The sequence below is a fragment of the Crinia signifera genome, chromosome 7 (genome assembly GCF_055691185.1).
Source record: "Crinia signifera chromosome 7, ASM5569118v1, whole genome shotgun sequence".
In the NCBI taxonomy this organism is placed as follows: Eukaryota; Metazoa; Chordata; class Amphibia; order Anura; family Myobatrachidae; genus Crinia; species Crinia signifera.
The window spans coordinates 192,453,264-192,972,851 of NC_139223.1; the positions used below are offsets into that span (position 1 = coordinate 192,453,264).

General features: G+C 46.3%; 5 protein-coding genes and 1 long non-coding RNA gene across 14 annotated transcripts; all 6 read left to right on the forward strand.

Annotated features, from left to right (window-relative positions):
• Positions 1 to 31,672: 31,672 nt before the first annotated feature.
• LOC146020999 (intelectin-1-like) lies at positions 31,673 to 69,134 on the forward strand. The gene is made up of 8 exons (XM_083154754.1): positions 31,673 to 31,693; positions 31,771 to 31,837; positions 42,524 to 42,667; positions 57,762 to 58,009; positions 58,289 to 58,447; positions 61,072 to 61,192; positions 64,591 to 64,697; positions 68,629 to 69,134. Exons 1-8 carry the CDS (start codon positions 31,691 to 31,693, stop codon positions 68,779 to 68,781), a joined length of 1,002 nt encoding a protein of 333 aa, XP_083010880.1. The 5' UTR covers positions 31,673 to 31,690; the 3' UTR covers positions 68,782 to 69,134.
• Positions 69,135 to 113,048: 43,914 nt separating this feature from the next.
• LOC146021003 (intelectin-1-like) lies at positions 113,049 to 138,038 on the forward strand. Its single transcript, XM_083154765.1, has 8 exons — positions 113,049 to 113,084; positions 113,162 to 113,228; positions 122,076 to 122,219; positions 127,637 to 127,884; positions 128,164 to 128,322; positions 131,385 to 131,505; positions 134,069 to 134,175; positions 137,796 to 138,038. The coding sequence occupies exons 1-8, from the start codon at positions 113,082 to 113,084 to the stop codon at positions 137,946 to 137,948; spliced, it is 1,002 nt and encodes a 333-aa protein (XP_083010891.1). The 5' UTR covers positions 113,049 to 113,081; the 3' UTR covers positions 137,949 to 138,038.
• On the forward strand, positions 113,076 to 381,250 carry LOC146021000 (intelectin-1-like). 7 transcript variants are annotated; one of them, XM_083154757.1, is made up of 8 exons: positions 113,076 to 113,084; positions 175,373 to 175,439; positions 359,060 to 359,218; positions 366,263 to 366,510; positions 366,751 to 366,909; positions 367,552 to 367,672; positions 368,217 to 368,323; positions 377,407 to 381,250. In XM_083154757.1, the coding sequence occupies exons 1-8, from the start codon at positions 113,082 to 113,084 to the stop codon at positions 377,557 to 377,559; spliced, it is 1,017 nt and encodes a 338-aa protein (XP_083010883.1). In that variant the 5' UTR covers positions 113,076 to 113,081; the 3' UTR covers positions 377,560 to 381,250. The 7 variants fall into 7 exon arrangements, with proteins under 7 accessions (XP_083010883.1, XP_083010882.1, XP_083010886.1 ...); XM_083154756.1 differs by lacking the exon at positions 113,076 to 113,084 and adding an exon at positions 175,285 to 175,295; XM_083154760.1 differs by lacking the exons at positions 113,076 to 113,084; positions 359,060 to 359,218; positions 366,263 to 366,510; ... (2 more) ...; positions 368,217 to 368,323; positions 377,407 to 381,250 and adding exons at positions 175,285 to 175,295; positions 302,405 to 302,548; positions 307,982 to 308,229; ... (2 more) ...; positions 312,913 to 313,019; positions 317,867 to 318,443.
• Positions 381,251 to 399,684: 18,434 nt separating this feature from the next.
• LOC146019689 (uncharacterized) lies at positions 399,685 to 401,243 on the forward strand. Its single transcript, XR_014450661.1, has 3 exons — positions 399,685 to 399,791; positions 400,829 to 400,941; positions 401,105 to 401,243. It is a non-coding gene; the product is annotated as an uncharacterized LOC146019689 (long non-coding RNA).
• A 6,286-nt stretch (positions 401,244 to 407,529) lies between these two features.
• On the forward strand, positions 407,530 to 425,167 carry LOC146021002 (intelectin-1-like). 2 transcript variants are annotated; one of them, XM_083154762.1, is made up of 8 exons: positions 407,530 to 407,666; positions 407,760 to 407,823; positions 411,388 to 411,546; positions 413,276 to 413,523; positions 413,645 to 413,803; positions 422,626 to 422,746; positions 422,822 to 422,925; positions 424,799 to 425,167. In XM_083154762.1, the coding sequence occupies exons 1-8, from the start codon at positions 407,664 to 407,666 to the stop codon at positions 424,949 to 424,951; spliced, it is 1,011 nt and encodes a 336-aa protein (XP_083010888.1). In that variant the 5' UTR covers positions 407,530 to 407,663; the 3' UTR covers positions 424,952 to 425,167. The 2 variants fall into 2 exon arrangements, with proteins under 2 accessions (XP_083010888.1, XP_083010889.1); XM_083154763.1 differs by lacking the exon at positions 413,645 to 413,803.
• Positions 425,168 to 434,979: 9,812 nt separating this feature from the next.
• Positions 434,980 to 474,477, forward strand: LOC146021004 (intelectin-1-like). 2 transcript variants are annotated; one of them, XM_083154766.1, is made up of 8 exons: positions 434,980 to 435,106; positions 443,586 to 443,656; positions 445,143 to 445,310; positions 447,565 to 447,812; positions 449,649 to 449,807; positions 457,385 to 457,505; positions 470,234 to 470,340; positions 473,773 to 474,477. In XM_083154766.1, exons 2-8 carry the CDS (start codon positions 443,593 to 443,595, stop codon positions 473,923 to 473,925), a joined length of 1,020 nt encoding a protein of 339 aa, XP_083010892.1. In that variant the 5' UTR covers positions 434,980 to 435,106; positions 443,586 to 443,592; the 3' UTR covers positions 473,926 to 474,477. The 2 variants fall into 2 exon arrangements, with proteins under 2 accessions (XP_083010892.1, XP_083010893.1); XM_083154767.1 differs by lacking the exon at positions 443,586 to 443,656 and having other exon boundaries at positions 435,017 to 435,106.
• The last annotated feature ends 45,111 nt before the right edge of the window (positions 474,478 to 519,588 follow it).

A 519,588-nucleotide genomic window follows, 5' to 3' on the forward strand; every position in this document is an offset into this window, starting at 1 on the left:
CCTTTGCCGACTTCAAGAACACCGCCATCCTGACCATCGGGAATCACGCTGATCCCGAAGCAGAATATCCGGAGATGGCGGGGGATCGAGGATCTGTGGCCACGAGCTCTGAACAAGTCGGCCGATTAAAAGACCGGACCATCCAGAGTTGCCAACCGCCAGCGGGAAATTCAGACCAATCTCTCCAGCGCCAGGTGGAAGACCTGACCCTCGTGATGGCTGCTATGGAGCGAGACATACGCCAGCTGACACAGCAAACCGCGTCTAACCGCGGGGAGGCCAGATGGAAGACGGAAGGACAGCAGTCGAACCGGAATCGATGGGACCCACCACGAGAAGATAGGAGGCGAGCCTCGGACCAATTCGATCCTCAAGGCCGGCCCATCTGTCGACACTGTCAGGAGGCTGGGCGCGTCGAGGGAAACTGCCCCTCGTCCGACCATTTAAACTGCAATGCCCCGAGGGAGAGGGCCGAACCTCGGGGAGAACACCGGGAGTAGACCCAGACCCGGATGAATGGTGGGCCCAATATGTAGGACAATGCCCGAGGATCCCAGTGGTGATCAACGGAAGAGAGGCAGCGGCCACGATCGACACCGGGTCACAGGTCTCCATGATCCAGCTACCCACTCTCCAAAAGTATTGGGGAAAAGAAGTCCCGCTTAGACAGCCCCCCACGCAAGTGACGGTGGTCGCTGCCAATGGCCGGGAGGTCATCTGCAACGGATACTGGGAAGCCGATTTGCAGATTGGAAGGACACGTTTACCCAGGCAGGGGTATTTAGTGATCACCTGTGGGGAAGGAAGAGTCGCCCCCATCATCCTGGGCATGAACATCTTAAGGAATTGCCCTGAGGAGCTGATTGCAGCGTTAAAGCAAGAACCAGTTAACCAAGGACAGGCTGGAGGGGTCACCCAACAGCATATCATCTGTGTCCAGGGAAGCCAAGTGGGCGAGAGAGTGCTGGCCCCGCGTACTCAAGGGACGGTCAAGTGGTTTAACGTCCGAAGGGGGTATGGCTTCATCAACCGGAGCGACACGAGAAATGACGTTTTCGTCCACCGAACAGCCCTAAGGAAGAGCCACTCGTGGCGACCTGTGTACAGTCTCAGAGAAGGCGAGACGGTGGAGTTCGACGTGGTAGAAGAGGAAAAGGGTCCCAAAGCGGTAGATGTGACAGGTCCAGGTGGGCTGCCAACAAAAAGAAACCGGCCGAATCTCGACAGGCGTCCTCCCCGCAGGCGTGCTCATCGGTGTCAAAGTGGGCAGATGGCGGCGTCGATTTCCTTCAGGCCAGTCTCGCGGCAGTCATTCTCAGAAGTGAACCTCGTCCCCGCCAAGAGAGAACAGAAGTTGGTCGCAGAAGAAGAGTGGAATTATCGCACCCCTATGTTCAACAGACGTCCGCGGCGTAGAGCCCGCCGTACCTGGGAGGCCGAGCCCTACATGGTCACCAAGCAACCGAGGGTAGTGGTCGCAGTCCACGGAAGCGGAATACCAGACGAGACCCGATTGTGTGGTGGGTACACTACCAGCATAGTTCCAATACTTAAGTCCCACGCCCTAAGGCACTATCAGCGTTGTACCTAAATGTGCCCTACTGTTAAATGCCGTTCTAATGTGATGCAAAATATGTATATATGTAGATTGTTTGCTTACCACTACACTGTTATAACTGGTGATAGGTTGCTCTTCCTAACGAAAGTATTTAGACTGTGAAAGAGACTTTATTGATTCAGAACTTTTTGACCGGGTCGGACTTACGTCTCGGATAGCGTGGCGTGAGGACACGACCACAAGAAAGTAGGGGCGGATGTAAGCCCCAGGAGTGAACCAGCGCACACAGGGTTAACCCTGTGTGCAGCCAGTGACTGACCGGCCAGGAGGGCTCCTAATTGGAGGGGAGAAGGAGGAAGAGGAGGCCCGGAAGGAGTTGGGAGGTGCCAGCCCAGAAAAAGGGACGGGTGCCCCGGCGTGGAGGGAGGAAAGAAAGGAGAGGAGAACGGCAGCGAGCGTCTAGCGGTGCAGAGAGAAGCGCCCGCCGCTGCCAGAGTAGATATCCGGAGAAGCGGGCGACGTCAGCGGTGACCCCCGCCGACCTCCGGGCGCAGAGAGGAGACGCGGCGCATCTGGACTGCCGCAGACGGGCAGCCCGTGACAGCGCGGGAGACGGTGACCCCCGCTGACCTTAGAGAGGAGGAGGGCGCAGACACGGGGCTCTTGTAAACTGCCGCGGCGAGCCCTGACAGCGTGCGCGGGGAGGCTGCGTACCCCCGCTGACCTCTTCATATGAGCCAGCCACAAATGACAGCCCATAAAGGCTGGTCACCCCCGCCGACCCCACTCCTGCATCCGCCTGAGAGACGGCGCCCCCACTGACCTCCCTGCAGCAGCCAGTCAGAGAGACGGGGCGCACGTGGAGCGTGACCCCATCTCACTTCCCAGCCAGAGCGAAAAAGAGGGCAGAGAGGCTTGTGGCCCCTGCCAACTGCAGTACCCATCAGCCGCACCCAGGGTGTCACAGGACCGGTGACCCCTGTTGATTTTCCTGCCCACCAGCAGCACCCCTATGAAAGAGAGAGAGAGACAAGAAGAGGGAGCCAGCTACCCTGCGCCAGCCACAAGCAGTGACTACCAAACCGTAAGTCTGCCTTTGGGGCTTGTGACCTTGGGATCCTGATGCAAGGAGGGAATCCCTGTAGTGAGAGTTTACCCACAGCACAGACCCTGTCCCCTGCTAAGCTGCCCAGCCATTCACTACTTCTCCTAGGAGTCCGCCATACCATTCTAGCTGGCCTAACTATACCCGATTGTTTGGAGACTACCCCTGTTAAGATCTCTCTGGTTCTATTGCCTGGGTAAGGAAACGTAAGATACTATAAGGGCCAAAAAAGGGCCTCCTTGCCACCTTATTTGCTAACCTTATCAGCGAAAGAGAAAGTCCTTTCCTGGAACAATACTGCCACCCAGTGGTCCAAGACCCCTATAGGATCTGTAAGAAAAGTACCCAACTATCTCAAGCCCTATGCATAGGCCCTACAATGAGACTGACCGGTCGTAGTTACAGAAAGTGTACCCGGGTACTTAAGGTTAGATACGTAATATTATTGTGACGTAATGTGCTAAAGTTATTCGTTAATGTAATTCCATGGTCTTGGTGTGGTACGTCACCGTGGTTCATGCATTATTGAGTGTGTTAATGCTGTTTTTGTATAGATTAAGGTATACTGCCTTTATTGTATTATGATGTTGTGAAAATATCGTTAAGTCATTACGTGGAAGAGGTTGACGGTCGCAGTGACCGGTTTTAGAATAAAAGGTCAACCTAATCCTGTTGTCGATTGTCCTGTGTCCATTCCTGCATCGCGAGAAGACTCCAGACTTAAACCCGTGGGATCGGGGAAGCACGACCCCCACCGCATCAATAAGGTAACCACTCTTCAGGTGTTTACAAATGTCTACACCATCGATAGAATACGACAGAAATCACCATTCAAAAGAATGGTGGTTCCTGATTTACTAAGCAGCAGTACTGATAATACGGCTGCTAATTGGCGTGAAACAGGCACGCAAATACGACAGGAAAATACACCTTGCTTTCCCTGACGTATTTGGTTTTAGCCTGCACGGATCAGTCAGATCCGTGCAGGCTTTAGTGTAAAACAATAGAAAAATATATATATAAAAAAAAAAACAGCGTGGGGTCCCCCCCACAGCTGTAACCAGCACCAGGCTGACGGAGCCAGGGGCGGTAATTAAAAATCAGGGAACCCGACAAATAGGGGTTCCCCGATTTTTAACAACCAGCTCCAGGTTCTGGGCTGGATCCCAAAATGCGGGGGACAAAATGACTAGGGGTCCCCCGTAGTTTAAGAACTAGCCCCAGGCCAAACCAGCCAGAAGCAGGACCCTTTAATGCCCCGCAGGCTGGGACTTGTGGTTCTCCAAGTCCCAGCGTGCGGGGGAGGCTTGCTGGGACTCATAGTGCCCCAGTATTAGACAATAGATTATTCTTTTTTTTTTTTACACTACTATCAGCCCGGTGACCACAGCCCAGGGTCACCGGGGACAGCACCAGGCTTCAGCCTGGTCAGGTAAATCCTGGAGGGGGGGATCCCTTCATTGGGGGGGTCCCCACTCCCCCAGGGCCCCTGGCCAGGCTGACGGGGCGGTAGGGTTAATGTTTTGGCCGCGGGACCTTATATCATAAGTGTCCCCTGGCTGTGACATTACCCTGCTGGCTGGTTTGGCCTGGGGCTGGTTCTTAAAATACAGGGGACCCCTAGTCCTTTTGTCCCCCGTATTTTGGGAACCAGCCCCGGACCTGGAGCCTGGGGCTGGTTGTTAAAAATCGGGGAACCCCTATTTGTCGGGTTCCCTGATTTTTAATTACCGGCCCCGGCTCTTTTAGTCTGGTGCTGGTTACAGCTGTGGGGGGGACCCCACGCTGGTTTTTTTTTTTATTTATTTAATATTTTTTTTTTTTTTTTACACACTGCAGCCTGCACGGATCTGACTGATTCATGCAGACTGCCTGTACGAATTCGTATTAGCGGCCGTATATATGTGCCGCTAATCGTATCTGACTGCTTTGTACATTCCCCTCCGGAACACGACTTTGCATACGACTGAAACAGTCGTATGCAGTCGTAGGGGAAATACCAATACGAAAAACTAGGTTTTTCATATTGGTAAATTTCCCCCATTATGTCTATATATAAAGACAGTTAACAAATCACAAATCATTATGTGGAGGACATTAGTGTGAATGGGATGATACTCAGATTCTGCCACAGAAGACCGACAGCAGGATACCTGTGAGCACAATCCCAACAGAGTGGCGCAGGGGGCAGGGCCACAATGACATGAATTTCCCACCCAGCTTGTATGCAATGACAGGGGGATTGTGGGAAGGTTCAGGCATTTTCAGGAGACTCCCAGCCTTCCCAGGAGAGTAGGCAACTATGTCTTTGTAGTTACTCCCTGGATCATAACAAACTGCCGCCCAGACTGGACGGTCCCGTTAACCTCAACACTGGCTCTATTGGCCTTCTCTGACTGGTGACCACCGACTGCAGGACGCTAGGCTTCGCCTATAACCGCCACGTCTGAAAGGACGAGTTAATCCCGCCCTAGCTCCGGTGCAGCCAGGTGTTAAGGGAAGACAAGCCTGTGGTGACCGCCAGAGATAGGTCCAAGAGGAAATCGGACTAAACTAATAACCCCGACTAAAAAGGATAAATAAACATAGGAGTACCGAAATAATGATAAAGTAAATACAGTGACTCTGTCTCAACCAAAACCAAAGCCAAGCGACCCTGTCGCAACCAAAACCAAGCGACCTTGTCGCACACCGTAAAGTTGTTCCTAGCACAACTATAAGGGGTTCAACCCTACACCAACCAAAAGGAGGAATAATGCCCAACCTCCGCTCTGCAACTGACATGCACAAAAGAGCAACCTAACCGCAGCAGGAAGATAGTTGTCCCAAGATGTTTGCAAGTGAAGCAGGCTCATGCAGAAATGTATCAGCAGCACGTCCCAGGAACAATCCTGCATGTGGCACAGGATGATTATGACCGGCATCAGACATCCTGTCCAGCCCCCTTAGGAGGAGGATCTGGATTAATGGCAGGGCAGTCAGCTGACCAGCCCCTAATGATGAACATGCCGGCAGCTGGCTGAGCACGAGTAAGGAAGTGTCCTGGCCACTTAGCAACAGCCAGGACAAATTGCTGCGCTGCTCAGCGTCAAACGGTTGCATAGCAACCGGCCGGGAGTTCCTGAGAACTCCCGGAAGCTGCGCGCCGGACTGGTTGCTAAGCAACCCAGGCCTGTCCGGCGACCAGGCGCCGCAGAACTGGACACCAGCCTACCTGCCCCTCTGCTAGGTGCCGCCTGGGGATCTCCCAAATCAGGTAACGGACGCCGGGGATCCCGTGCGGTCACCAGACCTGCGTCAGTCCGTGTACCCACGGGTCCCCGGGTCCTAACAGTCTTATGGTGGATCCCAAAACTTTTTTGGTACTTGTGTAGTTTCATGGTGGCAGTTACGTAGTTAGTGTAGCGTCCCTTTCCGAATCAGCGTAGTTTTCCCGCAGCCAGCGTAGTCAGCATCCCTGTCAGTATCAGCGTCATTTTCCTGCCTGTTGGCGGCCAGCCGGAGCTTACATAGTTAGTGTAGTCAGTCAGCGCTTATTACATTGTGTGGGAACCATTGACCATTTTAACCTGCCTGACATGACAGGTGTGAATGTGTTCCTGAAACACCTCCACTATCCACGGCAGCCTGAAGCGTGGCGAGCGTAGTAAGTCCCACGAGGGGACAAGGTACGCATCCTCCCGACTTGTTCATACCCCCACTATCCACGCTTTGGGCTCGGTGACTCGCTGTGCTCGCCACACTTTATAAAATCAACTCCACGCCAACGTGGATATATACAAGTTGGGAGGAAGCGTACCGTGTCCCTTCGCAGGGCTCGCTACGCTCGCCACGCTTCGGGCTGGCATGGATAGTGGGGGTTTGAAATGGAGGCATATGCCAATATGTAACATGGAGCACTATGCGTCCTTTATTGTGCATGAGACGCACTTGTGCACAGCACCCCCCCCCCCTTTGTGCAGGAGACGTTCATACAGGGTTGCCGAACCCTGCCGCAATAATTACTGAGACACACAAGCGTCTGAGATGCTCCTGCGTCTCAGACAGATGGCATCCGCCAGCGCAGGGGATCTAGCAGTTACTGGCGCTTTGTGAAAGGCGCTCACTAGGCTTGCCAGGGACGCCGGGGACAGAGCTGCAGCTTCCGGGGACAGTACGTGACTACGCCGCCTGACGGGGACACTACGCTGACTACGCAGGGCTGCCACGGAGTCACTATGCTGACTGCGCTAGGCAGCTGTTGGGCTACGCTAATAATGTAGCTTAGCCTCCACTGAAAACGTAGCATAGCCTGCCACCGTGAAACTACACAAGTACTCTATTTTTTACTTAAACGATGTAAAGCCGGTATAGACTATTCTGTGTCTAAATATTTCTGTTGGGTTTGGTACCCCATTTTTTCTGAGCGCAGGTGGCTTGTACTGTATATCAATATTTGTGATAGGGAACCTGATTGGTTGCCATGGGCAACTTCTATTAATTTTTAGAAGCTTTAGTAAAATTTACCGCTTAAAGCCCATACACACGTAGTGATTCCATGGCTATTTCTAACTAGCGATCTGACTATATAAGTGATTTTCAACCTTTTTACCTCCCGGCACACCAGACAAGATTCTAAAATTGTCAAGGCACACCGTCAGACCCCCACAGAGAAAAATACATTGGACCCCACAAGGGAGAAAAAAAAACCATTGGCTCCCATATGAAAAAAAAAAAACCACACTGGTCACAGGGGCAAACGCAGGATTTTCAGAAGGGGGTTTCCAGAGGGGCGGAGCAAAGCACGGAGATGGACACTTAGGTGACCCAGTATATGCCGGGTCAGTTAAAGTATTATAGATAGTTCAAATGTATATAAATAATAATAATAATAAACATATATAGTGGAGTGGGCTTATTATTCATAATTTTCTGGTGGGAAGACAGCTTGCTTGACTGCAGATATCTCCAGTTCCCGAAAATAGATTTCTTAGATTTTAATGGAATTAAAAACTAGAGAATCCCACCTACCAAATGGTATTGGGGACTAGGGGATCAGAGTTCAGGAGGCAGAGCAATCTGCCAACGAGTTTATAAAACTACATAACAGGTGTGTGGAGCTGGAGCAGTAACCAGCTGCTGGAAGGCTGATATCTCTGGTTCTGGGAACAGTAGAGACAAGCTACTAATGTCCATCAAAGGGGGAGAGTCCCAGCTTTTGGAACATATCCTCAGAAAAACTCTAAAGGGCCCCACACACAGCACAATATTCAGGCATTTTCTGAGCGATTTTAACAAATCGCTCAGAAAATGCCTGAAAATGCATGTAAATCGCTGTGTATATAGCCCACACAGAAATTTACATGCGCGCCCCCGCCGTTCTGAATCTGCACAAGATTCAGAACGGACCTGTCTGTCAATTCAGAGCAGTCGCTGAGATGGTCCTGCTCATCTCCCGCATGTGTGGCGCGGGGATGAGCAGGGCCATCTGAGCGACCGTCACTGAAGACGCTGCCAACAAGAAGCCCTGCTGTCACTCACCGCCCACTGAAGCCGCTGCCGCCCGGAAGCATTCCTGCGTCAGTCCAAGCAAGTATTGGCTTCTCTCACTGCACTCACAGCTCCCTGCAATGCACCCCCGGGTCTGACACCCAGCACACAGCAGTGTCATATAGCTTACTCCCGCTATAGGCTGTCCTTGTATCTACTACTTCCGCTGGCGCTGCCGCAGCACTAATGACAGGCACCCCTGCTGCCGAGGTGATTACAGGGTCCACTGTCACTGACAATAATGTAGGGAGTCGGGACCTGCGGCAGCCGGCGCTAATGACTGGACCCACTGCCATTTGTGACAGGCACCCACTTCAGCCGGTGCTTATTACAGGTACCCTAATGGCGGGACCTTGATGCTTGGGGGAGCTGGCAGTGTCTGCGGGGAGCACCGCCGCCGGGAAGCTGCTGCTATGATAGGCGGGAGCAGCCTGCCCTGCCCCATCACAGACATCAGCCAGCATAGCCACAGGGCTCCTTCCCTGGGTCAGTAGAGTGCCCTGGAGATTCAGCCCGGCCCTTACCTACAGCACCTCACATGGCAACACAGCAAGAGGGCTCAGCCAATCCCTGCTCAGCTCAGAGGGGCATACAGGGCTGCCGTGCATGAGAGAAGTTCTGTTATTGGCTGCCATTGCAAGCCTTGTTGGTTTGTTGGCTTGTAAATACCAGGGACCATTGTGTTCTAGTAAGCAATGCAATCAATGGAGGCAGAATTGTCTGGTGATGAAATGCTCTCCCACATTGGTGCAAATGTCTGGTTGCCCCATATATATGGGGTGAGGTGGCTGCAGATGTCAATAATGTGAATGTTCCCTGGCTAATGTCAGGCTAGTCAGAGTACATGTGCTGGGACTTGTAGTTGTATAGCTACTTATATGGTGCTGCGGAAACTTTGTCACCTTACAAATAAAAAAGTCAATAATAAAGAATAATACAGTGTGTGTGTGTGTGTGTGTGTGTGTGTGTTTATATGTACAGTTTGTGTGTTTGCACTAGACGCCTATGTTTAGGAATGGGGATGGGGACCCCTATTCCACATTATATATATATATATATATATATATATATATATATATATATATATATATATATATATATATATATACACACATACAAAGTGTAGTTTGATGGCATGTACGGCTGTGACAGTCGTGACAGATTTGAAATCTCCCGTGCTGAATCTCCCAATTTGAATCTCTGACACAAATCTCTCTGTATGTGGCTCATTGTCTGAAATGAGCCACAAGAGTGAAATCTCTTGTGCTGAATCTCCCGTTATGTATCTCTGGCACACATCTCTGCGTATGTAGGGCCCTTAAGTCAGACAAAACCTGAAATATCTGACTGGGAAAAACAATTAACAGGCTTGGATGGGGACCACTACTTTGAAGTCTGATATCTCCGGTTCCCAAGGGCCGATTTTTTAAATTCTTGTACCCATGGAAAGAGGGGACCCTCAGCTTCCAGTCTAGGCACTACTGCCCGCAGGGTAACTCTTCAAGAGAAGGACAACTTAATGAACGCGGAGAACCTTGGCATCGTGTTCGGGCCGACTCTCATGCGCGCCCCAGAGCTGGATGCCATGGCAGCGCTCAATGACATCCGCTATCAGAGGATAGTGGTGGAAATGCTCATCAAAAACGAAGACATTTTATTTTGAACGAGATATCAAGATAAAAGAAATAAAAAAAAAAACTGTATTTCCGGAGAATGAAGGATTGTTCCGTTGCATAGAAATGAAGGATTGTTCTATTGCATAGAAAGTGATCTGTTACAGCCAACTTTGTCATATTAAAGCGCGGTGGGGCGGCCATTTTGTGGAGTGAGCCAACATTTACGAGAATTAATTATTTCAACTGGAAACATCACTAAAGCATGAAGCAGTTTGTGGAGGCCGCCATTTTCTAGGATAACTCCGTATTTATTTTCTGGCAGCCTGTCCGTTCAATAAAGTAATCTCTGAGGTAGAAGTTGCTTCCCAGAGATTGACATATTCGTGGCCTGGACCAATATCCACGATCATGGAGTCCATTAGAAGCTATCCACATAACTGAGGCTTGAGGGACATTAACAGGGCAGGCGACAGGGGGGGTCAAGGGGGACAAGTGTGACGGGCCCCAGAGATCTGAAGGGCCCCAGAGTTTCCATGCCCCAGCATGGCCACTGCCTGTACTAGCTGGCCTGTCAGTGACCTTTGGGGCTCGGCCATTACTGTGCACCATCTGTTTTTGGCTGAGTCTGACAGACTCACTGTATGCCACTAGTAGTAGTAGTAGTAGTACGTTTATTTATAAGGCGCCGCAAAGTGTCCGCAGCGCCGTACATAGCAACTGATGCCACTGCCATCTACTGTGTGTGCGCCCTGCCACTTGGCGCGCAGAGCCAGCTACTCTGTGTGTGCGCACAGCCTGGGGCCACAGGCGCACAGCCGTACCCGCCACTGGTGCTGTGGCCTCAGTCTCTGGCTCCTGTACTTTTACTGCACATGCGCTGGTCGTCTGTTCCGCACTCTGCGAAAGACCTGCCCTGCCTGCACGTAGTGCTCGGTGTTCTTTTGTGAAAGTGACAGGCCAGCAGCATCCGGGAGCCAGCAGGAAGCAGCAGCCAGGAGCCAGGCCAGCAGGACTGAGAACGAGAGAAGTCCGCACCTGAAAGCAGAATCTGGAGAAAGGATAAATGAGGCTCATGCAGAAGAGCGTTGTGTGGATTTGGGATTAGGTGGGGGGCCCCAGAAATATCATTGTACAGGGCCCCAAGATTTCTGTTGCCGGACCTGGACATTAAAAGCGCATTTTTCTTGTATTCGCAGAACAGAAATGAAGCAAATTTTTAGAATTGTTTAAACTGTGGCAATCAGTGCCATTGTGCAGTAATGTCTGCTCTGCTTTACTGCTCAGTGTTTACAGAGTAACAAGAATTGTAAATGGCTGCATGTACGCCTCCGTTTTTGTCGGAGCTTTCCTTACAGAGATATCCTCTAACTACACGGGTCGTGACTGTAAAGCAGCATGTTTTCCCCCTAGTGCAAGATTATTGTGATCCTGGCTTTTATGTTCCGCATAATCCGATTAGGATAATGAGTTTGTGAAACGGTTGCTCTTTGATGACATTTGCATTGCAGTTTTCCTTTGATCATTTTCTATTGTCGTCCACCTTTTTTTTTTTTTTTTTAATTTTGCAAGTTTTTTTTTTTAAAACAAGAGCCTGAGTTTTTATAATGTTTACCGACACTTTTGTGTGATGCAGTTCATGCTGCAATGTTCAGTTTTTAAATGTATTTTTGTATTTTCATCTGGCATGCACCTATTAATTTATTAAACCTAGGTTTTAGAAAACATATTCGTGTCATTTTGTACGTTTTCTCAGTGCCTGAATAATGGAAGATGGGTTGCAGGGCTGTCTTATAAGTTTTAATATATTGTCAAAAACGTAATAGTTAATGGGTATCTGGCACGTTCAAGGTCAAGGCACGTTTGATATGAAGCTTGCCGACTGTGGGGTAGATTTATTTATGTGACCATACCGTTCCTTGTGTGCCCCCTTTCGCTTCACCACTTTATCGTGGTGAAGCGGCGCCTCTCTTCTCCTGAATTTACTGTGTGTCTTGCATACGTTATGGGAGTGCGTTATCCCCATAACGGATGTGCGCTCCACCTGCTGCCAAGTTCTGCGCATGCGCCGGTTACCTGGTCTTGCTATGTTTACCGACACATGCTCAGATACATCCATCTGACGGCGGGGCCCAGCAGGTGCCGGGGAGACAGAACACTGTCAGCCGGGGAGAGGACCAATAAAGTTAATTGAAATGAAAAAAAAAAAAGGAGCCTTTGGATTACACAGCGCCAGAAAATTCTGGCGCTATGCACTGCACGTTAATGGAAGAGCACGCGGCAACCCGGACCCTTCATAAATAAGGTATGAGCCTCATTTAAAATACCGAATATGCGTTAGCCCTCCTCCCCCATAGCGCCGCACGCTAAACACCGACATCGCGGGTGTGATAGATCAGGGGAAGCGCTATCCCCTGTCTTAGCGCACGGGGATAGAGCATATGCCCCTGATCGAATGTTAATAAATCTACCCCTGTATTAGGTTTGCTACAACATGGGGAAAGGTAAATTGGGGAAAAGAACCTGTGCACCAGTACCACTTTTTGATTGTATTGAGTGTATATATAATATACTTGTGTGAAAAAGTCCACTATTTTATAGTATCAAAAAATGCTTATGCATTGATAGATGATGTGGAGGTGCTCCCCTGAGAGTAAGGAATGATGCAAAAAGAGAAAAGAGAAAGTACTGAGGAAGCGGGACCTCCGCGAAACAGCTGTCTATCCCACAACTACTTTTGCACCTTGAGCTACTGAGGAGATACCAGACTCCCCATCACTGCAATCAGGTCCAGACCTAAGAAAAATCTCTTTCCTTATGCAGCAGATTGACTGTCCCTTAGACCAGGGGTTCCCAATCTTTTTTGATTCACGGCACCCTAGAGAATCAGAATTTTTTTCACGGCACCCCTAGGTCCAAAAATAATTAATTCGATTGGGTTTATATGCAATTCTTAGGTTTAGTTATGTGGTAAAGGGCAGGATTTGCTGCTGTTTGTACACATTCTATGATTGGCAGCCACCAGCACTGGTTTTGCTCATAAATAATTAACCATTAATAATTTGAGTTGGTCCTGGACCACCAAGCCGCGGCACCCCTGCATGTGTCCCGAGGCACCCCAGGGAGCCACGGCACACAGTTTGGGAACCACTGCCATAGACCATAGCAGGCAACTATCCGGGTGGTGGTAAGACCCCTATTAAGGGGCTGTTAACATTATAACCATTTGATACAATTGTGAATACGACCCCACAGAGATTGTTTTGACCTGCTATCATTTTGGGAAAAGGGCTTCATTGTTTTCCCTTTGTTTTGCTTTTATCTGCTCTGAGTGGTCTAGAACCACTAAGATCACCCTGAGTGATATTTTTTCATGTTTAGGAATGAGATTTATTATTACTTTTTCTTAGTGAAAATCATATAGATAGTGACAGGAATATTTCCTACGACTGTAAATACAGGTGATTAACCTGATGATAGTTGCAAATGGATATACTATGATACTGTGACCAAAGGACCACTCTCTTGATCCTTCTTGATATCATACATTCCATATATTACTACTTCCACCTGTTATCTTGTTTCATTTATTCTCTAAGAAATTTTTCTCTATACTACTGGGAATTTTCCAAAATTGTCTTTAAAGGTGGGGTTCACCGCTCATCGCCCACCAATACTGCAAAGCAAGTGGGAGAAAGCAGCGTGCACATACACCCTACAAGGCAATAAACTTTGTTCTCTAAAACTATACACTTTCTGGGCTCAAAACCTCACTGATTGAGGGTAGATTTCCCTGCAAGGGCCCAGCCAATCAGGGAGTCGCCCTCTCTAACAGAGAGGGAATTTACAGCCCAACTATTTAACACCCTCATCTGCAACTGTCGCACGGTAAGACCCGCTCAATTGCACAGTCTGGTTTAGCCAGGCATACAGAGCAATCAGCAGCAGTCACCGTGATTACAAACAAACTGCAGGGGTGTACTGACACTCAATTTGTTCTTCCCCATCTCTCTTTTTTCCCTCTCTTCTCTTCTATTCACCCCAACCCTCCCTTGGAAACTCCCTTTCTTCTCCGCTCCTTCCTTTTTTTCTCTCCTCCCCTTCCTTTTCTCCCTCTCTCTCTTTTCTTTTTCTTTTTTCTTTCTTCTCTCTTTTCTCCTTTTATCACAAATTTTCCTGTCAATAGAAAATTATAACGGCCTGAAAAACCAAGAATTTCTGGTGTAAAATAAGGTATATTACCATAATAACAAATATTCGCGGTCCACTCCATATATTGTGGTACCTCAACAATTAACAGAGAACTCTGTGAATTGGAGTCTCAGAATCTGTACATGTTTTTTGTATGTCTGTCTTGTCATGTCTAAATCAATTTTAATGAATAAATAAATAAACGTTAAGTTTTAAATTTAAAAGTGTGCCCCCAAAAACAGAGAGTACTTTCTCTTTTCTCTCCCTGTATTAGGTTGCAAGTCGGCAACCTTCCAGTGATGTGTGGTAGGTAAGAATGACAGACATTACCAGCATTCAAGTGTGACCCACACCACATTAAAATAAAGTAAGAGCCCTATTAATGTTTCCATTACCAGCACTAGGAACCATAGAGGGGAGGCCGACATGATTCCACAAGCGCCTTGATCCCTGTTGGAGGAAGTGCACTAAGCGTTCTTGAGCTCAAAGTAGCTCACTTTCCCAGCCCCACTGTCCCTTTCCCTGTTTAACAGTACAAGTGAATCACTTTCCACAGTCTCCTACTTTGGGAGTTGGGTAACCATATTGCCAGTGATGGGAGTGTGCCCCAGCGATAAATCGCCGGGTGCGCACTCCCATTTTCAGCCCCGTTGTAATCGCAACCACCGGCAGAGGTTTCTTTTCTTCAGCGACCATCTCTGGTCGCAGATGAAAAGGGGGTATTGATATATCGCCCTGTGTGTACGCACCCTTAGCGTTTGGTAAATCTGCACGTTACAATACTATCATCTGCAAAACCAAAGGGATTTCTCAAACACTGCTTAGTACACTTACCCCTAAATTCTATCATTTGTGGATTAGGTGGAAGCAGACCGTAGGAGAGTGGCGTGCTCTTAATAGTTTACGCATCTAATGAGGGGGCATAGAGCTCCCTCTACTGGCTGAAGCAGGCCATGGCAAGAGTAGGGAAGGTGACAAGTTTTTTTTTTCTCCATACCAGAACTATTACTATTTTCTATTATAGTCAATCGTGTAGATCGTCAAATCGATTACACGCCACCATGGTAATAGACTGATGTTACCCACTGCTTGTTGTATCCCTAATTTACCTAAAATGTATTGATATGCTTCTTTTGGTACTTGTGAGTTATCCGGGCGCCCGATGTGTTAATTGAATGTCATTACAATAAGCATACGATGCGACGCGATGCGACGCGATTTGCCATCGCGTCGTATCGCGTCACATCGTATGCTTATTGTATGGTATACAATGGGATGCGATGCGACGCAACGCGATTTAAACACTTCCCGCCCATTTTTAAACCCGCCCTCTGCCACATCTGGCAGAAAATCAGTGTGAGGTAGTTTTGACAGGAGAAAACAAGTGATTTCCAGTGTTGGTGTGTCTCAGACTATTTGTGAGGTGAAATTTCTGACATTTGCCCCAATATTGCCCCATTTTGCCCCTTACACCCTATTTCCCAATATGGCTTTGGTGGACGGTATCTTCAGCCTCCCTAAAACTGAAGAGGATACAGTTCAATTCCTGCAGGACAATGGGCTGCTTCCATCCACAGCTACATGTCCAAATGGCCACCCTATGCGCCTGTCTATAAAAGAGCGCAAATGGCGCTGCTACATAAAAAGTTGTGGGAAAAAGCAGAGTCTGCGGGCCTCGCTATTTTACCCCGGATGCAGGCTGCCGTTTATGACAATACTGCGCTTCATTTTCTGTTGGTGTGATGAACTCACTTCTATAGAGTTTTGCACAAAGAATTTGAAAATCTGTAATAAAAGTACTATCTTTTATAATGCATTGATGCGGGAGGCATGTCAATGCGACCTGATGTCCCAGCCTCAACGCCAGATTGGTGGACCAGGGAAAATAGTGGAAGTGGATGAGACACTCTTTGCGAAAAGACAAGCCAATGTCGGCAGAGTTCTCCCACAGCAGTGGGTGTTTGGAGGAGTGTGCCGTGAAACAGGGGACTGTTTTATGCTACCAGTTGCGAAGCGAGATGCGACAACTCTGATCAATGCAATTGTGGAGCACGTCGCGCCTGGAAGCACAATTGTCAGCGATTGCTGGCGGGCATACAAAACTGCAGAACTGGAGCGGGCTGGTTACAGTCACTTGAGAGTCAACCATCGCTACAATTTTGTGGACCCGGACACTGGTGCACACACCCAAAACATCGAAAGACTGTGGGGATGTGCAAAATGGCGGAACAAACGCCAGCGGGGCACAGCCCGCCATCACCTGGACTCTTATATGCAGGAGTTTGTGTGGCGAAAGTGCCTGGCGGGAGACAGCCCATTTAACCGCATTCTACATGCGCTCAGTTTGCTAGATAAATAATTACGGTGATTAATTATTGTGTGCTATGTGTTGATTGTTATTATAATTTATTTCTGAGATATGCTAATTACAGTTATTCCTTAAATTCAGTTGTCCTTAATGTGTCAGATATGAATGATATTGATGAATGATATTGGATGTTCACAACCAGGCCACTATCAACGTGAACCCGAAGCGTGGCGAGCGCAGCGAGCCCACGAGGGGCGGCGGTACGTGTCCTCCGACCTTTTCATGCCCTACTATCCACTAGGGCGTGGAGTGAGAATAGAATAGTGTGGCGAGCGCAGCGAGCCACCGAGCCCGAAGCGTGGCGAGCGCAGCGAGCCCCGCGAGGGGACGCGGATACCAGTGAAGCCCACGAAGGTATGCGCTCACCTGTGAAGGTATCCGCGTCCCCTCGCGGGGCTCGCTGCGCTCGCCACGCTTCGGGCTCGGTGGCTCGCTGCGCTCGCCACACTATTCTATTCTCACTCCACGCCCTAGTGGATAGTAGGGCATGAAAAGGTCGGAGGACGCGTACCGCCGCCCCTCGCGGGCTCGCTGCGCTCGCCACGCTTCGGGTTCACGTTGATAGTGGAGTGGCGTTAACAATGGGGATGGGATTTACGTTGTGTCACTTTTTGGGGGTTTTGCCCTGCTAAAATCGGGTGCTGTCGCATCGCATCGCATGCCATGTGGTTAACATGCGATGCGACGTGATCAGATTAGATGGTACCCGATGTAAAAACGGGTTCGGGTGGTGATCTCGTCGCGTCGCATCGCATGCCATTTGGTTAACACACGATGCGACGCGATCCGATGCGATGCGTATACGATCAAAAATCGGGCGCCCAGATAACTCACAAGTACCCTTCTTTTCTATTGGAGGCTCAGTGGGTAGATATACCCAACACTATGGAGGTACTCAATAAACTCCAGGATGTCATACTTCAGAAAAACTCGTGGATCATAACCTGTGACGTGGAAAGCCTGTACACTAGTATACACCACCAGTACGGTGTACAGGCAGCTGAATACTTCCTCCACATGGACAAGAAAAGTGATTTTAACGAATTTCTCATACAACTTCTAAAATTCGTATTAACAAAGAATTACTTTGTATGCAATGAAGGCTTCTACCTCCAGGTACGGGGGACCGCGATGGGGAGCACTTGTGCCCCCACGTACGCGAACCTGTACCTGGGGTGGTGGGAGCGAGAATTCGTTTTTAATGAGGCAAATGAAAGATATACAGACCACATAATTTTGTGGTTGAGGTATATCGATGACCTCTTGATTTTGTGGGAGGGTGAGAAAGATCTTTTTGTGGAAATGATTAACATGCTTAACAACAATGATCTTAACTTACGCCTCACGTATGAGATAAGTCGGAAGGAGGTCAATTACCTGGACCTCCATATCATCGTTAGAGAGGACGGGTCCATTGGGACTGATCTGTATCGTAAACCAACTTCTACAAACTCTCTATTACACAAGTCCAGTTCACATTTCCCTCCAGTTATTAGGGGACTCCCTAAAGGTGAATTTTTAAGGATCAAACACAACTGTTCCGTTGAGAGCACATACGAGCATAGAGCAAAGGAGCTCAGTGCTCGCCTTTTGGACAGGGGCTACAGTAAGAGGAGCATAAGAAGGGCATACAACAAAGCCCATGCATATAATAGAGAACAACTCCTGGTGCCACGTCAGAATTTATTTATTTTATTTATTTATTTGCAGTTTCTTATATAGCGCAACAGATTCCGTTGCGCTTTACAATAGTAAACAGTGATAAAACAAACTGGGTAACAACAGACAGACATGGAGGTAGGAGGGCCCTGCTGCAAGCTTACAATCTATAGGGACATAGGAGGGAAACACAAGGACAGGCACCAGTAATAGCATAGCAGTCCCAACAAGTTACAAGTCCAGAAGGGAAGCTATATAATACATAAGTGCCTCGGAGGGTTATGCATGTAGAACTTAAATATGATAGGCTTGCCTGAAGAGGTGAGTTTTCAGGGAACGCTTGAAAGTTTCGAGGCTAGCGGAGAGTCTAATTGTGCATGGAAGGGCATTCCATAGGATGGGAGCAGCCCGATGAAAGTCCTGTAATAGTGAATGGGAGCTAGTGATCCGCTCAGATGAGAGACGCAAATCTTGTGCAGAGCGGAGTGGTCGAGATGGGAGATATTGTGTGATAAGTGCAGAGATATATGCTGGTGCAGTATGGTTAATAGCTTTATATGCAAGTAGAAGTGTTTTATATTGAATACGGTAATATACAGGCAACCAATGGAGGGACTGGCAGAGCGGATCAGCAGACGATGAGCGTCTTGCAAGGAAGATCAGCCTAGCAGCAGCATTTAAAATGGATTGCAGTGGTGAGAGTCTGTTCTTGGGAAGTCCAGTTAGGAGACTATTGCAATAATCAATGCGGGATATAATGAGTGCATGGATAAGAGATTTAGTAGTGTCTTGTGTGAGATACGGTCGTATTTTGGATATGTTTTTTAGATGCATGTAACATGATTTGGAGACAGATTGAATGTGGGGAACAAAGGACAGGTCAGAGTCGAGGGTGACCCCTAAGCAACGAGCTTGTTGGGTAGGGTAGATTGTCGAGTTGTCAACAGTGATGGAGATATCAGGATGGTAACTGTTCTTAGTTGGCGGGAATATAAGTAATTCAGTTTTGGAAATATTGAGTTTGAGTTGGCGAGAAGACATCCAAAGTGAGATGGCAGAGAGACATTCAGAGACTCGGCCCAAAACCACTGGTGACAACTCTGGGGTTGATAGATAGATTTGAGTATCATCCGCATATAAGTGATACTGAAATCCGAAGGAGCTGATTAGTTTGCCAAGCGAGGAGGTATAGATTGAGAAAAGCAGAGGACCTAAGACTGAGCCTTGCGGAACTCCGACTGACAGAGGTAGTGAAGAGGAAGTAGAGTCAGAGAAGCGAACAGTGAAAGAGCGATCAGATAGGTAAGATGTGAACCAGGAAAGGGCTGTATCATTAAGACCTAGGGAGTGTAGTGTTTGTAAAAGGAGAGTGTGATCCACAGTGTCAAACGCAGCAGAAAGATCTAGAAGAATAAGCAGTGAGTAATGGCCTTTAGACTTAGCTGTTACCAGATCATTAACCACTTTAGTCAGTGCTGTCTCAGTGGAGTGTTGAGAACGAAAGCCTGACTGAAGCGGGTCTAATAGGGTGTTGGAGTTAAGAAAGTTTGTTAGGCGAGAGTAGACAAGTCTCTCAAGTAGCTTGGAGAGGCATGGGAGCTGAGAGATAGGACGATAGTTAGAGAGAGAGTTAGGGTCAGAATTGTGTTTTTTCAGAATGGGAGTAATCGCTGCATGTTTGAGCAGAGACGGAAAAGTACCAGTAGCAAGAGAGAGATTGCAGATTTTAGTTAAGGTTGGAATAAGCACAGGAGATAGATTTTTAGTGACTTGTGCAGGTATAGGATCAAGAGGAGAGGTAGTAGAGTAGGAGGATAAGAAGAGTGCGGATACTTCCTTTTCATTTGTGGGCTCAAACGAAGAGAAAGTGCCAGAGGGTTCAGGTGTGGCAGAAAGAGGGTTAGAGATTGTGGAGCATACCATTTCATCTCGGATGTTATCAATCTTGTCCTTAAAGTAGGAGGCAAGTTCTTGTGCACTGATGGTAGCCGGTGGGGGAGGAGGGGGAGGGTACAGAAGAGACTTAAATGTGTTAAAAAGTCGCCTAGGGTTGGTGGCATGAGAAGAGATGAGAGATTGGTAGTATGTTTGTTTGGCCGTGTCCAAAGCATTGCAGTAGGAGTGGTAGCTAGTCTTATATGTGAGGAAATCAGTAATATTACGAGATTTACGCCATTGGCGTTCAACTTTACGTGACTGATTTCGTAGTTGTCTTGTTGTGTTGGAGTGCCACGGTTGGCATCTAAGCCTACGTGGGGTATAATGGGTAGCTGGAGCCACTCCATCAAGGGCTGTTTCAAGAGTCTGGTAGAGGTGGGAAACAGCAGAGTCAGGAGAGGTAAATGTAGAAATTAGTGAGAGCTGTTGTCAGAAGGAAGTGAATCTCTCTGGTAAGGATCCTGTCAGGTTCATCGGGACTTACTGTAAAGAATGGCAGACAATTCAAGGCATTCTAAACTCGCATTTGAACGTATTGAAAACAGACCCAGATTTAACCAAAGTGCTGGATGACCGAGTCCAAATGAGTTGGCGTAGGAGCAGAAATCTTCGGGACACTTTGGTCCATAGCCACCTGGACAAAGTGAATAAACGCCAGCCACAGAAATTAGGGTCCTATAAATGCGGCTCATGCAAAGCCTGTACCTTCATGATCAACAAACAACAATACACTGACAGATACCAACAAATATGGAAAGTCAAGGACTACATAACGTGCGACACGGCGGGGGTTGTATATGGTTTGGAATGCCCCTGTAGTAAGACCTATATTGGGAAGACCATTAGGCCCCTCAAGAAACGTGTCCTTGAGCACATCTCTAGCATTAAGAATGCAGAAAAAGACAGACAAGCCATGAAAGCACTTACCCCTGTCGCACATCACTTTCTTAAACATCATCAGTGTAAAACATCTGGGCTGAAAGCCTATGGTATTTTGAAAGTCGACATGGGGATCAGAAGAGGTGACATTGACAGAGAGCTACTCAGACAAGAGACTAGGCTCATCTTTTTAATGGGTACTATGTCACCAGAAGGCCTCAATGAGGAAAACAGTTACGCGGCATACTTATAATCAGCCAAGTCTTGAAAAAGAAAAATCTCTATGGACATACTTTTTTCTTATACAATTATGTCTTATCTGCTATATATTAGCAAAATGACACCCACACAGCCAAAATACACCCTATATTATCCCTATTTTTCTTCACGTTAGATAATTACATGGTACTTTTGCCAGACTATTTCCCAAATGGATACTGCAATTCCTTAACATCACACTTAGATCTCTTCCAATCTTACTTATTCGACAATAATAGTTCACTATATTGTGAGAAACACTGACATATCATGTCCGTACATTGAAGTCCCAGTACGTTTACCACATATGCTAAAACAGCGATCCATCTATGACCAATAGGCCCAAATGAGGGAATAAATATTCAACATATCTATAAATTCTTGCCCAGCAAAAGCATCAATATCTTTATTATTATTTTTAGACCATGCATGCTCGAATACTGATCCCTCCATGATATTATATCAGTGAGGATACTATATGTAATCAATAACGGCATTCCTATGTACCCCACATCATCTTTGTCAAATTTTTTACACAGGTAAATCCTACTGCACATCTGTACCACTCTATTTTATGGGTATTTCTTCCTTCCTTTTTTGGATGACCTGCTTATTCTAATAATAATTGTTTTCACAGATGACACATTAGTGTAGTACCCCACTCCAGGGTACCTCTGGTGTGCCCCCATGCCCCAAAGGACCTAAAAATTGGCAGCCAACGCTGCCTAAGAAGACCCCTGTCCACTGTCCAGGACAGGAAGGGTTAAACAGCCAAAGCAGGAGCTAGGACCCTGCTGTATCTGTCCCTACCTGCATTCCTGAGGGGGGAGCACTCTAGTGAGGAGCATCAGCAGAGTGTGACAGGAAGAGAAAGGTCTGGCACGTGCAGGAGCTGAGAGACTGAGTGCAGACTAAAAGACCATGCAGCAGAGAGACGGGACCCGCTGACAGTGACCTCTGGCACCTGGGCAGGAGAGAGTAATACAGCAGCCGGGAGAGACCAGAGAGGAGCCGCTCACAGCCGCAGCACATGGCAGTGATTGACAGCTGCACAGAGAGAGGAGACAGGGATCAAAGGAGCTGCCGCCCAGAGCAGGGAGAGACAGCTACCGCTGGGGAGTGATGTCCAGCCAGTGCTAGCCACACAGAGAATGCAAGAGGGAGGCCCTGCAGGGTGCCACCTGTGAAGCCAGGGAGAATGCTGCCAGAGGAGGTTGCCAACGCCGGAGGAGGAGCCAGGCCAGGAGCCGCACAGCGGGAGTCGCTTCCGGCCGGAGCCGGCACCTGCAGCTGCTTTTAAGGTACCGGGGTGCCCTATGCCCCAACGATTGGTCTGCACCACGCCAGAGACTATCCCTTAAGTCGATCCCACAGATTGCTCCTTAGTACAGAGCATCATTAGCCTCAGTCTGACCCACGCTATACTGTCACAGCAATCCCCAGTTACCCCCCGTTACCAGTGAGGAGAGCCACTGGAGAGGCCCCTCCATACCCAGGCCACCTATCTAATAACACGGGTACTATCCCCTGCTCCAGGGACTGAGCTGTTTGCTATTGAGCAGGACAGTGATAAATGTGGTTGTACCAGAACATCCTGTGGCTACTGACCCCTACAACCTGTTCGCTGTATTCCCTACAGGGAGCCACCCCAGGGAACGGGGGCTCGCCTGTCCCTCTGGAGAGAGAGAGGACTGTTCACCTTTGTCCATTTTTTTAATAAGTTAGTGTGCACACTAAGATAGGGCCTAACTCTTTATTCGTGAGGATCTTCCTTCGCGGGACCATTTCTGAGTCAATGACTTTTGCTTAAGGCAGAGACTGTAGTTCAGCATCCACAGGGTGTGAAGCGCCACCTGGCGGACAGTTGGTGTTACCGTGTCACATGTACAGTACAGTGTTTTTAGTGACGTAATATTGCTTTCTCTGATATGGTTTTCTTTAAATGTATTTGTGATTATTGAGTGTCTAATGCCTTAAAGTAAATGTTTACATGCTGCACCTCTTTCTTATTGATTTCTGCATATGTGTACAAATGCATCGCAGTGACTAGCACAGGTGTTTCGTTAAATAAATATTTGTCACTGCTAATTGTAGTAGTGTCGCTTCCGGGGGTTCTCCTTGGGTTGTGCCATCCCCTGCCACAGGTTCTTCCGAGAAGAAGCCGTGAAGATCTGAAGTCGGCAAGTCCAGAGTCCAGGTACACCATCGCACCACACCCCTGCAGGGGCTCTGTCACATTAGAAGCACTTTTTCTGCCTGTTTTGTGTGTGTGATCCGCATCCGCAGGATCCAACGTATGAAGTCTGGCATTACATATATAGGGCACTGATACAAACCACACACACTTTGGCTATATTCCTAGTACAGTTGTTTCACTATTGTTTGTATGTTTTTCGTTTGGGTTTTTTTGCCGTGTTACACTCAATTCACTTACCTGGATAGCTATCCACACATATATCTAGTTGGTGATGACTAAAATATAAGTCACCTCAAAATACACATGAAGTGACACCTTCACTTTCCCTTTTTGTTAATTTTAATTTTAATACTTTAAGATACAGGCACACACTATGCCCTTTATATTAGGATCACTAATGTGCCCGAGTACATTTTCACTCCACTCAACTTAATAATATTATAGGAAGAATTTCTGCCTTCCATATTAATCGGGAGGTTTTAGGAGGCCAATATATATGATCAGTTAAGTATAAAATGATTTAGAGCAGTCTTATCTATATGAAGATGATGATCCAGCAAGAGCCTGAGCTTGTAACCTTGGTAACCCGACGCCACACACAGGAACGAGAGAGGATTTGAGTAGACGCATGTTATTATTGCGCCTGCTTACCACGTCAATAGACGCCGAGGGGTAACCATGACAATCACTACGTAGCGAGTCAGAGTGGACACACGTAGACGCCAGAGACGCGCTCGTCTCAGACACACCCCGCAGGGTAACCCGGGCAACCGCTACAACAGCATGGCTGTACGTCAGAGATACGCCCGGTTCTAGGCACAGGCACAGCGGTAACCATGACAACCCGTTGCCACACATGAACAGTTGGGACACCGTACAGGGGCTGGTCAGTCAATAGGCTGCATGATAGGGTGTATACTTTCCCGCCAAAATTCCCGGGGGCTCGTCCAATGGACAGTCCGTGATTGGAGCATACTACTACACATATGGTATTTAAACCCTTGTATTCACTCAGGCAGGTTGGCCCTGAGGAAGCTGAAATCTGCGAAGCGCGTGCCGGCTAGCGGTGCGCGGGCAGACCTTTGTAGTTTTGTTTATTTTCATACTAATGTTGAAATAATTTTGAACCTGTGCGCTATCGCTCTAGCCCTTATAAGGGCTTTATATTGCTAATAGCTAGGTCCCTTTGGAGGCGACTCCATAGGACTAGCTGAGGTAGCCAGTTCCCCCTGGAGGCGACTCCATAGGACTGGCACAGTGGACCTACCCGGAGGCACACTAGAACAAGCACGTAGACTCCATCTTTAGGCAAAATTATAGCCAAATGGGAGCATCAAGTGCAATCTGACAGAGTGCGCTCATAAGGGGCACCCGGTAATCAGGGATGGTGGTCACGGAATATATTGTGACCTAACCTCCATTAGCCGTGGCACTGCATTCCACTGCCTCCCAGGTTACCAATTAACTGGTATTGAGCACACAATAAAGAGGTTATTTAACCCTCCGGTGCCAAGACACCAGCAAGTGGCCCGCACAGGTTATCCCCTGCACGGACCACCAGCACATGGTTCTCAATAAATACAGTACACAAATCATACTACACTACAATAGTCTGCCTGCCACCTTAGTTTTAAGAGTGTTATATCCCACCCCTGTCTGTTATTGTATTTTGTTTTTATCTCGCAGTTCTTAAAATGTATTAATAAAAGTTAGATTTTATTTCTATCCATAATCGGTGCACCGACACAGGACATCCTTTTCTTCTTGTCTTTTCTATTAGATATACCCAAGACAGAACAATTAGGGTAACAAGGATTAGACGCAGCCAGACCCTAAAGGTGATCCCAATTGCCTATTACTGACAATTTAGCACATTAAGGGAAGAAGGGAGGGGGGGGGGTCTGCACTACAGATGAGTTGAAATGAAGGTGGGTTTGTGTTAGTAGCAAAATAAACATTTTATTATAAAATAAAGTCACAATGCGCAAATATATATATATATGTTGAGATAATGCAACAAAAACCACATTGCATGCGTGAGTTTATGCATGTGAGATAAATGTAACAGCACCAATCAATAATGAATGCCACAACGAATGCCCCCGATCTGTTTTACCCATCTTACATGGCACCAGCTGTATTTTAATAAAAACATTTAAGCTTGCAGCCCACATCAAGGGATCCCAATTCTCTGCAAGTCCCTACACTGGCATGTATGCCCAGCAGAATTATTGGAGACAAAAGAGGATATAAATATTCCAGAATTGGCACTGACTCACCCCTTCATACATATACCCCTATATCTTTAATATGTAAGCCTTAAGGTGCAGGGCCCTCCGTCCTCTTGTTTATTCTCCGCACTATCCTTGCAGTCAAGCTTCTTCCCTTCAGACTCTGCGCCCAATGAAGGGTGAGCGCTGGCTCACTCATTGGCTGCTTAACTGCCCTACACCTGCCGATTTTTACTGTTAATATACAGTATATTAGGACTGACACAGATCCAGTGGCGTAACTATATAATTTGCGCCCCCCCCCCCGCCAAAAATTTTTCGGCGCCCCCGCCTCCATACCTGACAGAGCCGCATCTGCGGTCACTGTCCCGTCCAGTCTCCCGCTGCTCCAGTCTCCGCTGCGCTGCTGCCCGGCCGCATCTGTCTGTGGTCACTGTCCCGTCACTCGCTCCCGGCGCCGGCTCCTGCTGATAATGAAAAGTGACTCTTAGAAAATGGCTGCCAAAACTGTCTGCAATACGGGGGCAGCCATTTTCTAAGTGTCACTTTTCATTATCAGCAGGAGCCGGCGCCGGGAGCGAGTGACGGGACAGTGACCGAAGATGCGGCCGGGCAGCAGCGCAGCGGGTAACTATAGCACCGCAGCCCCCCCGGCGCCCATAGTTACTCTGCGCCTCCCCGCCACGGCGGGGGCTGCGGTGGCTTAGTTACGCCAGTGCACAGATCTGGTTGAACATCTGCAAATTTGCTGATGACTGAGACTGGATAGACGCAGCCCAGACACAGTGAGAACCCCTGTGCAAGTCTGCAAGTGATTTGCGGGAAATATCACTATTTGCTCTCCTGTTGCACATCCATATGCAATTCACTCACCATGCAATGATTTCCCCAGTCTGTGCAAGTCTGACCCTTCCACAACTCTGCGACAGAGACAGGCTGATCAGTGCCGGCGCTGACATCATACAACCTACCTTTAAACGCCAGGGCACTTCTGCCTTTTTTTCTGACATTGCCAGTTACTACCCACAAACGCTGACTTCCTGTCAGTCAAATTGCAAGGGCATTGCAATGAGATCTTTGCACACAGCTTAAGGGTCATATCAGTAAACTCTTTAGCTATTTGTCCTCTAGGACTTTATCAATTAGGTCCAGCCAAAGAATGTAGCGGGGATTTTTACTTGCAGTCTCATGAGCTTCGATAAAATCGGCGGCAAAAATGCACACTGTGGGTTTTATCAGATGGGGAAATCGATAGATTCCAGCACTTATTCTGGTGGACGCGCTCAGGTGCAAATTTGCATCCTTGCGAGTTTCACATGAACATACATTCGCATGCCAGTGGGAACCTCTCCCATCTTTTGATCGTCGCTGAGCATCGAATGATGGCGAAGGCGCAAGTATATGTCAGGGTGGTCCAGACCACCCTTACATATGTGCGCAGAATTGTAGGGAATTGGGCGGGCAGCTGGCATCTGGTTATGTCAGTTGTCCGCCCGAAACCTCCCCCCCCCCCCGCATGTGCGTCAGGGACAAATTAGCATGTGTACGCTCAGCATATCCATATGCTAATGGCCCAGCCCGCAACCCCACGCCCCTCTCCACCCCCCCGCTCGCAAGGCTGGGTGCGTGCACCCGGCGAACAAACTTTTTGCTGCGTTCGCACGCACCCAGTGTATACACATGTGCAGAAATGCTGCTGCGCGTACACAAAACATCGGTCCCTGTGGGAACGAGCGGCCACTGCGAATGAACCAGAATAAGGGCCATAATGTGGAGCATTCTATACATGGTAAAACCTGTGCCTAATTGGATATGCCCCTTAAATGCGGACAGATTCAGTATGCGTATCCTCCCAACTGTCCTGATTTTTGTGAGACCATTCCTTTTTTGGGCTGGCTGCAGTGTCCTGCGGCAAAGGGTGTGGGAGGGCCCCTGTCACTCGCTGCTCTCTCAAAACAGCAGTGCATAGATGCTGTGCGCCTCTATTCACGGGTGACAGAGGGACTGGAGACATGGCCAGCAGCTCACAGTGTGCCCCATAGTGACAAAAATGGGGGTGTGGCTCTCAATTGTGGCTTTCCCATGAGGTCCTGCCCCCTTTGCAGAGGCACCACCCTCTTTTAGGAGTCTTTATTTGTTTACATTTCGATGTCAGTGACGAGAGAAGCTGGACGCAGGCAGTGCACCCTGCCCCCGGTTGTCGTGCTCGAAGGGGGTTACACCAAAGTGCCAGCTCTTCTGTAGTTACAGGAGATGGGTGCTGCCGGGTGATATTCTCCTGCAGCACCCGACTCCTGTCATAGAAGAATAGTCTGCTAATACTGCCCATTCACCATCTCCAGAGAGGCTGGGTATTCCCCAAAAGTGATGCAAAAAGAAGCAAAAGAGTCCCCCGATGCCACACCCCCTTTCAAGGAGGCTGCACCTCTGGCAGTGGGAGTTTGATAGACAGTGTAAACGGGGTTTCAACGCTGGTTGTGGATTCATAAATCTACAGCATCTAGATGGACAGTCACTAGGTCGACAACAAAAGATTGACAAGTTCAAAAGGTTGAAAAGGTCAACATTTTTCAAATTTTTTGTGTATCGATGTTGACACCTGTCGACCTGGACCCTCAAATAGTGTAACGCGTACCCTCACATGGCTCGCTTTGCTCATCATGCTCTGCCCGTGACTTCATACCACACAGACTGCCCCCCCCCCCCCCCCCCCCAACAAATACAGATGGCTACCTAATGTTTCCTATTGGGTGGGCGAAGACAAGAGGCACTCAGCCACAGTCTCCCTGATGCATACCCCTATGATTACTGTCACACATAAACCTGTAACTCACTGCATAAAGTCTGTCTTATCGCAGTGGGGTAACACATGCTGACGCCCAGGCTGATCTATTGCAATTCCCTAACAACCTTGTCTGTCCTAGAGATGTCCATTAGCCCAGATAGCTTGTAGTAGAAAAATGTTTTGTAAAATGTTTGTTAGAATTTAGATGGGTTAGCATTATACTATACCCAGATCTGACTCTGTGAATCAGTGGTGCATAAAATATATATAAATAGCACACTGCAGTACACTGTGTGATCAGATCTCTAGGAGAGGGCTCCAATATATATAACCCAGCAATTGTGGGCAAAGTGATATATTTAGACTGATATACTCAGATCGACCAGGAGAGGGCGCAGAACAAACTATACATCTGCGAAATACCACTCCAAAGCCCGAAATTAATTATAACAATGTGTAACTCCTACTGATCACTGTGCCCTGTGTCAATAGGCTAAACAGCATTATACTATAAACTGGAATAGTGTGACAACAGGGTGTAACATCAGAGTCCTTACCGCTGAATAACAGCAACAACAAAACTCATTTTTCCATCAGGGCCACATAAAACGGACACTCGTGTAAATTTTTAAAACACATTTATTTTCTTCTCTTAGAACACACTATCTGTATTTGTGTATGTATTGTATGTGATTTTAACTTCTTCAAAATCTCAGATGTTTATGTAAAGTTCCCATACCCTGATATAGGGAATATTAGAATAAAAACCATTAAAAGTTATATTTTAAAGAAAAATTTCATGTGCGTTCCCACAAACAGCCCCTTCCTTCTTTTCCTGTAAAATGTATACATCCATGCTGTAGGGAACAGCACCCCCGTTCTTCATTAAAAAAATCTTTTTTGGGGTCTCCTTACCCTGTTTGGAATCAGGGATCCATTAATCCATTAGGTTGTGCGAACACACACCAACTCCTCACGGAGTAAAACCCCATGTGAAAAATTCCCTTATTAGCAAGGACAGCCCCTGCTCTACTCATCCCCTCCTATTGGACAGTGCATCCATTTGTCCCATCAGGATCTGTGCATGGCAAGCTAAGTGGTACACTCTATGGGGGTCCATGTGCTCATGTGCTGACATTGACACCATAAAAATGTGAAAAAGTCATGACGTTAAGGGGGCGTGTCATGCTCCACCCTGTGGGCGTGGCTAGTTACAGATATGGGCGTATATGCTTATTGTGCGATATTTCTAGATAACATTGTGAACTTTATTATGGGAAATTTAGCAAGTACTGATAATGACATTGCTGCCTGCATGATTGGATTTAACCCCTTTTCTTATAAATATGAAAGTCCCGGCATTGCCTTCTACACACGGTGGTGGTGAAGATTCTGCGGACAGAACCAATCTTTAGCTTATGAACAGCCTAGCCGCTAGTGACATTGCCAGGTAGGGGGACATGTTTCCTAACCATGCTTGGGACAATATAAGTTAAATTAAGGGTCAGCAGTACAGAACTGCCCCATAGTCCTTGTAAATGCCGGGGCTGGGTAGTGTCATTTAATACAGGATCGACTGAGTTTATTACTTCCAGTGAAACCATAAATTATAAAAGGTTTAGGGGGAAATTTACTAAGATGTGTATTCTACTTCACATGTGATGTTGCTATGGGCAACCAATCAGAATCTACTTCTTATTTAGCACCCTCTAGAACAGGGATGGGGAACCTTCGGCCCTCCAGCTGTTGTGGGACTACACATCTAAGCATGCCTTGTTACAGGTTTGCTATGTGGCCATGCTACAACTGTTGCAGGGCATGCTGGGATATGTAGTTCAACAACAGCCGGAGGGCTGAAGGATCCCCATCCCTGCTCTAGAAGATAGTGGATCGGATTGGTTGATCACATGTGAAGTAGAATACACATCTTAGTAAATTTCCCCCATAATGAGGTCACATAGCCTGTATAATACAGGGCTTTCTCACCTGGGTATAGTAGACTCAAATACTTTCTGAATTAGGAACACATTATACTGTATGTATGGAATCGGTACATCTGTCAGACCACACTTAGGTCTACAGTCATTAGGTCGACCCCACTAGGTCGACTGGCAGGAAGGTCAACATGGGCCAAGGTCGACATGACTTAAGGTCGAATTTGCATAAAGGTCGACATGAGGAAGGGCGACTGGTCATAAGGTCGACATGGGTTTTTCACTGTTTTTTGACCCGGATGTCGACACAGTCGACATGGACACAGTTGGCAATGAGAATCGGCCGCTCGCAATGCTTCGGGCACGGTGGCTCGCTTCGCTCGCCACAGCTTTAATAACCTCCTCCACACCCTAGTGGATGGTAGGGCATGAAATACTGCCTGTCGGCACATGTCGGCTCAAAAATCAGTGAAAAACCCCATGTCGACCTTATGACCAGTCGACCTTCCTCATGTCGACCTTTATGCAAATTAGACCTTAAGTCATGTCGACCTTGGCCCATGTCGACCTTAAGTCAGGTCGACCTTCCTGCCAGTCGACCTAGTGGGGTCGACCTAATGACTGTAGACCTAAGTTCATTCTAATAGATGACCGCTTCCCGTATGTATATATCTATCTGTCTGTGTGTCTAAGAAATATATATGTGTTTATGTGTGTTAAACCTTTTCTTTTTTTTTTTTCATTATTAAAGGTTAAGTATTAACTCAACTCCCGGAGGGAATTAACCCCTTCACTAAAACCAAGAAACTGATCAATCTGCCTAATTTCTGGGTCCCTAAGTGTTAATAGTTTCACATATCGTTACTTGCGCCATTTATTACAATAAAAATTACAATATAAAGAGAGTGCTTTGCCTACTTGCTCAAAAGCAACACCGGATTAGCGAACAGGATTTCCCCATGAGATGAATGGATAATGTACTAACTGATATATGCCCATTATTTACCAACCTAAAAAATGCTGGCCACACATCAGACCAACTTTCCTCCAATCATCCAACTAGTTGGTTGGTTGGACTGAAAATCTGGTACTGTATGGAAGCAAATGCCAATAAGCTATTTGCTCACAAACTCAGGAGAATGGACAAAAACATTCAGGGAAATTTTTAAATCAAATAGGTCCAACTATAGTACATTGTCTGAGTGACAGTTGTTGTCCATTTTCAGATTTGGGAAACAAATGACTTAATTACAAATTACATTTGCTCCCATCCAGTACCAGGTTTTTATTCCATCCAACCAACTAGTTGGATGGTTGGAGGAAAGTTGGTCTGATGTGTGGCCAGAGATTTGGACATTTGGAAGAGGAATGTGGGCGGTTCTACACTACAGCATAAAAGGGAATGTGATTCCACAGCATCATTCCCCAGGACAGCGAGTAAAGGAATGGTAAGAGTCTACTTACTGCTGAGTGATGAAACACTTATATCTGTATTATACATGTATTAATAAATGTTCTGCTATAGGAGGTGTCCGTGTACATTCTGCTGGTGGCCATGCTGGCCGGCCTTGTCACTGCTCGGGACTCATGTGGTGAGTCAAATCTATTAATATTTACATATATAGCGCATAATCTGTTATTCTGTCTGTCAGATATGAAGATGTTTCTACATTGTATTGATCCCTAAATTGTAACGTTCTCATCTTGGTACCAGCAAATATTAAGGGGTTCTACATACTTGGTCTGGCTGGGCTGCAGATGATTCTACCCTCTGTCCTAGATTGATTTGATATTGTCATAGGTAACAGCATTCTACATACTTGGTCTGGCTGGGCTGCAGATTATTACACCTCAGGTGCTGGATGTATTTAAATGCTTTGGTAATTGATCATTCTGCACACTGCTTTAGATATCAGAAATGTGTTATTGACAAACTTAATTTTGCAAGTTAAAAAGCAAATCTCTGTTGCCTATGTGAAGGGAGGAATATCTTATAACTCTTAATGACACATGCTATTTTGGAATACATGGATGTTTATGTAGGCAACTTTTATTACCATTCATTGTAGTAGGGGGGTTGGGATTGGGTGGGGCGAGTCCAATTAATGAGTGCAGATGCATTTAAAGATCATTACATAGGCTGTGTGCATGGGTTAGCTGAGTGCATCATTTTTAAAGTGCGGCATAATAAAAATATAACTGGCGTTATACTGGCGTTATACTGGCGTTATACTGGCGTTATACTGGCGTTATACTGGCGTTATACTGGCGTTACACTGAAGTGAAACAGAAGGACAGAAATAACAACTGAGAAAACCAAAGACTGCTTTGAGTGAGTTCAATTTATTCTCACGACATACTACCTCTGGCTGCTTAATCTGGCTACTCAACCATAATATCATAATTTTTACATCTGCAAACAACTTTTACTATCACTGTTAATAATTGTATTTGCACTGTGAGTTTTGTAAATGCCCAGCTGTACCTCTAATGACTTCACCTGTCCTGCTCTTCCATTGATTTTAGGTGTCCCCCAAAATTTTATTCTTGGCCCTCTTCTCTATCTCTATACGTCCTCTATGGGTGAGCTTATTTGCTCACTCGCCTTCCACGATCACATCTATGCTGATAACACTGAAATCTACCGCTCCTTTCCTGACCGCTCTCCCTCTATCCTCTCTCATATCTCCAACTGTCTCTCTGCTGTCTACTCTTGGATGACCCAGCTCATTTTCAGACTTAAAATATCAAGGACTAAGCTGACCTCTTTCCACCCTCCTGCATAAAACCCGACCATCTCTCATCCTAACCTACTGTTTATGCTCACCTCTTTCCCTTCTGTGTCACCCCTGTCTGTCTAACCCTCCCTTTTTAGAATGTAAGCTCTCACGAGCAGGGGCCTCTCTCCTCATGTGCCTTTCTTAGAATATATAAACCTCTGCCACCCTGATGATTGCTTCAGTGTCCTGTCCCCTGATGCAACTATCCGTATTAACCATGTACTTGTCCTAAACTGTCTTGTGCTGTAATTCGTTATGTGTTTTTGCTAATAACTATACTCTGTAAAGCGCTGTGGAATATGTATGCGCTATATAAGAAACTGTAAATAAATAAATAAGGGGTAAATTTCCTAAAATTGGAGATCTATTGAAGATAATAGATTGTATCCCATAGATGTTTGCCCATAGCAACATCCCATCTTGAGAATGACTCACATCTGTGTAAATTTACCCCTAAGTATCCCCAAAATGTAACAATGCAGTCCCTACTTTTCCAGCATCAGCCACATCTAATGTCATATGGGCTACCTTCACATGATATTTTGGGTGAGGTATCTGACCTCGCCTGTGATTTCGGCACAGCAGGTGTTACCATATAGGCAAGTGGCTTGCATAGAAATATAGATATTATTTTATACCATCTTTAATGTAATGTGATTTTAACCATAGTATATATTATGTATGTGTATATATAAAAGTAGGAATAGCTTAATAATTAGGATATCATAGTTTAATGTTTAGACATTGTAGTATAGCTTGTGTTTTACTAAATAATATGAATGACCACTTTGTAACATATCAAATGCAACTGAATTAATTTAGGAGACAAAATATCTAAGGCATGCTAATTAGCAGATAGAGATGTTGATTCCCCCAGTTCCATACATCCTTATTAACCAAGTATAAATAAAGTAATGTACCATATATACTCGAGTATAAGCCTACTTTTTCAGAACAGTTTTTTATGCTGAAAAAGCCCCCCTCGGCTTATACTCGAGTGAGGGTCCCACTAGAGTCAATAAGTTTTCCCAGTTTTTTTGTTGTAAAATTAGGTGCCTCGGCTTATATTCGGGTCGACTTATACTCGAGTATATACGGTACTTACCACCCCAGGATGCAAATAACAGAACCAGGGCCGGTGCTAGGGGGTTCGGCGCCCACCCAAACTATAAATTTGCGCCCACCCAAACTTTACAAAGGGAGGGGTGTGGCCACACAATGCTCCCACTCCAAATTACACTACACAGTAGCACTATCTTATTCAGGTGCCGTAACTAGCCATTTTGGTGCCATGTGTGAAAAGCGCAAAATTGTAGAAGCGTGGCTTCATGGGGAATTGGCGTGGTCACCTAAAAGTAACAATAACACCATAATCCCCATAACACATTATGCTTCACACCTCAAAGCCCATAACACATTATAGTAACCACACACAGTAATGCACATTATTCGTAATGCCACACATCATGATGCCCCTTGCACAATATGCAGAACCCCATAATGCTCATTACACATTATGCCACACACTGTAATTCCCCGGTACTTGTGAGTTATCCGGGCTCCCGATTTTTTGATTGTATGCCTTAAGTTAAGGCATACAATCCGATGCGATACGATATCGCATCGCATCCGACCATCGGATGCGATGACCCGATTTTTCCATAGGAATCAATGTTAAAATGATTCCTATGGAAAAAGGGGTCCTTTTCATACCCCTACTATCCAAGTGGGCATGGAGTTGGATATAAACCTGTGGCGAGCGTAGCGAGCCACCGAGCCCGAAGCGTGGCGAGCGAAGCGAGCCCCGCGAGGGGACGGTATTCCGTGTCCCCTCGCGGGGCTCGCTACGCTCGTCGGGCTCGGTGGCTCGCTACGCTCGCCACAGGTTTATATCCAACTCCATGCCCACTTGGATAGTAGGGGTATGAAAAGGACCCCTTTTTCCCATTGAATTCCATGTTAAAATGGACTCAGTCCATTTTAACATTGATTCCTATGGAAAAATCGGGGCATCGCATCCGATGGTCGCATGCGATGCGATGCGATGTCCCGATCCGACCCGATTTTAAAATCGGACGCCCGGATAACTCACAAGTACCAATTCCCCTTACATAATATGCCATGCAGTATAATGCCCATATGACATTGACACACATTATGCTACACATAATGCCCCGAGTACCCCTGCATATGCAGTGAGAGACGACATCAGAAGCGAGATGGACCAAGGAATGGGCTGGAGTGAGAGGCTGACAGTAAACATGGTAGCTATGAATGTTCGTTTATGGGTATAGGTATAATTTATGTCAGTATCGTAGCAGTCTAAGTCTGTCAATTGTCTAATGTTGTTTTATGTAATATAAGCAAGGAGGTATATGTGTGTGTGTGTGTGTGTGTGTATATGTATATATATATATATCATATACATCAATTACTGTGTTCATGTATTCTGTAATGGTTTGTGTTGCCTGTAAATAAATATCAGACTTGAACTCTTGTGAAAAGTACTCTGCGTATTGTAAAGTCTATTAGAATATAATTGCAGCTGTCAAATATGTTATTACAGTATATCAATACAAGATATAATAATATATATTTTATATAATATCTCAATAACTATTATTGGGATAAGAGATATATGATTCCTAAAACTCAACACAGGAAGTACAGTAAAATGATCATAATGCGATCAGTCTGCTTCTCGCTGATGACCGGGATGAGCTCCCGTCAGAGTCACTGTCCCAGCAATCAGGAATAATACATCAGGGCAAATACATATTCTGAAGGTTTTCTAAAGGATTCTTTATTTCGGTGGGCTGGGCTCACATAATAATGAATATGTCCCTATACCACTTTCTCTTTACTTCAGGGTTGCCTACATTTAGCCTGTCCTCTCAGGGAGAGGGCAACCAGAAGGGAGCACGGCCGTAATGCGTGCTGTGAAAGCAGTGGTGTAGCTAGGTGCCACGGTGCCCGGAACAAAGGCATGTTTTGCGCCCCCCCATTTGCAGAGGCGTAGGGAGGGCGGAGCTACCGGAGCTCATGCTCCGGGCGGCTATTGGTCGAATGGCGCCGCCGGCCCGCCCCCCCTCCGCAAATGATCCCTGCGTAAGGGATCATACTAATAGTGGTAACGGCGGGCAGCGGGCAGCGTGCGCGGCAGCTGCCCTGCCCGGCGCCTGCCTCCTGCCCTGCTCGCCCGGCGTTCCCTGCCGCCAAGCGCACCGTCCGGGCGGCTGACTCCAGTCCACTCCTCTCTCCTGTCTAAATTGCTGCTGCTGCTCGGTCCGGCTTCCGGGCAGCGCAGCGCAGCAGCACTCGACTCCTCCCAGAACCTGTCACCTGAGTCCCTTCTCCCTGGCTACAGCAGCGTGAACACTTAACAGCCTTCCCAAACGCTGGCTGTGGCCTAGAGGAGGAGAAGTTTTTCAAGGTGATTTCTTTGATTTTTATTTAAAGCTAATTAATGATTTAAAAAAACTTAGTAATAAACTTGTGGTTTGGGGGATTCGTGGGGCCGGGAGGGGGGGAGGGAAGGGGAGAGGGGGGGGGGGGGTTGGAATCTCTCTGGCTGCTGCTGTCACCCCAGGTATATTTATTTACAGCTGTCAGCATCTTATATAGCGCAGCAGATTCCGTTACAGTGTCTTATATAGCGCAGCAGATTCCGTTACAGTGTCTTATATAGCGCAGCAGATTCCGTTACGCTGTCTTATATAGCGCAGCAGATTCCGTTACGCTGTCTTATATAGCGCAGCAGATTCCGTTACGCTGTCTTATATAGCGCAGCAGATTCCGTTACAGCGTCTTATATAGCGCAGCAGATTCCGTTACAGCGTCTTATATAGCGCAGCAGATTCCGTTACAGTGTCTTATATAGCGCAGCAGATTCCGTTACAGTGTCTTATATAGCGCAGCAGATTCTGTTACAGCGTCTTATATAGCGCAGCAGATTCAGTTACAGTGTCTTATATAGCGCAGCAGATTCAGTTACAGTGTCTTATATAGCGCAGCAGATTCAGTTACAGTGTCTTATATAGCGCAGCAGATTCCGTTAGTGTCTTATATAGCGCAGCAGATTCCGTTACAGCTTCTTATATAGCGCAGCAGATTCCGTTACAGCTTCTTATATAGCGCAGCAGATTCCGTTACAGTGTCTTATATAGCGCAGCAGATTCAGTTGCAGTGTCTTATATAGCGCAGCAGATTCCGTTACACTGTCTTATATAACGCAGCAGATTCCGTTACAGTGTCCTATATAGCGCAGCAGTTTCCGTTACAGTGGCTTATATAGCGCAGAAGATTCCGTTACAGTGTCTTATATAGCGTAGCAGATTCCGTTACAGTGTCTTATATAACCCAGCAGATTCTGTTACAGTGTCTTTTATAGTGCAGCAAATTCCGTTACAGTGCCTTATATAGCGCAGCAGATTTCGTTACAGTGTCTTATATAGCGCAGCAGATTCCGTTGCAGTGTCTTATATAGCGCAGCAGATTCCGTTACACTGTCTTATATAGCGCAGCAGTTTCCGTTAGTGTCTTATAGCGCAGAAGATTCCGTTAGTGTCGTATATAGCGCAGCAGATTCCGTTGCAGTGTCTTATTTAGCGCAGCATATTCTGTTACACTGTCTTATATAGCGCAGAAGATTCTGTTACAGTGTCTTATATAGCGCAGCAGATTCCGTTACAGTGTATTATATAACGCAGCAGATTCCGTTACAGTGTCTTATATAGTGCAGCAGATTCCGTTAGTGTCTTATATAGTGCAGCAGATTCCGTTAGTGTCTTATATAGTGTCTTATTTTTAAGTTTTTTCTTTTCAAATGTAACATGCCAACACATGTTAGCCACGCCCCCAATTCATTACGGGGGGGGGGGGGCGCGAAATATGCCCCTGCTCCGGGCACCTAGCTACACCGCTGCCCATTTGTAGTAAGCGGGGCGCAGCCTAACCTTATACCACACACCATAATGCACATTGAACATTTTAACGGGGCGAACGTTGTAATACCCATTACACATGGAGTGCAAGTAGAGTGCCCCAGGGTTCGGTTTTGGGGCCCATTTAGTTTAACATTTTTTTTAACGTTATTGGGAAACAGTTACTCAGCAATGTATCAATCTTTGCGGACGATACAAAACTTAGCAAAGTCATCAAATCATCAGAAGATGTCACCATGCTTCAAAATGATCTAGATGAGTGGGCAAAAAAATGGAATATGAGGTTCAATGTAGATAAATGCAAGGTTATGCACCTTGGGAGACACAACCAGTGCAAGTTACAAACTTAGCGGAGAGGAACTGGGTAATTCCATACTTGACAAGGATCTAGGAGTCCAAATAGACAGCAAACTAGGATGTAGTGCCCATTGTAATGTAGCTACAAAAAAGGCCAACAAAATTTGGGTATGTATTAAGAGGGGAATGGAAACTAGGGACTCAAGGGTAATTATGCCACTATATAAAGCATTGGTGAGACCTCACCTCGAGTACGGAGTACAGTTCTGGGCCCCACACTATAAAAAGGACATCATAGAATTAGAAAAAGTCCAAAGGCGAGCAACAAAGCTTATTAGGGGAATGGAGAATTTAAGCTACGGGGAGAGATTAAGCAATTTGGGACTATTTACATTAGAAAAGAGACGTTTAATGGGGGACATGCTTAACATGTACAAGTATATCAAGGGCCAATATAAGGAACGGTCACGCACCCTCTTTTCTACTAGAAAGGAATCTAGGACGCGAGGGCATGAGTATAGATTAGAAGAAAAAAAGATTTCATTCAGCTAGTAGAAAGAAGTTCTTTACGGTCAGAAAGTCAAACTCTGGAACTCTCTTCCCAGAGAGGTGGTAACGGCTGGCTCATTAAATGCGTTCAAGGCAAAGTTGGACAAACATTTACTGGAGAAAAACATCCATGGGTAAAAATAAGAAATATTATTTGTCTGTAAAATACCAGAACCTACCAAATCAGCAATGGATATCTATACCAGGTTGAACTAGATGGACGCAAGTCTTTTTTCAGCCTTACCTACTATGTAACACATAACGCCACATGCTGTAATGCCCATTACACATAAGGTGCAAGGTGTCTTAATACAATTCAGCCTGCTGCACCCTTCACCCCCCTCCTACACACACACACAATAGTGGGTAGATGCAGTGTCGGATGGAGAAGCACAGTGTGGCAGGGAGAGTAATTGTGAGAGGGAAGAAGGGGATACTGGGCTAGGGCAGTCGGTGAGATGGTGGGGAATGTTAGGCTAGAATGGAGGACACTGAGGGAATAGGGGACTCTAGGCAGGATGGGAGGGGGGTATTACTGTGACAGGCAAGTTGGTGGTTTCTAGTTGCAGGGGCGGTGAAATGGGTGTAGTGGGTTGGTTAGGGAAGACAGGGAGACACTGGGACACTGTGGATGGGATGGGGAGGGGGGTCAGTAACAGTAGACTATAATCCGTCAGTGCTGTGCAGGGTTCTCATCAGAGTTTCAGGCTTCCTCACAGGCCTCTAGTTTTTTCAGATCCTGGGCTCCCCATCTCTCCCACATACCTGCACAGGTTTCACAGATCTGTCCTCCTGTACCCGGCTCCCTATGGTGGCAGCCTTCATCCCTCCTTCACCCATCAGTCTGTGGCACTATACCGATCTGTTTGGCACAATACTAGTCACAGTGCATGCTGACACATCTATGGAACCATGGTGTCAAATTAGGTGGACAAAATAAATGAATGAAGCAGCAATAAGAGGACCACACAGGTGGGTGTTGGAGGTGGGTTAATTTGCACCCATGGGGGGAGGGGGATAGGAAGAGGGTCACTCACCACTTGTAGCACCCCTCTGTCACCTCCAACATAAAGTTGATCCGGGTCCCCCGGGTGAAAAGCAGCAGTTTGGGGATGTTGAGTTTGGAAGAGTAGGAGGCGTGCAACCCCCCCCACCCAGGAGGACACCCAGCACCCACACAGCCAGGTGCCCCATGTCTGCCAGCAGTGCTCCTGGGGTCTTCTTAGTCCTACAAGTACCAACACTGTTTTTTGTAGTGGCCCAGCTTTCAATCTCCTCCAGGTGACCCTGTGGGCTACAGAACCCTGCACCTCAGTGACCAGCTGTCTGATGCGTGATAATAATCCGGGTGTCTTGTTCACCGGCGGGGAATGTCACAGCGTTTGCATGGAGCCGTTTTCCGCAAGTACCGTACAGATCATGGTGAGCAGGAGGCAGGCTGCTTGTTATCAGCTCCCGCCGGCCGCCATGTGAATTATGTGCAGCAGCAGCGTCCCCTCCTCCACTCACACTGCTATCCGACTCGGAGGAAGAGAGGGAGGAGGCGGGTGCTGCTGTACACAGGCACACACATACCGCACTGTGATAACGTGCTGCTGCCACCGAGCCCGCCTACAGCCTGTGTCAGCGCTACATGGCAGCACAAAGGTATTGCTGTACGGTGGCGTTGGCACCGCGGCAGTCAGTTGGACAGGTCAGAGGGGACCAGGAGCGCAGCACTACAGATCGGTAACACAGATCCGATCTGCGGTGGGGGGGTGAGCCCTTTCATGGCGCAATGCGAGGTGACATCACCTGGAGCTTGAGCTCCACCGTAGCTACACTTTAGTGTGAAAGGGGTGGGACAGGAGGCAGTGATCAAAAACTGAGCCTTGTTTAGGGGTGTGGCCATGCCCCCGCTGTGAAACGTGGGTGCAGGCATTGCACAGTAGTGGGGGCGGGGTCACGATGATGTGATTCGCAGCATCAAGTCCCTGTGGACCCCCTGCTGAGGGGATTGTGGGAGGCTGGCAGGATTGCAGGGGACTTGCACACCTTCCTGGGGGACCAGTAGGCTGACCTGATTTTGAGCCTCCCAGCTATTCCTGGTGGGTAGGTAAGTATGCTTTTCTTTCTCTCCAATTTTATCCCTGTTTTTCGGGAGCCTCTTGGCCATTCCGGGAGAGCATGTAAGTATGGCTAAAGTATTGATAGGCTACAGAAAAGAGTAATCTGTTTCAAACTACTGTGTCACTAATGAAATACCTGATTAAAAAGATAAGTCTTGAGCCTGTACTTGAAGGTGTCTGGAGTTTACTGCTTAAGGAAGCGAGTTCCAAAGAATTGGAGCTGCTAAACTAAAGACTCAACCCCCAAATGAAGTATGAGAAGTTCAAGATAATAGGGCCCATACACCAAACAGCTATTGTCATACAGGGGCAAAACAATACCTCAAAAGTTAGTGTGGGGTTCATGTAGAGTCTCATGATCTGTTCTTTTGTGGAAAATACAGATTTGTCAACAGCTCAAACGGTACTCTAGCCTGCAGTGATCATGGTCATTCCTATGGACCTAGCCCCAGGATGATCATGAGGTGTACATTTCTACTAGATGAGAATTACAGTTTGTCCAAATTATTTTACTTCAATAACTTTGCTTACTCCAGTGGTGTCAAACTCATGGCCCTCCAACTGTTGTTAAACTACACTTCCCAGCATGCCCTACCACAGATGTTAAATAATGGATTGCTAAAACTGTGGCAGGGCATGCTGGGATGTGTAGTTCCACAACAGCTGGAGGGCCATGAGTTTGACACCACTGGCTTACACTACCGTTCAAAAGTTTGCAGTCACTTGTTTTTTAAAGAAAAGCACTTTTTTTTTTTTTTTTTTTTTCAATGAAGTTAACATTGAATTAAATAGAAATACACTCTATACAATGACTATACTAGCTGCAAATGTCTGACTTTTAAAGGAATATCTATATAGGTGAATAGAGGCACATTTCTAGAAACCATCACTCCAGTGTTCTAATGGTTCATTGTGTTTGCTAATTGTGTTAGAACTTAGAAGACCAATGGATGATTAGAAAACCCTTGTGCAATTATCTTAGCATAGCTGAAAATGGGTTTGCTTGTTATTCCTTTAAGCTAGTTGAGTATCACATTTGTGGGTTGGATTATACTCTCAAAATGTCCAGAAAAGGAGAACTCTCGTGAAATTCAAAAGGCTATTCTTGTTCTTAGAAATGAAGGCTATTCCATGCGAGAAATTGCCAAGAAACTAAACATTTGCTACAACAGTGTGTACTACTCCCTTCAGTGAACAGCACAAACAGGCTCTAACCAGAGCAGAAAGAGAAGTGGGAGGCCCTGGTGAACAACTGAGCAATAATACAAGTACATTAGTCGTTTGTTTGAGAAATAGATGCTTCACAGGTCCTCAACTGGCCGCTTCATTAAATGGTACCCACAAAATATCTATTCTCTGAAGGGAGTAGTACAGACTGTTGTAGGAAATGTTCAGTTTTTAGGGGTTTTAGGAAATATTTAATCTTAATAAAAAAGAATGATTCATGTGTAGGGCCATATATCCACATACTGTTGGGAATCCCTTTAGAAGTACATCCTGGTCCTTTTATATGTGACTTCAGTCTTTTACAACCAGTCATGAAGGCCGGAGCCTTGCTCCCCAACTTTCTGTAACATCTAACATTTATTATATATTATTAGATAACCCCGCCCTTCATGAGAAGAAGCTGAGCATCCTCAATCTACTGGCCTGCTGGAATGAGGATTCTGATTGTTTCAGCAAATCAAACATTAATAAGTATCGGAGCTGCAAAGAAATTAAGCAGGCTCACTATGGTGCCAAAGGTGAGTAATGTGCAGGGGCAGATTGAGAGGGAAAACCGGGTATGATGAAGGGGGTGGGATACTTCCTCCTCAAAGGTACAATCACAGCCTTCCTTGAATCTTTTGCTTCAAATGTATCTGCAAACAGGGCCTGAATAACCAATAAATAGGGCGCCAGGACTGCGGGGGGGGTTGGGGGGGAGGGGGAAGCGGGGTGTTGCAGGTGACAGCTAAGGAATACAATTAATGCACTAATTTATTCCATGCTTGCCAGCTATCACCCGTCCTGATGTACTGTGATGGATAAAGTTCTTAAGGTGACTGATGGAACCATTACTTTATGTACATTGTGCTACAGCGCCAGCTGGGCAGCCTAAAGCCAAAGTCTCCTTCACACACCACAAGCTTTAGATCATACATGCCAGTTGTATAACCTTCATTACCTACACATGGGCAGTATGACTGGCGAGTCCCTGAGCGCCCATACACGTGTGTTTGGCAGCATTACAAGGGGAGCTACATGTGTATTAGCCTAGGGCACCTGGATCCTTTAGTCAGGCCCATCTATGTAGTTATGCTTATGCTGGTGCTAAAGGAGGGAACATTTGTGCAACGACTGAGACACCCACCTTCAGTGTCTACAGGTGCTGCAATCTTGCTTTGTGTGTCTTTACCATCAGTTGCACGATTGAAACTTGCACCAACCCTATGCTAGATTCAGATCATCCCACAGCAAATGAGCGATTCATTGTCTCTGTATGCCACCACATTCAGCAACTAAAGAACCCCCATCACATTCTAATACACTTTTTTTGTGTGTGTATCCAAATCTGTAATTGTATTTTATATGTTTCTGTGCAGAAACACCTACTGTACAATAACATTTTTGGGTACTTGTTTCCTAGCACGGCGCCACCGACTTATCTTATGGCATCGGGTCTTTCATATCGGATCGCATGTGATGCGATCAGACCCGATTTTGGTACTTGTCTAGCATCACGGCGCCCATCGCATTGCAGACCATTTGGCATGCGATGCGATATTGCACGATGTTCACCAATGTTATACAATTTAAAAATTGTATGTCATTGTATATGGCATACAATGCAATGGGATGCGATTATAACTTCTATAAGCACCCTAATGGGTGCTTACAATGTTTTATTATTATTATTTTATTTATAAGGCGCCACAAGTGTTTCGCAGCGCCGTACAAAGGAACAATACAGGGAGACAAAACTTGGCATAACATTGAATAAATAACAAAAATACAGTACAAATAAAGAGCGCCACAGATCAATACACATTACAGCTTAAATGTAAGTAGTGAGGACCCAATCAACATACAACTAGAGGCTTGAGGCCAATGATGGAGATGAGTATGAAGATGGTCACTGAGTGTTGGATTAAAGGAGAGCTGTGAGTGAAATGTGAAGAGAAGTGGGCTTTGACAACAGGAGGGAAGAGGGCCCTACTCGGAGGAGCTTACAATCTAGTAATCCACCCCCCCACTATAACCGTGATCCCGAAGCGTGGTGAGCGACGCGTCCTCTGACCTTTTCATACCCCCACTATCCACGTCGGCGTGGAGTTTATCTTATAAAGTGTGGCGAGCCACCGAGCCCGAAGCGTGGCGAGCGGACGTGTATACCTGTGAAGTTATGCGGGGCTCGCCACACTTTGTAAAGTCAACTCCACGCCAACGTGGATAGTGGGGGTATGAAAAGGTCGGAGGATGCGTACCGCCGGTCTCGCTGCGCTCGCCACGCTTCGAGTTCACGTTTATAGTGGGGGGTGGCGTGGGGGTGCATTTAACATTGTAAGCACCCATTAGGGTGCTTATACAATTTTTCATCGTATAAAATCGCATTGAATCGGGTGTATGGCATGCGACGCGATCAAAAAATAGTGCGATCAATATCGGGGGCGCCGTGATAATACCCAAGTACCCCATTTTTTTTTTTTTTTTTTTTTTTTGGTAGTCACCCTGATGGGTGATTAGTATGTTAAATGCACCCCCAGACCTGATTTTTAATTGTACAGCCACCCTGATGGGTGATAATGCACCCCCATTGTTAATGCCACCCCCACTATCAACGCCATCCCGAAGCGTGGTGAGTAAACCAGTACTCATTTTTGGTTGGTTCTTGTGCAGATATCTTTGTGTTTTGCCCACAGATACACGTTTTTGCAGCTCATTTTTAATATTTGTGTACTATCTATAAAGATAAGAAGAAAAAGTGATCTTGTGTATCCCTGCGCACCCCTTGCTGCCTAGGTTAAACTTCCCGGTGTCTTCCCTTAAGGCACCAAAAGAGCTAATTTGTAGAGAGGTAGGTGGAAGTGAACCTTTGGCGCACTGGTTGTTTTTAGGGATTTTTCTTTCTATCCAACAAAGAACCAATAATTGTGGAATATAGGTTTATTTCATAAGCATAGTATAACAATAAAGGAAAACGATTCAGAAAATGGTATTAAGTTCTCTCACCCATCTGGGGGGGTGGAGCCAGGATGGTGTGAAACAGAGTGTTCCAATGATGGGGTACACCCTGTGGGCTCCACGAACTTAATATTGGGTCCACGTGGGATAAAAACACATCAAGAGAAATACATCAACAATGATAAAAATGATGGGAATCCTTCTCACCCAGATGGAGAGGTGGAGCCTGGGATGGTAGGTAACAGGGTGTCCAAGGAAAAAGCTCACCCTGTTGGCTCCACAAGCTGACAACTGGGCAAAGGTCCTCTGTGGTGATCTGCAATCCTCCTAGGGCCAACGCGTTTCGAGTCTTAGGAGACTCTTTTTCAAGGCTAATGGATTGCTGTCTCTGTCTCTTATTTATATGAAAAAAGGCGGGAAAAAATGGGGGCGGGGAGCGGGTGTGTCCTCCATCCTCCTCCCCGGAATACAGGTGTCCCTCTGTGTAGTTCGTCCGGGCTCCGGCGTCACTTCTGGTCCCGCTACCGGAAGTGCGCGGCTGATACGGGAACGCGATGCCAGCTGATTCTAAAGGGCGGAGAAAGTTCACTGTCGGGTGGGTCGATGGATAGTGTCCTCCCACGTCTAGGCAGGGAGACATATCGTCCACAGGAAGGGATAGTACGTCAGTAATTCCTCGTTAACATCGGCGGCCATTTTGGAAATGGGATAGGATATATGCTGACAAGTCTAGCGCCATTTTGGAAAAGGGCTTGTTTGCTTGTGTAGCGGTGGCCATCTTAGATGTGGTCACAATGTAATGTCACCTCGGAATAAGACAAAAAATGGAATGATTAGAAAGACAATCAGGTGGTAATTCATAAGTCCATTACATACGGATAGGATAAGAAACAAATTTAAAAACTGATTTCTTTAAAAATGGGTCAAAATAACAAAGTGTAAAAATGTGTGGGAAAAGTGTCATTCCTCACTAAAAATTCATAGAAGTTCAATAAAACCTCCATAAAGAGAAAATATAGCAGCAGTTCATGAGGAGATTGGCAGTGTTCATCAACAAGATATATAGCAGCATTTCATACAAACAACATTTCATAAAAACGGCAGTGTACTGTATAAAAATCTTTATAAAAACGGCAGTGTATAAAAATCTTTTTGGCAGTAATTCATGTGGCAATTCATAAAAACCATTTGAGTTCAAAGTCTTTATTAAGACCATGGGGAATGAGGGTTTTCAATTTAAAAATCCACTCCATCTCTTTTTTGGCTAGCATAGTATCACAATCTCTGTGTTTCCATGTTGACTTGATATTCTCTATCCCTATAAAGTCACGAATAAATTTGCTGGAACATTGGTGTGTGCTGCTAAAATGTTCTGCCAACGAGTGGATTTGAACCCCGTTTTTTATGTTGCGCAGATGTTCTGCCATTCTCGTTTTAAGAGCTCTACTAGTCCTTCCGATGTAAAACAGGCCACATGTACATTCGATTAAATAAATAACGTTTGGTGTGTGGCATGTTATAAATTGGGAGATCTTATACTTTTTGTTTTTAACTTCGAAAGAATCCCTCTTTGATTGCTTAGATTTTACAGCTTTGCACATTACGCATATTCCACATCTGTGGAACCCCTGTGTGCGTATACGGGAGGTGTCTGTCCCCGGTAAAGCACTCTGAACCAATTTTTTTTGGAGATTGTCAGATCTCCGATAGATAAATTTTGGTTGGGGTGGGAGAAGGCTGACCAAGATTGGATCTTTCTTCAAAAGGGGCCAATGTTTCTTGAAGATGGCTTCCAATTTCTTCTGATGAGGACCATATTGTGTAATGAAAGCCAGATCCATGTTTTCATTTTTCTTGTTATTATTTTCTCCCTCTTCCTCTCCAGCATTTGGTCTTCTAGAGATGAGGGTGTCCCTACTAATAGTGGAGACTTCCTGTCTGGCCTCTTCTATTTGTTGTGGGGCATAACCCCGAGCTCTAAAATTAACTGCCATTTCTTGTAGTTGTTCTCTACAAACCTCTTCCTCTGTACAGTTTCTCTTCACACGTAGGAATTGGCTCTTAGGCACGCTGTTCAACCATCTTGGGAGGTGCTGGCTTTTTTTGTGAATATAAGAATTCGTGTCGGTTGGTTTTTTGAAGGTCTTGGTTTGGAGCTGGTTGTCTTTAATATATAGGGTCAAGTCGAGGAAGTGGATCTCTTCTCTGCTCTTTGTGAAAGTAAAAACAATATTCAACTGGTTGTTGTTGAGGTAGTTGCAAAAGGTATCTAGTTCTTCTTCAGAACCCCTCCAGAAGAACAGTACATCGTCTATGTACCGATGCCAGGATACCAGGTTTGCACCCCAACTATGATTGTGCCAGATGGTATCCTCCTCCCATTTGGCTAGGAAGAGGTTGGCATAGCTAGGGGCAAACCTGGTACCCATGGCAGTTCCGACCAACTGGAGGTAGTAGTCCCCATTGAAATAAAAATAATTATTTTTCAAGATGAAAGACATTCCTCAGGAATGTCTTTCATCTTGAAAAATAATTATTTTTATTTCAATGGGGACTACTACCTCCAGTTGGTCGGAACTGCCATGGGTACCAGGTTTGCCCCTAGCTATGCCAACCTCTTCCTAGCCAAATGGGAGGAGGATACCATCTGGCACAATCATAGTTGGGGTGCAAACCTGGTATCCTGGCATCGGTACATAGACGATGTACTGTTCTTCTGGAGGGGTTCTGAAGAAGAACTAGATACCTTTTGCAACTACCTCAACAACAACCAGTTGAATATTGTTTTTACTTTCACAAAGAGCAGAGAAGAGATCCACTTCCTCGACTTGACCCTATATATTAAAGACAACCAGCTCCAAACCAAGACCTTCAAAAAACCAACCGACACGAATTCTTATATTCACAAAAAAAGCCAGCACCTCCCAAGATGGTTGAACAGCGTGCCTAAGAGCCAATTCCTACGTGTGAAGAGAAACTGTACAGAGGAAGAGGTTTGTAGAGAACAACTACAAGAAATGGCAGTTAATTTTAGAGCTCGGGGTTATGCCCCACAACAAATAGAAGAGGCCAGACAGGAAGTCTCCACTATTAGTAGGGACACCCTCATCTCTAGAAGACCAAATGCTGGAGAGGAAGAGGGAGAAAATAATAACAAGAAAAATGAAAACATGGATCTGGCTTTCATTACACAATATGGTCCTCATCAGAAGAAATTGGAAGCCATCTTCAAGAAACATTGGCCCCTTTTGAAGAAAGATCCAATCTTGGTCAGCCTTCTCCCACCCCAACCAAAATTTATCTATCGGAGATCTGACAATCTCCAAAAAAAATTGGTTCAGAGTGCTTTACCGGGGACAGACACCTCCCGTATACGCACACAGGGGTTCCACAGATGTGGAATATGCGTAATGTGCAAAGCTGTAAAATCTAAGCAATCAAAGAGGGATTCTTTCGAAGTTAAAAACAAAAAGTATAAGATCTCCCAATTTATAACATGCCACACACCAAACGTTATTTATTTAATCGAATGTACATGTGGCCTGTTTTACATCGGAAGGACTAGTAGAGCTCTTAAAACGAGAATGGCAGAACATCTGCGCAACATAAAAAACGGGGTTCAAATCCACTCGTTGGCAGAACATTTTAGCAGCACACACCAATGTTCCAGCAAATTTATTCGTGACTTTATAGGGATAGAGAATATCAAGTCAACATGGAAACACAGAGATTGTGATACTATGCTAGCCAAAAAAGAGATGGAGTGGATTTTTAAATTGAAAACCCTCATTCCCCATGGTCTTAATAAAGACTTTGAACTCAAATGGTTTTTATGAATTGCCACATGAATTACTGCCAAAAAGATTTTTATACACTGCCGTTTTTATAAAGATTTTTATACACTGCCGTTTTTATGAAATGTTGTTTGTATGAAATGCTGCTATATATCTTGTTGATGAACACTGCCAATATCCTCATGAACTGCTGCTATATTTTCTCTTTATGGAGGTTTTATTGCCAATATCCTCATGAACTGCTGCTATATTTTCTCTTTATGGAGGTTTTATTGAACTTCTATGAATTTTTAGTGAGGAATGACACTTTTCCCACACATTTTTACACTATTTGTTATTTTGACCCATTTTTAAAGAAATCAGTTTTTAAATTTGTTTCTTATCCTATCCGTATGTAATGGACTTATGAATTACCACCTGATTGTCTTTCTAATCATTCCATTTTTTGTCTTATTCCGAGGTGACATTACATTGTGACCACATCTAAGATGGCCACCGCTACACAAGCAAACAAGCCCTTTTCCAAAATGGCGCTAGACTTGTCAGCATATATCCTATCCCATTTCCAAAATGGCCGCCGATGTTAACGAGGAATTACTGACGTACTATCCCTTCCTGTGGACGATATGTCTCCCTGCCTAGACGTGGGAGGACACTATCCATCGACCCACCCGACAGTGAACTTTCTCCGCCCTTTAGAATCAGCTGGCATCGCGTTCCCGTATCAGCCGCGCACTTCCGGTAGCGGGACCAGAAGTGACGCCGGAGCCCGGACGAACTACACAGAGGGACACCTGTATTCCGGGGAGGAGGATGGAGGACACACCCGCTCCCCGCCCCCATTTTTTCCCGCCTTTTTTCATATAAATAAGAGACAGAGACAGCAATCCATTAGCCTTGAAAAAGAGTCTCCTAAGACTCGAAACGCGTTGGCCCTAGGAGGATTGCAGATCACCACAGAGGACCTTTGCCCAGTTGTCAGCTTGTGGAGCCAACAGGGTGAGCTTTTTCCTTGGACACCCTGTTACCTACCATCCCAGGCTCCACCTCTCCATCTGGGTGAGAAGGATTCCCATCATTTTTATCATTGTTGATGTATTTCTCTTGATGTGTTTTTATCCCACGTGGACCCAATATTAAGTTCGTGGAGCCCACAGGGTGTACCCCATCATTGGAACACTCTGTTTCACACCATCCTGGCTCCACCCCCCCAGATGGGTGAGAGAACTTAATACCATTTTCTGAATCGTTTTCCTTTATTGTTATACTATGCTTATGAAATAAACCTATATTCCACAATTATTGGTTCTTTGTTGGATAGAAAGAAAAATCCCTAAAAACAACCAGTGCGCCAAAGGTTCACTTCCACCTACCTCTCTACAAATTATCTATAAAGATAGTTTGTGCATTGGATAGATGAGTTAATATATCTTTAAGAATCTAGCAGCACAGCAGAGAAACGTGATCAGGAACAGCCCCCCCCCCCCCCCCCATTACATTATTATATATGCACCTCCAGGCTGCTCCCCCTGTATATAATAACAGGACCCCACAGGCTGCTCCCCCTGAATAGTTTTACCTGATCTCTGAGTCTTGACACCGGACACAGAGGCGGGAAGCAGTGTGGGGGGTTTTCATTCCCCTGATAAGCGTAAAAAAATACTTCTATATTTATTTAAGTTAGGCTTAGACATCGCATTTATACAGGAGGCCCATTTGGTTCCCGCAGAAATCCTAAAATTAAATACTTTGGGATGGTCGGTCTTATCATCTGCCCCATATAATTCAAAGGCTAGAGGGGTGGTTACACTGACTAGAAGACACATCCCCGTCACGACCCACTCTCTTCAAACTGACCCCGAGGGACGTTTCTGTATAGTCGATATAACTATCCATAAGACCCGATATATCCTGGCGTATGCGTCAAATGCCAATAAAGTCAGTTTTTCATAGCCACTAAATGACTCACTTACGCTCATCAAAATATAGTTTTGGCAGGTGACGTTAAACTTACGGCATCTACTATCCTAGACCGAAATGACACGACCTCCTTAACCAGCTACATTTAATAGACGTGTGGAGGGCATGCCACCCCATCGAGAGGGAATACACATGGCTCCCTCTCTAGAATTGATTACGTTCTTATGTCCTCTTCGTTGTTCCCTAAGGTCATGGAAACTGCACTGGAACCCATTACTTTGTCAGATCATGGGGTAAGTTGGGTGGCTTTGGCGACATCTGTATATAAAGGTCAGATTCGACAGTGGAGATTGCCATCCCAGCTGACAGACACTCAATCCTTTCGTAATATGCTGGAAGCGTCCTGGATGGACTATAAGCATAACAATCTCCAGACAGAGAACGAATCCCCACTTTTATTCTGGCAGGCGTCCAAACCAGTACTACGGGGTAATATTATCTCTTATACCTCAAAACATAAAAAAGACTCCCAGAGATTAAATCTTGAGGCCCAGGCTGGACTGACTGAGGCATATTAGGCATTCCAAAATTCCCCCACATTGGCCAATAAAGCTAAATATAATGAGCAAAAAAACCTTTTTGATGCTTTATTATCACAACTAGAATCTAAAATCATATTTTTTGACAGGCCAGATTTCACAAATCTGGGAATAGGTCTAGTCGACTGCTAACTAATTTGTTGCGTGGCCTCCAGAGGGCAGACGGCACAGTGGTCCATATTGGGCCACAGATTACTGACACGCTCTGTAACTTCTACAAGGCACTCTACTCCCCACCCCTAACAATGATCAGCAAAGGGAGACCTTCTGGGAGTCCCTCTCCCATCCCACACTAGACGCAGACTCCTCAAGTTCTCTGCTGACGCCCATAACTGAGGAGGAGGTCTTGGCCACGATAAAGTCACTTAAATTAGGCAAATCCCCCAGGCCCGGATGGCCTCTCAAATGAATAGTGTAAACTTCTTGCTCCCAAACTAACTAAACCCCTGTCTGCCCTCTATAACTCAATACTACAAGGCACCTCTCCCCCGTTACATTTTAATTTGGCCATTCTTAAAATTATCCACAAACCTGGTAGAGACCCTCTCCTCCCTGGTTCCTACCGACCTATCTCCCTTTTAAATACAGATTACAAGATCTTCACTAAAATCCTGGCAGACTTAGGGGGGTATTCAATCGTTATCGAAATGGTTTTTTTCACGTGTTTTTTTTCACTTTTTCACATCGGAGAGTCCTCAGCTATTCAATCTAGTCATTTTTCGAGTATGTGAAATGTTTTTTTTCACGATGCATTTTCGTTTGATTCGGTAGCGATATTTCCACTTTTTCACTTTTTTTTATAGCTTTTTTTCGACTTTTCACTCAGACATATTCAATGATATGATACCGATATGAATGTTTCCGCGTGTATGCTCTTCTCAATTTTCCTTTCACCATGTCACGGGTGATGAATTCATAGATTCAACTCTGTATTTTGTTAAGTAATGGCTCGTTTGATCTCCAGAATAAAATATATGCAGGATTGTTTGCCCTTATTTTGTTTTTTTGTTATTTGTGTGAAATATTAGTTGTTTTATTACAATTCACTTCCCAGCATTGATGTCATTGCAGTTGATTCCCAAGTGCCAGAGACAGGCCCCAGTTCTCAGCTGCTGTGGGAAAATGGTAAGTAGCTGATTCATGTGCCCCTGCACCACTGGTCTTCAATCTGTGACACTCCTGATGGAGGGCCACAGGCTGAAGACCCATTCCCTAGTTTAAACCCATAACAAACCAAGGGCGCATGCGCTGTGTGCCAGGTGTAACTCTGTGCCATGTCTGTCTATAACAGGGCCACTACTGACCAGCTCTCTATGTTCCCATTAATGTTTCCCCTTGCAGGTCCTTACGTCTCCTGCTGCCTCCGCAAACAGCCCTTTGCAGTTTGATGTCTGCCTTGATGCCATTGCAGTTGATTCCCAAGTGCCAGAGACAGGTTTCGCTTAGCGAAAAAGTCACGCCCATTTTTCGATACATTTCGCTTTTTTCACTTCTTGCTGTCTCCGGAAAAAAAACCTTTGAATACCTCGAAAAAAAAAATAGCGAAAAAGGATTCTTGATGCGAAATAAACGAAAACATAATGTTAAACGTAAAATAGTTTTTTTCGGAGCACATTGAATACCCCCCTAAAATGTAAACTTCCCTCCCTGGTTCACTCTGACCAAACGGGTTTCGTTTGGGACGCCATTCCGTCCTTAATGTATGTAAGGCCTTGACGGTTATGCAATGGGTGGAGTCTACTGGGAGTCCTGGGCCTTAAGCACTACTTTCACTAGATGCCGAGAAGGCTTTTGATCTGGTCACATGGGATCACCTATTTTACACTATTGAGAGGTTTGGGCTCCCGGTGGACTTCATCCGTACCATTAAATACTATATTCAGGATCATCATCCCAAATCCTGATGAATACTTATTTGTCCAGCCCAAAATCACTGTTCAGAGGAACTAGACAGAGGTGCCCTTTGTCGCCTCTGCTGTTCGCTCTAGCAGTAGAGCCCCTGGTGATAACCTTGAGAGCTTCGCAGGTCTTTACTGGAATACGAGTGAACACCTCCGAGGTCAAATTAAGCTTATTTGCAGACGATATACTTTTATATCTAATCCTCACGTCTCGATCCCTGCCATACAACAGATTTTGCTGCACTTCTCACATTTTTCAGGTTTTCGGGTAAACTATGATAAATCCTGCCTACTGCCCCTGTCTGCCTCCTCTATATATTGCAATTCATCCTCTTTCACTTCAGTTTACTGTCTGTTCACACACACTTACATATCTGGGAGTCTTGATTCCTAAAAAACTAAATGACCTCTACAATGCAAATATTCCCCCTTCCTATACATCGATTGATAAACTGTTGACCGGATGGATGGATTTGTCTTTGACGGGCAGAGTGGCAGTGATTAAGGCTATAGCCTTCCCTAAATTATCCTACCTCTTGCAGATGTTGCCACTGCAGCTCCACAATATAGACTTACAAAGATTTAGGTCACTATTTCTTAAATTTACCTGGGCGGGGAAAAAGGCCCGTATACCATACAACTGACTAAGACTGATGGGGGATTTGGCATGCCTGACATACAAGCATTCTCTCAAGCAGCGCACTTTAGATATATCATAGACTGGTTTACAATCAGATCAGAATATACCTCCCCTCCCTTGAAAAACAGCTATTCCACCCGTACTCCCAAGCTGCCCTCCTACATTCCCCACTTAAACTGATACCTGATTAGATATTTGTACTCGGATCTTATTGCAGCAGGGAAAGAATCTCAACATCAGAAACTCCATACCAGGTGGATATCCCTGATCTCCCTGCGCCGGCTGGTCTTTTTAAAAAATTCCCATTTACCATGAGATACTTGCAGTTGGCTGCTTTACAGGAGACTCACATAAAATTCCTAAATAGGGCATACATAGCGCCAGTGCAGAGGGCACATTTTGTCCTCAGTGACACTGGATCTTGCTACATATGCCAAAAATCCAATGCCTCCTACTACCATAACTGGGAGTGCAGGAAAATCAGATTCTTTTGTGATAAGGTGATTAATTTTATAAATAGTACTTACGCCCTGAAACTCCAGAAGCACCCGGCTGCATGCCTATTTTTATATTTTCAAGTGTGGGACCTTGGTCCTAAGAAACCACAGACTTTACCAGTCTTGACCAATATCTTAACAATTAGCAAAAAGCTAATCCTTACACACTGGATACACAGAAGTTCCCCTTCCATCATGGAGTTAAGGAAAGCCATCTTGAGTACACTATTTTACGAACGACATGCCTTGAGGGCAGACCTAGAGAAAGGAGCTCCTCGCTTTTATAAAAAGTGGGAGTTGTACATTCTTAGTCTTGATCAACAGGACCAGGGACGAATACAAAAAAGTATTTGAATCCACTACCTGGTTCCTTCTCCGACCAGATTTCAGCTTAACACTGTTTTATATACCGTCTAATGTGTGGAGTCTTGTTACCTACGCATGATGTAATTGACGGTTTCAGGTCAAAATTGCATTTGTATTGACACGGTACACAGAAGGAGATATATAAAATGTATTGAAGTAAGTGGTTCTGTCTTTTGTCTCCCCCCCCCCCCCCCCCCCCCCCCCTTCTTGTTTTATGATTACAAGTGTTGGTACTTATGTAGTATCTGGGCGCCCGATTTTGTGATTGTATGCCTTAACTTAAGGCATACAATCAGATGCAATATCGCATACGACCATATCGCATGCGATGACCCGATTTTTCCATAGGATTCAATGTTAAAATGGACTGAGTCCATTTTAACATGGAATTCAATGGGAAAAAGGGGTCCTTTTCATACCCCTACTATCCAAGTGGGCATGGAGTTGGATATAAACCTGTAGCGAGCCCGAAGCGTAGCGAGCCCCGCGAGGGGACACAGAATACCGTCCCCTCGCGGGGCTCGCTTCGCTTGCCACGCTTCGGGCTCGGTGGCTCGCTACGCTCGCCACAGGTTTATATCCAACTCCATGCCCACTTGGATAGTAGGGGTATGTAAAGGACCCCTTTTTCCCATTGAATTCCATGTTAAAATGGACTCGGTCCATTTTAACATTGAATCCTATGGAAAAATCGGGTCCATCGCATGCGATATGGTCGTATGCGATGCGATGGACCCGATTTCAAAATCGGGCGCCCAGATACTACATAAGTACCCAAGTGTTATAATGCTTTGTTGGAATGCTACAATAGTCCACGGAGAAGTGTCTAGATCTATATTTTTTTTATTCAGAATGTTGACGTTGGGTCAGCTACCTTGCTTATTCATAATAACTAGGAAACAGAGTCTAAAAAGAGACACTGGAACATAGAACAGTTAAACTGACCTTTATTAGACATTAGACCTTTACTGCTGACAACGGAATAATACATAGTTTGAAATGTCTCTTGGGGCCTTATTTTGGTTCATTCTTTCTGACAAAATCCTTCTTAGATGGACAAAACCATGTGCACTGCAGGGGGGGCAGATGTAACATGTGCAGAGAGAATTAGATTTGGGTGAGTAATTTTGTTTCTGTGCAGGGAAAATACTGACTGCTTTATTTTTACACTGCAATATAGATCTCACTTTGAAGTAAAACCCCACACAAATCTAATTCTCTCTGCACAAGTAACACCTGCCCCACCTGCAGTGCACATGGTTTTGCCCATCTAAGAAGGATTTTGTCAGAAAGAATGAACCAAAATAAAGCCCTTAATGATGCTTCTCCGTTCGATTTCATCAATAATTTTTCTCCTCACGTATTTTTTTGAAATACCTGATTATATGTTAATACGTTCCTGACAATGTGTTTTCTGCTCTGTATGTTATGATGTTTTCCACTGTAAAACACAATAAAATTATTTATTTAATAAAGAAAGGTATGCCAAGATACAACATTATGGTTGTAGTAGACTATTTTCTATATAAAAAATAGTGCCTGACTAGCAGTTTACTGTTAATCCAAATCTGTAATGCAACTCTGTACGAACGAACACCACCAGTACACATAAACTGAATAAACAAACTCAATTTGTCCACACCAAAAAAAAAACAATCACATTTGTCCCCAAAGGAAAACGCATACACACGGCCCCTTTCCCAATGCTTCTAAAGAGACCCCTTTCCACAGCAGTTAATAATGTTATTCCCCATAATAGTGCCCTAGTTAATTTTCTAGACCACAGTAGTGCCTTAGTTAATGTTATGCCCCATAGCTCTGCCTTAGTTTATTTTAAGAACCATAGCAAGGTATGATTCATACAATGTTACACTGTAGGGCTGCCAGTGCACATTATGCAACACAGTACCCAATTCACATTAGGACAAATGTATTAAGCCTTAACAAGTGAATAAAGTAGAGGTTGATAAAGTAACAGCCAATCATCTTCTGTCATGCTACAGACAGTTTGAAAAATGACTGGAGCCTATTGGCTGGTCCTTTATCACCCTCTATCACTTGGCCCACTATGACATACATTATCCCCAGTTCCTATTATGCCACAATACAGAGCCTTAATCAATATTATGCCACACTTTAGCGCCTCCACGTCATTTTGTGTCGCATTACAGTGCCCTAGATCATATTATGTCACATTTTAATGCCCTCCAGATAATTTCATACTAAATTCTAATGAGAAGGGATATATCTAGATATACTGTAGGACCCAATGCAAAAGTTTGTAAGGACCCTTAAGTATCACCCAATGATGGTTTATGTATTTGACACATGCATCTGTGACATGGAAGGTGGCCTGTCTTAGCTCTGGGGGGGGGGGGGGGGGGGGTTAGATTTATTAAGCTCGGTGAAGTGATAAACTGTCTGTTTTTTATCACCGTCCAATCAGCTGCTACAGGCTTGGTTTGAGAAATGACAGGTAAGAGCTGATTGGCCGGTGATAAAAACCAGACAGTTTATCACTTCACCAAGCTTAATAAATCTACCCCAGGGTCCCATAACAGCTGCAGCTCTGGGACTATAAAGCAGCTGCACCTATGGTAGCTATTCCTTTGTACAGAACACATGTATATGTGAAAGTGGCCCCTCTCCCCTCTGGGCCCCATAGCAGCTGCTCTCCCTGCACCTATGGTAGCTACAACCTTGGTACTAACCAATCAACTTATGTCATGCTGATTGATTCTTTTCGGGCTGTGTTTAAAAATGTCCATTAGGAGCTGATTGATTGGTGCTTGATCTCTCTCCAAGCTCATCTCTACCAAAGAGCTGTTATTTTGTTGCATAGGTATATATACTGTAGTTTATAAAGTTCTGGCAGTATATAGATATATTGTAAAGAAAAAAGTCTCTATCCGCACACACAATTCACTTTATTTGAATATTTTTGTTCTTTTAATACAGATGGAATCTACACTCTTACCACTGATGATGGGATTTCTTATGAAACCTTCTGTGACATGACCACCGGTGGAGGAGGTTGGACTTTGGTGGCCAGCGTCCATGAGAACTTTTTACTTGGGAAGTGCACTACTGGAGATCGCTGGTCCAGCCAACAGGGTAACAACATAAATAACCTGGAAGGAGACGGCAACTGGGCAAACTATAACACATTTGGGTCACCTGATGGGGCCACCAGTGATGACTACAAGGTAAGAAGGACCATTCGGGTCAGGATTCCTGCTATGTTATATCCCATTCAGCGTCTATTGCGGTAGGTGAGGTTGTTACTCTGTTATCTGGAGGTATAAATGTTTCTCTGACACACGTTACATATCAATATTATTTCTCTTTTTGCTTGTCTTGATAAAGGGCATTGTAGCCTGAAACGTTATACAATGAAATTTGATTCATTGTCAATTTATTGTAAGCCTACAGAGTGCTGTCCAGCCTACAGCTACTTACTAATATTATTTCTCCTATATGGTCAGAACCCTGGTTATTACGATATATCGGCTAATGATGTGGGGATATGGCATGTTCCAAACAAGACACCACTATCCAAATGGAGGGATTCCGCCATTCTCCGATATCGCACAGATAATGGCTTTTTGCCTGATGAAGGTGGAAACCTCTTTAATCTGTACAAGGTAAGGTATGAATCAGAAGTATATATTTATTTTACAAGACTAATCAATATAACACTATAGCGACAGATGTAGATACAGACAGTATACAGTATCTCCTTTCTTTAAAAAAAAAAATGTGATTTCTTTCGGCCAGGCCAACCTGTGGCATCCAGATGTGGTAAAACTACAAATCCCATCATGCCTTGCTACAGTTTTAGCATTCCCTTATAGTAAAACAATAGCAAGGCATGCTAGAACTTGTAGTTCCACAACAGCTGGAGAGCCACAGGTTGGCCAGACCTGCCTTAGGACATCCAACACAACCATGTTCTACTTTCTGGTTACTGAAAGATGGGGGATCTCCCGTCCTAGACAAGTTCACTTTCCACTTTTGGGGACCCTATCATCTAGAAAATCTAGCCATAGTACTGTATATGGAAATAAGTTTAACACTACAGATAAAATTTGAGCACTTGATGGCAAAACCACAGGTATGTCTTGGGCACCTGTGTGATGTATTTGTTTCCAGACACACAGGGGTATGCAAAGAAGTGGCCAAAACATTGGGCGCACTTTAAATCCAGCCGCTATAGAATAAAACGGTAAAATACACACACACATCAATATATGTCCCTCCAATTAACAATTGCAGCTCTCAATTGGGGACTTCTGTGAACCCCACAGAAACAATCAGAATGCAAATTACCAGAAAGATAATGGGCCAGATTCTCTAAGCTTCAAAAGTGATAAACAGCCAGCCAATCAGCTACTGCCTGCCATGTCACAGACTGTGTTTGAAAAATGTGAGGTAGGAGCTGATTGGTTATCACTCTCCAAATTATCACTTTTGAAGCTTAGAGAATCTGGCCCAATAAGAGAGCGCACCAGTATTACTATGATGTCTGTTAATTAATAATCAATTTATTCACAATTAGTGGTCATAGTATTAAACAGTTTAAAACATATATCTTAAAAAACTAGTTAATAGACAGGTCACTAATACCCTTGCAGAGACAATGGTATTTTAGATAAGATCACAGGAGCCTTTACCATATATTTGCATCTGAAAAATATATTGATTATATCTAGGCTCAGTGATGTCATTTATTTAGCTATATTTGCCTCAGGTGTAAAGAATTTTATCCCGGACCCCTCAAGAGTCAATCGGGAAGCAATGCTTCCAATTGAACCTGTGAAAAGAGTGTAATCTCTAATGAGTAGAGGAATGGATTGTATTGTGGTCAGCTGAGAGTGCTTCAGGTGCGGGCGTACTAATTGGGCGATCTGAATGCCTAGCGCATGAACCAGAGCTCTCCGAGAACTGAAACTTGCTCATGGACTCAGATTTCTGCTGTGTTGGTTCGCTTGCACTTGGTGTCCGGTCCGAATGCACACCTATCACTGTTCGTTTACGCCCAGATTTACGCCAAGTTTTGCCCCCTTTGAAACCGTATCCTTGTGTACGCCCATATGATGCCCATGTTACGCCAATATTTTCTGAGGGAGTTCGGTGCACATTTGTAAACGGTATTGGTGAGAACGAGTGCGCAGATGCTGGGTTGCACATGCGTATTGCGTTTCCTACGCATGCGCAGATAGCTAAAAAGCGCCCTCCAAAAGAAGTCGGAACGGACCGCACCAATCAGAATAAGGCCCATAGTGATGGCATCACATTATGAACAATTTACTGCATTTGGCTTTCAAATTTTTTGACCTTTGAGGGATAACATATTAGAAAGTATGGAGGTCATTATGGTTGACTCACAAAGCTGCAAAGCTGCAAATTTCGCACCTTTGCAAGCCAACTAAACGCAGCCCGCGTGAACGTCCGCCCTACCCCCACAAGTCGAATATCCCAGCACGCATGCGAATAGATGTTTTGCATAGACATCCATTCAGGATGCAGTCACAATCCCGGCGGTCAAAATCCCGACACTGGAATCCCGACCGCCGAAATCAATACAAAAGACTATACAAAATTCACAAAGGGAGCCAGCACATTGACATAAATGCTTATGCACATGTGCAGTAGCAAAACATCGATCCCCATACGAAAGCACGAGGACCTTTCTCTCACCCAGTTATGCTCTAGGTTAGGTAAGGAAGATTATTAGCACTGGGGATGAGGTGGATATCACTTTTCAATATTAATAATAGTATTACTAAGCATAGTAAGAGTAAAGCCCCGTACACACGAGGCGATGGGTATTCAAATGACCTTATAATATGAATTACAGGGCCGGATTACGTGGGGTCCAGGTAGCGGGGATCCGTGCAGCACCGCAGCAGGGTCCATGCAGCGCTGGGGAGGCAGCGGCGTCCCTGCGGCGGATGGGCAGTCAGCAACGGGGTCCCTGCAGCTGATGGAAACTAGTAGCGCTACTAGTTCCCATCTGCCGCATGGACCCCCTGCCCGCCCCACGCTGCCTGACCCCTCTGCCGGCCACCCACCCTACACTGCCGCAGCAGTGCCGGTGTGGGGGCACCGGATGTGAGGGGGCCCCTGTTGCCCCGTGAATAATCCAGCACTGATGAATTATGTGCATCCCCAACAAGTTATAAGAAATGATAAGAAAGCACCTGGTGATTAGAACAATGCTGTACACATTCCAGAGTATAACGCTACCTTCATTATCTGCTTTCAGAAATACCCACTAATATACAAAACTGGCAGCTGCCCTACAAACAATGGACCCGCACCACCTGTTGTGTATGATTTTGGAGATGCAGAGAAGACAGCTAATTACTACTCACCACGGGGAAGAGGTAAGTGTTTGTCTATGGAATGTATCCTGTTTAAAAAAAAAAAAAATTTATACATACATACATACATACATACATACATACATACATACATACATACATACATACATACATACATACATACATACATACGCACGCACAAGGGGTCCGGCACTCAGGCTGATGAAATTCAGCAACTTAGGTGCGCTTCTATCTCCCAAGGAGAAATATAATCAGAACAAGCAGAAGTCACTCTAAGAATTAGTTCAGAACTGCACAGCGGCAGTCAATACAAAAAACGGGAAGACACTGGTATAGTGCAAAGCCAACGTTTCGGGCGGGTAGCCCTTTATCAAGACATGTCTATCGTCACTCCAGAGGACTTTGATGTATAAATACTTTTTATCTCAGAAAATCAATTAGAATACATGTACAGAAAGTCGTTTATTTTCTATTTGACGGGTGCTTCTACCAGCAGACCACCGGGTGTGCCATGGGTAGCCCCGTGGCACCAATCTTCGCCAACATATACATGTTTGGCAAAGAACAAGAAAAGTTTTTGACCGAAGATGAATTTAGCAGACATCTTAAATTATTCGTTAGATTCATTGACGACCTGTTCATGGTATGGACAGGTCCGGTGGACCACCTGGCAAAATACATTGCGTCCATCAATGCAAGCATGTCACCTATTAAATATACTATCAACATACAGTCTGAGAGCATAAATTTCCTTGACGTCCTGGTCACCATTAGAAACTCAATCATCGTTACAGAGGTTTATAACAAACCTACCGACCGGAAGACACTATTGTTGGCCTCCAGCCACCATCCCAAGCCCCTGATACGTGGCCTACCAAAGTCGCAACTTATGCGAGTGGCCAGAATATCCAACAGTCTTGAAGCAGCAATCGCCAGTACTGATGCAGTAGTACAGCGGTTTGCTGAAAGGGGATACGACATGCGTCAACTTAAACAACAGCAAGCTGAAGTTTTGGCCATACCTAGATCCCAACTATTAACCACCCATACAGCAGGTAACAGCAAGGTGTTGCCATGGAAACAGCAGTACACCACTTCAAGCCCGATAGTCCAAAGAGCCACCTCTGCACTGTGGCCCATAGTTAAATCGGACAGAACGCTACCATGTTTTCATTCCATCAAACCCATGCACTGTTATACCCGAGGGCGTAACATTAAAGACCAGGTCATGAAAACTGACATCACCGGCTTTGGCATTGTCCAACCCAGCAGTTTTTTGCAAAAAGCACCTGGATGCTACAGATGCCTGAAGTGCAAGAATTTTGTGGTCTGCAGGTCTTTCACCCTCATAAGGATATCACGTTCCCCATTCGACATGTGCTATCCTGTCTGTCCACTCACGTTGTTTATTTACTTTTCTGCCCTGTCCATTGTTTTATGTTGGCAAAACCATCCGCACAGTTCGTGAGCGTATGGCTCTTCATCGCTCAGCCATAAACAAGGCATTTATATCCAAGGGTTCTGACCAACCGGTGGCCCGCCACTGTGTTGAGGCCAGTCATAATGTGATGGACCTCAAATTCATTATTATTGATCATGTCCCCACAAACACAAGGGGCGGAGACAGAGATCACACACTGTTGAAAATGGAATCTAAATGGATTCACAAACTTCAGACTGTGAAACCGCTGGGACTTAATGATCGTTTGAACTGGGGTACCTTTTTGTGATCACTCGCATCCTTTTGTGATCACTCCCATTTACCTGCTATTCATTGTGGTGCAGCGCATTGTATTGTGTTACAGCGTTGTATCTGTCATTATATTGTGGCATTTACATTGCATTTTTTTCTTAGTCCTATATTTGCTCATGCTGTCTTTTATTCAGTTGATTGTTTCCATGAGCCCGGCATGTGTGACGGGTCCGTGCGGCTGAGGACGCGTCACTACCCCACAGGTTGCCTGGCAACTAGGGAGTGATCACGTCAGCAGAGTGAGCACGATCTCCTGCAAGAGACGGAGCGACGTCTGCACTCAGCCACAGTCCGGTAAGTAAATGCATATATTCTTGTTGTACCACACCAGTGGTTGTTCAGTTCGTAGGAGCATGTGGTCTTGATAAAAATACATTTATGTATTGAAACGTCGACTTGCTGTACATGTATCCTAATTGATCTTCTGAGAAAAAAAGTATTTATACATCAAAGTCCTCTGGAGTGACGCTCATCATTACCTACCTGTTTTATATCAGTGATGGCACCCGGGGCATCTGCTTAATATTTGTTTGAGTGCCGATTCTCCTGCTTCATATATATATATATAGCTATGCCCAATATATCTATTTGAAACTGATGACTGGTGTCCGTGTGCCTTTTTCTTTTGTGGAACTGTATCTTATGCTTGGAGAGTGCACCGGATCAAGCTGTCTTGGAGTGCCGGCATATAAGGATATATATATATATATATATATATATATATATATATATATATATATATATATATATAATAAAAAAATGATGAGGCCATTCCACTCCGCCTGATGCTCCGCCCCTCCACACAAGGCCCCACCCGCTTTGTGGACACACTGATGTCACGGAAACTCCTGACTTGGAACCTCTGAAAGATGAGATGTATGATCAAATTGTATTCTATACTATTGTTATTGTGGTCCTGCATTTGCCGAAGGAGTTTTCATTACAGGCATACTGTATAAAAGCTAATATATATTTTATTACTATTTGGAACTGTCAGTAAACCTCCCGTGTGTTGTGGCTGTTATGTACTGTTACAATGGTATTGTATAAAAGTGAGCTGCATTTCTCGGGATGCGGTCATTTGGTCTACTGCATTATGGTAGAAAGTCATTAGGTCGAATCCATTAGGTCAACATGCTAAAAGGTCGACATGGGAAAAGGTCGACATGATTCTAGTTCGACAGGTCATTAGTTCGACAAGGTCATTAGTTCGACATTGTCTATGTCGACATTCACAAGGTCGACATGGAGTTTTTCACTGTTTTTTGAGCCAACATGTGCCGACAGGCGGTATTTCATGCCCTACCATCCACTAGGGCGTGGTGGGAGAATAAAATAGTGTGCCGAGCGTAGCGAGGCACCGTGCCCGACGCATTGCGAGCGCAGCGAGGGGATGCAGTGCACTTTAAACTGTGTCCATGTCGACTGTGTTGACATTCAGGTAAAAAAACAGTGAAAAACCCCATGTCGACCTTGTGAATGTCGACATAGACAATGTCGAACTAATGACCTGTCGAACTAATGACCTGTCGACCTTTTCCCATGTCGACCTAGAATCCTGTCGACCTTTTAGCATGTCGACCTAATGGATTCGACCTAATGACTTTCTACCATAATGCAATAGACCAAATGATCCCAACCCGCATTTCTCACACTGTATAATCAAACCTTAAACCCTGTTTTGCAGATGAAATCACTGCTGGTTTTATCCAATTCCGTGTGTTTAACGCTGAGAAAGCAGCGCTGGCGTTATGTGCCGGAGTGAAAGTGACCAATGGTTGTAACTCGGAACATGTAAGTTGCTGCCATTCACCACCTGTGATACTTTCCCAGTTAACCATGTGAATACTGTAAGTTAGGATTTACATGACATAGACCTATGAGTGAATATAACATTATGCTGCTTTCACACCGCAAAACCTGCTTAGACCAGGTATTTAAAAGTTTTTTTTTTTTTTAAACGGGTCAGAGCAAGTGTAACCCCTTGCACACCGCATCTAAATACCTGGTCTAAAGCAGGTTTGCGGTGTGAAGGCAGCATCAGCTGGCATTGGCACATGGAAGTGGTTAGTAAATAAAGGTTACTACAGAAGTCAGGCAGCGTTATATAATACATGTCACACCTGGGTATATATATATAATCTGGCTCCCCTGCTACTAGAATGGCTCCCGGTGGTCTGAGTGTCAGCTCTGCGGGTCAGCAGACACCCGTAGTCCCGAAGGTCTCTCTCCGATCCAGGTAGAATCGAGGAAGCAGCACAGTAATATCGTCCGTCCTCCTATTCCCATCCCCGGTGTCAGCAGCACATGTTTCCTCCGCTGTCTGTCCCCCAGCACTAACCACACGAACCGCGGCAACCTCTCCTCATGTTTTCCAGCTGGGAAGCGCAGCCTGCGAACATCGTGTGCAACGAGAATGCAGTTTCCGGGGCGGGCAGGAGGGAGGCGTATGGGCTGCTGTAAGGAGGGCTGTGCAATGTCACACACTGCATACCTCGCTGCTTCTCTGGGCACACATCACAGGTACCCAACCACCAGTACCTGAGGCAGGGTACACTGAGCATTAGCTGGTCCCCTCTGAGCCAGCGCCTTGCATATTTAATGAGCCGGCCGCTCATTACACATGCGCACATGAAATGAGCGTCCGGCTCATTAAATATGCACGGCGCTGGGGACTGATCATGCTCACTGCTGCCTGGGTACCGTTTCAGACAGCAAAAAAAAAACCGGGTCTGAAACGGGTAGGACCCTGCTTTTTTTACAGTTTTAAAATACCAGTTATTCTAAAACGGTAAATTCGCTCTGGATCTTTCAGACTGCACATATAACTGTTTTGAAACGGTAAAAAAAACGGCAATATACCGGTTAATATGTGCGGTCTTAAAGGGGCATATAGGCCCAGTTCTGAGGTGTATCGTGGAGGATGCCGGTGTGGAGCCAGATCTCTCTTTAGGGGCGAGATGTACTAAAGGGAAAATGCGGTAAAACCCCCGTTTTACCGCATTTTCCTATGTACTAAAACCCGTTCGCAGCGATATCGCCACCTTTGGGTGGCAATACCCTATAGAAGCCTATGGGCTTCTTTTCGCCGCAACCCCGCCGACCCCCCCCCCCCCCTCCCTTGGGCTTACCTTCTTGCAGGTCCTCCAGGACCCCGGAAGGTAAGCCCTTCCTCCCCCCCCTAGCAATGCAGCCGGACGTCCTTCCGGCTGCAGGGGGAGGAGGAAGCGCCGGGGACAGCTTGCTTAGCTGTCCCCGGCGTGAAAGCAGCAGAAGCCGGCTGGGAGGTGACGGAGACCCCCCGCAGACCACAGTACAGGTATTGCGGGGGGCCTCCGTCACCGCATCGCGATGCCAGCCGCATATGTTAGTACATATGCGGCGGCATCGCGGCGGGGGGGGGGGGGGCGCGAAGGGCGGCGATGTATTTTAATACATCCCGCCCAAGGCCAGATGTATCAAGCTTCAAAAGTGATAAAATGGAGAGTGATAAACAACCAACCAATCAGCTCCTGTCTGACAATTTTCAAACAGTCTGTGACATGGCAGGTAGAAGCTTATTAGCTAACTGTTTATCACTCTCCATTTTATCACTTTCAAAGCTTGATACATCTGGCCTAATTTTTGTGCAATCAATGAGCATTCCTAGTGGCAGGTGGAGTGTTGTGGGCATGTAGCCAGGCTTCCCTGCCAGTTGAGAATGGATGCCTTTATATGATTTTGGGTCACCCAGTATGAGGTATGTGTAATAGCATTAGGGGCCCTCGGGCAAAGCCGTGCAGTGTGGCCCTTAACTACACAACCTCATCTCTCTGGACACCCCTTACTAATAACGTTGCTTGTGATGATGTCCAGTTGGTGGACACTACATTCAGGGCTTGATTCTGGTACAATCGCAAATGCAAATTCTCTCTCTAATGGACAAAACCATGTGCACTGCAGGTGGGGTAGATGTAACATGTACAGAGAGAGTTAGATTTGGGTGTTATTTTGTTTCTGTGCAGGGTAAATACTGGCTGCATTATTTTTACACTGCGATATAGATATCAGTTTGAAGTACAAACCCCACCCAAATGTAACTCTCTCTGCACATGTTACATCTGCCCCACCTGCAGTGCAGCATGGTTTGGTCCATTAGAGAAATAATTTGTTTTTGCGGGTGAACAAGAATCAGGCCCTCAGTGTGACTATTCCCTCACATGCCAGCTGCCCTTCAGCTTTTCCCTCACATGCCACCTGCCCACCAGCTTTTCCCTCACATGCCACCTGCCCGCCAGCTTTTCTCTCACATGCCACCTGCCCACCAGCTTTTCCCTCACATGCCACCTGCCCACCAGCTTTTCCCTCACATGCCACCTGCCCACCAGCTTTTCCCTCACATGCCACCTGCCCACCAGCTTTTCCCTCACATGCCACCTGCCCACCAGCTTTTCCCTCACATGCCACCTGCCCACCAGCTTTTCCCTCACATGCCACCTGCCCACCAGCTTTTCTCTCACATGCCACCTGCCCACCAGCTTTTCTCTCACATGCCACCTGCCCACCAGCTTTTCCCTCACATGCCACCTGCCCACCAGCTTTTCCCTCACATGCCACCTGCCCACCAGCTTTTCCCTCACATGCCACCTGCCCACCAGCTTTTCCCTCACATGCCACCTGCCCCCCAGCTTTTACCTCACATGCCACCTGCCCCCCAGCTTTTACCTCATATGCCACCTGCCCCCCAGCTTTTACCTCACATGCCTGCTGCCCAGCTATTTCCTCACATGCCTGCTGCCCACCAGCTTTTACCTCACATGCCACCTGCCCCCCAGCTTTTACCTCACATGCCACCTGCCCCCCAGCTTTTACCTCACATGCCACCTGCCCCCCAGCTTTTACCTCACATGCCTGCTCCCCAGCTATTTCCTCACATGCCTGCTGCCCACCAGCTTTTCTCTAGCTTGCCTTGTTTTGCCTGCTAGCTTTTCTCTTGCATGCCACCTCACATGCAGCACCCCTACACATTACATTTTCTCCAGCATGCCATTATATGTCCACCATTTTTTTGCCCCTACTTCCTGTCAGTTTTTTTCTTCACATGCCCCTCTGTAGAACAGATTTCTTTCCCTCACATACAGGATCTGGGGCGGGATGCTTTAACATTTCTCGTCCCCCTCCGCCGGGCTTCGCATTGTTAATGATCGCATATGCTGTAACACATACGATCATTAACGCAAAGTACAGGTCTTGCGGTCCCTTGCAATGCGGCTCCGGCACTGGACTTCTGGGTCTGAGACCTGGGAGTCCATCTGCGCATGTGCAGAGCGACAGGGGATGGCGGGGGGCATGCTGGGAGGGATCTGGGACGGATCCCTCACAACACAGCGCTGCGGTAAGAAGCCCATAGGCTTCTGCAGGGAATCGCCAGCTTCTGCTGGTGATTCATTCCGCAGCGTTGACACTGCTGAGGAGGGTGAGAGAATACAGAAATGCAGTAAAAACCCTGACAATGGTTTTTTTACTGGATTTCTGGTTTAGAGCATCCCGTCCCTAGTCACCAAATTTTCTACCCAGATGCTACCACACATACCCTGCTCACAGGTATTTACTGAATGGAATAGCGGAGGAGGAGCACTCAGGGTGCCCTTAGATCCTGCTTAATGCTGCTAGACGGTAGTGCAGCACTTTTTTTTTTTTTTTCTACCTTAACTTTCTAAATATGAATCTGTGTGTTATGTTACAGTACTGCATTGGTGGAGGTGGCTACATTCCTGAGGCGGACCCCAGGCAGTGCGGAGACTTCACAGCATTTGACTGGGATGGAGTTGGCACGCACACTACATGGAGTAGTAGCAAGGAAATGATTGAGGCTGCTGTACTGATCTTCTACCGCTGATCCCGCTGACTAACTTTAATATTGGATAAATACAGAAACATTTGTGAACAGAAAGGAAATGATATTTTTTATAGAATTACAATAAAACATGGAAGTTAGGAGCTGATTGTCTCGTTGCTTATCACTCTCCATTTGATCACTTTTGAAACTTAGTGCTTCTGGCCCGGAGTCTGCACGTGGGCCTCCACTACCCTAACAGGTAGCATTCTCCCAGCATCCGCCAAACTCAGGGGTAGATTTATGAACTGATGATCAGGGGAATATGTACTATCCCCGTGCCTAATGGCAGGGGATAGCGCTTCCCCTGATCTGACACCCGCTGAGCGGGTACTTTAACGGCGGCGGTGTGGGGCAGGAGGCATAGCGCAGCTATGATATTTCATAGTGCGCTCCTGCCTGATTTATGAACGGTCAGCATCGCTGACCGTTCCGCCGCCTGCAGCTATCGACTTCGACAGCTGCAGGCGGCGATGCCCTATGCCTACAGCAGGGACAGCGCTGTCCCTGCTGCTGGCTCTGCACTGGGGATCTCGCGAGAGTAGCGAGATCCCGCGCATGCCCAGTCAGCCGGCCCGGGGGGGAAGGAGACGGTGCATCAGTATTAACTGATGCGCTGTCTCCAGGAGGGGACATCGTCGGAGGGGGGAGTTAGCACTTCCCCGCTTCGGCCGGCAAGATGTTGACATATCTTGTCGGTGTCCCCTCCTGCTTCGCCTCGCTAATGAGACGAAGCAGGAACTGTTTTAGTGGCGCGTTTAGCGCTGCTTTAATAAATCTATCCCTCAGCCACCTGACTGGCAAACGAAGAAGAGTGATTTGTCACTCCACAGAACATGTTTCCCCTGCTCCACAGTCCAGCGTCAGTGCACTTTACTCCACTCCATCTGGACTTGGTGATGTGAGGCTTGTATGCAGCTGCTCGGCCATGGGAACCCATTCCATTAAGCTCCCGCTGCAGTTTTTGTGCTCACATTAATACTAGTGGTATATCGGAACCATTCAGCTTTATGAATCAGCATAGAGATGTCTGTGGCAGTCCACCCCAGAGGTGTCCCTGTGCCCTCAAAGAAGGTCAATTGCAGCTAATGCTGCTCAGAGAAAGAACTGCATTTTTATAGAAACAGCAGGGCTGTGAGGGGTTAACAGACAGCTAGTGTCCCAGCTCCCCTGCACCTGTGACAGGAAGCTGAGAGGTCAGAGGTGATCCCAGCAGCAGGGTGAGAGGGAGGAAGTGTGCTGGGAGCAGGGTGAGACTCAGGCAGAGAGAAGAGAAGGAGAAAGCCCAGCAGCGTGTGTGCAGTGAATGGAGAAGCTGTTCCCCTGTCCTGCACTGAAGAGGAGATCAGGTGCTGCTGAGAGGTGCCAGGGAGTGTGACTGGCCAGCAGAGAGACCCAGAGAGGAGTGAGACCCTGAAGAGTCATGACCAGCAGGAGCTGGCATCTGCAGCTGAGAGTTAAGGTACAGGAGCACCCCTACCCCCAGGCTGGCCTGCACCCCACATTGGCCCACTTTACCCAGCTATTGAAGTGGCTCTCCACTGCATAGGGGACAACTGTTATTGGGGTGCTGATCACCCTGCGACATTGGCAGCCCAGAGACACCTGCAACGCCCCTCTGGCTGCATGCCAGATTTGCCACCACCTCCAAGCCTATATCTACAGCCTGTGTTGTATGTCTAGCAGGGAGTTGCCCTAGGTAACGGGGACTCGCCTGTACCCCGTTATAGGGGACCATTAATATTTTCTGGCCTTTATATAGTAGTGTGCACACTAAGGTAGGGCCTACCCTTGTACTGGTGAGGATCTTCCTTCGTGGGACCGTTTCTTCATTGACTGGTTTCCTTGCACCAGGGACTACAGTTCAGTATATACAGGGTGCAGTATAGTGTTATATGTGCAGTATAGTATTCTAGTGATGTCATATTATTGTCTTTAATATTGCTCTCTTTGATGTCATTGTCTTTGTGTTTTTTTTATCTTTCTTATTGATGTTTGCATATGTGTACGAGTATATCACAGCGACTAGTCCAGTTGTTTTTCTTTAATAAATATTTGTCGCTGCTAACCGAAGTAGTGTTGTCTTTTGTGGGTCCCTTGGGTTGTGCCGTTCCCTGCCACAGGTTCTCCAGCAGAAGCCGCGAAGAATCCAGAAGCCGCCGCCGTCACCAGCTCCAGATTAAGGTACGCCATCTTGCACCACACCGTACAGGGGCACTGTCACATGTCCACTTGTACACATCATGTGACTTAGCAGTCGTTCATCCCGCTCTGTGATTTTACATGGTCTTCCACTTTTTGGCGGGGAGGTGAAAGAACACTTATTAAAGAATACAATATTTATGTGGTAGATGTCTATACCATATAACATTATTTTTGTGATGAAGTGCATTGTTTTACTTCACTTTCTGTGACAGTTGTGACGATTTGAAATCTCCCGTGCTGAATCTCCCATTATAAATCTCTGACAAAAATCTCTCTGTATGTGGCTCATTGGCCAGTATTCAATGAGAAAAATTTGCCTTGTTTTATGGCGAGTTTGTGCTGTTTTCGCGTTGGAAGGAGCATTTTGCTCTCCAAAAGTGAACAACCCTATTCAATGTGATATTTTCGCCGTCTTTTTAAGTGATTTTCGCCGTGTCTCTCCGTGTAGCAATTCTCCATCTTTTTATGGAGAACTGGAATGTGAACTTTTAACCCCTTCCTGACGCAGCATGTTTTGCCTTCCTGACAGAGCCCTTTTTTTCAAATCTGACATGTATCACTTAAGTGGGGAACTTTTTTTTGCTTTTACTTATCCCAGTGATTGAGATTGTTTTCTCGTGACACATTGTACTTCAAGTTAGTGGTAAATTTGGGTCGATACAGTCTGTGTTTTTTTGTGAAAAATAACAAAATGTCGTAAAAAAATGGAAAATTTAGCAATTTTCAAAATGTTAATTTTTCTGCATGTGAGACAAATAATCATACCACTCAAATAACTAACATAGACCATATGTCTACTTTATGTTTCCATCATTATTTCAACCTTTTAATTTTTTTGGACACTAGGAGGCTTAAAATATGAATAGCAAATTCTCAAATTTTCAAGAAAATTTCAAACACTGATTTTTTTAGGGACCAGTTCAGTTCTGATGTGACTTTGAGGGACTTGTATGTGAGACCCCCATAAATGATGCCATTTCAAAAACTGCACCCCTCACAGTATTCAAAACAGCATTTTGGAAGTTTGTTAACCCTTTAGGTGTTTCACAGGAATTAAAACAAAGTGTAGGTGAAATTTCGAAATTTCATTTTTTTTGCAGATTTGCAATTTTAATACATTTTTCTAAGGAACACAGTAGATTTTACTAGAGAAATGTGACTAAAAATTGATTCCCCCAATTCTTTTGTTTTCATAAATATCCTATATGTGGCCCTAGTGTGCACGTTGACCAAACCACAGGCTTCATAATAGAAGGAGCACCTAGTTGATTTTGGAGCCTTCTTTTTATGAGATTATTTTTTAGGCACCATGTAGGTTTCTAGGCACCATAAGATGCTAAAAGTTAGGAACCCCCCCCACAAGTGACCCCATTTTGCAAACTACACCCCTCAGGGAATACATCTAGGGGTATAGTGTACATTTCAAACCCCCAGGGGTTTCACCAATTGTGGTACAACTGGGCAGTGAAAATGAAAAATTAAATTTTTTTACACAAAAATGCAGTTCTGGCTCCAAATTTTTCATTTTCACAAGGAATGAAGGAGACAAAGCACCCCAAAATCTGTGCCCCAATTTCTCCCGAGTACGGCAATGCCTCACATGTGACCAAAAAATACCAGTTGGGTGCATGGCAGGACTCAGAAGGGAAGGAGTGATTTTTGGATTTTGCAGCACAGATTCTGGTGGAATGAATGGTGGGTGCTATGTAGCATTAGCAACACCCCCGAAGCACGGTGAAATGATGAACCTAATAATCCATAGATGTGTGGTATATTTTAAAACACTCCTTTATACATAGGCCGGGTTTGTCGGGGCAAGTTTTACAGTGGAAAATAGTATCCTTTCTTATTCCCTTTTTTATAGCAAACTTTGCACCTTTTTTTGTGTCCTGCCCTTTCTTGCAGTGGAGGGGATTTCGTTAGGAAAATGCTGCCCTGGTACAATACGGGGGCCAGTACTAGAAGTACTGGGGCCCTCTGCCTGCTGGTTCCCAAATATTAGGCCCTTTATGACTTCCTCTTGAAAGTGCATAAATGTCCCCCTCTGGCTGGTAGAACGGAATAGCACGTAAGCGTTATACAGTGCCATCTGGATGATATACACGGCCAGCTTCTTGTACCAGATTTTTGTTTTCCGCAGGGGACTGTACGGCTTCAGTACCTGATCTGAAAGATCCACTCCGCCCATGTACTTATTGTAATCTAGGATACAATTAGGTTTTGAGGTGGGGGTACTGGTACCTCGTACAGGGATGGTGGTGGTACTGTCTCCATGAATTGTTGTCAGTATAAGGACATCCCTCTTGTCCTTATATTTGACCAACAACATATTTTCGGTGGATTGTGCCCTGCTTTCACCCCTTCTCAGTACTTGGGCAATGTGCGTTTTTGGGAGGCCTCTTTGGTTCTTGCGCACAGTACCGCAAGCTGCTGTACCTCTTGAACCAAGGGCCTTAAACAGGGGGATGCTAGTGTAAAAGTTATCCACATAGAGGTGATAACCCTTATCCAGGAAGGGGTGCACTAAATTCCAGACAATCTTTCCACTAACACCTACGAGGGAGGGGGGGGGGGCATTCTGGCGGTTCAATTCTTGAATCCTTCCCTTCATATACCCTAAACCTGTGGGTGTACCCTGAGGTGCTTTCACACAGCTTATACATTTTTATGCCATACCTTGCCCTCTTACTGGGAAGGTACTGGCGGAATTTAACCCTTCCTTTAAAATGTATAAGGGACTCGTCGATACAAATAAATTTTTCAGGGATGTACATCTCTGCAAATTTGGCACTGAAATGATCAATGACCGGCCTGACTTTGAATAGCCGGTCAAAGGTGGGATCATCTCTGGGTGGGCACTGTGCATTATCGGTGTAATGTAAAAATTTAAGGATTGTCTCAAAACGAGTCAGAGTCATGGCCATACGGTAAAATGGGGTGCTGTACAGAACATCTGTACTCCAATATTGCCTAATTTCTGGCTTTTTTTACTATGCCCATATGTAACACCAGACCCCAAAACGTCATCATCTCTACTGCATCTACAGGGGTCCACCTAGCAAATGATGACGTGGGGTTTTGAGCAATAAACTGCTGGGCATATAAATTACTTTGGTCCACCATTAAATTTATAAAATCAGAGAAAAATAATTTGAAAAAGTCAATTTCTCTGAGACCTGTTGAATCAAATTGGATTCCTGGGATGGCCAAAAACTCAGGAACCTGGGGCTCAAAATTGTCTGGTGGTGGGGTCCATACGGGATCAATCATTTGGTGGGGGGTCTCAGCTGCTCTACGGGGGCATCTTTGAGGGGGTCCCTCATCACTAGAGGAGGAAGAGGAGCTTAAGACGAATCCTTCAAATTCCCCGCTTGCATCACTGGCTGTGTCAGTCAGAGGCAAGCATGGCATATGCCTCCTCCGCTGAATACATTCTTCTGGATGACTGGGATGACATTTGGGATGCCATTTTTATTTTTGTGTTTCTGTAAGTGTAATGTTTCAACACGTGTATAGTGTAGGGGGGGTACAAACTTTATTTCAACACGGGGGGTATGTAGTGTGTAGTGTGTATGTAGTGCAGAAAAAAAAATACTTTATACAGGAATTTGATCCCAATAAAAAAAAAAAAAAAAAAAAGGTCCTGCGCCAAAAATTGAGCACAGAGGTTGGTCAGTAACGTCCGTCACTGAACAGCGCTCAAAGGCAACAGGACACCCACAAAAGCAACGTGGGTGTAAAAACAATAAAAAAAAAAATAAACCACAGCACTCTCCAAAAAAAAAAACAATTTAAAAAAACTGCAGAAAAAAAATTATATCAACCCTGTGCCAAAAATGCTGTTCAGTGATGTACGTCACTGATCAGCGGCCACAGGACATCCACAAAAGCAAAGTGGGTGTAAAAACAAAACCCCACTGCACTCTCCAAAAAAAAAAAAACTGCAGATCAGTGATGCAGTGATGCAACACTGATTAGCAGTGAGGGGCAGCAGGCACACAACTGTGGGTGCAACCTGACAGGGTATATATAAAAAAAAAAACCTGGACCCCCAAAAAGTTGCTGATCTAAATTAATTTAAACTGATCAGCACAAAAGGGGGGGGCAGCAGTCAGTTGCACAGGCAGCACAACCTTTGGTGCAACTGACAGGTATATCTATAAAAAAAAAAAAAAAAGTTGCTGATCAGCACAGATATACTGATCAGCACAAAAGGGGTGCAGCAGACACAAAATATAGCACTCTCTATCACTATCTCTCACGATCTGTGACTCTATGACACTGCAGCAGCAGCACACAGGAAGTCACAAGATCCAGGAAGCATCCAGCTGCTGGCAGCACGCTACCAGCGGTGATCAGCGGTGATCAGGTAAGTATCAGGCAAGGTTCAGGTATGTATAGCACGACAGAGTGGCCGGTGACCGCTCTGCATGCAATTCCAGACCGGAATGGCGTCTGCAGCGCAGTCACCGTTAGTTTAAATGACGCGCCTTGGCTGTGATTGGTCCGTCGGTCCGACGGACCAATCACAGCCTTGGGGGCAGGTGGGGTGAGGTGTGGTCATCACCGGTGACCCCCTCATGCCCCCTCACACCCGACGGTGATTGACACCTGTGTTACCGAGCGTCTGATTCGCCGGTAACACAGGAAAACGCTGCGACTGGCTGTTCACATTGAACAGCCAATCACAGCGATCGCCGATGGGGGGGAGGCATCGCCGCCCCCCTGGGCATGCAGGGACATGTCTGCTGTCAGGGACAGCAGACATGTTTAAACTGTCACCGCGTCTATAGACACGGGGACAGTTTAAAGTCATGACGTATATATACACGTCATGTGTCGGGAAGTACATCCCGGCCATGACGTATATATACGTCAAATGTCGGGAAGGGGTTAAACTAAAAGGTTTTTTTTTTTTTTTTTTTTTTGGTGTCAAAAAAATCAGGATTTTTTTTTTCTGTGAAGGGGCATGTTATTTTTATTCATGTGCTTATAGCACATGAATATATATTTAATTAAAAAAAAAAATATATATATATATATATATTTTTTTACACAGAGCAGCCAGCAGGGGGCCGGAGCTCTCGATCCGCTCATTAGATATTCATATATTCACTGCATCCGATCATTACATATGCACGATCGGGTGCAGTGAATACTGGGTCCCCCGCTGGCTATAGGGGGGGGGGGCAGCTTGTGCTGCCTGGGTCCCGGGGAGCCCACCTCCCCTCCACATATGTTCTGGGGCAGCCAGGGAGACTTTAATCTCCCTGGCTGCCACCGTCCCCCCGGCTCCCTGCCAGCTCCCTGCCGCGGACGAGCGTCCGCTGCAGGGGTTAAGACTCGCCGCGAGTGGCGGCGAGTCTTAACCACATTGAATAGTGGGAGCAGGAGTGGCAGCGAGCCTTCCGGAACAGGGCAGTGCATGGCGAGAGAAAAAATCTCTCGCCATGCACGGAGAATTTTTCACGTTGAATACTGCCCATTGTCTGAAAGAGTGAAATCTCTTGTGCTGAATCTCCCGTTATGTATCTCTGGCGCACATCTCTGCGTATGTAGGGCCCTATAGTCATCTCTGGGCCAAATTCCTGACATATACAATGCTTTGTTGTTCACAACCAAATAATAAAACATAATTAACAAGAACCCATTTCTGATCATCTATCTAAAAGGCAAACTCTCCTCACCTCTATAAGGTGAAGTACTGCCAATGGCCACTAGAGGCCACTCAACGGACCTAATTACTCCTTTGTGTGCTAAAAGATGTCATAACAAAAAAATTAAAGCCATTTTTGCAAGGACACTTTCTAGGACACTTGCTGGATATGGAGAGAGTGAGCTGTGAAGACAGAGATTGGAGGTAGAAGCAGATAGGGACTGGGGGTAGGGTGGAGCATTTCTGGGCTAAAAAAGGTCACCGCTCAAAGTGAAAGTAAGAACTGTCACAGCTCAATGTGAAAGTACATTGCATAAATGTTAGGAGAAGGGGACCCCTGCCGGACCCTAACTCCGTTGCCTCAGACAGGAGTCGGCAGCTGTGTGCAGAGCTAGGCTTCGCCTGGGCCCGTCTCGGCTGGGGAGCGAGTTAGGCCCGCTCCGCTCCGCTACAGGCAGGTCTTAAGGGTGGACAACACCTGCTGCCGAGGCCAGGAGAGCGCAAGGGGATAACCTAACTAACCCTGAGATGGCAAGGGACCCTAATCCCACTGAGAACAATGGCTCAACTACGGGCGTAACAATACGCAAAGGTGTACCATAAATCCAAAGCAAGTGTAACAATACACAGAGGTGTCTCAGTATAACCAAAAGCACAGTAAAGGAGGTTTGGGGGAATACCCCCACTTATCTGTGCGCAGCAGGACAGGTCAGCTGGAACCAAGGAGGGACAGGAGACTGCACACCGACACCGGAATGGCTGGATACTGGATACAGACACTGGGAACAAACTGGAAGCTGCTCATGGACACAAGGACGGGCTGGATACTGGATGCGGACTCAGGAACAAGCTGGAAGCTGCACACTGACACACAGATGGGCTAGATACTGGATGCGGACACTTGGAACAAACTGGAAGCTGCACATGGACACACAGATGGGCTAGATACTGGATGCGGACACTAGGAACAGACTGGAAGCTGCACATGGACACGAGGATAGGCTGGATACTGGACACGGACTCAGGAACAGGATGGGAGCACAGGAACACTTCTAGCAAAGACTGAAGCTATAACCGGCAGGAAGTAATAGATGAGGAGGTTTATATAGTGAAGACCAGGAAGTGATCAACACACATAGCCTGCAGGTGAGCATAGCAAGCTAGCAGTTGATGAGAACACCTGAGCCCTAATCACACACCCACACAGACAGAGTGAGCTGCAATGGCCCAGGCTGACCACCGGAGGTCACCAACGAGCAAATACCAACACAGACAGGAAAATACACAGGGAGCCAACACACAGGGGAATGCGTGAATCTGCGCATAACACCGATCCGCTGGAGGCGGATCGTAACAGTATCCCCCCCTAAAAAAGGTGGACTCCGGACACCTAAGTAGGATACGACAAAGACAGAACAGAGCTAATGTCTCCGACGAGACCTCTTCTTCTTCTTCTTTGGTAAATTGGTAAAGGAAGCCGTCCCTGGTTTACAATAAGCTTCTTCGAAGACCATAGGGCCTTTATATACCGGATAACCATCAATCTCCGAATCAGAATCAGATACAGACTCAAGCCTAGACCTCAGTGCTCTAGAAGCTAACATTTCAGGGATATATCTGTTAGACAGAGTCAAGAAAGCACACCCCGCGGTAATAGCTAAGGGCTGGGCTTTCCACGCTGAATGACATGAGTTGTTCACGGGGGTAACATCACCAACGATCTCACTTGAGGTTGTGGCTATAGGGACCCCCCTTGAGGATATGGCCTTATGAGCAGATCTTTTGGCTGAATCTCCCAAATCCGAAGAAGGTTCTGCCGGCCAGGAGGTCGGCCCAGAGACATCTGAATCAACCTTATTGGGGCCAAATCTTTCTAATACAGCATCCTTAAATGCTGAGAAGTTCTTTAACAAGGGATCCTCAGACTGAACCAATTTGGACGCCCATCTGAAAGGCACACCTCTGAAGGAATATATTAGATATAACACCAAATTGTCAGAAGTGATGCCTAAAAACGGTCTGGACTCCATGATGATGACATAATGTTCTAATAATGCAACAAATTGGGCTAAGTCCCCATCAAAGACTATAGAGGTAGAAATATCATCCAAGACATCAGACATTTCACTCTCTGTTACCTGACTGGACTGCATATCTGGGACTATGGCCTGTGGGGCTGAGACTTTAAAGTCTGATGGTCCTTCTCGTGTGGCAGCACTATGATGAGTCTCTGGCTGAACAATACAGTGATGCATTTCTGACTGGGCAGCACAATGGTGAATCTCCGGCTGAGCAGCACTAGGGTGAAACTCTGGCTGCGCAACACTGTGAAGTGCTTCTAAGTGAGCAGCACGATAATGAGTCTCTGGCTGATCCGCACCATGGAGAAACTCTGGCTGTGCAGTGCTACGAAATACTTCGGAATGAGCGGCACGATAGTGAGACTCTGGCTGAACAGCACAAGGTAGACCAACAGCTGTTCTCTCGAAGCCACCGGCAAGGCTGGAACTTAGCTAAGAAGCAGGACAATCAGGATTCCTCTGAGAGATGGGGCAGACAGAGTCCCCTTCTGGGGCAACAGGACAGACAAAGTCCCCTTCTGGGGCAACAGGACAGACAGAGTCCTCTTCTGGGGCGACAAGACAGACAGAGTCCCCTTCTGGGGCGACAGGACAGACAAAGTCCCCTTCTGGGGCAACAGGACAGACAGAGTCCTCTTCTGGGGCGACAAGACAGACAGAGTCCCCTTCTGGGGCGACAGGACAGACAAAGTCCCCTTCTGGGGCAACAGGACAGACAAAGTCCCCTTCTGGGGTGACAAGACAGACAGAGTCCCCTTCTGGGGCGACAAGACAGACAGAGTCCCCTTTTGGGGTGACAAGACAGACAGAGTCCCCTTCTGGGGCGACAAGACAGACAGAGTCCCCTTTTGGGGCGACACAGGCTTGAACCCCCTCTGGGGCGACACAGGCTTGAACCCCCTCTGGGGCGACACAGGCTTGAACCCCCTCTGGGGCGACACAGGCTTGAACCCCCTCTGGGGCGACACAGGCTTGAACCCCCTCTGGGGCGACACAGGCTTGAACCCCCTCTGGGGCGACACAGGCTTGAACCCCCTCTGGGGCGACACAGGCTTGAACCCCCTCTGGGGCGACACAGGCTTGAACCCCCTCTGGGGCGACACAGGCTTGAACCCCCTCTGGGGCGACACAGGCTTGAACCCCCTCTGGGGCGACACAGGCTTGAACCCCCTCTGGGGCGACACAGGCTTGAACCCCCTCTGGGGCGACACAGGCTTGAACCCCCTCTGGGGCGACACAGGCTTGAACCCCACTCGGGGCTGCGCCCTTCGGGACCCCACTCGGGGCTGCGCACTTCGGGACCCCACTCGGGGCTGCGCACTTCGGGACCCCACTCGGGGCTACCAACTGTGGCTGTGGGCCCTCACTCGGGGCTACCAACTGTGGCTGCGGGCCCCCACTCGGGGCTGCGGCCTCCGGGCCCCCACTCGGGGCTGCGGCCTTTGGGCCCCCGGCATCTGACCGGCTCGGCGGGCCCCCGGCGTCAGACCGGCTCAACGGGCCCCCGGCATCAGACCGGCTCACCGGGCCCCCGGCATCAGACCAACTCGGCGGGCCCCCGGCATCAGACCGGCTCGGCGGGCCCCCGGCATCAGACTGGCACGGCGGGCCCCCGGCACATGACTCAACCACCTGGGCTTTCCCTTCAAGGGTTTGCAACTCTGACTCCCTGGTCATTAAAACATCAGCACTGGAACCAGTAGAAAAAGGCAGAGTGCTTTTACTGGGAGACTCGGCAGAGAGCTCCTCTGCCACAGTGGAGACAGGCTTAGATCTGACAACCTGCTCAGACCTGGCCAGAGGAGATACCCTGTCGGCACCACCGGAATTACGCAAGCCACACGTCTGCAAGAAGTGGCCAGAATCTCCACAGTATAAGCATAGATTAAGGTTTCTACGCCGCTGACGCTCCTCTAACGGAAGCTTCGGCCGTAGATAACTTCTATGCTTTACCTGACCCTCTGGGTCTGAGGACTTGCTGCCTCATTAGGGGCTGAACGAACCCCAGTGACCTCTGGGAGGACCAGAAAAATATCAGTGATGAGTCTTTGCAGCTGCAGAAGAGACTGCTGCAAAATCTCCCACTGCCCAGGTTTTACGGCATTGAATGCCAAATTTAGAGCCGCTAATGACTCTTGCATGGCCTGCATGATATGGCCATGCAAGTTTATACACCAGCAAGAAAAAACTGACACAAGAATAAACTGACACGGGCAAAAAAACTGACACGGGCAAAAAAACTGACACGGGCAAAAAAACTGACACGGGCAAAAAACTGACACGGGCAAAAAACTGACACGGGCAAAAAACTGACACGGGCAAAAAACTGACACAGCTGGAAATCTCTGGACTGAGAGGGCAGAACCCAGCTCCAGAGTGCTGTATGGCCGGTTATAATGTTAGGAGAAGGGGACCCCTGCCGGACCCTAACTCCGTTGCCTCAGACAGGAGTCGGCAGCTGTGTGCAGAGCTAGGCTTCGCCTGGGCCCGTCTCGGCTGGGGAGCGAGTTAGGCCCGCTCCGCTCCGCTACAGGCAGGTCTTAAGGGTGGACAACACCTGCTGCCGAGGCCAGGAGAGCGCAAGGGGATAACCTAACTAACCCTGAGATGGCAAGGGACCCTAATCCCACTGAGAACAATGGCTCAACTACGGGCGTAACAATACGCAAAGGTGTACCATAAATCCAAAGCAAGTGTAACAATACACAGAGGTGTCTCAGTATAACCAAAAGCACAGTAAAGGAGGTTTGGGGGAATACCCCACTTATCTGTGCGCAGCAGGACTGGTCAGCTGGAACCAAGGAAGGACAGGAGACTGCACACCGACACCGGAATGGCTGGATACTGGATACAGACACTGGGAACAAACTGGAAGCTGCTCATGGACACAAGGACGGGCTGGATACTGGATGCGGACTCAGGAACAAGCTGGAAGCTGCACACGGACACACAGATGGGCTAGATACTGGATGCGGACACTTGGAACAAACTGGAAGCTGCACATGGACACACAGATGGGCTAGATACTGGATGCGGACACTAGGAACAGACTGGAAGCTGCACATGGACACGAGGATAGGCTGGATACTGGACACGGACTTAGGAACAGGATGGGAGCACAGGAACACTTCTAGCAAAGACTGAAGCTATAACCGGCAGGAAGTAATAGATGAGGAGGTTTATATAGTGAAGACCAGGAAGTGATCAACACACATAGCCTGCAGGTGAGCATAGCAAGCTAGCAGTTGATGAGAACACCTGAGCCCTAATCACACACCCACACAGACAGAGTGAGCTGCAATGGCCCAGGCTGACCACCGGAGGTCACCAACGAGCAAATACCAACACAGACAGGAAAATACACAGGGAGCCAACACACAGGGGAATGCGTGAATCTGCGCATAACACCGATCCGCTGGAGGCGGATCGTAACAATAAACCATCATTTTAACAGGCTTTTAAGTAGTGTATACACAAAAGATGGGGGGTTGTGACCAATGTTCCCTCTAATTTTACGAAGGCTGTGTGCGGCAAAAGATTTTGGCTGTGTAACTTTGGAAGGAAATTGAAATTTTTGTGCGTCACTTTTATATAATTGGAAAATGACGTTCAGCATTTGTGTTAACTTTACTTCAAAATGATATTAAACATTCAACACACAGCACACAATGTAGTTAATGGGTGAAACACACATTAATTAAGTCCACAACTGCATAAAGGGACCACTGCTGCTTTGTGCGCTCTGTTGTAATGTCTGTGTGCACGCTCCTCGAGTTGTGTGCGCGCGCACGTGCGCACAGCTTAGAGGGATCACTGGTTGTGACCTTCTCCTGCGCTTCTTGGATAGCAGCACTACTCTAGGGCCCCGCTGTTAATAGAGGTCCGATATGAGAATGGATAGAAAAAGAGATGTAGAGGTGCGCTATATTGTATTTCACCCACATGTACTTATTCAAAAATATATGTAATATGTTTATTTCAAACAATAATATAAAATATATACATAGAATACAATTTATTAAAACAATATACAGAGGTTCTTCAATGGGTGATTTTCATATTGAGGTATTAATTCCTGATTAGACCGTAGATGTAAATGGGTCTAGAAAAAACCAAGAAAGGGTGTTTTCTAGACCCATTTTCTAGACCCATTTATATAATTTACAACCTAGAAAGGGTTTTTTCTAGACCCATTTACATCTACGGTCTAATCAGGAATTAATACCTCAATATGAAAATCACCCATTGAAGAACCTCTGTATATTGTTTTAATCAAATGTATTCTATGTATATATTTTATATTATTGTTTGAAATAAACATATTACATATATTTTTTAATAAGTACATGTGGGTGAAATACAATATAGCGCACCTCTACATCTCTTTTTTTAAGTAGTGTATATACATATTGGGGGAAATTTACCAAAATGGATTAGTAAAAAATAGGTGTATTCGTAGGCAGAAATACACCTATTTTTTACACATTTGTATTTTCGGGATTTACAATCCCGAAAATACAACAATTCGTATTCCTAATGATGGGACATTCGTATTCGTATTTACAAATAGGAATGTCTACACCATCGATAGAATACGACAGAAATCACCATTCAAAAGAATGGTGGTTCCTGATTTACTAAGCAGCAGTACTGATAATACGGCTGCTAATTGGCGTGAAACAGGCACGCAAATACGACAGGAAAATACACCTTGCTTTCCCTGACGTATTTGGTTTTAGCCTGCACGGATCAGTCAGATCCGTGCAGGCTTTAGTGTAAAACAATAGAAAAATATATATATATAAAAAAAAAAACAGCGTGGGGTCCCCCCCACAGCTGTAACCAGCACCAGGCTGACGGAGCCAGGGGCGGTAATTAAAAATCAGGGAACCCGACAAATAGGGGTTCCCCGATTTTTAACAACCAGCTCCAGGTTCTGGGCTGGTTCCCAAAATGCGGGGGACAAATTGACTAGGGGTCCCCCGTAGTTTAAGAACTAGCTCCAGGCCAAACCAGCCAGAAGCAGGACCCTTTAATGCCCCGCAGGCTGGGACTTGTGGTTCTCCAAGTCCCAGCGTGCGGGGGAGGCTTGCTGGGACTCATAGTGCCCCAGTATTAGACAATAGATTATTCTTTTTTTTTTTTTACACTACTATCAGCCCGGTGACCACAGCCCAGGGTCACCGGGGACAGCACCAGGCTTCAGCCTGGTCAGGTAAATCCTGGAGGGGGGGATCCCTTCATTGGGGGGGGTCCCCACTCCCCCAGGGCCCCTGGCCAGGCTGACGGGGCGGTAGGGTTAATGTTTTGGCCGCGGGACCTTATATCATAAGTGTCCCCTGGCTGTGACATTACCCTGCTGGCTGGTTTGGCCTGGGGCTGGTTCTTAAAATACAGGGGACCCCTAGTCCTTTTGTCCCCCGTATTTTGGGAACCAGCCCCGGACCTGGAGCCTGGGGCTGGTTGTTAAAAATCGGGGAACCCCTATTTGTCGGGTTCCCTGATTTTTAATTACCGGCCCCGGCTCTTTTAGTCTGGTGCTGGTTACAGCTGTGGGGGGGACCCCACGCTGGTTTTTTTTTTTATTTATTTAATTTTTTTTTTTTTTTTTTTTACACACTGCAGCCTGCACGGATCTGACTGATTCGTGCAGACTGCCTGTACGAATTCGTATTAGCGGCCGTATATATGTGCCGCTAATCGTATCTGACTGCTTTGTACATTCCCCTCCGGAACACGACTTTGCATACGACTGAAACAGTCGTATGCAGTCGTAGGGGAAATACCAATACGAAAAACTAGGTTTTTCATATTGGTAAATTTCCCCCATTATGTCTATATATAAAGACAGTTAACAAATCACAAATCATTATGTGGAGGACATTAGTGTGAATGGGATGATACTCAGATTCTGCCACAGAAGACCGACAGCAGGATACCTGTGAGCACAATCCCAACAGAGTGGCGCAGGGGGCAGGGCCACAATGACATGAATTTCCCACCCAGCTTGTATGCAATGACAGGGGGATTGTGGGAAGGTTCAGGCATTTTCAGGAGACTCCCAGACTTCCCAGCAGAGTAGGCAACTATGTCTTTGTAGTTACTCCCTGGATCATAACAAACTGCCGCCCAGACTGGACGGTCCCGTTAACCTCAACACTGGCTCTATTGGCCTTCTCTGACTGGTGACCACCGACTGCAGGACGCTAGGCTTCGCCTATAACCGCCACGTCTGAAAGGACGAGTTAATCCCGCCCTAGCTCCGGTGCAGCCAGGTGTTAAGGGGAGACAAGCCTGTGGTGACCGCCAGAGATAGGTCCAAGAGGAAATATGACTAAACTAATAACCCCGACTAAAAAGGATAAATAAACATAGGAGTACCGAAATAATGATAAAGTAAATACAGTGACTCTGTCTCAACCAAAACCAAAGCCAAGCGACCCTGTCGCAACCAAAACCAAGCGACCTTGTCGCACACCGTAAAATTGTTCCTAGCACAACTTTAAGGGGTTCAACCCTACACCAACCAAAAGGAGGAATAATGCCCAACCTCCGCTCTGCAACTGACATGCACAAAAGAGCAACCTTACCGCAGCAGGAAGATAGTTGTCCCAAGATGTTTGCAAGTGAAGCAGGCTCATGCAGAAATGTATCAGCAGCACGTCCCAGGAACAATCCTGCATGTGGCACAGGATGATTATGACCGGCATCAGACATCCTGTCCAGCCCCCTTAGGAGGAGGATCTGGATTAATGGCAGGGCAGTCAGCTGACCAGCCCCTAATGATGAACATGCCGGCAGCTGGCTGAGCACGAGTAAGGAAGTGTCCTGGCCACTTAGCAACAGCCAGGACAAATTGCTGCGCTGCTCAGCGTCAAACGGTTGCATAGCAACCGGCCGGGAGTTCCTGAGAACTCCCGGAAGCTGCGCGCCGGACTGGTTGCTAAGCAACCCAGGCCTGTCCGGCGACCAGGCGCCGCAGAACTGGACACCAGCCTACCTGCCCCTCTGCTAGGTGCCGCCTGGGGATCTCCCAAATCAGGTAACGGACGCCGGGGATCCCGTGCGGTCACCAGACCTGCGTCAGTCCGTGTACCCACGGGTCCCCGGGTCCTAACAGTCTTATGGTGGATCCCAAAACTTTTTTGGTACTTGTGTAGTTTCATGGTGGCAGTTACGTAGTTAGTGTAGCGTCCCTTTCCGAATCAGCGTAGTTTTCCCGCAGCCAGCGTAGTCAGCATCCCTGTCAGTATCAGCGTCATTTTCCTGCCTGTTGGCGGCCAGCCGGAGCTTACATAGTTAGTGTAGTCAGTCAGCGCTTATTACATTGTGTGGGAACCATTGACCATTTTAACCTGCCTGACATGACAGGTGTGAATGTGTTCCTGAAACACCTCCACTATCCACGGCAGCCTGAAGCGTGGCGAGCGTAGTAAGTCCCACGAGGGGACAAGGTACGCATCCTCCCGACTTGTTCATACCCCCACTATCCACGCTTTGGGCTCGGTGACTCGCTGTGCTCGCCACACTTTATAAAATCAACTCCACGCCAACGTGGATATATACAAGTTGGGAGGAAGCGTACCGTGTCCCTTCGCAGGGCTCGCTACGCTCGCCACGCTTCGGGCTGGCATGGATAGTGGGGGTTTGAAATGGAGGCATATGCCAATACAGTATGTAACATGGAGCACTATGCGTCCTTTATTGTGCATGAGACGCACTTGTGCACAGCACCCCCCCCCCCCCTTTGTGCAGGAGACGTTCATACAGGGTTGCCGAACCCTGCCGCAATAATTACTGAGACACACAAGCGTCTGAGATGCTCCTGCGTCTCAGACAGATGGCTTCCGCCAGCGCAGGGGATCTAGCAGTTACTGGCGCTTTGTGAAAGGCGCTCACTAGGCTTGCCAGGGACGCCGGGGACAGAGCTGCAGCTTCCGGGGACAGTACATGACTACGCCGCCTGACGGGGACACTACGCTGACTACGCAGGGCTGCCACGGAGTCACTATGCTGACTACGCTAGGCAGCTGTTGGGCTACGCTAATAATGTAGCTTAGCCTCCACTGAAAACGTAGCATAGCCTGCCACCGTGAAACTACACAAGTACTCTATTTTTTACTTAAACGATGTAAAGCCGGTATAGACTATTCTGTGTCTAAATATTTCTGTTGGGTTTGGTACCTCATTTTTTCTGAGCGCAGGTGGCTTGTACTGTATATCAATATTTGTGATAGGGAACCTGATTGGTTGCCATGGGCAACTTCTATTAATTTTTAGAAGCTTTAGTAAAATTTACCGCTTAAAGCCCATACACACGTAGTGATTCCATGGCTATTTCTAACTAGCGATCTGACTATATAAGTGATTTTCAACCTGTTTACCTCCCGGCACACCAGACAAGATTCTAAAATTGTCAAGGCACACCGTCAGACCCCCACAGAGAAAAATACATTGGACCCCACAAGGGAGAAAAAAAAACCATTGGCTCCCATATGAAAAAAAAAAAACCACACTGGTCACAGGGGCAAACGCAGGATTTTCAGAAGGGGGTTTCCAGAGGGGCGGAGCAAAGCACGGAGATGGACACTTAGGTGACCCAGTATATGCCGGGTCAGTTAAAGTATTATAGATAGTTCAAATGTATATAAATAATAATAATAATAAACATATATAGTGGAGTGGGCTTATTATTCATAATTTTCTGGTGGGAAGACAGCTTGCTTGACTGCAGATATCTCCAGTTCCCGAAAATAGATTTCTTAGATTTTAATGGAATTAAAAACTAGAGAATCCCACCTACCAAATGGTATTGGGGACTAGGGGATCAGAGTTCAGGAGGCAGAGCAATCTGCCAACGAGTTTATAAAACTACATAACAGGTGTGTGGAGCTGGAGCAGTAACCAGCTGCTGGAAGGCTGATATCTCTGGTTCTGGGAACAGTAGAGACAAGCTACTAATGTCCATCAAAGGGGGAGAGTCCCAGCTTTTGGAACATATCCTCAGAAAAACTCTAAAGGGCCCCACACACAGCACAATATTCAGGCATTTTCTGAGCGATTTTAACAAATCGCTCAGAAAATGCCTGAAAATGCATGTAAATCGCTGTGTATATAGCCCACACAGAAATTTACATGCGCGACCCCGCCGTTCTGAATCTGCACAAGATTCAGAACGGACCTGTCTGTCAATTCAGAGCAGTCGCTGAGATGGTCCTGCTCATCTCCCGCATGTGTGGCGCGGGGATGAGCAGGGCCATCTGAGCGACCGTCACTGAAGACGCTGCCAACAAGAAGCCCTGCTGTCACTCACCGCCCACTGAAGCCGCTGCCGCCCGGAAGCATTCCTGCGTCAGTCCAAGCAAGTATTGGCTTCTCTCACTGCACTCACAGCTCCCTGCAATGCACCCCCGGGTCTGACACCCAGCACACAGCAGTGTCATATAGCTTACTCCCGCTATAGGCTGTCCTTGTATCTACTACTTCCGCTGGCGCTGCCGCAGCACTAATGACAGGCACCCCTGCTGCCGAGGTGATTACAGGGTCCACTGTCACTGACAATAATGTAGGGAGTCGGGACCTGCGGCAGCCGGCGCTAATGACTGGACCCACTGCCATTTGTGACAGGCACCCACTTCAGCCGGTGCTTATTACAGGTACCCTAATGGCGGGACCTTGATGCTTGGGGGAGCTGGCAGTGTCTGCGGGGAGCACCGCCGCCGGGAAGCTGCTGCTATGATAGGCGGGAGCAGCCTGCCCTGCCCCATCACAGACATCAGCCAGCATAGCCACAGGGCTCCTTCCCTGGGTCAGTAGAGTGCCCTGGAGATTCAGCCCGGCCCTTACCTACAGCACCTCACATGGCAACACAGCAAGAGGGCTCAGCCAATCCCTGCTCAGCTCAGAGGGGCATACAGGGCTGCCGTGCATGAGAGAAGTTCTGTTATTGGCTGCCATTGCAAGCCTTGTTGGTTTGTTGGCTTGTAAATACCAGGGACCATTGTGTTCTAGTAAGCAATGCAATCAATGGAGGCAGAATTGTCTGGTGATGAAATGCTCTCCCACATTGGTGCAAATGTCTGGTTGCCCCATATATATGGGGTGAGGTGGCTGCAGATGTCAATAATGTGAATGTTCCCTGGCTAATGTCAGGCTAGTCAGAGTACATGTGCTGGGACTTGTAGTTGTATAGATACTTATATGGTGCTGCGGAAACTTTGTCACCTTACAAATAAAAAAGTCAATAATAAAGAATAATACAGTGTGTGTGTGTGTGTGTGTGTTTATATGTACAGTTTGTGTGTTTGCACTAGACGCCTATGTTTAGGAATGGGGATGGGGACCCCTATTCCACATTATATATATATATATATATATATATATATATATATATATATATATATATATATATATATATATATATATATACACACATACAAAGTGTAGTTTGATGGCATGTACGGCTGTGACAGTCGTGACAGATTTGAAATCTCCCGTGCTGAATCTCCCAATTTGAATCTCTGACACAAATCTCTCTGTATGTGGCTCATTGTCTGAAATGAGCCACAAGAGTGAAATCTCTTGTGCTGAATCTCCCGTTATGTATCTCTGGCACACATCTCTGCGTATGTAGGGCCCTTAAGTCAGACAAAACCTGAAATATCTGACTGGGAAAAACAATTAACAGGCTTGGATGGGGACCACTACTTTGAAGTCTGATATCTCCGGTTCCCAAGGGCCGATTTTTTAAATTCTTGTACCCATGGAAAGAGGGGACCCTCAGCTTCCAGTCTAGGCACTACTGCCCGCAGGGTAACTCTTCAAGAGAAGGACAACTTAATGAACGCGGAGAACCTTGGCATCGTGTTCGGGCCGACTCTCATGCGCGCCCCAGAGCTGGATGCCATGGCAGCGCTCAATGACATCCGCTATCAGAGGATAGTGGTGGAAATGCTCATCAAAAACGAAGACATTTTATTTTGAACGAGATATCAAGATAAAAGAAATAAAAAAAAAAACTGTATTTCCGGAGAATGAAGGATTGTTCCGTTGCATAGAAATGAAGGATTGTTCTATTGCATAGAAAGTGATCTGTTACAGCCAACTTTGTCATATTAAAGCGCGGTGGGGCGGCCATTTTGTGGAGTGAGCCAACATTTACGAGAATTAATTATTTCAACTGGAAACATCACTAAAGCATGAAGCAGTTTGTGGAGGCCGCCATTTTCTAGGATAACTCCGTATTTATTTTCTGGCAGCCTGTCCGTTCAATAAAGTAATCTCTGAGGTAGAAGTTGCTTCCCAGAGATTGACATATTCGTGGCCTGGACCAATATCCACGATCATGGAGTCCATTAGAAGCTATCCACATAACTGAGGCTTGAGGGACATTAACAGGGCAGGCGACAGGGGGGGTCAAGGGGGACAAGTGTGACGGGCCCCAGAGATCTGAAGGGCCCCAGAGTTTCCATGCCCCAGCATGGCCACTGCCTGTACTAGCTGGCCTGTCAGTGACCTTTGGGGCTCGGCCATTACTGTGCACCATCTGTTTTTGGCTGAGTCTGACAGACTCACTGTATGCCACTAGTAGTAGTAGTAGTAGTAGTAGTACGTTTATTTATAAGGCGCCGCAAAGTGTCCGCAGCGCCGTACATAGCAACTGATGCCACTGCCATCTACTGTGTGTGCGCCCTGCCACTTGGCGCGCAGAGCCAGCTACTCTGTGTGTGCGCACAGCCTGGGGCCACAGGCGCACAGCCGTACCCGCCACTGGTGCTGTGGCCTCAGTCTCTGGCTCCTGTACTTTTACTGCACATGCGCTGGTCGTCTGTTCCGCACTCTGCGAAAGACCTGCCCTGCCTGCACGTAGTGCTCGGTGTTCTTTTGTGAAAGTGACAGGCCAGCAGCATCCGGGAGCCAGCAGGAAGCAGCAGCCAGGAGCCAGGCCAGCAGGACTGAGAACGAGAGAAGTCCGCACCTGAAAGCAGAATCTGGAGAAAGGATAAATGAGGCTCATGCAGAAGAGCGTTGTGTGGATTTGGGATTAGGTGGGGGGCCCCAGAAATATCATTGTACAGGGCCCCAAGATTTCTGTTGCCGGACCTGGACATTAAAAGCGCATTTTTCTTGTATTCGCAGAACAGAAATGAAGCAAATTTTTAGAATTGTTTAAACTGTGGCAATCAGTGCCATTGTGCAGTAATGTCTGCTCTGCTTTACTGCTCAGTGTTTACAGAGTAACAAGAATTGTAAATGGCTGCATGTACGCCTCCGTTTTTGTCGGAGCTTTCCTTACAGAGATATCCTCTAACTACACGGGTCGTGACTGTAAAGCAGCATGTTTTCCCCCTAGTGCAAGATTATTGTGATTCTGGCTTTTATGTTCCGCATAATCCGATTAGGATAATGAGTTTGTGAAACGGTTGCTCTTTGATGACATTTGCATTGCAGTTTTCCTTTGATCATTTTCTATTGTCGTCCACCTTTTTTTGTTTTTTTTTAATTTTGCAAGTTTTTTTTTTTTAAAACAAGAGCCTGAGTTTTTATAATGTTTACCGACACTTTTGTGTGATGCAGTTCATGCTGCAATGTTCAGTTTTTAAATGTATTTTTGTATTTTCATCTGGCATGCACCTATTAATTTATTAAACCTAGGTTTTAGAAAACATATTCGTGTCATTTTGTACGTTTTCTCAGTGCCTGAATAATGGAAGATGGGTTGCAGGGCTGTCTTATAAGTTTTAATATATTGTCAAAAACGGAATAGTTAATGGGTATCTGGCACGTTCAAGGTCAAGGCACGTTTGATATGAAGCTTGCCGACTGTGGGGTAGATTTATTTATGTGGCCATACCGTTCCTTGTGTGCCCCCTTTCGCTTCACCACTTTATCGTGGTGAAGCGGCGCCTCTCTTCTCCTGAATTTACTGTGTGTCTTGCATACGTTATGGGAGTGCGTTATCCCCATAACGGATGTGCGCTCCACCTGCTGCCAAGTTCTGCGCATGCGCCGGTTACCTGGTCTTGCTATGTTTACCGACACATGCTCAGATACATCCATCTGACGGCGGGGCCCAGCAGGTGCCGGGGAGACAGAACACTGTCAGCCGGGGAGAGGACCAATAAAGTTAATTGAAATGAAAAAAAAAAAGGAGCCTTTGGATTACACAGCGCCAGAAAATTCTGGCGCTATGCACTGCACGTTAATGGAAGAGCACGCGGCAACCCGGACCCTTCATAAATAAGGTATGAGCCTCATTTAAAATACCGAATATGCGTTAGCCCTCCTCCCCCATAGCGCCGCACGCTAAACACCGACATCGCGGGTGTGAAAGATCAGGGGAAGCGCTATCCCCTGTCTTAGCGCACGGGGATAGAGCATATGCCCCTGATCGAATGTTAATAAATCTACCCCTGTATTAGGTTTGCTACAACATGGGGAAAGGTAAATTGGGGAAAAGAACCTGTGCACCAGTACCACTTTTTGATTGTATTGAGTGTATATATAATATACTTGTGTGAAAAAGTCCACTATTTTATAGTATCAAAAAATGCTTATGCATTGATAGATGATGTGGAGGTGCTCCCCTGAGAGTAAGGAATGATGCAAAAAGAGAAAAGAGAAAGTACTGAGGAAGCGGGACCTCCGCGAAACAGCTGTCTATCCCACAACTACTTTTGCACCTTGAGCTACTGAGGAGATACCAGACTCCCCATCACTGCAATCAGGTCCAGACCTAAGAAAAATCTCTTTCCTTCTGCAGCAGATTGACTGTCCCTGCTTAGACCATAGCAGGCAACTATCCGGGTGGTGGTAAGACCCCTATTAAGGGGCTGTTAACATTATAACCATTTGATACAATTGTGAATACGACCCCACAGAGATTGTTTTGACCTGCTATCATTTTGGGAAAAGGGCTTCATTGTTTTCCCTTTGTTTTGCTTTTATCTGCTCTGAGTGGTCTAGAACCACTAAGATCACCCTGAGTGATATTTTTTCATGTTTAGGAATGAGATTTATTATTACTTTTTCTTAGTGAAAATCATATAGATAGTGACAGGAATATTTCCTACGACTGTAAATACAGGTGATTAACCTGATGATAGTTGCAAATGGATATACTATGATACTGTGACCAAAGGACCACTCTCTTGATCCTTCTTGATATCATACATTCCATATATTACTACTTCCACCTGTTATCTTGTTTCATTTATTCTCTAAGAAATTTTTCTCTATACTACTGGGAATTTTCCAAAATTGTCTTTAAAGGTGGGGTTCACCGCTCATCGCCCACCAATACTGCAAAGCAAGTGGGAGAAAGCAGCGTGCACATACACCCTACAAGGCAATAAACTTTGTTCTCTAAAACTATACACTTTCTGGGCTCAAAACCTCACTGATTGAGGGTAGATTTCCCTGCAAGGGCCCAGCCAATCAGGGAGTCGCCCTCTCTAACAGAGAGGGAATTTACAGCCCAACTATTTAACACCCTCATCTGCAACTGTCGCACGGTAAGACCCGCTCAATTGCACAGTCTGGTTTAGCCAGGCATACAGAGCAATCAGCAGCAGTCACCGTGATTACAAACAAACTGCAGGGGTGTACTGACACTCAATTTGTTCTTCCCCATCTCTCTTTTTTCCCTCTCTTCTCTTCTATTCACCCCAACCCTCCCTTGGAAACTCCCTTTCTTCTCCGCTCCTTCCTTTTTTTCTCTCCTCCCCTTCCTTTTCTCCCTCTCTCTCTTTTCTTTTTTCTTTCTTCTTCTCTCTTTTCTCCTTTTATCACAAATTTTCCTGTCAATAGAAAATTATAACAGCCTGAAAAACCAAGAATTTCTGGTGTAAAATAAGGTATATTACCATAATAACAAATATTTGCGGTCCACTCCATATATTGTGGTACTTCAACAATTAACAGAGAACTCTGTGAATTGGAGTCTCAGGAATCTGTACATGTTTTTTGTATGTCTGTCTTGTCATGTCTAAATCAATTTTAATGAATAAATAAATAAACATTAAGTTTTAAATTTAAAAGTGTGCCCCCAAAAACAGAGAGTACTTTCTCTTTTCTCTCCCTGTATTAGGTTGCAAGTCGGCAACCGTCCAGTGATGTGTGGTAGGTAAGAATGACAGACATTACCAGCATTAAAGTGTGACCCACACCACATTAAAATAAAGTAAGAGCCCTATTAATGTTTCCATTACCAGCATTAGGAACCATAGAGGGGAGGCCGACATGATTCCACAAGCGCCTTGATCCCTGTTGGAGGAAGTGCACTAAGCGTTCTTGAGCTCAAAGTAGCTCACTTTCCCAGCCCCACTGTCCCTTTCCCTGTTTAACAGTACAAGTGAATCACTTTCCACAGTCTCCTACTTTGGGAGTTGGGTAACCATATTGCCAGTGATGGGAGTGTGCCCCAGCGATAAATCGCCGGGGGCGCACTCCCATTTTCAGCCCCGTTGTAATCGCAACCACCGGCAGAGGTTTCTTTTCTTCAGCGACCATCTCTGGTCGCCGATGAAAAGGGGGCATTGATATATCGCCCTGTGTGTACGCACCCTTAGCGTTTGGTAAATCTGCACGTTACAATACTATCATCTGCAAAACCAAAGGGATTTCTCAAACACTGCTTAGTACACTTACCCCTAAATTCTATCATTTGTGGATTAGGTGGAAGCAGACCGTAGGAGAGTGGCGTGCTCTTAATAGTTTACGCATCTAATGAGGGGGCATAGAGCTCCCTCTACTGGCTGAAGCAGGCCATGGCAAGAGTAGGGAAGGTGACAAGTTTTTTTTTCTCCATACCAGAACTATTACTATTTTCTATTATAGTCAATCGTGTAGATCGTCAAATCGATTACACGCCACCATGGTAATAGACTGATGTTACCCACTGCTTGTTGTATCCCTAATTTACCTAAAATGTATTGATATGCTTCTTTTCTATTGGAGGCTCAGTGGGTAGATATACCCAAGACAGAAGAATTAGGGTAACAAGGATTAGACGCAGCCAGACCCTAAAGGTGATCCCAATTGCCTATTACTGACAATTTAGCACATTAAGGGAAGAAGGGAGGGTGTGGGGGGGTCTGCACTACAGATGAGTTGAAATGAAGGTGGGTTTGTGTTAGTAGCAAAATAAACATTTTATTATAATGAGTCACAATGCGCAAATATATATATATATGTTGAGATAATGCAACAAAAACCACATTGCACGCGTGAGTTTATGCATGTGAGATAAATGTAACAGCACCAATCAATAATGAATGCCACAACGAATACCCCCGATCTGTTTTACCCATCTTACATGGCACCAGCTATATTTTAATAAAAACATTTAAGCTTTCAGCACACATCAAGGGATTCCAATTCTCTGCAAGTCCCTACACTGGCATGTATGCCCAGCAGAATTATTGGAGACAAAAGAGGATATAAATATTCCAGAATTGGAATCACCGCTTCATACATATACCCCTATATCTTTAATATGTAAGCCCTAAGGTGCAGGGCCCTCCGTCCTCTTGTTTATTCTCCGCACTATCCTTGCAGTCAAGCTTCTTCCCTTCAGACTCTGCGCCCAATGAAGGGTGAGCGCTGGCTCACTCATTGGCTGCTTAACTGCCCTACACCTGCTGATTTTTACTGTTAATATATATTAGGACTGACACAGATCTGGTTGAACATCTGCAAATTTGCCGATGACTGAGACTGGATAGACGCAGCCCAGACACAGTGAGAACCCCTGTGCAAGTCTGCAAGTGATTTGCGGGAAATCACTATTTGCTCTCCTGTCGCACATCCATATACAATTTACCGACCATGCAATGATTTCCCCAGTCTGTGCAAGTCTGACCCTTCCACAACTCTGCGACAGAGACAGGCTGATCAGTGCCGGCGCTGACATCATACAACCTACCTTTAAACGCCAGAACATGTCTGCCTTTTTTTCTGACATTGCCAGTTACTACCCACAAACGCTGACTTCCTGTCAGTCAAATTGCAAGGGCATTGCAATGAGATCTTTGCACACAGCTTAAGGGTCATATCAGTAAACTCTTTAGCTATTTGTCCACTAGGACTTTATCAATTAGGTCCAGCCGCAGAATGTAGCGAGGATTTTTACTTGCAGTCTCATGAGCTTCGATAAAATCGGCGGCAAAAATGCACACTGTGGGTTTTATCAGATGGGGAAATCGATAGATTCCAGCACTTATTCTGGTGGACGCGCTCAGGTGCGAATTTGCATCCTTGCGAGTCACCCTAACCCCGCCTTGGTTAGCCGGCGCCACCCATTCACAAGCGGGATTTGTTCGCAAGGCTTGCGAATGGATGTTTCACATGAACATACATTCGCATACCAGTGGGAACCTCCCCCATCTTTTGATCGTCGTTGAGCATCGAATGATGGCGAAGGCGCAAGTATATGTCAGGGTGGTCCAGACCACCCTTACATATGTGTGTAGAATTGTAGGGAATTGGGCGGGCAGCTGGCATCTGGTTATGTCAGTTGTCCGCCCGAAACCCCCCCCCCCCCCATGTGCGTCAGGGACAAATTAGCATGTGTACGCTCAGCATATCCATATGCTAATCCCCCAGCCCGGAACCTCACGCCCCTCTCCACCCCACACCTGCAAGGCTGGGTGCGTGCACCCGGCGAACAAACTTTGCTGCGTTCGCACGCACCCAGTGTATACACATGTGCAGAAATGCTGCTGCGCATAAGCAAAACATCGGTCCCTGTGGGAACGAGCGGCCGCTGCGAATGAACCAGAATAAGGGCCATAATGTGGAGTATTCTATACATGGTAAAACCTGTGCCTAATTGGAATGCCCCTTAAATGTGGACAGATTCAGTATGCGTATCCTCCCAACTGTCCTGATTTTTGTGAGACCGTTCCTTTTTTGGGCTGGCTGCAGTGTCCTGCGGCAAAGGGTGTGGGAGGGCCCCTGTCACTCGCTGCTCTCTCAAAACAGCAGTGCATAGATGCTGTGCGCATCTGTTCACGGGTGACAGAGGGACTGGAGGCATGGCCAGCAACTCACAGTGTGCCCCCATAGTGACAAAAATGGGGGTGTGGCTCTCAATTGTGGCTTTCCCATGAGGTCCTGCCCCCTTTGCAGAGGCACCACCCTCTTTTAGGAGTCTTTATTTGTTTAAATTTCGATGTCAGTGACGAGAGAAGCCAGAAGCAGGCAGTGCACCCTGCCCCCGGTTGTCACGCTCCCAGGGGGTTACACCAAAGTGCCAGCTCTTCTGTAGTTACAGGAGATGGGTGCTGCCGGGTGATATCCTCCTGCAGCACCCGACTCCTGTCATAGAAAAATAGTCTGCTAATACTGCCCATTCACCATCTCCAGAGAGGCTGGGTATTCCCCAAACGTGATGCAAAAAGAAGCAAGAGTCCCCCGATGTCACACCCCCTTTCAAGGTAAGTAAGTAAGTAAGTTTTATTTATATAGCGCACTTTCTCCAACAGGACTCAAGGCGCTTTACAGACAATAAAAATAACAATGCACATACTGCAATACAAAGGGTTATCAGTACAAGGAACAGGCAACAATGGCAGTACAAATGTACATCACACATACAGATATGCACAAGACGCATTCTAATAAGGGACACGGACATGGGGAACATATTTACCGAGCTGTGCAGTACCCAGGCAGCCATTCAGTGGCGCCACATGGTGATTGCACAGCCAGTAACAGTACTGATATATATAAACTAGATGTACTCTAATGAGGAGCACAGACATGGGGACCATATAATTACTGAGCTGTGCAGCACCCAGTCAGCCAATCAGCGGCGCCACATGGTGATTGCACAGCCAGCTAGGTAGCCAGTAACAGTACTGATATATATACTAGATGTACTCTAATGAGGGTCACAGACATGGGGAACATATCATTACTGAGCTGTGCAGCACCCAGGCAGCCAATCAGCGGCGCCACATGGTGATTGCACCAGCCAGTACTGTACATATAGAACACAAAAGAACAGTACAGGGTACACAGAACTAGTCATAACACAATTAAAGCACAATTCTTAGTACACAATACAGCTGAGATATAAGGAAGTGAATGAGAATAGATGCAGGTATAGATTGTAGATGAGTAAGAGAGCTGTAGTTGAAATACAAGAAGAGTGCAGTGAGAACAGGAGGGAGGAGGGCCCTGCTCTAAGGAGCTTACAATCTAGAGGGAGGGGGAGACAGACAGGTGACATGAGGTGCAGGTAAGGAAACCTGAGGCAAGAAGTGAGCATGGCAGGACACGAGGCAGCAGGTAAAGAGAATGGACAAAGTAGTCCTCTCTCTCCTCCTATCCTCCTCTTCCCCCTCCACCTGCACCCTTGACCCCTAATAGCTTTGCACCGTGGGCCATGCCACAGCACACCCTGCTAGGGGCAGAAAGCATGCAGAGTGAATAGGGAATGCACAGGATTGAGGAACCATGGCTCTGGTACATAGAATGGTTCAGTATGAAGTTCATTGTCCTGGCTGTGCAGACTGTAGGTGATGCTGGGTCAGGTAACTCACTGCAGAATGCTGGATTTTCAGTGGATGATGTTGAATTTTATGTCCTTCTGTGTTCCTCCGGTATTTCTTTATGTAGTTGTTCAATGTTTGTTCAACTGTTTCTTTAACTGTTCAGATGCTACCCTTAGTTAAGAACACCCTTTGCTAAAACAGCCAGCTGCAAAACAGCAAGCTGTCTTGCTTCTAACCCTACAGAAATACTATCCCAAATTAAGAGCCAGGCCAGGCCAGACCATTTGCCCACCTGATTGAAATGCTAATTGTACAAAGATCATAAACTAGCCTGATTAGCCAACCAAGAGGTATGCTAATATTGGCTTACTTAGAACCTTCCAATCTATACATACATCTAACAAAATACAATTATCTATTGATGTTACATACATTTATAGCTAAAACATGCCAGAAGACAATGCAGAGGCTAGGCTGGGATCTGTAGTGCAGTGGATGTGGATGTTACATACCTGTTAGATGACAAGAAATAGATGGATTAGTCCAGATTCATGCAGAATAAAACTGTTTCTTTAACTGTTCAGATGCTACCCTTAGTTAAGAACACCCTTTGCTAAAACAGCCAGCTGCAAAACAGCAAGCTGTCTTGCTTCTAACCCTACAGAAATACTATCCCAAATTAAGAGCCAGGCCAGGCCAGACCATTTGCCCACCTGATTGAAATGCTAATTGTACAAAGATCATAAACTAGCCTGATTAGCCAACCAAGAGGTATGCTAATATTGGCTTACTTAGAACCTTCCAATCTATACATACATCTAACAAAATACAATTATCTATTGATGTTACATACATTTATAGCTAAAACATGCCAGAAGACAATGCAGAGGCTAGGCTGGGATCTGTAGTGCAGTGGATGTGGATGTTACATACCTGTTAGATGACAAGAAATAGATGGATTAGTCCAGATTCATGCAGAATAAAACTGTTTCTTTAACTGTTCAGATGCTACCCTTAGTTAAGAACACCCTTTGCTAAAACAGCCAGCTGCAAAACAGCAAGCTGTCTTGCTTCTAACCCTACAGAAATACTATCCCAAATTAAGAGCCAGGCCAGGCCAGACCATTTGCCCACCTGATTGAAATGCTAATTGTACAAAGATCATAAACTAGCCTGATTAGCCAACCAAGAGGTATGCTAATATTGGCTTACTTAGAACCTTCCAATCTATACATACATCTAACAAAATACAATTATCTATTGATGTTACATACATTTATAGCTAAAACATGCCAGAAGACAATGCAGAGGCTAGGCTGGGATCTGTAGTGCAGTGGATGTGGATGTTACATACCTGTTAGATGACAAGAAATAGATGGATTAGTCCAGATTCATGCAGAATAAAACTGTTTCTTTAACTGTTCAGATGCTACCCTTAGTTAAGAACACCCTTTGCTAAAACAGCCAGCTGCAAAACAGCAAGCTGTCTTGCTTCTAACCCTACAGAAATACTATCCCAAATTAAGAGCCAGGCCAGGCCAGACCATTTGCCCACCTGATTGAAATGCTAATTGTACAAAGATCATAAACTAGCCTGATTAGCCAACCAAGAGGTATGCTAATATTGGCTTACTTAGAACCTTCCAATCTATACATACATCTAACAAAATACAATTATCTATTGATGTTACATACATTTATAGCTAAAACATGCCAGAAGACAATGCAGAGGCTAGGCTGGGATCTGTAGTGCAGTGGATGTGGATGTTACATACCTGTTAGATGACAAGAAATAGATGGATTAGTCCAGATTCATGCAGAATAAAACTGTTTCTTTAACTGTTCAGATGCTACCCTTAGTTAAGAACACCCTTTGCTAAAACAGCCAGCTGCAAAACAGCAAGCTGTCTTGCTTCTAACCCTACAGAAATACTATCCCAAATTAAGAGCCAGGCCAGGCCAGACCATTTGCCCACCTGATTGAAATGCTAATTGTACAAAGATCATAAACTAGCCTGATTAGCCAACCAAGAGGTATGCTAATATTGGCTTACTTAGAACCTTCCAATCTATACATACATCTAACAAAATACAATTATCTATTGATGTTACATACATTTATAGCTAAAACATGCCAGAAGACAATGCAGAGGCTAGGCTGGGATCTGTAGTGCAGTGGATGTGGATGTTACATACCTGTTAGATGACAAGAAATAGATGGATTAGTCCAGATTCATGCAGAATAAAACTGTTTCTTTAACTGTTCAGATGCTACCCTTAGTTAAGAACACCCTTTGCTAAAACAGCCAGCTGCAAAACAGCAAGCTGTCTTGCTTCTAACCCTACAGAAATACTATCCCAAATTAAGAGCCAGGCCAGGCCAGACCATTTGCCCACCTGATTGAAATGCTAATTGTACAAAGATCATAAACTAGCCTGATTAGCCAACCAAGAGGTATGCTAATATTGGCTTACTTAGAACCTTCCAATCTATACATACATCTAACAAAATACAATTATCTATTGATGTTACATACATTTATAGCTAAAACATGCCAGAAGACAATGCAGAGGCTAGGCTGGGATCTGTAGTGCAGTGGATGTGGATGTTACATACATTTATAGCTAAAACATGCCAGAAGACAATGCAGAGGCTAGGCTGGGATCTGTAGTGCAGTGGATGTGGATGTTACATACATTTATAGCTAAAACATGCCAGAAGACAATGCAGAGGCTAGGCTGGGATCTGTAGTGCAGTGGATGTGGATGTTACATACATTTATAGCTAAAACATGCCAGAAGACAATGCAGAGGCTAGGCTGGGATCTGTAGTGCAGTGGATGTGGATGTTACATACATTTATAGCTAAAACATGCCAGAAGACAATGCAGAGGCTAGGCTGGGATCTGTAGTGCAGTGGATGTGGATGTTACATACCTGTTAGATGACAAGAAATAGATGGATTAGTCCAGATTCATGCAGAATAAAACTGTTTCTTTAACTGTTCAGATGCTACCCTTAGTTAAGAACACCCTTTGCTAAAACAGCCAGCTGCAAAACAGCAAGCTGTCTTGCTTCTAACCCTACAGAAATACTATCCCAAATTAAGAGCCAGGCCAGGCCAGACCATTTGCCCACCTGATTGAAATGCTAATTGTACAAAGATCATAAACTAGCCTGATTAGCCAACCAAGAGGTATGCTAATATTGGCTTACTTAGAACCTTCCAATCTATACATACATCTAACAAAATACAATTATCTATTGATGTTACATACATTTATAGCTAAAACATGCCAGAAGACAATGCAGAGGCTAGGCTGGGATCTGTAGTGCAGTGGATGTGGATGTTACATACCTGTTAGATGACAAGAAATAGATGGATTAGTCCAGATTCATGCAGAATAAAACTGTTTCTTTAACTGTTCAGATGCTACCCTTAGTTAAGAACACCCTTTGCTAAAACAGCCAGCTGCAAAACAGCAAGCTGTCTTGCTTCTAACCCTACAGAAATACTATCCCAAATTAAGAGCCAGGCCAGGCCAGACCATTTGCCCACCTGATTGAAATGCTAATTGTACAAAGATCATAAACTAGCCTGATTAGCCAACCAAGAGGTATGCTAATATTGGCTTACTTAGAACCTTCCAATCTATACATACATCTAACAAAATACAATTATCTATTGATGTTACATACATTTATAGCTAAAACATGCCAGAAGACAATGCAGAGGCTAGGCTGGGATCTGTAGTGCAGTGGATGTGGATGTTACATACCTGTTAGATGACAAGAAATAGATGGATTAGTCCAGATTCATGCAGAATAAAACTGTTTCTTTAACTGTTCAGATGCTACCCTTAGTTAAGAACACCCTTTGCTAAAACAGCCAGCTGCAAAACAGCAAGCTGTCTTGCTTCTAACCCTACAGAAATACTATCCCAAATTAAGAGCCAGGCCAGGCCAGACCATTTGCCCACCTGATTGAAATGCTAATTGTACAAAGATCATAAACTAGCCTGATTAGCCAACCAAGAGGTATGCTAATATTGGCTTACTTAGAACCTTCCAATCTATACATACATCTAACAAAATACAATTATCTATTGATGTTACATACATTTATAGCTAAAACATGCCAGAAGACAATGCAGAGGCTAGGCTGGGATCTGTAGTGCAGTGGATGTGGATGTTACATACCTGTTAGATGACAAGAAATAGATGGATTAGTCCAGATTCATGCAGAATAAAACTGTTTCTTTAACTGTTCAGATGCTACCCTTAGTTAAGAACACCCTTTGCTAAAACAGCCAGCTGCAAAACAGCAAGCTGTCTTGCTTCTAACCCTACAGAAATACTATCCCAAATTAAGAGCCAGGCCAGGCCAGACCATTTGCCCACCTGATTGAAATGCTAATTGTACAAAGATCATAAACTAGCCTGATTAGCCAACCAAGAGGTATGCTAATATTGGCTTACTTAGAACCTTCCAATCTATACATACATCTAACAAAATACAATTATCTATTGATGTTACATACATTTATAGCTAAAACATGCCAGAAGACAATGCAGAGGCTAGGCTGGGATCTGTAGTGCAGTGGATGTGGATGTTACATACCTGTTAGATGACAAGAAATAGATGGATTAGTCCAGATTCATGCAGAATAAAACTGTTTCTTTAACTGTTCAGATGCTACCCTTAGTTAAGAACACCCTTTGCTAAAACAGCCAGCTGCAAAACAGCAAGCTGTCTTGCTTCTAACCCTACAGAAATACTATCCCAAATTAAGAGCCAGGCCAGGCCAGACCATTTGCCCACCTGATTGAAATGCTAATTGTACAAAGATCATAAACTAGCCTGATTAGCCAACCAAGAGGTATGCTAATATTGGCTTACTTAGAACCTTCCAATCTATACATACATCTAACAAAATACAATTATCTATTGATGTTACATACATTTATAGCTAAAACATGCCAGAAGACAATGCAGAGGCTAGGCTGGGATCTGTAGTGCAGTGGATGTGGATGTTACATACATTTATAGCTAAAACATGCCAGAAGACAATGCAGAGGCTAGGCTGGGATCTGTAGTGCAGTGGATGTGGATGTTACATACATTTATAGCTAAAACATGCCAGAAGACAATGCAGAGGCTAGGCTGGGATCTGTAGTGCAGTGGATGTGGATGTTACATACATTTATAGCTAAAACATGCCAGAAGACAATGCAGAGGCTAGGCTGGGATCTGTAGTGCAGTGGATGTGGATGTTACATACATTTATAGCTAAAACATGCCAGAAGACAATGCAGAGGCTAGGCTGGGATCTGTAGTGCAGTGGATGTGGATGTTACATACATTTATAGCTAAAACATGCCAGAAGACAATGCAGAGGCTAGGCTGGGATCTGTAGTGCAGTGGATGTGGATGTTACATACATTTATAGCTAAAACATGCCAGAAGACAATGCAGAGGCTAGGCTGGGATCTGTAGTGCAGTGGATGTGGATGTTACATACATTTATAGCTAAAACATGCCAGAAGACAATGCAGAGGCTAGGCTGGGATCTGTAGTGCAGTGGATGTGGATGTTACATACCTGTTAGATGACAAGAAATAGATGGATTAGTCCAGATTCATGCAGAATAAAACTGTTTCTTTAACTGTTCAGATGCTACCCTTAGTTAAGAACACCCTTTGCTAAAACAGCCAGCTGCAAAACAGCAAGCTGTCTTGCTTCTAACCCTACAGAAATACTATCCCAAATTAAGAGCCAGGCCAGGCCAGACCATTTGCCCACCTGATTGAAATGCTAATTGTACAAAGATCATAAACTAGCCTGATTAGCCAACCAAGAGGTATGCTAATATTGGCTTACTTAGAACCTTCCAATCTATACATACATCTAACAAAATACAATTATCTATTGATGTTACATACATTTATAGCTAAAACATGCCAGAAGACAATGCAGAGGCTAGGCTGGGATCTGTAGTGCAGTGGATGTGGATGTTACATACCTGTTAGATGACAAGAAATAGATGGATTAGTCCAGATTCATGCAGAATAAAACTGTTTCTTTAACTGTTCAGATGCTACCCTTAGTTAAGAACACCCTTTGCTAAAACAGCCAGCTGCAAAACAGCAAGCTGTCTTGCTTCTAACCCTACAGAAATACTATCCCAAATTAAGAGCCAGGCCAGGCCAGACCATTTGCCCACCTGATTGAAATGCTAATTGTACAAAGATCATAAACTAGCCTGATTAGCCAACCAAGAGGTATGCTAATATTGGCTTACTTAGAACCTTCCAATCTATACATACATCTAACAAAATACAATTATCTATTGATGTTACATACATTTATAGCTAAAACATGCCAGAAGACAATGCAGAGGCTAGGCTGGGATCTGTAGTGCAGTGGATGTGGATGTTACATACCTGTTAGATGACAAGAAATAGATGGATTAGTCCAGATTCATGCAGAATAAAACTGTTTCTTTAACTGTTCAGATGCTACCCTTAGTTAAGAACACCCTTTGCTAAAACAGCCAGCTGCAAAACAGCAAGCTGTCTTGCTTCTAACCCTACAGAAATACTATCCCAAATTAAGAGCCAGGCCAGGCCAGACCATTTGCCCACCTGATTGAAATGCTAATTGTACAAAGATCATAAACTAGCCTGATTAGCCAACCAAGAGGTATGCTAATATTGGCTTACTTAGAACCTTCCAATCTATACATACATCTAACAAAATACAATTATCTATTGATGTTACATACATTTATAGCTAAAACATGCCAGAAGACAATGCAGAGGCTAGGCTGGGATCTGTAGTGCAGTGGATGTGGATGTTACATACCTGTTAGATGACAAGAAATAGATGGATTAGTCCAGATTCATGCAGAATAAAACTGTTTCTTTAACTGTTCAGATGCTACCCTTAGTTAAGAACACCCTTTGCTAAAACAGCCAGCTGCAAAACAGCAAGCTGTCTTGCTTCTAACCCTACAGAAATACTATCCCAAATTAAGAGCCAGGCCAGGCCAGACCATTTGCCCACCTGATTGAAATGCTAATTGTACAAAGATCATAAACTAGCCTGATTAGCCAACCAAGAGGTATGCTAATATTGGCTTACTTAGAACCTTCCAATCTATACATACATCTAACAAAATACAATTATCTATTGATGTTACATACATTTATAGCTAAAACATGCCAGAAGACAATGCAGAGGCTAGGCTGGGATCTGTAGTGCAGTGGATGTGGATGTTACATACCTGTTAGATGACAAGAAATAGATGGATTAGTCCAGATTCATGCAGAATAAAACTGTTTCTTTAACTGTTCAGATGCTACCCTTAGTTAAGAACACCCTTTGCTAAAACAGCCAGCTGCAAAACAGCAAGCTGTCTTGCTTCTAACCCTACAGAAATACTATCCCAAATTAAGAGCCAGGCCAGGCCAGACCATTTGCCCACCTGATTGAAATGCTAATTGTACAAAGATCATAAACTAGCCTGATTAGCCAACCAAGAGGTATGCTAATATTGGCTTACTTAGAACCTTCCAATCTATACATACATCTAACAAAATACAATTATCTATTGATGTTACATACATTTATAGCTAAAACATGCCAGAAGACAATGCAGAGGCTAGGCTGGGATCTGTAGTGCAGTGGATGTGGATGTTACATACATTTATAGCTAAAACATGCCAGAAGACAATGCAGAGGCTAGGCTGGGATCTGTAGTGCAGTGGATGTGGATGTTACATACATTTATAGCTAAAACATGCCAGAAGACAATGCAGAGGCTAGGCTGGGATCTGTAGTGCAGTGGATGTGGATGTTACATACATTTATAGCTAAAACATGCCAGAAGACAATGCAGAGGCTAGGCTGGGATCTGTAGTGCAGTGGATGTGGATGTTACATACATTTATAGCTAAAACATGCCAGAAGACAATGCAGAGGCTAGGCTGGGATCTGTAGTGCAGTGGATGTGGATGTTACATACATTTATAGCTAAAACATGCCAGAAGACAATGCAGAGGCTAGGCTGGGATCTGTAGTGCAGTGGATGTGGATGTTACATACATTTATAGCTAAAACATGCCAGAAGACAATGCAGAGGCTAGGCTGGGATCTGTAGTGCAGTGGATGTGGATGTTACATACCTGTTAGATGACAAGAAATAGATGGATTAGTCCAGATTCATGCAGAATAAAACTGTTTCTTTAACTGTTCAGATGCTACCCTTAGTTAAGAACACCCTTTGCTAAAACAGCCAGCTGCAAAACAGCAAGCTGTCTTGCTTCTAACCCTACAGAAATACTATCCCAAATTAAGAGCCAGGCCAGGCCAGACCATTTGCCCACCTGATTGAAATGCTAATTGTACAAAGATCATAAACTAGCCTGATTAGCCAACCAAGAGGTATGCTAATATTGGCTTACTTAGAACCTTCCAATCTATACATACATCTAACAAAATACAATTATCTATTGATGTTACATACATTTATAGCTAAAACATGCCAGAAGACAATGCAGAGGCTAGGCTGGGATCTGTAGTGCAGTGGATGTGGATGTTACATACCTGTTAGATGACAAGAAATAGATGGATTAGTCCAGATTCATGCAGAATAAAACTGTTTCTTTAACTGTTCAGATGCTACCCTTAGTTAAGAACACCCTTTGCTAAAACAGCCAGCTGCAAAACAGCAAGCTGTCTTGCTTCTAACCCTACAGAAATACTATCCCAAATTAAGAGCCAGGCCAGGCCAGACCATTTGCCCACCTGATTGAAATGCTAATTGTACAAAGATCATAAACTAGCCTGATTAGCCAACCAAGAGGTATGCTAATATTGGCTTACTTAGAACCTTCCAATCTATACATACATCTAACAAAATACAATTATCTATTGATGTTACATACATTTATAGCTAAAACATGCCAGAAGACAATGCAGAGGCTAGGCTGGGATCTGTAGTGCAGTGGATGTGGATGTTACATACATTTATAGCTAAAACATGCCAGAAGACAATGCAGAGGCTAGGCTGGGATCTGTAGTGCAGTGGATGTGGATGTTACATACATTTATAGCTAAAACATGCCAGAAGACAATGCAGAGGCTAGGCTGGGATCTGTAGTGCAGTGGATGTGGATGTTACATACATTTATAGCTAAAACATGCCAGAAGACAATGCAGAGGCTAGGCTGGGATCTGTAGTGCAGTGGATGTGGATGTTACATACATTTATAGCTAAAACATGCCAGAAGACAATGCAGAGGCTAGGCTGGGATCTGTAGTGCAGTGGATGTGGATGTTACATACATTTATAGCTAAAACATGCCAGAAGACAATGCAGAGGCTAGGCTGGGATCTGTAGTGCAGTGGATGTGGATGTTACATACATTTATAGCTAAAACATGCCAGAAGACAATGCAGAGGCTAGGCTGGGATCTGTAGTGCAGTGGATGTGGATGTTACATACATTTATAGCTAAAACATGCCAGAAGACAATGCAGAGGCTAGGCTGGGATCTGTAGTGCAGTGGATGTGGATGTTACATACATTTATAGCTAAAACATGCCAGAAGACAATGCAGAGGCTAGGCTGGGATCTGTAGTGCAGTGGATGTGGATGTTACATACATTTATAGCTAAAACATGCCAGAAGACAATGCAGAGGCTAGGCTGGGATCTGTAGTGCAGTGGATGTGGATGTTACATACCTGTTAGATGACAAGAAATAGATGGATTAGTCCAGATTCATGCAGAATAAAACTGTTTCTTTAACTGTTCAGATGCTACCCTTAGTTAAGAACACCCTTTGCTAAAACAGCCAGCTGCAAAACAGCAAGCTGTCTTGCTTCTAACCCTACAGAAATACTATCAAACTCCCACTGGCAGTGGGAGTTTGATAGACAGTGTACACGGGGTTTCAATGCTGGTTGTGGATTCATAAATCTACAGCATCTAGATGGACAGTCACTAGGTCGACAACAAAAGATTGACAAGTTCAAAAGGTTGAAAAGGTCGACATTTTTCAAATTTTTTGTGTATCGATGTTGACACCTGTCGACATGGACCCTCAAATAGTGTAACGCGTACCCTCATATGGCTCGCTTTGCTCATCATGCTCTGCCCGTGACTAGCCTGCAACCAAGTACAGGGGTATACGGTCATTGGGTCAACCACTGAAGGTAAACATGGCCAAGGTCGACAGGGTACACACATTAGGTCGACAATGGGAAGGACTACTTATACATTATCATGCATACACTCTCTGATAGTAAGCCAAACCTCTATGGTGGCTGGTGGTACACCCCCTCTGGAGACTGGCCACACCCCTACATATGGGCCCCTACAACTGCATTTCCCTGCAGGGCCCTTCATACCACACAGACTGCCCCCCCCCCCCCCCAACAAATACAGATGGCTACCTAATGTTTCCTATTGGGTGGGCGAAGACATGAGGCACTCAGCCACAGTCTCCCTGATGCATACCCCTATGATTACTGTCACACATAAACCTGTAACTCACTGCATAAAGTCTGTGTTATTGCAGTGGGGTAACACATGCTGACGCCCAGGCTGATCTATTGCAATTCCCTAACAACCTTGTCTGTCCTAGAGATGTCCATTAGCCCAGATAGCTTGTAGTAGAAAAATGTTTTGTAAAATGTTTGTTAGAATTTAGATGGGTTAGCATTATACTATACCCAGATCTGACTCTGTGAATCAGTGGTGCATAAAATATATATAAATAGCACACTGCAGTACACTGTGTGATCAGATCTCTAGGAGAGGGCTCCAATATATATAACCCAGCAATTGTGGGCAAAGGGATATATTTAGACTGATATACTCAGATCGACCAGGAGAGGGCGCAGAACCAACTATACATCTGCGAAATACCACTCCAAAGCCCGAAATTAATTATAACAATGTGTAACTCCTACTGATCACTGTGCCCTGTGTCAAGAGGCTTAACAGCATTATACTATAAATTGGAATAGTGTGACAACAGGGTGTAACATCAGAGTCCTTACTGCTGAATAACAGCAACAACAAAACTCATTTTTCCATCAGGGCCACATAAAACAGACACTCGTGTAAATTTTTAAAACACATTTATTTTCTTCTCTTTGAACACACTATCTGTATTTGTGTATGTATTGTATGTGATTTTAACTTCTTCAAAATCTCAGATGTTTATGTAAAGTTCCCATACCCTGATATAGGGAATATTAGAATAAAAACCATTAAAAGTTATATTTTAAAGAAAAATGTCATGTGCGTTCCCACAAACAGCCCCTTCCTTCTTTTCCTGTAAAATGTATAAATCCATGCTGTAGGGAACAGCACCCCCGTTCTTGATTAAAAAATTCTTTTTTGGGGTCTCCTTACCCTGTTTCGAATCAGGGATCCATTAATCCATTAGGTTGTGCGAACACACACCAACTCCTCACGGAGTAAAACCCTATGTGAAAAATTCCCTTATTAGCAAGGACAGCCCCTGCTCTACTCATCCCCTCCTATTGGACAGTGCATCCATTTGTCCCATCAGGATCTGTGCATGGCAAGCTAAGTGGTACACTCTATGGGGGTCCATGTGCTCATGTGCTGACATTGACACCATAAAAATGTGAAAAAGTCATGATGTTAAGGGGGCGTGTCATGCTCCACCCTATGGGCGTGGCTAGTTACAGATATAGGCGTATATGCTTATTGTGCGATATTTGTAGATAACATTGTGAACTATATTATGGGAAATTTAGCAAGTACTGATAATGACATTGCTGCCTGCATGATTGGATTTAACCCCTTTTCTTATAAATATGAAAGTCCCGGCATTGCCTTCTACACACAGTGGTGGTGAAGATTCTGCGGACAGAACCAATCTTTAGCTTATGAACAGCCTAGCCGCTAGTGACATTGCCAGGTAGGGGGACATGTTTCCTAACCATGGGCTTTATTCTAGTTCACTCTTTCTGACAAAATCCTTCTTAGATGGACAAAACCATGTGCACTGCAGGGGGCATATGTAAAATGTGCAGAGAGAAATAGATTTGGGTGAGTTATTTTGTTTCTGTGCAGGGTAAATACTGGCTGCTTTATTTTTACACTGCAATATAGATCTCACTTTGAAGTAAAACCCCACCCAAATCTAATTCTCTCTGCACAAGTTACATCTGCCCCACCTGCAGTGCACATGGTTTTGTCCATCTAAGAAGGAATTTGTCAGAAAGAGTGAACTAGAATAAGGCCCCATGCTTGGGACAATATAAGTTCAATTAAGGGTCAGCAGTACAGAACTGCCCCATAGTCCTTGTAAATGCCGGGTCTGGGTAGTGTCATTTAATACAGTATCGACTGAGTTTATTACTTCCAGTGAAACCATAAATTATAAAAGGTTTAGGGGGAAATTTACTAAGATGTGTATTCTACTTCACATGTGATGTTGCTATGGGCAACCAATCAGAAACGACTTCTTATTTAGCACCCTCTAGAACAGGGATGGGGAACCTTCGGCCCTCCAGCTGTTGTGGGACTACACATCTAAGCATGCCTTGTTACAGGTTTGCTATGTGGCCATGCTACAACTGTTGCAGGGCATGCTGGGATATGTAGTTCAACAACAGCCGGAGGGCCGAAGGTTCCCCATCCCTGCTCTAGAAGATAGTGGACAGGATCGGATTGGTTGATCACATGTGAAGTAGAATACACATCTTAGTAAATGTCCCCCATAATGAGGTCACGTAGCCTGTATAATACAGGGCTTTCTCACCTGGGTATAGTAGACTCAAATACTTTCTGAATTAGGAACACATTATACTGTATGTATGGAATCGGTACATCTGTCAGACCACACTTAGGTCTACAGTCATTAGGTCGACCCCACTAGGTCGACTGGCAGGAGGGTCAACATGGGCCAAGGTCGACATGACTTAAGGTCGAATTTGCATAAAGGTCGACATGAGGAAGGGCGACTGGTCATAAGGTCGACATGGGTTTTTCACTGTTTTTTTGGTACTTGTGAGTTATCCGGGCTGCCGATTTTTTCATCGCGCCCGAAATCGTGGGCATCTCGTCGGTCGTGGCCGTTATAAGGAGCCGCGACGCGATGCCCGCGATTTCCCATAGACAGTAATGTTAAAAGACGCGATGGACCCGATTTCCCATAGACAGCAATGTTAAAATAAAATGACAATGTGAAATTGGCCAATATGGCCATTTCACATTGGATATGTTTTAAAAAAAAATGTTTCATGGCCCCCACAATTGTTAACGCGACCCCACGATCAACGTGAACCCGAAGCGTGGCGAGCGCAGCGAGCCCGCGAGGGGCGGCGGTACGCGTCCTCCGACCTTTTCATACCCCCACTATCCACGTCGGCGTGGAGTTGAGAATAGAATAGTGTGGCGAGCGCAGCGAGCCACCGAGCCCGAAGCGTGGCGAGCGCACGCGGACACCTGTGAAGCCCGCAAGGGCACGCGGATACCTGTGAAGGTATTCGCGTCCGCTCGCCACGCTTCGGGCTTGCTGCGCTCGCCACACTATTCTATTCTCAACTCCACGCCGACGTGGATAGTAGGGGGTATGAAAAGGTCGGAGGACGCGTACCGCCGCCCCTTGCGGGCTCGCTGCGCTCGCCACGCTTCGGGTTGGCGTCAATAGCGGGGTGGCGTTAACGGTGGTGGGGGGCCATGAAACATTTTTTTTAAAAACATATCCAATGTGAAATGGCCATATTGGCCAATTTCACAGTCATTTTATTTTAACATTGTTGTCTATGGGAAATCGGGTCCATCACGTCTTTTAACATTACTGTCTATGGGAAATCGCGGGCATCACGTCGCGGCCCCTTATAACGGCCACGACCGACGCGATGCCCCCGATTTGGGGCTAAATAGCGGGCATCGCGTCGGTCGGGTGTCCTTAAGTTAACTAAACTTAAGGACAAAATCGGCAGCCCGGATAATTCACAAGTACCGTTTTTTTACCCGAATGTCGACACAGTCGACATGGACACAGTTGGCAATGAGAATCGGCCCCTCGCATAGCTCGCTTCGCTCGCAATGCTTCGGGCACGGTGGCTCGCTTCTCTCGCCACAGCTTTAATAACCTCCTCCACGCCCTAGTGGATGGTAGGGCATGAAATACCGCCTGTCGGCACATGTCGGCTCAAAAAACAGTGAAAAACCCATGTCGACCTTATGACCAGTCGACCTTCCTCATGTCGACCTTTATGCAAATTCAACCTTAAGTCATGTCGACCTTGGCCCATGTCGACCTTAAGTCAGGTCGACCTTCCTGCCAGTCGACCTAGTGGGGTCGACCTAATGACTGTAGACCTAAGTTCATTCTAATAGATGACCGCTTCCCGTATGTATATATCTATCTGTCTGTGTGTCAAGAAATATATATGTGTTTATGTGTGTTAAACCTTTTCTTTTTTTTTTTCATTATTAAAGGTTAAGTATTAACTCAACTCCCGGAGGGAATTAACCCCTTCACTAAAACCAAGAAACTGATCAATCTGCCTAATTTCTGGGTCCCTAAGTGTTAATAGTTTCACATATCGTTACTTGCGCCATTTATTACAATAAAAATGACAATATAAAGAGAGTGCTTTGCCTACTTGCTCAAAAGCAACACCGGATTAGCGAACAGGATTTCCCCATGAGATGAATGGATAATGTACTAACTGATATATGCCCATTATTTACCAACCAGAAAGAGATTTGGACATTTGGAAGAGGAATGTGGGCGGTTCTACGCTACAGCATAAAAGGGAATGTGATTCCACAGCATCATTCCACAGGACAGCGAGTAAGGGAATGGTAAGAGTCTACTTACTGCTGAGTGATGGAGCACTTATATCTGTATTATACATGTATTAATAAATGTTCTGCTATAGGAGGTGTCCGTGTACATTCTGCTGGTGGCCATGCTGGCCGGCCTAGTCACTGCTCCGGACTCATGTGGTGAGTCAATTCTATTAATATTTACATATATAGCGCATAATCTGTTATTCTGTCTGTCAGATATGAAGATGTTTCTACATTGTATTGATCCCTAAATTGTAACGTGCTCATCTTGGTACCAGCAAATATTAAGGGGTTCTACATACTTGGTCTGGCTGGGCTTCAGATGATTCTACCCTCTGTCCTAGATTGATATGATATTGTCATAGGTAACCAGCATTCTACATACTTGGTCTGGCTGGGCTGCAGATGATTACACCTCAGGTGCTGGATGTATTTAAATGCTTTGGTAATTGATCATTCTGCACACTGCTTTAGATATCAGAAATGTGTTTTTGACACACTTAATTTTGCAAGTTAAAAAGCAAATCTCAGTTGCCTATGTGAAGGGAGGAATATCTTATAACTCTTAATGACACATGCTATCTTGGAATACATGGATGTTTATGTAAGCCCCTTTTATTACCATTCATTGTAGTTGGGATTGGGTGGGGTGAGTCCAATTAATGAGTGCAGATGCATTTAAAGATCATTACATAGGCTGTGTGCATGGTTTAGCTGTGTGCATAATAGTTTTGAGTGCATCATTTTTAAAGTGCGGCATAATCAAAATATAACTGTGGCGTTATACTGGCGTTACACTGAAGTGAAACAGAAGCAACAACTGAGAAAACCAAAGACTGCTTTGAGTGAGTTCAATTTCTTCTCACGACATACTACCTCTGGCTGCTTAATCTGGCTACTCAACCATAATATCATCATTTTTACATCTGCAAACAACTTGTACTATCACTGTTAATAATTGTATTTGCACTGTCAGTTTTGAAAATGCCCAGCTGTACCTCTAATGTCTTCACCTCCCCTGCTCTTCCATTGATTTTAGGTGTCCCCCAAAATTTTATTCTTGGCCCTCTTCTTCTTCTTCTTCTCTCTCTATACGTCCTCTATGGGTGAGCTTATTTGCTCACTCGACTTCCACTATCACATCTATGCTGATAACACTGAAATCTACCTCTCCTCTCCTGATCTCTCTCCCTCTATCCTCACTCATATCTCCAACTGTATCTCTGCTGTCTACTCTTGGATGACCCAGCTCTTTTTCAGACTTAAATATCAAGGACTAATGGCCCCCACATACAGCACGATATTCAGGCATTTTCTGAGCGATTCTAACAAATCGCTCAGAAAATGCCTGAAGATGCATTTAAATCGCTGTGTATATAGCCCACACAGCGATTTACATGCGCGCACCCGCCGTTCTGAATCTGTCCAAGATTCAGAACGGACGGGCTGTACAATACAGAGCAGTCGCTCAGAAAGCTCCTGCTCATCTCCCGCATGTGTGGCTGCGGGCAGATGAGCAGGGTCTGTCTAACCCTCCCTTTTTAGAATGTAAGCTCTCACGGGCAGGGCCCTCTCTCCTCATGTGCCTTTCTTAGAATATATAAACCTCTGCCACCCTGATGATTGCTTCAGTGTCCTGTCCCCTGATGCAACTATCCATATTAACCATGTACTTGTCCTAAACTGTCTTGTGCTGTAATTCGTTATGTGTTTTTGCTAATAACTATACTCTGTAAAGCGCTGCGGAATCTGTGTGCGCTATATAAGAAACTGTAAATAAATACGGGGTAAATTTACTAAAATTGGAGTTCTATTGAAGATGGGAGGATCTATTGAAGATAATAGATTGTATCCCATAGATGTTTGCCCATAGCAACATCCCATCTTGAGTGACTCACATCTGTGCAAATTTACCCCTAAGTATCCCCAAAATGTAACAATGCAGTCCCTACTTTTCCAGCAACAGCCACATCTAATGTCATATGGGCTACCTTCACATGATATTTTGGGTGAGGGATCTGACCTCGCCTGTGATTTCGGCACAGCAGGTGTTACCATATAGGCAAGTGGCTTGCATAGAAATATAGATATTGTTTTATACCCTCTTTAATGTAATGTGATTTTAACCATAGTATATATTATGTATGTGTATATAAAAGTAGGAATAGCTTAATAATTAGGATATCAGAGTTTAATGTTTAGACATTGTAGTATAGCTTGTGTTTTACTAAATAATATGAATGACCACTTTGTATCATATCAAATGCAATTTAATTAATTTAGGAGACAAAATATCTAAGGCATGCTAATTAGCAGATAGAGATATGTTGATTCCCCCAGTTCCATACATCCTTATTAACCAAGTATAAACAAAGTAATGTACTTACCACCCCAGGATGCAAATAACAGAACCAGGGCTGGTGCTAGGGGGTTCGGCGCCCTCCTGCAAACTATAAATTTGCGCCCACCCAAACTTTACAAAGGGAGGGGTGTGGCCACACAATAATGCTCCCACTCCAAATTACACTACACAGTAGCACAATCTTATTCAGGTGCCGTAACTAGCCATTTTGGTGCCATGTGTGAAAAAATAGGGACAGCGCGCGCAAAATTGTAGAAGCGTGGCTTCATGGGGAATTGGCGTGGTCACATAAAAGTACCAATAACACCATAATCCCCATAATACATTATGCTTCACACCTCAAAGCCCATAACACATTATAGTAACCACACACAGTAATGCACATTATTCGTAATGCCACACATCATGATGCCCCTTGCACAGTATGCAGAACACCATAATGCCCATTACACATTATGCCACACACTGTAATTCCCCTTACATAATATGCCATGCACTATAATGCCCATATGACATTGACACACATTATGCTACACATAATGCCCCGAGTACTCCTGCATATGCCCACATTTGTAGCGTTGCTTATTCATAACACCCACACCAGTTGCGAAAAGTAGTTGCTCTGCTTACAAGTAGTGCCCACATCAGTTGCCGACAGTAGTAGCGCTGCGTAACCATATACCCACTCCAGATGCTGACAGTAGTACCTCTGCTTATACACATACCCACACCAGTTGCCTGAAAGTAGTACCTCTGCTTATACGTAGTGCCCACACCAGTTGCCGACAGTAGTAGCACTGTGTAACCATATGCCCACACCAGTTGCCGACATTAGTACCGCTGCCTCTACACGTGCCCACACCAGTTGCCGACATTAGTAGTGCTGCCTATACACGTGCCCACACCAGTTGCCAACATTAGTAGTGCTGCCTATACACGTGCCCACACCAGTTGCCGACATTAGTAGTGCTGCCTATACACGTGCCAACACCAGTTGCCGACATTAGTAGTGCTGCCTACAAACGTGCCCACACCAGTTGCTGAAATTAGTAGTGCTGCATACACATGTGCCCACACCAGTTGCTGACATTAGCAGCGCTGCCTATATACGTGCCCACACCAGTTGCCGACATTAGTAGCGCTGCCTACACATGTGCCCACACCAGTTGCCGACATTAGTAGTGCTGCCTACACATGTGCCCACACCAGTTGCTGACATTAGTAGTGCTGCCTACATAAGTGCCCGCATCAGTTACCGACATTAGTACACTCACACTTTACAATGGTGGCACTGGCAGCTCATCCTCTCCTGTTTCCTGGTGTCTTCAGTCAGCCTTGCTCCCTTGTAGCTCCGCCCCTTCTGCCCCGTGTAGCCATGCCCCCTCCGCCAGTGTAGCTCCGCCCCCTTTCGGACCCTGCCGATGACCAGCTGATAATGAGCCAGGAGGGATCTCTGTGCCTCCGGCGCTGCTGCCTGTGATGAAGTGTGACAGGCGCAGCAGCAGCCGGCAGGCACAGAGGACAGCAGAGGATGCACAGCAGGGACAGCGCCTCTCCTGCACAGCACCTACCTGCTTTGCATCCTCTGCTGAGTGTGTAGCGCCGGCCCTGAACAGAACAATAAGACAAAAGGGTATTTAAGCATATACTAGTTAGCACAGACTGTATATGTTTGGCAAATGCAAACTAGCTATTGTCCAGTTATACTGCGGGACAGGATACAACCGTTTAAACTGGGTTACTTCAAAGGGACTAATTTGTGATATAAGGAAAGAGCAGTGTTGCAAGTAAGGGGGTACGGAGTACCTGTAAAAAATATGTTGCAGGTACGCAGTACCACTTACCCCTGATCCACTGTCGTTTCTATCTTCATTTTAAGTATAAATATAATGCATCCGCAGCCCGCCCACCCAGCGTTATGATTGGTGCTGTATGCAGCTACTGGCTACTGCTGATTTAGCCTGTCACACTGACAGGCATCAGCAGCGCCGACAGCATGAAGAGCAGGCTCCACTATTGTAAGCACAAGCTGCCTGGCTCTCCCCCAAGCAAGAGCCAACCCAACCCCAGTCATTCCCTGTTTCTCATTCCCTGTGTCCTGATGCCACGCCACTATTGTCATTTAGTCACTCCTCTAGCTTTGTGTGACCATGCCCCCTGATGACACATGACCATGCCCATTTTTGGTGGAGGCTATAAGTACCACCAAGAAAAAAATTCTACTTGCACCACTGGGAAAGAGGTAGATAGACTGACACACTCACACGCGCACACAGACACTCACCCTATCCAGAGAGATGTGAGGCAGTGAGAAGACATCAGAAGCGAGATGAACCAAGGAATGGGCTGGAGTGAGAGGCGGCCGGTATAATTTATGTCAGTGTCGTAGCAGTCTGAGTCTGTCAATTGTGTAATGTTGTTTTATGTAATATAAGCAAGGAGGCGTGTGTGTGTGTGTGTGTGTGTGTGTGTGTGTGTGTGTGTGTATATATATATATATATATATATATATATATATATATATATATATATATATTGTCAAAAAGAAGGACAAGAGGGGCGCTCCATAGTGCATAAATGACAATTTAATAACAACATATAAAAACACGGTCCAGGAAAAGCAACACTGTACTCGTACCGAACCATGCAGCGCTGTGGGCTGGGTACCACAAGATATTCAAATTTTGAATGCCAGGCAAAGCTCCTACCACCAAACGCCGGGGCACCGCTGGAAACCACAAACCACCACTGGGGATCACCGTCAACAGGTGTCAGTGTATCGGGAACCACACGGGAACAGCTACGGAGGAGGGAGCCGGGCAGCAGTTGGAGCAGACGTCACAGGCCCCGCCCTATGGAGATTGGATAGTGTGTATGAATTCTTTCATTACATTTAGTGACTATCAAGTAATATGTCCTATGAAGCGGCTTAGAATGATCTGTTATAATAACAGACTCAATTCTTCCTCCTGTTTAATAATAATTACTTTTTCTCCTGTATTGAAACTGTTTCTCTGTTTATCTTAGTGTATTTTGACTATATGTCAAATCCACAATATATTAATCCTCCCAGGTTTTGATAATATGTATACATATATTTTTTCTTTTGTCTCTGCATACTGCACATTATGTATCAATTTTTCCACTGTAATTAGCGGTTATCAATTGATATGTTTTATGAAAATGTTCAAAATGGATTGTAATTGCAATTATAATTGATCCCTTTGTAAATTTATTGTATGTGCCTACGGTGACCATCCACTCTACAGCGTGTACCTTGTTTTACTAAAGATAATATATACAAATAATTTTAATTCCCATGTTCAATATTTATATATACTTTTAATGTGGTGAACGTTTGTGGATATTTTTTCCTTCATTAGTTCACATTTTATTGCTATATTGGGCTGTGTCCAGGTGATTTACTTAGCAAAGCTCTCACACAGCTGATACAGGTTAAAAACCATAAACGCACTGATTGGTTGGTCACTGCTACTTAACCAGCGAGCCGTCAGTCACAGGCCACGCCCTCTGACGAAGTTGTACTACGAAACGCGTTAGGGCGGGGCCTGTGACGTCTGCTCCAACTGCTGCCCGGCTCCCTCCTCCGTAGCTGTTCCCGTGTGGTTCCCGATACACTGACACCTGTTGACGGTGATCCCCAGTGGTGGTTCGTGGTTTCCAGCGGTGCCCCGGCGTTTGGTGGTAGGAGCTTTGCCTGGCATTCAAAATTTGAATATCTTGTGGTACCCAGCCCACAGCGCTGCATGGTTCGGTACGAGTACAGTGTTGCTTTTCCTGGACCGTGTTTTTATATGTTGTTATTAAATTGTCATTTATGCACTATGGAGCGCCCCTCTTGTCCTTCTTTTTGACAGATTCTTCCCCCTCTTGTGAGTCCCGAGAGTTCAGAGAGGTGGCTGCTATTTATATTGTGGATATAGTGCACTAGCCCCAGGTGTACCCTGTTTGAGCTAGTCCATTGCTGGAGTGGTGCTAAGGAATCAGCGCTGCACGTCCATCACCTGCTTTTCCTTCCATGTCTGTCTGTCTGTCTTTCTGTCTTGTCTGTCTTGCCTGTAAATATCAGACTTGAACTCTTGTGAAAAGTACTCTGCATATTGTATTGTAAAGTCTATTAGAATATAATTGCAGATGTCAAATATGTGTGTGTATGTTATAATATCTCAATAACTATTATTGGGATAAGAGATATATGATTCCTAAAACTCAACACAGGAAGTACAGTAATATGATCATAATGCGATCAGTCTACTTCTCGCTGATGACCGGGATGAGCTCCCGTCAGTCACTGTCCCAGCAATCAGGAATGATACATCAGGGCAAATACATATTCTGAAGGTTTTCTAAAGGATTCTTTATTTCTGGGGGCTGGCTCACATAATAATGAATATGTCCCTATACCACTTTCTCTTTACTTCAGGGTTGCCTACATTTAGCCTGTCCTCTCAGGGAGAGGGCAACCAGAAGGGAGCACGGCCGGCATGTGTGCTGTGAAAGCAGTGGTGTAGCTAGGTGCCACGGCGCCCGGAGCAAAGGCATGTTTTGCACCCCCCCAATTTGTAGTAAGAGGGGCTCTTGCACAGCTAAAAGGGGGCGCAGCCTAACCTTATACCACACACCATAATGCACATTGAACATTTTAACGGGGCGAACGTTGTAATACCCATTACACATAACGCCACATGCTGTAATGCCCATTACACATAAGGTGCAAGGTTTCTTAATACAATTCAGCCTGCTGCACCCTTCACCCCCCTCCTACACACACACACACACACACACACACACACACACACACACACACACACACTCAATAGTGGGTAGATGCAGTGTAGGATGGAGAAGCCCAGTGTGGCAGTAAGAGGAATTGTGCGAGGGAAGAAGGGGATACTGGGCTAGGGCAGTCGGTGAGATGGTGGGGAACGCTAGGCTAGAATGGAGGACACTGAGGGAATAGGGGACTCTAGGCAGGATGGGAGGGGGGTATTACTGTGACAGGCAAGTTGGTGGTTTCTAGTTGCAGGGGTGGTGAAATGGGTGTAGTGGGCTGGTTGGTTAGGGGAGACACTGGGACACTGTGGATGGGATGGGGAGGGGGGTCAGTAACAGACTATAATCCGTCAGTGCTGTGCAGGGACCTGGTTCTCCTCAGAGTTTCAGGCTTCCTCACAGGCCTCTAGTTTTTTAGGTCCTGGGCTCCCCATCTCTGTACCCATCTCTCCCCACATACCTGCACAGGTTTCACAGATCTGTCCTCCTGTACCCGGCTCCCTATGGTGGCAGCCTTCATCCCTCCTTCACCCATCAGTCTGTGGCACAATACTAGTCACGGTGCATGCTGACACATCTATGGAACCATGCTGTCAAATTAGGTGGACAAAATAAATGAATGAATGAAGCAGCAATTAGAGGACCACACACGTGGGTGTTGGAGGTGGGTTAATTTGCACCCATGGGGGGGATAGGAAGAGGGTCACTCACCACTTGTAGCACCCCTCTGTCACCTCCAACATAAAGTTGATCCGGGTCCCCCGGGTGAAAAGCGGCAGGAGTTTGGGGATGTTGAGTTGGGAAGAGTAGGAGGCGTGCAACCCCCCCACCCCGGAGGACACCCAGCACCCACACAGCCAGGTGCCCCATGTCTGCCAGCATGGGATGTGTAGTTCCACAACAGCTGGAGGGCCATGAGTTTGACACCACTGGCTTACACTACCGTTCAAAAGTTTGAGGTCACTTGTTTTTTAAAGAAAAACACTTTTTTTTTTTCAATGAAGTTAACATTGAATTAAATAGAAAGACACTCTATACAATGTTAATGTGATAAATGACTACTAGCTGCAAATGTCTGACTTTTAAAGGAATATCTATATAGGTGTATAGAGGCACATTTCTAGAAACCATCACTCCAGTGTTCTAATGGTTCATTGTGTTTGCTAATTGTGTTAGCACTTAGAAGACCAATGGATGATAAGAAAACCCTTGTGCAATTATGTTAGCATAGCTGAAAATGGGTTTGCTTGTTATTCCTTTAAACTAGTGGAGTATCACATTTGTGGGTTGGATTATACTCTCAAAATGTCCAGAAAAGGAGAACTCTCATGTGAAATTCAAAAGGCTATTCTTGTTCTTAGAAATGAAGGCTATTCCATGCGAGAAATTGCCAAGAAACTAAACATTTGCTACAACAGTGTGTACTACTCCCTTCAGTGAACAGCACAAACAGGCTCTAATCAGAGCAGAAAGAAGTGGGAGGCCCCGGTGAACAACTGAGCAATAATACAAGTACATTAGAGTCTTTTGTTTGAGAAATAGATGCTTCACAGGTCCTCAACTGGCCGCTTCATTAAATGGTACCCACAAAATATCTATTCTCTGAAGGGAGTAGTACAGACTGTTGTAGGAAATGTTCAGTTTTTAGGGGTTTTAGGAAATATTTAATCTTAATAAAAAAGAATGATTCATGTGAAGGGCCATACATCCACATACTGTTGGGAATCCCTTTAGAAGTACATCCTGGTCCATTATATGTGATTTCAGTCTTTTACAACCAGTCATGAAGGCCGGAGCCTTGCTCCCCCAACTTTCTGTAACATCTAACATTTATCATATATTATTAGATAACCCCGCCCTTTATGAGAAGAAGCTGAGCATCCTCAATCTACTGGCCTGCTGGAATGAGGATTCTGATTGTTTCAGCAAATCAAACATTAATAAGTATCGGAGCTGCAAAGAAATCAAGCAGGCTCACTGTGGTGCCAAAGGTGAGTAATGTGCAGGGGCAGATTGAGAGGGAAAACCGGGGTATGATGAAGGGGGTGGGATACTTCCTCCTCATAGGTACCAGAGTGACTTGGATGCAGTCACAGCCTTCCTTGAATCTTTTGCTTCAAATGTATCTGCAAACAGGGCCTTAATAACCAATAAATAGGGCGCCAGGACTGCGGGGGGTGTGATGGGTTAAAGTTCTTAAGGTGACTGATGGAACCATTACTTTATGTACTTTGTGCTACAGCGCCAGCTGGGCAGCCTAAAGCCAAAGTCTCCTTCACACGCCACAAGCATTAGATCCTACATGCCAGTTGTATAACCTTCATTACCTACACATGGGCAGTATGACTGGCGAGTCCCTGAGCGCCCATACACGTGTGTTTGGCAGCATTACAAGGGGAGCTACATGTGTATTAGCCTAGGGCACCTGGATCCTTTAGTCGGGCCCATCTATATAGTTATGCTTATGCTGGTGCTAAAGGAGGGAACATTTGTGCAACGACTGAGACACCCACCTTCAGTGTCTACAGGTGCTACAATCTTGCTTTGTGTGTCTTTACCATCAGTTGCACCATTGAAACTTGCACCAACCCTATGCTAGATGCAGATCATCCGACAGCAAATGAGCGATTCATTGTCTCTGTTCCACCACATTCAGCAACTAAAGAGCGCCCATCACATTCTAATACACTTTTTTTTTGTGTGTATCCAAATCTGTAATTGTATTTTATATGTTTCTGTGCAGAAACACCTACTGTACAATAACATTTTTGGGTACTTGTTTCCTAGCACGGCGCCACCGACTTTTATCTTATGGCATCGGGTCTATCATATCGGGTCGCATCGCATGCGATGCGATCAGACCCGATTTTGGTACTTGTCTAGTATCACGGCGCCCATCGCATCGCAGACCATTTGGCATGCGATGCGATATTGCGCGATGTTCACCAATGTTATAGAATTTTAAAATTGTATGTCACTGTATATGGCATACAATGCGATGGGATGCGATTATAACTTCTATAAGCACCCTAATGGGTGCTTACAATGTTACATGCACCCCCACGCCACCCGTGGCCATTCTTAAAATTATCCACAAACCTGCTAGAGACCCTCTCCTCCTACCGACTTATCTCCCTTTTTAAATACAGATTACAAGATCTTCACTAAAATCCTGGCAGACTTAAATTTAAACTTCCCTCCCTGGTTCACTCTGACCAAACAGGCTTCGTTTGGGACGCCATTCCGTCCTTAATGTATGTAAGGCCTTGACGGTTATGCAATGGGTGGAGTCTACTGGGAGTCCTGGGCCTTAAGCACTACTTTCACTAGATGCCGAGAAGGCTTTTGATCTGGTCACATGGGATCACCTATTTTACACTATTGAGAGGTTTGGGCTCCCGGTGGACTTCATCCGTACCATTAAACTACTATATTCAGGATCATCATCCCAAATCCTGATGAATAATTATTTGTCCAGCCCAAAATCACTGTTCAGAGGAACTAGACAGGGGTGCCCTTTGTCACCTCTGCTGTTCGCTCTAGCAGTAGAGCCCCTGGTGATAACCTTGAGAGCCTCGCAGGTCTTTACTGGAATACGAGTGAACACCTCCGAGGTCAAATTAAGCTTATTTGCAGACGATATACTTTTATTTATATCTAATCCTCACGTCTCGATCCCTGCCATACAACAGATTTTGCTGCACTTCTCACATTTTTCAGGTTTTCGGGTAAACTATGATAAATCCTGCCTACTGCCCCTGTCTGCCTCCTCTATATATTTCAATTCATCCTCTTTCACTTCGCAGTTTACTGTCTGTTCACACACGCTTAAATATCTGGGAGTCTTGATTCCTAAAAAACTAAATGACCTCTACAATGCAAATATTCCCCCTTCCTATACATCGATTGATAAGCTGTTGACTGGATGGATGGACTTGCCTTTGTCTTTGGTGGGCAGAGTGGCAGTGATTAAGGCTATAGCCTTCCCTAAATTATCCTACCTCTTGCAGATGTTGCCACTGCAGCTCCACAATATAGATTTACAAAGATTTAGGTCACTATTTCTTAAATTTACCTGGGTGGGGAAAAAGGCCCGTATACCATACAACTGACTAAAACTCAATAAGACTGATGGGGGATTTGGCATGCCTGACATACAAGCATTCTCTCAAGCAGCGCACTTTAGATATATCATAGACTCGTTTACAATCAGATCAGAATATACAGTACCTCCCCTCCCTTGAAAAACAGCTATTCCACCCGTACTCCCAAGCTGCCCTCCTACATTCCCCACTTAAACTGATACCTAAACTGATCAGGGAATTTATATTCTATTTACTTACAGGTCTTGGAAACAAATTAATAAGACTTTGCGCAGAAGGTTTTCCTCCTCCTCATTCACCACTCTGTGGGGAAACCCCCAGTTTGTCCCGGGTCTTGAGAACGCAGAGTTCCTTGGCTGGAGAGATAATGGTATCTCTAATATACGCAAAATATTCGACCCAGGAGGAACTATACTCCCATTCTCCGCACTGGTAGAGAAATTCGATGTGCCCAGTCGCCAATTTTATATGCATCTCCAGTCGGGACACTAATTACCCCCCCATGGAGAAGGTTACGGGAGACAGACCCCATAGAAACCTTGTTGAGACCTGAATGTGTTTTGGGATATAGGATTAGATATTTGTACTCGGATCTTATTGCAGCAGGGAAAGAATCTCAACATCAGAAACTCCATACCAGGTGGTTTGCGGATATCCCTGATCTCCCTGCGCCGGCTGGTCTATTAAAAAAAAAATTCCCATTTACCATGAGATACTTGCAGTCGGCTGCTTTACAGGAGACTCACATAAAATTCCTAAATAGGGCATACATAGCGCCAGTGCAGAGGGCACATTTTGTCCTCAGTGACACTGGATCTTGTTACAAATGCCAAAAATCCAATGCCTCCTACTACCATAACTGGGAGTGCAAGAAAATCAGATTCTTTTGGGATAAGTTGATTAATTTTATAAATAGTACTTACGCCCTGAAACTCCAGAAGCACCCGGCTGCATGCCTATTTTTAGATTTTCAAGTGTGGGATCTTGGTCCTAAGAAACCACAGACTTTACCAGTCTTGACCAATATCTTAATTGCCAAAAAGCTAATCCTTCCTTACACACTGGATACACAGAAGTTCCCCTTCCATCATGGAGTTAAGGAAAGCCATCTTGAGTACACTATTTTACGAACGACATGCCTTGAGGGCAGACCTAGAGAAAGGCGCTCCTCGCTTTTATAAAAAGTTTTATATACCGTCTAATGTGTGGAGTCTTGTTACCTACGCATGATGTAATTGACGGTTTCAGGTCAAAATTGCATTTGTATTGACACGGTACACAGAAGGAGATATATAAAATGTATTGAAGTAAATGGTTCTTTCTTTTGTCTCCCCCCTCTACCCAACCCCACTCCCCCTTTTTCTTGTTTTATGATTACAAGTGTTATAATGCTTTGTCTGAATGCTACCATATCTGAACACATAGTCCACGGAGAAGTGTCTAGATCTATATTTTTCTATTCGGAATGTTGACGTTGGGTCAGCTACCTTGCTTATTCATAATAACTAGGAAACAGAGTCTAAAAAGAGACACTGGAACATAGAACAGTTAAACTGACATTTATTAGACTTTGAATGTAACAAACTGCTGACAACGGAACTGTGTTGTTCACATAATACATAGTTTGAAATGTCTCTTAATGATGCTTCTCCGTTCGATTTTCATCAATAATTTTTCTCCTCACGTATTTTTTGAAATACCTGAATATATGTTCCTGACAATGTATTTTCTGCTCTGTATGTTATGTTTTCCACTGTAAAACACAATAAAATTATTTATTTAAAAAAGAAATAAAGAAAGGTATGCCAAGATACAACATTATGGTTGTAGTAGACTATTTTCTATATAAAAAATAGTGCCTGACTAGCAGTTTACTGTTAATCCAAATCTGTAATGCAACTCTGTACGAACGAACACCACCAGTACACATAAACTGAATAAACAAACTCAATTTGTCCACACCAAAAGGAAACGCGCACACACACACACACACACACACACACACACACACACACACAGCCTCTTTCCCAATGCTTCTAAAGAGACCCCTTTCCACAGCAGTTATTATTGTTATTCCCCATAATAGTGCCCTAGTTAATTTTCTAGACCGCAGTAGTGCCTTAGTTAATGTTATGCCCCATAGCTCTGCCCTAGTTTATTTTAAGAACCATAGCAAGGTATGATTCATACTATGTTACACTGTAGGGCTGCCAGTGCACATTATGCAACACAGTACCCCAATTCACATTAGGACAAATGTATTAAGCCTTAGCAAGTGATAAAGTAGAGGTTGATAAAGTACCAGCCAATCACCTTCTGTCATGCTACAGACAGTTTGAAAAATGACGGAGCCTATTGGCTGTTCCTTTATCACTTGTTATCACTTGGCCCACTATGACATACATTATCCCCAGTTCCTATTATGCCACAAGACAGAGCCTTAATCAATATTATTCCACACTTTAGTGCTTCCACATCATTTTGTGTCGCATTACAGTGCCCTAGATCATATTATGTCACATTTTAATGCCCTCCAGATAATTTCATACTAAATTCTAATGAGAACGGATATATCTAGATATACTGTAGGACCCAATGCAAAAGTTTGTAAGCACCCTTAAGTATCACCCAATGATGGTTTATGTATTTGACACATGCATCTATGACATGGAAGGTGGCCCGTCTTAGCTCTGGTGGGGTAGATTTATTAAGCTCGGTGAAGTGATAAACTGTCTGTTTTTTATCACCGTCCAATCAGCTGCTACCTGTAAAGCTACAGGCTTGGTTTGAGAAATGGCAGGTAAGAGCTGATTGGCCGGTGATAAAAACCAGACAGTTTATCACTTCACCAAGCTTAATAAATCTACCCCAGGGTCCCATAAAAGCTGCAGCTCTGGGACTATAAAGCAGCTGCACCTATGGTAGCTATTCCTTTGTACTGAACACATGTATATGTGACAGCGAAGATGGCCCCTCTCACCTCTGGGCCCCATAGCAGCTGCTCTCCCTGCACCTATGGTAGCTACAACCTTGGTACTAACCAATCAACTTATGTCATGCTGATTGATTCTTTTCAGGCTGTGTTTAAAAAATGTCCATTAGGAGCTGATTGATTGGTGCTTGATCTCTCTCCAAGCTCATCTCTACCAAAGAGCTGTTATTTTGTTGCATAGGTATATATACTGTAGTTTATAAAGTTCTGGCAGTATATAGATATATTGTAAAGAAAAAAGTCTCTATCCGCACACACAATTCACTTTATTTGAATATTTTTGTGCTTGAATATTTTTGTGCTTTTAATACAGATGGAATCTACACTCTTACCACTGATGATGGGATTTCTTATGAAACCTTCTGTGACATGACCACCGGTGGAGGAGGTTGGACTTTGGTGGCCAGCGTCCATGAAAACTTTTTACTTGGGAAGTGCACTACTGGAGATCGCTGGTCCAGCCAACAGGGGAACAACATAAATAACCTGGAAGGAGACGGCAACTGGGCAAACTATAACACATTTGGGTCACCTGATGGGGCCACCAGTGATGACTACAAGGTAAGAAGGACCATTCAGGTCAGGATTCCTGCTATGTTATATCCCATTCAGCGTCTATTACGCTAGGTGAGGTTGTTACCCTGTTATCTGTAGGTATAAATGTTTCTCTGACACACGTTGCGTATCAATATTATTTCTCTTTTTGCTTTTCTTGATAAAGGGTATTGTAGCCTGAAACGTTATACAATGAAATTTGATTCATTGTCAATTTATTGTAAGCCTACAGAGTGCTGTCCAGCCTACAGCTACTTACTAATTTTATTTCTCCTATATGGTCAGAACCCTGGTTATTACGATATATCGGCTAATGATGTGGGGATATGGCATGTTCCAAACAAGACACCACTATCCAAATGGAGGAATTCCGCCATTCTCCGATATCGGACAGATAATGGCTTTTTGCCTGATGAAGGTGGAAACCTCTTTAATCTGTACAAGGTAAAGTATGAATCAGAAGTATATATTTATTTTAAAAGACTAAGCAATATAACACTATAGCGACAGATGTAGATACAGACAGTATACAGCATCTCCTTTCTTTAAAAAAAAATGTGATTTCTTTATGACAGGCCAGGCCAACCTGTGGCATCCAGATGTGGTAAAACTACAAATCCCATCATGCCTTGCTACAGTTTTAGCATTCCCTTATAGTAAAACAATAGCAAAGCATGCTAGAACTTGTAGTTCCACAACAGCTGGAGAGCCACAGGTTGGCCAGACCTGCCTTAGGACATCCAACACTACCATGTTCTACTTTCTGGGTACTGTAAGATGGGGGATCTCTAGGGGACCCGTCCTAGACAAGTTTACTTTCCACTTTTGGGGACCCTATCATCTAGAAAATCTAGCCATAGTACTGTATATGGAAATAAGTTTAACGCTACAGATAAAATTTGAGCACTTGATGGCAAAACCACAGGTATGTCTTGGGCACCTGTGTGATGTATTTGTTTCCAGACACACAGGGGTATGCAAAGAAGTGGCCAAAAAATCGGGCGCACTTTAAATCCAGCCGCTATAGAATAAAACGGTAAAATACACAATACACACCTCAATATATGTCCCTCCAATTAACAATTGCAGCTCTCAATTGGGGACTTCTGTGAACCCCACAGAAACAATCAGAATGCAAATTACCAAAAAGATAATGGGCCAGATTCTCTAAGCTTCAAAAGTGATAAAATGTAGAGTGATAAACAGCCAGCCAATCAGCTACTGCCTGCCATGTCACAGACTGTGTTTGAAAAATGTGAGGTACAGTAGGAGCTGATTGGTTGGTTATCACTCTCCAATTTATCACTTTTGAAGCTTAGAGAATCTGGCCCAATAAGAGAGCGCACCAGTAGTACTATGATATCTGTTAATTAATAATAATGAATTTATTCACAATTAGTGGTCATAGTATTAAACAGTTTAAAACCTATATCTTAAACTAGTTAATAGACAGGTCACTAATACCCTTGCAGAGACAATGGTATTTTAGATAAGATCACAGGAGCCTTTTCCATATATTTGCATCTGAAAAATATATTGATTATATCTAGGCTCAGTGATGTAATTTTATTTAGCTATATTTGCCTCAGGTGTAAAGAATTTTATCCCGGACCCCTCAAGAGTCAATCGGGAATCAATGCTTCCAATTGAACCTGTGAAAAGAGTGTAATCTCTAATGAGTAGAGGAATGGATTGTATTGTGGTCAGCTGAGAGTGCTTCAGGTGCGGGCGTACTAATTGGGCGATCCGAATGCCTAGCGCATGAACCAGTGCTCTCCGAGAACTGAAACTTGCTTATGGACTCCGCAGATTTCTGCTGTGTTAGTTTGCTTGCACTCGGTGTCCGGTCCGAATGCACACCTACCACTGTTCGTGTACGCCCAGTTTTGCCCACTTTGAAACCGTATCCTTGTGTACGCCCATATGATGCCCATGTTACGCCAATATTATCCAAGGGAGTTCGGTGCACATTTGTAGACGAGATTGGTGAGAACGAGTGCGCAGATGCTGCGTTGCACATGCGTATTGCGTTGGCTACGCATGCGCAGATAGCTAAAAAGCGCCCTCCAAAAGAAGTCGGAACGGACCGCACCAATCAGAATAAGGCCCATAGTGATGACATCACATTATGAACAATTTACTGCATTTGGCTTTCAAATTTTTTGACCTTTGAGGGATAACATATTAGAAAGTATGGAGGTCATTATGGTTGACTCTCAAAGCTGCAAATTTCGCACCTTTGCAAGCCAACTAAACGCAGCCCGCGTGAACGTCCGCCCTACCCCCACAAGTTGAATATCCCCATCCATTCAGGATGCAGTCACAATCCCGGCGGTCAAAATCCCGACACTGGAATCCCGACCGCCTAAATCCTGGCACTTTGTCCCTCTGTGGGTGTTCACGACACCCATAGATGGAGAATAAATTAGTGTGCCGAGCGTAGCGAGCCCGCAAGGGGGGGCGATCCACATCCCACCCTTGTCGGGATTCCGACCGCCGGGATTACATACCAATCCCATCCATTCGCAGCTTGCGTGCGGGGCAGAAATCATTTGAAGGCCACCGACCATCAAATGATTTCTAAAGCACTTGCAAATCTAAGACACTCTCTGGTGACTCAGATTTGCGGCACCCTGGTACATGAACAAGGCAGGCAGCTGACATCCGATGGCATCTGCTGCCCGCCCAACACCCGCTACACTGACTAATCACCATTGGAACGCCCAGCAGTTTCATGGCGACGACCAAGAAATGCTGATCGTTCCCATTGACATAACCCACGCCGGCCCCACCACGCCCCTTTCCCGCACTGCTCTGTGCAAACTGTCCAGAGACTATACAAAATTCACAAAGGGAGCCAGCACATTGACATAAATGCTTATGCACATGTGCAGTAGCAAAACATCGATCCCCATACGAAAGCACGAGGAGCGTGAAGACCTTTCTCTCACCCAGTTATGCTCTAGGTTAGGAAGATTATTAGCACTGGGGATGAGGTGGATATCACTTTTCAATATTAATAATAGTATTACTAAGTATAGTAAGAGTAAAGCCCAGTACACACGAGGCGATGGGGATTCAAATGACCTTATAATATGAATTACAGGGCCGGATTACGTGGGGTCCAGGTAGCGGGGATCCGTGCAGCAGGGTCCATGCCGCGCTGGGGAGGCAGCGGGGTCCCTGCGGCGGATGGGCAGTCAGCAACGGGGTCCCTGCAGCTGATGGGAACTAGTAGCGCTACTAGTTCCCATCTGCCGCAGGGACCCCCTGCCCGCCCCGCGCTGCCTGACCCCTCTGCCTGCCACCCACCCGACACTGCCGCAGCAGTGCTGGTGTGGGGGCACCGGATGTGTGGGGGCCCCTGTTGCCCCGTGAATAATCCGGCACTGATGAATTATGTGCATCCCCAACAAGTTATAAGAAATGATAAGAAAGCACCTGGTGATTAGAACAATGCTGTACACATTCCAGAGTATAACGCTACCTTCATTACCTGCTTTCAGAAATACCCACTAATATACAATACTGGCAGCTGCCCTACAAACAATGGACCCGCACCACCTGTTGTGTATGATTTTGGAGATGCAGAGAAGACAGCTAATTACTACTCACCACGGGGAAGAGGTAAGTGTTTGTCTATGGAATGTATCCTGTTTGAAAAAAAAAAATATATATATATATATATATATATATATATATATATATATATATATATATATATATATATATATATATATATGTATGTATGATGAGCGTCACTCCAGAGGACTTTGATGTATAAATACTTTTTATCTCAGAAAATCAATTAGAATACATGTACAGCAAGTCGTTTATTTTCTATTTGACGGGTGCTTCTACCAGCATACCAGCGGGTGTGCCATGGGTAGCCCCGTGGCACCAAGCTTCGCCAACATATACATGTTTGGCGAAGAACAAGAAAAGTTTTTCACCCGAGATGAATTTAGCAGACATCTTAAATTATTCGTTAGATTCATTGACGACCTGTTCATGGTATGGACAGGTCCGGTGGACCACCTGGAAAAATACATTGCGTCCATCAATGCCAGCATGTCACCTATTAAATATACTATCAACATACAGTCTGAGAGCATAAATTTCCTTGACGTCCTGGTCACCATTAGAAACTCAATCATCGTTACAGAGGTTTATAACAAACCTACCGACCGGGAGACACTATTGTTGGCCTCCAGCCACCATTCCAAGCCCCTGATACGTGGCCTACCAAAGTCGCAACTTATGCGAGTGGCCAGAATATCCAACAGTCTTGATGCAGCAATCGCCAGTACTGATGCAGCAGTACAGCGGTTTGCTGAAATGGGATACGACATGCGTCAACTTAAACAACAGCAAGCTGAAGTTTTGGCCATACCTAGATCCCAACTATTAACCACCCATACAGCAGTTAACAGCAAGGTGTTACCATGGAAACAGCAGTACACCACTTCAAGCCCGGTAGTCCAAAGAGCCACCTCTGCACTGTGGCCCATAGTTAAATCGGATAGAACGCTACCATGTTTTCATTCCATCAAACCCATGCACTGTTATACCCGAGGGCGTAACATTAAAGACCAGGTCATGAAAACTGACATCACAGGCTTTGGCATTGTCCAACCCAGCAATTTTTTGCAAAAAGCACCTGGATGCTACAGATGCCTGAAGTGGAAGAATTTTGTGGTCTGCAGGTCTTTCACACTCACAAGGATATCACGTTCCCCATTCGACATGTGCTATCCTGTCTGTCCACTCACGTTGTTTATTTACTTTTCTGCCCCTGTCCATTGTTTTATGTTGGCAAAACCATCCGCACAGTTCGTGAGCGTATGGCTCTTCATCGCTCAGCCATAAACAAGGCATTTATATCCAAGGGATCTGACCAACCGGTGGCCCGCCACTGTGTTGAGGCCAGTCATAACGTGATGGACCTCAAATTCATTATTATTGATCATGTCCCCACAAACACAAGGGGCGGAGACAGAGATCACACACTGTTGCAAATGGAATCTAAATGGATTCACAAACTTCAGACTGTGAAACCGCTGGGACTTAATGATCGTTTGAACTGGGGTATCTTTTTGTGATCACTCGCATCCTTTTGTGATCACTCCCATTTACCTGCTATTCATTGTGGTGCAGCGCATTGTATTGTGTTACAGCGTTGTATCTGTCATTATATTGTGGCATTTACATTGCATTTTTTTCTTAGTCCTATATTTGCTCATGCTGTCTTTTATTCAGTTGATTGTTTCCATGAGCCCGGCATGTGTGACGGGTCCGTGCGGCTGAGGACGCGTCACTACCCCACAGGTTGCCTGGCAACTAGGGAGTGATCACGTCAGCAGAGTGCGCCCGATCTCCTGCAGGAGACGGAGCGACGTCTGCACTCAGCCGCAGTCCGGTAAGTAAATGCATATATTCTTGTTGTACCACACCAGTGGTTGTTCAGTCCGTAGGAGCATGTGGTCTTGATAAAAATACATTTATGTATTGAAACGTCGACTTGCTGTACATGTATCCTAATTGATCTTCTGAGATAAAAAGTATTTATACATCAAAGTCCTCTGGAGTGACGCTCATCATTACCTACCTGTTTTATATCAGTGATGGCACCCGGGGCATCTGCTTAATATTTGTTTGAGTGCCGATTCTCCTGCTTCATATATATATATAGCTATGCCCAATATATCTATTTGAAACTGATGACTGGTGTCCATGTGCCTTTTTCTTTTGTGGAACTGTATCTTATGCTTGGAGAGTGCACCGGATCAAGCTGTCTTGGAGTGCCGGCATATAAGGATTATATATATATATATATATTAAAAAATGATGAGGCCATTCCCCTCCGCCTGATGCTCCGCCCCTCCACACAAGGCCCCACCCGCTTTGTGGACACACTGATGGCACGGAAACTCCTGACTTGGAACCTCTGAAAGATGAGATGTATGATCAAATTGTATTCTATACTATTGTTATTGTGGTCCTGCATTTGCCGAAGGAGTTTTCATTACAGGCATACTGTATAAAAGCTAATATATATATTTTATTACTATTTGGAACTGTCAGTAAACCTCCCGTGTGTTGTGGCTGTTATGTATGTTACAATGGTATTGTATAAAAGTGAGCTGCATTTCTCACACTGTATAATCAAACCTTAAACCCTGTTTTGCAGATGAAATCACTGCTGGTTTTATCCAATTCCGTGTGTTTAACGCTGAGAAAGCAGCGCTGGCGTTATGTGCCGGAGTGAAAGTGACCAATGGTTGTAACTCGGAACATGTAAGTTGCTGCCATTCACCACCTGTGATACTTTCCCAGTTAACCATGTGAATACTGTAAGTTAGGATTTACATTACATAGACCTATGAGTGAATATAACATTATGCTGCTTTCACACCGCAAAACCAGCTTAGACCAGGTATTTAAAAGTTTTTTTTAAAACGGGTCAGAGCAAGTGTAACCCCTTTCACACCGCATCTAAATACCTGGTCTAAAGCAGGTTTGCGGTGTGAAGGCAGCATCAGCTGGCATTGGCACATGGAAGTGGTTAGTAAATAAAGGTTACTACAGAAGTCAGGCAGCGTTATATAATACATGTCACACCTGGGTGTATATGTGTATATATATATATATATATATATATATATATATATATATATATATATATATATATATATATATATATATATATATATATTCTGGCTCCCCTGCTACTAGAATGGCTCCCGGTGGTCTGAGTGTCAGCTCTGCGGGTCAGCAGACACCCGTAGTCCCGAAGGTCTCTCTCCGATCCAGGTAGAATCGGGGAAGCAGCACAGTAATATCGTCCGTCCTCCTATTCCCATCCCCGGTGTCAGCAGCACATGTTTCCTCCGCTGTCTGTCCCCCAGCACTAACCACACGAACCGCGGCAGCCTCTCCTCATGTTTTCCAGCTGGGAAGCGCAGCCTGTGAACATCGTGTGCAACGAGAATGCAGTTTCCGGGGCGGGCAGGAGGGAGGCGTATGGGCTGCTGTAAGGAGGGCTGTGCAATGTCACACACTGCATACCTCGCTGCTTCTCTGGGCACACATCACAGGTACCCAACCACCGGTACCTGAGGCAGGGTACACTGAGCATTAGCTGGTCCCCTCTGAGCCAGCGCCGTGCATATTTAATGAACCGGACGCTCATTACACATGTTCACATGAAATGAGCGTCCGGCTCATTAAATATGCACGGCGCTGGGGACCAATCGTGCTCACTGCTGCCTGGGTACCGTTTTAGACCACAAAAAAAAACGGGTCTGAAACGGGTAGGACCTTGCTTTTTTTACAGTTTTAAAATACCAGTTATTCTAAAACGGTAAATTCGCTCTGGATCTTTCAGACTGCACATATAACTGTTTTGAAACGGTAAAAAAACGGCAATATACCGGTTAATATGTGCGGTCTTAAAGGGGCATATAGAACCGTAAGGGCCCAGTTCTGAGGTGTATCATGGAGGATGCCGGTGTGGAGCCAGATCTCTCTTTAGGGGCGAGATGTACTAAAGGGAAAATGCGGTAAAACCCCCGTTTTACCGCATTTTCCTATGTACTAAAACCCGTTCGCAGCGATATCGCCACCTTTGGGTGGCGATACCCTATAGAAGCCTATGGGCTTCTTTTCGCCGCAACCCCGCCGCCTCGCCGACCCCCCCCCCCCTTTCCCCCCTCCCTTGGGCTTACCTTCTTGCAGGTCCTCCAGGACCCCGGAAGGTAAGCCCTTCCTCCCCCTAGCAACGCAGCCGGACGTCCTTCCGGCTGCAGGGGGAGGAGGAAGCGCCGGGGACAGCTTGCTTAGCTGTCCCCGGCGTGAAAGCAGCAGAAGCCGGCTGGGAGGTGACGGAGACCCCCCGCAGACCACAGTACAGGTATTGCGGGGGGCCTCGTCACCGCATCGCGATGCCAGCCGCATATGTTAGTACATATGCGGCGGCATCGCGGCGGGGGGGCGCGAAGGGCGGCGATGTATTTTAATACATCCCGCCCAAGGCCAGATGTATCAAGCTTCAAAAGTGATAAAATGGAGAGTGATAAACAACCAACCAATCAGCTCCTGTCTGACAATTTTTAAACACAGTCTGTGACATGGCAGGTAGAAGCTTATTAGCTAACTGTTTATCACTCTCCATTTTATCACTTTCGAAGCTTGATACATCTGGCCTAATTTTTGTGCAATCAATGAGCATTCCTAGTGGCAGGTGGAGTGTTGTGGGCATGTAGCCAGGCTTCCCTGCCAGTTGAGAGTGGATGCCTTTATATGATTTTGGGTCACCCAGTATGAGGTATGTGTAATTAGCATTAGGGGCCCTCGGGCAAAGCAGTGCAGTGTGGCCCTTAACTACACAACCTCATCTCTCTTGACACCCCTTACTAATAACGTTGCTTGTGATGATGTCCAGTTGGTGGACATCATCTCTACATTCAGGGCTTGATTCTGGTGCACTCGCAAATGCAAATTCTCTCTCTAATGGACAAAACCATGTGCACTGCAGGTGGGGTAGATGTAACATGTACAGAGTTAGATTTGGGTGTTATTTTGTTTCTGTGCAGGGTAAATACTGGCTGCATTTTCTCTCACATGTCACCTGCCCACCAGCTTTTCCCTCACATGTCACCTGCCCACCAGCTTTTCTCTCACATGTCACCTGCCCACCAGCTTTACCCTCACATGCCACCTGCCCACCAGCTTTTCTCTCACATGTCACCTGCCCACCAGCTTTTCCCTCACATGCCACCTGCCCACCAGCTTTTCTCTCACATGCCACCTGCCCACCAGCTTTTCCCTCACATGTCACCTGCCCACCAGCTTTTCCCTCACATGCCACCTGCCCACCAGCTTTTCCCTCACATGCCACCTGCCCACCAGCTTTTCCCTCACATGCCACCTGCCCACCAGCTTTTCTCTCACATGCCACCTGCCCACCAGCTTTTACCTCACATGCCACCTGCCCACCAGCTTTTACCTCACATGCCACCTGCCCACCAGCTTTTACCTCACATGCCACCTGCCCACCAGCTTTTCCCTCACATGCCACCTGCCCACCAGCTTTTACCTCACATGCCTGCTGCCCACCAGCTTTTCTCTAGCTTGCCTTGTTTTGCCTGCTAGCTTTTCTCTTGCATGCCACCTCACATGCAGCACCCCTACACATTACATTTTCTCCAGCATGCCATTATATGTCCACCATTTTTTTGCCCCTACTTCCTGTCAGTTTTTTCTTCACATGCCCCTCTGTAGAACAGATTTCTTTCCCTCACATACAGGATCTGGGGCGGGATGCTTTAACATTTCTCGTCCCCCTCCGCCGGGCTTCGCATTGTTAATGATCGCATATGCTGTAACACATACGATCATTAACGCAAAGTACAGGTCTTGCGGTCCCTTGCAATGCGGCTCCGGCACTGGACTTCTGGGTCTGAGACCTGGGAGTCCATCTGCGCATGTGCAGAGCGACAGGGGATGGCGGGGGGCATGCTGGGAGGGATCTGGGACGGATCCCTCACAACACAGCGCTGCGGTAAGAAGCCCATAGGCTTCTGCAGGGAATCGCCAGCTTCTGCTGGTGATTCATTCCGCAGCGCTGACACTGCTGAGGAGGGTGAGAGAATACAGAAATGCAGTAAAAACCCCGTTAATGGTTTTTTTACCGGATTTCTGGTTTAGAGCATCCCGTCCCTAGTCACCAAATTTTCTACCCAGATGCTACCACACATACCCTGCTCACAGGTATTTACTGAATGGAATAGCGGAGGAGGAGCACTCAGGGTGCCCTTAGATCCTGCTTAATGCTGCTTTTTTTTTTTTTTTTTTTTTTTTTTTTTTTTTCTTCTACCTTTAACTTTCTAAATATGAATCTGTGTGTTATGTTACAGTACTGCATTGGTGGAGGTGGCTACATTCCTGAGGCGGACCCCAGGCAGTGCGGAGACTTCACAGCATTTGACTGGGATGGAGTTGGCACGCACACTACATGGAGTAGTAGCAAGGAAATGATTGAGGCTGCTGTACTGATCTTCTACCGCTGATCCCGCTGACTAACTTTAATATTGGATAAATACAGAAACATTTGTGAACAGAAAGGAAATGATATTTTTTATAGAATTACAATAAAACATGGAAGTTAGGAGCTGATTGTCTCGTTGCTTATCACTCTCCATTTGATCACTTTTGAAACTTGGTGCTTCTGGTCCGGAGTCTGCACGTGGGCCTCCACTACCCTAACAGGTAGCATTCTCCCAGCATCCGCCAAACTCAGGGGTAGATTTATGAACTGATGATCAGGGGAATATGTACTATCCCCGTGCCTAATGGCAGGGGATAGCGCTTCCCCTGATCTATGACACCCGCTGAGCGGGTACTTTAACGGCGGCGGTGTGGGGCAGGAGGCATAGCGCAGCTATGATATTTCATAGTGCGCTCCTGCCTGATTTATGAACGGTCAGCATCGCTGACCGTTCCGCCGCCTGCAGCTATCGACTTCGACAGCTGCAGGCGGCGATGCCCTATGCCTACAGCAGGGACAGCGCTGTCCCTGCTGCTGGCTCTGCACTGGGGATCTCGCGAGAGTAGCGAGATCCCGCGCATGCCCAGTCAGCCGGCCCGGGGGGGGAAGGAGACGGTGCATCAGTATTAACTGATGCGCTGTCTCCAGGAGGGGACATCGTCGGAGGGGGGAGTTAGCACTCCCCCGCTTCGGCCGGCAAGATGTTGACATATCTTGTCGGTGTCCCCTCCTGCTTCGCCTCGCTAATGAGACGAAGCAGGAACTGTTTTAGTGGCGCGTTTAGCGCTGCTTTAATAAATCTATCCCTCAGCCACCTGACTGGCAAACGAAGAAGAGTGATTTGTCACTCCACAGAACATGTTTCCCCTGCTCCACAGTCCAGCGTCAGTGCACTTTACTCCACTCCATCTGGACTTGGCGATGTGAGGCTTGTATGCAGCTGCTCGGCCATGGGAACCCATTCCATTAAGCTCCCGCTGCAGTTTTTGTGCTCACATTAATACTAGTGGTATATCGGAACCATTCAGCTTTATGAATCAGCATAGAGATGTCTGTGGCAGTCCACCCCAGAGGTGTCCCTGTGCCCTCAAAGAAGGTCAATTGCAGCTAATGCTGCTCAGAGAAAGAACTGCATTTTTATAGAAACAGCAGGGCTGTGAGGGGTTAACAGACAGCTAGTGTCCCAGCTCCCCTGCACCTGTGACAAGAAGCTGAGAGGTCAGAGGTGATCCCAGCAGCAGGGTGAGAGGGAGGAAGTGTGCAGAGAGTGAGAAGACATGCTGGGAGCAGGGTGAGACTCAGGCAGAGAGAGGAGAAGGAGAAAGCCCAGCAGCGTGTGTGCAGTGAATGGAGAAGCTGTTCCCCTGTCCTGCACTGAAGAGGAGATCAGGTGCCAGGGAGTGTGACTGGCCAGCAGAGAGAGACCCAGAGAGGAGTGAGACCCTGAAGAGTCATGACCAGCAGGAGCTGGCATCTGCAGCTGAGAGTTAAGGTACAGGAGCACCCCTACCCCCAGGCTGGCCTGCACCCCACATTGGCCCACTTTACCCAGCTATTGAAGTGGCTCTCCACTGCATAGGGGACAACTGTTATTGGGGTGCTGATCACCCTGCGACATTGGCAGCCCAGAGACACCTGCAACGCCCCTCTGGCTGCATGCCAGATTTGCCACCACCTCCAAGCCTATATCTACAGCCTGTGTTGTATGTCTAGCAGGGAGTTGCCCTAGGTAACGGGTACTCGCCTGTACCCCGTTATAGGGGACCATTAATATTTTCTGGCCTTTATATAGTAGTGTGCACACTAAGGTAGGGCCTACCCTTGTACTGGTGAGGATCTTCCTTCGTGGGACCATTTCTTCATTGACTGTTTTCCTTGCACCAGGGACTACAGTTCAGTATATACAGGGTGCAGTATAGTGTTATATGTGCAGTATAGTATTCTAGTGATGTCATATTATTGTCTTTAATATTGCTCTCTTTGATGTCATTGTCTTTGTGTTTTTTTTATCTTTCTTATTGATGTTTGCATATGTGTACGAGTATATCACAGCGACTAGTCCAGTTGTTTTTCTTTAATAAATATTTGTCGCTGCTAACCGAAGTAGTGTTGTCTTTTGTGGGTCCCTTGGGTTGTGCCGTTCCCTGCCACAGGTTCTCCAGCAGAAGCCGCGAAGAATCCAGAAGCCGCCGCCGTCACCAGCTCCAGATTAAGGTACGCCATCTTGCACCACACCGTACAGGGGCACTGTCACATGTCCACTTGTACACATCATGTGACTTAGCAGTCGTTCATCCCGCTCTGTGATTTTACATGGTCTTCCACTTTTTGGCGGGGAGGTGAAAACACTTATTAAAGAATACAATATTTATGTGGTAGATGTCTATACCATATAACATTATTTTTGTGATGAAGTGCATTGTTTTACTTCACTTTCTGTGACAGATTTGAAATCTCCCGTGCTGAATCTCCCATTATAAATCTCTGACACAAATCTCTCTGTATGTGGCTCATTGGCCAGTATTCAATGAGAAAAATTTGCCTTGTTTTATGGCGAGTTTGTGCTGTTTTCGCGTTGGAAGGAGCATTTTGCTCTCCAAAAGTGAACCACCCTATTCAATGTGATATTTTCGCCGTCTTTTTAAGTGATTTTCGCCGTGTCTCTCCGTGTAGCAATTCTCCATCTTTTTATGGACAACTGGAATGTGAACTTTTAACCCCTTCCTGACGCAGCATGTTTTTGCCTTCCTGACAGAGCCCTTTTTTTTATATCTGACATGTATCACTTAAGTGGGGATAACTTTTTTGCTTTTACTTATCCCAGTGATTTTGAGATTGTTTTCTCGTGACACATTGTACTTCAAGTTAGTGGTAAATTTGGGTCGATACAGTCTGTGTTTTTTTGTGAAAAATACCAAAATGTCGTAAAAAAATGGAAAATTTAGCAATTTTCAAAATGTTAAATTTTCTGCTTGTGAGACAAATAATCATACCACTCAAAATAGTTAATAACTAACATAGACCATATGTCTACTTTATGTTTCCATCATTATTTCAACCTCATTTTAATTTTTTTGGACATTAGGAGGCTTAAAATATGAATAGCAAATTCTCAAATTTTCAAGAATTTCAAACACTGATTTTTTTAGGGATCAGTTCTGATGTGACTTTGAGGGACTTGTATGTGAGACACCCCCATAAATGATGCCATTTCAAAAACTGCACCCCTCACAGTATTCAAAACCGCATTTTGGAAGTTTGTTAACCCTTTAGGTGTTTCACAGGAATTAAAACAAAGTGTAGGTGAAATTTCGAAATTTCATTTTTTTTGCAGATTTGCAATTTTAATACATTTTTCTAAGGAACACAGTAGATTTTACTAGAGAAATGTGACTAAAAATTGATTCCCCCAATTCTTTTGTTTTCATAAATATCCTATATGTGGCCCTAGTGTGCACGTTGACCAAACCACAGGCTTCATAATAGAAGGAGCACCTACTTGATTTTGGAGCCTCCTTTTTATGAGATTATTTTTTAGGCACCATGTAGGTTTCTAGGCACCATAAGATGCTAAAAGTTAGGAACCCCCCCCACAAGTGACCCCATTTTGCAAACTACACCCCTCAGGGAATTCATCTAGGGGTATAGTGTACATTTCAAACCCCCAGGGGTTTCACCAATTGTGGTACAACTGGGCAGTGAAAATGAAAAATTTAATTTTTTACACAAAAATGCAGTTCTGGCTCAAAATTTTTCATTTTCGCAAGGAATGAAGGAGACAAAGCACCCCAAAATCTGTGCCCCAATTTCTCCCGAGTACGGCAATGCCTCATGTGTGACCAAAAAATGGCAAGACTCAGAAGGGAAGGAGTGATATTTGGATTTTGCAGCTCAGATTCTGGTGGAATGTTGGTGGGTGCTATGTCGCATTAGCAAGACCCCCAAAGCACCAATACAGTGGAACCCCCCCCACACAAGTGACCCCATTTTGCAAACTACACCCCTCAGGGAATTCATCTAGGGGTATAGTGTACATTTCAAACCCCCAGGGGTTTCACCAATTTTAATACAACTGGGCTGTGCAAATGAAAAATTACATTTTTTTACACAAAAATGCAGTTCTGGCTCAAAATTTTTCATTTTCACAAGGAATGAAGGAGACAAAGCACCCCAAAATCTGTGCCCCAATTTTCTCCCGAGTACGGCAATGCCTCACATGTGACCAAAAAATACCAGTTGGGTGCATGGCAGGACTCAGAAGGGAAGGAGTGATTTTTGGATTTTGCAGCACAGATTCTGGTGGAATGAATGGTGGGTGCTATGTAGCATTAGCAAGACCCCCGAAGCACGGTGAAATGATGAACCTAATAATCCATAGATGTGTGGTATATTTTAAAACACTCCTTTATACATAGGCCGGGTTTGTCGGGGCAAGTTTCACAGTGGAAAATAGTATCCTTTCTTATTCCCTTTTTTATAGCAAACTTTGCACCTTTTTTTGTGTCCTGCCCTTTCTTGCAGTGGAGGGGATTTCGTTAGGAAAATGCTGCCCTGGTACAATACGGGGGCCAGTACTAGAAGTACTGGGGCCCTCTGCCTGCTGGTTCCCAAATATTAGGCCCTTTATGACTTCCTCTTGAAAGTGCATAAATGTCCCCCTCTGGCTGGTAGAACGGAATAGCACGTAAGCGTTATACAGTGCCATCTGGATGATATACACGGCCAGCTTCTTGTACCAGATTTTTGTTTTCCGCAGGGGACTGTACGGCTTCAGTACCTGATCTGAAAGATCCACTCCGCCCATGTACTTATTGTAATCTAGGATACAATTAGGTTTTGAGGTGTGGGTACTGGTACCTCGTACAGGGATGGTGGTGGTACTGTCTCCATGAATTGTTGTCAGTATAAGGACATCCCTCTTGTCCTTATATTTGACCAACAACATATTTTCGGTGGATTGTGCCCTGCTTTCACCCCTTCTCAGTACTTGGGCAATGTGCGTTTTTGGGAGGCCTCTTTGGTTCTTGCGCACAGTACCGCAAGCTGCTGTACCTCTTGAACCAAGGGCCTTAAACAGGGGGATGCTAGTGTAAAAGTTATCCACATAGAGGTGATAATCCTTATCCAGGAAGGGGTGCACTAAATCCCAGACAATCTTTCCACTAACACCTACGAGGGGGGGGGGGCATTCTGGCGGTTCAATTCTTGAATCCTTCCCTTCATATACCCTAAACCTGTGGATGTACCCTGAGGTGCTTTCACACAGCTTATACATTTTTATGCCATACCTTGCCCTCTTACTGGGAAGGTACTGGCGGAATTTAACCCTTCCTTTAAAATGTATAAGGGACTCGTTGATACAAATAAATTTTTCAGGGATGTACATCTCGGCAAATTTGGCACTGAAATGATCAATGACCGGCCTGACTTTGAATAGCCGGTCAAAGGTGGGATCATCTCTGGGTGGGCACTGTGCATTATCTGTGTAATGTAAAAATTTAAGGATTGTCTCAAAACGAGTCCGAGTCATGGCCATACGGTAAAATGGGGTGCTGTACAGAACATCTGTACTCCAATATTGCCTAATTTCTGGCTTTTTTTACTATGCCCATATGTAACACCAGACCCCAAAACGTCATCATCTCTACTGCATCTACAGGGGTCCACCTAGCAAATGATGACGTGGGGTTTTGAGCAATAAACTGCTGGGCATATAAATTACTTTGGTCCACCATTAAATTTATAAAATCATCAGAGAAAAATAATTTGAAAAAGTCAATTTCTCTGAGACCTGTTGAATCAAATTGGATTCCTGGGATGGCCAAAAACTCTGGAACCTGAGGCTCAAAATTGTCTGGTGGTGGGGTCCATACGGGATCAATCATTTGGTGGGGGGTCTCAGCTGCTCTACGGGGGCGTCTTTGAGGGGGTCCCTCATCACTAGAGGAGGAAGAGGAGCTTAAGACGAATCCTTCAAATTCCCCGCTTGCATCACTGGCTGTGTCAGAGTCAGAGGCAAGCATGGCATATGCCTCCTCCGCTGAATACATTCTTCTGGATGACTGGGATGACATTTGGGATGCCATTTTTATTTTTGTGTTTCTGTAAGTGTAATGTTTCAACACGTGTATAGTGTAGGGGGGGGTACAAACTTTATTTCAACACGGGGGGTATGTAGTGTGTAGGGTGTATGTAGTGCAGAAAAAAAAATACTTTATACAGGAATTTGATCCCAATAAAAAAAAAAAAAAAAAAAAAGGTCCTGCGCCAAAAATTGAGCACAGATGTTGGTCAGTAACGTCCGTCACTGAACAGCGCTCAAAGGCAACAGGACACCCACAAAAGCAACGTGGGTGTAAAAACAATTTAAAAAAAAATAAACCACTCTCCAAAAAAAAAACAATTTAAAAAAACTGCAGAAAAAAAATTATATCAACCCTGTGCCTAAAATTCTGTTCAGTGATGTACGTCACTGATCAGCGGCCACAGGACACCCACAAAAGCAACATGGGTGTAATAAACCACAGCACTCTCCCAAAAAAAAACAATTTAAAAAAACTGCAGAAAAAAAATTATATCAACCCTGTGCCTAAAATTCTGTTCAGTGATGTACGTCACTGATCAGCGGCCACAGGACACCCACAAAAGCAACGTGGGTGTAATAAACCACAGCACTCTCCAAAAAAAAAACAATTTAAAAAAACTGCAGAAAAAAAATTATATCAACCCTGTGCCTAAAATTCTGTTCAGTGATGTACGTCACTGATCAGCGGCCACAGGACACCCACAAAAGCAACGTGGGTGTAATAAACCACAGCACTCTCCAAAAAAAAAACAATTTAAAAAACTGCAGAAAAAAAATTATATCAACCCTGTGCCAAAAATGCTGTTCAGTGATGTACGTCACTGATCAGCGGCCACAGGACACCCACAAAAGCAACGTGGGTGTAAAAACAAAACCCCACTGCACTCTCCAAAAAAAAAAAAAACTGCAGATCAGTGATGCAGTGATGCAACACTGATTAGCAGTGAGGGGCAGCAGGCACACAACTGTGGGTGCAACCTGACAGGGTATATATAAAAAAAAAACCCTGGACCCCCAAAAAGTTGCTGATCTAAATTAATTTAAACTGATCAGCACAAAAGGGGGGGGCAGCAGTCAGTTGCACAGGCAGCACAACCTTTGGTGCAACTGACAGGTATATCTATAAAAAAAAAAAAAAAAAAAAAGTTGCTGATCAGCACAGATATACTGATCAGCACAAAAGGGGTGCAGCAGACACAAAATATAGCACTCTCTATCACTATCTGTCACTATCTCTCACGATCTGTGACTCTATGACACTGCAGCAGCAGCACACAGGAAGTCACAAGATCCAGGAAGCATCCAGCTGCTGGCAGCACGCTACCAGCGGTGATCAGCGGTGATCAGGTAAGTATCAGGCAAGGTTCAGGTATGTATAGCACGACAGAGTGGCCGGTGACCACTCTGCACGCAATTCCAGACCGGAATGGCGTCTGCAGCGCAGTCACCATTAGTTTAAATGACGCGCCTTGGCTGTGATTGGTCCGTCGGTCCGACGGACCAATCACAGCCTTGGGGGCAGGTGGGGTGAGGTGGGGTGAGGTGTGGTCATCACCGGTGACCCCTCATGCCCCCTCACACCCGACGGTGATTGACACCTGTGTTACCGAGCGTCTGATTCGCCGGTAACACAGGAAAACGCTGTGACTGGCTGTTCACATTGAACAGCCAATCACAGCGATCACCGATGGGGGGGAGGCATCGCCGCCCCCCATGGGCATGCAGGGACATGTCTGCTGTCAGGGACAGCAGACATGTTTAAACTGTCACCGCGTCTATAGACGCGGGGACAGTTTAAAGTCATGACGTATATATACGTCAAATGTCGGGAAGGGGTTAAACTAAAAGGGGTTTTTTTTTTTTGGTGTCAAAAAATCAGGATTTTTTTTTCTGTGAAGGGGCATGTTATTTTTATTCATGTGCTTATAGCACATGAATATATATTTAATTTAAAAAAAATATATATATATATATATATATTTTTTTACACAGAGCAGCCAGCAGGGGGCCGGAGCTCTCGATCCGCTCATTAGATATTCATATATTCACTGCATCCGATCAGGGCCGGCGCCACCACTAGGCAGAACTAGGCATTTGCCTAGGGCGCCGGCCGCTGGAGGGCGGTAGTTAGCCGCCGAGGTACCCGGGAGCAGGGAGCAGGTAAGTCTGCGATTCTTCATTCTTCCTCCCCCCGCTCCCCGCTCCCATCCCGCCCGTGGCATGAATGCTACTCCCCCCCGCGCCGCCCGCTCCCCTCTCCTCTCTCCTATCCCGGCCGTGTTATAAAAACACGCTGCTCGCGCCGCCCGCTCCCATCCGGCCCGTGGCATGAATGCTACTCCCCCCCGCGCCGCCCGCTCCCCTCTCCGCCCGCTCCCCTCTCCTCTCTCCTATCCTGGCCGTGTTATAAAAACACGCTGCTCGCGCCGCCCGCTCCCATGAGCCGGCCCGTGGCATGAGATTTCTGTGCAGCACCACCTGCGCTCCGGGGGGGGGGGGGGGGTTGGGGAGTATCGCCCCCCCCCCCCGGCAGGCGGGCGGGCGGGCGGCGCGCGTTTTTTTTGCCTGGGGCGGGCGGGGGGCTTGCACCGGCCCTGCATCCGATCATTACATATGCACGATCGGGTGCAGTGAATACTGGGTCCCCCGCTGGCTATAGGGGGGGGGCAGCTTGTGCTGCCTGGGTCCCGGGGAGCCCACCTCCCCTCCACATATGTTCTGGGGCAGCCAGGGAGACTTTAATCTCCCTTGCTGCCACCGTCCCCCCGGCTCCCTGCCAGCTCCCTGCCGCGGACGAGCGTCCGCTGCAGGGGTTAAGACTCGCCGCGAGTGGCGGCGAGTCTTAACCACATTGAATAGTGGGAGCAGGAGTGGCAGCGAGCCTTCCGGAACAGGGCAGTGCATGGCGAGAGAAAAAATCTCTCGCCATGCACGGAGAATTTTTCACGTTGAATACTGCCCATTGTCTGAAAGAGTGAAATCTCTTGTGCTGAATCTCCCGTTATGTATCTCTGGCGCACATCTCTGCGTATGTAGGGCCCTATAGTCATCTCTGGGCCAAATTCCTGACATATACAATGCTTTGTTGTTCACAACCAAATAATAAAACATAATTAACAAGAACCCATTTCTGATCATCTATCTAAAAGGCAAACTCTCCTCACCTCTATAAGGTGAAGTACTGCCAATGGCCACTAGAGGCCACTCAACGGACCTAATTACTCCTTTGTGTGCTAAAAGATGTCATAACAAAAAAATTAAAGCCATTTTTGCAAGGACACTTTCTAGGACACTTGCTGGATATGGAGAGAGTGAGCTGTGAAGACAGAGATTGGAGGTAGAAGCAAATAGGGACTGGGGGTAGGGTGGAGCATTTCTGGGCTAAAAAAGGTCACCGCTCAAAGTGAAAGTAAGAACTGTCACAGCTCAATGTGAAAGTACATTGCATAAACCATCATTTTAACAGGCTTTTAAGTAGTGTATACACAAAAGATGGGGGGTTGTGACCAATGTTCCCTCTAATTTTACGAAGGCTGTGTGCGGCAAAAGATTTTGGCTGTGTAACTTTGGAAGGAAATTGAAATTTTTGTGCGTCACTTTTATATAATTGGAAAATGACGTTCAGCATTTGTGTTAACTTTACTTCAAAATGATATTAAACATTCAACACACAGCACACAATGTAGTTAATGGGTGAAACACACATTAATTAAGTCCACAACTGCATAAAGGGACCACTGCTGCATTGTGCGCTCTGTTGTAATGTCTGTGCGCACGCTCGTCGAGTTGTGTGCGCACAGCTTAGAGGGATCACTGGTTGTGACCTTCGCCTGCGCTTCTTGGATAGCAGCACTACTCTAGGGCCCCGCTGTTAATAGAGGTCCGATATGAGAATGGATAGAAAAAGAGATGTAGAGGTGCGCTATATTGTATTTCACCCACATGTACTTATTAAAAAATATATGTAATATGTTTATTTCAAACAATAATATAAAATATATACATAGAATACAATTTATTAAAACAATATACAGAGGTTCTTCAATGGGTGATTTTCATATTGAGGTATTAATTCCTGATTAGACCGTAGATGTAAATGGGTCTAGAAAAAACCTAGAAAGGGTGTTTTCTAGACCCATTTATATCATTTACAACCTAGAAAGGGTTTTTTCTAGACCCATTTACATCTACGGTCTAATCAGGAATTAATACCTCAATATGAAAATCACCCATTGAAGAACCTCTGTATATTGTTTTAATCAAATGTATTCTATGTATATATTTTATATTATTGTTTGAAATAAACATATTACATATATTTTTTAATAAGTACATGTGGGTGAAATACAATATAGCGCACTTCTACATCTCTTTTTTTAAGTAGTGTATATACATATTGGGGGAAATTTACCAAAATGGATTAGTAAAAAATAGGTGTATTCGTAGGCAGAAATACACCTATTTTTTACACATTTGTATTTTCGGGATTTACAATCCCGAAAATACAACAATTCGTATTCTTAATGATGGGACATTCGTATTCGTATTTACAAATAGGAATGTCTACACCAGGGGTCTTCAACCTTTAAGACAACGTGGGCCACCTAAAAAAATCCAGTGAAACCCGAGGGCCACTAAACTCTACTGCGGTATTTCGGACAGCCCCATAGAATCACAGCTCCCCTATAACATCAGCACAGTCCTTCATAGATAGTTGGCACAGCCGCCCATAGTCAGCACAAACCCCCCCCACACACACACACACACACACACACACACACACACACACATACCCCAATAGTCATCAGCAGCCAATTTGGGATCCAGTGCAAACAGTAAAATATGTGGCCCCCCATATATAATTTGATATTGAATAAATTGCACGCGCCGTAGGCGCGCTCCCAAAAGGGGTGTGGCCTAATTATAAGGGGCGTGGTCTAATTATAAAGAGTGTGAACTAGCAGGAAAACAATTACCTGACACCTCTTTTGCAACCTGCATGACCAAACATTGGTTACGGCAGGAATGGTCGTTGTCCTCACACGCTTAAGTTGACTGAAGGCTGCAAAATGACATATAAACATGAAGGCCCACACAGTGAACTAGTATGCCTCACAGATCAAACCCAAACAATGAAAGGCTACTTAAATCAATATAAAGTGTTACACTGTTTATCCGTAATGCCCATTACACATTGTGCATCACACCATAGTGTCCATTAGACATTATGCCACACACCGTAATACCTGTTGTACATTATGTCATACACCGTAATGCCCATTACACATTATGCCGCACACCGTGATGCCCATTACACATTAATCCACACAAAATTATGCCCATTAATTATGCCCCACACTGATGCCCATTATGCCACAGACCATAATGCCAGCAGTACTCCTGCTTATACATATGATGCCCCAGCAGTGCCCCTCACCCAATGCCCCAGCAGTGCCCCTCACCCAATGCCCCAGCTGTGCCCCTCACACACAATGCCCCAGCAGTGCCCCTCACACACAATGCCCCAGCAGTGCCCCTCACACACAATGCCCCCAGTAATGCCCCACACACAATGCCCCCAGTAATGCCCCACACACAATGCCCCCAGTAATGCCTGCAGCTTTGCCAGGTCCCCTGCTCCAGCCAGCTGTACCTCCTCATCCTGCAGCTTTGCCGGGTCACCATCCATGCCTCCTCCTGCAGTTTCACTGGGTCCCCTCCGCCAGCTGTGCCTCCTCCTCCTGCAGTTCCTGCGCCAGGTCCCCTGCTCCCGCCAGCTGCGTCGCCTCCTCCCGCAGCTTCGCCGGGTCCCAACTCCCCAGCTCCCACCAGACGTGCCTCCTCCTCCCTCAGCCGCGCTGGATCCACTCCTCTGCCCTGCCTGCAGCCAATGAAAATCGGGTAGGCGGCACCCGGGGGGACTTCATTACGCTGCCTCCCTCGGCAGCGTTTTCTTTTACTTAAAAAAAAAAAATCCTGTGCATGGCTGGCCGGTGGGCAGAGGGCCACTGAGATTAGCTCCGTGGGCCACTCGTGGCCCGCGGGCCATGGGTTGAAGACCCCTGGTCTACACCATCGATAGAATACGACAGAAATCACCATTCAAAAGAATGGTGGTTCCTGATTTACTAAGCAGCCGTACTGATAATACGGCTGCTAATTGGTGTAAAACAGGCACCAAAATACGACAGGAAAATACACCTTGCTTTCCCTGACGTATTTGGTTTTAGCCTGCACGGATCAGTCAGATCCGTGCAGGCTTTAGTGTAAAACAATAGAAAAAAATATATATAAAAAAAAAAACAGCGTGGGGTCCCCCCCACAGCTGTAACCAGCACCAGGCTGACGGAGCCAGGGCCGGTAATTAAAAATCAGGGAACCCGACAAATAGGGGTTCCCCGATTTTTAACAACCAGCTCCAGGTTCGGGGCTGGTTCCCAAAATGCGGGGGACAAAATGACTAGGGGTCCCCCGTATTTTAAGAACTAGCCCCAGGCCAAACCAGCCAGAAGCAGGACCCTTTAATGCCCCGCAGGCTGGGACTTGTGGTTCTCCAAGTCCCAGCGTGCAGGGGAGGCTTGCTGGGACTCATAGTGCCCCAGTATTAGACAATAGATTATTCTTTTTTTTTTACACCACTATCAGCCCGGTGACCACAGCCCAGGGTCACCGGGGACAGCACCAGGCTTCAGCCTGGTCAGGTAAATCCTGGAGGGGGGGATCCCTTCATTGGGGGGGGGGTCCCCACTCCCCCAGGGCCCCTGGCCAGGCTGACGGGTCGGTAGGGTTAATGTTTTGGCCGCGGGACCTTATATCATAAGTGTCCCTTGGCTGTGACATTACCCTGCTGGCTGGTTTGGCCTGGGGCTGGTTCTTAAAATACAGGGGACCCCTAGTCATTTTGTCCCCCGTATTTTGGGAACCAGCCCCGGACCTGGAGCCTGGGGCTGGTTGTTAAAAATCGGGGAACCCCTATTTGTCGGGTTCCCTGATTTTTAATTACCGGCCCCGGCTCTTTCAGCCTGGTGCTGGTTACAGCTGTGGGGGGGACCCCACGCTGGTTTATTTTTTTATTTATTTAATTTTTTTTTTTTTTTTTACACACTGCAGCCTGCACGGATCTGACTGATGCAGACTGATGCAGACTGCCTGTACGAATTCGTATTAGCGGCCGTATATATGTGCCGCTAATCGTATCTGACTGCTTTGTACATTCCCCTCCGGAACACGACTTTGCATACGACTGAAACAGTCGTATGCAGTCGTAGGGGAAATACCAATACGAAAAACTAGGTTTTTCATATTGGTAAATTTCCCCCATTATGTCTATATATAAAGACAGTTAACAAATCACAAATCATTATGTGGAGGACATTAGTGTGAATGGGATGATACTCAGATTCTGCCACAGAAGACCGACAGCAGGATACCTGTGAGCACAATCCCAACAGAGTGGCGCCGGGGGCAGGGCCACAATGACATGAATTTCCCACCCAGCTTGTATGCAATGACAGGGGGATTGTGGGAAGGTTCAGGCATTTTCAGGAGACTCCCAGCCTTCCCAGGAGAGTAGGCAACTATGTCTTTGTAGTTACTCCCTGGATCATAACAAACTGCCGCCCAGACTGGACGGTCCCGTTAACCTCAACACTGGCTCTATTGGCCTTCTCTGACTGGTGACCACCGACTGCAGGACGCTAGGCTTCGCCTATAACCGCCACGTCTGAAAGGACGAGTTAATCCCGCCCTAGCTCCGGTGCAGCCAGGTGTTAAGGGAAGACAAGCCTGTGGTGACCGCCAGAGATAGGTCCAAGAGGAAATCTGACTAAACTAATAACCCCGACTAAAAAGGATAAATAAACATAGGAGTACCGAAATAATGATAAAGTAAATACAGTGACTCTGTCTCAACCAAAACCAAAGCCAAGCGACCCTGTCGCAACCAAAACCAAGCGACCTTGTCGCACACCGTAAAGTTGTTCCTAGCACAACTTTAAGGGGTTCAACCCTACACCAACCAAAAGGAGGAATAATGCCCAACCTCCGCTCTGCAACTGACATGCACAAAAGAGCAACCTTACCGCAGCAGGAAGATAGTTGTCCCAAGATGTTTGCAAGTGAAGCAGGCTCATGCAGAAATGTATCAGCAGCACGTCCCAGGAACAATCCTGCATGTGGCACAGGATGATTATGACCGGCATCAGACATCCTGTCCAGCCCCCTTAGGAGGAGGATCTGGATTAATGGCAGGGCAGTCAGCTGACCAGCCCCTAATGATGAACATGCCGGCAGCTGGCTGAGCACGAGTAAGGAAGTGTCCTGGCCACTTAGCAACAGCCAGGACAAATTGCTGCGCTGCTCAGCGTCAACCGGTTGCATAGCAACCGGCCGGGAGTTCCTGAGAACTCCCGGAAGCTGCGCGCCGGACTGGTTGCTAAGCAACCCAGGCCTGTCCGGCGACCAGGCGCCGCAGAACTGGACACCAGCCTACCTGCCCCTCTGCTAGGTGCCGCCTGGGGATCTCCCAAATCAGGAAACGGACGCCGGGGATCCCGTGCGGTCACCAGACCTGCGTCAGTCCGTGTACCCACGGGTCCCCGGGTCCAAACAGTCTTATGGTGGATCCCAAAACTTTTTTGGTACTTGTGTAGTTTCATGGTGGCAGTTACGTAGTTAGTGTAGCGTCCCTTTCCAAATCAGCGTAGTTTTCCCGCAGCCAGCGTAGTCAGCATCCCTGTCAGTATCAGCGTCATTTTCCTGCCCGTTGGCGGCCAGCCAGAGCTTACATAGTTAGTGTAGTCAGTCAGCGCTTATTACATTGTGTGGGAACCATTGACCATTTTAACCTGCCTGACATGACAGGTGTGAATGTGTTCCTGAAACACCTCCACTATCAACGGCAGCCTGAAGCGTGGCGAGCGTAGTAAGTCCCACGAGGGGACAAGGTACGCCTCCTCCCGACTTGTTCATACCCCCACTATCCACGCTTTGGGCTCGGTGACTCGCTGTGCTCGCCACACTTTATAAAATCAACTCCACGCCAACGTGGATATATACAAGTTGGGAGGAAGCGTACCGTGTTCCTTCGCAGGGCTCGCTACGCTCGCCACGCTTCGGGCTGGCATGGATAGTGGGGGTTTGAAATGGAGGCATTTGCCAATATGTAACATGGAGCACTATGCGTCCTTTATTGTGCATGAGACGCACTTGTGCACAGCACCCCCCTTTGTGCAGGAGACGCACGCGCTACTGAACCCCTAACCCTGTCCGTCTCCCTGTAGCTCACACAGGGTTGCCGAACCCTGCCGCAATAATTACTGAGACACACAAGCGTCTGAGATGCTCCTGCGTCTCAGACAGATGGCTTCCGCCAGCGCAGGGGATCTAGCAGTTACTGGCGCTTTGTGAAAGGCGCTCACTAGGCTTGCCAGGGACGCCGGGGACAGAGCTGCAGCTTCCGGGGACAGTACATGACTACGCCGCCTGACGGGGACACTACGCTGAATACGCAGGGCTGCCACGGAGTCACTATGCTGACTACGCTAGGCAGCTGTTGGGCTACGCTAATAATGTAGCTTAGCCTCCACTGAAAACGTAGCATAGCCTGCCACCGTGAAACTACACAAGTACTCTATTTTTTACTTAAACGATGTAAAGCCGGTATAGACTATTCTGTGTCTAAATATTTCTGTTGGGTTTGGTACCCCATTTTTTCTGAGCGCAGGTGGCTTGTACTGTATATCAATATTTGTGATAGGGAACCTGATTGGTTGCCATGGGCAACTTCTATTAATTTTTAGAAGCTTTAGTAAAATTTACCGCTTAAAGCCCATACACATGTAGTGATTCCATGGCTATTTCTAACTAGCGATCTGACTATATAAGTGATTTTCAACCTTTTTACCTCCCGGCACACCAGACAAGATTCTAAAATTGCCAAGGCACACCGTCAGACCCCCACAGAGAAAAATACATTGGACCCCACAAGGGAGAAAAAAAAACCATTGGCTCCCATATGAAAAAAAAAAAATCACACTGGTCACAGGGGCAAACGCAGGATTTTCAGAAGGGGGTTTCCAGAGGGGCGGAGCAAAGCACGGAGATGGACACTTAGGTGACCCAGTATATGCCGGGTCAGTTAAAGTATTATAGATAGTTCAAATGTATATAAATAATAATAATAATAAACATATATAGTGGAGTGGGCTTATTATTCATAATTTTCTGGTGGGAAGACAGCTTGCTTGACTGCAGATATCTCCAGTTCCCGAAAATAGATTTCTTAGATTTTAATGGAATTAAAAACTAGAGAATCCCACCTACCAAATGGTATTGGGGACTAGGGGATCAGAGTTCAGGAGGCAGAGCAATCTGCCAACGAGTTTATAAAACTACATAACAGGTGTGTGGAGCTGGAGCAGTAACCAGCTGCTGGAAGGCTGATATCTCCGGTTCTGGGAACAGTAGAGACAAGCTACTAATGTCCATCAAAGGGGGAGAGTCCCAGCTTTTGGAACATATCCTCATAAAAACTCTAAAGGGCCCCACACACAGCACAATATTCAGGCATTTTCTGAGCGATTTTAACAAATCGCTCAGAAAATGCCTGAAAATGCATGTAAATCGCTGTGTATATAGCCCACACAGCAATTTACATGCGCGCCCCCGCCGTTCTGAATCTGCACAAGATTCAGAACGGACCTGTCTGTCAATTCAGAGCAGTCGCTGAGATGGTCCTGCTCATCTCCCGCATGTGTGGCGCGGGGATGAGCAGGGCCATCTGAGCGACCGTCACTGAAGACGCTGCCAACAAGAAGCCCTGCTGTCACTCACCGCCCACTGAAGCCGCTGCCACCCGGAAGCATTCCTGCGTCAGTCCAAGCAAGTATTGGCTTCTCTCACTGCACTCACAGCTCCCTGCAATGCACCCCGGGTCTGACACCCAGCACACAGCAGTGTCATATAGCTTACTCCCGCTATAGGCTGTCCTTGTATCTACTACTTCCGCTGGCGCTGCCGCAGCACTAATGACAGGCACCCCTGCTGCCGAGGTGATTACAGGGTCCACTGTCACTGACATTAATGTAGGGAGTCGGGACCTGCGGCAGCCGGCGCTAATGACTGGACCCACTGCCATTTGTGACAGGCACCCACTTCAGCCGGTGCTTATTACAGGTACCCTAATGGCGGGACCTGGTGGCTTGGGGGAGCTGGCAGTGTCTGCGGGGAGCACCGCCGCCGGGAAGCTGCTGCTATGATAGGCGGGAGCAGCCTGCCCTGCCCCATCACAGACATCAGCCAGCATAGCCACAGGGCTCCTTCCCTGGGTCAGTAGAGTGCCCTGGAGATTCAGCCTGGCCCCTACCTACAGCACCTCACATGGCAACACAGCAAGAGGGCTCAGCCAATCCCTGCTCAGCTCAGAGGGGCATACAGGGCTGCCGTGCATGAGAGAAGTTCTGTTATTGGCTGCCATTGCAAGCCTTGTTGGTTTGTTGGCTTGTAAATACCAGGGACCATTGTGTTCTAGTAAGCAATGCAATCAATGGAGGCAGAATTGTCTGCAGGGCTGGTGATGAAATGCTCTCCCACATTGGTGCAAATGTCTGGTTGCCCCATATATATGGGGTGAGGTGGCTGCAGATGTCAATAATGTGAATGTTCCCTGGCTAATGTCAGGCTAGTCAGAGTACATGTGCTGGGACTTGTAGTTGTATAGATACTTATATGGTGCTGCGGAAACTTTGTCACCTTACAAATAAAAAAGTCAATAATAAAGAATAATACAGTGTGTGTGTGTGTGTGTGTGTGTTTATATGTACAGTTTGTGTGTTTGCACTAGACGCCTATGTTTAGGAATGGGGATGGGGACCCCTATACCACATTATATATATATATATATATATATATATATATATATATATATATATATATATATATACACACATACACAGTGTAGTTTGATGGCATGTACGGCTGTGACAGTCGTGACAGATTTGAAATCTCCCGTGCTGAATCTCCCAATTTGAATCTCTGACACAAATCTCTCTGTATGTGGCTCATTGTCTGAAATGAGCCACAAGAGTGAAATCTCTTGTGCTGAATCTCCCGTTATGTATCTCTGGCACACATCTCTGCGTATGTAGGGCCCTTAAGTCAGACAAAACCTGAAATATCTGACTGGGAAAAACAATTAACAGGCTTGGATGGGGACCACTGCTTTGAAGTCTGATATCTCCGGTTCCCAAGGGCCGATTTTTTAAATTCTTGTACCCATGGAAAGAGGAGACCCTCAGCTTTCAGTCTAGGCACTACTGCCCGCAGGGTAACTCTTCAAGAGAAGGACAACTTAATGAACGCGGAGAACCTTGGCATCGTGTTCGGGCCGACTCTCATGCGCGCCCCAGAGCTGGATGCCATGGCAGCGCTCAATGACATCCGCTATCAGAGGTCTAATGGTGGAAATGCTCATCAAAAACGAAGACATTTTATTTTGAACGAGATATCAAGATAAAAGAAATAAAAAAAAATTTTTTTCCGGAGAATGAAGGATTGTTCCGTTGCGTAGAAATGAAGGATTGTTCTATTGCATAGAAAGTGATCTGTTACAGCCAACTTTGTCATATTAAAGCGCGGTGGGGCGGCCATTTTGTGGAGTGAGCCAACATTTACGAGAATTAATTATTTCAACTGGAAACATCACTAAAGCATGAAGCAGTTTGTGGAGGCCGCCATTTTCTAGGATAACTCCGTATTTATTTTCTGGCAGCCTGTCCGTTCAATAAAGTAATCTCTGAGGTAGAAGTTGCTTCCCAGAGATTGACATATTCGTGGCCTGGACCAATATCCACGATCATGGAGTCCATTAGAAGCTATCCACATAACTGAGGCTTGAGGGACATTAAAAGCGCATTTTTCTTGTATTCGCAGAACAGAAATGAAGCAAATTTTTAGAATTGTTTTAACTGTGGCAATCAGTGCCATTGTGCAGTAATGTCTGCTCTGCTTTACTGCTCAGTGTTTACAGAGTAACAAGAATTGTAAATGGCTGCATGTACGCCTCCGTTTTTGTCGGAGCTTTCCTTACAGAGATATCCTCTAACTACACGGGTCGTGACTGTAAAGCAGCATGTTTTCCCCCTAGTGCAAGATTATTGTGATTCTGGCTTTTATGTTCCGCATAATCCGATTAGGATAATGAGTTTGTGAAACGGTTGCTCTTTGATGACATTTGCATTGCAGTTTTCCTTTGATCATTTTCATTTCCACCTTTTTTTTTTTTTTTTTTTTTTTTTGCAAGTTTTTTTTTTTAAAACAAGAGCCTGAGTTTTTATAATGTTTACCGACACTTTTGTGTGACGCAGTTCATGCTGCAATGTTCAGTTTTTAAATGTATTTTTGTATTTTTCATCTGGCATGCACCTATTAATTTATTAAACCTAGGTTTTAGAAAACATATTCGTGTCATTTTGTACGTTTTCTCAGTGCCTGAATAATGGAAGATGGGTTGCAGGGTTGTCTTATAAGTTTTAATATATTGTCAAAAACGTAATAGTTAATGGGTATCTGGCACGTTGAAGGTCAAGGCACGTTTGATATGAAGCTTGCCGACTGTGGGGTAGATTTATTTATGTGGCCATACCGTTCCTTGTGTGCCCCCTTTCGCTTCACCACTTTATCGTGGTGAAGCGGCGCCTCTCTTCTCCTGAATTTACTGTGTGTCTTGCATACGTTATGGGAGTGCGTTATCCCCATAACGGATGTGCGCTCCACCTGCTGCCAAGTTCTGCGCATGCGCCGGTTACCTGGTCTTGCTATGTTTACCGACACATGCTCAGATACATCCATCTGACGGCGGGGCCCAGCAGGTGCCGGGGAGACAGAACACTGTCAGCCGGGGAGAGGACCAATAAAGTTAATTGAAATGAAAAAAAAAAAAGGAGCCTTTGGATTACACAGCGCCAGAAAATTCTGGCGCTATGCACTGCACGTTAATGGAAGAGCACGCGGCAACCCGGACCCTTCATAAATAAGGTATGAGCCTCATTTAAAATACCGAATATGCGTTAGCCCTCCTCCCCCATAGCGCCGCACGCTAAACACCGACATCGCGGGTGTGATAGATCAGGGGAAGCGCTATCCCCTGTCTTAGCGCACGGGGATAGAGCATATGCCCCTGATCGAATGTTAATAAATCTACCCCTGTATTAGGTTTGCTACAACATGGGGAAAGGTAAATTGGGGAAAAGAACCTGTGCACCAGTACCACTTTTTGATTGTATTGGGTGTATATATAATATACTTGTGTGAAAAAGTCCACTATTTTATAGTATCAAAAAATGCTTATGCATTGATAGATGATGTGGAGGTGCTCCCCTGAGAGTAAGGAATGATGCAAAAAGAGAAAAGAGAAAGTACTGAGGAAGCGGGACCTCCGCGAAACAGCTGTCTATCCCACAACTACTTTTGCACCTTGAGCTACTGAGGAGATACCAGACTCCCCATCACTGCAATCAGGTCCAGATCTAAGAAAAATCTCTTTCCTTCTGCAGCAGATTGACTGTCCCTTAGACCAGGGGTTCCCAATCTTTTTTGATTCACGGCACCCTAGACAATCAGAATTTTTTTCACGGCACCCCTAGGTCCAAAAATAATTAATTCGATTGGGTTTATATGCAATTCTTAGGTTTAGTTATGTGGTAAAGGGCAGGATTTGCTGCTGTTTGTACACATTCTATGATTGGCAGCCACCAGCACTGGTTTTGCTCATAAATAATTAACCATTAATAATTTGAGTTGGTCCTGGACCACCAAGCCGCGGCACCCCTGCATGTGTCCCGAGGCACCCCAGGGAGCCACGGCACACAGTTTGGGAACCACTGCCTTAGACCATAGCAGGCAACTATCCGGGTGGTGGTAAGACCCCTATTAAGGGGCTGTTAACATTATAACCATTTGATACAATTGTGAATACGACCCCACAGAGATTGTTTTGTCCTGCTATCATTTTGGGAAAAGGGCTTCATTGTTTTCCCTTTGTTTTGCTTTTATCTGCTCTGAGTGGTCTAGAACCACTAAGATCACCCTGAGTGATATTTTTTCATGTTTAGGAATGAGATTTATTATTACTTTTTCTTAGTGAAAATCATATAGATAGTGACAGGAATATTTCCTACGACTGTAAATACAGGTGATTAACCTGATGATAGTTGCAAATGGATATACTATGATACTGTGACCAAAGGACCACTCTCTTGATCCTTCTTGATATCATACATTCCATATATTACTACTTCCACCTGTTATCTTGTTTCATTTATTCTCTAAGAAATTTTTCTCTATACAACTGGGAATTTTCAAAAATTGTCTTTAAAGGTGGGGTTCACCGCTCATCGCCCACCAATACTGCAAAGCAAGTGGGAGAAAGCAGCGTGCACATACACCCTACAAGGCAATAAACTTTGTTCTCTAAAACTATACACTTTCTGGGCTCAAAACCTCACTGATTGAGGGTAGATTTCCCTGCAAGGGCCCAGCCAATCAGGGAGTCGCCCACTCTAACAGAGAGGGAATTTACAGCCCAACTATTTAACACCCTCATCTGCAACTGTCGCACGGTAAGACCCGCTCAATTGCACAGTCTGGTTTAGCCAGGCATACAGAGCAATCAGCAGCAGTCACCGTGATTACAAACAAACTGCAGGGGTGTACTGACACTCAATTTGTTCTTCCCCATCTCTCTTTTTTCCCTCTCTTCTCTTCTATTCACCCCAACCCTCCCTTGGAAACTCCCTTTCTTCTCCGCTCCTTCCTTTTTTTCTCTCCTCCCCTTCCTTTTCTCCCTCTCTCTCTTTTCTTTTTTCTTTCTTCTTCTCTCTTTTCTCCTTTTATCACAAATTTTCCTGTCAATAGAAAATTTTAACAGCCTGAAAAACCAAGAATTTCTGGTGTAAAATAAGGTATATTACCATAATAACAAATATTCGCGGTCCACTCCATATATTGTGGTACCTCAACAATTAACAGAGAACTCTGTGAATTGGAGTCTCAGAATCTGTACATGTTTTTTGTATGTCTGTCTTGTCATGTCTAAATCAATTTTAATGAATAAATAAATAAACGTTAAGTTTTAAATTTAAAAGTGTGCCCCCAAAAACAGAGAGTACTTTCTCTTTTCTCTCCCTGTATTAGGTTGCAAGTCGGAAACCGTCCAGTGATGTGTGGTAGGTAAGAATGACAGACATTACCAGCATTCAAGTGTGACCCACACCACATTAAAATAAAGTAAGAGCCCTATTAATGTTTCCATTACCAGCATTAGGAACCATAGAGGGGAGGCCGACATGATTCCACAAGCGCCTTGATCCCTGTTGGAGGAAGTGCACTAAGCGTTCTTGAGCTCAAAGTAGCTCACTTTCCCAGCCCCACTGTCCCTTGCCCTGTTTAACAGTACAAGTGAATCACTTTCCACAGTCTCCTACTTTGGGAGTTGGGTAACCATATTGCCAGTGATGGGAGTGTGCCCCAGCGATAAATCGCCGGGTGCGCACTCCCATTTTCAGCCCCGTTGTAATCGCAACCACCGGCAGAGGTTTCTTTTCTTCAGCGACCATCTCTGGTCGCCGATGAAAAGGGGGCATTGATATATCGCCCTGTGTGTACGCACCCTTAGCGTTTGGTAAATCTGCACGTTACAATACTATTATCTGCAAAACCAAAGGGATTTCTCAAACACTGCTTAGTACACTTACCCCTAAATTCTATCATTTGTGGATTAGGTGGAAGCAGACCGTAGGAGAGTGGCGTGCTCTTAATAGTTTACGCATCTAATGAGGGGGCATAGAGCTCCCTCTACTGGCTGAAGCAGGCCATGGCAAGAGTAGGGAAGGTGACAAGTTTTTTTTTCTCCATACCAGAACTATTACTATTTTCTATTATAGTCAATCGTGTAGATCGTCAAATCGATTACACGCCACCATGGTAATAGACTGATGTTACCCACTGCTTGTTGTATCCCTAATTTAGCTAAAATGTATTGATATGCTTCTTTTCTATTGGAGGCTCAGTGGGTAGATATACCCAAGACAGAACAATTAGGGTAACAAGGATTAGACGCAGCCAGACCCTAAAGGTGATCCCAATTGCCTATTACTGACAATTTAGCACATTAAGGGAAGAAGGGAGGGGTGGGGGGGGGGGTCTGCACTACAGATGAGTTGAAATGAAGGTGGGTTTGTGTTAGTAGCAAAATAAACATTTTATTATAATGAGTCACAATGCGCATATATATATATATGTTGAGATAATGCAACAAAAAGACTGTAGAAGCCAGCTTGTCTGGCTGAAAACAGCATAAACTCACCTGGCTATTGGCAGGAATCCTTAGCTCACACACTTGATCTGGGCTTGAGGGTTCGGCTTGTCTTGATTGACGGGTTGGCTGATTTGAATGACGGTTCAGGATAGGCTGGTTGAGGTCAGAGGTGGAGATTGATGGGGTGATATTCTTGCTTCCAGAAGATTCTGCCTCTTGCTTCAGGAAACGTTGAGGAGGACTGTTGAGTACAAAGACATTATTATTAATAACTGTTATTGATATTCTATATTTCAATTTTATTTCTCTCCTATTCTTTCTATATTCTCTCTACATTTCTTTTCTCTTTCACCCCATTTATCTATACTATCACTACTAAACTATATTCACCACTTAAAAATTCTCCCCTTTGTCTATATCTAACCTAACATGTCACCTAGGCCTAAGCGCACTGCGGGGGCTCCCGCTAGATACGCTGCGCTAGGTGAGACAGGGCAAGCTAACAGGCCTAGAGCCAGGCCTCCGTCCAGAGGTGGGGAGAGGGGACTATCCCCTTCCCCCAGACGGAGGGCTGTCGGAGCGCAGGCGGGACCGCCCGCTCCGGAGGTGAATAGGAATGTGCAGGGCAGGTCAGGGCGACGTGGCGGTGCTGCCGGAGGCTCAGGAATCCCTCCGGCAGCCCGCTCACGCCAGTCACGGGGGAGGGGGCGAGCGGCTGGCGGGGATGAGCCGGCACCCCTCCCCACTGTGCATCGCTGCATCACGCGGCGGAGCTCAGGCGCTAGGCCTGAAGCATCCGCCGCGTCAGGGGACGCTGTAGGGGCTGGGCTCCGTGCTGGGAGCCGGCCTGTGAAGGCAGGGAAAAGGGGGAGAGCGACGGGGACGCTGGCGTCAGAGCCGGCGTCCGTCCCTCCTGTAGAGGTAGCCAGCCGGGTCAATAAGCGGAGCGCAGGCGCTAGGCCTGTCGCTGCCGCATCATCCACAGGGAGGTTTAGTGTAAAACAAAGGGCACAGCGCAGCGGTCAGAGGACCGCTGCGCGCCCACATCATAATAAAAATGGCACAGGGCATATAAGCGCTGGAGGTAGTGGGAGTAATGGTAGGCTGAACAGAAATGGCCGCAGGGGTGACACTAACCGCAGTCAGGAGGGTGTTGCAGGCGCTTCTATGCCTGGAGCGCCCTCTGCTGGAGAAAGGGAGAATAGCAGGAGGTCACATAGAAAAGGAAAAAATGGCAATGTAGCAACAGCGCCATCTAGTGACATTAATTATAATGGCAACCCCAGGGGGAAATTTATAGAGGACATGAGACATAAGTTAACTCATGCCGAATTTGAAATGTTTAAGTCGGCCGTAGCTGCATGGCGGGATAATAGCGAGGATTCGGCCGAATCCGTATCCTCATGCGGCGAATCAGACGAAGTGGATTCGCAGAGCAGTGAATCCGGTATGCAAGAGCAAGCCACCTTTGCTGGGTCAAACGGAGAAGGTGGGGTTAGTGAAGGGGACCTGCAAAGTGATTCGGAAAGGAATCCTGTAGAAGGGGTTAGAAATTCTAACGCCAGATCTAGACGGGCAGCAAGGAGAAGGTTGGTCGCGGAGAAGGCTAGGGAGACCAATATGGCGGCACAGGGGGCAAGGACGCAACCCGGTCGCTCATATGCGGACGCGGTTGCAGGAAGGAACACAGAGGGTAACACTGTGTCATTAGACACATCGGCGCTTACATCTATATGCGCAGCGGTGGTGTCGGCAGTGGCTCCTCTGTTAACCACCGGGACAGGTGGACAGGGGGAAACTGCCCCTTCGGCTACTTTGGAGTCAGTATCTGACCTCATAGCCAAGGCGATAGCTCCGACTATTACGGCGGCGCGAGGGGGAAATGCCATTTCCTCTGCTGAAAGGGTATCGCCGAATGTTCCACCTGTGATGGGGGTTGTTAACGAACCTCTATTGACAGGTCAAGATTCCACGGAACAAGTCATGGAAGGCCCATCGTCGAGTCGAGGAGGCGGTGAACGTAGAAGAAGAAGGGCAGCATCATCTGATACTGGTGAGTCCACGAATGATCCTGACTGGTCAGAGGATGATAATGCAGGGTCTAGCAGTGGTGGGTCAGAGGATTCATCGGTAGAGAAGAAAGCTAAGAAGAAAAGATCTGCAAAGTCTCGTAAGAGACGGCGCAGAAATGAGACCTCTGATTCCTCATTGGCATCGACGTCTTCCGAGGATAAGTCATCTTCGGACGGCGTCGCGAGGAGACGAAGGCGGAAAAGGCGTAGAGAATATAGGTCCCATAGCTCAGGATCCTCGAACGTATCGGTCGAGTCCGATGCGGTCCAATGCGCAAACACCGCTGTTAAGCGGGGTTTGCGTCCTAGGGCTAGGGATAGGATCAGAAAAGGGCGCTATGTAGATATCTTTGCTTTAACAAGCAAAGATAGGCGGGCCCTCCTAGCCGCAAGGAAGAAAGGACCAGCTAGCGAGGATGCCTTTCGTACTTATAATAATTGGGTGAGAGGCATACTTATTTTTGCGGCCTGTTATTTAGAGACACATCCAGATGAGTATGTGAACCTGGTAAGATACCAGTTCCTTATTCATAAACTCTACACCTCTTACGTCGGACCCGGTTGGCGGGTCTATGACGAAGAGTTTAGGAGGAAGCAGCATGGCCGGGAGGTGTACGATTTCGGTAAGAAAGACGTAGAATTATACGGCGAAGTTGCCGAATCGGCTACACCTATTAGGGCTCCTGAGAATAAGGGGTGGGTAAGGCAATATGGGAGCAGGCCTTACAATAATATTAATAAGGGAGGTAATACGAAACATGGCCATGGTAGGTGCTACTCATTTAATAATGGGCAATGCAACCTGGGTAACCGGTGTCGTTTTCGGCACCTTTGTATCAGATGCGGAGGTCAACACGCAATCAAGGATTGCACAAAACCTCCAACTGGTGGGGGAGGTGGGGCTCAGTCCACGACAAAACAAAGCCGCGGTCCAGCGGCACCTGTCGTTGGATAGAGCCCCAACTCCAATTGTATTGGTCAGGATGTTACCATGGCTGGAACGGTATCCGGACAGAGATGGAGCAATATTTTTACAGTCCGGATTTTCAGAGGGTTTTCAATTACCTGTTTCCGCTCCAATTAGTACGGGTAGTAAGGGAAACTTACGCTCGGCCATGGAACACCCTGACATAATATCACAGAAAGTTGAAGCCGAGGTAAAACTAGGTCGCATGGCAGGCCCGTTTGCAACACCACCAGTGGAGGGACTAATTTTGTCCCCTATTGGGGTGGTTCCCAAAAAAGTTAAGGGAAAGTTCAGGCTGATTCAGCATCTTTCTTGTCCTAGAGGGTCGTCTGTCAATGACGCCATCGATGATGAATTATGCACAGTTAATTATTGTTTATTTGAGGATGCTATAGGCATCATTAAAAAAATTGGTCCTGGCGCCCTCATGTGCAAATTGGATGTTGAATCAGCTTTTAGACTATTACCTTTGCATAAGAACGCATTTCGGTACATGGGATTTAAATTAAATGGGGGTTTTTACATAGATAAATGTTTGCCCATGGGTTGCTCCATTTCATGCGCTTATTTTGAGCGCTTCAGCACATTTTTGCAGTGGTGCCTGCAGGAAGTGTCAGGAGTTGACAGCATTACTCATTATTTGGACGACTTTCTTTTAGTGGGTCCTCCAAATTCTGACCTGTGCCTTAGTTTACTAGAAGCAGCACTTGAGTTATTTAGGGATTTCGGGGTTCCCGTGGCAGGGGAAAAAACCGAGGGACCTACTACTGATTTGGTGTACCTCGGAATTGAAATTGATTCCGAGCGAGGTCTGTGTAAACTTCCATTAGATAAAGTACACCGGTTACATGACGAAATAACTTATGCCATCGCGGCTGCTAAGTTAACACTTAGACAGGCTCAATCTTTATTGGGCCTGTTTAATTTCGCATGTAGAGTAATACCCATGGGCAAAATATTTTGTAGAAAGCTGCAGCGAGCGACCGTCGGGATTCGCAAACCCCACCATTTTCTACGTCTATCTTCAGAAATGAAGAGGGATCTGAAAGTGTGGGAAATGTTTTTGGATAATTTCAACGGCATATGCATATGGCAAGCTCCAGCCGTTGCAAATGCGGAGTTGGAATTATATACGGATGCAGCAGGATCTTCCGGATTCGGCGCATTTTATGCGGGACGTTGGTGCGCAGAGGCTTGGCCCGAATCTTGGGCACGAGACGGCATGACCAAGAATATGCTATTATTGGAAATATTTCCAATAATGGTCGCCTTAGAGCTCTGGGGCGCAGAATTGGGAAACAGGGAGGTTGTCTTTTGGTGTGATAACTTAGGGGTGGTCCAATCCATTACACAACTAAGGTCAACCTCTCTCCCAGTTTTGCGCATTCTAGCACGGATAGTGTTGATGTGCTTGGCGAACAATATTACGTTGCGAGCCAAGCACGTCCCTGGCGTACTTAATGAAGTTGCAGATGCATTGTCCCGTTTCGAATGGGGAAGATTCAGGCAACTTGTGCCGCTAGCCCAGAAGTTTGGTGAACAATGTCCATCTTTTTTATGGCAGGTGCCTCTGGAGGGGTAGAGGAGCTGGCCCTGCGGTCGCTAGCGCCAGCAACAGTTAGAGCTTATCTGGCCTCATGGGAGCGCTGGAGCGAGTTCTTGCTGGAACAGGGTGGCACAGGTAAGAGCTATAAGCGTCTTATTAATGCCTATGTATGGAGCCTGTACACGGAGGGTAAGTCCAGAAGTTTTGTTGGACGCTCTCTGGCAGGCATATCATTCTTTTTGCGTCTTGGTGGGAAGAGAGACATCACCAAGTCTTTCTTGCTTTCCAGGATGCTAAAGGGATGGGCCAGAGCCAGGCCGGTTTTGCCCGACAGGCGACGGCCGATTGATGCCAGCCTGTTGCGTCGAATCTCGAGGTCCCTAAGAGTAATTTGCTCAAACGATTACGAGGTTCGACTTTTCAGGCTGGCCTTTGCCATGGCTTTCCATGGGGCGTTCAGAGTAGGCGAGTTGGTGTCCGCAACCAGGGCATCTCCCTCGCCTATGCTGTTCGGCCACGTCGACGTGCACCACGACGGTTTATGGTGCAAGATTCAGCGCTCAAAGACCGACGTAGCGGGCAGGGGGCAGTGGGTCCATTTGGGTCGGAGTGGCGACCGCCGGATTTGTCCGGTGGCAGCGGCTCTGGCTTACGTGGAGTTGCGGCCTCAATTGCCCGGGGCCTGGCTGATGCACATCGACGGGTCCCCACTTACTAACTTCCAGTTCAGGTCGGTTTTCAGGCGCTGTATATTGCATCAGGGTCTTTCTCCAGCCGACTTTGGGACACACTCTTTTCGTATCGGCGCCGCTTCGGCAGCCGCTGCGGCGGGTTGGTCTCAGGTCGACATACGAGCACTCGGAAGATGGCGGTCTGGTGCATTTAAGCGATACATCAGGCCGACATAATCCAGTGAGCCCATTTGAGGAGTAGCCGCTCGCCCAAACACGCTTTAGTGTTTGAGGGGCCTTGAGGAATTTTTTGTGTTATCACCAGTCTTAAATTAGGCTCTAGCCAACTGGTGGAAGATTTGTGTTTTTTGCCTCAAGTCAAATCGGGTGACCCACCCCCCCCCCCCCCCAGTAGAATAGGGTACAACGGGTAGGGATTATACATAATTCAAGTGGGTCAATAATCAAACTAGTCTTAAATAGATCACCTAAATCACATTCCTAGTAGTTATCAACAATTTAATATAGAACTGCAAAATCACCTTTAAGGGAATCTCCCGGGCTCCCCTTGAAAATGTTGCCAGAGGTTTGCCATGATTTCAAATTTTCTAACGGTATATATCATTTCAACTTACAGGTCAACGCTTGGACACCAATATGATTTGGATGGTGGGACATTCATTTATTTATTGGTTGTCCTTGTCCCAGGTCACCACGGATACGGAACGTTTCCCTGAGACGCGATTTATCCGCTGGCTGGGGCGTAGAGGTATGAGGTGGTCCGCGTTGAGGGGTCTTTTGGATGAGTCAGTTAGGGCGTTTGGTTACCCAATGTTTGTCATCATCCACTTGGGGGGCAACGACCTCACGCATAATTCCGGTCTCAATATTCGATTTGAGATTAGGAATTTATTGCTGGACCTGATCAGAGAATGGAGATTTTGCCGTTTCTTCTGGTCAGAGATTATACCTAGGAGGGTTTGGAGAGATGCACTCAATCCGGGCGCCATTGATTTGGTACGTAGGCGGATCAATTCCGTAGTCGGCAGGGCTATAGCAACGGAGGGCGGAGTGGTCGTCAGGCACGAGGCCATTTCCTTTAGAAACGAGACCCTGTACAGGCCGGATGGGGTGCATCTCTCTTTGGTCGGGATGGATTTGTTTTTCCAGAATTTAATAGACGCATTGAGAAGTTAGCTGAGGGAGTAGTCGAGATTAGGTTGGTGGCGGGTCAGTTCAAGCTGAACTGATATGGCGGAAAGAACGGTAATTAAATTAGAGCTGTATTTACACTTAGATGCTGGTTGATGTCGGGATCTGGGCATCACCGACCCAGGTGGGCCCACATCTGGACCTTAACGATCATCTACTTCGGATAGCGTAAATTCTGGCGGACATTTGTAGTTTAGGGCAGGTGGCCCAATTTTTTGATGACTCGGGCAGAGTGGTGAGCTCTGCCTTAGTGCTATTTGCGAGGTCAGGGGCAGAAGCAGAAGGTCAACCCCCTGGCCTTAAGGGCAATTGGCCCCTTTTGAAAAGTCCGCTTCATATTGAGCCGTTGTCTTGGACGCTGGCAGGTGGCCGGTCCTTGGCAATTAAGGGCAATTGGCCCTTAGATCCGGAGTTTGTTATTTTTATTACTTTGTTATTTTCCAGCAATGTTATTTATTTTGCATGCCGTTCTTTGCCCGCCACCTTAGTTAGAGCAGGGACATAAATTTTAGTTAGATTCAAATAGGCCGCCCCTGCTCAAAATAAATAAGCCGTCCCCTTTAAGCCCATTCAGTTGTACGCGTCTTTATTTCTTAGATAAGTGGGGTGAGTGTGGATGAATGCCTATGTCTGTGTGGAGTTTAAGACTGTAGAAGCCAGCTTGTCTGGCTGAAAACAGCATAAACTCACCTGGCTATTGGCAGGAATCCTTAGCTCACACACTTGATCTGGGCTTGAGGGTTCGGCTTGTCTTGATTGACGGGTTGGCTGATTTGAATGACGGTTCAGGATAGGCTGGTTGAGGTCAGAGGTGGAGATTGATGGGGTGATATTCTTGCTTCCAGAAGATTCTGCCTCTTGCTTCAGGAAACGTTGCCCTCCCGCCCGCCCCATTTATTAGTCAGAATTAGTTGTTGAGAAGTCGTTTGCATTATTCGTTTAGTTGTTGTCGGCTTATTTTGTGTTGGCGGAAAGAACGGTAATTAAATTAGAGCTGTATTTACACTTAGATGCTGGTTGATGTCGGGATCTGGGCATCACCGACCCAGGTGGGCCCACATCTGGACCTTAACGATCATCTACTTCGGATAGCGTAAATTCTGGCGGACATTTGTAGTTTAGGGCAGGTGGCCCAATTTTTTGATGACTCGGGCAGAGTGGTGAGCTCTGCCTTAGTGCTATTTGCGAGGTCAGGGGCAGAAGCAGAAGGTCAACCCCCTGGCCTTAAGGGCAATTGGCCCCTTTTGAAAAGTCCGCTTCATATTGAGCCGTTGTCTTGGACGCTGGCAGGTGGCCGGTCCTTGGCAATTAAGGGCAATTGGCCCTTAGATCCGGAGTTTGTTATTTTTATTACTTTGTTATTTTCCAGCAATGTTATTTATTTTGCATGCCGTTCTTTGCCCGCCACCTTAGTTAGAGCAGGGACATAAATTTTAGTTAGATTCAAATAGGCCGCCCCTGCTCAAAATAAATAAGCCGTCCCCTTTAAGCCCATTCAGTTGTACGCGTCTTTATTTCTTAGATAAGTGGGGTGAGTGTGGATGAATGCCTATGTCTGTGTGGAGTTTAACCACATTGCATGCGTGAGTTTATGCATGTGAGATAAATGTAACAGCACCAATCAATAATGAATGCCACAACGAATGCCCCCGATCTGTTTTACCCATCTTACATGGCACCAGCTGTATTTTAATAAAAACATTTAAGCTTTCAGCACACATCAAGGGATTCCAATTCTCTGCAAGTCCCTACACTGGCATGTATGCCCAGCAGAATTATTGGAGACAAAAGAGGATATAAATATTCCAGAATTGGAATCACCGCTTCATACATATACCCCTATATCTTTAATATGTAAGCCCTAAGGTGCAGGGCCCTCCGTCCTCTTGTTTATTCTCCGCACTATCCTTGCAGTCAAGCTTCTTCCCTTCAGACTCTGCGCCCAATGAAGGGTGAGCGCTGGCTCACTCATTGGCTGCTTAACTGCCCTACACCTGCTGATTTTTACTGTTAATATATATTAGGACTGACACAGATCTGGTTGAACATCTGCAAATTTGCCGATGACTGAGACTAGATAGACGCAGCCCAGACACAGTGAGAACCCCTGTGCAAGTCTGCAAGTGATTTGCGGGAAATATCACTATTTGCTCTCCTGTCGCACATCCATATACAATTCACTCACCATGCAATGATTTCCCCAGTCTGTGCAAGTCTGACCCTTCCACAACTCTGCGACAGAGACAGGCTGATCAGTGCCGGCGCTGACATCATACAACCTACCTTTAAACGCCAGGACATGTCTGCCTTTTTTTCTGACATTGCCAGTTACTACCCACAAACGCTGACTTCCTGTCAGTCAAATTGCAAGGGCATTGCAATGAGATCTTTGCACACAGCTTAAGGGTCATATCAGTAAACTCTTTAGCTATTTGTCCACTAGGACTTTATCAATTAGGTCCAGCCGAAGAATGTAGCGAGGATTTTTACTTGCAGTCTCATGAGCTTCGATAAAATCGGCGGCAAAAATGCACACTGTGGCTTTTATCAGATGGGGAAATCGATAGATTCCAGCACTTATTCTGGTGGACGCGCTCAGGTGCGAATTTGCATCCTTGCGAGTTTCACATGAACATACATCCGCATGCCAGTGGGAACCTCCCCCATCTTTTGATCGTCGCTGAGCATCGAATGATGGCGAAGGCGCAAGTATATGTCAGGGTGGTCCAGACCACCCTTACATATGTGCGCAGAATTGTAGGGAATTGGGCGGGCAGCTGACATCTGGTTATGTCAGTTGTCCGCCCGAAACCCCCCCCCCCCCGCGCATGTGCGTCAGGGACAAATTAGCATGTGTACGCTCAGCATATCCATATGCTAATCCCCCAGCCCGGAACCTCACGCCCCTCTCCACCCCACGCCTGCAAGGCTGGGTGCGTGCACCCAGCAAACAAACTTTGTGCTGCGTTCGCACGCACCCAGTGTATACACATGTGCAGAAATGCTGCTGCGCATAAGCAAAACATCGGTCCCTCTGGGAACGAGCGGCCGCTGCGAATAAACCAGAATAAGGGCCATAATGTGGAGTATTCTATACATGGTAAAACCTGTGCCTAATTGGAATGCCCCTTAAATGCGGACAGATTCAGTATGCGTATCCTCCCAACTGTCCTGATTTTTGTGAGACCATTCCTTTTTTGGGCTGGCTGCAGTGTCCTGCGGCAAAGGGTGTGGGAGGGCCCCTGTCACTCGCTGCTCTCTCAAAACAGCAGTGCATAGATGCTGTGCGCATCTATTCACGGGTGACAGAGGGACTGGAGACATGGCCAGCAACTCACAGTGTGCCCCATAGTGACAAAAATGGGGGTGTGGCTCTCAATTGTGGCTTTCCCATGAGGTCCTGCCCCCTTTGCAGAGGCACCACCCTCTTTTAGGAGTCCCTCTTTATTTGTTTACATTTCGATGTCAGTGACGAGAGAAGCTGAACGCAGGCAGTGCACCCTGCTGCCGGTTGTCACGCTCCCAGGGGGTTACACCAAAGTGCCAGCTCTTCTGTAGTTACAGGAGATGGGTGCTGCCGGGTGATATTCTCCTGCAGCACCCGACTCCTGTCATAGAAGAATAGTCTGCTAATACTACCCATTCACCATCTCCAGAGAGGCTGGGTATTCCCCAAAAGTGATGGAAAAAGAAGCAAAAGAGTCCCCCGATGCCACACCCCCTTTCAAGGTGGCTGCGCCACTGGCAGTGGGAGTTTGATAGACAGTGTACACGGGGTTTCAACGCTGGTTGTGGATTCATAAATCTACAGCATCTAGATGGACAGTCACTAGGTCGACAACAAAAGATTGACAAGTTCAAAAGGTTGAAAAGGTTGACATTTTTCAAATTTTTTGTGTATCGATGTTGACACCTGTCGACATGGACCCTCAAATAGTGTAACGCGTACCCTCACATGGCTCGCTTTGCTCATCATGCTCTGCCCGTGACTTCATACCACACAGACTGCCCCCCCCCAACAAATACAGATGGCTACCTAATGTTTCCTATTGGGTGGGCGAAGACAAGAGGCACTCAGCCACAGTCTCCCTGATGCATACCCCTATGATTACTGTCACACATAAACCTGTAATTCACTGCATAAAGTCTGTGTTATTGCAGTGGGGTAACACATGCTGACGCCCAGGCTGATCTATTGCAATTCCCTAACAACCTTGTCTGTCCTAGAGATGTCCATTAGCCCAGATAGCTTGTAGTAGAAAAATGTTTTGTAAAATGTTTGTTAGAATTTAGATGGGTTAGCATTATACTATACCCAGATCTGACTCTGTGAATCAGTGGTGCATAAAATATATATAAATAGCACACTGCAGTACACTGTGTGATCAGATCTCTAGGAGAGGGCTCCAATATATATAACCCAGCAATTGTGGGCAAAGTGATATATTTAGACTGATATACTCAGATCGACCAGGAGAGGGCGCAGAACCAACTATACATCTGCGAAATACCACTCCAAAGCCCGAAATTAATTATGACAATGTGTAACTCCTACTGATCACTGTGCCCTGTGTCAAGAGGCTAAACAGCATTATACTATAAACTGGAATAGTGTGACAACAGGGTGTAACATCAGAGTCCTTACTGCTGAATAACAGCAACAACAAAACTCATTTTTCCATCAGGGCCACATAAAACGGACACTCGTGTAAATTTTTAAAACACATTTATTTTCTTCTCTTTGAACACAATATCTGTATTTGTGTATGTATTGTATGTGATTTTAACTTCTTCAAAATCTCAGCTGTTTATGTAAAGTTCCCATACCCTGATATAGGGAATATTAGAATAAAAACCATTAAAAGTTATATTTTAAAGAAAAATTTCGTGGGCGTTCCCACAAACAGCCCCTTCCTTCTTTTCCTGTAAAATGTATACATCCATGCTGTAGGGAACAGCACCCCCGTTCTTGATTAAAAAATTATTTTTTGGGGTCTCCTTACCCTGTTTCGAATCAGGGATCCATTAATCCATTAGGTTGTGCGAACACACACCAACTCCTCACGGAGTAAAACCCTATGTGAAAAATTCCCTTATTAGCAAGGACAGCCCCTGCTCTACTCATCCCCTCCTATTGGACAGTGCATCCATTTGTCCCATCAGGATCTGTGCATGGCAAGCTAAGTGGTACACTCTATGGGGGTCCATGTGCTCATGTGCTGACATTGACACCATAAAAATGTGAAAAAGTCATGATGTTAAGGGGGCGTGTCATGCTCCACCCTATGGGCGTGGCTAGTTACAGATATAGGCGTATATGCTTATTGTGCGATATTTGTAGATAACATTGTGAACTATATTATGGGAAATTTAGCAAGTACTGATAATGACATTGCTGCCTGCATGATTGGATTTAACCCCTTTTCTTATAAATATGAAAGTCCCGGCATTGCCTTCTACACACAGTGGTGGTGAAGATTCTGCGGACAGAACCAATCTTTAGCTTATGAACAGCCTAGTCGCTAGTGACATTGCCAGGTAGGGGGACATGTTTCCTAACCATGCTTGGGACAATATAAGTTCAATTAAGGGTCAGCAGTACACAACTGCCCCATAGTCCTTGTAAATGCCGGGGCTGGGTAGTGTCATTTAATACAGGATCGACTGAGTTTATTACTTCCAGTGAAACCATAAATTATAAAAGGTTTAGGGGGAAATTTACTAAGATGTGTATTCTACTTCACATGTGATGTTGCTATGGGCAACCAATCAGAATCTACTTCTTATTTAGCACCCTCTAGAACAGGGATGGGGAACCTTCGGCCCTCCAGCTGTTGTGGGACTACACATCTAAGCATGCCTTGTTACAGGTTTGCTATGTGGCCATGCTACAACTGTTGCAGGGCATGCTGATATATGTAGTTCAACAACAGCCGGAGGGCCGAAGGTTCCCCATCCCTGCTATAGTTGACAGGATCGGATTGGTTGCCCATAGCAACATCACATGTGAAGTAGAATACACATCTTAGTAAATTCCCCCATAATGAGGTCACGTAGCCTGTATAATACAGGGCTTTTTCACCTGGGTATAGTAGACTCAAATACTTTCTGAATTAGGAACACATTATACTGTATGTATGGAATCGGTACATCTGTCAGACCACACATAGGTCTACAGTCATTAGGTCGACCCCACTAGGTCGACTGGCTGGAAGGTCGACCTGACTTAAGGTCAACATGGGCCAAGGTCGACATGACTTAAGGTCGAATTTGCATAAAGGTCAACATGAGGAAGGGCGACTGGTCATAAGGTCGACATGGGTTTTTCACTGTTTTTTTACCCGAATGTCGACACAGTCGACATGGACACAGTTGGCAATGAGAATCGGCCCCTCGCTTCGCTCGCAATGCTTTGGGCACGGTGGCTCGCTTCGCTCGCCACAGCTTTTATAACCTCCTCCACGCCCTAGAGGATGGTAGGGCATGAAATACCGGCTGTCGGCACATGTCGGCTCAAAAAACAGTGAAAAACCCATGTCGACATTATGACCAGTCGACCTTCCTCACGTCGACCTTTATGCAAATTCGACCTTAAGTCATGTCGACCTTGGCCCTTGTCGACCTTAAGTCAGGTCGACCTTCCTGCCAGTCGACCTAGTGGGGTCGACCTAATGACTGTAGACCTAAGTTCATTCTAATAGATGACCGCTTCCCGTATGTATATATCTATCTGTCTGTGTGTCTAAGAAATATATATGTGTTTATGTGTTTTAAACTTTTTTTTTTTTTTTTTTATTCATTATTAAAGGTTAAGTATTAACTCAACTCCCGGAGGGAATTAACCCCTTCACTAAAACCAAGAAACTGATCAATCTGCCTAATTTCTGGGTCCCTAAGTGTTAATAGTTTCACATATCGTTACTTGCGCCATTTATTACAATAAAAATTACAATATAAAGAGAGTGCTTTGCCTACTTGCTCAAAAGCAACACCGGATTAGCGAACAGGATTTCCCCATGAGATGAATGGATAATGTACTAACTGATATATGCCCATTATTTACCAACCTAATGCTGGCCACACATCAGACCAACTTTCCTCCAACCATCCAACTAGTTGGTTGTTAGGACTGAAAATCTGGTACTGTATGGAAGCAAATGCCAATAAGCTATTTGCTCACAAACTCAGGAGAATGGACAAAAACATTCAGGGAAATTGTTTAAATCAAATAGGTCCAACTATAGTACATTGTCTGAGTGACAGTTGTTGTCCATTTTCAGATTTTGGAAACAAATTACTTAATTACAAATTACATTTGCTCCCATCCAGTACCAGGTTTTTATTCCATCCAACCAACTAGTTGGATGGTTGGAGGAAAGTTGGTCTGATGTGTGGCCAGAGATTTGGACATTTGGAAGAGGAATGTGGGCGGTTCTACGCTACAGCATAAAAGGGAATGTGATTCCACAGCATCATTCCCCAGGACAGCGAGTAAAGGAATGGTAAGAGTCTACTTACTGCTGAGTGATGGAACACTTATATCTGTATTATACATGTATTAATAAATGTTCTGCTATAGGAGGTGTCCGTGTACATTCTGCTGGTGGCCATGCTGGCCGGCCTAGTCACTGCTCGGGACTCATGTGGTAAGTCAATTCTATTAATATTTACATCTATAGCGCATAATCTGTTATTCTGTCAGATATGAAGATGTTTCTACATTGTATTGATCCCTAAATTGTAACGTTCTCATCTTGCTACCAGCAAATATTAAGGGGTTCTACATACTTGGTCTGGCTGGGCTGCAGATGATTCTACCCTCTGTCCTAGATTGATTTGATATTGTCATAGGTAACCAGCATTCTACATACTTGGTCTGGCTGGGCTGCAGATGATTACACCTCAGGTGCTGGATGTATTTAAATGCTTTGGTAATTGATCATTCTGCACACTGCTTTAGATATCAGAAATGTGTTATTGACAAACTTAATTTTGCAAGTTAAAAAGCAAATCTCTGTTGCCTATGTGAAGGGAGGAATATCTTATAACTCTTAATGACACATGCTATCTTGGAATACATGGATGTTTATGTAGGCAACTTTTATTACCATTCATTGTAGTAGGGGGGGGGGGTTGGGATTGGGTGGGGCGAGTCCAATTAATGAGTGCAGATGCATTTAAAGATCATTACATAGGCTGTGTGCATGGTTTAGCTGTGTGCATAATAGTTTTGAGTGCATCATTTTAAAGTGCGGCATAATCAAAATATAACTGTGGCGTTACACTGAAGTGGGACAGAAGCAACAACTGAGAAAACCAAAGACTGCTTTTGAGTGAGTTCAATTTATTCTCACGACATACTACCTCTGGCTGCTTAATCTGGCTACTCAACCATAACATCATCATTTTTACATCTGCAAACAACTTTTACTATCCCTGTTAATTATTGTATTTGCACTGTCAGTTTTGAAAATGCCCAGCTGTACCTCTAATGACTTCACCTGTCCTGCTCTTCCATTGATTTTAGGTGTCCCCCAAAATTTTATTCTTGGCCCTCTTCTCTATCTCTACATGTCCTCTCTGGGTGAGCTTATTTGCTCACTCGACTTCCACGATCACATCTATGCTGATAACACTGAAATCTACCGCTCCTTTCCTGACCGCTCCCCCTCTATCCTCACTCATATCTCCAACTGTCTCTCTGCTGTCTACTCTTGGATGACCCAGCTCATTTTCAGACTTAAAATATCAAGGACTAAGCTGACCTCTTTCCACCCTCCTGCATAAAACCCAACCATCTCTCATCCTAACCTACTGTTTATGCTCACCTCTTTCCCTTCTGTGTCACCCCTGTCTGTCTAACCAGTGTTCCCTCTAAGCTGTGCGCGCGCACACACCTTGACGAGCATGCGCACAGACATTACAACTGAGCGCACAAAGCAGCAGTGGTCCCTTTTTGCAGTTGTGGACTCAATTAATGTGTGTTTCACCCATTAACTACATTGTGTACTGTATTTTGAATGTTTAAATGTTTAATATCACTTTGAAGTAAAGTTAACACAAATGCTGAACGTAATTTTCCAGTTATATATGTGACGCACAAAAATGTAAATTTCATTCCAAAGTTGCACAGCCAAAATCTTTAGCCGCACACAGCTTTCGTAAAATTAGAGGGAACATTGTGTCTAACCCTCCCTTTTTAGAATGTAAGCTCTCACGAGCAGGGCCCTCTCTCCTCATGTGCCTTTCTTAGAATATATAAACCTCTGCCACCCTGATGATTGCTTCAGTGTCCTGTCCCCTGATGCAACTATCCGTATTAACCATGTACTTGTTCTAAACGGTCTTGTGCTGTAATTTGTTATGTGTTTTTGCTAATAACTATACTCTGTGAAGCGCTGCGGAATATGTATGCGCTATATAAGAGACTGTAAATTAATAAATAAGGGGTAAATTTCCTAAAATTGGAGTTCTATTGAAGATGGGAGGATCTATTGAAGATAATAGATTGTATCCCATCTTGAGAATTGACTCACATCTGTGCAAATTTACCCCTAAGTATCCCCAAAATGTAACAATGCAGTCCCTACTTTTCCAGCAACAGCCACATCTAATGTCATATGGGCTACCTTCACATGATATTTTGGGTGAGGGATCTGACCTCGCCTGTGATTTCGGCACAGCAGGTGTTGCCATATAGGCAAGTGGCTTGCATAGAAATATAGATATTGTTTTATACCATCTTTAATGTAATGTGACTTTAACCATAGTATATATTATGTATGTGTGTGTATATATAAAAGTAGGAATAGCTTAATAATTAGGATATCAGAGTTTAATGTTTAGACATTGTAGTATAGCTTGTGTTTTACTAAATAATATGAATGACCACTTTGTAACATATCAAATGCAATTTAATTAATTTAGGAGACAAAATATATCTAAGGCATGCTAATTAGCAGATAGAGATATGTTGATTCCCCCAGTTCCATACATCCTTATTAACCAAGTATAAACAAAGTAATGTACTTCACACCCCAGGATGCAAATAACAGAACCAGGGCCGGTGCTAGGGGGTTCGGCGCCCTCCTGCAAACTATAAACTTGCACCCACCCAAACTTTACAAAGGGAGGGGTGTGGCCACACAATAATGCTCCCACTCCAATTTACACTACACAGTAGCACTATCTTATTCACGTGCCGTAACTAGCCATTTTGGTGCCATGTGTGAAAAAATAGGGACAGTGCGCGCCGGCGTGGTCACATAAAAGTACCAATAACACCATAATCCCCATAACACATTATGCTTCACACCTCAAAGCCCATAACACATTATAGTAACCACACACAGTAATGCACATTATTCGTAATGCCACACATCATGATGCCCCTTGCACAGTATGCAGAACACCATAATGCCCATTACACATTATGCCACACACTGTAATTCCCCTTACATAATATGCCATGCACTATAATGCCCATATGACATTGACACACATTATGCTACACATAATGCCCCGAGTACTCCTGCATATGCCCACATTTGTAGCGTTGCTTATTCATAACACCCACACCAGTTGCGAAAAGTAGTTGCTCTGCTTACAAGTAGTGCCCACATCAGTTGCCGACAGTAGTAGCACTGTGTAACCATATGCCCACACCAGTTGCCGACATTAGTAGCGCTGCCTCTACACGTGCCCACACCAGTTGCCGACATTAGTAGTGCTGCCTCTACACGTGCCCACACCAGTTGCCGACAGTAGTACCGCTGCCTACACACGTGCCCACACCAGTTGCTGACATTAGCAGCGCTGCCTATACACATGCCCACACCAGTTGCCGACATTAGTAGTGCTGCCTACACAAGTGCCCACATCAGTTACCGACATTAGTACACTCACACTTTACAATGGTGGAACTGGCAGCTCATCCTCTCCTGTTTCCTGGTGTCTTCAGTCAGCCTTGCTCCCTTGTAGCCACGCCCCCTCCGCCAGTAGCTCCGCCCCCTTTCGGACCCTGCCGATGACCAGCTGATAATGAGCAAGGAGGGATCGCTGTGCCTCCGGCGCTGCTGCCTGTGGTGAAGTGTGACAGGCGCAGCAGCAGCCGGCAGGCACGGAGGACAGCAGAGGATGCACAGCAGGGACGGCGCCTACCTGCTTTGCATCCTCTGCTGAGTGGGTAGCGCCGGCCCTGAACAGAACAATAAGACAAAAGGGTATTTAAGCATATACTAGTTAGCACAGACTGTATATGTTTAGCAAATGCAAACTAGCTATTGTCCAGTTATACTGCGGGACAGGATACAACCGTTTAAACTGGGGTACTTTAAAGGAACTCATTTGTGATATAAGAAAAGAGGTAGACTGACACAAGCAGGAGTTTGGGAATGTTGAGTTTGGAAGAGTAGGAGGCGTGCAACCCCTCCACCCAGGAGGACACCCAGCACCCACACAGCCAGGTGCCCCATGTCTGCCAGCAGTGCTCCTGGGGTGGTCTTAGTCCTACAAGTACCAACACTGTTTTTTGTAGTGGCCCAGCTTTCAATCTCCTCCAGGTGACCCTGTGGGCTACAGCACCCTGCGCCTCATTGACCAGCTGTCTGATGCGTGATAATATTCCGGGTGTCTTGTTCACCGGCGGGGAATGTCACAGCGTTTGCACGGAGCCGTTTTCCGCAAGTACCGCACAGATCAAGGTGAGCAGGAGGCAGGCTTATTGTTATCAGCTCCCGTCGGCCGCCATGTGTATTATGTGCAGGAGCAGCGTCCCCTCCTCCACTCACACTGCTGTCCGACTCGGAGGAAGAGAGGGAGGAGGCGGGTGCTGCTGTACACAGGCACACACATACCGCACTGTGATAACGTGCTGCTACCGAGCCCGGCTATAGCCTGTGTCAGCGCTACATGGCAGCACAAAGGTATTGCTGTACGGCGGCGTTGGCACCGCAGCAGTCAGTTGGACAGGTCAGAGGGGACCAGGAGCGCAGCACTACAGATCGGTAACACAGATCCGATCTGCGGTGTGGGGGGTGAGCCCTTTCATGGCGCAATGCGAGGTGACATCACCTGGAGCTTGAGCTCCACCGTAGCTACACTTTTGTGTGAAAGGGGGGGGACAGGAGGCAGTGCTCAAACTGAGCCTTGTTTAGGGGTGTGGCCATGCCCCCGCTGTGAAACGTGGGTGCAGGCATTGCACAGTGGGGGCGGGGCCACAATGATGTGATTCGCAGCATCAAGTCCCTGTGGACCCCCTGCCGAGGGGGGATTTGGGAGGCTGGCGGGATTGCAGGGGACTTGCACACCTTCCCAGGGGACCAGTAGGCTGACCTGATTTTGAGCCTCCCAGCAATTCCGGGTGGGTAGGTAAGTATGCTTTTCTTTCTCTCCAATTTTATCCCTGTTTTTCGGGAGCCTCTTGGCCATTCCGGGAGAGCACGCAAGTATGGCTAAAGTATTGATAGGCTACAGAAAAGAGTAATCTGTTTCAAACTACTGTGTCACTAATGAAATACCTGATTAAAAAAGATAAGTCTTGAGCCTGTACTTGAAGGTGTCTGGAGTTTACTGCTTAAGGAAGCGAGTTCCAAAGAATTGGAGCTGCTAAGATAAAGACTCAACCCCCAAATGAAGTATGAGAGGTTCAAGATAATAGGGCCCATACATCAAACAGCTATTGGGGTAATTCCCCATTCTGCTGATGCCCGGGTCAGGAGATCCTGAAAATCCAGAATGTTGTAATCCCAGATTTGCCAATTCATTCCCCAAAAGATTGGTATAAAGTTATCAATGAGTTGCGGTCCTACAGGGGCAAAACAATACCTCAAAAGTTAGTGTGGGGTTCATGTAGAGTCTCATGATCTGTTCTTTTGTGGAAAATACAGATTTGTCAACAGCTCAAACAGTACTCTAGCCTGCAGTGATCATGGTCATTCCTATGGACCTAGCCCCAGGATGAATAATGGATTGCTAAAACTGTGGCAGGGCATGCTGGGATGTGTAGTTCCACAACAGCTGGAGGGCCATGAGTTTGACACCACTGGCTTACACTACCGTTCAAAAGTTTGCGGTCACTTGTTTTTTAAAGAAAAGCACTTTTTTTTTTCAATGAAGTTAACATTGAATTAAATAGAAATACACTCTATACAATGACTATACTAGCTGCAAATGTCTGACTTTTAAAGGAATATCTATATAGGTGAATAGAGGCACATTTCTAGAAACCATCACTCCAGTGTTCTAATGGTTCATTGTGTTTGCTAATTGTGTTAGAACTTAGAAGACCAATGGATGATTAGAAAACCCTTGTGCAATTATCTTAGCATAGCTGAAAATGGGTTTGCTTGTTATTCCTTTAAGCTAGTTGAGTACCACATTTGTGGGTTGGATTATACTCTCAAAATGTCCAGAAAAGGAGAACTCTCGTGAAATTCAAAAGGCTATTCTTGTTCTTAGAAATGAAGGCTATTCCATGCGAGAAATTGCCAAGAAACTAAACCTTTGCTACAACAGTGTGTACTACTCCCTTCAGTGAACAGCACAAACAGGCTCTAACCAGAGCAGAAAGAGAAGTGGGAGGCCCCGGTGAACAACTGAGCAATAATACAAGTACATTAGTCGTTTGTTTGAGAAATAGATGCTTCACAGGTCCTCAACTGGCCGCTTCATTAAATGGTACCCACAAAATATCTATTCTCTGAAGGGAGTAGTACAGACTGTTGTAGGAAATGTTCAGTTTTTAGGGGTTTTAGGAAATATTTAATCTTAATAAAAAAGAATGATTCATGTGTAGGGCCATATATCCACATACTGTTGGGAATCCCTTTAGAAGTACATCCTGGTCCTTTTATATGTGATTTCAGTCTTTTACAACCAGTCATGAAGGCCGGAGCCTTGCTCCCCAACTTTCTGTAACATCTAACATTTATTATATATTATTAGATAACCCCGCCCTTCATGAGAAGAAGCTGAGCATCCTCAATCTACTGGCCTGCTGGAATGAGGATTCTGATTGTTTCAGCAACTCCAACATTAATAAGTATCGGAGCTGCAAAGAAATTAAGCAGGCTCACTATGGTGCCAAAGGTGAGTAATGTGCAGGGGCAGATTGAGAGGGAAAACCGGGGTATGATGAAGGGGGTGGGATACTTCCTCCTCAAAGGTACAATCACAGCCTTCCTTGAATCTTTTGCTTCAAATGTATCTGCAAACCGGGCCTGAATAACCAATAAATAGGGCGCCAGGACTGAGGGGGGTGGGGGGGTGGGGGTTGGGGGGGGGAAGGGGGGTGTTGCAGGTGACCGCTAAGGAATACAATTAATGCACTAATTTATTCCATGCTTGCCAGCTATCACCCGTCCTGATGTACTGTGATGGTTAAAGTTCTTAAGGTGACTGATGGAACCATTACTTTATGTACTTTGTGCTACAGCGCCAGCTGGGCAGCCTAAAGCCAAAGTCTCCTTCACACACCACAAGCTTTAGATCATACATGCCAGTTGTATAACCTTCATTACCTACACATGGGCAGTATGACTGGTGAGTCCCTGAGCGCCCATACACGTGTGTTTGGCAGCATTACAAGGGGAGCTACATGTGTATTAGCCTAGGGCACCTGGATCCTTTAGTCGGGCCCATCTATGTAGTTATGCTTATGCTGGTGCTAAAGGAGGGAACATTTGTGCAACGACTGAGACACCCACCTTCAGTGTCTACAGGTGCTGCAATCTTGCTTTGTGTGTCTTTACCATCAGTTACACCATTGAAACTTGCACCAACCCTATGCTAGATGCAGATCATCCCACAGCAAATGAGCGATTCATTGTCTCTGTTCCACCACATTCAGCAACTAAAGAGCGCCCATCATATTCTAATACACTTTTTTTGTGTGTGTATCCAAATCTGTAATTGTATTTTATATGTTTCTGTGCAGAAACACCACCTACTGTACAATAACATTTTTGGGTACTTGTTTCCTAGCACGGCGCCACCGACTTATCTTATGGCATCGGGTCTATCATATCGGGTCGCATCGCATGCGATGCGATCAGACCCGATTTTGGTACTTGTCTAGCATCACGGCGCCCATCGCATTGCAGACAATTTGGCATGCGATGCGATATTGCACGATGTTCACCAATGTTATACAATTAAAAAATTGTATGCCATTGTATATGGCATACAATGCAATGGGATGCGATTATAACTTCTATAAGCACCCTAATGGGTGCTTACAATGTTAAATCCACCCCCCCCACTATAACCGTGAACCCGAAGCGTGGGGAGCGACGCGTCCTCTGACCTTTTCATACCCCCACTATCCACGTCGGCGTGGAGTTTATCTTTTAAAGTGTGGCGAGCCACCGAGCCCGAAGCGTGGCGAGCGGACGTGTATACCTGTGAAGTTATGCGGGGCTCGCCACACTTTGTAAAGTCAACTCCACGCCAACGTGGATAGTGGGGGTATGAAAAGGTCGGAGGACGCGTACCGCCGGTCTCGCTGCGCTCGCCACGCTTCGAGTTCACGTCTATAGTGGGGGGTGGCGTGGGGGTGCATTTAACATTGTAAGCACCCATTAGGGTGCTTATACAATTTTTCATCGTATAAAATCGCATTGAATCGGGTGTATGGCATGCGACGCGATCAAAAAATAGTGCGATCAATATCGGGGGCGCCGTGATAATACACAAGTACCCCCTTTTTTTTTTTTTTTTTTTTTTGGGCAGTCACCCTGATGGGTGATTAGTATGTTAAATGCACCCCCAGACCTGATTTTTAATTGTACAGCCACCCTGATGGGTGATAATGCACCCCCATTGTTAATGCCACCCCCACTATCAACGCCATCCCGAAGCGTGGTGAGTAAACCAGTACTCATTTTTGGTTGGTTCTTGTGCAGATATCTTTGTGTTTTGCCCACAGATACACGTTTTTGCAGCTCATTTTTAATATTTGTGTATTATCTATAAAGATAGTTTATGTGCATTGGATAGATGAGTTAGTATATCTTTAAGAATCTAGCAGCACAGCAGAGAAACGTGATCAGGAACAGCCCCCCCCCCCCCCCCCATTACATTATTATATATGCACCTCCAGGCTGCTCCCCCTGTATATAATAACAGGACCCCACAGGCTGCTCCCCCTGAAAAGTTTTACCTGATCTCTGAGTCTTGACACCGGACACAGAGGCGGGAAGCAGTGTGGGGGGGGGGGTTTTCATTCCCCTGATAAGTGTAAAAAAATACTTCTATATTTATTTAAGTTAGGCTTAGACATCGCATTTATACAGGAGGCCCATTTGGTTCCCGCAGAAATCCTAAAATTAAATACTTTGGGATGGTCGGTCTTATCATCTGCCCCATATAATTCAAAGGCTAGAGGGGTGGTTACACTGATTAGAAGACACATCCCCGTCACGACCCACTCTCTTCAAACTGACCCCGAGGGACGTTTCTGTATAGTCGATATAACTATCCATAAGACCCGATATATCCTGGCGTATGCGTCAAATGCCAATAAAGTCAGTTTTTCATAACCATAGCCACTAAATGACTCGCTTACGCTCATCAAAATATAGTTTTGGCAGGTGACGTTAAACTTACGGCATCTACTATCCTAGACCGAAATGACACGACTTCCACTAGGCGTTCCAACCCAAAGTATGGTATTAAATACCTCCTTAACCAGCTACATTTAATAGACGTGTGGAGGGCATGCCACCCCATCGAGAGAGAATACACATGGCTCCCTCTCTAGAATTGATTACGTTCTTATGTCCTCTTCGTTGTTCCCTAAGGTCATGGAAACTGCACTGGAACCCATTACTTTGTCAGATCATGGGGTAAGTTGGGTGGCTTTGGCGACATTTGTATATAAAGGTCAGATTCGACAGTGGAGATTCCCATCCCAGCTGACAGACACTCAATCCTTTCGTAATATGCTGGAAGCGGCCTGGATGGACTATAAGCATAACAATCTCCAGACAGAGAATGAATCCCCACTTTTATTCTGGCAGGCGTCCAAACCAGTACTACGGGGTAATATTATCTCTTATACCTCAAAACATAAAAAAGACTCCCAGAGATTAAATCTTGAGGCCCAGGCTGGACTGACTGAGGCATATTAGGCATTCCAAAATTCCCCCACATTGGCCAATAAAGCTAAATATAATGAGCAAAAAAACCTTTTTGATGCTTTATTATCACAACTAGAATCTAAAATCATATTTTTTGTGACAGGCCAGATTTCACAAATCTGGGAATAGGTCTAGTCGACTGCTAACTAATTTGTTGCGTGGCCTCCAGAGGGCAGACGGCACAGTGATCCATATTGGGCCACAGATTACTGACACGCTCTGTAACTTCTACGAGGCACTCTACTCCCCACCCCTTAACAATGATCAGCAAAGGGAGACCTTCTGGGAGTCCCTCTCCCATCCCACACTAGACGCAGACTCCTCAAGTTCTCTGCTGACGCCCATAACTGAGGAGGAGGTCTTGGCCACGATAAAGTCACTTAAATTAGGCAAATCCCCCAGGCCCGGATGGCCTCTCAAATGAATAGTGTAAACTTCTTGCTCCCAAACTAACTAAACCCCTGTCTGCCCTCTAACTCAATACTACAAGGCACCTCTCCCCCGTTACATTTTAATTTGGCCATTCTTAAAATTATCCACAAACCTGGTAGAGACCCTCTCCTCCCTGGCTCCTACCGACCTATCTCCCTCTTAAATACAGATTACAAGATCTTCACTAAAATCCTGGCAGACAGACTTAAATTTAAACTTCCCTCCCTGGTTCACTCTGACCAAACGGGCTTCGTTTGGGACGCCATTCCGTCCTTAATGTATGTAAGGCCTTGACGGTTATGCAATGGGTGGAGTCTACTGGGAGTCCTGGGCCTTAAGCACTACTTTCACTAGATGCCGAGAAGGCTTTTGATCTGGTCACATGGGATCACCTATTTTACACTATTGAGAGGTTTGGGCTCCCGGTGGACTTCATCCGTACCATTAAACTACTATATCATCATCCCAAATCCTGATGAATAATTATTTGTCCAGCCCCAAATCACTGTTCAGAGGAACTAGACAGAGGTGCCCTTTGTCACCTCTGCTGTTCGCTCTAGCAGTAGAACCCCTGGTGATAACCTTGAGAGCCTCGCAGGTCTTTACTGGAATAGGAGTGAACACCTCCGAGGTCAAATTAAGCTTATTTGCAGACTATATACTTTTATTTATATCTAATCCTCACGTCTCGATCCCTGCCATACAACAGATTTTGCTGCACTTCTCACATTTTTCAGGTTTTCGGGTAAACTATGATAAATCCTGCCTACTGCCCCTGTCTGCCTCCTCTATATATTTCAATTCATCCTCTTTCACTTCGCAGTTTACTGTCTGTTCACACACACTTACATATCTGTGAGTCTTGATTCCTAAAAAACTAAATGACCTCTACAATGCAAATATTCCCCCTTCCTATACATCGATTGATAAGCTGTTGACTGGATGGATGGACTTGTCTTTGGTGGGCAGAGTGGCAGTGATTAAGGCTATAGCCTTCCCTAAATTATCCTACCTCTTGCAGATGTTGCCACTGCAGCTCCACAATATAGATTTACAAAGATTTAGGTCACTATTTCTTAAATTTACCTGGGCGGGGAAAAAGGCCCGTATACCATACAACTGACTAAAACTCAATAAGACTGATGGGGGATTTGGCATGCCTGACATACAAGCATTCTCTCAAGCAGCGCACTTTAGATATATCATAGACTGGTTTACAATCAGATCAGAATATACCTCCCCTCCCTTGAAAAACAGCTATTCCACCCATACTCCCAAGCTGCCCTCCTACATTCCCCACTTAAACTGATACCTGATTAGATATTTGTACTCGGATCTTATTGCAGCAGGGAAAGAATCTCAACATCAGAAACTCCAAACCAGGTGGATATCCCTGATCTCCCTGCGCCGGCTGGTCTTTTTAAAAAATTCCCATTTACCATGAGATACTTGCAGTTGGCTGCTTTACAGGAGACTCACATAAAATTCCTAAATAGGGCATACATAGCGCCAGTGCAGAGGGCACATTTTGTCCTCAGTGACACTGGATCTTGCTACATATGCCAAAAATCCAATGCCTCCTACTACCATAACTGGGAGTGCAGGAAAATCAGATTCTTTTGTGATAAGGTGATTACTTTTATAAATAGTACTTACGCCCTGAAACTCCAGAAGCACCCGGCTGCATGCCTATTTTTATATTTTCAAGTGTGGGACCTTGGTCCTAAGAAACCACAGACTTTACCAGTCTTGACCAATATCTTAACAATTAGCAAAAAGCTAATCCTTACACACTGGATACACAGAAGTTCCCCTTCCATCATGGAGTTAAGGAAAGCCATCTTGAGTACACTATTTTACAAACGACATGCCTTGAGGGCAGACCTAGAGAAAGGCGCTCCTCGCTTTTATAAAAAGTGGGAGTTGTACATTCTTAGTCTTGATCAACAGGACCAGGGACGAATACAAAAAAAGTATTTGAATCCACATCCTGGTTCCTTCTCCGACCAGATTTCAGCTTAACACTGTTTTATATACCGTCTAATGTGTGGAGTCTTGTTACCTACGCATGATGTAATTGACTGTTTCAGGTCAAAATTGCATTTGTATTGACACGGTACACAGAAGGAGATATATAAAATGTATTGAAGTAAGTGGTTCGGTTCTGTCCCCCCCCCCCCCCCCCTTTTTCTTGTTTTATGATTACAAGTGTTGGTACTTATGTAGTATCTGGGCGCCCGATTTTGTGATTGTATGCCTTAACTTAAGGCATACAATCAGATGCAATATCGCATACGACCATATCGCATGCGATGACCCGATTTTTTTTTTCCATAGGATTCAATGTTAAAATGGACTGAGTCCATTTTAACATGGAATTCAATGGGAAAAAGGGGTCCTTTTCATACCCCTACTATCCAAGTGGGCATGGAGTTGGATATAAACCTGTACCGAGCCTGAAGCGTAGCGAGCCCCGCGAGGGGACACAGAATACCGTCCCCTCGCGGGGCTCGCCACGCTTCGGGCTCGGTGGCTCGCTACGCTCGCCACAGGTTTATATCCAACTCCATGCCCACTTGGATAGTAGGGGTATGAAAAGGACCCCTTTTTCCCATTGAATTCCATGTTAAAATGGACTCTGTCCATTTTAACATTGAATCCTATGGAAAAATCGGGTCCATCGCATGCGATATGGTCGTATGCGATGGACCCGATTTCAAAATCGGGCGCCCAGATACTACCGCCCGATACTACATAAGTACCCAAGTGTTATAATGCTTTGTTGGAATGCTACAATAGTCCACGGAGAAGTGTCTAGATCTATATTTTTTTATTCAGAATGTTGACGTTGGGTCAGCTACCTTGCTTATTCATAATAACTAGGAAACAGTCTAAAAAGAGACACTGGAACATAGAACAGTTAAACTGACCTTTATTAGACTTTGAATGTAACAAACTGCTGACAACGGAATAATACATAGTTTGAAATGTCTCTTAATGATGCTTCTCCGTTCGATTTCATCAATAATTTTTCTCCTCACGTATTTTTTGAAATACCTGATTATATGTTAATACGTTCCTGACAATGTATTTTCTGCTCTGTATGTTATGATGTTTTCCACTGTAAAACACAATAAAATTATTTATTTAAAAAAGAAATAAAGAAAGGTATGCCAAGATACAACATTATGGTTGTAGTAGACTATTTTCTATATAAAAAATAGTGCCTGACTAGCAGTTTACTGTTAATCCAAATCTGTAATGCAACTCTATACGAACGAACACCACCAGTACACATAAACTGAATAAACAAACTCAATTTGTCCACACCAAAAAAAAAACAATCACATTTGTCCCCAAAGGAAAACACACACACACGGCCCCTTTCCCAATGCTTCTAAAGAGACCCCTTTCCACAGCAGTTAATGTTATTCCCCATAATAGTGCCCTAGTTAATTTTCTAGACCACAGCAGTGCCTTAGTTAATGTTATGCCCCATAGCTCTGCCTTAGTTTATTTTAAGGACCATAGCAAGGTATGATTCATACAATGTTACACTGTAGGGCTGCCAGTGCACATTATGCAACACAGTACCCCAATTCACATTAGGACAAATGTATTAAGCCTTAACAAGTGAATAAAGTAGAGGTTGATTAAGTAACAGCCAATCATCTTCTGTCATGCTACAGACAGTTTGAAAAATGACTGGAGCCTATTGGCTGGTCCTTTATCACCCTCTATCACTTGGCCCACTGTGACATACATTATCCCCAGTTCCTATTATGCCACAATACAGAGCCTTAATCAATATTATGCCACACTTTAGTGCCTCCACATCATTTTGTGTCGCATTACAGTGCCCTAGATCATATTATGTCACATTTTAATGCCCTCCAGATAATTTCATACTAAATTCTAATGAGAAGGGATATATCTAGATATACTGTAGGACCCAATGCAAATGTTTGTGAGGACCCTTAAGTATCACCCAATGATGGTTTATGTATTTGACACATGCATCTGTGACATGGAAGGTGGCCTGTCTTAGCTCTGGGGGGGGGGGGGGGGGTAGATTTATTAAGCTCGGTGAAGTGATAAACTGTCTGTTTTTTATCACCGTCCAATCAGCTGCTACCTGTAAAGCTACAGGCTTGGTTTGAGAAATGACAGGTAAGAGCTGATTGGCCGGTGATAAAAACCAGACCGTTTATCACTTCACCAAGCTTAATAAATCTACCCCAGGGTCCCATAACAGCTGCAGCTCTGGGACTATAAAGCAGCTGCACCTATGGTAGCTATTCCTTTGTACAGAACACATGTATATGTGAAAGTGGCCCCTCTCCCCTCTGGGCCCCATAGCAGCTGCTCTCCCTGCACCTATGGTAGCTACAACCTTGGTACTAACCAATCAACTTATGTCATGCTGATTGATTCTTTTCGGGTTGTGTTTAAAAATGTCCATTAGGAGCTGATTGATTGGTGCTTGATCTCTCTCCAAGCTCATCTCTACCAAAGAGCTGTTATTTTGTTGCATAGGTATATATACTGTAGTTTATAAAGTTCTGGCAGTATATAGATATATTGTAAAGAAAAAAGTCTCTATCCGCACACACAATTCACTTTATTTGAATATTTTTGTTCTTTTAATACAGATGGAATCTACACTCTTACCACTGATGATGGGATTTCTTATGAAACCTTCTGTGACATGACCACCGGTGGAGGAGGTTGGACTTTGGTGGCCAGCGTCCATGAAAACTTTTTACTTGGGAAGTGCACTACTGGAGATCGCTGGTCCAGCCAACAGGGGAACAACATAAATAACCTGGAAGGAGACGGCAACTGGGCAAACTATAACACATTTGGGTCACCTGATGGGGCCACCAGTGATGACTACAAGGTAAGAAGGACCATTCGGGTCAGGATTCCTGCTATGTTATATCCCATTCAGCGTCTATTGCGGCAGGTGAGGTTGTTACTCTGTTATCTGGAGGTATAAATGTTTCTCTGACACACGTTACATATCAATATTATTTCTCTTTTTGCTTGTCTTGATAAAGGGCATTGTAGCCTGAAACGTTATACAATGAAATTTGATTCATTGTCAATTTATTGTAAGCCTACAGAGTGCTGTCCAGCCTACAGCTACTTACTAATATTATTTCTCCTATATGGTCAGAACCCTGGCTATTACGATATATCGGCTAATGATGTGGGGATATGGCATGTTCCAAACAAGACACCACTATCCAAATGGAGGGATTCCGCCATTCTCCGATATCGCACAGATAATGGCTTTTTGCCTGATGAAGGTGGAAACCTCTTTAATCTGTACAAGGTAAAGTATGAATCAGAAGTATATATTTATTTTACAAGACTAATCAATATAACACTATAGCGACAGATGTAGATACAGACAGTATACAGTATCTCCTTTCTTTAAAAAAAAGTGATTTCTTTAGGACAGGCCAGGCCAACCTGTGGCCGTCCAGATGTGATAAAACTACAAATCCCATCTTGCCTTGCTACAGTTTTAGCATTCCCTTATAGTAAAACAATAGCAAGGCATGCTAGAACTTGTAGTTCCACAACAACTGGAGAGCCACAGGTTGGCCAGACCTGCCTTAGGACATCCAACACTACCATGTTCTACTTTCTGGGTACTGTAAGATGGGGGATCTCTAGGGGACCCATCCTAGACAAGGTTACTTTCCACTTTTGGGGACCCTATCATCTAGAAAATCTAGCCATAGTACTGTATATGGAAATAAGTTTAACGCTACAGATAAAATTTGAGCACTTGATGGCAAAACCACAGGTATGTCTTGGTCACCTGTGTGATGTATTTGTTTCCAGACACACAGGGGTATGCAAAGAAGTGGCCAAAAAATCGGGCGCACTTTAAATCCAGCCGCTATAGAATAAAACGGTAAAATACACAATATATGTCCCTCCAATTAACAATTGCAGCTCTCAATTGGGGACTTCTGTGAACCCCACAGAAACAAGAAACAATCAGAATGCAAATTACCAAAAAGATAATGGGCCAGATTCTCTAAGCTTCAAAAGTGATAAACAGCCAGCCAATCAGCTACTGCCTGCCATGTCACAGACTGTGTTTGAAAAATGTGAGGTACAGTAGGAGCTGATTGGTTGGTTATCACTCTCCAAATTATCACTTTTGAAGCTTAGAGAATCTGGCCCAATAAGAGCGCACCAGTAGTACTATGATATCTGTTAATTAATAATAATGAATTTATTCATAATTAGTGGTCATAGTATTAAACAGTTTAAAACATATATCTTAAACTAGTTAATAGACAGGTCACTAATACCCTTGCAGAGACAATGGTATTTTAGATAAGATCACAGGAGCCTTTTCCATATATTTGCATCTGAAAAATATATTGATTATATCTAGGCTCAGTGATGTAATTTTATTTAGCTATATTTGCCTCAGGTGTAAAGAATTTTATCCCGGACCCCTCAAGAGTCAATCGGGAAGCAATGCTTCCAATTGAACCTGTGAAAAGAGTGTAATCTCTAATGAGTAGAGGAATGGATTGTATTGTGGTCAGCTGAGAGTGCTTCAGGTGCGGGCGTACTAATTGGGCGATCTGAATGCCTAGCGCATGAACCAGAGCTCTCCGAGAACTGAAACTTTCTTATGGACTCCGCAGATTTCTGCTGTGTTGGTTTGCTTGCAGTCGGTGTCCGGTCCGAATGCACACCTATCACTGTTCGTGTACGCCCAGATTTACGCACAGTTTTGCCCACTTTGAAACCGTATCCTTGTGTACGCCCATATGATGCCCATGTTACGCCAATATTTTCCGAGGGAGTTCGGTGCACATTTTTAGACGGTATTGGTGAGAACGAGTGCACAGACGCTGTGTTGCACATGTGTATTGTGTTGCCTACGCATGCGCAGATAGCTAAAAAGCGCCCTCCGAAAGTCTGAACGGACCGCACCAATCAGAATAAGGCCCATAGTGATGACCTCACATTATGAACAATTTACTGCATTTGGCTTTCAAATTTTTTGACCTTTGAGGGATAACCTATTCGAAAGTATGGAGGTCATTATGGTTGACTCGCAAAGCTGCAAATTTCGCACCTTTGCAAGCCAACTAAACGCAGCCCGCGTGAACGTCCGCCCTACCCTCACAAGTCGAATATCCCAGCACGCATGCGAATAGATGTTTTGCATAGACACCATTCAGGATGCAGTCACAATCCCGGCGGTCAAAATCCCGACACTGGAATCCCGACCGCCGAAATCCTGGCACTTTGTCCCTCTGTGGGTGTCCACGACACCCATAGATGGAGAATAAATTAGTGTGCCGAGCGTAGCGAGCCCGCAAGGGGGGGCGATCCACATCCCACCCTTGTCGGGATTCCGGCGTCGGGATTTCGACAGCCAGGATTCCGACCGCCGGGATTACATACCAATCCCATCCATTCGCAGCTTGCGTGCGGGGCAGAAATCATATGAAGGCCGCCGACCATCAAATGATTTCTAAAGCACTTGCAAATCTAAGTCACTCTCTGGTGACTCCGATTTGCGGCACCCTGGTACATGAACAAGGCAGGCAGCTGACATCCGATGGCATCTGCTGCCCGCCCAACACCCGCTACACTGACGAATCACCATTGGAACGCCCAGCGTTTTCATGGCGACGACCAAGGAATTGCTGATCGTTCCCATTGACCTAACCCACGCCGGCCCCACCACGCCCCTTTCCCGCACTGCTCTGTGCGAACTGGCCAGAGACTATACAAAATTCACAAAGGGAGCCAGCACATTGACATAAATGCTTATGCACATGTGCAGTAGCAAAACATCGATCCCCATACGAAAGCACGAGGAGCGTGAAGACCTTTCTCTCACCCAGTTATGCTCTAGGTTAGGAAGATTATTAGCACTGGGGATGAGGTGGATATCACTTTTCAATATTAATAATAGTATTACTAAGCATAGTAAGAGTAAAGCCCCGTACACACGAGGCGATGGGGATTGAAATGACCTTATAATATGAATTACAGGGCCGGATTACGTGGGGTCCAGGTAGCGGGGATCCGTGCAGCACCGCAGCAGGGTCCATGCAGCGCTGGGGAGGCAGTGGGGTCCCTGCGGCGGATGGGCAGTCAGCAACGGGGTCCCTGCAGCTGATGGAAACTAGTAGCGCTACTAGTTCCCATCTGCCGCAGGGACCCCCTGCCCGCCCCGCGCTGCCTGACCCCTCTGCCTGCCACCCACCCGACACTGCCGCAGCAGTGCCGGTGTGGGGGCACCGGATGTGTGGGGTCCCCTGTTGCCCCATGAATAATCCAGCACTGATGAATTATGTGCATCCCCAACAAGTTATAAGAAATGATAAGAAAGCACCTGGTGATTAGAACAATGCTGTACACATTCCAGAGTAAGACGCTACCTTCATTACCTGCTTTCAGAAATACCCACTTATATACAATACTGGCAGCTGCCCCAAAAACAATGGACCCGCACCACCTGTTGTGTATGATTTTGGAGATGCAGAGAAGACAGCTAATTACTACTCACCACGGGGAAGAGGTAAGTGTTTGTCTATGGAATGTATCCTGTTTGAAAAAAATAAAAATACATATATATATTTCTATTAAACATTTTATGGGGTGCATATATCCTGCCGGAACTATATACCTGATCTGTTGCCCACAGATCTGGATATTGGTAAATCGGGCAGTATCACATCCCCCATAAGGTCATGTAGGGCTGCTCAGGGAGTGCTGGGCACGCGCACATAATGATGATGCCATTCCCCTCCGCCTGATGCTCCGCCCCTCCACACAAGGCCCCACCCGCTTTATGGACACACTGATGGCACGGAAACTCCTGACTTGGAACCTCTGAAAGATGAGATGTATGATCACCATTATATACTATTGTTGTTGTGGTCCTGCATTTGCCGAAGGAGTTTCATTAAGCATATATATATTTTATTACTATTTGGAACTGTCAGTAAACCTCCCGTGTGTTGTGGCTGTTATGTATGTTACAATGGTGTTGTATAAATAATAGTGAGCTGTATTTCTCACACTGTATAATCAAACCTTAAACCCTGTTTTGCAGATGAAATCACTGCTGGTTTTATCCAATTCCGTGTGTTTAACGCTGAGAAAGCAGCGCTGGCGTTATGTGCCGGAGTGAAAGTGACCAATGGTTGTAACTCGGAACATGTAAGTTGCTGCCATTCACCACCTGTGATACTTTCCCAGTTAACCATGTGAATACTGTAAGTTAGGATTTACATTACATAGACCTATGAGTGAATATAACATTATGCTGCTTTCACTCCGCAAAACCTGCTTAGACCAGGTATTTAAAAGTTTTTTTTAAAACGGGTCAGAGCAAGTTTAACCCCTTTCACATTGCATGTAAATACCTGGTCTAAAGCAGGTTTGCGGTGTGAAGGCAGCATCAGCTGGCATTGGCACATGGAAGTGGTTAGTAAATAAAGGTTACTACAGAAGTCAGGCAGCGTTATATAATACATGTCACACCTGGGTATATATATAATCTGGCTCCCCTGCTACTAGAATGGCTCCCGGTGGTCTGAGTGTCAGCTCTGCGGGTCAGCAGACACCCGTAGTCCCGAAGGTCTCTCCGAGCCAGGTAGAATCGGGGAAGCAGCACAGTAATATCGGCCATCCTCCTATTCCCATCCCTGGTGTCAGCAGCACATGTTTCCTCCGCTGTCTGTCCCCCAGCACTAACCACACGAACCGCGGCAGCCTCTCCTCATGTTTTCCAGCTGGGAAGCGCAGCCTGCGAACATCGTGTGCAACGAGAATGCAGTTTCCGGGGCGGGCAGGAGGGAGGCGTATGGGCTGCTGTAAGGAGGGCTGTGCAATGTCACACACTGCATACCTCGCTGCTTCTCTGGGCACACATCACAGGTACCCATCCCCCGGTACCTGAGGCAGGGTACACTGAGCATTAGCTGGTCCCCTCTGAGCCAGCGCGGTGCATATTTAATGAACCGGCCGCTCATTACACATGCGCACATGAAATGAGCGTCCGGCTCATTAAATATGCACGGCGCTGGGGACCAATCGTGCTCACTGCTGCCTGGGTACCGTTTCAGACCCGTTCAGACAGCAAAAAAAAAAACGGGTCTGCAACGGGTAGGACCCTGCTTTTTTTACCGTTTTTAAATACCGGTTATTCTAAAACGGTAAATTCGCTCTGGATCTTTCAGACTGCACATATAACTGTTTTGAAACGGTAAAAAAACAGCAATATACCGGTTAATATGTGCGGTCTGAAAGGGGCATATAGAACCGTAAGGGCCCAGTTCTGAGGTGTATGGTGGAGGATGCCGGTGTGGAGCCAGATCTTTAAATGGCCAGATGTATCAAGCTTCAAAAGTGATAAAATGGAGTGATAAACAACCAACCAATCAGCTCCTGTCTGACAATTTTCAAACACAGTCTGTGACATGGCAGGTAGGAGCTGATTAGCTAACTGTTTATCACTCTCCATTTTATCTCTTTCGAAGCTTGATACATCTGGCCTAATTTTTGTGCAATCAAAGAGCATTCCTAGTGGCAGGTGGAGTGTAATAGCAGTGTTGTGGGCATGTAGCCAGGCTTCCCTGCCAGTTGAGAATGGATGCCTTTATATGATTTTGGGTCACCCAGTATGAGGTATGTGTAATAGCATTAGGGGCCCTCGGGCAAAGCAGTGCAGTGTGGCCCTTAACTACACAACCTCATCTCTCGACACCCCTTACTAATAACGTTGCTTGTGGTGATGTCCAGTTGGTGGACATCATCTCTACATTCAGGGCTTCATTTTGGTGCACTCGCAAATGCAAATTCTCTCTCTCTAATGGACAAAACCATGTGCCCTGCAGGTGGGGTAGATGTAACATGTACAGAGAGAGTTAGATTTGGGTGTTATTTTGTTTCTGTGCAGGGTAAATACTGGCTGCATTATTTTTACACAGCAATTTAGATATCAGTTTCAACACACCCCATCCAAATGTAACTCTCTCTGCACATGTTACATCTGCCCCACCTGCAGTGCAGCATGGTTTGGTCCATTAGAGAAATAATTTGTTTTTGCGGGTGAACAAGAATCAGGCCCTCAGTGTGACTTTTCCCTCACATGCCAGCTGCCCCCCAGCTTTTCCCTCACATGCCAGCTGCCCCCCAGCTTTTCCCTCACATGCCAGCTGCCCCCCAGCTTTTCCCTCACATGCCAGCTGCCCCCCAGCTTTTCCCTCACATGCCAGCTGCCCACCAGCTTTTCCCTCACATGTCACCTGCCCGCCAGCTTTTCTCTCACATGTCACCTGCCCGCCAGCTTTTCCCTCACATGCCACCAGCTTTTCCCTCACATGCCACCTGCCCACCAGCTTTTCCCTCACATGCCACCTGCCCACCAGCTTTTCTCTCACATGTCACCTGCCCGCCAGCTTTTCCCTCACATGCCACCAGCTTTTCTCTCACGTCACCTGCCCGCCAGCTTTTCCCTCACATGCCACCAGCTTTTCTCTCACATGCCACCTGCCCGCCAGCTTTTCCCTCACATGCCAGCTGCCCCCCAGCTTTTCCCTCACATGCCAGCTGCCCCCCAGCTTTTCCCTCACATGCCAGCTGCCCCCCAGCTTTTCCCTCACATGCCAGCTGCCCCCCAGCTTTTCCCTCACATGCCAGCTGCCCCCCAGCTTTTCCCTCACATGCCAGCTGCCCCCCAGCTTTTCCCTCACATGCCAGCTGCCCCCCAGCTTTTCCCTCACATGCCAGCTGCCCCCCAGCTTTTCCCTCACATGCCAGCTGCCCCCCAGCTTTTCCCTCACATGCCAGCTGCCCCCCAGCTTTTCCCTCACATGCACCAACTGGACACCAGCTTTTACCTCACATGCACCAACTGGACACCAGCTTTTACCTCACATGCACCAACTGGACACCAGCTTTTACCTCACATGCACCAACTGGACACCAGCTTTTACCTCACATGCACCAACTGGACACCAGCTTTTACCTCACATGCACCAACTGGACACCAGCTTTTACCTCACATGCACCAACTGGACACCAGCTTTTACCTCACATGCACCAACTGGACACCAGCTTTTACCTCACATGCACCAACTGGACACCAGCTTTTACCTCACATGCACCAACTGGACACCAGCTTTTACCTCACATGCACCAACTGGACACCAGCTTTTACCTCACATGCACCAACTGGACACCAGCTTTTACCTCACATGCACCAACTGGACACCAGCTTTTACCTCACATGCACCAACTGGACACCAGCTTTTACCTCACATGCACCAACTGGACACCAGCTTTTACCTCACATGCACCAACTGGACACCAGCTTTTACCTCACATGCACCAACTGGACACCAGCTTTTACCTCACATGCACCAACTGGACACCAGCTTTTACCTCACATGCCACCGGCCCACCAGCTTTTCTCTCACATGTCACCTGCCCCCCAGCTTTTACCTCACATGCCCTGCTGCCCAGCTATTTCCTCACATGCCATCTTCCCACCAGCTTTTCTCTAGCTTGCCTTGTTTTGCCTGCTAGCTTTTCTCTTGCATGCCACCTCACATGCAGCACCCCTACACATTACATTTTCTCCAGCATGCCATTATATGTCCACCATTTTTTTGCCCCTACTTCCTGTCAGTTTTTTCTTCACATGCCCCTCTGTAGAACAGATTTCTTTCCCTCACATACAGGATCTGGGGCGGGATGCTTTAACATTTCTCGTCCCCCTCCGCTGGGCTTCGCATTGTTAATGATCGCATATGCTGTAACACATACGATCATTAACGCAAAGTACAGTTCTTGCGCTCCCTTGCAATGCGGCATCGGCACTGGTCTTCTGGGTCTGAGACCTGGGAGTCCATCTGCGCATGTGCAGAGCGACGGGGATGGCGGGGGGCATGCTGGGAGGGATCTGTGACTGATCCCTCACAACACAGCGGTAAGAAGCCCATAGGCTTCTGCAGGGAATCGCCAGCTTTTGCCGGTGATTCATTCCGCAGCGCTGACACTGCTGAGGAGGGTGAGAGAATACAGAAATGCAGTAAAAACCCCGATAATGGTTTTTTTACCGGATTTCTGGTTTAGAGCATCCCGTCCCTAGTCACCAAATTTTCCACCCAGATGCTACCACACATACCCTGCTCACAGGTATTTACTGAATGGAATAGTGGAGGAGGAGCACTCAGGGTGCCCTTAGATCCTGCTTAATGCTGCGAGACGGTAGTGCAGAGACGGTAGTGCAGCACTTTTTTTTCTACCTTTAACTTTCTAAATATGAATCTGTGTGTTATGTTACAGTACTGCATTGGTGGAGGTGGCTACATTCCTGAGGCGGACCCCAGGCAGTGCGGAGACTTCACAGCATTTGACTGGGATGGAGTTGGCACGCACACTACATGGAGTAGTAGCAAGGAAATGATTGAGGCTGCCGTACTGATCTTCTACCACTGATCCCGCTGACTAACTTTAATATTGGATAAATACAGAAACATTTGAGAACAGAAAGGAAATTATATTTTTTTTATAGAATTACAATAAAATCAGAGCTAGAATTCCATTCCAAACCTAGGGATACATTTACTAAGATGGGAATTCTATTGAAGATGGGATGTTGCCCATAGCAACCAATCATATTCTACTTTGTTATTACTACTAAAGCTATAATTTAGCACCTTCTAGAATATAAACGACTAAGTAAGAAAAACAGATGGCGCTCTGCTCTATTTGCCCCAAAATTATTTATATCAATCCGTTTGGTAATCGGATTTTAATTTTATACCCAGTTGCACTCGGAGGTAAAAGAATATAAGAAGCTTTGTCTACAATTTATCCTCCGTGTGTACAGGGTTCAGGCAGCGTGTGAAGGAATAGCCAATTCCTAATGTGAAGACATAAGACAAGAAGGGGGGATACACGCGCTAGAATCAATGTATATAAAGAAAAAAAATTATATAGTATAAAACAACTTTTTTTTATTTTATGTATATGGATATATATATCGCACTGGCCAGTGACATTAATGAATAAATATAAAATTTATAAGTAAATACAAAACATATTTAGGGCTGCACATTTTAAAAACATAGAATAATCATGTCTAGGCAGACTCGTTTTAATACTCCAAGATGGTTTCTGGTTAACTGATGTCTGGCCAGACAAACAATGAGCAAAAAATGAAAAAATGTTTAAAAATGCAAAAACCGAAGTAAAGGAAAAAATATATATATTGAAAGTCAATAATGGATAAAAGTCACTGGGTTCCAAAAACTGCTACTGTCGTACTGCTATATTTGAGGCAGTAATTAGCTTGAAAATAAACCAGTACTTGCTTTTTGGGTTATTCGACAGGCAGGTGGGGGAATCCGGTTCTGGAGCTCCAGAGAGTGTAAAGGAGGTATTTTAAAAAGCTGAATGACGCGTTTCTCCGCCTCCTGTGTAGGTATCAGCGGCTTCATGAAGCCGCTGATACCTACACAGGAGGCGGAGAAACGCGTCATTCAGCTTTTTAAAATACCTCCTTTACACTCTCTGGAGCTCCAGAACCGGATTCCCCCACCTGCCTGTCGAATAACCCAAAAAGCAAGTACTGGTTTATTTTCAAGCTAATTACTGCCTCAAATATAGCAGTACGACAGTAGCAGTTTTTGGAACCCAGTGACTTTTATCCATTATTGACTTTCAATATATATATTTTTTCCTTTACTTCGGTTTTTGCATTTTTAAACATTTTTTCATTTTTTGCTCATTGTTTGTCTGGCCAGACATCAGTTAACCAGAAACCATCTTGGAGTATTAAAACGAGTCTGCCTAGACATGATTATTCTATGTTTTTAAAATGTGCAGCCCTAAATATGTTTTGTATTTACTTATAAATTTTATATTTATTCATTAATGTCACTGGCCAGTGCGATATATATATCCATATACATAAAATAAAAAAAAGTTGTTTTATACTATATAATTTTTTTTTCTTTATATACATTGATTCTAGCGCGTGTATCCCCCCTTCTTCTCTTCTAGAATATAAATATATAGCATCTCTTTGGTTGCTATGGGCAACTTCCTATCTTCAATAGAACTCCATTCTTAGCAAATTTACCCCGTGGATTTTTGATTAATACCCTAGGCCTGGCCTTAAATGTATGATTAAACATTCTTTGTAAAGTGCAGTTGGCAGTGAACCAATAAATTATAATATGTATAAGGCAAAGACTTTGAATTGCATGTCTTCAGTGTATTCGTGAATCGTTCCCCACCCATCTTCCCCAGTAAAGTTTACCCTCACTCATCCATCCGCTTTCCGCTGCCAGGTCTACAGGGCCTGCAAATCTACTTGCCTACAACAAAATGGCTCCTCCTGTCTGCTGTAAGGGGGTGGACATTTTGTTAGGGCTATTTTTCATTAGCAGCAGCAGGCGGAGCGCCGGGAGTCGGGACTGCAGGCAAGCAGATCTGCTGGTCCGGCATAAATATTACTGATTTCCTACGGTAAATGTATAATTAACCCTTTGAGTGCCAACGTTGCTGTGAGCGAGCCTCAAAATATCCATGAAAAATGCCAGCGCCGCGCACGACTGTTCTTTGGGTGCAATATATAACTAAACTTCAATGAATTGACTTGGCTGTATTTGTATTTATACTAAAAGAACCGTCGCAATTGAGCAGCGCTGGTATTTCTAGAGGATATTTTGAGGCTTGCTCACAGCAACGTTGGCACTGAAAGGGTTAATTATACATTTACCGTAGGAAATCAGTAGTAATTATTTTTGAGTACCAAACTCCCAGTGGATCGTCACTAAAAAAATACAAATCTATAATCTAACTATGTACAATATTATCACGTTATTATTAGTGAAATTAATCTTTGTATCATTTTAAGAGGGGACTTCATATGGACAAAAGTATTCGAGTGCCTGGCCATTACACCAACAAGGACTGTAATAATATTGTATTCAAATGCCCATATATGAAATTGGTTCCCCCTTTTGCAGCTGTGACAGCTTCCACCTCTCTCAGAGTATTTATAATGGGTGCAGTGCACAAAATGGCCCCCGTGGTCCAGGGGGCCCATGCCGCGCACAATGCACCTATTTTTTTCGATACATACCATCTGGAGTCCCGCGTCAGCAGCAGCGATGCTGTAGAAATCCCTAGGACAATTTTCCCGCCATTTTTTTCCACATGAGCAGTAAGCAAATCCCTGGGATAAGGCCCAGACCCTAATGCCCAGCATCTACAGCGCTGCTGGCTAGAGAGGAGGGGGTCCAGATAAAGGGCCAGATGCACTAAACTTCAAAAGTGATAAAATGGAGAGTGATAAACAACCAACCAATCAGCTCCTACCTGACATTCTGTGACATGGAAGTTAGGAGCTGATTGTCTCGTTGCTTATCACTCTCCATTTGATCACTTTTGAAACTTAGTGCTTCTGGCCCGGAGTCTGCACGTGGGTCTCCACTACCCTAACAGGTAGCATTCTCCCAGCATCCGCCAAACTCAGGGGTAGATTTATGAACTGATGATCAGGGGGATATGTGCTATCCCCGTGCCTAACGGCAGGGGATAGCGCTTCCCCTGATCTATGACACCCGCTGAGCGGGTACTTTAACGGCGGCGGTGTGGGGCAGGAGGCATAGCGCAGCTACGATATTTCGTAGTGCGCTCCTGCCTCCTGCCTGATTTATGAACGGTCAGCATCGCTGACCGTTCCGCCGCCTGCAGCTATCGACTTCGACAGCTGCAGGCGGCGATGCCCTATGCCTACAGCGGGCGCTGAGCTGCGCTGGGGATCTCGCGAGAGTAGCAAGATCCCGCGCATGCCCAGTCAGCCGGCCCGGGGGGGGGAGGAGACAGTGCATCAGTATTAACTGATGCGCTGTCTCCAGGAGGGGACATCGTCGGAGGGGGGAGTTAGCACTCCCCCGCTTGGGCCGGCAAGATGTTGACATATCTTGTCGGTGTCCTCTCCTGCTTCGCCTCGCTAATAAGACGAAGCAGGAACTGTTTTAGCGGCGCGTTTAGCGCTGCTTTAATAAATCTATCCCTCAGCCACCTGACTGGCAAACGGACAAGAGTGATTTGTCACTCCACAGAACATGTTTCCCCTGCTCCACAGTCCAGCGTCAGTGCACTTTACTCCACTCCATCTGGACTTGGCGATGTGAGGCTTGTATGCAGCTGCTCGGCCATGGGAATCCATTCCATTAAGCTCCCGCTGCAGTTTTTGTGCTTACATTAATACTAGTGGAATATCGGAACTCTTCAGCTATGGAATCAGCACAGAGATGTCCACTTGTACACATCATGTGACTTTGACATGGTCTTCCACTTTTTGGCGGGGAGGTGAAAGAACACTTATTAAAGAATACATTATTTATGTGGTAGATGTCTATACGGATTCAGTATTGAATCCCGACGCCGGAATCCCGACAGCCGAAATGCCGACAAGGGGGGGACGTGGATCGCCCCCCCTTGCGGGCTCGCCACGCAGCGGAACCGGTGCCTCGCTACGCTCGGCACACTAATTAATTTGTTCTCCCTCCAGGGGTGTCGTGGACACCCCAGGAGGGAGAAGGTGTCAGGATTTCAGCGGTCGGGATTCTGAACGCCGGGATCCCGACCGCCGGGATTTTAACTGCATCCCGTCTATACCATATAACATTATTTTTGTGATGAAGTGAATTGTTTTACTTCACTTTCTGTGACAGATTTAAAATCTCCCGTGCTGAATCTCTCATTATGAATCTCTGACACAAATCTCTCTGTATGTGGCTCATTGGCCAGTATTCAATGAGAAAAATTTGCCTTGTTTTATGGCGAGTTTGTGCTGTTTTCGCGTCGGAAGGAGAATTTTGCTCTCCAAAAGTGAACCACCCTATTCAATGTGATATTTTCGCCGTCTTTTTAAGTGATTTTCGCCGTGTCTCTCCGTGTAGCAATTCTCCATCTTTTCATGGAGAACTGGAATGTGAACTTTTAAACTACAAGTTTAAACTACAATAGCGGCATTCAGGAGGCGGAGCCGCACAATGTACACAAACACCGTGCGGCTCTCTGCTGTTCGTCTGGTTTCGCGTGTTGGTTTTTTTTTTTTGCAAAGACCCCTTACCTGAACTACATCGCCTTGGGACAGGTGAGTATGGTTTCCTTCCACAGCTTCCTCCATGGATTTCGTCGGACTCCGGGCGACGACGACATGGACAGTGACGTTGACATGGAGCCAGAAGACGACACAGAACCAGGACCAGGGCTACCTAAGGGATGAAGATAGGTAAGTATCAGTATGTAAGGGCTTTGGATGTATTAAAGTTTTATTTTAAATGTGTGTCAGTGTGTTTTATTTTACTATTTTTAATACTGTGGAACTACAAGACCCAGCGGGCCCTTTAATGCCCTGCAGGCTGGGACTTGTGGTTCTCCAAGTCCCAGCTTGCGGGGGAGGCTTGCTGGGACTCAGTGCCCCAGTATTAGACAATAGATTTTTTTTTTTTTTACACCACTATCAGCCCGGTGACCACAGCCCAGGGTCACCGGGGACAGCACCAGGCTTCAGCCTGGTCAGGTAAGTCCTGGAGGGGGGCCTTCATTGGGGGGGGTCCCCACTCCCCCAGGGCCCCTGGCCAGGCTGACGGGTCGGTAGGGTTAATGTTTTGGCCGCGGGACCATATATCATAAGTGTCCCCCGGCTGTGGCATTACCCTGCTGGCTGGTTTGGCCTGGGGCTGGTTCTTAAAATACGGGGGACCCCTAGTAATTTTGTCCCCCGTATTTTGGGAACCAGCCCCGGACCTGGAGCCTGGGGCTGGTTGTTAAAAAATCGGGGAACCCCTATTTGTCGGGTTCCCTGATTTTTACTTACCGGCCCCGGCTCTTTCAGCCTGGTGCTGGTTACAGCTGTGGGGGGGACCCCACGCTGTTTTTTTTTTTTTTTTTTTTTTTTTTTAATTTTTCTATTTTTTTTTTACACACTGCAGCCTGCACGGATCTGACTGATCCGTGCAGACTGCCTGTACGAATTCGTATTAGCGGCCGTATATATGTGCCACTAATACGAATTCCTATGACATCGGAGGTTTACAAAGCAGTCGTATCTGACTGCTTTGTACATTCCCCTCCGAAACACGACTTTGCATACGACTGAAACAGTCGTATGCAGTCGTAGGGGAAATACCAATACGAAAAATTAGGTTTTTCATATTGGTAAATTTCCCCAATTATGTCTATATATAAAGACAGTTAACAAATCATTATGTGGAGGACATTAGTGTGAATGGGATGATACTGAGATTCTGGCACAGAAGACCGACAGCAGGATACCTGTGAGCACAATCCCAACAGAGTGGCGCAGGGGGCAGGGCCACAATAACATGAATTTCTCACCCAGCTTGTATGCAATGACAGGGGGATTGTGGGAAGGTTCAGGCATTTTCAGGAGACTCCCAGCCTTCCCAGGAGAGTAGGCAACTATGTCTTAGTAGTTACTCCCTGGAGCATAACAAACTGCTGCCCAGACTGGACGGTCCCGTTAACCTCAACACTGGCTCTATTGGCCTTCTCTGACTGGTGACCACCGACTGCAGGACGCTAGGCTTCGCCTATAACCGCCACGTCTGAAAGGACGAGTTAATCCCGCCCTAGCTCCGGTGCAGCCAGGTGTTAAGGGGAGACAAGCGTGTGGTGACCGCCAGAGATAGGTCCAAGAGGAAATCTGACTAAACTAATAACCCCGACTAAAAAGGATAAATAAACATAGGAGTACCGAAATAATGATAAAGTAAATACAGCGACTCTGTCTCAACCAAAGCCAAGCGACCCTGTCGCAACCAAAACCAAGCGACCTTGTCGCACACTGTAAAGTTGTTCCTAGCACAACTTTTAAGGGGTTCAACCCTACACCAACCAAAAGGAGGAATAATGCCCAACCTCCGCTCTGCAACTAACATGCACAAAAGAGCCACCTAACCGCAGCAGGAAGATAGTTGTCTAAAGATGTTTGCAAGTGAAGCAGGCTCATGCAGAAATGTATCAGCAGCACGTCCCAGGAACAATCCTGCATGCGGCACAGGATGATTATGACCGGCATCAGACATCCTATCCAGCCCCCTTAGGAGGAGGATCTGGATTAATGGCAGGGCAGTCAGCTGACCAGCTCCTAATGATGAACATGCCGGCAGCTGGCTGAGCACGAGTAAGGAAGTGTCCTGGCCACTTAACAACAGCCAGGACAAATTGCTGCGCTGCTCAGCGTCAAACGGTTGCATAGCAACCGGCCGGGAGTTCCTGAGAACTCCCGGAAGCTGCGCGCCGGCCTGGTTGCTAAGCAACCCAGGCCTGTCCGGCGACCAGGCGCCGAAGAACTGGACACCAGCCTGCCTGCCCCTCTGCTAGGTGCCGCCTGGGGATCTCCCAAATCAGGTAACGGACGCCGGGGATCCCGTGCGGTCACCTGACCTGCGTCAGTCCGTGTACCCACGGGTCCCCGGGTCCTAACAGTCTTATGGTGGATCCCAAAACTTTTTTGGTACTTGTGTAGTTTCATGGTGGCAGTTACGTAGTTAGTGTAGCGTCCCTTTCCGTATCAGCGTAGTTTTCCCGCAGCCAGCGTAGTCAGCATCCCTGTCAGTATCAGCGTCATTTTCCTGCCCGTTGGCGGCCAGCCGGAGCTTACATAGTTAGTGTAGTCAGTCAGCGCTTATTACATTGTGTGGGAACCATTGACCATTTTAACCTGCCTGACATGACAGGTGTGAATGTGTTCCTGAAACATCTCCACTATCCACGGCAGCCTGAAGCGTGGCGAGCGTAGTAAGTCCCACGAGGGGACAAGGTACGCATCCTCCCGACTTGTTCATACCCCCACTATCCACGCTTTGGGCTCGGTGACTCGCTGTGCTCACCACACTTTATAAAATCAACTCCACGCCAACGTGGATATATACAAGTTGGGAGGAAGCGTACCGTGTCCCTTCGCAGGGCTCGCTACGCTCGCCACGCTTCGGGCTGGCATGGATAGTGGGGGTTTGAAATGGAGGCATTTGCCAATATGTAACATGGAGCACTATGCGTCCTTTATTGTGCATGAGACGCACTTGTGCACAGCACCCCCCTTTGTGCAGGAGACGCACGCGCTACTGAACCCCTAACCCTGTCCGTCTCCCTGTAGCTCACACAGGGTTGCCGAACCCTGCCGCAATAATTACTGAGACACACAAGCGTCTGAGATGCTCCTGCGTCTCAGACAGATGGCATCCGCCAGCGCAGGGGATCTAGCAGTTACTGGCGCTTTGTGAAAGGCGCTCACTAGGCTTGCCAGGGACTCCGGGGACAGAGCTGCAGCTTCCGGGGACAGTACATGACTACGCCGCCTGACGGGGACACTACGCTGACTACGCAGGGCTGCCACGGAGTCACTATGCTGACTACGCTAGGCAGCTGTTGGGCTACGCTAATAATGTAGCTTAGCCTCCACTGAAAACGTAGCATAGCCTGCCACCGTGAAACTACACAAGTACTCTATTTTTTACTTAAACGATGTAAAGCCGGTATAGACTATTCTGTGTCTAAATATTTCTGTTGGGTTTGGTACCCCATTTTTTCTGAGCGCAGGTGGCTTGTACTGTATATCAATATTTGTGATAGGGAACCTGATTGGTTGCCATGGGCAACTTCTATTAATTTTTAGAAGCTTTAGTAAAATTTACAGCTTAAAGCCCATACACATGTAGTGATTCCATGTCTATTTCTAACTAGCGATCTGACTATATAAGTGATTTTCAACCTTTTTACCTCCCGGCACACCAGACAAGATTCTAAAATTGCCAAGGCACACCGTCAGACCCCCACAGAGAAAAACACATTGGACCCCACAAGGGAGAAAAAAAAACCATTGGCTCCCATATGAAAAAAAAAAATCACACTGGTCACAGGGGCAAACGCAGGATTTTCAGAAGGGGGTTTCCAGAGGGGCGGAGCAAAGCACGGAGATGGACACTTAGGTGACCCAGTATATGCCGGGTCAGTTAAAGTATTATAGATAGTTCAAATGTATATAAATAATAATAATAATAAACATATATAGTGGAGTGGGCTTATTATTCATAATTTTCTGGTGGGAAGACAGCTTGCTTGACTGCAGATATCTCCAGTTCCCGAAAATAGATTTTTTAGATTTTAATGGAATTAAAAACTAGAGAATCCCACCTACCAAATGGTATTGGGGACTAGGGGATCAGAGTTCAGGAGGCAGAGCAATCTGCCAACGAATATATAAAACTACATAACAGGTGTGTGGAGCTGGAGCAGTAACCAGCTGCTGGAAGGCTGATATCTCTGGTTCTGGGAACAGTAGAGACAAGCTACTAATGTCCATCAAAGGGGGAGAGTCCCAGCTTTTGGAACATATCCTCAGAAAAACTCTAAAGGGCCCCACACACAGCACAATATTCAGGCATTTTCTGAGCGATTTTAACAAATCGCTCAGAAAATGCCTGAAAATGCATGTAAATCGCTGTGTATATAGCCCACACAGCAATTTACATGCGCGCCCCCGCCATTCTGAATCTGCACAAGATTCAGAACGGACCTGTCTGTCAATTCAGAGCAGTCGCTGAGATGCTCCTGCTCATCTCCCGCATGTGTGGCGCGGGGATGAGCAGGGCCATCTGAGCGACCGTCACTGAAGACGCTGCCAACAAGAAGCCCTGCTGTCACTCACCGCCCACTGAAGCCGCTGCCGCCCGGAAGCATTCCTGCGTCAGTCCAAGCAAGTATTGGCTTCTCTCACTGCACTCACAGCTCCCTGCAATGCACCCCCGGGTCTGACACCCAGCACACAGCAGTGTCATATAGCTTACTCCCGCTATAGGCTGTCCTTGTATCTACTACTTCCGCTGGCGCTGCCGCAGCACTAATGACAGGCACCCCTGCTGCCGAGGTGATTACAGGGTCCACTGTCACTGACATTAATGTAGGGAGTCGGGACCTGCGGCAGCCGGCGCTAATGACTGGACCCACTGCCATTTGTGACAGGCACCCACTTCAGCCGGTGCTTATTACAGGTACCCTAATGGCGGGACCTGGTGGCTTGGGGGAGCTGGCAGTGTCTGCGGGGAGCACCGCCGCCGGGAAGCTGCTGCTATGATAGGCGGGAGCAGCCTGCCCTGCCCCATCACAGACATCAGCCAGCATAGCCACAGGGCTCCTTCCCTGGGTCAGTAGAGTGCCCTGGAGATTCAGCCCGGCCCCTACCTACAGCACCTCACATGGCAACACAGCAAGAGGGCTCAGCCAATCCCTGCTCAGCTCAGAGGGGCATACAGGGCTGCCGTGCATGAGAGAAGTTCTGTTATTGGCTGCCATTGCAAGCCTTGTTGGTTTGTTGGCTTGTAAATACCAGGGACCATTGTGTTCTAGTAAGCAATGCAATCAATGGAGGCAGAATTGTCTGCAGGGCTGGTGATGAAATGCTCTCCCACATTGGTGCAAATGTCTGGTTGCCCCATATATATGGGGTGAGGTGGCTGCAGATGTCAATAATGTGAATGTTCCCTGGCTAATGTCAGGCTAGTCAGAGTACATGTGCTGGGACTTGTAGTTGTATAGATACTTATATGGTGCTGCGGAAACTTTGTCACCTTACAAATAAAAAAGTCAATAATAAAGAATAATACAGTGTGTGTGTGTGTTTATATGTACAGTTTGTGTGTTTGCACTAGACGCCTATGTTTAGGAATGGGGATGGGGACCCCTATACCACATTATATATATATATATATATATATATATATATATATATATATATATATACACACATACACAGTGTAGTTTGATGGCATGTACGGCTGTGACAGTCGTGACAGATTTGAAATCTCCCGTGCTGAATCTCCCAATTTGAGTCTGACACAAATCTCTCTGTATGTGGCTCATTGTCTGAAATGAGCCACAAGAGTGAAATCTCTTGTGCTGAATCTCCTGTTATGTATCTCTGGCACACATCTCTGCGTATGTAGGGCCCTTAAGTCAGACAAAACCTGAAATATCTGACTGGGAAAAACAATTAACAGGCTTGGATGGGGACCACTGCTTTGAAGTCTGATATCTCCGGTTCCCAAGGGCCGATTTTTTAAATTCTTGTACCCATGGAAAGAGGGGACCCTCAGCTTTCAGTCTAGGCACTACTGCCCGCAGGGTAACTCTTCAAGAGAAGGACAACTTAATGAACGCGGAGAACCTTGGCATCGTGTTCGGGCCGACTCTCATGCGCGCCCCAGAGCTGGATGCCATGGCAGTGCTCAATGACATCCGCTATCAGAGGTCTAGTGGTGGAAATGCTCATCAAAAACGAAGACATTTTATTTTGAACGAGATATCAAGATAAAAGAAATAAAAAAAAAAACTGTATTTCCGGAGAATGAAGGATTGTTCCGTTGCATAGAAATGAAGGATTGTTCTATTGCATAGAAAGTGATCTGTTACAGCCAACTTTGTCATATTAAAGCACGGTGGGGCGGCCATTTTGTGGAGTGAGCCAACATTTACGAGAATTAATTATTTCAACTGGAAACATCACTAAAGCATGAAGCAGTTTGTGGAGGCCGCCATTTTCTAGGATAACTCCGTATTTATTTTCTGGCAGCCTGTCCGTTCAATAAAGTAATCTCTGAGGTAGAAGTTGCTTCCCAGAGATTGACATATTTGTGGCCTGGACCAATATCCACGATCGTGGAGTCCATTAGAAGCTATCCACATAACTGAGGCTTGAGGCACATTAAAAGCGCATTTTTCTTGTATTCGCAGAACAGAAATGAAGCAAATTTTTAGAATTGTTTTAACTGTGGCAATCAATGCTATTGTGAAACATTAATGTCTCCTCTGCTGTTACTGCTCAGTGTTTACAGAGTAACAAGAATTGTAAATGGCTGCATGTACGCCTCCGTTTTTGTCGGAGCTTTCCTTACAGAGATATCCTCTAACTACACGGGTCGTGACTGTAAAGCAGCATGTTTTCCCCCTAGTGCAAGATTATAAGGCGTCTAATGCATTATTGAGATGAACCTTTTCTTTCAACTTAAACCTTGATTACCCCTAGCAGTAAATCACACGGACACATGACCTGAAATAACTCACACGGACACGTGACCTGAAATAACGACACGGACAACCACTGCATAAGTTTAAAAAGGTAAAGGGTATTTATTGTGGTATGACCCTATTGAAAGGGATGGCCTAGAGAGCGCTTGACGACCAGCCAGTCATAAACGTTAGCAATGGCGGCGACTACAACGCCCCAACTTGTAACTAGGGCGAGGAACCGCCCCCATTGAATTCAAAGCCAGCCTGCGCTGTGACTGTCTTGCCGCCCCTCCTAGGGCCTAATGAGGACAGTTCTAAAAGTGTCCTGCGTCCCCCCTCGGGGGCAGAACTCACCAGCCTTCCTGGCAGAGGGTGGCAATACCTCACAGTGACCACCTGTACTTCAAACTGGACTGCTGATCGAGAGCGCCCTCCCGCCAATTAATATTGAAATTGATGAGAGCCAAATTTGGGTGACGGCCGAAAGGCCCATGTGGTAGGTTAGCACAAGGGAGGGAGGGTGGGAATCCAGACTCAAGAGGAAGATGGATCACCTGACTACCTCTTATATACCTCCACCTAAGCTACCACCCCTTTTACACCTGATTGGCTACCCCATCTACACTGCACTTCTATGGGTAAGTGACACTCTGATTTCTATCTTTGTCATACCATCTCAAACTGCACCGACTCTTATATTCCCTCATGCCTAGGCAGCCCTCGCTCTCTCTAAGGCGTCTAATGCATTATTGAGATGAACCTTTTCTTTCAACTTAAACCTTGATTACCCCTAGCAGTAAATCACACGGACACATGACCTGAAATAACTCACACGGACACGTGACCTGAAATAACGACACGGACAACCACTGCATAAGTTTAAAAAGGTAAAGGGTATTTATTGTGGTATGACCCTATTGAAAGGGATGGCCTAGAGAGCGCTTGACGACCAGCCAGTCATAAACGTTAGCAATGGCGGCGACTACAATGCCCCAACTTGTAACTAGGGCGAGGAACCGCCCCCATTGAATTCAAAGCCAGCCTGCGCTGTGACTGTCTTGCCGCCCCTCCTAGGGCCTAATGAGGACAGTTCTAAAAGTGTCCTGCGTCCCCCCTCGGGGGCAGAACTCACCAGCCTTCCTGGCAGAGGGTGGCAATACCTCACAGTGACCACCTGTACTTCAAACTGGACTGCTGATCGAGAGCGCCCTCCCGCCACAGCTGGGTTCAAAAATTGCCACTTAAAGACAATTACTGTAGAACCCAAGCCCGCCAAACCAATCAATAACTAAGTCAACCAGAGTAACACAAACCTAATCCCCTATCTGCAACAACTGAACGAGTCCTGAAGTAGAACGGCCATGCCTGATTCCGACAAATGTACACCATCACTTCTGTAGAATGATGGGGTCTCCAGTGCTAAAGAGGGGTGTCTAAACGCTGTGCCTCCCATGGATGTGACCGCTTTGGAGACCGCAAAGTTGACCTTGCGTCTGATCTTCTCTAATGACTTGGGGTTCCAGCAGCCACTCCAGTTGAAACGAGGCACTATGTCGGACCAAACTATCCGCAATCCAGGCCAAAGGCCTACCAGAGTCTTAAGATCAGCCTCGATCCTCAAAATAAGGCCTATGCTGGTTCCCCGGCCTAAGTCGTTACCTCCTAGGTGTATCACGAAAACATCCGGGCGACCCCAGCGACGCTCTTTATCTGACAATAATGGTAAAAGACCATTCCACCGGAGACCCCTGACACTGAACCAATGTACTGCCTTCGCCCCTAGCTCTGCCCGGGCCATGACAGCTAACTCATGATTGGATGCCCAGAAAATGTATGAATGCCCGACGAACCAGACAGTGGCATGAGTCGTTGAAGGGGGGGGGAAGGGCTGAAAAAGAAAACCCTAACCGGTTAGCATTCAAACTTAAACTGTATAATGCACAACGTAGGGTTAGACATATAATGCACAACATGAATTAGTACACTAGAATCCAAGTGAAGGGGAAAACCTTAAAAAACCTCCGGTGGACTTGAGGGGGGGAAGCCAATTGTAATCAGCCCACTATCGGAGGAAAAATAAAAAAATTCCCTTCACACCGTCGATTCCGTAACGCTGCCGTTACAAAACCGATTGTAAACATAGTTTTTGGATCCAGCGCCGAAGGCGCGTGCTAAACCTTATCTAGACGTATATAAGATTTATAAGCGGAGGGCTTCCAGCGGCCGAGTTGCTGAATGGCATTCACTGGAAGGCCCTCCGCTGCTGCGTTGGTGGCCGCACCAATACGGAACGAATGCGTCCCGTAATCGGCGACCTCCAAACCCAACGCAGCCACACAGCGCTTAAAAACAGCAGTGAATTGAAAGCGCGTCATGGCCATGTATCAGCATGTGCGAGGAACTGGGCCGTAGCGGCAGGCCTCAAAGGCAGATGTGCCGTGGCCAGCCGCATGGCGCAGATCCCCTTTCCCGCTGGGACTTAAGGGATGCCAGCGGCCTCTGCCCAACTGATCGGTCTCAGACCGGCGGAGCACACAAAGGACGAACCGTCCTGGAAGACCATGTCTTCGAACCGCACCTAAATCAGTGGCATTCTTGCTGGCCGCAACCAGCCCGCCGACCCTAAAGTCCCTAAAGAACGCAAAAGAGAACGCCACCCGACAGAGTGACGTCTCTTCTGTGCCCTCCGCTACGCTCTGAACACAGGCTACAATTTCCACCGCGTCTACAGCTCGATGGACTTGCGGGAATCCGCTGTCATAGTCTGCACTCTCACCCACCAATCAATGCCATTGCTAGCGCAAAGGCTTTGGTGGGGTCCCGTTCTCTGTGTAATTTAGCACGGAATATATCCCGGCTAATGCAACAGCCATGGCAGATGGACAGTCCCGCGCCATAATGCCCATACCCGAAAACAGCAACGATCATCGACCGACTTCCGCTGTTCCCTGGGGACTCCTAAAAAGGCCGCCACGTCCTGCAGCGTGGCTGCATCAGCCTTGCTGGTGGAGGGGGCCAGGGATGGCAAGATAATCCACCCATGTCTGCTCTACGATCTGCCCTACAGGACATGGATAAGTGAGCCCAAGGGGCGCAGCAATCGGTACCAACTTGCGAAACTTCGCAAAGTAGAACCGCGACAGGGCATCGTCGATGCCATGGTCGACCCCTGTAACGTGCTGCGCCATGAAATGTATGATGCACTGTAAGCGGCGCAATATCAAATGTCTGAGCAGTGTCAGGGGTGAAAAACGGTGCCCTGTTTGTTAGCGGTGTGTACCCTACCTAGGTTATATCACCATAACCTCCCGTCTGGCTTGCTAACATATGAGCCCACCATCCCACCGCTACAGTGATGGGAAAGAACTCTAATAGCCGCAAATTGGCCGTGAAACCCCTCCCAATCCATGATTGAGGCCATGGGGCCCTGCGCCATTTGCCCAGAAAAATGCCCCGAAACCCGTGGACCCCGGGGCCTGCGTAAATACTGAAGGCTGGCTAAGTCAAAGACATGACGCACGGTGGGCCCGTGGTCCTGGCGTCGGCAACTGACGCCACTAAGTTGGGGTGTCACGGGAGGAGGCAGGAACGGACCCCATGACCCACTTGGCCCTGAGTGCATGGCGCCCCAAATTTGTGGACCAACCCGGGTGCTTTAACAACAGCTGATAACGCACTTGCAACTTAATCAGTAATAGCATCGTTGGTGGATGCCCCATGAGGGTAATACAGGTGCTGGCTTAACTGGTGTTCACCCGAAGCCTTCTTGGGTACTATTCCCAAGTGAAATAACACGTGCTGGGCCATGGGTCAGCCGTGCAAGGGCCTACCTGCCAGTCTGCCCAGCGCTGCCTCAGCTCACACCTCATGTCTCCCCACCTCGGGGGCATGCACCACTGATTTAAGATGTCTGGGTGGAACTACCCTGGCGTCGCCGGGATGGGCAAATTAAAACCGTAACTAAACCTTGAACAACAACAGGGCCTCTTCCCTGTTAGCGTAGGCATGTATACGGGGTTCCAGCTCGAACAGGACTATGGAGCTGTTGTCTCACTTAGCGCTAGTGCTGGCGTCGCCAGCTGGGCGGCTTTACAGGTCTTAGCTGGGTGACTGGCCCCCCAATTACAGCATTCATGGCGAAAAGGCATTTGCTGCCTCTATCACACTGCATCGTTGAAGGCAAAGCATTTGCCTTTAGCGGCTGGCTTGCACCCTTATTGCCAGGGGGAAACTGGAATCACGGGATGGGACTCATAAGCAGCGTGGCCTTTACCCATGTCCCGCCACCATATCCTGACATGCTTAGGGCCCTCGGCCGTAACCCGTGTGCCGGTGTGGGTCAGACTAAATTTCCCGTCATAATCCCTAAGAGCCGGAACCTTGCAAGCTAGAAAAACCTGTGTACCAGGGACATGTACCGCCTAACGTTGTTGCGCTTCTTGGGTCTAGGGTCAACAATGGCCAGATGGAAACACTTAACCCCGTGGTGAAAACCCGGATACAAGCTTTCACGATTTCTTGGCCCTGCCGCCATAAGTTAACGTGAAAACATCCCGAACTTTCTTTGGCTATTTTCCCTTAGAGCCTTGATGGAGACCCCTGTACCCTGCGGTGCTGCTGCGACTGACCATGTCAAAGGAAAGCTGGGACTCAGCGACGGGTTTAGTCTTGCTAGCCCGCTTCCCCCCGCCCCTGCTTGCTGTGCAACTGCGCGCGCTACAAGCTTGGCAAACCTGCGGGGGCGTCTAATGGTTCCTGACCCCTCGCAGCAGCGGAGGAATGGCCCGCAGAATGTTCAGAGGTATCATACTCATCGTGCTCACCATCACCCGGAAGGTTGACAGCATCCGGAGACCCGGCCTCATGCGGCGTCCCTGCTGCAGCTGCAGTCGCCTGCGTAATGTTCTATCCAGAATGATGATCCACGTACTCGGCTGCCCGCCGGGGAACTGATGAGACCTCGAAAGAAGCATGCAAAATGATTAGTGACTCACTCATGGGGGAGAATATACAAACTCCACACAGTTAGGGCACGGTGGGAATGGAACCACCAAACTCAGTGCTGTGATGTAGTAATGCTAATCGTTCACCATGCATGCTGCCCTGGGCCTGCCCAATCCCGGCCATAAGGGCCGTGAAACCATCCCCCAGAACTCCCGGCAGGGAAAAACCGCTGCCTAGGACGGGTGGGTAGATGTACCCGAAGTGCCGTCGGGACGGGTGTGGGGTCTGGAGGTCCGGGGCAGGAAAAATGGGCCCGGAACCTGGGCAATACCCGGATGGGACAACTGTGAGGGCGCGCCGCCTAGTGGCGGTGCCCATGGTGCCCCACGCCCCGACATGGGCAACTGTGGGGTAAATGATGGGAACCCGCCGCCATGTGAATTTTGGCTTGCGGTGCCTTGGCCATTTTTATGTACCACAAAACCCCCCCCAAAATATAAATATGGCTGCACTTATATATGTGCAGGGTTACCAAGGCACCAGCAGGGGGCGGCAGCGCCCCTCCGCTGGTATGCCACAAAACTTTTTCTGGGATTTGTGGGAAGATGGCCTGCGGTGGGGGAATGGGGGTTTGACTTGAGTAGCTGCGAGGCCCCCCGGGACCGTACCCCTGAAGGGGCCCTGCCCCGTGAGCAAATTGCTCAGTGGCAGCCCCCCCAGCAGCCCGCTGGAAACTGCCCCAACACATGGGCCAGCAGAGGGAGCAAGCGCACCACTGCTGGTGGGGAAGGACGGGGACCCGAACCAAATGCTGGGGCCTAATGGCCCCCTGTGATGACCAGGGGGCCCTAATGGCCCTGTGATGCCCTCACGCTGGGGCCTAATGGCCCTGTGATGCCCAGGAGGCCCTGATGCTCCCCTGGGTACCACTTATTTGAGACCCCCGCTGCCCCGTATGTCAAAGCCCTCGGCAGCGCTACCCGCTGCCGAGGTGTTTGAAACCCAGCCTTTTCTGCTGCCGGCCAGGAGCACGGATGCTCTGGTGTGAGGCGCCGGGGGCAGGGTCCGGCCCCCCGCGACTAAGCCGGGGGAAAGGCGGATCAAGCGCCGCCAACGCCGCACGTGGCACGCCCGCCCGCCTCCCTCCGCCGCGAGCGGTACCTAGGCACAGCCACAGCGTCCTGAGACGCCGGGAACCATGACCCGCGACAAGCGGGGGGAGGTGGGGTTCAGCGCCTGCCACCACCAATGGCATGCCCTCCCCTGCCTCATGAGTGCTGGGAGCAGGTCCGGGGTCAGCCAGCACCTCGCGGAGGTGCTTGGCATCCCCCCAAGAGCTGGTGTGCCGGGATTGCTCACAGCCGCGCTAGCCGCGGCTGTGAGATGAAAGAGCGCGTCCGCCGGAGGGCACGTGACCTCTCCGGCGGATGCTGTGCTGAAGCCGGTTCTGCACTGGGGGAGGCCCGGGACGGAGCGATCTGGCGCCGGGAAGACAGGAGGCGCAGACGCTGTAGGAGAGCCGGGGAACCCCGTGCAATGAGAGCTGGCTGGTGCCTGGCCACAGTAGCCAGCCGGCCAGCCAGCGAGGGGGGGGGGGGGGGTTTGAACCCGAGGGGGCGCACATATGTTCCGGAGGAGATGAGAGAGGAGGCAAGTGCCGAAGGTAAAATAGGGGGGGCAGAGGTGAAAATAGAAAGAGGATGCAGTAGCACAGTGTGATTATCACTTATCTTCTATGTCAGCTCAATCTCCAAATCCAGACTCAAGAGGAAGATGGATCACCTGACTACCTCTTATATACCTCCACCTAAGCTACCACCCCTTTTACACCTGATTGGCTACCCCATCTACACTGCACTTCTATGGGTAAGTGACACTCTGATTTCTATCTTTGTCATACCATCTCAAACTGCACCGACTCTTATATTCCCTCATGCCTAGGCAGCCCTCGCTCTCTCTTGTGATTCTGGCTTTTATGTTCCGCATAATCCGATTAGGATAATGAGTTTGTGAAACGGTTGCTCTTTGATGACATTTGCATTGCAGTTTTCCTTTGATCATTTTCATTTCCACCTTTTTTTGTTTTTTTTTTATTTTGCAAGTTTTTTTTTTTAAAACAAGAGCTTGAGTTTTTATAATGTTTACCGACACTTTTGTGTGACGCAGTTCATGCTGCAATGTTCAGTTTTTAAATGTATTTTTGTATTTTTCATCTGGCATGCACCTATTAATTTATTAAACCTAGGTTTTAGAAAACATATTCGTGTCATTTTGTACGTTTTATCAGTGCCTGAATAATGGAAGATGGGTTGCAGGGCTGTCTTATAAGTTTTAATATATTGTCAAAAACGTAATAGTTAATGGGTATCTGGCACGTTGAAGGTCAAGGCACGTTTGATATGAAGCTTGCCGACTGTGGGGTAGATTTATTTATGTGGCCATACCGTTCCTTGTGTGCCCCCTTTCGCTTCACCACTTTATCGTGGTGAAGCGGCGCCTCTCTTCTCCTGAATTTACTGTGTGTCTTGCATACGTTCTGTGAGTGCGTTATCCCCATAACGGATGTGCGCTCCACCTGCTGCCAAGTTCTGCGCATGCGCCGGTTACCTGGTCTTGCTATGTTTACCGACACATGCTCAGATACATCCATCTGACGGCGGGGCCCAGTAGGTGCCGGGGAGACAGAACACTGTCAGCCGGGGAGAGGACCAATAAAGTTAATTGAAATGAAAAAAAAAAAAGGAGCCTTTGGATTACACAGCGCCAGAAAATTCTGGCGCTATGCACTGCACGTTAATGGAAGAGCACGCGGCAACCCGGACCCTTCATAAATAAGGTATGAGCCTCATTTAAAATACCGAATATGCGTTAGCCCTCCTCCCCCATAGCGCCGCACGCTAAACACCGACATCGCGGGTGTGATAGATCAGGGGAAGCGCTATCCCCTGTCTTAGCGCACGGGGATAGAGCATATGCCCCTGATCGAATGTTAATAAATCTACCCCTGTATTAGGTTTGCTACAACATGGGGAAAGGTAAATTGGGGAAAAGAACCTGTGCACCAGTACCACTTTTTGATTGTATTGGGTGTATATATAATATACTTGTGTGAAAAAGTCCACTATTTTATAGTATCAAAAAATGCTTATGCATTGATAGATGATGTGGAGGTGCTCCCCTGAGAGTAAGGAATGATGCAAAAAGAGAAAAGAGAAAGTACTGAGGAAGCGGGACCTCCGCGAAACAGCTGTCCATCCCACAACTACTTTTGCACCTTGAGCTACTGAGGAGATACCAGACTCCCCATCACTGCAATCAGGTCCAGACCTAAGAAAAATCTCTTTCCTTCTGCAGCAGATTGACTGTCCCTTAGACCAGGGGTTCCCAATCTTTTTTGATTCACGGCACCCTAGAGAATCAGAATTTTTTTCACGGCACCCCTAGGTCCAAAAATAATTAATTCGATTGGGTTTATATGCAATTCTTAGGTTTAGTTATGTGGTAAAGTGCAGTATTTGCTGCTGTTTGTACACATTCTATGATTGGCAGCCACCAGCACTGGTTTTGCTCATAAATAATTAACCATTAATAATTTGAGTTGGTCCTGGACCACCAAGCCGCGGCACCCCTGCATGTGTCCCGAGGCACCCCAGGGAGCCACGGCACACAGTTTGGGAACCACTGCCTTAGACCATAGCAGGCAACTATCCGGGTGGTGGTAAGACCCCTATTAAGGGGCTGTTAACATTATAACCATTTGATACAATTGTGAATACGACCCCACAGAGATTGTTTTGTCCTGCTATCATTTTGGGAAAAGGGCTTCATTGTTTTCCCTTTGTTTTGCTTTTATCTGCTCTGAGTGGTCTAGAACCACTAAGATCACCCTGAGTGATATTTTTTCATGTTTAGGAATGAGATTTATTATTACTTTTTCTTAGTGAAAATCATATAGATAGTGACAGGAATATTTCCTACGACTGTAAATACAGGTGATTAACCTGATGATAGTTGCAAATGGATATACTATGATACTGTGACCAAAGGACCACTCTCTTGATCCTTCTTGATATCATACATTCCATATATTACTACTTCCACCTGTTATCTTGTTTCATTTATTCTCTAAGAAATTTTTCTCTACACAACTGGGAATTTTCCAAAATTGTCTTTAAAGGTGGGGTTCACCGCTCATCGCCCACCAATACTGCAAAGCAAGTGGGAGAAAGCAGCGTGCACATACACCCTACAAGGCAATAAACTTTGTTCTCTAAAACTATACACTTTCTGGGCTCAAAACCTCACTGATTGAGGGTAGATTTCCCTGCAAGGGCCCAGCCAATCAGGGAGTCGCCCACTCTAACAGAGAGGGAATTTACAGCCCAACTATTTAACACCCTCATCTGCAACTGTCGCACGGTAAGACCCGCTCAATTGCACAGTCTGGTTTAGCCAGGCATACAGAGCAATCAGCAGCAGTCACCGTGATTACAAACAAACTGCAGGGGTGTACTGACACTCAATTTGTTCTTCCCCATCTCTCTTTTTTCCCTCTCTTCTCTTCTATTCACCCCAACCCTCCCTTGGAAACTCCCTTTCTTCTCCGCTCCTTCCTTTTTTCTCTCCTCCCCTTCCTTTTCTCCCTCTATCTCTTTTCTTTTTTCTTTCTTCTTCTCTCTTTTCTCCTTTTATCACAAATTTTCCTGTCAATAGAAAATTTTAACAGCCTGAAAAACCAAGAATTTCTGGTGTAAAATAAGGTATATTACCATAATAACAAATATTCGCGGTCCACTCCATATATTGTGGTACCTCAACAATTAACAGAGAACTCTGTGAATTGGAGTCTCAGGAATCTGTACATGTTTTTTGTATGTCTGTCTTGTCATGTCTAAATCAATTTTAATGAATAAATAAATAAACGTTAAGTTTTAAATTTAAAAGTGTGCCCCCAAAAACAGAGAGTACTTTCTCTTTTCTCTCCCTGTATTAGGTTGCAAGTCGGCAACCTTCCAGTGATGTGTGGTAGGTAAGGATGACAGACATTACCAGCATTCAAGTGTGACCCACACCACATTAAAATAAAGTAAGAGCCCTATTAATGTTTCCATTACCAGCACTAGGAACCATAGAGGGGAGGCCGACATGATTCCACAAGCGCCTTGATCCCTGTTGGAGGAAGTGCACTAAGCGTTCTTGAGCTCAAAGTAGCTCACTTTCCCAGCCCCACTGTCCCTTGCCCTGTTTAACAGTACAAGTGAATCACTTTCCACAGTCTCCTACTTTGGGAGTTGGGTAACCATATTGCCAGTGATGGGAGTGTGCCCCAGCGATAAATCGCCGGGTGCGCACTCCCATTTTCAGCCCCGTTGTAATCGCAACCACCGGCAGAGGTTTCTTTTCTTCAGCGACCATCTCTGGTCGCAGATGAAAAGGGGGCATTGATATATCGCCCTGTGTGTACGCACCCTTAGCGTTTGGTAAATCTGCACGTTACAATACTATCATCTGCAAAACCAAAGGGATTTCTCAAACACTGCTTAGTACACTTACCCCTAAATTCTATCATTTGTGGATTAGGTGGAAGCAGACCGTAGGAGAGTGGCGTGCTCTTAATAGTTTACGCATCTAATGAGGGGGCATAGAGCTCCCTCTACTGGCTGAAGCAGGCCATGGCAAGAGTAGGGAAGGTGACAAGTTTTTTTTTCTCCATACCAGAACTATTACTATTTTCTATTATAGTCAATCGTGTAGATCGTCAAATCGATTACACGCCACCATGGTAATAGACTGATGTTACCCACTGCTTGTTGTATCCCTAGTTTAGCTAAAATGTATTGATATGCTTCTTTTCTATTGGAGGCTCAGTGGGTAGATATACCCAAGACAGAACAATTAGGGTAACAAGGATTAGACGCAGCCAGACCCTAAAGGTGATCCCAATTGCCTATTACTGACAATTTAGCACATTAAGGGAAGAAGGGAGGGGTGGGGGGGGGGGTCTGCACTACAGATGAGTTGAAATGAAGGTGGGTTTGTGTTAGTAGCAAAATAAAAATTTTATTATAATGAGTCACAATGCGCAAATATATATATATATATATGTTGAGATAATGCAACAAAAACCACATTGCACGCGTGAGTTTATGCATGTGAGATAAATGTAACAGCACCAATCAATAATGAATGCCACAACGAATGCCCCCGATCTGTTTTACCCATCTTACATGGCACCAGCTGTATTTTAATAAAAACATTTAAGCTTTCAGCACACATCAAGGGATTCCAATTCTCTGCAAGTCCCTACACTGGCATGTATGCCCAGCAGAATTATTGGAGACAAAAGAGGATATAAATATTCCAGAATTGGAATCACCGCTTCATACATATACCCCTATATCTTTAATATGTAAGCCCTAAGGTGCAGGGCCCTCCGTCCTCTTGTTTATTCTCCGCACTATCCTTGCAGTCAAGCTTCTTCCCTTCAGACTCTGCGCCCAATGAAGGGTGAGCGCTGGCTCACTCATTGGCTGCTTAACTGCCCTACACCTGCTGATTTTTACTGTTAATATACAGTATATTAGGACTGACACAGATCTGGTTGAACATCTGCAAATTTGCCGATGACTGAGACTAGATAGACGCAGCCCAGACACAGTGAGAACCCCTGTGCAAGTCTGCAAGTGATTTGCGGGAAATCACTATTTGCTCTCCTGTCGCACATCCATATACAATTTAACGACCATGCAATGATTTCCCCAGTCTGTGCAAGTCTGACCCTTCCACAACTCTGCGACAGAGACAGGCTGATCAGTGCCTGCGCTGACATCATACAACCTACCTTTAAACGCCAGGACATGTCTGCCTTTTTTTCTGACATTGCCAGTTACTACCCACAAACGCTGACTTCCTGTCAGTCAAATTGCAAGGGCATTGCAATGAGATCTTTGCACACAGCTTAAGGGTCATATCAGTAAACTCTTTAGCTATTTGTCCACTAGGACTTTATCAATTAGGTCCAGCCGCAAAATGTAGCGAGGATTTTTACTTGCAGTCTCATGAGCTTCGATAAAATCGGCGGCAAAAATGCACACTGTGGCTTTTATCAGATGGGGAAATCGATAGATTCCAGCACTTATTCTGGTGGACGCGCTCAGGTGCGAATTTGCATCCTTGCGAGTTTCACATGAACATACATCCGCATGCCAGTGGGAACTTCCCCCATCTTTTGATCGTCGCTGAGCATCGAATGATGGCGAAGGCGCAAGTATATGTCAGGGTGGTCCAGACCACCCTTACATATGTGCGCAGAATTGTAGGGAATTGGGCGGGCAGCTGGCATCTGGTTATGTCAGTTGTCCGCCCGAAACCCCCCCCCCGCATGTGCGTCAGGGACAAATTAGCATGTGTACGCTCAGCATATCCATATGCTAATCCCCCAGCCCGGAACCTCACGCCCCTCTCCACCCCACGCCTGCAAGGCTGGGTGCGTGCACCCAGCGAACAAACTTTGTGCTGCGTTCGCACGCACCCAGTGTATACACATGTGCAGAAATGCTGCTGCGCATAAGCAAAACATTCCCTGTGGGAACGAGCGGCCGCTGCGAATGAACCAGAATAAGGGCCATAATGTGGAGTATTCTATACATGGTAAAACCTGTGCCTAATTGGAATGCCCCTTAAATGCGGACAGATTCAGTATGCGTATCCTCCCAACTGTCCTGATTTTTTGGGCTGGCTGCAGTGTCCTGCGGCAAAGGGTGTGGGAGGGCCCCTGTCACTCGCTGCTCTCTCAAAACAGCAGTGCATAGATGCTGTGCGCATCTATTCACGGGTGACAGAGGGACTGGAGACATGGCCAGCAACTCACAGTGTGCCCCATAGTGACAAAAATGGGGGTGTGGCTCTCAATTGTGGCTTTCCCATGAGGTCCTGCCCCCTTTGCAGAGGCACCACCCTCTTTTAGGAGTCCCTCTTTATTTGTTTACATTTCGATGTCAGTGACGAGAGAAGCTGGACGCAGGCAGTGCACCCTGCTGCCGGTTGTCACGCTCCCAGGGGGTTACACCAAAGTGCCAGCTCTTCTGTAGTTACAGGAGATGGGTGCTGCCAGGTGATATTCTCCTGCAGCACCCGACTCCTGTCATAGAAGAATAGTCTGCTAATACTACCCATTCACCATCTCCAGAGAGGCTGGGTATTCCCCAAAAGTGATGGAAAAAGAAGCAAAAAAGAGTCCCCCAATGCCACACCCCCTTTCAAGGTGGCTGCGCCACTGGCAGTGGGAGTTTGATAGACAGTGTACACGGGGTTTCAACGCTGGTTGTGGATTCATAAATCTACAGCATCTAGATGGACAGTCACTAGGTCGACAACAAAAGATTGACAAGTTCAAAAGGTTGAAAAGGTTGACATTTTTCAAATTTTTTGTGTATCGATGTTGACACCTGTCGACATGGACCCTCAAATAGTGTAACGCGTACCCTCACATGGCTCGCTTTGCTCATCATGCTCTGCCCGTGACTTCATACCACACAGACTGCCCCCCCCCCAACAAATACAGATGGCTACCTAATGTTTCCTATTGGGTGGGCGAAGACATGAGTCACTCAGCCACAGTCTCCCTGATGCATACCCCTATGATTACTGTCACACATAAACCTGTAACTCACTGCATAAAGTCTGTCTTATTGCAGTGGGGTAACACATGCTGACGCCCAGGCTGATCTATTGCAATTCCCTAACAACCTTGTCTGTCCTAGAGATGTCCATTAGCCCAGATAGCTTGTAGTAGAAAAATGTTTTGTAAAATGTTTGTTAGAATTTAGATGGGTTAGCATTATACTATACCCAGATCTGACTCTGTGAATCAGTGGTGCATAAAATATATATAAATAGCACACTGCAGTACACTGTGTGATCAGATCTCTAGGAGAGGGCTCCAATATATATAACCCAGCAATTGTGGGCAAAGTGATATATTTAGACTGATATACTCAGATCGACCAGGAGAGGGCGCAGAACCAACTATACATCTGCGAAATACCACTCCAAAGCCCGAAATTAATTATAACAATGTGTAACTCCTACTGATCACTGTGCCCTGTGTCAAGAGGCTAAACAGCATTATACTATAAACTGGAATAGTGTGACAACAGGGTGTAACATCAGAGTCCTTACTGCTGAATAACAGCAACAACAAAACTCATTTTTCCATCAGGGCCACATAAAACGGACACTCGTGTAAATTTTTAAAACACATTTATTTTCCTCTCTTTGAACACACTATCTGTATTTGTGTATGTATTGTATGTGATTTTAACTTCTTCAAAATCTCAGCTGTTTATGTATGTTACACCCCCTTCTGTAGTATGCGAAGTGAGGGTATATATGTACCAGATGATGTAGGTGTATCTCACCTCTGAACTTTATTGGCAGTGCCTCCACCCGAATCACGGCTTCTCTTCTGGGGAGTGTTCTGGAAGTACACCAGGGGGAGATTCGGGAAACCCCCTGCCCAGTACTAATACGCTGTGACACACTGTGTGCTGCAGAAGCCAACTTGGCACATTTATTTAACTGGAGCAACTAAATGCAGCTTTTATAATTTTATATGAAAATCATACATTGGAATGACATGACAAAATGACAGGAACAATACAATAATAGGACATTGGGGATGAAAGCATAACACCAGCTCCTAGCTTATACTGTGAACAATCGCTTAGCACAATAACTCTAAATGATTCCAACAGTCTCTGACATAAACATCCCTTGTCATACACTGTTACACTGACTCAGTATCTCAGAGACTAACCTTACAGGTGCTGGCTAATGGGAATAACCACATGTGCTGTATGTAGCATATTTACTTATAACTCTACAATACCTTCCATGCACAATGATACCACACACAACCACACAAATGGAGCAGTGCACTGCAAGTTGGGGCCCTTCTATATTGATGTAAGCATGGCTCGGAAACACTCTCTGTCCAGTTTACAGCTTTGCAGGAGTTGTTAATCCTTTGCAGTAAAGTAGAACAATCCCAGTGTGTACACTTGTATGCAGCAACAAATAGTAATTCCTCAGCTTGTATCCTTGCTTAGGTGTATCCTGAGACTTGTAGTTCCACAGCTTTTATTTATCATCAGGGGAATACCATGGAGTATAAGTTCAAATGCATGATGCTTGCTGCATATTTACCTGCCCTCCCATCTATCCCTAACTCTTCAGCCCTTGTGGCTAGACACAGTCCAAACCCCACTTAAATAACAGTTACTTATCTGCACACATGGGGATCACAAGACTTGAACTTGATTCTCACTCAAGATGGCTGACTAGCAATGTGTTCTTCCTCAGAGGTGCATGCAAGCCTCTCCCTGGTGCTCCTCACTGTCACTTCACAGCACTCCCTCTGGCTCTGGAATCCTTCTTCAAACTGTGAGTTCTGTCTATATCAAGAATATTGTGACTTCTTGTACAGGGTCCCCTCTCCTGGACTTCTCACACAGCACAGTCTCTCTCTGGATACTCTGTGATCTCCTCTCCCTCATGCACTGGGGGATTCCAGTCCTCCCACACACAGATCCGTTTTTAGCTCCTCCCCCTTTTTACAGTGGCCTCCTGGGAGGTGTAGTTTCTCTTCCTGGAATGTTAAAAGACATTGTCCATCTCTCTCCTTATTTGTGTAGAAGTTATTAGTAGCCTCTGGGTGCTCAAGTCCAACTGCAGCACTCCCAGGGGTTACACACTCCCCCTGTGGGGCAAGTCCATAATGAACAGATGATGCGGCTTGTCCCACAACCTGAAAATTAATAGGGGTTAAGACATCCTGTCTAAATAAACTTTCACAGTCATACTCAACAAGCCCTGTCGTAATAGATATGGGAGTTACATAAGGCCACTGGTAGACCCAGCAAGGATGAATCATCCTAGGAACCTCACTTATTTGACCTGGACTATCATAAGTCAGCATCATTGGAGCTCTAGGTGTCCTTTTAGGCCGACCTTGAACTGCTGGGGTCCCTTCCTCTCCCCCTGACACTCCTCTGGGGCATTCAGTATTCTTCACATCTGGAACAACCACATCCCTATCAATGTCATTGATTGGTTCAAGTCCTTCCTCTGGATGCTGGAAATCTAACCTTCCCGATATCCTTGGGTTGATGCCTATTTCATATGGTATGGAAACCATAGGTATACTTTCTTCTACTTGTGGAAGTCTCATAGGGGCCCCCTCGGTAGACCCAGTGAACCTTGGGATATCTTGTATGCAATTAATTTCTCTTGATGGCCCTGGAGCATCATAACCCCAATCATCTTCTTCCTCATTATCTTCTGTGAGAGGCTCTCTGAATCTTTTTGATCTTCTGCTTGTGGACACTTTAGGCACATCTTTTTCTTGCTCTTCCCAGAACCTGGTTTCAGCTTTGAGGGGGAGCAAATGCTGTCGGTGATAGGTCTTTATAGGGCCTGTCTGTCCTTCAGGTTTTATCGTGTAGGCTGGGATGTCTGGCAATTTTGCAATCACAACATGAGGATCCTTTCTCCACCGATTGGCTAACTTGTGTTTACCTGGGATGCCCAAGTGTCGAAGTAGAACCCTATCACCAGGCTCCAGAACATGCTCCTTGACCCGTAAATCAAATCGACGCTTGTTTCGTTGTCCAGCTTTGGATGCAGCAGCTTCAGCTATTCTGTAGGCCTCATTTAGTTCCTGTTTCAGCTGCTGTACATATTTTAAATGGGGCCTTTCTTTAGGGTCAGCAGTGTCTACTCCAAAACAGATGTCGATTGGTAATCTAGCCTCTCTTCCGAACATTAGGCGATATGGTGAGTATCCTGTGGACTCGTTTTTTGTACAGTTGTAAGCATGCACCAACTGGCTGATGTGCCTACTCCAATGTGCCTTTTTATTAGTGTCCAGAGTGCCCATCATGCCCAAAAGTGTCCGATTGAACCTTTCTGGCTGGGGATCTCCTTGAGGGTGGAAAGGAGTAGTTCTTGATTTCTTTATCCCGCACACAATACACAGTTCTTTTATGAGCTTGCTCTCAAAGTCCCGACCCTGATCTGAATGAATGCGGGCAGGCAATCCATAATGGACAAAGAACTTCTCCCATAGGATTTTGGCCACCGTCACAGCCCTCTGGTCTTTTGTTGGGTAGGCTTGAGCATAACGAGTGTAATGGTCTGTCACAACAAGAATGTTACAAATGTTGCTCTCATCTGGTTCCACTGACAGAAAATCAATGCAGACTAACTCCAAGGGGCCATTGCTGGAGATGTTCTTTAACGGTGCTGCCTTCTCTGGGAGTGCTTTACGGAGTATGCATTTCCCACAAGATTTACAATAAGCTTCAATGTCTTTCTCCATTTTCGGCCAATAAAATCTATCTGAAATTAAAGTCATGGTTTTCTCTATTCCCAGGTGGCCGTGGTTATCATGCAAAGCACGGAGGACCATGGGACGGTGCTTCTCGGGTAATACAAGCTGGCTCCTCTCTCTCCCATCTTTGTGACTGGTTTGTCGAAACAGTATCCCCTGCTTTACCACCAAGGACTCCCTCTGTCGGTTCAGCAAGACAGCTTCCTCCGTTTTTAAACTCTCCTGGAGGAGTCTTTGTCTGTGTTTTACAGACCACCTAACTGCTGCTATAGAAGAGTCATTCTGCTGATTTTCTCTGACTTGGCATGGACTCAGCTTTTGAAGATCACTGAGCTCCAATTGACTCAACCAGCAATATTGTCTTGGTAGTGCATCTATTGTGGCACCTAAGGCTGTTAGGCACTCTTTGACTGGGGGCACCACAACTCGCCCCTCGTGGCACATCCCCTTCACATCTGGAGCAGGCACCTCTATCCATTCATCTTCTTGAGACTCCACAAACCTGCCCGGTAATCTTGACAAAGCATCTGCATCTACATTGCTTTTTCCTGGTCTGTACTTTATGGTGAAATTGTAAAGGGCCAGGGCCGCCAACCATCTGTGCCCCGTTGCATCTAGCTTTGCTGTGGTTTGCACATAGGTAAGAGGATTGTTGTCTGTGTGCACTTCAAATGGTACTCCATATAAATAGTCATGAAGTTTGTCAACAATTGCCCACTTAAGGGCCAGGAACTCCAACTTGTGCACTGGGTAGTTTCGTTCACTGGGTGAGAGGCCTCGACTGATGTAGTAGACTGGTCTCAGCTTTCCTTCTTTCACTTGGTATAGCACTCCTCCAAGTCCCTCGAAGGAAGCATCTACATGAAGAATATATGGCAACTCTGGATCAGCATATGCCAGAACGGGTGCTTGAATCAGGCAGTTTTTCAAACCCTCAAATGCTTGTTCACACGATTCATTCCACCTTTCACCAAAGGTATCATTTACCCGGAACAATGGTTTTTCTTTCTGGTGAGAGCCTCTTGGAGCTGGGTAACCCCGAGTTAGATCTGTAAGAGGTTTGACAAGTTTACTGTAGTTGGGGACAAACCGTTTGAAGAAGTTACCAAACCCCAAGAATGACCTTAAGTCCTTCAGTTTTGTTGGTCGAGGCCACTCTATCACTGCTTCTATCTTTGCCGGATCTGTAGAAATTCCATTCCTGTCCACAATATGTCCCACATACTTGACTTTGGCTTGGCAGAAACTACACTTGTCAAGAGATAACTTCAACCCCTTCTTCATTAAGCGATCCAGCACCTTGAGGAGTCTTTCATTGTGCTCTTCTAATGTTCGGCCAAATACTATCAAATCGTCCAAGTAGACCAGCACTTCTCTGAAGTTCATGTCACCCACAACTTCATCCATGTATCTTTGGAAAGTGGCTGGGGCTCCTTTTATTCCTTGTGGCATTCTTTTAAACTGAAAGAATCCAACTGGACAGATGAAAGCGGTTTTGTCAGCATCCTTCCGACTCATCAATATCTGATAGTATCCACTGCGTAGGTCCAGCACAGAAAACCACTTGCTTCCCTGAAGACAGTCAAGGGCTTCATCTATCTTAGGGACTGTGTACTGGTCCGGTATAGTTCGCTTGTTTAAAGTCCGATAATCCACGCACATTCGTATTTTCCCATTCTTCTTTCTAGCTACTACAATAGGGGATGCATAGGGGCTCTCTGATTTCTCAATTACATCATTCTCGAGCATCTCTCTTAAATGTTCTCGAACATCATCCAAGTCAGCAGGTGCTAGGCGTCTTGACCGTTCTCGGAAAGGCCTGTCATCTGTCAGCCTGATGTGGTGTTCTACCCCTTTGGCTTGGCCCAAATCCCAGTCCCCTGAGGAGAAGGCAGCCTCTCTTTGCAGCATCTGCTCAACAAGCCATTGTTTGTCTTCTTGACCAGCATCACTTCCAGCAAAGCAGTGATCAAAACTTTGCATGTGTAATTTGGTATCTTTTGAAGAACTCTTTCCCTCTTCCTTCTTCTTATAAGCATCCAAACACATAGGGTGAATTTTAAGAGTTTTACCATAATTTGCCCCTCCTGCCTCTTTGCACCATTTGGCCAGTATCTCAAACAAGTGGGAGTTTGTTCCAATAATCACTGGGACATCTCGAGGTTCTCCTTCACTATTAGGGCAAACAAGTGCAACCACCTCTACCTCCTCTTCTATTCCAGCTATTTCTTTTGGGAACTTCAATGGTACAGTGATGTATCCGAGGTAGGGATAACTCTTGTCACTCAAGCCCCAGGTAGTCAGTCCACATAATGGCTTGATGGGGAAGTCAGACAGATTCTTTCGGTACCAGTTCTCAAACACAATGGACACTTGAGAACCACTATCTAGCAAAGCTATACATGATCTTCCATTCAACGATGCAGGAACATGAGGCGTAGGGCCTAGCAATCCTTCAGGAAAATGGCTCCATCCTGGGTTAGAGTTCCCCACAGTGTTAATGTTCACTTTCTTTAGAGGGCCAGTGTGGGGTATCCTGGTCCTCCCCCTCAGTTTTCCGCCGGCTTCCCATTCCTTGGGCATGGTGAAGGAGACCTCCTCTTTCTCCACCTATGTGAACATTGTCTAGCGAAGTGCCCAACTTCTCCACAATTGAAACACTCTCCCTGCCTCCGAGCGGAGATATCTTCTGACATGGGTAGTCGTTCTGCAAGGTGGCCTTTCTGCATCTGGGACTGGATCTGTTTCTGCATCTCCAACAGCTGGGCAATCTGTTCCCCTTGTTTCTCCACAATCTTCATTAGCTCAGCACCGGGAAGGGCAGCATCAGGTTTTGGCTGTACAACCTTGACTTTCTTGGTCACCCTTTCTCTGGACTCGACTATAGATTCCTCTTGCTTAACATCCTCTATTAGCTGAAGGAAGGTAGGTGATGTTTTCCCAAGTTGAGAATTTCTTATCTTCATTGCTACTGGGTCAAGGGACAAAGCTCCCCTTAACAACTGTTGCATACGCATGTTGTCCACTTCTGCTAGGGATATCCCTTTCTTTGATACGATAAAATGGATAAGCTTGTCCAGCCGATAGATATAACTGGACAATTTCTCCCCGGACTCCTGGTAAGTGTGTCGTAGCTGGTATAGAAGATCAGTGGCATCCCCTGCTATCCCATATTCCCGGTCCAGAGCCGCTAAGTACTCTTGAGCAGTGGCTTGGGAATTACTTCTCCTTACAGCTTGGATTAATTCTCCAGCTGGACCTCTCAGGCTTTCCACTACCCGTTGTCTCTTATAGGGTTCTGAGCAATGCCATTCTGCCAGGTATTGGGAGGCCATCTCCCTCCAAGCTTCATAAGTTTCTTCCCCAGCAGGGACTGGCGTTAGTCCTGAGAAGATTCTGAGCCTTCTGTAGCTCCCATCATGCTGTGACTTTCCTAACTGTTCCACCAATTGCTGTACTGCAGTGAGGAACAGTTCACTTTGACCCTTGTCAGTTTCACTAGTACAGGAGGACGGCATAGGATTTTCTTCCCTGGTGGCAGAGAATACTTGTTGGCTAATATTTCCATCAGACACTTCAGCAATAAGAGGTGTTGTAGCTAGGGGTGTTGGCTTCAAAGGAATAACAATGTTCCATCTTTGTTTACTTGGCCCAACTATGATGGAGGGAAGAAAATCTCTATCCAATTTTGCTTGTGTCTCACATAATATCAGGCTGGTCTTGTCAGCATCTCTATGTTTCTGTCCAAGTATTTTAGGCTGTTCAATCCCATAAACCCTGTGAAGCACCTGCATGACTTCATCCTCGGTCACACCTTGAGAATCCCCATAGATCCCTAAACATTGGGTTGGGTCTGCAGCCTGCTGTTCACACCACAAATACATTTCCTCTCTTATACTATCCATGGCGTCTGTGCTGAGTGGTGTTCACTGAGGGTGTCTTCAGAATCTCAGCATGTGCCTCCACTGTTACACCCCCTTCTGTAGTATGCGAAGTGAGGGTATATATGTACCAGATGATGTAGGTGTATCTCACCTCTGAACTTTATTGGCAGTGCCTCCACCCGAATCACGGCTTCTCTTCTGGGTAGTGTTCTGGAAGTACACCAGGGGGAGATTCGGGAAACCCCCTGCCCAGTACTAATACGCTGTGACACACTGTGTGCTGCAGAAGCCAACTTGGCACATTTATTTAACTGGGGCAACTAAATGCAGCTTTTATAATGTTATATGAAAATCATACATTGGAATGACATGACAGAATGACGGGAAAAATACAATAATAGGACATTGGGGATGAAAGCATAACACCAGCTCCTAGCTTATACTGTGGACAATCGGCTAGCACAATAACTCTAAATGATTCCAACAGTCTCTGACATAAACATCACTTGTCATACACTGTTACACTGACTCAGTATCTCAGAGACTAACCTTACAGGTGCTGGCTAATGGGAATAACCACATGTGCTGTATGTAGCATATTTACTTATAACTCTACAATACCTTCCATGCACAATGATACCACACACAACCACACAAATGGAGCAGTGCACTGCAAGTTGGGGCCCTTCTATATTGATGTAAGCATGGCTCGGAAACACTCTCTGTCCAGTTTACAGCTTTGCAGGAGTTGTTAATCCTTTGCAGTAAAGTAGAACAATCCCAGTGTGTACACTTGTATGCAGCAACAAATAGTAATTCCTCAGCTTGTATCCTTGCTTAGGTGTATCCTGAGACTTGTAGTTCCACAGCTTTTATTTATCATCAGGGGAATACCATGGAGTATAAGTTCAAATGCATGATGCTTGCTGCATATTTACCTGCCCTCCCATCTATCCCTAACTCTTCAGCCCTTGTGGCTAGACACAGTCCAAACCCCACTTAAATAACAGTTACTTATCTGCACACATGGGGATCACAAGACTTGAACTTGATTCTCACTCAAGATGGCTGACTAGCAATGTGTTCTTCCTCAGAGGTGCATGCAAGCCTCTCCCTGGTGCTCCTCACTGTCACTTCACAGCACTCCCTCTGGCTCTGGAATCCTTCTTCAAACTGTGAGTTCTGTCTATATCAAGAATATTGTGACTTCTTGTACAGGGTCCCCTCTCCTGGACTTCTCACACAGCACAGTCTCTCTCTGGATACTCTGTGATCTCCTCTCCCTCATGCACTGCACTGGGGGATTCCAGTCCTCCCACACACAGATCCGTTTTTAGCTCCTCCCCCTTTTTACAGTGGCCTCCTGGGAGGTGTAGTTTCTCTTCCTGGAATGTTAAAAGACATTGTCCATCTCTCTCCTTATTTGTGTAGAAGTTATTAGTAGCCTCTGGGTGCTCAAGTCCAACTGCAGCACTCCCAGGGGTTACATGTAAAGTTCCCATACCCTGATATAGGGAATATTAGAATAAAAACCATTAAAAGTTATATTTTAAAGAAAAATTTCATGTGCGTTCCCACAAACAGCCCCTTCCTTCTTTTCCTGTAAAATGTATACATCCATGCTGTAGGGAACAGCACCCCCGTTCTTGATTAAAAAATTCTTTTTTTGGGGTCTCCTTACCCTGTTTCGAATCAGGGATCCATTAATCCATTAGGTTGTGCGAACACACACCAACTCCTCACGGAGTAAAACCCTATGTGAAAAATGCCCTTATTAGCAAGGACAGCCCCTGCTCTACTCATCACCTCCTATTGGACAGTGCAACCATTTGTCCCATCAGGATCTGTGCATATACAGTAGTTGACATGATCAAAAGGTTGACACAACCAACAGGTTGATATTGCATTGGCCAACACATAAAAAGCATGGCAAGCTAAGTGGTGCACTCTATGGGGGTCCATGTGCTCCTGTGCTGACATGGACACCATAAAAATGTGAAAAAGTCATGATGTTAAGGGGGCGTGTCATGCTCCACCCTAGGGGCGTGGCTAGTTACAGATATGGGCGTATATGCTTATTGTGCGATATTTCTAGATAACATTGTGAACTTTATTATGGGAAATTTAGCAAGTACTGATAATGACATTGCTGCCTGCATGATTGGATTTAACCCCTTTTATTATAAATATGAAAGTCCCGGCATTGCCTTCTACACACGGTGGTGGCGAAGATTCTGCGGACAGAACCAATCTTTAGCTTATGAACAGCCTAGCCGCTAGTGACATTGCCAGGTAGGGGGGACATGTTTCCTAACCATGCTTGGGACAATATAAGTTCAATTAAGGGTCAGCAGTACACAACTGCCCCATAGTCCTTGTAAATGCCGGGGCTGGGTAGTGTCATTTAATACAGTATCGACTGAGTTTATTACTTCCAGTGAAATCATAAATTATAAAAGGTTTAGGGGGAAATTTACTAAGATGTGTATTCTACTTCACATGTGATGTTGCTATGGGCAACCAATCAGAAACGACTTCTTATTTAGCACCCTCTAGAACAGGGATGGGGAACCTTCGGCCCTCCAGCTGTTGTGGGACTACACATCTAAGCATGCCTTGTTACAGGTTTGCTATGTGGCCATGCTACAACTGTTGCAGGGCATGCTTGGATATGTAGTTCAAAAACAGCCGGAGGGCCAAAGGTTCCCCATCCCTGCTCTAGAATATAGTAGACAGGATCGGATTGGTTGCCCATAGCAACATCACATGTGAAGTAGAATACACATCTTAGTAAATTTCCCCCATAATGAGGTCACATAGCCTGTATGGAATCGGTACATCTGTCAGACCACACTTAGGTCTACAGTCATTAGGTCGACCCCACTAGGTCGACTGGCAGGAAGGTCGACCTGACTTAAGGTCGACATGGGCCAAGGTCGACATGACTTAAGGTCGAATTTGCATAAAGGTCGACATGAGGAAGGGCGACTGGTCATAAGGTCGACATGGGTTTTTCACTGTTTTTTTACCCGAATGTCGACACAGTCGACATGGACACAGTTTGCAATGAGAATCGTCCCCTCGCATCGCTCGCTTCGCTCGCAATGCTTCGGGTACAGTGGCTCGCTTCGCTCGCCACAGCTTTAATAACCTCCTCCACACCCTAGTGGATGGTAGGGCATGAAATACCGCCTGTCGGCACATGTCGGCTCAAAAAACAGTGAAAAACCCATGTCAACCTTATGACCAGTCGACCTTCCTCATGTCGACCTTTATGCAAATTCGACCTTAAGTCATGTCGACCTTGGCCCATGTCGACCTTAAGTCAGGTCGACCTTCCTGCCAGTCGACCTAGTGGGATCGACCTAATGACTGTAGACCTAAGTTCATTCTAATAGATGACCGCTTCCCGTATGTATATATTTATCTGTCTGTGTGTCTAAGAAATATATATGTGTTTATGTGTGTTAAACCTTTTTTTTTTTATTCATTATTAAAGGTTAAGTATTAACTCAACTCCCGGAGGGAATTAACCCCTTTACTAAAACCAAGAAACTGATCAATCTGCCTAATTTCTGGGTCCCTAAGTGTTAATAGTTTCACATATCGTTACTTGCGCCATTTATTACAATAAAAATTACAATATAAAGAGAGTGCTTTGCCTACTTGCTCAAAAGCAACACCGGATTAGCGAACAGGATTTCCCCATGAGATGAATGGATAATGTATTAACTGATATATGCCCATTATTTACCAACCTAATGCTGGCCACACATCAGACCAACTTTCCTCCAACCATCCAACTAGTTGGTTGTTAGGACTGAAATTCTGGTACTGTATGGAAGCAAATGCCAATAAGCTATTTGCTCACAAACTCAGGAGAATGGACAAAAACATTCAGGGAAATTGTTTAAATCAAATAGGTCCAACTACAGGACATTGTCTGAGTGACAGTTGTCCATTTTCAGATTTGGGAAACAAATGACTTAATTACAAATTACATTTGTTCCCATCCAGTACCAGGTTTTTATTCCATCCAACCAACTAGTTGGATGGTTGGAGGAAAGTTGGTCTGATGTGTGGCCAGCATAAGAGATTTGGACATTTGGAAGAGGAATGTGGGCGGTTCTACACTACAGCATAAAAGGGAATGTGATTCCACAGCATCATTCCCCAGGACAGCGAGTAAGGGAATGGTAAGAGTCTACTTACTGCTGAGTGATGGAACACTTATATCTGTATTATACATGTATTAATAAATGTTCTGCTATAGGAGGTGTCCGTGTACATTCTGCTGGTGGCCATGCTGGCCGGCCTTGTCACTGCTCGGGACTCATGTGGTGAGTCAAATCTATTAATATTTACATATATAGCGCATAATCTGTTATTCTGTCTGTCAGATATGAAGATGTTTCTACATTGTATTGATCCCTAAATTGTAACGTTCTCATCTTGGTACCAGCAAATATTAAGGGGTTCTACATACTTGGTCTGGCTGGGCTGCAGATGATTCTACCCTCTGTCCTAGATTGATTTGATATTGTCATAGGTAACCAGCATTCTACATGCTTGGTCTGGCTGGGCTGCAGATGATTACACCTCAGGTGCTGGATGTATTTAAATGCTTTGGTAATTGATCATTCTGCACACTGCTTTAGATATCAGAAATGTGTTTTTGACAAACTTAATTTTGCAAGTTAAAAAGCAAATCTCTGTTGCCTATGTGAAGGGAGGAATATCTTATAACTCTTAATGACACATGCTATGTGAAGGGAGGAATATCTTATAACTCTTAATGACACATGCTATCTTGGAATACATGGATGTTTATGTAAGCCCCTTTTATTACCATTCATTGTAGTAGGGGGGTTGAGATTGGGTGGGGCGAGTCCAATTAATGAGTGCAGATGCATTTAAAGATCAGTAAATAGGCTGTGTGCATGGTTTAGCTGTGTGCATAATAGTTTTGAAGTGCATCATTTTTAAAGTGCGGCATAATCAAAATATAACTGTGGCATTACACTGAAGTGAAACAGAAGCAACAACTGAGAAAACCAAAGTCTGCTTTGAGTGAGTTCAATTTATTCTCACGACATACTACTTCTGGCTACTCAACCATAATATCATCATTTTTACATCTGCAAACAACTTTTGCTATCCCTGTTAATAATTGTATTTGCACTGTCAGTTTTGAAAATGCCCAGCTGTACCTCTAATGAGACAAACTAGAATGTAGCAGCGCTTGGAACTTGATAAGAATATTTATAAAAAATACAATGATAAAAATAAAAATAAAGGATTGGACTGATTGTACAATTTAAAACCATATATTTTATTAATAAAATGACCAATAGTCCCCCCCCCCCACATTTTTACCAGACTATTGGTCATTTTATCACATCTATGCTGATAACACTGAAATCTACCGCTCCTCTCCTGATCTCTCCCCCTCTCCCCCTCTCCCCCTCTCCCCCTCTCCCCCTCTCCCCCTCTCCCCCTCTCCCCCTCTCCCCCTCTCCCCCTCTCCCCCTCTCCCCCTCTCCCCCTCTCCCCCTCTCCCCCTCTCCCCCTCTCCCCCTCTCCCCCTCTCCCCCTCTCCCCCTCTCCCCCTCTCCCCCTCTCTCTCCCTCTCTCTCCCTCTCTCTCCCTCTCTCTCCCTCTCTCTCCCTCTCTCTCCCTCTCCCTCTCTCCCTCTCTCCCTCTCCTCCTGCATAAAACCCGAACATCTCTCATCCTAACCTACTGTTTATGCTCACCTCTTTCCCTTCTGTGTCACCCCTGTCTGTCTAACCCTCCCTTTTTAGAATGTAAGCTCTCACGAGCAGGGCCCTCTCTCCTCATGTGCCTTTCTTAGAATATATAAACCTCTGGCACCCTGATGATTGCTTCAGTGTCCTGTCCCCTGATGCAACTATCCGTATTAACCATGTACTTGTCCTAAACTGTCTTGTGCTGTAATTCGTTATGTGTTTTTGCTAATAACTATACTCTGTAAAGCGCTGTGGAATATGTATGCGCTATATAAGAAACTGTAAATAAATAAGGGGTAAATTTACTAAAATTGGAGTTCTATTGAAGATAATAAATTGTGTCCCATAGATGTTTGCCCATAGCAACATCCCATCTTGAGTGACTCACATCTGTGTAAATTTACCCCTAAGTATCCCCAAAATGTAACAATGCAGTTCCTACTTTTCCAGCAACAGCCACATCTAATGTCATATGGGCTACCTTCACATGATATTTTAGGTGAGGGATCTGACCTCGCCTGTGATTTCGGCACAGCAGGTGTTACCATATAGGCAAGTGGCTTGCATAGAAATATAGATATTGTTTTATACCATCTTTAATGTAATGTGATTTTAACCATAGAATATATTATGTATGTGTATATAAAAGTAGGAATAGCTTAATAATTAGGATATCAGAGTTTAATGTTTAGACATTGTAGTATAGCTTGTGTTTTACTAAATAATATGAATGACCACTTTGTAACATATCAAATGCAATTTAATTAATTTAGGAGACAAAATATCTAAGGCATGCTAATTAGCAGATTCCCCCAGTTCCATACATCCTTATTAACCAAGTATAAACAAAGTAATGTACTTACCACCCCAGGATGCAAATAACAGAACCAGGGCTGGTGCTAGGGGGTTCGGCGCCCTCCTGCAAACTATAAATTTGCGGCCACCCAAACTTTACAAAGGGAGGGGTGTGGCCACACAATAATGCTCCCACTCCAAATTACACTACACAGTAGCACAATCTTATTCAGGTGCCGTAACTAGCCATTTTGGTGCCATGTGTGAAAAAACAGGGACAGTGCGCGCCGAAGGCGCGCGCAAAATTGTAGAAGCGTGGCTTCATTGGGAATTGGCGTGGTCACATAAAAGTACCAATAACACCATAATCCCCATAACACATTATGCTTCACACCTCAAAGCCCATAACACATTATAGTAACCACACACAGTAATGCACATTATTCGTAATGCCACACATCATGATGCCCCTTGCACAGTATGCAGAACACCATAATGCCCATTACACATTATGCCACACACTGTAATTCCCCTTACATAATATGCCATGCACTATAATGCCCATATGACATTGACACACATTATGCTACACATAATGCCCCGAGTACTCCTGCATATGCCCACATTTGTAGCGTTGCTTATTCATAACACCCACACCAGTTGCAAAAAGTAGTTGCTCTGCTTACAAGTAGTGCCCACATCAGTTGCCGACAGTAGTAGCACTGCGTAACCATATACCCACTCCAGATGCTGACAGTAGTACCTCTGCTTATACATAACACCCACACCAGTTGCCAAAAGTAGTTGCTCTGCTTATACACATACCCACACCAGTTGCCTGAAAGTAGTACCTCTGCTTATACGTAGTGCCCACACCATTTGCCGACAGTAGTAGCACTGTGTAACCATATGCCCACACCAGTTGCCAACATTAGTAGCGCTGCCTTTGTACATGCCCACACCAGTTGCCGGCATTAGTAGCGCTGCCTGTACACATGCCTACACCAGTTGCCGACATTAGTACCGCTGCCTCTACACGTGCCCACACCAGTTGCCGACATTAGTAGTGCTGCCTCTACACGTGCCCACACCAGTTGCCGACATTAGTAGTGCTGCCTCTACACGTGCCCACACCAGTTGCCGACATTAGTACCGCTGCCTACACACGTGCCCACTAGGGTGACCAACTCATCCCTTTAATCCGGGACACATATTAATTACACAGGTTCTGTGGCTGGCTTTCACCTGGTTTTAAACTGCCACACCTCAAGACTCCATTTCACCTGGTTTTAAACTGCCACAGAACCTGTGTAATTAATATGTGTCCCGGATTAAAGGGATGAGTTGGTCACCCTAGTGCCCACACCAGTTGCCGACATTAGTAGCGCTGCATATAGACGTGCCCACACCAGTTGCTGACATTAGCAGCGCTGCCTATACACGTGCCCACACCAGTTGCCGACATTAGTAGTGCTGCCTACAAACGTGCCCACACCAGTTGCTGAAATTAGTAGTGCTGCATACACATGTGCCCACACCAGTTGCCGACATTAGCAGCGCTGCTTATATACGTGCCCACACCAGTTGCCGACATTAGTAGCGCTGCCTACACATGTGCCCACATCAGTTGCTGACATTAGTAGTGCTGCCTACACAAGTGCCCACATCAGTTACCGACATTAGTACACTCACACTTTACAATGGTGGCACTGGCAGCTCATCCTCTCCTGTTTCCTGGTGTCTTCAGTCAGCCTTGCTCCCTTGTAGCTCCGCCCCTTCTGCCCCGTGTAGCCATGCCCCCTCCGCCAGTGTAGCTCCGCCCCCTTTCGGACCCTGCCGATGACCAGCTGATAATGAGCCAGGAGGGATCTCTGTGCCTCCGGCGCTGCTGCCTGTGATGAAGTGTGACAGGCGCAGCAGCAGCCGGCAGGCACGGAGGACAGCAGAGGATGCACAGCAGGGACAGCGCCTCTCCTGCACGGCGCCTACCTGCTTTGCATCCTCTGCTGAGTGGGAAGCGCCGGCCCTGAACAGAACAATAAGACAAAAGGGTATTTAAGCATATACTAGTTAGCACAGACTGTATATGTTTAGCAAATGCAAACTAGCTATTGTCCAGTTATTTATTATTTATTTATTTGCAGTTTCTTATATAGCGCAGCAGATTCCGTTGCGCTTTACAATAGTAGACAGTGATAAAACAAACTGGGTAACAGACAGACTTGGTGGTTAGAGGGCCCTGCTGCAAGCTTACAATCTATTAGGTATATAGGAGGGAAACACAAGGATAGGCATCAGTAATAGCATAGCAGTCCCAACAAGTTACACGTCCAGAAGGGAAGCTATATAATACATAAGTGCCTCAGAGGGTTATGCATGTAGAACTTAAATATGATAGGCTTGCCTGAAGAGGTGAGTTTTCAGGGAACGCTTGAAAGTTTGGAGGCTAGCGGAGAGTCTAATTGTGCATGGAAGGGCATTCCATAGGATGGGAGCAGCCCAATGAAAGTCCTGTAATAGTGAATGGGAGCTAGTGATCCGTGCAGAAGAGACGCAAATCTTGTGCAGAGCGGAGTGGTCGAGATGGGAGATATTGTGTGATAAGTGCAGAGATATATGCTGGTGCAGTATGGTTAATAGCTTTATATGCAATTAGAAGTGTTTTACATTGAATACGGTAATATACAGGCAACCAATGGAGGGACTGGCAGAGCCTCACTGCGGGACAGGATACAACCGTTTAAACTGTAATATGTTGCAGGTACGCAGTACCACTTACCCCTGATCCACTGTCATTTCTATTTTCATTTTAAGTCTAAATATAATGCATCCGCAGCCCCCCCCCCCCCCACCCAGCATTATGATTGGTGCTGTATGCAGCTACCGGCTACTGCTGATTTAGCCTGTCACACTGACAGGCATCAGCAGCGCCGACAGCATGAAGAGCAGGCTCCACTATTGTAAGCACAAGCTGCCTGGCTCTCCCCCAAGCAAGAGCCAACCCACCCCCAGTCATTCCCTGTTTCTCATTCCCTGTCTCCTGTGTCCACGCATCTATTGTCATTTAGTCACTCCTCTAGCTTTGTGTGACCACGCCCCCTGATGACACATGACCATGCCCATTTTTGGTGGAGGCTATTAAGTACCACCAAGAAAAAAATTCTACTTGCACCACTGGGAAAGAGGTAGGTAGACTGACACACGCACACGCGCGCACACACACACACACACACACACAGACACTCACCCTATCCAGAGAGATGTGAGGCAGTGAGAGAAGACATCAGAAGCGAGATGAACCAAGGAATGGGCTGGAGTGAGAGGGGGACGGTATAATTTATGTCAGTATCGTAGCAGTCTAAGTCTGTCAATTGTTTAATGTTGTTTTATGTAATATAAGCAAGGAGGCGTGTGTGTGTGTGTGTGTGTGTGTGTGTGTGTGTGTGTGTGTGTGTATATGTATATATGTGTGTGTGTGTATATGTGTATGTATATATATATGTATATATATATATATATATATATATATATATATAATCTCAATAACTGTGTTAATGTATTCTGTAATGATTTGTGTTGCCTGTAAATATCAGACTTGAACTCTTGTGAAAAGTACTCTGCATATTGTATTGTAAAGTCTATTAGAATATAATTGCAGATGTCATATATATATATATATATATATATATATATATATATATATATAATCAATACAAGATATAATAATATCTCAATAACTATTATTGGGATAAGAGAGATATGATTCCTAAAACTCAACACAGGAAGTACAGTAATATGATCATAATGCGATCAGTCTACTTCTCGCTGATGACCGGGATGAGCTCCTGTCAGAGTCACTGTCCCAGCAATCAGGAATGATACATCAGGGCAAATACATATTCTGAAGGTTTTCTAAAGGATTCTTTATTTCGGTGGGCTGGCTCACATAATAATGAATGTCCCTATATCACTTTCTCTTTACTTCAGGGTTGCCAACATTTAGTCTGTCCTCTCCGGGAGAGGGCAACCAGAAGGGAGCAGGGCTGGCATGCGTGCTGTGAAAGCAGTGGTGTAGCTAGGTGCCACGGTGCCCAGAGCAAAGGCATGTTTTGCACCCCCCCCAATTTGTAGTTAGAGGGGCTCTTGCACAGCTAAAAGGGGGTGCAGCCTAACCTTATACCACACACTATAATGCACATTGAACATTTTAAGGGGTCGAACGTTGTATTACCCATTACACATAACGCCACATGCTGTAATGCCCATTACACATAAGGTGCAAGGTTTCTTAATACAATTCAGCCTGCTGCACCCTTCACCCCCCTCCTACACACACACACACACACACACACACACACACACACGTGGGTAGATGCAGTGTAGGATGGAGAAGCCCAGTGTGGCAGTAAGAGGAATTGTGCGAGGGAAGAAGGGGATACTGGGCTAGGGCAGTCGGTGAGATGGTGGGGAACGCTAGGCTAGAATGGAGGACACTGAGGGAATAGGGGACTCTAGGCAGGATGGGAGGGGGGTATTACTGTGACAGGCAAGTTTGTGGTTTCTAGTTGCAGGGGTGGTGAAATGGGTGTAGTGGGCTGGTTGGTTAGGGAAGACAGGGAGACACTGGGACACTGTGAATGGGATGGGGAGGGGGTCAGTAACAGACTATAATCTGTCAGTGCTGTGCAGGGACCTGGTTCTCCTCAGAGTTTCAGGCTTCCTCACAGGCCTCTAGTTTTTTAGGTCCTGGGCTCCCCATCTCTGTACCTATCTCTCCCCACATACCTGCACAGGTTTCACAGATCTGTCCTCCTGTACCCGGCTCCCTATGGTGGCAGCCTTCATCCCTCCTTCACCCATCAGTCTGTGGCACAATACTAGTCACAGTGCATGCTGACACATCTATGGAACCATGGTGTCAAATTAGGTGGACAAAATAAATGAATGAATGAAGCAGCAATTAGAGGACCACACACGTGGGTGTTGGAGGTGGGTTAATTTGCACCCATGGGGGGAGGGGGGATAGGAAGAGGGTCACTCACCACTTGTAGCACTCCTCTGTCACCTCCAATATAAAGTTGATCCGGGTCCCCCGGGTGAAAAGCAGCAGTTTGGGGATGTTGAGTTTGGAAGAGTAGGAGGCGTGCAACCCCCCCACCCCGGAGGACACCCAGCACCCACACAGCCAGGTGCCCCATGTCTGCCAGCAGTGCTCCTGGGGTCTTCTTAGTCCTACAAGTACCAACACTGTTTTTTGTAGTGGCCCAGCTTTCAATCTCCTCCAGGTGACCCTGTGGGCTACAGCACCCTGCACCTCAGTGACCAGCTGTCTGATGCGTGATAATATTCCGGTGTCTTGTTCACCGGCGGGGAATGTCACAGCGTTTGCACGGAGCCGTTTTCCGCAAGTACCGCACAGATCAAGGTGAGCAGGAGGCAGGCTGCTTGTTATCAGCTCCCGCCGGCCGCCATGTGTATTATGTGCAGCAGCAGCGTCCCCTCCTCCACTCACACTGCTATCCGACTCGGAGGAAGAGAGGGAGGAGGCGGGTGCTGCTGTACACAGGCACACACATACCGCACTGTGATAACGTGCTGCTGCCACCGAGCCCGCCTACAGCCTGTGTCAGCGCTACATGGCAGCACAAAGGTATTGCTGTACAGCGGCGTTGGCACCGCGGCAGTCATGACCGGACAGGTCAGAGGGGACCAGGAGCGCAGCACTACAGATCGGTAACACAGATCCGATCTGCGGTGGGGGGGTGAGCCCTTTCATGGCGCAATGCGAGGGGACGTCGCCTGGAGCTTGAGCTCCACCGTAGCTACACTTTTGTGTGAAAGGGGGGGAGACAGGAGGCAGTGCTCAAAAACTGAGCCTTGTTTAGGGGTGTGGCCATGCCCCCGCTGTGAAACGTGGGTGCAGGCATTGCACAGTGGGGGCGGGGCCACAATGATGTGATTCGCAGCATCAAGTCCCTGTGGACCCCCTGCCGAGGGTTGATTGTGGGAGGCTGGCGGGATTGCAGGGGACTTGCACACCTTCCCGGGGGACCAGTAGGCTGACCTGATTTTGAGCCTCCCAGCAATTCCGGGTGGGTAGGTAAGTATGCTTTTCTTTCTCTCCAATTTTATCCCTGTTTTTCGGGAGCCTCTTGGCCATTCCGGGAGAGCACGCAAGTATGGCTAAAGTATTGATAGGCTACAGAAAAGAGTAATCTGTTTCAAACTACTGTGTCACTAATGAAATACCTGATTAAAAAGAGAAGTCTTGAGCCTGTACTTGAAGGTGTCTGGAGTTTACTGCTTAAGGAAGCGAGTTCCAAAGAATTGGAGCTGCTAAAATAAAGGCTCAACCCCCAAATGAAGTATGAGAGGTTCAAGATAATGGGGCCCATACATCAAACAGCTATTGGGGTAATTCCCCATTCTGCTGATGCCCGGGTCAGGAGATCCTGAAAATCCAGTATGTTGTAATCCCAGATTATACCATCTTTTGGGGAATGAATTGGCCAAAGTTATCAATGAGTGGCGGTCATACAGGGGCAAAACAATACCTCAAAAGTTAGTGTGGGGTTCATGTAGAGTTTCATGATCTGTTCTTTTGTGGAAAATACAGATTTGTCAACAGCTCAAACGGTACTCTAGCCTGCAGTGATCATGGTCATTCCTATGGCCCTAGCCCCAGGATGATCAGGAGGTGTACATTTCTACTAGATGAGAATTACAGTTTGTCCAAATTATTTTACTTCAATAACTTTGCTTACTCCAGTGGTGTCAAACTCATGGGCCTCCAACTGTTGTTAAACTACACTTCCCAGCATGCCCTACCACAGATGTTAAATAATGGTTTGCTAAAACTGTGGCAGGGCATGCTGGGATGTGTAGTTCCACAACAGCTGGAGGGCCATGAGTTTGACACCACTGGCTTACACTACCGTTCAAAAGTTTGAGGTCACTTGTTTTTTTAAAGAAAAGCACTTTTTTTTTTTTTTTTTTTTTTTTCAATGAAGTTAACATTTAATTAAATAGAAATACACTCTATACAATGTTAATGTGATAAATGACTATACTAGCTGCAAATGTCTGACTTTTAAAAAGGAATATCTATATAGTTGTATAGAGGCACATTTCTAGAAAGCATCACTCCAGTGTTCTAATGGTTCATTGTGTTTGCTAATTGTGTTAGAACTTAGAAGACCAATGGATGATTAGAAAACCCTTGTGCAATTATCTTAGCATAGCTGAAAATGGGTTTGCTTGTTATTCCTTTAAGCTAGCTGTATCACATTTGTGGGTTGGATTATACTCTCAAAATGTCCAGAAAAGGAGAACTCTCATGTGAAATTCAAAAGGCTATTCTTGTTCTTAGAAATGAAGGCTATTCCATGCGAGAAATTGCCAAGAAACTAAACATTTGCTACAACAGTGTGTACTACTCCCTTCAGTGAACAGCACAAACAGGCTCTAATCAGAGCAGAAAGAAGTGGGAGGCCCCGGTGAACAACTGAGCAATAATAAAAGTACATTAGAGTCTTTTGTTTGAGAAATAGATGCTTCACAGGTCCTCAACTGGCCGCTTCATTAAATGGTACCCACAAAATATCTATTCTCTGAAGGGAGTAGTACAGACTGTTGTAGGAAATGTTCAGTTTTTAGGGGTTTTAGGAAATATTTAATCTTAATAAAAATGATTCATGTGTAGGGCCATACATCCACATACTGTTGGGAATCCCTTTAGAAGTACATCCTGGTCCTTTTTATATGTGATTTCAGTCTTTTACAACCAGTCATGAAGGCCGGAGCCTTGCTCCCCAACTTTCTGTAACATCTAACATTTATCATGTATTATTAGATAACCCCGTCCTTTATGAGAAGAAGCTGAGCATCCTCAATCTACTGGCCTGCTGGAATGAGGATTCTGATTGTTTCAGCAAATCAAACATTAATAAGTATCGGAGCTGCAAAGAAATTAAGCAGGCTCACTGTGGTGCCAAAGGTGAGTAATGTGCAGGGGCAGATTGAGAGGGAAAACCGGGGTATGATGAAGGGGGTGGGATACTTCCTCCTCATAGGTACCAGAGTGACTTTGATGCAGTCACAGCCTTCCTTGAATCTTTTGCTTCAAATGTATCTGCAAACAGGGCCTTAATAACCAATAACTAGGGCGCCAGGACTGCGGGGGGGGGGGGAAGGGGGGTGTTGCAGGTGACCGCTAAGGAATAAAATTAATGCACTAATTTATTCCATGCTTCCCAGCTATCACCCGTCCTGATGTACTGTGATGGATAAAGTTCTTAAGGTGACTGATGGAACCATTACTTTATGTACATTGTGCTACAGCGCCAGCTGGGCAGCCTAAAGCCAAAGTCTCCTTCACACACCACAAGCATTAGATCATACATGCCAGCTGTATAACCTTCATTACCTACACATGGGCAGTAGGACTGGTGAGTCCCTGAGCGCCCATACACGCGTGTTTGGCAGTATTACAAGGGGAGCTACATGTCTATTAGCCTAGGGCACCTGGATCCTTTAGTCAGGCCCATCTATGTAGTTATGCTTATGCTGGTGCTAAAGGAGGGGACATTTGTGCAACGACTGAGACACCCACCTTCAGTGTCTACAGGTGCTGCAATCTTGCTTTGTGTGTCTTTACCATCAGTTGCACGATTGAAACTTGCACCAACCCTATGCTAGATTCAGATCATCCCACAGCAAATGAGCGATTCATTGTCTCTGTATGCCACCACATTCAGCAACTAAAGAGCGCCCATCACATTCTAATACACTTTTTTGTGTGTGTATCCAAATCTGTAATTGTATTTTATATGTTTCTGTGCAGAAACACCTACTGTACAATAACATTTTTGGGTACTTGTTTCCTAGCACGGCGCCACCGACTTTTATCTTATGGCATCGGGTCTATCATATCGGGTCGCATCGCATGCGATGCGATCAGACCCGATTTTGGTACTTGTCTAGTATCACGGCGCCCATCGCATCGCAGACCATTTGGCATGCGATGCGATATTGCGCGATGTTCACCAATGTTATAGAATTTTAAAATTGTATATGGCATACAATGCGATGGGATGCGATTATAACTTCTATAAGCACCCTAATGGGTGCTTACAATGTTAAATGCACCCCCACGCCACCCGTGGCCATTCTTAAAATTATCCACAAACCTGGTAGAGACCCTCTCCTCCCTGGCTCCTACCGACCTATCTCCCTCTTAAATACAGATTACAAGATCTTCATTAAAATCCTGGCAGACAGACTTAAATTTAAACTTCCCTCCCTGGTTCACTCTGACAACAGGCTTCGTTTGGGACGCCATTCCGTCCTTAATGTATGTAAGGCCTTGACGGTTATGCAATGGGTTGAGTCTACTGGGAGTCCTGGGCCTTAAGCACTACTTTCACTAGATGCCGAGAAGGCTTTTGATCTGGTCACATGGGATCACCTATTTTACACTATTGAGAGGTTTGGGCTCCCGGTGGACTGCATCCGTACCATTAAACTACTATATTCAGGATCATCATCCCAAATCCTGATGAATAATTTGTCCAGCCCAAAATCACTGTTCAGAGGAACTAGACAGGGGTGCCCTTTGTCACCTCTACTGTTCGCTCTAGCAGTAGAGCCCCTGGTGATAATCTTGAGAGCCTCGCAGGTCTTTACTGGAATACGAGTGAACACCTCCGAGGTCAAATTAAGCTTATTTGCAGACGATATACTTTTATATCTAATCCTCACGTCTCGATCCCTGCCATACAACAGATTTTGCTGCACTTCTCACATTTTTCAGGTTTTCGGGTAAACTATGATAAATCCTGCCTACTGCCCCTGTCTGCCTCCTCTATATAATATATATCAATTCATCCTCTTTCACTTCGCAGTTTACTGTCTGTTCACACACACTTACATATCTATGAGTCTTGATTCCTAAAAAACTAAATGACCTCTACAATGCAAATATTCCCCCTTCCTATACATCGATTGATAAGCTGTTGACTGGATGGATGGATTTGTCTTTGACGGGCAGAGTGGCAGTGATTAAGGCTATAGCCTTCCCTAAATTATCCTACCTCTTGCAGATGTTGCCACTGCAGCTCCACAATATAGATTTACAAAGATTTAGGTCACTATTTCTTAAATTTACCTGGGCGGGGAAAAAGGCCCGTATACCATACAACTGACTAAAACTCAATAAGACTGATGGGGGATTTGGCATGCCTGACATACAAGCATTCTCTCAAGCAGCGCACTTTAGATATATCATAGACTCGTTTACAATCAGATCAGAATATACCTCCCCTCCCTTGAAAAACAGCTATTCCACCCATACTCCCAAGCTGCCCTCCTACATTCCCCACTTAAACTGATACCTAAACTGATCAGGGAATTTATATTCTATTTACTTACAGGTCTTGGAAACAAATTAATAAGACTTTGCGCAGAAGGTTTTTCTCCTCCTCATTCACCACTCTGTGGGGAAACCCCCAGTTTGTCCCGGGTCTTGAGAACGCAGAGTTCCTTGGCTGGAGAGATAATGGTATCTCTAATGTACGCAAAATATTCAACCCAGGAGGAACAATACTCCCATTCTCCGCACTGGTAGAGAAATTCAATGTGCCCAGTCGCCAATTTTATATGTATCTCCAGTCGGGACACTTCACACAATTACCCCCCATGGAGAAGGTTACGGAGACAGACCCCATAGAAACCTTGTTGAGACCTGAATGTGTTTTGGGATATAGGATTAGATATTTGTACTCGGATCTTATTGCAGCAGGGAAAGAATCTCAACATCAGAAACTCCATACCAGGTGGTTTGCGGATATCCCTGATCTCCCTGCGCCGGCTGGTCTATTAAAAAAAAAATTCCCATTTACCATGAGATACTTGCAGTCGGCTGCTTTACAGGAGACTCACATAAAATTCCTAAATAGGGCATACATAGCGCCAGTGCAGAGGGCACATTTTGTCCTTAGTGACACTGGATCTCGTTACAAATGCCAAAAATCCAATGCCTCCTACTACCATAACTGGGAGTGCAAGAAAATCAGATTCTTTTGGGATAAGTTGATTAATTTTATAAATGGTACTTATGCCCTGAAACTCCAGAAGCACCCGGCTGCATGCCTATTTTTAGATTTTCAAGTGTGGGATCTTGGTCCTAAGAAACCACAGACTTTACCAGTCTTGACCAATATCTTAATTGCCAAAAAGCTAATCTTACACACTGGATACACAGAAGTTCCCCTTCCATCATGAAGTTAAGGAAAGCTGTCTTGAGTACACTATTTTAGGAACGACACGCCTTGAGGGCAGACCTAGAGAAAGGCGCTCCTCGCTTTTATAAAGTTTTATATACCGTCTAATGTGTGGAGTCTTGTTACCTACGCATGATGTAATTGACGGTTTCAGGTCAAAATTGCATTTGTATTGCCACGGTACACAGAAGGAGATATATAAAATGTATTGAAGTAAATGGTTCTTTCTTTTGTCTCCCCCCTCTACCCACCCCCACTCCCCCTTTTTCTTGTTTTATGATTACAAGTGTTATAATGCTTTGTCTGAATGCTACCATATCTGGACACATAGTCCACGGAGAAGTGTCTAGATCTATATTTTTTTATTCGGAATGTTGACGTTGGGTCAGCTACCTTGCTTATTCATAATAACTAGGAAACAGAGTCTAAAAAGAGACACTGGAACATAGAACAGTTAAACTGACATTTATTAGACTTTGAATGTAACAAACTGCTGACAACGGAACTGTGTTGTTCACATAATACATAGTTTGAAATGTCTCTTAATGATGCTTCTCCGTTCGATTTCATCAATAATTTTTCTCCTCACCTATTTTTTGAAATACCTGATTATATGTTCCTGACAATGTATTTTCTGCTCTGTATGTTATGTTTTCCACTGTAAAACACAATAAAATTATTTATTTAAAAAATAAATAAAGGTATGCCAAGATACAACATTATGGTTGTAGTAGACTATTTTCTATATAAAAAATAGTGCCTGACTAGCAGTTACTGTTAATCCAAATCTGTAATGCAACTCTGTACGAACGAACACCACCAGTACACATAAACTGAATAAACAAACTCAATTTGTCCACACCAAAAAAAAAATCACATTTGTCCTCAAAGGAAACACACACACACACACACACGGCCCCTTTCCCAATGCTTCTAAAGAGACCCCTTTCCACAGCAGTTATTATTGTTATTCCCCATAATAGTGCCCTAGTTAATTTTCTAGACCACAGTAGTGCCTTAGTTAATGTTATGCCCGATAGCTCTGCCCTAGTTTATTTTAAGAACCATAGCAAGGTATGATTCATACAATGTTACACTGTAGGGCTGCCAGTGCACATTATGCAACACAGTACCCAATTCACATTAGGACAAATGTATTAAGCCTTAACAAGTGAATAAAGTAGAGGTTGATAAAGTAACAGCCAATCATCTTCTGTCATGCTACAGACAGTTTGAAAAATGACAGGAGTCTATTGGCTGGTCCTTTATCACCCTCTATCACCCTCTATCACTTGTTATCACTTGGCCCACTATGACCTACAGTATCCCCAGTTCCTATTATGCCACAATACAGAGCCTTAATCAATATTATTCCACACTTTAGTGCTTCCACATCATTTTGTGTCGCATTACAGTGCCCTAGATCATATTATGTCACATTTTAATGCCCTCCAGATAATTTCATACTAAATTCTAATGAGAACGGATATATCTAGATATACTGTAGAACCCAATGCAAAAGTGTGTAAGCACCCTTAAGTATCACCCAATGATGGTTTATGTATTTGACACATGCATCTGTGACATGGAAGGTGGCCTGTCTTAGCTCTGGGGGGGTAGATTTATTAAGCTCGGTGAAGTGATAAACTGTCTTTTTTTTTTTTTTTTTTTTTTTTTTTTTTTCATCACCGTCCAATCAGCTGCTACCTGTAAAGCTACAGGCTTGGTTTGAGAAATGGAAGGTAAGAGCTGATTGGCCGGTGATAAAAACCAGACAGTTTATCACTTAACCAAGCTTAATAAATCTACCCCAGGGTCCCATAACAGCTGCAGCTCTGGGACTATAAAGCAGCTGCACCTATGGTAGCTATTCCTTTGTACAGAACACATGTATATGTGAAAGTGGCCCCTCTCCCCTCTGGGCCCCATAGCAGCTGCTCTCCCTGCACCTATGGTAGCTACAACCTTGGTACTAACCAATCAACTTATGTCATGCTGATTGATTCTTTTCAGGCTGTGTTTAAAAAATGTCCATTAGGAGCTGATTGGTGCTTGATCTCTCTCCAAGCTCATCTCTACCAAAGAGCTGTTATTTTGTTGCATAGGTATATATACTGTAGTTTATAAAGTTCTAGCAGTATATAGATATATTGTAAAGAAAAAAGTCTCTATCTGCACACACAATTCACTTTATTTGAATATTTTTGTGCTTTTAATACAGATGGAATCTACACTCTTACCACTGATGATGGGATTTCTTATGAAACCTTCTGTGACATGACCACCGGTGGAGGAGGTTGGACTTTGGTGGCCAGCGTCCATGAAAACTTTTTACTTGGGAAGTGCACTACTGGAGATCGCTGGTCCAGCCAACAGGGGAACAACATAAATAACCTGGAAGGAGACGGCAACTGGGCAAACTATAACACATTTGGGTCACCTGATGGGGCCACCAGTGATGACTACAAGGTAAGAAGGACCATTCGGGTCAGGATTCCTGCTATGTTATATCCCATTCAGCGTCTATTGCGGTAGGTGAGGTTGTTACTCTGTTATCTGGAGGTATAAATGTTTCTCTGACACACGTTACGTATCAATATTATTTCTCTTTTTGCTTGTCTTGATAAAGGGCATTGTAGCCTGAAACGTTATACAATGAAATTTGATTCATTGTCAATTTATTGTAAGCCTACAGAGTGCTGTCCAGCCTACAGCTACTTACTAATATTATTTCTCCTATATGGTCAGAACCCTGGTTATTACGATATATCGGCTAATGATGTGGGGATATGGCATGTTCCAAACAAGACACCACTATCCAAATGGAGGGATTCCGCCATTCTCCGATATCGGACAGATAATGGCTTTTTGCCTGATGAAGGTGGAAACCTCTTTAATCTGTACAAGGTAAAGTATGAATCAGAAGTATATATTTATTTTACAAGACTAATCAGTATAACACTATAGTGACAGATGTACATACGGACAGTATACAGCAGGACAGGCCAACCTGTGGCTCTCCAGATGTTGTGAAACTACAAATCCCAGCATGCCTTGCCACAGTTTTAACACTCCCTTATAGCAAAACTGTGGTAAGGCATGATGGGATTTGTAGTTTGACAACATCTGGAGAGCCACAGGTTGGCCAGGCCTGGTATACAGTATCTCCTTTCTTTAAAAAAAAATGTGATTTCTTTAGGACAGGCCAGGCCAACCTGTGGCATCCAGATGTGGTAAAACTACAAATCCCATCATGCCTTGCTACAGTTTTAGCATTCCCTTATAGTAAAACAATAGCAAGGCATGCTAGAACTTGTAGTTCCACAACAGCTGGAGAGCCACAGGTTGGCCAGACCTGCCTTAGGACATCCAACACTACCATGTTCTACTTTCTGGGTACTTTAAGATGAGGGAACTCTAGGGGACCCATCCTAGACAAGTTTACTTTCCACTTTTGGGGACCCATCATCTAGAAAATCTAGCCATAGTACTGTATATGGAAATAAGTTTAACACTACAGATAAAATTTGAGCACTTGATGGCAAAACCACAGGTATGTCTTGGGCACCTGTGTGATGTATTTGTTTCCAGACACACAGGGGTATGCAAAGAAGTGGCCAAAAAATCGGGCGCACTTTAAATCCAGCCGCTATAGAATAAAACGGTAAAATACACAATATATGTCACTCCAATTAACAATTGCAGCTCTCAATTGGGGACTTCTGTGAACCCCACAGAAACAATCAGAATGCAAATTACCAAAAAGATAATGGGCCAGATTCTCTAAGCTTCAAAAGTGATAAACAGCCAGCCAATCAGCTACTGCCTGCCATGTCACAGACTGTGTTTGAAAAATGTGAGGTACAGTAGGAGCTGATTGGTTGGTTATCACTCTTGAAGCTTAGAGAATCTGGCCCAATAAGAGAGCGCACCAGTATTACTATGATGTCTGTTAATTAATAATCAATTTATTCACAATTAGTGGTCATAGTATTAAACAGTTTAAAACATATATCTTAAACTAGTTAATAGACAGGTCACTAATACCCTTGCAGAGACAATGGTATTTTAGATAAGATCACAGGAGCCTTTTCCATATATTTGCATCTGAAAAATATATTGATTATATCTAGGCTCAGTGATGTAATTTTATTTAGCTATATTTGCCTCAGGTGTAAAGAATTTTATCCCCGGACCCCTCAAGAGTCAATCGGGAAGCAATGCTTCCAATTGAACCTGTGAAAAGAGTGTAATCTCTAATGAGTAGAGGAATGGATTGTATTGTGGTCAGCTGAGAGTGCTTCAGGTGCGGGCGTACTAATTGGGCGATCTGAATGCCTAGCGCATGAACCAGATCTCTCCGAGAACTGAAACTTGCTTATGGACTCAGCAGATTTCTGCTGTGTTGGTTTGCTTGCACTCGGTGTCCGGTCCGAATGCACACCTATCACTGTTCGTGTACGCCCAGATTTACGCACAGTTTTGCCCACTTTGAAACCGTATCCTTGTGTACGCCCATATGATGCCCATGTTACGCCAATATTTTCCGAGGGAGTTCGGTGCACATTTGTAGACGGTATTGGTGAGAACGAGTGCACAGACGCTGCGTTGCACATGCGTATTGCGTTGCCTACGCATGCGCAGATAGCTAAAAAGCGCCCTCCGAAAGTCTGAACGGACCGCACCAATCAGAATAAGGCCCATAGTGATGACCTCACATTATGAACAATTTACTGCGTTTGGCTTTCAAATTTTTTGACCTTTGAGGGATAACATATTCGAAAGTATGGAGGTCATTATGGTTGACTCGCAAAGCTGCAAATTTCGCACCTTTGCAAGCCAACTAAACGCAGCCCGCGTGAACATCCGCCCTACCCTCACAAGTTGAATATCCCAGCACGCATGCGAATAGATGTTTTGCATAGACATCCATTCAGGATGCAGTCATAATCCCGGCGGTCAAAATCCCGACACTGGAATCCCGACCGCCGAAATCCTGGCACTTTGTCCCTCTGTGGGTGTCCACGACACCCATAGATGGAGAATAAATTAGTGTGCTGAGCGTAGCGAGCCCGCAAGGGGGGGGCGATCCACATCCCACCCTTGTCGGGATTCCGACAGCCAGGATTCCGACCGCCGGGATTACATACCAATCCCATCCATTCGCAGCTTGCGTGCGGGGCAGAAATCATTCGAAGGCCGCCGACCATCAAATGATTTCTAAAGCACTTGCAAATCTAAGTCACTCTCTGGTGACTCCGATTTGCGGCACCCTGGTACATGAACAAGGCAGGCAGCTGACATCCGATGGCATCTGCTGCCCGCCCAACACCCGCTACACTGACGAATCACCATTGGAACGCCCAGCGGTTTCATGGCGACGACCAAGAAATGCTGATCGTTCCCATTGACATAACCCATGCCGGCCCCACCACGCCCCTTTCCCGCACTGCTCTGTGCGAACTGGCCAGAGACTATACAAAATTCACAAAGGGAGCCAGCACATTGACATAAATGCTTATGCACATGTGCAGTAGCAAAACATCGATCCCCATACGAAAGCACGAGGAGCGTGAAGACCTTTCTCTCACCCAGTTATGCTCTAGGTTAGGTAAGGAAGATTATTAGCACTGGGGATGAGGTGGATATCACTTTTCAATATTAATAATAGTATTACTAAGTATAGTAAGAGTAAAGCCCCGTACACACGAGGCGATGGGGATTCAAATGACCTTATAATATGAATTACAGGGCCGGATTACGTGGGGTCCAGGTAGCGGGGATCCGTGCAGCACCGCAGCAGGGTCCATGCAGCGCTGGGGAGGCAGCGGGGTCCCTGCGGCGGATGGGTAGTCAGCAACAGGGTCCCTGCAGCTGATGGGAACTAGTAGCGCTACTAGTTCCCATCTGCCGCAGGGACCCCCTGCCCGCCCCGCGCTGCCTGACCCCTCTGCCTGCCACCCACCCTACACTGCCGCAGCAGTGCCGGTGTGGGGGCACTGGATGTGTGGGGGCCTTTGTTGCCCCGTGAATAATCCAGCACTGATGAATTATGTGCATCCCCAACAAGTTATAAGAAATGATAAGAATGCACCTGGTGATTAGAACAGTGCTGTACACATTCCAGAGTATAACGCTACCTTCATTATCTGCTTTCAGAAATACCCACTAATATACAAAACTGGCAGCTGCCCTACAAACAATGGACCCGCACCACCTGTTGTGTATGATTTTGGAGATGCAGAGAAGACAGCTAATTACTACTCACCACGGGGAAGAGGTAAGTGTTTGTCTATGGAATGTATCCTGTATGAAAAAAATAAAAAAAAAAATATATATATATATATATTTCTATTAAACATTTTATGGGGTGCATATATCCTGCCGGAACTATATACCTGATCGGTAGCCCACAGATCTGGATATTGGTAAATCGGGCAGTATCACATCCCCCATAAGGTCATGTAGGGCTGCTCAGGGAGTGCTGGGCACGCGCACATAATGATGATGCCATTCCCCTCCGCCTGATGCTCCGCCCCTCCACACAAGGCCCCACCCGCTTTATGGACACACTGATGGCACGGAAACTCCTGACTTGGAACCTCTGAAAGATGAGATGTATGATCACCATTATATACTATTGTTGTTGTGGTCCTGCATTTGCCGAAGGAGTTTTCATTAAGCATATATATATTTTATTACTATTTGGAACTGTCAGTAAACCTCCCGTGTGTTGTGGCTGTTATGTATGTTACAATGGTATTGTATAAATAATAGTGAGCTGCATTTCTGACACTGTATAATCAAACCTTAAACCCTGTTTTGCAGATGAAATCACTGCTGGTTTTATCCAATTCCGTGTGTTTAACGCTGAGAAAGCAGCGCTGGCGTTATGTGCCGGAGTGAAAGTGACCAATGGTTGTAACTCGGAACATGTAAGTTGCTGCCATTCACCACCTGTGATACTTTCCCAGTTAACCATGTGAATACTGTAAGCTAGGATTTACATTACATAGACCTATGAGTGAATATAACATTATGCTGCTTTCACTCCGCAAAACCTGCTTAGACCAGGTATTTAAAAGTTTTTTTTAAAACGGGTCAGAGCAAGTTTAACCCCTTTCACATCGCATGTAAATACCTGGTCTAAAGCAGGTTTGCGGTGTGAAGGCAGCATCAGCTGGCATTGGCACATGGAAGTGGTTAGTAAATAAAGGTTACTACAGAAGTCAGGCAGCGTTATATAATACATGTCACACCTGGGTATATATATAATCTGGCTCCCCTGCTACTAGAATGGCTCCCGGTGGTCTGAGTGTCAGCTCTGCGGGTCAGCAGACACCCGTAGTCCCAAAGGTCTCTCTCCGATCCAGGTAGAATCGGGGAAGCAGCACAGTAATATCGGCCATCCTCCTATTCCCATCCCCGGTGTCAGCAGCACATGTTTCCTCCGCTGTCTGTCCCCCAGCACTAACAACACGAACCGCGGCAGCCTCTCCTCATGTTTTCCAGCTGGGAAGCGCAGCCTGCGAACATCGTGTGCAACGAGAATGCAGTTTCCGGGGCGGGCAGGAGGGAGGCGTATGGGCTGCTGTAAGGAGGGCTGTGCAATGTCACACACTGCATACCTCGCTGCTTCTGGGCACACATCACAGGTACCCATCCCCCGGTACCTGAGGCAGGGTACACTGAGCATTAGCTGGTCCCCTCTGAGCCAGCGCCGTGCATATTTAATGAGCCGGCCGCTCATTACACATGCGCACATGAAATGAGCGTCCGGATCATTAATATGCATGGCGCTGGGGGCCAATAGTGCTCACTGGGTACCGTTTCAGACCCGTTCAGACAGCAAAAAAAAACGGGTCTGAAACGGGTACGACCCTGCTTTTTTACCGTTTTAAAATAACAGTTATTCTAAAACAGTAAATTCGCTCTGGATCTTTCAGACTGCACATATAACTGTTTTGAAACGGTAAAAAAACTGTAATATACCGGTTAATATGTGCGGTCTTAAAGGGGCATATAGAACCGTAAGGGCCCAGTTCTGAGGTGTATGGTGGAGGATGCCGGTGTGGAGCCAGATCTCTCTTTAGGCCAGATGTATCAAGCTTCAAAAGTGATAAAATGGGAGAGTGATAAACAACCAACCAATCAGCTCCTGTCTGACCATTTTCAAACAGTCTGTGACATGGCAGGTAGAAGCTTATTAGCTAACTGTTTATCACTCTCCATTTTATCACTTTCAAAGCTTGATACATCTGGCCTAATTTTTGTGCAATCAATGAGCATTCCTAGTGGCAGGTGGAGTGTCGTGGGCATGTAGCCAGGCTTCCCTGCCAGTTGAGAATGGATGCCTTTATATGATTTTGGGTCACCCAGTATGAGGTATGTGTAATAGCATTAGGGGCCCTCGGGCAAAGCCGTGCAGTGTGGCCCTTAACTACACAACCTCATCTCTCTGGACACCCCTTACTAATAACGTTGCTTGTGGTGATGTCCAGTTGGTGGACATCATCTGTACATTCAGGGCTTCATTCTGGTACACTCGCAAATGCAAATTCTCTCTCTAATGGACAAAACCATGTGCACTGCAGGTGGGGTAGATGTAACATGTACAGAGAGAGTTAGATTTGGGTGTTATTTTGTTTCTGTGCAGGGTAAATACTGGCTGCATTATTTTTACACTGCGTTATAGATATCAGTTTGAAGTACAAACCCCACCCAAATATAACTCTCTCTGCACATGTTACATCTGCCCCACCTGCAGTGCAGCATGGTTTGGTCCATTAGAGAAATAATTTGTTTTTGCGGGTGAACAAGAATCAGGCCCTCAGTGTGACTATTCCCTCACATGCCACCTGCCCACCAGCTTTTCCCTCGCATGCCACCTGCCCACCAGCTTTTCCCTCGCATGCCACCTGCCCACCAGCTTTTCTCTCACATGCCACCTGCCCACCAGCTTTTCTCTCACATGCCACCTGCCCACCAGCTTTTCTCTCACATGCCACCTGCCCACCAGCTTTTCCCTCACATGCCACCTGCCCACCAGCTTTTCCCTCACATGCCACCTGCCCACCAGCTTTTCCCTCACATGCCACCTGCCCACCAGCTTTTCCCTCACATGCCACCTGCCCACCAGCTTTTCCCTCACATGCCACCTGCCCACCAGCTTTTCCCTCACATGCCACCTGCCCACCAGCTTTTCCCTCACATGCCACCTGCCCACCAGCTTTTCCCTCACATGCCACCTGCCCACCAGCTTTTCCCTCACATGCCACCTGCCCACCAGCTTTTCCCTCACATGCCACCTGCCCACCAGCTTTTCCCTCACATACCACCTGCCCACCAGCTTTTCTCTCACATGCCACCTGCCCCCCAGCTTTTCTCTCACATGCCACCTGCCCCCCAGCTTTTCTCTCACATGCCACCTGCCCCCCAGCTTTTCTCTCACATGCCACCTGCCCACCAGCTTTTCTCTCACATGCCACCTGCCCACCAGCTTTTCCCTCACATGTCACCTGCCCACCAGCTTTTCCCTCACATGCCTGCTGCCCAGTTATTTCCTCACATGCCACCTGCCCACCAGCTTTTCTCTAGCTTGCCTTGTTTTGCCTGCTAGCTTTTCTCTTGCATGCCACCTCACATGCAGCACCCCTACACATTACATTTTCTCCAGCATGCCATTATATGTCCACCATTTTTTTGCCCCTACTTCCTGTCAGTTTTTTCTTCACATGCCCCTCTGTAGAACAGATTTCTTGACCTCACATACAGGATCTGGGGCGGGATGCTTTAACATTTCTCGTCCCCCTCCGCCGGGCTTCGCCTTGTTAATGATCGCATATGCTGTAACACATACGATCATTAACGCAAAGTACAGGTCTTGCGGTCCCTTGCAATGCGGCTCCGGCACTGGACTTCTGGGTCTGAGACCTGGGAGTCCATCTGCGCATGTGCAGAGCGACGGGGATGGTGGGGGGCATGCTGGGAGGGATCTGTGACGGATCCCTCACAACACAGCGCTGCGGTAAGAAGCCCATAGGCTTTTGCTGGTGATTCATTCCGCAGCGCTGACACTGCTGAGGAGAGTGAGAGAATACAGAAATGCAGTAAAAACCCCGATAATGGTTTTTTTACCGGATTTCTGGTTTAGAGCATCCCGTCCCTAGTCACCAAATTTTCTACCCAGATGCTACCACACATACCCTGCTCACAGGTATTTACTGAATGGAATAGCGGAGGAGGAGCACTCAGGGTGCCCTTAGATCCTGCTTAATGCTGCTAGATGGTAGTGCAGCACTTTTTTTTTCTACCTTTAACGTTCTAAATATGAATCTGTGTGTTATGTTACAGTACTGCATTGGTGGAGGTGGCTACATTCCTGAGGCGGACCCCAGGCAGTGCGGAGACTTCACAGCATTTGACTGGGATGGAGTTGGCACGCACACTATATGGAGTAGTAGCAAGGAAATGATTGAGGCTGCCGTACTGATCTTCTACCACTGATCCCACTGACTAACTTTAATATTGGATAAATACAGAAACATTTGTGAACAGAAAGGAAATGATATTTTTTTTATAGAATTACAATAAAATCAGAGCTAGAATTCTATTCCAAACATAGGGATACATTTACTAAGATGGGAATTCTATTGAAGATGGGATGTTGCCTATACCAACCAATCATATTCTACTTTGTTATTACTACTAAAGCTATAATTTAGCACCTTCTAGAATATAAATATATAGCATCTCTTTGGTTGCTATGGGCAACTTCCTATCTTCAATAGAACTCCATTCATAGCAAATTTACCCCGTGGATTTTTGATTAATACCCTAGGCCTGGCCTTAAATGTATGATTAAACATTCTTTGTAAAGTGCAGTTGGCAGTGAACCAATAAATTATAATATGTATAAGGCAAAGACTTTGAATTGCATGTCTTCAGTGTATTCGTGAATCGTCCCCCACCCCATCTTCCCCAGTAAAGTTTACCCTCACTCATCCATCCGCTTTCCGCTGCCAGGTCTACAGGGCCTGCAAATCTACTTGCCTACAACAAAATGGCTCCTCCTGTCTGCTGTAAGGGGGTGGACATTTTGTTAGTGCTACTTTTCATTAGCAGCAGCAGGAGGAGCGCCGGGAGTCGGGACTGCAGGCAAGCAGATCTGCTGGTCCGGCATAAATATTACTGATTTCCTACGGTAAATGTATAATTAACCCTTTGAGTGCCAACGTTGCTGTGAGCGAGCCTCAAAATATCCATAAAAAATGCCAGCGCCGCTCATGACTGTTCTTTGGGTGCAATATATAACTAAACTTCAATGAATTGACTTGGCTGTATTTGTATTTATTTATACTAAAAGAACCGTTGCAATTGAGCAGCGCTGGTATTTCTAGTGGATATTTTGAGGCTCGCTCACAGCAACGTTGGCACTGAAAGGGTTAATTATACATTTACCGTAGGAAATCAGTAATATTTATTTTAGTGTACCAAACTCCCAGTGGATCGTCCCTAAACAAATACAAATCTATAATCTAACGATGTACAATATTATCACGTTATTAGTGAAATTAGTCTTTGTATCATTTTAAGAGGGGACTTCATATGGACAAAAGTATTCGGACGCCTGACCATTACACCAACAAGTACTGTAATGATATTGTATTAAAATGCCCATATATGAAATTGGTTCCCCCTTTTGCAGCTGTGACAGCTTCCACCTCTCTCTGAGTATTTATAATGGGTGCAGTGCACAAAATGGCCCCCGTGGTCCAGGGGGCCCATGTCGCGCACAATGCACCTATTTTTTTTTTTTTCGATACATACCATCTGGAGTCCCGCGTCAGTAGCAGCGATGCTGCAGAAATCCCTAGGACAATTTTCCCGCCATTTTTTTTCCACATGAGCAGTAAGCAAATCCCTGGGATAAGGCCCAGACCCTAATGCCCAGCATCTACAGCGCTGCTGGCTAGAGAGGAGGGGGTCCAGATATAGGGCCAGATGCACTAAACTTCAAAAGTGATAAAATGGAGAGTGATAAACAACCAACCAATCAGCTCCTACCTGACATTCTGTGACATGGAAGTTAGGAGCTGATTGTCTCGTTGCTTATCACTCTCCATTTGATCACTTTTGAAACTCCATTTGATCACTTTTGAAACTTCGTGTTTCTGGCCCGGAGTCTGCACGTGGGCCTCCACTACCCTAACAGGTAGCAGTCTCCCAGCATCCGCAAAACTCAGGGGTAGATTTATGAACTGATGATCAGGGGGATATGTGCTATCCCCGTGCCTAATGGCAGGGGATAGAGCTTCCCCTGATCTGACACCCGCTGAGCGGGTACTTTGGCGGCTGGGTGGGGCAGGAGGCATAGCGCAGCTACGATATTTCGTAGTGCGCTCCTGCCTGATTTATGAACGGTCAGCATCGCTGACCGTTCCGCCGCCTGCAGCTATCGACTTCGACAGCTGCAGGCGGCGATGCCCTATGCCTTCAGCAGGGACAGCGCTGTCCCTGCTGCTGGCTCTGAGCTGTGCTGGGGGTCTCGCGAGAGTAGCGAGATCCCGCGCATGCCCAGTCACCCGGCCTGGGGGGAAGGAGACGGTGCATCAGTATTAAATGATGCGCTGTCTCCCAGGAGGGGACATCGTCGGAGGGGGGAGTTAGCACTCCCCCGCTTCGGCCGGCAAGATGTTGACATATCTTGTCGGTGTCCCCTCCTGCTTCGCCTCGCTAATAAGATGAAGCAGGAACTGTTTTAGCGGCGCGTTTAGCGCTGCTTTAATAAATCTATCCCTCAGCTACCTGACTGGCAAACGGAGAAGAGTGATTTGTCACTCCACAAAACATGTTTCCCCTGCTCCACAGTCCAGCGTCAGTGCACTTTACTCCACTCCATCTGGACTTGGCGATGTGAGGCTTGTATGCAGCTGCTCGGCCATGGGAACCCATTCCATTAAGCTCCCACTGCAGTTTTTGTGCTTACATTAATACTAGTGGAATATCGGAACCCTTCAGCTTTATGAATCAGCACAGAGATGTCCACTTGTACACATCATGTGACTTAGCAGTCATTCATCCCGCTCTGTGATTTTACATGGTCTTCCACTTTTTGGCGGGGAGGTGAAAAAACACTTATTAAAGAATACATTATTTATGTGGTAGACGTCTATACCATATAACATTATTTTTGTGATGAAGTGCATTGTTTTACTTCACTTTCTGTGGCAGTTGTGACAGATTTGAAATCTCCCGTGCTGAATCTCCCATTATGAATCTCTGACACAAATCTCTCTGTATGTGGCTCATTATAGGGTCCTACATACGCAGAGATGTGTGCCAGAGATACATAACGGGAGATTCAGCACAAGAGATTTCACTCTTTCAGAAAATGGGCAGTATTCAACGTGAAAATTCTCCGTGCATGGCGAGAGATTTTTTCTCTCGCCATGCACTCGCCCTGTTCCGGAGGGCTCGCTGCCACTCCTGCTCCCACTATTCAATGTGGTTAAGACTCGCCGCCACTCGCGGCGAGTCTTAACCCCTGCAGCGGACGAGCGTCCGCGGCAGGGAGCCGGGGGACGGTGGCAGCCAGGGAGATTAAAGTCTCCCTGGCTGCCCCAGAACATATGTGGAGGGGAGGTGGGCTCCCCGGGACCCAGTATTCACTGCACCCGATCGTGCATATGTAATGATCGGATGCAGTGAATATATGAATATCTAATGAGCGGCTTGAGAGTTCTGGCCCCCTGCCGGCTGCTCTGTGTATAAAAAATAAAATAAAAAGTGAATATTTTTTTTTTTTATTATTATTAAATATATATTCATGTGCTATAAGCACATTAATAAAAATAACATGCCCCTTCACAGAAAAAAATCCTGATTCTTTGACACCAAAATTAAAAAAAAAAACTTTTAGTTTAAAAGTTCACATTCCAGTTCTCCATGAAAAGATGGAGAATTGCTACACGGAGAGACACGGCGAAAATCACTTAAAAAGACGGCGAAAAGATCACATTGAATAGGGTGGTTCACTTTTGGAGAGCAAAATGCGCCTTCCAACGCGAAAACAGCACAAACTCGCCATAAAACAAGGCAAATTTTTCTCATTGAATACTGGCCAATCTCTGGGCCAAATTCCTGACATATACAATGCTTTGTTGTTCACAACCAAATAATAAAACATAATTAACAAGAACCCATTTCTGATCATAAAATATCTATCTAAAAGGCTAACTCTCCTCACCTCTATAAGGTGAAATACTGCCAGTGGCCACTAGAGGCCACTCAACGGACCCAATTACTCCTTTGTGTGCTAAAAGATTTCATAACAAAAAAAATTAAAGCCATTTTTGCAAGGACACTTTCTAGGACACTTGCTGGATATGGAGAGAGGGAGCTGTGAAGACAGAGATTGGAGGTAGGAGCAGATAGGGTCTGGGGGTAGGGTGGAGCATTTCTGGGATAAAAAAGGTCACAGCTCAAAGTGAAAGTACATTGCATAAACCATCATTTTAATAGGCTTTTAAGTAGTGTATATACATATTGGGGGAAATTTACCAAAATGGATTCTTAAAAAATAGGTGTATTCGTAGGCAGAAATACACCTATTTTTTACACATTTGTATTTTCGGGATTTACAATCCCGAAAATACAACAATTCGTATTCCTAAAGATGGAACATTCGTATTTGTATTTACAAATACGAATGTCTACACCATCGATAGAATACGACAAAGAATGGTGGTTCCTGATTTACTAAGCAGCCGTACTGATAATACGGCTGCTAATTGGTGTAAAACACCCACGCAAATACGACAGACTGCCTGTACGAATTCGTATTAGCGGCCGTATATATGTGCCACTAATACGAATTCCTGCGACATCGGAGGGTTACAAAGCAGTCGTATCTGACTGCTTTGTACAATCCCCTGCGGAACACGACTTTTCATACGACTGAAACAGTCGTATGCAGTCGTAGGGGAAATACCAATACGAAAAACTAGGTTTTTCATATTGGTAAATTTCCCCCATTATGTCTATATATAAAGACAGTTAACAAATCACAAATCATTATGTGGAGGACATTAGTGTGAATGGGATGATACTGAGATTCTGGCACAGAAGACTGACAGCAGGATACCTGTGAGCACAATCCCAACAGAGTGGCGCAGGGGGCAGGGCCACAATGACATGAATTTCCCACCCAGCTTGTATGCAATGACAGGGTGATTGTGGGGAGGTTCAGGCATTTTCAGGAGACTCCCAGCCTTCCCAGGAGAGTAGGCAACTATGTCTTAGTAGTTACTCCCTGGATCATACCAAACTGCCGCCCAGACTGGACGGTCCCGTTAACCTCAACACTGGCTCTATTGGCCTTCTCTGACTGGTGACCACCGACTGCAGGACGCTAGGCTTCGCCTATAACCGCCATGTCTGAAAGGATGAGTTAATCCCGCCCTAGCTCCGGTGCAGCCAGGTGTTAAGGGGAGACAAGCCTGTGGTGACCGCCAGAGATAGGTCCAAGAGGAAATCTGACTAAACTAATAACCCCGATTAAAAAGGATAAATAAACATAGGAGTACCGAAATAATGATAAAGTAAATACAGCGACTCTGTCTCAACCAAAACCAAAGCCAAGCGACCCTGTCGCAACCAAAACCAAGCGACCTTGTCGCACACCGTAAAGTTGTTCCTAGCACAACTTTTAAGGGGTTCAACCCTACACCAACCAAAAGGAGGAATAATGCCCAACCTCCGCTCTGCAACTGACATGCACAAAAGAGCAACCTAACAGCAGCAGGAAGATAGTTGTCCCAAGATGTTTGCAAGTGAAGCAGGCTCATGCAGAAATGTATCAGCAGCACGTCCCAGGAACAATCCTGCATGTGGCACAGGATGATTATGACCGGCATCAGACATCCTGTCCAGCCCCCTTACGAGGAGGATCTGGATTAATGGCAGGGCAGTCAGCTGACCAGCCCCTAATGATGAACATGCCGGCAGCTGGCTGAGCACGAGTAAGGAAGTGTCCTGGCCACTTAGCAACAGCCAGGACAAATTGCTGCGCTGCTCAGCGTCAAACGGTTGCATAGCAACCGGCCGGGAGTTCCTGAGAACTCCCGGAAGCTGCGCGCCGGACTGGTTGCTAAGCAACCCAGGCCTGTCCGGCGACCGGGCGCCGCAAAACTGGACACCAGCCTGCCTGCCCCTCTGCTAGGTGCCGCCTGGGGATCTCCCAAATCAGGTAACGGACGCCGGGGATCCCATGCGGTCACCAGACCTGCGTCAGTCCGTGTACCCACGGGTCCCCGGGTCCTAACAGTCTTATGGTGGATCCCAAAACTTTTTTGGTGCTTGTGTAGTTTCATGGTGGCAGTTACGTAGTTAGTGTAGCGTCCATTTCCGAATCAGCGTAGTTTTCCCGCAGCCAGCGTAGTCAGCATCCCTGTCAGTATCAGCGTCGTTTTCCTGCCCGTTGGCGGCCAGCCGGAGCTTACATAGTTAGTGTAGTCAGTCAGCGCTTATTACATTGTGTGGGAACCATTGACCATTTTAACCTGCCTGACATGACAGGTGTGAATGTGTTCCTGAAACACCCCCACTATCCACGGCAGCCCAAAGCGTGGCGAGTGTAGTAAGTCCCATGAGGGGACACGGTACGCATCCTCCCGACTTGTTCATACCCCCACTATCCACGTCGGCGTGGAGTTGATTTTATAAAGTGTGGTGAGCGCAGTGAGCCCTGTGAGGGGACGCGGAATACACGGCAAGTAATCCGTGTCCGCTCGCCACGCTTTGGGCTCGGTGACTCGCTGTGCTCGCCACACTTTATAAAATCAACTCCACGCCAACGTGGATATATACAAGTTGGGAGGAAGCGTACCGTGTCCCTTCGCAGGGCTCGCTACGCTCGCCATGCTTCGGGCTGGCATGGATAGTGGGGGTTTGAAATGGAGGCATTTGCCAATATGTAACATGGAGCACTATGCGTCCTTTATTGTGCATGAGACGCACTTGTGCACAGCACCCCCCCCCCCCTTTGTGCAGGAGACGCTCGTACAGGGTTGCCGAACCCTGCCGCAATAATTACTGAGACACACAAGAGTCTGAGATGCTCCTGCGTCTCAGACAGATGGCATCCGCCAGCGCAGGGGATCTAGCAGTTACTGGCGCTTTGTGAAAGGCGCTCACTAGGCTTGCCAGGGACTCCGGGGACAGAGCTGCAGCTTCCGGGGACAGTACATGACTACGCCGCCTGACGGGGACACTACGCTGACTACGCAGGGCTGCCACGGAGTCACTATGCTGACTACGCTAGGCAGCTGTTGGGCTACGCTAATAATGTAGCTTAGCCTCCACTGAAAACGTAGCATAGCCTGCCACCGTGAAACTACACAAGTACTCTATTTTTTACTTAAACGATGTAAAGCCGGTATAGACTATTCTGTGTCTAAATATTTCTGTTGGGTTTGGTACCCCATTTTTTCTGAGCGCAGGTGGCTTGTACTGTATATCAATATTTGTGATAGGGAACCTGATTGGTTGCCATGGGCAACTTCTATTAATTTTTAGAAGCTTTAGTAAAATTTACCGCTTAAAGCCCATACACATGTAGTGATTCCATGGCTATTTCTAACTAGCGATCTGACTATATAAGTGATTTTCAACCTTTTTACCTCCCGGCACACCAGACAAGATTCTAAAATTGCCAAGGCACACCGTCAGACCCCCACAGAGAAAAACACATTGGACCCCACAAGGGAGAAAAAAAACCATTGGCTCCCATATGAAAAAAAAAAATCACACTGGTCACAGGGGCAAACGCAGGATTTTCAGAAGGGGGTTTCCAGAGGGGCGGAGCAAAGCACGGAGATGGACACTTAGGCTGGTTTCACACACTCCGGCTCCTGCCGGACGGTGAAATCCCGCACGGCCAGAGAGCCGTGCCGCACACACTAGTTTATCATGGAAGGGATGGCCACAGCCTGGCAGCCATCCCTCCCAGTGGCGGGATCCGGCTGCAGCCGTGCGGCCGGGCCATGGCCGTCCCGTGTGAATGGACACAATAGTGTCCATTCACAACTAATGTGTGCGGCACGGCTCCCTGGCCGTGCGGGATTTCACCGTCCGGCAGGAGCCGCATTGTGTGAAACCAGCCTTAGGTGACCCAGTATATGCCGGGTCAGTTAAAGTATTATAGATAGTTCAAATGTATATAAATAATAATAATAATAAACATATATAGTGGAGTGGGCTTATTATTCATAATTTTCTGGTGGGAAGACAGCTTGCTTGACTGCAGATATCTCCAGTTCCCGAAAATAGATTTCTTAGATTTTAATGGAATTAAAAACTAGAGAATCCCACCTACCAAACGGTATTGGGGACTAGGGGATCAGCGTTCAGGAGGCAGAGCAATCTGCCAACGAGTTTATAAAACTACATAACAGGTGTGTGGAGCTGGAGCAGTAACCAGCTGCTGGAAGGCTGATATCTCTGGTTCTGGGAACAGTAGAGACAAGCTACTAGTGTCCATCAAAGGGGGAGAGTCCCAGCTTTTGGAACATATCCTCAGAAAAACTCTAAGTCAGACAAAACCTGAAATATCTGACTGGGAAAAACAATTAACAGGCTTGGATGGGGACCACTGCTTTGAAGTCTGATATCTCCGGTTCCCAAGGGCCGATTTTTTAAATTATTGTACCCATGGAAAGAGGGGACCCTCAGCTTTCAGTATAGGGCCCTTAGACTCCTGGGGGTTTTCTGGGTACTCAGAAACCCCCCTGCGTGCGCTACTGCCCGCAGGGTAACTCTTCAAGAGAAGGACAACTTAATGAACGCGGAGAACCTTGGCATCGTGTTCGGGCCGACTCTCATGCGCGCCCCAGAGCTGGATGCCATGGCAGCGCTCAATGACATCCGCTATCAGAGGCTAGTGGTGGAAATGCTCATCAAAAACGAAGACATTTTATTTTGAACGAGATATCAAGATAAAAGAAATAAAAAAAACAGTATTTCCGGAGAATGAAGGATTGTTCCGTTGCATAGAAATTAAGGATTGTTTTATTGCATAGAAAGTGATCTGTTACAGCCAACTTTGTCATATTAAAGCGCGGTGGGGCGGCCATTTTGTGGAGTGAGCCAACATTTACGAGAATTAATTATTTCAACTGGAAACATCACTAAAGCATGAAGCAGTTTGTGGAGGCCGCCATTTTCTAGGATAACTCCGTATTTATTTTCTGGCAGCCTGTCTGTTCAATAAAGTAATCTCTGAGGTAGAAGTTGCTTCCCAGAGATTGACATATTCGTGGCCTGGACCAATATCCACGATCATGGAGTCCATTAGAAGCTATCCACATAACTGAGGCTTGAGGGACATTAAAAGCGCATTTTTCTTGTATTCGCAGAACAGAAATGAAGCAAATTTTTAGAATTGTTTTAACTGTGGCAATCAGTGCTATTGTGCAGTAATGTCTGCTCTGCTTTACTGCTCAGTGTTTACAGAGTAACAAGAATTGTAAATGGCTGCATGTACGCCTCCGTTTTTGTCGGAGCTTTCCTTACAGAGATATCCTCTAACTACACGGGTCGTGACTGTAAAGCAGCATGTTTTCCCCCTAGTGCAAGATTATTGTGATCCCGGTTTTTATGTTCCGCATAATCCGATTAGGATAATGAGTTTGTGAAACGGTTGCTCTTTGATGACATTTGCATTACAGTTTTCCTTTGATCATTTTCTATTGTCGTCCACCTTTTTTTGTTTTTTTAATTTTGCAAGTTTTTTTTTTTTAAAACAAGAGCCTGAGTTTTTATAATGTTTACCGACACTTTTGTGTGACGCAGTTCATGCTGCAATGTTCAGTTTTTAAATGTATTTTTGTATTTTTCATCTGGCATGCACCTATTAATTTATTAAACCTAGGTTTTAGAAAACATATTCGTGTCATTTTGTACGTTTTCTCAGTGCCTGAATAATGGAAGATGGGTTGCAGGGCTGTCTTATAAGTTGTAATATATTGTCAAAAACGTAATAGTTAATGGGTATCTGGCACGTTGAAGGTCAAGGCATGTTTGATATGAAGCTTGCCGACTGTGGGGTAGATTTATTTATGTGGCCATACCGTTCCTTGTGTGCCCCCTTTCGCTTCACCACTTTATCGTGGTGAAGCGGCGCCTCTCTTCTCCTGAATTTACTGTGTGTCTTGCATACGTTATGGGAGTGCGTTATCCCCATAACGGATGTGCGCTCCACCTGCTGCCAAGTTCTGCGCATGCGCCGGTTACCTGGTCTTGCTATGTGTACCGACACATGCTCAGATACATCCATCTGACGGCGGGGCCCAGCAGGTGCCGGGGAGACAGAACACTGTCAGCCGGGGAGAGGACCAATAAAGTTAATTGAAATGAAAAAAAAAAAAAAAGGAGCATTTGGATTACACAGCGCCAGAAAATTCTGGCGCTATGCACTGCACGTTAATGGAAGAGCACGCGGCAACCCGGACCCTTCATAAATAAGGTATGAGCCTCATTTAAAATACCGAATATGCGTTAGCCCTCCTCCCCTATAGCGCCGCACGCTAAACACCGACATCGCGGGTGTGATAGATCAAGGGAAGCGCTATCCCCTGTCTTAGCGCACGGGGATAGAGCATATGCCCCTGATCGAATGTTAATAAATCTACCCCTGTATTAGGTTTGCTACAACATGGGGAAAGGTAAATTGGGGAAAAGAACCTGTGCACCAGTACCACTTTTTGATTGTATTGGGTGTATATATAATATACTTGTGTGAAAAAGTCCACTATTTTATAGTATCAAAAAATGCTTATGCATTGATAGATGATGTGGAGGTGCTCCCCTGAGAGTAAGGAATGATGCAAAAAGAGAAAAGAGAAAGTACTGAGGAAGCGGGGACCTCCGCGAAACAGCTGTCTATCCCACAACTACTTTTGCACCTTGAGCTACTGAGGAGATACCAGACTCCCCATCACTGCACTCAGGTCCAGATCTAAGAAAAATCTCTTTCCTTCTGCAGCAGATTGACTGTCCCTTAGAGTAGACCATAGCAGGCAACTATCCGGGTGGTGGTAAGACCCCTATTAAGGGGCTGTTAACATTATAACCATTTGATACAATTGTGAATACGACCCCACAGAGATTGTTTTGTCCTGCTATCATTTTGGGAAAAGGGCTTCATTGTTTTCCCTTTGTTTTGCTTTTATCTGCTCTGAGTGGTCTAGAACCACTAAGATCACCCTGAGTGATATTTTTTCATGTTTAGGAATGAGATTTATTATTACTTTTTCTTAGTGAAAATCATATAGATAGTGACAGGAATATTTCCTACGACTGTAAATACAGGTGATTAACCTGATGATAGTTGCAAATGGATATACTATGATACTGTGACCAAAGGACCACTCTCTTGATCCTTCTTGATATCATACATTCCATATATTACTACTTCCACCTGTTATCTTGTTTCATTTATTCTCTAAGAAATTTTTCTCTATACTACTGGGAATTTTCCAAAATTGTCTTTAAAGGTGGGGTTCTGTGACAAACGGGGGGGACAGTATGCCAGTAACCCTTCCTGTACCTTGTTCCTTGGGTCTCGACACTGTATTCTTCACCGCTGTCAACTCTGAAGTGTAGACAAGTACCTGTACCTTCAAGATGATGAGTTGGATCAGTGACTTCTCCTTATGGGAGCCTGTGTCAGAAAGGATGGACACCCCAAGCAGCACACCCCACACATAGAGATCACACACAAAGTGACGGTGACAACAATATTTATTATGCAGGAAACTATTAGTCATCTCTGCAAACCAAATATTGTTAAGGTAAATTACATGCAATAATCATCAACACAATGCACGGTTATTATTGTGGACTCAATAACAATAACTGCAAAGGCACATAAATCCTACCATCACACACACTGGCACAAAGCACATATAATGGTAAACATTCAAATATAGACATTACAATTCAATATATTAAGGCAAGTAACACTGTCTCTAAAAGGCGGTAAAATCGGAATTGTCCGCAAGGTGACGCTACCTCAGCCATGTGTCAGTTAATGTCTTCCAGATGAAACCGTGAATTGAAGCAAAATGGTGCACAGTATTTGTAATCCAAACAGGTATATTAGAAGAATAGGCACTTGTAGTGGTTATTTGCAAAGCACAGCATAGTCTTCCAATGGAGGGTGCTGTGACTATACAAAACCTCCATGAACAGTCTCTGTCTCTCTCTGTCTGTGCTGCTAGCAGTAAGGTGTCCTCTTCCTGCAGCCTTCTGTGCTCACATGCCTTTGTAGTGGGAGGTGATTAAGTGTCCCTTTCAAGGCCCAATGTGAGGAATTAAACTTGGGAAGTTTGCACTGTGTGGCCTGGGCTGAGCTTTCTGTGGCTGCTTCACATGTAGGGACAAGAAGGGGCCAGTGCTGCCTGATATGCACTGTCTGGGCTTCAGGGGTACTGTGGGGTGCCTTCAGGTGGATACTAGGGCAGTCTCTCAGGGCACATTCCGAAGGGGTTGATGGACTGGCAAGGGCTGTGTGTTATTGGGGTACCTGTACTAACTGCTGCAGTTGCTGGCTCCTGCCAGTCACTTCTCTCACTTGTGGCTCCTTCTCCCACAGGCACACACTCTGTCTGCAGCTGCTGTCTCTGTCCTCCACAGCATGAGAAGCTGTGTCCTCTCCACATGTGGTCCTGTCCTCACTTGCCACACTGCTTCTCACTCTGCTGCAGCCATGTCATGCTGCTGCTCTCCTCACACTCTCTCTCTCAACTCAACTTTCACCTCTGCCCAATAGCAGCACAGCTCTGTTTCCCTCTCTTTCAGGGATTCTGTCAACATCCCTGGGACCTAGTGCTCGACAGATGCTCTCTCTTTTGGCTGCTCCTGTTACAAGACCACCAGGAAGGGCAATTAACCCCTGCAGCCCCAGTCCATAGGGGCTCCATAAGAAGCATTTGGCTGCAGTCCCAGTTTAAGCACACAAACAGGGGTACTTCAGGACTGGGGTACCACAAATGCCCCTGCTGGAATTATGCATGTCCCCATGCATACTAAAACGACTCCATGTCCTAAGAAAAAGTATTTGGAATATCACATAGATTCAACAGACTTCAAACACTTAACGGCAATACAATTAAGCATGAACAAGTATATGCATTTCTACCTATTTCTTTTTTACTGTCACATAAATACAGTAGCTAGAGTGTGCTCACCGGAGCATCCATCCGTCCGCCACAGGACTCCCATCCCTCCGCGGCAAAGGTTCTCTGGGGATTCACATGCACTTTCACTTTAGATCCCGGCATGCGATCTGCAATGAACACGTTTCACCTCTTTGTCATGTCTTATGGACCTCAGAATAGCCTGTCGTATCCGAAATTCAAACTCTTCTCCCGTAATCGTTGTATATTCCTGATCTATACCAGGCTTCTCTTCATTGGAATGGTTCTCGGCCTTCTTAACTGTCTTTGGGTTTTCCATAGTGGCCTTAGGTTCAGGCAGTGGTATGGCTAGCTCTGGGTGGTTGGGTTCTAATGGCTCCACTTTCTCAGTCACGGCCATGTGGGCTACAACTTCAGAGCACCTTTCCTGGTCGGTTGTACTGGCATCTGTCTGCCTGAGGTTTGCTGCCCAGTAACCTGTATCTTCAATTCTTGGGATGTAATCTCGCTTTGGTTCACTGGAAACCTGAGGCCTAGCTATTTCTTGCAGGCTTTGCTGTACTGTCCCCCTCTGCACAACTGGTTTCCCCCTCTCTTCCTGCAGTTCGCATTGCATTGGGACATCAGATTCTGGTGGTCGGGGCATCTGGTCAGGTCGAGGAGGATTAGTATTATAAATCTTGCTGTTCACCTCCCTGGTTTCTTCTTTGTTTCTGCAGTGCTGGTAGTCTTGCCGGTAGTAAGGTGGAGGCCCTCTGTAACATGGACAGTGCCAATGTTGGCCTTGCTCTGTGTCATGTCTGTTACCTTGCACCGGGGCTCCATTCAGGCCGGTCACTTTCACGGCCTTGATGCCTTTCTTTCCATTCGCCAGCTCGAACTCCACAACTTCGCCTCTTCTCAGACTCCGGAAACTCTTTTCGGGATTGGTATTCTGAATGGCGGTGTAGTGTACATATACACTTCGTCTGGTATCTGCGTGTTTGATGAATCCATACCCACGCGGTATACTGAACCACAGGACACGACCTGAGATCCTACTTGGGCTGGTTCGTGATTTGTCTGCCGCATTTATTACACCAGACATTCTCATGGTGTTTTGAAGGACTTCGGGCGTACCTCCTCTTATGGGTCTTCTTGAGGTCTGACTGCATGCAGGCCCACTTTGAGTATTGAGTTGAATGTTGGGGTGTCGTTCAGATTTCTCAGGCATGGCCCACCGGGGTCGATCTCCTCTCTCTCGTTGTGGACGCCACTCTCTATATCTGGCTTCATTTTGTTCTAATCGTTGCCCCATTCGGGCAATGTCTAGGGCTAGTTCCGCCAACTTGCTGTTGATAGCGCTCAAAGTGTCTTGTCCTGCAGGAGTTTGTGTTTCTTGAAGAACCGTTCCTTTTTTCGCAACTGCTCCATATTGTTTAGCTTCGTGGTGGCCCTCTGTATCATCTTCTTCAGCCATTGCATCTTCTTCAAAATCAGTGTTTTGGTTCTGGCCCAATATTTCTAGTGCTGATTCTTTGAATTCGGCGAATGTGCAATCTTTTTCTTGCCGTTTCCACATACGGAGTTGGACGCGGGTGGTTTCCTCTTGTGCTCCTTCCACAAAGAGGTTTATCAACATCTCATCTGCTTGTTGCAGCTCTCGAGGGTCCATGGCCTGTACAGCTTTCATGGCTTCCTGCAAGCCCAGCGCGAACTCGCGCAGTGATTCTCCGTGTCTCTGTTTTCTAGCATATAATCTGCATTTTAATAAGGGTATTGTCTTAGAGTCGAATATTTGTGCCAATTTCCAAAGTATCTTGTTCGCTGTTGTCTTGTTGCTTTCTGCCCATGCTTTCACTTCCCTCAGGGCGGGGCCTTTTAATTGCGCCAGTAGTATTTCTTTCTTCTGTTCCTCATTCAATTGATATATTTTGAATGTTGAGTTCATTTGGTCTTTAAATGCCTTAAAGGTGCTTGTACCCTGGGTCCGCATGTCTCCGGAATACGTAAGTAGCCACGCGGCTCCGAAGAAGTAGGGCATCGTGATTGGCGCCGCCATTGCCCTTGGCATTTCTGTGTCTTCTGGTGGTGTCGGGAGACGTCTTGGAGGGGATGGTGGCGGAGTGCTGGGTTCCGACATGCTTTCGATCCGGTTCGTTGACGCCAAGATTTAGATGTGACAAACGGGGGGGGACAGTATGCCAGTAACCCTTTCTGTACCTTGTTCCTTGGGTCTCGACACTGTATTCTTCACCGCTGTCAACTCTGAAGTGTAGACAAGTACCTGTACCTTCAAGATGAATGAGTTGGATCAGTGACTTCTCCTTATGGGAGCCTGTGTCAGAAAGGATGGACACCCCAAGCAGCACACCCCACACATAGAGATCACACACAAAGTGACGGTGACAACAATATTTATTATGCAGGAAACTATTAGTCATCTCTGCAAACCAAATATTGTTAAGGTCAATTACATGCAATAATCATCAACACAATGCACGGTTATTATTGTGGACTCAATAACAATAACTGCAAAGGCACATAAATCCTACTATCACACACACTGGCACAAAGCACATATAATGGTATGTGTATTCTGAATGGCGGTGTAGTGTACATATACACTTCGTCTGGTATCTGCGTGTTTGATGAATCCATACCCACGCGGTATACTGAACCACAGGACACGACCTAAGATCCTACTTGGGCTGGTTCGTGATTTGTCTGCCGCATTTATTACACCAGACATTCTCATGGTGTTTTGAAGGACTTCGGGCGTACCTCCTCTTATGGGTCTTCTTGAGGTCTGACTGCATGCAGGCCCACTTTGAGTATTGAGTTGAATGTTGGGGTGTCGTTCAGATTTCTCAGGCATGGCCCACCGGGGTCGATCTCCTCTCTCTCGTTGTGGACGCCACTCTCTATATCTGGCTTCATTTTGTTCTAATCGTTGCCCCATTCGGGCAATGTCTAGGGCTAGTTCCGCCAACTTGCTGTTGATAGCGCTCAAAGTGTCTTGTCCTGCAGGAGTTTGTGTTTCTTGAAGAACCGTTCCTTTTTTCGCAACTGCTCCATATTGTTTAGCTTCGTGGTGGCCCTCTGTATCATCTTCTTCAGCCATTGCATCTTCTTCAAAATCAGTGTTTTGGTTCTGGCCCAATATTTCTAGTGCTGATTCTTTGAATTCGGCGAATGTGCAATCTTTTTCTTGCCGTTTCCACATACGGAGTTGGACGCGGGTGGTTTCCTCTTGTGCTCCTTCCACAAAGAGGTTTATCAACATCTCATCTGCTTGTTGCAGCTCTCGAGGGTCCATGGCCTGTACAGCTTTCATGGCTTCCTGCAAGCCCAGCGCGAACTCGCGCAGTGATTCTCCGTGTCTCTGTTTTCTAGCATATAATCTGCATTTTAATAAGGGTATTGTCTTAGAGTCGAATATTTGTGCCAATTTCCAAAGTATCTTGTTCGCTGTTGTCTTGTTGCTTTCTGCCCATGCTTTCACTTCCCTCAGGGCGGGGCCTTTTAATTGCGCCAGTAGTATTTCTTTCTTCTGTTCCTCATTCAATTGATATATTTTGAATGTTGAGTTCATTTGGTCTTTAAATGCCTTAAAGGTGCTTGTACCCTGGGTCCGCATGTCTCCGGAATACGTAAGTAGCCACGCGGCTCCGAAGAAGTAGGGCATCGTGATTGGCGCCGCCATTGCCCTTGGCATTTCTGTGTCTTCTGGTGGTGTTGGGAGACGTCTTGGAGGGGATGGTGGCGGAGTGCTGGGTTCCGACATGCTTTCGATCCGGTTCGTTGACGCCAAGATTTAGATGTGACAAACGGGGGGGGGACAGTATGCCAGTAACCCTTTCTGTACCTTGTTCCTTGGGTCTCGACACTGTATTCTTCACCGCTGTCAACTCTGAAGTGTAGACAAGTACCTGTACCTTCAAGATGAATGAGTTGGATCAGTGACTTCTCCTTATGGGAGCCTGTGTCAGAAAGGATGGACACCCCAAGCAGCACACCCCACACATAGAGATCACACACAAAGTGACGGTGACAACAATATTTATTATGCAGGAAACCACTAGTCATCTCTGCAAACCAAATATTGTTAAAGTCAATTACATGCAATAATCATCAACACAATGCACGGTTATTATTGTGGACTCAATAACAATAACTGCAAAGGCACATAAATCCTACTATCACACACACTGGCACAAAGCACATATAATGGTAAACATTCAAATATAGACATTACAATTCAATATATAAAGGCAAGTAACACTGTCTCTAAAAGGCGGTAATATCGGAATTGTCCACAAGGTGACGCTACCTCAGCCATGTGTCAGTTACTGTCTTCCAGATGAAACCGTGAATTGAAGCAAAATGGTGCACAGTATTTGTAATCCAAACAGGTATATTAGAAGAATAGGAACTTGTAGTGGTTATTTGCAAAGCACAGCATAGTCTTCCAATGGAGGGTGCTGTGACTATACAAAACCTACATGAACAGTCTCTGTCTGTGCTGCTAGCAGTAGGGTGTCCCTTCCTGCAGCCTTCTGTGCTCACAGGCCTTTGTAGTGGGAGGTGATTAAGTGTCCCTTTCAAGGCCCAATGTGAGGAATTAAACTTGGGAAGTTTGCACTGTGTGGCCTGGGCTGAGCTTTCTGTGGCTGCTTCACATGTAGGGACAAGAAGGGGCCAGTGCTGCCTGATATGCACTGTCTGGGCTTCAGGGGAACTGTGGGGTGCCTTCAGGTGGATACTGGGGCAGTCTCTCAGGGCACATTCTGAAGGGGTTGATGGGCTGGCAAGGGCTGTGTGTTATTGGGGTACCTGTACTAACTGCTGCAGTTGCTGGCTCCTGCCAGTCACTTCTCTCACTTGTGGCTCCTTCTCCCATAGGCACACACTCTGTCTGCAGCTGCTGTCTCTGTCCTCCACAGCATGAGAAGCTGTGTCCTCTCCACATGTGGTCCTGTCCTCACTTGCCACACTGCTTCTCACACTGCTGCAGCCATGTCATGCTGCTGCTCTCCTCACACTCTCTCTCTCAACTCAACTTTCACCTCTCAGACCTCTGCCCAATAGCAGCACAGCTCTGTTTCCCTCTCTTTCAGGGATTCTGTCAACTCCCCTGGGTCCTAGTGCTCGACAGATGCTCTCTCTTTTGGCTGCTCCTGTTACAAGACCACCAGGAAGGGCAATTAACCCCTGCAGCCCCAGTCCATAGGGGCTCCATAAGAAGCATTTGGCTGCAGTCCCAGTTTAAGCACACAAACAGGGGTACCTCAGGACTGGGGTACCACAGTTCACCGCTCATCGCCCACAAATACTGCAAAGCAAGTGGGAGAAAGCAGCGTGCACATACACCCTAAAAGGCAATAAACTTTGTTCTCTAAAACTATACACTTTCTGGGCTCAAAACCTCACTGATTGAGGGTAGATTTCCCTGCAAGGGCCCAGCCAATCAGGGAGTCGACCACTCTAACAGAGAGGGAATTTACAGCCCAACTATTTAACACCAACTATTTAACTGTCGCACGGTAAGACCCGCTCAATTGCACAGTCTGGTTTAGCCAGGCATACAGAGCAATCAGCAGCAGTCACCGTGATTACAAACAAACTGCAGGGGTGTACTGACACTCAATTTGTTCTTCCCCATCTCTCTTTTTTCCCTCTCTTCTCTTCTATTCACCCCAACCCTCCCTTGGAAACTCCCTTTCTTCTCCGCTCCTTCCTTTTTTTCTCTCCTCCCCTTCCTTTTCTCCCTCTCTCTCTTTTCTTTTTCTTTTTTCTTTCTTCTCTCTTTTCTCCTTTTATCACAAATTTTCCTGTCAATAGAAAATTATAACGGCCTGAAAAACCAAGAATTTCTGGTGTAAAATAAGGTATATTACCATAATAACAAATATTCGCGGTCCACTCCATATATTGTGGTACCTCAACAATTAACAGAGAACTCTGTGAATTGGAGTCTCAGAATCTGTACATGTTTTTTGTATGTCTGTCTTGTCATGTCTAAATCAATTTTAATGAATAAATAAATAAACGTTAAGTTTTAAATTTAAAAGTGTGCCCCCAAAAACAGAGAGTACTTTCTCTTTTCTCTCCCTGTATTAGGTTGCAAGTCGGCAACCTTCCAGTGATGTGTGGTAGGTAAGAATGACAGACATTACCAGCATTCAAGTGTGACCCACACCACATTAAAATAAAGTAAGAGCCCTATTAATGTTTCCATTACCAGCACTAGGAACCATAGAGGGGAGGCCGACATGATTCCACAAGCGCCTTGATCCCTGTTGGAGGAAGTGCACTAAGCGTTCTTGAGCTCAAAGTAGCTCACTTTCCCAGCCCCACTGTCCCTTGCCCTGTTTAACAGTACAAGTGAATCACTTTCCACAGTCTCCTACTTTGGGAGTTGGGTAACCATATTGCCAGTGATGGGAGTGTGCCCCAGCGATAAATCGCCGGGTGCGCACTCCCATTTTCAGCCCCGTTGTAATCGCAACCACCGGCAGAGGTTTCTTTTCTTCAGCGACCATCTCTGGTCGCCGATGAAAAGGGGGTATTGATATATCGCCCTGTGTGTACGCACCCTTAGCGTTTGGTAAATCTGCACGTTACAATACTATCATCTGCAAAACCAAAGGGATTTCTCAAACACTGCTTAGTACACTTACCCCTAAATTCTATCATTTGTGGATTAGGTGGAAGCAGACCGTAGGAGAGTGGCGTGCTCTTAATAGTTTACGCATCTAATGAGGGGGCATAGAGCTCCCTCTACTGGCTGAAGCAGGCCATGGCAAGAGTAGGGAAGGTGACAAGTTTTTTTTTCTCCATACCAGAACTATTACTATTTTCTATTATAGTCAATCGTGTAGATCGTCAAATCGATTACACGCCACCATGGTAATAGACTGATGTTACCCACTGCTTGTTGTATCCCTAATTTACCTAAAATGTATTGATATGCTTCTTTTCTATTGGAGGCTCAGTGGGTAGATATACCCAAGACAGAACAATTAGGGTAACAAGGATTAGACGCAGCCAGACCCTAAAGGTGATCCCAATTGCCTATTACTGACAATTTAGCACATTAAGGGAAGAAGGGAGGGGGGGGGGGTCTGCACTACAGATGAGTTGAAATGACGGTGGGTTTGTGTTAGTAGCAAAATAAACATTTTATTATAATGAGTCACAATGCGCAAATATATATATATATGTTGAGATAATGCAACAAAAACCACATTGCATGTATGAGTTTATGCATGTGAGATAAATGTAACAGCACCAATCAATAATGAATGCCACAACGAATGCCCCAGATCTGTTTTACCCATCTTACATGGCACCAGCAGTTTGTATTTTAATAAAAACATTTAAGCTTGCAGCCCACATCAAGGGATTCCAATTCTCTGCAAGTCCCTACACTGGCATGTATGCCCAGCAGAATTATTGGAGACAAAAAAGGATATAAATATTCCAGAATTGGAATCACCGCTTCATACATGTACCCCTATATCTTTAATATGTAAGCCTTAAGGTGCAGGGCCCTCCGTCCTCTTGTTTATTCTCCGCACTATCCTTGCAGTCAAGCTTCTTCCCTTCAGACTCTGCGCCCAATGAAGGGTGAGCGCTGGCTCACTCATTGGCTGCTTAACTGCCCTACACCTGCCGATTTTTACTGTTAATATATATTAGGACTGACACAGATCTGGTTGAACATCTGCAAATTTGCCGATGACTGAGACTAGATAGACGCAGCCCAGACACAGTGAGAACCCCTGTGCAAGTCTGCAAGTGATTTGCGGGAAATATCACTATTTGTTCTCCTGTCGCACATCCATATACAATTCACTCACCATGCAATGATTTCCCCAGTCTGTGCAAGTCTGACCCTTCCACAACTCTGCGACAGAGACAGGCTGATCAGTGCCGGCGCTGACATCATACAACCTACCTTTAAACGCCAGGACATGTCTGCCTTTTTTTCTGACATTGCCAGTTACTACCCACAAACGCTGACTTCCTGTCAGTCAAATTGCAAGGGCATTGCAATGAGATCTTTGCACACAGCTTAAGGTTCATATCAGTAAACTATTTAGCTATTTGTCCACTAGGACTTTATCAATTAGGTCCAGCCACAGAATGTAGCGAGGATTTTTACTTGCAGTCTCATGAGCTTCGATAAAATCGGCGGCAAAAATGCACACTGTGGGTTTTATCAGATGGGGAAATCGATAGATTCCAGCACTTATTTTGGTGGACGCGCTCAGGTGCGAATTTGCATCCTTGCGAGTTTCACATGAACATACATCCGCATGCCAGTGGGAACCTCCCCCATCTTTTGATCGTCGCTGAGCATCGAATGATGGCGAAGGCGCAATTATATGTCAGGGTGGTCCAGACCACCCTTACATATGTGTGCAGAATTGTAGGGAATTGGGCGGGCAGCTGGCATCTGGTTATGTCAGTTGTCCGCCCGAAACCCCCCCCCCCCCCCGCATGTGCGTCAGGGACAAATTAGCATGTGTACGCTCAGCATATCCATATGCTAGTGGCCCAGCCCGGAACCCCATGCCCGTCTCCACACCACCCCCCCCCCCCGCTCGCAAGGCTGCGTTCGCACGCACCCAGTGTATACACATGTGCAGAAATGCTGCTGCGCATAAGCAAAACATCGGTCCCTGTGCGAGCGAGCGGCCACTGCAAATGAACCAGAATAAGGGCCATAATGTGGGGTATTCTATACATGGTAAAACCTGTGCCTAATTGGAATGCCCCATCAATGCGGACAGATTCAGTATGCGTATCCTCCCAACTGTCCTGATTTTTGTGAGACCATTCCTTTTTTGGGCTGGCTGCAGTGTCCTATGGCAAAGGGTGGGGTATGGGAGGGCCCCTGTCACTCGCTGCTCTCTAAAAACAGCAGTGCATAGATGCTGTGCGCATCTATTCACGGGTGACAGAGGGACTGGAGACATGGCCAGCAGCTCACAGAGTGCCCCCATAGTGACAAAAATGGGGGTGTGGCTCTCAATTGTGGCTTTCCCATGAGGTCCTGCCCCCTTTGCAGAGGCACCACCCTCTTTTAGGAGTCTTTATTTGTTTAAATTTTGATGTCAGTGACGTGAGAAGCCGGAAGCAGGCAGTGCACCCTGCCCCCGGTTGTCGCGCTTGAAGGGGGTTACACCAAAGTGCCAGCTCTTCTGTAGTTACAGGAGATGAGTGCTGCCGGGTGATATAAGCAGCCTAGTGAATATGTTGCTTGTACTCTTATATCTACATAACGGCCTAGAAATAACCTCACACGGACACACTTATCTAAAAATAAAGACGCGACACCGATAGCTTAGTTTAAACGGTCATACTTATTTATTTAAGAAACTGGTATGACCCCTGATAAAGGGGGTGGCAAAGACCAGGCACCTGAGACCAGAGACCGTTCAGGGGTGTTACCCCGGGCAACGACCAGGTCGTTCCCAATCTCCTAAACACCCCTTACCAAAGGCACAGCCCGCCCTGCATGGACATCCCCCCGCCTCTAAGGCCTGACGCGAACATATCCGCCTAAATGTTCGTCGCCCCACCGCGCTGAGTCGAGGCCCGTCCGCCCTCCTGGCAAGGAGAGGGGTAATACCACGCAGGGACCACCTGACACCCTTCTAGAATCCTGGTCGAGGGTGCTGTCCCGCCTATTAAGAATTTAGCCAATTGAATCAAATTTGATGAGGCAAAGCCTTTATGAATAAGGGAGAGGGAGGGTGGGGATCAAAACTCAAAGAGGAAGTGTAACCTTTGCTACCTCAGCTTATATACCCCTGACCTGGGGTGCTACCCCCTTTGCCACCCATTGGTGGGGGCTTCCCGCCCTGCATTAACCCCTCCTTCTATGCCTAGTCATTTTCACTAAACTTTATTACACCAGCCCAATTCACAGTCTCTTAACTACACTTGGGCTTATACAGCCCTCGTTCCACCTAAGCAGCCTAGTGAATATGTTGCTTGTACTCTTATATCTACATAACGGCCTAGAAATAACCTCACACAGACACACTTATCTAAAAATAAAGACGCGACACCGATAGCTTAGTTTAAACGGTCATACTTATTTATTTAAGAAACTGGTATGACCCCTGATAAAGGGGATGGCAAAGACCAGGCACCTGAGACCAGAGACCGTTCAGGGGTGTTACCCCGGGCAACGACCAGGTCGTTCCCAATCTCCTAAACACCCCTTACCAAAGGCACAGCCCGCCCTGCGTGGACATCCCCCCGCCTCTAAGGCCTGACGCGAACATATCCGCCTAAATGTTCGTCGCCCCACCGCGCTGAGTCGAGGCCCGTCCGCCCTCCTGGCAAGGAGAGGGGTAATACCACGCAGGGACCACCTGACACCCTTCTAGAATCCTGGTCGAGGGTGCTGTCCCGCCACAGCAGTGGTACCCTCTACTGTCCTGGACACCTAGTACCAATGCCCCGCCATCCCCTATAAACTGCACAAGCCAAAACTAAATTAACTGTTTAAAAATATCACTCAGAAACACCGCCATGCCCTCCTCTGAGAGGTGCACCCCATCTGGCCTGTACATGCCTGGGTTTTCCTTCACAATCTCTGTGTGTCTCACTGCCACTCCCCCCTGCCTTACGACAAATCTGGTTAGAGCGTGGTTTAACTTCTTCCTAGCCCTCTCAATTGCCTCTGGGTTTTTAGCGCCTCTCCAACAAAAACGTGGGACGATGTCTGACCACACCAGCCTCAAGCCACTCCATTTATGCAACAAAACCATCAGATCTTTCTCCATTTTGATCCTTAAAGCTATACCTGTAGTTTTAGCCAAGTCATTGCCTCCCAGATGTATGACCAGAATATCCGGCTTGACAAATCCGCTAGTTTTCTTCTCTAAAAACCCAAGTAGGTCCTTCCACAACATGCCTCTAACACCTAACCACCTCACTGATTTTGCCCTCGCTAGCACTGGCGAGGTTCTGGCTAGGATGTTTCTTTCCGCCCAAAAAACATATGAGTGCCCTACAAACCAAACTACCCCTGTGGGGCCAAAGGGAGGGGGGGGGGGCTGAAAAGGAAGCAAAAACCTATTGGTTAGTATCTCTACTTATGCTCTATAGTAACAATTAACGGGGATTTGACTGGGGTCCAAGTGGAGGTGAAAAACTCAAAAACCTCTAGAGGGCTTCTTAGTGTGGGGCCAGATTGAATTAAGCACCTCTTAGAGGAAAAATAAAAAAATTCACTCCACACCGACGATTGCGGAACGCTAATCGTTCCATAACCGTTTGTAAACATGACGTTTTTGGACCCGCGCAACAGGCGCATACTATACTTAACTATAGTTAACTTATACTTATACTATACACTTAAAGCATTTCAATTCTAACGTATTTCTTAAAACTATTGGATTTCCACCTGCCCACGGCTTTGATTGCGCTCTGTGGCAAGCCTGCCACTGCTGCTGACGTAGCTGCGCCAATTCTGAACGAATGCGTTCCGAAATCCTCAGGCCTTAGCCCTAGCGCGGCTACTCCCTTCTTCATGACCGCAGCAAATTGAAACTTCGTTAGCGGAGACCCGTCTGCATGCGCTAGAAATTGTGCGGCCGCACATTGTCTCACTGCTACATACTCGCCAGCTAGAGTAACTGGACAAATACTCTTGTCTGGGTGTGGTCTCAGCGTAATCCAGGTGCCCCTGCCTTGCTGGTCTGTTTTAGACCTCCTCAGCCTGCATAGCACCTGCTCCTTGCTAACCACCACGTCCTCCCAAAGTATGCCCGAATGTACTTTCTTATTACGCGCTGTTAGCTCGCTAACCCTAAAGGCGCCGTGGAAGGCCCAGGCGTAAGCCACCTTAAAAAGTGCTAGCTCCGAGCCATTGTCTGCCACCGATGCCAACACTTGCAATAGTTCCACTAACTTAACTTCGTCCAAGGGGCGCCTATTATCGGGTTGACCCGGCTGAACTCGTGACCAACCCTTCATCGCTTTACTGAGAATGAATGACTTCGTTGGATCCGGCATGCTAAATAGACGGCAATGAAAAGCTATTCCAGCCAATGACGCCGCCATAGCCGACTTGGACCGGCCGCTATTATAATTATCCCATACAAAAGCCAGGAGGCAGTCATCAACGGACTTACCCCTAGCCTCCGGCTGCTGCTGATATCTACACCAATCCTCCCAGGCTTTTCCGTATGCCCTACGAGTAGCTGGCGCCAAAGACCGAAATGCCAATTCTGTCATGCCGGCTCTACCACCTGCCAGACAGAATTTGGACAACTTAGGCCGGTCTCGGCTGCTGTTGGTGCTAATTCGCGGAACCTAGTGAACTGAAATCTTGATAAAGCATCTGCCACTTCATTCTCAACACCTGGTACGTGCTCAGCCCTGAAATTGATATTGTTCTTCAAGCAAATAAGGACAAGGTGCCTCAGCAATCTCAATGCTTCCGGTGAAGTTGCCCTTTGATTGTTTACCGAGTGGACAACCCCTAAATTATCGCACCAGAAGATTATGTTTCTGTTTGCGAGCTGGCCTGACCATAGCTCCACTGCGACTATAATGGGGAAAAGTTCCAGTAATAACATGTTTACTGTAAACCTCCTGTCAATCCAGGATTGCGGCCACTTCCCACAACACCATTCCCCTTGAAAGAAAGCGCCAAAGCCTGATGATCCCGCAGCGTCTGTAAACAGCTGCAAATCCCAGTTTGAAGCCGCCTCAGATTGCCACATTAGGCGATGATTAAAACTAATCAAGAATTCGTACCATGTCTTCAAATCATCCTTAATTTCTTTTCCTAAACGGATTGTATGGTGCGGATCCTTAACCCCGGCTGTGGCCCTTTCCAATTTCCTGCCGAACACCCTGCCCATAGGTATTACCCTACAAGCAAAATTAAAAGAACCCAGCAGGGACTGAACGGTCCTCAGCTGAACCCTTTTTCTTTTTCCGCATTCAACTATAAGCTCCTGTAGCTTGTGGACCTTGTCCGCTGGCAGTCTGCAGCAACCCTCCCCGGTATCAATTTCGATACCCAAGTACGACAGGACCGTTACGGGTCCCTCTGTTTTGTCGTGGGCTATGGGAACTCCTAACGAACTGAAAACTCGTAGAGCGACTCGCAATGTCTCCCCACATGCTGCTAGACCTGCTGGTCCTACTATAAGGAAATCATCCAGATAGTGAGCTACCCCTCTGGAGTCAGCCTCACTTTGAATGCACCACTGAAGGAATGTACTAAATTTTTCAAAAAATGAACAAGAAATCGAACAACCCATGGGGAGACATTTGTCTATGTAATAGGCCCCTTCCAGCTTAAAACCCATAAATCTGAACGAATCGGGGTGCAGTGGGAGCAACCGAAACGCAGATTCTATGTCTAATTTGGCCATAAGCGCCCCTGGGCCAAAACTCTTAACCAAACTCAGAACTTCATCAAACAATTGGTATCGAACGCTTGCCAACTCCTCAGGAATGGCATCGTTAACGGAATTGCCAGGTGGGTGGGACAGGTGCTGTATCAGGCGAAATTTGCCTGGAGTCTTTTTGGGCACCACGCCTAGCGGTGATATGCACAGACCCGGTATAGGGGCTACTTCAAAAGGTCCCTCCATCCTGCCCAGCTTGACCTCAGTTAACACCTTATCCCTAACCACATCCGGCAATTCCCTGGCTGACTTTAGATTCCTATTTGTGGACGTGAAAAAATTCTTTGGAATGGGTAATGGGAAACCATAAACGAAACCCTCCAACAAAAACTCAGCATCTAACTTATTGGGGTACTCTTTCAAATAACTAGCCAACTGGTGTACGTCTATGGGGGATTCAGCCTTATTTAGAGCTAGACGTGCCCTCTCCGGTGTCTCCCGACTTGGTGCCCCCTTTGCAGGATTTGGCAGGGTGACCTGCCCCGCATATCTTACATTCGTGCTTAAAACGGCACTTGGCCCCTCTGTCACATTTTCCGTCGTTGTAGGCGAAACAACGCCCTTTCCCCCCTGATTTCCCCGACGCTTTTCCCCCTTGAAAGGACTTCTTCCCGGCGGGTTCTGTCATAGGCTGACTTTTCCCTATAACCTCCCACCAAATCTCAACATGTTTTGAGCCCATGGGCATGATGGGTGTACCCTCGTGACAAAGCCGGAATTTTTCATCATATTCCCTCCACGCCGGACCTTTATAACTCATAAACGTTTCGTTTATGAGATGTAAATACCTAATCACATTCAAATATTCTGTGGGTCTAAGTGTGAGGTAACATGATGAAAATGCCAGAAAACCCCTCAACCAATTATGGAAACCCTTAAAGGCTGCTTCGCCGTTGGGCGTAGCCTTCTTTACCTTGTCGAATTCTTTCTTCATTTCTGTTGTAATGGTAAAGAAGTCGACAAATTTACCTTTGCGAATTTTTTCCCTAACTCCCTTCCTGAGTCCTCGAGCTACCGCTGTGTTAGAGCAGTGCGATGCTTCCCCAATATTTGCTGGCGCTGCTAACGGGCTAAGTTGCCTCTTACGCTTTTTCCCCCGCACCTCTTTCGCCACTTGCTTTGCGACTAGCTTCGCTAGCTTACGCGGCCGCTTCGCAGCGCCTGACTCATCGCTACCACCTGAAGATGCTGAAGACCCTGACTCACCCGAAGACGATCCCTCCTCTTCACCATCTCGCTCTTGCGACGCATTTTCATCGACCTCCGCCACCGCTTCACGCACAGGGGCTTCCTTTGCTGCCGATGTCTCTCCCGCCTTCTTGGATGGCTGGGCAGCTGGTGCGCTCTCCCCTTGCGTCGACCGTGGTGTTGCTGCAGTTGCCGACCTCTCACGAGACCCCGACTCCAACAAAGGCATCGGTGTAGCTGGCCGTGGTTCAGAGGCTGAAATAGAAGGAGCGTCAATAACTGATCGACTGGGCGAAGCCGATGCAAGCTCGCCAACTGATCTGTTTGCAAGGCCGACGCGCGAGAGCTACATCTATGCCTGTCTGCCACTGCTTCGCTTTGCCTGAGGTGCCTGTCGGGGCCCGCCGCAAAATGGCCCCTTGGTGGCGCCTCCCAGCCCCCATATGGTTGCATTTGATAGCCAGGGAAACCATATCCACCTTGTTGGATGTAGGGGTTGTATGCTGGCATGCCGAAATTGAAGGAGTGGCCGGGCCCAGAACCCCAGTATGGGAACTGAGGCCCGCCGTAACTCCCAAATGTTTGATACTGATTGGGCCACTGCCCCTGCCCCTGTTGCCCTATGAATTGCTGGGGGAGGTAATGGGTCGAGCCTTCCGGTGCCCGATTAAATTGTGGGCCTGGTGCATAGTTGTGTTGTGTCTGGGTCCCATAAACTGGCAACCCAGGTACAAAAATTCCTTGAGGTGGCTGACCCCCTGCGCCCAGCCCGTGGTCCTCATAAAATCGCTCCCCGGCCGGGGGGCGAGCTGCCCCATGCCCATAATGCCCTCCCTCTATCGGGGCTTGCATGCGCCATAGTCGAGGCCTCCCTTCCATATTTTGCCCAGGCGCGGGGCCACCCGTGATAACCATCATGGGGCTCGCCCTTCTGCCTGGGCGGCCCTCGCCCACATCTATAAGTCCCGTCCGGTTACTGGCACCCGGGGATCCTAAACCTATGTTTTCAATCTCTGCCTGTTCCATTCCCTGATTCTGTGCCCCTGCCAACTGCCTGGACTCTCCAGTAGATGGCGCTTCGACTCCTCTGCCATGCACATTTTCCTGGGAGTCAGCAGGGGGCGCTGCTGTCCCCCTGTCTCCCGGCTGAGATACCGAGGCCGCGCAGGGAGCTGCGCGGTCTCCATCTCCCATTAGCCTCTCCCCCCTTGTAGCGCTGTGCTGTGAGGGGGACATTGACGGACTGCTGCCGTCGTCCCCCGTCGCGAGTAAGCCTGGGGAGCGCGAGAGGGGCGAACGCGCGCCGCCTGGCTCCCCGCCCCTCGCTGACGCGGCAGAAGGCCCGGCCGAGCCGACATCACCGCCGCTCGCCGCCATGACATCTCCGGATCCGGGGGCATAGTCGGCGCATGTGGAGAGGGCAGGAGGGGGGTCCCGCCCGCCTGCCTCGCCGCTACCATGAGCGGCAGGAGATGCAGGCCGCGACCTGCCGCCCCCGGCTACCGTCACCACGGAGCGCCCAGCAGTTACATCCCCGCGACCAGGGACATGGCTGAGCGGGCGCGCGGCGTCCGCCAGCCAGCGCGGCGGTGGAGCATTCCTCCTGGGCCTGTTGGACATGCTTAACTTTAGGTAAGACACTGAAATGCAGCTCTGTACTTATCCTCTTATGACGCTGATCCCTGAAGATCAAAACTCAAAGAGGAAGTGTAACCTTTGCTACCTCAGCTTATATACCCCTGACCTGGGGTGCTACCCCCTTTGCCACCCATTGGTGGGGGCTTCCCGCCCTGCATTAACCCCTCCTTCTATGCCTAGTCATTTTCACTAAACTTTATTACACCAGCCCAATTCACAGTCTCTTAACTACACTTGGGCTTATACAGCCCTCGTTCCACCTTCTCCTGCAGCACCCGACTCCTGTCATAGAAGAATAGTCTGCTAATACTGCCCATTCACCATCTCCAGAGAGGCTGGGTATTCCCCAAAAGTGATGCAAAAAGAAGCAAAAGAGTCCCCCGATGCCACACCCCCTTTCAAGGTGGCTGAACCTCTGGCAGTGGGAGTTTAATAGACAGTGTACACGGGGTTTCAACGCTGGTTGTGGATTCATAAATCTACAGCATCTAGATGGACAGTCACTAGGTCGACAACAAAAGATTGACAAGTCCAAAAGGTTGAAAAGGTCGACATTTTTCAAATTTTTTGTGTATCGATGTTGACACCTGTCGACATGGACCCTCAAATAGTGTAACGCGTACCCTCACATGGCTCGCTTTGCTCATCATGCTCTGCCCGTGACTTCATACCACACAGACTGCCCCCCCACCCCCCAACAAATACAGATGGCTACCTAATGTTTCCTATTGGGTGGGCGAAGAAATGAGGCACTCAGCCACAGTCTCCCTGATGCGTACCCCTATGATGCATAAAGTCTGTCTCATTGCAGTGGGGTAACACATGCTGACGCCCAGGCTGATCTATTGCAATTCCCTAACAACCTTGTCTGTCCTAGAGATGTCCATTAGCCCAGATAGCTTGTAGTAGAAAAATGTTTTGTAAAATGTTTGTTAGAATTTAGATGGGTTAGCATTATACTATACCCAGATCTGACTCTGTGAATCAGTGGTGCATAAAATATATATAAATATCACACTGCAGTACACTGTGTGATCAGATCTCTAGGAGAGGGCTCCAATATATATAACCCAGCAATTGTGGGCAAAGTGATATATTTAGACTGATATACTCAGATCGACCAGGAGAGGGCGCAGAACAAACTATACATCTGCGAAATACCACTCCAAGGCCCGAAATTAATTATAACAATGTGTAACTCCTACTGATCACTGTGCCCTGTGTCAATAGGCTAAACAGCATTATACTATAAACTGGAATAGTGTGACAACAGGGTGTAACATCAGAGTCCTTACTGCTGAATAACAGCAACAACAAAACTCATTTTTCCATCAGGGCCACATAAAACGGACACTCGTGTAAATTTTTAAAACACATTTAATTTCCTCTCTTTGAACACACTATCTGTATTTGTGTATGTATTGTATGTGATTTTAACTTCTTCAAAATCTCAGCTGTTTATGTAAAATTCCCATACCCTGATATAGGGAATATTAGAATAAAAATCATTAAAAGTTATATTTTAAAGAAAAATTTCATGTGCGTTCCCACAAACAGCCCCTTCCTTCTTTTCCTGTAAAATGTATACATCCATGCTGTAGGGAACAGCACCCCCGTTCTTGATTAAAAAAATCTTTTTTGGGGTCTCCTTACCCTGTTTCGAATCAGGGATCCATTAATCCATTAGGTTGTGCGAACACACACCAACTCCTCACGGAGTAAAACCCCATGTAAAAAATGCCATTATTAGCAAGGACAGCCCCTGCTCTACTCATCACCTCCTATTGGACAGTGCAACCAAGCGTATATGCTTATTGTGCGATATTTCTAGATAACATTGTGAACTATATTATGGGAAATTTAGCAAGTACTGATAATAACATTGCTGCCTGCATGATTGGATTTAACCCCTTTTCTTATAAATATGAAAGTCCCGGCATTGCCTTCTACACACAGTGGTGGTGAAGATTCTGCGGACAGAACCAATCTTTAGCTTATGAACAGCCTAGTCGCTAGTGACATTGCCAGGTAGGGGGACATGTTTTCTAACCATGCTTGGGACAATATAAGTTCAATTAAGGGTCAGCAGTACACAACTGCCCCATAGTCCTTGTAAATGCCGGGGCTGGGTAGTGTCATTTAATACAGTATCGACTGAGTTTATTACTTCCAGTGAAACCATAAATTATAAAAGGTTTAGGGGGAAATTTACTAAGATGTGTATTCTACTTCACATGTGATGTTGCTATGGGCAACCAATCAGAATCTACTTCTTATTTAGCACCCTCTAGAACAGGGATGGGGAACCTTCGGCCCTCCAGCTGTTGTGGGACTACACATCTAAGCATGCCTTGTTACAGGTTTGCTATGTGGCCATGCTACAACTGTTGCAGGGCATGCTGGGATATGTAGTTCAACAACAGCCGGAGGGCTGAAGGATCCCCATCCCTGCTCTAGAAGATAGTGGACAGGATCGGATTGGTTGATCACATGTGAAGTAGAATACACATCTTAGTAAATGTCCCCCATAATGAGGTCACGTAGCCTGTATAATACAGGGCTTTTTCACCTGGGTATAGTAGACTCAAATACTTTCTGAATTAGGAACACATTATACTGTATGTATGGAATCGGTACATCTGTCAGACCACACTTAGGTCTACAGTCATTAGGTCGACCCCACTAGGTCGACTGGCAGGAAGGTCAACATGGGCCAAGGTCGACATGACTTAAGGTCGAATTTGCATAAAGGTCGACATGAGGAAGGGCGACTGGTCATAAGGTCGACATGGGTTTTTCACTGTTTTTTTACCCGGATGTCGACACAGTCGACATGGACACAGTTGGCAATGAGAATCGGCCCCTCGCAACGCTCGCTTCGCTCGCAATGCTTCGGGCACGGTGGTTTGCTTCGCTCGCCACAGCTTTAATAACCTCCTCCACACCCTAGTGGATGGTAGGGCATGAAATACCGCCTGTCGGCACATGTCGGCTCAAAAATCAGTGAAAAACCCCATGTCGACCTTATGACCAGTCGACCTTCCTCATGTCGACCTTTATGCAAATTCGACCTTAAGTCATGTCGACCTTGGCCCATGTCGACCTTAAGTTAGGTCGACCTTCCTGCCAGTCGACCTAGTGGGGTCGACCTAATGACTGTAGACCTAAGTTCATTCTAATAGATGACCGCTTCCCGTATGTATATATCTATCTGTCTGTGTGTCAAGAAATATATATGTGTTTATGTGTGTTAAACCTTTTCTTTTTTTTATTCATTATTAAAGGTTAAGTATTAACTCAACTCCCGGAGGGAATTAACCCCTTCACTAAAACCAAGAAACTGATCAATCTGCCTAATTTCTGGGTCCCTAAGTGTTAATAGTTTCACATATCGTTACTTGCGCCATGTATTACAATAAAAATTACAATATAAAGAGAGTGCTTTGCCTACTTGCTCAAAAGCAACACCGGATTAGCGAACAGGATTTCCCCATGAGATGAATGGATAATGTACTAACTGATATTTGCCCATTATTATCCAACCTTGCTGGCCACACATCAGACCAACTTTCCTCCAACCATCCAACTAGTTGGTTGGTTGGACTGAAAATCTGGTACTGTATGGAAGCAAATGCCAATAAGCTATTTGCTCACAAACTCAGGAGAATGGACAAAAACATTCAGGGAAATTTTTAAATCAAATAGGTCCAACTATAGTACATTGTCTGAGTGACAGTTGTTGTCCATTTTCAGATTTGGGAAACAAATGACTTAATTACAAATTACATTTGCTCCCATCCAGTACCAGGTTTTTATTCCATCCAACCAACTAGTTGGATGGTTGGAGGAAAGTTGGTCTGATGTGTGGCCAGAGATTTGGACATTTGGAAGAGGAATGTGGGCGTTTCTACACTACAGCATAAAAGGGAATGTGATTCCACAGCATCATTCCCCAGGACAGCGAGTAAAGGAATGGTAAGAGTCTACTTACTGCTGAGTGATGGAACACTTATATCTGTATTATACATGTATTAATAAATGTTCTGCTATAGGAGGTGTCCGTGTACATTCTGCTGGTGGCCATGCTGGCCGGCCTAGTCATTGCTCGAGACTCGTGTGGTAAGTCAATTCTATTAATATTTACATATATAGCGCATAATCTGTTATTCTGTCTGTCAGATATGAAGATGTTTCTACATTGTATTGATCCCTAAATTGTAACGTTCTTATCTTGGTACCAGCAAATATTAAGGGGTTCTACATACTTGGTCTGGCTGGGCTGCAGATGATTCTACCCTCTGTCCTAGATTGATTTGATATTGTCATAGGTAACCAGCATTCTACATACTTGGTCTGGCTGGGCTGCAGATGATTACACCTCAGGTGCTGGATGTATTTAAATGCTTTGGTAATTGATCATTCTGCACACTGCTTTAGATATCAGAAATGTGTTTTTGACACACTTAATTTTGCAAGTTAAAAAGCAAATCTCTGTTGCAAATCTCTGTTGCCTATGTGAAGGGAGGAATATCTTATAACTCTTAATGACACATGCTATTTTGGAATACATGGATGTTTATGTAGGCAACTCTTATTACCATTCATTGTAGTAGGGGGGGGGGGGTTGGGATTGGGTGGGGTGAGTCCAATTAATGAGTGCAGATGCATTTAAAGATCATTACATAGGCTGTGTGCATGGGTTAGCTGAGTGCATCATTTTTAAAGTGCGGCATAATAAAAATATAACTGTGGCGTTATACTGGCGTTACACTGAAGTGAAACAGAAGGACAGAAGCAACAACTGAGAAAACCAAAGACTGCTTTGAGTGAGTTCAATTTATTCTCACGACATACTACCTCTGGCTGCTTAATCTGGCTACTCAACCATAATATCATCATTTTTACATCTGCAAACAACTTTTACTATCAATGTTAATAATTGTATTTGCACTGTCAGTTTTGTAAATGCCCAGCTGTACCTCTAATGACTTCACCTGTCCTGCTCTTCCATTGATTTTAGGTGTCCCCCAAAATTTTATTCTTGGCCCTCTTCTTCTCTATCTCTATACGTCCTCTATGGGTGAGCTTATTTGCTCACTCGACTTCCACGATCACATCTATGCTGATAACACTGAAATCTACCGCTCCTTTCCTGACCGCTCTCCCTCTATCCTCTCTCATATCTCCAACTGTCTCTCTGCTGTCTACTCTTGGATGACCCAGCTCATTTTCAGACTTAAAATATCAAGGACTAAGCTGACCTCTTTCCACCCTCCTGCATAAAACCCGACCATCTCTCATCCTAACCTACTGTTTATGCTCACCTCTTTCCCTTCTGTGTCACCCCTGTCTGTCTAACCCTCCCTTTTTAGAATGTAAGCTCTCACGAGCAGGGCCCTCTCTCCTCATGTGCCTTTCTTAGAATATATAAACCTCTGGCACCCTGATGATTGCTTCAGTGTCCTGTCCCCTGATGCAACTATCCGTATTAACCATGTACTTGTCCTAAACTGTCTTGTGCTGTAATTCGTTATGTGTTTTTGCTAATAACTATACTCTGTAAAGCGCTGTGGAATATGTATGCGCTATATAAGAAACTGTAAATAAATAAGGGGTAAATTTCCTAAAATTGGAGTTCTATTGAAGATAATGGATTGTATCCCATAGATGTTTGCCCATAGCAACATCCCATCTTGAGTGACTCACATCTGTGTAAATTTACCCCTAAGTATCCCCAAAATGTAACAATGCAGTCCCTACTTTTCCAGCATCAGCCACATCTAATGTCATATGGGCTACCTTCACATGATATTTTGGGTGAGGGATCTGACCTCGCCTGTGATTTCGGCACAGCAGGTGTTACCATATAGGCAAGTGGCTTGCATAGAAATATAGATATTATTTTATACCATCTTTAACCATAGTGTATATATTATGTATGTGTATATATAAAAGTAGGAATAGCTTAATAATTAGGATATCATAGTTTAATGTTTAGACATTGTAGTATAGCTTGTGTTTTACTAAATAATATGAATGACCACTTTGTAACATATCAAATGCAACTGAATTAATTTAGGAGACAAAATATCTAAGGCATGCTAATTAGCAGATAGAGATATGTTGATTCCCCCAGTTCCATACATCCTTATTAACCAAGTATAAACAAAGTAATGTACTTACCACCCCAGGATGCAAATAACAGAACCAGGGCCGGTGCTAGGGGGTTCGGCGCCCACCCAAACTATAAATTTGCGCCCACCCAAACTTTACAAAGGGAGGGGTGTGGCCACACAATGCTCCCACTCCAAATTACACTACACAGTAGCACAATCTTATTCAGGTGCCGTAACTAGCCATTTTGGTGCCATGTGTGAAAAGCGCAAAATTGTAGAAGCGTGGCTTCATGGGGAATTGGCGTGGTCACCTAAAAGTACCAATAACACCATAATCCGCATAACACATTATGCTTCACACCTCAAACCCCATAACACATTATAGTAACCACACACAGTAATGCACATTATTCGTAATGCCACACATCATGATGCCCCTTGCACAATATGCAGAACACCATAATGCTCATTACACATTATGCCACACACTGTAATTCCCCTTACATAATATGCCATGCACTATAATGCCCATATGACATTGACACACATTATGCTACACATAATGCCCCGAGTACTCCTGCATATGCAGTGAGAGAAGACATCAGAAGCGAGATGGACCAAGGAATGGGCTGGAGTGAGAGGCTGACAGTAAACATGGTAGCTATGAATGTTCGTTTATGGGTATAGGCAGGGGCTGGCTGGCAACTTTTAGCCTAGGGGGCAACTACAGAGCACCGGCCCAAAAAAATGGGTGTGGTCGCTCAAAAGGGGGCATGCCAATAAGCTGACTGGGGAGGAGTGGGAGGTGATAGGGGACAAGAGGGAGAGATATGACGGGGGAAAGAGAAGTGGGTGGGGAGGTGAGACAAGTCTTCTCACCACCATCAGCGGGTCTACTGGCCCCAGTGGCAGCCGCTGCTCATCTCCCGCTACACGGCCGCTGTTTGGCATCTGCTCCCTGGCTCAGTGGTGCAACTATGAATTTTGCTCCCCCCTGCCAAAAAAATCAGTGCCCCCCCTGTACACAGGCCCTTTACAAAATATGTCACAAATTGTTATTTTACACAATACACTGTAATGCCCCTTATGCAATACGCCACACACCATAATACTCAAAATACATTATGCCACACATCATAATGCCTATATATATATATATATATATTACAGCCCTGAATAGGATAGTAGGTGCTGAGGGGGCCACTAGGGATTAGGGGTTGTCTGTGGACTGGGCACTGGTCCCATGCCCACATCCGTGTGTCTGGTGAGAAAGTGAGGGGCACAGAGCAGCACATGTCACGTGGTAATTTTGAAGTGTTAAAGGGGACCTGGAGCACTTAAGATAGAGGGCTTCTCCCTTCTTCTCAGCATGTATCCAGTTCTGTGGGTACCTGCGTCTGGGTAGCATGGTGCCTGCTCCCCGGTGCTGCTCTTCACAAAAAGTCTCCGCTGCTGCAGCTCTTCATTGCAGATGCAGAAGCAGGCAGCGGTGAGGAGTCAGAGAAGTACGTCACTTCAGCTCCAGCGGCGGTCACTCCGCTGGGTCTTTGAGAGATTGACAGGGGCAGTTTCTTGGGAAGGGGGCGGAGGTGGATTGATGACCGACTGTACTACTTAAGCAGCCGCGTGCTCCCGACCCGCCTGAGTCTGACCCTTCAGCAGAATCCCACGCTGGCTCCCCCAAGTCAGCCGGTATTCGTCACCTGCTCCCCGGCCGCTGCTTGGCACTCTCTCACTGCCTCTTCTCCCACTCGCTCCCGGCCACGTGACTGTCGCTGTACAGTCGCAGCCGGGTCTGTAGCTGCAGGACAGTGGCCCAAAGCACTAAGTAACCCAGTGGCCCGGGGGGCACATGGCACCCCCCCCCCCCCCCCCCCGGCCCAGCCCGCCCCTGGGTATAGGTATAATTTATGTCAGTATCGTAGCAGTCTAAGTCTGTCAATTGTTTAATGTTGTTTTATGTAATATAAGCAAGGAGATAGATAGATACTGTATATCATATACATCAATTACTGTGTTCATGTATTCTGTAATGGTTTGTGTTGCCTGTAAATAAATATCAGACTTGAACTTTTGTGAAAAGTACTCTGCGTATTTTAAAGTCTATTAGAATATAATTGCAGCTGTCAAATATGTTATTACAGTATATCAATACAAGATATAATAATATAGATTTTATATAATATCTCAATAACTATTATTGGGATAAGAGATATATGATTCCTAAAACTCAACACAGGAAGTACAGTAAAATGATCATAATGCGATCAGTCTACTTCTCGCTGATGACCGGGATGAGCTCCCGTCAGAGTCACTGTCCCAGCAATCAGGAATAATACATTAGGGCAAATACATATTCTGAAGGTTTTCTAAAGGATTCTTTATTTCGGTGGGCTGGGCTCACATAATAATGAATATGTCCCTATACCACTTTCTCTTTACTTCAGGGTTGCCTACATTTAGCCTGTCCTCTCATGGAGAGGGCAACCAGAAGGGAGCACGGCCGTAATGCGTGCTGTGAAAGCAGTGGTGTAGCTAGGTGCCACGGTGCCCGGAACAAAGGCATGTTTTGCGCCCCCCCCCCAATTTGTAGTAAGCGGGGCGCAGCCTAACCTTATACCACACACCATAATGCACATTGAACATTTTAACGGGGCGAACGTTGTAATACCCATTACACATGGAGTGTAAGTGGAGTGCCCCAGGGTTCGGTTTTGGGGCCCATTTTGTTTAACATTTTTATTAACGATATTGGGAAACAGTTACTCAGCAATGTATCAATCTTTGCGGACGATACAAAACTTAGCAAAGTCATCAAATCATCAGAAGATGTCACCATGCTTCAAAATGATCTTGCAATTCTAGATGAGTGGGCAAAAAAATGGAAGATGAGGTTCAATGTAGATAAATGCAAGGTTATGCACCTTGGGAGACACAACCAGTGTGCAAGTTACAAACTTAGCGGAGAGGAACTGGGTAATTCCATACTTGACAAGGATCTAGGAGTCCAAATAGACAGCAAACTAGGATGTAGTGCCCATTGTAATGTAGCTACAAAAAAGGCCAACAAAATTTGGGTATGTATTAAGAGGGGAATGGAAACTAGGGACTCAAGGGTAATTATGCCACTATATAAAGCATTGGTGAGACCTCACCTCGAGTATGGAGTACAGTTCTGGGCCCCACACTATAAAAAGGACATCATAGAATTAGAAAAAGTCCAAAGGCGAGCAACAAAGCTTATTAGGGGAATGGAGAATTTAAGCTACGGGGAGAGATTAAGCAATTTGGGACTATTTACATTAGAAAAGAGACGTTTAATGGGGGACATGCTCAACATGTACAAGTATATCAAGGGCCAATATAAGGAACTGTCACACACCCTCTTTTCTACTAGAAAGGAATCTAGGACGCAAGGGCATGAGTATAGATTAGAAGAAAAAAGATTTCATTCAGCTAGTAGAAAGAATTTCGTTACGGTCAGAAAGTCAAACTCTGGAACTCTCTTCCCAGAGAGGTGGTAACGGCTGGCTCATTAAATGAGTTCAAGGCAAAGTTGGACAAACATTTACTGGAGAAAAACATCCATGGGTACAAATAAGAAATATAATTTGTCTGTAAAATACCAGAACCTACCAAATCAGCAATGGATATCTATACCAGGTTGAACTAGATGGACGCAAGTCTTTTTTCAGCCTTACCTACTATGTAACACATAACGCCACATGCTGTAATGCCCATTACACATAAGGTGCAAGGTTTCTTAATACAAAGCCTGCTGCACCCTTCACCACCCCCCTCCTACACACACACACACACACACACACACACACGTGGGTAGATGCAGTGTCGGATGGAGAAGCACAGTGTGGCAGGGAGAGGAATTGTGCGAGGGAAGAAGGGGATACTGGGCTAGGGCAGTCGGTGAGATGGTGGGGAATGTTAGGCTAGAATGGAGGACACTGAGGGAATAGGGGACTCTAGGCAGGATGGGAGGGGGGTATTACTGTGACAGGCAAGTTGGTGGTTTCTAGTTGCAGGGGCGGTGAAATGGGTGTAGTGGGCTGGTTGGTTAGGGGAGACACTGGGACACTGTGGATGGGATGGGATGGTCAGTAACAGACTATAATCCGTCAGTGCTGTGCAGGGACCTGGTTCTCCTCAGAGTTTCAGGCTTCCCCACAGGCCTCTAGTTTTTCATGTCCTGGGCTCCCCATCTCTGTACCCATCTCTCCCCACATACCTGCACAGGTTTCACAGATCTGTCCTCCTGTACCCGGCTCCCTATGGTGGCAGCCTTCATCCCTCCTTCACCCATCAGTCTGTGGCACAATACTAGTCACGGTGCATGCTGACACATCTATGGAACCATGGTGTCAAATTAGGTGGACAAAATAAATGAATGAATGAAGCAGCAATTAGAGGACCACACACGTGGGTGTTGGAGGTGGGTTAATTTGCACCCATGGGGGGGATAGGAAGAGGGTCACTCACCACTTGTAGCACCCCTCTGTCACCTCCAATATAAAGTTGATCCGGGTCCCCCGGGTGAAAAGCAGCAGGAGTTTGGGGATGTTGAGTTTGGAAGAGTAGGAGGCGTGCAACCCCCCCACCCAGGAGGACACCCAGCACCCACACAGCCAGGTGCCCCATGTCTGCCAGCAGTGCTCCTGGGGTCTTCTTAGTCCTACAAGTACCAACACTGTTTTTTGTAGTGGCCCGGCTTTCAATCTCCTCCAGGTGACCCTGTGGGCTACAGAACCCTGCACCTCAGTGACCAGCTGTCTGATGCGTGATAATATTCCGGTGTCTTGTTCACCGGCGGGGAATGTCACAGCGTTTGCACGGAGCCGTTTTCCGCAAGTACCGTACAGATCATGGTGAGCAGGAGGCAGGCTGCTTGTTATCAGCTCCCGCCGGCCGCCATGTGTATTATGTGCAGCAGCAGCGTCCCCTCCTCCACTCACACTGCTATCCGACTCGGAGGAAGAGAGGGAGGAGGCGGGTGCTGCTGTACACAGGCACACACATACCGCACTGTGATAACGTGCTGCTGCCACCGAGCCCGCCTACAGCCTGTGTCAGCGCTACATGGCAGCACAAAGGTATTGCTGTACGGTGGCGTTGGCACCGCGGCAGTCAGTTGGACAGGTCAGAGGGGACCAGGAGCGCAGCACTACAGATCGGTAACACAGATCCGATCTGCGGTGGGGGGGTGAGCCCTTTCATGGCGCAATGCGAGGTGACATCACCTGGAGCTTGAGCTCCACCGTAGCTACACTTTTGTGGGACAGGAGGCAGTGATCAAAAACTGAGCCTTGTTTAGGGGTGTGGCCATGCCCCCGCTGTGAAACGTGGGTGCAGGCATTGCACAGTGGGGGCGGGGTCATGATGATGTGATTCGCAGAATCAAGTCCCTGTGGACCCCCTGCTGAGGGGATTGTGGGAGGCTGGCGGGATTGCAGGGGACTTGCACACCTTCCTGGGGGACCAGTAGGCTGACCTGATTTTGAGCCTCCCAGCTATTCCGGGTGGGTAGGTAAGTATGCTTTTCTTTCTCTCCAATTTTATCCCTGTTTTTCGGGAGCCTCTTGGCCATTCCGGGAGAGCATGTAAGTATGGCTAAAGTATTGATAGGCTACAGAAAAGAGTAATCTGTTTCAAACTACTGTGTCACTAATGAAATACCTGATTAAAAAGATAAGTCTTGAGCCTGTACTTGAAGGTGTCTGGAGTTTACTGCTTAAGGAAGCGAGTTCCAAAGAATTGGAGCTGCTAAACTAAAGACTCAACCCCCAAATGAAGTATGAGAAGTTCAAGATAATAGGGCCCATACATCAAACAGCTATTGGGGTAATTTCCCATTCTACTGATGCCCGGGTCACGAGATCCTGAAAATCCAGTATGTTGTAATCCCAGATTTGCCAATTCATTCCCCAAAAGATTGGTATCAAGTTATCAATGAGTGGCGGTCATACAGGGGCAAAACAATACCTCAAAAGTTACAGTGTGGGGTTCATGTAGAGTCTCATGATCTGTTCTTTTGTGGAAAATACAGATTTGTCAACAGCTCAAACGGTACTCTAGCCTGCAGTGATCATGGTCATTCCTATGGACCTAGCCCCAGGATGATCATGAGGTGTACATTTCTACTAGATGAGAATTACAGTTTGTCCAAATTATTTTACTTCAATAACTTTGCTTACTCCAGTGGTGTCAAACTCATGGCCCTCCAACTGTTGTTAAACTACACTTCCCAGCATGCCCTACCACAGATGTTAAATAATGGATTGCTAAAACTGTGGCAGGGCATGCTGGGATGTGTAGTTCCACAACAGCTGGAGGGCCATGAGTTTGACACCACTGGCTTACACTACCGTTCAAAAGTTTGCGGTCACTTGTTTTTTAAAGAAAAACACTTTTTTTTTTTTTTTTTTTTCAATGAAGTTAACATTGAATTAAATAGAAATACACTCTATACAATGACTATACTAGCTGCAAATGTCTGACTTTTAAAGGAATATCTATATAGGTGAATAGAGGCACATTTCTAGAAACCATCACTCCAGTGTTCTAATGGTTCATTGTGTTTGCTAATTGTGTTAGAACTTAGGTTCATTGTGTTTGCTAATTGTGTTAGAACTTAGAAGACCAATGGATGATTAGAAAACCCTTGTGCAATTATGTTAGCATAGCTGAAAATGGGTTTGCTTGTTATTCCTTTAAGCTAGTTGAGTATCACATTTGTGGGTTGGATTATACTCTCAAAATGTCCAGAAAAGGAGAACTCTCGTGAAATTCAAAAGGCTATTCTTCTTAGAAATGAAGGCTATTCCATGCGAGAAATTGCCAAGAAACTAAACATTTGCTACAACAGTGTGTACTACTCCCTTCAGTGAACAGCACAAACAGGCTCTAACCAGAGCAGAAAGAGAAGTGGGAGGCCCCGGTGAACAACTGAGCAATAATACAAGTACATTAGTCGTTTGTTTGAGAAATAGATGCTTCACAGGTCCTCAACTGGCCGCTTCATTAAATGGTACCCACAAAATATCTATTCTCTGAAGGGAGTAGTACAGACTGTTGTAGGAAATGTTCAGTTTTTAGGGGTTTTAGGAAATATTTAATCTTAATAAAGAATGATTCATGTGTAGGGCCATATATCCACATACTGTTGGGAATCCCTTTAGAAGTACATCCTGGTCCTTTTATATGTGATTTCAGTCTTTTACAACCAGTCATGAAGGCCGGAGCCTTGCTCCCCAACTTTCTGTAACATCTAACATTTATTATATATTATTAGATAACCCCGCCCTTCATGAGAAGAAGCTGAGCATCCTCAATCTACTGGCCTGCTGGAATGAGGATTCTGATTGTTTCAGCAAATCAAACATTAATAAGTATCGGAGCTGCAAAGAAATTAAGCAGGCTCACTATGGTGCCAAAGGTGAGTAATGTGCAGGGGCAGATTGAGAGGGAAAACCGGGGTATGATGAAGGGGGTGGGATACTTCCTCCTCAAAGGTACAATCACAGCCTTCCTTGAATCTTTTGCTTCAAATGTATCTGCAAACAGGGCCTGAATAACCAATAAATAGGGCGCCAGGACTGCGGGGGGTGGGGGGGGGGGGGGTGTTGCAGGTGACCGCTAAGGAATACAATTAATGCACTAATTTATTCCATGCTTGCCAGCTATCACCCGTCCTGATGTACTGTGATGGTTAAAGTTCTTAAGGTGACTGATGGAACCATTACTTTATGTACTTTGTGCTACAGCGCCAGCTGGGCAGCCTAAAGCCAAAGTCTCCTTCACACGCCACAAGCATTAGATCATACATGCCAGTTGTATAACCATCATTACCTGCACATGGGCAGTATGACTGGTGAGTCCCTGAGCGCCCATACACATGTGTTTGGCAGCATTACAAGGGGAGCTACATGTGTATTAGCCTAGGGCACCTGGATCCTTTAGTCGGGCCCATCTATGTAGTTATGCTTATGCTGGTGCTAAAGGAGGGAACATTTGTGCAACGACTGAGACACCCACCTTCAGTGTCTACAGGTGCTGCAATCTTGCTTTGTGTGTCTTTACCATCAGTTACACCATTGAAACTTGCACCAACCCTATGCTAGATGCAGATCATCCCACAGCAAATGAGCGATTCATTGTCTCTGTATGCCACCACATTCAGCAACTAAAGAACGCCCATCACATTCTAATACACTTTTTTGTGTGTGTATCCAAATCTGTAATTGTATTTTATATGTTTCTGTGCAGAAACACCTACTGTACAATAACACTTTTGGGTACTTGTTTCCTAGCACGGCGCCACCGACTTTTATCTTATGGCTTCGGGTTAATCATATCGGGTCGCATCGCATGCGATGCGATCAGACCCGATTTTGGTACTTGTCTAGTATCACGGCGCCCATCGCAGACCATTTGGCATGCGATGCGATATTGCGCGATGTTCACCAATGTTATAGAATTTTAAAATTGTATGTCATTGTATATGGCATACAATGCGATGGGATGCAGGTGCTTACAATGTTAAATGCACCCCCACGCCACCCGTGGCCATTCTTAAAATTATCCACAAACCTGGTAGAGACCCTCTCCTCCCTGGCTCCTACCGACCTATCTCCCTCTTAAATACAGATTACAAGATCTTCACTAAAATCCTGGCAGACAGACTTAAATTTAAACTTCCCTCCCTGGTTCACTCTGACCAAACGGGCTTCGTTTGGGACGCCATTCCGTCCTTAATGTATGTAAGGCCTTGACGGTTATGCAATGGGTGGAGTCTACTGGGAGTCCTGGGCCTTAAGCACTACTTTCACTAGATGCCGAGAAGGCTTTTGATCTGGTCACATGGGATCACCTATTTTACACTATCGAGAGGTTTGGGCTCCCGGTGGACTTCATCCGTACCATTAAACTACTATATTCAGGATCATCATCCCAAATCCTGATGAATAATTATTTGTCCAGCCCAAAATCACTGTTCAGAGGAACTAGACAAGGGTGCCCTTTGTCACCTCTGCTGTTCGCTCTAGCAGTAGAGCCCCTGGTGATAACCTTGAGAGCCTCGCAGGTCTTTACTGGAATAGGAGTGAACACCTCCGAGGTCAAATTAAGCTTATTTGCAGACTATATACTTTTATATCTAATCCTCACGTCTCGATCCCTGCCATACAACAGATTTTGCTGCACTTCTCACATTTTTCAGGTTTTCGGGTAAACTATGATAAATCCTGCCTACTGCCCCTGTCTGCCTCCTCTATATATATTTCAATTCATCCTCTTTCACTTTGCAGTTTACTGTCTGTTCACACACACTTACATATCTGGGAGTCTTGATTCCTAAAAAACTAAATGACCTCTACAATGCAAATATTCCCCCTTCCTATACATCGATTGATAAGCTGTTGACTGGATGGATGGACTTGCCTTTGTCTTTGGTGGGCAGAGTGGCAGTGATTAAGGCTATAGCCTTCCCTAAATTATCCTACCTCTTGCAGATGTTGCCACTGCAGCTCCACAATATAGATTTACAAAGATTTAGGTCACTATTTCTTAAATTTACCTGGGTGGGGAAAAAGGCCCGTATACCATACAACTGACTAAAACTCAATAAGACTGATGGGGGATTTGGCATGCCTGACATACAAGCATTCTCTCAAGCAGCGCACTTTAGATATATCATAGACTGGTTTACAATCAGATCAGAATATACCTCCCCTCCCTTGAAAAACAGCTATTCCACCCATACTCCCAAGCTGCCCTCCTACATTCCCCACTTAAACTGATACCTAAACTGTTCAGGGAATTTATGTTCTATTTACTTACAGGTCTTGGAAACAAATTAATAAGACTTTGCGCAGAAGGTTTTCCTCCTCCTCATTCACCACTCTGTGGGGAAACCCCCAGTTTGTCCCGGGTCTTGAGAACGCAGAGTTCCTTGACTGGAGAGATAATGGTATCTCTAATGTACGCAAAATATTCCTCCCAGGAGGAACAATACTCCCATTCTCCACACTGCTAGAGAAATTCGATGTGCCCAGTCGCCAATTTTATATGTATCTCCAGTCGGGACACTTCACACAATCTCAATTACCCCCCCATGGAGAAGGTTACGGAGACAGACCCCATAGAAACCTTGTTGAGACCTGAATGTGTTTTGGGATATAGGATTAGATATTTGTACTCAGATCTTATTGCAGCAGGGAAAGAATCTCAACATCAGAAACTCCATACCAGGTGGTTCACGGAAATCCCTGATCTCCCTGCGCCGGCTGGTCTATTAAAAAAAAAAATTCCCATTTACCATGAGATACTTGCAGTCGGCTGCTTTACAGGAGACTCGCATAAAATTCCTAAATAGGGCATACATAGCGCCAGTGCAGAGGGCACATTTTGTCCTCAGTGACACTGGATCTCGTTACAAATGCCCAAAATCCAATGCCTCCTACTACCATAACTGGGAGTGCAAGAAAATCAGATTCTTTTGGGATAAGTTGATTGATTTTATAAATAGTACTTATGCCCTGAAACTCCAGAAGCACCCGGCTGCATACCTATTTTTAGATTTTCAAGTGTGGGATCTTGGTCCTAAGAAACCACAGACTTTACCAGTCTTGACCAATATCTTAATTGCCAAAAAGCTAATCCTTAAACACTGGATACACAGAAGTTCCCCTTCCATCATGAAGTTAAGGAAAGCTGTCTTGAGTACACTATTTTAGGAACGACACGCCTTGAGGGCAGACCTAGAGAAAGGCGCTCCTCGCTTTTATAAAGTTTTATATACCGTCTAATGTGTGGAGTCTTGTTACCTACGCATGATGTAATTGACTGTTTCAGGTCAAAATTGCATTTGTATTGCCACGGTACACAGAAGGAGATATATAAAATGTATTGAAGTAAATGGTTCTTTCTTTTGTCTCCCCCCTCTACCCACCCCCACTCCCCCTTTTTTCTTGTTTTATGATTACAAGTGTTATAATGCTTTGTCTGAATGCTACCATATCTGGACACATAGTCCACGGAGAAGTGTCTAGATCTATATTTTTTTATTCGGAATGTTGACGTTGGGTCAGCTACCTTGCTTATTCATAATAACTAGGAAACAGTCTAAAAAGACACACTGGAACATAGAACAGTTAAACTGACATTTATTAGACTTTGAATGTAACAAACTGCTGACAACGGAACTGTGTTGTTCACATAATACATAGTTTGAAATGTCTCTTAATGATGCTTCTCCGTTCGATTTCATCAATAATTTTTCTCCTCACGTATTTTTTGAAATACCTGATTATATGTTCCTGACAATGTATTTTCTGCTCTGTATGTTATGTTTTCCACTGTAAAACACAATAAAATTATTTATTTAAAAAATAAAGAAAGGTATGCCAAGATACAACATTATGGTTGTAGTAGACTATTTTCTATATAAAAAATAGTGCCTGACTAGCAGTTTACTGTTAATCCAAATCTGTAATGCAACTCTGTACGAACGAACACCACCAGTACACATAAACTGAATAAACAAACTCAATTTGTCCACACCAAAAAAAAAAAAAAATCACATTTGTCCTCAAAGGAAACACACACACACACACACACGGCCCCTTTCCCAATGCTTCTAAAGAGACCCCTTTCCACAGCAGTTATTATTGTTATTCCCCATAATAGTGCCCTAGTTAATTTTCTAGACCACAGTAGTGCCTTAGTTAATGTTATGCCCGATAGCTCTGCCCTAGTTTATTTTAAGAACCATAGCAAGGTATGATTCATACTATGTTACACTGTAGGGCTGCCAGTGCACATTATGCAACACAGTACCCCAATTCACATTAGGACAAATGTATTAAGCCTGAACAAGTGATAAAGTAGAGGTTGATAAAGTAACAGCCAGTCATCTTCTGTCGTGCTACAGACAGTTTGAAAAATGACAGGAGCCTATTGGCTGTTCCTTTATCACCCTCTATCACTTGTTATCACTTGGCCCACTATGACCTACAGTATCCCCAGTTCCTATTATGCCACAATACAGAGCCTTAATCAATATTATTCCACACTTTAGTGCTTCCACATTTTGTGTCGCATTACAGTGCCCTAGATCATATTATGTCACATTTTAATGCCCTCCAGATAATTTCATACTAAATTCTAATGAGAAGGGATATATCTAGATATACTGTAGGACCCAATGCAAAAGTTTGTAAGCACCCTTAAGTATCACCCAATGATGGTTTATGTATTTGACACATGCATCTATGACATGGAAGGTGGCCCGTCTTAGCTCTGGGGGGGTAGATTTATTAAGCTCGGTGAAGTGATAAACTGTCTGTTTTTTATCACCGTCCAATCAGCTGCTACCTGTAAAGCTACAGGCTTGGTTTGAGAAATGGCAGGTAAGAGCTGATTGGCCGGTGATAAAAACCAGACAGTTTATCACTTAACCAAGCTTAATAAATCTACCCCAGGGTCCCATAACAGCTGCAGCTCTGGGACTATAGAGCAGCTGCACCTATGGTAGCTATTCCTTTGTACAGAACACATGTATATGTTAAAGTGGCCCCTCTCACCTCTGGGCCCCATAGCAGCTGCTCTCCCTGCACCTATGGTAGCTAATCAACTTATGTCATGCTGATTGATTCTTTTCAGGCTGTGTTTAAAAAATGTCCATTAGGAGCTGATTGGTGCTTGATCTCTCTCCAAGCTCATCTCTACCAAAGAGCTGTTATTTTGTTGCATAGGTATATATACTGTAGTTTATAAAGTTCTGGCAGTATATAGATATATTGTAAAGAAAAAAGTCTCTATCCGCACACACAATTCACTTTATTTGAATATTCTTGTGCTTTTAATACAGATGGAATCTACACTCTTACCACTGATGATGGGATTTCTTATGAAACCTTCTGTGACATGACCACCGGTGGAGGAGGTTGGACTTTGGTGGCCAGCGTCCATGAAAACTATATACTTGGGAAGTGCACTACTGGAGATCGCTGGTCCAGCCAACAGGGGAACAACATAAATAACCTGGAAGGAGACGGCAACTGGGCAAACTATAACACATTTGGGTCACCTGATGGGGCCACTAGTGATGACTACAAGGTAAGAAGGACCATTCAGCGTCTATTGCGGCAGGTGAGGTTGTTACCCTGTTATCTGTAGGTATAAATGTTTCTCTGACACACGTTACGTATCAATATTATTTCTCTTTTTGCTTGTCTTGATAAAGGGCATTGTAGCCTGAAACGTTATACAATGAAATTTGATTCATTGTCAATTTATTGTAAGCCTACAGAGTGCTGTCCAGCCTACAGCTACTTACTAATATTATTTCTCCTATATGGTCAGAACCCTGGTTATTACGATATATCGGCTAATGATGTGGGGATATGGCATGTTCCAAACAAGACACCACTATCCAAATGGAGGGATTCCGCCATTCTCCGATATCGGACAGATAATGGCTTTTTGCCTGATGAAGGTGGAAACCTCTTTAATCTTTACAAGGTAAAGTATGAATCAGAAGTATATATTTATTTTACAAGACTAATCAATATAACACTATAGCGACAGATGTAGATACAGACAGTATACAGTATCTCCTTTCTTTAAAAAAAAAAGTGATTTCTTTAGGACAGGCCAGGCCAAACTGTGGCATCCAGATGTGGTAAAACTACAAATCCCATCATGCCTTGCTACAGTTTTAGCATTCCCTTATAGTAAAACAATAGCAAGGCATGCTAGAACTTGAAGTTCCACAACAGCTGGAGAGCCACAGGTTGGCCAGACCTGCCTTAGGACATCCAACACTATCATGTTCTACTTTCTGGGTACTGTAAGATGGGGGATCTCTAGGGGACCCGTCCTAGACAAGTTCACTTTCCACTTTTGGGGACCCTATCATCTAGAAAATCTAGCCATAGTACTGTATATGGAAATAAGTTTAACACTACAGATAAAATTTGAGCACTTGATGGCAAAACCACAGGTATGTCTTGGGCACCTGTGTGATGTATTTGTTTCCAGACACACAGGGGTATGCAAAGAAGTGGCCAAAAAATCAGGCGCACTTTAAATCCAGCCGCTATAGAATTAAACAGTAAAATACACAATATATGTCCCTCCAATTAACAATTGCAGCTCTCAATTGGGGACTTCTGTGAACCCCACAGAAACAATCAGAATGCAAATTACCAAAAAGATAATGGGCCAGATTCTCTAAGCTTCAAAAGTGATAAAATGTAGAGTGATAAACAGCCAGCCAATCAGCTACTGCCTGACATGTCACAGACTGTGTTTGAAAAATGTGAGGTAGGAGCTGATTGGTTATCACTCTCCAAATTATCACTTTTGAAGCTTAGAGAATCTGGCCCAATAAGAGAGCGCACCAGTATTACTATGATGTCTGTTAATTAATAATCAATTTATTCACAATTAGTGGTCATAGTATTAAACAGTTTAAAACATATATCTTAAACTAGTTAATAGACAGGTCACTAATACCCTTGCAGAGACAATGGTATTTTAAATAAGATCACTGGAGCCTTTTCCATATATTTGCATCTGAAAAATATATTGATTATATCTAGGCTCAGTGATGTAATTTTATTTAGCTATATTTGCCTCAGGTGTAAAGAATTTTATCCCGGACCCCTCAAGAGTCAATCGGGAAGCAATGCTTCCAATTGAACCTGTGAAAAGAGTGTAATCTCTAATGAGTAGAGGAATGGATTGTATTGTGGTCAGCTGAGAGTGCTTCAGGTGCGGGCGTACTAATTGGGCGATCTGAATGCCTAGCGCATGAACCAGAGCTCTCCGAGAACTGAAACTTGCTTATGGACTCCGCAGATTTCTGCTGTGTTGGTTTGCTTGCACTCGGTGTTCGGTCCGAATGCACACCTATCACTGTTCGTGTACGCCCAGATTTACGCACAGTTTTGCCCACTTTGAAACCGTATCCTTGTGTACGCCCATATGATGCCCATGTTACGCCAATATTTTCCGAGGGAGTTCGGTGCACATTTGTAGACGGTATTGGTGAGAACGAGTGCGCAGACGCTGCGTTGCACATGCGTATTGCGTTGCCTACGCATGCGCAGATAGCTAAAAAGCGCCCTCTGAAAGTCTGAACGGACCGCACCAATCAGAATAAGGCCCATAGTGATGACCTCACATTATGAACAATTTACTGCGTTTGGCTTTCAAATTTTTTGACCTTTGAGGGATAACATATTAGAAAGTATGGAGGTCATTATGGTTGACTCTCAAAGCTGCAAATTTCGCACCTTTGCAAGCCAACTAAACGCAGCCCGCGTGAACGTCCGCCCTACCCCCACAAGTTGAATATCCCAGCACGCATGCGAATAGATGTTTTGCATAGACATCCATTCAGGATGCAGTCACAATCCCGGCGGTCAAAATCCCGACACTGGAATCCCGACCGCCGAAATCCTGGCACTTTGTCCCTCTGTGGGTGTTCACGACACCCATAGATGGAGAATAAATTAGTGTGCCGAGCGTAGCGAGCCCGCAGGGGGGGGGGGCGATCCACATCCCACCCTTGTCGGGATTCCGACCGCCGGGATTACATACCAATCCCATCCATTCGCAGCTTGCGTGCGGGGCAGAAATCATATGAAGGCCGCCGACCATCAAATGATTTCTAAAGCACTTGCAAATCTAAGTCACTCTCTGGTGACTCAGATTTGCGGCACCCTGGTACATGAACAAGGCAGGCAGCTGACATCCGATGGCATCTGCTGCCCGCCCAACACCCGCTACACTGACGAATCACCATTGGAACGCCCAGCGTTTTCATGGCGACGACCAAGAAATGCTGATCGTTCCCATTGACATAACCCACGCCGGCCCCACCACGCCCCTTTCCCGCACTGCTCTGTGCGAACTGGCCAGAGACTATACAAAATTCACAAAGGGAGCCAGCACATTGACATAAATGCTTATGCACATGTGCAGTAGCAAAACATCGATCCCCATACGAAAGCACGAGGAGCGTGAAGACCTTTCTCTCACCCAGTTATGCTCTAGGTTAGGAAGATTATTAGCACTGGGGATGAGGTGGATATCACTTTTCAATATTAATAATAGTATTACTAAGCATAGTAAGAGTAAAGCCCCGTACACACGAGGCGATGGGGATTCAAATGACCTTATAATATGAATTACAGGGCCGGATTACGTGGGGTCCAGGTAGCGGGGATCCGTGCAGCACCGCAGCAGGGTCCATGCAGCGCGGGGTCCCTACGGCGGATGGGCAGTCAGCAACGGGGTCCCTGCAGCTGATGGAAACTAGTAGCGCTACTAGTTCCCATCTGCCGCATGGACCCCCTGCCCGCCCCACGCTGCCTGACTCCTCTGCCTGCCACCCACCCTACACTGCCGCAGCAGTGCCGGTGTGGGGGCACCGGATGTGTGGGGGCCCCTGTTGCCCCGTGAATAATCCAGCACTGATGAATTATGTGCATCCCCAACAAGTTATAAGAAATGATAAGAAAGCACCTGGTGATTAGAACAATGCTGTACACATTCCAGAGTATAACGCTACCTTCATTATCTGCTTTCAGAAATACCCACTAATATACAAAACTGGCAGCTGCCCTACAAACAATGGACCCGCACCACCTGTTGTGTATGATTTTGGAGATGCAGAGAAGACAGCTAATTACTACTCACCACGGGGAAGAGGTAAGTGTTTGTCTATGGAACGTATCCTGTTTGAAAAAAATAAAAAAAAAATATATATATATATATATATATATAATATACTCACGCTGCCTAGGAGAGCAGCTACAGCAGCACCCGGGATTCAATGAATGCAGTAACGCAGGTCCACTTGCAACGTTTCGATTTTATTTCAGAAAATCGTCATCAAACCCCAAACCCTAAGTGAGCGTACACTTACGTTTCCCGCTACTGGTGCCGCTCTCCACTGCGGCACCAGTAGCGGGAAACGTAAGTGTACGCTCACTTAGGGTTTGGGGATATAAGGTGTTCAGTTTGTATTTGTTTTATGCCTGATGACGATTTTCTGAAATAAAATCGAAACGTTGCAAGTGGACCTGCGTTACTGCATTCATTGAATCCCGGGTGCTGCTGTAGCTGCTCTCCTAGGCAGCGTGAGTATATTGCATTAGCCCTATTTAGGGCTTACAGCTGGCACCGGGCAAAGGTCACTCATAGTTATCGGATGTGCTGAGCCACACTGGACATTTATATATATATATATATATATATATATATATATATATATATATATATATATATATATATATATTTTAATTTTCTATTAAACATTTTATGGGGTGCATATATCCTGCCGGAACTATATACCTGATCTGTAGCCCACAGATCTGGATATTTGGTAAATCGGGCAGTATCACATCCCCCATAAGGTCATGTAGGGCTGCTCAGGGAGTGCTGGGCACGCGCACATAATGGTGATGCCATGAGGCCATTCCCCTCCACCAGATGCTCCGCCCCTCCACACAAGGCCCCACCCGCTTTATGGACACACTGATGGCACGGAAACTCCTGACTTGGAACCTCTGAAAGATGAGATGTATGATCACCATTATATACTATTGTTATTGTGGTCCTGCATTTGCCGAAGGAGTTTTCATTAAGCATATATATATTTTATTACTATTTGGAACTGTCAGTAAACCTCCCGTGTGTTGTGGCTGTTATGTATGTTACAATGGTATTGTATAAAAGTGAGCTGCATTTCTCACACTGTATAATCTAACCTTAAACCCTGTTTTGCAGATGAAATCACTGCTGGTTTTATCCAATTCCGTGTGTTTAACGCTGAGAAAGCAGCGCTGGCGTTATGTGCCGGAGTGAAAGTGACCAATGGTTGTAACTCGGAACATGTAAGTTGCTGCCATTCACCACCTGTGATACTTTCCCAGTTAACCATGTGAATACTGTAAGTTAGGATTTACATTACATAGACCTATGAGTGAATATAACATTATGCTGCTTTCACACCGCAAAACCTGCTTAGACCAGGTATTTAAAAGTTTTTTTTTTTTTAAAACTGGTCAGAGCAAGTTTAACCCCTTTCACATCGCATGTAAATACCTGGTCTAAAGCAGGTTTGCGGTGTGAAGGCAGCATCAGCTGGCATTGGCACATGGAAGTGGTTAGTAAATAAAGGTTACTACAGAAGTCGGGCAGCGTTATATAATACATGTCACACCTGGGTATATATATAATCTGGCTCCCCTGCTACTAGAATGGCTCCCAGTGGTCTGAGTGTCAGCTCTGCGGGTCAGCAGACGCCCGTAGTCCCGAAGGTCTCTCCGATCCAGGTAGAATCGGGGAAGCAGCACAGTAATATCGGCCATCCTCCTATTCCCATCCCCGGTGTCAGCAGCACATGTTTCCTCCGCTGTCTGTCCCCCAGCACTAACCACACGAACCGCGGCAGCCTCTCCTCATGTTTTCCAGCTGGGAAGCGCAGCCTGCGAACATAGTGTGCAACGAGAATGCAGTTTCCGGGGCGGGCAGGAGGGAGGCGTATGGGCTACTGTAAGGAGGGCTGTGCAATGTCACACACTGCATACCTCGCTGCTTCTGGGCACACATCACAGGTACCCAACCACCGGTACCTGAGGCAGGGTACACTGAGCATTAGCTGGTCCCCTCTGAGCCAGCGCCGTGCATATTTAATGAGCCGGCCGCTCATTACACATGCGCACATGAAATGAGCGTCCGGATCATTAATATGCATGGCACTGGGTACCGTTTCAGACCCGTTCAGACAGCAAAAAAAAACGGGTCTGAAACGGGTACGACCCTGCTTTTTTGCCGTTTTAAAATACCAGTTATTCTAAAACGGTAAATTCGCTCTGGATCTTTCAGACTGCACATATAACTGTTTTGAAACGGTAAAAAAACGGTAATATACCGGTTAATATGTGCGGTCTTAAAGGGGCATATAGAACCGTAAGGGCCCAGTTCTGAGGTGTATGGTGGAGGATGCCGGTGTGGAGCCAGATCTCTCTTAAGGCCAGATGTATCAAGCTTCAAAAGTGATAAAATGGGAGAGTGTGTTTGAAAATGGTCAGACAGGAGCTGATTGGTTGGTTGGTTGTTTATCAGTCTGTGACATGGCAGGTAGAAGCTTATTAGCTAACTGTTTATCACTCTCCATTTTATCACTTTCGAAGCTTGATACATCTGGCCTAATTTTTGTGCAATCAATGAGCATTCCTAGTGGCAGGTGGAGTGTAATAGCAGTGTTGTGGGCATGTAGCCAGGCTTCCCTGCCAGTTGAGAGTGGATGCCTTTATATGATTTTGGGTCACCCAGTATGAGGTATGTGTAATAGCATTAGGGGCCCTCGGGCAAAGCAGTGCAGTGTGGCTCTTAACTACACAACCTCATCTCTCGACATCCCTTACTAATGTGATGATGTCCAGTTGACATCTCTACATTCAGGGCCTGATTCTGGTACACTCGCAAATGCAAATTCTCGCTCTCTAATGGACAAAACCATGTGCACTGCAGGTGGGGTAGATGTAACATGTACAGAGAGTTAGATTTGGGTGTTATTTTGTTTCTGTGCAGGGTAAATACTGGCTGCATTATTTTTACACTGCGATATAGAGATCAGTTTGAAGTACAAACCCCACCCAAATCTAACTCTCTCTGCACATGTTACATCTGCCCCACCTGCAGTGCACATGGTTTGGTCCATTAGAGAAATAATTTGTTTTTGCGGGTGAACAAGAATCAGGCCCTCAGTGTGACTTTTCCCTCGCATGCCAGCTGCCCTTCAGCTTTTCCCTCACATGTCACCTGCCCACCAGCTTTTCCCTCACATGTCACCTGCCCACCAGCTTTTCTCTCACATGCCACCTGCCCACCAGCTTTTCTCTCACATGCCACCTGCCCACCAGCTTTTCTCTCACATGCCACCTGCCCACCAGCTTTTCTCTCACATGCCACCTGCCCACCAGCTTTTCTCTCACATGCCACCTGCCCACCAGCTTTTCTCTCACATGCCACCTGCCCACCAGCTTTTCTCTCACATGCCACCTGCCCACCAGCTTTTCTCACATGCCACCTGCCCACCAGCTTTTCTCTCACATGCCACCTGCCCACCAGCTTTTCTCTCACATGCCACCTGCCCACCAGCTTTTCTCTCACATGCCACCTGCCCACCAGCTTTTCTCTCACATGCCACCTGCCCACCAGCTTTTCTCTCACATGCCACCTGCCCACCAGCTTTTCTCTCACATGCCACCTGCCCACCAGCTTTTCTCTCACATGCCACCTGCCCACCAGCTTTTCTCTCACATGCCACCTGCCCACCAGCTTTTCTCTCACATGCCACCTGCCCACCAGCTTTTCTCTCACATGCCACCTGCCCACCAGCTTTTCTCTCACATGCCACCTGCCCACCAGCTTTTCTCTCACATGCCACCTGCCCACCAGCTTTTCTCTCACATGCCACCTGCCCACCAGCTTTTACCTCACATGCCACCTGCCCACCAGCTTTTACCTCACATGCCACCTGCCCACCAGCTTTTCCCTCACATGTCACCTGCCCACCAGCTTTTCCCTCACATGCCACCTGCCCACCAGCTTTTCCCTCACATGCCACCTGCCCACCAGCTTTTCCCTCACATGCCACCTGCCCACCAGCTTTTCCCTCACATGCCACCTGCCCACCAGCTTTTCCCTCACATGCCACCTGCCCACCAGCTTTTCCCTCACATGCCACCTGCCCACCAGCTTTTCCCTCACATGCCACCTGCCCACCAGCTTTTCCCTCACATGCCACCTGCCCACCAGCTTTTCCCTCACATGCCACCTGCCCACCAGCTTTTCCCTCACATGCCACCTGCCCACCAGCTTTTCCCTCACATGCCACCTGCCCACCAGCTTTTCCCTCACATGCCACCTGCCCACCAGCTTTTCCCTCACATGCCACCTGCCCACCAGCTTTTCCCTCACATGCCACCTGCCCACCAGCTTTTCCCTCACATGCCACCTGCCCACCAGCTTTTCCCTCACATGCCACCTGCCCACCAGCTTTTCCCTCACATGCCACCTGCCCACCAGCTTTTCCCTCACATGCCACCTGCCCACCAGCTTTTCCCTCACATGCCACCTGCCCACCAGCTTTTCCCTCACATGCCACCTGCCCACCAGCTTTTCCCTCACATGCCACCTGCCCACCAGCTTTTCCCTCACATGCCACCTGCCCACCAGCTTTTCCCTCACATGCCACCTGCCCACCAGCTTTTCCCTCACATGCCACCTGCCCACCAGCTTTTCCCTCACATGCCACCTGCCCACCAGCTTTTCCCTCACATGCCACCTGCCCACCAGCTTTTCCCTCACATGCCACCTGCCCACCAGCTTTTCCCTCACATGCCACCTGCCCCCCAGCTTTTCCCTCACATGCCACCTGCCCCCCAGCTTTTCCCTCACATGTCACCTGCCCCCCAGCTTTTCTCTCACATGCCACCTGCCCCCCAGCTTTTCCCTCACATGCCACCTGCCCCCCAGCTTTTCCCTCACATGCCACCTGCCCCCCAGCTTTTCCCTCACATGCCACCTGCCCCCCAGCTTTTCCCTCACATGCCACCTGCCCACCAGCTTTTCTCTCACATGCCACCTGCCCACCAGCTTTTCCCTCACATGTCACCTGCCCCCCAGCTTTTCCCTCACATGTCACCTGCCCCCCAGCTTTTCCCTCACATGTCACCTGCCCCCAAGCTTTTACCTCACATGTCACCTGCCCCCAAGCTTTTACCTCACATGCACCAACTGGACACCATCTTTTACTTCACATGCACCAACTGGACACCATCTTTTACTTCACATGCACCAACTGGACACCATCTTTTACTTCACATGCCTGCTGCCCAGCTATTTCCTCACATGCCATCTTCCCACCAGCTTTTCTCTAGCTTGCCTTGTTTTGCCTGCTAGCTTTTCTCTTGCATGCCACCTCACATGCAGCACCCCTACACATTACATTTTCTCCAGCATGCCATTATATGTCCACCAATTTTTTGCCCCTACTTCCTGTCAGTTTTTTCTTCACATGCCCCTCTGTAGAACAGATTTCTTTCCCTCACATACAGGATCTGAGGCGGGATGCTTTAACATTTCTCGTCCCCCTCCACCGGGCTTCGCATTGTTAATGATCGCATATGCTGTAACACATACGATCATTAACGCAAAGTACAGGTCTTGCGGTCCCTTGCAATGCGGCTCCGGCACTGGTCTTCTGGGTCTGAGACCTGGGAGTCCATCTGCGCATGTGCAGAGCGACGGGGATGGCGGGGGGCATGCTGGGAGGGATCTGTGACGGATCCCTCACAGCACAGCGCTGCGGTAAGAAGCCCATAGGCTTCTGCAGGGAATCGCCAGCTTCTGCTGGTGATTCATTCCGCAGCGCTGACACTGCTGAGGAGGGGGAGAGAATACAGAAATGCAGTAAAAACCCCGATAATGGTTTTTTTACCGGATTTCTGGTTTAGAGTATCCCGTCCCTAGTCACCAAATTTTCTACCCAGATGCTACCACACATACCCTGCTCACAGGTATTTACTGAATGGAATAGCGGAGGAGGAGCACTCAGGGTGCCCTTAGATCCTGCTTAATGCTGCGAGACGGTAGTGCAGAGACGGTAGCGCAGCACTTGTTTTTTTCTACCTTTAACGTTCTAAATATGAATCTGTGTGTTATGTTACAGTACTGCATTGGTGGAGGTGGCTACATTCCTGAGGCGGACCCCAGGCAGTGCGGAGACTTCACAGCATTTGACTGGGATGGAGTTGGCACGCACACTATATGGAGTAGTAGCAAGGAAATGATTGAGGCTGCCGTACTGATCTTCTACCGCTGATCCCGCTGACTAACTTTAATATTGGATAAATACAGAAACTTTTGTGAACAGAAAGGAAATGATATTTTTTTATAGAATTACAATAAAATCAGAGCTAGAATTCCATTCAACATAGGGATACATTTACTAAGATGGGAATTCTATTGAAGATGGGATGTTGCCCATAGCAACCAATCATATTCTACTTTGTTATTACTACTAAAGCTATAATTTAGCACCTTCTAGAATATAAATATATAGCATCTCTTTGGTTGCTATGGGCAACTTCCTATCTTCAATAGAACTCCATTCTTAGCAAATTTACCCCGTGGATTTTTGATTAATACCCTAGGCCTGGCCTTAAATGTATGATTAAACATTCTTTGTAAAGTGCAGTTGGCAGTGAACCAATAAATTATAATATGTATAAGGCAAAGACTTTGAATTGCATGTCTTCAGTGTATTTTGTATAATCACTAGTATAACAACAAAATATGCCCCCCCCCCCCGTACCGGAAAATTTAGGCAGCGATCCCAACCCCCTCATCGTCCCCCACCCCATCTTCCCCACTCATCCATCCGCTTTCCGCTGCCAGGGCTACAGGGCCTGCAAATCTACTTGCCTACAACAAAATGGCTCCTCCTGTCTGCTGTAAGGGGGTGGACATTTTGTTAGGGCTACTTTTCATTAGCAGCAGCAGGAGGAGCGCCGGGAGTCGGGACTGCAGGCAAGCAGATCTGCTGGTCCGGCATAAATATTACTGATTTCCTACGGTAAATGTATAATTAACCCTTTGAGTGCCAACATTGCTGTGAGCGAGCCTCAAAATATCCATGAAAAATGCCAGCGCCGCTCATGACTGTTCTTTGGGTGCAATATATAACTAAACTTCAATGAATTGACTTGGCTGTATTTGTATTTATTTATACTAAAAGAACCGTTGCAATTGAGCGGCGCTGGTATTTCTAGTGGATATTTTGAGGCTCGCTCACAGCAACGTTGGCACTCAAAGGGTTAATTATACATTTACCGTAGGAAATCAGTAATATTTATTTTTGTGTACCAACTCCCAGTGGATCGTCACTAAACAAATACAAATCTATAATCTAACGATGTACAATATTACGTTATTATTAGTGAAATTAGTCTTTGTATCATTTTAAGAGGGGACTTCATATGGACAAAAGTATTCGGACGCCTGACCATTACACCAACAAGGACTGTAATGATATTGTATTCAAATGCCCATATATGAAATTGGTTCCCCCTTTTGCAGCTGTGACAGCTTCCACCTCTCTCAGAGTATTTATAATGGGTGCAGTGCACAAAATGGCCCCCGTGGTCCAGGGGGCCCATGCCGCGCACAATGCACCTATTTTTTTCGATACATACCATCTGGAGTCCTGCGTCAGCAGCAGCGATGCTGTAGAAATCCCTAGGACAATTTTCCCGCCATTTTTTTCCACATGAGCAGTAAGCAAATCCCTGGGATAAGGCCCAGACCCTAATGCCCAGCATCTACAGCGCTGCTGGCTAGAGAGGAGGGGGTCCAGATATAGGGCCAGATGCACTAAACTTCAAAAGTGATAAAATGGATAGTGATAAACAACCAACCAATCAGCTCCTACCTGACATTCTGTGACATGGAAGTTAGGAGCTGATTGTCTCGTTGCTTATCACTCTCCATTTGATCAATTTTGAAACTTCGTGTTTCTGGCCCGGAGTCTGCACGTGGGCCTCCACTACCCTAACAGGTAGCATTCTCCCAGCAGCCGCCAAACTCAGGGGTAGATTTATGAACTGATGATCAGGGGGATATGTGCTATCCCTGTGCCTAATGGCAGGGGATAGCGCTTCCCCTGATCTATGACACCCGCTGAGTGGGTACTTCGGCGGCGGTGTGGGGCAGGAGGCATAGCGCAGCTACGATATTTCGTTGTGCGCTCCTGCCTGATTTATGAACGGTCAGCATCGCTGACCGTTCCGCCACCTGCAGCTATCGACTTCGACAGCTGCAGGCGGCGATGCCCTATGCCTTCAGCAGGGACAGCGCTGGCTCTGAGCTGCGCCTGCGCTGGGGGACTCGCGAGAGTAGCGAGATCCCGCGCATGCCCAGTCAGCCGGCCCGGGGGGGAAGGAGACGGTGCATCAGTATTAACTGATGCGCTGTCTCCAGGAGGGGACATCGTCGGAAGGGGGAGTTAGCACTCCCCCGCTTCGGCCGGCAAGATGTTGACATATCTTGTCGGTGTCCCCTCCTGCTTCGCCTCGCTAATAAGATGAAGCAGGAACTGTTTTAGCGGCGCGTTTAGCGCTGCTTTAATAAATCTATCCCTCAGCCACCTGACTGGCAAACGGAGAAGAGTGATTTGTCACTCCACAGAACATGTTTCCCCTGCTCCACAGTCCAGCGTCAGTGCACTTTACTCCACTCCATCTGGACTTGGCGATGTGAGGCTTGTATGCAGCTGCTCGGCCATGGGAACCCATTCCATTAAGCTCCCACTGCAGTTTTTGTGCTTACATTAACCCCTTCCCGACGAGGCCTTTTTTGTTAACTTTTTTTTTTTTTCTCCTCGCGTTCAAATAAGCGTAACTTTTTTAATTTTCCGGCTATATAGACACATGAGGGCTTTTTTTTTGTGGGACAAGTTGTACTTTTTAATGGTACCATTTACTATACCGTATAATATTCTGGGGAATCAGGAAATAATTCAATGTGGGGTAAAAAGGAAAAAAAACGCAATTCCACAATTTTGCGCTGGTTACGGTTTTTTTGGAGTTCATAGTTCGTTTAAAATGATGGGTTATCTTTATTCTATGGGTCGTTACGATTCCGGTGATACCAAACTTATATAGTTTTCGTTACGTTTTACCACAAAAAAAAAAAATAGAAAATGTTACGGTTTTTCTAATTTGCGTCGCGTCGCCATGTTCTGCGGCTTATAACTTTTTTTTATTTTTCCACCTACGGACCTGGGTGAGGGCTCATTTTTTGCGGGCTGAAGTGTACTTTTTAATTAATACCATTATGGGATATGGGCAACTTTCTGATCTCTTTTAGTTATTTTTTTTTTTGGGTAGGCGATGCGACCAAAAAACGTAGTTTTGGCGTTGGGAATTATTTTCCGTTTACGCCTTTAACCGTGCGGGATAACTAATGTTATATTTTAATAGATCGGACTTTTGGGAACGCGGCGATACCAAATATGTTTGTTTTATTTTTTATTCATTTTTATTTGTGAAATGGGGAAAGGGGGGTGATTTGAACGTTTAACATTTTTTTTTTTTTTTTTTAAACTTCTTTTTTTTACTTTTACTACAAGGCCCCCTAGTGTACTTGACCACTAGGGGGCGCGATCGCCTGTACTAGGTTCAGCCATAGAGCTCTATGGCTGAACATAGTGATTTTCAGCACTTCCTATTACATCCTGCCTCAGGCAGGATGTAATAGGAATGCTGACACGGCCAGCACAGGGGTCTACATTAGACCCCTGGCTGCCATGGCAACCGATCGGCACCCTCCGATCTCGCCGCGGGGGGCCCCGATCGGCGCCGGAGGGGGGCGCCCCCCCTCCGATCAACTATTTAAGCACTGCGGGCGCTTTGCCCGCGGTGCTTAAAGGGTTAAATGGCCACGATCGGCGAACTCGCCTCTCGTGGCCGTGAGAGCAGGTACCTGGCTGTAATATACAGCCATTACCTGCTCTCTTTCAAGCCAGCTCACTCCGTGAGCTGGCTTGATTCCCCCGCAACCGACACATGACATATATATATATATATATATATATATATATATATATATATATATATATATATATATATATATATATATATATATATATATATATATATATATATATATATATATATATATATATATATATATATATATACATATACACACACACACGTCATGTGTCGGGAAGGGGTTAATACTAGTGAAATATCGGAACCCTTCAGCTTTATGAATCAGCACAGAGATGTCCACTTGTACACATCATGTGACTTAGCAGTCGTTCATCCCGCTCTGTGATTTTACATGGTCTTCCACTTTTTGGCGGGGAGGTGAAAGAACACTTTTTAAAGAATACATTATTTATGTGGTAGATGTCTATACCATATAACATTATTTTTGTGATGAAGTGCATTGTTTTACTTAACTTTCTGTGGCAGTTGTGACAGATTTGAAATCTCCCGTGCTGAATCTCCCATTATGAATCTCTGACACAAATCTCTCTGTACTGTATGTTGCTCATTGGCCAGTATTCAATGAGAAAAATTTGCCTTGTTTTATGGCGAGTTTGTGCTGTTTTCGCGTTGGAAGGAGCATTTTGCTCTCCATAAGTGAACCACCCTATTCAATGTGATATTTTCGCCGTCTTTTTAAGTGATTTTCTCCGTGTAGCAATTCTCCATCTTTTCATGGAGAACTGGAATGTGAACTTTTAAACTAAAAGGTTTTTTTTTTAAATTTTGGTGTAAAAAAATCAGGATTTTTTTCTGTGAAGGGGCATGTTATTTTTATTCATGTGCTTATAGCACATGAATATATATTTAATAATAATAAAAAAAAATTCATTTTTTTTTTTTTTTGTTACACAGAGCAGCCGGCAGGGGGCCGGAACTCTCGAGCCACTCATTAGATATTTATATATTCACTGCATCCGATCATTACATATGCACTATCGGGTGCAGTGAATACTGGGTCCCGGGGAGCCTACCTCCCCTCCACATATGTTCTGGGGCAGCCAGGGAGACTTTAATCTCCCTGGCTGCCACCGTCCCCTGGCTCCCTGCCGCGGACGCTCGTCCGCTGCAGGGGTTAAGACTCGCCGCGAGTGGCGGCGCGTCTTAACCACATTGAATAGTGGCAGCGAGCCCTCCGGAACAGGGCGAGTGCATGGAGAGAGAAAAAATCTCTCGCCATGCACGGAGAATTGTTCACGTTGAATACTGCCCATTTTCTGAAAGAGTGAACTCTCTTGTGCTGAATCTCCCGTTATGTATCTCTGGCACACATCTCTGCGTATGTAGGACCCTATAGTCATCTCTGGGCCAAATTCCTGACATATGCAATGCTTTGTTGTTCACAACCAAATAATAAAACATAATTAACAAGAACCCATTTCTGATCATAAAATATCTAAAAGGCTAACTCTCCTCACCTCTATAAGGTGAAGTACTGCCAGTGGCCACTAGAGGCCACTCAACGGACCCAATTACTCCTTTGTGTGCTAAAAGATTTCATAACAAAAAAAATTAAAGCCATTTTTGCAAGGACACTTGCTGGATATGGAGAGAGGGAGCTGTGAAGACAGAGATTGGAGGTAGGAGCAGATAGGGTCTGGGGGTAGGGTGGAGCATTTCTGGGCTAAAAAAGGTCACAGCTCAAAGTGAAAGTACATTGCATAAACCATCATTTTAACAGGCTTTTAAGTAGTGTATATACATATTGGGGGAAATTTACCAAAATGAATTCGTAAAAAATAGGTGTATTCGTAGGCAGAAATACACCTATTTTTTACACATTTGTATTTTCGGGATTTACAATCCCGAAAATACAACAAATCGTATTCCTAAAGATGGAACATTCGTATTTGTATTTACAAATACGAATGTCTACACCATCGATAGAATACGACAAAGAATGGTGGTTCCTGATTTACTAAGCAGCCGTACTGATAATACGGCTGCTAATTGGTGTAAAACACCCACGCAAATACGACAGACTGCCTGTACGAATTCGTATTAGCGGCCGTATATATGTGCCACTAATACGAATTCCTGCGGCATCGGAGGGTTACAAAGCAGTCGTATCTGACTGCTTTGTACATTCCCCTCCGGAACATGACTTTGCATACGACTGAAACAGTCGTATGCAGTCGTAGGGGAAATGCCAATACGAAAAACTAGGTTTTTCATATTGGTAAATTTCCCCCATTATGTCTATATATAAAGACAGTTAACAAATCACAAATCATTATGTGGAGGACATTAGTGTGAATGGGATGATACTCAGATTCTGGCACAGAAGACCGACAGCAGGATACCTGTGAGCACAATCCCAACAGAGTGGCGCAGGAGGCAGGGCCACAATGACATGAATTTCCCACCCAGCTTGTATGCAATGACAGGGGGATTGTGGGAAGGTTCAGGCATTTTCAGGAGACTCCCAGTCTTCCCAGGAGAGTAGGCAACTATGTCTTAGTAGTTACTCCCTGGATCATAACAAACTGCCGCCCAGACTGGACGGTCCCGTTAACCTCAACACTGGCTCTATTGGCCTTCTCTGACTGGTGACCACCGACTGCAGGACGCTAGGCTTCGCCTATAACCGCCACGTCTGAAAGGACGAGTTAATCCCGCCCTAGCTCCGATGCAGCCAGGTGTTAAGGGGAGACAAGCCTGTGGTGACCGCCAGAGATAGGTCCAAGAGGAAATCTGACTAAACTAATAACCCCGACTAAAAAGGATAAATAAACATAGGAGTACCGAAATAATGATAAAGTAAATACAGCGACTCTGTCTCAACCAAAACCAAAGCCAAGCGACCCTGTCGCAACCAAAACCAAGCGACCTTGTCGCACACCGTAAAGTTGTTCCTAGCACAACTTTTAAGGGGTTCAACCCTACACCAACCAAAAGGAGGAATAATGCCCAACCTCCGCTCTGCAACTGACATGCACAAAAAAGCAACCTAACAGCAGCAGGAAGATAGTTGTCCCAAGATGTTTGCAAGTGAAGCAGGCTCATGCAGAAATGTATCAGCAGCATGTCCCAGGAACAATCCTGCATGTGGCACAGGATGATTATGACCGACATCAGACATCCTGTCCAGCCCCCTTAGGAGGAGGATCTGGATTAATGGCAGGGCAGTCAGCTGACCAGCCCCTAATGATGAACTTCCAGCAGCTGGCTGAGCACGAGTAAGGAAGCGTCCTGGCCGCTTAGCAACAAATTGCTGCGCTGCTCAGCGTCAAACGGTTGCATAGCAACCGGCCGGGAGTTCCTGAGAACTCCCGGAAGCTGCGCGCCGGACTGGTTGCTAAGCAACCCAGGCCTGTCCGGCGACCAGGCGCCGCAGAACTGGACACCAGCCTGCCTGCCCCTCTGCTAGGTGCCGCCTGGGGATCTCCCAAATCAGGTAACGGACGCCGGGGATCCCGTGCGGTCACCAGACCTGCGTCAGTCCGTGTACCCACGGGTCCCCGGGTCCTAACAGTCTTATGGTGGATCCCAAAACTTTTTTGGTGCTTGTGTAGTTTCATGGTGGCAGTTACGTAGTTAGTGTAGCGTCCCTTTCCGAATCAGCGTAGTTTTCCCGCAGCCAGCGTAGTCAGCATCCCTGTCAGTATCAGCGTCATTTTCCTGCCCGTTGGCGGCCAGCCGGAGCTTACATAGTTAGTGTAGTCAGTCAGCGCTTATTACATTGTGTGGGAACCATTGACCATTTTAACCTGCCTGACATGACAGGTGTGAATGTGTTTCTGAAACACCTCCACTATTCACGGCAGCCTGAAGCGTGGTGAGCGTAGTAAGTCCCACGAGGGGCGGCGGTACGCATCCTCCCGACTTGTTCATACCCCCACTATCCACGTCGGCGTAAAGTTGATTTTATAAAGTGTGGTGAGCGCAGTGAGCCCTGTGAGGGGACGCGGAATACACGGCAAGTAATCCGTGTCCGCTCGCCACGCTTTGGGCTCGGTGACTCGCTGTGCTCGCCACACTTTATAAAATCAACTCCACGCCAACGTGGATATATACAAGTTGGGAGGAAGCGTACCGTGTCCCTTCGCAGGGCTCGCTACGCTCGCCACGCTTCGGGCTGGCATGGATAGTGGGGGTTTGAAATGGAGGCATTTGCCAATATGTAACATGGAGCACTATGCGTCCTTTATTGTGCATGAGACACACTTGTGCACAGCACCCCCCCTTTGTGCAGGAGATGCTCATACAGGGTTGCCGAACCCTGCCGCAATAATTACTGAGACACACAAGCGTCTGAGATGCTCCTGCGTCTCAGACAGATGGCTTCCGCCAGCGCAGGGGATCTAGCAGTTACTGGCGCTTTGTGAAAGGCGCTCACTAGGCTTGCCAGGGACGCCGGGGACAGAGCTGCAGCTTCCGGGGACAGTACATGACTACGCCGCCTGACGGGGACACTACGCTGACTACGCAGGGCTGCCACGGAGTCACTATGCTGACTACGCTAGGCAGCTGTTGGGCTACGCTAATAATGTAGCTTAGCCTACACTGAAAACGTAGCATAGCCTGCCACCGTGAAACTACACAAGTACTCTATTTTTTACTTAAACGATGTAAAGCCGGTATAGACTATTCTGTGTCTAAATATTTCTGTTGGGTTTGGTACCCCATTTTTTCTGAGCGCAGGTGGCTTGTACTGTATATCAATATTTGTGATAGGGAACCTGATTGGTTGCCATGGGCAACTTCTTTTAATTTTTAGAAGCTTTAGTAAAATTTACCGCTTAAAGCCCATACACATGTAGTGATTCCATGGCTATTTCTAACTAGCGATCTGACTATATAAGTGATTTTCAACCTTTTTACCTCCCGGCACACCAGACAAGATTCTAAAATTGCCAAGGTACACCGTCAGACCCCCACAGAGAAAAACACATTGGACCCCACAAGGGAGAAAAAAAAAACATTGGCTCCCATATGAAAAAAAAAATCACACTGGTCACAGGGGCAAACGCAGGATTTTCAGAAGGGGGTTTCCAGAGGGGCGGAGCAAAGCACGGAGATGGACACTTAGGTGACCCAGTATATGCCGGGTCAGTTAAAGTATTATAGATAGTTCAAATGTATATAAATAATAATAATAATAATAATAATAAACATATATAGTGGAGTGGGCTTATTATTCATAATTTTCTGGTGGGAAGACAGCTTGCTTGACTGCAGATATCTCCAGTTCCCGAAAATAGATTTCTTAGATTTTAATGGAATTAAAAACTAGAGAATCCCACCTACCAAATGGTATTGAGGACTAGGGGATCAGAGTTCAGGAGGCAGAGCAATCTGCCAACGAGTTTATAAAACTACATACCAGGTGTGTGGAGCTGGAGCAGTAACCAGCTGCTGGAAGGCTGATATCTCTGGTTCTGGGAACAGTAGAGACAAGCTACTAATGTCCATCAAAGGGGGAGAGTCCCAGCTTTTGGAACATATCCTCAGAAAAACTCTAAGTCAGACAAAACCTGAAATATCTGACTGGGAAAAACAATTAACAGGCTTGGATGGGGACCACTGCTTTGAAGTCTGATATCTCCGGTTCCCAAAGGCCGATTTTTTAAATTCTTGTACCCATGGAAAGAGGGGACCTTCAGCTTTCAGTCTAGGGCCCTAAGACTCCTGGGGGTTTTCTGGGTACTCAGAAACCCCCCCTGAGTGCGCTACTGCCCGCAGGGTAACTCTTCAAGAGAAGGACAACTTAATGAACGCGGAGAACCTTGGCGTCGTGTTCGGGCCGACTCTCATGCGTGCCCCAGAGCTGGATGCCATGGCAGCGCTCAATGACATCCACTATCAGAGGCTAGTGGTGGAAATGCTCATCAAAAACGAAGACATTTTATTTTGAACGAGATATCAAGATAAAAGAAATAAAAAAAACAGTATTTCCGGAGAATGAAGGATTGTTCCGTTGCGTAGAAATGAAGGATTGTTCTATTGCATAGAAAGTGATCTGTTACAGCCAACTTTGTCATATTAAAGCGCGGTGGGGCGGCCATTTTGTGGAGTGAGCCAACATTTACGAGAATTAATTATTTCAACTGGAAACATCACTAAAGCCTGAAGCAGTTTGTGGAGGCCGCCATTTTCTAGGATATCTCCGTATTTATTTTCTGGCAGCCTGTCCGTTCAATAAAGTAAACTCTGAGGTAGCAGTTGCTTCCCAGAGATTGACATATTCGTGGCCTGGACCAATATCCACGATCATGGAGTCCATTAGAAGCTATCCACATAACTGAGGCTTGAGGGACATTAAAAGCGCATTTTTCTTGTATTCGCAGAACAGAAATGAAGCAAATTTTTAGAATTGTTTTAACTGTGGCAATCAGTGCTATTGTGAACCATTAATGTCTCCTCTGCTGTTACTGCTCAGTGTTTACAGAGTAACAAGAATTGTAAATGGCTGCATGTACGCCTCCGTTTTTGTCGGAGCTTTCCTTACAGAGATATCCTCTAACTACACGGGTCGTGACTGTAAAGCAGCATGTTTTCCCCCTAGTGCAAGATTATTGTGATCCTGGCTTTTATGTTCCGCATAATCCGATTAGGATAATGAGTTTGTGAAACGGTTGCTCTTTGATGACATTTGCATTGCAGTTTTCCTTTGATCATTTTCTATTGTCGTCCACCTTTTTTGTTTTTTTAATTTTGCAAGTTTTTTTTTTAAATCAAGAGCTTCAATTTTTATAATGTTTACCGACACTTTTGTGTGACGCAGTTCATGCTGCAATGTTCAGTTTTTAAATGTATTTTTGTATTTTTCATCTGGCATGCACCTATTCATTTATTAAACCTAGGTTTAGAAAACATATTCGTGTCATTTTGTACATTTTCTCAGTGCCTGAATAATGGAAGATGGGTTGCAGGGCTGTCTTATAAGTTTTTATATATTGGGGAAAACGTAATAGTTAACTAGTATCTGGCGAGTTGACGGTCAAGGCTCGTTTGATATGAAGCTTGCCGACTGTGGGGTAGATTTCTTAATGTGGCCATACCGTTCCTTGTGTGCCCCCTTTCGCTTCACCACTTTATCGTGGTTAAGCGGTGCCGCTCTTCTCCTGAATTTACTATGTGTCTTGCATCTGTTATGGGAGTGCGTTATCCCCAGCCGACGGGGATACGCTTCCTCCCATAACGGATGTGCGCTTCCCCTGCTGCCAAGTTCTGCGCATGGACCGGTTACCTGGTCTTGCGATGTGTACCAGCACATACATCCATTTGACGGCGGGGACCAGCAGGCGCCGGGGAGACAGAACACTCAGAAAATTCTGGCACTATGCACTGCACGTTAATGGAAGAGCACGCGGCAACCCGGACCCTTCATAAATAAGGTATGAGCCTCATTTAAAATACCGAATATGCGTTAGCCCTCCTCCCCCATAGCACCGCACCCTAAACACCGACATTGCGGGTGTGATAGATCAGGGGAAGCGCTATCCCCTGCCTTAGCGCACGGGGATAGCGCATATGCCCCTGATCAAATGTTAATAAATCTACCCCTGTATTAGGTTACGAGTCGGAAACCGTCCAGTGATGTGTGGTAGGTAAGGATGACGGACATTACCAGCATTCAAGTGTGACCCACACCACATTAAAATAAAGTAAGAGCCCTATTAATGTTTCCATTACCAGCACTAGGAACCATAGAGGGGAGGCCGACATGATTCCACAAGCGCCTTGATCCCTGTTGGAGGAAGTGCACTAAGCGTTCTTGAGCTCAAAGTAGCTCACTTTCCCAGCCCCACTGTCCCTTGCCCTGTTTAACAGTACAAGTGAATCACTTTCCACAGTCTCCTACTTTGGGAGTTGGGTAACCATATTGCCAGTGATGGGAGTGTGCCCCAGCGATAAATCGCCGGGTGCGCACTCCCATTTTCAGCCCCGTTGTAATCGCAACCACCGGCAGAGGTTTCTTTTTTTCAGCGACCATCTCTGGTCGCCGATGAAAAGGGGGCATTGATATATCGCCCTGTGTGTACGCACCCTTAGCGTTTGGTAAATCTGCACGTTACAATACTATCATCTGCAAAACCAAAGGGATTTCTCAAACACTGCTTAGTACACTTACCCCTAAATTCTATCATTTGTGGATTAGGTGGAAGCAGACCGTAGGAGAGTGGCGTGCTCTTAATAGTTTACGCATCTAATGAGGAGGCATAGAGCTCCCTCTACTGGCTGAAGCAGGCCATGGCAAGAGTAGGGAAGGTGACAAGTTATTTTTTTCTCCATACCAGAACTATTACTATTTTCTATTATATTAAGAGAAAGAAGGGAAAGACTCTCTTTTTGTCGGGGCACTCTTATCATGAAAAAAGTTTTTAACAGTTCAAAAAAGGTATTTATAAGTATGGTAGGGGGAAGACACAAAGGGCCCCAAAACACTAGGCGATTATTGAAGTAATTAGTGCAACATTACTTTGCATTGGTGTATGAAAAAGTTTAAAAAAAATTCTTTAATAGTATATTGTTAAAACTAAGCACTAAACACAGACAAAACAATGACATAACCAAAATAGATACATTTAACATAAAACACTTAATGAGCTTATATTGGCAATGGCACTCACGTAAATGGGACCTGTAGAAGAACGTTTCTCCTGGGAGAAACAGTCCCCAAAAAGGGCAGTGATTATATTCGTACAGGGGTCTCAGTCCCTGATTTTAATGCCTTTCCAAAATCAGCTCTGGTATTGACAGTTTTAGGATAGGGATCAGTTTAGTCACAAAAAGAAGAAGAATACATAAATATAAAGCTCCTTGGATCTGAGGTGACAGTATAACTTAATTTATCCAGCCACACGAGGCTTTGTTTACTCTGGGTGTCCAAAGTGACGACACACTGTTCAAATACAGATAGCCTGTGTCGATTCTGTCACGACACCACTACCGGTCATATAAAGAGCTGTCTTTTGTGAATCACTGCTGTGTCTATGTCCCTATTACTTGTCATTCTGTATATATATCTGTATGGTCTGGAAATAATGTACTTATACAAATGGTAGAGTACATCAACTTGTACAGTAAGAGTAATAATCACACATCAATCAAAGATAGCGAAAATGTAGTTTCTATAAATAAAGGAAACACTGTCTCCTCTCCCTTAGAGAGTAAGTGTGGGAAAGGATTTGTTTAGAAAGAGCGGGGAAGAGGAAGAAGGGAAAGTGATAGAATTGAAAAGAGACGACAAGAAAAGGGGAGGGAAGCTAGAAGAGATCAGAGAAAAATGTTACCTCAAAGGTGACAGTTCACCAACTTTATATACCTATAGTGTGCTGGGAATGATGAGTTCTCGCAGTGAGGTCTCCCTCATCTGTTACTCGTCACCACCCAGCATACCAGCTGCCATCTATAATAGATGGGCCCTTTAGGTATTGTGGGAAGTCAGACCTATGCTCTCTGATTTGACCCCAAAGGACTGCTGCTGCCCAGCTCTATATACCTATGACCAAAAGGGGGTACACCGGTTTCCTCAGTGGGATCTCCCCCCTCTGTGTACTCAGGTATATCCCAATTTGGTCAGCTTCCTTTAGCAGATGATGCCAAGGGGCTTTGGAGGTATTGCGGGTGAGCGAGTCCTAGTATTAGGGGTTACAGGGAGAGAGGATAACAAAAGGGAGGAAAATGTGGAAAACTGCTGTCCTTGGGGTGGGGTAGGTTCCCCTGGTTAGAGTGAAGCCAGTGCAGGGTGAGTAATTCCCTTATCCTTCAGGATGAGTGTTTCCTAAAATAGATGAGTCGGATAGGTACAACTATGTTGCTTAGGGGCTGAATTGCGCTGCTGTCCCCCACTTGCAAAAAATTGTATAGGTGGAAGGTGAGCGGCATGCAGCCCAGAGTGTGTAGTTTAAGATGGGTGAAAACAGTTCCAGGGAATCGGGGAGGGAGAAGGGGGTCGAGTAAAGGGGGGGAGAGAAAAGAGAGGGAGAGAAAGGGAGAGAGACACAGTGGATACCTATAATTTCACCCCGGGGATCAAGTCCTTGATCTCCGCCGGGTCTGCCGCTGTGACAGGAGGTACGTGATCCCTGCTGTCTCTGTCGCTTGGCATGTGCGCTCAAACTTGGCTGCCGCAAGTCAGAGCCAGGGAAGCCCTCAGAGGGATGCACGGATGTGCAACTGAATGGAGGCACTTTGTAAATAGGTCAGGGTCTCCTGCGTGCTGTAAATCAGCAAGTCTAGTGCATCAGCGGGATGCACAGGTATGGGTGACAGGAGGCACTGGATAAATGAGCTAGTGTCCCCTCTATGCTGTAAATCAGCGTTTTCTTTTCACAGACGATCGTTTCGCCACGGGGGCTTTCTCAATGTGTGTAACAATGGGTGGATGTGACGCCCTTAAGTAGCGTCTAGGTCTGTGTAATTAGTGCTAGATGGTCCGCAGCCTGGGAGGAGGTTAGAGCACAAGGATTGGTATACACCCTCCCCCGCAATTTGATTACGGTAAAAGTACTCAAAAATGGAATTCTAAAATAGAGTAATTGTCTGATAATTAATCAGTATAGAATTATCAGAATCATTCTGATTGTATTCAGTATACTAGCGGCTTTTATGTCTAGACTGTCTGAAGTCAGAAAGAAAAAGTTTTAATGGGATATCGCGGACAGAAGAGGCAAAGAGACTGTTTTATTGCTAGGAGAAATCGGCATCATACGTTAGAGTGAACACCTGAAACAAGTTTTTTTTTTCTCCATACCAGAACTATTACTATTTTCTATTATAGTCAATCGTGTAGATCGTCAAATCGATTACACGCCACCATGGTAATATAATGATGTTACCCACTGCTTGTTGTATCCCTAATTTACCTAAAATGTATTGATATACTTCTTTTCTATAGGAGGCTCAGTGGGTAGATATACCCAAGACAGAACAATTAGGGTAACAAGGATTAGACGCAGCCAGACCCTAAAGGTGATCCCAATTGCCTATTACTGACAATTTAGCACATTAAGGGAAGAAGGGAGGGGGGGTCTGCACTACAGATTAATTGAAATGAAGGTGGGTTTGTGTTAGTAGCAAAATAAACATTTTATTATAATGAGTCACAATGCGCAAATATATATATATATAATGTTGAGATAATGCAACAAAAACCACATTGCACGCATGAGTTTATGCATGTGAGATAAATGTAACAGCACCAATCAATAATGAATGCCACAACGAATGCCCCCGATCTGTTTTACCCATCTTACATGGCACCAGCAGTTTGTACATACCTCCCAACAGTCCCGATTTTATCGGGACAGTCCCGATTGTCAGGGCCTGTCCTGATGTCCCACCCGCGGGCGGCAGTGTCCGGCGGTGTGGGGGGGCTGTTGGGAGTCCCCCCGTCAGCTGCTAAACAGCGGGGAATAAACGCTGTGCGCATGCGCACAGCGTCTATTCCCGCAGCCAGGGGGCTGGGGGCATGGCTAGAGGCTCACAGAGCCTCTGGGTCATGCCCCCATAGCGGCAAAATGGGGGTGTGGCCTCGCGGGGGAGCCGCTAGTATAGGCCACGCCCCCAAATTAGGTCACGCCCCCGAAAATTTCGGGCCGCCTGCGGCGCGCAGCAGCAGCGTCCCGCCGGCAGAGGTACCAAAGTTGGGAGGTATGGTTTGTATTTTAATAAAAACATTTAAGCTTTCAGCACACATCAAGGGATTCCAATTCTCTGCAAGTCCCTACACTGGCATGTATGCCCAGCAGAATTATTGGAGACAAAAGAGGATATAAATATTCTAGAATTGGCACTGACTCTACTCACCGCTTCATACATATACCCCTATATCTTTAATATGTAAGCCTTAAGGTGCAGGGCCCTCCGTCCTCTTGTTTATTCTCCGCACTATCCTTGCAGTCAAGCTTCTTCCCTTCAGACTCTGGGCGAGATGTACTAAAGGGAAAATGCGGTAAAACCCCCGTTTTACCGCATTTTCCTATGTACTAAAACCCGTTCGCCACGTCACCGCAGGGCAGGGTATCGCCACCTTTGGGTGGCGATACCCTATAGAAGCCTATGGGCTTCTTTTCGCCGCCCGCCGCGTCGCCGCAACCCCGCCGCCTCGCCGACCCCCCCTTTCCCCCCTCCCTTGGGCTTACCTTCTTGCAGGTCCTCCTGGACCCCGGAAGGTAAGCCGTTCCTCCCCCTAGCAACGCAGCCGGACGTCCTTCCGGCTGCAGGGGGAGGAGGAAGCGCCGGGGACAGCTTGCTTAGCTGTCCCCGGCGTGAAAACTGCAGAAGCCGGCTGGGAGGTGACGGAGATCCCCCGCAGACCACAGTACAGGTATCGCGGGGGGCCTCCGTCACCGCATCGCGATGCCAGCCGCATATGTTAGTACATATGCGGCGGCATCGCGGCGGGGGGGGCGCGAAGGGCGGCGATGTATTTTAATACATCCCGCCCTCTGTGCCCAATGAAGGGTGAGCGCTGGCTCACTCATTGGCTGCTTAACTGCCCTACACCTGCTGATTTTTACTGTTAATATATATTAGGACTGACACAGATCTGGTTGAACATCTGCAAATTTGCCGATGACTGAGACTAGATAGACGCAGCCAAGACACAGTGAGAACCCCTGTGAAAGTCTGCAAGTGATTTGCGGGAAATATCACTATTTGCTCTCCTGTCGCACATCCATATGCAATTCACTCACCATGCAATGATTTCCCCAGTCTGTGCAAGTCTGACCCTTCCACAACTCTGCGACAGAGACAGGCTGATCAGTGCCGGCACTGACATCATACAACCTACCTTTAAATGCCAGGGCACATCTGCCTTTTTTTACTACCCACAAACGTTGACTTCCTGTCAGTCAAATTGCAAGGGCATTGCAATTAGATCTTTGCACACAGCCACCAGCCACCAGCCACTCCCCTACCCCCACCCACACCCCTACCCCCACCCCCACCCCTACCCCCACCCACACCCCCTCCCCACCCCATTTCCAACCCCCCTACACCTCCCCACCACCCACCCCCAAACCTCTCCAATCCCCACTCCAACCCACTACCTCTATCCCAAGTCCAATCCCATCCCCCTTGCTCCTGACCCCCCCAACCACCGGACACCCAACCAGCGGCGAGCAGGATGGCTCAACTAGCCATAAGTAAATAATGTGGCTAATGTTTACCTACACATTTCTACACATAAACAATCACAACAACCACATATGTGTATCCAACATCAACATTAGTTGCAACATATCACTGCAGGGCGACCATGAGGTGTGGCCTGTCCTTCTCCAGGAACAAGGGTCCCCTTGGTGGTTTTTTTGAGTGTGGCCATGCCTCACCCCTTGAATAATTGACATAACAGTACATCCAATGACATATCCAACATTAGTGGTGTTGTAGTTATGTGGGTCCAGGTGTTGTGTAACTCCACTTCCCAGCATGATGTGCAATGTTAATTTATAGATTGTTTTGTTAATAGTGTGTGAGGCCATGCGGATGCATGCTTTACAAACATAGCTTTAGGCCTATAATTTGTACAGCAATGGCCAACATTTTACTAAGTAAGGAGTGCTTAAGCCGCAACAATAAATAGCACAGGTTAATTGTGAGGTTAGAGGTGATTCCACCAAAACAAAACTACCAATTGGGATACAGCATACATTCATCTAAGAAGGAGTAATTTATTTAATGTTATGTAATATGTACAGTATGTGTGTGTCAACAGAATAGTATTTAGGACCATGTTTACAGCATGCCCATCTTCAATGTAGTTGAAAAATGTATGTGACCTTCACACTTACAGTAACTCACAACTTCTTATTATGTACAAATACAACAAACATTTGTGTATGTTATATATTATTTTTTTTTGTATCCCTTCACTACAGACACTGAACAGCACCAGGAGGAGGTGGCCCATATACTCCAAGAAATGTTCCTGACCATCCTGTACTTATTTAAATTTTATATTATTAATAAAAAAAGTTGATGTTCAGTTAGAAGTTGCCTGTGTTTTTCATCATAAATATGTGAGAGGGTTTGTAAGGGCAGGTACATACAGATGTGTAATGTAAGTTATATTTGTAATTAGAAGTGAGGGGTAATGATTGATGTGTGAATGTGTGTGTTTTTGGGTTAAATAACACATAGTGAAAATGCATGAATGTTTAATGTTGTTAGATTAAAACATCACACATAACATCAGGGTAGGTATACATGTTAGAAAATCAGATCAAACTAATTATGGACATAATTTAGTACATATACACAAACACCAACATAACTTGATTTAAAAGTAACAGCAATGTGGGGACACATAGATAGTGATTAAAATGCAACATTAGAACATAATAAATATACATGTAATGAGGGTTAAAATGTTGTTTTATTAGGGTCTTTATTAAGGTAGACAATTGAGTTAATAGAAAGCAATAATTGAATAACAATTAGAATAATTAATTAATTGTCTTAATTATAGTTGAAAGGCAAGATTTGCAGGTCCATATATGTGAAGGGTATGCCAGCGTGCACGGACGTACGCTCACTCTCACGAGCGGTGACATAAGCTGAGTTTTCCATTGAAAACAATAGCGACCCGTCCGTGCAAGCTGGCGTACGCTCAGATAGCCGCAAGAAGTCGGTGGGAAGACGGACGAGAGACGTCCGTAAATGGTGGCATACGCTCTGTTGTACGCCAGTTGTCGGAGTCTAAGGGGTGATCCGTCCGTGTACGTTGGCGTACGCTCAATTGTACGCCACTCCCCTTTGTCGGTGTTTGTGCCCGTACGTATGCGGCTGTTTTGTGGGTGGACTTTACCTCAATGGCCGCGTATGGAGAGCGTACGTTGATATGGAACGTACGCACGTTTGGCCGCACCAACCAGAATAACCCCTAGAGTGCCCCCATAGTGACAAAAATGGGGGTGTGGCTCTCAATTGTGGCTTTCCCATGAGGTCCTGCCCCCTTTACAGAGGCACCACCCTCTTTTAGGAGTCCCTCTTTATTTGTTTAAATTTTGATGTCAGTGACGTGAGAAGCTGGACACAGGCAGTGCACCCTGCCCCCGGTTGTCGCGCTCGGAGGGGGTTACACCAAAGTGCCAGCTCTTCTGTAGTTACAGGAGATGGGTGCTGCAGGAGAATATCACCCGGCAGCACCCAACTCCTGTCAAAGAAGAATAGTCTGCTAATACTGCCCATTCACCATCTCCAGAGAGGCTGGGTATTCCCCAAAAGTGATGCAAAAAGAAGCAAAAGAGTCCCCCGATGGCACACACACTTTTAAGGTGGCTGCGCCTCTGGCAGTGGGAGTTTGATCACAGTTGAAACCCGGTGTACACTGTCTATCAATTTTGTATTTTTAAATTTGCTCATAGGTAACTTATACCCCTTTCACACCAGAAAATGCAGAGACCCACCTGGGAATATGGCCCAGGGATCATTCCGGGGCATTCCAGGGTTTGGGCCCTTTCACACCAGAAAAGTCTCTGCATTATCTGGTGTGGGAAGGAGGCAGGATGGCGGCGGAGGTGGGCAGGAGGTGGATAGTACTCACCCCCGGATGCTGGTACTCGGTGCAGGCCAGGGATCCACACAGGCGGCGGGCACAGATGACAGGTAAGACGGCAGGCGCAGATGACGCAGCTCACCGGCTGCAGTGAGGGTGTCGGAGAGCTGCGTCATCTACATAAGCTGCCTCTCCTTTCATCTGCGCCCGCCGCCTGTGTGGATCCCCATCTGACAGCACACACCAAAGACCAGCAACCTAGGTGAGTACCCCTACCCCTTTCACACCAGCCAGGACCCTGGGTTGAACTCGGGAACAACCCTGCTCCATAGGGTTGAAATCCAGGGAAAATTTTCCCGGGATTTTGGCCCGGGAACCTTATACACTAGTTGCGGGTTGTTCCCGGGCCCAACCCAGGAATTTAGGCTGGTGTGAAAAGGGGTATAACTATCCTCCATTAGATTGGTATCCTAGGTACAGTATTTCCAGGATGAATCCATGTTAGTAAGATATAGCTCTTGTGTTGTGAAAGAGCTACTGATACAAAGGGGTTTATGCCCTTTATTTAAAAGGCTAGTGCTTTTACTTGTTGTGTATTTATAGTAAAAACATTTCCCTATTAAATATCAGATCAGATATAAGTCAGGGTTGCCGACTTTAAGATTCTCCTCTCCTGAGCAGCCGCTCAGGGGGCGGGGCTTATGAGTGACATCACTAAGCCCCGCCCCCATGCTGTAAAAGCAGCAAATTCACAGATCTCCGTGGAGGGGGCGGGGCTAAAATGACGTGATTTTGCCGTTTTAGCTCCGCCCCCTCCTCTGAGACCCTAGGATTGCGGCATTTTAATGCCGCGATCCGGGGGTCAGCGGGGGTCCCCCCTAAATCCGGGAGGGTTGCCCACCCTTCCGGGGGCCGGGAGGGGGTACCCGAATTTCGGGAGACTCCCGGAAATTCCGGGAGGTTCGGCAACCCTGATATAAGCCTCATATTTTAGAACTTTTGTAAACCCCAAAGCCTTTCTACCTTTTGCCCATATTTCCTCACACAGTGATATATTTTTGGGGAACTTTCATTGCACGTGCATCCGTTGTGCATGCAATACGATGCAACCCCCCGCGCCCCCCCTCCCACAATTCGCGGCACCCACCCCCCCGCGACCCCCCCTCCCGCAATTCACGGCATCCACCCACGACCCCTCCTCCCGTGATTCGCGGGCACCCCTCACCTCCTCCCTCCCCCCCACCCCCGCGCGCGATTCACGGCAACCCCAGGATTAAATGGCACATGCAAAACACTGGCACGGCTATGGTCGACAATGAAAAAGGTTGACATGAGATGAAACCTAAAGCAGCCCATACACGGCCCGATGCTGGGCTGTGCGTTCCTTGCTTTGAGGTGCGCGCTCCCGCGGCACCTCATCGCACAGTACAAAAAGTATGTGCTTGCACATACTTTTTGTACTTAGTTCTCATCACATTGCATCGCATTGCATGCACAATGCATGCACATGCGATGCAATGTGATGTGATATGTGCCATTTAAGCCCACAACGCACGCCCGTATCGGACCGTGTATGGGCAGCATTAGTACAAAAAGTATGTGCTTGCACATACTTTTTGTACTTAGGTTTCATCACATTGCATCGCATTGCATGCACAACGGATGCATATGCAATGCAATGCAATGTGATCCGTGCTAGTACAGCACAGAAAGCACGCCCTCATAGCAGCGTGTATGGGCTGTTAGGACTGGGGTAGCCAACTCCAGTCCTCAAGAGCTACCAACAGTTCTGTGGATCTTCTAAAATGTGTCAGTGAGTAATGAGTGCAACTGTGCAGCAGCTCGGTTGTCTGGAAAATGTGACCTGTTGGTAGCTCTCGAGGATTGGAGCCCCAATACTTTTTGTCAAAAATAAAGATGGGGTACCCTGCTCTAGTGTGGATTACAGAACCCTGTTTGCCATAATCCTTTTTGGTCACTAAGCTGTGCCTAGGGCACCTAGATTCCTAGCACCGGACCGTTTTAAATGGAAAAACATTTAGTTAGATGTTATTGGTGTGTTCTATTATAAAGCAAGCACTATCCATACACACTGCACGATGCAGTGAACAACAGCACTATGTATTGTTGCCTGGCGCATTTATAATGCTTGGCATCATTCCCGCTGGTGCGCACTGTCCTTTCACATGCGACGTATAGCACGTGACCCCGTGAGGGTCCGGGACCTGCTGCATGACTGACCTCCAACTCATATTCGATGCGCATAGCCATATAAATAAGGGTTAATAATCTCTTATATATTTGGCTACATCTGTCACTCAAAGTGTGTCTGGAGCTGTAACGCTGGGTTGTGGACTTCCATCTTAATTTATGATTGTCATCACCTGTTTTAAACAGGGTAATTGATAAGAAAGGTGTTTAAGCACAGGTGATGGTAATCCATAAATTAAGAAGAAAGTCCAGAAACAGAGCAATGTGTCCCTCCTGGAGAGGGTCATGTTGGGAGGTATGCACCTCCCTCCCAACCCCCCCCCCCCCCCCCCCCATTCACGGCATCCCCACGATTAAATGGCATATGCAAAACACTGACATGGCTATGGTCGACAATGAAAAAGGTTGACAAGATTTATTTTTCACTTTTTCAATGTTTTCATATTCATTCTCATGTGTCGACATGGACACCAATGAAGTGCCACACTTATGTCAACATTTACATGTGTTGACCTTTTTGTGTTGATTTTTTCTTGTGGCAATTCGCGGCACCCCCCACGACCCCCCTCCCGCGATTTGCAGCACACCCCCCGCAATTCGCGGCACCCCCGGTGACTCCCGCGATTTGCGGCCCCACCCCGTGACACCCCCCCTCCTGCGATTCGCAGCACCCCGCGACCCCCCTCCCACGATTCGCGCCAACCCCCCGGGCCCCCCCTCCCGCGTTTCACGGTGCCCCCCACGACCCCCCCTACCGCGATTCCCCACCCCTGACCCCCCCTCCTGTCATTGCGGCAACCCCCCGCCCCCGCGACCCACCCTCCTGCGATTCACTGCAACCCCCCGCGCCCCCCCTCCCACAATTCGCGGCACCCACCCCCCCGCGACCCCCCCTCCCGCAATTCACGGCATCCACCCACGACCCCTCCTCCCGTGATTCGCGGGCACCCATCACCTCCTCCCTCCCCCCCACCCCCGCGCGCGATTCACGGCAACCCCAGGATTAAATGGCACATGCAAAACACTGGCACGGCTATGGTCGACAATGAAAAAGGTTGACATGAGTTTTTGAAGATTTATTTTTCTTTTTTTTTAATGTTTTCATATTCATTCTCATGTGTCGACATGGACACCGATGAAGTGCCACACTTATGTCAACATTTACATGTGTTGAACTTTCTGTGTTGAATCGCGACCCCCCTCCCGCGATTTGCAGCACACCCCCCGCAATTCGCGGCACCCCCGGTGACTCCCGCGATTCGCGGCCCCACCCCGTGACACACCCCCCCTCCTGCGATTGCGGCACCCCGCGACCCCCCCTCCCACGATTCACGCCAACCCCCCGGGCCCCCCCTCCCGCTGTTCACGGTGCCCCCCACGACCCCCCTACCGCGATTCCCCACCCCTGACCCCCCCTCCTGTCATTGCGGCAACCCCCCGCGACCCACCCTCCCGCGATTCACTGCAACCCCCCGCGACCCACCCTCCCACAATGTGTATTGTGTGCTGGCAGCTCATCAAGAATAACAGTTAAATCACCTGTCCAGTCCGATGCTGCTCTGGTTCAATGGTAGGACAATATAGCTGTTGGGTGAGTTCAGTATCATAATAGGGCATTAATGCGCCTTGGGCTAGCCCTGCTGTGTCCCCACACGCTGCACGTCATACAAGAGGGGCGCAGGTATAGGAAGCTAAGTGCCCGGTGCATCCTAGTGCCAGACACCGGTTGTGGATTCAGAAATCTAAAGCGTCTAGATGGACAGTCAGTCAGGGCCGCCAACAGGGGGGTGCTGTGGGTACAGCTGTCCCGGGCCCCGGCCTCTGGAGGGGCCCGGGCAGCTGCCCACAGCAGCATGGTGCCACCCAACCCCCACACAAAGCACAGCCAGGCACGCACAATACACAGTGCAACCTGCAGAGCGCCGAGCCTAGGACACAGAGGGGCTCGGTGCTCTTCAGGCTGCACTGTGCTGCGTGCACTCCAGAGGAGATGCGCCGCTGCAGCTAGGTCCGTAATGGTACTGGGGGGAACCCAGACTGAAGGTCAGTCCCGGGCCCCGCGATTCCTAGTGGCGGCCCTGCAGTCAGTAGGTCAACAACAAAAGATTGATAGGGTCAAAAGGTCGGCAATCAAAAGGTCGACATGCATTTAAAAAAAAAATGTGTATCGATGTCGACACCTGTCGACCTGGACCCTCAAATAGTGTAACGCGTACCCGCACATGGCTCGCTTCGCTCACCATGCTTTGCCCGTGACATTAGGTCGAACCTCAACATGCATTGGGTCGACCACTGAAGGTAAACATGGCAGGGTTGGAAGGTTGACACAAGCATTAGGTCGACAATGGGAAGGACTACTTATACATTATCGTGCATTCACTCTCTGATAGTAAACCTAACCTCTATGGTGGCTGGTGGTACACCCCCTCTGGAGACTGGCCACACCCCTACATATGCCCCCCCCCCCCCAACAAATACAGATGGCTACCTGATTTTTCCTATTGGACGTTCGAAGACATGAGGCACTAAGCTGCAATCGATGTCTCCCTGATGGGTGGCGGTTGCCCAGGGGGTGCGCGGACCCATACACCCTATGATTACTGCCACACATAAACCTGTAATTCACTGCATAAAGTCTGTCTTATCGCAGCCCAGGCTGATCTATTGCAATTCCCTAATTAGCAAGGACAGCCCTTGCTCAACTCATCAACCATTTGTCCAAATCAGGATTCGGATGGTATGTCAACGTGCATATACAGTAGTTGGCCAACACATAAAAAGCATGGCAAGCAAAGCGGTGCACTCTACGGGGGTCCATGTGCTCATGTGCTGACATTAACACCATAAAAATGTGAAAAAGTCATGACGTTAAGGGGGCGTGTCATGCTCCACCCTAGGGGCGTGGCTAGTTACAGATATGGGCGTATATGCTTATTGTGCGATATTTGTAGATAACATTGTGAACTATATTATGGGAAATTTAGCAAGTACTGATAATAACATTGCTGCCTGCATAATTGGATTTAACCCCTTTTCTTATAAATATGAAAGTCCCGGCATTGCCTTCTACACACGGTGGTGGTGACGATTCTGCGGACAGAACCAATCTTTAGCTTATGAATAGCCTAGTTGCTAGTGACATTGCCAGGTAGGGGGACATGTTTCCGAGCCATACTTGTGACAATATAAGTGGTCAAAAAAGTGGAAGATGAGGTTCAATGTGGACAAATGCAAGGTCATGCACCTTGGGAGACATAACCAGTGTGCTAGTTATAACCTAAGCGGGGATGAATTGGGTAATTCCAATAGACAACAAACTGGGGTGTAGTGCTCAATGTAATATAGCAACATAAAAGGCCAACAAAATTCTGGCATGTATTAAAAGGGGCATGGAAACTAGGGACTCAAGGGTAATTATGCCTCTGTACAAATCATTGGTTAGACCGCACCTCGAATACGGAGTACAATTCTGGGCCCCACACTATAAAAAGGACATCATAGAATTATAAAATTATAAAAAAAAGGACATCACAGAATTATAAAAAAATCCAAAGAAGAGCAACAAAGCTCATTAGGGGAATGGAGAATTTTTGCTACGAGGAGAGATTAAGCAATTTGGGACTATTTACATTAGAGAAGAGATGTTTAAGGGGGGACATGCGCAACATGTACAAATATATCAGGGGCCAATATAAGGAACTGTCAAACACCCTTTTTTCTGCTAGAAAGGAATCTAGGACGCGAGGGCACAAGTTTAGATTAGAAGAAAAAAGATTTTGTTCATCTAGAACAGTGGTTCCCAACCTTTTTTCTTTCCTGTACCCCTTGAGTAGGCTTTTCATTTTGGAGTACCCGCTCCTCATAAATTCCACCCCACGCATCCGTCCTCGCCAGAAAAGTTGGTTTTTGTTAGATAGTAATGTTATTAGGTTAGCTAAATACTAAAAGCGGGATGCGGTTAATTTCCCGGCGGTCGGGATCCCGGCGGTCGGAATCCCGACACTGGAATCCCGAACGCCGAAATCCCGAAACTTTCTCCCTCAGTGGGTGTCCACGACACCCATGGAGGGAGAATAAAATAGCGTGCCGAGCGTAGCGAGGCACCGGGCCCGCTGCGTGGCGAGCGCAGCGAGCCCGCAAGGGGGGGCGATCCATGTCCCCCCCTTGTCGGGATTTCGGCGTTCGGGATTCCAGTGTCGGGATTCCGACCGCCGGGATCCCGACCGCCGGGAAATCATATCGGATCCACTAAAAGCACCTCTTTAATGGCATTTATAGGCTTTTACTTTTGATTTTACATTTTACAATTGTATTTGCAGCTTAACTGAAAAACAAAAACAGTATTACCTTGAAATGCGGCTCTTCATTTCAATCTGATCCTTGTTTCTGGGAGCGGTTCACCAGGTCCAGTGGGGTCACCTATTCAGCATCTGGCTGCAATGTTCTTCTGGCAATAGTAGTGCTTCTTGGTTCCCCTTGTCTCCCCCTGTCCTTGTCCTCGAGTGTGATGACCCTGCCAAGTGTGGTAACCAAGCACAGCAGAGAAGCCCTTCTGAAATGGAGCTCACCCCTGGTGCAGACCACCCATATGAGCCTGACGGAGCGGGACGTGGGCAGATCGGCAGCCCTCACAGTCCATGCTGCCCTTGCTGCCCTGTGCAGAAAGGATGCAGCAAAGTTGAATGGCAGTTGCTGGAGAGTGGACCGGCGACCATGGAGAACCATTCACAGAGGTAGCAGAAAAGTAAACCCCCAGGGCCTACTTATGGGGGCCCAAAAAGGAAGTGGTGTGACTCAGTGCCCACCTGAGAAGATAGCCAGAACTGAGCCCCTGACAACAATGAGGGCAAACCCAGCCAGGCCGCTGGCTCCCTCCAGTAGGAACAGACATGCCCCTACCACCGCCAAGTGGCCTGGAGGGGCCTCCCACCTAACAGCTAGGCTGACAGGAAGATATGTGAGGCTCAGGACTCGCAAGAGGGGCCGCCGTGCTGGGGCCCTAGTTAAGTGGAGACGCAGAGGTCACAGATCTGCACTCCCAGCTATCCTACTCTCGAACACCCGATCCCTTGTAAACAAGATGGATGAGCTGTCCCTGCTCATAAATGATGCAAGATCAGGCACTGCTGGCTCATCTATCCTATGCTTTACTGAGACATGGCTAGATGAACTCATTGCCGACTCCTCGGTGATTCTGCCGGGCTACAGTCTCCTCAGGGCTGACCGCGACAAGGAGCTCACCGGAAAAACCAAGGGCAGAGGTATCTGCTTCTTCATAAATGAAGGGTGGTGCACCGACGTAAAAACTCTGAGTAAATCAAGCAGCCCTCAACTAGAGACACTCATCATTAAATGCAACCCATTCTACTCCCCCTGGGAATTTGCCTCAATAGTCCTGGTGGGGGTGTATATACCTCCCCAAGGAAATGCGAAAGAAGCCCAACTCCAACTGGCCACCAGGATAACAGACACCGAACTCAAACATCCGAAAGCACTGCTTATAGTGATGGGCGACTTCAACAGTGCCAACCAAGAGCTACCGAAGTACAGGCAGCAAGTCAGATGCCACACCAGGGAAGGACGTACCTTAGACCACTGCTACACCACTATCAAGTCTACTTACCGGGCTATCCCCCGGGCAGCTCTAGGCCTCTCTGACCATTGCATAGTCCACCTTCTACCAACTTACACCCAGAAGCTAAGGTCAGCTAAACCAGTGGTCAGATCAGTCAAAAGCTGGACAAACGAGGCAAAAATGAAGCTTCAGGCCTGTCTCGAATGCACAGACTGGGGAGTCTTTGAATCCTCCGCTACAAACCTAGACGATCTGACCGACACAGTGACAGCCTACATCAGTTTCTGCGAGGACCTGTGCGTGCCAATCAAAACAGCACGCACCTTCAATAACAACAAGCCATGGTTCAGCGGTCAACTCAGGAAGCTCCCTCGGGCAAAGGAAGAAGCCTATCGCAGTGGTGATATTGTCCTGTACAAACAGGCCAGGAACTCCCTAACACGGGAAATTAAGCTGGCAAAAAAAAGATTCTCAGACAAGCTGGCGAACAACCTGTCAACCAACGACCCTGCGTCAGCTTGGAGAGGCATGCAAGCTATAACCAACTACAAGATCTCTCGAACCCCCTCCACCATGCACCAGAAACTAGTGAATGAGCTGAACGATTTCTACTGCAGGTTCGAGAAGGAAGCTACCTGCATCAGTCCTACCCCTGACCGGGGCAAAATGGCTTGCCCACCCTCCTTCCAAAACTGCCACCCCCAGACTCTCCAGGTGGACCAAACAGAGGTAGAAGGAATGTTCAAGAGGGTCAACCCTAGGAAAGCTGGAGGCCCAGACGGAGTGTCTCCATCTGCCCTCAAGACCTGTGCAACACAGCTCGCCCCTATCTTTACCAGGATTTTCAACACTTCACTAGAAATGTGCAAGGTCCCCACCTGCTTCAAAGCCTCAATTATCGTCCCGGTTCCCAAGAGCTCAACTGCGAAAGACCTCAATGACTACAGGCCGATTGCACTAACATCGGTGGTCATAAAAAAGTGCTTGAACGTATGGTGCTGAACCACCTGAGAGTTGTTACAAATGCTCACCTTGACCCCCTGCAGTTTGCCTACCGAGCAAACAGAAGTGTCGAGGATGCAGTCAACCTAGGGCTGCACCACATTCTACAGCACCTGGACAGTCCAGGCACCTATGCAAGGATACTATTTGTTGATTTCAGCTCGGCATTCAACACTATCATCCCTCACATCCTGGAGCCAAAACTCAGCTCACTAGGAGTCCCAGAACCTACATGCTCCTGGATCACTGACTTCCTGACTGAAAGGAAACAGGCGGTGAAAGCAGGCGCATTCATTTCAAACACATGCACAATTAGCACCGGTGCCTCTCAAGGATGTATCCTCTCCCCCCTGCTCTTCTCCCTCTACACAAATGACTGCACCTCAGCAGAACAGTCAGTAAAAATTATAAAATTTGCAGACGACACAACGGTTATCGGCCTAATCATGGATGGAAACGAGTCGGCATACAGACGGGAGGTGGATCGGCTAACTAAATGGTGTAGCGGAAACAACCTTGACCTCAACCCCCTCAAAACGGTGGAGATGGTGGTGGACTTCAGAAGGAAACCAAATGCCATGCACCCACTCATAATATCTGACAGAGTAGTGTCGAGGGTCGACTCCTTCAAATTCCTAGGAACAAAGATTTCCTGCGACCTCAAATGGGGTCCCAACATCATTACAACTGTCAAGAAGGCTCAGCAGCGGTTGTTCTTCCTGAGGCAACTCAAGAAATTCAACATCCCGCAGGAGCTGCTGCTCATCTTCTACACTGCCATAGTAGAGTCTGTCCTTTGCTCCTCGATCACAATCTGGTTTGGAGGAGCAAACGAGAATGACAGACGAAAGTTGCAAAGAGTGGTGAGGATGGCAGAAAAGATCATTGGGGCGGAGCTCCCCACTGTCCAAGAACTATACCTAGCCAGGGTCAATAAGCGTGCAGGAAAGATCTTGGCGGACAAGCTACACCCTGGCCACAACCTGTTTGAACGCCTTCCGTCAGGCAGACGTTTTAGGTCCATCCCAGCAAAGACGACAAGAACTACAAAAGGCTTCTTCCCAATAGCTGTCCACCAACTAAACCGTATTGAACATACCAAATACTAACTCGAACTTTTCTAGATACATGTGAAATGTATGTGATGTATGTTTATGCCTCTCTTCCCACCCTCTTTGTGTTCCCTGATTGATGCTGCACTGTTACCACAAACAATTCCAAGCATACGCAAGTATACCTGGCCAATAAAGATGATTCTGATTCTGATTCAATATCAGCTCTCCATGTCCAGTGGTGTCACATATGAAGCATCTGACAGCAATGTTCTTCTGGCAATAGTAGTGCTTCTTGGTTCAATATCAGCTCTCCATGTCCAGTGGTGTCACATATCAAGCATCTGGCAGCAATGTTCTTCTGGCAATAGTAGTGCTTCTTGGTTCAATATCAGCTCTCCATGTCCAGTGGTGTCACATATCAAGCATCTGGCAGCAATGTTCTTCTGGCAATAGTAGTGCTTCTTGGTTCAATATCAGCTCTCCATGTCCAGTGGTGTCACATATCAAGCATCTGGCAGCAATGTTCTTCTGGCAATAGTAGTGCTTCTTGGTTCAATATCAGCTCTCCATGTCCAGTGGTGTCACATATCAAGCATCTGGCAGCAATGTTCTTCTGGCAATAGTAGTGCTTCTTGGTTCAATATCAGCTCTCCATGTCCAGTGGTGTCACATATCAAGCATCTGGCAGCAATGTTCTTCTGGCAATAGTAGTGCTTCTTGGTTCAATATCAGCTCTCCATGTCCAGTGGTGTCACATATCCAGCATCTGGCAGCAATGTTCTTCTGGCAATAGTAGTGCTTCTTGGTTCAATATCAGCTCTCCATGTCCAGTGGTGTCACATATCCAGCATCTGGCAGCAATGTTCTTCTGGCAATAGTAGTGCTTCTTGGTTCAATATCAGCTCTCCATGTCCAGTGGTGTCACATATCCAGCATCTGGCAGCAATGTTCTTCTGGCAATAGTAGTGCTTCTTGGTTCAATATCAGCTCTCCATGTCCAGTGGTGTCACATATCCAGCATCTGGCAGCAATGTTCTTCTGGCAATAGTAGTGCTTCTTGGTTCAATATAAGCTCTCCATATCCAGTGGTGTCACATATCCAGCATCTGGCAGCAATGTTCTTCTGGCAATAGTAGTGCTTCTTGGTTCAATATCAGCTCTCCATATCCAGTAGTGTCACATATCCAGCATCTGGCAGCAATGTTCTTCTGGCAATAGTAGTGCTTCTTGGTTCAATATCAGCTCTCCATGTCCAGTGGTGTCACATATCCAGCATCTGGCTCTTAATTTCAATGCGATCCTTGAGCTTGTTTCATGGAGCTGAGTTTTTTTAAATCAGGGTCGAATGAAGACAGATATAATCTCAAATCAGGAGCTGCATCAAGCTTACTGCGATATTTATTCTTAATGTACGCATAAGAAGAGAATGCTCTTTCGACAAGCTCTGTGTTTGTGAAAGGCAATAAATATTGTATTGCTTTCTCACTGAGTTGTTGGTACTCTTCTTTCACTGCTGACCAGAAGTCGATGAGTTTAGATTTTTTTAAATCTGACTGTAAAGACGAATCAGTCGAAAGTTCAATCAAGTTTTGTTTTTCAGAAACTGATAAGTTTTCAGCTTGTTGAAAGAAAGTTTAGTTGAATGGATTGGAAATCCAGTTATTAACACTATTTTGCTTCGGAAAATAGTGTCTGAACGACACCTTAAGTTCTTTTAAGTGAGCTACTATACTACTTTTACTTCTTTTGACAATTGCAGCTCATTCTCCGATAAGAAACTGTAGAGTGTCTCAAAAACTTCACACTGGTCTTTTTTGATACAAGATTCCCAAAAATCCAATTTCTTGATCATAGACTCGATTTTGTCAGAAACCTTAAAGATGGTTATGAAACTATTCTGTAATCCTAAATTAAGTTTATTTATTTCTGAAAAGATATCAGATAAGTACGCAATCTGTTGAAGCCATTCACTTTCATGAAACTTAAAGCTCAACTGAAAAGGGTGGTCTTCTAAAAAAAGTTGAACTTCATGTCTCAATTCGAACAATCTGGTGAGTACTTTCCCTCGTGAAAGCCACCTCACTTCGGTGTGGAAAAGTAAGGTTGTATGGATGCTGTCCATCTCTGTACACAAAGATTTGAATAATCTGGAGTTTGTGGCATTGGCCTTAATGAAATTAACAAATTTGACCGATTCATTCAGAACTTCCTTCAGTGCATATGGCAGGTGTTTGGTAGCAAGACTTTGTCTATGAATACAGCAATGGCTCCAAGGAACATGAGGAGCGACTTCTTTTATGCGGCCACGTAAGCCTGTATAACAGCCCGACATAGACTTCCCACCATCCGTGCAAATACCACAGCAATTGGCCCAATCAATGTGTTTTTTAACAAAATAACCGTGAATGGCATTAAATATGTCCTGACCTGTACATCTCTCAGTGAGAGGGTGGCACAGTAAAAGATTCTCTTAAAGCATTTTATCATTGATATATCGAACAATGACAAGCAAAATGGACAGATTTGATACATCTGTGCTTTCATCTACCTGCACTGAAAAGAATGGACTTTTTTTTATTCTTTCAATCAATGTGGATTCAATGTCATCAGACATCTCATTTATTCTGCGAGAAACTGTATTGTTTGAAAATGGAATTTTGTTAATTTTTAGGATATGGTCTTCACCAAACATACATCTAACTGTATCGCTTATGCAAGGAAGTATAAATTTTTCAGCGATTGTATGATTTTTATCACATTTAGAAATACGGTGACTTATTCTGTATGATGCCTCAACCGCATTCTCATTGACCTTGTATGCAGATGAAACAAAAGAAGATATAGTTGGACCTTTTGATAGTCTCTTGAAAAAACTAACATGTTTATCTTTATAGTTTGGATGCTTTGTCTTTAAATGGCGCATTAACAACGATGGTTTCAAGGACCCGTTAGCCAATATCTCGCCACATACAACGCACAGTGGTTTAGGACAGTCTTCATCTCCTGTGACTGAAAACCCATATTTCAAATAGTCATCGCAATATTTTCTCTTTTTTGAAGGAGCACAGTTTTGAGTTTTATGATTAGTTTTAACTGTATCTCTTTCTAGAGCAGGGCTATCAGTAGCTGCACCCTGGTCCCCTTGTCCTTGTGATTTATGAGACTGCACAGAAGTACTTGCAGCTGCCAAATCCGTAACTGGAGTTTCAGTGCTAGTAACAGGTGATGGTCTGCTAAAAATTCCCATTTTCAACCACTTATCCATTTTGAACGCCTTTGGCAGAATAAGAAGACTTGAATGACAGCTTGCTTGCAGAATAAGAGGACTTGAATGACACCTTGCTTGCAGAATAAGAGGACTTGAATGACACCTTGCTGGCAGAATAAGAGGACTTGAATGACACCTTGCTGGCAGAATAAGAGGACTTGAATGACACCTTGCTGGCAGAATAAGAAGACTTGAATGACAGCTTGCTTGCAGAATAAGAGGACTTGAATGACACCTTGCTTGCAGAATAAGAGGACTTGAATGACACCTTGTTGCCGAATAAGAGGACTTGAATGACACCTTGCTGGCAGAATAAGAGGACTTGAATGACACCTTGCTGGCAGAATAAGAGGACTTGAATGACACCTTGCTGGCAGAATAAGAAGACTTGAATGACAGCTTGCTTGCAGAATAAGAGGACTTGAATGACACCTTGCTTGCAGAATAAGAGGACTTGAATGACACCTTGCTGGCAGAATAAGAGGACTTGAATGACACCTTGCTGGCAGAATAAGAGGACTTGAATGACACCTTGCTTGCAGAATAAGAGGACTTGAATGACACCTTGCTGGCAGAATAAGAGGACTTGAATGACAGCTTGCTGGCAGAATAAGAGGACTTGAATGACACCTTGCTGGCAGAATAAGAGGACTTGAATGACACCTTGCTGGCACAATAAGAGGACTTGAATGACACCTTGCTGGCAGAATAAGAGGACTTGAATGACACCTTGCTGGCACAATAAGAGGACTTGAATGACACCTTGCTGGCAGAATAAGAGGACTTGAATGACACCTTGCTGGCACAATAAGAGGACTTGAATGACACCTTGCTGGCAGAATAAGAGGACTTGAATGACACCTTGCTGGCAGAATAAGAAGACTTGAATGACACCTTGCTGGCAGAATAAGAGGACTTGAATGACACCTTGCTGGCAGAATAAGAGGACTTGAATGACACCTTGCTGGCAGAATAAGAAGACTTGAATGACACCTTGCTGGCAGAATAAGAGGACCTGAATGACACCTTGCTGGCAGAATAAGAGGACTTGAATGACACCTTGCTGGCAGAATAAGAGGACTTGAATGACACCTTGCTTGCACAATAAGAGGACTTTGCTGACACCTTACTGGCAGAATAAAAGGACTTTGCTGACACCTTGCTGGAAGAATGAAATGACTTTGCTGACACCTTGCTGGCAGAATAAAAGGACTTTGCTGACACCTTACTGGCAGAATAAAAGGACTTTGCTGACACCTTGCTGGCAGAATGAAAGGACTTTGCTGACACCTTGCTGGCAGAATAAGAGGACTTGAATGACACCTTGCTGGCAGAATAAGAGGACTTGAATGACACCTTGCTGGCAGAATAAGGGGACTTGAATGACACCTTGCTGGCAGAATAAGAGGACTTGAATGACACCTTGCTTGCACAATAAGAGGACTTTGCTGACACCTTACTGGCAGAATAAAAGGACTTTGCTGACACCTTGCTGGCAGAATGAAAGGACTTTGCTGACACCTTGCTGGCAGAATAAAAGGACTTTGCTGACACCTTACTGGCAGAATAAAAGGACTTTGCTGACACCTTGCTGGCAGAATGAAAGGACTTTGCTGACACCTTGCTGGCAGAATAAGAGGACTTGAATGACACCTTGCTTGCAGAATAAGAGGACTTGAATGACAGCTTGCTGGCAGAATAAGATGACTTGAATGACAGCTTGCTGGCAGAATAAAAGGACTTGAATGACACCTTGCTTGCAGAATAAGAGGACTTGAATGACACCTTGCTGGCAGAATAAGAGGACTTGAATGACACCTTGCTGGCAGAATAAGAGGACTTGAATGACACCTTGCTGGCAGAATAAGAGGACTTGAATGACAGCTTGCTGGCAGAATAAGAGGACTTGAATGACACCTTGCTTGCAGAATAAGAGGACTTGAATGACACCTTGCTGGCAGAATAAGAGGACTTGAATGACACCTTGCTGGCAGAATAAGAGGACTTGAATGACACCTTGCTGGCAGAATAAGAAGACTTGAATGACACCTTGCTGGCAGAATAAGAGGACTTGAATGACACCTTGCTGGCACAATAAGAGGACTTGAATGACACCTTGCTGGCAGAATAAGAGGACTTGAATGACACCTTGCTGGCAGAATAAGAAGACTTGAATGACACCTTGCTGGCAGAATAAGAGGACTTGAATGACACCTTGCTGGCAGAATAAGAAGACTTGAATGACACCTTGCTGGCAGAATAAGAGGACCTGAATGACACCTTGCTGGCAGAATAAGAGGACTTGAATGACACCTTGCTGGCAGAATAAGAGGACTTGAATGACACCTTGCTTGCACAATAAGAGGACTTTGCTGACACCTTACTGGCAGAATAAAAGGACTTTGCTGACACCTTGCTGGAAGAATGAAATGACTTTGCTGACACCTTGCTGGCAGAATAAAAGGACTTTGCTGACACCTTACTGGCAGAATAAAAGGACTTTGCTGACACCTTGCTGGCAGAATGAAAGGACTTTGCTGACACCTTGCTGGCAGAATAAGAGGACTTGAATGACACCTTGCTGGCAGAATAAGAGGACTTGAATGACACCTTGCTGGCAGAATAAGGGGACTTGAATGACACCTTGCTGGCAGAATAAGAGGACTTGAATGACACCTTGCTTGCACAATAAGAGGACTTTGCTGACACCTTACTGGCAGAATAAAAGGACTTTGCTGACACCTTGCTGGCAGAATGAAAGGACTTTGCTGACACCTTGCTGGCAGAATAAAAGGACTTTGCTGACACCTTACTGGCAGAATAAAAGGACTTTGCTGACACCTTGCTGGCAGAATGAAAGGACTTTGCTGACACCTTGCTGGCAGAATAAGAGGACTTGAATGACACCTTGCTTGCAGAATAAGAGGACTTGAATGACAGCTTGCTGGCAGAATAAGAGGACTTGAATGACAGCTTGCTGGCAGAATAAGAGGACTTGAATGACACCTTGCTTGCAGAATAAGAGGACTTGAATGACACCTTGCTGGCAGAATAAGAGGACTTGAATGACAGCTTGCTGGCAGAATAAGAGGACTTGAATGACACCTTGCTGGCAGAATAAGAGGACTTGAATGACACCTTGCTGGCAGAATAAGAGGACTTGAATGACACCTTGCTGGCAGAATAAGAAGACTTGAATGACACCTTGCTGGCAGAATAAGAGGACTTGAATGACACCTTGCTGACACAATAAAAGAACTTTGCTGACACCTTGCTTGCACAATAAGAGGACTTTGCTGACACCTTACTGGCAGAATAAAAGGACTTTGCTGACACCTTGCTGGCAGAATAAAAGGACTTGAATGACACCTTGCTTGCAGAATAAGAGGACTTGAATGACACCTTGCTGACACAATAAAAGAACTTTGCTGACACCTTGCTTGCACAATAAGAGGACTTTGCTGACACCTTGCTGGCAGAATGAAAGGACTTTGCTGACACCTTGCTGGCAGAATAAAAGGACTTTGCTGACACCTTACTGGCAGAATAAAAGGACTTTGCTGACACCTTGCTGGCAGAATAAAAGGACTTTGCTGACACCTTGCTGGCAGAATAAGAGGACTTGAATGACACCTTGCTGGCAGAATAAGAAGACTTGAATGACACCTTGCTGGCAGAATAAGAGGACTTGAATGACACCTTGCTGACACAATAAAAGAACTTTGCTGACACCTTGCTTGCACAATAAGAGGACTTTGCTGACACCTTACTGGCAGAATAAAAGGACTTTGCTGACACCTTGCTGGCAGAATAAGAGGACTTGAATGACACCTTGCTTGCAGAATAAGAGGACTTGAATGACACCTTGCTGACACAATAAAAGAACTTTGCTGACACCTTGCTTGCACAATAAGAGGACTTTGCTGACACCTTGCTGGCAGAATGAAAGGACTTTGCTGACACCTTGCTGGCAGAATAAAAGGACTTTGCTGACACCTTACTGGCAGAATAAAAGGACTTTGCTGACACCTTGCTGGCAGAATAAAAGGACTTTGCTGACACCTTACTGGCAGAATAAAAGGACTTTGCTGACACCTTGCTGGCAGAATGAAAGGACTTTGCTGACACCTTGCTGGCAGAATAAGAGGACTTGAATGACACCTTGCTTGCAGAATAAGAGGACTTGAATGACAGCTTGCTGGCAGAATAAGAGGACTTGAATGACAGCTTGCTGGCAGAATAAGAGGACTTGAATGACACCTTGCTTGCAGAATAAGAGGACTTGAATGACACCTTGCTGGCAGAATAAGAGGACTTGAATGACAGCTTGCTGGCAGAATAAGAGGACTTGAATGACACCTTGCTGGCAGAATAAGAGGACTTGAATGACACCTTGCTGGCAGAATAAGAGGACTTGAATGACACCTTGCTGGCAGAATAAGAAGACTTGAATGACACCTTGCTGGCAGAATAAGAGGACTTGAATGACACCTTGCTGACACAATAAAAGAACTTTGCTGACACCTTGCTTGCACAATAAGAGGACTTTGCTGACACCTTACTGGCAGAATAAAAGGACTTTGCTGACACCTTGCTGGCAGAATAAAAGGACTTTGCTGACACCTTGCTGGCAGAATAAGAGGACTTGAATGACACCTTGCTTGCAGAATAAGAGGACTTGAATGACACCTTGCTGGCAGAATAAGAGGACTTGAATGACACCTTGCTGGCAGAATAAGAGGACTTGAATGACACCTTGCTGGCACAATAAGAGGACTTGAATGACACCTTGCTGGCAGAATAAGAGGACTTGAATGACACCTTGCTGGCAGAATAAGAGGACTTGAATGACACCTTGCTGACACAATAAAAGAACTTTGCTGACACCTTGCTTGCACAATAAGAGGACTTTGCTGACACCTTGCTGGCAGAATGAAAGGACTTTGCTGACACCTTGCTGGCAGAATAAAAGGACTTTGCTGACACCTTACTGGCAGAATAAAAGGACTTTGCTGACACCTTGCTGGCAGAATGAAAGGACTTTGCTGACACCTTGCTGGCAGAATAAGAGGACTTGAATGACACCTTGCTTGCAGAATAAGAGGACTTGAATGACACCTTGCTGACACAATAAAAGAACTTTGCTGACACCTTGCTTGCACAATAAGAGGACTTTGCTGACACCTTGCTGGCAGAATGAAAGGACTTTGCTGACACCTTGCTGGCAGAATAAAAGGACTTTGCTGACACCTTACTGGCAGAATAAAAGGACTTTGCTGACACCTTGCTGGCAGAATGAAAGGACTTTGCTGACACCTTGCTGGCAGAATAAGAGGACTTGAATGACACCTTGCTTGCAGAATAAGAGGACTTGAATGACACCTTGCTGACACAATAAAAGAACTTTGCTGACACCTTGCTTGCACAATAAGAGGACTTTGCTGACACCTTGCTGGCAGAATAAAAGGACTTTGCTGACACCTTACTGGCAGAATAAAAGGACTTTGCTGACACCTTGCTGGCAGAATGAAAGGACTTTGCTGACACCTTGCTGGCAGAATAAGAGGACTTTGCTGGCACGAGGTTCACACACAGCCTATCCAAGAAAAAAAAAACATACGCAGCACTAAAAATAATGAATACACAATTTGCAGAATTGTTGCAAATCACATATCACACATTTTAATAAAACAAAATCTTTAATGATCCCTGTGGTTCTCACTGTGCCCTCGCAGCTTTCATTCCTATCTCACAGCTCTCATTCTTCCCTCACTGCACTTAGCCCCCTCACAGCTCTCACTGCCTTCTCAATAACGGTCAATGCCCCCTCATAGATTCCACTCACAGCTATCCCACATACACAAACTGTAATGCTCATTACACATAATGCCAAACACAGTAATGACCATTAAACATAATGCCACACTCCATTATGCCCATCAAGCATAATGCCCATTTAACATAATGCCACACACCGTAATGTCCATTACACATTATGCCATGGCTTAGCAATGCCGTAATGCCCATTACTTGTTATACCAAACACTGTAATGCCCAACGCTGCACCTCAGACCGTGATGCCCATTACACATTGCGCTTCACAATGTGATGCCCATTACACATTGCCCCTTACAGACCGTGATGCCCATTAAACATTACGCCTTAGAGACCGTGATGCCCATTACACAATATGCCTCACATCGTGACCCCCTGTGTCAGCCATGTCCCCATTCCTGTGTCAGTCATGTCCCCCTCCCCCTGTGTCAGCCATGTACCCTTCCACCTGTGTCAGCCATGTCCCCCTAACCCGGTCAGCCATGTCCCCTTCCCCCTGTGTCAGCCCTGACCCTATTCCCCTGTGCCAGTCCTGAACCCATTCTCCTGTGCCAGCCATGGCCCATGTCCCCCTCCCCCTGTGTCAGCCATGTACTCTTCCACCTGTGACAGCCATGTCCCCCTAACCCTGTCAGCCATGTCCCCTTCCCCCTGTGTCAGCCCTGATCCTATTCCCCTGTGCCAGTCCTCACCCCATTCTCCTGTGCCAGCCATGGCCCATGTCCCCTTCCCCCTGTGTCAGAAACATCACTCGCTGTGTGAAGGCACTGCGGCTCAAACACGTGCACAAATCACTTTTCATCTGCGCATCTGTATATATCCTGCTTCAAATTTTTCCACGAGCTGGAGGAGGGAGGGAGAAGGCACCCCTACCCGACACCCCCCCTGCGCACGCCTATGATTAAAGAAGAATACTCACCTGGCATCAATCCACACATCCAGCGATGGCGTCCTTCCTTCCTTCCAGGCGCGGCGGCAGGGCGGTGTCCTTCTCCAAGACTGCGCATGCTCCGGGGGTCCTTCCAGGCGCGGCGTCTTTAGTCCAGGCGCGGCAGTCTCCTTCCAGCGCGACTGCGCATGCTCCGGGGTCCTTCCAGCAGCGGCGGATTGAATACAGGCGCGGCGGTCTCCTTACAGCGCGTCTGCGCATGACCATGGGGTTCTTCCAGCCGCGGCGTCGTGACCCGGCGTATGTGACGCCATTACCACCATCGGCGTCGCGTACCCCCTGGAAGAACAGCGCGTCCCCCCCCCCCCCCGTGGTACGCGTACCACGGGTTGGGAACCGCTGATCTAGAAGAAAAACAGTCAAACTTTGGAACTCTCTTCCTGGAGAAGTGGTGTCGGCAGACACTATAAATACGTTTAAAATAAGGTTGGATAAACATTTATTGGTTAAAAACATCCACGGGTACAAATAAGTAACATAATCTGACTAAAATATCAGAACAAACTATACAACAAGGGATTAGCTTCTTTAAACATAGGTTGAACAAGTCTTTATTCAGCCTCACCTACTATGTAACTATGTATTAACGTTACTTGCAACATTTATTATAATAAAACTTACAATATACAGAGAGTGCTTTCCCTACTTGCTCAAAAACAACACAGGATTAGCAAACAGGATTTCCCCATGAGATGAATGGATAATGTATTAACTGATATATGCCCATTATTTACCAACCTAAGATATTAGGACATTTAGAAGAGGAATGTGGGCGGTTCTACGCTACAGCATAAAAGGGAATGTGATTCCACAGCATCATTCCCCAGGACAGCGAGTAAGGGAATGGTAAGAGTCTACTTACTGCTGAGTGATGGAACACTTATATCTGTATTATACATGTATTAATAAATGTTCTGCTATAGGAGGTGTCCGTGTACATTCTGCTGGTGGCCATGCTGGCCGGCCTTGTCACTGCTCGGGACTCATGTGGTGAGTCAATTCTATTAATGTTTACATATATAGTGCCAGCATATTCTGTTATTCTGTCTAATCCAATGCCATATGGGCTACCTTCACATGGTATTTTGGGTGAGGGATCTGACCTCGCCTGTGATTTCGGCACAGCAGGAAGTACAGTAATATGATCATAATGCGATCAGTCTACTTATCGCTGATGACCGGGGATGAGCTCCCGTCAGAGTCACTGTCCCAGCAATCAGGAATGATACATCAGGGCAAATACATATTCTGAAGGTTTTCTAAAGGATTCTTTATTTCTGGGGGCTGGGCTCACATAATAATGAATATGTCCCTATACCACTTTCTCTTTACTTCAGGTTTGCCTACATTTAGGCTGTCCTCTCCGGGAGAGGGCAACCAGAAGGGAGCAGGGCCGGCATGCGTGCTGTGAAAGGGGCGGGACAGGAGGCAGTGCTCAAAAACTCAGCCTTGTTTAGGGGTGTGGCCATGCCCCAGCTGGGAAATGCGGGTGCAGGCATTGCACAGCAAGGGGCGGGGCCACGATGATGTGATTCACATTATCAGGTCCAACCAGCACAAACAGGCTCTAACCAGAGTAGAAAGAGAAGGGGGAGGCCCTCGGTGCACAACTGAGCAAGAAGACAAGTACATTAGAGTCTCTAGTTTGAGAAATAGATGCTTCACAGGTCCTCAACTGGCAGCTTCATTAAATGGTACCCACAAAATGTCTATTCTCTGAAGGGAGTAGTACACACCGTTGTAGGAAATGTTCAGTTTTTAGGGACTTTAGGAAATATTTCATCTTAATAAAAAACAATGATTCATGTGTAGGGCCATACATTCACATACTGTTGGGGAATCCCTTTAGAAGTACATCCTGGTCCTTTATGTGTGATTTCAGTCTTTTACAACCAGCCATGAAGGCCGGAGCCTTGCTCCCTAACATTCTGTAACATCTAACATTTATCATATATTATTAGATAACCCCGCCCTTCATGAGAAGAAGCTGAGCATCCTCAATCTACTGGCCTGCTGGAAAGAGGATTCTGATTGTCTCAGTGAATCAAACAATAATATGGACAATAGGTACAAGTATCGGAGCTGTAAAGAAATTAAGCAGTCTCACTCTGGTGCCAGAGGTGAGTAATGTGCAGGGGCAGATTGGGAGGGAAAAACAGCCCAGGACATTTCTGGAAGCAGCTATAATGGAGGCGGAGCCTGTTGATCATGTGGGTTATGATGAAGGGGGTGGGATACTTCCTCCTAATAGGTCCCAGAGGGAATTGGATGCAGTCACAGCCTTCCTTGAATCTTTTGCTTCAAATGTATCTGAAAGCATGGGCCTGAATAACCAATAAATAGGGCGCCAGGGGGGGTGTTGCAGGTGACAGCTAAGGAATAAAATTAATGCACTAATTTATTCCATGCTTCCCAGCTATCACCCGTCCTGATGTACTGTGATGGTTAAAGTTCTTAAGGTGACTGATGGAACCATTACTTTATGTACTTTGTGCTACAGCGCCAGCTGGGCAGCCTAAAGCCAAAGTCTCCTTCACACACCACAAGCTTTAGATCCTACATGCCAGTTGTATAACCTTCATTACCTACACATGGGCAGTATGACTGGCGAATGCCTGAGCGCCCATACACGTGTGTTTGGCAGCATTACAAGGGGAGCTACATGTGTATTAGCCTAGGGCACCTGGATCCTTTAGTCAGGCCCATCTATGTAGTTATGCTTATGCTGGTGCTAAAGGAGGGAACATTTGTTCAACGACTGAGACACCCACCTTCAGTGTCTACAGGTGCTGCAATCTTGCTTTGTGTGTTTCAGTTGCACCATTGAAACTTGCTTCGCAGACGGATATTGTGACGCACGTGCGCGTGAGACGCACGTGCGTCTCAGTCAGATGGCAGGCCAGGCTGCTGGCGGATTGCTAGCGGTGACGTTCTGGCGATTCGCCAGCAAGGAAGAGGCCTGCCTCATCTGTACGCCACTGATCAGGAAGTAGGAAGAAGAGAGAGTAGGGATAGCCATCGGTGCAGATATTGCAACAGGCCATCGATAGTAAAAAAAACAGGTCATTCATGACTATATTCTTTAACTGATTCAGCATGTGAAGGCGGGGCTCTGAGGATGCGCTGCAAAACACTTGTGGCGCCTTATAAATAAAATAATAATAATAATGTAGGGGGCGAAGCTATGCTTCCTGTCCCGGCATTTTGAAAAAAACAACTAAAGCAAACTATCAGTTTTGCTGTGCCATCGACTGAGGGAAACCATATGGTTCTCTCCCATCGAGGCAAAAGTATTTGACATCATCATCAAATTCTGATGGTCGATGGCCATTCCTAAGAAAGAGGAGCAAGACATGAGAAAGGAGAGCAGCCATGTAGAGTTGATGTCTATCTGTAACCATGAAAGTATTACTTATAAATAAGACATAAAATACATAATCTACAGATTGCAAAACTCATTGAAATAAAGAAAGGTATGTCAAGATACAACATTATGGTTGTAGTAGACTATTCTCTATATAAAAAATAGTGCCTGAGTAGCAGTTTACTGTTAATCCAAATCTGTAATGCAACTCTGTACGAACGAACACCACCAGGACACATAAACTGAATAAACAAACTCTTTTGTCCCCACAGGAAAAACACACACACACACACGGCCCCTTTCCCAATGCTTCTAAAGAGACCCCTTTCCACAGCAGTTAATAATGTTATTCCCCATAATAGTGCCCTAGTTAATTTTCTAAACCACAGTAGTGCCTTAGTTAATGTTATGCCCCATAGCTCTGCCCTAGTTTATTTTAAGAACCATAGCAAGGTATGATTTATACTATGTTACACTGTAGGGCTGCCAGTGCACATTATGCAACACAGTACCCCAATTCACATTAGGACAAATGTATTAAGCCTTAACAAGTGATAAAGTAGAGGTTGATAAAGTACCAGCCAATCACCTTCTGTCATGCTACAGACAGTTTGAAAAATGACAGGAGCCTATTGGCTGGTCCTTTATCACCCTCTATCACTTGTTAAGGCTCAATACATTTGGCCCACTATGACATACAGTATACCGAGTTCCTATTATGCCACAATACAGAGCCTTAAATAATATTATGCCACACTTTAGTGCCTCCACATCATCGTGTGCCGCATTACAGTGCCCTAGATCATATTATGTCACATTTTATTGCCCTCCAATATCTAGATATACTGTAGGACCCAGTGGTGCAAGTAAAAAAAAATTCTTGGTGGCACTGATAGCCTCCACCAAAAATGGGCGTGGCCATGTGTCTGAGGGGGCATGGTCACAAAAAGCTAGGAGGGGTGACTAAATGACATCAGAGGCGTGGCATCAGGAGACAGAGAATGAGAAACAGGGAATGAATGGGGGTGGGTTGGCTCTTGGTTGGGGGAGAGCCGGGCAGCTTGTGCTTACAATTGTGGAGCCTGCTCTTCATGCTGTCGGCAGTAGCCGGTAGCTGAATACAGCACCAATCATAACGCTGGGTGGGCTGCGGATGCATTATATTTAGACTTAAAATAAAAATAGAATGGACAGTGGGTCAGGGGTAAGTGGTACTGCGTACCTGCAACATATTTCTTACAGGTACTCCGTACCACGCCGTACCCCCTTATTTGCAACACTGGTAGGACCCAATGCAAAAGTTTGTAAGGACCCTTAAGTATCAGGTAGCAAAGGGAAATAGTATCATGCACAGGACAAGACAAACATAGAACAAAATAATTAATGAATAACCAACGTAACCTAAATATGTATAAATAATGTACGATAGTTACTTAATGTTGGAGGTGCCCCCAGGAATCAAGTACTCAGATACTTAGAAGGGGAGATACAGCCAACCTCTAGAGAGTGGGAAGCTGTTCACAGGAGGGATTCCTTGTGGGAGGCACACTTTTCTGTTGTAAGAGATAATGAGTGAGATAAAATGTAGCTTTTAATTCCAATAATTTAAAATAATGGCTCAGAAAAAGAAAAAAAATTTGATTTTCACATAATAAACTGTCTATATTAAACAAATTTGATAGACAATAAAAGATTTATGCCACTCAGTGTCAGAATAAATTCATGTCTGAGCAGTGGCAGTTAGTGGTGTTTTTAATTAGTGCATACACTGTTGGTGTATGCCCGGTTTGTGTCCTATCAATAGGACAGCAAATGACACGTCCAGCTAATTAACTAATTGTGATTCAAGTGACAAACATAGCATTGTTAATATAATACATTTGAGTACAGAGAATCACGAGAAATCACAGAGTACCCGTCGGGGGCAATGAATAATTGTGTCGTTGAAAAGCCCTTTTTATTGCGATAATGTGGCACACCAGGTATCCTTATAGAGGTGGGAAAAAGACGAAAGTACAGCGTGTTGAGGTCACCTCTTTCTGCTGCCCACCGTCATCAAAAAAATATATTTGAGAGGACGGAGAGTGAGAGAAGAAGTAGGCACACCGACAGAAATATAGATGAGTGTTAGGAGGACACTTCTGTATGTAGAGTTAGGTCAGCCCTGATAACACAGCATTGCAGGACTGAAATTCACTACCAGAAAGTCTCTCCAACACAGAATAAGAGAATAGTGATGAATAAAGAATACAATTGTAATTAGGGAGTAAAAAAAAAATTGGCCGTAAATAGATGATACAAGTAATCTGTGGCTTAACAGTATATGGATATTGCTAGTATAACACAGTTAGTTCAACCGAAGAAGGGACAAATTGCTACACATTCACAAAGCAATAGCTGTAATTCAAATAGTAAAAAACGTCCTGTTTATACCAGTGGGTAGTCACAGATTGACATATCAATTAATCTATCTCAAACAGTAGTAAGTGCTTAATTGGATCGGTAGGTGGACACAAATTGCCTGCTGTACATATCACACAGTCTCTATGAATAATAGGTTGATAATTATAACCTATTGTTTTTAATTGATGACAGATAGTGCTGATATCATGGTATAATTGCTATGTTGCACACTCGGGATCAATTAATTAATGGGTAATAGCAGACACATAAGTGCCAGAACAACCTATGAGCGTGGATAGAGATTAGAACTTATAACTGGCTGATGTCAAAAAAATGATTAAGTTGTGGCTAAGTGGGGAAAAATAGCAAGGCGCAGTGTGTGAGAAGCCGATGTCAGTCACAGCCATCCCGTCTTCAACGAGCGGCCGGGGGGTGCGACTGATAAAGCGACACACTGCAGGGTATGAAAAAGGGGAACATGCACGGCGAGCCGGCTGAGCGCGGTGTTAGGTCAGCCCTGATGTTGAAAACAGTGCAGGGCTGAAATGCGCCGCTAACGGGTCCCGCCGTGCACGGAGAAGGAAGCGGGGGGAGAAGAAAAGGATACCTGTCACCCCGCCGGGTATGCTGGATTCGTGTCTGGAGCTGGACAGTCAGTTCCCCATCAGGAAGGGAAGCTGCTATGTCCTTCAGAACGCGTTTCACCACGTGGGCTTGGTCACCACATCCAATTACACCCACTCACCCTACATTTACTTCCTCACCACACACGGATCACTCATTCTCGCCCCTTAAACCTATTCAACTTATTTCCAATTATATTATTATCATCTGCCTCTTATGCCGCACAATATTAATCGCTGCTGCCATACACCCCCAATATTATTACCTCCTCTCGTCAAAACACATCATTGTTGTATAATATATTATGACTTTAACTTAATTACTTATTATTTACAATGCTCTATTTACTGCACCAGTGTCTCCATTACTATATACCCCTTTTTCTCAATTATTATATACCCATTTTTCTCAATTATTATATTAATAAAGGCTGACTTTGCTTTTACAATTACGTCTGCTACCTTTTAGACAAATAGTAGCATCACACACTATATCGCCGCTACTCAGCCAATGTGAATCAATTGAGCCGTCCCAGACAACATCAGCCATTCGGCCATGTCTCGCACCTGTAATTTATATCAATTAGTCATGCATAAATACCTGACCTTGCGCACACCACGTTAGGCTTTCAGGTGACCAAGCCCACGTGGTGAAACGCGTTCTGAAGGACATAGCAGCTTCCCTTCCTGATGGGGAACTGACTGTCCAGCTCCAGACACGAATCCAGCATACCCGGCGGGGTGACAGGAATCCTTTTCTTCTCCCCCCGCTTCCTTCTCCGTGCACGGCGGGACCCGTTAGCGGCGCATTTCAGCCCTGCACTGTTTTCAACATCAGGGCTGACCTAACACCGCGCTCAGCCGGCTCGCCGTGCATGTTCCCCTTTTTCATACCCTGCAGTGTGTCGCTTTATCAGTCGCACCCCCCGGCCGCTCGTTGAAGACGGGATGGCTGTGACTGACATCGGCTTCTCACACACTGCGCCTTGCTATTTTTCCCCACTTAGCCACAACTTAATCATTTTTTTGACATCAGCCAGTTATAAGTTCTAATCTCTATCCACGCTCATAGGTTGTTCTGGCACTTATGTGTCTGCTATTACCCATTAATTAATTGATCCCGAGTGTGCAACATAGCAATTATACCATGATATCAGCACTATCTGTCATCAATTAAAAACAATAGGTTATAATTATCAACCTATTATTCATAGAGACTGTGTGATATGTACAGCAGGCAATTTGTGTCCACCTACCGATCCAATTAAGCACTTACTACTGTTTGAGATAGATTAATTGATATGTCAATCTGTGACTACCCACTGGTATAAACAGGACGTTTTTTACTATTTGAATTACAGCTATTGCTTTGTGAATGTGTAGCAATTTGTCCCTTCTTCGGTTGAACTAACTGTGTTATACTAGCAATATCCATATACTGTTAAGCCACAGATTACTTGTATCATCTATTTACGGCCAATTTTTTTTTACTCCCTAATTACAATTGTATTCTTTATTCATCACTATTCTCTTATTCTGTGTTGGAGAGACTTTCTGGTAGTGAATTTCAGTCCTGCAATGCTGTTCTATCAGGGCTGACCTAACTCTACATACAGAAGTGTCCTCCTAACACTCATCTATATTTCTGTCGGTGTGCCTACTTCTTCTCTCACTCTCCGTCCTCTCAAATATATTTTTTTGATGACGGTGTGCAGCAGAAAGAGGTGACCTCAACACGCTGTACTTTCGTCTTTTTCCCACCTCTATAAGGATACCTGGTGTGCCACATTATCGCAATAAAAAGGGCTTTTCAACGACACAATTATTCATTGCCCCCGACGGGTACTCTGTGATTTCTCGTGATTCTCTGTACTCAAATGTATTATATTAACAATGCTATGTTTGTCACTTGAATCACAATTAGTTAATTAGCTGGAGGTGTCATTTGCTGTCCTATTGATAGGACACAAACCGGGCATACACCAACAGTGTATGCACTAATTAAAAACACCACTAACTGCCACTGCTCAGACATGAATTTATTCTGACACTGAGTGGCATAAATCTTTTATTGTCTATCAAATTTGTTTAATATAGACAGTTTATTATGTGAAAATCAAATTTTTTTTCTTTTTCTGAGCCATTATTTTAAATTATTGGAATTAAAAGCTACATTTTATCTCACTCATTATCTCTTACAACAGAAAAGTGTGCCTCCCACAAGGAATCCCTCCTGTGAACAGCTTCCCACTCTCTAGAGGTTGGCTGTATCTCCCCTTCTAAGTACCCTTAAGTATCACCCAATGGTGGTTTATGTATTTGACACATGCATCTGTGACAGGGAAGGTGGCCCGTCTTAGCTCTGGGTCCCATAATAGCTGCAGCTCTGGGACTATAAAGCAGCTGCACCTATGGTAGCTATTCCTTTGTACAGAACACATGTATATGTGACAGCGAAGATGGCCCCTCTCACCTCTGGGCCCCATAGCAGCTGCTCTCCCTGCACCTATGGTAGCTACAACCTTGGTAATAACCAATCAGCTTATGTCATGCTGATTGATTCTTTTCAGGCTGTGTTTAAAAAATGTCCATTAGGAGCTGATTGGTGCTTGATCTCTCTCCAAGCTCATCTCTACCAATGAGCTGTTATTTTGTTGCATAAGGTATATATAGTTTATAAAGTTTTGGCAGTATATAGATATATTGTAAAGAAAAAAGTCTCTATCCGCACACACAATTCACTTTATTTGAATATTTATGTGCTTATAATACAGATGGAATCTACACTCTTACCACTGATGATGGGATTTCTTATGAAACCTTCTGTGACATGACCACCGGTGGAGGAGGTTGGACTTTGGTGGCCAGCGTCCATGAAAACTATATACTTGGGAAGTGTACTATTGGAGATCGCTGGTCCAGCCAACAGGGGAACAACATAAATAACCCGGAAGGAGACGGCAACTGGGCAAACTATAACACATTTGGGTCACCTGATGGGGCCACCAGTGATGACTACAAGGTAAGAAGGACCATTCAGCGTCTATTGCGGCAGGTGAGGTTGTTACTCTGTTATCTGGAGGTATAAATGTTTATCCAACACATGTTACATATCAATATTATTTCTCTTTGTCTTGATAAAGGGTATTGTAGCCTGAAACGTTGACCACTGAAATTGGATTCATTGTCAATTTATTGTAAGCCTACAGAGTGCCGTCCAGCCTACAGCTACTTACTAATATTATTTCTCCTATATGGTCAGAACCCTGGTTATTACGATATATCGGCTAATGATGTGGGGATTTGGCATGTTCCAAACAAGACACCACTATCCAAATGGAGGGATTCCGCCATTCTCCGATATCGCACAGATAATGGCTTCTTGCCTGATGAAGGTGGAAACCTCTTTAATCTGTACAAGGTAAAGTATGAATCAGAAGTATATATTTATTTTACAAGACTAATCAGTATAACACTATAGCGACAGATGTAGATACAGACAGTATACAGTATCTCCTTTCTTTAAAAAAAAATGTGATTCCTTTAGGACAGGCCAGGCCAACCTGTGGCCGTCCAGATGTGATAAAACTACAAATCCCATCATGCCTTGCTACAGTTTTAGCATTCCCTTATAGTAAAACAATAGCAAGTCATGCTAGAACTTGTAGTTCCACAACAGCTGGCGAGCCACAGGTTGGCCAGACCTGCCTTAGGACATCCAACACTGCCATGTTCTACTTCCTGGGTACTGAAAGATGGGGGATCTCTAGGGGACCCGTCCTAGACAAGTTCACTTTCCACTTTTGGGGACCCTATCATCTAGAAAATCTAGCGATAGTATATGGAAATAAGACCTATGACTGTGATCTCATAGTGATGACATCACATTAGATTGGAGTCCCAACATGACAGTTTACTGCCCCTGTCGCTTGTGGATAATCCGGCACTGATGAATTATGTACATCCCCAACAACTGAAAAGAAATTATGAGAAAGCACCAGGTGAATAGAACAATGTTGTAAACATTCCAGCGTATAACGCTACCTTCATTACCTGCTTTCAGAAATACCCAGTTATTTACAATACTGGCAGCTGCCCCAAAAACAATGGACCCGCACCACCTGTTGTGTATGATTTTGGAGATGCAGAGAAGACAGCTAATTACTACTCACCAAATGGAAGAAGTAAGTGTTTGTCTATGGAATGTATCCTGTTTGGAAAAAAATAATAATAATAATAATAAAAGATTTCCATTAAACATTTTATTGTAAATATTTGTATTCTGGATATTGGCAAATCGGGCAGTATCACATCCCCCATAAGGTCATATAGGGCTGCTCAGGGAGTGCTGGGCACGCGCACATAATGATGACGTCAAGGGTCGTGCCATGAGGCCATTCCCCTCCGCCTGATGCTCTGCCCCTCCACACAAGGCCCCACCCGCTTTGTGGACACACTGATGGCACGGAAACTCCTGACTTGGAACCTCTGAAAGATGAGATGTATGATCACCATTATATACTATTGTTATTGTGGTCCTGCATTTGCCGAAGGAGTTTTCATTACAGGCATACTGTATAAAAGCATATATATATTTTATTACTATTTGGAACTGTCAGTAAACCTCCCGTGTGTTGTGGCTGTATGTATGTTACAATGGTATTGTATAAATAATAGTGAGCTGCATTTCTCACACTGTATAATCAAACCTTAAACCCTGTTTTGCAGATGAAATCACTGCTGGTTTTATCCAATTCCGTGTGTTTAACGCTGAGAAAGCAGCGCTGGCGTTATGTGCCGGAGTGAAAGTGACCAATGGTTGTAACTCGGAACATGTAAGTTGCTGCCATTCACAGAGAAACAAGTCAAACATTCCCAGTAGTAACTAACTGAGCATTCCTAGTGGCCGCCAGGTGGAGTGTAATAGCAGTGTTGGCTTTCCTGCCAGTTTGCGAATGGATGCCTTTATATTATTTTGGGCACCAGCATAAGGTATGTGTAAGTGCCCTGATGCAGTGCCATCTGAACAGCATTAGGGGACTCGGGCAAATAGGTGCTGAATGGCCCCTACCTATGCAACCTCATCTCTCTTGGCACTCCTTACTAATAACGTTGGTTGTGATTATGTCACTCTCTACATTAAGGGCCTGATTCTGGTACACTCGCAAACACAAATACTCTCTCTAATAGACAAAACCACGTGCACGGCAGGTGGGGCAGATGTAACGTGCAGAGAGAGTTAGTTTTGGGTGTTGTTTTGTTTCTGTGTAGGTTAATTACTCACTGTTTTTTTATACACTGCAATATAGATATCAGTTTGAAGTACAAATCCCACCTAAATATAACTCTCTCTGCACATGTTACATCTGCCACACCTGCGGTGCAGCATGGCTTTGTCCATTAGAGAGAGAATTTGTTTTTGCAGGTGAAACAGAATCAGGCCCTCAGTGCGACTTTTCCCTTGCATGCCACCTGCCCGTCAGCTTTTTCCTCACATGCCTGCTGCCCACTAGCTTTTTCCTCACATGCCACCTGCCCAATAGCTTTTACCTCAAATGCCACCAACTTTTCCCACACATGCCATCTGCCCACCAGCTTTTCCCTTACATGCCAACTGCCCACCAGCTTTCCCCTCACATACCCCCTGCCCCTAGCTTTGTCCTCACATGCCACATGCCCAATAGCTTTTACCTCACATGCCACCAAATTTTCCCTCCCTTTTCCCTCACATGCCACCTGCCCACCAGCTTTTCCCTCACATACCACCTGCCCAATAGCTTTTACCTCACATGCCACCAACTTTTCCCTCCCTTTTCCCTCACATGACACCTGCCCACCAGCTTTCCCCTCACATACAGTACCACCTGCCCCCTAGCTTTTTCCTCCCTTGCCACACAATAGCTTTTACCTCACATGCCACCAACTTTTCCCTCCCTTTTCAATCACATGCCACCTGCCCACCAGCTTTTCCTCTCGCACACTGCCAGCGCACCAGCTTTTCCCTCACATGCCACCTGCCCACCAGATTTTCCCTCACATGCCACCTGCCCACCAGCTTTTTCCTCACGTGCCACCTGCCCACCAGCTTTTCCCTCACACACCACCTGCCCACCAGCTTTTCCCTCACATGCCACCTGCCCACCACCTTTTCCCTCACATGCCACCAGCTTTTCCCTGACATGCCACCTGCCCACCAGCTTTTCCCTGACATGCCACCTGCCCACCAGCTTTTCCCTCACATGCCACCTGCCCACTAGCTTTTTTCTCACATGCCACCTGCCCAATAGCTTTTTCCTTACATGCCACCTGCCCACCAGCTTTTCCCTCACATGTCACCAGCTTTTGCCACACATGCCACCTGCCCCCCAGCTTTCAACTCACATGCCCAACATGCAACCTGCCCACTAGATTTTTCCTCACATGCCACCTACCCAATAGCTTTTTCCTCACATGCCACCAGCTATTCCCTCACCTGCCACCTGTCCCCCAGCTTTTAACTCACATGCCCAACATGCCACCTGCCCACTAGCTTTTTCCTCACATGCCACCTGCCCAATAGCTTTTTCCTCACATGCCACCTGCCCACCAGCTTTTCCCTCACATGCCACCAGCTATTCCCTCACATGATATCTGCCCACCAGCTTTTCTCTTGCATGCCTTCTTTTGCCTGCCAGGTTTACTCTTGCATGTCACCCTCTGAGCAATATAATTTCTTTCACATGCAGCACCCCTACACATTTTATTTTCCCCAACATGCCATTATATGTCCACCATTTACTTTTTCCCCTTCTTCCTGACAGTTTTGTCTTCACATGCCCCTCTGTAGAACAGCTTTCCCTCACATACAGGATCTAGTCATCAGATTTTGACTCCTATTTACTACCCAGATGCTACCACACATACCCCTCTGCCAGGGGCGGATTGGCCTACCGGGAAACCGGGCTGTTTCCCGGTGGGCCGGCATGTTTTGGAGTGTAACCGGCCGTTTTCTTCCTTTACAGGGCCGGCCGCGGCATATACGTGCATTTTCCCCTTATCAAAGATGGCCGCGGCCGGCCTCGACTGCTGCCACAATCAAAATGGCCGCGGGAGGGCTGGTGCGCATGCGCGCGCGCACGCAGCCGCTCCCGTGGTCCAGACAGGCTTCCTGCTCAAAACAGCCCGCCCTCGCTCCTTTACAGGGCCGGCCGCGGCATCTACATGTATTTTGCCCTGAAGAACGATGGCCGCGGCCGGCCTCAAGCGCTGCCATAGTAAAAATGGCCGCGGGAGGGCTGGTGCGCATGCGCGCACGCACGCAGCCGCTCCCGTGGTCCAGACAGGCTTCCTGCGCTGGCTCTCGAGTCTCTGCCCACCCACGTGAGGATTACTGTTGGGCTGGAGCGGCGGAGCCTGAAACCGATGGGCGGCAGCCAGGATAGCAGCACCACCCACCCAGCACTGCAGCACTCAAGGGTAAACTAGCCACTAAGGGCGCACACTGGCAGAATTTATATATATATATATATATATATATATATATATATTTATATATATATATAAATATATATCATATATATTTATATATCTCTATATCTATATAGATATATATATATATATCTATATAGATATATATATAGATATATATATATATCTATATAGATATATATATAGATATAGCAGCGTTGATTCTGGCACTTACTGCATATAGAGATAACCGGTTCTGGTGCCTTCTGTGGGACTAGCCCAGGGGAAACCGGGCCCATTACAAGTAAAATGTGGCCGCACAACACCTGGCTGCGCCGCGGACCGCGTGAACCGTCATCTCCGCGGTCAACGGCCGCAGCCGCAGCATTTTGCCCAACACAAAGATGGCCGCCGCCAGACTCGTCTGTAACCAAAGTTAAAATGGCCGCGGGAGGGCTGGTGCGCATGCGCGGCCGCACGCAGCTGCTCCCGCGGCACTGAGGAGTGGACGGCTGGCGGCTGTGCCCCTGTGAGCGGCGCGCATGATCTGATCCCCAGCAGGCAGTGGCACAGAGGGGATCAGATTAACAGGATGGGTGGCGCTGGCTGAGGCACTGACTGTAAGCAAAACATTAAACAATATTATTTATATATAGCTATATAGCTATATATATATATATATATATATATATATATATATATATATATTATATGAAGAAAAACAGCACTCACAATATTCTTAAGCAACTGCTGGGGTGTCCATGTAACTCAGACCATGTTCCATAAAGGCCATAGATATCCAAACAGATAAAGAGCGCACTCACCAGACTTAGTACCGGATAAAACTTCAAATTTTTATTTGATCCATTAAAATATGCAAGGCAGGGTCGACGTTTCGGGTCACCACATGACCCTTTTTCAAGACAAACAGACGCCTGGATACCTGGAGCAGTATTTTTATTTAGTGTCAACTTTCTTTTTGGTCGACATCATGGGGTTGGTGTCAACCTTTCTATAAGTGCTGTTGTCGGCAAGCTGTCTCATAATTTCTTTATTGTACATACTAAAATCTTGTAAAACCACCGCTCCGCCTTTATCGGCGTTGCGAATCACCAGTTCACTATTGTTTTTTAAATTTTTTAATGCTTGTCTTTCTGCTGGACTCAAGTTATCAAAGAGTTTAGTCATCGTTTGGGATTGGATTTTGCTCTCATGTTCAACTACCCTTAAAAAAGTCTTCAGACTGGGGTTAGTGGATATAGGATCAAAATTGCTTGTTTGTTTAAATGGTCTGGCGGTGCCACTCTGGGTTGTAGATGTAGGTTTATTATCAAAGAATTCACGCAATCTTAGCTTGCGCCCATTCTTATAGTGGTCAACCGACCATCTAAAAGGGTCATGTTTAGTCGTGGGTATAAAGGATAATCCTTTAGTTAACAGGGATTCCTCTGCTGGAGTTAATTTATGGGAGGACAGGTTGAAGATCAGTTCCTGACATTCCTCCTGCCCCTCGGGCGACCTCTTCCTCTTCCAGCCCCCCCGCCTCGTGTGCCGTCGTTTTTTGGCCTTAGGCCTTCCCGATAAAGGCCCAAATTTTGGCCTAAAAAACCGGACGTCGATGATGAGGATGGGCCTGTGGGAGGTAAGGTGTCGCAGGACTCAGCTTCAGAGGAAGAGTTAGATTGGAATTGATTGAACTCACGATCATAGGTCCTATAATTTGTACCCCTTGTTCTTTTAAACCTAGATTTATTGGATCTCTGCTGACCATCATTACCAGCGAGCCAACGATATACCACATGTTGTTCATAATCGTTGTCAACCTGTTCCAACTTTTTCCTCTTAAAGGCAACTAGATCTATTTTATATTTTTCCACCTGTTCTTGGAGGCGGTTAATCCAGTCCTCACTTTTATCATTCTTTAGAATAGTAAGTGATTCCTTTTCTAGATCTTTTATCTCCATTTTCAGTTTTTTTAGATTATCACCCACTTCTTGCACTACCAAAGCAAGTAGATCTAGTGAGCATTTGTTTAACACCCCACACCACCGGACACAGAACGCCGGGTTTCTGCGCCCGATGGTGGGGGTGTTTGCAATGCGAAAACCCCGCGGTATACGTTTCCTCCTATAGTAATCGGAGAGAAATTGTCCGTGGAGTAATAAATCCACCTCGCGTTTTTTAAGTTGGTTTAATTTATAAAATCTATCCGCTGGGGTTTGTGTTGGAAGTCTATTAAACTCAAGCTCATTAAAGAGAATTTTGTCGACCTCATCATCAGTTAAACTGATTTGTACATTTTCTGCATCACTTAACATTACATCATCCAACATCCCATAGCCTGCAGCCATTATTGAAAGAATAAGCAAGTGAAACAAGCTAAACTAACACAGCTGATGTGCGTCTGATATTTAAAAACACTTCTACTGAAAAGCATTCAAATAGAAAAAATTGCTGCCACAGGAAAACAAAGCATTTGTATAGAAAACAGTATTTAAAGGTAAATAGAAAAATTTACTAAAGCAACAGTTGACTCCAAAGTCTTCTTTTTTCAAATGGGTGCCAGTTTTAGGAGAACAAAGCAATTGCAAGTCCACCACATATATTATATGAAGAAAAACAGCACTCACAATATTCTTAAGCAACTGCTGGGGTGTCCATGTAACTCAGACCATGTTCCATAAAGGCCATAGATATCCAAACAGATAAAGAGCGCACTCACCAGACTTAGTACCGGATAAAACTTCAAATTTTTATTTGATCCATTAAAATATGCAAGGCAGGGTCGACGTTTCGGGTCACCACATGACCCTTTTTCAAGACAAACAGACGCCTGGATACCTGGAGTAGTACTGCTCCAGGTATCCAGGCGTCTGTTTGTCTTGAAAAAGGGTCATGTGGTGACCCGAAACGTCGACCCTGCCTTGCATATTTTAATGGATCAAATAAAAATTTGAAGTTTTATCCGGTACTAAGTCTGGTGAGTGCGCTCTTTATCTGTTTGGATATATATATATATATATATATATATATATATATATATATAGACATTGTAGGGGCTCTGCATATATGTATGTGCTGAAGTTGTGAATTAAAATATTCACGCCGATAACGTGGTTGGGGAAGCAGCGGCGTTGACAAGACATGCTAGAAGTACTCCTGCCCCTCTAGCTGCTGTCTACTCTTCTGCGGCGTTGATCTTTGGAGGGGCTCTGGGTCCCTAATACTGGCAGAGTCTATGTGCTGCCAGTCCCCCCCCCCCCCCCCCCCCCACTGCAATTGATCTCCCCCTGTGCAACAAGCACTTATCCCCTTATGGCAGCAAGCATTTAACCCTATGGCAGCAAGCATGTGTTCCCCCTTGGCAACGAGCATTTAACCAGTGAGCATTAATTCCCCCCTGGTAATGAGCATTTAACCCCTATGGCAGTGAGCATGTATTTCCCCCCTGGCAATGATCATTTATCCCTCTATGGCAGCAACCATGTATTACCCCCTGGCAACGAGCATTTAACCCCTATGGCAGCAAGCATGTATCCCCCCCCGGCAACTAGCATGGAACCCCTGGCAATGACCATGGAACCCCCTATTGCAACCAGCATGCAATCCCCCTTGGCAACAAGCATGTAATCCCCCCCTGGCAATGTGCACTGAACCGCTGAAAACGAGATTGTAGGTAAGCGGCACTTATGTTCCTAACAATGCGATTAGTCTAAGTTAATCGCAAACATTTCCTACTGTCAATCGTCTTATGTTGCTTTTGTGCTCCCTTTGATCTAGCGGGGCTGCCCGGGGTGAGCCGGCTCCAGTAGCGTTGTGGAAGCGTGCATTGCCTAGCAACTGGTGGAACGCGGAAGTAGCAAGGTGGAACGCACGGAGGATGTTCCTGACTGAACTTCCGGCGCCACACAGAAGTTGGAAATGCGGCTTCCGGCTAATGGAGCGGCGAGGTCCGGAGCTGAGCGCGGGAATCAGGTGAGTATGGAGGTATTTATTCTGCATTTGTGTGTACTGTTCTTGTTGTTTACTTGTTTGCACTGCGAGGGCCGTGATACTGAGGACGGGGGGAGAGCCCTGAAAGCGCTTGATCTATGCCAATACACGCTAACCTCCTGTGTGCCATTATGTTTGGGAGAGGTGGGGATTGTGGTGTTTGAGGGGCGTGCGCGGTGTTGGCATGGGTAAGGGTCGGGTTTGGTTGTGTTGCATTTGATGTGCAGGGGGGTGCGGGGCTCCTGGCAGTGGTGTAGTAACACATGTGTGGCTGTGTCGTGTGGGCGGTGTATGGTGTGTGGTGGTTTGTTGTGGGGGCAGCGGTGGATTGGCCCACCGGGAAACTGTGGTATATGTATAATTGACATCACGGTGTGTGGCATATGTATAATGGGCATTATGGTGTTTGGCATATGTATAATGGGCATCACGGGGGGGTCATATATATAAAGGGCATCACGGTATGTGGCATATGTATAATGGGCATCACGGTGTATGGCATATGTATAATGGGCATCACTGTCTCCCCTCCCTGCATCCTCCACCACTTTGTGACTCCCCTCCCTGCTTCCTCTGCCACTCTGCATTCCCCCTCCTACCCTGCATCCTGTGCCACCATGCCCCCCTCACACTCTGCGTCCTGTGCCACCCCGCGTAAGTCCTCCCTCCCTTCATTCTCAGCCACCCTGCTTCTCCCCTCCCAGCATTCTACGCCACCCTCCGTCCCCCCTCCCTCCCTGCATCCTCTTTCGCCCTGCCACTCTACTCTCACCCCTTGTCACCCCCTACTCACCCTTCATTACCAACCCCTCTCACCCTGCACCAACCCCCTCTCACCCTGTATCTTCTCATTCCATTGCATAATGTGAACTTTAGCTTTTTTTCTGCGTGGCATTTTGTGAATTTTGGATCATTCCATGTGTCATGATGTGAATATTGGCTCATACTGTGTGGCATAAGGTGTACAGGTTTTTTCGATAGAACAAAGGGCCCTCTTGTTATAGTGCATAATGTGTTCAAGGGAGGTGGCCCATACTCAGTGTCAAGCTACCGGGGTGGGGGGGGGGGGATGTGTGTGCAGTGGCGCACACAGGGGGGGGTTTCTAAGTACCCAGAAAACACCCCCCCAGGAATCTAAGGGCCCTAGACTGAAAGCTGAGGGTCCCCTCTTTCCTTGGATATAAGAATTTTAAAAATCGGCCCTGGGGAACCGGAGATATCTGACTTCAAAGCAGTGGTCCCCATCCGAGCCTGTTAATTGCTCTTCCCAGTCAGATATTTCAGGTTCTGTCTGACTAAAGGTGCCCATACACTAGTAAGATTTATCTGCAGATCTGGCTGGTTGGAACAAAAACATGGTTATGGATGAGTGACAGTTTGTCAGTTTTCCAGCATTTCCCAGCAAATGGTCAACTGTCATTTGCTCTCATCCATAACCATGTTTTTGTTCCAACCTTCCAGATCTGAAGATAAATCTGCGTGTGTATGGCCACCTTTAGAGTTTTTGTGAGGGTATATTCCAAAAGCTGGGACTCTCCCCCTTTGATGGACCCCTTCATTCTGCTCAATGCCCCCTTCTCCCACCATCTGCTCAGTAAAGGGGTAATTAGTGGAAATTACTGATCCAGGCCCTACATGCTGAGCGGTTGATATAATAACTCCCTACCACCCCCGGGACATTAAAGCTTCCGCTCATAGCACTCCCCACCCCTACCCCTGGAGGATCGGTAGATGTCCCAATACATTGCTATGCCCAGGGGCCTACACTGCTGTTAAATATATAAATATATATATATATATATATAATTATTATTTATATACATTTGGTCTATCTATAATACTTTAACTGACCCAGCATATACTGGGTTACCAAAGTGGCCATCTCCGTGCTTTGCTCCGCCCCTCTCTGGAAACCCCCTTCTGAAAATTCTGCGTTTGCCCCTGGGGGGACCCCCCCACCCTGTCTCCCCCCACCCTGTCTCTATCTCCCCAGCCCCACAGGCTGCAGAATAGACGCTGTACGCATGCGCCTATTCTGCAGCCTGAGGGGCTGGGGACATAGCCAGCAGCTTGAAGAGCCACTTGCCATGCCCCCACAGCGGCAAAAATTTGGCGTGGCCTCGTTGAAATAGGCCACACCCCCATATTGATAGGCCACCCCCCCCCCCCCCCCAAAAATAAAAAAAATAAAAAATCGGGCGCGCCTTCGGTGCGAAAAAACATCCCCCCCCACCCCGGGCTGGTTTTAAGTCCCAATCCGCCCCCTGCCCTCTGCTCACAGGTATCAGGTATTTACTGCTGAATGGAATAGGGGAGGAGCGGCACTCAGGATGCCCTCAGATCCTGCTTAATGTGCTAGGTAGTGCAGAGACGGTAGTGCAGAGACGGTAGTGCAGAGACAGTAGTGCAGAGAGGGAAGTGCAACACTTTTTTTTCTACCTTTAACTTTCTAAATATGAATCTGTGTGTTATGTTACAGCACTGCTTTGGTGGAGGTGGCTACATTCCTGAGGGGGACTCCAAGCAGTGCGGAGACTTTGCAGCACTTGACTGGGATGGAGTTGGCACGCACACTGCATGGAGTAGTAGCAAGGAAATGACTGAGGCTGCCGTACTAATCTTCTACCGCTGATCCCGCTGACTAACTTTAATATTGGATAAATACAGAAACTTTTGTGAACAGAAAGGAAATTATATTTTTTTATAGAACTTTGTGCCTCAAACTACAATAAAATCAGAGCTAGAATTCCGTTCCAAACATAGGCATACATTTACTAAGATGGGAATTCTATTGAAGATGTGATGTTGCCCATAGCAACCAATCAGATTCTACTTCTTTTTAACTACTATACAGATGGAGCGCCTCTCATTCTTGCCGCCAGCGCGCCATCGCAGAGGTTTTGGTGAACCTCTCTTCTTCTTGTGCTCCCATCCGCCGAGGGGCGTGGATGCTCACCATGCTATACAAGTCGCCACCTCTGGGTGGCTAATGCTCCACCAATCTAGCAGCAGTTTGATATACTGTTCCGATGGAACGGTATCGACATTCGCCGAGCGGAGCGAGCTTACACAGTATACTACAGTATGAGACGCTGGTGTGTCTCATCCCCGTAAACATCGCTGTGGCTCCAACTGTACTGTACAACTGTACTTCTGCTGTGTGCTAGTATAATTGTTGTGTGTACTGTGATAATTAATTTTGTCAATGAATACTATTTAACCATTTAAGTGTCCCAGCGCTAACTTTATGTGCTGAGTCGGCAATAAGAAGGAATAGAGGCTTTCACGAAATCAGCCCTCTCCTAACACATCAGGCGGCATTGACCGCGTATTCAGAGCACAGTGCCTTAAAACTATATTGCACTTAATCTATTTGGCATACAGATAAGAGAACTAATAATTACTCCAACAACAGGAATAGATATATTGATAACAGAAGGCCATCTGATAAAATGGGTGATACCAAAGTATATGATTCACCCCAACATAGGGGTAAATATTCCAACAAACCACAGAACACCCCTTCTGATAATAGGAGTACATATAATAAAAAAACTTATCAGGGACATAATACTAATAATGAATACACTCATCAACTGTCAGGAGCCAGGCCCAAAGATTCTGTAAACAGAACCCAAAAAACACCCCATTCAGATCACTTTACAGAGAAGTAGGAAAACATCAAGGAGGGGGCACACCAAAGAAAAGAAGACACTCAAGCATAGAGGAGCTAGAGGAGGAAAGAGGGTTCAACGTAAGAAATTAACATCTAAAAAAACAATTACCAACATATTTAACATCTCATCCAGACAACTCAGTGAAGTAGAGTCAAAATTACTACAAAAAGGATTAAAATTCTCCCCTTCCACAGACGCCAATATCTTCACACTTTTCATTGAACTCAATCGCTATATTCGTACTCTATGCAGACAGAGATATTTTTTCTCACAGAAATCTCTTAAATATTATGATCCAGGTTCCCCAATCCTGTTGGATAGTGGTGATCAAACTTCCTTGGATATATTGGTGGAGCTGTGGACCGAGAGTAATGATTCCCCTAAAAAAATCTTTAATATAGACAAATCTAAATTAAAAAATAAATCTGACTTTTATCCGATAAAAGCCAAAGGAACGAGTATCAAGTCTTTTTATAAGACCACTCTCGATGACTTCAAACAACTCTGCTCCACTGATGGGCGTAAATCCAAATATAAATGTAGAGATAATCTCACAAAGTGGGAGAAAAGAGCCCTTGTCGGCCTCACTGGAGACACTTCTATCGTCTTCAAGGAGGCCGACAAGGGGGGAGGAATTTTCATTCAGGACAGAGCATGTTATGTGGACGAGGAACTTCGACAATTGTCCAATTTGTCTTTTTACACAAAATTAACCACCAATCCGACACAGTCATATATTTTAGAGCTGAAGGCACTTCTTGAACCAGCCACTTTGGATTGTGTCATCACCAAAGATGAATATTACTTTTTATTTAATCCTCACCCTTTGGTTCCCATTTATTATCACCTCCCCAATTTCACAAGCACCTCACTTCCCCACCTGGTCGTCCTATCATTTCTGGTGTCCAATCACTCACTTCTAACCTTTCACAATTTGTTGATTCCCATTTACAATCACGAGTTACCACCCTCAGATCACACATCCGTTATTCAACTCATTTTCTAAATTTAATAAAAAATGTTGTCTGGAAGGACACATATCATTTTTTAACTCTCGATGTAGAGAGTCTTTATTCAAATATACCACATGAATTGGGTATCAAAACCATCTCTAAAAGATTAACGGAGGATGGTGAACTGACGGTGGAACTACAGCACTTTATCACGGATTCCATTTCATTTATTCTTAAACACAATTATTTTCTTTTCCAGGACACTTTCTATTTACAGGTGATGGGGACGGCCATGAGGACCAGGTTCGCTCCAAGTTATGCCAACCTCTATATGGGGGAGGTTGAGGACCAACTTATTTGGGGGTCCTCCTTTGGGGCGAATCTGGTCCTCTATGGCCGTTATATAGACGACTTATTCTTTATTTGGGATGGGGATATCACGTCTATCACTTCCTTTGTTGCTCACTTAAACTCTAATTCCTTTGATCTTAAGTTTACTCACGATTATCACCCTTATACTATCAATTTTCTTGATCTTACTTTGAGGAGTGCTGACGGCTCTATTCAGACTAGCAATTACCAAAAACCAGTCAACACAAATTCCTACCTAAATTTCAAGAGTGCCCACTATCCCCCTTGGGTGAAAAATATCCCCAAGGGACAGATGTTACGACTCAGACGTAATTGTTCTGATTTAGAATCCTTTGATAATCAGGCTAAAGATCTCATTACTGCATTTCAACACTGTGGATACCCCTCTCAATTAGTTCAAGATGCGTATAAATCTAGTAGAGAGAGAGATAGAGATGCTTCACCGTGTGGCAGACGTCCCACAGATTCTTTTTCAACTAGAGAGAACCGTATTTTTTTTATCTCTACTTTCAATAGAGACAATCAAGAAATACAAAAAATCATAAGAAAAAATCACTCAATGTTAAAACAAGATCCCTTATTAAAATAGATACTACCACCCCAGCCCTCTTTCATATTCAGAAAAAATAAATCATTAAAAAACTTACTAGCTCCAAGTTGTTTAAAATGCCCAAAGATATCATCTCAAACATCTACCCCATCACTGGACTGGCTCCCAACAAAACCCTTGGGTTGCTACAAATGTGGTAGCAACCAATGCATTACCTGTGATTTTATTACCAATAAACTAACTACAATAAATACACCCACTGAGAAGATTAAGATAAAGGGGTTCATTAATTGTAATACCGTTTTTGTTATTTACCTCCTCACTTGCACTTGCAATTTGAAGTACGTGGGTAGGACCACACGGCCTCTAAGGACTAGGTTCCTTGAACACCGCCGTAATATCATCAAAGGTTCCTTACTCCATAGTGTTTCAAGGCACTTTGCCGAACACCATGAAAATAACCCTAAACAGTTGAAACTAACAGGATTGGAACATGTGCCACCCACTAAAAGGGGTGGTGACAGGTTCCGCACCTTATGTAAACAAGAAATATTCTGGACTTTTAAAATGGATTGCCTTTTCCCCAGGGGCCTAAACGAGGCAATGGAATTAAATATTATCTTGTGATTCCCCTCCCCTTTTCTGCTTTTTTTCTCCCTGACTATTCATTCATTTAATTTAGTTATGTTCCAATATCTAATTGAAACGATACATGCTATTCTTGTTCGAACTTGATAATAATAATAAAAACTGTGGGACTTATTACAAAAAGTCTTTTTCCTTGCTATATTGAGATAAAATATCTGATTGTTTTGATATATTCCCCTTAATCTATAAACACTGTTATACATATTGCTTTATAAGAGGCAAATTTCTGCTCTATACAAATTGTAAATAATTTATTACACACTGTCTCTTTAAGATCTCATATCATCTATTTAACATTCAAAATTATCCAAAAGGTCTAAACATTTGCTTTAGAGTACCACTTATGTGTGGGTTATTTGATATTTATATACCTGACTTCATGTTTATGTATGTTCCACTATGAATTTCGATTATAAACTATCGGGATGTGTACAAAACATTACGATCACATGACACGAGCCGTGGAACACATAATGCGCTCCATACACTTATATATTGATTGTTACGTTTGGTCACATGACCTCATTCATATCGGTCCATTGTTATGAACAATCACGTCAGTTCGTGACGCGTGGTCTAGGACCTACCACGTGCTTGTTCCTTAATAGCTGCTACAATTGGGCAGCTATCTGTCTCCCTTTTTACCCCATATACTACCATCACCGAGTCGTTTCACTTCCGGGATGGAAGCGGAAGTGATCCGACCTGGCTTCAATATGGAACGCATGTGCGTTCCAACCTCGAACTAGCGCATACATATACAATCATTGCCGAGTCTCTTTTTCACTTCCGGGATGGAAGTGGAAGTGATCCGGCTTTCGTATGGAACGCATATGCGCACCATTCACACACTAGCCTTAATGATACCATTGGTATAAAGTCTATTCTCCACAGATGTTAATTCACTACCCAGTCACCTCCATTATATGGAAGCAGGGACGTGCAGTCAGGGGAGGCAGTGCCTCCCCTGTCATAAATGGTTAAAATAACAAAAAAATACAAAGAAAATACTTCTGACACATATTCTGTGTTATAAGTATTTGCTTTATATTATATATTATTATTTTTATTGTTTTCGGAGGCATCGAGAGCTATGCCTCCGGCTCTCAATGTAAAAGCTCCAGAAAGAGGGGTCGGGTAGGGGGCAGGGCCGAGCACCAGGCTGTAAAAGCCTATTAAAAATATATATAAAAGCGGCACCTATAGCACTGCCTCAGTGACAGGGACGTTCTTTTTGACCTATATGAAAGGACGCCCCTGTCACTGAGGCAAATGTGACTGGGCATCAGATGATCCGGCAGCATCCAGCCACCAATAAACAATCTCCAGCCACTTACCCACTCCCCTTCGTCTTCCCCAGGAGGCCGGCTGAGTTTCCCCGCCACCCGACTATACTCAGGAGCCGGCAATTACAACAGGTACAGGTACGCGGCCCCAGCAACCCCAGGACACTGGCGAGCACCCGCCACTGGCAAACCCTCTCACAGGATAGCGCCTGACACTCGGCACCCCCGGAGGGTGCCCAGTGCAATCCCCTGCACCCTTTTCTTATTTTTTTTCTTTACTGTGGCTGCGCCGCAGTTCAAGCCACCCCACCACCCCACCACTGGGCACAAGACATATCGCCAGTTATACAGGGAAGAACGAGACCCAGCGCAAGCTAGAGGAATCCTGCGCTGCTGGAGGGGAAGAAATATTTCCGGCGCAAGGAAGAGATTGAAAGCCTGCGCTGCTGGTGGGGGACAGGGGGACACAGCGCCGGGGCAGGGAGACTCTGTGCAGTGTCCGCAAGAGGAAGTCTGCTCTGCACTGCGGGGGGAAAAGGAGACCTGGCGCCGGGTGCCGAGACACGAAGATCCGGCATCTGGAGGAGGAAGCGGCAGCCCTGCACTGTGCGTAGGAGTGGGAGGATTCAGCGCTGTGAAAAAAAACCTGCACTGGCGCTGTGCTGAGGAACCATGCACTGCTAGCCTAGAGAAGAGGAAGCGCTGCACTGTGAGGTAATGTATACTTTCAAACTTTCAGCAATGCTTTGTAACCACTGCCTGACCTCCATCATCCCCCTCTAATCCTCTATAACCCCCCCCCCTGGTCCTCTGTCATCCCTTTTGCTCTCTACACCCATCCACCACCCCCCCCCCCCCCTTCTGGTTCTCTACCACCACAGCCCCCTTTGGTCCTATATCACCACCACCTCCCATGGTCCTCTACCAGCCCACCCCCCTATATTCTTCTACCACTGCCCCCCTTTGGTCCTCTATCACCCCCTCTCATCCTCTGCCATTGCTCTCATCCTATACCACCCCTGTCATTCTCCCCCCAACCTCTACTCCCACCATTGACTTCTACCCTCCCTCTCTTCTCCTTTACTACCAGCCCCCTCTACCCCTGCCTGTGGCTGTACCCTTGTGCTGCGGTGATGATTGCTCCTGTGGTGCTGCTGCAGGCACAGGTGCTGGAGGCAGGTTTGAAGCTGCCTGACTGTGCTCCCGCAGAGGAGAGGTCATTTTATTGAAGGGGGATCATTAATTTTATTTTAAAAGGTGGCACTGGCAGTGGGAAAAGCTAAATAAATATATATATATATATATATATATATATATATATATATATAGGGTGGGGGTCTTTAAATATTTAAGGGTTGGGGGTTAGGGGTGATAATCAATATATTTGGAGTTGATATCAGAATGCCGGTGGTCAAAAGACCGCCCTCAGCATCCCAATAAAGATAATCTCATCAGGGGCTCCACAAGTTAACCCACCCTACCCTACAGCCTGACCGTAACCCACCCTCCCCTACAGCCTGACCGTAACCCACCCTCCCCTACTGCCTGACCGTAACCCATCCTCCCCCACAGCCTGACCGTAACCCACCCTCCCCCACAGCCTGACCGTAACCCACCCTCCCCTACAGCCTGACCGTAACCCACCCTCCCCTACAGCCTGACCGTAACCCACCCTCCCCCACAGCCTGACCGTAACCCACCCTCCCCTACAGCCTGACCGTAACCCACCCTCCCCTACAGCCTGACCGTAACCCACCCTCCCCCACAGCCTGACCGTAACCCACCCTCCCCTACAGCCTGACCGTAACCCATCCTCCCCCACAGCCTGACCATAACCCACCCTCCCCTACAGCCTGACCGTAACCCACCCTCCCCCACAGCCTGACCGTAACCCACCCTCCCCTACAGCCTGACCGTAACCCACCCTCCCCTACAGCCTGACCGTAACCCACCCTCCCCCACAGCCTGACCGTAACCCACCCTCCCCTACAGCCTGACCGTAACCCACCCTCCCCTACAGCCTGACCGTAACCCACCCTCCCCCACAGCCTGACCGTAACCCACCCTCCCCTACAGCCTGACCGTAACCCACCCTCCCCCACAGCCTGACCGTAACCCACCCTCCCCTACAGCCTGACCGTAACCCACCCTCCCCTACAGCCTGACCATAACCCACCCTCCCCTACAGCCTGACCATAACCCACCCCGCTACTGCCTAAACCTAACCCCTGTATCCCAACACATAAATTTCAACCCCGCTGTGCATCCTAACTCTAACTCCCCCTCCTTATAAGTGCCTAAACCCCATACCACACTATGCCTAAGCCTAACCACCAACATGCAAGCAAGCAAGCACAATTGAGGTGCAAGCTGTTGGTATGTATTGGTATCTTATATATATATCCTACATATGGGGAATAGGCCCAGCCAGGGGTACGGTGCTGGCATAATGGCCTCTGCCTTAAATACCCTAGGGAAAGGAAAGAAGGAAAGGAGAGGAGGAGAGGAAGAAAGAAGGAGAGGAGGAAAGGAAAGCACAGACAGACAGGCCTGTATATGTAACATTTAGAACATGGTATGCACTTGTTTCATATGTTTTTAAAATGAACCAAAATCTACTTATAAATACCCCATACACCCTAGACAAAACAATTAAAATATATCGCACAGAAGGTATCGCCCTCTAAACTATATCCTTGAAAAAAATATTTTTTAAAGTGTAGTGTGTACGCTTAATATCAATAACAATGTGTGCTCCCCTACATCTTTAAATACCCTCCCTAGTCGTCTAGTGTATATGGAGCTTAAGTCCAAGATGACCACCGCAAAGTCTGGCTCTGATACTAGCCAGTGCCTCACCGGCCACTGAACTCACCGTACGTCACTGTATGGAAGTATGGTAGGACTGGGGCGATTCTGCATGGACATGTGTCCGCTCATACACCCTCCACTTCATCCCGATCACATGACCTACTCCAGTCATGTGACCAGAGTCAAAAACGTAAATAAAGATTTTTATATATAATTTTATTGTGAATTTCTGTTACATATTGATTATCTATATTTATTATCAGGATATATGTCTGCCTCCTCATCTCTGTATCAATGTTTTGTATGATATATGAATTGGAATCAGTAATTGAACCCCACAGGTGCATTGACTCCCTCATTAAGAATGGTATATATACCTGGTCTAGGTTCATAGTCTCTCACACCTTTGATAAAGTTGCAGGACGCAGTGAAACGCGTTAGGTGACTGCCCCCCACCTCTGGACAAAGCTGTGACACCTCGGTCGGACTTGGACACTACTTCCATTCATTTCCACTTGGATAATCGTTTTTGGCGGACACCGTGCATAATAATCACTGGTCAACACCATCTACACCAGTGTGGACTGCTACCAGGCACAGAAGCCACATCTCTACCCCATTGCTGGAACTCTCACTGGGTATATCGCTTCAGACAATCTCCGGTGATCTGAGATAATTCACATCAGTCTCTCACCCAAATAAAAGGTCTGACCCACATCAAGCGAAAACTTACTACCTCCAGAGACAATCAACACAGCCGCAAACATCGTGAGGACCCCCAGTACCATCCATATCCAAAGGATCCACAACCCATTATTGGTAACGTGCACTTACTTGTCCTCTTCCAAATAAGTGTCTACACAGCGTATTCCGACGTGTCCATTGAGGCGGGGCATATTATTCTTATTATTTCATATATATTTTTTCATTTTTGACATTCATTCCAATTTACTTTTATTCCCCACCCAATTTATTATACCATTATCATATTGTTTTTATCTGTTTATTTATTCATTTATATATTGTATTTTGCATGTAATTTTAAAGAAACAGTAAAATTGTTATACCTTTTCAACTATTGGTATTTCTCATTGATTTAAGCGCTGCTCGACTCACCTAGTGTGAGTCCCCCTTTTTATACAGATAAGGGAACCTGACTATATTAGTGCTATATGGATAAATTAAAATGTATTTATTAATAGTTTCTTGTATAGCGCACACATATTCTGCAGCGCTTTACAGAGAATATTTGATCATTCACATCAGTCCCTGCCCCAAAGCTTAATTTCTCTGGTTTCCTTGGTCCAATTAGCTCAGAACTTGGTTTGTATGGAAGAGGAGACGTTTATCTACCAGAATATATGAACCCTAAGTTTCTGAGACCCCTGGAAAGGGTAACTGGTCCATTTTAGTCAATGGGGGAAACTTGTGTCTATTTTGCACCCTGATATCTCCAGTTCTATATATCTTAGAGACTTGAGACTGTAAGCCAAGAGTCTCCTCTTTCATATGGTACCAGAGTAGACTAAGTTGTTGTTTATATGACATCAGTAAGGGAAGCAGCAAGCATCCGTAGTTAGGGTCCCCTCCAATTGTCCACCTACTGTAGCTCATTACTACTGAGTACCGCAAATAGGAAATACTGTATAGAGAGGCTAAAGACAGTGTTTTTGCATCCAAGAACTTAGGGAGGAGCTTTTATCTATCCCCATTAAACCTATATTGCTATCACTTATAGCTGTAACTGTTACAGTACAATGCAATAAAAGCTGTTCCTGCCTGTGCAGACGCACGGAAATCTTTATAGGGAGGCAAGATTTTTTTGTGTGTGTGTGTGTATTAAATACTGTATACAGATGGAGCCGGGCTCCCTCTCTCTTGCTGGCGAATTGCCAGACTGTCACCGATGGCGATCCGCCAGCAGCGAGGCGCTCCATCTGACTGAGATTCGCGTTTCCGGGCAGCGGGGCGATGGGAACCTGTCCATCTCCACTTCAGGACAGGGTTAGGGGGGGAGGGTGCGGGGAGGCGGTGGGGACCCCAGGTAACCGCCGACAAGCCGGCGGGGAAGCGGGGGAAGCGCCGTCGGAAGGGGACGCGCGCGGATGGCAGCTGCCACCATCCCCTGCAAAGACCAGGCCGGCTCCATCTGTACTCTAACTGACCTACTGTACTATAGCTGTGTTTAAAAAAAAATGATCCCTTTATGAATCAAACTCAGGCATACTGTAAAACATGCAGAGTGGCAGCTTATCCACTACTTTACAACACTTGACAGAGCGGCCAGACTTTCCACTCAGATGCAACCTAGCAACAAACAATGAGACGCATTAGCGTCCGTGCCCATGCAGACGCACGGAAAGGTTAATAGGGAGGCAGGAGTTTTTGTGTGCTAAATATACAGTAACTGACCTACTGTAAATTTGTTGGAAAAAAATAAGTTCCCTTTAATAATCAAACTCAGGCATACTGTACTTTAATGTACAACATGCAGAGAGGCGCGCTTATCCACTAGCCTACAAACCTGATAAGAGCTGTCTATCTACAGTACTGTAGCTTACTGGACAGTACAGTAGTAGCAAAGTAGTTCCTGTGCTACAGAGCTTTTTAATACTGTAGTCACTTCATGCACACGCTGCAGCACACATTTCGGCAAAACTCTAAATTGGGCACACACAGGATAACCCTCTGCCACACAGATTCCATCCGCCATTGTGTTGCACCATACATGGGCGCATAAGACCAGTTAGAATCACCTAGATACTACCCAGGTGGGTGAACACTGAGGGCACATCCTATACCTCTATCCTTGGGTGGGTCCTGGAGGGGTGAATAACTCCCTGCCCCACTCGGGCCATCCTTTCCAATACTATATTACCCTGCTGGGTTGAGACTTTACCTATACACAGCTTCTTGCTATAGCTATTCCCTGAAAACAGAATTGTGCTGCAAAACGTCCTGACACTCCAACTCAGTGCGGCTGCCCCCCTCATAGAACACAGCTTTCTTACTCCATCTCTCTCCCTCCTTCTGTGGGGAGAAGTGCTGTGTAGTTGATTTGATGCCATAAACATTACTTTTGCAAGATCGGCCTGACATGGCTGACAATGCCAGCCACCCAAACGCTGTCCATTTGATGCTCTAAAATGTGACTGCAATGCCAACAGCCTCAGATGCTAATGTGGAAGCTTGCTGCACATCCTTGTAAATACTACTTCTTCAGGAAAATGTGATTTGTTCTCTAAGTCTGATACTACCTGCAACATTCAACTCATTCATTCTTGCAGTCGCCAGTGCTCCTCATCTACAGCATACTTGTTGGGACGGATGTATGGAAAAATTCCTAGTGCCTTATTCAATGTCCACTACAGGTTCTTCTCATATTCCACCCACTGACTCCCAAGGGGGTTATTCGTCAGACTCTGACCGCTCTATCACCCGTTTATCTTCTCAAAATAAATGAAAAGCCGTAAACAAACCCAGATCCTCCAAAATGAAGCCAGCAGATATTGCAGCTGTAATAGGCCCAATGCTGGATGAAAAATTGGCAGGTCTCAAGTCTTCTATTGACTCTACCTTGGCTCAGATCACCCAACACTCCCAACGCTTAGACACTGCCGAACAGAGAATTTCCTCCCTTGAGGATGACCTCCAGGCCGCACAGATTACAGTGGCCTCACACTCCAAGGAAATTCTCACCCTATCCAAAAAATTGGATGATTTGGAGAACTGAAATCGTCGTAATAATCTAAAGGGTGGTGGGCATACCAGAGTCAATTAAAGGACATGAGCTTATGGATCTCCTAGCCTCCTGGATTCCAGAACAACTAGCACTAGACCTAAAGGGATCGCCTTTGGCAATCGAGAGGGCACACAGGATCGGCCCAGACATGCCTAACCCCACCGGCAGACCAAGGCCAGTCATCTTGCATATCCTAAATTACGCCGATAAAGTTAAAGTCTTGGAACACTATAGTAAAACGGACAGCATCACATACAAAGGAGACCGTCTCCTCATCTTCCAGGACTTTTCCAACCTGGTGCCCTCTAAACGCAGGGACTTCGCTCCCATATGCAAGCACCTAATTGATTCTAAGATCAAATTCTCATTGCTTTATCCGGCCCAGCTTCATGTGTTTGGGGATGGCCAGACCCTCTTTTTCGATGACCCTGCAAAAGCCAAGGCCCATTTTTTAATTCCTGAGACCTTAATGGGGGGCCTGGCATCCCCGGACGCATGGGGGCATGCTGACGACTGCATGTATACTACTACTATCATAACCATATGTTGCAGTATATGTTTTTTCTTAGCTGAGGAAGTATATCTTTTTGGCCGCTCAGTATCTGTTTGGCTAAGACTCATGACTTTCTTGTTTATTTTATATGTTCTAATGTTATGTTATGTGCCTGCCTGTCCTTTCAACGGACCCCATCCTACTATGGGATCACCCTCCTCTGCTCGCTGGGACAGAGAGGGGCCCCTCTTTTTTATTTTATACCACTTTAATATGATCCACCCAGCGGGAATTGGCTGATATGACCAGCCAATTGCCCTCTCTCAATACTACAGGAGAAGATATCCCACTCCTTATTTTTAACATAGTCTCATGGAATGTAGAAGGCCTTAATCACCCTGTTAAATGCAAAAAGGTCATGTCTCACCTCACCCGAATAAATCCCCATATTGTTTTCATACAGGAAACTCATTGGGTGGAGGGCCCTCACCCTTCTCTTAAGGCCCCGTGGCTGGGGGAATGCATCTCAGCATCTTTCACTAATAAGACCAGGGGGGTAGCTATTTTGTTTAACAAGAGCCTTCAATACTCCATAGCCAGACGATTTATAGACCCAGAGGGTAGATTTATTATTCTTGATTTACTTCTAGACAATATACAAAGTTAAATGTATATGCTCCAACCAACCCTGATGCTTCCTTTTTTGCCATGTTACTACAGAAATTGCTGTCTTGGGGGTGTACCAACCTCATCCTAGGCAGAGACCTCAACACAGTCATGGACCCATCCATGGACAGATCCGGGGTGAGTACTGGCAGATCTCAGACTTCCCCTACTCTCCTCTCTCATTTATGCTCCCAGTTGGGCATTAGTGACCCTTGGCGCATCTTTCACCCCTTGCAACACGACTTTACATTTTACTCACACCCACATTCAACACACTCTAGAATAGATTACCTCTTTCTCTCTGACCACCTCCTCCCTAAGGTTACAAATACGGCCATACGGGATGTAATAATATCTGATCACGCGCCTATTATACTGACCCTACAATTAAATCTCCCCCCCCCCAAGTCTTTACTAAATGCTGGCGGTTTCCAGCACATTTATTCCACTCAGAAGACTTTCTCCTTCCTCTCAAACACGCCTGGTCTAACTTTGTCACTGATAATTCAGCTCAGGCAGATAATCACCTCATATACTGGACCGCATCAAAAGCGGTTCTTAGGGGCCACATTATGTCGTACGTTCATTCCAAACGGAAAAAATTCACAACTCAATTGAATACCCTTAGTACTGCGCTAACCCTGGCATATAACACATACAAGAGGCACGACACCCTGATCCACAGAGAGGAATATTTGTCTGCAAAGCAAATATATGACACTTTCCTCACTGAGCAGGCCAAATCCTCACATGACTACTATCATAACAAATTACATAGATTTGGTAACAAATCGGGAAAACTATTAGCTAACCTGATGAAGGGCCCCCGCTCCCGTATATGGGTTAAGACTATTAACAACTCGGGCGTCCTTATCACTGATCCTAACCAAATATGTAATGAATTTTCTAACTTTTATGGCTCCCTATACTCCCAAGAACCATCCGACATAAGTGAAGGCGAGGCATTTTTGGCGGAAACCGAGTTACCTACTTTGACCCAGGAGGAAAGAGACCTCCTAGACCGTCCAATTACGGAGGAGGAGGTAATAGACACCATCAAAGCTTTGCCTAATGGCAAAAGCCCCGGCCCGGATGGGTACGGAGCAGAATTTTATAAACTATTGAAGGGAGACATAGCGCCCACCCTTACATCTTTATACAATCACCTGATAACAACTGGGGAAATGCCACTTCGATTCAATGAAGCTAGAATTATTGTCTTATTAAAACCGGGCAAGGATCCCACCTTAATGGGCTCCTACCGCCCAATCTCTCTTTTGAATCAGGACTTTAAAATATTAACTAAATTAATGGCCAACCGCCTACAAAAATGCCTACCTCGCCTGATCTCGCCAGCCCAGTTGGGATTTGTGAAAGGTAGACAATCGGTAATGGGCGTTTGTGCAGCCATAGCTGCAATAACGCATACACGCCTTCACAACCTCCAAAATAATATACTTCTTAACTTAGACGCAGAGAAGGCCTTCGATAAAATCTCTTGGTCACATCTACACAACATACTCTCTAGGCAGCTTTTTGGAAGTCCCTTCAGGGGGCTGGTTCAGGCGATGTACTTGCATCCAACAGCTCGGTTGATGGTGAATGGCATAGCCTCCCCGTCCTTTTGTCTTGAACGTGGTACAAGGCAGGGGTGCCCCCTCTCGCCTTTACTTTTTAATCTGGCACTTGAACCACTTATTATAATAATAATAATAATAATGATATTTATTTAGCACTTTTCTCCCAATAGGACTCAAAGTGCTTCACACATTGTCTTTACAGCTCAAAATACAAAACAAGCTTAACAGTAGATGTCAGTGAAATGCTGAGTAAATAAGTATGTCTTTAGTCTATTTTTAAAGGATTCTATAGTGGGCGCTTCTCGCACTGTGCGAGGAAGAGAGTTCCACAGAGTTGGAGCAGCAAAGTTGAAAGCTCGACCCCCAGATGAATTCAGGGAGATTCTGGGTACTGTTAGTAGTCCTTCTTCAGTGGATCGTAGTAATCGAGTAGGACAGTAAGGGATCAGCAGCTGTTGCAGGTACCTTGGGCCCTGGTCATGTAGGGCCTTGAAAGTGAGTAAGCCAATCTTGAAAACGATTCGCCATTTTACAGGTAGCCAGTGAAGGGCGTAGAGAATGGGAGTTATGTGGCAGGAGCGGGGCTGGTTAGTTAATAGTCTGGCGGCTGCATTTTGTACCAGCTGCAAGCGGTGCAATTCTTTTGCTGGAAGACCCAGGTAGAGAGCATTGCAGTAGTCTAGTCGTGATGATATAAATGCATGTATGACTTTAGGAAGGTCTTCTGGGGGAATTAAATGCTTGATTCTGGCTATGTTTCTCAGATGAAAGAATGAGGATTTGATTGTGGCTGACACCTGATGTTTAAGTGTCAGGCCATTATCCAGGACAACACCAAGATTCCGCACATGATCAGAGTTTTTTAGTGCTGTGCCCCCCAGCTTAAGACCTGTCAGTTGGCTATGCTGCCGTCTTGTCCTGTGATTTATCATCAGGACTTCTGTTTTATCTGGGTTCAGTCTCAGCCAACTGGCACTCATCCACTCCTGGAGCTCAGCTAGGCAGCCATTTAAGGTTGTTATTGTGTTATCGGTGCCTGGAGCAAAGGACAGGTACAGTTGGGTATCATCTGCATAGCAGTGGTAGACCAGGCCGTGACGTCTGATTATGTCACCAAGTGGAAGCATGTATACTGCAAAAAGCATGGGAGATAGTATAGAGCCCTGTGGGACACCACAAGACAAAGGCACTGGTGGTGAAGATATTAGGCATATCACCTCCTCCCCCGACCTCTCAGGTATAACAATTGGCAATAGGGAACTAAAGGTCGTCGCCTTTGCTGACAACATTCTTCTCTTTCTGTCTAATCCTAAGCACTCGGTACCCTATCTTATAGATATCATCACACTGTTCTCCTCATTCGCGGATTTTCCATTAATTTTGCCAAATCAGAAGCGCTGGCCATTTTCAGCCAAATAAGGTCAGATTGGACCACTCCTTTTCCCTTCAAATGGGCCTCTACATATATCACATATCTAGGCATAGCTTTACCTCCTCATCCTCACAATTTATATACATACAATGTCACCCCAGTAATTCATAAGATTCAAATAGAGCTTAATCTATGGCAAAACCTGCCACTAAATTTGCTGGGTAGATGCAATCTATTTAAAATGGCCAGTTTCCCAAAATTACTTTATGTGATGCAGATGACACCAGTTCTGCTTTCTAAATCAGATATATCCTCACTTCACTCTATGCTCACCAAATTTATTTGGAATGCCAAAAGACCCAGAATCAGCCTTTTTAAGCTGATGCAGACAGTCCAAAGGGGTGGTCTCAACCTGCCTAACATAAAGTATTACAACCTGGCATGTATCCTCCGCTTTGCGGTGGACTGGGTAAATGGCACTGCCATTTTCACCGATGCAGCTTTAGACTCACAGCTCTGTGCTCCTTTATTGCTTAGCTTCCTTTTACACGCACGCCCATCGCAAATAAAAGGCCCACAATTTGACAATCCTTTACTGTCCTCTACCATATACGCCTGGAGACGTGTGAGAAAGTCTTTAGGCCTACAACACTTCTGTTCTTTATCACTCCCATTGGTTGGCAACCTGGAATTCCAGGGGGGTGATGCTGGGTCACCCTTTGTGGCTTGGCGATCCCGAGGAATTTCTTGCCTAAGACACCTACTTAATACCTCAAAGGTCCCGCTCACATTTGAGGAAGCAACACAATGTTACAACCTCTTGCCCAATCACGCCTTCCCATATGCTCAAGCTATTCATTATCTGAAATCAGTCCTGGCCAAACTACAACCCCAGGATTTCACCAATCCTTTCGATTCGGTAATTCGTACACAAACACACTCTGTTTCTATTATATATGGGCGCATAAGTCCAGAGCGAGACCCTGACACAAATTTGCCGGCGCTCACTAAATGGGCTTCACAGTCCTCTTCCCTTGATTCTGAAACCATAATGGATACTTTCCTAATCAACCTCAAACTTATCTCGGCCAGCTCTTACCAGGAAATGTTGTATAAAATTTTCCACAGAGCCTATCTCTCACCCAAACGCTGTTACCTGATGGGCACAGCTGAAAGGTCGGATTGTTTTAAATGTTGCGCGCCTGAGGCCGATATATATCATTGTCTTTGGCAATGCTCACATGTACAGACCTTCTGGCACGTGCTACTTAATTATGCTACAACCACACTAAAATTATCGTTTAGTTGCACTGACTCCTGGGCACTGTTTGGGAACATTGCTGACCAATCTAACATACCCAAAAATTACAAAAAAATTAATTGTAATCCTCTCAGCAGTAGGTAAAAAAGCAATCCTACAGCAATGGATACAAACTTCGTCCCCCTCATTAGATATGGCGACTTCACCTCCTTTTTCTATTCACAATGGACTGGCTAGAGACTTCGCTCCATAAGGAACTCCTGACCCCCAAATTATTTGCCTGCTGGAACAAATTTATTCAATCCCTCCCCTCCCGCACTAAACTAGCCATTCAGGGCTGCTTTCAAAATACGTCCTGGTACTCCCTTCAACTATTGCAGAAGACCCCACCCGTTATCTTTAATTAGACTCCCAGATACAGGCGTATATACACTCCATTTTTTTCTCATTTGCTCCCCCACACTTCCTTCTACTCCATGTCTTTGATCCTTCTTCTCCTCATCGCTTGCATGCTGATCGGATCTCTCCATGGATGGGTCGGCGGTCCGGGAAGGCTGCTGGGCTGGCACTGTGATTCAACACTTGGTCACCCGCCATGTTAGGGTAAGACCAGGCTGTTAAACTGTTAATTTGCTGCTATTCATATATATATATATATATATTTTTTTATTTGTGTTATTGATCACTATATCGATTTAATGATATGGCCAAAGTAATAAAGAAAGAACCTACCCCAGAGATATCAGTCGAGAATTATCGACAGAAACACTCACAGCCATATTTTCTTGAATGTTCTGGGAGACTACTCTCCCCTATACCTATATAGTGAATTGTTGTAGAAAATGTTTGGAAAAAGTTTTTGATCCTCATCGATGCTACTTTAATGTCATCATTCATGAGTGAATGTGTTGTATTACTACTCTGTTTTTATGAGGCTCAATAAAAATATTTTGGAAAAATGTTTTGCGATGCCTTGCGCCGAGGGCCGCCATGGCGGGCTGGCGGTAGAACCGCCATGAGTAGGCTGAATGAGCAGCGCTACATCTGTAGCTATAATTTAGCACCTTCTAGAAGATAAATAGATAGCATCTCTTTGGTTGCTATGGGCAAATTCCTATCTTCAGTAGAATTCCATTCTTTGCAAATTGACCCCATTGATTTTTGATTAATACCGTAGGCCCGGCCTTAAATGAATGATAAAACATTCTTTTGAAAAGTGAAGTTGGCAGTGTGCCAATAAAATATAATATGTATAAGGCAAAGACTCTGAATTGCATGTTTTCATTGTATTTTGTGAACTATAATCAGTAGTGTAACAACAAAATATGTCCCCCCCCCTGCCAGACAATTTAGGCAGCGCTCCCAACCCCCTCATCCCCCCCCCCTCCCCCATCCTCCCCAGTAAAGTTTACCCTCACTCTCCCGTCCGCTTGCCGCTGGCGGGTCTACAGGAAATCTACTTGACTACAGCCCCGGCTCTCTTCTTGCTGCTAATGAAAAGTGCCTCCAACAAAATGGCTGCTCCTGTCTGCTGTGAGGAGGTTGACATTTTGTTAGGGCTATTTTTCATTAGCAGCAGCAGGAGGAGCACCTGGAGTCGGGACTGCAGGAAAGTAGATTTGCAGTTCCCGGCAGGCAGCAGCGGTTCAGCGATAACCCCGCAGACCCCCGACACCCACATTTACTCAGTGCCTCCCCGCCACATCAGGGTCTATGGGGCTATTGTTACGCCACTGACTATTATTATCTGCAGATCACATTGATTTTAAACATCATTGTGTCTTTATTTTCTGTAATATTTTGCACTGGTGTCTAATATAGCACAGAATGGAGTAAAAAAAGAAAAAATACTGTGTCAGAGTTGGAAAGCTATTTTTATCCTTTGAGTGTCAAGGGAATTTGTCAAAATAGGCGTAAAAATTGCCAAGCAAATCTTTTTATTAATGTTGCTGTGAAAGATCCTCAAAATGTCCATGAAAAATGCCAGCACCGGGCACGACTGTTCTTTGGGTGCAATATATAACTAAACTTCAATGAATTGACTTGGCTGTATTTGTATTTATTTATACAAAAAAGAATCGTTGCTATTGAGCAGCGCTGGTATTTCTAGCGGGTATTTTGAGGATCGCTCACCGCAACGTTGGCACTGAAAGGGTTAATTATACATTTACCGTAGGAAATCAGTAATATTTATTTTTGTGTACCAAACTCCCAGTGGATCGTCACTAAAAAAATACAAATCTATAATCTAACGATGTACAATATTATCACGTTATTATTAGTGAAATTAGTCTTTGTATCATTTTAAGAGGGGACTTCATATGGACAAAGTATTCGAGCGCCTGACCATTACACCAACAAGGACTGTAATGATGTTTTATTTAAATGCCCATATATGAAATTGGTCCCCCCATTTGCAGCTATGACAGCTTCCACCTCTCTCGGAGTATTTATAATGCTACCTGACATTTTTCAAACACAACCTGTGACATGGAAGTTAGGAGCTGATTGGCTGGTTGCTTATCACTCTCCATTTGATCACTTTTGAAGCTTAGTGCTTCTGGCCCGGAGTCTGCACGTGGGCCGCCACCCCCCTTACAGGTAGCATTCTCCCAGCATCCGCCAAACTCAGCCACCTGACTGGCAAACAGAGAAGAGTGATTTGTCACTCCACAGAACATGTTTCCCCTGCTCCACAGTCCAGTGTCCGTGCGCTTTACACCACTCCATCTGACATTTGGCATTGGACTTGGCGATGTGAGGCTTGTATGCAGCGGCTCGGCCATGGGAACCCATTCCATTAAGCTTCCGCTGCAGTTTTTGTGCTTACATTAATACTAGTGGAATATCGGAACTCTTCAGCTATGGAATCAGCACAGAGATGTCCACTTGTACACATCATGTGCCTTAGCAGTCGTTCATCCCGCTCTGTGATTTTACATGGTCTTCCACTTTTTGGCTGAGTTGCTAAACACTTTTACTTTCTAATAATATGATTTAGGTGACTATGGAATATCCAGCTCAGTTTATGCGTATATACATTGCTTTGCTCAGTGATGACTTATAAATGCCCCCTCAACAACCAGCCACATGAAATATCTATTTAAATTTTTTTTGAACATGTGTACTGTAAGTCATGTCTGGGCCAAATTCCTGACATATACAATGCTTTGTTGTTCACAACCAAATCATAAAACATAATTAACAAGAACCCTTTTCTGATCATAAAATATATATCTATCTATCTAAAAGGCTATGAGGTGAAGTACCGCCAGTGGCCACTAGAGGCCACTCAATGGACCCACTTACTCCTTTGTGTGCTAAAAGATGTCATAGCAAAAAAACTTTCTAGGACACTTGCTGGATATGGAGAGGGAGCTGTGAAGACAGAGATTGGAGGTAGGAGCAGATAGGGACTGGGGGTAGGGTGGAGCATTTGTGGACTAAAAAAGGTCACAGCTCAAAGTGAAAGTAAAAACTGTCACAGCTCAATGTACATTGCAGAAACCGTAATTTTAACAGGCTTTTAAGTAGTGTATATACATATTGGGTGACATTTATTATAGATCGTTGTTGGGTTTTTGGCGAATATCGCAAAAACGGCCGTTTTTTGTTTTTTTCCCCAAATCGACTACTTAATGGGTGGCGATTTGCGGCATAAATCGCACTTTTTGCCGCTAATTCGCACTTTCTGAAGTGCCGATTTACAACATCGCATCCAGATGTTTTCCCATTGAAAAAGATACAAATCGCTAATTTAATGTCTGCCGCATTTGGAAATCGACAGCAAAGTGCGATTTCTGCCCAAAAAAAAAACAGACCAAGTCCAGGGTGGCGGTTTGCAAAAAATCGCCACCGTTTGAGCGTAGAAACGGTTAAATCTCTCACAGGTGACCCACATAGCACTTACTAACTCCACTACATATACCCCCACATGATTATGGACACCTGTGAGGCTGTTTGAGATGGACATTTTGCAGAGTGGACTGGAGGTGCTAGTGTGTGAGCTGGGGCGTTTGGAGGAGCTACGCAGGAGGGATGATGCTGCTGCCCACCAGATCCAGGTACCCCGACCACTCCGTGCTTCTCGTCGGTACCCTGCTAGGGTGTACCTGGGCTCCCTCTCTGATCAACAGGTGGTGGACATGTTTAGGTTGAACCGACAGAACCTGTTGAACTTATATGAGCAGGTGAGAGATGATTTGGACCCTTGTGGGGGGGCCAACTATGCAGTGTCTGGGCTGCAGAAATTAATGTGCGCCCTCCACTTGTTTGCCACAGGCTCCACTCAGTCTGTAAGCTCATGGGCCTTGGGGGTGTCACAAGCCACTTTCTCTAAACATTTTTCTCAAGTGTTAAATGCATTAAAGAAGCTGTGGCGCACATATATCCCATTCCCACGTTGTGAGTCCGAGTGGCAGGACCTGAAGGTGGCATTCTATCGGCTCTCAGCATTTCCAAATGTGCTGGGAGCCATAGACTGCAACCACATTGGGATTCGGGCCCCGCACGTGAGGGAGCATGTCTATGTTAATCGCAGGGGCAGACATTCCCTCAATGTGCAGGTGGTCTGCGATGCCAATCTCAGAATTCTCAGTGTGGTTGCAGGCTACCCCGGGAACTGCCATGATGCCTATATCCTGCGGCACTCAGCTCTCTGGGACCGTTTCCACAACAACACCATGCCAGAGGGCTGGCTACTTGGTAAGTCACTTACCACTGTTTACATGCTGTTTGCTTACCTATGTCTTTACCTTTAACATCCATGTGTGTAACCTTCTATTCAAGAGTCATTTCTGTTGTAATTGTTTATACCAGCCCAAACAATATAGTATAGGCTGCTACTATTATGTGCAAATTACTCACATGATATGTGACCACACAAATCCCTTTACATGTTAGGTGACTCAGGATATGGGTGTCATTCGTGGCTCATGACACCTCTGCGGAACCCACAAAGCCCTGCACAGCACCGATACAATGCTGCACATATTGCTAATGTAGTGGAACGCACCTTTGGGGTGCTGAAAAGCCGATTTCGGTGTTTGGACAGGTCAGCAGGTACACTGCTATACCACCCTGCCAAAGTGGTTTTGGTTGTCCAGGCTTGCTGCCTGCTGCATAACATAGCTTTGGGTCAACCAAATTATGTTGATGTGGCCCCTGCAGCAGTCGTGCAGGAAGCTCAAACTACTGATGTTGTAGTGCGAGGTACACGGAGGGGGGATGCGGTTCGTACACGGATGATCCGGCAGCATTTCACAGGTAATTTGTGTGTGTACAATGAATAGTAATGGGGAACCTGTAACACACATACATTGGTAACATTACGTTTTTCCCTGTCCATGTTAATTGCCCATAAGCAGACCAACAATAATGGCCAACCCCTGCAAGCTACCCCACCACAGCATACTTTATGGCTGGCAACATGATAACACCTATAACAATGTCAAGTAAGTACTGTAGTTTTCAGTGTGTGCAAATGTTGGCAACTACAAATTAACATAGGCTTCGGGGATGGAGGTGACATGGATCATTGATCTCAGGTGCTTGAAATGGTGCAAAAAAAGTGGTGGCTACATACAGTATGCAATTCCCAATGCTTATCCCCTTCAAATGTGACTATTTCCTTAAATTCCCATTACTAATAAGCACACCCAACCCAAAGTCCCATGGCTGCTAAAAAGTCACTAGTTGACAATACATAATAGAACAGTGTGGGTAATCATTTGGAAAAAATGACAACAAGTTTGCTGGATGCAAATAATTTTTACTTGCAGAAACATTTGGCCATAGGCCATAGCATATGAAACATTTGCAGGAAGAATCACTGCAACAGTGAATGCAAAAAAGAATAAACATGATACACATGTAAATGCAAAGAAGATTATTCATGTTTAAATACTACCCCGGGAATTAGCACCCTTACCAGTAGTGGCACCACCACCCCTAGTACGGACACTACGCCGTGGGGGAGTAGTGGGGGACCCACTCATGGGTGTGGAGGAGACACTACTGCTTTGGGTAGATGTGGTTTGGTGCTGACCTAACAAAGTATTAGCACTGAGGCTGATTTGCGTTTGTAGGGACATCAACGCAGTTGTTTGGCCATTAATTGCTTGGGTCTGTTCAACCATGTTGGTATTTAGACCTCTAAAACTAGTAGTTTGACCCTGAATGGCTTGGCCAATTTCTGCTAAGCGTGTGTCTAATGTAGAGACAAGACGAATTTGTGTCCCTACATTAGCCCGCACACTTTGCGAAATTCTTCTCATTTGCAGAGCTATGTTCCGCACATACCCCTTCACCGTTTCTAGTTGGGTGGTCTGCACCTCCATAAAAGCGAGTTGTTTCCCCTTAAAAATATGGATGTATTGCGCCAACACCTACGCACTAGTGGTGGTGTTGGTGGGTGCAATGCTTGTGGGCTGCTGCCTATGTGACTGCGTATAGGGGGCTTCATTGACTGGGTGTGCTTGGTTTTGTGCAGGCTCCAACGATGTCACCGTCTCCAGTATGATTTCACTCATGTCGTCGATATTTTGCATGGGATCCGTTGGTTCAGGCATCGGTTGTGAAGGACCTACACATGAGAAAAGAGTGGTAAGTATGCTATGCAGATTGGTGTATGGTGGGTCATGTTACCTTAGTTGGAATGGTTAGGTGTTGCTCATGCATTATGCATTGGCACAGGCTACTGTGGTGGGGACAGGCATGTGTGATTTGTGCAATGTGTGTGTGTAACACTATGATATCTCACCTGCAGACTGGACAGTGTCACCAATCGGATGTGGCTGATGTTGGTCAACAGCAGGCTGGGACTCCAGAGCTGGAGCTGTTTGAAAGAAGAAGACATTTTCTATTATTATAATTTGCACCTAACTGGCATTTTTCACATGATGCAGATAAAAACTTTTCCTCAATGAAACTTTTGGACCCTGATATGATTACATAAGGAATTAGAAGACTTTGAACTGAAGTGGTTATTTGAGTATTATGACTGTGAACAATTTTTTGAATCCACTTGCAAATAACAGGAAAGACCAGCAGATTAGACATGTAAAAGTGACTGTAAAGTGCTTTCCCAACTACCCAGAGGATTGATAAGGATTAACAATCAAGTACACTGCAGGCCTACAGTGTTTAGGACAGCACACATTAATAGGATCTGTGGAACTACATAACCCAGCAACATGCAGAGTCCATTATTTAGCAATGCAAGGTAGCAAAATGTGATTTTGCTGGGATATATAGTTACAGCAATCTTTTGGACACATAAAGCATAGCAGCATAATAGCATGCGCACATGACATAGCAAAATGTTACATTGACATGTGTGGACACTTACCAGTTGGCGGTGGAGTGGGGGGGCCTGTCTGTGTCGGCAATGTGGATGCCGGGAAGCACCTCCGGTGGGATGATTCGGCGTAGCAACCTCTCATATGCCTTAAAGCGGACCTCCTGCCTAGGGCCACCTCCTGTGCGACAGGCCTCTTTCTTCTCCAGGGCAAGCTTGGCTTTAAGGAGGCGCTTGATGTCATTGTAACGCTTTTTGACGTTGCGCACACTCCTCTTGTGTGTGCTAACTGCATTTACCGCGGAAGTGATACTGTCCCACATCCCCTTCTTCCTTGCCACACTTGTGCGATGATGGTGAGGACCAAGTAGGCGGTCATACAGGGGCAGGAGAGCACGCACCAGGGCCATATTCTCCTCATATGAGAACCTGACTTTCCTCCCACTAGCTGTACGAGCAGCATCATCCTCCTCCACATTTCCAGCCTCACCCTCTTCCTCCTCCTTCTCCTCCTCCTGTCCTGGTTCTTCACCCAGCACCTCCAATTCAGCTTCCTCTGCCTCCTGCACAGGCCAGTCCACCTCAGAGAAATCCCCCTGTTGCAGCTCCTCCTCTGTGTGCCTGGCACTCTGTTCCTCCTGTGAGGACACCTGGCTTGTGCCTGCTTCCTCCTCATCCTCCATAGCCACCTGCTCAGCTTCCACCATGTGGCCTCTCCCTGGCGCAGCTCTTGCTGGGAGCATGCTGGCTCTCCCTGTCCTGCCTCTGCCAGTGCTGGCTCTCACTCCCCTACCTCTCCCAGTGGTTGGGGTGTTTGGGCCCAAGCTGGCTGTCCCTCTGCCTCCTCTGCACCTGACAAAACCTCCTCTAATCTCCATCTCAAACGCCTTACTCCCTTTCAAAGGGTAAAATGGCGTCTGCGCCCCTTTATATAGGGGGTGTGATGCGTATTGCAAGGGACTAAGGTGGGCCAATAGGTTAGCATGTTGTATGGGCTCTTCAGGTGCATTGGTGTAAATCGCACTCCGGTTGGCCGCTAATACGCACATGACCGAACCCGGAAATCGCACTTTTATGGTGTATTACATCGACTCAATTCGCACCTTATCGCCGTCTATCGCCATCTATCGCACTTTTCGGGCGGCTTTGCGCCAGCCATTCAATACGCGATTTCTGGGGAAAAATGCGATATAAAAAAATGGCGATAAACGGCGATTTGAGTTTAAATCGCATTTTGTCAAAAACGGTAAACCCAATAAATCTCGCCCATAATCTCTATATATAAAGACAGTTAACAAATCACAAATCATTATGTGGAGGACATTAGTGTGAATGGGATGATATTGAGATTCTGGCACAGGAGACCGACAGCAGGATCCCAAAAGAGTGGTGCAGGGGGCAGGGCCACAATGACACAAATTTCCCACCCAGCTTGTTTGCAATGACAGGGGGATTGTGGGAAGGTTCAGGGATTTTCAGGAGACTCCCAGCCTTTCCAGGAGAGTAGGCAACTATGTCTTTGGAGTTACTCCCTAGATCAAAACAAACTGCCGCCCAGACTGGACGGTCCCATTAACCTCAACACTGGCTCTATTGGCCTTCTCTGACTGGTGACCACCGACTGCAGGACGCTAGGCTTCACCTATAACCGCCATGTCTGAAAGGACAAGTTAATCCTGCCCTAGCTCCGGTGCAGCCAGGTGTTAAGGGGAGACAAGCCTGTGGTGACCGCCAGAGATAGGTCCAAGAGGAAATCGGACTAAACTAATAACCCTGACTAAAAAGGATAAATAAACACAGCAGTACCAAAATAATGATAAAGTAAATACAGTGACTCTGTTGCAACCAAAACCCAAAGCCAAGCGACCCTGTCGCAACCAAAACCATGCAACCTTGTCGCACACCGTAAAGTTGTTCCTAGCACAACTTTAAGGGGTTCAACCCTACACCAACCAAAAGGAGGAATAATGCCCACCCTCCGCTCAGGCAACTGACATGCACAAAAGAGCAACCTAACCGCAGCTGGAAGATAGTTGTCCCAAGATGTTTGCAAGTGAAGCAGGCTCATGCAGAAATGTATCAGCAGCACGTCCCAGGAACAATCCTGCATGTGGAACAGGATGATTATGACCGACATCAGACATCCTGTCCAGCCCCCTTAAAAAGAGGATCTGGACCAATGGCAGGGCAGTCAGCTGACCAGCCCCTAATGATGAGCTTCCGGCAGCTGGCTGAGCACGAGTAAGAAAGCGTCCTGGCCGCTTAGCAACAGCCAGGACAAATGGTTGCTTAGCAACCGGCCGGTAGTTCCTGAGAACTCCCGGAAGCTGCGCTAATTAACCCTGCCTGTCCGGCGCCCAGACGCTGCAGAACTGGACGCCCGCCTGCCTGCCCCTCTGCTAGGTGCCGCCTGGGGATCTCCCAAATCTTGTACCGGACGCCGGGGATCCCGCGCAGTCACCGGACCTGCGCCAGTCCGTGTACCCACGGGTCCCCGGGTCCTAACAGTCTTATGGTGGATCCCAAAACTTTTTTGGTACTTGTGTAGTTTCACGGCGGCAGTTACGTAGTTAGTGTAGCGTCCCTGTCAGAATCAGGGTTGTGTTCCCACGGCCAGCGTAGTCAGCATCCCTGTCAGTATCAGCATTGTTTTCCTGCCCGTTGGCGGCCAGCCGGAGCTTACATAGTTAGTGTAGTCAGTCAGCATTACGCAGTTAGCGTAGTCAGTCAGCGCTTATTACATTGTGTGGGAAGCATTGACCATTTTAACCTGCCTGACATGACAAGTGTGAATGTGTTCCTGAAACACCCTCTGTGATTTTATAAAGTGTGGCGAGCGCAGCGAGCCCTGTGAGGGGACGCAGAATACACTACACAAGTACACTATTTTTTTACTTAAACGGTGTAAAGCCGGTATAGACTATAGTTATTTTTTTCAATGCTTGTCACAAACTCGCCTGCCATTGGCAGGTCTATTTGTAGTTGGCTTTATTACAGGTTCGAAACCCACTGTAAAGTAAATCAGGATTTCAATAGTTCTATAATGAAAAAAATCAGAGGTTCACAAACTATGGGTTCTGACCCAAAAGTGGCTAGCTTCCAGGGATTAAAGTGTGTGTGGGGGTGAACGGGGTGGGTTCCACCACTTATAATGGTGAGGTGGATCTAGCTCAAACTCCACCTTAACCCTGCAAAGTATTCTATTTTTGTATAAAAAATTTATTGAAGCATCAGGTGCCAGGTTGACATGCAGTTCATCAAATGATAATCCAATAGTACAATAGTTGAAATTCAAAGTTTACACAAATATTGACATGAGTTATAATCTTTATGATGACATAAGAACCAGATAGTTAAATTACAAATAACAATGCAGAAAAAAACTAATTACATGAGGTAAATGTTTGCCCTGATAATCCAGTCATTCAAGTTTTGCCTGCACAATATTTCTTACAGGAGGGATTGCCATAAACCCTCCCACTGGCCCTGGCTCTGCCTAATGGGGGGAGGTGAGGGGGGAATTATTTGGCAGAGGGAAATGAGTTCCACCACCTCTCCAGGACCACTTTTAAGCCCTGGTCACCACCATCACAGCATGGGGTCACTAAAAAGCCCAAACCGATGCTGTGCATGCGCAGTTGCGCACAGTGTCTATTGCTGCAGAGAAGGGATGGGGGCATGGCCAGCAGCACTCACAGCACTGACTATGCCCCCAACAGTGGCAAAAACGGAGGTGTGACTCCCTAATTTTGAGCTCCTACACTGCACCAATGTTGGGAGGTATGAATATACCCCTTAGTGTCTCTTTAAACTTAAACCATTTATTGGATTAATATGTCGTTCCACCCCAGGGGCGGGCTGGGCCGGGGGTCAGGGTGCCATGTGCCCCCCGGGCCGCTTACCTAGTTGCTGGCTATGGGCCGCTCTGCATTGTATTGTACACCTCCTCATCCGCTTGCCGCGGCTTCCAGAACACAGCCGCGACTACAAGAAAATGGCCGCCGGCCCCCAGCACTGAGGACAGGGCCGGCGGCCATTTTCGTGTAGCCGCGGCCGTGTTCTGAAAGCCGCGGCCAGCGCAGGGATGTGTTGGAGGCAGGGGTGGGCAGGGCATCAACAAATGAGAGCGGCTCAGCGGCTGCTTTCCTGCCCGACACAGCCACTGCTGCCCGCCCCCACACCTACAGCAGCACCGCCGATCAAAAGCCGACCATCGGGATTATGGCTGGACCCGGAAGCAGGCAGGGTTGCGGAGCAGTGACCTGTCGGCAGATCCAGCAGCAGCAGTGCCATGAGCAGGGAGAGATGGTAGCAGGCTGCCAGCCCATCGGTAAGGACACGTCCCTATTTCCACGCCCCGGAGTAGTGGCTGAACGCTGAATGGTCACCACTCGGGTAAGGTAAGGTGGTGTCAGTTAGAATGCAGAGGGAGGGGGTGTGGGGGTTTATCTACACATGGAGTCACACTAATGCTGTACTGTGGGTAGTTGCTGATGTAATTATGTATGGACCCCTTTTGTTGTATTGTTGGGGAGGGGGGGAGAGTGGTGTTATATATATGTATGGAGCTGGAGGTGTTTCAATGTATGATTGGTTTGATATATTAGAGGCCGTGTATGTATGAGAGCAGCAGTGTATGTATGTATGTATGTATGTATGTATGTATGTATGTATGTATGTGAGCAGCTATGTATGTATGTATGAGAGCAGCAGTGCATGTATGTATGAGAGCAGCAGTGTATGTATGTATGTATGTATGTATGTATGAGAGCAGCAGTGTATGTATGTATGAGAGCAGCAGTGTATGTATATATGATGTATGTATGTATGTATGTATGAATGAATGAGAGTGCTGGTATATGTATGTATGAGAGTGACGGTGTATATATGAGAGTGGAGCTATATGTATGTGAGAGCCAGCATTGCATGTATATATGTAATTGAGAGGCGGAGGATGGACTGCCACTCATGGGCCTGTCCTTTGTGCATGCCACCCAGGCTAAACTTTGCCAGCCAGCCCCTGTTCCACCCTACACAACCTCCAGGATAACACAGCAGTGGCCCCACCGGAAGAACCCCCAAGGGAGGAGGTAAGGCTCTTGCCTTGGGAGGTAGCAGCGATGGGCCCACAGTCCAGCGAAGGCCCAGCTTCGGCCCCCAGCCTCACCTCTCTCTTCCCACACACTGGGTCACCCAACAGCCGCGTCTCCATCCAAGGCCCCCAGACACGCTGGTCACCCCTCAGCTTCTCAGAAGATCGGGACTCAGTCATATTACATGCTGATAAGAAAAATAGCCTATGACCAAGATGGCACCGCTGATGGCTGCCTAGGAGCTGTGCAACTCAGCCAAATATGTTCCCCGTCTTATATATATCTTCACTCTCACTGTTTACTTGTTATTACCTACCTGGATTTTGCAATGTCCAAGTGGCGCCGCTGATGGCTGTCTAGGTGCTGTGCTCAGCCAAAATATTTTCCCTGTGTTCCTCCCGCCTCTCAGCACCCCTATATGCAAGTATAACTGTCCAAATAAAGCTGATTCTGATTACTTTTTTGAATTGTCTGATGTGTGGTGTGTGCAAACATTTGTGATTATGTTACATAGTTACATAGTAGTTAAGGCCGAATAAAGACGTGCGTCCATCGAGATCAACCTTGGTTACTGTGTATGATCTATTTGCTACATCCCTTATTATACGTTGTGTATTCTGATTTATGTAAAGACATATTATGATTGTTGTTTGTTCCCCTGGTCCTGCCCAGCAAGTAAGAGCATTGCATAACAATCAAAAGCTCTTTTTATATTGTGACCTAAATTCTAATTACTGTAGACTTAAGATCCACAAACAAGATCTTCCTCCGGCATGAATAGCTTACACATCGCCAGTGATAGACTGGACGGCCTTTTCGTTGTCTTGCAGACGTAGATACTTGAACTATTAACTCTGGAATGTGGGTGGTTATAAACTGACGGGTAAAACCCAACGTTCAGAACATTCAGTATCATTCCAGAAGACGGTGAAGGAATGGTAAGAGCCCAGTGACTGCTCACGCTATGGCTTAGTGATGGAGTAACTGTACTTGCGTTATACAGTAAATGTATTAACAATGTTCCCTTCTAGGAGATGACCGTGTGTCTATTGGTTCTTCTGCTGGCGCTGCTCGTCACTGGTCGGCACTCATGTGGTAGGTGAAATATAACGTTCTACATGATAGTCTTTATGCATTACTAATGGGGATGCGGTCGTTAAGTTGGCAGAAGAAAGGTTGACACTCCTTAGGTCGCCACCGGAAAGTCGACAGGCAGAAGGTCGACAGGGACTAAAGGTCAACAAGGTCCTTAGGTCGACCATCGGAAGGTCGACAATGCAGAAGGTCGCCATGGTTTTTTTTTTCCCCCACTGTGGTTAAGTCACCTGTGCTGAAGCCTGGATATCTACAAAACCTGCACTGTTGGTGTGCCTTGAGGACCGTTGTTGGGAAAGCCTGCACTAGGGCATGGAGGGAGAATAGAATTGTTTTGCCGAGCATAGCGAGGCACCTGCCCGAAGCATGGTGGGCGGAGCGAGCGATGCGAGGGGCTGCCGTACACTTAGACAGTGTCCAGAACTAGACGTCTACATCTAGACACCTAAAAAAATACGTGTTGAGCTTCTGCATTGTCGACCTTCCGCCGGTCGACCTAAGGACCCTGTCAACCTTCAGTCCCTGTCGACCTACCGGTGTTGACCTAAGGAGTGTCAACCTTTCTGGGTCGACCTAACGATCCATACCCTACTAAAGTGCCACTTACATTTTGCCAAAACCTCTTTTATTCATTTAAATTTCAACTTGACTTGACTTTATTTTCTCAAATCCACCGGCTATTTATTTCTCATTTTATCCGAATTTCGTAAAATCTTTGATGTCATTCATTACACATAGGGTATGATTCAGACCTGGTAGCAAGGCTGCAATTTTTGCAGCTGGAAACCATGGTGCACTGTAGGTGGGGCAGATGTTATGGGCCATACACACGGGGCGATTACAGACCCATTTCTAAGTGATCTGTCTAGATGTAGCTACTTTAGTTGTACTGCGACATCTAATATTTTGCCCTTCATTATTTAAATCTGCCGTCCTCATTGATCAGTATCCTGCACATCTTGGTAGAGCAAACAATATGATACACAAATATAGTTAAAGCACTATGGGGGAGTTCTATTTCACATGTAGATTGCTATAGGAAACCAAATAGTTGAGGTTGAAAAGAGACTTAGGGCCAGATGTATCAAGCTTCAAAAGTGATAAAATGGAAAGTGATAAACAGCCAGCCAATCAGCTCCTGCCTGATATTTTTCAAACACAGTCTGTGACATGGCAGGAAGGAGCTGATTGGCTGGCTGTTTATCACTCTCTATTTTATCACTTTTGAAGCTTGATACATCTGGCCCTTACTGTACATCCATCAAGGTCAACCTTAAACAGGAGCCGTTAGAGGGTATAGACTAGATGTGATATCCTCATTTCATTTACCCTTTGTTCCAACTATGGCGGAATAGTGATTAGTTGTACCCCTGAATGTTTTTTTCCAGAAAATAATTGTACAACCTTATTTTAAATGTGTTCAATGTGTCTGCCATCACCACCTTTTCTGGAGAGAGTTCCATACCTTTACTGCCCTGACTGTAAAAAACCCAGGGTTGCCTACCCTCCCGGAATGGCCGGGAGTCTCACGAAAATCGGGTCCCCCTCCCGGGCCCCCGGAAGGGTGGGCAACCCTCCCGGACCCCCGCTGTTCCTCCGACCGCGGCATTTAAATTCCGCAATCCGCGGGTCTCAGGAGGGGGCGGAGCTAAAATGGCAAAATTGTGTCATTTTAGCCCCGCCCCCTCCACAGAGATATGCGAATTCAACTGTTTAACATCATGGGCGGGGCTTAATGACATCACACTCAAGCCCCACCCCCGAGCAGCTGGTGAAACTCTCCTCTCCGGGCTTCTCCAGGAGAGGAGAATATTAAAGTCGGCAACCCTGAAAAAACCCTTTCCTTCTAAGGGTACAGAATCTTCTCTCCTCTAGTATGAACACATTCCCACGAGTTTCTGATCTCAAAACAAAGAGGTTGCCTGATACTCCAGAATATTGCCCCGGGCCCTGATTTATTTGAACATGTTAAGCATGTCTCTTTGTAGTGTAAACATTCCTAATTTGACTAGTCCTTAAGACTCCATCACTTTTATTAGCTTAATTGCCCTTGTATGGACTTTTCTAACTCCATAATGTTATTTTTGTAGTGTGGGACCCAGAATTTCACTCCAAATTCTACATGCAGTCTAACCAGTGCCTTGTAGAGTGGGATAATTACATTGTTGTCCCTAGCTTCCATGCCCCTTTTTATACAGGCTATTATCCTGTTGGCCTTAGTGGATACACAATGATACTGAGAACTGCACCCAGTTTGTTATCTATTTGGACTCCTAGGTCCTTTTCCAATTCTGATTTGCCCAAGTCTTCCCCCCTAAGTTTAAAAGTCACACCCTGGTTATGTCTTTCAAGATGCATAACCTTACATGTATGTATCTATATTTAGCCTCATTTTCCATTTATGAGCCCATTCTTCAAGTTTACCTAAGTCCCTTTGTAGAATGGAGATATCCTTGACCTTTCTAACCACCCTGCACAGTTCTGTGTCATCCGCAAAGATGGAGACTCTGCTTAGTATTCCATCCTCTATATCACTTATGAATATGTTTAATAGAAGAGGCCCTAACACCGAAACCTGTGGTACTCCACTTAGTACTGGTAGCCAACTTATGAATGCATCGTTTACCACCACCCTCTACTCTCTGACATGCAGCCAGTTTCTTACCCAGCTACACAATTTAACACCTAGTCCCAAATCTTCCATTTTTTAACCAGCTCCATCCTATGTGTCACAGTGTTTGTAAAAAATGCACCAATTTTAGCATTTTCCATGTGTGTGGGCGTTGGGGGCCTTAAGATACTATTAGCCCAGGTCAGCCCCCATCGCCGCTCACCTCCTTCTCCTCTCCAGGCATCTCCTGGAAATGAAATTGTTAATGTAGGTAAATATGGTTTGCTCATCTCCCTCTCATACACATTGCCACACACAAAGAAATGTATCAATTACCCCACCCCAACACCGCTCTGCGCTCTATGCATTCATTGACATGGAACACGCAGGCAGTATAATGGGCACTCCTTCCCAATCTTCAAGTCCTCTCTCCCTACCTTCAGAGTCCCAGCCTGTTACAGAGAACCGGTGCCCTCCTCAATGTGTGGGTACACTCCATGCGACGGTGCGGCCCAGCAAGGCGTGATGTGATGTAATGATACATCGCTTCCACAGTACATACTACATGATCTTCAGCAGTGCAAGGTATTGCATTTAACTACCTTGCATCAGCTGTGGAATCTTCCCATTGGATGTGCAGTACCGCAAAAGGAGGTTTCAATGATGGCCAATATATTATATGATAGATGGTATTGTATAAAGAAAGCCTAGTCACCCACGTGTGCCAACGGAATGTAAAAACAGATTACAAAAGGGCATCTACGTAATGCATGCCCCTGGGCCTATAAAATCAACACATTCATTTGGACAGAAATCTACAATACACACTCAAAGCTAAAGAAGAGGAAGGTTCTATGTGCAAAACTGAAAAAGATTGGAAGATTTTAATAAAGGAGAACTGTTCCTAATACATAAACGTGTGTAATATCTTACAATGTCTCATGTATTCTCAGATGACCCAGCCCTTCACGAGAAGAAGTTGAGCATTTTGAATCTACTGGCCTGTTGGAAAGAGGACTATAATTGCTTCAGCCAATCAAATAACAATGGGGGAAGTTACTACAGGTATAGGAGCTGCAATGAAATTAAGCAGTCCCAGTCTGGTGCCATAGGTGAGTAATATACACATACATTTGTCTTCGTCCCGGCGCTCACAAATAAAAGTCAGTTCCCACTATTTGCGAAGCCAGGCAATTTGGTGGGGCTGGAGGGCGGCGTCTCTGGTGCTTAAACTGCAATCCTTACAGTTTACTGAGGCAACCAGAATCAGAGCCGATATCCCATCTTCAATAGAACTCCTATTTTAGTCAGGGTAGATGTTATCAAGCCCCCCCCCCCCCCCCCAGTACTGCAAATCTCGCCTTCGGGGAGGGGTGGGGCTAAATGACGCAATTTGTATCTTTAGCATCACCCCATCCGCGAATCATGGTAATTTACCACTGCGGCCAGGGAGATTTTGGGGGGTGGGGGGTGCTGGTATCTGGGAGGGTAGCCCACCTATCCTGGGGGCCGAGAGGGGGACCCGATTTTCGGGGGCCTCCTGGCAACCCTGATTTTAGTAGATTTACCCATTAAAAGATATCCTGATTGGACTGAAGTGCCCTAAGGTGTACACTGGCCATACGCAGACAAATATTGCCCCTTGGAATAACCACCAAAAGGGACAGATCCAACAGTGGTACATCAGGGCAGTCAAATGGTAACAAAAATATCTTATGTGGACAATGTCCGAACCACGTTTACTTTCCATGCCGAGAAACACCATACATTGATCTCTATCAGCTGTCTGGTGAGGCCATTACAATCAGCAATCTGCCTATATGGTGTTAATTAAACTGTGATTTATCAGACCAGGACACCAACTTTAATTGCTCAATGGTCCAGTTCCGACTCTCAATTGCACAGCATGAATACGCTGACTTGTCCAGCACTAGACTGTCCCATACACAGCAAGCTGTGATCAGAACAATGAGGGCCCCATAGCAAAATATTGGAAGGGGCCCCCCATCCCCCCATTGTCACTATAATGCTCATGGAGGGGGGGGGGAAAGAGAGAGAGGGATCAAGAGAGAAAGGGAGGGGGCTAGTAGGAGTGGAAGATTGTCATGGATGGGGAAAAAGGGAACAAGGGAGAGAGTGTCAGCAATACAGGGGGGTAGAGTGTCAGGAATGTACCTTTTAGTTACAATCCCCCCCTCCAATAAAGGTACCGCTGTGTACAAACACCCCACCCCACATACACCTGTAAAAGTGCCACTGTGTACAACCCCCCCCCCCCTAACGCCAGCGCCAGAGGGTCCGCCTCGATGATCTTCTCGGCAATTCTAACTACCATTTGGAGTCTGCATTTGCCTCTCTCGCTGGCGGAGCCGTACCAGACCAGTATTGGGGAGCACAGTACAGACTCCACAATGGCAGAGTAGAAGAGGAGCAGAAGCTTCTGTGGGATGTTGAACTTCCTCATTTACCTAAGAAGAACAGCCTCTGCTGCACTTTTCCAACAATAGTATCAGTGTTGGGCCCCCATTTAAGGTCCCGGGAGATTGTGGTTCCTAGGAACTTGAAGGAGTCCACTAGTGACATCACACTGTCATTAATTGTTAGCAGAGGAACACCAGCAGACTTCTTCCTAAAGTCCACTACCAGCTCAACAGTTTTGAGTGGGTTGAGCTCTAGATGGTTTCTGCTGCACCACCGTTCCTATCGGTCCACTTCTTGTCTGTAGGCCGATTCGTCCCCGTCCTTGATGAGGCCAATGATGGTAGTGGTAGATGGTTATCAACGAATGTAAACCATTGACTTTATTTGAAATAGAGTGATTGATAATGGCTTCTATCACAGATGGAATCTACACACTAACCAGCACAGAAGGGGTATCCTATCAGACCTTCTGTGACATGACCACCAGTGGAGGAGGTTGGACTTTGGTAGCCAGTGTCCACGAAAACAATATGTATGGGAAATGCACTATTGGAGATCGCTGGTCCAGCCAACAGGGGAACAATATAAATAACCCAGCAGGAGATGGCAACTGGGCAAACTATAATACATTTGGGTTACCTGATGGGGCCACCAGTGATGACTACAAGGTAAGAATGACCAATGCCATGCCACTTAATATTTCTGTTATTTATTAGCGTTTATATTTAGCTTGTATTATTCAGGTGAGATTTCTCTGACATATACAAATGTCTTCTCCTATGTGGTCAGAACCCTGGTTATTATGATATATCGGCTAATGACGTGGGGATATGGCATGTTCCAAATAAGACACCAATATCCAAATGGAGGGATTCCGCCCTTCTCCGATACCGCACAAATAATGGCTTCCTGTCTGCTGAGGGTGGAAACCTTTTCAAACTGTACCAGGTAAAATGTGTTGGGAAAGATGTGTGTCCAGGGGTTGTTGTTTGCAGAGTTAATCTGGGTTTTGACTGTCAGAACTCCCGACAGTCGGAATACCGGGCCATTTTCGATCAACTTGACAGCCAGAAATTAAAATGTTCTGGCTGCCAAGTGTCAATAAGTGGGCATGTCGGCGAAAACGGATGTAGATTGTTGAAAAACGGCCGTGAATTCGACTTTATTTTAAAGTTGGATCTATTTTTCGGAATCTGCCTTCAATGATGTCATATAAAAAGTGAAGATAGTCAAAATCTCAAGTACATATAGTCCAGCATCACGCTAAGCGTGTCTCTCCAGCATCACGCCAACTGTGTCTCTCCAGCATCACGCTAACCGTGTCTCTCCAGCATCACGCTAACCGTGTCTCTCCAGCATCACGCTAACCGTGTCTCTCCAGCATCACGCTAACCGTGTCTCTCCAGCATCACGCTAACCGTGTCTCTCCAGCATCACGCTAACCGTGTCTCTCCGGCATCACGCTAACCGTGTCTCTCCAGACCAATGCCATCTCTGCGTTTTTGCAACCTCATGCCACCCTCTGTGTCTCTCCAGTCTTATGTCCCCTACTGCGTCTCTCCAGCTTCGTGTTATATCCATACCTGCCAAAAATGTTGAAAGGCAGAATCTGGAATTCTCATCACACGATCCCGAAACGGGTGTGTGACAACAGCAAAAGGGGGCATGGCTTTGTGGCAATGTGAACCACTCCCTCGATTGCTGTAACTTTGGGGGTATGCCCAGCGCTCTGTAAGCTGCTGGCCATGCCCCTATCCCCTCTGTCATATGTCTATTCACTGCAGTTCTAAGCAGAGCAGCGAATGACAGGGGGATTGCCAAATGCCGCACCACGAGACACTGCTGCCCGTGTGTGAGACAGCAGGACAATTCCCCAAAAAAGGAACAGCCAAATCCTGTTTATTTCATATCTGTCCCCTCTCTCTCGGTCACCACCCCATCTCTCTATGTTACCCCCTCCATTTTTCACCTGCCCCCCTCCCCCTAACTTCCCTCTTTCATTGATGTCCCCACTTGCCCTCATCCATTTGGATGGGGTAAATGATTTGTAGGTGTGCTCATAGGGGTGTTTTGAAATTGGGGGCGGTGCCAACTCCTAGTGCTTTTCATTTATGTCCCCTCCCACTTTTTTTTCAGGGCTGCCCCCAGGGGCGAATTTAGGGGCCAGGCCGCCCCTAGGCACAACATTTTTTGCCCCCCCCCCCCCCTCCCCCCTATTTTAATGTAATCATAAATGTATATATATTGTTATTTATATATTTCATAAAAATTTAACTGTAGCCCACCTTAATATTTTTTTAAGCACTCTGGACTGCTCACTGTACGGAGGACCCGGAGGGAGGCACTTATTAAAACAGTGATTAGCACAGTGTCTCCGTCAGTCTCTCTCCGGCTCACACACTGTGACTGACTGAGCACAGGAAGGATCTGCGCGCCACTCAGCTCAGCTGCTGGATACACAGCAGCCAATAGACTGTGTGTGTGGAGTAGCCAATGGGCGGGAGCCGGCAGCAATGAGCCTGAACCATTTCCGGACGCGCAGGGGGACCGTCGGACCCAGCCACTAAGCGGTGATGTAATGCGCATGGCAGAGTGGGTGGGCAGTGGCGGGTGACGAGCGGCGCTGCCGCCGACATAGGATAATTCATGTCTGCGGTGGCGGCGCTCGTCACTCGCCGCTGCCCACCCGCTGTGCCATTTAACAGAATGTCAGCCTGCCTGCCGCCCTTAATTGGTGCCGCCCTGAGGCCGGTGCCTCACGGGCCTAGGCACAAATCCGGCCCTGGCTGCCCCCCTCCTCCATGCTCTCTTTTTCCTCTCTGTCCTCATCTTTCAGCCATCCCCAGTTCGTTAAGAGGGATTGCAATCATGGTGGAACGGGGGCTATGGGGAGACGGTTGTGTGTGTGTGTGTGTATATGAGGGGGTTATCAAAGGGGAGGTCATGTCTAGGAGGCAAACAGCATGGAGCTGATAGATATGTCTCTAGCAGCATAAACTCCCCATCGGGTATCCCCAGGTCCACACTTTTCAACTTCACCATAACTTCAACTTAAACCTTAACAACTAACTTATCTAATAAAAAAGACACAGACACAAGTGCTGGCGTTTCAAAAAGAATGTCAAATTTATTTGACAATTAACTAAACTATATATAATGGTGGCGGCACCAAAGAACGGTCACTATAGGAAAGTGGGGTTTAAAGATGTCTACCATACACACCATCGCTGGTGATCACTCTCGCCGGTCATCCACTCGTGCTAGTGGTGACCACCCCCCGGGCGGAAGCATGGCCGATGACCATAGATGTCAGGGGAGAGCGACACCCCACTATCTACACACACACACATCAAGATCTTACAAGGATGACCGTTCTTTACCGCCGCCTAAGAGAAAGAAAAATAGGGAAGGGTGGGTGGGGCTTTTCGGACAGAGGAAGCTTCACATGATAGCATGTGACTTTTCTTACCCTGTCTATAACCCTCCCACTGCTCTGATAGGCCTTATGCCCATCCTGATTTACATATCAGCTGACCTTCCAAGTGTAACCTGGGGAACCCATCAGGGGTTTATGCTCTCTCATTGCTTACTCAGCATTCGTGGTTCTTAAACTCCCCATCGGGTATCCCCAGGTCCACACTTTTCAACTTCACCATAACTTCAACTTAAACCTTAACAACTAACTTATCTAATAAAAAAGACACAGACACAAGTGCTGGCGTTTCAAAAAGAATGTCAAATTTATTTGACAATTAACTAAACTATATATATATAATGGTGGCGGCACCAAAGAACGGTCACTAGAGGAAAGTGGGGTTTAAAGATGTCTACCATACACACCATCGCTGGTGATCACTCTCCCCGGTCATCCACTCGTGCTAGTGGTGACCACCCCCCGGGCGGAAGCATGGCCGATGACCATAGATATCAGGGGAGAGTGACACCCCACTATCTACACACACACATCAAGATCTTACAAGGATGACCGTTCTTTACCGCCACAGCTAGGCCCTAAGCCGCAGCACCGCCACCAACTAGCAAAACGCTCAGCACTGTGTATCTAACCAGCTAAAAACATTGCCCAAAAACAGAGCCACGCCCTCCGGGCTCAAATGAACACCATCGCTTCTATACAGCGCACTCCGCTGAAAGTCGATGGCGTCATGGCGAATAACACCCCCGCCATTGGTCAGCAGATACTTCTCAACTTCTTCCGGGAACGCTCCAGGCGGGGGCAGGAAACAGCATTTCTCCACACAATCCTAGATATCATGGAGGACCACACCAACCTACATGTTGGCAAACACTGCGCAATGATATAGAGGTCCCGGACAATCACAGAGCGTAGCTCCAGAGCGGATACCCGCCCTAAGTCATTGCCACCCAGGTGGAATATGATGACTTTCGGGACCCCAAAATCCCGCAGGGCTCGAATCAGCCCAGCCTGCAGTCCCTTCCATAACATACCTCTCTCACCCAGCCACCTAACCTCCCCAGCCTGACAGAACACACATACATCAGAGGCTATGGACGCCCGCAAAGCCCAAAAGACAAACAAATGTCCCATCATCCATACGGACTTAACGTCCTGTCGACCTGAAATATATATATAGAGTTTTTAGGGAGCTGTCGACAAACTGACACACCGCACACACACTACACGTGTTAGGAGAGAGGAATGAAAAACCGTGGCCGACCAACTCTTGAGGCACAAAGCACACCGCCTGGAGTAAACTAACAAGTACGCCATGCCAGATTGTAATCAAGCCAAATTGTGCCCCCAGGCGGATGTGAAAAAACACCTCAAGGCCCCCACGGGAAGTTGGCGAGCGCTTATGCGTCCAGTCGGCCATGGTGAAAAGTGACAGATAGAGCAGGCCGAATGTACCTTCGGAATGCTGCAGAGCGCCATCGACCCAGAGACTGAATCTCTGCATCGGAGCGGCCCTCCGCAGCCGCCGAGGTAGCAGCCCCAATCCGAAAGGAATGAGACCCAAATTCCTTTGGATCGAGGCCCGTGGCCTCCAGCGCCCGCCCCAAGACGTGACAAAATTGGTACTTGGTGAGCAGCAACCCATCCTCATGCATCAGCCATGCGCCGGGTAGGTCCGGGCGCACCTGAGCGAAGGCCGAGACCAACGTCACAGGGCACGCCCTTTCCACCGTGCACGGGAGCAAGGACAGCCACAGCCCCCTCCCAGCCTGGTCCGTCTTAGAACGTCGCAGGTGACATAGCACCGAGTCAGATTGGACCACCAGATCATCCACAGCCAGAGGTGAGGGCGTCCGTTTTGACGGAGCCACCAGCTCCCCAATCCTGAAGGCCCCATGATAGGCCATCATATACGCCGTGCGGAACAAAAGGACCTCATATTAAGGCCAGCAAATGTCCCCCAGGGCGTCCAGCAATGCTGGAAGCAATGACATATCAATAGGGCACCTGCAGTCCGGGAGAGCAGGCGTAGCCCTTCGCCAACCCCGCAACGCCCTGGACACCAAGAATGACCGGGACGGGTCCGCCCTACCCTGCAGCGAGGAGAAAAAAGACACCCCTGCCAAAGTCCTGCGCACGGAGGCGACAGAGCGACCAGCGGAGTATGAACTCCAAACAAAGGCCGCCATGGTCGCTTCAGGTGTCTTACCTGCCTGTGAGGCGGACAGTCGGAACTGCTCCCACTCCTGCCATCCTGCCTGATAGCAATGGAGCGTCCGTGGTGCGATAGCCCGCATGGCTAGCCCCTCCATTCCGGCCTGATCATCTGCCAAATATAAGAGGGACAGTGTTCACCAACAGGAGCTGCCTCAGGCGCCAGGGCCCGGAACTTATCCCAGTCGGCCCTGGACAATGCGTCTGCCACGGAGTTCTTTACTCCGGGAACATGTTGTGCCACAAACTGAATGTTAAACAGCAGGCATTTTAGCACTAGACACGCAAGCAGGCAAACCACCGGCATGGAGGCTGAACCCTGCCGGTTAACCGCGTGCACCACTCCCAAGTTATCGCACCAAAATACTATACTAGAGTCGCGGAGCCTGTCTGCCCACAGCTCCAGGGCGACTATGATGGGAAACAACTCTAGCAGCAACAGGTTTTTTGTGAGTCCTTCTGCCACCCATTCCACGGGCCATGGGGCGGCGCACCATGAGCCGTGCAAGAAGGCTCCGAAACCCACCCCGCCCGCTGCATCGGTATACAATTGTAACTGCGCATTGGTGCGGGGGCTTGCTGGCCAAATAAGGACCCCGTTAAATTGGTCCAGGAATGAAAGCCAAATGCGTAAGTCCCTCTTGATCTCCGCGGGCAGCCGAACATAGTGGAGGGGGTGCCTGACCCCTGCCATGGACCTCTCCAGCTTCCTACAAAACACCCTACCCATTGGTATGACCCTGCAGGCAAAGTGTAGAAGCCCGAGAAGTGACTGGAGCTGGCGCAACTGGAGTTTTCCCATGGCCAACGCCAGGCTGACCGCTCCCCGAAGCCGAGACAGCTTGTCGAGGGGGAGGCGGCAGCAGGCTGCTACTGTATCAATTTCGATGCCCAAGAAGGACAGGCATGATACCGGCCCCTCCGTCTTGTCCACCGCTATGGGAACCCCAAAATGCTGAAAAAGATCCTGCAGGTATGATAGTATAAAACCACACCGCTGGGATCCGGCTGGGCCCACGCACAAGAAATCATCTAAGTAATGCGCCACCCCTGACTCGCCTGAACCTGACACCACGCACCAATGCAAGAAACTGCTAAAATGCTCAAAATATGCGCAAGAAATCGAGCAGCCCATAGGCAAACACCTGTCCACGTAGAAACCCGTGGGGAGGCGAAAGCCCATGAACCGAAACGATTCCGGGTGCAGTGGGAGCAGGCGAAAGGCCGACTCGATGTCTACCTTGGCCAGCAGTGCCCTGCGGCCATGGCCGCGCACTATATCAAGAGCCTGTTCGAAGGACTGATACCGCACGCGGCACAAGTCCTCTGGGATGGAATCGTTAACCGAGGTGCCCGGGGGGTGCGACAAGTGTTGGATAAGCCGGAATTTGCCGCTGGCCTTCTTAGGGACCACCCCTACTGGGGAGAGCACCAAGTTCTCGATAGGGGGTGACGGGAAAGGACCCACCATTCTACCCAAACTCACTTCCTTGGCCACTTTCTCTAAAACAACCCCGGGCTTCTGTATGGCAGATTTTAAATTACGAGGGGCATGGGCTACGATGTTCCCCTGTACGGGGAGGCAGAAGCCCAGGCGGAAGCCGGACTCTAGGAATTCGGCCTCCCCCTACACGGGTACAGACTCAGCCAGCTGGCCAAGCGGTCGACCCGTACAGGAGAAGGGGCCTTAGTGAGGTGCACCCCCGGCTGCTGCAGCCTGGGGGGCACTACCTTGCTTTCCCTTCCTGCAATCCTTAAAGGGATGATTGCCCCAGCATTTGGAGCAAGCATGCTTGAATTTGCAGGTAGCCCCGAGGGCGCAACCCGCTCCGTTGAAGGCGAAGCAACGCCCTGCGGGGGGTCCCCCCGCCCTCCCGCGAAAGGGGGGCTGGGTTTTGCGTGGGGCAGGGGTGGAGACCTGCGTGGCAACCGGAGCGGCTGATGGCTTCGGTCCCATCCAAATCTCCACATCCTTACACCCGAAAGCCATGATGTGCAAACCTGACTGCTTACGCCGGAAGTTCTCATCATAGGAGCGCCATGATGAGTCGGCCTCAGAAAGGAACATCTCATGAATCATGTGCATGTAGCGCACCATGTTCATGTGTTCCTGCGGTCTTGTTTCAAGGTAACAAGCCGCGAACATAAACATGCCCGCCTGCCACCGGTGATAGGTGCAGTAGGCCTCCTCCCCGATACCTCCGCGCCGCTTGGCTGCGCGATATTCCTTTTCGGCCTGTGCCGTCATGGAAAAGAAACTAACATACTTCCCCTCGTTGATTCTTTCCCTGAGAACAGCAGTGTTCTCGCAGTGGACAACTTGACCCCTAGGAAATAGCGGGGACCCTGAGATACCACTGGAACTAGAGTGTCGGCGACGTCGATGTCGACGCCGCCTGCAAGATCTTCGGCCACCCTCCCCCCGGACGTTCCCGAGTCGGACCCGCCCGAAGAGGAGGAAGTATGCGCCCTACGCCTACGCCATTTTTGCTTAGCAGCTGACCCACCTGAAGCGCCTCCCGCTGGCACAAGGCTCATCTGAGCAGAAGTATCCACCGTCCCCACTGGAGGAGTCCCGGATGCGACGACCGCCATAGCTGTGAGGGGAGTAGAACGACCGGAAGATGTGGAAGGACCCATCACCACTGGCTGAGATGGGGTAGGCATCCCGGAAGGGGCAGTAGTGGGCTGACCAATAGCAGGCGCCAGACCACCCTGCGGGGGAACCTGACTTATCAGGCTGGACAGTAGGGTCATGAACTGCTGCACCCCCCCATCCGCTGCGGGTAAGGGGGTAGTGACTACTGGTATGGCTGCAGAAGTGGCTGGGGCGGACGCAGAGCGCAGTGGGAACAGCCTGGACCGTCTGAGGATCTGCCGCCTGGCTATGTGTAAAGGGGACATACCCCTGGGGGCCCTCATGTGTGTGTCTGCAGGCCCAGCCGGGCCGAATTGCCCCCCAGTGACCGGGCTATGCACCTGTCCTGCGCCCCTGGACCGCCCCCGTCCTCTGGCCTGCCTGGGAGTATTGGGGGAGGGGACTCCAGAGGGGAGACCCCTTTGCTGCAAACTGCGAGCCAGCACAGGAGTGCTGAAGGGGGGCATGTCCAGTGAAATGACAGCACCCCTAGCCACCGTGCCCTTTATAGCTCCCTGTCCCTGCCTGCTTTGACCCCCCGACCTTCCAGCGCGAGCCCGGCTGGAAGGCCGCAATGCAGCTCTGCAGGCGTCATTTCCGGCTAATTCAGTATGAGCCGCGGGGTGGCCGAGGCCTGGCCCGCTACCCCTAGTCAGTGCGCCACGGGCTCTACCCCCGCCCGACCCCCCCCGGATGTCTGGAGGGCGCCGCGCGCCCGCCGCGGCCTGCGCCTCCGCCGGAGTCACCTCCGGCCACATCAATCTGTGTCGCGGGGCGGCGGGGGCCTAGCCCGCTACCCCGAGTCAGCGCGCCACGGGCTCTACCCCCGCCCGACCCCCCCGGATGCCTGGAGGGCGCCGCGGCCTGCGTTCGCTCCATGCGAGGCCCGGCGCCGGACCGCGTCATCGGCCGGCGCCGCGACCATCGCGTCTGTGCACGCCTCCGGTCCCCACTGGAACCACCAGGGATGCCGCCGCTAGACCTCGCAGCCCCCCCAGCCAGGTATGAAGCATCTGCCAGGCGGGCGGGCGCGAGACCCTGCGCGGACGGGGCATATTAGATAAAAGGGGGGGGGGCACTAAGCTGAAGAGACAGAATGTGAAGCAAAGGGTGAAGGGAGAGAGAGAGAGATAGCCTATAAAGAAGGAGGATTGAGGAGAAAGAGAACAGAAGTTAGATTCAGCAAGCACGTGTACTACCCAGTCAGCTGCAGAAACAGGTCTTGCCTTCTCAGCAGCTTTTCGGACAAAGGAAGCTTCACATGATAGCATGTGACTTTTCTTACCCTGTCTATAACCCTCCCACTGCTCTGATAGGCCTTATGCCCATCCTGATTTACATATCAGCTGACCTTCCAAGTGTAACCTGGGGAACCCATCAGGGGTTTATGCTCTCTCATTGCTTACTCAGCATTCGTGGTTCTTTATACCTACTGTCATACATAGCTATTAATTTCTATATTATAACAGTGCTATTATCTTTCAGAAATACCCAGTTATATACAATACTGGCAGCTGCCCTACAAACAATGGACCCGCAGTACCTGTTGTGTATGATTTTGGAAATGCAGAGAAGACAGCTAATTACTACTCACCAAATGGAAGAAGTAAGTTATCCCCCCAGTAATGCAATATACACATACTCTCAAAAACAAATAAAACAACCACTTTATTTTCCATAGGTCAGTTTGTCGCTGGATTTATTCAGTTCCGCGTCTTTAACAATGAAAAGGCTGCGCTGGCTCTGTGTGCTGGGATACGAGTGACCGCCTGTGATACAGAACAGGTAAAGTATTTCATTATGAATTAGGAAATAATTATTATGATGAAAATATTGGTCTCCTGACTGTGCAAGCATTATCTCAGCTGTGAATGAAATGACGTCTTGGGTCAAGAATACCATACCTCCCAACTGTCCCGCTTTTCACAGGAACGTCCCGGTCTTTTAGGGCGTTCCCGTGTCCCACCCGGGGCCGGCAGTGTCCTGCGGTGGGGGGGGGGGGGGGGCGTTGGGAGTCCCCCGCCACCTGTGAATAGATGCTGTTCACATATGCACAAGGTCTATTCCTGCAGCCTGAGGGGCTGGAGACACAGCCAGCAGCTCATGGTTCCACTAGCCATGCCCCCACAGCAGCAAAACAAGGGCGTGGCCTTGCAGGTATAAGTCATGCCCCCTGGTTGCTAGGCCGCTACCTCAAAATTTGAATTTTGTACAGTGGTGCGGTCCCACCTCTGCAACTGCCACTGGCAAGAAAGTCCAGGAGCAGAGCATTTTGTCCCTCCTGAAAACGGTTATGTTGGGAGCTATGCTCTACGTATTGTATTTAAGTTTTAGCAGAGGTGAATGGAGTATGACCACCTGAGACTCACCTGATGTCAGTGGGAGACGTGCACATAAAGGTTTCTTTATAGAGGAAGACTCCCAGAGCCCATATAGACAGACACTCACCTAAGAGGCGATCCCTATGTTTATTCCTGAAAACAACGCTGTGGAGATTATTTCTGTGTCTAAATATTTCTGTTGGGTTTGGTACCCCATTTTTTCTGAGCGCAGGTGGCTTGTACTGTATATCAATATTTGTGATAGGGAACCTGATTGGTTGCCATGGGCAACTTCTTTTAATTTTTAGAAGCTTTAGTAAAATTTACTGCTTAAAGCCCATACACACGTAGTGATTCCATGGCTATTTCTAACTAGCGATCTGACTATATAAGTGATTTTCAACCTTTTTACCTCCCGGCACACCAGACAAGATTCTAAAATTGCCAAGGCACACCGTCAGACCCCCACAGAGAAAAACACATTGGACCCTACAAGGGAGAAAAAAAAACCATTGGCTCCCATATGAAAAAAAAATATCACACTGGTCCCCACAGGTAACAAGATGACAATACATTGGCCCTCACATGAAACACGCTAGTGTGCCATGGCACAGTGGATGCAAAACACCGGACTAGATCACAGATCACTTAGAAATGAAGGGCCTGATTCAGCGAGTAGATAAATGCTGCCCCATTCTATGGTCGCTCACCAGTAAGGCATAACCATGGGCCTTATTTTGGTTCATTCTTTCTGACAAAATCCTTCTTAGATGGACAAAACCATGTGCACTGCAGGTGGGGCAGATGTAAAATGTGCAGAGAGAATCAGATTTGGGTGCGTTATTTTGTTTCTGTGCAGGGAAAATACTGACTGCTTTGTTTTTACACTGCAATATAGATCTCACTTTGAAGTAAAACCCCACCCAAATCTAATTCTCTCTGCACATGTTACATCTGCCCCACCTGCAGTGCACATGGTTTTGCCCATCTAAGAAGGATTTTGTCAGAAAGAATGAACCAAAATAAGGCCCCATGTCACGCCCCCTCGGTGTGTAGATTCACATAGCTTAGTGAAAGAAACCTTTACACGACCCCCTTGAACACCCCCAACCAGCATCAGCGCATGTTAGCATTCTTGGTGGCCCTGCTACTATATGCCTAAAATACAGACCTCTGCTGCCACCCATCACTAGAATCTGCCATTGATACACGGATATCACAGATGATAAATGTAAATGTATTAGGGAGTAATTTAAGGGTGATTGTCACGGACTGAAGATGTCATTTCCCCTGGAGATTTGTGTTAACTTATCATGTATTATTGTTTTATTTTCCAGCATTGCATTGGAGGCGGGGGCTATATTCCTCAAGCTGACCCCAAGCAGTGTGGAGACTTTGCTGCTTTTGACTGGGATGGCTATGGGACACACAAAGAATGGAGCAGCAGCAGAGAGATTACAGAATCTGCTGTGCTGTTGTTTTACAGATAGCCTGACACGTGATCACCCCCGGCAACAATAGGCCGACTGTACAATCATTGTGCCAATAGTTTTATATTTTTCACTTTCCTGCTTCAAGAACTAAGGGATCATTTAGAGACTGATGTACATCAATATCTGATTTGTGAAGATATGTATTCTTACAGTGCATGAAAAATGCCTCCGTATTCATTGATAAGGATTTCATATATAAATATGTGCACAGAGGGCCTGTTTCAGGTGATTTCAGCGAGCATTGCTTATACCCTTTCACATCACACAGCAGACGTCAGATGGGGGCAAGGTGGCGCGGCGGCACATCATTGGGCGCGGGGGAGGAGGCAGCGCCTGGAGCTGATGCTGTCTCCTCCATAGTGTGAATGGGACGACCTGGGTTACCCGTTCACACTGCACAGCAACCCAGGTCCGACCCAGGAATAGCCCTTCTTTTAACCTGAGGCTGGAATGCAGGGTTGCTGGACCCAGGAAATTTAAAAAGACCCTCTGACATCGCACATAGACCCGGGTTAATTTTACAATGTGAAAGGGGCATTACTTGGAAACAGCAGTGATGCTCTGATAATGCGGCAGGATGCATTTGGGATAGGTAGACACCTCCTGCATGCATGAGTGATCCGCTGCTGTATCCTAGGTCAGCTGAGTGACTCCATTGGTCGGCTGAGTGACTCATTGGGTCACACAAACCGTCCACCTTATCTCCTACCAATGAGCAATGGAAATCTCTATCTTCTGATGGAGATCTTGGCCTCGGAACTTCCCCAATACAGAGGGGACACAACTATGTTTCGGGAAAGAGCTGCCACCTTAGTCCCCAAACAGCTGCAGACTGTCAATGTCTTGAAGTCTGCACCCGTAGTGCTTCCAATGATGCAGTATGGGTAGTCCGCACATGAAAAGGATCTGAATTAGGCCCACTGATTGTAGATTGGTGTAGTTAATGGGACATATACTGCATTATATATATATATATATATATATATATATATACAGTATATATATATATATATATATATATATGAGAAAGTGGGGGGTGATTGGGGTGCGCTACTTAGTAAAGAAACTGTACCTCCCAATATAACATATCAATTTCAAAACAGAATACACAATACACATTTCTGAAATAGTGTCCTTGTGTTTGAGGATGTTCCCAATGAATAGGCTCAGTCCATTTCTGGGTAAATTGTTCTTTTATTGGTGAAGAAACCCGACACGTTTCGTCTATAAGACTTCATCAGGGGTAAGAACTGGGGATGGTACAGAAGAAAAAATGGGGGGGGGGGGAGGGGGATATATCAATGTATAATTTATTCACATTCATTCAATAAAAGCCAGTAGTTTAATTTATTTTCTTACATACCCAATGGGTGAATGGATTTTGTATAGCTGGTCCTATTTGGAAGTTTTCTGCTGATCACAGCTGATGCAATAAAAATAAATATCTAAAATAATGATATATACAATTAATCTGTGTTTTTTATTTTATTTTATATATAAAATAAATAAATTAAAATAAAAATAAAAATAAAGTTTGGGGAAGGAGGAGCTGGCGAAAAAGAGAGAAGAAGGTATTTGGAGGAATATTTAATCCTTACCACCAAGTACTCTTTCTCATTCTGAATGCAGAACGAGGAGGTTACCACAGAGAGAACTCCGGGTAAGATAAACTGTGCATATTGCAACATTGTACCTGTCAAATTGAAACATCATTCTAATGCCCCTTTCCCACTGCAGCCTTAAAACGGTATTTTGCCGATTTTTGAGGGCAAAATACCGTTTAAGGCTGCAGTGGGAAAGCGCCAGAGTTGAAATACCGTTTAAAGTTAAACGGTATTTCAACCCGTTTCCAAAGCAGAGTTTTACACGGTAATCTACCGTTTAAGAGGCAATGGGAATGCATCTTAAACGGTAGAGATGATGGCTGATTTTTTCAGCCATCATCTCCGTGTGTGTACGCTGCCGGGCTGAAAGATTAACCACTTTCAGCCCGGCGGTACGCCCCGCTGCCGCCGCCCGCCCCCCCCCCCCCCCCCCGGCGTTTATACTCACTTGTCCACGCTGCCCCGCTGTGTCCGGCTGGCTGCTGCTGCGGCTGGATGCCGTTAGCGACGCTGGTCCGGCCACATGCCCTGCCTCCCTCCGTCCTGCTCCACACGGAGCAGCACTGGCCACCAATGTTTTTTTTTGTAAGCCAGTAATATATAGATTGCTGGCACATGCCAGCAATCTATATATTTCTGGAACCACTGGGCACCAATGACAATCATAAGCCAGTAATATATAGATTGCTGGCACATGCCAGCAATCTATATATTTCTGGAACCACTGGGCACCAATGATTTAGTTATTAGGCAGTAATATATACATAGCTGGCACTGGCCAGCAATGTATATATTACTGTCCACCATGGGTTAAATTGAGCCGACATATAGCACAAATGTCGATGGCTGCGGGATTTGTACGCACCACTGGCCCCTCCCCCACCTTTTATTATGTAAAAACAACTGTGGGTGTGCACCTTTTTATCCCTGAAAAGCCCATTAAAGTCACAGGCACTCATTTGTGTTGTAAAACGTTTTGAAGAGCTAAAACGTTTTACCTGCAATGGGAATGGTACTTAAATGGCATTTAAAACTGCAATCTGCTGCAGTGGGAATGCTAAATACCGTTTAAGATTACCTGTAACTTAAAACGGGTCTGCAGTGGGAAAGCAGCATAACTGAGTTTGTGTAGAAATATGATTGTTTGTTGATCTTAAGAAACAACTGCTGTTCAGCGATTATATTATACTGTTTAGCAAAGACATTATGCAAAATTGGGTATGATCTGTAGTAATTTTAAAATCACTGTATAAGTTATTACCTAAATATGTATTTATAATGATACACACCAAAAAATGTATTTTTTATAAGGTGTAGAAATACGACCCAAAGTAGGATTTAATGAAGATGACATGTTGAAATTTATGGACCTGTCTGAATGAATCTAAATCGAATTTAATTTAATTATAATACTCTGCTCTCGCACAGATATTGTTCCTAACACGAACTCACACTAAACTTTCGACTCAGAAATTTCCATCTAATTGAGCCCCATCGAGAAGTACTGTACTTGGTGGTAAGGATTAAATATTCCTCCAAATACCTTCTTCTCTCTTTTTCGCCAGCTCCTCCTTCCCCAAACCTTATTTTTATTTTTATTTTAATTTATTTATTTTATATATAAAATAAAATAAAAAACACAGATTAATTGTATATATCATTATTTTAGATATTTATTTTTATTGCATCAGCTGTGATCAGCAGAAAACTTCCAAATAGGACCAGCTATACAAAATCCATTCACCCATTGGGTATGTAAGAAAATAAATTAAACTACTGGCTTTTATTGAATGAATGTGAATAAATTGTACATGGATATATCCCCCTCCCCCCCCCATTTTTTCTTCTGTACCATCCCCAGTTCTTACCCCTGATGAAGTCTTATAGACGAAACGCGTCGGGTTTCTTCACCAATAAAAGAACAATTTACCCAGAAATGGACTGAGCCTATTCATTGGGAACATCCTCAAACACAAGGACACTATTTCAGAAATGTGTATTCTGTTTTGAAATTGATATGTTATATTGGGAGGTACAGTTTCTTTACTAAGTAGCGCACCCCAATCACCCCCCACTTTCTTGTTTACTACACCGTTCCTCACTAACAGGAGGAATTTTGGTGGTGCTGCACACACAACCCAGCGCAACTCAGAGTCTAAAAACCCTTTCTTCCATATATATATATATATATATATATATATATATATATATATATATATATATATATATATATATATATATATATATATATATATATATATATATATATATATGGAAAAGAGGGTGGTACAAGCGCTGAGTGGATTCTCCTGATCGAGGAAAGTTCTATCCTCTTGATCACACGATGTGTAATTCACCCCCTATGGTACACAAATCTTCTCTTTCTTCTAAGAGTGGCAGCTCCTTCTCCTATTGGTTCCTGTTCCAGGGAACCTCTATGCGAAAATCTAGGAAAGAGGTGAGACGGGCGCCTTCTAGTGTAGTAGGTTTAGGTTTAATGTGGATCCCTTCACCTTTAGTGAGTGATCACCCCAGTGGTGTGTGCGTGTACCGTTATTAGTGGATTCCAACCACTTTTTTATGAGCGTGTTATCAGGAGTATAGCATCCAGGACTCGGGTATCTCTTATCCCCACGGATTATTCCTCTCAGAACATCATAGTGGAACAAACAAAAAAGGAATAGAATAGTGTAATATTGCTAACACAGTTTTATTCTCGCAACCAAGACTTTTAAAATGCTCGTACAGTGTATAAAAACATAAAGGCTTATCTGATGTAATGGTGAGGTCAGTCAAACGTCATCACACTTTCAGAGTCTTCCTCAACGCGTTTCATCCCCCGCCAATAGGCTTGGACTTCATCAGGAGTGCATTATTATGTGCTTACAGGACCATATTTATACCCTTACTAATGAGGGAATGGGTGGAGTGTGATTCCCGCCCGTAGCGGCACCACACTTCCGGATTTCGGCCGTTTTGGAACGCATACGCGTCATTTCCGGAAGCCCGTGACCCGCACGCGGCTTCCGGTTTTTGACGCGATTACCTTACTGCTGAAGTTTGGCTCCTTCTGGGCATCGCGCTTACAATATCCACCCGGTGGAGCGCACAGTGATCACTTCCGGAAGTCCGTGCCACGCACGCGACTTCCGGCTACTTGCGTGATTTCTGTTATACAGAGTCCATTGAAATTGATATTCCCTCCGGAAACAAGGGCAACTAAATATCCTGTTCCCCTGACGATTGCCTTAGTAACCAATAGACACATGATAATGGTGCTATACCTTACGGTTACATAAGACATATACTATATGTACACAGCGTGAATGGGAATAGCAGCATAAAACCCAAAAATAGGGGGAGAGTGCGTCCCTTATGATCGGTATATCTCCTGGGATTTTCAGGTCACAGTGCCCTCCCACGGAGATCCCCGATACACAAGTTCGCCCCTCCTTTCAATAAGCAAGCAGGAATGGGGATACCCTACGCCACAATATTGAATAACAAAGTCAGAAAAAATTTAAAAACTCCGTATTACAAAACTTTTAAAATAATTCATAAAAAACATGCCTAATTTTCAAAAAAAAAAAGGAGGAAGGAAAGGGTGGGTACATTAAAAAGATTTCATAAAAATGGTGCCAGTTCATAATTATCGTTTAACCCATTCGGTGTTAATGTATTGAGCTCATGAATCCAGAACATTTCTCTCCTTGAAAGGAGATTCTCTCTGTCCCCGCCCCTAGGACCCAGATTAACTTGTTCCAGAACTTTGAATTTTAATTCTTCTACATTTCCATTGTGGTATTTGGAATAATGTCTTGGAACTGTGTGGTTATCTACTTTATTTTTGATTCCCCTCACATGTTCCTGGATCCTCAGTTTTAATTGGCGTTTGGTTTTGCCAATATATTTGAAACCACATGTACACTCCAACATATAGACTACCCAACTGCTATTGCAGTTGACTAGACTCTTTAGGGTGTATTTTTTGGATCCATCATAGTTGGTGAAGTTCCTAAATTCTGGATGTGCAAATTTGATGTGTTTCAAATATATTGGCACTAAACGTGAAGGGATCCACATTAAACCTAAACCTACTACACCAGAAGGCGCCCGTCTCACCTCTTTCCTAGATATATATATATATATATATATATATATATATAATTGCAGATGGGTCTATAATAGACCAGGCCGGCACTCCAGAGACTGACGCAAGATAATAATGTAGACTACACCATGTCGGCTGCGGTCAACGTTTCTGAGGTCACAGCCGCAGCCGACATGGTGTAGTCTACATTATTATCTTGCGTCAGTCTCTGGAGTGCCGGCCTGGTCTATTATAGACCCATCTGCAATTATTTTTATTCATGGCAAGGTCACCACGAGCAGCTGAGTATTTATCCTGAGTGCCGGACCCCTGGATCCCTTTTATATATATATATATATATATATATATATATATATATATATATATATATATATATAGCAGCCAGAGACAGCGCTCACTGCGGAGGGACTTATTGAACTCATTGTCCTGTATTTGTGTCTAGCACTCTCAGCATCCCTATTTGTGCTACATAATAGCTCGTTATAATTCCAGCACATTAGACCAATAAGAGCAACTGTATGAGATATAATGCATTACCATAATATTAAAAGATTTATTATAAAGAATTTAACCACTACAAAAACATTTTTTGCCACTTTTTCTATTTTGCTGTTGTTATTAATATATGTACTTATCAATTGAGTTACCTAGCGTGTTATTGAATACAATAAAGTTAATGTTTGAACTGGGTCTTCTGTATTTTTACAATGGATGTATACTCCCTAACACTACATCTTCTGCCTTCTTTGGGAGGGGGGGGGGGGGGTATAAATAGGGAAAAGCACTAATTGCTTTATATTAAAATTTTATACAAATGGTATATAGTATGGTAATCATGCTGCATAATACCACATGTCAGATGACTACATCTCCAGTCTATATCAGATGCGGTTTGATTTGCTATGGCTGCTGCTTCCTCTGTATGGTAATGCAGCAGTTGGCGCCTATTACACATAGACACTTCCTGCTGTAGGAATGAACCAACCTGTGTCCTAGGATGCTGCATTTGGTCACTAACCCACCACCAGACGTCTTGCGACAACCATGGTGTTGACAATAAATGGCAGCGTCGCACCTCCATTTTCACAAATGTCACCGCCCCCTTCGCCGTCTTACAATTGGCAGCAGACTGGCAATTACTGATAGTCTGCTGCGTCCTGTGTTTTAGAACCTGATAATTGGTACTTTAAAGCAAAGGGCCTAAATCAGATGTGGTTGGAAGGACAGGGTGTCCCTCCAACCACATCTGATTTAGGCCCCTTGTGTTATATGTCTAACAAAACCACAGATTAAAATGGCACAATTCCAGGTAACTAATCCTGTTCCCAACACCAGAATCCAAGCTTGTTGCCTGCAGACACGTATCAGTATCATAGTCTGTCCAAGACCTTGGCCAGGAAGTATATGGACCATTGGACCATATGGGCTTTGCTCATTGTGAATACCGGGGCTCTCAGTTATATCAGCCCCCTTCCCAATACCAACATGGCCAAGCCATTTTCTGGGTGTATTATGGATCCGAGTCAGGCCCTGGACAACCAGGCAGGCCTGGATACCATGTTCTTGCTCACTTCCTCTATTGGTGATCAGCCAAGTTCATAAATTCTGAGGCCTGGACCCACTCAGTGACAGGAGTAACATCACAATTAGGTGCAGCCAGGTTACTGTTGTCTATGCAGAATCGTCAAGTTACTGTACATAAATTTCCGCATCAACAGCAATAAGCGGCCACGTTTCTTCTCTACAATAAACAACTGCAACAATTAGCAAAACATTTTCTTTGCTTAATTCGTTTTTTAAAAATATTAAGCAGCCTTTTACATTAAGATAATCTAGGTTGATAAAATTGAAATATAAAACAAGGTAAGCACACATAGTTGTAATCAGACTATGGCCCTTATTCTGATCGGTGCGGCCCGATCAGAATATGCGGCCGCAACCGTGCAGGCGAATCCCCGCCTTCCATACGGATCGCCACCTGCCGTCCGTACGCGGATATGTGGCGATCCGCATGAAATTGGACGGGGATACGCCTCCTCCGTCTTGGGAGCTGCCCCTGCATTCGATGGTCGCCGAACATCGAATGCAGGGCCGCACGCTCCACCAGGTCCCGCAACACAAGACCACACGGACACTTGTCCGTGTGAAAACATGTATGGGGGCGGGCAGCTGACATCCGGCGATGTCAGATGCCCGCCCCGTACCCACGCGTCACGGCCTCATTACCATGCATACGCCCCGCGTTTGCATGAGAACGCCCATGAAACGGGGGGCGTATGCATAGGGTAATGAGGATAAGTAGCCCCTCACGCCCCTCTACGCCCCCTGTGCGGCGTATAAAGAATCCGTGCGGCGAAATCGCCTGCACATGCGCAGAGTGACCTCTGCACATGCGCAGACGATCAACATCGGCGGTCCGTCCGCATGCGGGAATATCCGCACCGATCAGAATAAGGGCCTATGTATTTGTTCTGCAGCTGGGAACACGCTATGCAATTTTTCTTAACGATTTGCACAATAACGATATTGTTAGCGATATTATCGTGCACATCATTTATTGTGTACACATTATATCGTTAATGATGTGCGCTCCCAATGGTCATTCGCAATCCCCCCGGATGTTTGGACATGTAGTCAAATCTGACTTTATCGTCAGGAACTCCATGTTCGGCAGGGGTCCGGTTAATGTCACTGAATTATATTGTTAACGATATTGATCGTTCATCCCGCTGCATTTCTAATATCGGTGCTGTATATGATGTAGGGGCTGATTCTGAATCCCCTTTTTGGTAGACTCTGACAAAAATAAAAGTCAGTCCAAGGGGAGAGAAATCATTTGATGGTCGATGGTGGATTTTGTTAAGCCACTCCTTAAGCAGCGAATGACTGCTGCTTAGCAAGCAGTACTGAATCAGGCCTATAGGGGGAAATTTACTAAAGGAAATTTGTAAAAAAAATAGGTGTATTTGTATCCAGAAATACACTTATTTTTGACATTTACTATCCCGAAAATACGGCAATTTGTATTCGCATTGATGTGCTATCAATACGAATACAAATTGCCATATTTTCAGGATAGTAAATGTCAAAAATAAGTGTATTTCTGGATACAAATACACCTATTTTTTTTTTACAAATTTCCTTTAGTAAATTTCCCCCATAGTGTCTACCCAGCTCTTTCAGTTCTTGGTGCAAAGCTTATTGTATATTTCAGGTACACTCAGGATACTAACTATTATTTAATGCTATTTACTACAGCAGAGTTGAGATCATTAGCCACTTGCCATTCTCCTTATGTTATTGTTCATGGTATAGGGCAATAATCATTAATATTTCATCATAAATATGCAGTTGATATAATAAGAGTAGCAGGCAGGGCTGGATTAAGGCTTTGGGTGGTCCGGGGTCACTTTAGACAGGGGGCCCCCCTCCCACTTGTCATTACTGGCCGCAAACTGCACAGGAGAATATAACACTGTCAAAACACAGAGTAAAGACAGTATAAATTTGGTCAATGGGTAATTGCAGGGGGAGTGGTGATTAATATAAATGTATATATATAGATATATATATATATATATATCTATATATATATATATGGAAAGAAGGGGGGGTTGTGACCCAATCCTGCGCTTATAGATGAGCAGCACTACTCTTAAGGCTCCGCCGCTAATGGAAGTCTGATGTACAAGATAAAGAAAGAAGGTGTAGAGGTGCGCTCGGAAGGTGGTTTCACCAGTCCACAATTGTAAAAATACAAAATATTTATTTCACACAATAAAACAATTTAAAGTACATTTGTTTGAAATCGTTTACAGAGATTGTTGGTGGATCATTGTGATTCAATATAACTTCGACCATAGGTGTAGAATGATCATGCGAGAAACCCTACGCGTTTCGTCCACTTGGGACTTCTTCAGGGGTAATACACCAGGATCTATAGACTTTTTATACCTTGATTAAGGACATATATATTGAAGTGCACTCAGGAGTTATTTAGGGAGGTGTGGTCACCGTTGTTACTCCGATAACCCTGTGATGCTCCACTTAATAAAAAATGCAACGATATCAGAACAAAGGGCGCAATGTAACACCTCTCCACCTGATGTCTTTTTCAACTATACAGTCAATTCAGAATCAACTTGCCAAAGTCACAGTCAGCGTGGAGAGAGAACGCTCTACCCCCTGTGCCCCCCCCCCCCCTTAGTACAGCCCTGGTATCAGGATCAACACATTCTGTGCAATTCCCAGCAGGATGTTTAGATAGGGGGTAGATGTATAAATGTCCTGACTATTCTCCAACGTGTTTCCTGCTTTTCTGATTAAAATGTGTGTGCGCAAGGCTTTTGGAGATCACTATAAGGCAGTTGGATCAGGGTGGAAGTATTACTTATCAGACCTTCTATAGACCTTTCAGCAAGAAAAGACTCTGGACTGGTAAGAAATTCCCCACTGTATTATTATTATTATTATTACTATTATTATTATTATTACTATTATCCTTTAAAGATGTGGCTGTTCAGTAGTGTAAGGTACACACCAGAACGATTTGTCCCAATCCATCCAATTTCGATACAATCTCGAACGTTTGTATGTAAATTGGATTGGATTGGATCCGATGCGTGTCATCGCTGGTCTTTTGCCTTTAGCAGGCAGAATCTGTAATTGACCATTCAGATGGGTACAGATTGAGATCGGATTGGATTCAGATTGCATGCAGATCGTAAGAAGATCGTTTGCTCCAACAGACCATGAGCCGATCATACAATTGTCTTACAATCTGCTCACGATCTGCATCGTTCTGGTGTGTACATAGCATAGATAATGCAATACACGTATGTTGGGGTGTTATATTAATTTTGAAAGTGGTTTATTTAAAAAAAAATCTTTTATTGACAGGTAAATAAAGAAAACATTATACACAAAAACAGATGTGTACATTCTTGATTAATAAAACAATATACAGCACATAAATAATATTTGGCAATATACATTGAAATAACAATTTTGAATAGAAAGAGAACATATCCGATAGCACGCATAAACATATACTTTAGATGTTTGTTTATGTGTTCGATGACTTCAAAAATAAAATGTTCGGAATGGAACTCCTTCTAAAGCGATACACGGAAGCCAAGTATCGAAACATTTCCTGTCCCTTTTTTTCTTTGTTTACAGTTACCTCTGTCCAATCGATAAAAATAAAACTCGTGGATGTAGTAGAGAATAAGGGTGGTATTTAATCTGGGATTCCGACTGTCAGAACGGCAGCATTGAATAGATGAGTGCAATATCCCCCCCCCCCCCCCCCCCCCCCCCAGACACTGGACTAAGGGAAATCCAATCTTTTTGTTTTTTTAGCTGCTGCTAATTTAACCAAGAGAATTCTAATTCCTGGCGAGAGTTTTATAGAAGTGATTTTTTTGAAACCAGGACTGGCTCTTTGAGCCCCAGGCTGGTTATGCGCAGGAAGGGGGAAACCACGACATTTTAAAAATAACACACGCACAATGTCTTCAAAATTGCACGTGTCCACAAATTCGCAAATTTTCATGACTAAAGTTTGCACATTTTCATGACTAAAAAAAAAAATCGCACCATATCGCACTTTTCACCCGCAAATTTGAATCCCATTAAATAGTCCATATTTTTTTAAATTCCCGATTTTGGAAAATGCGATAATGTGCAATTTCAGAACCTTACTAAAAATCACATCCCGTTAAATGTCACCCCTGATATCTATTTGCATTAGTTTTTTATATTTGCAATCAGTTATTGATGCAAAGACAGATTCCCATTTTATTTACTAAAGAGGAAGTCAATTTATGCTGTCATTTTATTTATCTTAATACATTACTTTTTTTTGCTGATGTATTTAATTGTATTTACCATGGTAAATGCACACTACAAATCATAGCTCCCTACCCCCCTGCATTCTGCAGGAGACTTCCTGAAATAGCAGCAATCTCCCTCTTTCCCTCATTAGTCTAGCAATCTCCCTCATGTCACCTAGCCCACATTACACTTACATCATAGTTACCTCCCCTCCTGAATTCTGCAGGAGACTCCCTGAAATAGCAGCAATCTCACTCTCTCCCTCATTTGTCTAGCAATCTCCCTCATGTCACCTATCTCACATTACACTGTTACATTTTTTTGGGGGAAAAGGAATGAGAGATAGATACATTTACAGTGAATCATCAGCACAATTTCCCAGCACTTTACCAAGTATAGTATCTCTTACTAACTGCTTTGGCGCTCATCTACATTTGGATATAAGTCATTTTACAAGATTCCTCTCAGATGTAGCAGTACACACCCGCGCTTCTAGGTGCCACGTTCACAATCTCTTTTCACAATCTCTTCATATATGGAACTAGACACGCCCTTTGGGTGGAGCATGACACGCCCCCTCAATGGGGCGCTGTGCAAAATTCTGCTACCAACTATAATCTCCCTGAAACCAGTTTTCAAAAGTATGCATGTATGCTACAAATGCATAAGTAGCATTATCCATTGACCCTGCAGAGTTTGTGCATATCAAAATATATATAAATACCAGTATGGTAGGAAACTGGTGATGATAACACAGATAACTGTTGCCCCACAGTATATGTTAATAAAATCCCTCTTTTTGACATATACCAACATTTTTTTTTATGCAATCTTGTTTTTTATTGAATAAAGTCACAAACCATTATTACAATGAGACAGTACAGTGTAATAGTTGAACAAATAAAAATTAATTACACAATTGGTACGTCATTTTTATCTATAGGAACGTGATGTAATTGTATTCAGTTATATTCATCAGATAGAGCATGAGCATGGTATATTTATCCCTCTTACAATACGAATGGACATTGCTTGCAAAGAGAAAGCACCATCTGATGAGATTGCAGTAAAGAGTCAAAAAGAAAAAAGAAAGTAAAGAGGGGGGAGAGAAGGGATAAGGTAGGTGGGGAAGGGTAATGCCTTAAGACCATTATGACTCCTGAACCTGTTCTGTTGAAACATAGCGGGAATATGTGGTGGCCGGTGCACGGAAGGAACGGATTCCCCTTACCTTGCGTCTTCGGGGCACTTCAGATTCTTCAGATTTTCCGTGGTCCGGTGGGCAGGAGGTTACACTTCAATGAAAGGGACACTGTTTGGTAGAGTAACTCAGGTTTATTTTTGGAGTAAGGGCAACCTCTGGCCGCTGACCCCCTCGGCTGAGAAATAGTGCAAAGGTAAGACACAATAGCTGACACAATAAACAATCAATCAACTTTCAAGAGTTACTACAAATGGTTAACTGGCTCCAACCTTACCAGCAGGGTTGATACCGGCAATAAATCAGAGAATACTAGTTTCCACAAACCTAACGTAACTGCGGACACTTACTGTGTTCCAAGTACCATGCGGCTCACTACGGGTCAAACACCCTCGCTTAATTATTACCACCAGATCACTATGACTCACTGGTACTGCCAACACAGTAGTTCCCTCCCTCAAACTATACCTTCAATGTCACACATAAATATATCGCATGAAACATTTAACATAGCACATAACAATTAAGATCATGAGCATACCAATACTGCATACAATAGGGTTCCGTCTGTATGCTCTGCACACTGGATTCCTGAATAATGTCACTGAGACGTAAAAGTCCGAGGTAGTGAGACCCACGGTGGGTCCCTAATGGCAGAACAGTCCCAGAGAGCCCTGGGGAAGGGACTCTCCCTGATACTAGGGGTGCAGTCTCCGGTATAGGCGCAAGATGGCGCTTGTCCCTGACAAAAATGAAACTGCCCAGCAATAAGGTGCTGGGCAGGGTGCGGGCTGAACTTGAAGCCTAACAACAAATCCTGAAAGGGTCCCAAGTGGTTGTGGGGCTATAAAGGGCCCACCTACAGCGGCCTCCTTGGCAGGTGGGTCGCTTTGCCCTGGTGCTTCCCGGTGGCCTAAGTGGTCGGGCGCTGGGAACCGGCTGCTGGATGGGCCAGGGCTGGGAAGGTTACTGGTGCAGGCTCCTGCCCGTCGCGAGCGGCTGTCTTCTCCTTGAGGCGGGAGTCTCAGCTGGGCCTTGTCCTCTTCACCGGGGACACACTAGTGGGGGCGCTGCAGGTGCAGCGTTGCCGCACTCCGTGGCTCCGCCGGCGTCCCCCGTCGCTGGGTGGGGAGCAGCTGTGGCAGTCCGTCCCCGGGTCATCTCCGCCGGCGTCTGAGGCGCGTGACAGGCCTCCCTCTCGTCGCCTGCTGAGTGACGCGGCCGGCACTAGGATCGCCGCGTCTCTGGTCGGGTGCTGCTGGCTGCTTCTGCACGCCGCCGGCTGGGGTCTTCTCCCGCTCACGTTCTCCTGGTTGCCTGAGCCGACCCTCTCTCCTCTTTCTGCACACGAGTCGCCGCCGTCCTTCTGCTCCACGCCGCAGGCTGCACACACGTGAGTTCACCTCCCAGCCGTCCTCTTCCCTTCTCTCCTCCTCTTCTCTCACTTCCCGGCCTTCCCAGCCAATCCCTGCCTGTCTTAGCCCATCAGTCATTCTCTGTGGCGCGAAACCCCGGGGCACTGTTAACCCTTGGCGCCCTGGCTGTTAACCCTTGGTGTCCTGCAGTGGGGAGTGTGGGGTTTGCTCAGTTCTGGGGCACCACATTCACCCCCGCTTTTTCGGATGCGTGTCCCCGCGCATCATAACACACTAACTAACGTTCCTTTTACACACACATGACATCTATAACGGTAATAATGACAGTGTTTTCAGTTTACAATACATACAACAGGTTATGGGAAGGTATCTAATCCTAGTACCGCCGGAGAAGTGTACGCCGAGTACTCCTTTCGGAGCGCCTTAACTCAGGCTCGGGGGCCACCTCCTCGGCCGCGCGAGGTGCGAGTAATTCAACTGGTGGCCAAGGCTGGGCTTGCCGTGGCATAATGGACCAGCCCACCGCCATCAATAGCTCGAGAGGGTCAGTGGGCAGCAGAGGCGAGAGGACCGCTTCGCCCTTTGGCTCTTCATCCCCACCATCCTTTGGTGCTTCCTTTAGCTTTTGGTCCGGTCTTAGGCGGAGCCTGCGTTGACTTCTGTGGGCCGATGCTGGAGGGGCGCCATCGAACTTCGAGGTCTGGCCACCCGCCACTATCAACATGGATTCGACTGCGTGCGAGTTCAGCCCCCGCTTGGGGTTCACTTCGGTATGTGACCACTTCTTCCTCATTGGCTCACTCTGTACTCGAACCTGAGAGCTCTGTTGGCCACATCCGTACGCTTTCCCGTTACTTCTTCCTAACCCATCTTCTGTTTCTTCGGGGTACACACCACTCCGTTGGGGTGGATCTTTCGGGGTTAGTACCGTGGATGACTTCTGTGGCTTGGGTAATTCCAACGGCGCTCTCTTCTTGCGGCATATCGGGTGCCTCTGACTGGAACGCCACCAGGGCCAGTGACGTTGGCTGCCCGGAGGCCCTTTCTTCCCCTGATGATGTCGAATTCCACCGGCTCCCCGGCCCCAAGACTTCTATCAAAATCTCTTGCATTCTTCTTCGGGATAGCTGTGAAGTGGACGAAGATATCCCTTTCTGTATCAGCACAATTGATAAAGCCGTATCCCCGTCGTACATGGAACCAGACCACCCTTCCCTGGTTCTTTAAGCGGGCTGAAGGGTAACGATCCGATGTGGCAGGTAATTCGCTTGCACCTATATAGCATTGTCTGCCGTAGCGAGCCTGCCCATCTTCTGGGGCTGGACCTAAGCTTCCCGTCCTCCCCGAGGTTCGGCCCTCGACCTCGGGGTGTTGGGGTTTAAATCTTCGTCCTGGTTGCCGTCACTCTCGGTGCTTCCGACCTCCTGGCTTCGGTAGTACGTCGGACGTCCCTGCCCATCAAACCGGTCGGGAGGCTGCCGTCCATACTCTCGGGGCGGTTCCCACCTACTTCGGGCTGGACTTTGTCTTTCGGTTCTCCATCTTGGTTCTGCATAGCTCGGTGACGGTGCCCTTGCCATCCGACGCATTTCTCTCTGCATCTCCGCCATCCCAACGGCCAGTTCCTCCATTTGTTTCTGGAGCGTCTGCATCGCGTCCCTGTCGGGTTGTTGGCCACCCTGTACCGCCAAGTCGTGGGGCCGTTTCGCCTTCTCCGTGCCGCTGGCTGTGGCTCCTGTTGCTTTCACCCCTTCTCTGAAGCCGATCAGTTCCGGGTACTCTTCCTCCTTTCCTTTGGGGTTACCGACGATGGCGAGGGCAGCCGTCTTAAAGTCCCGGAAGGTCTTGCCTGGCATCTGTGACTTCAGCAATCACAGTTGAACCTTAATGTTCTCTTGGGACGCTCCTTCGACGAATTGAATTGTCAGGGCTTCGTCTGCGTTTCGTACTTCCTCCGGGTCTACTGCTGTGATGGCCTTTAGTGTCTCCTGCAGACTCAGAGCATAGTCCCGTAGGGACTCATTTGGCCGCTGCTTGCGGGCATACAATTTCATCTCCAGCTCGGGGATGGTCGTCGTTTCCACTATAGGTCGGGAGCCACGGGGCCCCGAAGTAGTACGGCAGAGTTATGGCCGCAGCTGGTGTTGTATCTTGGACGTCCTGTTGTTCTTGGTTTTGCGGGTTTGGCGGCTGTGCCACACCTCCGCCTTGTTGCTGTTCCATTTTTCACTGGGTTGTCACTCTCCTGGTACACACGGATCCTGTTCGGTTTGACGCCAAGTTTAATGTGGTGGCCGGTGCACGGAAGGAACGGATTCCCCTTACCTTGCGTCTTCGGGGCACTTCAGATTCTTCCGATTTTCCGTGGTCCGGTGGGCAGGAGGTTACACTTCAATGAAAGGGACACTGTTTGGTAGAGTAACTCAGGTTTATTTTTGGAGTAAGGGCAACCTCTGGCCGCTGACCCCCTCGGCTGAGAAATAGTGCAAAGGTAAGACACAATAGCTGACACAATAAACAATCAATCAACTTTCAAGAGTTACTACAAATGGTTAACTGGCTCCAACCTTACCAGCAGGGTTGATACCGGCAATAAATCAGAGAATACTAGTTTCCACGAACCTAACGTAACTGCGGACACTTACTGTGTTCCAAGTACCATGCGGCTCACTACGGGTCAAACACCCTCGCTTAATTATTACCACCAGATCACTATGACTCACTGGTACTGCCAACACAGTAGTTCCCTCCCTCAAACTATACCTTCAATGTCACACATAAATATATCGCATGAAACATTTAACATAGCACATAACAATTAAGATCATGAGCATACCAATACTGCATACAATAGGGTTCCGTCTGTATGCTCTGCACACTGGATTCCTGAATAATGTCACTGAGACGTAAAAGTCCGAGGTAGTGAGACCCACGGTGGGTCCCTAATGGCAGAACAGTCCCAGAGAGCCCTGGGGAAGGGACTCTCCCTGATACTAGGGGTGCAGTCTCCGGTATAGGCGCAAGATGGCGCTTGTCCCTGACAAAAATGAAACTGCTCAGCAATAAGGTGCTGGGCAGGGTGCGGGCTGAACTTGAAGCCTAACAACAAATCCTGAAAGGGGTCCCAAGTGGTTGTGGGGCTATAAAGGGCCCACCTACAGCGGCCTCCTTGGCAGGTGGGTCGCTTTGCCCTGGTGCTTCCCGGTGGCCTAAGTGGTCGGGCGCTGGGAACCGGCTGCTGGATGGGCCAGGGCTGGGAAGGTTACTGGTGCAGGCTCCTGCCCGTCGTGAGCGGCTGTCTTCTCCTTGAGGCGGGAGTCTCAGCTGGGCCTTGTCCTCTTCACCTGGGACACACTAGTGGGGGCGCTGCAGGCACAGCGTTGCCGCACTCCGTGGCTCCGCCGGCGTCCCCCGTCGCAGCTGTGGCAGTCCGTCCCCGGGTCATCTCCGCCGGCGTCTGAGGCGCGTGACAGGCCTCCCTCTCGTCGCCTGCTGAGTGACGCGGCCGGCACTAGGATCGCCGCGTCTCTGGTCGGGTGCTGCTGGCTGCTTCTGCACGCCGCCGGCTGGGGTCTTCTCCCGCTCACGTTCTCCTGGTTGCCTGAGCCGACTCTCTCTCCTCTTCCTGCACACGTGTCGCCGCCGTCCTTCTGCTCCACGCCGCAGGCTGCACACACGTGAGTTCACCTCCCAGCCGTCCTCTTCCCTTCTCTCCTCCTCTTCTCTCACTTCCCGGCCTTCCCAGCCAATCCCTGCCTGTCTTAGTCCATCAGTCATTCTCTGCGGCGCGAAACCCCGGGGCACTGTTAACCCTTGGCGCCCTGGCTGTTAACCCTTGGTGTCCTGCAGTGGGGAGTGTGGGGTTTGCTCAGTTCTGGAGCACCACAAATACTCTGAGGATTCTTTAAATGTGAGCCAATTGAGCCACGTAGTGGTAAAGGTCTGTGCGGGATCTTTAAAAAAGGACGTTAGATCCTCCATAGACATGTAAAGGTCCATTCTACGAAACCAGTGTGAGAAGGGAGGGGGCGCCGCAGATCTCCAGTGACAAGGAATAACTGCCCTGGCAGCATTTAACAGATGCCTCAGTAGAGATTTCTTAAATAGGGAGATGGGCATATCCATAAGACCAAGCAACCAAAATTCCGGGCTAAAGGGAAGTGAGGAACTAGTAATCTTTTCTGAAATGGGACATATACCAACATTTATCTGTGATATTATCACCGGTTTCTTATGTGAAACAAACACATTCACCATACTGGTATACTTTAGGAGCGCAGGTTACAAAATCCCTCTTTTTGTCATTATCTATTCTCTGTGAGGAAGGTTTCCTCACCTGTAACCAGCAGCACCCAAACAGAGTATAGCCACTCCAGCTACAACTACTGTATCAATATATATATATATATATATATATATATATATATATATATATATATATATATATATATATATATATATATATATACTCATGATTCTGTTTCCGTTTCCTTACTTGTGCCAGGGAAAAGATGCTGCCTGGCTGTCTGGTTCTTCTGTCCCTGATCCTTGCTGAAGGCCTGTGTGCATCTTGCGGTGAGTAGATGTGATAGTCACAATGGGCCTAATTCAGACCTGATCACAGGACAATGTTTTTCTCTTAGAGCAGCGGTTCTCAAACTGTGGGTCCTGACCTTCTCAGCATGGGGCTGTGACTCCATGTTGCTGACCATCAGGCTGATGACTTTTCTAATCTCAGTCAGTGATTCAAGGAGTCTGAAAAATATGTTGAATTGTCTGTTATTAGACTCCCATTATTTTGTGCCTCCACAATGCTGCCTGTATGTGCTGTCTGCTGACCACACATGTGATGTGATGGGTTATGGTATATCAGACTCCTCCCATCACTCTGTGCCTCCACAATGCTGCCATGTATGTGCTGTCTGCTGACTACACGTGTGATGTGGTGACCTTCTGCAGTAACTTGCTGGGGTCCAGTCATTATTTTTATTGTCTGATGGGGTCCCAGAGCAAAATAGTTTGAGGACCCCTGAGCTAGATGATCCAAGTTGTCTCTAGAAGAAACACAAGACATTTGACCATTATACAATAGATAACACCTATTCTTGTGTATCAATGCCTATTTTCCTATAGACAGGAGCGGTAACAGGTCAGCCAGAACCCGGTAACGTGGAGGGTTTGTGGCTATTGGGTGGGCAGGGTCCCTGGGTGAGGGCGTGGCCACCCCCCCATGGACAAAAAATAACGAGTGGTAGAGAGATGTACTGAGCTGGGGAGAGAGGCTGTGCTGCGGCTGCAGCCTGTCATCTCTCTACCCACTGCCAGGTTCCCTGCAGCAGACCTGGGCCCGGGTAAAAAGTTACCGTCCACTGCCTATAGAGTGTGCGCTTACGCGCAGGACCCTCTAACCTCTTTGTCTGTAGCTTCCCAGTTTGTTTTTTCATTGTTTCCAATTGTAAACTGCAATGGAATTTTCGGCGCTATTTAAGCAACTGTTAATAAATAAAATAATTCAATAAATAAATAATTTAAATGGCTACTACAATAGATTGCAAGCTGTTCAGCCAATTAATCTGTTTCCTGCAGCATTGTGCATTATTTGATTCTATTTTGTCATTAAGGAATCTATTCAAAGTCCCTTCATTTCTACAAAAAGTAGGTGAAAATGTTATTCTCATCTTACTTTTGTAGAAATAAAGGCCCTCATTCTGGTTCACTCGCAAAGAAAATTCCTTCTGAAATGGACAAAACCATGTGTACTGCAGGGGGGGCAGATGTAACATGTGCAGAGAGAGTTAGATTTGGGTGGAGCTGTACTTCAAATCTATACTGCAGTGTCAAAATAAAGCAGTCTGTATTTTCCCTGCACAGAAACAAAATAACTCCCCCAAATTCTCTAGGCACATGTTACATCAGTGTACACAGGAGATATCACAGGTTCAAAAGTAGGTGTTCACCTCTTACATTGCAGACATAACGAATAGACCCCTCAATATTGTATAACCATTATATAATAAATTACAGAAAATATAAATGTTAAAGCAGTTTTATATTTCCCCAGATCACAGCTCATGGCTCCAGATGAAGCAAAATATCTTAGATCTCATGTCATGTTGGGATGATAACAGAACAAGCAATGCAAATGTCCATCCGTCCTACCTTACCGGTAACAACCAGGACAAGTACCGGAGCTGTAAGGCCATCCGCCAGTCTGACAGCAATGCCAAGGGTGAGATTCAGGCAAGAGGCATGGAATATATACATATTTAATTCACATTACTATTACAGTATATCTATCTATCTATATATATATATATATATCTATCTATCTATACATATCTATCTATCTATCTATCTATCTATCTATCTATCTATATATATATATATATATATATATATATATATATATATATATATATATATATATATATATATACAGGGCTATTTTTCAGCAGGCTCCAGCAGGAGCTGAGGCCATTATTCTAGTTCACTCTTTCTGACAAAATATTTCTTAGATGGACAAAACCATGTGCACTGCAGGTGAGGCAGATGTTACTTGTGCAGAGAGAATTAGATTTGGGTGGGGTTTTCCACCTGCCTCACCTGCAGTGCATATGGTTTTGTCCATCTAAGAAATATTTTGTCAGAAAGAGTGAACTAGAATAAGGGCCTCAGTTCCTGCTGGAGGAATATCTCTCTCTCTCTCTCTCTCTCTCTCTCTCTCTCTCTCTCTCTCTCTCTCTCTCTCTCTCTCTCTCTCTCTCTCTCTCTCTCTCTCTCTCTCTCTCTCTCTCTCTCTCTCTCTCTCTCTCTCTCTCTCTCTCTCTATATATATATATATATATATATATATATATATATATATATATATAGATAGGGGGAGCGATTCTGCACTCTATCCCAGTATACACCAGACCCCGGGTGCCGAGACAAATAAATCAGGTAATCAAAGAAGACTCGTCACTCCAAGGGGGAAATCCCCTTGGAGTGACGAGTCTTCTTTGATTACCTATATATAGATTATATAGATATATATATATATCTATATAGATATATATATATATATATATATATATATATATATATATATATATATATATAGTCATGTCAAAAATCAATGCCACTCCAGGACTTCCAAAGTTCCAATAATAAATTGCTGTGCTTTAATCAACGGCGTTTCGGGTGGATGCCCGAGGATGCGGTTGCCGCTCACCGTGACCGCTCACATGCTCCAGGGCTGGTGCGGGCACCATCTGGGGGGGTGTGCAGGCTACCCTCGCCGGTGACGCTAGCCAGGAGTCACGGGGGCAGCAAGAATCACCAGCCGGTTACCTGCTCTTTTCCTGAAGACGCTTTCTTCCTGCTCCTCGGCTGCTTGGATCCTACAGCTCAGTACCGCCCTCCAGTGGCCTGAGTATACTTACCGGATCTCTGACGGGATTCCCTCCATCAGGATCCCAATGTCAGTATTCTTACCGCTGGCATCCCCACCGCAAGTCATTCATATGGTTTCCACTGAAACAAAGTTAATACATTGATGAACAAATACAAATCACACAAAACATAGTAATAAAGGGTAAACCCTTAATCAGCGGAGTTCCGTACCCAATTATTAATATTCAAAAGCTCAAGCTGGAAAACATCTTAGTCAGTACTTGTGTACTATCACGGCACCCATCGCAGAGCATAAGGCATGCGATGCGATGCGATGCGACACGATTGGCACCCGATGGTATACAATTTAAAATTGTATAGCATTGTATATGGCATACAATGCCATACAATGCGATGCGATTTTAAATTGTATAAGCACCCTAATGGGGGCTTACAATGTTAAATGCACCCCCACGCCACCCCCACTATGAACATGAACCCAAAGCATGGCGAGAGCAGCGAGGCCGCGAGGGGCGGCGGTACGCGTCCTACGACCTTTTCATACCACCACTATCCACGTCGGCGTGGAGTTGATCTTATATAGTGTGGCGAGCGCAGTGAGCCACTGAGCGCGAAGCGTGGCGAGCGCCGCGAGGGGACAAGGAATACATGTAAAGTAATACACGTGGGCTCGCCGCGCTTCGGGCTCAGTGGCTCGCTGCGCTCGCCACACTCTATATAAACTCCACGCCGACGTGGATAGTGGGGGTATAAAAAGGTCGGAGGACGCGTACCGCCGCCCCTCGCGGGCTCGCTGCCCTCGCCACACTTCGGGTTCACGTTCATAGTGGGGGTGGCGTGGGGGTGCATTTAACATTGTAAGCCTCCATTAGGGTGCTTATACAATGTTTTATCGCATTGCAGTGCATCAGGTGTATGCCATGCGATGCCATGCGATTATATGTTGTGCGACCAAATATCGTGGGCGCCGTGCTAGTACACAAGTACCTCTTAGTCTAATTCATCCAATGTATATACAGTATGAGATATAGGCCTGAGGTAAGGAGAGCTAAATTGGTTTTCGGTTCTGTATATCTCGGTGGTAACAGATGGAATTTATACTCTGACTACTGAACATGGCATTTCCTACCAAACCTTCTGCGACATGACAACAGATGGCGGAGGCTGGACGTTAGTAGCAAGTATCCATGAGAACAACATGGATGGAAGGTGTACAATAGGAGACCGCTGGTCCAGCCAACAAGGGAACTATGAACATAACCCAGAAGGAGATGGCAACTGGGCAAACTATGCCACGTTCGGGTCACCTGATGGGGCCACCAGTGATGACTACAAGGTAACGGCTACTGTCTTTTTAACTAAACAGAAAAAGTTTATCCATATGATTTAACAAATCAATTGTTTTGTCCATTTTCCCGCATTTGGGAGCGAATGGTTGATTTTCATATGCTCCCATACATTATCAGATCTTTGTCCCCTCCAGACAGATTGGTCAGACAAATCTGTAGGTGTATATCCAGTTTAAGGCCCCTCACATTAGCACAACTTGTCTGAAGGGCAAGACGCATCCGATATCCATTGAACTCCCCCGACAGCTCACCGGGAGTCCTCCCCTCCCAATTGTTACATGCGATTTATCGCTTTAAAAGGACTCATGGGAAGTTCAAGGCAAATCGGACGCAATATATCGCAGGTGCTTAAAATCACCCATGATCCAATTTATCCTTCGTGCAGGACATCTGACCTCCAACCTGATGCACATGGGACGGTGGATCGGATCGGATGTCAAACAATGTCACAATTTGGACACTTTTCACCCGATTTCTCAGCCAGATCCATTTAAAGTCAGGTGAAATGTGGTCAAATTGTGTATGGCCAGCTTTAGGCAAATGTAGAAGATAAACCATTTCAGTAGGGGATGCATTGGGTCTACACTATTAGGTCAATATGCAGAAAGGTCAACATGGGTCTAGGTCGACATGGGTGTAGGTCTCATTAGATCGACACAAGCATTAGGTCGACATGGGCAAGGTCGACAGTCAAAAGGTCAACATGGCATTTTTCACTGTCTTTGAGACGACATGTGCCGACAGGCGGAATTTCATGCCCTACCATCCACTAGGGTGTGGTGCGAGAATAAAATAGTGTGCCGAACGTAGCGAGGGACACCGCGGCCAAAGCATGGCGAGCGCAGCGGTGCACCGTTTCAGTGTCCATGTCGACTGTGTCGACATTCGGGTAAAAAAACCCAGTGAAAACCCACATGTTGAGCTTTTGACTGTCGACCTTGCCCATGTCGACCTAATGCTTGTGTCAACCTAATGACATGTCTACCTAGACCCTTGTCGACCTAGACCCATGTCGACCTAATGGTGCTGACCTAATGCATGTCGATCTAACTGCTGGAGACCTAATGATCCATACCATTAAGTAGATCCCACTTGTTTCCAATGCTATCAGCTGAAGTGGATTTTTGGTGATGATACGGTAACGTGATGAAGCAAAGATCATGGGCCAAAAGATAAAGTCATTTCCAGCTGTTACACATTCCAGACCTTTTAATGTGAGATTACATATTAATTAGCGCACACACTCAATAGATTCTAACAAATGTAATATCACTATCACTGTGTCATAAGAACTGTTGTGTTATATATTGGTTAATGTCTAAGGGCCTCATTCAGGCCTGATCACACTGCTACGATTTCACAGGTCCTGCTATTGATAGATTGCGCTTACGGATCACAGTACACATGCCCAAGGCCATCCTGCGATAAAATCCTGCAAATATTTTGATTGCTGGCCATACGCAAGGTGATTGGCTGAAAGCAGGGGTTTGGAGGTGGTAACCGCCTGTTTTCAGGGGTATCGGCGAAAACTCTGGCGTACCCAGGCATTTTAGGGCAAGTCATGTGACATCAGCTCCGGCCCCGATTAGCCTGTATCTATCGCAGCCGCCGAGTAAGTCCTGGGCTATGCCCAGACTGCGCACAATGGAAACAGTAATTCGATGGGGGATGGCTTGCAAATGGATTTGCAGCTGTGCTAAGTACGGAGCCGGGTTTCACTCTGGCGGGGTATAACTGATTGCAGGGCTTCAAATATTAGCAGCACAGCGATCAGGTCTGAATCAGGCCCTAAGTAATTTGTTAATTTCCCTGTGTGTACTCAGAATCCCGGTTATTATGACATTCCTGCTGATAATGTGGGGTTTTGGCATGTGCCAAACAAGAGACCCCTGTTCCTGTGGAAGAACAACTCTCTGCTCAGATATCGAACACAGAATGGCTTCCTATCTACCAATGGAGGAAACCTCTTCCATCTATATAAGGTAAGTGCTGACAATGAAAATCATTAGCGAATCGCAGGAGGGGGGGGGGCGCGGGGGGTTGCAGCTAATCGCGGGAGGTGGGGGTCGCTGGGCGGGGTTGCCGCGAATTGCGGGAGGGGGGCGCGGGGGTTGCCGTGAATCGTGGGAGAGGTCGCAGGGGGGTGTGTGCCGCGAATAGCAGGAGGGGGAGGGTCACGGGGTGGGAGGGTACCGCGAATCGCGGCAGGGGGGGTCGCGGGGGGGCGAATCCCGGGGGGTGTGTGTGCCGCGAATCGCGGGAGGGGGGGTCGCAGGGGGGTGTGCCGCGAATCGCCACAACAAAAAATCAACACAGAAAGGTCAACACATGTGGGACGGGGGGTCACGGGGGGTGGCGCGAATCGCGGGGGGTGTGTGCCGCTAAACGCGGGGGGGGGTCGCAGGGGGTGGCGTGAATTGCGGGGGGTGTGTGCCGCGAATCGCGGGAGGGGGGGTCGCGGGGGTTGCTGCGAATCGTGGGAGGGGGAGTTGCGCGGGGGGGTCATGGGTGGGGGTTTGCCACGAATCACGGGAGGGGGGGTCGCGGGGGGGGGTGGATGCTGCGAATCGTGCGGGGGGTGTGTGCCGCGAATCTCGTGGGAAGGGGGGTTTTGCCGCGAATCGCGGGAGGGGGGTCGCGGGGGCGCTCACCTGGTGGCTGTGGAGTAGCAGTGTCTTTGCCTTTACAACATGGGGAGGCAGAGGGTGTCTGGCACTGTGGGCTCACTGGGCTGATTCTCTGTCATGTGAGTCAGAGGCTCCACCCAGTGTTATAGACACACTCACACACTTTGAGTGACAGAGATGCTTCAGACTCTGAGACGAAAGGACATATTGAACAAGGTCAAACTCTGAGGCCTTTTTTTGCTTATTACTATTTTTGGTACTTGTTACCTAGAACAGCGCCCATCGTGGGCATCGCATGTACATCGCATGCCATTATAATGGCATGCAATGCGACCGATGCAATGCCCACGATTTCACATAGAAATGAATGGTAAAAGGTAAATCGTGGCCAAAAAACGCATACGATGCAACCGATGCGATTACCGCGATTTACATAGGGAACAATGTTAAATGGCCCAATTGACCCGATTTTACATAGGGAACAATGTTAAATGGCCCACAGACCCCAAATAGCCACCCTGAAGTGTGAAATGGCCCCACCAATTGTTAACGCCACCCCACGATCAACGTCAACCCGAAGCGTGGCGATCGCAGCGAGCCCGCGAGGGGCGGCGGTACGCGTCCTCCGACCTTTTCATACCCCCACTATCCACGTCGGCGTGGAGTTGAGAATAGAAAGTGTGGCGAGCGCAGCGAGCCACCGAGCCCGAAGCATGGCGAGGGGACGCGGATACCTGTGAAGCCCGCGAGGAGACACGTATACCTGTGAAGGTATCCGCGTCCCTTCGCGGGGCTCGCTGCGCTCGCCACGCTTTGGGCTCGATGGCTCGCTGCGCTCGCCACACTGTCTATTCTCAACTCCACGCCGACGTGGATAGTGGATAGTGAAAAGGTCGGAGGACGCGTACCGCCGCCCCTCGTGGGCTCGCTGCGCTCGCCACGCTTCGGGTTGACGTTGATCGTGGGGTGGGGTTAACAATTGGGGGGGCCATTTCACACTTCAGGGTGGCTATTTGGGGTCTGTGGGCCATTTAACATTGTTCCCTATGTGAAATCGGGTCAATTGGGCCATTTAACATTGTTCCCTATGTAAAATCGCGGTAATCGCGTCGGTTGCATCGCATGCGATTTTTTGGGCCGCATGCGATGCGGCCGACGCGATTTTTTTCCTTGCGATTCCTAGGATCAAAATCGTCGGCGCCGTTCTAGGTAACAAGTACCCTATTTTTTATTATCCTTATGAGCCCTGTCTTCTCATATACAAAGAGGGATTACATCTATTTGTTACTTTGCTACAATATGGCCAAATATGGCTTCTTACAATATCATAGAATAGTTACCCCTGTTTCAGCCGTATGCAAATTCGTATTCCGGAGGATAATTTACAAAGCAATCAGATACGACTGCTTTGTATACCTCCGATGGCGTATCCATTCGTATTAGCGGTCATATATACGGCCGCTAATACGAATTCGTATAGGCAGTCTGCACGAATCAGTCAGATCCGTGCAGGCTGCAGTGTATAAAAAAAAATTTGAAAAATAAATAAATTTATAAAAACGGCGTGGGGTCCCCCGCACAACAGAAAACAGCACCAGGCTGAAAGGGCCGGGGCGGCTTCCCAAAATACGGGGCACAAAATGAGGAGTCCCCCTTATTTTAAGAACCAGCCCCAGGCCCAACCAGCCAGCAGGGTAATGCCACAGCCGGGGGGAGACTTTTTATACACGTCCCCCATGCCAAAGCATTCATTACTACTGACCAGTCAGCCTGGCCAGGGCCCCCCTCCAGGACTTACCTGACCAGGCTGAAGCCTGGTGCTGTCCCCAGTGACGCTGGGCTGTGGTCACCGGGCTGATGAGAGACGCTGATGTTTCTTCTTCAGCGCCTCTCCTCCGAATGATTCTATTTGCTGCCTAGCGGCCAATCAGGAGCCGACTTTCTCGGCTCCTGATTGGCCGCTAGGCGGCTAATAGAATCATTCGGAGGAGAGGCGCTGAAGAAGAAACATCAGCGTCTCTCCTCAGTCTGTCGCGGGTACCGGCCCGAATAGTCGGGTGTTTGTTATTTTAAGAAGACCTGTACTACGTCGGATAGAAGAGGACGTGATCTTCGCCGGAGGTATTTTCTTCCACAGGTACTACTATGGATTTCTTCGGATCCTGGAGCCCCGGACCCTGGACTGTGCAGCCCTGGAGCCCCGGAACCTGGAACCAAGCCCTGGATCCTGGAGCCCCGGACCATGGAGCCCTGGACCCAGGGACCTACCTACGGGCTCGAGATAGGTATGAAAGGGCTTTGGATGTATTAAAGTTTTATTTTTCATGTGTATGTGTGTGTGTTTATTTGACTATTTTTAAAACTATGGAACTACAAGTGCCAGTGGGCCCTTTAATGCCCCGCATGCCAGGACTTGTGGTTCTCCAAGCCCCAGCATGCAGGGTAGGCTTGCTGGGACTCATAGTTCCACAGTATTAAACAATAGTTTATTTTTATTTTTTTTACACAAGTTCATCAGCCCGGTGACCACAGCCCAGGGTCATCGGGGACAGCACCAGGCTTCAGCCTGGTCAGGTAGGTCCTGGAGGGGGGGACCCCTTTATCGGGGGGGTCCCCACTCTCCCAGGGCCCCTGGCCAGGCTGACTGGTCGGTAAGGATGAATGCTTTGACCGGGGGGACTTGTATAAAAAGTCTCCCTCTGGCTGTGGCATTACTCTGCTGGCTGGTTGGGCCTGGGGCTGGTTCTTAAAATACTGGGGACCCCTACTAATTTTATCCCCTGTATTTTGGGAATCAAAGCCAAATACAACAGGAAAATTACGTTTATTTTCCTGCCGTATTTGCCCGGCCATTCGCGGCTGTTTTACGCCAATTAGCGGCCGTATTTTCAATATGGCCACTAGTAAATCAGGAATTACCATTCTTTTGAATGGTGATTCCTGTCGTATTTTGTCGATGGTGTATTCATTCGTATTTGTAAAAACAAATACCAATGTCCCATCAATACGAATACGAAAAATCATATTTTTGGCATAGTAAATCCCAAAAATACGAATACGAATATTTTCCTATGAAAATACAATTTTTTTTTACGAATTCATCTTAGTAAATTTCCCCCATTGTCTTTAATACATGTCCCATTGTCAATATAAGAGCAAACTTTACACCTCTTACATGGATAACAGCCTTTGATATCAAGCATGTTTCTTGAAACCAGGCTGTTCCTAGGGTTTTCAAGTTGACTCTTGGCCACCATCGATTTAATCTTATTAGATCTCTTATATACAATTTTCGGCCTATCTTCAATATGTTCTTTAAGAATTGGATCTAATTTCAAGATGTGCCATATTTCTCCATAATTCATTTTATTTATTTTTGTTTATCATTATATTTAGTGACAAAAAGACAATCCCCCTTATTACTTTGTTCATTATTCAATGGTTTACTTTTATACTTCAAAATTTCCTCACGGTCCCCTAATTTTGCTCTTGTAAGATATATACTGTACATACATACATACATACTTACCTGATGAAAAGCCTGTGTTTGTTCCTCTGTACCTTACTCTGTAGGACTGTAGGAGACCTCACAGGATCAGTGTTGCCTCTGATTAAAAACCCTCCCATGACTAGGCTCCTGCTGCTGTCCTTTATGGGCCTGAGAAGCATGTAATGAGCTCCACCAATCAGAACTCAGCACAAACCTCTCTGCCCTCTTGTGCAAGTCCCGTGTCATGGGACTTAGTCAACTCCCACACTTGTGCAGTCAGTGTGCCTTGGCACCCGGTGCTCAGCACCATTAATCATTGTCACATTGGCAGATACTACCCCACTCCCAAGCACAAAACCTTTAGCTAAAAATATATATATAATTATTTTTTAAAATACATGCCAACCACAGGGGGCCCCTAGCCAGAGGGGGGCCCAGGGGTACTGACCCCCTTCCCCCCCCCCCTTTAATCCGGCCCTGTGTGGAATGCAATATGGCAATGCACAAGCTGGCATGGTGTAAAACATACCGGTACTTGTGTATTAGCACAGCGCCCGTTACGCAGTTAGCGTAGCGGCGCTGTCAGAATCAGCGTAGTGTTCGCATGCCCAGCGCAGTCAGCGTAGTGTAGTGTTCCTGCCCGTTTGCGCCTAGCCAGAGCTTACGTAGTTAGCGTAGTCAATCAGCGTTTATTATATTATGTGGGCACCATTGACCATTTAAACCTGGCTGACATGACAGGTGTGAATGTGTTCCTGAAACACCCCCACTATCCACGCCAGCTCGAAGCGTTGCGAGCGGACCTGTTATGCGTCCTCCCGACCTTTTCATACCCCCACTATCCACATCGGCGTGGAGTTGATTTTATAAAAAGTGGCAAGCGCAGCGAGCCCCGCGCGGGGACGCGGATTACTTTACATGTGTTCCGTGTCCGCTCGCCTCGCTGCGCCTGCCACACTTTATAAAATCAACTCCACGCCGATGTGGATAGTGGGGGTATGAACAGGTCGAGAGGACTTGTGACGCGTTCGCTCTCCACGCTTCCGGCTGGCGTGGATAGTGGGGGTTTAAAATGGAGGCATTTGCCAAATTAATCCCAAACCGATGGACAATAAGTGAATTTCGCAGTTTAGGTACTGTGTCCATAAAGCAGTATCCTTTCTCAGTACTAAGTACTTAAACACACCAGGTATAATTAGTACACAAGACTTGGTATAAATTCGCATGTCACAGGGAACAGGGGGACGGTGGCAGGCAGGGAGATGGAAGCCTCCCTGCCTGCGACTCAGTCTGTGTGGGGGGTAGGAGGGCTCCCAGGGACACAGGCAGCACAAGCTGCCCCCCATCCCCCAGGAGAGCTGGCAGGGGTGCTGTGAACGCTGACTACGCAAGGCTGCCGTGGAGTCACTACGCTGACTATGCTAGGCAGCCGTTGGGCTACGCTGACAACGTAGCTTAGCCTACGCTGAAAACGTACCGTAGCCGGGCGCCGTGATATTACACAAGTACCAACATAACTTCCTTCATAAGTTTCAACTTTTATTAAAATACTGCTAATGTGTGTCATCTATGCCTTAAATGGGGTGTGGATCGTATTGTCGACAGCACTTAGGTCGACAAGTGGCAAGGTCGACAGGTGTCTAGGTCAACATGGGTGAAGGTCGACATGTGTCAAGGTCGACACATTGTTAGGTCGACATGGGTTATGTCGTCATGTCGGAAGGTTGACATGTTTTTTTTATACTGTTTTTTTTACCCGAATGTCGACACAGTCGACATGGACACAGTTGTAAGTCAACCGTAGCCCCTCGCATCGCTCGCAATCTTCACCCATGTCGACCTAGACACCTGTCAACCTTGCCACCTGTCGACCCAATGGTTGTTGACCTAATGACTGTCGACCTAAGTGTTGTCGACAATACGACTGTATCCCCTTAAATGACACAAGAGTGTTAGACATTAAAAGAAGTGATTACATTGCACTTCATTATGGGCGGGCCCGGTAGTCCTGATGACCATCTGGCCAGCTCTGTGGTGGCTTGCCTTCAGAAAGACTTCTTCCTGCTCCCAGCAGCCCCAGTCATCATATCATGACGTCCAATGTTCAGTCTCCTGGTACATGTAAAAGATGTGATTGGTGTAAAAAGTGTTCCAGTAAAAATACTGGCCAATGCCTGATATTGGGTACATTTGATAACTGGAAAAATATTTCATAGGCAACGTGGCCATAGGCATGCGCAGCACATTTTATTAGGGGGTGCACCATCAAAGGGGTGTGTCTAGCACCACCTATTGTGCATGTCTAACACTGCCAATCAGGCGTGTCTACCATCATCTATTGGCACTCGCTACAATATAAAACGTCTCTCAGCCGCATCATAATCTTCTGCCTATTTCAGCTTTCACCTTCTAATTACTCTGTGCAACACTAACAGCACATGCAAATGGAATCGATACATCTATCAGAATGAACTTAAGTCTACAGTCATTAGGTCGACCCCACTAGGTCGACTGGCAGGAAGGTCGACCTGATTTAAGGTCGACATGGGCCAAGGTCGACATGACTTAAGGTCGAATTTGCATAAAGGTCGACATGAGGAAGGTCGACTGGTCATAAGGTCGACATGGGTTTTCCCTGTTTTTTGATTCGAATGTGGACACAGTCGACATGGGCACAGTTGGCAATGAGAATCGGACCCTCGCATCGCTCGCAATGCTTCGGGCACGGTGGCTCGCTTCGCTCGCCACAGCTTTAATAACCTCCTCCACACCCTAGTGGATGGTAGGGCATGAAATACCGCCTGTCGGCACGTCGGCTCAAAAAACAGTGAAAATCCCCATGTCGACCTTATGACCAGTCAACCTTCCTCATGTCGACCTTTATGCAAATTCGACCTTAAGTCATGTCGACCTTAAGTCAGGTCGACCTTCCTGCCAGTCGACCTAGTGGGGTCGACCTAATGACTGTAGACCTAAGTTCATTCTAATAGATGACCGCTTCCCATGCAAATAAAGTCATACACATATATGGATGAAGCATATATGTAGTATGACAATGGTCTAGTACAATTACCAATGCACACACATAATTGATTGATGTGCGCTTCTTTAAATGGAATACAGTTCTAAAAAGCAAAAAGTCTTTGGTTAAAGGTATTGCTGGTATTGCTAGCTGCAGGGAGGTGTTCATAGGGGTGGGCACAGCATTAGGGGGTGCCTGTGCACCCTTAACACTCAATGTGCGCACACCTATGAACGTGTACACATGTTAGAAACTCTTCCCTGAATAAAGAACGTTCACCCTTGTTCATTTTAAATATCCAATCAACCCAGCCACAATAGCACAGAAGATACAAGATACAAGATACAAGACTTCACAAAATAGGAAGCAATGGACATTGGCACCGAGGTACATTTACAAATTGTCCCCACTCTCTTCTAGAAATATCCTGTGAAGTATAAAATTGGAAAATGTCCCACAGACAATGGACCTGCTGTTCCGGTAGTTTATGACCATGGAAACGCAGAGAAGACAACCAATCTCTTTGGGATATATGGGAAAAGTAAGCCTATTGTCCGGCATAATATTGTATTATTAGGGTTTACTGTATATTTTATTTAAGGGGAGAATCAGTTAAATCAGTAAAAGGAATGACTGCAGACATTGGTAGGTTGACAGTCTGCAGCGCTTTGGAGTAGTAAAGGCCCCCCAAGTACCTTTTCTTCCTAAACCCCCCACCCCATGAGTACCATTACTTCCTAAACCCCCTCCCCCTGAGTACCATTACTTACCTTCCTGCGTGCCTCCTCTCTCTCCTTCCTGCACGCATCTCCTCGAGATGGAGTGCACACTGCACAGTGCAGCCTGCAGAGCGCCGAGCCCCTCTGTGTCCTAGGCTCGGCTCTCTGCAGGCTGCACTGTGTATTGTGCGTGCCTGGCTGTGGGGCTGCCGGATGGGGGAGGTGGTGTGCGGTCGCGGGATGGGGCGGTGACACCGTGCCACTGTGGGCAACTGCCCAAGCCCCTCCAGAGGCTGGGGTCCGGGACAGCTGTACTCACAGCACCCCCGTCGGCGGCCCTTAATGCATAAGTAAGTAGCAGCGATGAGACCACCAGCCGCACCTAAATTATAACCACTGATATGAGGAGTCTATACTGTATATTATACACTTAGAAGCAAATCAATTTGAAATGAAAGGTAGCATTCATACAATTCCATATCAACAGCATTGGAATATTTCTTAATTCAAACTAGGGATGCAGTTCGGTTCTACTGAAATCCAAATCCACCTGAATTTTGTGGATATGAACTGAACCAAAACCTTGCATGGATTTCCCGAGATCTGAAGCGAACCCAATCCTGGTTTAGAATTTTTATTTCTTACCTGAATTTGGGGTTTGGATTGCAAAATGTTTTTTTATTAGTTTTTAACCAAACCAAAAAAATTTATACTGGTAAGCAAATTATTTGCGGTACTGATCACCTTGAATCCAGCTCTTTGTCAGGATGGGATCCTTGGAAAAGGTCATATTTTCCTTGTATTAATGTTGTGATATGCAGTAATAAGAAATACATCTTTTATGTTGCCAAATTAATATTATTGATAACTATGTCAATAGTGAGGAAATTATGCATCAAATTACTACAGTCAGCATCTAAAGACAAATACAGATAAAAGGATCGTTTATATGACCATATGAATGGCCTTGAATGGGGGAAAAACTATGCCATAGTAGGCAGATTGATAATGTTGCAGAAAGTACAGACAACTTTTAAGATTAAAGGACACCCTCTGATCAGTTCATTTAAATTCACAGAAATGTCGCCTATTTTGGGCTAGACCTCTTCTCCTTCGCTCCACACACTTCTAGCAACCAAGTATCAGATCTTACTCATGCAAATTTTTATTTCTGTCATGCTGCTTTCACACTGCAAAACCTGCTTAGACCCGGTATTTAAAACGTTACTTAAAACGGGTCCATGCAGGTTATGTCCCTTTCACACCACACATATTACCCATATTATATGGGGTATAAGCAGGTTTGTGGTGTGAAAGCACCCTAACACTGATCGGCAATCTCTCCCCTCCCCCCATCACACAGGGACAGCCTCAGGAGCCCACCCCCCCCCCCCCCACCCCCCCACCCCCCGCACGCCGCTCAGCGTGGCTGTGGGAGCTATCTCTCCCCCAGGGTGATTCACAGCACAGGGAGAGCTGCAGGAGTCCTCACTCCCCCTCCCTCCGCACAGCGTTCAGCGTGGCCGCGGGAGCCTTTTCTCCCCCAGCGATTCACAGCACAGGGAGTCGAGACAGCCTCAGGAGCCCCCTCACTCCCTCCCGCCTGCATGCCGCTCAGGGTGGCTGCAGGAGCCCTCTCTCCTCCGGCGCTTCACCACACAGAGAGTCGGGACAGCCTCAGGAGCCCTCACTCCCTCCCCCCTGCATGCCGCTCAGCGTGGCTGCGGGAGCCCTCTCTCCCCCAGCGCTTCACCACACAGGTAGTCGGGACAGCCTCAGGAGCCCTCACTCCCCTGAGCATTAGCTGGTCCCCTCTAAGCCAGTGCAATGCATATTCAATGAGCCGGCCGCTCATTACATATGTTCATATGTATTGAGCGGCCGGCTCATTAAATATGCACTGCGCTGGGGACCAATAGTGCTCACTGCTGCCTGGGAACCATTTCAGACCCGTTCAGACAGCAAAAAAAAGGGTCTGAAACGGGTAGGACCCTGCTTTTTTACTGTTTTAAAATACCAGTTATTTTAAAATGGTAAATTCAATCTGGACCTTTCAGACTGCACATATTACTGTTTTGAAACAGTAAAAAAACACCAATATACGGGTTAATATGTGCGGTCTGAAAGGGGCATCCGTGTCCTGATGTTATATTTCTGTATTGCATTGTTCCCGGCAGTATTGATTCTTACCACCAGGGGTCATCAGACCTTGGTTATGAGAACTGCAGTTCAGTGGTGGGGATGCGGTTAATTTCCCGGCGGTCGGGATCCCGGCTGTCGGAATCCCGACACTGGAATCCCGACCGCCGAAATCCCGAAACTTTCTCCCTCCGTGGGTGTCCACGACACCCATAGAGGGAGAATAAAATAGCGTGCCGAGCGTAGCGAGGCACCGGGCCCGCTGCGTGGCGAGCGCAGCGAGCCCGCAAGGGGGGGCGATCCATGTCCCCCCCTTGTCGGGATTTCGGCGGTCGGGATTCCAGTGTCGGGATTCCGACCGCCGGGATCCCGACCGCCGGGAAATCATATCGGATCCCAGTGGTGCTGGGGGTTTATTATAAAAGTGCTGTAACTGTTAATAGAAGTGGAGATGTTGAGAATAGTAATAAATCAGATTATAGCTATTAGTCATCATTATGGTTTGCACGTGACACCTACTACAGTCTGCTTTACCCAGCATTCTTTGCTGGGTCATTGATGTTTCATGTGCTGGACTGTGTTCTTGTGAGCTTCTGTCATCTGCAATGCCAAGCTATGCAAACTAGACAAATGCCAGGGGCTGGCCCATAGTCAGCTTGATACTGTGGTCAGCCAGGGCCCGGCAACAGAATTTTTGGAGCTCCATACACTCAATACACTGATATCTCTCGGGGCCCCCAAACCGCCCCCACCCCTTCTTTGTTGGAACATAAACTGTGCGTTCTTTCCCACTGACGTGCTCCCTTACCCCACGGCTTGGGCTCTAGCACACTGGCGCACTCCCTTACCCCACGGCCTGCACTCTATACTGTAACACTAACGCGCTCCCTTACTCACGCTATATCACACTGGCGCACTCCCTCACCCTGCGACCTGTGTTCTTTCACACTGACTCATTCCCACACCCTGCGGCCTGCACTCTCTCACACTGCGTTCTATCACACTGATGCACTCCCTCACCCTGTGCCCTGTGCTCTATCACACTGATGCACTCCCTCACCCTGCTCCCTGCACTCTATCACACTGATGCACTCCCTCACCCATTGTCCTGCGCTCTATCACACCAATGCACACTCTTTCACCCTGCGCCTTGCTCTCTATCACACTGATGCACTCCCTCACCCTGCGCCCTGCTCTCTAGCACACTGATGCACTCCCTCACCCAGTGTCCTGCGCTAGATCACACCGATGCACTCCCTTACCCAGTGTCCTGCGCTCTATCACACTGATGCACTCCCTCACCCTGCTCTCTAGCACAATGATGTACTCTCTCACCCAGTGTCCTGCGCTCTATCACACTGATGCACTCCCTCATCCTGCGCCCTGCTCTCTAGCACACTGATGCACTCCCTCACCCAGTGTCCTGCTCTCTATCACACTGACGCGCTCCATCATCCTGCGCCATTCTCTCTAGCACACTGACATGCTCCCTCACCCAGTGTCCTGCTCTCTATCACACTGATGCACTCCCTTAACCCAGGGCCTGCGCTCTATCACACACACACACCCTACCTCCGTGGCCTGTGCTTTTTTTCACACTGATGCACCCGTCACCCTGCACCCTGTGCTCTATAACACTGATGCACTCCCTCACCCAGTGTCCTGCTCTCTATCATACTGATGCGCTCCCTCACCACGTGTCCTGCGCTCTATCACACTGATGCACTCCCTCACCCTGTTGTACGCCGCCGTCCGGGTATGGCGGCTCCCGGACGGCAGCTCCATTGCAGGGGCCGGAGGCAGGGGTCGTTGCCAAGCAGCGCTCCAAGCCTCGTTCAGGAGACAGGCGTCGGGGCGTTGCTGGGCAACGTCCCCGAACTTCCGCCCAGCCTGCCGGGGACCACGCGCACGCCTGACGTCAGGCAGGCGGCGCGCAATACAAATAAATAGCCGGCGTCTGCTGGGCACAGACGCCGGTTATAGCTATTGCTGTCACAGCTTCCTGCATTCCCGGCCCCAGGATTATTCCTGTTCCTTACCCTCATCGTTCTGCAGTCTGGTTTAGAGACGCTCTGGGCTCCGGATCTTCATCGTGCTCCCGGCTCTTCCCACGTCTCCTCTACGTTCCCCTCCTTGTTTTGGGGTCACGTAAGTGCTCTCCTGGAGCCTGGTTATTATTTACTTTCACATCTCAGGCCCCCAGTGGCTGCGCCCCTCCGTGGGTTTGTTTGTTATTATCATTTTCTACACTGTGGGTTTGCCTGTCGCCCTAGCTCCTGTTAGGCAGGGGAATGCCCTTTTTTCTTCTGTACCTGGTTTTGGGGAACCACTGTCTTCCTACTGTTTCCGTCCGAGATTCCCTATCTCCCTTGTGTGCCTGCGACTGGGTCGCGTCTCCCCGGTCTTGGCCAGGTGCCGGTAGTTAGGGGTTTTTCCCAGTTAGGCCCGGTAGTCAGATCATCCTTTTGAGATACTCCCTGGCGATCGCTCATCCCTTGTCTTATCCTAACACCTGGCTGCATCGGGGTGAGAGCCGACGTAACTGGCTCTTGCGAACGCGGTGGCTACAGGCGAAGCCTAGCACTCTGCAGGGGCATTCCATCTGCCCGGGAGACTCAACAGAGTCAGTGTAGGGTTTTGCTGTGGCCGTCCTAAACAGCGGTCCCAGCCACGGGCTCACGCCTGACCTCTTCCTTCCTGCCAGCTGTCACCTTACCCAGATTCCATCAGAGAGTCGTAACATTATAACCGGCCATATAGACAGCCGGGTAGGATTGTCCCCATTTCTACACGCCTCCAGTTGATTTTTGGTTCAGAAGTGTTTTTTCTTGGTAGGGATTATGAATCCATCCACGCAAACTTTTTCTGATCAAGTTCAGGGGTTAACCCAGATGGTGCGAGATCTCTCGCTAAAGGTTGCTACTCAAGAACAGCGCCTACGTTCCTTAGAACCAGGGGTCTCTGAACCTAAGATGAATTTGCCAGACCGGTTTTCAGGAGACCGCGCAACTTTCTACAATTTTCGCGAGAGCTGCAAGTTATATTTCAGACTTCGCCCGCGATCATCTGGTTCCGAGTCCCAGCGCGTTGGTCTGGTCATTTCCTTATTGCAAGGAGATCCTCAAACTTGGGCTTTTGGGTTACCCTCGGATAGTCCGGTCTTGTCCTCTGTAGACAATTTTTTTAGCTCCCTGGGTCTGTTATATGATGATCCTGATAGGGAGGCCTCCGCAGAGACTCATCTCTGGGCCCTTAAACAGGGAAAAGACCCGGCGGAGGTTTACTGCACGGAATTCAGACGATGGTCCAATGACTGCGGATGGAATGATCCGGCATTACGCAGTCAATTCCGTTGCGGACTAACAGACGAAATCAAAGATTGCCTGATTCAGTACCCAACTCCTACCTCTCTCGATAAATTAATGGAGCTCGCCATTCGAATTGATCATCGTCTCCGTGAACGAAGGTCTGAACGGGGTACCATCTCTCGAGTGGTGCCCTACATTCCGTCAGTGTCTGAGGAAGGTAATGAGCCCATGCAGCTGGGGGCTGCCCGGATTACCCCAGAGGAAAGAGCCCGACGACTTGGCTCCGGCCTATGTTTGTACTGCGGTAATAAGGGGCATATTCTTCGTAACTGTCCCAACAAGCCAGTAAAAGCCATGGCCAAGTGAACGCGGAGAGGGTTCACTTAGGCCTACAACTGTTTTCCTCTCAAAACTCATTATTAATATCCGGTTGTGTTTCTTTTCAGGGCACCGATTTTTCCGGACCCATGTTCATCGATAGTGGTGCGGCTGGAAATTTTTTAGATTTTTTGGTGGCCCAGACGTTGGGCGTTCCCTATGTTAAACTTCCCTTGCCGGTTAACCTACGCGGGTTAGACGGGAATGTCCTCTCCAACGGAGTCATATCCTTCCAAACTCCACCCCTGCAGTTATCCATTGGGTTATTTCATCAAGAGGAGATCTCCTTCTTTCTTGTATCATGTCCCGCAGTCCCTATGGTACTGGGATTCCCTTGGTTGAAGAAGCACAACCCCGTAATTGATTGGGATAAGGGTGAGATTGCTCGTTGGAGCCCTACTTGTACCAAGCATTGTTTCAAAACTTCATGCCTGCTGGCCTCTGCCGCCCTCGCCAATATTCCCTTTCCTTATCAGGAATTTTCGGATGTTTTCTCTAAGGGAAGGCGGACGTGTTGCCACCTCATCGTCCTTACGATTGTGCCATTCAATTAGTCCCTAATGCCGTCCTACCCAAGGGCAGACTATATGCCTTGTCTGTTCCAGAGACGAAAGCCATGGATGACTATGTTCAAGAAAGTCTCGCCAAGGGGTTCATCTGGCCGTCTAAATCCCCTCTCAGTGCCGTTTTTTTCTTTGTGGCTAAAAAGGACGGTTCATTGAGACCCTGTATTGATTTCAGGGCTCTTAACCGGATCACGGTAAAAAACACTTATCCGCTCCCCGTAATCGCGGTGTTGTTTGACCAGCTAAGGTCCGCAGCCATTTTCTCCAAGATTGACCTCCGGGGAGCATACAACCTCATAAGAATCAAGGAGGGAGACGAATGGAAGACGGCTTTCAGTACCCAAACAGGGCATTACGAATACCTGGTAATGCCATTCGGCCTCTCTAACGCCCCAGCCGTCTTTCAGGATTTTATAAATGACGTTCTTCGCGAATTCCTGGGTAAATTCGTGGTCGTCTATTTAGACAATGTCCTTATCTTCTCCCAAGATTTGGCCTCACATAGAGCTCAGGTTCGCCAAGTTCTGCAAAAGTTACGAGAAAATCAGTTATTCGCCAAACTTGAGAAATGTGAGTTTGAAGTGACTCAGGTGTCCTTCCTGGGATATATCATTTCCTCTCAAGGATTTCAAATGGACCCGAAGAAACTACAGGCCGTTCTTGATTGGGTCCGTCCCACAAACTTGAAGGCGGTGCAACGGTTTCTCGGCTTTGCCAACTATTACAGGCGGTTTATCCGCTCCTTTTCTTCTATTGTGGCACCTTTGGTGGCTTAAACTAAGAAAGGAGCCGACCCCTCAATATGGACATCTCCTGTAGAACAAGCTTTTAGAACACTTAAGCGGGCCTTTGTCTCAGCTCCAGTCCTCAGGCATCCTAATCCGGATTTGCCTTTTATTGTAGAGGTAGATGCCTCTGAAGCTGGGGCCGGAGCAGTCTTGTCCCAAAGGGATTCTGAGTCTCGGGAGACACACCCCTGTGCCTACATGTCTAGGAAATTCTCCCAAGCAGAGTCCAACTATGATGTGGGTAACAGGGAGTTGCTCGCCATCAAATGGGCTTTCGAGGAGTGGCGACATTGGTTAGAAGGGGCTGCCCATCAGATCCTGGTTTTGACAGATCATAAAAATCTGCAATATATCGAGTCAGCCAAAAGGTTGAATGCACGGCAAGCCTGGTGGGCCCTTTTCTTCATGCGATTCAATTTTCTCATTTCCTACAGGCCAGGGTCGAAGAACATTAGAGCAGATACTCTGTCCAGATGTTTTCTTCCCCAGCATGAGGGTAGATTTTGTAAGGGACCCATTATATCAGCGTCATGTATTCAGGTGGGAGTGAGTCAGACCTTAGAGGGGCTTCTTCGTCAAGCCCAGAGCCAGGCTCCTACCCAAACTCCTGAGGACAAATGGTTCGTCCCTCCATCCTCAAGATGCAAGGTTCTTTCGGAATGTCATGATTCCAGGATTGCCGGTCACCCTGGAGTAGTTAAGACTCTTGCCCTACTCTCTCGTGTCGTTTGGTGGCCTGGGATGTCTCGAGACACCAAAGAATTTGTTCTGTCCTGTCCTGACTGTGCCCGGCATAAAGTCCCACGCTCACGACCAGTGGGAGAACTGGTACCCTTGGCAGTACCTGGTAAACCTTGGTCCCACTTGGCCATGGACTTTATTGTGGGACTCCCGGTCTCGTCTCAATGTCAGGTGATTTGGGTCATCATGGATAGGTTCTCTAAGATGGCACACTTTGTGGCCCTAAGACAATTACCCTCGGCCAAAGATCTGGTCTCTCTGTTCCTACAAAATGTGTTCAGGCTACATGGGTTACCCACCGAGATCGTCTCCTCGGGGCCCACAATTTGTGGCCCAATTCTGGAGACTATTTTGTTCAGCCTTAAAAGTGAAAACCAGCCTCACTTCTGCATTTCATCCACAGGCCAACGGCCAAACAGAACGTCTTAACCAGTCTCTTAAACAGTACTTAAGATGTTTTGTTTCTAAACTGCAGGATGATTGGGCGAATTTTCTACCGCTGGCCGAATTTGCATATAAAAATGCACACCATTCAGCCTCTAAGAGCTCTCCATTTTTTGCAGTGTATGGGTTCCATCCCCGGGCCAACTCCTTGGGTCCCAATACCCCCAGGTCTTCGTCCTCTGCTGACTCCCGACTCAGAGTGATTTGGCGGAGTATCCATACAGCACTGAAGGAAGCGTCTTTCAGAGAAAAGGTGTTTGCGGACAAATTCAGACGTCCTTGCCGTTTTAAGGTGGGAGATTGGGTATGGCTTTCTGCCCAAAATATCAGGCTCCATCAACCGTCGGCAAGGTTAGGACCTCGTTTTATCGGTCCCTTTCGAATTGTCAGGAGGGTTAATCCGGTAGCGTTCCGAGTCTCCCTACCTAAGTCCCTCAGGATCCATAATACCTTTCACGCTTCACTTCTCAAACCTGTGGTCTTTTCACGGAGGTTCCATCGCAAAATCAGAACTGGCTCCGCTCCTGTGACGGTACAGGGGCAACGGGAATTCCGTGTGGAGAAGATCCTTGACTCCAAATTGGTCAGGGGATCACTGCAATTCCTTGTGCATTGGAGAGGATTTGGTCCCGAGGAGAGGTCATGGGTTCCTGATAGGGACTTGCATTCGCCCAATCTTAAGAGATCGTTTTTCCGACAGTTCCCGGACAAACCTGGGGGTAAAGGGTTGTTGACCCTTCCTCAAGGGGGGGGTACTGTTGTGCGCCGCCGTCCGGGTATGGCGGCTCCCGGACGGACGGCAGCTTCATTGCAGGGGCCGGAGACAGGGGGCGTTGCCAAGCAGCGCTCCAAGCCTCGTTCAGGAGACAGGCGTCGGGGCGTTGCTGGGCAACGTCCCCGAACTTCCGCCCAGCCTGCCGGGGACCACGCGCACGCCTGACGTCAGGCAGGCGGCGCGCAATACAAATAAATAGCCGGCGTCTGCTGGGCACAGACGCCGGTTATAGCTATTTCTGTCACAGCTTCCTGCGTTCCCGGCCCCAGGATTATTCCTGTTCCTTAAGGCCCATACACACTTGACGATTTTCAGCTGAAAATCGGTCAAAACAGCCGTTTTGAGCGATTTTCGGCTGAAAATCGCCCAGTGTGTATGCCTCAGAGATTGCCGACTAGCGATGATGCGCGCTCCCGCATCATCGCTAGTAAAGTGGTTCATCTGCTGGTTTTACCAGCAGATGTGGCGATGATGGATGGCTTGACATCCATCATCGCCATGTGTGTACGCCTGCCGGGCTGAAAGATTAACCACTTTCAGCCTGGCGGACCGCCCCGCTGCCTCCCCCCGCCCCCACGCCTGTCATACTCACCAGGCTGGTCCGCAGCGCGCCGCTACTATCATCTTCTCTCCGGCCGGCTGCTGCTGGTGCTGTCCCTGCTCCCCGGCGACTCGCCCCGCCCCCCGCCCTGCTCAACACAGGAGCAGACAGCACTGGTCCCCGGCAACATAGTGCACCCTGCTGCCCCGCCCCCCTGGCTACCAATGTGTATAATTTTCTGCCCACTGCCACCAATATATTAATTTAAATGCATCAGCTATATATATATATATGTATATAATATATATGTATATAATATATATGTATATAATATATATATATGTATATAATATATATGTATATAAAATAAATATACATATATATGTATATAATATATATATTATATATGTGTATAAAATATATATTATATATGTGTATAAAATATATATTATATATGTGTATAAAATATATATTATATATGTGTATAAAATATATATTATATATGTGTATAAAATATATATTATATATGTATATAAAAAAAAATATATATATATATATATTATATATATATGTATATAAAATATACCCGCTCCACTGGGGGGGGGGGGTGATGCGGCTGCCGCATTGCTCCACGGGGGAATTATGCAGCCGCGGTCGCATCGCTCCGAGGGAGGGAAGGGGCTGGCGGGTGATGTGGTCGTTGCTGCATGGCTCCACGGGGGGGGGGGGGTAGAGAGGACTGTGGGTGATGTGGTGAGGACTGCTGCATCACTCCACGGGGGTGGCGGGTGATGTGACAAATCTGCCACCGAGTCGCTCCGGGGTGGGGTGGGGGAGTTGCGTCCCCCATCTAGTCCTCGCATGCCATTTAAATAAATACATAGGTGGGCAGTTTGCATTTAAATAGATATACATTGGTGGCAGTCCCTTGACGGCGGTGCTGCGGGTCGGGCGGCGAGGGGCATCGGGGGAGGCGGCAGAGAAACTCTGTAGCCACGGGGCGCGCGCAAGCGTCTCGTGCGCGCACGCCCCTGGCGAGAGCCAGCCGCTGTCGGGGGCTGGCGATAGAATAGCCAGCCCCTGCAAGAAAGAGGCCGGCTCCATCTGTATGGAACCCTTGAATTCAAACCCAGCCCATTTATAATGAAAGATTTTCAGCAAAGTCTTTCGCCTCCTGAAAATCTCTCGCTCTTTGGGGAAAATAACTCAGTGTGTACGCACTACTTTGGTGAAAGATATATCTCTCACAGATTTTGGCAAAGTCTTTTGAAATGAAAATCTTTAAGTGTGTATGGGCCTTTACCCTCATCGTTCTGCAGTCTGGTTTAGAGACGCTCTGGGCTCCGGATCTTCATCGTGCTCCCGGCTCTTCCCACGTCTCCTCTACGTTCCCCTCCTTGTTTTGGGGTCACGTAAGTGCTCTCCTGGAGCCTGGTTATTATTTACTTTCACATCTCAGGCCCCCAGTGGCTGCGCCCCTCCGTGGGTTCGTTTGTTATTATCATTTTCTACACTGTGGATTTGCCTGTCGCCCTAGCTCCTGTTAGGCAGGGGAATTCCCTTTTTCCTTCTGTACCTGGTTTTGGGGAACCACTGTCTTCCTAGTGTTTCCGTCCAAGATTCCCTATCTCCCTTGTGGGCCTGCGACTGGGTCGCGTCTCCCTGGTCTTGGCCAGGTGCCGGTAGTTAGGGGTTTTTCCCAGTTAGGCCCGGTAGTCAGATCATCCTTTTGAGATACTCCCTGTCGATCGCTCACCCCTTGTCTTATCCTAACACCTGGCTGCATCGGGGTGAGAGCCGGCGTAACTGGCTCTTGCGAACGCGGCGGCTACAGGCGAAGCCTAGCACTCTGCAGGGGTATTCCATCTGCCCGGGAGACTCAACAGAGTCAGTGTAGGGTTTTGCTGTGGCCGTCCTAAACAGCGGTCCCAGCCACGGGCTCACGCCTGACCTCTTCCTTCCTGCCAGCTGTCACCTTACCCAGAATCCATCAGAGAGTCTTAACACACCCTGCGGCCTGTATTCTATCATACTGACGCATTCCCTCACCCTGCAGCTTGCATTCCCTCACCCTATGCTCTATCACATTGATGAACTCCCTCACACCGATGCACTCCCTCAACCTTACCCTGCGCTCTTGGAAGAAGGATAGCATTGGGAGAAGGATATCAGTGGGAGAAGCATAGCATTGGGAGAAGGATAGCATTGGGAGAAGGATAGTATTGGGAGAAGGATATCAGTGGGAGAAGCATAACATTGGGAGAAGGATAGCATTGGGAGAAGCATAGCATTGGAAGAAACATAGTTTTGGGAGAAGGATATCAGTGGGAGAAGCATAACATTGGGAGAAGGATAGCATTAGGAGAAGCATAGCATTGGGAGAAGCATAGCATTGGGAGAAGGATAGCATTGGGAGAAGGATAGCATTGGGAGAAGCATAGCATTGGGAGAAGGATAGTATTGGGAGAAGGATAGCATTGGGAGAATGATAGCATTGGGAGAAGGATAGCATTGAGAGAAGGATAGCATTGGGAGAAGGATAGCATTGGGAGAAGGATAGCATTGGGAGAAGCATAGCATTGGGAGAAGGATAGCATTGGGAGAAGGATAGCATTTGCTATGTTGGCTAGTTATTAAAACAATGCTCCAAACAGGTGTACGTCTACTGAGTACAATGACCAATTTTTGCTTTTAACATCTATTTTTCTTGAAAATAAGATAAGAGCTAACGTCCGATTACTGTGCAGTTAGAGCAGATTTACACCTTTGATCAATATTAGTAAATAATTTCTACTTTTAGCATTATGCTTTCAAGTGTGATTGTATAGATAATAACTATAGGTCTCCTACAATGAAACTCTCTTCTGCAGACGCATTCACTGCTGGCTTTGTCCAATTCCGAGTATTCAACAATGAACAAGCCTCAATCGCTCTATGTCCTGGGATAAAAGTGTCCAATGACTGCAATACAGAACATGTAAGTTGCTACTTGTCCTATAGAAATACAAAGGGACTGATTTAAGGTGGGTAGGTAAACAGGTACTTTCCGCTAATGCAGTTATCAGTGCTTACTCCAACTCCCAGCGCATCACAAGTACTCACTGTAGCTGCGACTACCAGCCTTCAACTCTCAGAGAATCTCCAGCATTCTGGGTTCCTTCAGGGCCGGTGCAAGGCACCAGAGTGGCCCAGACGAAGGGGGGGGGGTGTGTGATGTGCCCGCCGCTCCATAGGGTGGGTGTTATGTGCCCGCCGCCGATTCGTTCCACCAGGGGGGGAGAGGGAGCAGCGTCTCGCTCCACGGGGGTGTGAGATAGTGAGCAGCGTCTCACGTCACGGGGGGGTTTTGAGATGCGGCGATGGCCGCAGCGGCGATGGCCGCAGCGACTCTCCGTGGGGGGCGGCGGCGGGAGATGCAGCGATGGCCGCAGCGGCGCTCCAGGGGGGAGAGAGACAGAGAGGGAGATGCTCAATGCTCACCTTGACCTTGATCCGGGGGGGCTGCTCCCAACTGCCCCTCCAGTGGCTGGCGCCCTAGGCAAATGCCTAAAGCTGCCTAGTGGTGGCGCCGACCCTGGGTGCCTTGGCCCATAAATTGCTGGAAATGTGTACATGTGTTTATACTGGCAGAGTAGTGGAATGTAACCAATAGTGTAGTTTATTGAGTAGAAGGTACAGCCATACTCGCTGTGGTTACACTGGTTAAGGCACGAAGCAGAGCCTGTATTGCAGACTAGGGTTGGAGCGCTATTGAAGATGGGATGATGCCAATAGCAATAAATCAGATTCTGCTGGGTTTATTTACTAAGATGGGAGTTCTCTTTCAGATGGGATGTTGCTATGGGCAACCAATCAGATTCTATCTGTTATCTTCTTTATCTTCTAGAATAGGGGTGGGCAACATACGCCCCGCGGTCCAGATGCAGCCCGTAAACCAATCCTGTCTGGCCCGCTTCCCCCCACCAGTGCTCAATGATAAGCAATCAGACTGGCTGAGATGCTTGCCATTAGGGACACTGGGCTTAAGAGATTACAGTTGGATCTCGGCAAACCCGGAAGTGCCGAGCAGCATCCAGAGGAGATAGACGGAGTCCAGTCTCCCCAGCCAACAACCACTACACCACCAATGGATGCCGTGGCTGCGGGGCACTACACCACCGACAGTCCTATGGGCCTTTATACACTTGACAACATTGACATAAAGTATCAGGGCCGCATCTTGTACGATAGTGCCAAGCGGGACCCCGCTGAGCACTTTATACCCTCCAAAAGTACTTGGCTAAAAACCGGTACAGGTAAGTTAAGGGGGCATGGTCATTGGCAAAAGGGGTGTGTCCCTACAATTGGGCGTGTCCCTATTTTGTGTGTGGCCCTCAAATATTTACTGGTAGTTTTAAGTGGCCCCCCATCTGAAATAATTGCCCACCCTTGTTCTCGAGGGTGCTAAATACAGATGAATCCACACTTATTCGTGCAATTCCCTGCGCGCCTCATTTGAGACGTGGCACGTTCAGCGTGCCACGGCTCGAATGAGGCGCGCATGCGTGTGAGATGCTTGCACACCCCATTCGTGAAAATGGATGCACGACCATGTGAGACACTCGAGTCCCTGTCCTGCTGATCAGTGCGAGGAGTCAGGTCTTCTCGGCGCGCTGGTGCTACAGATGAGCGATAGATTAGAAGATAAGAGATAGAATCTTATTGGTTGCTATGGGCAACATCCCATCTTCAGTAGAACTTCCATCTTCGAATCTAGTACTACAGATGAGCGCTAGATTAGATTATAGTAGATAGAATTTTATTGGTTGCTATGGGCAACCAATAGCATCCCATCTTTGATAGAACTTCCATCTCAGTATATTTACCCCTAGTGGCTAGTGGTGCAGGATGCTGGAACAGTGGTATAAGGCAAGGTAATGCTGGAGCTAAGGAGGAGACACCTGTCTTCCACTATCTAACTCTCCACAGTAACAACACAGCATCAGGGATGCACAGTACTATCTCTGGGGACCATCCTTGGCCAAACTACAGTATGTTGAAGTACGGTATGTGTAGTAGCGCTCTCCTATACCGACATATACTGCATGGAAGCCACTCACAAATCAGATATTTGTCACTATGGACGGTAAAAGTAGACAAACCATTACCACACCTGACCGTTATCAAGCTAATGCTGCTCTAACATACCCTCCAACATGACCCATTCCATTAGGTACAAAATGCTCTGTTCCTGAACTTCCCTCAGTGCCAGTTACAGAGGTTGGACTCCAGCAATGTCCAAAATTCAAAAAGGGGGGGGTCACATCCAGGACAGTGATGTTTGGGGTGGCAGTAGGTGTGGCCCCCCTATTTGAATATTGGACTGTGCTGCAGCCTCACCTCTGCAACTGCCACTGGTAAGGAAGTCCAGGAACAGAGCATTTTGGGATAGATTTATTAAGCTTGGAGAAGTGATAAACTGTCTGGTTTTTATCACTGGCCAATCAGCTCTTAGCTGTCATTTTTCAAACCAAAAAAAGCCATAGGGGGGGTGAGCAGCGCTAATATCAATGAATGTTTGAAAAATAGATTGGTTAGTCTATCACAATAGTTTAATTAGAAATACAAGCTAAAAGGTGTATTCACCAGCATCAATAAAAAATGCATAAACATGATATTAAAACAAAAAATCAATAATGGAATTGCAGGATAAAAGTATAATGTAGTCCTCACCAACCATAGGCCTCTAATGTGGTGGAAAATCCCGGATGGATAAGTCCACTGATAAGAATCCAGAGGAAAAGCTTATTTCCCAAATACTTGATCCAGGGGGAGAACTGTTGTAATGGAATTTCTTTCAGGACAGGAGTGGCCCAAGGTGGCACAAATAACCAGCTCCTTCCACAGCATTCACAGATATAGAAATTGTCCTCAACCTCCTGGTGTGGCAATATAATGCAAGACTTTGTATCCAATAATGGAGAGTGAACATGAAGTGTCCCAATGGGAGTATCCGGGTCTACTTATCCAAGGCCTACTTATCATGATAAACCTACCAGGTGTAGCGAAACGCGTAAGGAGACACCTTGCTTCACATTCCTGACCACTTGGCCTTGGTGTGGAGTTGATTTTATAAAGTGTGGTGAGCGCAGCGAGCCACCGAGCCCGAAGCGTGGCGAGCGGACGCGCAGAACTTCACAGGTATATGCGTCCCCTCGCGGGGCTCGCTGCTTATACAATTTAGGGTGCTTATACAATTTTTCATCGCATAGGGGGCTAAAATCGCATCGCATCGCAGTGCATCGGGTGTATGGCATGCGATGCAATTAAATATCGCGCGATCACATATCGGGGCCTCCGTGATAATACACAAGTACCCACATTTTCATCTATAACCTAAATTCTTTCATTCTCTCGTTTAACATTACAGTACTGCATTGGAGGAGGAGGCTACTTCCCGGAGGCACACCCCAGACAGTGTGGAGACTTCACGGCCTTAGACTGGGATGGCGTGGGTACACACATTGGATGGAGCGCTAGCAAGGATCTTATCGAGGCCGCTGTACTAGTCTTCTATCGCTGATCTCCCATCTTTCTGGCATTGAAATATCATAAATATACACTTTAGAGAGAAAACCAAGCAGTAACCCGCAAAGTAGTACAAAATATAAAATGTAGATTATTGACAATATTAATGCCTTTTGTTGCAGGTAGCTATGATAGTTTTGTATCTTAAGATTTTGGGGTTTGTATCAGTATCCCAGCATACACCATCCCGACTGTAAGAATCCCGACAAATAATGGTGATTATATGGATCCTTGGCTCTGCCGTCCCCTCCCGCAACCTAACCCTCTCCTTAGTAAATAACCCCAGTACTTACCATAGGTATTCCTCTGCATTCTGACTCTCAGGATAGTGTCTGCCGGGATATTACCTACATCCCAGTTCAAATCGACTGGCAGGAGCTAGCATGGTCGGCGGCAGCGGATAGGGGGGCGACATTGCGGCCAGCGGCAGCCCCCTTCTACACTGAGGTAGGAGTCACCGCTTATAATGATCATTGTAGCATTATATAAATATATACATTATAACTGTTTTATTATATTTGTATTAAATAAAGCAGTGAAAACCAAACAGTGTGTCAGGACACATTTATGTATTATTACACCAGGGTTGCCTACCCTCCTGGATTGGCCGGGAGTCTCCCGAAAATCAGGTCCCCCTCCCGGCCCCCCGGAAAGGTGGGCAACCCTCCCGATTGCGGCCATCTTATCCCTACCTCGGCAATCCGCAGGTCTCAGAGGAGGGGGCGGAGTTAAAATGGCACAATCGCGTCATTTTAGCCCTGCCCCCTCCACGGAGATCCGTGAATTCGGCTAGTTTACATCGTGGGGGTGGGGCTTAATGATGTCATGCCCAAGCGCGGGCGGGCATCTGACATCACCGGATGCTAGCTGCCCACCCTGTTCACAGAGCAGGGCGCCGCTAATCTAAGGCACCAGAGAGTGACTTAGATTAGCGAGAGCTCCAAAAATCATTCAATGGTAGGCGACCATCTCATTTTTTCGGGCACCCACGCAAGGCTGCGGATGGATGCTTATGCAAAACATCCATTTGCAGCACTGCAGAGAAATTCGGCAAATAGTGGGGTGGGGGGGGGGCAGGTGTTCGCTCGAACGGCGGGCATCACTTCAAGGCTTGCAAAGCAGCAAACTAACACAAGGTCAACAGTTTTTCGTGTTTTTGTAAACATTTTTAAAGGTTGTTTTTTATAATTAACTATCTACGTGGACATAGAGGGAGAATAAATTATTGCCCGAAACACGAGGGGACGTGGTACACTTATAACCAATGCGAGGGGACGCGGTACACTTATAACCAATGCGAGGGGACGCGGTACACTTATAACCAATGCGAGGGGACGCGGTACACTTATAACCAATGCGAGGGGACGGGGTACACTTATAACCAATGCGAGGGGACGCGGTACACTTATAACCAATGCGAGGGGACGCGGTACACTTATAACCAGTGCTATTTTTGTAGGAAAATAGGTGCAGGAACTGTGGGCGGGACAGAAAGTGGGCGGTGATATGGGAGGAGCTACAAAAGGGGCGGGCCTTGCATTAAAAAAAAAAAACATATAATTCCTCCCAACAGTGGCAATAACATAACAATCCCCCGCAGCAAAGTGGAGAATATGCGTGCGCCTTGGGCACGCAAGGGTGTAGCCTCACTGCAAGGGGCACAGCATTGCAGGAAAAGACTACTTTATACCGCAGTTTTGCAACCTGCACGCCGAGAATTGGCCCATTATACATATGCCCCACTCCGTAACGCTTATTATACATATGCCACACACAGAGATTCCCATTATACATATGCCACACACCGTGATGCCCATTATACATATGCCACACACCGTGATGACCATTATACATATGCCACACACCGTGATGCTCCATTATACATATGCCACACCGTGATGCTCCATTAATCATAAGCCCCACACCGTGATGCTCCATTATACATATACCGCACACCGTGATGCTCATTATACATATGCCACACCGTGATGCTCCATTATACATATGCCACACCGTGATGCTCCATTATACATATGCCCCACTCCGTAATTCTCATTATACATATGCCACACAGAGATTCCCATTATACATATTCCACACATGCCACATATGCCACACACCGTGATGGCCATTATACATATGCCGCACACAGAGATGCCCATTATACATATGCCACACACAGAGATGCCCATTACACCTTTGCCACACACCGTGATGCCTATTATACATATGCCACACAGTGCTGCCCATTAAACATATGCCACACACAGAGATGCCCATTAAACATATGCCACACACAGAGATGCCCATTATACCTTTGCCACACACCGTGATGCCTATTATACATATGCCACACACAGGGATGCCCGTTATACATATGCCACACACAGAGATGCCCATTATATATATGCCACACACCATGATGCCTATTATACATATGCCACACAGTGCTGCCCATTAACCCCTTCCCGACATTTGACGTATATATACGTCATGGCCGGGATGTACTTCCCGACACATGACGTATATATACGTCATGACTTCAAAGTGCCACTGCGTCTCGAGACGCAGTGACAGAGGGACGATGTCTGCTGTCCCTGACAGCAGACATGTAACTGCATGCCCAGGGGGGGCTGCGATGCCGCCCCCCCGTCGGCGATCGCTGTGATTGGCTGTTCAGTGTGAACAGCCATTCACAGCGTTTTCCTGTGTTACCGGCGAATCAGACGCTTGGTAACACAGGTGTCAATCACCGCCGGGCGTCAGGGGGCATGAGGGGGTCATCGGTGACGACGACACCTCACCCCACCTGCCCCCAAGGCTGTGATTGGTCCGTGGGACCCACGGACCAATCACAGCCAAGGCGCGTGATTTAAACTAACGGTGACTGCGCTGCAGACGCCATTCCGGTCTGGAATTGCGTGCAGAGCGGTCACCGTGCCAATCTGTCGTGATACATACCTGATCCTTGCCCGAAACTTACCTGATCACCGCTGATCACCGCTGGTAGCGTGCTGCCAGCAGCTGGATACTTCCTGGATCTTGTGACTTCTGTGTGTGCTGCTGCAGCAGTGTCATAGAGTCACAGATCGTGAGAGATAGGGACAGATAGTGACAGAGAGTGATAGAGAGTGATAGAGAGTGATAGAGAGTGCTATATTTTGTGTCTGCTGCACCCCCTTTTGTGCTGATCACTATATCTGAGGTGATCAGCAACTTTTTGGGGGTGCAGAGGTTTTTTTTTTATATATATACCTGTCAGTTGCAGCAAAGGTTGTGCTGCCTGTGCAACTGACTGCTGCCCCCCCCTGCTGCCCCCCCTTTTGTGCTGATTAATTAACTGATCAGCAACTTTTTGGGGGTCCAGGTTTTTTTTTTTTATATATATATACCTGTCAGTTGCACCAAAGGTTGTGCTGCGTGTGCAACTGACTGCTGCCCCCCCTTTTGTGCTGGTCAGTTTAAATTAATTAATCAGCAACTTTTTGGGGGTCCAGGTTTTTTTTTTATATATATATACCCTGTCAGGTTGTGTGTCTGCTGCCCCTCACTGCTAATCAGTTTTGCATCACTGCATCACTGATCTGCGTTTTTTTTTTTTTGGAGGGTTTTGTTTTTACACCCACGTTGCTTGTGTGGGTGTCCTGTGGCCGCTGAGCGCTGATCAGTGACGTACAATCACTGAACAGCATTTTTGGCACAGGGTTGATATCATTTTTTTTTCTGCAGTTTTTTTAAATTGTTTTTTTTTTGGAGAGTGCTGTGGAAATTTTTTTTAAATTGTTTTTACACCCACGTTGCTTTTGTGGGTGTCCTGTGGCCGCTGATCAGTGACGTACAATCACTGAACAGCATTTTTGGCACAGATTGATATCATTTTTTTTCTGCAGTTTTTTTTAAATTGTTTTTTTTTGTTTTTACACCCACGTTGTTTTTGTGGGTGTCCTGTTGCCTTTGAGCGCTGTTCAGTGACGGACGTTACTGACCAACATCTGTGCTCAATTTTTGGCGCAGGACCTTTTTTTTTTTTTTTAACCCCTTCAATTTTTATTTTTTTTATTGGGATCAAATTCCTGTATAAAGTATTTTTTTTTTCTGCACTACATACACACTACACACTACTTACCCCCCGTGTTGAAATAAAGTTTGTACCCCCCCTACACTATACACGTGTTGAAACATTACACTTACAGAAACACAAAAATAAAAATGGCATCCCAAATGTCATCCCAAATGTCATCCCAGTCATCCAGAAGAATGTATTCAGCGGAGGAGGCATATGCCATGCTTGCCTCTGACTCTGACTCTGACACAGCCAGTGATGCAAGCGGGGAATTTGAAGGATTCGCCTTAAGCTCCTCTTCCTCCTCTGCTGATGAGGGACCCCCTCAAAGACGCCCCCGTAGAGCAGCTGAGACCCCCCCCCCCCAAATGATTGATCCCGTATGGACCCCACCACCAGACAATTTTGAGCCCCAGGTTCCTGAGTTTTTGGCCATCCCAGGAATCCAATTTGATTCCACAGGTCTCAGAGAAATTGACTTTTTCAAATTATTTTTCTCTGATGATTTTATAAATTTAATGGTGGACCAAACTAATTTATATGCCCAGCAGTTTATTGCTCAAAACCCCACGTCATCATTTGCTAGGTGGACCCCTGTAGATGCAGTAGAGATGATGACATTTTGGGGTCTGGTGTTACATATGGGCATAGTAAAAAAGCCAGAAATTAGGCAATATTGGAGTACAGATGTTCTGTACAGCACCCCACTTTACCGTATGGCCATGGCCCGGACTCGTTTTGAGATAATCCTTAAATTTTTACATTACACCGATAATACACTGTGCCCACCCAGAGATGATCCCACCTTTGACCGGCTATTCAAAGTCAGGCCGGTCATTGATCATTTCAGTGCCAAATTTGCAGAGATGTACATCCCTGAAAAATTTATTTGTATTGACGAGTCCCTTATACATTTTAAAGGAAGGGTTAAATTCCGCCAGTACCTTCCCAGTAAGAGGGCAAGGTATGGCATAAAAATGTATAAGCTGTGTGAAAGCACCTCAGGGTACACCCACAGGTTTAGGGTATATGAAGGGAAGGATTCAAGAATTGAACCGCCAGAATGCCCCCCCTCCCTCGTAGGTGTTAGTGGAAAAATTGTCTGGGATTTAGTGCACCCCTTCCTGGATAAAGGTTATCACCTCTATGTGGATAACTTTTACACTAGCATCCCCCTGTTTAAGGCCCTTTGTTCAAGAGGTACAGCAGCTTGCGGTACTGTGCGTAAGAACCAAAGAGGCCTCCCAAAAACGCACATTGCCCAAGTAATGAGAAGGGGTGAAAGCAGGGGAATATGCACCGAAAATATGTTGTTGGTCAAATATAAGGACAAGAGGGATGTCCTTATACTGACAACAATTCATGGAGACAGTACCACCTCCATCCCTGTACGAGGTACCAGTACCCACACCTCAAAACCTAATTGTATCCTAGATTACAATAGGTACATGGGCGGAGTGGATCTTTCAGATCAGGTACTGAAGCCGTACAGTGCCCTGCGGAAAACAAAAATCTGGTACAAGAAGCTGGCCGTGTATATCATCCAGATGGCACTGTATAACGCTTACGTGCTATTCCGTTCTACCAGCCAGAGGGGGACATTTATGCACTTTCAAGAGGAAGTCATAAAGGGCCTAATATTTGGGAACCAGCAGGCAGAGGGCCCCAGTACTTCTAGTACTGGCCCCCGTATTGTACCAGGGCAGCATTTTCCTAACGAAATCCCCTCCACTGCAAGAAAGGGCAGGACACAAAAAAGGTGCAAAGTTTGCTATAAAAAGGGAATAAGAAAGGAAACTATTTTCCACCTTGAAACTTGCCCCGACAAACCCGGCCTATGTATAAAGGAGTGTTTTAAAATATACCACACATCTATGGATTATTAGGTTCATCATTTCACCGTGCTTCGGGGGTCTTGCTAATGCCACATAGCACCCACCATTCATTCCACCAGAATCTGAGCTGCAAAATCCAAAAATCACTCCTTCCCTTCTGAGTCCTGCCATGCACCCAACTGGTATTTTTTGGTCACATATGAGGCATTGCCATACTCGGGAGAAATTGGGGCACAGATTTTGGGGTGCTTTTTCTCCTTCATACCTTCTGAAAATGAAAAATTCTGAGCAAGAACTGCATTTTTGTGTAAAAAAATGTAATTTTTCATTTTCACTGCCCAGTTGTATCAAAATTGGTGAAACCCCTGGGGTTTGAAATGTACACTATACCCCTAGATGAATTCCCTGAGGGGTGTAGTTTTCAAAATGGGGTCACTTGTGGGGGGTTCCACTGTATTGGTGCTTTGGGGGTCTTGCTAATGCGACATAGCACCCACCAACATTCCACCAGAATCTGTGCTGCAAAATCCAAATATCACTCCTTCCCTTCTGAGTCCTGCCACTTTTTGGTCACACATGAGGCATTGCCGTACTCGGGAGAAATTGGGGCACAGATTTTGGGGTGCTTTGTCTCCTTCCTTCCTTGGGAAAATGAAAAATTTTGAGCCAGAACTGCATTTTTTGTGTAAAAAATTAAATTTTTCATTTTCACTGCCCAGTTGTACCACAATTGGTGAAACCCCTGGGGGTTTGAAATGTACACTATACCCCTAGATGAATTCCCTGAGGGGTGTAGTTTGCAAAATGGGGTCACTTGTGGGGGGGTTCCACTGTATTGGTGCTTTGGGGGTCTTGCTAATGCGACATAGCACCCACCAACATTCCACCAGAATCTGTGCTGCAAAATCCAAATATCACTCCTTCCCTTCTGAGTCCTGCCACTTTTTGGTCACACATGAGGCATTGCCGTACTCGGGAGAAATTGGGGCACAGATTTTGGGGTGCTTTGTCTCCTTCCTTAGTTGGGAAAATGAAAAATTTTGAGCCAGAACTGCATTTTTTGTGTAAAAAATTTAATTTTTCATTTTCACTGCCCAGTTGTACCACAATTGGTGAAACCCCTGGGGGTTTGAAATGTACACTATACCCCTAGATGAATTCCCTGAGGGGTGTAGTTTGCAAAATGGGGTCACTTGTGGGGGGGTTCCACTGTATTGGTGCTTGGGTGGTCTTGCTAATGCGACATAGCACCCACCAACATTCCACCAGAATCTGAGCTGCAAAATCCAAAAATCACTCCTTCCCTTCTGAGTCCTGCCATGCACCCAAATGGTATTTTTTGGTCACATGTGAGGCATTGCCGTACTCGGGAGAAATTGGGGCACAGATTTTGGGGTGCTTTGTCTCCTTCCTTAGTTGGAAAAATGAAAAATTTTGAGCCAGAACTGCATTTTTTGTGTAAAAAATTTAATTTTTCATTTTCACTGCCCAGTTGTACCACAATTGGTGAAACCCCTGGGGGTTTGAAATGTACACTATACCCCTAGATGAATTCCCTGAGGGGTGTAGTTTGCAAAATGGGGTCACTTGTGGGGGGGTTCCACTGTATTGGTGCTTGGGGGGTCTTGCTAATGCGACATAGCACCCACCAACATTCCACCAGAATCTGAGCTGCAAAATCCAAAAATCACTCCTTCCCTTCTGAGTCCTGCCATGCACCCAAATGGTATTTTTTGGTCACATGTGAGGCATTGCCGTACTCGGGAGAAATTGGGGCACAGATTTTGGGGTGCTTTGTCTCCTTCATTCCTTGTGAAAATGAAAAATTTTGAGCCAGAACTGCATTTTTGTGTAAAAAATGTAATTTTTCATTTGCACAGCCCAGTTGTATCAAAATTGGTGAAACCCCTGGGGGTTTGAAATGTACACTATACCCCTAGATGAATTCCCTGAGGGGTGTAGTTTGCAAAATGGGGTCACTTGTGGGGGGGTTCCACTGTATTGGTGCTTGGGGGGTCTTGCTAATGCGACATAGCACCCACCAACATTCCACCAGAATCTGAGCTGCAAAATCCAAAAATCACTCCTTCCCTTCTGAGTCCTGCCATGCACCCAAATGGTATTTTTTGGTCACATGTGAGGCATTGCCGTACTCGGGAGAAATTGGGGCACAGATTTTGGGGTGCTTTGTCTCCTTCATTCCTTGTGAAAATGAAAAATTTTGAGCCAGAACTGCATTTTTGTGTAAAAAGTTTAATTTTTCATTTTCACTGCCCAGTTGTACCACAATTGGTGAAACCCCTGGGGGTTTGAAATGTACACTATACCCCTAGATGAATTCCCTGAGGGGTGTAGTTTGCAAAATGGGGTCACTTGTGGGGGGGTTCCACTGTATTGGTGCTTCGGGGGTCTTGCTAATGCGACATAGCACCCACCAACATTCCACCAGAATCTGAGCTGCAAAATCCAAAAATCACTCCTTCCCTTCTGAGTCCTGCCATGCACCCAAATGGTATTTTTTGGTCACATGTGAGGCATTGCCGTACTCGGGAGAAATTGGGGCACAGATTTTGGGGTGCTTTGTCTCCTTCCTTCCTTGGGAAAATGAAAAATTTTGAGCCAGAACTGCATTTTTGTGTAAAAAATGTAATTTTTCATTTGCACAGCCCAGTTGTATCAAAATTGGTGAAACCCCTGGGGGTTTGAAATGTACACTATACCCCTAGATGAATTCCCTGAGGGGTGTAGTTTGCAAAATGGGGTCACTTGTGGGGGGGGGGTTCCACTGTATTGGTGCTTGGGGGGTCTTGCTAATGCGACATAGCAACCACCAACATTCCACCAGAATCTGAGCTGCAAAATCCAAAAATCACTCCTTCCCTTCTGAGTCCTGCCATGCACACAAATGGTATTTTTTGGTCACATGTGAGGCATTGCCGTACTCGGGAGAAATTGGGGCACAGATTTTGGGGTGCTTTGTCTCCTTCATTCCTTGTGAAAATGAAAAATTTTGAGCCAGAACTGCATTTTTGTGTAAAAAATGTAATTTTTCATTTGCACAGCCCAGTTGTATCAAAATTGGTGAAACCCCTGGGGTTTGAAATGTACACTATACCCCTAGATGAATTCCCTGAGGGGTGTAGTTTGCAAAGTGGGGTCACTTGTGGGGGGGTTCCACTGTATTGGTGCTTGGGGGGTCTTGCTAATGCGACATAGCACCCACCAACATTCCACCAGAATCTGAGCTGCAAAATCCAAAAATCACTCCTTCCCTTCTGAGTCCTGCCATGCACCCAAATGGTATTTTTTGGTCACATGTGAGGCATTGCCGTACTCGGGAGAAATTGGGGCACAGATTTTGGGGTGCTTTGTCTCCTTCATTCCTTGTGAAAATGAAAAATTTTGAGCCAGAACTGCATTTTTGTGTAAAAAATTTAATTTTTCATTTTCACTGCCCAGTTGTACCACAATTGGTGAAACCCCTGGGGGTTTGAAATGTACACTATACCCCTAGATGAATTCCCTGAGGGGTGTAGTTTGCAAAATGGGGTCACTTGTGGGGGGGTTCCTAAATTTTAGCATCTTATGGTGCCTAGAAACCTACATGGTGCCTAAAAAATAATCTCATAAAAAGGAGGCTCCAAAATCAAGTAGGTGCTCCTTCTATTATGAAGCCTGTGGTTTGGTCAACGTGCACACTAGGGCCACATATAGGATATTTATGAAAACAAAAGAATTGGGGGAATCAATTTTTAGTCACATTTCTCTAGTAAAATCTACTGTGTTCCTTAGAAAAATGTATTAAAATTGAAAATCTGCAAAAAAAATGAAATTTTTAAATTTCACCTACACTTTGTTTTAATTCCTGTGAAACACCTAAAGGGTTAACAAACTTCCAAAATGCTGTTTTGAATACTGTGAGGGGTGCAGTTTTTGAAATGGCATCATTTATGGGGGTGTCTCACATACAAGTCCCTCAAAGTCACATCAGAACTGAACTGGTCCCTAAAAAAATCAGTGTTTGAAATTTTCTTGAAAATTTGAGCATTTGCTATTCATATTGTAAGCCTCCTAGTGTCCAAAAAAATTAAAAGGAAGTTGAAATAATGATGGAAACATAAAGTAGACATATGGTCTATGTTAGTTATTAACTATTTTGAGTGGTATGATTATTTGTCTCACAAGCAGCAAATTTAACATTTTGCAAATTGCTAAATTTTCCATTTTTTTACGACATTTTGGTATTTTTCACAAAAAAACACAGACTGTATCGACCCAAATTTACCACTAATTTGAAGTACAATGTGTCACGAGAAAACAATCTCAAAATCACTGGGATAAGTAAAAGCAAAAAAAAGTTATCCCCACTTAAGTGATACATGTCAGATTTGAAAAAAAGGGCTCTGTCAGGAAGGCAAAAACTGGCTGTGTCAGGAAGGGGTTAAACATATGCCACACACAGAGATGTCCATTAAACATATGCCACACACAGAGATGCCCATTAAACATATGCCACACACAGAGATGCCCATAATACCTTTGCCACACACCGTGATGCCTATTATACATATGCCACACACAGAGATGCCCGTTATACATATGCCACACACAGAGATGCCCATATACATATGCCACACACCCTGATGCCTATTATACATATGCCACATAAAAATATGCTCATTAAACATATGCCACACACAGAGATGCCCATTATACATATACCACATAAAGAGATGCCCATTAAACATATGCCACACACTGAGATGCCCATTTCAGCAGATCTGTCCTCCTGTACCCGGCTCCCTATGGTCGCAGCCTTCATCCCTCCTTCACCCATCAGTCTGTGGCACTATACCGATCTGTTTGGCACAATACTAGTCACGGTGCATGCTGATACATCTTTGGAACCATGGTGTCAAATTAGGTGGACAAAATAAAAGAATGGAGTGGAGAAGGGCTGATTTGAAAGAGGGGTGGCACTGACTGGGGGGTTCTAAGTGTGGGGCTGAAAGATGGGTGAGTGGGCTGGTTGGATGGGAGAAACTAGATGGAGGGGACAGTGGGCTGGAGAAAAGGCAGATAGTGGGATAGAAGCAATGACCTGGGGATGGTGCTGGTCTTCCATTCCTGGCATACCTGGTCAGTAGCTGTGTTTGAGCAGCCCCTTGCAGGTAGTCTTGCAGGCACTCTCCGTCAGTCTGAGAGGTGAGGAGACGGGCTTCTCTGCAGCTGGGGCTTCTGACAACAGACTGTTACAGCACTGTACTGTAACGCTGTCTGCAGCTGCAAACCGGCCACCGCTCCTAATGATCCTTGCTCTCATGCGCCTTCCGGCAGCTGCTGCCAGTGCTCCCCGTGAGACTAACCACTGGCCGCCCATAATTCCTCACTAGCGGTGCGCGGGTGCACGATGACGTCACCCGCGCACTAGCCGCGATTCGGCAGACTGGCTGCAGCCAAGTTTCGGTTTAAAAAAAAAATGAAAGTCGGAAATGACAGGGGGGGGGGGCAGTCCGTAAACAGTGGGCAGGGTAGCGGGGACTGGGAGCGGGCAGGCGATGGCTGGTGTCGGGCGGCCTGGAGCAGGTTCCGGAACGCCGTTCCTGATGACGTCATTTTTTATTTGAACTTCAGGAACACCGTTCCGGCCGAAAAATAGCCCTGCTTATAACCACTGCGAGGGGACGCGGTACACTTATAACCAATGCGAGGGGACGTGGTACACTTATAACCAATGCGAGGGGACACGGTACACTTATAACCAATGCGAGGGGACGCGGTACACTTATAACCAATGCGAGGGGATGCGGTACACTTATAACCAATGCGAGGGGACGGGGTGCACTTATAACCAATGCGAGGGGACGCTGTACACTTATAACCAATGCGAGGGGACGGGTACACTTATAACCAATGCGAGGGGACGGGGTACACTTATAACCAATACGAGGGGACGGGGTACACTTATAACCAATGCGAGGGGACGGGGTACACTTATAACCAATGCGAGGGGACGCGGTACACTTATAACCAATGCGAGGGGATGCTGTACACTTATAACCAATGCGAGGGGACGCTGTACACTTATAACCAGTGCGAGGGGACGGGTACACTTATAACCAATACGAGGGGACACGGTACACTTATAACCACTGCGAGGGGACGCGGTACACTTATAACCACTGAGAGGGGACGCGGTACACTTATAACCAATGCGAGGGGACGCGGTACACTAATAACTAATGCGAGGGGACGCGGTACACTTACAACCACTGCGAGGGGACGCGGTACACTTATAACCACTGCGAGGGGACGCGGTACACTTATAACCAATGCGAGGGGACGCGGTACACTTATAACCACTGCGAGGGGACGCGGTACTTTTATAACCACTGCGAGGGGACGTGGTAACACTTGTAACCACTGCAAGGTGACGCGGTACACTCGTAACCAATGCGAGGGGACGCGGTACACTTATAACCAATGCGAGGGGACGCGGTACACTTATAACCAATGCGAGGGGACGCGGTACACTTATAACCAATGCGAGGGGACGCGGTACACTTATAACCAATGCGAGGGGACGCGGTACACTTATAACCAATGCGAGGGGACGCGGTACACTTATAACCAATGCGAGGGGACGCGGTACACTTATAACCAATGCGAGGGGACGCGGTACACTTATAACCAATGCGAGGGGACGCGGTACACTTATAACCACTGTGAGGGGACGCGGTACACTTATGACCAATGCGAGGGGACGCGGTACACTTATAACCAATGCGAGGGGACGCAGTACACTTATAACCAATGCGAGGGGACGCGGTACACTTATAACCAATGCGAGGGGATGCGGTACACTTATAACCAATGCGAGGGGACGCAGTACACTTATAACCAATGCGAGGGGACGCAGTACACTTATTCGGTGCCCATGTTGACTTGTGACGATATAGATACCATTTTTCGGTACTTATGTATTATCTGGACTCCCATGTTAAATGCACCCCATTTTTTCATAACCCCACTATCCAACTACGCATGGAGTTGATTTTATATAGTGTGGCGAGTGCAGCGAGCCACCGTGCCCAAAGCGTGGCGAGGGGACGCGGTCTCATAAGAAAAACGGGAGTCCAGATATTACATAAGTACCCATTTTTCTTGTCAACCTTTTCCATGTCAACCTAATGCTTGTGTCGACCCTTTGGGCACGTCGACCTAATACATGTTGACCTTTTTCATGTGTCGACCTAATTACTGTTGAACCTATGAACTATATAAACCCACCATGGATCGCGATGCCTCTGAATGTGACCTACAGTAGGACGTTTTGGGCATAAACAAAATAAATTCAGTCCAGTGTGAAGTTATCCGAATTTGGGGGTCTATGTACTTGGAGAGAGGGGTCCGAGATAACTCACCAACCAATAAGCTCCTTGACTATTACTTTATCTCCATCCACTGCATACCTCCCAACTTCTGAGCTGACAAAATAGGGACACTCGAGCGTCCGAAAAGGAGGCGGGGCGTATGCAAATGAGGGTGCGGCTTATGCTAATTAGCCGCAACCTCATTTTCATACAAGAATAGACGCTGTGCGCATGTGCACAGCGTCTATTCTATTAGATTGGGGGGTCTCCCAACTGCCACCCCCCGCAGCGGGACAATGCCTGACGCGGGTGGGACAGCGGGACAGGACCCGAAAATCGGGACTGTCCCGCTGTAATCGGGACAGTTGGGAGGTATGCCACTGTATCTCTCTCCATAGTCTACCATATGCATAATGTTTGGGTAGAAGTGTTTTGGGTATCAGACTTTTCCATATTTTGGAATATTTGCATACCATACTGAGACCTTAGGATGGGACTCAAGCAGGGCCGGATTTGTGCCTAGGCCCGTGAGGCACCAGCCTCAGGGCGGCACCAATTAAGGGCGGCAGGCAGGCTGGCATTCTGTTAAATGGCACAGCGGGTGGGCAGTGGCGAGTGACGAGCGCCGCCGCCGCAGACATGAATTATCATATGTCGGCGGCAGCGCCGCTCGTCACCCACCACTGCCCACCCACTGTGTCATGCACATTACATCACCGCTTAGTGGCTGGGTCCGACGTCCCCCTGCGCGTCCGGAAATGGCTCAGGCTCACTGCTGCCGGCTCCCGCCCATTGGCTACTCTACACACACACACAGTCTATTGGCTGCTGTGTATCCAGCAGCTGAGCTGAGCGGCGCGCAGATCCTCCCTGCGCTCAGTCAGTCACAGTGTGTGAGCCGGAGAGAGACTGACGGAGACACTGTGCTGTAAAACACTGTACTAATAAGTGCCTCTCTCCCTCCGGGTCCTCAGTACAGTGAGCAGTCCAGAGTGCTTAACAAAATATTAAGGTGGGCTACAGTTAAATTTTTATGACATATATAAATAACAATGTATATACATATATGATTACATTAAAATAGGGGAGGGGGGGGGGCACAAAAATGTTGTGCCTAGGGGCGGCCTGACCCCTAAATTCGCCCCTGGACTCAAGTCTAAGCACAGAATGCATTTATGGTTCATATAAACAGCCCAAGGGTCCTTTTATTAAATATTTGTAATATTTTTGGACATGAAACAAAGTCTATGTACATTGAACCATCAGAAAGCAAAAGTGTCGCTACTCAGTTGTGTAAAAAAACATATTTTGGAATATATTTTGTATTTCAGAATTTTGGATATGGGAGACTCCGCTTATATTACACACCAATAAACGTAGTCACAAGGAGCAAGATGCAAAAGCTTCAACACTTGATAAAGTGATGAGTGCTAATGTACCAGCCAATCAGCTCCTATCTGTTATTTTTCAAACCCAACCTGTAACATGGAAGTTAAGAGCTGATTGGCTGGTTGTTTATCACTCTCCACTTTATCACTTTTGAAGCTTGGTGCATCTGGCACAAGTCTATGAAAACAACCACTTCTTACTTCCACTCCTCGGAGAGTCAATGTTGTCCATGCTACTCTCACTGTGAGACCTGTTACATACTGATCAGTCACTCCAAGCCCCCCAGCTGTCCCGCTGAACAGGTGTAGAGTAACAATAGTCCAGTAACCTAATTCCTGGGAAGACCCAGCGCCCGCCCCTCAGAGGAACAGCTACATTCGGGTAGGCAGTCAGGGAGAAAGCTGAGAGGAGAGGAAGGAAATGGATTTGACTGTCATAAATGTTCTTCTCCTCTTAATAGGTACGGTGCCTCTTATTTCACATCTACGGGTGTTGTGATTAGCAATAAGGTTACTGTTTATTACTATTCTATACTGTTGGGTGGTTGCATAGTTACACTGCTATATACTAGTTTCTCTTCTACCCTTTCCCCTATCCCTCTTCTGTGAATACATTTACTCTGTTACACATTATATGTATATGGTGATCGTGTGCAAATGATTTTCATGTGCTGTATGTTAGTGACCTACAGGTAGGTATGTATCATTACCTATAATTTTGTGTGATGTTCTGTTACAGTGAGAACGTGCCCATGTACAGTATAATGGTGGTGTAGTAGATAAGAAAACATTACTAAGTAATATGAATCTACAGATGGAGAGCCCGTCAGCCAGCCTGAACTAGCGTCAGATCTACAGAGCTGGCACAGGCTGGCGGACGGGAGCTCCAACCAACGGGGACATGCGAGCATCTCACACACACGCGCGTTCCCATCAGCACGGTGACGGGGAGTAGATTCCCTGCCCGCCTCTGCTTCAGGGAGACGGGCAGGGCGAATGGGGGTGCAGGCAGCTACGGGGGAGCCGGTGGAGGGCAGCGGTGGGCTCCATCAGAACGGGGAGCGGGAGCGTTTCGTGCGTGTGCGGCCCCTTCTGGCGACTGGCAGCAGGTAGCGGTGGCTGGCGAATGGCGATTGAATTGCCGGGAGCAGCTCCATTGTGAACTGCTCCATCTGTATTCTATGATTTGTTTTTACATTTTTATTTTACAAGATAAAAAATAATATTTTGTTTACTATGATGGTGTCATAATCATATAGTTCAAATATCACATGGAAGGTTGTATTCGTTATAAGTTTTTTGCACAAGCGAATTCATCTGAAATCAGTACGCCCATCGGGATATAATTAGGATGTCATTGCAGGGGCGTAACTATAGCACCGCAGCCCCCGCCACCGCGGGGGGGCGCTGTGCATGTGGGGGCGCCGGGGGCTGCGGTGCTATAGTTAAACCCCCCCCCCCCCCAATCCCCCGCAGGCTGTCACTTACCTATCGCGCTGGTCCCGGCGGCTCCATTCTTCTGCTGAGGACCACCACAAAATGGCCGCCCCCATATAGCACACAGTTCTCTGAAACTGTCTGCTGTATGGGGGCGGCATTTTCTGGTGGTCCTCAGCAGAAGAACGGACGGAGCCGCCGGGACCAGCGCGATAGGTAAGGCTGTGGGGGATTGAGGGGGGGTTTGCATGGGCGGCGGGGTAGGGGTGGGTGGCGGGGCGGCGGGGTAGGGGTGCTCGGCGGGGCGGCGACGGGGGGAGCGCCCCCCCCCCTAACGGCGGGGGTGCTCCCAAAACGTAGCTACGCCACTGTGTCATTGGTCAAAGTCCTGGCTCTGATAATCTGAACGGCGGCCACAACACCGGAGCCGGAATGACAACATTACTGGAGATGCCTGTGCCATGGTCACGACAGCTATTATTCCCATTATAAGTATGCCATGGTCCTTTATCATTAGGTTGTGGGGGCTAGGGTTAGTCTGAGGGGGAGAGATAGGATTAGGCATCAGCCCCTGTCGGGATTCTGCTCATCTGGATGACAATGTCAGTTTTCTGGCCATCAACATCCCGACCACCGTGAAAGGCCTGGAGTACTCTCCTAGTATGAGGCCAGCAGTGGTTACATTTCCATCAAATAAATTCTCACATTTTTTCTTAGTGGTTGAAATATTAAAAAAATTTAAAACATGGGAGCAAATGTAAAAGGGCGTAAGAATCAGAAAGGGTGAGATTTTGGGAAAGTTTCCCCCTTTTTTTTTAAAAAGCGGTAATCATTTACATGGCAAAAATCAACTAGTTTTTTTTCGGTGTAAATGATTGCCGCTTTAAAAAAAAAAAAACGGAAAAATCTCTTTCAAAATCATCTCACTTTCTGATTCTGACTCACTATTACATTTGGCCCTTGTTATTTTCAACATTCGAGCTGTAAATTAAAGTAATAAAAGAAAAAGAAAAATATGTAACCCGTTATTGATGGAGGTTTATTGACTTTTACACCTACAGTAAGTTGGCCAAGACAATTTTTCATTTTCCCATACATCATTGGGAGGGGGGGGTCTTCAGTATTTATTCATAGGCAAAAGATCTCAACCCTGCAATAGTGTGACGATATTGCAGGATTTAGGACTTGCTTCCTCATTAATCATAGACATCTGAGTTACAAGTACCACCGCTGCCTCCTGATGGCTACAGCCATTCACAGAAAAAATACTTTATGATTAAAATGAAGCATGTTTAAATTTAACTTAAGCTAACTACACACTATATGATATTCATAATGATTTTGCTGATTCTGATCAGTCAGACCCTATGTCGCTGACAAAGCACCCTCCAGTGCATCATCAGTGACATCCTCTGCCTGCTCTGCAGCGATGTCTGACAGAAGACATCACTAGCGGGGGCCATGCAGAAATCACTACATCACTGCATGGAATGCAGCATTGCCCCCACCAAGTCCCCTCTCCCGTGCACACCATCGTGGCCTGCAACGGCAAGTGTGTATAACAAATCTCCTGGCCTGGATGAAATACACCCTAGGATACTAACATAATTGAGTTCTGTCATGGCACTACCATTATATCTTATATAAACTCGGGGGTGGTACAAAGGGACTAATGCATAGCTAACATACAGATGGGTCTTGTCCCATCCTTGCTGGCGGGTCACCATGGCGTCTGCGCTGGCGACCCGCCAGCAGCCACGCCAGCGAGGAGACTGAGACGCGCGTGCGTCTCACGCGCACGCGCGTCTCAGTCTCCGTCGCTAGCGCGACGGAAACCCTGTCCGTCTCCGCCTCAGGGAGACGGACAGGGTTAGGGGGGGGTGCGGGCAGTCGGCGGGGACCCCGGGTTACCGCCAGCAAGCCGGCGGGGACCCGGGGAAACGTATGGAAGCGCCGTCGGAAGGGGACGCGCGCGCCTCTCGTGCGCGCGCGTCCCCTTCTCACGATCGCCATGGCGCTGGCGGGGGATGGCGGCTGGCGACGCCAGCGCCATCCCCTGCCAAGATGGGAAAAGACCCATCTGTAGTACCAATATGGAAGAAAGGTAGCAAATTATAGACCGCTCAGCCTTACATACATTGTGGGAAAAATATTAGAAAGAATAATAAGAGATAGTATCCAAAATTTCTTAGAACAGGAGAAGGATTTTTAAGGGATGGTATCCAGGAATATTTAGATCATCATCGTTTACTCCGTATGAACCAGCATAGGTTTGTAAAAAATCGTTCATGCCAAACTAATCTATTAGGTTTCTATGAGGAGGTTAGCAAAAATCTTGACAACGGAAACGCTGTGGATGTGATTTTCCTGGATTTCGCTAAAGCCTTTGATACAGTATCACACAATAGGTTGATAAATAAAATGGAGGACATGGGATTGGGTGAAAATATCTGCAGATGGGTAGGGAACTGGCTGTGTAATAGGGAACAAAGAGTCAGTAGCGCACGCAGGGGGGGGGGGTTTGAGTACCCAGAAACCCCCCCCAGGAGTCTAAGGACCGTCAGCTGAAAGCTGAGGGTCCCCTCTTTCTATAGGTATAAGAATTGTAAAAATCGGCCCTTGGGAACCGGAGATATCTGACTTCAAAGCAGTGGTCCCCATCCAAGCCCATCCAAGCCTGTTAATTGTTATTCCCAGTCAGATATTTCAGGTTCTGTCTAACTTAGAGTTTTTCTGAGGGTATATTCCAAAAGCTGGGACTCTCCCCCTTTGAGGGACACTAGTAGCTTGTCTCTACTGTGCCCAGAACCAGAGATATCAGCCTTCCAGCAGCTGGTTATTGCTCCAGCTCCACACACCTGGTATGTAGTTTTATATACTCGTTTTTAGATTGCTCTGCCTCCTGAACTCTGATCCCCTAGTCCCCAGTACCATTTGGTAGGTGAGAGTCTCTAGTTTTTAATTCCATTAAAATCTAAGAAATCTATTTCCGTGAATTGGAGATATCTGCAGTCAAGCAAGCTGTCCTTCCACCAGAAAATTATGAATAATAAGCCCACTCCACTGTATACCCCTCCTCTGCATATAAAACATCCTCTACCACCCTGGAAGTTATGTATCAGGGCCCCTTCATTCAGCCCAATGCCCCCTTCTCCCACCTCATCTCCCACCATCTGTGCAGTAAAGGGGTAATTAGTGGAAATTACTAATCCAGGCCCTACATGCTGAGCGGTTGATATAATACCCCTTACCAAGCGGGACATCAAAGCTTCCCCCACCCCTACCGCTGGAGGATCGGTAGGGGCCCCAATACATTGCTATGCCCAGGGTCTACACTGCTGTTGACGCCCCTGTATGTATGTATGTATGTATGTATGTATGTATGTATGTATGTATGTATGTATGTATGTATGTATATATATATATATATATATATATATATATATATATATATATATATATATATATATATATAGCGGGTGAAGAAATAGCGGCTTTTGCAGTCTTAGTGAAAAAACTTGTCTTTATAAAATCATCTTAAATGCAAAATGTGACCGACGTTTCGGGGACAAGCCCCGTTTTCAAGGTGCAGAAAGTACAGCGTGTCCCCCCTTAAACGTCGCTTCTCCAATATAAATAGTCCCAAATTGGATAATCTCTCCTCATAGGTTAAATTTTCCATTCCCCTAATAAGCCTTGTTGCTCTTCTTTGGATTTTTTCTAATTCTGTTATGTCCTTTTTATAGTGTGGGATCCAGAATTGTACCCCATATTCGAGGTGAGGTCTAACCAATGATTTATAGAGGGGCATAATTACTTTTGTGTCCCTAGTTTCCATGCCCCTCTTTATGCATGCTAGAATATTGTTGGCCTTTTTTACTGCTACATTACATTGGGCACTACATCCCAGGTTGCTATCTATTATGACTCCTAGATCCTTTTCAAGTACTGACTTACCAATTTCCTCCCCACTCAGATTATAGCTTGCACACTGGTTGTGTCTCCCAAGGTGCATGACCTTACATTTATCCAAATTGAACCTCACCTTCCACTTTTAGCCCATTCCTCTAGATTTGCAAGATCCTTTTGAAGCATGGTGACATCTTCCAATGATTTAATAACTTTGCTCAGTTTTGTGTCATCAGCAAAGATGGATACATTGCTGAGTAACCCCCTCCCAATATCGTTGATAAAAATATTAAACAAAATTGGTCCCAAAACCGAACCCTGGGGCACTCCACTTAGTACCGGTATTGTGTCTGATGTGGCACTTTTCACAACCACTCTCAGTGGCAAACGCAGGATTTTCAGAAGGGGGTTTCCAGAGGGGTGGAGCAAATATATATAATATATATATATATATATATATATATATGGTACTTGTGAGTTATCCGGGCTGCCGATTTCTAAATCGGGTCGGATCGGGCACATCGCATCGCATCGCATGCGACCATCGGATGCGATGCGATGCGATGACCCGATTTTTCCATAGGAATCAATGTTAAAATGGACTGAGTCCATTTTAACATGGAATTTAATGGGAAAAAGGGGTCCTTTTCATACCCCTACTATCCAAGTGGGCATGGAGTTGGATATAAACCTGTGGCGAGCGTAGCGAGGCGAGCGTAGCGAGCCCCGCGAGGGGACACAGAATACCGTCCCCTCGCGGGGCTCGCTTCGCTCGCCACGCTTCGGGCTCGGTGGCTCGCTACGCTCGCCACAGGTTTATATCCAACTCCATGCCCACTTGGATAGTAGGGGTATGAAAAGGACCCCTTTTTCCCATTGAATTCCATGTTAAAATGGACTCAGTCCATTTTAACATTGATTCCTATGGAAAAATCGGGTCATCGCATCCGATGATCGCATGCGATGCGATGCGATATCGCATCGCATCGCATCTGATTGTATGCCTTAACTTAAGGCATACAATCAAAAAATCGGCAGCCCGGATAACTCACAAGTACCATATATATACATATATATATATATATATATATATATATATATATATATATATATATATATATATATATATATATATATATATATATATATATATATATATATATATATACGGTGTAGTGGCGGACCGGCACTCAAATTCCTTACTTGATGTAGTCGCTGCGGTGCCTTCCAATACTGGGAATAATAGCGGGTGAAGAAATAGCGGCACTCGCAGTCTTAGTGAAAAAACTTGTCTTTATAAAATCATCTTAAATGCAAAATGTGACCGACGTTTCGGGGACAAGCCCCGTTTTCAAGGTGCAGAAAGTACAACAACAGTGTAAAACATAAGATCTCTTACCTATATAGGATCAGAGAAGGCTGAGGCGGGAGCCCGTCTCCCACGTCCGTGGCCGGCGTCTCACAGGAAGGCGCTGGTGTAGCGCTTCCGGTTCTTCCGCCGGACACACGCGACCTGGGTAACCAAGGCAACCTGGGTATATAAAAGAACGTGCAGACATGAACGTGGTGATAAAAACAGTGCTATGTAAGGTGAATGCCTTGCAGCGTAAAAATAAAACAGCAGTATTGGGGATACTCTAAATACATCTTGATGTCTTAGTTATTAATCAACTGGATTTATAATGAGTGTGCAGCAAGCGTCCGTTACTCTGCTGGCGGTGACCACACAGTTAGATCTGTCAGGGCTGGATGGTTAATGCTTGCATGAAAAGGATAGATAAAGCAGCTAATGCAGAGGGCACATGGTTAGTGCAGGGGTCTAGACGCCTATGAATGTAGAAATATTATATAGTCCTGAACGGAACCTATTTGAGGAATACATTCCAAGGCATTCTTTCATTCAGTCCAAGTGGATGGGAGGTTTTTAGTCGGAAAATCCAACCTGCTTCAGCTCGCAGTAGAGCGGTGTCTCTATCCCCACCTCTTAGTTGAGCTGGTACATGTTCAATGATGAGGTGTTTGAGGTCATTGAGGGTGTGATCCGCTTCAAGCAAAGTGCCTCGCCACTGGATGTTCTGATTTTTTGCCTTTGATTTTGTTACTAAGTGCCGCTTTAATAGTGGATCGGTGCATTGCTGCCCGTTCCTTGAAGGGTCTAATAGTTTTACCTACATAGCCCTTGTTGCACGGGCATGTGAGAAGGTACACTACATATGCTGTACTGCATGTGACCGTTTGGTTGATTCTAAATAGCCCTTTGACTGAAGGCAGTGAAAATGTGGAACCTGTCCTCATGAACTGACAGGTGGTGCATTGGACACATTTGTAGCATCCAGGGGCTCTGGTAAGAAACGTGCTGCCTCTCTGAGTCCGCTGAATTTCAGAGCTAAAACCCGTGATATCAGTATGGACCACTATGTCTTTAATACTTCTATTTCTAGTAAAGCAGGCCATAGGTCTTTTGTTTTTGTAGCACTGGAGCCCTTTGTCGGTACTGACTATGGGCCAGAGAGCAAGTGTTGCCCTTGGAATCACAGGGCTGGTGGTGGAGTACCTGGTTGTCCACGCAATGACTTTGTTGCTTGGCTTAGGGTTACTTGCCAATAGGGTACTTCTAGGGGTATTTAATACTTCCTTTCTCTGCTTGTTTAAGGTCTTCTCATCATAACCCTTGCAGATGAATCGTTGTACCACTTGGTCCAATGCTTCTTCCGTTTCTTCAGGATTGCTGGTAATCCTGGCACTGCGGATGAGCTGTGACTTGGAAAGGCCAATTTTCAAGGCTCTTGGATGGTGGCTCGAGGCCTTGAGTAATGTGTTCTTGCTTGTAGGTTTACGGTATACCGAAGTCTCGAGTATACCATTCCTTTTGGTCACTAAAACATCCAAATAATTAATGGCTGTGTCTTCTATTTGAAATGTAACCTTTATTGGAGAGTCTCTCTCATTGATGAACAAGATGAGATCTTCTAGACTGGTCCTCCTGCCCTGCCACAGCAGGAAGACGTCGTCTATGTAGCGACAATAAGAGATGATGTTGGAGGCCCAACCGGTGTTAGAGAAGAACATGTGTTTTTCCTCTTGTTGCATGAACACATTGGCGTACGATGGGGAGACGTTGCTCCCCATCGCACACCCACTGACTTGTAGATAATAAAGGCCATCGAAAAGGAAATAATTTCTCTTTAAGATGAGTTCCAGTAGGTTGAGAAACAGCTCGATATCCACAGAAAGGTTTTCTTCATTCATTAGAAAGCTACGCATAGCCTGTAATCCCTTGTCATGGGGAATTGCCGTGTATAGGCTACAAATGTCCATCGTGCAAAGCCATGTATCATCATTGATGGAGGGGCATTTCTGTATTTTTTGCAAGAAACTTGTGGTGTCCTTAATATGATTGGGCTGTTTTAGGATCAACGGTTGCAAGATTCCATCAAGGAACGCCGAAATGGGGTGATACAAGCCATTTCTGGCCGAAATAATGGGCCTGCCAGGCGGATGTGCACTGTCTTTGTGCATCTTAGGCACTGTGAAGAAAACTGGGCAAATTGGAAACTCTTGTTTGAGAGCCGCCATCAGTTTGCTAGATATTTTATTTTGTTTGTGTGCCTCTTCGAGGATAGAGTCCAGTTCGGTTTTATAGTCCCTGGTGGGATCCTTAGTGAGCTTCTGATAGGTTCTAGAGTCATTGAGTTGTAGGAGTGCCTCGGTGCGGTAATCGTCAGTGTTCATAATGACGATACCGCCGCCCTTATCCGCCGGGCGTATCACCACATTTTTGTTGGTGCCCAGAGTGCGGATGGCTTGGCGTTCTTCATTGAACATGTTGGAATGTGTCACTTTATTTGCCTCCGTATATTTAGTCACAGACTCTCCTAGAAGCCTCATATAGCTTTTGATCGATGCATTGGTAGAGGGGGGGTCGAAACTGGACTTTTTCCTAGAGTTGATGAATGTTTGATGGTCATCAGTGGTAAGGGGATTAGTTGAGTGCTGGAAGAATTCTCCCAGTCTCAGCTTGCGGCCCAATTTATAAGAATCAATACCCCATTGCAGGTCATTGTGTTTATTTGTGGGTATGAATGACAGTCCTCTTTCCAGGGCAGATTTTTCAGCTGAGGTCAGGGTGTGGGACGATAAGTTGTAAATTACCGAATCCTCGGTGTGGTTCTTGTTGGCGTGCCTTTGGTTTTGTCCGCCCCGGCGGGTGGCCTGCCTCTTCCTCTTTGAATTGGGACGGGTGCCTGTTGAGAGTTCCCTAAAGGGACTGATGCTGATGCTTCAGGTACTGAATCAATGTCATTGTATGCGAATTCGCTATCGCTGTTGGAGGTGGCAGTCTCTCGGCCATGAACTTCGCGTCTCTTCCGCCAGTGATGTTTGGCTCTGGCATTATAAGGGCGCTGGGTGGGTTGATCGCCCCCCATAGCCCAACGGTATACCTTATTTGTGTCATAATCCTCCGTTACTGTGGCATGTTTGGACCGCTTGAATTTGACCAGGTCCTGATGGTATTTATCCACTTGAAGCTGCAACTTGCTCAGCCATTGCTGACTGGGATCCTCTTGTGCTGCTGCTTTGAACGCAGGTTCAACCTGTTTGATCTTATCTCTGGTCAATGCCAGTTCGCGTCCTGCCTCCTCTATGACCAGGAGTATCAAGTCCAGACTGCAGCGGTTCAAGATGCCCACCCATTTGCTACAGAACTCAGGATTGTAACGCCCGATGGTCGGGACGTTACGAATCCTGAATCCCCGGGGGATCATTTTTTCCCTGAAGTAGTCCGATAGGGCTATACCATGTAGCCCTATCGGACTACTTCAGGGAAAAAATGATCCCCCGGGGATTCAGGATTCGTAACGTCCCGACCATCGGGCGTTACAATCCTGAGTTCTGTAGCAAATGGGTGGGCATCTTGAACCGCTGCAGTCTGGACTTGATACTCCTGGTCATAGAGGAGGCAGGACGCGAACTGGCATTGACCAGAGATAAGATCAAACAGGTTGAACCTGCGTTCAAAGCAGCAGCACAAGAGGATCCCAGTCAGCAATGGCTGAGCAAGTTGCAGCTTCAAGTGGATAAATACCATCAGGACCTGGTCAAATTCAAGCGGTCCAAACATGCCACAGTAACGGAGGATTATGACACAAATAAGGTATACCGTTGGGCTATGGGGGGCGATCAACCCACCCAGCGCCCTTATAATGCCAGAGCCAAACATCACTGGCGGAAGAGACGCGAAGTTCATGGCCGAGAGACTGCCACCTCCAACAGCGATAGCGAATTCGCATAGAATGACATTGATTCAGTACCTGAAGCATCAGCATCAGTCCCTTTAGGGAACTCTCAACAGGCACCCGTCCCAATTCAAAGAGGAAGAGGCAGGCCACCCGCCGGGGCGGACAAAACCAAAGGCACGCCAACAAGAACCACACCGAGGATTCGGTAATTTACAACTTATCGTCCCACACCCTGACCTCAGCTGAAAAATCTGCCCTGGAAAGAGGACTGTCATTCATACCCACAAATAAACACAATGACCTGCAATGGGGTATTGATTCTTATAAATTGGGCCGCAAGCTGAGACTGGGAGAATTCTTCCAGCACTCAACTAATCCCCTTACCACTGATGACCATCAAACATTCATCAACTCTAGGAAAAAGTCCAGTTTCGACCCCCCCTCTACCAATGCATCGATCAAATACTATATGAGGCTTCTAGGAGAGTCTGTGACTAAATATACGGAGGCAAATAAAGTGACACATTCCAACATGTCCAATGAAGAACGCCAAGCCATCCGCACTCTGGGCACCAACAAAAATGTGGTGATACGCCCGGCGGATAAGGGCGGCGGTATCGTCATTATGAACACTGACGATTACCGCACCGAGGCACTCCTACAACTCAATGACTCTAGAACCTATCAGAAGCTCACTAAGGATCCCACCAGGGACTATAAAACCGAACTGGACTCTATCCTCGAAGAGGCACACAAACAAAATAAAATATCTAGCAAACTGATGGCGGCTCTCAAACAAGAGTTTCCAATTTGCCCAGTTTTCTTCACAGTGCCTAAGATGCACAAAGACAGTGCACATCCGCCTGGCAGGCCCATTATTTCGGCCAGAAATGGCTTGTATCACCCCATTTCGGCGTTCCTTGATGGAATCTTGCAACCGTTGATCCTAAAACAGCCCAATCATATTAAGGACACCACAAGTTTCTTGCAAAAAATACAGAAATGCCCCTCCATCAATGATGATACATGGCTTTGCACGATGGACATTTGTAGCCTATACACAGCAATTCCCCATGACAAGGGATTACAGGCTATGCGTAGCTTTCTAATGAATGAAGAAAACCTTTCTGTGGATATCGAGCTGTTTCTCAACCTACTGGAACTCATCTTAAAGAGAAATTATTTCCTTTTCGATGGCCTTTATTATCTACAAGTCAGTGGGTGTGCGATGGGGAGCAACGTCTCCCCATCGTACGCCAATGTGTTCATGCAACAAGAGGAAAAACACATGTTCTTCTCTAACACCGGTTGGGCCTCCAACATCATCTCTTATTGTCGCTACATAGACGACGTCTTCCTGCTGTGGCAGGGCAGGAGGACCAGTCTAGAAGATCTCATCTTGTTCATCAATGAGAGAGACTCTCCAATAAAGGTTACATTTCAAATAGAAGACACAGCCATTAATTATTTGGATGTTTTAGTGACCAAAAGGAATGGTATACTCGAGACTTCGGTATACCGTAAACCTACAAGCAAGAACACATTACTCAAGGCCTCGAGCCACCATCCAAGAGCCTTGAAAATTGGCCTTTCCAAGTCACAGCTCATCCGCAGTGCCAGGATTACCAGCAATCCTGAAGAAGCATTGGACCAAGTGGTACAACGATTTATCTGCAAGGGTTATGATGAGAAGACCTTAAACAAGCAGAGAAAGGAAGTATTAAATACCCCTAGAAGTACCCTATTGGCAAGTAACCCTAAGCCAAGCAACAAAGTCATTGCGTGGACAACCAGGTACTCCACCACCAGCCCTGTGATTCCAAGGGCAACACGTGCTCTCTGGCCCATAGTCAGTACCGACAAAGGGCTCCAGTGCTACAAAAACAAAAGACCTATGGCCTGCTTTACTAGAAATAGAAGTATTAAAGACATAGTGGTCCATACTGATATCACGGGTTTTAGCTCTGAAATTCAGCGGACTCAGAGAGGCAGCACGTTTCTTACCAGAGCCCCTGGATGCTACAAATGTGTCCAATGCACCACCTGTCAGTTCATGAGGACAGGTTCCACATTTTCACTACCTTCAGTCAAAGGGCTATTTAGAATCAACCAAACGGTCACATGCAGTACAGCATATGTAGTGTACCTTCTCACATGCCCGTGCAACAAGGGCTATGTAGGTAAAACTATTAGACCCTTCAAGGAACGGGCAGCAATGCACCGATCCACTATTAAAGCGGCACTTAGTAACAAAATCAAAGGCAAAAAATCAGAACATCCAGTGGCGAGGCACTTTGCCGAAGCGGATCACACCCTCAATGACCTCAAACACCTCATCATTGAACATGTACCAGCTCAACTAAGAGGTGGGGATAGAGACACCGCTCTACTGCGAGCTGAAGCAGGTTGGATTTTCCGACTAAAAACCTCCCATCCACTTGGACTGAATGAAAGAATGCCTTGGAATGTATTCCTCAAATAGGTTCCGTTCAGGACTATATAATATTTCTACATTCATAGGCGTCTAGACCCCTGCACTAACCATGTGCCCTCTGCATTAGCTGCTTTATCTATCCTTTTCATGCAAGCATTAACCATCCAGCCCTGACAGATCTAACTGTGTGGTCACCGCCAGCAGAGTAACGGACGCTTGCTGCACACTCATTATAAATCCAGTTGATTAATAACTAAGACATCAAGATGTATTTAGAGTATCCCCAATACTGCTGTTTTATTTTTACGCTGCAAGGCATTCACCTTACATAGCACTGTTTTTATCACCACGTTCATGTCTGCACGTTCTTTTATATACCCAGGTTGCCTTGGTTACCCAGGTCGCGTGTGTCCGGCGGAAGAACCGGAAGCGCTACACCAGCGCCTTCCTGTGAGACGCCGGCCACGGACGTGGGAGACGGGCTCCCGCCTCAGCCTTCTCTGATCCTATATAGGTAAGAGATCTTATGTTTTACACTGTTGTTGTACTTTCTGCACCTTGAAAACGGGGCTTGTCCCCGAAACGTCGGTCACATTTTGCATTTAAGATGATTTTATAAAGACAAGTTTTTTCACTAAGACTGCGAGTGCCGCTATTTCTTCACCCGCTATTATTCCCAGTATTGGAAGGCACCGCAGCGACTACATCAAGTAAGGAATTTGAGTGCCGGTCCGCCACTACACCGTATATATATATATATATATATATATATATATATATATATATATATATATATATATATATATATATATATATATATATATATATATATATATATATATAGTACTTGTGAGTTATCCGGGCTGCCGATTTTTTGATTGTATGCCTTAAGTTAAGGCATACAATCAGATGCGATGCGATGCGATATCGCATCGCATCGCATCGCATGCGATCATCGGATGCGATGACCCGATTTTTCCATAGGAATCAATGTTAAAATGGACTGAGTCCATTTTAACATGGAATTCAATGGGAAAAAGGGGTCCTTTTCATACCCCTACTATCCAAGTGGGCATGGAGTTGGATATAAACCTGTGGCGAGCGTAGCGAGCCACCGAGCCCGAAGCGTGGCGAGCGAAGCGAGCCCCGCGAGGGGACGGTATTCTGTGTCCCCTCGCGGGGCACCGAGGCACTCCTACAACTCAATGACTCTAGAACCTATCAGAAGCTCACTAAGGATCCCACCAGGGACTATAAAACCGAACTGGACTCTATCCTCGAAGAGGCACACAAACAAAATAAAATATCTAGCAAACTGATGGCGGCTCTCAAACAAGAGTTTCCAATTTGCCCAGTTTTCTTCACAGTGCCTAAGATGCACAAAGACAGTGCACATCCGCCTGGCAGGCCCATTATTTCGGCCAGAAATGGCTTGTATCACCCCATTTCGGCGTTCCTTGATGGAATCTTGCAACCGTTGATCCTAAAACAGCCCAATCATATTAAGGACACCACAAGTTTCTTGCAAAAAATACAGAAATGCCCCTCCATCAATGATGATACATGGCTTTGCACGATGGACATTTGTAGCCTATACACAGCAATTCCCCATGACAAGGGATTACAGGCTATGCGTAGCTTTCTAATGAATGAAGAAATCCTTTCTGTGGATATCGAGCTGTTTCTCAACCTACTGGAACTCATCTTAAAGAGAAATTATTTCCTTTTCGATGGCCTTTATTATCTACAAGTCAGTGGGTGTGCGATGGGGAGCAACGTCTCCCCATCGTACGCCAATGTGTTCATGCAACAAGAGGAAAAACACATGTTCTTCTCTAACACCGGTTGGGCCTCCAACATCATCTCTTATTGTCGCTACATAGACGACGTCTTCCTGCTGTGGCAGGGCAGGAGGACCAGTCTAGAAGATCTCATCTTGTTCATCAATGAGAGAGACTCTCCAATAAAGGTTACATTTCAAATAGAAGACACAGCCATTAATTATTTGGATGTTTTAGTGACCAAAAGGAATGGTATACTCGAGACTTCGGTATACCGTAAACCTACAAGCAAGAACACATTACTCAAGGCCTCGAGCCACCATCCAAGAGCCTTGAAAATTGGCCTTTCCAAGTCACAGCTCATCCGCAGTGCCAGGATTACCAGCAATCCTGAAGAAGCATTGGACCAAGTGGTACAACGATTTATCTGCAAGGGTTATGATGAGAAGACCTTAAACAAGCAGAGAAAGGAAGTATTAAATACCCCTAGAAGTACCCTATTGGCAAGTAACCCTAAGCCAAGCAACAAAGTCATTGCGTGGACAACCAGGTACTCCACCACCAGCCCTGTGATTCCAAGGGCAACACGTGCTCTCTGGCCCATAGTCAGTACCGACAAAGGGCTCCAGTGCTACAAAAACAAAAGACCTATGGCCTGCTTTACTAGAAATAGAAGTATTAAAGACATAGTGGTCCATACTGATATCACGGGTTTTAGCTCTGAAATTCAGCGGACTCAGAGAGGCAGCACGTTTCTTACCAGAGCCCCTGGATGCTACAAATGTGTCCAATGCACCACCTGTCAGTTCATGAGGACAGGTTCCACATTTTCACTACCTTCAGTCAAAGGGCTATTTAGAATCAACCAAACGGTCACATGCAGTACAGCATATGTAGTGTACCTTCTCACATGCCCGTGCAACAAGGGCTATGTAGGTAAAACTATTAGACCCTTCAAGGAACGGGCAGCAATGCACCGATCCACTATTAAAGCGGCACTTAGTAACAAAATCAAAGGCAAAAAATCAGAACATCCAGTGGCGAGGCACTTTGCCGAAGCGGATCACACCCTCAATGACCTCAAACACCTCATCATTGAACATGTACCAGCTCAACTAAGAGGTGGGGATAGAGACACCGCTCTACTGCGAGCTGAAGCAGGTTGGATTTTCCGACTAAAAACCTCCCATCCACTTGGACTGAATGAAAGAATGCCTTGGAATGTATTCCTCAAATAGGTTCCGTTCAGGACTATATAATATTTCTACATTCATAGGCGTCTAGACCCCTGCACTAACCATGTGCCCTCTGCATTAGCTGCTTTATCTATCCTTTTCATGCAAGCATTAACCATCCAGCCCTGACAGATCTAACTGTGTGGTCACCGCCAGCAGAGTAACGGACGCTTGCTGCACACTCATTATAAATCCAGTTGATTAATAACTAAGACATCAAGATGTATTTAGAGTATCCCCAATACTGCTGTTTTATTTTTACGCTGCAAGGCATTCACCTTACATAGCACTGTTTTTATCACCACGTTCATGTCTGCACGTTCTTTTATATACCCAGGTTGCCTTGGTTACCCAGGTCGCGTGTGTCCGGCGGAAGAACCGGAAGCGCTACACCAGCGCCTTCCTGTGAGACGCCGGCCACGGACGTGGGAGACGGGCTCCCGCCTCAGCCTTCTCTGATCCTATATAGGTAAGAGATCTTATGTTTTACACTGTTGTTGTACTTTCTGCACCTTGAAAACGGGGCTTGTCCCCGAAACGTCGGTCACATTTTGCATTTAAGATGATTTTATAAAGACAAGTTTTTTCACTAAGACTGCGAGTGCCGCTATTTCTTCACCCGCTATTATTCCCAGTATTGGAAGGCACCGCAGCGACTACATCAAGTAAGGAATTTGAGTGCCGGTCCGCCACTACACCGTATATATATATATATATATATATATATATATATATATATATATATATATATATATATATATATATATATATATATATATATATATATATATATATATATATATATATATATATATATATATATATATATATATATATATATATATATATATATATATATATATATATATATATATATATATATATATATATATATATATATATAGTACTTGTGAGTTATCCGGGCTGCCGATTTTTTGATTGTATGCCTTAAGTTAAGGCATACAATCAGATGCGATCATCGGATGCGATGACCCGATTTTTCCATAGGAATCAATGTTAAAATGGACTGAGTCCATTTTAACATGGAATTCAATGGGAAAAAGGGGTCCTTTTCATACCCCTACTATCCAAGTGGGCATGGAGTTGGATATAAACCTGTGGCGAGCGTAGCGAGCCACCGAGCCCGAAGCGTGGCGAGCGAAGCGAGCCCCGCGAGGGGACGGTATTCTGTGTCCCCTCGCGGGGCTCGCTACGCTCGCCTCGCTACGCTCGCCACAGGTTTATATCCAACTCCATGCCCACTTGGATAGTAGGGGTATGAAAAGGACCCCTTTTTCCCATTAAATTCCATGTTAAAATGGACTCAGTCCATTTTAACATTGATTCCTATGGAAAAATCGGGTCATTGCATCGCATCGCATCCGATGGTCGCATGCGATGCGATGCGATGTGCCCGATCCGACCCGATTTAGAAATCGGCAGCCCGGATAACTCACAAGTACCATATATATATATATATATATTATATATATTTGCTCCACCCCTCTGGAAACCCCCTTCTGAAAATCCTGCGTTTGCCACTGAGAGTGGTTGTGAAAAGTGCCACATCAGACACAATACCGGTACTAAGTGGAGTGCCCCAGGGTTCAGTTTTGGGACCAATTTTGTTTAATATTTTTATCAACGATATTGGGAGGGGGTTACTCAGCAATGTATCCATCTTTGCTGATGACACAAAACTGAGCAAAGTTATTAAATCATTGGAAGATGTCACCATGCTTCAAAAGGATCTTGCAAATCTAGAGGAATGGGCTAAAAGTGGAAGGTGAGGTTCAATTTGGATAAATGTAAGGTCATGCACCTTGGGAGACACAACCAGTGTGCAAGCTATAATCTGAGTGGGGAGGAAATTGGTAAGTCAGTACTTGAAAAGGATCTAGGAGTCATAATAGATAGCAACCTGGGATGTAGTGCCCAATGTAATGTAGCAGTAAAAAAGGCCAACAATATTCTAGCATGCATAAAGAGGGGCATGGAAACTAGGGACACAAAAGTAATTATGCCCCTCTATAAATCATTGGTTAGACCTCACCTCGAATATGGGGTACAATTCTGGATCCCACACTATAAAAAGGACATAACAGAATTAGAAAAAATCCAAAGAAGAGCAACAAGGCTTATTAGGGGAATGGAAAATTTAACCTATGAGGAGAGATTATCCAATTTGGGACTATTTATATTGGAGAAGCGACGTTTAAGGGGGGACACGCTCAACATGTACAAATACATCAGGGGCCAATATAAGGAACTGTCAAACACCCTGTTTTCTACTGGAAAGTAAGGAAGGAAGCGGGGGCATGAGTATAGATTAGAAGAAAAAAGATTCTGTACAGTTAGAAGAAATAATTTCTTTACAGTCAGAGCAGTCAAACTCTGGAACTCTCTTCCTGGAGAGGTGGTGTTGAGTTTCACAATAAATGCGTTCAAAACAGGGTTGGACAAACACTTATTGGCTAAAAACATCCAGGGGTATTAATAAGAAACATAATCTGAAATATAAAAACATAATATACGCATAACTAGGTTGAACTCGATGGACGCAAGTCTTTATCTTACCTACTATGTAACTATGGGGGTTATTCTAGTCCATTCTTTCTGACAAAATCCTTCTTAGATGGACAAAACCATGTGCACTGCGGGTGGGGCAGATGTAACTTGTGCAGAGAGAATTAGATTTGGGTGGGGTTTTTCTTCAAAGTGAGATCTATATTGAAGTGTAAAATCATGCAGTCAGTATTTTCCCTGCACAGAAACAAAATAACTCACCCAAATCTAATTCTCTCTGCACATGTTACATCTGCCCCCCTGCAGTGCACATGGTTTTATCCATCTAAGAAGGATTTTGTCAGAAAGAATGAACTAGAATAAACCCCTATGTAACTATGAAGGTGATAAGTAAGGCTCAGCATGGATTCCTCAAAAATAGATCATGTTAAACTAATTTAATTAGCCTCTATAAGAAAGTCAGTAGGGGGCTGGATTTAGGGAAACTGTTAATGTAATACTTCTTGATTTTGCAAAAGCTTTTGACACAATGCCTCATAAAAGGCTATTAATAAAACTAGGCAATTTAGGGTTAGGAGATAAAATTTGTAATTGGATTAAAACCTTGTTGCACAATCAGGGACAAAGAGTGGTGGTAAACGGCATACATTCCAGCTGGGGTAAGGTCCAAAGGGAAGTCCTGCAAGGTTCAATATTGGGAACAACCTTGATTAATATATTCATTATTGAAATAGGAAGTGACATAGAGAGTAAAATTGCAATATCTGCGTAGTAAGGAAATTAATGCAGGAGAGGATGTGGATACACTACAAAGAGACGTAATTAAACTGGAAAGGTGGCGTAAAGGTGGAAAATGCGGTCTATCATTAGTAAATGTAAAGTAATTCATTATGGTAACAAAAATGAACAATCTACTTATAGGCTAAATTGAGTTATTATAGGGAATTATGCTGTAGAGAAGGACTTGGGGTCATCATAGATGAAAAATTGGGTAATGGTGCACACTGCTCAAGTGCAGCAGTTAAAGCAAACCGGACACTGGCATGCATTAAAAGGGAAATGTATTCAAGAGATGCCACTGTGATAGTGTCCCTTTACAAGGCATTGGTGAGTCCACACTTGGAATACTGTGTTCAGTTCTGGGCACTGCACCTTAAAAAGGGCATAAATGAATTGGAACAGGTACAGAGAAGGGCGACTAAGCTAGTAAAAGGTCTCGAATCACTAGAATACAAAGATAGGTTATACCAGGCTGAATATGTTATCACTGGAGAAACGGAGGTGAGAGGTGATATGATTAGTATGTTCACATACAGGATTGGGAATATATGGAACTGGGAGATGATTGGTCACTAACAGGCCTGTACTTAGGACACGCAGGCATGTACTGAGGCTGAGAGGTGATATGATTAGTATGTTCAAATACAGTATTGGGAATCATATGGAACTGGGAGATGATTTGTTTACTAACAGGCCTATACTTAGGACACGTGGGCATGTACTGAGGCTTGAGGAAAAGAAATTCCATACTGAATTAAGAAGAGGATTCTTCACCATTGGAGCAGTAAAATTCTGGAACTCATTGCCGGTGGGGTGGATACAGCAACTACTGTTAATGAATTGAAATCACCACTGGATACATTTTTGGCCACTAAAGGAATCCTATAGATATGACTTACACAAGTCAGTAGTTAGAAGTCAGATAGGTTGAAATCGATTGTCTTTTTTCAACCTTAATTACAATGTGTCACAACATTCAGTTATTGTTTGTTTCTTACCTGGTTTGTGGCTTCTCCTGTCTGTTCAGCCTGCTCCATGCTGCAAGGAAGTTCTGTGTGGCCTGAGCTTTGCTAATTACAGCACCTGGAGGAGTCCTTGCTGCTGACAATCTCTGTATAGTTGAACTGTGCTGTGAGATCTGAGCTCAGCTAATTAGTTACACCTGGGTAACTCTCTCCTGCAGGAGAGTTCAGTGTAAACTGAGCATGCTCAGCCCACTGATTAGTTCACCTGTGGGTTCCCTGTGCTTCCTATAAAGGGCAGCCTCTGGGAGACAGAAGCTGCCAGAGTATAGGTTCACACCAGCTCCAGCGTTCCAGTGCCTTGTACTATTCCAGACTTCTGATTATTGTATTTGACCCCGGCTTGTTTCCTGACTATTCTCCTGCCTGATCCTTTGGTACCGTGTCCAGTGATTCCTGTGTATGACCTTGGCTTGTTCTGTGACCATCCTCCTGCCTGCTCCCTGTGTACCGCATCCTGTGCCTTCCAGTGTATGACCCGGCCTGTCCTTGGATACTCCTTTTGCCTTTCCCTTGTGTTCCTACTTGCCCGCACTGATACCAACTCGGCTAGACAACCACGCTTCCATATTTCACAAGCTACCGCCACTCATACGGGGAACCTGACCAGGGGGCCGCGACCGACGTGTCGGGTGCCGCAAAAGCCCATATCCCGCTTGGAGGGGTCACTGGCAGAAAACCCCCGGCACGGTTAGACTCCGCGCCCCTGTGTCAGGTCTAGCCAATCCCCGAGTGGTAGTGCACCCCAAGTTTGTGACAGAATACTCTGGCCCAACTGGAATATGGATGCTGTTAGTGGCATGTCTCATAAAGAACTCCTGGAACACCTGCTGGTCCGGGTTGACAAGCAAGGACAGCACCAAGCTCTGATTATGCAAAGCTTGCAAACTCTGCAGCAGCAATTGGACCTCGTTCCACCCTCTCCAACACCAGTGATTTCTGATCCGGAGTTCATTAGGGTGCCTCGCCTGCTAATACAACAGTTACAGGAGCTGCTGTCTAACGTCCTCACCCTTGTCACCAAACTGCTCGGCGAGTCTACTGTGGGCTTGGTGCCTGCAAGACCCTCAGATTCCACTCCGGGTACCCCATTGGCAAATACATCTGTGCCCTTTAAGGACAAGTACGTGAGTCGGCCTCGTCCCCAGTTGTCAGGTGAGGAACGCCAGCGACGCAGGTCCTTTATGTTTTTATTGTGGAGACCAGGACCATTTGATTGGGGATTGCTCCCTCCGAGAGGCCAGGAATAAGGTTGTTGCTTCTGTGCCCGCTCAGGAAGAGTTTTAAGGCTATCACTGTGGTCCAAGAACTAAAATCTTTTTACCTAAAAGCAGTACATTTTTGGTCAAGCCGCAAGAAGCGAACCCGAGTGTCAAGTTCCGAGAGGGGAGTCCGGGTGTCCAACCCCAGGAGGGGGTCCTGTCCATCCAGCCCCAGGAGGGAGTTCATGGTCACAAGCCCCAGGAGGGGAGTCCGAGTATCAAACCCAAAGATGGGGTTCTGTCCAGCCAGCCCCAGAAGGGGGTTCTGTTAGTCCAGCCCAAGGAGGGGCTTCCAAGTATTGTGCTCCAGGAGGAGCTTCCTAGTGTCCTGCCCAAGGAGGGGCTTCCGATTATTGTGCTCCAGGAGGAGCTTCCTAGTGTCTTGCCCAAGGAAGGGCTTCCTAGTGTCTTGCCCAAGGAAGGGCTTCCTAGTGTCTTGCCCGAAGAGGGGCATCAAAGTGTTTCACCCCAAGTGGACTCTCACAGTGTCGAGTTCCGAGAGGGGTCTCAGAATGGCGAGCCCCAAGAAGGGGTACAGAGTCTTTTTCCTCAGAATGGGTCTAGGAGGGTAATTTCCCAAGAGGGTTCTCAAATTCTCAAGCTGCAGAACGGGGTTCAGAGTGTCGTGCACCAGGAGGGGTCTCAGACTGTCAGACTCCAAGCAGGGTCTCAGAGTACCACACCCCAAACAGGGTCTCTGAGCATTGCGCCCCAGGAGGGTTTCCCGAGCACTGCACCCCAAGAGGGATCTCTGAAAGTGGTACCCCAAAAAGGGCCTCTGAGTACACTACCCCAAGAGGAATCTCCGAGAGTTGCACCCCAAAAGGATCCTCTGGTAGCCACACCCCAGGAAGGTCTCTGAGTGTGGCTTCCCAGGTTGGGCCACTGAGCACTTTGCCTCAAGAAGGGGCTTCCGTCACCCCAGGTGGGGGTTCCGAGTCAATCGCCCCAGAAGGGGTTTCCGAGTCAATCGCCCCAGAAGGGGGTTCCGAGTCAATCGCCCCAGAAGGGGGTTCCGAGTCAGTCGCCCCAGAAGGGGGTTCCGAGTCAGTCGCCCCAGAAGGGGGTTCCGAGTCAGTCGCCCCAGAAGGGGGCTCCGAGTCAGTCGCCCCAGAAGGGGGCTCCGAGTCAGTCGCCCCAGAAGGGGGCTCCGAGTCAGTCGCCCCAGAAGGGGGCTCCGAGTCCGTCACCCCAGGTGGGGGTTCCGAGTCCGTCACCCCAGGTAGGGGTTCCGAGTCCGTCACCCCAGGTAGGGGTTCCGAGTCATTTACCCCAGGTGGGGGTTCCGAGTCATTTACCCCAGGTGGGGGTTCCGAGTCATTTACCCCAGGTGGGGGTTCCGAGTCACTCACCCCAGGTGGGGGTTCCAGGTCTGTCACTCCTGGTGGAGATCCATCTGCCCTTGCCCCCGGGCATGTGGACTTGTGTGTCGTGGCCTCCGGGCCAGTCTCTGTGGCCTCCGGGCCAGTCCCCGTGGCCTCCGGGCCTGCCTCTGTGGTCTCCAGGTCCACTTCCATGGCCTCCGGGCCTGTCTCCGTGGCCTCCGGGCCAGTCTCCACAGCCTCCGGGCCAGTCTCCACAGCCTCCGGGCCAGTCTCCGCGGCCTCCGGGCCAGTCTCCACAGCCTCCGGGCCAGTCTCCGCGGCCTCCGGGCCAGTCTCCGCGGCCTCCGGGCCAGTCTCCGCGGCCTCCGGGCCAGTCTCCGCGGCCTCCGGGCCAGTCTCCGCGGCCTCCGGGCCAGTCTCCGCGGCCTCCGGGCCTACCTCCGTGGTCTCCGGGCCTGCCTCCATGGTCTCCAGGTGTGCATCCGTTGCCTCCGGGCCTGTCTCCATTACCTCTGCGGTCTCCAGGGCTGCTTCCATGACCCCTGGGCCTAAACATATCAGCCAAGAAAAAATTTCTAGAGTACCGATGCCTACTGTACTGGACATCCATAAGGCTTCAGCAGTGCCTCAAGTTCAAGAGACGTCCATTGTGTCTAAGGTCCAACCAGGGTTGGCTAGTACACAAAAGCCAGCTGAAGAGTCTTCTGAAGATATTTGTTTTGATGGGAATCTTGCCCATTACCAGGCTTTAGCGGATCACTACTTAGATGCCATGAATCATGATCCATCTTCCAGTGTCAATATGGCAAATATTGTAAGATTTATGATCTTATCCTTCCGGGGAGAAGCACTAAAATGGGTCAATCCACTTGTTGAAGCCAATGATCCTCGACTGCAAGATCTAATATCATTCTCCAGGGCTGTGATCAAGGAGTTTGAATCTAAGACTCCTTCATCCTCCCTGGCTAAAAGTCTGCCTATGCCTCTTCAAAACCATGGGTCATCTAGACGGCATACCGAGAGTACTAGAGCTTCTGCAAAAATTTTTTTGCCAAGATCTGAATCGAAGAACTCAATAGTTAGGGGCATCCGTGTCGGCTCCTTAGCACTTCATGGTCTCAAAGAATCATCCGCTAAAAAATCTTTGATTTGCACCCCAGAACTAGATTCCAACTCAGATTATGATTCTGAACACGATGCTGCTCCTTTTTTGGGTGGTCTAGTGTTGGCCAGAGCCCACTTTGAAGAGCCAGAGGCGTCACCAGCCTTGAAGGGATCTAAGTGTTCTTCTAAGAAAAAGAAGAAGCACCACAGGCGACCTTGAAAGTATCCATGTGGGGTGTTCGGAGCCCACCCCTAGAGCGGAGGGTAATGTCACAACATTCAGTTATTGTATTGTTTCTTACCTGGTTTGTGGCTTCTCCTGTCTGTTCAGCCTGCTCCATGCTGCAAGAAAAGTCTGTGTGGCCTGAGCTTTGCTAATTACAGCACCTGGAGGAGTCCTTGCTGCTGACAGCTCTGTATAGTTGAACTGTGCTGTGTGATCTGAGCTCAGCTAATTAGTTACACCTGGGTAACTCTCCTGCAGGAGAGTTCAGTGTAAACTGAGCATGCTCAGCCCACTGATTAGTTCACCTGTGGGTTCCCTGTGCTTCCTATAAAGGGCAGCCTCTGGGAGACAGAAGCTGCCAGAGTATAGGTTCACACCAGCTCCAGCGTTCCAGTGCCTTGTACTATTCCAGACTTCTGATTATTGTATTTGACCCCGGCTTGTTTCCTGACTATTCTCCTGCCTGATCCTTTGGTACCGTGTCCAGTGATTCCTGTGTATGACCTTGGCTTGTTCTGTGACCATCCTCCTGCCTGCTCCCTGTGTACCGCATCCTGTGCCTTCCAGTGTATGACCCGGCCTGTCCTTGGATACTCCTTTTGCCTTTCCCTTGTGTTCCTACTTGCCCGCACTGATACCAACTCGGCTAGACAACCACGCTTCCATATTTCACAAGCTACCGCCACTCATACGGGGAACCTGACCAGGGGGCCGCGACCGACGTGTCGGGTGCCGCAAAAGCCCATATCCCGCTTGGAGGGGTCACTGGCAGAAAACCCCCGGCACGGTTAGACTCCGCGCCCCTGTGTCAGGTCTAGCCAATCCCCGAGTGGTAGTGCACCCCAAGTTTGTGACACAATGTTACCACCGGGTCATCGTCGGTAACGATATTGCTACACATTGTTTTTCACAAAGCATATTTTATTATTATTATTGAATGGAACAAACCCCCAACATACTTCTAATCCCAGGTTCCAGGGGTTTCTTGTGAGCCAGACACATCCACATTGCATCTGACTGTGGATGAGGTGTGTATTAATAGATCGACAATGTACTGGCCGACATGCATTAGGTCAACCGGTAGAAAAGATCCATACATGACATCCACCACCCAGTGACTTCCCAGAATCCCTCATTTCATGGCACCTGCCTTAAAATGCTGGAGATCAAATAACTGTATAGCAGGAGTGGGGCCACAATGATGCAATTAAAGCCCCAGACTTTTAGCACCGCCCATGTTGTTGGGTTTTAGGAAGATATATGTGTATTTTGGTGCATTGGGGTTTTTATTCTCGACATAATGGCTGCCGCATTCATTCAAAGATTTTTTTTTTTTATAATATCACAATAGCTAGACCTGCCTACCATGTGATAGTGATTATAGGCTATCAGTAGGAAGCAGCTCGGGACTTGCCTGCTGTCACATCTGAGACCCCAAATCTTGGGGGACTCATCCGGATGCCTGGAAAAGTGGACAAGTCTCCCGGAGGCCATCTGCATCTGCCTGCTCAGGCAGCTTGGTGGAGTGATTCCACTGGTCTTAACCCTCACTTTACTGTGCTGTAATGGCAGCATTGCATAACAGGAAGAGGGGTCAACATGACTCCATCACAGGATCACGCTCCATGCACATGTACATTCTGCAGTCAGTGCGGCTCAATCTAGGGATGGACAATAACCATTGATGATTCATTATTATTGATAGTTTATGGTTGATGTAATTTAATGATTTTGCTATTGATAGTGGAGAACCAGGTGATTTCCCTCCATTGTCGGCACAGGATAACTGAAGTGTTGGGATATGAAGCATAGCTCAGCTCCAAACACCCATGAAGTGCAATCCCCAGGTTCTGATTGGCCCACGGGCCAGACAGTTAAAGAACAGGGATGACCATCGGGCAGTGAATCCATTGATAGTTTTCCACTACATAGACCATGGTCAGACCCAGGGCCTAAAGTGGTCATGGAGAGAGGGTGGAACTAATTTTTCTTACCATCAATAACCCCCCCCCCCCACACACACACACACACACACACACACACATTAGGCAAAACTGGGCCAGCACCAGGGTTTTTGGCACCCCCCCAACCTCCAGTGCTTAATGTGGTCCAGGTGAGGTGGTGGTACTCACTTCTCCCGCCTTTACCCCATTACCCCCCCACACGCATTCATCACAGCCAGGGTGGGTGCTAGGGTGTTAGGCATCCCCTGCAAGCTTTTAATCTTTGGCCTATCCCACACACCCATGAAAAGACTAATGCGGGCCACATAATACATCCCTAATTCAAATTATGCCCCACAGTGCAAAACAGCAACACACCAAAATAGAAAGGAAAGGCGCGTAGCCAAAATTTAGGGCATGTCTTTGTGGGACAGGGCATTATGCACACCGTAATGACCATTACACATTATGCCACACACCGTAATGGCCATTACACATTATGCCACACACCATAATGCCCATTACATATTATGTCACAAGTGCCGCTTGCCTACATGCTCATTGCTAGGGTTTTCTTGCTCGATGCCAGGGGTTACATGCACAGTGCCAGGAGTTACATGCCCCCCCCCCCCAAATGGAATTTTAATACTGCTTACGCATAATGTCTCCCATAGTGCCATATACTTAATGCCCCCAGTAGTACCTTATACAACATAAAACCCATAGTACCATATGCAGAATGCCACACATAGAATCATATGCACAATGCCACCCATAGAGCCATATACACAATTCCACCCATATGCAGAAACAGAATACACCCATAGTGCCCTATACATAATGCCCACCATAGTGCCTTATGCAGAACTCCCCCAGTAGTGCCATATGGAGGATTCCCTCAGTAGTACCGAATGCCTTTTATAGTGCCATATGCAGAATGCAACCCCCACCACCCCCGTAGTGCCAAATTCTTAATTACTTTAGTAGTGCAATATACACAATGCCCCCCCCCCTCCTATTTCCATATGAAAAATGTCCCCTGTGGTGCCTAATGCACAATGCCACCCCCCCCCCCCCCCTAGTGTCTAATGCCTCCGTCACTACTCGCTGCTGCTGCCACTTCTGCTCTTCTTCTGCGGCTGCCCCCGCTGGCTCCTTCTGTATGGAGGGAGCAGCTAGCGCTGCTCATACTCCTTGATGATATCCCCGGGGCCATTTGAAAAAATGGCGCTAGCAAGTGAGCCTCTTATTGGTTGGCGCAGCTAGTCACGGGGGAGCCGCTTAACCAATCACAGAGCCGACAGAGGCAGTCAGTCACACTGTGCAGTCAGCACCTCCCCGCGCCTCCTAGCAACATCTCTTAAAATCGCATATGGTGTGTCAAAAAAGAATGCTGCTGGGACAGTCTTTTCTGTTGGAATTACTGTGTAGGTCTGTGATGGAGGGGGAACTAGTTCCACCTATCATTAGACCAGAGTTGCCGACCCTCCCGGAATTTCCGGGAGTCTCCTGAAAATCGGGTCCCCCTCCCGGCCCCCCGGAAGGGTGGGCAACCCTCCCGGATTCAGGGGGGACCCCTGCTGTCCCCCGGATCGCGGCATTAAAATGCAGCAATCCTCGGGTCTCAGAGGAGGGGGCGGAGCTAAAATGACACAATTGCGCCATTTTAGCCCCGCCCCCTCCACGGAGATCCCTGAATTAGCTGGTTTACCATCATGGGGGTGGGGCTTAGTGACGTCACACTTAAGTCCCGCCCTCTGAGCTGCTGCTGAAACTCTCCTCTCCGGGCTTCTCCCGTAGAGGAGAATAATAAAGTCGCAACCCTGCATTAGACGTGGTGGAACTCAGTTCCCCCCACTTTAACCCCTGGTCAGACCTCTATCAGTCCTGCGACTCTGTGAGCAGACACTATGGGATGCATACATACTGCATCTTTTTAAGGATTTCGATGCATGCCACTTTACTGCAGGGTTGCAGACTTTTAAAAGCTCCTCTCCGGGAGAAGCCCGGAGAGGAGACTTTCAGCACGAGTTCGGGGCGGGGCTTAAACGTGACATCATTAAGCCCCGCCCCCATGAAGGAACGTTACTCAATTTGCCTATTTCCCGCCCCCTCCCCCAATGATCTCAGACATAAGGTAATTTAAACGCTGCCGTCAGGGGGGGGAGCCGCAATCAGGAGGGGGGGGGGGGAGCGTGGGTCCCCCAGAATCCGGGAGGGTTGGCCACCTTTCCGGGGGGCCGGGAGGGTGACCCAATTTTCGGGACCCTCCCGGCCATTCCGGGAGGGTAGGCAACCCTAATTTACTGTACGTGAACATCAGGATCATTCTGCACTTTCACAAATCGGCAGATGTTGAGATCACTGGTTACATATTAAAAACAACATTATTTATTTTCATATAATATGAGCAAAGACCTACAATGAGCAATGCTACCTATGATTTTTTAAAGTGCATCTTGTTTTACATTCAGACTGTGTTTAGGACACATTTAAGGCATTAAAATGTAGAAACAATGTTTGACTGGCAGCTGCAGGTGAACGGAAATCCGGGAGTATTTTTAGTTACATACATAATCGCATTTTACAATCCTCTGTGTCACAGGAGAGTTCTTCAGGCTGTTTGTGATGATAAACATCTAACTGCATTACAGTATATATAAAAAAGTATTATGGATCCTTCATATGCTGGTTTATAGTATAGTAAGGGCTTTCTTACCATATCTCACATCTCCTATTCCCTCCTCTTCTTCCTGTATCTCATCTCTCTCCACCTAAACTCTGTCCCTTTCAACCCCATCTCCCTGCCCCATCTATCGCTTCCTTCTATCTCTCATCTCTAGGGCCCTTATTCTGATTGACGCGTACTTTACCGCATACTTTCGGATCGCGTCTTTACGGCGTCTGCGCATGCGTGGAGAACGCAACGCGCATGTGCCACGCCTTGACTCCGTACCTGTTCGGCCAAATCCCGTACAAAACTGTTCCCCGCAATCAGTCGGGAAATATGGGCGTATTATGGGCGTCATGCGGAATGACACATGGGCGTAGTTTCAAAGTGGGCAAAACGGGGCGGAAACATGGGCGGACACGGGGGAGTACACTTATGTTGGGGGGCGTACATTCGGATACCACTCCGAATGCACGCGATCAAAAAGGGAAGAAATGTGCGGTGTCCACAAGTGTACTATTGCTTTGCGGACACCACTCGTTCATGCGGTAGGCGAACGTACGCCTAATGACTACAAGCATTAACACCTGAACCCAATAGAATCGACTCCTTTACTCATTACTCACTAATAGGCCGCTTGTCAGTGCTTTTATTGAAACCATTGCACTTCAATTGCTGTAAGGGTTAATGTGTGCAATGCATGTGTTAGGCATGCTTGTAAGGATATATTGGCATCTAATTGATTGCAATTCCAAATAAGAAGTTTTTTTATGAGGATAGGTAATTGAATAAGTGGGTCATGTGATGTATTGCAGAAGATACATAATAGTGGGTTGTTTGGCGTAAATACTCCGCTTACGTGCGGTAGCACCGCTTGGCTCCCGTTCGGATGCGGTATTCCCGAGCATACTCTGTAATACTCTGTAATACCGTGCAGAATCTGAGTGTTTCTCCCGCACACGCATGGTTTGTATGTCGTCCGTAAACACGCCCTGTTCTTAAAGAGTGAGTCCGTCCGAATGCGGAGGACCCGTGGGCGTTTCTACGGACGATGGCCGCACGCGGCAGAACACCGTGGCGTGCGGACCGCTCCGTAAGAATGCGGGAATATCCGCACCGATCAGAATAAGGGCCTATATGCCTACCTCCACTTCTACCTTCTCTGTCGTCCTCACTGCCTCCCCATCGCCTTCTCTCATCTCTGTCCCATCACATCACGTCTCTATGGTCTCTCATCTGTTCCAATTGCCTGCCCCATATCTCATCTCTCTCTTTCTCATACCTCTCCCATCTTTCCTCACTGCACCCCTCACTACTATCTACTTCTGTCTCATCTCTGTCTAGAATTTCAGTCTCTCTCATCTCCCAACCAAATATTATATAACATATATTACATAATATTGCATACATATTATTTCATTACATATAAAAACAAGATTTACACCCATAATTGATACAAAAAATATATACAGTAAGTGCTTACTTGAGTAACACCAGATATTGGTAGGTGTTACTCCATTTCCCTTGCAGACTTTCAGTAATAAATGAATTGAGGCAGTTGTGGAAACTACAGTATAGTACTTATAGCAAGTACTTGGAGTACCCCCTAAGGACTGGATAGTCTTATACCCCTTTCACACCAAAAATGCCAGATCTGACCCAGCATTTGGAACACGGATTCATGCAGTGTAGACGGAGGCGGCGCTTGGAGATGACATAATCTCCAATCACCGGGACCGCGATCACCCCTGCCGGGACCGCCGATCCCCACACTGGGGGCAAGCCCAGCACAAAGGTAAGCTGCTGGGCTGCCCCCAGCCCCCGTACACCCCCCCAGCCCCCTTCCACGAGATGAATGGATGCCAAACACAGACATCCATTCACCTCCTCCCTGCCACCGCTGCTGTCTGCAGAGTATAGCAGACAGCAGCGGAGGCTGTATGTGCCTCCCATCCAACCTGCGGATGCTGTGGTGCGCAGGTTGGGCTTCCCCCATTTATGTAAACGGGAGCCAGGTCAGATGACCCGGCATACCCATTTACACTGCCCTTTACCCAAGTCCTAGCCGTGTTCAATCAAGGTCGGGACCTGGGTAGAAGTCCCA

Coding starts and splice junctions, on each gene's coding strand:
- LOC146021002 (XM_083154762.1), top strand. Junction 413,804..422,625: donor ACCTTTTCAAACTGTACCAG/GTAAAATGTGTT, acceptor ATTATCTTTCAG/AAATACCCAGTTATATACAA. Junction 422,926..424,798: donor CCGCCTGTGATACAGAACAG/GTAAAGTATTTC, acceptor TTTATTTTCCAG/CATTGCATTGGAGGCGGGGG.
- LOC146020999 (XM_083154754.1), top strand. Junction 58,448..61,071: donor ACCTCTTTAATCTGTACAAG/GTAAGGTATGAA, acceptor ATCTGCTTTCAG/AAATACCCACTAATATACAA. Junction 64,698..68,628: donor ATGGTTGTAACTCGGAACAT/GTAAGTTGCTGC, acceptor GTTATGTTACAG/TACTGCATTGGTGGAGGTGG.
- LOC146021000 (XM_083154757.1), top strand. Junction 366,910..367,551: donor ACCTCTTTAATCTGTACAAG/GTAAAGTATGAA, acceptor ACCTGCTTTCAG/AAATACCCAGTTATTTACAA. Junction 368,324..377,406: donor ATGGTTGTAACTCGGAACAT/GTAAGTTGCTGC, acceptor GTTATGTTACAG/CACTGCTTTGGTGGAGGTGG.
- LOC146021003 (XM_083154765.1), top strand. Junction 122,220..127,636: donor GGCTCACTGTGGTGCCAAAG/GTGAGTAATGTG, acceptor CTTTTAATACAG/ATGGAATCTACACTCTTACC. Junction 131,506..134,068: donor CTACTCACCACGGGGAAGAG/GTAAGTGTTTGT, acceptor CCTGTTTTGCAG/ATGAAATCACTGCTGGTTTT.
- LOC146021004 (XM_083154766.1), top strand. CDS start 443,593: ATGCTGCCTGGCTGTCTGGTTCTTCTGTCCCTGATCCTTGCTGAAGGC. Junction 443,657..445,142: donor AGGCCTGTGTGCATCTTGCG/GTGAGTAGATGT, acceptor ATATTTCCCCAG/ATCACAGCTCATGGCTCCAG. Junction 449,808..457,384: donor ACCTCTTCCATCTATATAAG/GTAAGTGCTGAC, acceptor ACTCTCTTCTAG/AAATATCCTGTGAAGTATAA.